Source organism: Apteryx mantelli, chromosome 2 (genome assembly GCF_036417845.1).
Source record: "Apteryx mantelli isolate bAptMan1 chromosome 2, bAptMan1.hap1, whole genome shotgun sequence".
NCBI classification, from domain to species: domain Eukaryota; kingdom Metazoa; phylum Chordata; class Aves; order Apterygiformes; family Apterygidae; genus Apteryx; species Apteryx mantelli.
In genome coordinates this window covers 147890617-148467332 of record NC_089979.1, presented here as the reverse complement: position 1 = coordinate 148467332, position 576716 = coordinate 147890617, and the positions used below count along the sequence as shown (strand labels likewise).

The 576716-nt window shown below is 37.8% G+C and overlaps 2 protein-coding genes across 2 annotated transcripts in view; both read right to left on the bottom strand.

The window, feature by feature from the left end:
* Window positions 1-170591, bottom strand: part of PLXDC2 (plexin domain containing 2) — a 279476-nt gene extending 108885 nt beyond the window's left edge. The window contains exons 1-4 of the mRNA XM_067291774.1: window positions 170032-170591; window positions 44075-44286; window positions 21476-21622; window positions 15139-15208 (exon numbers count right to left, since the gene is read on the bottom strand). Of these exons, the coding sequence (XP_067147875.1) occupies window positions 15139-15208; window positions 21476-21622; window positions 44075-44286; window positions 170032-170140 (538 nt within the window). The 5' untranslated portion in view covers window positions 170141-170591. The remainder of the gene's footprint in view (window positions 1-15138; window positions 15209-21475; window positions 21623-44074; window positions 44287-170031) is intronic.
* A 36496-nt stretch (window positions 170592-207087) lies between these two features.
* MALRD1 (MAM and LDL receptor class A domain containing 1) lies at window positions 207088-511056 on the bottom strand. Its single transcript, XM_013949322.2, has 41 exons — window positions 510894-511056; window positions 506729-506869; window positions 502418-502512; window positions 502178-502339; window positions 496275-496368; window positions 491980-492123; window positions 486541-486698; window positions 480475-480567; window positions 478047-478254; window positions 469066-469212; window positions 465843-465952; window positions 457611-457778; window positions 456241-456340; window positions 454095-454241; window positions 433683-433835; window positions 433429-433534; window positions 431721-432088; window positions 429650-430062; window positions 421679-421766; window positions 418486-418662; window positions 415737-415914; window positions 397409-397565; window positions 394064-394174; window positions 392866-393079; window positions 381405-381652; window positions 375610-375901; window positions 351742-351987; window positions 348388-348545; window positions 314216-314396; window positions 301199-301327; window positions 299587-299742; window positions 291679-291836; window positions 284165-284366; window positions 263752-264027; window positions 257950-258075; window positions 254856-254922; window positions 220940-221022; window positions 220760-220850; window positions 209923-209998; window positions 208266-208322; window positions 207088-207493 (listed from the first exon to the last, which is right to left on the bottom strand). Exons 1-41 carry the CDS (start codon window positions 511054-511056, stop codon window positions 207377-207379), a joined length of 6558 nt encoding a protein of 2185 aa, XP_013804776.1. The 3' UTR covers window positions 207088-207376.
* Between the last annotated feature and the right edge of the window lie 65660 nt (window positions 511057-576716).

Sequence of the window (576716 nt, the reverse complement as noted above, 5' to 3'; positions counted from 1 at the left end):
AATTTTTCAAAACGTTCTGATTATTAAATCAATTCTTCTTTAGCAAATTATCATTTCAAGATCTACCAAGGAAAAAAATTCTGATGAATTCTCCCCTAAAATTTTTTGAAAAGCAAACTGTTATTTAGTCATGAATGGTCCTTTTCCACTGCTCACATTTGGAAGTATCTTCTCAGGAGCAAGCATATGCATAATGGGAAAAAGCTTGAAGACTGGGGATGTCAGTTAAACCCGGCATCACTGCTAGAAGGAAGGAGGAAAGGAGGTGAATGGAGCCAAGGTCAAAATTGTAAGGAGGAGTGGGAAACCAGTGAAGAAACTTAGGTCCCAGTTCAAAACTGACAGAGATCCATGGGAACCTGTTTATTTCAATGGCCTTGGTTTCGAAAAACAGACTGCTGTCAATCTGAACTATTTGCAAGGGTAATGAATTTAGCAAGGACTGGCTTGAGACAAGGTTGTTGCCAAGGAAGGAACGGTATTATAATGAAGAAGCTGGCAACAGACAAGTTGTCATAATGTGACTCAGGCAACGGTTGTATGCATTCTGTTTTCGAACAGTTGAGAATGCAAAACATGTAGTAGCATTTGCTCCTCTTAAAATCCACCAAAAGTCAGAGGGGGACAGTCATTACATCCACACTGCTGCACAGCTGAGATATTAAGAAAATCTGTATTCCTAATACTGTCTTTTAGAGATGCTAACGAAATTATGGGTACAGACATTCTTCTGACATTGACAGATCCCAAATAGAGAAATTAGAATATTTTAGCTGCAGTAATGAACATAAATAGGCTTACATGGCTTGATTCATCTGCTTTTCATACTCTCTAGCAGTCTTTCTTCAGAAACACAGATAGGAAATGGAAATTACGGGTAATCAGTAGCTTTGGATACAACAAAAGAGGTACTCTTAATAACAAGAAGAAAGAGAAACTGTATTTATTTTCTAGTAATGCTGTTGGTAACATGTAAAATTATGTGATTAAATAGCTTCTTCTTAATATGGGGCTTTGCTATCAGTAGGATGGTTCCAGTCCTTTTTGTTGCTGCCTTCTTTCAGGTCCCACAAGATATTTCCTACTCCCTCATCAGTGATAACTGGCATCGTGTCCCTGCAGGCTGCTCTGGAACCATTTTAGGATGCAATTCATTTTGTTAATTACATTTCTCCTGCAGTAATTTCAGCATTTGCTTTTAAATCCTTCATTGATTTTAATTAAGCCTGCCTAAGCTTCCAAACTTTTCTTTTAGATAACAACAAGCTGCTTAATGCACAACCACCAAAACCCCTACACTCGCTAATGCAGTTGGAAGCCAAACCTACTGTCACCTGCTAAAATTACTTTGAACATATTGCCAGCGGCACAAGGAATTAGTAAGCTTGAAGTGAAAAAAGGGAGAAGAAATAAGTTTCTTTTCTGAGACATTCTAAGTTGGAAATTAGGACATTGTTTCAAGGCTTTAAATTTCTCATTTTCTTATAATTCTTTTCCTTTATTGATTAAATACAAGAATTCAAATTCTCTGAGGATTTTGTCATGTTGTCAAAAGTGCCTGTTCTTTGGATGGTGGTTCTTCAGCTGTTTTTTGTACATCAAACCTTTACAAGCAACCTATACCACGTAATGCTGCATCCTGTTAGAGATAATTTAGCTAATACAATGCAATGTAGGGGTATTAGATTAAGTTACAAAGATAACATAGCATAAATGTTTAGCTGCTTCCAAGCTCAAGCCCTCTCCTGTGCTTGATTATAATATTGTACTAACATTGAGCAAGCTTAAATACCTTTCATTACACCATCATATGAGCTGTAGAAATACCCCTTAAGGTATTAGATTGGACAGAAAAAAAGTGGAGAAAAACAGAATCAACAGAATTTTGTACCCCTGAATTCCCAGAAGAAAAATTTATTAACTGTATAGGACTGTCATCTAATCATAGCTTTAAAAACACCATATAGTTGAAGTGACATAACAGCTTATGAGTTCTTCTAGATATAACTTTTCTAGTAACCTCTCTTGACAGAATTGAAGGCATTTTATCTGTACCTATGCAAAAGCCTTACCCAAATTATTCTATTCTTCTTCCACCTAACACTACTCACTTAAATGTTTCAGGGAAAAAAATGGACCTTGACATGTCTAAATGCTAAGGTAAGCATTTCTGTTGCTCTGCTACAAATTCTAAACACACTCACCTATTTGAGAAGAGCAGCAATGCTACCTTAAATAACAGAACATGGTTTTGGCAATTGCTTATGAGTTGCCCTGATATGAAATATAGACAATTAGGGAAATATCCTGTGGCAACATGAGGAGCTTTACAATCCCCCTCGCTGGCAGTAGGATCAGGATATAGTTTCTGTGATCAGTTATTTTAACAGTCATTTCTTAGGGAAGCAAAATGATCAGTCAATGCAGAAGTCTGTAGATTTCACCAGAAACACAAGGAAGAACATGGATTTCTTGAAGTGTTTTAGGAATAAGAACATACATTTATGACACAGTTACATATACAGATTATGATATATTGGGAAGATGAGACCCACATTTTCCCTGGTTGTTAGGAACAATCAGCAATGGTACATGGCACCAATCAGCAGTACAACTGCCTCAGGTACACGATTTCACATCTGAAATTTTAATTCTGTGTTTACAGAAGCCTGATTTGAAGTCTACAAGTTCCCCTTAAAGACAAAAGGGAAGAGCCTTCACTATGAGGCACATGGGACCAGCTGACTAAAATCGTTTTACTAGCCCTTTGCATTTTTCCTTTAAATCAATTTCATTAAGAATTCAACACATTCAAAGAAATCTTACTCCAGAGGACAGGGAATAGTGCTGTTGTCAAAGCGAGACATAACTTTTGGAGAAGGACAATTGTTATTTATTTTGAATGCTGTCCAAATATAATAAGATCTCACCTCATAACAGAAATACTGCAATTTTTCAGTAGTTCTTATGTGTAATAATTAATACTAACTATGAGCTGAATTTTCAACACATTTCCCAGCCTTATTGGTCTCTAGATGGTCTATGCTTTAAAATGCTTTTTTTTTTTTAAATGTAACAAACTACCAGCATATATTTTTGACTTTATGAAACAAACATATGAAAATATTATTATAAACACGTTTTTATGAATCTTAGAAGGTTTATGGCTGAGCACGTTTCATTGGGTCCATAACTTCTACAGTGATACATCATTATTATGAAATATCATATTATAGCAACAAAAGGCCTATTTCCCACTCTTTATCAGGAATTTTATCTTTTAATTACACACTAAATATACCAGCCATTGTTCTCATCAGCTTCCAGTTGCCTGAGTTTAGGTTGGAAATGATTTTTTTTTCCTCAGTAAAAGACTTTTCAGTTTCAGTTTGCAGAGTTCAATTATTCTGTATTTACATTGAGAATAGCAGGTAAAAGTGTGATGTGATATGAAAGACAAAACAACACCACAGAAAATCTTATTTGAGACTGGACATACATAGTAGTTATCACAAAGTTAATTGGTACAAAGTCAGAAAACTTTTGAACTTATAAACATGCAGCAAAGCAAATAAGCTCTATATTTTGTAGGACATACAGAAACAAAGACTTCAGAAAATTCATCTGTTAAAGATATTTACTACAGAATAAAAGCATTATTATTGAAATCTTGCAACGCTACTAGAAAGACAGAACATAAGATATATGCCTACTATAAAATTCCACAGTAAAAAACTATGGATCACTCTTAGCCACAGCCTATACCTAATAACTTCCCAGCCTTCTGTGAAGTAGTTGCTGGCTCTCCCGAAGGCTGTTTGCCTTAACATTAAACCATTTAATTTATTATTAAATATTAGCTGCCCATAAACCTAAAACTCAAGGTTGGCAAGTGCTTTTCTGTATCAAGATCAGAGTGATGGAAAGGCATATGGATTTTTATCACAGCTGGTCATTATCTTTGCCCTAAGTGTTTCTGATCCAATTTGTAAGGATACAGCATAAGGGCAGGAGCAGAAAACGCTGTAGGAGTTTGCTGACTGAAGGCAAGACAAAATAGAGTTTCAGAGGAAAACTGATAGAAGGATTATTTTCTTTCAGGAAAAGGAAAGGTAGTTCCAGAAGGGACACTTGAAATGGGCAGGACAGACAAAGGAAGCTTAACAGAGAGAAGAGTTTTTCATCAGTTTTGTTGTAATAAGAGATGTAGGAAACAGACAGGATGGCAGGAGGGAAATAGAGGGCAATTGTATGACCTGAAATTTGCCAGTCAACAGCCAGAGCTGCCCACCGCTGATGATGAGTGTAATCCTCTGCAATAAACACAGCATAGGCTGAGTAAGTGATTTTGGCTAGAAACACAGCGATTCACTCAGTTTTATATTACCATTGCGATTTAACAGCTGTTGACCATACACTAATTTGTGTTATCAAATAGCGCTTCATTAAGTGATGAGCACACCTCCTGCTGGCTTCTGTGTTGAAGGGTCCAGAGCAGCAGGAATGATCAGAAAAGCCCTAGACCGAGATTTCTGGCAGTCTCCAATAAGATACTCCATTCACTACAGTGATATTCTAGATATTGTAGTACAGTGAGCCAGGCAAAATTCATTCCACCTATTCACTGGTTTTGAGAGAAAGTTTAAGAAAGTAAATTTATGAAAGATGCAGGGAAAATGCATGCACTCATCAGTCTCTCCTAAGGACTGGAAGTCTCCAGTTCCGATAGCATAGGCTTATTCTAGGCTCCAAATTCACAACCATCCTCACCCTTTCCAGTCTCAGGTCTTTGCCCTGTGGACCCTTCTCTTCACATGGCACCACTAGCCAGGTGGGCAGATTTCTCTCCTACTCAGAGGTATTGCTCTGTGTGCCAACACAAAATGATAGAGCTCAGAGGGTGCAACATTCAGGCCTTATTCCCTTCCAAGCAGCAGACTGTCCTCTTTTACTGAAAGTAAAGTACTGCAAAATGTGATGCAAAATTACATTAAAACTTTCTTCAGTTTGGAAATTATTTTCATAATATCCCTCATGTTGTTTTTAAAGCAGGAAAATTAAACATGAACACTATAACCCTGTTAACACACTCAGGGTCCATAAAGATCTTCGTAACATATTATCCCTGTATAGTACTTAACAGTCTTAAGCAGCTAACTCTTAACTTACTAGGGTTTTCTCTTTTTAGTTTGGAAGATATTTTTCCTCTTTGTTACTTGTTCCCCAAGTTATATGCACACTTGTATACAGTTTGATAGTGGAATAAGTATGATTCTTTTTTGTGAGAATAACAGACACCTTTGAGCCAGTTGTCCTGACTGGTCAGTGTTTAGAAACAGCGCTTTGCTACCTCACAGTTACTCCTCAGCCTGAATTCTGATAATGTCAGGTTTCTGCAAAAAATGTATTTCTGTGTCTTCAATACCTACGATTTTATCTTGGATCAACAGCGGATAGGAACGTTGCAGTTTTGATGAAAGGCTATGCAGTGTCATCTTACATGCACAAAAAGACCTATCTCTTCAATAAGTACAAATAATTTTTAAGCTCATGATCTGTCCTTAAGAAATAACATGATCATGCTGAGTTCTTGACTGCAGTTTTAAAGAATTACCAACTTTTATTTGGTATATCCAAAAATAAATCCAAAGTGGGATTTCATATTGGGATGCCTTTTTATTTCTTTTTCTGGTACTCTTTCCATTACTAATGGTGGTAGGAGTGCTCAAGCAGCGTGCACCACGATAAGAATAGTTTCAAGTAATTCTTGAGCAGGAATGTTCCTCTATTGAAGGAGGATTTATGAAAAACAATCTTTGTTATCAGCAGCTTTTCTTAGTATACTCTTTACAAATTTAACTGCTTGCTCCAACTTTAATATGGCAACATGTGACTGAATCCCCATTCTCAGGTACATGCCAGAACTTTGCTGCAATACAACTGGGAGTCACTGTCTCAAGTACCTCCTGCTCTGTCTGTGTTGGTTGCTGTGTCTGTGTCAGTTGCTGTGTCTGTGTCTGACAGGCTGTCTAGTTTCCAGATCTCTGAGCAGTCCGCTACAACAATGAGGTGATACATGGCTTGCTTTTTAAAGGCCCATCCTTGCTTTGCTTCAAAATCTTTTGCTCATTTTTATTGGCTCTTGTTGCTGTACTGCCCATATATACTCACCAGTCCTCTAATATTCTTGGTTGTATTTGGCCAGTACTTGTTGTCCTTGGCATTCTTGGTTCTGTTTCAAACAACCTAACCTCTGTTCTTAGTGCTATGATTCAATTGCCTATAAGATGCCATTTTAGATGCTATCTTTTGGCTGGTTTAACTGGTTGCGAGTTTTCTAACAGCAGTTCCTTCTTGCAATTCTTAAATAAGGCTATCAACGCAGAGCAATTTTAATTAGTTTTTTTCTTCACAACAACTTTGAGTCCTTCTTTGCGTTTCATTTCTTCATGTTTTGTATTTGTGCATTTGCTGTTGCATGCATGTGGACATTTCTGTAGCCTTCCACAAAGCTGGTAAATTCTCTTGATATTCAACTTACCCAGCTTTATAAATCTAAAAGTTTAAACATCTACATCAGAGCTGATCACCCCCAGGCTCTCTTCATAGTGATATACATTGACATAGAATTAGGCACTTAGGCTGCAATTCATCCAACCTATTTTAAATGTCTGCCTTAAACATCCACACATTCTACTGAATATACTGATTACATCTCTACTGACTATGTAAGAGCTCAGGCAGACAAACACAGATACAGGTTTCTGCACAGTTAGATGAATTGCACCCTTTGTATATAAGCTATTTGTTCTGCCTGTAAATTTGCCTACAGGCAATGCACATCTCTATAGCTCATGGCAGAGTTATTTCAGACTCTGTGCACTTTCATTCAAATGTCCCTTCTGGAACTACCTGTGATCAAGCCACCGTGAATCAGTTAAGCTTTCTTGAAGCAATAATCATGTCAACTCGGTCCTTTTGCTTTCCTTCACCAAACACTAATTTATTTGTTCTCTGTTATTTTTTACTTCTTGATGGTGTAAATTTTATAAGTTATAAAGATTCTAAGATGTGTCTTACCAACTGATTTTTACAGGGGGCGTCCTAGCTGTTACTGACTTGTTCAGAGATTGCTGGAGTAGACAGCGATCTTTGCTTATTACATATCATGTGGCTGCTCCTACCTTGTTCAGTTTATAATCTATTCCTCTACAATCCTGTTTTTTTCCTAGTGTAATTTACCTATTACTAAATATGCTCTTTTTCATGTTTATTTGCTTAGGGATAGAAGCCTGCCACAAGTGTTTGCTCTGCATTGTTTTCTCTTTACTTTGTTTCAAATTTCACATACCTGCAGAAACCCACTCATTTCCAACATAATAACCTGCATGACTGAGTACAGAGAGCACCAAAACATTGAAGTTTCATCTTTTCATTCATACTGATACTGTTGCCTCCTGCACCATTCACCTGTGCTCCTAGACACAATGGTATGATGGCTTCCCCACTGGGAGCTGCTACTGAATTACTGATCTATTAAGAGACAATTACTTATCCTAGTAGTAGTGACCTCCATTTTGACTTCTTCTTCCACCTGCTTCTTCTGCAGTTTTGTTCCCTCTAGCTTTACACCAAACTTTACCAGAATTCTCACATCTCCTCGCTACAGTCCAGTGCCCCCTATCAATTAAAATCACATCCAGCTTTCAGTGTATAAACTTCTTTCAGCTCATCCCCTCACTCGGCTCCTGGCTCCTTAATACCTCACTGAGTCTCCCTCTGCTCACTCAGCCTGTGCTCTAGTCTTCAGCATTTGCTATTCCTCTTCTCCCATAAGTACAGTCCATCTAGCTGGGGTCTGTACATTGAGCTCCCTGAGCACTCTAAGCTTCAGCCTCCCACTGCTCTACATCTATTTCTCTCCTAGATTCAGGCCTAAGTCTCTTCCTTTGAACTTGGAAATCAGCAGTTATTTGCTCAAGTTAAGACTGAATAAAAAATTAACCAGAGACTTCAAGATTTATCTCACAGACCTAATTTCTATTTTTAGTTTGCTGAAAGGAATTACTCCCACATTTTAGGGGCTGGTGTTTGAGTAACATTTTTCTTCCAGTTCAGAAGATTTCATTTCAATAATGATATCATAGTTAACTGAAATGAATTTGCTAGAGAAACATTTCAAGTGTAGTCATAACCAGGGTACTAATACTTGAATTGACTCTCTTTTGCAAACAATCACTGGCTTTAGGAATAAAACATGGTGGACAGTGCAAAACAAACAGCTTCCGTGTCAAAAAATGCTAGTCATGGCAGAATTGCCTGTATCAAATTATAAAAGTCACTTAGAGGTAAAGAAAATTTAATAGAAACAGGTTTTGAAAACCTTAACAAAAACAGCTATGGAACCCAGGCTGATAGTTACGTATCAGAAAAATGTATTTTTAGGGGATATAGACATGGATTTCTTTTTAACAAACAACTCCTGAAAGATTGGCTAAATCAAAGTTTATATTGATCTGGCAGGATGATCTAATCTGTTCTGGAGCTTCCAGACACTGTTCTGCCGGGGGGCAGTGGGAGTTGGGAAGAGCTAAGAGGAAGTAATGAAACTGTGAAATAAGGGGAAGTTATTTCCAGTATATACTTCACAGGTGCCTCTAGTAGGAAGCAGCCCCAAACTAACCCCAAGTTTTGTGCATCTATTTTGAGGAAGACTTTTGCTTCATTTTTTGCCTACTCAAATATTTTATTCATATTCTAAACACCTTTTGTATGCATTCACTACAATTTCTACTATTGCCATGCTTCCTGCTACACCACCATGAGAGGGCAAAGGATAGGAAGAATCTCCTCTTAGCCCCAGTGAATAGACTCAGTGGACAGGCAGGGTAAATGTCCTGGAGTCCGTGATCTGAATGGAGTTGGAAAGACCGGGGCCTGGAGAAACAGAATAATGGTGGCTGGGTGGGCAAAGGGCTCCGTTCTGGTCGTTATCTGAGTGCTAACCGTGCTTTATTGCTGGTTTCCCAAGAGTAGCTTCCTACTGCAGGTTCCTCCATAAAGTCTTTTGAAATCTTGCCAGGCCTCCATGCCATACGTTACCAGACCTATAGGGATGGCGTTTCTCATTCTGTTACCACTCCTGTGTCTACAAGATGGGCTGTAGCATGAGCCATGATACATTTAGAAGTTGTATGAACCTAACTCACGAACCTCCACCCTGAAGCCTAGAAAATGGGTGTGGGTCCAACAAGCAGCTTTCAGCTCCTGTCTTCAATTTGATTCCAGTTCCCTCCCTAATGCCTTATGAAGCTTTGCTTTGAACATACCCTCAAAATTTTCTGCGTTATTAGCCCTCTACAATAATCTGATAAGCAGATTTAGCTTTGGGGCATCAAGAAGTCCAGGTTTTTATATCACTTCTTCCCCTACCCCCACCCCATCACTTTAAAGGTATATCTGCTGAGTTAAAAAGGCTGAGGCCTAGATTCACAAAGTTTAGTATTAGATTTTATCCTTGGATTGTCCAACCTCTACAGCAATTATGTTTTTATACAATAGAAGTTTTTAGTTACATTTAGATGGTACTGCTACTGCTGAAAACTCTACTAGTGTGTTCAGTGATAACTATAGGAGCTGTCATTACAAATACCTAGTACAATATGAATAGTAAAAATTAAAAGATAAAACATCTCCCAAACATTCTTAGAGTAGACATTAGAGTATATGGCATATAACAACAATACACCAGTTGTATGAGTACTCTTTGTGGATAACCTACTTAACTTGAGGCTTTTACCCTTTTTAGGTGGATATATGCTTCTATAGTTACACAATTATATATTCTACCATTATTTACCATTTTTCTAAAAATGAATGCCAGAACTCTACCACATTTATAGATGCCACTTCCACATGAAATTAAGTACATTTTTGGTACAAAGACAAAATGCTGAAAAAGCTAAGTATTAATTTTCCCAAAAATCATATGAAAGAATATGCTGGAAGATGTTTTTCCTAAGATCCTAAAATAGTGTTTAGCATTGATATGATTCATAAAATAAGTTACTTTTAAATCCAGCTCTGACTAAAAAATATCTCAGTCTTGATTGCCCACAGATGAATTCAGGAAGACAACATAGGTCCATTAAAATCAGCCTAGATGGTAAACTTATAATCAAGCACATATCATCAGAAATATTGCTGAACTCATCACAGTTCAAAAGGCAACAGCACAAACCACTATATCAAATAGGCACATACTGAACTGAAGTAAGTTCACAATATGTTCAATATGTGTGTAAAGGTTGTGTTACATTACCTTTAAAAATATGACTGCTATTGAAATGGAAAATAATTTACATACTCAGTCTTCAGACAGATTATCAGTAGGTTTTGCTACTATTTTTGAAGAATACAGGCACTACTATATGGGGCTGAGCTATACAGTCCACTTCTCGTCAGAATCCTTTCGCTGACTCCACCCACTTGCATTTGCTTCTGAAGCATCCAGTCCTGGGTGGTTATGGGATCATTTGTCCACCAAGGAAGTTTTCTATCTCCTATCAGGATTTGGCCTAAATCCAGAAACTGGAATCTTCCAAAATTCCAGTCTCCTTTCACCCTACTATTAACTGGCATTTTCTTGTATTATTTTATATACTCTTGTTGGCCATTTGAAGGTTCTTCCATGAATTTCTCAGTTCCAATAACCTGCTAGCCTTGATTTCTAGATGTGCTGTATGTTGCAAAAAATAAACATTTAGGAAAATAAGAGTTAAAGATACCTTGAAGAATTCCCCAGTAAAATACCAGAAGTTTAGCCATGCTGTCTGATGCACTTTCCAGTAAAATCTGACAGAGCTAATGTATTCTTTTATAAAGAAGTGCTTAACTATATCCTTGATAGCGTAATTCTAGAAAAAGCTCTATGACCGAAATATTGTTTCCCCAGTATACGATAACACAGCACAACCTTCTTATTTGTTGTCTCTATTACTGCTACAAGTATCCATAGTTAAAGGTGAAAGTCAAGTATGTTTTATGCTCTTAAGCAGTCTGGTTCTATCAGATGTCCTTGACTTGCAGAATACATAAAATACTATTTTTGCACTCCAGAGAAAGAACAGAGATTGAAACTACTGTAAGACCCCTTGTGCTCTCCCATTATCCAAACCATCAGGAGAAATTCAGAAAAAGAAAATTAAAACCTTTATTAGTCCCTGGCAATAAATATAAGGCTTAGTGAAAATCCATAATATTCTGGGTTAGCTGCTACCCTTCTCTGCAATGTTGCTACAGGTACAGCAATACCATAGAGAAATGCTCAGCTGAAGAGAGATGTCACAAAAGGAAAAAGAAGTTTCCTAAATAATTCACAGTACCTGATACAAGGCTGGCACTAGAAAAGGTAGACTGATAAACAGCAAAATAAGCCATACAGAACAAATAAAAGGGAGTTACTACCATGGGTGTGGAAAGTTAACAGAAACAAGCATGAACAGCTGTGTGTTGCCCCATGTTGAGCAGGATGTGGAACGGATTCTTGTGAAAAGGATGGCATCACTGCCCGGAGCGCTGCAGGACAGAGCAGAGGCTTTTCCCAGCCCCGCAGCCACCCCGCTCTGTCGGTGGGTGTCAGTGACTGGGAACAAAAGAGGCTTCTTGAGCTCAGCTCCCCGACATTTGCCACGCTACAGAAATCTAACTGGCAGTTTGCATGGTTTATTATGGAAATATCTAAACTTGTGGCCTGTAAAGCACAAACTGTGGAAAGCTTCACAGGAAACAAAACTCAGCATTTTCCTGTGTTATCTGCTATTTTTAAAGCCTTGAGAACTCTCCAGAGGTTGTTTTAAAAATGCTCTCTGTAGGAATCCTGGGAGACAGATGCCCATTTTCCACAGAACCACAAATTACTAAATTTTGCTAATAAAAATATTATAAGCTCTCTTACCTCCATCTTATGGATTAAATAGCCTTGCCAAAATACAAGTTGAGGACAATTGCAAATGAAGCCCACAAACTAGTCATTTTCATTCCTTGTTCTTCCTTCTCTTAGTCAAGCACAATCATCTCTCAGCAAAACCATTTGGAAGTGGAAATAAATATTAAACAGAAAAAAGTTTAATTTTACACCCTGGCAGTTTCAAAGTCATCTTAAGTAACCCTGAAGCACTACTATGTCACAGTGCAGCCTACATGAAGAATAGTGGAAACCACTGGATAGGCAGGGCATAGACATTTTTACTGTGACAGGGATTTAATGTGCTATTGTTTTCAACTTTCCTTTTAACAAGGCTATTTAATTCATGACTGGGAGGTAAAAACAGTTTGCAATGTTGTCATTAACGTAATTAATCATGTCCTGTTCTCCAGGAAGTGGACATCTGTCACGTGGGATTCCTGTACACATTAACTTTGTCATTCTTTAGATCTCAGAATAACCTCTGGAGGTCTTCCAGATCTCTAATAATAGAAATACCATTTAAAAAAGTTGAATACGAATAAACTGTAGAACCATACCATAAAAAAAAAAAAAAAAAAAACACACCTGGAACCTGTCTTTATCATTTGTTGTCATGCTGCAAGTCACACTGCACCGTAAGTGATTTATGGTAACAAAATTTGCAAATATATCCAAAGCAGAAGAGCTGTCAGAGAGTTATGACACAAACAGATCTTTCTTTTCCTGGCACTTGTAAGCCTTAAAGTTTCAGAAAAATGGATCAACAGAATGACTTACAGTTACTGAGCTTAATCTAGATACTATTTTTAAAGCAATTATTGACTAGAACTTGGTTTCCCAAAATCTTGGTTAATTTTGAAGGACAAAACCATGGAAGCATCACATCAAAAACAGGAGTAACTCTGTGCTAATGTCAATGACCTTGGTAAAAGGACAGATGTTAAAGTCGTATTCAGCTTGACAGAATAAGCCATATATCTATTCACTGCAATATTGTTGTATGCAGTAAGTCATTAGAAATGGAGTAAAAGAAAAGCAAAATTATCATTCATGTTCCATTAACTCTAGTAGCAATAGAAGAGTGGTGCAGCTAACACATCCAGTTCTGTATGCCTACGTGCTTCTTCTTCTTTTTTTTTTTTTTTTTTTTTTTTTTTTTTTATTAAAACCCCCCCCAAAATTCCCCGAATGCTCTACACCAAAAGTAAAAAGCATGTTTCCCTCACAAATTAGCAGAGGAACATCAAAAAGTTTGTGTAGATATCTTAAAAATGATCTTTTAAAAAGCCTCATCTAACCTTCAGATCCCCTCCCTGATCTCCTCTAGTTCATCAATATCCGACACCTTACTCTAGGATGCAAAGTATCAGATTATTAACAATACTCCAAAATTTGTGAAAAATAGTCCCTCCCCCCCCAAGCATTCTTCCTGCCATTTTCACATTTTTCAGTGTAATCTTCCATCCTTCCCCCCTTAAACAAAAAAACCCACAACCCCCCAAAAGCCCTGGTTCTCCTTGGGAACCTAACTTTACTCCCAAGTTTTTGGGGCAGAAAGGGGAACATGATGACAGTAGCAATACAATTCAGGGCTTACATAAGAAGCCCAGCAGAGTAACCACAAAAGAAAAAATACCTGGAGAAAGAGAGAACTTGGTGAATTTCTAAGGAACCAGCTTCTGCAGCAAGGACAAGGAGGCATTTATAGGATGAACATGGTCCTCGTACTGCTACTTTGGCTGTGCAGCTGGCAGATAGGGTTCATTCCACCCTGTTCTTTCACAGCACACAGATCATCCACTTGATTTTGGCACCACATCAAATATAACTCCTCTGATAGGAGAATACAGAATTAGGCACTGGCGTTCAAGCACTGAAATGTAACTAAAAGCTAAACAGAATGGAAAACAGAAATCTCCAAATCCCAAACAGCAGTTCACAGCTCATCTGGTCCTACTCAGCATCAAAATATCATTATTGATGAAGACGGGAAAATCTTGATACTGGAGACACCCCATAGTTCAGCATGATTTTTATTATTCTGACTGCAAATCAACCATTTAATATCAGCCTTTATTCACAGCTGTCCATCTCCCCTGGCTTGTGCTGCTTTGGTAGCAAAATGGAGATCCTGACACAGCACATCAGACTGCAACTTCCCTTCCAGCTCCTACTTTTGTTGGGACTCTGGCTGTAAGTATTCCCCCAAACTTTTGTCATACTCCTCCCATTCATAGCTCTAGTGGGATATGAGATCTCTATGTCCTTGTCCCCCAGGCCCTAGCCAGGCTGGCCAGTCACAGCACAAGAAGGAAGAATCTTGACTGAGGAGGGGGTAGGTTTGGTCCTAGTGGTGCCTATTCCTGCCTCCTTGTCCTGCCATACCTCTAGGCAGAGCACTCAGAGTCCATGAACTTGTCGGCATCTTTAGGGAGCAAAGGATGCTGTTGGGTGTCCTCCCCGTGATGCTCCTCCTGCCTCTGTCTCTTCTGCTATCTCCATGCTCTTTCAAAGGATGGTGGGGCTGTTTGTAAGGCAGGAGCTCAGCAGGAACTGCAGCGGTGGAAGGGTTGGCCCTAGCCACGTGGGCACCCAAAGCAACAGGGCCAGGAGCTTGAACTGTTTTATACCTCCTGTCTTTCCCCCAGAAAAGGAGGAGAGGAACACTACCAGTACTGCTGCAGGCAAGCCATACTGCACCGACACAGCAGACTACCCCTCACTCGCCTTACAACTGACAAGCTGCACTGCTTCTACCAGCGCTTCTCATCTTTGGATCATAAATCGCCTGCCCTCAAGCAGCCATAACCTGTTGTCTAAGTTTCCCTTTCTGTTTTGGCTTCAACACCATCTCCACAACCAGTGCAACTTCTCCAACCACAAAAGGAAAAAAATAAAAGATAACTGGGGAAAAAAACCTAAACAGAAAATGATTAATGCTATAAGGCTTTCTGCTGAAAAGGTTTTATATCAGTTTAGCTTTTGCAGCTGGAGGCTTTTCATCATATTGATATTTTGTAATGTTCTTTTTGTGAAAAGCAAAATTTCCTAAATAAATGCTGCAGTTTATCTCTTGACATCTATGGGGAGGGGAGGGGGAAGGTATTTTTAAATAGCTGCAAGAAACTCTTCTCAAGTTACTCGAAGTGAATGGGTAGAAAGCCACTTACCTCCAGTTGCCACAGTGATTTCACGTAGGAAATGGCCATAAAATGGAAAATCGAAGGACAGATTCACTCTCTGCAAGGAACAACACCAGAAAAATCAAATCAATAATGTGAAGAAAAGTAAGATAAAATAAAATGAAGATCCCTCCACTTCAAAAAATCTGCTTCAACCATTTCTTTTTGTTTTTCACTGAAGTCTTGTTATTCTAAATTTGGAATTGACAATAGCTAACTGGAAACAATTCTGTGTAGCACTTAAAAGCCTGATAGCAATGGATCTAAACAGCTGGAGACTTTAGAAAATAAAATAAATCTCTCTCAAATAGACATTTTAACCATCTGATAAGAATAAATTAAAAAAAAAAAAAAGATTTGCTGAATTTTTCCTAAACAATGGCTTTAGACTCTTTCTTAAAAAGAGCCATCAATATTTAAGGCCGTTGCAATATATAAATTTGACAGCATTCCCACTCCCTTGCCTGTATGTGGTTTGCTCCTCAGAGGTCCTCAGCCACATAGTCCTTCAGATTCAGAGCTCTCCTGACACCCTGCTGCTACCTTGGTATGTATCTGACAAGTGGTCACTGGAAGACACTTCCTCCACCAAATCTGAGTGACACCAGTTCCCAAAGCTCTCTATACAGCTAACTAGAAGGAAATCCTATGTCCCTCTGAATACTCTGGAAAAAAGTATGAAGATGCAGGACCCCATAGTAATATCCCAGAGCATCACACCCACAGAAAGGAAGTATCTTGATATCCTAAAATTACCGTTTGTACCAGTCAGGTTAACGTAAAAGCAAATGCATGCATTTATTTATACAACAGGCAAAAGAGATACCAGATGCAATCATTTCTAAAGAAATAGGCAACAGAAGTACTAGAAAACTCCATGTAATCTACTTATCAAAAAATAAAATGGAAGTATCTCTTTTCCTGTCTTTTTTCCCCTCTGTCAACCTGCAGGTGATAATCCCTTACAAAAGGCTCAGCTGAATTCACAGCAGAAAACTCTAGTTCACAGAACATACTATGGTCCTTACCTAAGGTCCCTATAAGCTACAGTTCAAATTCAAGCTCATTTTTCCTCTCTATCTCTGGCTCCCTCCTTTCCTACTTGTTCCACTCCTTTCCTAAAGGCCACTGATTCTTTAATCCAGTCAGGAAGAAATTGCAACTTACTTTTCACCATGCCATTGGCTTCCCCATTCTGCTTTGGAAATGCTATGCTAATCTTCTTTGACAATGTCCACCTGTAATTATCACCTGGCCTGCCACCAGGCTAAACCCTAAACAAATCATTAGTCATGATGGAGATGGAATGATAGGAGAGGAAGAAATGATGAAATCCCAGTGAGGTCTTTTCACAGCATAAGTGTTGTATCCCATAAATACATAGCACTTGCTATTTGGGCTTCAAGCAGCTACGTAACTGGGATAGATGTATGCAACGCATTAGTATTTCTTATTTAAGAGGAGTTTCTACAATAAGTTTTTTTGTGAGGAAATGTTGGGGAGTTGCTGGTGAAAGTCCCCCAACCCTACCTTTGATGTGTCCACTTAAGGAAGGGCAACAGTCCATATATTTTAAAAACAAACAAACAAATAAATAATATGTTTCTTTTTGTCTTTCTTTTCCATAAAATTACTCATATCATGGCTTTGTTTATTGCTTCTGGATTATATCTGATTATTTCTTCCCTCAGAAAGGATTATACATTACATCCACCAGAAATGTTTAAAGAATTATTTGGCATGAAATTAATAACTGAAGATTTACAGTAACTTTAAATTAGATTTTCTTTCCACTTAAGTGGAAGTCAGAATTTTGACAGAATTTATTAGCACCTTTTTTTTGTTTTTAATTGGAATGCAAAATCCATTTGCATTGTGTTAATTGGACTGAGTTGGTTCTAACGACCTTTTCTGTATGTGTGTAAGTATGTATATACAAGTGAACGTTTTTAATCAAAATGCCATATGTAAAAGACACCTTATGAATTAACTTAAACAACTGGGTTTTTCCATGGTCTAAAGTTCTCACTGCTGAGAAGGAGTATGCTATATTTATGTGCTTATTCTATCACACATCATTTCAAAGAACACTGTAAAAAAGGCCAATTTTTCTGAGCAAAGCATCCCTCTTTCTTTCAGACACTATTATCCATTTCACCTATAAGCACTAACTTTCTTAATAACAGGATAACCATTAAACTGCTTTGAAAGACAACTGTGCCTGTTAACAGTCCTCTGGAACTGCTGTAGCATAGTTATATTAGTATAAAGACAATGTTTGCAATATATAAAGACCTGATCCTATGACCACGCAAGCCAGACATAGATCTCCCATTGACTTCAGTCAAAAAGTGATGCCCTATATACTGAAAATGTAATAGATGTTTAATATAGACAATTACTTAGCATAATACTGTGATAAAGAACTAACAAGATTTAAGGAATGATTTTAACTGTAATATTATAATGGCCACCAAAAATAAGATTGTTTCTATTTTTCCTGCTTACTTCATTTTTCAGAAAGATTACTGTAATTTTTAACCCACGCAGGAGAAATGCTTTTTCCATGCATAAATGATAGAATGAACTGACATGAAAGAGAATTGAGCTTCACAAGAATGAGGTGCTTCTGTAGCTACTTCTGTGTTTGATTACTCAACTACTAGTTGTCTAATTTAAACACAGCATCCAAGTCACACATAAAATTCTACTATAAAATTGAAATGATGGTGGCAACGTATCATGGGGAGAAAACAGTATTACTGAGATAAATCCTTTATTGCTAAATATTTTAATTTTTCCATTAGTATTAGCTTGTTAAATTCATCAGACATTGATTATGCTGTTTACAAGGCCAAACCACCTCATGGCTATCCTCCCTTCATTCCTTTTCCCCAAAGAGGCAAAAAAGATTGGAAGCTTGTGGAAACTCATAAGACTATAAATCTGAATTAAGATTATACTTTTGAATGAAGGAAAACACACATATTCAGTGTTAGGATGAGAGTTATTTTTGTCTTTCCATTTCTCTTATTTTTGAAATAATGACAGAAAAATAGAAGATATGAGAATTCTCAATTTTCCCCAAAAGAGTTACATGGAAGGTACAAAGGGGACCATTGTTATGTCAAAAAATACTAGTTTCTGACAGCATCATCAGCAGATACTGATACAGGCATTACTGATGTACACCTTAAAGATATACAGATGCTAAAAGAGCTGCATCTAACTTAAAAAAAAAAAAGTGTTTGTGAATGTAGCACTATATATTCTATACTTTCTTTTCTTTTCAAACACCCTTTCAATTCACAAGTTCTGATTTTTTTCATAATTACTTTTTACTTTTATGGAAATTAATGCAAATAAGCTCCCTATCATAAGGCAGTGAAAGGAAAAAGTATATAACAGAAAGCTTACATATAAGATTTTAAAATTCTAAATCATACTTTATTATATATTATTAAAAAATGAAAAAAGCTGATGTCCTCTTCAATCAAAATGACATATTTAACATTTTTTTTTCTTCTAAATTTAACTCACTGGAACTAAAGGTCATATCTGAATCTTTCTGAAAATCTGGGGAAAATTAAATGATCAGTGAACCTTTTCAGTTCACAGTTTTACAAAATTACCCTTAAAATCCATCATGAACTCAAATTTTCAGCAGTTTACAAGAATGCACATTAAAGTTTAAAATTTTTAGCATTCAAAGACTCCCCCCACATTATAAGTAATTGTATTAATAATCAGCCTTTAATAAATTTAATTCCTGGAGCTGGAGAGCAATATTTAGAAATTATAAGCATGTAAATCACCAAGTCACAGAAAGATGTGTGAAATGCCCTTTTAAACAAGTAATGACAGATTTAGTTCCCTTCTCTGTGGAAGAGAAGGGAAAGCATTGCTGCTTAGTTATGTATGGTTTCCTCTGAATATTTGACACTACAGTAGTTTTACGGTTTCCTATTTTTTCCACAGAAAAACATCATCTTGAAAGTCTGAAATGAAGCAAAATGCAGTGACAGGGTCAAGAAAGCTGTAGTCCACTCTTTTTCTTCCATATTCAAGATTAGAATCTCCAATTCATTAAAATCAGTATTTTGATTTTTTTTATACATTACTCTCTGAATTGAGGTTCTGGCCCCTAGGCTAATTGACTAGACAGTGATTTATGCAGATGATACTAAAAGCAGAGATAGTTAACAAAAACCTTTTAAATTTTCCTTAAAATATCTAAACAGTTGATAGAACATGTCTTTTTTAATGACTTAGTTATATAGTACATATGGATGTTGCTTGTTCATAAACATGCAAATCAATTACAGACCCAGAAATGGAAAAAAAAAAAAAAAAGGGATGACTCACTGGTACTTTTTCATCCTTCAGAAGAAACATAAAATGAATCTCTGAAAAGAGGTCTTTAAAACAGAACATAGTCATGGCTGCAGCCACTGCAGCAGTCCAAGCAAGGTATTTGCTTAACAGAGGTTGGATATCAGTGTGCTAAACTGGAAACTGTAATGCTTGCGCTCTGGGGCCACAGACTTCTCTGCGAGAACTGGCAGGAGTGGGAAGGTGGGAGTGGGAAGCTGAGATTAAGCAGAAACGTCTTAAACCTCTTGCTGAAGCGACAGCAAGTTGAAGCCCTCGTGCTCAGGAATCTGAGCTGCCCAGCTCCACTCTGCAACCCTGGACAGGCGTATACTGATCCCATGCTTACACCAAAAGGCATCATCTCATTTTAAACCTCCAGTTCAATAAATTTAACAATATGTCCCTTTTGGAATTGACATTTCCCAACGTATAATCTCAGAAGACCCAAATGGAAACAAGTTGGCTCAAAAAAGGGTGGTGGTGGTGGGGGGAGTTGCCTTCACTAATCATAAACTATAGGTTAAATTTCTCAAAGGGATTTCACTGATGTTTAGGTGTGAAAACTGATAAACTACTTTTATTAGGCAAATATTTTACTCTGGATAGGTATTTTTAATTCATTCATTACTTTTCACATGTTTCCAGTCTCTCCCTCAACACAGATCAGCAGCGTGCCCAGGTGAAGAAGATGAGGTAGCCAGTAAAGGTTCTCACCTTTTGGCATACTTTCTTTCTCATTAGAAACAAACTGTATTAAGAAAATAGCTGATAGAGAGTTTTATTAAAACTACCCCAGAGATACATAATTGCCTGAACCCTCTGTATTTCCATTGTCCCCAGCTCCTTACAGTCTTTTTTTGGCTGTGAGAAAGATATTTTACACATTGGACCCTCTGTTAGTCAAATCAAATGGATTTATCATCCCACTTTGTTCTTTGCATTCTGACCTAAATCTCAGGGTGTTTCTTCTCTCTTTCACACACATTCCTCTAAGACAGTCACCTGGCTGGTGAATTTACTTACTCTAGGAAATAATAGATAAACCCAGAGAAAAGATGAATTTAACTTTGCTTTCCTCTCTTCTTAAAAACTGTTAACCCTCCCCACTCCTCACATCTTTAAAAATTGTATAACTTTAAAAGAAAGCATCAACTTGATTTTTTTTTAATTGCCAGAACCCAATGGCATTTTGTTGAAGCTAAGTGGGCAAATAGATGAAACAAGAACTTCATGAACCACATTCTGAGTTCTAATTCTCTGTATTTAATTGATATTACTATTGGCCCTTCTACCTATGCAGTTTCTAGCCACAGGTCAGATCTGAGAATGCAACCTGGAAACCATGCAGCGTTCAATTACATCTGTAAGCGAGCACCTTATTTTCATACTCATTTTGCCAGGCAGCATGGTTACAATTAAACAAAATTGTTAACCTGGAAGTGTGATCACATCTATCTCTTTTGTTACTATTTGACAACAAATAAGCAGTGTAAATAACATTTTCTCATGAGTTTTATTAGTTCTCCATAAAGCAAAAAGTGTGACACCTTATACAGAATGGAAATGCAAACACGGATAAGCTCCATGGCAGACTTAAACTTAAGCAACTTAATCCTGAACCCAGTTCTGTTGCTTGAAGTCAATGGCAAAACTCCCTCTGACTTCAACAGCATGACTAGTTTATTGTTTGATAGCTTGTGATCTAACCCTAAAAGCAGAGGTGAAGTTAAAGTAAATCTGGAAAGACATCTCTGAAGGGCTGTTATAGCAGGTGTGTGAAGGCAACTTTTCATAGTAGCACTGTGCAGACTTGCACAGCTTAACTATAAATCCAAAGATGAAGCTCTGTGAACAGTAGTCATGATACTTGGGTAATGTCAGTTATGTCAGTCACTGGTGAAAAATATCCATGTCAGTCAAAGAAGAAAAATATAAAAGTACAGTAACTTACTGCTGCTTGCCGATGTGTATTTGAAAGAATCCCATGGATCTTTACTTTGTCTTTCTCCATTTGGTCTATGTTGACCCACAGATCCCGACTGGTAGAATCATATGGGCCGTATGTCCTTGAAGTATAATAATTATGATCTGTATCCTCCTGAGAGGGGAAAAACACACAGCAAATTGGATTAGAATGGAAGATGCATCTTAGTTTTATATATAACTCACCTTTGAAATATTGAGTTCAACTGCTCCTGAGAGCTGCAGAAAAGACCAAATTGTGAGTCAACAGACAAGAAAAAAGTACAAATTGCAAATCTATTACAGAAGACAGCTCTGTTTCTAGCCTAAACAGCAGGTAAGGCAAACAGTTACCTCATACAATAGTCTTATATTATAATAGTAGTTTTCACTATCCCCAAATCCTAATCATACAGTTCCGATAACCACATCAGTAAAATGTATGGCAAAATGAATGATGCCTTTCAAGGAGAGATGACCAGTAAGTTCATGTAAAAACTGCCACATTTTAACAACAGTAATGAACAGTTCTTACAGCTAACACTTTAAAAAGAGTTGTATTTTTTAACATTTGTAAATATAATTTATTAGAATATCCTTTATCAGAAATTCCTACTACTCCCCTTACTCAGCGCATAATAATGTAAACTTTTGAAATCTTATTATGTAAAATTTAGTGTGTGTTTAAAAATCCAAGTATAGGAAGTTCCAAAATTTCTTTCAAGATAAGGGTTTCTTTGTGCTGAGATTATATAGAGTATTTAACAGACAGTCTCAGTACTGAAAGGTTTAACATCTAATTTAAAATAAAAAAGACCACCAATGACTGGGTATAGAAATCTATATGAGAACGGACGTAGGAATGGCAATTCTTCTTTATCCTTACAGAGCTCTTTCTCTACAGAAAATACCTTTACAACAAAAGTCAGAGTAATAATCTCTCTCTCTCTTTCTTTTATTTTTTAATGGAAGGGGAAAGAAAAGGTCATAGAGCAAACAAATAATAGTACCCACAACAGAATCAAGATTTCCTGAAATCTATTCATGTGATCTAGCTTCTATACAGATGACAATAATTGCACTTCAAGATTATTTTGTAAATAGAAAATTATTTAGAGGTTGGTTATTGCCAGTATCACTGATGAAAGAAAATGAACGTTATGGGTGAGAAAGTAAGGTCTACTAGCAGCTATGATGGCCTACACCCTCCTGAAAGGTATCTTTGACTGTGAAAGGAAGTAAACGTGCTTGGTCTGAGGTAAGACATAAAACATATCTCAGGTTCCCAGCCTTCCTTAACTTTTCCCAGTTGTTGTAACAGTAAAATATTTTAAATTAAGTTCAACAGGATTGTCTACTTTCTGCTGTACAGCACAAGAAGTGCTGTAAAAAAAGTACATGCTGATATTTCACAATTTTTTTCCCCTCCAAGCAAAACAACCAAAGTCTCAATGACAAAGTGTTTTAAAATTAGAATTTAGAAAATAAAGTGGCATAGAAAATGGAGGAGGAGGGCTTAGAATTTAGATTTAGAATCCCCCCCATGATAAAAAATTGCAAATGTACAAGTCCCTTTCCTGTACCACTTCCTATACCCAACAAGCAGCATGAGACTCCCCTCATATAGTCCCTTGCTTCCATGCGGACCTAAGACCCCTTCAACATGACCTGCTCCTGAGAACATACACAACCCCTTTCTACTGCATTGTTCTGAATTGAAGACACACTTTTCAAGGGCTTACATTCTAGATGAAGGGGTTCATCATCTAGGTGAAATATATTGACCATAAATCCTGTTTCACCTGAAGGTCATCCTATATTAACATCATCACTGATGAATTTTACTTTAACTGTTTGTCAGTTTATTTTCTCCTTGAGGTTTTCTACATCTTCTGCTGTACTTTATATGGCAAGATGCACTTGCCCAGTAAATCTCAGTGATGACATTTTTGAAGCAGCTTCTAACAACCTCAACAGCTCTAGTTTAGTCATATGAGTAAACATAATTAAAACTATCCTGTCAGAAAGATGAGAGAAAAATCACCTTACCAAATTCTTTTCTTCTTTAATGGTCAACAGCAACAGTTATTACTGTCATGTATACAGAGGAGCTATAGTAGTTTAAAAGGTTTTGACAACAAAGATATATCTTCCTAGTCTAATTTATCATTCTGACAGAGTTTCCACAGAAGTTAAAAGTTACATTTAAAGCATCATAAAGTCTCAGGGAAAGAGTCCCAAGAGACAAAGAAGGAGAAATAATTACAAAAATAGCTTGTTTCAGATAAAAATGCAATACTTATACTGTAGTTAAAACTGAGTGCAGATTTTATGCATTTCCAGGTTTTCATGACTAACGAAAGCAAAGTACTGCAGTTATGGACTAGCAACTAAGCTGCTACCTCCACAACAAGAAGGAAGATACCGAGTCTAGTTGATTACTCCGTAAGACTATTTTAAATGGTTTCCTGATCCATGCTTAAAGGAGACTTTTTAAACTTCTCGCAAATCAAACATTTAAAGTATAGCCTCCAGCTCAATAATTTTGTCAGTGTGTACAGAATAATTCATTTTTAAATAGCTATTATATCTTGTGTAAAAATGTCTCATTTACTGTTGTAATTCAAGTGAAATAACCTTGGATACTTCCGAAGGGAAACATATTAATTTCTACTTGGATGATGGAAAGAAATAGTAATTCCTCTTGCTTCTTGAAAAAGGTTCACAAGCTTCACACGTGTATTTTATGAGTGTGCCATTAAATATTTCTCTCTTGCACCCTAATTTTTATTTCTACTCTCTGTAACTTTGCAATATGACTAGCAAAAGGAATATGCAGCTAATTACCTAAGTTAGGCTGAGAAGTTTAGCTCAGGAGCTCTTGGTAGATTTAGGAACCATGGTTATATTCCAAGTTGCTGACTTCATAGTTTAGAACATGCATTAGTATGGAAAAGAAACTGTTAGATTCTTCCTTAAGTCCCCAGGTATAGAGAGATGCTTTACTGGTGTCAGTATATAATGATGAGTTCTCATTCTGACCAGCTGGTTTATGGGCTTTGACTGATTACACCTGTTTTGTAATTCCATCACCTACAGATACTATAAGAACATGGAAAACTGCTTCAGAATTTATGCCACATTTGGGTGTTGGATACTGAATTATTAAGAAAATAATTTTTATAGCTATCTGACACACAGATGGAGTTCTGCAGATATGCAGAATTATATATAAATACAGGTATGAAGAAGAACAATCTCTACAATAACTTTTAATGCAGTAGAAGTATGTCACCAAATGAAAGAACATGCAGAGGAAGCAGAGAACTTGTCTGCTACTACTTCAAGAAGAAATAGAAATATATCTAAGGAGCTGACAGCTACATACAGGGAAATCTGTCCTTTTTTTCTTTGCTTTCTAGGTATATTTTGGAGAGAGGCATTATTGCCCATTGCTTCTCTAACAGAAGTCTTGTCCAAATACTGTATGTATATGAAGTAGGAAGCAGTTCTCTTCTGTTGATAAGTACAGCTTTTAAGCAAAAGATTTTTCCAGACACTTTGGACCAGCTATGAAGATTACTGCTGTTAACCTTTGTGAGTATAAAGTGAATATTTATTAAAACTTTTCTCATAACTCTTCCCTTTTGGAGAAATAAGTTATTTTTTTACCTGAGGCAACTCTCTATGCTGGGTTGCCATCTTATTGTAGATTGTAAAGAAAATTAATTTCTTAGAGATTTCACAAGGGATACTGTCTGATGATACCTTGAATACATCCTCATACTTCTTCAGCTACAGCTAACTTTTCTCATGAGTGCTGAATGCACACAGCATTCATGAAAGCTCAGCACAAGTGAATATTAAGCCTTCTTTAAATTCCAGGTGTTCACTGTCAAATTCAATGACTGAACATCCATTCCATATGCTACATATACGAATATTCCCAAATACACTCCAAAGATCCCATGCCTACTTCCTCAATAACTGGCTGTCCTTCACAGATTAAGACTTCAAATGTGTTAGGTGAGCTGTGACAGTCAAGGAAGTATGATGTAACTGTGTGTGATATTTCAAAGTAACAACTACATTATGGTTCTGAAATGCATTCAAATTGCTAACTAGAATACTGGCCAAAGATGTAATTGAAAATAGTTAATGCATAAACTACTGGAACATGAAACAATACAGTTATCTCTCACTGAAATAAGACACCATGACTCAATTATGATGTGATCAAATATGGGACTTTACAAGTTTAATTCTCTTTCTTTCACCTTCTTTTTAATCAGAAATTGAAAGATACTGTAAACCCCTAGGAGACAGAGGACATCATTATCAAACAAGATTTAGGTTAATAAGAGTTCCAGCTGAATCTGGCTGTATGAATATTCTGGTTTCAAATGCTGGGTCCAGCTGGATCCACACTACAGAAGTTATTGAATGAAAACTTTTGCCATATATATCTGTAAGGCTGTAACTAAACCAGCTAGTAACTTCAACCAGAGAAAAAGCAGCTGGTATGCAAGGATGAGCTCTACTATTTTTCAGTATAAAAGAATCCATTTTAGTTTCTCTTTAGCTGAAAGAAGAGAGAAAGATATTGGCAGAACAAACCACTATAGATCAGACAGCCAGATGGTAGTTACATTTTGGTAGTTTTAGCTTTGGTCATCCTCTCCCACTCCTTGAATCCATTGGATATTACATGGCTTCAGTTCACACAACTCTTAATTTGTCACTAAATTTACTTTAAAAGTTAAAGAACTGTTTGTGACCTCATGGATAAAAAAAAGCAAAACCAAAAACATCCAAGGCTGTTAATCTTCAAATAATAGGAAGGAAATTTTATGAATTATTGACAGCTGCAATAGAAGATAATTAAACTGCATTTAATGAGATAAGTCCTTTTCCCTAATATACTCTATTTGCTGAAATTATACTGTCAGGCTTTGACTGTGACAACAGCACAACGAAGAAAATCTGAACCCGTCAAGGAAATGGAGTTTGACTTTAATAGATGCCTAAATTCATCACTGTTAAAGGAACATGTGGTGTCTGATTTCTAAAAAAAAAATGCATTATTCCCTAAATACTGATAAAATCTCAGTCTAAGCATATTTGTAAATTAACTGAAGGTGCTGCTTGTATAGAGCCTTGTATATAGCCTCCCCCCCCAAAAAAAAAATAAAATTAACACTAAGAAATTCACCATCAAATACAGAAATTACCAAAACCATCTTTGACTCTGAAGATAATATGAACATTTTTAGTTGAGTAGCTTATGAAATTAATCAACTATGTTTTCCAAAAGCTGCATTTGTAGAATAAGACGGAAACAGTGGAAGGACAAAGCAGGCAATTATATATTAAAAATAGAGTATATTTCAGGAGCAGAACAAAGATAATGGAATATAGCTTGGGAAATTTAGAGGAAAGAAATGAGCTAGCAATTAAAAGTATTTCCCTGGTGAGGAAAAGCCATTCTGGCAATTCTTTTCACAGCCAAAAAACTATTAAAATAAGCCAGAAGCAAGGGAGCCTAGCACACATACAATGAAACTAGCAGCCTCAGAAACTCCTCACACTATTGCCAGATCTCATGCAACTTGTTACTCTCTCACTGTATCTCAGCCCACCCTATCAGTAAAGTACAGCTAAAATTGACTGAATTTTTTCAGATTTTTGTTAGAAAATTGCTCTTAGAATTCTGAAGATTATTAGTACCTTCCAGCTAAAACCAGCAACAAGAGTGGAGAACAGAAGTGACCAGTAATGCAGGACTCCACTTCCCACTGCATTGCAGCTGACTGTAAGCCTCTTCCAGCCTGCATACGTTTAGGCACCAGGAAGGGATGAAGGAGGTACATGGTCACACTGTGGATTACCAAGACAGAGGAAGCACGTGTCTTGTGTTGCAATTGTATTTTCTGAGTTATTCACCTTTTCTTTCAGTAGGCACTGAATGAGACAGAGGTGGCAGGGATACATGGAGAATATCAAAAACATGTCCTCAATCCAACAGCCATTAGCAGAGATGAGGGAGTATGGGGAAAGAATATCTATGCTGAGATGGTGTCCTAAAGGGAAGATTAAGACCAGAGAAATTGGGGAAAAGAGGCAGTTAACTGTGCTGCTTCCATATAATTGCATTTTAACACACAGAGTACTGTAATTATAATAAAAACATAATAGTATTGTGATTTTACAGTTTCATTGTATCTGAAAGCTGAAGAACTCTTAGGAATGCTTAATTTGAACTGGCCTCTCAAAAACTGAATGTGCTAATTTCAGTTGATAAGCTGCATGCAAACTACCGCATGAAAGTCTTGCAGAGGATATATGTAGTAGCTGCTTACTTAGAAAGCTTGACTGATACAAGTGGTTCTCATGCTCGGAAGCACTGATGTCATTTCAAAAAGTGCTTTATATCAAGGATAAACTCTTTGTTGCTGTTCACTTTCTTAACAAAAGCATTTGTTCTGCATGAATCTCTCTGTTGAGGAAATATACGATTTACAAAACTGCCGTATTGCTTTTACAATGACAAAACTACAATTGGGTTTATGCATGTCTTCATTTTTTAACATCTGATGTGGGAAGCACTTAAGGAATATATATGGGCATGGCATACATCTTCCTCATCAACAGTCAGCAGGAACCTGAAGATAGCCTCCAAACTTTACCACTGATTATATGAGCTTGAGCAAAATCCACTGAATAGCTAATATCATGTCTAGCGAATGAGGGAGACCCAGTCTAACAAAAGAGGAAATCCTTTGCCTACACACATTGGCATTAAGAACTTTATCTTGCACTATCTTCCCTGGGAAAACTACACAAGTGCTCTGCATAGTCCTGAAAGCCTGTCATTTGTGTATAGGAGGCCTCAAACTTTGGGGTTTTCACAGGACACCTAGGGCCGGTAGAGAATTCACTTTGCCTACAATCTCACAAATTTTTATCTGGAGGTTGTAATTGTAAAAAGGTAAATGATGCCTTCAGCTGGACTAAAGCAAAAGGGGCAAGAGTCATGAGCTATTTAAGGCCTTATAAGCTCTGTATCATCTTGAACTCCAAGGGTTTTAAACTGCATTTGTCTGTCCAAGCGACTGACAGCACCTCTAACGGAGTCACGCATGCTGACAGGCAGTTGGCAAAGAAGAATTCCATAAACCTGTTATTAATCCAAAAAAGCCATTCAGTCTTTCAGGCATTGTGAAAAGTCAACTTGGAGCTACTGTCTTTTTCATGATATTTAGCCACCTATGAAAGGAAATCTCCCCTTGGGAACTGCTATACAACTGCCAGCTTGCTTAGGAGTCATTACAGTGGTCCGATAAAACCCCTCGGACAGTTTTGTCCTAAGAGACAAGCTTCAAAAGAGCAAAAGTCTCTGTTATGCCTTACTTAAAAGGAGAAGAAAGAACAAAGTTGCTCAGAAAAGATTACGGTAAAGAAACATTTGTTACACAGTTTTGTTTCTGATTTGCTGGATCAGGATTTTAAGAATGACATTCTCAAAATAAATCTTTGTTAATTGCAATGTAGCATTTTTTCCACTAAAAAAAAAAAAAAGGAAATCACTGCAAAAAAATGAAAATACCTGGCAACAATTTGATTATGGTATAATTTTGAAACACATTATGTAGCTTTTATTTTCTCATTTTTAAACATGTATAAATGACTAAAGTGCTCAAAAAACTGAAACTCTAAAAAATGGTTGTTCATATTAAAGATAAAAACTAACTAATGGGCCCAGACTACCATGCCTCAGTGGCTACTGTTACAACTCCATACCTCCAAACTGCCCCATTCTCAGAGGCTCATGACTGCAGATTGCACCATAAATTGTTACATTTCTGTCTAGTTAAACAGCATTTAAAGACTAAATGTTTTATTCCTATAAAAAAATTCACTTCTGTGGAATATGACCAACAACATATTTCTGAGTGCATATACTTTTACAAACATACAAGCACATTTGTGCACAGTTTTTTCCTAAGATACAGCATAAGTTCTGAGTTTTACATTATCCCTTTTTTGGATCCAGATAGGCTAGGGAGAGCTTAATGTTGCTCTACTATTTCACCCTCTGTTACATATTCAGAAGCCGGGACTGCTAAGCTGTCCTTGTTTCCCATTCTTTAGCCCTTTTCTACTGGGGAAAAAAAAGCAGGAAAATAAAGCATCCAAGACCTAGCAACCCTGAAGCCTCACATGGCAAATCTAAATCAGGATGAAAAGTGATAAAGATCTGAAAGATTAAATTAATATTAGCAGTTGTAGTTTCTAGTTGATCGGGACTTTATGTAGGACAGCATAGGACACTGCCTCCACAATTTCTCATGTGTGCTGTACTTTCTGAACAGTTAATATAATGTCGCATGGATCTATCAGGGCTCACAGTTGAAATTGCGAAGCAATAAGTTGTAAGAACATGTACAACCGATATTAAGTTGATACAGGCAAGAACACGCATTTATTAATGTACTAGCTTTTTACCTGTGGGGATGAAGCCTAATTTGAAGCTTTTAAGGGTTTTGTATGTTCACCTCATTCAGCACCAATCTTTGTCAAAGTCGTGCTGTTCAGTTTAGCCTTACAGCAGTATGCTCTTCAAAGAGCAGAACTATGGTAAAAAAGGTAACAAAGGTTACAAAGGGAACCAGACTTTCAACATTTCAAACTGTTACTCAGACACATGAAAAATATTAGCTTTATAGGTGGTACAATTCTCATGCATACAATTCACATATGAATATTCTGGGAGCAGTCAAGCAATTACAGAAAATTTTAGCTAGTGCAGAAAGAGTCGAGAAGAAATTCTGAAATTCTAAATCTAGTTTTGTCCTTTGCATAACCCTGCAATTTAGCCTAGACATTAAAGGACATACTGCATCACTATGACTTCTCTGGAGAACACTGAGTTTAAATGGATTTGTAACCAAAACTGGTAGTCAGTTTAATCAGAGCAGTTTCTAGTTTAGCTCTCACATACATTACAACAAAATTAAATCTTGTAATTATTAAAACCACAGATAATATGCAAAATTTCAAAATTATCATTTAAGTCTTCTTAGAGAGAAAGGTAGTGATGATCAAGCTGTCAAGCTGTTTTCCTGACTTCTACTGGTCTTTGGAAAGTTAGTGCTTTGCTTTGTAAAAGGTATGCATTTTGCTTTGTTCATATTTATTTTTCCATATACATTTGTAACAGCAGTTCAATTCAGATATTCCATACAGGAATATCAGAGAGAACACTACGTACACTTTTATCAGACTGTTCTCACCAGCTGCAGTTCTTAAGTACACATTCATGGAGACATTTCTTTAGCTGATCTTGCAGTGATGCTCCAAAAAAAAAAAAAAGAAAGAAAGAAAACCCTTGTGCACACTCCCTATGCATAACAACAGGTTCTAAACAAGCTTTCCGTAGGAGCCCCGAGTACTCTGTAATTACTCAAGCAAGGTTAAGACACTAAATATCCCTTTTCTGCTGTCTCTGAAAAGCTCCACTGCCTTCAAGTTAATCCAATGTCCAGCTGATCTGATATTCTAAAAATTATACTAACACATGCAATTTTCTTTTTAAAAGATGTTATTATTTCTTGTGTAGAGTTTCCAGCTCTGTGCTGGTCTTCATGAAGTCTTTCCAGTTTGAATTACTCTACTTTTAAACTTTCCTTTTCTAGCTTTCAGCTAAACACAGGACACTAGGAGATAAAACACGGCACTACAGAATTGCTTTTTACTTGAAGAGTCTCTTCTCACAGTTTCAAGCAAAATAAGACATGGAAGAAGGGACTAGGGAGAAGATAAAATAAGCTGGAGAAGTACTTTTGCTCCAATAATTTTAAAATGAAGAATTTTCTCAATTAAAAGTTATATGATAATCTTATTGGGTGGTTTTAGCTCTATGGATCCAACAATTCTACATACAGTGAGCTCTGTCACGTCTACTCAAGCAGACACGCATACTTCCCTCCAAGCACTGAAAAACAGTAAAAGATGAAGACATGGGGGTTTATTTGTCAAATCAATCTATTTTAGGGGAAAAAACAACAACAGTCTCCAAAGCTCAGTCTTCTGTGACCTGAAACTGGCTACTTATTCTTTGCTTGATATTGTTTGTTGTCAATATATCTGTAAAAATGTCTTGGCCTCTTCACTCAAGATTTAGATAAACAAAAAGATAGCTGAGCAGGGTGGAATTCAGTTTACAGATTAGACATTTAAATGCATTTGTCTATATGAGAGTTAAGTGTCTGAGCTCTCGTTAGGGTCAGCACAGACCTAGTAAATGCTGTCAGTGGAAGTTAGTCTGTTAGCTCACCCAGTGTCCTTGTACCCTGGGGCCGAATTGAATACCTGCTTCAGCTGCACTGGCTCTACTGACCAGGGATGAGATGCAGTTGCTTAAACACAGGAGGACCTAGAGCCATTTGAGACTAGTAGATATGACCCAGGACCTACAGGAGACCAAATCCTACTGGAGAAGCAGGAGAGCATCCAGCACAACCACAGTGCCTAAAATGATACTGGGTATCTACGGCTAAGCAATTGAATGTGGCCCTAGATTTCCACTACCAGTCAGACTACCACAGCCTACCACACTTGCAAGCACCTCTATTTAAGTGTCTTAACTGAGGAGCTGAAAAAAGACTTCTGTATAGACTCTAACCTTTAATAACAATCACAATAACCCTGTATTTTATACAAGTTTATATGCATTATTAGAGCAGTATACAGATGTGTACTAACCTTAATTGAATGCTCACACAAGAAACAGACCTTTGCACTGTACTTTAAGAAATATCTTTTATTTCAAAGATGAGGGCATAATATGCCCTATATCTGCCACAAAGATAATACTAATAGGAAGAAATCAACATGCTATACAGTATTAATGACTAAGTGATAGCCTTGGCAAACTTGCAAGCTTCAAATATATGCCAAGTCGGAGATATGACAATTATTTCAATAATAACAGTTTCTATTTTCATTTGCTTTTAAAAATATAGCTAAAAAAATTAATCCATCTTCTCACTTCTTATCACTATATATTGGGTTTTTGTTTTATAAAGGAAAGGGATGTTTGTGGCACTTGCTTATAAATATAGGGAAGATGTTCCAAACACATTCTCACTAAGCATGCTAAAATACACTGTGCCAGTCCATCAGTTATATTCCCCAAATGAGTGTGGATGAGACTGCTGATCTGGGAAAGTCCCATCAGTGGCCTGCTCCTGAAATTATTAAACTCAGTAGTAGCATTTTGGAGCCAGATTATGCCTGTTCTTGCCCTGGAAGGCATATTTCTTCTCATACACCAGGAAAGAAGCATCCATACTCTGGCTGAGGTGGGAAAAACATGAGAAAGCTGCATGTTTTCTGTGTATACTGGAGCAAGAGGGGGATACCTGTGAGACATCATGGCATTTTATCCCTCCAGGCATTTTATACCTCCATCTGTACGAAATCAGACAGATATTACTTCCCTCTGCAGTTTCCCCTCCTTCCTATTTTTTGCATTGCCAAGACTACTGAAAGAATATGCTATAAGAGCAACACTTCCATTTATTTAAAAAATGTTAACAGCAACCTTTGAAATGTCATGCTGCTTGATACAAATACATGAAGCGAAACTCCAGTAACCCTGTCACATCTCTCTTCTGTACTTGCTTAAATGTCGTGCCACTAACAAGTGCAGTGAAGGCAAGTGAAAGTTTTCTGGGTTTTTTTGTTTGTTTGTTATTCAGACTGCTATTTGTTGCAAACTCTCTAAAACCTATGTTATGAATTTTGTGTTCTAGAAATGAAAACACTATTTTCTTAACAACAGCCTGTGAAAAGCTAGACATTCTGCACATGAAGACGCCCTAGTGTTACAGAGGAAAGCAGGCCAAAAATCTGGGATTTACATTACTTTTAAATTTTTCCTCTGTGTATGAGATACAATAGCTCTTAGGACTGTTTCTTCAGCAGTTGACAACATTTAGCTGGTATTTTTTGTAAGAACAAATGCACATTTTACAAATTGAGTTAATTGTCATCCCCTTCTTGTTATGGATTTTGAGCTTTGGCCATATATATTATACTCTTTGAAAAGTCTGTATAATTCATGGAAACAAAATGAAGAGAGGTCATTGCCTTCCTGATAGACGTTGAAAGCTCTCAAGCTACAACTGCTGTAACTTAACAGAGAGTCAAAGGATGCGTGTGACCAAATTTCAAGTGGTGTGTCTATCTGCTTACATGTGAGGTGGATACTTTTTTGGGATAAAAGATAATTGACTCTCCCACATTGTGGTAACATTAAAGATTTCCAGAGCGGTATGGAGTAATTCGTCAATGTCAGCAGGATTCCTAAAGTTTTGAAAATCTATCCTTAAAGACTGGTCTTATGAAAACTGAAATTATGTGGCTTAGTGTAACAACCTTCTCCTTACCTAGCTGAATTCCCCTACAGTTACAGCTCAGTATGGCATTCATCCTCGCTCCCTGCTCAGAACTGGCTGTGCACAGTCGCTGCATGCTGTTAAATTAGTTAGGACTGTTTGTTTTGCATGGGTCGAACTGAACACAGTCCTCCGCTTTTTGCATGACTGAATCAATACCAAGTTTCTCATTTTCCCATCTCCATCAGCAGTGCTCTTACCTTTCTGCATTAGCTGCCTCCCTAGTGAGGGCATCCCAAGATGAACTGGTGATGAGAGGGCCAGAAAGGAAGAGGCTGGAGAGGAGACATTTGCATTCTTCGCAGCCATACTAATGTTCAGCTTTCACTAGCTGAACCTATTTTCACAGCTTCTGCAGGCAAGGGCTGAGGCATGTATGACTGAAATAATTAATTCAGAAAAGTACAAGGTCTGCTGTTGATACTTTTCCTAGCTCTTTTCAGTCATGACTTCAGTGACTCTGGAGTGATTGTAATGTGCTTCAGAAACTTGGAGATGAAGAAGGATATGGAAAGGTAAAATATTATCATCAAGAAATTTCAAAGGCAGATTCTATTACATTCTGAATCCCCTGTCTCTTTCCTCGCTGTAAAAATTCATTATCATCAGCACGTTAAATCAAATGCCTTGTGTGCTGACATAGCTAAGCATGTGGAAATGAACTCAGGATTACCATGGAGAACTATGAATTCCCTTACTCGGGAGTGGGGAAATTTGTTTTTAATTTCTTTTCTTTTTTTTCCCCCCCATGGTAATTTAAAAAAAAAAGTAGGGAATGAATCTCACCTCCAGTCTTCAGCCTTTTTATTCTTCAGCTATATCTGAGTTATTAGTAGAGCCATCATTCCTTGAGTTTAGACTGAGAATAATGGAAATGTTGATAGGCTCTTTGCTATAACAGTTTTTACAGGCCTGGTAATTAATTCAGTCCAGCTAAATACTGTAGCAAGACCCAGCAAAAGTGTCAAGAGTATCTTGATTTAATTAAGCAATGAATAAATTCAATACAAAAAGATATATGATGCTTTTGTCTAGTTTACCATTTTGCAGCTGAAAGCCTGAAAGAAAACAAGACAGTGATATATTGGTCTGCTGGCTAGCTAGAAAGTATGACATCACTGGTGGAAAACTCAGCTGGACACAGAGTGGGAAAAAAGTGAGTAAATTAAACAGTTGCCCCAGATTCTAATTTTAGTTGCAGGTAACATACTGTTTGTTTTGATTTAACAAGGATAGAGGACTAGGATGTTTCATACGTAACATATCCTCCTTTTAGATCAATTAACTTTCTGGTTCTTTCTGTAGCCATTAAAAATTATCAGAGAACTACTGGATATAGCAATAATTTAGAGAAATTTACATTTGATTGAGCATCTGAAGCAGCTTCCTTTGAGAATGTTCAAATACTTTCCCTAACTCCATGTGAAGAGATCAGGAACATTTTTTTCCTAGACTGAGTCTGAAAAAAAGACGACTTGATTGTGCTGAAAATAAATGGCATTCTCCATCTAACAGCAAGGTAATTTTCTAGAACAAACTCTTGGAAAATGTGAATAAAAACATTTTAAAATAGCACCCAAGACTTCAGTAACAACAACCTATTCTGAGCAAAATATAATAAAATCTGTTTTGAAACTCTGCATGAAAAAAACATGTAAATCTTATTCTTCAGTTATTATATCATTTAACTATTTAATAGCAAATTTTATCTCTCTCAAAACAAAATATCATATTTGAAAACAATGCTTTTAATTTTCTAAATCATGTTACATAAAAAAGCAAAAGAGATATTCCTGAAGGTTTCAATGCAACTCCAGCATATTTTAAGCATGTTCCTTCAGTAAATTATAAATCTGTGTTGTAACCTTTAAGCTTCTGGCTATGAAAAAAACAATATGGCATTTAATTTCGCAAGTGGATGCCAACAAGAACCCCAAAGCAGCTGTACTCTCCTAGGCCAAGCACTCTTTTAGTCCAGTATCCTGTCCCCAGAACTGACTGGTAACAGATGTCTGGGAAAAATAAAGGAACTGGGGCAAGCAGTGATAATTCCCCATTTTTCCAAGATTCCAGTGATCTGCTACTCAGGAACTCCCCTTGTGTTTAATAATCTGTGACAAATTTGTGTTCCATGAATTTGTCTAATTTTTTAAAATTTGGCACCCACAACATTCTACGTCCATGAGTTCCGCAGTTTACACAGTTTAATGATGTGCTGTAGTGAGGAATCAGATGGAAAGCTTGTCAGAGGAATCAGAGGAAAGCCTCTGCAATATTATGGAAACATCAGAGCAATGAACAGCGTACATTCAGAGAGACTTTTAGTCTTAAATTACAGTCCCTTAAACCATTAAAAAAAGTGTGGTTTAAATATGATTCAACATGAAATGGTCTACGGCAACATAAGATAGGGTTTGAAATAATGTAGAACATGATGTAATGTTACCTTCAGTTGTAAGACAAGCTTTTTAGTACAGTAGTTTGAGCCCCGCTTAGGGAGGTATTTGCAACTGGAAACAACAGTAAGCTCTGTTTATACCAGATGACCAAGGGTTAATCAAAGAATGAGAAAACACTTGCTAACCTACAAGAGAAGTCAAAATATTCTCTCCCTCTCTTGAATAAATTCTCTGCATACGGTGAAATCACATAATATAGCAATTATTAACTATAGACAAGAAACAACTATACTTGCATAAAATCGAAAATAAAAATGAACACAACTTTTTGTATGAGAATAATTTTGAGAGTAGCCCAAGATATGCTGCAGCCATATAATTAAATCAGTAAAAGTGTGTTTCTTCACTTACGCTCTTAAAACAAAATTTGCAGTTTCCCCTATTTTGGGCCAGGGAAGCTCAATAATATAGTCTCTGATCTGCCACAAAATAAAGTAGCATAAGAGAGGAGATATCAGAGATAACACTGATTTACTCTTTGGTATTTTAGATTTCCTTCAAGTGGCTTTCTGCAAATACAGATTTCAGAACACAATTATTGCTCTTTAAAGAATCACCAAACACGAGTTATAAATCCATGTTGCTGCAAAGCTTCATTCCTCCCCAGATATATTTCAAATGCTCTAACTCAAATAAAATTAACCCCCCACCTAAAATCTTGTTAAACCTTTGTACTGAAGGTGTGTTATTTTGCTGCTTTGTGATCTACAATAAAACATGACCATGCATTAAAGGGGGGAAAAAAATACTTGCATTTAGTCATGATGCAGAGATTAATAACATCCCTAATTTTATCAACCCAAATGAGTATATCAAAACTTTGTCAAGGGAATTCACTCCCACACTGCTGAGGACTGCAGAAAAGGAAAGCAAGATACAAACACAATTTAAGCAAAATATTTGAACTATAAATTCAAAGATAAAAAAGCAGGCAATTTCACACAGATAATTAAAGGCTCTAAGAGATGTCAAGTCAGAAAACAATTTTTAGAAGTAAAGTGTGTCCCTCTATCCTAGCCTGGGATTAGTGAAGAGAGCAGAAACAGTCATTAAAGTTGTATGAACAAGTTTTTTTTTTTTTTTTTAACTACAGTACATTCTTCTCAGCAACTTGGAGGGACAGTGGTTTCAGAACACACAGTGTTAGTGACTGCTCCTTATTTCAAAATCCTTTGGACACACACAGCTGGCATTGAAGCTTTGGGATGGCAGGGAGAGAACAAGAAAGACAGGCTTGGCCAAACAATGATACTGTTCAGTTTTGAGGTTCATACAATTATGCGTGGACAAGTTTTTCTACTTTGAATGCACTGCACTAGAGCAGTAATTCCAGGAATGCTTATCATTTATCCAGCTGAGTGAAATTTAACCTTAACCATTATTTTTTCCCTTGCTCAGACTTGCTGTCAGAACACAGCGGTGGGCATGCTGACACCGCTGTCAGTAGCTAAGAGCAATTGCTCTCAAATCCTGAGGGCTGCAAACTCAGTCCCTTCTGTTGTCTTTGCCAGTCAGAATCAGACATCTTCACTTGTGTGAGTGACTGGAACTGATAAGGGAGAAGCCTTCTTCTGGGCAGAAGCTCTGAGAGGAAATACAAAATTCAGCAAAAGATTGTCGCCAGTAGGAAATCCACCAGTGTTATTTTAATAGGGTCAAGACACTTTCCAGGTTTAAACTACAGGAATTGCTAAAATTTACATTTCAAACAATGTTTTGAGAAAGTAAAGAAAGGAGGGGGAAAAAAAAAGTAAGTTGTGTGTCTTCAGCTAGCAACAACTCTATTTCAGTTAAAAGCAATGCACAGCAGGAGATATCAACTACACTCACAGGAATAAATGAATCATTTCACTAGTGAAAGATGTATTTGTTTTGCACTGAAATAGCCATAATTTTCCAGTGCTCACAACTACTGGCGTGAGGCGGGGAGAAGAAAGTACAGGGGAGTTTGATCTGACCTACCATGCTCAACATGCTGCTTCTTGCCTGGAACTGAATCTTTTTCTGTCATACAGTTGCAACGATTCATTCTGTTATAAAACTTTATATGAAAAATGATGTTTTTCTCACTCTTTTCATGGTGCAAAGCAATAAAACCCTACTGTTAGCATGGCTGCACTCAGCTCAAGCCTGACTATGCTTTGATCTATTATTTTATTGCTGGATTTCTTTTTGATATTTGAAGATTGTGAAAGACTCTAGTTTTGATGTAGTATCTCAAGAAAGTGGCCACAAATTCTAAAATAATTCACTTGTTCCAAACTCTTTTTGCAAGGTTTGTCATCTTCTGCTAAAGCCAATGCAAGCTATACATTCGTGACTGCTCCATTTCAATTATTCTGTATTTTACTTTTCAATGTTGTACTATTTACTGAGAGTTAAGCCGTCACAAAAATCAGGGACAGAGAATGGTGAAGCAAAGGAGACAATCAAATTATCCAGAAAAAGCCTGCAGCTGGAGCTGCTTTACAGGAGAACTGGGATAAGCAGGCAAAAATTATAAATACAGAAGGAGAATTACTGCAGTACAGAGCTTTACATAATAAGCCTTATTCAGTGCTCTATGGCCATGTCTATATTAGCAAGCACTGTGGCAAACCAGGAACGCCTATGTAGATCCATTGGTGCTGGGGACCTGACATCCATACTAGATGCATTTCAGGGATCAGTCACTTTCCTGGCCTGGGAAATGCAAAAGAGCAAAGGGCAATACACACCTCGGCTACCTGCCTGTTGTAGCTCTATAGCTACAGCGCTCCAGGGCACCAGCGCAGGCGCCAAACATAGCTGTGCATCTGAGTTTATGTTAACAACACTTTTACATATAAAACCAATTAGTTTATATCAGTAACTTATTATAGGGTATGCTTCTCTTTCTTTTATGAGAGCATGTGAAGAAAGCTTACACATTTGTCCTAATTTTGCCCTTGCTAGAGAGAAGAAATGTCAAACTAGACATATTCATTAATTGTGTAAGACCTATTTTCATGGTCATTACTTTTTCAAGGACATACAGTGATTGCAGCTACAAATTCTACCCTACCCGTTGTATTTCCTAGGTTCTATGTATTCTGAATAAAAAGCACTTATGAATTTCCTGAGAAGAGGTAGTGTGCTTAACCCCCCCCCCCAAAAAAAAACCCTGCACCCCCAAACTGGAACAAAAATGTCCCAAACCAAACTAAAATCAAAAGAAATGAAAAAGAGAAAGAAAGAAAAAAAAGAGAGTAGCAGCAGCAAATTATGAGAGGTAAAGGGGCTGTGAAGCTAGGCTTGAAAATACAAGATTACATAACCCCAGAAATTTAAGAAGCAAAGTCTCTAGAAAGAAGAACTGTTGGTGATATAAACAGTATGCCATTTTTGACTAGTCCACCCCATACCTCAAACTTTCACCAACAAAATCCCTGCCTTTGAGATCCCTGTAACTATAGTGCGGAGCACATTTCCCCACTCAGCCTGGCAGGCACAATACTTTCCGAGGCTCTTTCCACCACCAGTCCTGAACACTGATTATTTAGTGCATACCTGGAGGAGATTTTTTTCTCTGTATCCTGATGCTTCAGAGCTCTAGCTCTGGCCTAGTGGAAACACTTCAGCTCCTGAGATTCCCAAAGTCCCAATGTCTTCGCAGGTGGAAGACATCTACTACTGTTTGGCTTTGTTAAGCCGGGGGAAAAACTTCAGTTTTATCAAATTCACTTTAGTTCTGAAACACTCTGAACAAACTTTTTATAAACAAACTTTTAGAACAGGAAAGTCTAAGAAAGCAAAAGGTTAAATCCTTAATTGCAAAACTGGAAGCCCAACTAGAAAGAAAATCATAAAAAGAATGTGAAAAATTGCATTACATTAATCAGTTGTCTTCTGTTCTAGCTGTCACTAACTTTGCCTGAGAAATGCCTCATCTATTGATTCTCCTGTTTGCAAAGGGGGAATCTCTGAGGCTTTAGCTTGCCGGGGGCCAAGAAGACACTCAGTTGCACTGGGTCTCCAGGACACTATCTTTACAGACTTACATTTGCAGTTAACCTGGACTGCAGACAACTTATTTCTCACCTGTCCGAAGGCTACCTGCTTTAGGCATTTCTCTAAGACTGTAACATTTGAGTCTATTTGTACAAGATGGAATCTCACCTTTACATCGGTGTCTCTTTTCAGAATTCTCTCTCTGGTTATATTATGTAGTAGGAAAATAACCTTAGTAAAACATTCACTGTATATGGCCCCAGAGACTGACACATTCTCCTCTTATTGTCTGTATTTGGGCTCTAAAGTACAAAATGCAAATAAAACAAGTGAACCGTCCTCTGTCTCTGAGAACTTCTCTGGATTTACAACATTTTAATCCCCAAATGGCACATTGCCATAAGCCTATTCAGTTAAAAGGAACGAAGATTTTCAAGATTGTCATATTGTTTTATAACATGCTTATGATGAGTATTTGCTAAACTCTCATCTTACCCTACAATCTCCAGCTTGCTATCAGGTCTCCAAAAGGACCATGCATTTCACACTCACAGAAGATCCAGTTTGCAGCAGAGATTGTTGTTCTTCCTGCCCTTTCCCTTCCTCTTGGCACTGTCAGTTTTTGCAAATTGTGTTGCCACAACACTCTACCTGTGGCCCACAAAATTCTTATCCTCCAGCAACACGAAGGGTCTTGGAGAAGGTCTCGTCTCCTGCTTCCCAAAATCCTGCACATTTTCTAAGCTCCACCACATCACATGGCTACAGCTCCTGCTAGTCTGCTAGTCTCTGCAATACAGTTCAACTTCCAGAAGGTCCAGTTCAAGAGAACATCTTTATTCAAGAAAGCACCTTAATATGTGCATCATTTCACATGAGCTCCAACCTGACTCACATTTTCTAACAGATGCAAAAGGCAAAGCAAAGCAGCAAAGACAGCAAGCGAATGTTCCCAGGCTCCCTAGCGGCTGCACATGCTCTAGTCCCTGGACCAGAGAGACAACACCTGCATCATTAAAGAGCATCTGATCATTATCATCTTTGCCACATTTAGGAGCTGGTCCACTTTGACTACTGTAAAGATGTGATGAACTGACTTGCAGTACACTTTCTACAACCCTTGCCAAAGACTTGAATTTCACGAAGCAGTCAAGTTGATCTTAAAACAGCCTATGGATTAGGGCTGATGGGAGACCTGGGATTGTGCTGCAGTGAAGTTAGAAAACATTCCTGGTATATGAATGAAAAATCTCAGTATTTGAATATTATAAAATGTTAAGAATGTCAGTGGAACTGAGTTTTCCTCCACATTGGATGAATTTATCTTTAGAGCTTTTTCCATATTATAACTGTATACATTTGATAATAAAGAAAATATTTTAAAGCTATTTCAAAATAACATGCAGAAATTAACCATCCTCCTTTATGTCCCGGTTTATTTTTTAAATAGCTGGATAGAAAGTAACCTATCATTGTGAGGAAAAACAGGAAATAATGTCAAGTGAAAATTAAAGATGTGTTCATCATCCTTAGAATTCCAGTAAAAGAAAAGTCTTCCACATTTGCATGGCAAGCATACAGAATACTTTAGAGAGAAGTAGTATCTGTGATGAAGGAATCTTGTAATTCTGTACTGTCATTAAATATGAGTGACAGACAGCACTCCTTCTGTGGATTTTCTTCAGTAAAAACTGCAACACATACAGACGAAGGGTTATGAAAATCAATATACTCTCCAGCCCTACCGATAAGCTCCAAAGCTGCAGAAGACTATGCGACATACAGATTCTTCCACAGCAAACATCTGTTGTACACTTTACCTCCTCTAAGCTGGGCACCAAGGATTTTTGTAAAGTGGCAGTGTGTTGTAGTAGGGATTTATAATGGAATCTGGTAATGTTTAAAACCACAATTCAGTTATTTCACCTTGCTGGAAAGAGTTTAGAAAAAGAAAGGGCTACAAAGGAGCACAGAACCCGAATTTAATAAACTTAGTGCCGATGACATATTTGGGAAGTTAGGACACTATAATACTGTTAATCCAATAGGAAAGATGGCTCTGGAAAAATATCTTTCTAAGTATATCCATTTGCAAGTGTTCATTTTTTTCCTGAATGTTGCCACATGTGAGCGTTCCTTTGGGAGTTCGCACCCGTTTCACGTTCTAAGAGCTTGGAAGGCAGCAGATGGGAGAGGCAAGAGACACTGCCTCGGCATCCTCACGAAAGCCATGGCAAGTCCAGCTACATGAACATCTCTGTACCTGAGACATCTTCCACTTTATTGACTAAAATAATTAGAAGCAGGATCAGTGTTGTACCTGAGTGAGTTGGTACACATACAGCCAGATGGGGAATACAGGAGGCAACAAACAAGTCATAAATCAACATGCAAATCTAAAGTATCATTTACAAACTAGTGAGTTCCCCGTTTATGCAAGAGGAAAAAAATAGTACTGTGCAAACTGGGAAGCTTAAAAAAACTCTTGGAAAAGCACTGTTATTTTTGACTGATGCTGTAGAGACATCATCATCTCTACAGACGGGTTTTATATTGTTTTGTATTCATTACTGTGTACGATAACAACCCAAAATTTGAAAGCTGTTTTGTTTGCCCGAGAATGAACTACATAGAATTAAAAAATAAAAGGCACTGTTCCTTTGGAAGTAGAAAGTAAAGACTGAAAATGTATTGTACCTCAGCTTATTCCAAACTTATTTTTTTGAAAAATATAACATAGACTTTATTAATTTTAAAACCTCAAACCTGGTACTTAAAAAAAAAATCAATAATAATACAATAGTTATAATATTAACACCTGCTGTCTGTGTAAAGATAAAACCAAATCTGCCAGTGCCTTTTTCTAAGATTATTAAAATAAAGTAGCAGAATAGCAAATTCCTATGAATCATTATAGCTGGAGAAGTTTCACACCTGGAGAAGATCACAGTGCAGGGTCTGAAATTATTCATAGTCAACTTCTGTTCCTACACTGCTCTAAACTGAGAGCAACTCTAAAGACAGAACTGGATTTCATTTGGATTGAAATGATGTCCACATAAGGACAAACTGGCAGTTAAAGTTTTAAAGTAAACAATCAGAGGTTGAATTAAATCCTAAATCAGAGAGGAAAATTTCCCAAGATTTCATATGGAGGGATGTGATGCACTATTAGTCTTTTTTGGAAGATCAATAATCAAATGGTAGGGAAAATTGTTTCTATCTCCAGCCTGGAATTTTTTCAATTTCCCATTTCTCTAAGGATTTTTCCCCTCAATATCTGTGTCTCGCTCTCCACAAAGACCAGATGAAATCCTACAAATGAAGGGTTTTACCTGAACTTTTATGAAAGGTTTTTAAAATACTCCTTATAAATATATATACACATGTATATATAACTTTCTTTTCCAGTCCTCCAGCAAGAACTTCCCATGTTTTTTTTCTCCAGGAAGGAGATGGGTATCCTCAAAAGACTCTCTTCAAGAGTCGGAAATGACAGGCTCCAGTCCTAAGACAGGAGCAGAAGCTGGTTTCCATGTGCTGGCAGGGTCATAAATACAAAACCATAAGACTCCCTTCCTTTGTCAGTGTCTGAATACACTGAAGTGAACATGCTCATTTTTGAGAACACTGGAACTTTGACTTACATCCCATCGAAGCTAACAAATTGAATAAAAAGCAGATGGAATAAATTTCTACCTCAATCTGGGTGGCGTTGTCATGTCCCTCTTCAAGCAGCAGGTCCGTGAAGCCCCCCGGCTCTGAGGAATCCTGCCCCATGCTGGCTCTGTTAGTGTCAACTGATTTGAGGGACTCTGAGTGCCTTTTCCACCTGTGGCTGTTTATATGTGAATCCACCTGCACATTTTCCTCCATGCGAGGGAAGCTCTGAATAACTTCATAAAACACACCTGTTTGGAAAAAACAAAACAGGTTAAAGATTATTCAAGCAAAATACTTGCTTTACTAATCCTAAGTAAGACTGGTTATTGCTGTCTGTAAAATTTAACTTAATAGTTTAAAATAATAGGTAGCATATTATACTCCTTCAAAACTCAAGAATTTGGACTAAGTTTTGTAGAATCCTCTAAACATCCCAAAAGTTTTACTTTCCTGTTTATTTTATGTCTTGGAAAAGTTTTTCCAGTAAAATTTGTAACTTTGATACTTGCTTAGCCAAAGATGTCATTTCCCCAAATAAAATAGATCCAAACAAACAAAACAATTAACCATCCAACAAAAAAACAGACACTCAAAAGTAAAAGAGCCAGAGGCTCGCTGAAGTCCAGTAAATGCTTAGCTTTTGCTACTGATTTTATATGTCAGGAACTTGGAAGCCACTGTGATGGGCAGCCTTATAAACCTTATGAGAGGCATGAAATTCCCACAAACATCTGTTCCAGTGTAAAAATAAAGCTGCCCTTGTTCTATGACAAGTGATAAATGTGAATGATGTGTGAAGTCTGCAGACACCTACAATGTGCCCTGCAAAGGGTGAGCAGAGCCAGGTGGTGCATTTTTACACATTCCTTTTGAACTTTATTCATGCTTCTTCATAACTTCTTCATGCAAGTACAATTATCAGCAAGACAAAAAATGTAAATACTTCAGTAGTTTCCAGCTTGCCGAACCCAACAGCCAGTCAAAGTATTTTTTATTAATTTATTTCAATTAACATCATTAAGAAGGACTAGAGTAAGGCTTGATGGCCTCTTGTAACTTTGCATACTCTGTGCTAAAAATCAGATACACTTTTCATACTGTCTTGCACTCTTTGGGCCCAAAGGAGAAACAGAGGGGTACCCTGTGATTTCCATGTGCCAGGAAGAAAAAGAAGTTGTTTAAAACGCAGAAACATAAGGTTCCAAAAGAAATCTCAGAAGATGTGGCAAAATAAAAAAAAAAGTGAGACAAAGGGTAGACAAGGTTCTGAAAAATAAATTGTTTGTAGAAGTATTTCCATTTAACTTCCATTTGGCAGAAGCTTCTGAACAAAGGAAGGCACCACTTCTTATTAAGCATTAGATACATTGTCTAGGTGCATAAGAGGTGAAAAAATAGAAAATTATTCATCAAAGTTTTAAATAAGAAATAAGATTTTCCTGCATCAGAACAGGTAAAGGAGTCACAGGGACAAGGGAGGCTGCCAGACATCATGCTTGATAGACCAGAAAGAGTTAAAGCTTAAAAACAGTCTAAATAGGCTTTAGATTCTGTGTGATTCTGTTTTTCTGCAAAATTGCCCAAAAATCTACTAAACTTCTTTCCTAAGCTATTTGATCACCCTCAACCATACTGAAATTAGGGTGAGCTGAGGATACTTTGTCACTTAGAGAAGCCAGAACTTAACAATGATGCAAGATCAGCAATCTCAAGCCAAAACCATCCTCAAAACTCAAGTAATCAGACTTTTCTTTTAAATGGTGGCTTTTTGAAAACTATTTCCTCACATTTCTTAAAAGGCTTAGAATACTAGTCTGCTGTAAATTGCCCCAGAGTTCCCTGTTTTATGGAGTAATCAGCCACCAGATGCAGATAGCTCAACAGATGAACCAACTTACTCCTCTGCAGCCCTTATCAAAATCTCTTCAAAGCTGCCCTATGCGCTTCAGCTTAGAGCGGCTCACCGCAGCACTTTGGGGATCACAGAGAGCTGACAAACACGACACTTCTCAGATGCAATCACAGACATGCATTTACTGCCTGCGATACAAAACACCCGAGGATGGCTCCAGGAAAGAAAACGTTGCCCTTTCGCTGCAGTGGAGTCCATGACAATAAGGCACCTTGGCATCCTCTGCGAGATGTGGGAAGAGTGAGACATCTGCAAATGGGGTTCCCACGCTATGGTGAAAAGGCTATGTGTCTGGGGGACCCAATCCAGTCTTTTGAAGGACTGTCCCTGAATGCCCCTTGGTGGCTTACAGCCTGCATTCACAGAGAGAGGCAAAAAGGCATATTTACCCTCATTTTGCACTCCCACTACAGTCTACCCTTTTTACAGTCAACAAACAACATGTTGAGTGAATCATCTAAATTAGCTAATAAAAAATGTGAAAGTTAGGGGACAATCCTAAATCCTACTCACTTCAGTCTGACCAGCATCTGTAAAGGAAGGAATTAAACTTTGTTCTCTCACACGCTGCATAAAATAGTTTCTAAGTTTCAAGCTGTTAAAAAATAAACTGTTTTTAAAAATAATAATAATACACTGCTGGAGAGAAGAACTAGATTAGCACATGGGAATATTTCCACTGGCTTGGAAATTCTGCATATTTACTCCCTACAAATCCATAATTTTCCTACAGGATATGCATCATTATATCAGCAAAATTTGGCATGGGATATTTTCCATTAGAGAAATCTTAGGCCTCGTCAGTGCACAGTTTTTTATCCTGCTTCAACTTTTTAAATTAAGTATATGATTTTTTCTTGAAATACAAAAAATGGTATTAACTATATTGTTACCATGCTATTGCACTGATAAATATTATTTTACAGACACAAGCTATACTGACATAAGGAAGCTTTGTAACAGTCTAACTGTATTCCGAATGTGAGTGTTATATGCTTTTAAATCAAATAGAAAGCATTAAAAGTATGAACTGATAAGGTCTTCAGTATTAAACTAGTTTTTCTGGCTTTTTCACCATTATCTGTGAAAGCTCTCACCAGTGTTACCACTAGATTCAGTGTTAATTGTCCTGGAGAGTGAGGATACTGAAGGTACGATCTGAGATGAAATTTGGATGGGTTTTCAGGGAGCAAAGAGAGAAATTTTACTGTAGGCCTGCTCTCTCTCTCTCTCGAGAGAGAGAATAGTGGCCTGGCCATACCTTTGCTCTGGCCCAGCATGGCTGTTTGGTTTGATCTCTACACATCTGTAATCCCGAGGAAGTGGCAAACAACAATTGTCTTAAGTGAGTTGAAGAGGTTTTTTTCTGTCCATTTTACATAAATTTAATTGAAATAAGCCATTTATATAAGTTCTCACTTAGATAAATCAAGTTAAGTTTCAAGTTCTAAATGCAGGCAGCTCATAAAAAACATCCATAGACCTAAAATTGCAATACTTTGCAAGTTAGAACTATTCCATGTTTCTGGATGAAATCTCAATGTAGCTGATAGAGCATGTAAAAGGCATTTTATAGGGAATGTACCACAGCACTGTACCTATTTTTCAGAGCTCAGAGCTTGCACCTAATTAACACTGAAGAACATGTCATTCAAATCAAATGGAAGCAGCCAAATACTGTAAGATCGGATTAATAATAAAATCATAATATTGGCAAACATAGATGAGTAGTAACTTGTTCAACCTGTATGAGCAGAGACTCAGAGCTATGATAAGCCTGAAAATCTATTAAAATTGGACCTACAGTTTTCACCACGGCCTGATATTGTCAAGTGCAAATCACAAGGGTGCTATATATAGTTCTGTCACTGGCACGCAAATACCTCACTATGAAGTCTCTAAAGCTGATACTGTACTGTAATATTTTGGAGCACGTAAAAACAGAGTCCAGGATTTTATAATGAATGAATGAAGAAAGGCAGGGGGATGGTGGGGGCGGAGGGGGTAAAGGAAAGCAATCTATAAAAAGCTTTCGCTGCTCTGAGATTGTTTGGAGTTAACGAGCGGTTGTCGGTGAGTTCAGAAACTCTCGTTGTCGCAGCTGGTGAGTTTAGCCCTGGGTAGTCAATGTGATCGACCAGAATCACTACCAAAGGCTTGCCGGGAATCGGAGCATCATTCACACAGACTGGGAAGACCTAAGAAGAATATTTAGGAAGGAAATTGGGGGAGTAAGTGACAATTACAGACAGACTCATTTTTGCTCACCTCTAAGACAGGCACTTCACATTTCCTTATCTATGGGTTTACAGACGCACAGGAAAAACACTTTTAAAAGCTTTTAGAGTGGGTAGCCTAAACTACCCTGTAGTCAGCTAGTCATTCTTTGACTACCTCAGCTTGTGTTTTAACAGGTACCAAACAGGCTCTTCAACTGTATTAACTACCTGATAGAGCAAACATGACTGAAAGCTGCCTCTTCTTGTATGTTGAGACTTGACTTCTGAGGTGGCTCTGCTAGTCTGGGGTTTTTGGTGTCAAGATGCGTGTCACGTACTTCAAAAATACACAGAGATGCTCAACGGAGTAATACAAATCTGTGCTGCAAGTATACAGCAATGGAGTATGTCAGGAAGGTTTTTTGTTTCAATACTGTGAACTTTGTAAGCAGTTCTTATGGACACTATGTGCAAATTGAGATATACAAGAAAAATTAGCTGAAAGGGAAGAAGCCACCTGACTATGAGAACTGGCCTGCAGGTTCTCTGCTTTGCCAAGTGTGCCTTCAGACAAAAAAGGAAAAATTTTAAGTAGATAAAACCAAAATTAAACATCAGAAGTTGACAAGTGAGAGAGTTCTGATTTAGTAGGATGCCTTGTTTGCATGAAGATTTATTGAGAATGAAGGTCCAGTTTTCACCTTACAAGAAAAAGAAGCATTCAAGACGTTATGGACAGCAGCATAGCAAAAGGAAAAAAACCCCTGTTTTGAAACAAACAAGTCAGGTAGGTATATCATCTACCACTCATTTAACTGCTTTTTTTTTTTTTTTTTTTTTCTGTGAGGTCAAACAGATGTTTGTGTAACATTTCAGCATATCAGAACTTAAGAACTGCATTTCTGAAAAACATGCTTTAATTACATTTCATGATTGCACATATTTAGGCCAACTCTGCAATTTGACTAATTTCATAAATGCATCATAATCAACAAGACTGGTGTTTTTTGTTTTTTTTTTTAAGACCCCAGAAATACTCACAAACCACTATTCAACAGATTGCTTGTGGGATATAGTATCATCTTTCTAAATCTGCTGCAGCCCAAATGCCAGCAAAATCAAATACTGAATACACAAATTTATTCATCAAGAAACTGAAAATGCCACACTCCTTTAACTTAAGTAACTTCTATAGCCTGTCTCATGGATCTTTATTTCTACGGCAACCATTTTATACGTAAAAATGAGAAACCAAAAAATTATGGTGGAAGATACAAAAACTGGAACCATGAAGTGAAACACTCTTCTAAACATGAAAATTCCCTTTAAAAGATTCTCCAAGTAGAGTACCAATATACTGAATGCACAGTATTATGGCAAAATCAATCACACTTCTAAGAAGAATTCCCAGTTTAAACTGTTTCTGCCCATGAACAACTGTACTACGGAGACATTTTCCTCTGCAGCATCTGACTCACAGGGACAAGGACAAATTCCATCTGTCTGACCTTGACTTAGAAAACAACTAAAGCGTATGCTTAACTTTCAGTATGTCCATGCTAATGAGAGGATACATTTCTTAACAAACATCATAAATCAACATGATTTGTAAAAGCACCTAAGTTCTTACACAGGTATCCCACTGCGACAATTAGCACAGAATCACTCGTGTGGATTTGGATCCTGATTCTAAAAAATGCTGAAGAACACATCCTGCCATTTTCTTTTTAAAGCTTCGTAGAGACAGCTAAGAGAATTTTAATGCTGTATTTTACAACAAAGTATAGGATGATACTACCCTCCCCAAGCAGGGAGAGAGAATTTTTGTGGTCTGCAAAGGGAGGAGGCTGGGGTTTCTCCGTATTTAGTGCTTTGTTGGAGGTTAATGATAATAAAGTACTGAATGACCTAACCTAACCTTTGTAACGTTACTGCATATTTTAAAATCTACCCTAACTCTTTAAGCACTTTTCTCTGCAGTGGTAAAGTAAATAGCAACTAACAATCATGTTTAATACAGAGTTGTTATCAATATTAATAGATACTATGACAGGGAAATAACATAACTGGTAATTTTCTTGCACATATATTTTATCAGTGGTAGGAATTTAGCCTTCTCCTTTTGCAACCTGGTTTTGTTCAATAATTATTTTTAGTCACAACAAGGCATCCTAAAAAACATATTACAGCATTCCTAGAACTTTATTTTCATCAGAACTATAGCTGCTGCAGTTCTTTTTTCTTCTCCGATTTACTTTCCTGTTGCAACTGTTAGCATAAACATACTGGTAAATTAAAATGGTGCTGGTAAAGTCAAGAGTTTACTTGTAACAATATTGTAACTTTGAGTAACATACATCAACACTAGGGAATTACTGTCAACTTCCAGCTTCACTCATACTCTCCAGCTACATAGATAAAATAATTTAACATGCATATTTAATTTATAAATAACCCGATTGTAGCTTTATAATGTATTACATATTAATATTGCCACATTTCCTGTCTGTTCCAGTCAAGAACCAGGACCTAAGTTTATTGCTAACTGGATACACACAGAACAACAACAGAAAAAGACAATTCCTGCTTCAAACAGCCTTGCAGCCTACCTGAAGGCATTGGGCAATAAGGAAAAAGAAAGTTTTGGTTAGCCAACAGCGGTATCAGTCATCATCAAAAACGTAAGCACTACCAGGCTTTTTGTGGGCATTACAGTAAGAAGGAGACTAAAAAGAAAAAATGATGTTCTATCATTTGATGTGCTTAAATCATTTTGTACTGCACACAATCTAGACAGATCTTAAGTTGCTTTCACAACCGAGTTTTAAACAGTGACACGAGCATGGGGAATGCCAGTGCTAACAGAAGTGGAAGGCATTTAACATTTCACAGATACTAGGCTCTTACACGTCTCATAGTCATCTGCATCCCACAGGAACAGACCTTTAATATTAGTTTTGGAAAAGTAACCCCCAAATATATTTACACTAACAATGCAGAGTATAATTCTTTATTGCAACCCACCTCTTTTTGAGACAGGGAAACACAGTAACTTTGCAAAGAAACCACAAAAAATGATGATAGAATTGATTCTTGTTTAGCCTTTCCGTACAAAAGGAGATGCTCTAATATGCTTTGATATCCAGCCACGGCAAATTCAATTTGAATACTACTCAGCATCCCTATTAACAAACTAATGGAAAAGCCAGAATTGTGTAGTTCTGATTTAATTTAAAACTCCACAGACGTACTGTTACTTATGTGATATTTTCCAGAGCTTTCAGATGGATCAAGTCAGAGAGGTGGGCTTCATTGATTGCAACAAAAATTCAAAAACATGCCATTAGTGTCTATCCATTACTTTTACTGAAACAGGGACAGGGTATCTAATCTTAGTATACAATGCACCGCTGAAATAAATTCTCCAATTGCAAAATGGGAGAGTAAAGAGTTTTCTTTTACCTTTCTTTTGCTTGTCTCAGTACTGTTGTAAATGTAATGTAGCTTGTCTTCACATACTTTTGGTCTTTGCTGTACTTACAAACAATTTTTAACACTGGCCTTCATCCTTTTTCAGCTGGAGATCTCTAAAAATTTTCTAGTGGAGTTGTAGATTAAAGCCTACTTCCCCATTCTCACTTTCCTCTCCTCCTTCCAGCACACCATTTTGCATTATGGAAGGGGAGCCTGAAACTCCTAATCTCACCCGAATAGCAGAAAACAGTTCCTTCTTGATACCTTGAACAGTGCTGGGAGTCTTCCTTTTGGCATTTTATTTGCAGCTATCCATATTCAGCACGATGAACATAAATTAATGTTTGCATTCCACACAAATATGTTTCGTATCCACATTCCCATAGCATATCCAATTATTAGTAATTCAGATATCCAGGGGTACATAGATGAGTATTTACAACGAATGATGTTTGTACATAAAGGAAGAATATCTGTAATGTTCTTGCTTTCCTGGCACACAATAGAAAATATTTAAACTTGTATTTTCTTTTAGATGATCGAAGTACAGCATAAAAAAGCAGGAAGTTTTAAATCACCTGAGGGTTTATTATTAACAATAATAGCAATAATGTCAAAATGCTAATTCTCGTATAATTTATCTATCATCTGCCAAACCTTACTATATCACAAACAGTATTAAGACACAAAATTATTTGCCTAAAAACAGCAAAAAACAAAAGATTCAACAAAAAACGTCCTGTTAAGATAAACAGAGCTCTCTCTATAATATTCTATTTATATGTAAATTCTTGCCTTCCCAACCTAGATTCAAGGGTTTTCCAGAGAATACTAATACCAGCTCTGCCTTATTTAAGCTCATTGGACACAAATTTGGAAAGGCTTTTTTCCATTCAATAGGTGGATTACAGTACAACTGCCAACATCATACACTGACATTTCGGGCTCCCTCCAACATGTCCACCTCACGTTTCCAGTTTGGAAGCATCTTTCTTTTTCCTGAAGGATCCAGCAAACCAATGCATTGGAACAATCCAGGGATGCCAGCTCCACAGTGAGTCAGCTTTTCTTTTAGACTCAGGCTTAAACAGAAGGAGCAAATAATTCATTCTGCTGGAAGATATGCAATGATCTAAAACATCTAGCTCTATCAGGTTTTCATGTCATGTAGATGACAAAATGGAGGAAAAATTAGACTGAGGATTCTACAATCACATCATTAGGACTAGTTTCTGTGTCTGGGCAGTGGAGAAAAGCATTCAAAAATGAGAGTCATTCATAATTTTAACTAGAGCATATAATTGGAACTCCTTTTGCAGGAGTTGTCCAGGGAGAAGAGGGCAAAGATCTGGGATATGCCAAACTAATTTATGACCTTCCCACCAGGCAAGGGCAAGTGCAGCTTTGGTAGAAGGGCTGTCTTCAGTTTTAGCCTGAGGGAAAGCCAAAGGCTAAAAGAGACGCAAGCCCATTGCTTGGAAAATGGATCAGCAACGACAGTGCTCGTCTTTCTGTAGTGTGCAGTGGCAAAGAGCACTAACCGCAGAGATCCCACACTGGCCACGATAGCGTGGGCTGGTTCTCCACATGCTTGTCACCTTCATGGATGCTGGGGCAGTATCAGAGGGTGACTGGCTTCCTGGGCAGCCCCGTCAGGGACAGGGATCAGCATCAGCATTCACTCTAAGGGCAATCAGACCAGATTTGGTGGCACAAGCAAAGAGATACAGACAAGAAAACAAACTCAAATATCAGCACAATGGCACTGTACATGGATGCATTTATACATAAAAGTACCTCGCAGACATAGATTAAAGTCTGAGCAACCCTGTGCAGTGGAAATTAAAAGAAGGGTGACATAACACTTCAGCTGGTACCACAAAACCTGACGGGCACACAGACCAGGGCTTCCCTCTCCTCCCTTGACAGGAGAGCCCAGCAGGCTGTAATCACCTTGTTAACAAGTTTGTTTGCAAACGGGCACACTCCTAAGCTCCTTACTTGGGACTAACCCGTTTCTTACTGAGTCCATGGCAGTTTGCCAAAATACAGCCTGAATAAATAGTACTACAGCCTAGAATTCACATAAAGGCAAACACCTTCAAACAAAACAGATCATGCGGTGTAGCCCCGGAGTGACTGAAACATGAAACGTTTTGCCTGCTGTGTCCTCGGTTCCCTCCTGTTTCCCTCTCTGCAGTGGAAAGGAAGTGGTTCGTGGTGTTAGTCATTTCACAGGGCTCAGGATTTGGAAAGCTGGAAAACGAACAAACAATTGCAATTGCCCAGAAATGTGCAGTGGGGAATGCAACAGTATCTCATATTAAAAAAAAAAAAAAAAAAAAAAGCTGCCTGGCTTCGCTTCCACTGTGGTGGTAAAGGATGCTTGTCAAAGATGGAAAGGTTAAAATTTACAACTGTTTGTAGAGGCAGAGCTTGAGCTTTACTTCAACTCCGTGCTAAAGCGCACCCACTGATCTCAGATAGAATGTAAAATTAAAATCCCTCCATTTTCATTATGGATTAAATAAGGAGTTTTTATATCTTCTTTAATTTTCTTCACATGAAGGTTTCAACAGTGACTTAGGACTCAGAAAGATTATGCCAGCTGCAACTAAATAGCTTGATCATTTGGACAATTAATGAAATCATTTAATAAAAGGTGAAGCCTTCATGCCAGAACTCACTATACTGTGGTGTCAAGACAGGGTTTTCATGAAATGTCCTGCTAAAAGTAAAAGTAATAAATTGGCATTTTCAAACAAGAGAGTTGCTCCAAGGGTCAGTAAAAATAAAGATTGTCTCACTGGGCTTATGTGGTGGAGTTACATGCCTGGTTCAGGAATGACTGAGAAAAATATGAAATGTTAGTAGTCTAAAATTCTCAAGATGTCTTTGAACTGATTTTCTTAGCTTTTCAGACACACTGAATTATGCTTATTATGCTTTTTTTTTTTCTTGAGACCTTCTCTGAAGAGATGCAGTGGTCAAGAAATGATAGTGACAATTTTTTAAAAGAAGAGCTTGAAGTTTGCTTCAACATCTCTTTGTCCTCAACCCCCAATTACTGCCCAACATAATTTTCCCTATACATTTGCCCAGTTCACTCATTTCTGTATCTTTTTTTCCAGAAGAATAGTACAAAACTTATTAATCTCTTGCTTTACATTTTCATTCATATGCGTTAAGGAGGTATTTTCTGAACTCTTGAAAACATAGTAGTGATTTTAAACACTAAGGGGCTCCAAAGTGGTAATCTGACCTGATTCAATAACTCAGTACCAAAAAATATGGCCCTTTATAAGACCAGCCACTAGAGAAGTTGAAGGCTTTCAACTTTGCAGGAAGCGTAAGGGACATCTAAGAAAATATAGTAAATATAATGGGTGTAGAGAGTGATTCTACAAAGGGAAGAAACCAAAACGCATCATGTGTTACTTCATTTTTTACAGTATTTTTGCACAATAGGTCAACTTCACTTTTGCTATCTGTAAGATTCAGATAATGATACTAGCTTCCTCTATAAAACATAAAGCATATTCAGTGTTACTGATGACAAGTGCCAGATAATAGCTGTATACAATTTTATTACTGAAATGCCATTGTTTCTTTCTTCTAGACTCTTTGTTATTGTGAAGGAGCAAGCTATTTTCTATCTTATCAAATGAAGACAGTTTCGTCACTGAAACTAAAATGGGTCTAAATGTCTTCCACTTCTTCTTAGGCAAAATTCTCATTTTAGTTTCACTGTGGGATCTGCTGGAGAAAAACACCATGTTTCTAGCACGCTAATAGGAGTAAATTAGAGCTGAGGCTGTTCTTTGACTCTGGCACAAAATCTACATTGCTGGACTCAGTGTGAACTCAGTGGGAACAAAAAAATAAATAAATCATACATCAAGGGTGAATTGTTGCAGATATGTATTTAGAGTCAAAGAACAGCTGTATTAAACCTATCAAGAAACAGACACATAAAAATAAGAATTATGCCAGTTAGAGATATGAATGATAGAAACTCATTCTTTGTTTGGCAGAACAGAAATAATCCATTTGAAAACTGGCAGAGACACTGTAGAAACAGAAGAGAGAATATTGCATCAATCTTGAGACTTGTCAAAGCAATTAAATTATCTAGAAAATGCTTAATTGGACTGCCCGATAGATGGAGTATATTGCCTTTCTCTTCTTCTGCCAAAAGACAGAAAACTGGGACTAAGGATTGTGCTTATATCGGGAGTAAAGTGAAGCAAGTACACATTTTCACAACTGTGAATAGAGTTTTGCGATTGTTAACTAAACAACAGGCCTGGAAGGACTCATCTCCCAAAAAAGGGTTTTAGAACTTAGAATAAAGAAGTATAGTTAACATATTTTACATTTGACACTGCTCACATGAACTTCCATTATGCCTGAATAAAATGAGGAAATTGCATCGGTGACATCCATTTTTAACACAAGGAACTTACATGAAGTTTAGTTATTCAGACAGACAAGTTCTGGAAAAAGTTTGAATAAATGTGTTGTTTTTTCTTTTTATTGTATATATTCCAATTTTACCACAACATTCCCACTGGGGTGGCTTTGCTAAGATGCCTTGTAGGAACGTTTCAGCTGTGTGCTTTCTGAAGCAGGAGGCAGAGATGGATACTCCAGCACTGCAAAGCACATGGTGCTTTGGAAGCTGAGCAGGGATGAGCCAGCTCAAATGACATCATTCTACGCTTAGGAAAGGACCAATTTACAACTCTCTCTGTTGTGCCTATGTTTTTTCTAAGAGGAAGACAGGACATTATGTAATGTGTGAAGATCAAGCAAGGCACAGAACTAGATAGTGAGAGTACATTTCTTATAAAACACAAGCGTGCTTAAATATTTTGGGGAGCTTATTTTGTAACTGGAGCTGAACTCAGACCAGGTAGATTCAGCAGCTTAGGTGAATTTGTCCAATGCCCAGTGCATTGGTAGAGCTGAAGTGATGGCTCTACAAGGGATGACTTCCCAAGAAGGGTTGCTTTCTTCTTGGATAATCTCCATGATGCAGAGCAGTAACATTTCTACTTAGCACTTGCTCAAATTTTGTTCAGGTTTTTTATTGTCACTGGTTAGATGGCAAACTCAAAGAAGAAAAACAGGGAAAAATGTCTGGAAATAAGAGTGAGTACAGTGTTTTTTAAAAGTTATTGGACACATCGGCACTTGAATGTTTACCTTCTCCTGGCTTATTAATCAAAGTCAGGATTACTTGGTGTATAGAAAAGATTGGGATAACAGCAAGTCATTTGGGAAGTGGCCTATTTTGTGAGAAAGAGACTGATAATATATCCATAAAATACACTTGAAAAATCAGCCTCTTGTTTCTTCTCATTCTTCCCACTACAGATTTTATTCCTAACAAGCACATACTAATGTTGTCTCAACATGCTATTTTTTTTCCCTTTCCAAAAGAAGCACTGTGCCAACAGTCAGCTTTCATTCCCCATACTCTGTCCTTGAGACTCAATGACAGTAAAGCACCAGTCAGTTGTATGAAAAGACATCTTTTACAGCTTTATTATATTTCTGTGTTACTGCTGCTTTTTGCCAAGGTTTTAGCCCACAGACTGGCTGACAGCCCGCCCAGAGCCACAGCAGCCACAGTAAGGTTTGGAAACAAACCTTTTACATCTTGCATGCAGAACTGATTCAACAACAGCTTGACTTCATTCGCTGTTTTAAGAGTGTAGTGCAGACATTTTACCTGCTTGCTGAATGGAATATGACACTAGAAATCACATTTAAATTTCTGAAGGACATATTCATAATCCTTTCGGTTTTGTTCCTATTCAACTCAATGCAGAGAAGTAGCAAGTCTGCCTCAGGACCACTTATATCCACACTGCCAAATCACTTACATCTCATGCAAGTCCTCAATCTAGTGATCTTAAATGGGACTTAAACAGTCCCTAGAACTATTGCTCATCTTCTACAGAGCTGTCAGCTCCATTCTGCTTAGGAGTTCATCTTAAATGAAACTGTTTTCTTGCTGAATGCCTGCTGCCTGTGTCAATGTGTACACCTCATTTATCCATGCAGAGAAATAGTTGGTCACAATGGATCTATAATTCAACGCCTGACTGCTTAGCGGGATAAACTACCAAATCCTGGATATCTAGGTGTCCTTGACAAGCGACTATTAACCTTGCACAGGTAACTGTGTAGGTACAGGACATCCCACAGGCTCATCACTTCCAAACCCCTACAGTCAACAGGTCTGGTCTATGGTATTTTCTCTTCAGATAAATGTAAAGACTGGACTATCTTGTAGCAGATCCAGTAAAGGAAGCAGTCATGCTCAGTCCGTAAAGGACCTTGGCAGATCACTCCTCCATATCTGACTGAAGAGCTGGTTTGGCCACCTTTCTTCCCCAACTGAGCAGCTCACTTGCTCCCACTTTCCAACTTCAGAAAGAGCATGCTCACACTGACAGACCTGTCTCTCAGTGTTAACTCTTTTCTTCTTAAAACAGGGTTAGTGGCAGTTCTCATGGATTTAACGAACTAAATTCGGAGTGCTTGTTTAGGAAGTGGGCAATTCAGACTCAACAGTCTCTTTTCTCTCAAGAGGCTGAAACCCACAGCTCCCCATGACTCTGTTTATTTATTGAACTACAGAGGCAATGTCCTTCCTGCTTCCTCTCTTTTGTTCCAGTTAGTCTTAAATATTTTTTGGCACAACTTCAAAAGCAGGACATCTTCCTAGAAGATGGAGGACCTCCTTCAGGGTAAGGGGAGCCCTGAACTCCCTCACTTCCCAAGTGAGTGCCTTGACTACTGCAATACTATGTGAATGCAAGACATCCATCCCTGGACTTAGAAGACAAACAGAGTGTTTTTCTCATTTCTTGCAAAGAACAATTGCAGGCACTACCCTCAGAAGAGCATTGTATGCTCTGGACCCTATGGCAATTCAATTATCTTCTGCAGCCCTTAATCGAGCAGCTAAGCCCCAGAAAGAAGTGGGATTTCAGACACACACAGATTGTAAAGAAAGAAACAATACAATGAGCATTGTTTCTTTTTCTCATCCTCAGATAACTCCCAGACCCACCCATGGGTCTTTGGGATTGCCATTTCAATGTTAACAGTAAGCACATAACACAAGGTTTTAATTCCACCCGGAAATTAGAAATCTACAAGTTTGTCAGACAGCAATGAGTTTGCAAGTGCTCAAGTCCTTTATTACTTTTGTACCTTAAAAAAAATTTGGAGGAAAAGGAAGAGACTGTTAAACATTATATTTAATCAGCGTTGACAATAAATACTCACTGGTTTCAAAGATTAAACCTAATTATACAGCCCATGTATCACATCTGAATTTTCTGGTCTTATGTCATTCATGTTGCAGTTTTGCATAGTTTGGTGTATTTGGGCACACCAAATGAGCATGAAAACCACTGACACTTGCATGAATCAGAACCTTTCAAATGACTGTTCTTTAGCTACACATTATTGCATAGCTCCTAGTGGCCATTTTCCCTTTTTTCCATTAAAGGTAAAACAAAAAAATCACAGCTTCTTCCTGTGCCCAAAATTAATCTCTCATTCTGCCTGGTTATGCCAAAAGCTGTAGATTTTCCCCATAGTGTATGTTTACTTTTACATGATTTACTGAAGCAGTTTCTAAACATCTGTCTAGTATTTTCTGTTTATAAAAAGAGGTGAAAGCATGTATCACTCCTTACCTAGTCCTGGAGGAGAAAAGTAATAAAAGATAGCAAATGCAACCTCCTCTTCCTCCTCTCATATAAATGCAGCAAGAAAGGAAAAAGCAACAACTCACTTTATTATCCCCAGCAATTTTGCTGAAGTAAGGAGACTGAAAGATGCCTACAATAACAGAGATTTTTTCCTTCTGTGGAAGAAAACTTTCCGTGTCATTTATATGACTTCTCCCTAGGAAACCTGGGCATGCCAATAGATTATTTTGCAGCTTAAGGTTTAAATACCAGCGATTTCACAAACATCAGCTCAAACAATTTCTTTTAGATCTGTAAAGCACTGGTACTCAAATATTCACAAGTTGAACCCCCTCTTCTCCATTTCTTGTGTCTCTCTCCCTCCCGTTCCCCATGCATATGCCCCTGTTTCCCCAATGAGTTCCCTGCTGTAGACACCCCCTCCAGGGTATAACCACTCACATTGACTACTCCCTCTAAGTATCCTTGAACTCTATATTCTAAGTATCCTTGAACTTCCCATATCCTGAACCCTAGCTTTTATTTTACGGCGCTCATGGCTCCACCACGCCCTAGTCAGAGCCCTTACAGCTCCATCATTCCAGCTACAGCCATATACAGGGAAACCCTCCTTTTAGCTATTTCCTCCTGCCCCCAGTTCACTAAACCAGCACTTGGTAGCCCTACCCAGGCCCTCACCTCCCCTTTTCCCAGCTGCCTTGCCTCTCCAGATCGGCCTGCGCTCTCCCAGGAGGATGCACAGTGTCAGCCCCGGCCTTGGATCCCTTCTGTTCAGCCTGACTGACAGAGAGGAGGGGGAGGAGGGCAGAGACAAAGGAGCAATGCTGCCCTGGCAGCCAGCGGCTGCTGCATACACACAGATTGTTTCCTAGCCTCAGCCACAGGCTTGGCCCCACTTGCCTCCTGCCACTTGCCAACCTTATTGCCTGAAATTAGATGTTATACTCTCACAGGCCTGCCAGAGAAGATGGGGCTGTCAGAGGAAGATGAAACAGCAGAGGGGAGAGTAGGAGCGCACAGAGCTCTGCACAGAATCAGAAAATCACCACTCTGATAAGCAATATGACAAGCTTGAACTCTATTTTGCAATAGTAATTTTTTCAGTATCAGAAAAGGAATCTTATTTCTGTTTTTTAAACATCTGAAATGTGCCACATTATGAATGTCTAACAACAGCACTGGGCTTCTTTGGCACTCTTCAGAGATTTGGACAATGAACTTACATGGTATAATTCATAGAACAGTCTATATAACTACTATTATTTGTTAGTTATTGTTCCATGATTAAACATGTCATAAACCCCTAAGAAAAAAATCCAAGCACTAGTCAATCCAGTGGCAAAATAGTGAAGTGGTTTGCACACATGTAGGAAGAGGAGTGAAAAGCCTGTACACATTCAGTCCAGTGGAATGTCCAGATTCCAGGAAAAAGAAAATGGTAATTTATTGCTGATAACTAACATACAGCAGCAACACCACAAAATTGCTAATCATGGAGTAGGTTCACCTTTTGCCTCCCACGCAAAAGGCCTTAGAAAACTCAGAAGAAGATAGAGTTCTAGTAATCTGCTGCTGCAAGATGCACCATATATCCAAGAAATTGTTAAATCTCACAAAGTGATTTGGAAGCCATACATTGTGCATTACAGTAAATAAGAGAGTACTAGCTGGTGGTCTGCAGAGAGCTGGTTAGTCACAGGGTGCTACTTCCTCTGTTTCTGGCTACTAAACCACATTTTAAAAGTTAAACTCACATTAAATATTTATCTGATATTTACTGTTCCAGGTAAGCAATAGCTGCAATTGCCACTGGACTATTATTCTGTTCCCAGAAAGAGGATAATGATCTATGCAATGGCAAGCAGGCTGGGAAGTGGGCCCATGAGGCAACATCTCTCAAAGCATGAATTTGTGAATGTTTTGTACTACCAAACACTTTGGTTAACATTGTTAAACGTGACTGAGCATTTCACATTTTGCTGATGCCTGACTTAAGCATCTTAAAAAGGCCTAATTTTTTTCACGGTGACCTTTCAGCACTTTCTGAACTTCATGTCATCCAAAAAAACATCCCCACAGACATCAGCCATCGCTTGATCTTCTGGTTCATCTCATTAGTAAGCCCAGTTTCTTTCTTATGTTAGTACTATCCATGTACAGTTCAAGAGTTAGAATTATAATCACACCTTCTGGGACAGATAAATGCAAAGTTTGTCAGCTTGTGTGACATCCTGAAGTTTGAACGATTTCAGTGGACTTTTGGACACTCAGAACCCAGATTGTCACACTGCTCCCCTTACGGCATGGGGTCTCGCTGGAGGCTAGAGCCTGACTGAAATGTCCAGCCTTGGAAAACAGAGCTGAATTCAGCTGTAACAGACTCTGACATTTCTGCCTACAAGTGCTGCTGCCTTCTCACAAATATATATGCCTCATACAACACCAAGTGGAGGAGTCACCTTGCCTGTTCTTAAATCCCCATGAGTACTGCAGTTCCGAAGGTTGCTCTTGCTCTAACATTACTTGGTTGGTTTCCTTCCATGGACCAAGCCTCTTTTTTCCTGGCTACCTTGAAAACCTTTAAACCTTGAATATTCCAGGTGATCTCCACCAACGCTTCTTCTCTTTGTGTACTGGAGATGTTTCAGGTTGGCTGGTTTCCTATACAATAATAACTTCTGTTCAGACACTTTTGAAGTCTTCTGAACTTTAATTTGGCTCACAAGTAGCCCGGTCTTTCTCAAATTAGCACTCACAGACACATTTCCTGCTCTGAAATTCCCTATCATTACTAGGAAAGCCACCTTCTGCATTACTTTCAGGCATCTACATTTTCAGTTAGGTGCACATTATTTGTGGGGGAGGGAGGACTTACAAGAAAGGGCAAAGGTCAATAACACAACATCTCCCAATAACATAGCTCAGTTCTAGTCAAAATAGCTTTTGTATTTCCTTATTTGAAATTAAATCTCCCCTGAATCGAATGCAGATGTCCTGTATTTGCTTATTTATTTACATTTTTTAGAAGCAGAAAGTGGCATAGAAATGATGAGAAACAGTTTGAAAGCTCTGAGAAAGAGACTTGATCCCAGATGCACTGCTATCCATTTACTCTACTGTGACTGTTGTAAAACATGTTTCTCAACCAAAATACTAGGGGGAAAAAAAGCAAAAAGCTAAAGCGGTCTATACCCAAACCAAGTAAAAAGAAAATGAAGTGGTTTCAAAGCTTTCTATGTATTTCTACCATGTATTGTGATTCTAATTAAATACAGCTGCTGTCTCCTTTAGTTATTGAAAATGCAATCAGCAATGAAGTTAATTTGTGTCTGACCAAGTTTCTTACAGTAACTGATTACTTACAGATGCCAAGTCTCCAAGTGAAATATTTGCCACCTGTTTCCAATTTCAGGACTGGCAGTTTTGAATTTTGAATTTCCACAGCTTACTGACCTAGTGTGGGGCTATGCCATCTGTTGCTGTATTCTCCATGCTCAATCAACAGTTTCCACAGGACATCAGCAACACCAGAATAGCTTTATCAGGAGTTTTCCTCCTTTACATAAGGAGGCATACTAAATGCTACAGCCTGGATATGTCAAAACTGTCTTCCACAGCAAAAAAGAAGCTTCAGAGAAACACTGATTGCTTTTCATATGTAAGCGGGCTTCATCAGGGTGTGAATAGGGTTTGTTTATATGTCAGATTAACCATATCAAAGTGTTTACATGCATTGTGCAGGCCAACTTTCACTGCATTTGGATTTGGCTATCCATTATCTACTGTAAACACTGGGTACATACTAAAGTTCTTTAGGAGAGTCCATTCAGTTCATGGAAACAGCATTGTCAACGTGAAATCGATATGCTAGCAAATATAACAGTTTAATACATTTTAAAAGGTAATAAAATACACTTGGGAAATAAACAGAGTTTGGTGGTGATAAAGCAATGAACAGAAATACAGAATTGATCAATTTTTCCACAGATCTACAAAGGATATGTTGCTAAACAGTTTTTGCAATACGTTTTTCTATTTTCTATTTCAGAGTAAGGCTTGTTTTCTAAAATATGTCACTGATATTGTTTAAGCTATGTCTCATCTTACAAGCTAATTACAACATGTATTTTTATTGCATTGATTACTAGATGGTATCCATAAGAGCAGCCAGTTATGGGAAAGGATTATTCAATTATCTTGTTTGTAAGGTGCAATACAAGCCTCTAGGGGATGCTGTGCAAATAAAATCGATACCACATTTTCACTTTTCGACTCTTTCCACTCTAGAAGTCCCAGCTGATATCAATCCATGTGACCTATGTTAGCTGATGTAATTATTTGCATTTTGTAGATCATAATGGCAATGTTCCCTAGCTACTAATAAGACCCAGGGTGGTAGGTGCCCTGCAAATGCAAAAGAAAAAGACTGTTCCATTCTTTCTTTTGCTCTATAGATGGAGTTAAGCACGCAGTAAAGGCTGTGCTCTGGGATGAGCTACAGAGGATGATGTATTCTACATAACATTTCAATAATACTTAATCACAACCAGTACCAGGAAAACATGTTGACTGCAAAAGCAGTGTTCCTGAGCTGTTGAACATCTTTGCTCTCTTCATGTGGCCCAGGCTCAGAGGAGGCAATAGTGCTCTTGGGGAGAGGGGAGCTCCCATGGAGGGAAGGGGCTGTTCCCTCCATGGCTTTGGAGCATGATCGCTGTGGGTGGACTGGCAGGAACCGCAGGTGTGAACGGCTAAGCGGGCATGAACGACAGGCCACGGAAAATGTGCCTGGGATAGCGGAAAGGGAGAGTGGGCAGAGAGTATGATGACTTTTTCCTAAGACTCCAAAACCCTTCAACATGATTGTTTCTTCATTTCAATGACAAATGCAGAGATTTCAGTAAAGTCTTCTCCCCACAGCAGGAGTTGAGGAAGGATAACGAGTGTCTCCAAACTGTACTCAAGCTTATGAGGTAATTAAAGTTCTTTCCTCTCCTAAAGAAGCTTCTGAACCATTCCCCTAAGGTCCAGTGTTTTGTAGAGGCAAGAGACAATACAACACTAATAGGCATGCTCCAACCAGCTACTGCTCTTCCAAGGCCCTTCACACTGTAGTTATGGCTCTCATGCTGACACTGATAGGCACTGAACACTTTTTTCCTCATAATGGTTTGATAAACCTTCTGCCATATCATTTGCTATCATTCAATCTCTAGAAGAGCGAGAGCTACTTTGGCATCAGTCTGAAGCCACTAGAGTTTAAGTTTTTTGCTTAAAGAACTCCCCCAGGCAAAAATTAGAGAGGATTCTGGCCCACTCACCGAGACATATTCTGACCTCGGTTAACACTGACAAAAAGCTAGAAGAATTCTGTTGACTTGAGTGCAGCTATTCCCATTGTACACAAGTGCATCTGAGGTCAGAATCTGACTCAAAATGCTTGCCAAAGACTGAAAAATATTATGAAAGAGTGGCTAACAGAAGCTACCCACACCCACTGAGCTGTGGATGTTCAGCTGAGAAGCAGATGTTTTAAGGGTCAGTACTTCTGTAATAAGTAAACACATTTATTGTAACGTAAAACACTGAGCTAATAATATAAATACCAAGCAGGACACTTGAAATGCCATAAAAACAACAACATACATATGAAAAATAACTACAACAACTGCTTGTTTTTTCACCAGAAAGATCACTGGATCAGCAGTTGTTTACTGGTTCAGCACAACAATTACAATGTAAGCTTAGCCAATGTTTCCAGTAAAGCCTGCTTCCATCCATGCCATTTCTAATATTCTGCAACATTTTTTCCTGGGCCTGATATTCAGACACTTAGCTGTCCAAAACACTAGCTGAGTTGCTCTCAGAGAAAGACCAAAAGATCACGTGCTTTGCTTTTCAGATTCAGTTAGCTAAAACAAATTTACTCACTTCTTCATAAAGACCCCCCATTTCTTACTCAGCAGTATAGTTGTGGAACACAAACAAGGAAGCTTCTGAAGACTAAACATTTTAATTAGAAACAAAAAACCTGCCACAACATGAAATCTTTACATTTATTTTTGTTGCCTCTGTGATTTGGCTACTAAAATATACTGGCATGGCTTCAGTTAAGCTTCCCACCAAAAAAGACACCCACAAGGCCACAAGAGCAGAACAAATACTTAGACTTCCAGTAACATTGATGGGCTCTGGGCCAGCCCTTAATAAGGCAAACAAAGTCTCAGTTTTACAAGGGCTTCTGCTTATCTGGATCCCTAAGTTCTCCCTAAGCTCCTATCCTTTCAGAGGGGAACTATGGAGATACGCTTGTTGAATTAAAGGCATGCTGAGCCTGGAGTGCCACAGTGCATGGCAGGGAGAAGCCTCCGGTCACAGGGAGGCTGCTGGCCTGCACCAGCCCATAAAGGCAGGTGCACTGCAGCTGCGGAGGGCCATGGATGAGCACCAGTCCCTCGCTCTGCCTGGAACCCTCCACCGGCTTCAGACCTGTGCACCAGCTGCCTCTGGTATACTGGGGGTGCTGGAAGCAGCAGTGCCATCTCCAAAATGGATGAAGACCCCAGCCAGCACTGTGTTCAAGGAGGGTGATCCTTGCATGCACTGTACAACCCTTTCAGATTCCTTCAAAACCACAGAAATACATCAATGTGCCCAAATGTCACAGCAACCTTCTTGTTGGACTTCTAAGATTTTAAAAATACAGAAGCATCATCCACTATGTTTTTCTCAAGGGAGAAAAATCACAATCAAAGTGCAGATAAACAGGCAGATTTCCTAGCATAGGAAATATAGCTGAAATATAGCTTCATAGCTGAAGTTTTGCAAAAGGTATTCCTTTTCTAGAAGAATATTAAATATTTCCTTTTCTTCTTCATTCAAAATAACCCTTTCATACCTTTTCATATGTGCTTTAAAATGAAAGCCTTTCACCTATATTTTCACAGAAATCCCTTTCATAAGCTAGGACTTCCACCCCATGCAGTGAATCTGCTGCAAGTAAGCAAGCCAAGCAACTCACTCACAACCTAGCAAAGATCTCTTCATAACCTGAACTATGTTCAGAGGTGCTTAAAACCTTCTTTTGGATTACGTTTTTGTGTGTGCCAGGTTAGGGTGAAAGAAATTAGTTTGCAGGCCCCACTAGCCAGGCAAAACTTGGGAGGAAGTGAGGAAGAACTTACATGTAAAGTATCATCTAGAATTGTACTTACTGTTTTATTTTCTTCTTTGAACACTGTTTAAGGTTTGAAACACAGCTGGACATGTAGAGGTAGAAACATATTTTTAAAAGCACAAATCGTCCAATTGTGAACACTGATATTTTCTACCAGAATGTGGAATACAAAGGTAATCGTGTTGAAAACAGTACCTATGGTCTAACCTGAAAGAGTTAATTCAGGAATATAGTCACTAATTTCAGTAGTATTTCCATAACACAGACTGAGATTTATGAGATCTGCACCACAGAAGCCTGCAGGACAAGACCACGGACTGGCAGAGAGGGCTTTCACACAACAGCTTCGCTTGTGCTGTGCTTCAAAAGAAGCAAAGGTACAAACAGAGCTGGAGGGCTAATTTCTTTCATATACAAACTAACCCTAGCAAAAATTTTAATATTTCTTTAAACTTTAGATTTCAGTAAATAAAGCAGTTAAAATAATACATATAAACCAATCAGCTAACTTCAGCTTCTCGAAAAGAAACATGGATATATGGATACAGTGCTATACATATCACTGCTAAATGGAAAGAATGTGACTGGACAGAAGAAGAAATAAAGAACGTAAGTGTTTTAGATTTTGGTTAGACATGCAAATGTATTAGAGTTATATCAGAGGACAGCATGAAAATAGCTTTTTATAAACTTCTCTTCATTATTTTTAACTGCTTTTTATGTAAGGCAGAGGTTTGGCTATCTTTTTAAAATATACTGAGAATATGGAATCTAACATTCAAGTCTGTTAGTTGAATTTTTATCAAGTCATATTTTGCCTGTTTTAAAATATTTTCTCTCTACTTTGGTAGCGCAATTAATCTAGGTTAGTGTAAATTGACTGCCTGTTAAATTAGCTCAAGAATGTACTGAAAAATCTTTCAGGTTAACATCTAGTTGCTCAGCTGTGTTTCAGAAAATGTTTCAAATAATACCTTCCAGGATGCAAAACTTATTCATCAAGCAAAGAAAGCTTTACCAATAATTATGTTATGAATCTTCTGTGTGACTTTGTGAATTCTACAAGTGTCAAAAAAATTATATTTATACATTATTCTCTTTAATGCTGTAAAATACAGCAAAAAGAAAGATATGGCACAGCAGGGAGAAAGCTCAACATGTGCAGAGTATCAGCATAAGATTTACTCCCTAATTTTCCAGAGGTAGGAGAGGAGATTTAATATGACCACTGCTGTCACAGTCTTAAAGCTCAAATGTATTAAAAATGCAGCCAGGCCATTGGAAGTACCAAATGTACCAAAACTAGCAAGAAATTAATACAGAGATTTTGATACTTTAAAAGGAAAGAGAGACAAAAATCCAGGAACTCCACCAAGGGCTTTGTTACTGCTCCCAATTTTGAAAGGAAACTTTCTGTAGTAGACACTGTATATAATCCTAAAATTTCTCTAAACCCCTTTTCTCTCTGTTTTCAACTATTTACTGTGTGGAGACACCAAGTTACTATGTTTTTCCTGGTCTAATTTTGGTGTGGAAAGCAATTGATAGATATGTATGAGTGCCTTGTGGACTGGTGGAAATATTTAGCTGTTAGGAGGGATTTTATATACTAGAGAAAAAGAGCGAATGACACTGAGTGTATCAGAACTCAAGACATTTTCCTTTTCTTCCACACAACATAAACTTGAGCAGACAGTAGCACACACAGGAGCGTACTGTAATGAAGCTGAAGATTCTTAGACATGCATTGGGAGTAATGGCATATGCGACGAATATTAATTCATTCTCACATTAGTGAAGAAAAAGAGAAAGGAGCAAAGTGTAGATAGTATAAGGGAAACATTTTAACTATAGACTGTCATTTTATAGATCTCAGATAGGTTTGTGGTTCAGTGTATGAGAATGCAGATGTAAGGCACAGAGTGCATAACCTTCCCCCTCCCACAACACATCCACAGATCTGAATAATAAAAGCACATACTGAGTCTCTGGACATTTATCAACCCAGCATGTGCTACATGTGTGGTATTTTACACATCTACAAGAAGAATGCAAATGGCTCAAAAACAAGGCCAAACCTGCCCCAGGGCATAGTCTCAATCACTTGGTTAAATCCACTGAAAAATGTACCGTACTTATGCAAAAGGTACCACAATAGAACCTGAAGATGAGGTTCTCATAAGCATGTGGTGACTTCCTTAACACTCCAGTGGGTAAGTAGACAAGCTCTTCCCAATAAACTGTTTGTATAAACCATAGAGCTAGAAATAAGTCAACACCAAAAAAACTGGTGTTCATATAGAATATTTTCCAGGTTTTATTATTTTTACAGGACATTAGAGGGCTGCATTTTTCTTCCCAATTTTACCTGGAGATAGTATTTTGTATGACAATATCATCCAAGCCAGACTGTGAAGGTCAGTCCCACAGGTAAGCTGGCAGTGCTGCCAAGAGATATACAGATTTCTCTGCAAAACGCTGTAAATCTGAATTTCTAAATGCGATTGACTGAAGAGTGAATATACATTGTGAGATCCAATATAGTAAATCGTTGGTAAGAAACTACTTTCTGGTGATGGGTTAATAGCACCAGTGTTTTCTAAAGCATCCTGCTTTCTCTGATTGCTGAAATAATGGTGTCTTTATGGACTGGATTCTGAGAGTCAGGTAAATGCCTGGTGTGACTCAGACATGAGGCTATAAATTACATACGATTCACTGTCTCTTCAAAATATCTCTACAAGGGAAAAATTTAGTAAATTTTTCTCTTTCTCTCAAAAAAAAGTGATTTGAGAGAGAATACAGTCTTGAATGTGAGATCCCTGCATCTTTTACTCAACTTCAGACAAAGGACATGTTAGGAACACAGGAAGACCTCTTCGCTGAGTCTCACTACCAAAACTGATTGCCATTTCAAGAAAGAATATCAAAGAAGAAAGTAGGGACAAATGGAGAGAGTGACACACTGACAATTTCTTGCCAGGAAAACTCCTTCAAAGAAATCTGATGGAGTTGTATCAACTGAGATAGAAAGGGGAAAAAACATACATTACTTCAATTAATTTAGTGCATTTAACATGGACCCACTGACCACTGATATAAATCAATTCCAGTTTCAAGTATCTGGAGATCTTCACATTAATAATGCCCAGGTTTATGTGTAAGAAGTTTGGTCAACACAGTAGCCTTTCTGAAATGTAAAACGGAAATGATAAAAACAACCCTTAAATTTCTCAGGTCTGGAAAGTTTCATGCCACCCTGCTTGATTTACAATTAATTTTAGTGCATTTCTAAATAGAAGCAGTATTTTTCTAGGTTCACCAATAACATAAAATAATAGAATCTTACAACCCTCCTGTTAAATATTTTATTTTTATCCCACTTCTCTTACTTGCATTTCTGTATCTTAGGAAGCAATTTTTTCCAATAGTCTCCTACCTGCAAAAGATTCTAACTCAGCCATAATCATTTTCCCCTGGTAGAACAGACCATATCTGTGCTCAACCTGAAGGCATTTTTAAAATAAATAAACTTTCAAAGAATCTGTTTTAGCTTTTCACAGTAAAAAGCAGTGCATGGAGTATAATAATATCTTTCATTCAAGAATTTAAAGAAAATAATGACCCCCTCAAAAGGTAAAGGAGCCCTTTATAAAAAAAAATCCTGTAGTCTGTAAATAACTGTGAGAACCTATAATATTGATTCAATTAAATAGCTCATAGCAACTTCTGGATTAGACAGAAATAATAATCTACTATAGCCACAGAAATTGTACTCATCAGAGTCAGAACAACTAAGGCCACCTCTAGGGTTGTATGCGATACTGTAATCTGGAAATTTTGCAAGCTATGAGATGAAGTTTTTGATGTACAACTTTGGTTAAGATTAGAAGGGCTTCTGTTGTCTTTCTCCTGCTCCCCTTCTTGCATGTGTGTGTGATCTAAACTGGGGCAGAAGTACAAATGCCACCAGTGCTTTATTATGGCTCTCACTTTTGCATGCAGGCAGAGAAGGGATTAGTGCCATCCAGGACTGCTCAGACATACAGGGGGAGCAACACATTTTCCCTTCTCTCTGGTATTAGTCCTAGAGCACTTTCAGAGGCAGCACAGACAGTGCCTAGTACCATTGTGGCAGTCTCAAATCCAGAACACTCTTGGCCCAGAAGATTCTGTGTCCAGCTGCTGAACAGAAGAGTGGGGTGGGTTGCACAAACATCTGTGCTGGCTGCATGCTGCAGCATTTTAGCTTAACATCCTGTTTATCTTGGCCTTAATCTTAGCCTGTTGCTGAGTAATGATGCAAGAGATCATCTCATGAAGCAGGAACTCTGACTTAACTGGATTTCTAGGCAAAGCAGGTTTTCCATTTTCTCCTTGCAGATCAATAGTCCCCTTCTGCCTTAACCTGGTAATCACATACCACAAGATGAAGAACATGATGGCATAGGCAGGTGATCCTGTAGTACTGTTGTTCCTCCATGATCTCCTAGCAACTTCCTATTTTCTGTTGTCACCATGGCCACAAATAATAGAGGACATTGACTTCTTCAGACTAGATATCAAAGCACCCAATAGCCCATCTTTTTCTTTTATTTATTTTTCTTCAGTGTAAGCCACACAGTATGTTCCTACTGACTTAAGAAGTTCAGAACAAAGAAAAGCAGAGCTAGAGAAATTTATGGAATTCATGCCAACAAGGGTAAAACTTGCAGTTTCCTTTTAAGCAAGTCAAACAGAAGAAACTTCTCTCTTCCTTTCTCTCTTTTTCTCATACAGAAAAATAGTATTTTATTTACAGGTCATAAGTACTTTTCTAAAAGCATGAACATAAAGGTCTGAGGAACTGAAGGACCTTGCAAATGAAAAGAGCCAGAGGCTGCAAGGCAAACTATGCTTAACACAGGATAATAATAATAACAACAGACTACCTGAGCTTGACCTGTTGATGAAGCACGATAACTGCCATTAGCATTGTAAAGTCTGTGGACAGTTTGAACACAGCGGCCAGGAGGCAGTAGGACATGTCATTGCAGATGCTTGCCCCAGACCAGGCCCAGCCTGTCAGAAGGACTTCCCTTGATGCTAGCAAATCTTGCAGCCCTGGAAAACTTTGGTTCAGGCACATGCCAGTCAGGGCAATCCTACAGACCCCGTTCTGCTATAGACTGTACGTAACCACAATGCCAGTGTGCAGTTACATTACGAGGACATTGCTCTATGGGCTTTATGTTCTGTTTGCACTCTCTAAACTGCCTGTCATTTTGACTTTTAATATAAAAGTATTTCCCCGTTCAGTACCTCAGAGGAGAAGTTTTTGAGAGAGACTACAGAAACAGAAACTTAAAACCAAAGGATTTAATAAAGTCTCTAAATAAGAATATATAAAATTGATTGTCTCAAATGTAAATTCATACAGCACAGCAGGGCTATGCCACATCCATGGTCACAACAACTTTCTCAATATAGGTTTCTTCACACTGAAGATATGGGCACATGAGCAATTCTTGGACCTTCTGAATCATACCCAAGTACCCAAAAGTGCAATTTCTGGTTATTTAACTGTTTCATTATCTTGTTTTGCCCTTTATCACAGCATGCTGCAATCCCAGAAATGGCAATATATTTGCTGGTGTCTAACAGGCTTTTTTAGGTCCAGATACTAAGTTTATGATTCTGCCATTTTAGTGTAATTTCTACATGTGTGATTACAGCTTTTTCAGTGAGCAATCCATAATATTAATAAGAGGTGGATGATGACAGGCAGTATTCCCAAAATAGTGACAAACACTGATACTCTTTCTATTCGTGAGAAGACAGGCTACAGACAGAAATCTAGAGCATAACAAACTGAAAGGAAATTGCTCGACTGCACTGATGGACTAAGATCACATCTGCTAGTGTGTGGAAAGAGCAGAAAATCTCTTCCATTTTATATTAATCAAAGGTGTGCAGTTTAATGCAGCTCTGAGAACCACAGGATACATTCCCTTATATACCTCCCTATTCCACACAATGTCCATCTGAACAAAGTAACTCTAATACAGCTTTTTTTACAGGAATTTCTTATCTAGACTAGTCTAACCAATTTACTAACTTTCCAAATTAACTCTGCTTTGACCAATATTTGCTCCATGAACATATTCTACATGTAACAAACATACAGGCATATGCTTTCTCAAACCAAAGACAGGCAGTATAATTTCTTCTTTCATCTCAATACTCTAGTACTGTTCATATAACTTTCTCTCTGAGCACCGTTATTTCTGCCAAGTCTAATGGCACAGAAAACAAACACTGCAGCGTGTCCTTCCCAAAACTGCGCACTACAATGTACATGAAGGAAAAGAAACAAGCACATGTGTAAGTGCACCATGTAGTGACATCCGTCTTAACACTTATCTGTTGTCAATTATATAACATAAGAAAACAAAGATAAAATAACATGTTAGTGCTACAGCAGGAATCCAATATTTGAGAAGTCTTAAGGACTTTGACTTTCTGTGAGATCAGCAGTAATTTTGTTATTGACATTAGTAGATAAACAACTGAGGACAAAAGCTTATTTCAGGTCTCAAAATAGCTGCTGACTGAGGTGTAACAAAGATAATTAAGAGGCCTTTATTGTAATGGTGGGGCATTTTCTTGGGGTGACTAACTGGAGTATAATAGGCATAAAACAGAAAGAGTAAGGTAATACAGCTTATAAAATGGTTACATACACAAAATTATTTAGTTTAGCATGAAGAATTTCAGCTACACTATGTAGCTTTCCAAGATCAGAGCTCTTCTGTTTCTTCATTTAACAAGAACATTACCTGACTAGCAGAGTGGGCTGATGTCCTTCCAGAGTTTGAATGATATAGTAGGTATTTCCACTGGGATTTTACAGGGAGTTTCTAAATTAAAAAAAACAGATTCAAAAATGTGTGCTATCTACAGACACAAATTTGGATTCACAGCTGCTGCTCCACTGACAATTTTTTTTGAAGTGCCAAATACTGATTTTGATGAAGTTAATGAGAATTTTCAATTAATTTAATAAGACCTGAATTTGTCTTCCATGTGTTATTCTAATCTAATGAAGGGAATATATTAACTACCTGACTGTCCCAAGATATCACCTACTAAACCTATTTGGAAAGAGAAGGATGGACAGACATTTGGGGACTAACTCATGACTGCTTTGTACCAGTCAGGGGGAACAGTGTAGTTCCTCTTGTTTTGAAGACATTCTACTGAGCTGGATGGAAAATATTTTTTTTCTTTTTATTTGAAAAGCACATATAATACTTTCACTCATTTTTTGTTTTGAGTCAGGCTTCTCATACCAGTTAAACATGGGTTGCAGAACAACCAAAGTTTCGATTATCTCTTTTTTCACTGAGCTGACACTGGCATACAATTGCTAAGCTTAGCCCAAATACCACTTTATCCAGCATTAAAGGATATGAGATAACCTCTCTGGTTTCATTTTATTCTACATTTTTTTATTCTACATTTTATTCTACATTTTAAAATTCTTTCTTTTGACCACTTTTGACTTTTTTGAGCACTTTGAGTGGTAGTTTCCAAATTCCAGTGGAGGGGGCATTCCTAGTTAATGGCATTAGAAATGAATGTGCCCTTTATTTAAGAGAAGAGCAGCAGACAAGTTCCTTTACATCTACCCATCAAAATATCTTGATTTGACTGTGAGACCTCAGGTTTAGAGGTAGAAATTAATTCAGTTTATATCCATTTAATTTTTGGCACCTTAAATAGAGTGTGCTGAAAAAGGGTGAAAATTAGTATAATTTATAGTGAGAGTTTTGCCATGCCCACTGGAAACACTAGTAGTTATATCCACCATACACTGAATATAAAACCAATTAACAGTTATAACTAATGATCACCACAATTAAAGAATAGATTCAAATCTGATTGGAATCTACTATAAGCCAGGCTGCCTTATAAACTCAGTCATAGATGGTATATCTTAAAAAACATGATGTCCTCTATATAATTTAGTCACTCAAATGTGGTGTTTGCTGTGACTCCAGCATTTCATCTCCCAAATGCCCTAAATACACACTAAAAGCCACAAAGAGCACAACTGCAGGATCAAGCATCTTCCTTTCACTTGTGTTTCTGCCCACTGAGGAGGGGAGGCAGTGTGAGGACTGCAATGCGCTTGAGGACCAGCAGCTAAGAAAGGAGAGGACTGCATTTTTATTCACAGGAGCAGAAGGAAGAAAAAAGATGCTTACAGGACAAGAGTTGTGCTGGGAGGGTGAAACCAAAAAAGAATCTGAATACATTAGGAAAAAAAATGTGGTAAATGAGTAAACAACTGTAAAGCCAGCCCAACTTTTTGGCTGGCCTGCCAAAGAGACAAACTCCAGCGGCACTGCAAGACTGAAGGTCACAGAGAAGTTCTCTATAAGGGCCTGGAACTACAAGATTTTTAACTCATGAGAAAGACCTAATAGGTAGTTTTCAACTATCCAGATTTATTATCATTAGTAAGAAGAGTAGCACCAAGTACGCTGAATACATAAATGGATGCCTAGGGTCTGTCCTCTCTAGGAATTTAGTGACATTCAAAAAAACACCCACAGAGACACTCAGGAAAGGAAGAGAGCTAAGGAGCTGGGAAGCAGGGGAAATATTTTCCTAGGGTGTCTCACTTTTGTTTACATTTTTGTTAATATCAAATTCACTTAAAATAATTTCAAACATTTAACTCAAAGTAATTAATAGCCCTAGACTACAACCACAAACCAAGTGGTAGGGAACGCTTACTGATGTTCCTGAAGAGTGAAAATCAAGCAGCTGAAAACTGAAACAAACTAGACAAAAAAAAATACCCTCTCATGCCCTATTTCAAAACACAAAAAAGCCAGATAAACTAAAAAAAACCTTTAAACAGCTTCTTACATTTTCCTTATAGACCATAAAGCAGCAAAAATGGACTTCAACCCAATATTAGGAACACTGCACAAGCATTACCTGTGGTGAAACAAGATGACTTCAGCTTACATTGTCACTGGTCAGATTTACCTTGACAGAATGATTCATATCTTAGGAAGAAAGCTAGCATTTTTTCCACTCTGCCTCTCAGTTAATTTCATTCAATGAATATTATGCCTCCCTAGTGCTACCCAAATTACTGTTTTAAGTACTAGTACTTACTGTCTCTCTAAAGCTAGCCCTGTATACTCCCAGAAGATATGCAGATGCCATGCAGTTAGATATGCAGATGTCTTTGAGAAAGGCTAGGGGTGAAGCAGCTGCCAGCTGTACTTCTTAATTTTGAACATTACCTAGGAACTAACATCCTCCATGAAGCCTTGTGCATTATTAAATCTTTATCATAATGGCGGTTATTGCAGTTGACTAATACCTGGATTTTTCCTATCACCATTTCAGTTTGTTTCAACATACCTTTAGAAAAATAATTCTAAGGCAGCCGTCCTAAGCTATAGATGGCTGTAGAATATTATGCCAAAAATGTACAGAAAACAGGAATGACACTTTCAGTTGCGATAGTGTGAAACAGCATGCTCACAATCGGTTTGTTCTTCTGACCTTTCTTGTAAGTACTGTCACTAGCCTTTAAAAAACTTGCTAAGTTAGTGTGGAATTTAACCATACACCTGATCCTTAATGTGCCATGCTTTCATGCACTACCTTCTTCAGGCCACCTAGTCTACCACTTAATGCTGGCTAGGAGACTGCTCTCCATCTTGACAAATGATTTCTGGGTTTAGCAATATACACATTTAGTATTTTCTGCTTTACACAGCAGTGCAATCCAGAGAAACATAAGACTATTGTCTCTAAAGAGAGTCCAACTGTTATGAATATAAGCATTGTATTTTCTCCACAATATGGGTTGCTACAAATACATTTACGCTACAGTTGCACCAACAGGCAAAATCAAGCTGAGCTGTATACAAACACGAGTAAAAAATTCCCAACCATTTGGAAGGTTACAAGCATTGCTCCTTTCATGATGCTGATTCCTCATAAATTATCATGTAACACTGATTTTATTCCTTGTCTTCAAGGATCTCAGGGAGGCATTTGCAAGGTATCAAATATGTATCAAATGATGCAGATCACTGGATGGATTTTCATCAGGTTTTAAGTGCCCTGCTGCTATTGATTCAAATGAAAGGCATACAAAAATGCTTCTGAAAATCCCAGTGTGCCTACTTGCATCTGCCACTCTGCCTTTGAAAATATGACCTTAATGCTTGTTGGACTATATAGACCCTCTCCTTCGGCTCAGGTTTGAGGAACGCAGGCAAGCTGCTCCACTCCTTTCTCTTGTATCACCTGACCAGATCACAGAACTCAGTACAAGAATAGAGGATAAAAGTCTGAGTAATCTCAGAAACTCCCACACACATGCCAAAGGAAAGAGTATTTTTTCTAACATGCCGCCACGCTTTTTTTTTTTATGTCACAGATCCTTTTCCTGACAACCGTAAGAATAAGTGAGAAAGAATCATTTGTGTGACATATAGTAATCGTATTAGTTACTATGCTTCTGAAAGACACTCTGATACCATAATGAGAGATATGGAATAAGAACAGAATGGTGGCTTTAAAGTGTACAATAGCAAACAGCCTCATAGCATGAATAAAACAGAGTTTAGACCTTAGGTAAAGTAAAACTGTGGTAAGTTTGATAAAACAGCAAACTCTTATGGAAGATGTCTCTAACCTAATATAATATTCGGTTGAATGCATAATAAAAATAAAGATCAGTCCAAAGGTATAATTTGGTCTCCCTATCTTATTCACTAATATAGAAAATTCACTACCTCCATGATTCACAACCCCTTTCATAAACTGACCATATTGATATAAGATAGGTACCTTAGTCATACTAACCTAGTTGAAATTGTTCCCAAAACTTCAGAGAAAGTTCTCCTAAACTCTGGCCTAAATGTATTCATGACAAGTTTACATTTGCTTATACTTGTGCCAATACTATTCTTTAGCTTAAATCAGCTTCTCCTCTGTTATTTACTCTACTGATGACACATAAAGATCAGCTATAACCTCACTCAGCCTTCATTTTGGAAGGCTAAATAAGCCTAGGGCTTTTAGTCTCCTTTCTTTGGACAGTTCTCCACTTCATTTTGCATTTTCTTCAATGCCCATTTGTTAATCCTTCCTGAAGACAGAAGACCAAAGCTCTGTGGAGCACTGCAGAAAAAAGTCCTACCAGTTCCTTGCACAATGTAATTAGTTTCTCTTGTCAAGAAATGCCTCAAATATCACATTTTAGGATCACATCACAATTGAAGCATGTTTATTTCTGTGGCCCTTCTGAAATTTCCTTTACGAACCCTGGCAGATTAATGGAAACCAAAACCTATCATATCACCCTGGGTTTCTGTTCTGAGCTGACTGATTTACTCACAGACTCAATAGGGTTTTTGATCCCAGTGAGATGGCATTGTCATATTTCAGGTTAAAAAAAAAAAAAAAAAGGAAGCATGATAAAACACAAAATAGATTTTCCAAGGAACTCATATGCCATATAGGTACTGGGATGAGTAGGCAGATTTTTTTTAGGTACTTCTTAGAAATCTGAATTCAAGGGACTCACCAGCAGGCTAGTGCCAAAGCTCTGATAATCTAGTACTTGCTAACTTTTTGCTCAGAGTAGACGGGATAAAAAAATACATCTCTGTTTTGCCAGAACACTCTGTGGTGGACATCCATATTAAAATGGCTCTAAACACAAGCCACCACAATTTCTCAGAATGTTCATTGTATTAGATCAATACTTTCTTTCTTTTTTTGCTATTTAAATAATCAAGGCAATGATACACAACCTCAGCTTCAGATCACAAGAAATTAAAAGCTTGAACACTATCTAGAAGACCTATTCCTTTGAGTAATCCATCTGGCTAATTAGAAGTAAATTTGCTTTTAATTTACGTGTACTAGGATGAGACATGTCAGAAGGTATTATAGCCTTCAGTCCTATCAACCCACATTGTTCAGTCCCAAAACAACCGAAGGCTTTAAGATTGGAGGATTACTCAAAGAGATTATACACCATATTCATACATGTTGAATAATTCATCAGAATTAATTCTACATATATCAACAGCTTTTTTTCTCTTTCACACACAAGTCCCAAAGATCAGTTTATGAGAATATGAAGTGATTCAGATGTTCCTACCATATTTTAAGTTCTCTTTTGTTTTGTTTTAACAATGCCTTCAGAATGGCCATCAGAAGATGAACAATGTATGAAAAGCTTTAAAACAAACCAAAAAATGTCATAAGGGTTAATAGCAGTCTACTCCAACAAGTGAAATTATATGTCTCCCCTCATGCCTAGCAAATCATGATGTCTTGGATGTCAGAAGTTTATCTTTCAAGAAAAGGTCACAAATCACCTTTATTGCTGCCTTCTACTCCAAGTAAACAAGTTATCAACGTTATTCATTCTACAATAATATTTTAATTCATTTAAAAGAGCAAACCATTGCATTTCTCAGATGGCTGGAACTAGGCCAAAGCAGAAAAAACACAAACTGTGCTTCCAATCTTCAAAGGCACTACCAGTGCCAAAACAGGAAATTAGTTATGCCAACAGTATTGTCTTATCTAATATTCCCCAAACAAAGAACAGTAATCTTATTCTTTGATTATTCCTGAGCAGTATGCTTAAGCTATTAAACTAAGCTAAAACCCATTCAGGACAAAAAAAAAAAAAGACCTTTAATATTTACGAATAGGCTTGTTCAACGTGTTATAAGTGGAACAGCTGAAATTAAGAGAGCTCAAGTGATGGGTTCATCTATTAAGTGCCTTCTTATTTTGTCTTGTCTCTCTCAAGAGTTGACCACTATCAAGAAAGAGGATGTCCCCCTCTCTCTAGAGGTGATCAGCATACTCCTTCTGCAGCTTATTCACCGGTCAGCCATAATATACTTTGTTCACTATGTCACAATTATACTTTAGATCCTTACAATCTCTCCCTATTGCATATCTCAGGTGACAGGGTTGGATTCTTTTGCCTCTCTCCCAGGTTAGATCCCCTATGATCTAACTGCTATTGGCCTGGAGCAGGAAAACTTCCTGCCTAGCAACCCTGAAAATAAGGTAGGCCCCACACAGTTGGGACCAGAAGAGAAGCTTTTCTGTGGAATCCAAAGATCTTCAAAGAGTTTCACCAAAATAATGTATTAGAGGATTAAATGAGGATTAAAACAGTACATGGTCTATGCAGCTTGTCCCAGAACCTCAGAAATATTTAGATGATTTGGTGCTTAGCATCCCTAACTCCCACTGAAATGAGGAATGCATTTAAAGATTTGGGTTGTAGGTTCTTACTTAAATACTACGCTTTTATTGCAAGCGTAGCTGAGATATGTCAGTCTAAGCCTCTCAAGTCCTGCGAACAAAGAATCACGTACCCCACTGCAATACTCTTTTGGTGTTTTCATCAGAGACACATTTCCAGAAGTTTGAGCTGGCTCTCCTTTCTCCTGCATTGGGAGACACTTTTAAGATTTCTGTCCCTTTTAATCCTAAGCCTTACGATCCTGTTAGCCCACCTGGATCTAGGTTTGGCATTTCACTGTTATTAGTGTGCCCACTGCTCTCATGGAGCCTTTGGTTTCCTCTTGGTGACATCTCATCTACATAACTGCTCTGCAACTTTTCTGCTCTCTTCCCAACAGCTTTGTTTGCAACTCTAACTGATCATGCTGAATAATATCAAGCAGGTAAAATAACGCTAAATAGCAGAGATACAAAGCCACAAAAGATATTTCTTATTCAATATACATTGCTTAAAGCAAAGGTTAATACTGCCTCCTCTAAGTTCTGAGAGTGCAACTGGGAAAGATGACAGTGCATCAAATGTAAGAATAGAAGAATGTGTCAACACTGGAGTTCCCAATTTTGATATAAAATTAGGTTAGAAACACTTATTTCAAATTCTTGGCAGGGTTGATCTCATTGTCCTTCTGTCACTTCATTCACTGAAATTTAGCCCATATATCTACGCGATTATTCCACTGCTTACTGGCTACATACAAAGATAAATAATTTTGGAATTCTTATTTTTTGGAAATTGCATTTATTTTAACAAAAAAATAAAAAATAATGTTCATACTTTTTTGATAAAATCCAAATGTACTTACAGTACATACACACATATGAATGATTCATGAAAACCTGTATGTGTTTAAAAGCAGTCACCCTCTCTTCCTTCAAAGAGGGGTTCGGCTTAGCTGCAGTCTGAATACAGTAATCCTCATGTGTAAGCAGAGCAGCCATCCTCATTCTCTAGTGAAGCCTCTGACCATGACGGATTGACAGATGGCTGACCCCACTCTCCTTTTATATAGTATTCTAGCACAACTTTGGCCATGTTTCAATTTTGACCAGTTTCCTCCCTGTTTCTCTACTTTCTATTTCTTCTCTTTGCCCCCATCTCATCTCATTCCCTTTCTTACTATTTTTTTTAGAGTTTTTGTATACTTCTGCTTCATTTTCACCACTAAGGAACAAAAATACTTCTTGACATGGGGTCCTGCTGATGACTTAATCGACCTAGATTGGACACATTTTGTCAACTTAACTGAGTGTTCATGGTGGAAAAAGAAGCACAGAAAAGAAATAAGTCCTGATCGCACTTCTATTCTTCATTTTCAAAAAAGAAGCAGCTCTTTGTGTGTTCAGTTGGAGTAAAAAGCCACTGCTAAAGGGTGGTGCAGGTGTAAGGAGTGAAGGTGTAAGGAGTGAGGTATTGAGGTAACTAAGGCAATGGATTCATTGCTAGTTTGTGTTTGTGAAAAATCACTTCATTGGATTAAGTGACTTTGAATTCCCACTCTTCATCTTGAAGCTCCTATCCCCTCTGAAGAAGTTTATACCCAAACAGAGACAAGTAACTAGCTTAGAGGCCAGTTAAAAAGAAGCCTATTATAATTTCATGCACTGTTACTCATTTGAGGAAGGGTCGTGACTCTTCTTTCTCAGCTATTAGATACACTGCAAACACACACATGCGCGCGTGTGCGCACACACACACACACACACACACGGAGTATCTCAAGCTGTGGAGAGGTGATGAACACCTCAGTCTCAATAACGCTTTTTCTGTACCTGATAAAGTGCTCTGCACATAACTTATGTCAGACTTAACAAACTTAACTTGTCAAACACCACTTAACAAGCTTTCATTCGGTATGAAGTATGTAAAAATGTAGAAAATACTGAATAAATAAATAAGATTAATTATTGCAGTTGATTCTAGAAACATGCCTTCATCCTTTCTCCTCCACTCACAACAGTGAAAGAAGTGTGGGAAAAAATGAAATCATTACCTGCCAGCAAAGACCACTCCATGACCAAAGATTAAAGCTGTGCTCATCATTATGCCCTTACAAAGAATTCCTATTTCTCCTGATAAGACCTAAAAATGTAAGATAGTGCAAGACAGTGGAAAATCTTTAAATTTCAGGCAGTCTTTCTTTGTGCTGAAAAATGCAGACAAGTTGCATTGCTGCAAATACTTGGCAATGTATGGTTGATAAAACATTTATATGGTGCGTACTTAGAACCAGAAATATTAAGTGTCCTGATCTCATTTTACAAGTAGTATGAACCATGGCACAGATTTGATTAAATGTTATATAAATTATCTGACCAAATAGAGAGAACCATCACATTTTGATTTTGTAATATGTGTTGTTGATCCACATCAAATAAGAATTCTAAAAAACATTTGGTGAATATGTCTGAACAACATCTTTCCCTGGAGGAGTGAGCAATAAGTCAGCAAGCTTTTTTGAGCTGAGAGAGACTCATTTCATCAAAATTTGTTGCTGACAGCCACTCACAACTGTAAAATTACCTACCAAGGACTCCAAAGTGTGAAAGGTCATACTCCATTCACCTAAATGGCATCTGCCACCAAGAATTCAGGCTTCTTTTCAAGTGTAAATGCTGCCCTAGAATTTGCTGAACTTTTAAAATGATACATCCAGTGTAGCCTTGGCTGTGTAAACCTTTGGAATGTACTAATTACAGAGATAATATTAAGCTTGCCTTGTGACAGAGAAACATAGAAAAAACAATCAATCTCTCTGTCAACCACAGCTCCAGTGCTGCAATATAATACATAAACATCATAACATTCATGCTGCAGTCTGCAGGTCACTTAATTAGGGACAGGTAACAAGGTTTTTTTAGTGGAGTAGGCTGTTCTTTTCTGCCATCATGAATAAAAATAAATAAATATTAAAATAAACATTTGTAAAATAATCGAAGTCTAACAAGGAAACAGTTTTTCTTTAACAGAATTTTTCAGATTTCAGCATATACAAACATCAAAAAAAAAAAAAAAAGGAGAGAGGGAGAGGGGGAGAGAGAGAGAGAGAGAAATCATATTTGAGTCTAGATCAGCTCCAAAAGTCAAATGTTTTCATTAAGATGTCTGAAACAAAGGGAGTTTGGGCAGGAAATGGAAGTATCCTTTCCTTGAAATTTCCAAGATAAATTAATTAGATAGAAGTAGAAAATCAGAAAGCATCAGTATATCTCCCACTGGCACAAAGGCTTTTTGTCTACTACATTAGAGAATGTGAAAATAGGATCTCTGTAATACTACCATGTTTAACAAGACTCATGGATGATCTGTGATTAAATGCAGGTCACATAAAATAACACCTGTAATGCTGCCAACTTCAGTGAGACTCACGCATGATAGTGATTAAATGCTGATCACATAAAATAACCTCTGGATTCTAAAAAACACAGAATAAATTTGCAAACCAAGTGCATGCACACAAATACACAAACATATTCAGAGTATCACTGCTGGAGGTTAATTAGCAGGAAATTCTTATGTTCCTTAGTGAGGCTTAAAAACCTGTTTAGAAGTAGGGATAAATGTCAGCAGAAATGTCTCACTAAATCAAGGCCTTTATCAACAAGTAGGAGGGGTGACCTTGCTACTCATGAGCAGGAATGCTACAGGAGCAAGTGATGTAGATCATCCCAAGTCAAAGGCAATTAAAAATATTCCCACACTTCAACAGCACCTTCTTTAAATGTCACACTATCTTCATGAGCGTTTTGGGAAGTTATAAGTAAATAAATAAAGGGACTCTTTTCCCCCAATCCTCTTTCAATCATTTGAAGTGCTGTCAGTAAGTAAGAATAAGCAGGGCAGAGCAGCGCTGCATGACCTGAACTCAGTGGGAGACAGCAAAGCAGAGGAATAACCACTTCCCGAGTGCAAGCACCAAGCAGAGAGTTGGGTGCCAAAAATATAGCCCCTAACATCAGCTGCTGCTGCTTTTGGAACAAAGAGCTGAGAAAGCCCCATTCATCCACACAGGTGGGCTGAGAATGAAACATAATCCAATTTTGTTAGTGCAGTTTTCAGAATGGTAGCCCATGGCACATCATCAAAAAATGACGTGTTCAACAATAAAAAAGAATTTCCACTACATTCCTGGCATTTTTAACAAAATGCAGCTTCAAAGTCCTGACAATTCAAGCTCCTTTTCCTAACATTTAAAATAAAATACAAGGTGCCACACCTAGATATCAGCATGTTAGTAAAATCCTATGTGTCTATAATGAAAATATTCCTTTTGTATCAATTTAAGATCTAAAGGCACTTTGTCTTTTTACAGATAAACTCATGCTGATATACTGAATATACACATACTGCGCTCTTTCTCAGCCTAATAATGGTAGACAGTCTTGCTGAATCTTACCTGATGCTTTTCATATTTACTTTTTATATGTACACTCACCCACTGAAGTCTTTTCTTCTGAGTTCTTAATTCTCCTCCTTTTCTTCATCTACTTTTTAAACTTGAGGATTTGGGAATACCTTTACACTTACATTTGTCTACCAGATGTCTGGACTTCTGCTCAAGTCACCTGTCCATTCCTACTCTTGCATATGTGCATATTTCAGAGCAATAACAAGCTTAGATTAACAATTTCAGATTATTCACTGCCAGCATGAAAAGGCTACACTTCAATATTTTTAGGACAATGCCACAAGTTAATGCATTTGTTAAAGGTTTCTTAAAAGAGTTGACACTTTTAGAAGATGAATTTTGACTTAGAAGTTGAGCAAATTTGCTAGGAGCACAAGCAAGTATATTTGCAAAACAGTATACACTCCCATATCATATTTTAACCATAGACTGGAAATTAAAAAAAATTCAGAATTTTCTATTTTCAAATTGTTTCTTAACTTTTAATGAACAAATCACTGAATAGAACTCACTGAATAAACTGAAATAAAGTATATCTATGTAGATAGGATACTTCTGCCAGAAGCTGATTTTGTACTTCAGCAAACTTATGTTTCAGGTGATTGGCCAAAGATTTCCAGTGGTTCACTCATCTGTCTTTCTAAAAAGCTTCTACCTCAAATGCTTCATGCTTAAATATGTATTTTTGTTGTTGCTGTTATTTCTTTTTTGTGCTGGGAACTGGCTCTAGGCAAAATAAATGTGCAGAAAGTACTTGTGCATAGGAACATATCAGATCATTATACTTTTATGACTTTTCATTATAAGAATATAAGCCTGAGTTAATATATGCGTTTTGCAACCTTTCAATGTTTCATCTAAGAAACACATATTTCTTTAAATCTTTATACATTTCTTGGGGACAAAAACATTAGATGCAAACTATAAAAAAGAAGATTACCAGAAAAATCTCTCTCAGACAAAGGAAAATCTAAAGCATGTCTTTCATCTCCATTTCAGAGCCTTAAAACAAACAATTAAATCAGTGTTTGTTAGCAATTGCTTATTACATTTCCTATGCCTGGCGAAAACAGGATAGGAAAAAGAAAAGAGATCAAGAATTCTGCCTGCTGGTGGTTCTACTAAGTAGAAAATCACATTTCTTCTGCCCCTAAGGTGCTCTGCTAACAATGCATTACTATAGACAATAAAGTGTTGTTTGGATGCTTGTTCTTTTCACAGCAAATTTACAGCTAAAGGGAAACCAAACTTATTAAACGCCCATGTTCCTTTGAGACCTCTCTGTCTACAGCTGAATAGTGCAAACACAGATACTCAAAAGCTCAAAATCTCAGAGGACACACTTATAGTGAGCTCAATTAATAAAATGAAGGTTTATGGCTGAAATATGTGAAGTTCCTAGAGACTCTCCACTCAGGTAAAAATAAGGAAAGATGAATGTACCTTTCTTTATGAAAAAGATGAGAAGACACATCATACTTGAGAAGGGAGAGCTGCTGTAACCAGTTTAAGATAAAGCAAAATTGATGCATAATACCTGAAATTGAGAATAATTCAGCTGAGAAACTACTGCAGAAAGTTATTTATTGTCAGCTCTATCTAGACAAGACATGGAAAAGGATTTCCACCATAAAATTCATGTGTGACAACACCAGTTACAAAATAACCTCTTTCTTGGCTTTGAGGTAGTCCATTTTGATCCATTATCCTGTTGTAGACACTATCACATCATTAGCAAATGAAAATATAATAACCAGCATAACAACGTCAGATTATCTATGATGCCCTTCTCTGAATCTTTTCCAGGTATATTATACCCTTTTGAGACAGGGAGACCAGAACTGCACATAGTATTCAACACAGAGTTGTTCTGGGTAGTTTTACAATTGTACAGTGGTGCTAGCTGTTCAGTTTTCTGTTCCTTTCCTAATAAACCCTAAATTTCTGTTTATCTTTTGACCACTTATCTGATGCTTTCATAGAGCTATGAATCATCACCCTTAGTGCTTTCTCTTCAGTAGTAATGGTCAACTGAAAGTCCATCATTCTATTTGTGAAGTTAGGATTGCTTTTCTCCCCATAAGCATCACTTTGCATTTATCTCCACTGAGTTTAATTTACCTACTATTGGCTTGTCGCTCAGCCTTACAGAGTTCTTCTGCAATGTTTCACAGTTTGTCTTATGTTTATAATCCTGAAAACCTTACTATCATTAACTTCATCACCTAACCGTTCCCCCTTTTCCATCTTGTTAATAAATAGACAGAACAGGTCAGAGCCCTAAAAAGCTCTACTGGTGTCCTCCAGTTTTCGACTGTGAGAACTGATCCTTTACTTCTACCCCCTTTTTTCCTAAGAGTTTCTAAGATTTAAGCAGTTATTTATCCATGCAAGGACCTTTTGTCTTAGGCCATGACTGCTTGATTAGAAATCTTTGGTGAGAGAGCCTGTTCAAAGCTTTTTGAAAATCCAAACAGGCTACCAGCTGGAACTCCATTTTCAACATGCTTGTTTTTTTCCCATCAAAGCATTCCAAGAAGTCTGTGGGATAGAAATTCCCTTTACAGACAATATGTTGACTCTTTCCAAGTTCATCATATTTATTCACTAATTCTGCTCTCTACCATAATCACTACCAATTTTCCTGGTAGAGATATCAAGCCTGTAGTTCCTTACATGTCCCCAGGAGCCTTTTATAGAAAAAAACAGCACTACATTTGCTTCTCCCCAGTTTTCAGCATTCAAGGCAGTTTTAAGCAAGTGGTTGCATACTCTCATTGTAGCTCATCCATAACTTTTGTGAGAACTCTTTGCTGAAGACCCTCTCATCCTTGAGACTTGCTACTTTTTGTCAATCTGTTCCATAACATCTTCTGCAGTCCTACTTCAAGCAGATTCTATGCCATGTCCTCCACAAAGAAATGCACAAGATTTCTATCATGAAAATCTCCAGTTTCTTTTTTACAGGAAACATCTACACAATTACTTCATTTAGCCTTTCTGTTATGGTCTTATCTTCTTTTCCTTTTATATTCTAATTCTACTGGCTATACAGGCACTCTTGCAGACTTGTGGCTCTTAGTGTGCTTGAGGAAAGCTTCATTATAATTTTGATTTCCTTTACTTAATTTTGATTTCCTTTACTACCTTTACTAATTGTTCCTCAAAAATTAAGTGAAGGGAAACACTGTCTACCAGAAAGTAATGTACCAATGTTTTCAGCAAGTCCTATGGAAAAAGCTTGTGAATGAATCACGACAGCATGGATGAGACTTGAAACATCCCAGAATTAAAATTCTAAGCATAAATCAGTCATCTAGGCTTCCTCTAAAATCAGTGGTGAAAAAACCCTCCACAGATGGCTTATTCCAGCCATGTTAGGATGGAATTGCCTCTGGGGATACCTCACTTTCTCCATTCATTATATAAGGAAACCATACTTTACACACAAAGCTTGTATTTTTCTTGTTTTTATATCTGCAAATATATAGTCAGACCATCTAGAATATGAAAACTACTAATAAGCTCAAAAGCTCAAAGGAACATTTAATTGTTGTTACACAACATGATTTCACTACTTAGTTGAAGGTTACTGCCGCAGAGAGGGTCAGTAAATTAAAATTTTAGAGCAGAACACATTTGAACACAAAGGAAGCTCATGGTCTTGTAAGCCTTACAATTAATGCCCATATTTACTATGGTAGAAACCCCTGGATCCAAATTCTCAAATTATGAGGAACCTGATTTCCAAAATGAGGCTCAAATATCCCTCCAATACAATAGCTTATGAATCTTAATTTTCATTTTAGCAGTACTGTCAAGTTTACGTACATATTTGAACACTAGGAAATCCAACCACAGAAGATCTTCAGTCAGACCTATTACCTTTCAAATACCATAATCTTTTTAATGCTGAGGTATAAAAGAGACATAACACTACATGTGGTATAGAACTACACTTCAGAATAGTTACTACAGTTACTCAGAGCATTTTAAGTACATTATTCAAGGAGGATTTTCTGCCTAATGCCCACGAATCAGTGTATTAAAAACAACAGGAATTAACAGAACACCATTAATTTCATTGCACTTCAACTGTGAAATAGTTTAAGAATAAGAGTTGAATAGACAATGGGGAACTTCATAAAGGGAAATTAGTAGACATGGATGTGATGGCCATTGCGTCTCTTCTAATTATCTGCAGATGGCAATTTGAGGAATCTTTCCAAAGAAAGATAAAATAAAAACACTTGTGCAGAATGACGACTGGATTGTGACACTTGCAAAACATCTCATGTAGGAGACAGTACTGAGGCAGTGTTCCCTAGAAAATCACTAGATAATGAGGGACCTCTTCGCTACCTGCTGTTCCTTGAACAAGCTCTGCAAGCTCTGAATTGTCTTTCTGCATGGTGCAGACTGCTCTGCCAAAATGCAGCTCTCCCCCTCTAAATCAGTGAAGAGAAGCCGTGAGGCAGTGATATAGCAAAAGGAAACAGGGCAACTTCATGTCTAGGATCTCCTATCTCCTTTCCTGCCCTCCCTTATCTATCAAAGGGTAGAATGTGAATATGCAGCAGCACGCTTCAGTTCGTGGTTGCAAGGCACCTGCCTTCTGTTGAGCCAGCCGCAGTAAGCTAGATGTCTGCTAAAAAAGAGGTTGCCCATTTCATTTCCAGGCAGGAACTGCTCCAGCAGAAAGGGGAGCTGTTTTCCCTAGCAAACAAGTGACCCAAGACTGCCTAAGATAACCAGGAGTCTCTTTCCCATCCAACAATAAAGCCCTCTCAGCTGCTATTACAGAGCCATGCCTATTCCACGTCCTGCTTTTTTCCTAAATAATTTATTCTTTAGAGGGAGCAAAGAGCAAACAGTTTGCTCTTCACAGGGACTGTTACCTTCGACAGTTCACCCAAAATAGACGACGTGAACAACTAGTGCCAGGTATGTGCAAAGATTTGAATGTGGCTTCAGAGGCATGGTGCCTCCATTTAGAAAGCATGGAGACTGCCAACTGTCTTTGACAAGTATCCAGTATTCCTATCTGTTGCTAGTTGGTGATTCATCCCATCCTAATGTAAGTATCTAAAATAACAGACTGCTCTTTCTCTGCTCCAGAAGGAATCTCTTTCATTAGCATGAAATTAAGCTGTGATCATATAAACACAATAATCACTTTACATTTTACTGCTATTATTTCAAAAAAAAACCAACCCTAAAACCCCCAGCCTCCATAAACAGAGGCAACTCAGATTTTAAAATATTCACCCAAAATATGAACAAATATTTGAAATGTTGAACATTAAAGATAAAAAGAAAGTCCTAAATGTGACTTGAAAGAACAATTACTGGAAAGAGAAATAGATTTATACAGAAATTATAAACATGAAAACACCTGGACATATAAGGAATAAAACAAGCCAAAACCATCCTAAGGGGAACAATATATCTTTTAAGTTTTGTAATCAGCTCTAATCACCAGCAATAATTAATGCCTATTTAGTCAGAAAACAAAGACTGGCCTTGGTGACTGCAGCTGGAAATGCTGGTACCTGGTATCCACAGCGGTCTGATCCAGAATCGGGTGCGCTATCGCCAGGGAACAGACATGAAAGCCCATTTACTATTGAGTTCTCCAGCCTAAGTCTTCACTATGACTCTGTGCAAAGGATACAGCCAAACTGCCCAAGTGACATTCATTCTCTTTTCCGGAAAAAAACAATGTTTATAATATGCAACTTGGAGTTCCCTTGGCAACCGCTTTGAGACCTTCTCAACACTCCCTGGCACCTGGCCATTGCACGCTGCTTTTATGAACAGAAATGCTAATAGGTCACCTTGTCCTGTTTTATCTGTTGTATTTTCCACTGATAGTAAGAGAACTGAACACAAATATTCAATTTAGTACAATGTACATTCTTAAAAAATAAAAAGATGAATAGTTTATAAACATTTAATGACATTCAGATTACAGGGCATCATAGTGAAAAAAACATGCTGGGCACCAAAATACAAGGTCTGATTACCAAAGATGACGGACATTGCCAGGTCTCTGCATAGATCACTGTTTGCAGTCACCATGACCCAACATTATGTACAGCTAAAGGTCTGATCTTTATGGTATATGTAGGACCCAAGCATCAAAAATTAGGGATTCCACTTCTCTATCTTGTAGCCACACATATTACTCTTCAGTCTGAAAAACAGATGCAACAATAAGACCTCTGTGGTTGACATTGAAAAAGAAAAGCATTTGTGTAATGCAAGAGAAAGTTTCTGAACTGTTAATCTGTATGATATAACCACTTCTGAGTACTGCCAAGGTTAACATCTGAAAGGATTGTCTGCCGCATACATCTCAGCATGGATCTCAGCATGGATACAGTATTTTTGTAATACAAAGTTGCTATTCACATATATGTGCCAATCTCATTCCTTTCTCCCAGGCTCTATTTTTTCCAGTTTGGGTACTGCAATTCAAACCATAAAAAAATCTGCTTTTGGGAATATTACTCTGAGATATATCAAATAAAAGAGGCATGTTCCAGGGTGTTTTTAGAAACTGTACAAATAAAATTGGATATATTAAGAAGGTTCTAAATATGAACACTTATTTAAGATTTATTAAGCTTAAATTTAAAATTCAAAATCACCTTCTTGATGCTTTGGGGCAAGCTCTGATTTCACCTACACTGTTTAAAAGCTATTTAAATTTACTTTGTTCAAGAATTTAAGTTAACCTCATCATTTCCAGATCTGTCCTTAAAATGGCTAAACATTTTCTTTATTACAGTGATTTGAATACGTGCACACTACTGCATAAATTGTATTAAGGAAGAAAACCTGTTTAGTGTCCAAAAACGCTTCTGAGCTAAGTGTATTAAATTTGTAGTAAAGCTTGGTTTAAAAAATTTGATAATAATAAAAACCATAGGAAAACAGTATCTGAGCAATTTTTCCTAAATATGGGTTAATGGTATATGCAAACAGATCTGGGGAAGATGTCTATTCAGAAAACAAATACTGAGCTTGAGGATTTTTCTCTACAGTTGTGGAACATGACAGTTTTAATCTAGCCAACCTGCTACTGATGACAAGGTAGGTACAGAGGTGGGCTTGGTACAGAGGTGTGCTTGGGACAGGCATCTTCTTGGGCCAGAAAACATCTGCTGCACTTGCACTGCTGCTGACATGGGAGCTAGTCAGATTAAATGGAAATCACGTATGCTCATGCATAAGGCAGTCATCTCTGTCTCCTGTGTGGACATATCCAAAGCCTAATCCAGTGGATTTTGCTTCTGACTGTCCATGGATCACTGTCTGGTGTTATGGGATTCACTTTACCCACATGTAAACAACACTGCAGGAAGGATTCAAACACAAAAAGTAGTAGATACTTAACATAGTGCTAAAAAATGATGTGGAATTTTCTATTGCAAAGTAATGCAAAATACTGGGAGGAAATATTTCTAGATATGCAAAGTTGTTAATCATCCCATACTTAGCTTCCTCAGGGAGCAGGGTACATTATTAATAAAATTCTTTTATTATTAAATCAGAAGGCAGCACTTGTACAAGTTCTGAGCAGAACGTGCACATTGTGAGAGGCTAGATGTTGACAATGTGTTAAGAACAATGGCCACGAGCACCAGGCACTCAGCTGTTCTCCTCTGACTGTGCAAAGCATCATCTATCAAAATGTTTAACAAGGTTGCAGTTTTATGAAGAATATGTTCTTGTTTACAATGGAAAGTAAGTGGCAGCAAAAACTATAGCATATAGCAAACAACAATCACACCAGGTAAAAGACTTCAAAATACAGCTACCTCATGTTATCCACCACTGCACACAAAAAAATCAATTGCATAAAATCACATTTTTTTTAAAAAAAAAGGGAATAAAGAGAAAGAGAGCCAATCAGCAAATGTTTTTTGTAAATGCACCCTGACAACAGAATACAAAGCTTTCATTCATACTTCATAATTTCAAGTATGAAGCTTTCATCAGGAAAGTAAATGATGTTCATATGACACATCCACCTCAGGAAGGGACTGCAGACATCCAATGATGGCAATGTGACAAGAATCTTGTTTTCGTAAGATTGGACACTGTCAGCAAAGTTGTTCTGAACAGACTGTTTAATTCCACAACTCTGGCATTGTCCCTTTTGCAATAGGCGCCTAATGAGGCTGAGCAATTAGGACAGCTTGCATCAGGAGTACATATACCTTTCAACAAGCTGCTACATGCAAGATAATGTGGTTTTAATCACTTAAGCCAGTACACAAAGTGCAATGATGATGACTAACACTCACACAACGGTGTCTACCACTAGACACCCCCTACCCCACCAGCACTGAACTCAAGAAAAAGAAAAGCAACTGATAGGTTTGACAATGAATCACTCCAGAGAAGCCAAAGCACAATAGCTCCACCATCAAGAATTCCTTAAGCGAAGATGCTTTAAATAAGTGTGTTAAATCAAAAGGTAAAATTTTGGAAGTTTTATATTTTATTCTGTGCTGTGAAGGAAATGCAGAGAGGCTTCTCTATAAATCTAACATTCACATAAGGTGACCATACTGTTTTCCAAGATTAAACATTTTAGAAGTCTTTAAAGAGTACAAAAAAATAAGATATTTTTGTACTTATATTAATTTCCTCTTCCAAGCCCTTCTCTGATATTTTGCTTTCCTTCCCCAGATTATTTTTACCAAGTGTCTTTGTTGTCCTCATCACTTTTAAATGCTGCCTTAGTCTTCCCCATTATTCACCTATTTATGACATATAGCCGACCTGATACAGAAGTAGGACTATACCTTACTAATTTATTTTTAGTGGCTGGCAATTCTTCCTTCCCACAGAGGATTAAGTATAGTATAGTATTTTCTAAATCATGTATCTTGCCTTGGAAGTAAAGACTTTCCTGAGCTAAATAAATGTGTGTGAAATATTTAGTAAATCAATACAGTGTAATTTCAGTGTCCAAAAATGCTTCTCTAGGAAGGAATTTGCCAGTAAGAATATTTGCTTTTTAACTTTTCAATCCTGTTGCACTGCAATAGCAGCAAAACTCTTACATATTTCCAGAGTGCCAAACTTGGATCTAAAGACTGACTCCATCAAACACTTAAATACAGCGGTATTTTCATTGCCTGATTCAAAAAATATGTCTTATATTGACAGAAGTAATATTTTTCCTTAAAATTAAGAAACAAAAACAATGACAGGTTAAACCACATTTATGCTACATTGCCTTTAATAAAGCTGCTTGGGAATAATCATGACCAAATTTAATGTCACCATAACAAATTCATTTTCCCAAAGTGTATCAGTTACAACTAGTCCTTTAATCAGAGGATTTTGAGAGAGGATTCCCAGCATCAGGTGGGAGATCAAGAGAGCATGAAAGAAACCAGCATCCTCATCATCACCAAGAGCCCTAGGTGGGGGACCTTTTCCTTGTGTGGAGAAAGAATTTCCTGAACGTACATTTAAAACAGTTTTGATGAGCCTCACATTAAGCCACAGCTTAATTTCAGAGTGGGAGTGATAGGAACAGTGGCCACAGGCCAGTGACATGGAGCTGCAGGTAATCTGCAGGTGCAGAGCTATATTTAGCTCCAAGGTTACAGAGTCCCTCTCCTTGATTGGGACTGCCTAGGAGATGAACCAAGGATGTAAAAGACCTATGCTGCAGTCCCAGTAGCAGGTCATCCTGTGTTAAACCTCTTCTCTCTGATCTTTTCAAGCTAAAAAAATAAAGGTGTAAAACCAGGCCTCCTGACAATTCAAGAAAACACTAGGAAGCTTCCATTGTCATTCTACTTTAAAAAATAAAATAAATAAACAAAGCAAGTTGTGAAACAGCTACCTTTTCTGATGGATTCACTAGCTAGTTTGCAAGCCCTTCAGGGTAAATACCACATCTCATATGTTTGCTTAAGTAGCAAGATCCTCAGCTCATTCGAAGCCTCTGTATGTATTAATTTCTATAATAAATTAACAGAAATACATAAGATTTCCTGTGATTATAAGAGTTGGGAGAATAAGAATGTCAATGTTTTATAACTTTTCTCTGTTTCAAATATTTATCTTCTCTTTTAACATTTCCCATTTTGTTCTTCTAATTTCTTTCTTTTTCCATTTCTTATTTTGCTCTGGTATCATTCGTTATCTGTACTTGCAGTTGCTTATGGAAATGGAACCTAGAGAAAACTCCCGCTGAAAGATAACGGCTCTGTTTGCAGATTAAATAGTCCATGAGGAGATTTAGCACATGACGGGGAGCTGATTCTGTGCAGTACTGAGCACCGTCAGTCATGTTCTGAACATCAACAACCACAGCTAGTTTCAGTTGGCTTAAGAATAGCAACATTTTACTGGATTCAACTCTCTCAAAGAAGAGAGAAATAAAAGTAGAAAGAAAAATAAAATCAAGGCTTAAACATGACTGAAGGAAAGTGTTGCATTCTAAATATAATATAATTGTGATAGGATATATATATATATATTTATTTATTTATCCTAAAGCCAAAATTACCATCACCATTTTAAATCAACCATCATGCAGTAAATACTGTATGTACTGAAAACATCACTCTTGTACAGCTGACCTATTCTGCATCCTCTAAAATAGCACAAAAATTAGAAGACAGCTTATGAGAGTTCTTGAAACCTAAGATATGTCATAATATAGTGATAGCAATCATTAAGGAAAATTTTCCTAAGTCATTTGTATGTCGTAATATTCTTTCCAAAGCTGAAGAAATTCATCACAGAATATGTTTTTTTTAAAAAAAACTGCTGAAATTTTGAAAAATTAAAAAAAAGTATTGGATTTGCTGGGATTCAGTCCCCTTAAATGTTCCTCCTTTCTGAGAATGACATACAGCCTGAGGCACTCATCTATCACTTCTTTATGGCAAATCCTACTTAAAATTATCCAAGACAAAAAAATAATGAGAAAGGTTCTCTATCTGCAGAAAGTTTTGGAAAATCAGGCATACTAAAATATATGCATTGAGTTAGGTTAAAGCTGAACCAGCCTCAAAGAAATCATCTTTTCTCCACCTTTTTAACACCGTGCAAGTGTTTGTGTGCGTGTCTAGATCTAAGAAATAGAGGTGCTCAGACCTTAAAGTAATGGGAGCAACAGAAAACACTAATTAGACTCTCCACCACCAATTTAAGCACTTCACAGTCTTAGGGTTTTTATCTTCACAATATACAGCTATTGTCCTGACTGTAGAGAAGGAGAGCAAAAAGAGTTCAGGATTCATTTCACCTAACTTCAGCATCTAAAAGTTTGAATTAGCTGCCTCAGCTCCTACCATATTCAAAGAAAAGCCACAGGCCTGTCCAGAAGCTCACTCATCCCAGCACTTCATGGACTTACCTTAGAATGGGCCGAATCAGAATCTGGATGTACTTACCTCTTCCCCACTCATCAGAAAGCAATCCCAGATAATTAACTGATTTGACTCAGACTAACTCCACTCTACAGGCAGCTACAGTTACATAAGATGATTTACCGAAAGAAAGTCAGACTAATACCCAGCAAGAAATGCATGTGCCTAAGTCATACTGACTAGCTGATCTAGACCAAAGTGAGGGGGTAAACAACATACAGGAAATAGAACAACTCTGACAGGTATCCCAAGTCCTAGTTTAGTACTTTACTCAGTAGACCATCCTTCTTGGAATCACATGCTTTTTAAAGGCTTATGAAGATGCCTTATTTTGACAGGATTTTAGACATTTAGACAGTAGGAATGCAGTTTACATGGCTATCAAAGAGGAACTATTGGGTTTCACAGTAAAGAAATAAAAAACTGGCTCTGCTCAGAAAGATACCCCCACCACCTTTTTTCTAGTATTTTTTAAAACCACTCGATCTATAATTTAAACTCATTATCTAAAACTGCAATCAGGTTGTTTTGTTTATGTAGTAAAAATGGGACATATGTCTATAGCCCACATGCGAGTAAATACAGGATTCAAACAAACTTTGATGATATACAAAGACATGTTCAGAAAGTTAGGGTCAACTATTATTACAACCCCTTTTTAACCTACGTGTCATATAAATTAAGGTTCTGTAAACTCATCTAGCATAAGATCCAATGTTACTTATGCTGAACATATACAAGAAGCTACCATGTTAAGGATCCACCACAGCACCGAGCGGCATGTTACACGTGCTGCCTAGGCAGTGCTCCCCACCTCTTCCTTCCACCTCTTCTTCACATTCAGCAAAATGGTTCAGAGACAGTTCATCTTCATGAACTAGGCATGCTTAAACTCAGTTTTAAATGCACTGACCTACTGCTGTGCTGATTTAGAAGCATCCAGAAACGTTGGATTTGACAACATAGAAAAAAGAAGCAGGAAGGATTACTATGAATGCCTGTAAGTGTCCCAGGTTTGACTTTCTGGAGGCATACACCAGACATGTGAAAGAGCAAGTGCCTGCATGTTTGAGCCACTCGTGCACCTAAACCTATATCATCAAGTTATTAAATTTTTTAATGAATACATGTTTTTGTGTGCTGCAGCAAAGCTGGCAATTTCAGATACATTAATTAAGGGAGTACTGTACTGAATACAGCTTCTACTTAAAATGCTCTTATAAATGTCATATGTGCAAATTAATGCAGTCTATCTGTCAGCAGGGTTTTTTATTATGTTTCAGAGCAAAGCACAGGCAATCAAACAATACCAACGGGAGGAGTGCAAGTTGTGTTTTTCAGTCTGCAGTGCATTCCAAGAAGGACTGGGAGTCTAATCGTTCCTACTGAGCGCAGGTGGCAAGAAGACAACAGAGGTGACTCCAAAGAAGTAATTTTAGCGTGCACAGTGTGACTGATTATTGATGAATAAACCAAAGACAGTTTGATTCATTAAATGAAGATTATCAGTTTGTAAACATACACTGCAGGCTATTGACTTAACTGAAAAGTACATTTCATCTATGCAGGGGTGCACTAAAAGCTTTTTATATGGCTCCAAGCAATCTGGCATATTTCTGTGTTGTAGTATTAGCTCTCATTAATGAGTGTTTATTTAATTTAATAGCACTTGTAGTGGGAGTAGAAAATGTGTGCAAATTCTTGTAACCTCAATAGGCTTCCACCTCAGGGAGAGAAGACTCAGTTCAGATAAAGAAAAAAGATGGCCAGATCCCTTTCACAAGGAGCAACCCTGTCCGAATGCTGGTCTTCATGTTTTGCTGTGGTGAGACTATAACTGGAAACAGTTTCGTGAAGCTAGGCCAGACTCTGAATCTATCAAAACAGTCAATGGACTTGAGAATTGCAACATACTGGTTACCAGAGCCTAAAATTAAAATGTCATGGTGTCCCAGCTTGGACTTGCAGAAATCCAGTGCCTGAAACTGTATTTTAGGTAATCATTTCCCCACAGGAGAGAGAAAACCCCTGAGGAGAACAATGCCAACACCTTTTCAGTTCCATCTAAATTAAGTATGAAATTTGGAAGAACTGCTCTATTGCAATCTTACAAATAGAGAAAAAGGAGACAAGCCAGGAGGAAAAAGAGGTTTCATTTAACTCAGATATTACCATCTTGGAGACCAATTCATAAAACAGTTATGCTCCACTGATTGCCTCACTTTCTCTTTTTGGAAAAGCGTATATTACCACAGAGCTGCTTGCCTGCTTTCCTTCATATTCCCAGAGACAGCTGAGCATGTAAGTATGCCCTAGAACAGTACATCTTATTTTTTGTTTCACAGAAGTTCTCACTTCTCTAAAAAGAGAAGAATCTTCTCCTTTTAGTCTCAAGATAGAAGATTTAATCCGTTTACTTCAACTGTTGAAACAGAACAATCCAAAATAGGCCATTGCTTCTGCATGGATTAGTGGCATTGGGAATAAAGGAATTATTGTGGTCCCTGTCCTACAGAACAAGAGGTAAAATCTAGAACAAATGTAAAAATCAATGAAAAATTCAAATGTAGAAATGCTTTCAGATAAGTTCTCTTTTGCTTGCTAAATGTAAACTGACTTTTCTTGGTATTACAGAAGGTTTTTTTTTTTTTTTTTTTTTGAAAGGGCTTGAATACATTCATAATGAACCAGTGTGAAGAAGGAATCACTAATGGTTAAAAACAACACTTGTTACAGCACAGAAAAAAAATCTCAGTATCATGTACCAGGAGAAAGAGCAAAATGACAGGAATGTTGATGTTGTTGAATTGGAATTTTGCAGCCTCCCTAAAGATTTTGCTGAGGTCCCATGAAGAAAGCAGAAAATTACAAATCATACAAATGTGAAGTTAAACATTCCATATTTTAGGATAGTGGAAGTGATACTCATGCAAATAATAGGCTTTTAACTGCATATGACAATTCAAAAGCACTGGGCAAGACAATGGACAGAGGATTTGGGATAAATGAAAAAAAATCACATACATTTTTGCTTTGTTTTCTTCCCAAATGAAAACACAACTTTGTTTCTTGACAGGTGGTCTTCAACAATGCAATCTAAGTAACTAACTGCCAAGAAACTCTAGACTGAATATTATAACAGTCCTCTGCTTCTAACAGTGACAAATCTTAAAATGCCATCTCAACTTCCATGTGTTATTTCTTACGGACAAAGAATCTAATGATCTCCTCCCAAAACAAGATTGCTATAGTTACAGAAGGAGAAGTAGTTTATCACAATTAAATAAAGCTCATCTGTGCAGAAGACAATTTTCAGACCAGGATGGCAGAGAAAGCTTTGTGGGAGCCAAAAACCTCACCATCTTTTTTTTTTTCAAGTGCAATATGCACTTTGATTTTCATAACACAGTATTTGATAGCCTAGGTATGCTGTACACATAAAAAAAAACAAAAAAAACCCTCCTAAAACAATGTTGTATAAACAATCTTCCACCTGGAGAAAGAAGAAAAACAACGAACAGCATATGGTAAACATTAGTCAAGTTGCTTAACTCTTTTGTCCAAGGCAGTGAGACACTCAGTGATAATGGGAGTAGGAAGAATATGAATGGGACAGAATGGGGAGCAAGCAAAGGCAGAGGATAAATTGGCTGAGGGGAATATGTCAATGACTTAGTTTTATAATGCTCATTTTATAGGTACCTGTGAATAGCTTGTATAGAAAGTGGGGAAAAAATATCAAAAACTACAGAACTGATAAACGGAGTTCATAGTCATTTCTGAAGGGAGGCAAGACAACATGGGGTGTTAACATTTAAATGAAAGTTGATTTATAAAAAAAAAAATCAGCTTTTTGGTCAGGTAAATGAAATTAGCCCTATCAGTCACAGGAATGTCATTGTCCCCCCCTCCCCCCATAAACAGGATAAAAAATTGTGCTGCCATATTCAGATGAATTGGACTTATTTATTAAGAGGGCACCTGCCTGCCCATCGAAGTGTGGTCTTATTCCCGCTATGCTCCTTCTCACTTGGCATCTTTCCTCTTGTCTTTATTTAGGTACAAAAGTACTGCTGCTAAATCTATTGTCAGGTCACTTGCCATAAATATGTTTGGAAGCTTGATCTTTTGGTCAAGGTACTATGACAATGCATTTACATTACACCTACATATAAATTCCTTTTCCCTCTGAGTCTCCCCAAACATTTTATCCTTCTATGTCTCTCTATACTATGGCTCTCTGAAACCAGAACTGTCTTAGTATTTTTGTCTTACACAGTGTCAGAGTTTAACAAATCAGAATTAACAATAATATTGCAGAGGGTGTTCTGCAGCGCTGGGGGAGCGCTCTCCTGAGGTCACGTATCAGCGGTGTATGATCTCTGCCAGCGGGCTGTAAGGGCTTCCTGGGAGAATCCCTGCAGAATTCTGAGCAGGGGAGCCCCTGCGGAATCAGTCATCTAAATCCTGGATCCTGCTACCAAAACCAACACCATGGCGCATCAGTATGGGGAAAGCAAAAAACGCAGGAAAAAACAAAACAAGCAATAAACTAGACACATATGCACAGCTAAACTGTTTAGAAGTGAAAACTCAGGAGGGAGGTAAATGTTGCTACATAACTCTGAGACCACATACAACACAGACAGCCTTCAAGAACCTCCAATTTCCATGCAGCTTAATTGAGTTCCTTCCTCCTTATGGGATTAAATCAGCAAGAACCATAAAACTTAAAGTGGCTTTCTGCGGGCTCTATCTCCTGCAATCAGTGCCTAGTTTCATTTTTTCATGAATGCTGCCTCTGTTGTTACAAGCATCATTTCTCTGTTCCTGTGTAACTGGATTCTAGGAGAAGGTGTGGGGGAATTTTCAGATGGAAAACTGTCGAATTTGAATGAGACAGCTCCATTCTTTCATTTCAAATCATGCCAGAGGTAGAGGCTGTGAACGACATATAGCTAAGGGCTCAAAAAGGCATCCATAAAAAAAGACTGAAATGCAAACTGAGCAGTCCAAAGAAAAATGGCTGAACGTGCTTTTTTTTTCTTTTAATTAAAAATCCACTGCATGAATGCCATATAAGTTAAAAGGGATAAATGAATGCTCTTGACAATATTTGCAGAACAAAGCTGAAAATGACATTTTTCTGTGATTGAAAGGGACACAGTGAAAGTCACTCAGAACTGAGATACAACCTTGTTTCCTCTTACTATATTTTTATTAGTTCAATTACTGACTTCTTTGAGACTCTCCTCCCCTTGTTTCCCCCCAGCCCCAAAATATAAAGTTTCACCTTGTCACTACTCTTTAAACAAGAAACATTTCTGCATTCATGACTGGTGTGGAACTAACAGCCCCAGAGAATGGTGTTTACTCCCAGCTTATTGCATGGGAAGTGGATGGACAGCAGAAGATTGTTTTGCAAAAGTCCAGGCATGGAGATGATAATTTTAACACCAATTTGGGTGCATGTTGCTGAGACAGCCAGTGAGCATACCAGTTGTGATTTACACATTTGAACAACAGTCACTATGTTTTGTTTTACTATCCAGGACCGTAGCAGTTGCTACCAACATCAGTGAAGTATAAGATCAGAGTGTATTTGGTCAGCTTCATGTGCCATTCATACTCAGCATTTCCTGGTATTTCAGTGCTTAGCAATATCTAGATGCTGTTAGCCTACTACAGCATTTATAGTTACAGGAAAAATTAATACAACTCAAAATGACTTGCCATTATTTCAAGGTTTAAACCCAAATAATTTTTGACATTACTTGTGGTGATTCCAGAATGGTGGATGCTTCATTTACTAGGTGCTAGAAAGGTACAAGAAAATACTCTGTGCTCAAGGAAAAAATGCAGCTCGTTATTAAGAAAACCATTTACCTTAAGAGTTATAGACAGAGCCTGCTCTTGTATCCTGTGAAGTGGGACATGCACACCTTAGCAGTAACAGCAACGGAGAAGTTAAAGCCTCTTTAGATTCCCCTGCTGGTAAATTTATTCCTGTTGACTCTACATCAATTCCCACCATTTATTAGCTTTTCCATTAAAAAAATCCCCAAACCCAGAGGTACAGAGCAGGGAATTCCATGATCCCTACTACTTTCCCTTTATAGTTAACTGTTGAACATGTTAAACAGGAAAGGAGCCTGTGTATATACATACTTTCAGATGTGCTATGCTATGATTGCTGTACTCTAGCATGTCACTTAACCTGCTCAGGAAGAGCAAGATATGCAAGGGGCCAGGAAACCTGACTGAATCTTGTCGTATGATGGGATTTCATTGACCTGACAGGGGATATAGAGAGACGAGGGATATTTCACTAACAATTCAAAACAGTTTACGATGGAGCTTTTTTTTTTTTTTTTAAACCAGGCGTCCATTCAGTATTTGAGGAATACAGTCTCCTTTCCAACAAACCTCATCCCTCAAATGCCTAAGTGACGAGGACCTATCCTCTGTGGCTACAAATGTGAAACTAATCAGTAAAAAGGATATGCCAAAATAAAACACAATACAACTGAGGCCACCCCAAAACTCTAAAACATAAGGCTGAATATCCCTGAAACTAAAAGAAGAAGTTGGTATTCTCCAGAGCCCTATTTTTTCCCCCCCCTAAATTATATCTAGTTCAAACTAATAAAGTGTCCTGGTCTGACTGGTTAGTGAGATATATGTTTATGACTGATATGTATATACACTTGATCTCACTGAAAGTAGGAACTGTAGCCCTACCACACCGGAACTGATGAGATCATAGATGCCAGAGTATTCCTAAAAATCATAAGTATCTTCATTTAAAAAATGTGCTCTAGTTGAATATTGTCAGTACATGTGTTACATGGATAGTTGTGTGTGTGATATCATGGCAATTTGGACATTTTTTTAGCTGACAGACACAAGCCATGTCAGATAAAAAGCCTTTTGGACAAAAAGACACTACTATGATTTCCTCATGTGACGTTCTGCAAATACAGGCATGTCATGTTTACATGACATGTTTGGCCTAGTCATGGCCAAACTAGACCCAGAAAACTTCCTAAGCTGCTGTTACCATGTCCAAATTAGTATTCTTAGGCATTTATCTCAGCTAAGAGGCCCAAAGCTGTTAGGCTGATGAGGAGTGCTCCTTCTCCATCCCAGTGACAAGTTCAACAGGGTATCTCACCCCAGGCCTGGGGGAAGCTGACCTGTTCTTTGCCTACAATGGCAACTCCAGTCCAACGTCAGGGCAGGCAACTGCACAGTCCTGCTAGTGCATTGCATGAAGCAGGGATGTGCATCATGCCATCTGTTTTTAACAGAAAGCCATGTCCTCTTAGCTGTTCCCTCAGAAAGGCTGCATCTGGGAACACTTATTCTGGAAGGCCATAACTAACGTGTGAGAAACAGTAACTCCTTAAATCACCTCTCCGATATCATTCACCCTGTGGGTACTCTATATCCTTTTCTGTTGGCTGAAGATAGCCATTTGAGTTTGCACTTAGAAAATCAGAAGTGACAAGTCAAGTTAAAAAGCTGTTCTTTACCACTTCTCAGTGGGTAGTTTCTGCTTGTCACCAAGTTTCAGCATGGTTTGTCATCACTTGCTCCGAAGAGAACCTCACCTAGGAGACCTTGCCCTTCTTTGACCCTTAATCCTCCACAAGATTTCAAGTTACAGAAGGTGCCCAGATTCAGGGATGGATGCTCTGGATGCTGGGGGAGATTGGGCAGAGGTCCAGTTTTAGCTCACTGTGTAGACACATATCTGTAACTCTGGATCACTTCCAGTTAACTACAGCACAGCTTTCAGAAAGCTGTGCAAATTCTATTTAAAGATTTTGTGTGAAGAAGAATCTACCAAATACCTGTGCAAGCTGTTCTCAGGTTAATTATTCTAACCATTATAAAATCACATCTCATTACAAGGCTTAATATACTAGATTAAAGCCTTCAGTCATTAAAACATTTTATGCTTGTCTGCTAAATTAAGTAATCCTCTATTAGAATAAATGTTTTCACCAGGATTTTTCTAGAACATGAAACATCACCTTTTAACTCATTGAGAAGTCAAACAGATCGAGCTTCTCACTGTGCGAAACATTACCTTCTTTCAATCTTTTCAAATTTATCAATATTATTTCTGAAGGGACAGGGTGATGGTCTCACTAATGATGCATATTATTGCCTTATTTCTGCTCACTATGTCCTGGTTCATGCCTCTGAAGATTGCATTTGCACTCCAACTCAACCCACCACCCTGGAATTCATGTTCCACTGATTATCACCAAAGCTCTTAAATCTATCCAGAGACACTGCTTTTAAAAACATCCTGTCTTCTAGAGAGTTCTGGCTTTTTTTAAACCTTGTTTTCAGTGTTTTTTTTTTACCTTTTTAAGTTTTTTTTAAAAAGTTTATGTATTTCAGATTTAAATCCTTCATAACATCATGTTTTTCTTTTACATATTCAGTGCTGAAGTTGAGGGGCCTGAGGAGAAAGAAGTCTTTGTATGGAGAGGAAAAAAATGCTCTATTGGCAAACGGGAAAAAAATCTCTCTCTGAATTTCAAGGAAATTTCATCACAGTTTGTCAGTATGTACCAGTATGTATTAAAACATTACCCCTCAGTTGAAACAATATAATGCAGTCTATCACTCCAATCATGTAATCATTTTTTTCAGCACTGCATAAATATTCCCAATTGCCTTCAGCATAAACATAATGAGGAATATCACTTAACTAATTTTGTTAAAATCTTCAGGACAACCAAGATAAAGCTGAAGTTCACTTTCGTTATACATTGTCAGTGATCGCAGGGTATTGATCTTTTGAACAGACATTTCCTACTTCAGAGAGAAAAAAATGAATAAAAAGTTAAAAATAATCGGCAAAGGGCTGGATACGGATGTTACAATGCACAATCCTGTTGCAATATAAGAGTACAATTTAAAATGTAGTAACTTCCAGCACTACATTCATTTCTGCAATACAGCAACCAATTTACAAATAACAGGGCCACCATCTGTTCTCAAAAGAACCGTGGGAAAAAAAAGCCTGCTAGCAATTAAGATGTTGTACATGAGACATGATCTCTGCAGATTTCAGTTACTCTTTTTTGGGGGGTATTTTTGTTTGTTTGGTCTGGAAACTATGTCATCACAAAAACCAATGTATGCTCTTACCAGTATTTTTTCTGTTCTAGCCTACTTAGCTTACAGATGTACTTTTTTAATCAGTGTATTTGGTATTCATGACTCATGTGAATTTGTAGAGAGGAGATCTGAGAGAATTATGTGGATTTAGGTTGAGAGCTTTTTCCATCCTGGCAGACTGACATTAGTTGAATATTTATTCTGTTCTGGCTAATGTATTCTCTCTCTGGCCTCTCAATTATTCTTAGTTTTCCCTTTTAGTTTTTAACAGTTACGGTACATTAGTATAAGTATTGCTTCTTTTAGGTTATGTTACTGCTAAGACTTTGCTAATATGAGGACAGCAATGCTGCCACAACTGATTTCACTGTTACAGATTTCCATAGTCCTAGAAGGTTTAAAACTAAAAGAGAATATAGCTTTGTTAATGCATTTTGCAATATGATTTTGTTAATGTGTTTGGTAATGTGCTCAGATCTTTGGAACAAGTCTGTAGACTCTGAATTGTATTTGAAAGTGATTTCTACGCACACAGTAACATTCTTGTATGTGATGTGGTTGCTATCCAAATAAGTCAACAAAGACATAGCAAAATACAAAACAAAGTCATAAAGGAGAAAAAAATAACATAGGTTGCAATATTACTTGCTATCATATATGCTCTCTTTGCCCTTCCTCTGCCCCCAAAGTTTTCTCTAAAAAAGTGGTTCCAATTTACTGCTACCATAATGCCCTGAATAGTTAGCTGAGCTTTGGCAACAGAGCCGCAATGATTATTTTCATTTCCATTTACAAACTAGCTGCAGTAGGTCTGAACAACACCAAATACCTTCTTTTAATGTGTCCCCATCCTTGAAAGAGTGCATAATCCTTCTGTATATAGAACAGCATAAGGATTAGGAAGAGTAGGAATTTATCTGTAATTTAAACTATAGGAACATCTGGGCCCTTGCAGAAATCTATGCTTGTTGCAAAAAAAACTTCCACAGACACTGAGCTAAATCAATCCTCTATGCCCAAACCCCTGAGCCTATATGAGCATGACTAGTAAGATGTGATTGGATTTGTCAGTCACATCAGAAACAGGATTACGTCTTTCTACAGTGAAGAAGGTCAGGACTAGCCCCTGAGGACAGAAGATAAACCAGACCAGCTTCAGAACATCTACATAGAAGTGTCCTAACTTCCACAATACGGAGCTGGGGGACCTTGGCCACAGTGGCATCAAGAAATGGAAACTTGCAATGTCATTAGCTCAGTTTACCTGTTAAGAGATATGTTTCAAGATTATTTAATAAAAGCTGAGCACACGTCATTCAGAGCTACACAAAGAACAATAAAGAAGCTTCACATTTATTTACTGAAACAATTTTCAAGATTTTAAACACACATTCAAGAGTACAGCTCATTTGGTGCTTACAACAAACAGAAGGGAATTTAATGCCAGGATTTAAGAACATAGCATTTTACAGCTATGAATAAAATTGCCCCAATACAACTAAACAGATACTTGGATTTCTTAGAGCTGAACCTTTATTATGCTCTTACTGATGTCCAGCAACAAGCTGCATTATACTACAGTAGGCAGAATGTACTTTGATCTAGAAAAATCCAATGTTAAGCAGCAATTAAGTGGATCTGAGATTAACGGAATGGATGTATTTTTGGCATGGAGGAAACCAGACACATTGCACTGATGAGAGTTATGTTTTTAAATTTAATTTGTGCTGTATGCTGGAAATCCTATTCTGTTCTACTGAGCTGTTAGCCACATGATCACTATACATAAAAAAAAATTAAGAATGACTATCCTGTTTCTCTTCTTTGCTAATGCAGGTACATAACAGTTTAAATACAAATGGTAAGTTCTGATTTTTTACAAAAGGTCATAGTTAAGATGGAACCTCTACTTTCCAAAAAAATAGAGGGGAATAGGTTGCACCAGGCAAGCAACATGTGCAAAGGGGAGAAGGCCAAATCTGATTCTCTCTAATTAGACATTTTCTGCTATGGGTGCAGCTGCTTCCTCTTGGTTTCAGAATTGTGTTTTGAACTTCATGAGCTAACAGATCTTCAAGAGGCACCCATGGGCGAGAAATCATAGTGTTTTATATTTATGTTTGAGAAACAATTTCTAACCTGTTCATGAAAGTGTGTATATGGCCATAGGGCATAAAAGAACTCAAACATGTTTGCTTATTTAACTGCTTTGCCTGTTCAGTAAAGGCTCAATGAGTAAAACTGCTCCTGTGTATGGCTGTGGGACTGAGTCTTAGTGATTACATCAGAGTGGAAGTAATCTAGGGGAAAAAGCACAAATGTCCTTACTGATACTGTGCTTTAGTGTGCTTTATGGCAACAGGCTATTCACAGTGCTGTTGCTAGAGGGAGATTATATGGGCTAGGAGACCTAAGATTAGCCACACTAGCTGTATTTTGATTTGGATGGATGGTATGTATGTGTCTGCACACTGAGCAAATATTTCTCAGCTCCATCTGTCTGCTGTATTTCTGGCAACATGGTGTTGATATGCACAAGATTCTTATTCTTTGAAACAATATATATGACAGGACTACTGTGTATTTCAGCACCCTGTTTGCCCACAGGATGAGGGAAGCAGAATATCTCTTTTCACATAGCTGCAAAGATGACCCTCAAAACACCACTGTGCTGCTGTTTGTTCTTCCATTCTGAAGGAGGCCATTTAATGAAGTTCACTGACTTGTCTTTTCCTCCTTCCGTGCAGCCACCATAATTTCACTCTTAAGAAGGGAAAAGGGTGTATTTTTCATATGAAGGAGATTATATTTTGAAACTGTCATCTGTGAATGATCCCTGTTAGGTGGTATTGTTCTCACTTCCACTTAACTTTCCCTTTTCAGAAGTTTATATATTGTTCAAAGTGGAAAAAATCATTCATTTTGGCACTCGACAATTTGGCCCAGAAGAAAAATAGTGACAGCACTGAAAAAAATCATTTTTTCAGTGATCAAGTTGCAGAAATAAAGAAATGTCCTCTCACAAATTGGTCTTTCTAACTGCAAAGTCATTTCTACCATCAATTTCGGTTTGGTAATACAAAGATTCTCATTTGCACCTGTGGCCCTAAGTTAAAATTTTATTTTCTGTAAGTCCATTAAATGACCCATGCCCAGCTCCTAAGGGAATAAAATAAACATGCAAGCACCAGGCCCAGTATTACAGGTCTACAGGTCAACCAAAAAGGGACCCTCAACACAACATTTAGAGGGGGACAAAGACAGCAGCAGCACCAGTCTTTCCACAATGCATGCTAGGGATCCGAAGCTGCATATCTAAAAAAGACTGCCTGTTCCTCAAGGATGAAAAATCACAGTTGATACAAACATTTCGCTGTAGCAAAAAAGAAAGCTTCTCTACTGTAAGGGTAAGCGTGGTCTCCAGGGGGAAACTTTCTCAGAGTCTGGTCCAAGACAGAATGAAGCCTCACTGTTACCTACTCCATGTACAAGGCACATTTCTGTGGCTTTGTCCTTTTTCCCACATGTTGTTCTACAATGTACACTGAGAGGCAAGATGCTGTCAGTACAAAATCACCGTAACAAAAAAGCCCTATGAAAGCAAAATAAGTTGTTGCAGACACATGGGTGCTTTCCCCCTCAGAAAAAGATGAGGGGATAAACATGTGCAAAACTTTATTCCGTTTCCTATGGCCAGAGAGCAATATGATAAGAACCTACAGAGCATAGAAAAGCTGTAGCCCAAGTCCAAATACTGATACAAATACAAACTCTTCTAAGGCTTATCAGTCACCTGAAACATTGCAGTGGCACACTCCTCCCACAATTACACCCTCAGGTTCAGCCTCCTTTCCTGCCCTGCTCGTTGGTATGTTCTTCAAGCTCTCACTCTCTCCACTGGCCCCGGGATCTTTGGGGCTTTAGCAGAGCAGCAGTGCTCAGGCTGTTGCTTTGGATGAAGAGGCAGCGCACAACGCAGACCGAGGCTGAGGACAAGCATTAGGCAGCTCTCAGGGAATAGCAAGGAACAAGGTTCTGTCCTGGAGCTGGCTCAGTGGCGACAAACCACCCATCATCTCTGCATTTGCTCTGGCTTCCACCCTGGTCCCACTGGAGTCAGATTTTGTTTTACTACTGATTTTCCTGAAACATTTTATCTTCTGTGCCTGTTTTGAATGAGCTTGTTGTCCTTTATGTCCTCTTCTTCCCTTGATGAGGGCACTCTTGAAGGACTAATGAGGATGAAAGAAGCAGCTACTTATTCCACAGCTAACGAGCCTCGTTTCTTTCTGAAGTCATCACCCATATCAACCCAACCAGCTGGTGACATTTTTAATGAATATCTATCAAATATTTATCTCTCTGACTACATTCAAGCTTTAATTTGAACTCTACTGGTGATGTTCTCAAGCAAAGCACTTAAAAATCACTAGAACTGAAAAAAAGAGAAATCCCATCCTAACTCTCATTTGTAATATGCCATGCAGATATCGTGATTTATACCAGCATAACAAAACCTGGTGAGTTTATTAACATATTATAAAAGTATTTCTCCAATACTGGTCTAGCTTTTTGATTGTAGCAATAAATAATATATGTTTAAATCACAGACTCACTGGAAAATAAAATCATGAAAACTTCAAAACAAACCATGTAATTTTTGTGTTCTGTTTCAAAAAAAGTAAAAAAAGGCAAAAAGAGGAAAAAAGGGGAAAAAGGAAAAAGAAAAAGGGAAAAAGAAAAAAGAAAAAAACAAGGAAAGCAAGGAAAACAAGGAAAAAAGTTGGTAAGAACTGACTTATTATGAACAGTTTAATTAATGGACAAATAATTTGTTGAACATCAACAGGGTGTTAACACTGCCCTGAAGGACTAGCTGGAAGTTCAGTGCTGTGTTAAAACTATAGCATGCTTCAGTGACCAACAGAAATCAATAGTCGGCAAATCAGGGATCTGTGTTTGAAAAACGGAAATCTGCTGTTTTCTGCTAAATGCTGCATCAATCAGTATCAGTAGCCAATATTTCTGCCATTTTCAATACACCAAAAAGTAATCCCATTGCTCACTTGTTATTCACTTCCTTTTTTACTTGCAAAGCTGTTATCCCCAAAAGACGCTAGTCAGTTGAAAAAACTAGGAAGAAACAAGAGCAAATGGCACAAAAGATCACTTCATTTGCTTGACTAGGCACATTAATGAATTCCACTTAGGGTGGAAAAATGCAGTGCGCACCACAGCATCATGCATTGCTTTAGCCTGAATGATTCAGAATTTGTGCTATTAGCATGTACAGTAAACTGTAATTAAGCAATTAAACATGAAAGAGCATAGGCTGGGCTGATATAATGTTAGCCCCCAAATGCCTTGTTTGTCTTATGCCATCAGCTTTAACTCTATTTCAAAATGACACATGCCCTGGCTGGGCTAACTGTGATTATAAAGAGCTACCTCTTCTTCTTCCCTACCACAAAACAATTCTGCAATTACTTTTTTCGTACATTTTTGTGTCAGCCCTTTCAGTTCCTGTTAACCCTTTTGCTACTTATAGCAGCTCCTTTCCAGACAGTGTGATGACAGCTAAAATGCTGGAAATGAAGAACAAAGATTGGCAGACTTTCCTTATTACTATGAGAAATTGTGATTTAATCTATTGTTTTAGAATAACCTAAAAATGGTGAAAACATAAAGAATTATCGGAATTAGGTTTAAAGGGAATTGTAAAACTTTACTGGAAGAGGCAGATTCTCTGCACCTCCCTGATCAGAACATAAACACAGATAAAAGAAGGGGATCTACACTGTAAAGAACAATTGTGACTACATCTCATTTGTACAGTGTTTGCAATGGTTTTGATCTTACCAAAAAAAAAAAAAAATGCAGGTCTCACAAAAGCCCACTAAAGGATGAAGTCTAGCCCTACACAAAGCAGCAAAGTGAATAAAGGAATACATTTATTAAGAGAAAGTAGAGATCAGTACAGAAATATTGTAACATAAGACTTCAGAGATGGTAGCAGTGTTTGAAATGGCCTCGAACACAATGATATGCCATATCTGTCTTTCAAATACACCTATTGCTGCATTTCAGATGGAGCCTTAAGAATGAACTTGTTCCATGTCAGCCTGTCTATATTTTTGTATCAGAACTTGTAAATATTCATTTTGACCACTGGATGACCTCATTCTGATTCTCATAAAGCAGATGTGACAGTTGCTGAAAGTGTTAGAAAAAGATTAGGAAAAATAACTGTAATTATGTAGCAAGTGTTTTGATAAGGAGAAACCAAAAAAAACAAAACCCAAAAACCTAGAGAGCTTAGGAAAAAGTAATGCTATATTTGAGTTTTAATAGTGGGATCTTTAAGTGCCAGGTTTCACTTTTTCGCATGTGTATTAACTTATTTTTATGATGTTATGTTCTATCCCAGAGCATATTTCTTTTAGTACAAACAGGAAGGTAAAAACTGTAAGAAATATTCTTGTATAACAGCTACTGGCCAGCTATGCACGCTTCCTTTTTCCTCTTACAGAGAACAAGAGGCAAATATCAAAACTTTAGGGTTTCTTTTCTCTCTCTCTTTTTTTTAACAGACAATATATGCCTGTATGTGTTTGTGCTGCAAATACAGGACTCACTAAGATGAAATATTAGAAGTATAAAAGACATGAATAAGTAGCTTGTGAGATATGTTTTAGGAAAGGAACCTCAACACCTTCTAAGATTAAAAAAAGCATGTATGTAAGGTGCATTATAATGGTTTTCACATTGTAGTCTGCAGCAGCTGGGGTCTGAAGCAGTCTGAACATCAAAGGGATCCATCCTGGAAGATCGAACACTGGGCTGATTCAGTACTGCAGATTCTGTTTTATAAGTCCTTCTCCTTGCTTTCAGCACAGACTCTTGGTCTGTAGCAGCATAAGTCTTTCCTCCACCCTCAAACAACACAGGGAGCTCGTGTTCAGTAAAAGCAAACAGTGTTTGTAAGGTATCAAAAACCTCCCTCCTTTCTGCATAGCAGGAAAAACATCTGTGCAGGCTCCAAAGCAGACTGGCTCCCAACAAAGGAACTATGACGAAAAGCACATGAATCTGAACAAGACCTTTCTAGCCTTTTACACACACACACACACACACACACGCACATGCACACACACGTATTTCTTCAAATAACTTATTCATTAGTCTATGAGGAGTCTTCCCCACCACTCCTAACCTCTGTGCAGATTCATCTTCAAAAGAATGACAGTGAACACTTTAGACGCATTTGTGAGATCCTGCCATATTTTGGAGACAGTGAACTCTTTTTTTTCTTCTACCCCAATGACTGTCTAGTCATGTTCCTGCCAAAAATTTGTTTTTCTCTTTCCATGTTTTCTGTTCTTTCTTTTTAAATTAAGATCATATTTGAGTCAAAGATTTAAAACAGCTGAGCTTTCAGGTTTGAATTGAGAATAGTCATTTACCCATTTGAACCCTCAGTTTTACTTATTTCTTCCAAAACTTTTGTCACATTTTTTCTCAAATCATTTTGTGAACTAAGCTGTGCTGCAGCTATGTAATTAATCAGGCTGTGACTATGAAAAAATTTGGCAATATTGAAAGCTTTATATTCTGATTTTGGCATATAAGTCTGTCAGCAACACCACAAACTTCACTTTGTTGATGTCTTTCCAAAATAAATACACGGAAATAAATTAACTTAAAGGTTGCAAAAGGGCTTGGCTCGACAGACTTGCAGACTCATGTCCTCTATTTTTCAGAACAGGAGGAATGTGGATAATGGCCAGGACATCTGTCAGATAAACTCCATCAACAGCCATAACTCAGTGAGCCAGACATGTGCAATCTAATAATCCTGGTAAATCAATAATATGTAACACTGAAGTTGGTGGACTTGCAGTGGAGAAGAATTTTGCTGTGACTAATTATTGTGAACAATTCATAGTGTGAGAAGACACAATTACAGGGTACTGCAGGCCAATCCCCTTTTTGCTTTCTTTCTTTCTTTCTTTTTTTTTTTTTTTTAGGCAAATATCAATCACCAAAAGCAGCAGAAAGTATAAGAGACTAAAAGGAATTATGGCTCCAAAGCAAACCAAATGGAGCCAGCATGATTTATCAGAGAGATATAATGGGTCATCAGTACCTTACATAACAAACTCAGAAACCCTTAGAATCATTACTAAGAGAATAATTTGTGTTGGAAGGGACCTCTGGAAGTCATGTGGTCCAATCCCCTACTCATCTCATTCACATACATACATTCACACACTATCATCTCCTTCACAACAAAGACACATCTTCAGTGAGTGGATACAGTCTGGACATTGAATAAAATTGTTGCCTGCAAGATCCCTCCTCCATTGACTCTAGAAGCTGGAAGAAAGGTTGAGAATGAGGGAGTAGGTAGTTTTGTGAAAAGAGAGCCTGGACTGGACAAGATAGCTGAGCTGATCTAACACTTTACTATTGCCAAAAAGAGCGATCCTTCCCCCTCCTCCTCCTGGTCGCATGGTCCTGCCCCATTCTGGCGCTGACTCTAGTTTTAGTCTGACCCCTCAGTCAGTCAAGTCACCTTGCCAAGCTGGCAGGGCTGTTTGACTTTTTGGTGATTTAAAGAGCCAAATCAGCTGAGACAAGCCAATGGACAGGAGGCACCTGGACCAAGCAGCCAAACTCAGAGGGGAGAGAAGGAGGAAAAGGACTCAAAGTGGCCTTTTGGCAGGCTACCGCATTGGCTTGCCTGACTCACCTAACCACATGCTACAGCAGATGAAAACAGGTATTCAGGAAAACTGGACTTTGCCCTTGCCTCAGGCATGTATCAGTGATATTGTTTATGCAGAAATGTCCCTGAGTGGAGGGCTTCACTTTGAGTACCCAATCTCTGGCACTCATGTCTCAGTTCTCAAGCCCTGAATTGTCTTGCGCTCCCCTAGAACCTGTGCGGTGCTGAGCAAAACACATGCTGGAGCAAAACACATGGGACTTGCTCGGGGTTGGAGGTTTGTGGAGGGTTTTCTAGCTGCTGCTGCCAAACTCAGCTGAGCACAATGCTCACTGCCGATGGGAAATTTTAACAACATGCAACTTAGCTAAATCCACACGGGGCTGGCAAAGGGGGGAGAGAATTACTGTAATACAGAACCTACCACTGCAAAATTTGAAAATCATGCAGAAATCAAAAGACATCAGAATTTCTCAAAAACACAATCTGATGTACTATATACATATATGTAAAACAGAAAAATATATAATTACTTTAGTATTAGGCCATTACTGCTCCCTGCATAATAAATATGAAAAAAAAAACCTTCCAAAAAATAACCCCAAATCCTATGTTGACTGGAGAGCAAATCCTGCACAGAAAATTAACAGACTATATGCAAGTTTGTCTCTCTTCTATGGACCTCCACTAAGGGTGTGCATAATACAGTCCCACATCTCAGACCAAGTATAATCTGTGCTTTGGGTAGAGAAGGAAGGACAAAACAGTGTGAGCAGAACCTCACCACTAATAGCACTCCATAATTCTCAACTTTGGCTCATGGAGGGGACCCATGCCCCTTTTCCCGGGATCATGAGCTTTCTCTACAAGCAGTCACAAGCACTAAAAGGAGCTCAATCTTACAGTGCAGAGGGGAAGCAGTCAGTGTTGAGCTCTGTGTGTAAGGGAACAAGAAAAGAAAAACATGGAAGAAAATGTTCAGGTACAGCTATGATTAAACTGGTCTGTAATGGGATTCTGACTCCCAGGGTATGTTCAAATCCAACTATCCTTTCTCTCCTTATATGCCCACATGTATTTCCGAGAAACAAGAGAAACAGGAAAAAAAGATTAAGTTATAAATTTTGTAAGAGGTTTTTCACTGACCTAAGCTACATAATAATTGCAAATGTGTTGCCATTCACCATCACCTTCCCAGGACAGGGTCAGGAACAGCCCAAAGCTTGCTGGCAGTTAGCGCAAAGCTGAACATTGCCACATCGATACTGCGAGGTCTGGCGCTGGAATGGGGAAGGCTCAGCCGGGGTGTCAGGGGGAAGGGAAACAAGCCTTGGCGCTGGGCTTGCTGCTCCTGCTGCCCCGGGACCACCTGTCCTGTGGCTAGCGGAGCTCCACATCCCCCGGCTGCAGCGCGGGCAAAGCGGAAAGCACAGCTACGGATGCCAAGCAGAAAGCACAGCTATGGGTGCCCTGGCATTCGGCTGCCCTCTCTGTCCATGCCCAGAGCTAGCCCTGCTAGAACAAACTGTCCAGGCTTTTTCTCACTAGTGTGGACGAGTCAATGATAGTCACCATTTTATTCATCAAAACTAATACTTTCTCAATATTTAACAGTCATAAGTTACTTTATATATATTTTAATATATATTATAAATTGCAGTTAAAGTGAGAAGATCCATTTGTGCTGCCCTATAGCTGTCCCTAAACTGCATTGGCACTGTGAGATATCTACGAACACACAAAATAGAGAAGCAAGCTGCCCCAAACTCTAAATGCACTGCCATATCCTGCCTGGTCATCTTAGGCTGAAAGAGGAAAAAGCATATAATCCTCAGCAAGCAAGCACTGAAACCTGCTATAAATTAAGTTTCATTTATATATACAAAGAGACTACAGCAAGGAATTTCATAGTTTGCTCTATTATAGAAGTGCTCATCCTTGAATACATTTATTTCTTTAACAATTTTTTAGTAATTACTTCCTAATGACACTTACTAAACCACTTTTTATTTAAAAGAAAGGACTGGACAAACATTTAGGTGAGATTTTAATCTTTAAGGCACATACGCTTCTAGATAATTGCATAAATGTTTGTGGTACAGATTGTCACATGAACATAGAAGCATGTAACTGTTAAAAGCTCCATACAAGCTTTTGAGTTTAAAATTATATTTTTCCGTAATAAAGACATTAAGCTTTAAAGCTGTTTTGCATCCAGCAGTACCTACTTGACAATCCCTGATGAAAAGCACAGTTTAACTCCCTGTGCTTTATTGTATGTTGGAAGTAAAAGCAGCTTACTCTCTTACTGTGCGATAAAGACAGCTCAGACTGAAAATACAAACTTCCCTTAAAATAAAAAAAAGTGAGAATTATATATGTGTTAACAGCAAAACTCCAACCAATCCAACTGAAAACTTTATGCCAGATCTTAATGTCTTAGCAGGTCAATGAACACAGTCTCTTTAGCTCAAAACCAATGTAATAAAATATTTGAGATTTCTGTCACCCCACCTTGCAAACTAATAAGGAAGTCCTCTGTGAGAACATGGGAGAGCTTATTAGTCTCCAAAGATAACTAGACAAACAGAGGTAGGCTGGATAAGAAACCACAGCCTTAAACGATCTTAAATTATTCCACAGAAAACACGATAAGATTTATTATGATGTTATGAATATCATGCCATGTCCTCTTCTATCTCCCAAGAAAAATTACTAAGCTCTAAACTCCATGTAAATGACTCATGTTAGTTTTAGCTCAGCTAACTAACTTAATTCATAGTTTTTTTAACTTGTGGTCTGTGGGTACTGAAGCTCTATGAATTTCATCCAAGTGGTTCTCAAGAGATAATTAACAAAAGCACACCTTTTCTCAGAAAAAGTAAGGTTAGCTACGCAAGCAGTCAGCAGTCATTAGAAAAATGTAGCAGCCTCTAAATTGACAGTGTTAAAAATCACCACCTTATTGGTTTTTAATTGCCTTAAATTCAGTGCATCAGATAGAAAAGTATGATTATTAAAAAAAAAAAAAGGAAAAAAAGTACTGGATTTGACAGAGAAAACCGAGTTATCTGTCTTTGTCTTTATTAAATTGTTAGCTTTTGAACCCAAACTGATCTCCCCTTCAATGTCTCATGGAACAATATAACTAGTCATCACAGTTTTGATATTTGCTACGAGGCATAGTGATATCTCACACAAGGACTTCAAAATATCCAGATAGCAGAATTTTTAGTCTCCTTTTCTCTCAGCATTCTTCAGAGAATTTGACTTGTCTTTGAATAAAAAATGTAAAAATCAATGCTACTACAAATAAAGGGGAGGAAAAATCAAAGCAAGATCACTAGTAATTTCTTTTGTGAGTAAATCAGAGCTAAGTCAGACTAACTGAGAATATAAAAACACAACCCTGGAGGTAGAAAGGAAGAAACAAGAGAATTCTTTCTTCCAGCACAGACAAAAAAGCAATCTTCATACTTTAATGGGTCAGATTTCCCTACACTTGTCACAGCTTGAGCAGTAAGTGCTCCTCAGTCACACACACTGTACAGTCCATCCTTAATATATTCTGAAAGATCTGGATTCACTAGATTCTTTAATTAAAAGTTCACCTATTACCTTTAACATATTGCTGAACAGAACGGACTTAGCCCAAATACATCCATTTGAGAGATCTGGACTATCCTTACTCCTAAATGATTCATGATATAATTATAAAAGCCATGACTAGGACTATTGATCATCCCATTTATTTACTGACAAACTGTGAGTGACACAGTTCTGCCAAGGGCAATATTGAAAGCAGCCAGCATCTTGGACATGAGTGCAAACCAGAAACTTTAAATTTGGAGTTGGAGTTGCTATTGTCCACAGATCACATTGATTCAAAACTTCCATCCAGCCAAACTAATCAGGGAATCAACAGAAAATTGAAGAATGAAGTAACATGACTCCTAGAAAGTGAAGGAGAAAGCCAAAGGCCAGTTTGCTTTTCCTCACTGATCACCTTCTTGAAGTGATCCTTTCAATTTAGGGAAGGCTTCAGCTAATATTTGTTAAGATTAAGTATCACTTTAGAAAATTGTAAAAAGCTAAAAAGGGTAAATCAAGTCATAGAAAATAGCACATTGTCTTGCCTACTTGCAAAGGAGGAGTTTTATAGTATGGCTGAGGGCAAATGTCAGCATAACTTCATGTAGAACACACTGTGCATTATTAACACTTGGCAAGTGCAGTACCGATTAAGAGCTCAGCACTACAAATGCTTATTCACAGAAATAATTGCTATTCAGATAAGAAAGCCTGTTGAAAACAATCGGTCTACTAAGATACTCACAAGAACTGAAGTCAGGGTAAGACTGTTCTACAAAAGAGAATGTAAAAGCAAACTCAAGCGGCCTTGGCCTATTCTCTGACTTCAGCAGGACTCACACGCATTTTGAAGCAAGAAAGTAGGGCCTTATTTTTAGGTCAGGTGTCTGCTTGGTTAATCTTATTCTATGCTGTGCTGTGCAAGAAATACCCAAGATTTAGCTAAGTTTTGGGTGGACAATGATCCCTGAGAGATTTAACATTCTCTACAGAACACTCTGGTTAATTATGCAATAATAAAATATATTATCTCTATGTCCTTTTAATATTGAAATTACTCTAATTGCAAAATGTGGTGGTAACCTTTAAAAAAGTCTGTCCTATTTTATACTATACAATAACAAGAAAGGAGATATAAAAATAATAAAATATGGCATGGGATTATAATGTTACTCTCCTTTTGCATTTCAAAGAGCATATAATGTAACTGAAGCTTCATATTACAGTGCTTCAGTCCTATTACTCCCTGTTATTCCAACAAGTGCTTTCATAAAGCACATAGCAAGGATGGCCAGCTTGTGGCCTTCAGACCAGCTGCTCCTCTTGTGCTGACCAAGTGTAGTACCCTTTGTGGGGCATCATAAGACAGGCACTGGAACCCATCTGGCACAAAAGCTACTGCAAATATCAAGAGGAAGCTGCTGGGACCAAGCTTGCTGGGTTACGTGAAGCACAGCTCATGCCCAGACCAGCCTAGTCCCCAAGAAGCAGCGATGCAGAGTTAGCCTGGCCATGTAGCTGTGTCCTCCTCTTGCCTTTATGAGGTTTTGCTGTGAGACTTGTGACCCCATAGAGGTTGTCTGGTTGCATCAGAGGACCACAACTAACTCGAAGTGTACCTAACACTGGGATAGAGAAATGCTACTGTTGTAATGCTTTTTTATCATTAAAATTCCTTTCATGGACACATACATCTTGGTCTACAACTCAAGATGGGTGATGAGTGGCAACTTAAAACTAAAAAGTTTTCAAAAAGAGAACAGGTTGCATAATCTAGCTAGTAAGAGTTCTGGCGTATCCTTCTCTGGATCTGCATGTGTAATTTCTATTAACAACAGTGGGAATAAAATATACACAGAAAGGTAAATGAAACAGAGCACTCATTTATCATATTCTACTGACTATGATATTAATGTAGATTTTGCACAGCAGACATGGATTTTCATTTTCACAGTCTGTGCCATGTTAATATCCATATTTTTCTGCCTCTAGGTTTAGCACTTGGCAATAAGCCACTAGATAAGCCATGAAGTACAAAGGAAAAAGAAAAACAAAAGCATGCTGAAACAGTCTCTACAATCAGCACTGCAGGCTCTGCCAGATGGAGCAGATGATGTGGTCAATGAAGGTGCAGAAGGTGAAAGAATTAATCTGAGGGAATTAACAGGACGCCTGACACCCGACCGCTCCCAAGAATCTCTCCTGTCAGCTTCAGCCGTCTGTGCAGAGTCAAGTGCTGGACACGCACTAATTGTGCATGACTCTCCCCACTGTTACTGAATTTATTAATTATATTTATTGTGCTCATCTCACTTCGTCTCCACTATTTGGTTTGGCCAACAATTCTCCATTTCAAACATTTTGAATTGTAAGTTATAGCTGCAAAAAAACTAACTTCCAACACTGTCTTGCATTTTCCACATTGTTGCCAAAAGTATCCCCAAATCCCCCCTTTCCCCCCCTGTATGCATCATACATAATATGCTTGCTCCATGCGTCTAGAATTACTTCTGGGTTTTCCAAGCTTTTGGTGTTCTACTATTCCCCCCGTTCCCCTTACAAAAAATACTGTGTCAGCATTTTTTCACATTTTTTAGGATCTATATTTTTCAATTCAGCCTATTTAGTATAGTGAAGATTCAAAAAAAGAAATACTTAGTACAGGATGACAAGAGGTTTTTAAGCATAGACTTCAACAGCTCCTGAAAAATTTTATCCTCAAGACTTGGTATAGGAAGACCTAGATCTAAAGGTCAGCTGCCTACAACAAGAGCTGATTTTTGGATACTTAGTACTACAGTCTCAGATTTTTCTGCAAAAGTATAGAGCAAAGTGGGTATCTTCATGTAAAAATTTTGAGACAACAACTTTTAAAAGACTAAAATTAACTTTCATTCCCAGACGTATATATGTGTTTGTGAGCCTGTGTGTGCAGGGAAAATGAAAAGTGTCTATCATTTTGCTATGTAGAAGTGTTGTTTTGCTTTCCAAAACACTGCTAGTATACAAGTGAGAGCAGAACTTAAAAAAGGAAGGAGGAGAACAGAATAAAGGAATAACAGTGTCCAAAGTGGCAATCCTTCCATTATTATTCCGTATTTAACACTTGCCTATATACCAATACCAATACCAATGTATGTATACATCGTCCGACCACAACTTCAATGGCTGTAAAAATCTACCCACAGAATTAGAAGTCAGGTAAATAATTCATGAGAATAAAATGCCTACTAACATATTTTATATCATTTTAGACAACAATGCTCTTTCCTTCCTCCACTTCATTAATATACCATCTAGTTCATATCCTGAAAATTCAAAATATGAAGGAGGAGAATCACCACTGGTAGGCCACCTCTTCACAGCTCTACTACCTAGTTCCCATGGGTGTTTGGCAAAAAAGTACAATTTTAGGTAACAAAGAATTAATCTCAAGTTTTTCAGAGTGAACTAATTATACATTATTTAAACCTCTGTTAAAATAACACCAACTAGGTTTAGAAAAAAGGGGAGGAGAGCACAGATTTCAAGAAAACCCTCATCTCACCATGGGATTAACAAGAGCAAGAAGCCCTGTGGGATCATACCTGCACAGCGTCGGTGGCCTTTACGTTTGCACGGCTTCACCGTTAGCATCTGAGCTTCCAGGGGACAAGTTTAGGTGTGCTGCTTCCTCCGACACCCAGGAGGAAATCAAACTGTGAAGGCCTGCGAAGGCCCCCAGCACGAAAGCAGCAGTATACGCTGGACCCCCAAGCTCCATGCTAGCTCCTCGCCCTTTCCTTTCCGTATTTTGAACCTGAGTCCAGGTCTTTCCTCTTAAAACTAGTGTCAGCCCTCAGAGAGCCTGTGGGTGCTGCATGACTGGAGAGAGGCCGGAGGGACTGAGCCGCTTCTTGCGCCTGCAGGCGGCATTACTGCATCAGTGTGATGCCACAGGTGACCCAGTAAGCGCTGTCTGTGACCCACCTGCTCGTGCTGCCACTAGAGTTGAGGGGACCGCGCTGCAGGGAGAGGCTACGAAGGCTCAGCAGCCACTTCATCAGTGCACTGCCATTACACCCCAAACACCCGTGCATACCGCTGCAGTGCGGGGACTGACGCACCCACGGGGCCAGCCCGGTGTCGCCAGGCTAGGGGTGCACCCCTTGGCAGGCGCCCACATGCGGGACCTCCTTTCCCCCTTTCTCTCAGGAGCATGTTTGCAGCAACCCACCCCTCTTCCCCGCCTCTCCCCGAGCTGGGCAGACTGGACATGCTTTCCGAGCACGCCCTGCTCTCTTCTGCAGTGACCGGATGCATGCCACCACCTAAGCTGCTGGATGTCTAAAGAGGATGAAAAGCTAGGAAACAGATTCAAGTCAGAATTACCCTTCATGGCACTGGTACGACATAGTGCACCTCCTTTCTCAAACCCTCTGCAATGACCCATAGTAAAATGTTAATCTTTTCTTCTAAATATCCCAATAGTCACATAAATGCAGAAGAATGTATAGTTTGAAGACTTAAAACAGGAATTTGGGGGGTTTAGTCTTTTTCAATGATCAGTGAAGTGATTTCAGTGAAAACAAAGCTTTTTAAATGAAGATTCTGGGAATATATCTGATTAAACAGTTGACTGTTTTATGCCTTTCCACAGCTCTAGACATTATTTTTACCTTTAATCTTGTGCTAAGATCTCAGCCTCGCTGCAAGGAAGAAACCTACAAGCAAAATAAGTCATTTCAATTTTATTCTTTCCTTGTTGTCACATTTTGGCAACAGTTAATCAAGAAATCAGTGACAGCATCAAATTCTGCCTTTTGTTACATTTCCCAGATGGCATAGGGAAGTGGCAAATGTATATACAAGAGTTTAAAGAAATTATCTTTTGCCTCATATTCCCCTTTATAGACCTTTTGGTCTACTAAACTTTGCAGAAATGTTGTTTTATATACCTTATACTGATAATTACAGCTTTCTTAACTAGTTGTAAGTCCAAAAGTAGTAATAACAATTATTTGTTGCCTCAGAAACATATGAATGACACATCCATGCCTTCTTAATTTACATGCTTTTTTCTATAATACTGTAACAGAGATCTACTAAAGCCTGCAATTTATCAGCTAGAATAAACATCACTTTGTATAATGAAATTATTTATCAACTGCTGATGGCCAGATTTGACTTTAAACGAGGTGCAGATGACTTTTGCCTAGTCCTGCTCTGACCAGTGTCACTAAAATGTTTACAAAAATAACATTTTTTTTTCAGAAAAATTAAAAAAGATAAAAATGGCCTTTATGAGAAAAGGAAAAGTTTGCTAGCAGTTAGTTATCCTTTTCATATTCAGAGTCCCCTTGGCTTGGCAAGCTAAGCCAACTGGTGTCTTTTAAAGATAGGATGCTGGACAACGTTCCAAACCCACCTCCTTATACTTATTTCCATATTCATTAACAGCTATTGTGTGCCCTGCAATGTATTTGGAGGTCTATTAGTAAAACATCAGTTCTTTTATATTACTTCCACATTAATAGTAACACAGTAACTACATAAATATCTATTAAAACTAGTGGTGTCAGAACAGCCAAACCTTTCAAGGATCTTACCACAATACCACTATCGTCTAGTGCATTCCTACCCACAAAATTAGTGCCAGAATGTATTGCCTTATTAGCCAAATAACAATAAACATATGTCTGCTTTCTGAGTCAAAGGCAAATGATGATACGATTCAGCCAGCTCTCACTTCTATTCCACTAACTAAAAAAGCTTGCAATAAGCAAGGCCTCTAAGGAGTTTGCATTTGGTTTTGTTTTTTGCTTGCTCTACTGTAACAGCTAAAAACTGAAATGCAGCCACCTCCACACTGTATTTTCACAGGTATGCTTTCGAAAGGTCAGACCCCTGAACTGTGGATGCACAAACACTGTTCCCCAAGCAGCTCACAGACAGAGAGAGGCCAGCGAGAGGCAGGCAGCCTCTGGGTACGTGCGGGAATTGGCACCAGTGCAAAGAGAACCACACAAAAGTGCCCATAAAGTTTCGTACAAAGCACTTCATAGAAATCTGGCCGAGACTGGACCTCCCAGCAGGCATTATATTGCTTAAAAATATGATGAACCAAACTCCTAATCAGATTTGTAATGTTGGTTTTCCAGGAATAAGCAATTAGCAAGGAAATTTATAACTGAGTTTGAAAAGCAAATAAACTGCCATTTTACCACTGCTTCATGACTGATTTCTCAGCACACAGGATTTATACTAACAGCATCAATATGTGAAGTTTCAGACAATCTTTTCTTTCTAATCACAACTTTATTTGTTAATGATATTTATTAATGCAAATGAAATAATACATGATCAACCAAAGACCTTGAATAGTACGAACCCCATGACCGAGACGTACAAACAGATGTAGCAGTCAGGCCTCAAGTTCCCATGTTAAGGAAAAGACCCAATGCACGTATGATTTCATTAAGACAGAGAAAGTAAAAGAAAGCCTTCTAAAAATACTTATATATGCACAATGTAAAATCCTAGCTATTCTTCCCTGCCTATTATTCATCTAGTTTCCAAAGGTACTTTATGGGAAATTATTCTAAATGACAGGTGGTTCTGTATCCTTGATTGAGAAAGGAAGAAGAAAGCAATTTCCCAGCAGTCCCCTGCCATCAATCCTCTTGAAAAATAACCTTGACCGTAAGCTTGAGGCACAACCAGTCTGAACTTAAAAATCCCCAAAGGGCAGTCCAAGCTATGCTGGACCAGCTGACATTTCCTATGGGAAATGTGACTTCTAAAAACTTTCTAGGTAAGAAAGTTTTTCAACAAGGTAAGATTTATAGAATGCGTACAGAGTGACAGGAAAAAAAAGATCCTTGCCTTTTCATTAGCTAATTCTTCACAGACCTTAATTAGAATGAACTTACTCATTAGTTTCCTTATTTTCAGGAAAAATTCTCACTCTAACTGATATCCTTTTTTTCTTTTGCACTAGGAGTTTTTTGATGATCAGTTATGATGATCATTTTTGTTGATTTGTGAAGAACTTGACAACAACACTGCAAAAAAAAAAACCCTGACCTTTTCAGAAATTACTATTGTACTGTGCTGTATACTTTGTGATGCATATTGATGACCTTCTTGCCTACTTCAATAGGAAAAGATAATTAAATTCAAGTTGAGCTATGTACTAGTTGTTCTTCACAGGCTGGGATTCTCTGCAGCAAACATCACACACAGTTGCCATCAATACTATTAATATAAAAATAAATAATCAGCAACAGAGACCAAGCACAGAAGCCTTTCCTTCAGTTTTATTCTGTCCTTATTTCTAGACAAAACCTTCCGGAGAATTCAAGACAAATTTAATGTTTAAGAATGCACAACAGACTGGAGTTTTTGAGTGTCTAAACTTTTAACCAGATAAATTTGCACAGGAGCTAGATCTACAGAAGGACCATATTTCAGGCAAAACAATCTTATGGCTTTTGCATGGATGTGCAAATCATTATTTTGGACACCCCAGATAACTCAGAAACCTGTGCTTTTGTCCAAATCACATCACAGATCAGATAAACCTTACTAGGGTATTTTAGGAGAACACTAAAGACCTACCACTAAGAAATAAGGCAATAAAAAATTCTGCCTATCTCTTTGTGGTGGATTACTCAAACTGAGGAAGACAGATGCATTATTCATAAGGAAAAAGGATCCTGACTGTCATTCACTAAATGAAAGAAAAATGTCCAAGTCCTTAAGAGCAAAACTAACACCCATGTTTCGTCTTTTGGGGTCTGAATCTTTTTGCTTAACCACTTAGAGTTCCTGAATTTGTATTCCCTGAGCTTTGTCCAAACCAATATTCACTGAAGAAGCTATTCTAGTCAGTGGCATCTCTCCAGAAAATCCTTAATCCCTTGTAATTATCTAGCTCTCTTCCTCCTATCATGTTTACTACCCTCATTGCTAATTATTTTCTTCTAATGAAAATCAAGGGATGCTTCAAGAAGAATCATTTCCTTGTCCTGTCACTTCCTCTTCCCCTTCAGGTGCTAATGCCTGATGACCCAGCACTCCTTCCCGCACAAGCATCTCATGGCTTCTAGATGGCATCTGTGAAAAATGAAGCGTTTACCAACCTTACAACATTTTTTGACCAGTTTAACCCTTTCATATATTATTTGTTCTATTTATTTTACATAAAGATGTATGTTTATAGCATATATATATTTATATACATAACATATGGGTTGTTTATATTCAAAAGCACTCTTCTTTTTTCAATGAAACAAACAAGTGAATATATTAATAATCCAGATGCAACTTTTGGGCAGTTTTGACAGTATAGCATCAAAGTCTGAATCATGGCTTGTCTCCTAAAACCTGTTTGTCAATAACTTTGTAGGAGCATATTTGCATGCATGCAAATAAGTGAAAAGTCCCCTGTGATTAGATAGCATCTATATCAGCAGAATTTCCTAATACAAAGATCTGTTATTTCAAGAAAACAGATCAGTTATTTGTATGCTGACCAACTCATTGCACACCAAATCCTTAATATGTTATCCGAGACATTCCTGTAACATCTGACCCTTCCTGCTTGTCAGCGGACTGTAGTGCACCATCTTGTGGGAATCCAACACTTTTTTCACCTGTTCCTGGGGCAGAGGCTGAAAATGCTGCAGAAAACAGTAAACTGTGCTGCTGTTCCAAGCAACACAGAGTATCACTATCTACAAACCATCTTCTGGGTCTGGAGAGCCAAGGATATGGAGAGTGCACAGTGGAGACAGGTCTTCCTTGAAAAGTGTGTGTGTGCGGGAGAAGTGAGCATCCAGATAAGCTTCACCCAGAATCAAACTGTAATACACAGCAAAGTGCAACACAATGTCTTAAGTTTGCCTACTTGATTACAGGAGTGAATGCTACAATTTCCTAATCCTAGACCAGTATAAATAGAATATTGCATCTTAGGATACAGGTGTTCAATAATATTAGGCTAGCCTCCTCCCCAAGGAACTCAGGTTGTTTTAAATGGATCAGACTTTCCATTGGTCCACTTTTAAAGCATATATCATAAATAATGTGTCATATTTTGGTTTTTAATAGAGTGGGTTGTGGAGGAAGGAAGATAATCTTTGAAGTTATTTAATGCTTTTCCTTGTGCAGTGACAGGTGCCTCACAGGCGAGCGTGGGACTCCAGATGGTGCAGTGCCTAAAAGAGGGGTTTGCTCTGGGGTGCTCCCCAAGAGTTAATGAACCCTGGGTGCACCACAGCTGGAGCCACCACACTGTGGGGTTGCTGCAGCCTGGAGGCGCACCCTCCACCAACCCCATGATTGACCAGTCTCAACAAAGGCGAAGTGACAGGCAGACCCACACCATAGACATCTCGGTGCTGCGGAGCCATTCCTCGCAGAACAACCTGTAAATGGCACATTGTTACCCACCGAGCAGGGCTGTGGGCTGAGCACCAGGTCACCTGCTGATGTGCACCCTGCCACTGACTAGAGCCAAGCGGCTTTTGTGTGACTGTGGGCTGGCACTGTTCTGACTGCGTATAAAAGTGAGTAAGCCACATACCTGGGTGTGGACTTGGACCAACCATCAGCTGGCCTGCAGACCCAAGGACCCATCTGTCAGCAGGGATGCCCCTGATGTCAACAGCGTGGAAGCCAGGGAAAACTCTACAGGAGGGGAGGCCCTCAAGGAAAGGGCAAGAGTGGTCGCTGCACCGTGCACCCATTGTTTGAGAACTTGGGGAAAACTCTACCTGGAGGGGCAGCCCTCAAAGAAAGGGCAAGAGCAATTGCTATACTGTGCACCTGTGATTGAACTGTAGAGCTCTGATATGTATATATATTTTCAGTTCCATTACATTTCTAGCTTTGCTATACTTCTAGCTTTGTTATAACCTCTTAGCTCTAATAAATTGTCACACTTGACAAATGACGATCTCTCAAGTTCAGTGCAGCTAACTGGAATCCGAAAGCATCCTGGGCAACCCTCTAGTGGCGCGTCACATGCAGGCACCAGTTTCTAGGTCTTTTTTTTTTTTTTTAGTTTAACCTTTTTAGATAAGACTTACTTAAAGTAGTTGGATTAGATCTGAAGATTTGTGCTCATTAGCCAGTTAATGCATTAGCATGTAGCTGTGACAATATTCTCACCAGCTTCTGAATTCCTCCATATTAATTGCTCATTGCTAGCATGTGAACTTTCAGACTCAGAGCTCAAGGACGTGGTCCAAAACCCAATATTGCTTAGAGATGCAGAGTCAGAACTGCTTTAATGTGTTGCTGTCAGATAGCTCATGGCATTGTCAGGTAAAGGGTACAAAGTCATACCATTAAACAACCATTATTGCTACTTTTTGAACATTTCAGCTCTAAGTTACTTATTAGCTCAAAGTCCTTCCATAAAGATCAAAGATGACTGAGAACAAGGTTTTTAAAGTACATCATAAAGACCTTAAGGAAATTCTCCTGAAAGTGGGGGAGCAGAACACCCACAAAACATGCAGAGATATTTTTTTTGTTTTCTGGCAATTACATATCAGACCTAAGTGCAATGCATCATTCCATTCTACTCTGTCCACAAAGGTCTGGGATTTAATCCTATTGGCCTATGGCATATTATTTAGCCTCTGTACCTATTCTTCGGTCTCCTCATCTGCATTAGAATAATAGTTGTCTATCAGTATAGGTATAGACAGTATACAACTGCAATATATTATTACTTCACTAGCTCATTTTCTAAAGAAAATGACTGCATCATTTAATTTTGCTTCATTTATTAAGCTCCTCATAATTTAGACAAACAAAGAGTATACTTTGCTGACAGCTGGTCAGCAAATACTAGAGCATTGCCTGTTTTAGATGATTGGCATACAGCTTTCATTTGCTTTTCATTGCTTTTGTAAAAAAATATTCTCCAGTGCTTAAGGGTTGTTTCTTCTGTTATTTTCACGATTTTTTCTCTGACTACTTGTAAGTGGACAGTTAATTTCTCACATATCTTTTAGTAACATGATCACTAAACAAACCATTAAGCAGCTCGTCCACTGCTTAACTAGCAAAATATAATCTTTACCTCCTTAAGCCTGCTAATTTATCTCAGAAAAATTCTTCTGAATTTCTTTAGTCCTCCTTGACCTGAAAGTTCAGCGAAGTTATAAACAGGCAAAGGAGATTGCAAGGACTCTTCATTTTCAGATGTGTAGAAAAATTGTGAATAAATAAAAAAATATATAACAGAAAAAATTATAAACTGTAACTTCCAGGAAATGCTGTGTATGGTGTGTAGCAGTGCATATCAGGGTTGCTACAGTTATTGCAGTTAGATAGAAGGTGAGCAGCAAAGCATCGGTTCTTCTTCTCTGTTATTAAACCAAGGAACCTCAAGCTGAGCAAGTCTCTGTGGAGTTTGTGTTTGGAGAAAGATTACTTAGTTGACAGTAATTAATGCCACAATATTTTTTTTCCCTAAGTAATCAGTGTCAACCTCTTTCTCTTCCCTCTGAGACTCTGCTGTCACTTCACTGTTTGGGGTCCTTCCAACCTCTGTCACACCACACAGGTGGTAGTACAACTGTTAGAGCACTGACACGTCACAAAGAGAGAGGCCAGCTCTGAGAAGAAAGGTCTGGAGTGGCTAAAATATAATCTTGAATGGATTGTGAATGATTTTGTCAACAAATGCTTTACCTCTGTCAAGAGATACCAACACTCAGCATTTCTTTGGCTATTGCCTGGTTTTATAATAACCAACAAACAAGCTTGATTCTGTGAAGTAATATTACTGTGAATGTTTTGATTTAGAGATCTAAATAATATTCCATTATCAAACATTATCTGATATGGCCCTGCTTCGGTAAGTGCACATTTCTGAAAATTAATTTCCTAAATTCGTCCATCACCAGTAAAACACATGTAACCCACAGCTATCTCTAAGCTTACATTGTCAGATACAGGTACTCAACATGATTTACAAAAGCTGAAAACCAAGACCAAAACATGGCATGTGTTTAGATGCCTAAGTATGAATTTAAGAGGCAGACCTTTAACCCTACTTGAAAGAATGGACAAATAAAAATAATCTGGACAGAATGATATGAGTTTTATCTTTGTTTCATCAACACAGCATACAAAGAACAAATTTTTTGTACAATGTCATTCGTGACAGAGACATATATAACCCATGAATACTTTACTATCTAACAGCTGTATATCTCCTCTCATCATTTTGAGCTTTGAAAACTAAACACAAACATATTGCCCTGTTACCCTTTAAGAGACACTGATAGACACCATCTCTCCCTCTAGCTCTCTCTCTTTCATCTGTTAAGCATTAAGCACTACCCTAGCTGCAACTGAAACTTTTATGGGGCAATTATCATCTAGGTCTATATAAAATCCTTGCCCTTCACTCCATGCATTAGACAAAATTGCCATTGTCTGAGGCATACAACAGTAATACATTATAAAATATGAAATCTAATAACAGAGGTGTTGTATTTCTTGCACCATCAAATTCCTGGATTTAACAAGCGTTTAGAGCAAAAGTGCTTGATGCATCTTCCTGACAACTCCCACCATTACATCAGTGAAAACAGAATGTTCTCCTGGCATTGTAATACATGCACAAAACCCAGGGCTGCTGTTTCTTCATCTTCTTCAGCTGAGGGGAAAACAGCAATCTCCTCTTCCCCTTTCACTCCCCCCCCAAACCTATGGTATCCCCTTATATACTTTTGGCCATTGGGAGCGAGGGCTTATAAAGCAGTCAGGAAAAGAAAATGTCATTGCTTAAGAAAACTGTAATTTTACCCTTATAACTGATAGTGAAAAACAATCGATGCAGTTAGCATGCTTCTTCTGACTCTGCCTGGCGATAGACACTGACAAGACAGAAACTACACTAAACCCAACAATTATGTTAACAACTTCATTTCCCCCCCCATATTATTTGTTTGCTCGTGTGTACAGGGATGTTGTGGGTTCTTGTATGCCTTTTTTGAATTTGTATGTATTCCTGATTTTTGTGGATGAAGAATAGTCACAGTGAGTGAGCAAAGCCATGCTAAAGAATTAATAAGGAGTCAGTAACACTCAGATTGCCTAAAATATCTGGCCCAATCTTTCACTCCATGCTACGTGAAATGCAACTTCTGGCCAATTCAGCTGTCTGTGTGCAACTGGCAGAAAGGAAAAATGTTAGGTGTACGCCAGCCTCCCCAGCCCAGCAGAACAGGATGTCAGCTGGCAGCTGTTTCCCTAACAATTCCCTCAACTAAATATTCTTTTGAACTGAGATTTGTGCAGATGTTTATGTCAATACAACTTTAGCAAAAACATCTAACACCAGACAAAGCAGGAATCTTCAAAATAAATAATTTAAGGCAGCTCCAGGAAAGCAGTGGGGAAGAAAAATCAACCAACAAGTTCGTTTAACAATGAAGCCTCTGTTTTGTTTTTCCTATTACTTCTCAGAGGCCATTCAAAAATTAAATGTAGCAGGGATATGGAGCTATCCATCAGCTTAACCTATTTTAGCCACAGCTTTTCCTATTAGCCTTTACCAAAGGAAGAAAAAACTGTTCTCTCTATGCCTGAAGCGTGTAATAGATTTGAAGCTTTTCACATGTTCAAATAAAGAAGCAATACAGGTTAAGTAGGGAGCCTTAACAGTTGGTAAAGGCTTTAGTTATTCAACCTCGTTCTAAACTTCTTTAATATCCAAAGCCCAAATGTGAAAAATAACATTGATAAAAAATCCAAAATAAATGACAGAAAGATTTTCAATGAAAATAATACAAGATTCTTTGAACACATTCTTTTATTTTCTATAATCTCATTGCCATGAGTCCTAATTTTATTCTAATAAAGATTGCTTTCAAACAATGAAACTGATGCATTATCATGTTTGGCATATAATGAGGTTGGGATTAATTCTAGCAAAATCCTTCAAATGTCTAATGTCAAGATGCATATTTTCCTTTGTAGCGTAGTCATACAGAAAAAGGCTAAATTGGTTCTCTCTTTTTTGATCTTTTGTTTTCTTTTATGATGGGTTTGCCAATTGCAAATTAAAGTATTACAATAATGACTCAGACGAGTGGAGGCTTATGTAACTCTCCGCTCTCTTTTTGAAAAAACAATACCATTATAGTTACAATAAACTGATTGACCACTGGAGCTTTCCTAGAAGCAAACTTCCAGAGCAGAAGATACACAAAACTCATCTGTAAATAACTGCTTTGAACTGAGAAAGTAAAGGACACAGAGGTGTGGCAATATGTGAAAGTTAAATCTCATATGATCCTCACTCTTGCCTTGACTCAAACACACCTGAAAAACAGGAATTCTAAGCCAGACCAAACATAAAACAGATTACCAATTTAGCATAAGAAAAGTGTTTCCGAAGTAGTAAATCAATACCGAGGGAAGCCAAAATTACAGGTAAGAAAATGAATTTTGCCTTTTTCCTGTGTTATATCCACTGTTGTGGACAGAACTAATAATTCATGGGAAGCAGCAAAGAATGCCCATCATCCATCAACTGCACGGAAACGGTAATGAAAGAGTAAAGAACCCTCCCCCTCTAGAACTCCAAAACACTAAAAACTATGGGAATATAGAGAAAACTTGAACAAATCCTCCAATCAAGTCAGTAAATCTTTTAGAAAGTGAAATTAGCAGGAGTTTTGTTTTTTTGTTTTTTATAAAAGGTAAAAGACTATTCAATTAGGTTAGAACTCAAGACTTTTGCTTCTACCCTGAAGGAAATTGTTTGCTGCCATCGATAGAGGAAAGAGAGAAGACAGCCAGTGATTCCTTCTGGGAAGTAGCAATGGGCTACAAATTCAAAGCTTGAGCAATAGTCTGTTTTTTGCATGCTTTCAAGATCTCTCACTAATTCAAATTTGTGAAAGTCATGTTCTCTTCTGAATACATAAAAAGTAAATCTTCTCCAATTGCTAGCATTTACTTTACAAGTAAACATTAAGTATTCTAGGAAGAGGAAGATATACAGAGAGAGGGGAATTTTACACATCAGCTTTTGACACAGATTACTTCCCCTTTCATGCATGAAGTAGAGAAAATGTATATGTCTACAGTTTCTACTGGAAGTATGAATCTTCTTTCTAAAGGTGTTTCTGAGCAGAGTGATAAATTTGCTATCCAAACTCTGTATTTAAACGCAGCACTGGAAGAAAACCAATGTTTCAGCATCCAGAATCATCATACCGCTCTGGCAAAGCTGAAATCTGAGGTGAAATCTGAAAGGAAGTTCCCAGGTTGCTGACTTCCTACCTGACAAAAATGGAGTAATTTGACCTGGCAAACTAGGGCACACATTTATATAAATTTTCATGAATCTGCCATGTGCCATAGGCTTCTTCTGAGAGTCAGAATGGTTTAGACACACGCTATTGTCAAGACTATTCCAAAAGAAGTAGAACATATCTCTAAATTTTGATAAAACTGCATTCCACTGGAAAGATAGAAGAAAGGGTAAAAGAATTGGGTGCTTTAGGTTGAAATCACCCATCTGGTGGAAAGGTCTAAGCATCTACATGCAGGAAGTTTAATACATCAGACCAATAATAGTGGGGAGTATGTTAAGCAATGTCCTCTTTCAGTGAAATACACCTGACCGTAAATACATGCTGCCTTTCTGGATCCCAGAAAATAATTTTAAGCAACAGCTTAATGAAAAAGAGAAAATATTGCAGTATCAGTATGAGGCATAGCTAGACATTTTGGAGGTGGATTCATTAACTCGGGCTTTCAGAAGCCACATCCTAGTCAAGCATTCTTACTCTCTCCTTTGAAAAAGAGCTTACTGCAAGTTCTCTCTCACAAATTCGTGTCCTAATATCTTCATTATGTACCCCACTAAGTACTAGGCAAGGCTCTCCTTGGATGCTACAGATGCTGTGCATTAAGCCACCAGACGTATAACCACAGTGCAAAGACTCTGCTATATTCCTTATTCCTGCTGGTTTACACAGTGATAGACTAAAATGAAATATTCTGTCTGGACTTTAGCTCTGCTTGAAAAGCACTCAGATTCTGATTCATTTTCAAAAAACGCACATACTGACATAATTAGCCCCCAGTCTTTGAGGGAGGGAAAAGTGTTGTTTTGTATTTGGTTTGGTTTCTTTTGTCTTGAGAAGACCTCAGTAAACTATAGAAAACAAAAAGAGTTCAAAGGAGGATCAAAGATGAAAAATGCAACAAAACATTTAGAAATGCCTTGGAAAAACTTTAATCAAAGAAGGGTTGGTTCCATCAGAGTGCAAACAAGAAAACCTGCACTGTAACTATTTGTTTGTGGAAGGAATAAGAAAATACAGCAAAGAATAAGCTAAATGCAGCTGTGAAGAGAGATGTTTGCTTCATCTTCCTCACCCTGGGGACATACCTATCAAATGCAGAGTCAGTATGTCCCTCAAAATAAACATAAAAACTTAAATCTCCTAATACATGGGAAATGAGTTTTTTCTTAAATTTTCAAGTAATCAAATATTACTGAATCTGGAAGATTCACATGTAGTTATCTGCAGCTGTTCCATCCTGTTCCTTAATCCCTGCAAACATTGGCTTTCTGAAGGAAGATGTTTGCCAGGTAAAGGTTGGGAGCCAGGGCAGCTGGCTAGATTTAGAGCCAAAGGTGGTGCTGAATAATACAGCACAGGATGTGAATCCGACTGAAAACATTTTGGATTATACAAGGCACCACACTCACTAAATAAAATATGAATTCAATTATTTTATTTGTTATTTAAAGGACTTAATACTTCAGGACTGGCTGGGAAAAACAGCATTCTCTTTAAACAAGACAAAATCATCCCAGAGGAGTAACTGTAATACATACTTTAATTCTCAAGCTTGAAACATAGGGTGATTACACAACCTGGAATTTAGAGCATCTGAAGGACCCTTGCAACCATATCCATTATTTACTACTCTGAGAAAAGGGCATGAAAATATCTGGCAACTTCAAACATTTGAGTTCCAGTGTCTCATCATACCACAAACAAATAAGTGCAAACCAGTTGCCTTTAGTCTGACCAGCTGTCAGAAGCCCATTCATATAACACTGCTCCAGTTCTGATTTATTTAATTTTACTTTTAGGAAAATTCCCCTGGTTCTTGGGTTTCATAAAGTCCCTGGACTTCCATCTAACGTTCTGACAGGCAGGAGTGCAAATTAAGAGTTCTCCCTACAAAATGATCAGAAAAAGATAAAACTGGAGACAAAGTCTTGGACTCATGTAAGCCACTGGCAAAATTCACTGACTCAGGGGAACCAGAACTTTACTCCAAGCCTCTCCTGTCAATATATATTGACACACAGAGGATGGGTCAGTGTCCCACAAGACAGTCATAGCTGACATTTTAAAGTGGAATGAAAGGAAAACAGGCAGGCAAGCAAGACGGAAAAAGCACTGAATCTCCACAAGTGTTCCTAAACCGTTTCTGTGCTAATTTGTTCTGGAAGGAAGTACTGTTATGATTCCTTCCAGCAAGCTGTGGTAACTGTATTTCTGTCATTCAATATGGATATGACGACTGACATCTTGCCAACATTTTAGTATATTCCTCTTACAAAGCCAAAATAAAACCAGTAATAAAACTTCCCTAAGAGTTTGTCTGAAACAGAGTATGACTACCCCTTTCTTGCTTTCTTTTGTCACTGGCGATTATGCTTGTGAAAGTCCTTACATCGTGACTAGTTGTCAGGATATAAACTCAAATGCACCTGCAAGCACTCCTTGCTGAGGGTCTGCTGAGGGGACTTGCTGGGTGGATAACTGGAACTCACTACCTCAGTCACAGGGTGCATTTCAACATCTGTCAAGATTTGGCCAGCAGTCGTTATTCAGCACTGAAATCAACCAAAATGCTTCAAACTAAAAAGATCTAGGAAATATAAATAACTCTCTGGAGAAACACAATGTAAATATATATATATATATTTTTTTTTAATGTATTTCACACAAAGCATAGAGAATTGGGCAAGAAGAGGTCTATCACATCCGTCTGGATGAAAGCAGGCTCAGTTATACCTCAGATATTCCTGCCAGACATTTGTCAAACATTCTCAAGCATCTACTGGTGGAGATTTTCCATGTCATTAGGCAATTTATTATAGCGCTTAACTGCTCTTACAGTTAGAAGGGTTTTCCTAACCCCTACTCTACATTTCTCTTGCTGCAATCTAAGCACAGTGCTGGTTATCCGATCCACAATGGCTAAGGAGAGCAAACTCTTGCCTTTCTCTTTGCAACTACTTTTTAAGTAGTTAACCTGCAAAATATTTTTGTGTCCCACTTCAGCTGGCTCCCTTATGTGCTAACCAAATCCCTTTAACTTTCCCCTACACTTTCCAGCCATGTAGGCCACATTTCCTAGAACTATTTTTGTCCTCTCATTCTGACAAGTTAGTTGACTTGCATCTTTCTTGAACTGCAGCATGCAAACCTGCACACAGGATTTTAGCTGAGGCCTTATGAGTTGGGAAGAGGACAGCATCATGTTCCTCTTATGATCCATTATAGCTTTTAAAACTTTTAATGTGAATCCTCTGTCTGTTCAATTTTTTTTCTCATCCCGTAATCGTGTAGTAATATCCAGGGAAATAGACTCTTATACATTTCCATATAGAACTGGCTTCTATTTCTTTCAGACTGTTGCTCTGATTTGTAACGATCATCCCAAATCCAACCCTCTGACTTATTTTAAATCCTCTCACTTGTGCTTCATCTGCTAATTTAGTAAGTATTTCTCAGCTGACTTTTCAAAGCTGACAACATATAAATAAATGTGTATAGCATGTGCAATAGCTTCTGAGTTCTCAGACGAGAGCACAAAATTGATCTTTTATAGTTTCATTTTAGTGTTATAGAATCCATGGCTACAGAACAAAATCTAGCTAATTTTCCTCTATGACATCCTAGACATCACTAATTCTTTTTTCCTACGTATATCATCACTTGAGTAACTTTCTTGTTCTTTGCAATTGTGTTATACAATCTGTATTAAGCCTCTTGTTGTTGGGTGAATGTCAAGACACTCATTGCACATAGCATTTGTCCCTATGACTTTTTCCATTGTGCAACTTAAGATTATGTTTACTTCTAAAAGTGTAAGATATTTCTTAGGTTGTAGAAGCACAGCCCTTAGCTTTTACACCTTGCAGATAATCTGTTTGATATTAATATAGCTGTTGATATGAGTTACACAATGAATTCTGAAAAGCCTATTATTTGTATGATTTTGAAGTTAACACATGTATAGTACAAAACATGATTATCACTGACATACTTTTTGGGCAAAGCTATGCATATTACTTGAAAAAAGTCCTACCCGATTAGGCTGTGCTACCTAATATGGTGATATACATATACCTAACTCTCCATTATGTATGTGCCTGGTATGTGCCTGTGGAGAAATCATGTCTCATTGAAGCCAACCCCTCCCCCCACAGAATTTCAGTCTTAACTTTCACACAAAGAAAACTCACATTGCTTCAACTGATCTTTCTCATAACAAAGTCCTGGAGGACTGGTTCTGGTCAATAGTCACTAATTTAATAAACATACCATATTCTAGTTTGAGTACTCTTTTAATTGAAGTGTAGAAGGAGCCTGAAGACATTTAAAATGGTGAGGTTCTGTGAAATAAGGAATGTAATTAGGGAATGTTTCAGGATGATGGAAAGGGTGCCTTCCATCAACACCATCTCAGTCATTTGAGGCCATGCACTGATCTCTGTGGAAGGGAGTTTTTGAAAAACAGGAATGTGGAGCACAGCTATTGCTACTGTCACTGAAGTATGAAACATGGGTAAGAAACAAAAACTATCCATCTATCAGTTAGAAAATCACCACTCTAGCTAATAAAAAGCTCTACATTTCATCTCTTGTCTTTACTAAAGAATCCTTCAAACTATTAGCAGCATCTTTTGTTTCCTCAGAATGAAAATTAGCAACAGAGGAACAGCTCCTAAGCTAGACAGTTCACTTAGAGTAGTTATATAAATGGCCTTTCTGAAATGTGTCCAAGACTTTACTTATTCTGATTAGTTGACTTTTGTTGAACTGGCAAAAAGCCTTTTCACTGTTGCTCTCATAGCAATTATTATTCTTGTTTCACCGCATATTTTACTAGTATTTCTCAAGTGTCTTGCTATAAATCTGTTTAAGGAGGGTTGGATCAGTAGGGGTAAAAGAAGAACAGATGCAAATTGACATGATACTTGCCCTTTCCTGTACAACTATTTTTGAAGTTGAAAACTAATGTCTCCCTATATTCAACCTGGAATTGATCAGAATGGACTTCAAACAGGAAAGTACGTGCTCTTAAGCCTATCAGTTATATTTATATACCACAAAACGATATATAAAATACAAAACAACAAAGTTTTGACTCCTATCATGCATTTACTGCATATAGTTTGCTTCTTTTTGTTCAAGTAACTTCTTCTGAGGAAGGGAAGCTTAACTGTAAGACTAGGATTTCTAATATTCATCTCCACAATACATTTTTTCTTGCAGATATCAGCTCTCTTCAGATTCAAGAAAGCTCTAAAAGATCTCATTTATCTAATCTATCATAACCAATTAATTTTACCAGAAAAATATTCCTCTCGTATCCTCAAACATCAGACCTTTCATGTCCCCATAATTCATCTCCCCAAACTGCTATCAACTCTGTAATTGGAGTTTGTGTCTCTTTGTTCCCATAGTTCTTTCAAACACCACTTCAAGTCCCATCACTTCTCATTAACTAGTAACTTCTAGACTCTCTTTGATAGAAGAGTCAAATCCCACAAGTCAAAACTTTGCAAATTAACATTCGTTATTCCGCACCTCACCCTGCTCTGTATTATCTGCTGCTGAATCAGGAGCGGAAACTACTGTCTCAGCTCCCTAACATGCTAAACGACTTTAGAAAACTGCTCTTTCGTTGCCCTCTCTACAGATCATCCCTTTGACCCTTGTGCTACAGAGGGATAAAATCCAAAAGATACTCCTCTAACAATACAGTGTGACAGGCCATCTAATATCAGCTGTGAAGTATTCTGTGACATGTGCTATAAGAAATTTTCCCTGCTGTATGATGAAAGCACACGCAAGTGGCCTTTTTATTAATTGCAGCATGTTTCAGCTCTTTTCTTGCTTACCTTCTTCACCCTCCTCCCTCCCCAACCCCAAATGGATAAAGGGCTTAATCCTGGTATTTTTAAAGATCCAGCTCAAGTCATCTTAAATGAAATATATCTTTATACTGAAGTAAAAAAAGATTAAACATGCAGCAATTCAGAAGTCGAGTTTGCATTTCAGTAGGTTCCATATGGAAATACAGGGCTGGTAACTGCCAAAGATATAAAACATCATTTTTTGCAAAGAGGGCTCCAAAAAACATTCAATTAACACTGCTTTTCTGATCAACTGTATGGAACAAAATGGCCAAAATATAAATATTTTAAATATGAATAAATTCAACAAGGCAAGAAGTAAAAATAAGAAGAAAAATCTTCATTACCCATAAACTAGATTACTTAATGCAAAATTCTCTACATGAAATACAAGATAATAGGGGAGGAAAAAAACAGTGAGTGGGCTTAGGCACTCAGGAAGCAAAGCCAAGAGCTCTCAGTACAGACAGACATCCCCTGCACATGAGAAGATAAATGTGCAGAGGAACTGCTTGTAAACTGAAAATCTATTCAGCTGATTAGGCAGAAACAATTTTTCTTTAGGATCCTAGCATGGTTTTGTTTTGTTTTCTCATCTGACAGTACTTTCAATTATTGAGACAGAATGACAAAAGAGCATATGTGCTCAATGATCAGAGGACCTGCACCATCAAACTGGGCAACTGCTACTCATTTTTGAAGGAAGCTGCAAGTGACTCTCAAGTGAAAAACAGAATACTGAATAGTGCTGAGCAGGGCCAGCTGGAGCAGGACCAAGAAATCGGGCTATTTTCAGAGGAACTTAATACAAGCAGTCTGCAGAAAGTAATTTATACTGAGAATGCACCCTGTAATTGTTTCCCTGTATTTGATCAGCTACATTATGGAGAAAAGACGCATACATAACAGCCAACGATGGGCCAAAGAGGGGCGCAAAGGTGATTCCATTTCAATAAACTGTCCTTGGCTTTGCTCCCAAAGAAAGTCGAGGTGCTCTGCAATGACCTGCCCACTAATCCATGGAAATACAACTGGATCTGGAGGTACTACATCCTTGAATGGGATGCACCACAAAAATAATCACCAAATTTATGAAGCTGAAGCATCTTCTCTGAATTGATTGTATTCTCACCTGCCTTGCACCTGCCCCATGCTGTCCTGAATTGCTTATTCATTTCTGAAAATGTTATGGCTACCTAATGCACTTGCCAGCTTTAACAGCAGCTGCTATTTCTGTTGACCTTTCCTCCGCACACAACCCCCCCCCCTTTTTCCTTCTATTTTTCCCTGTAAACTAACAACCTGTTTAAATACATTTTGCAAATGAAATGCTGAAGCATTTCAAAAATGGGAAGTCCAAGCAATACACTAAATAATCGTTATTCAGTAACAGAACAGGTGGGGTTCAGTGTTACTTATAGCTCTTATATTTCTATATTTATATGTCTACTGACTGCACAGCATTTAGGGGAAATATGCTCTTACCTCAATTAATTTTCATTTCAATAAGTTTTAAAAATATTTTTATTCATTTATGCTTCAGATAAATCCCTGAATAACCTGCTTAATATTTCAGTAAGGGCACAGTTTCTCATATTTCAATGGAGCCAGGAACAGTTTATTAATGCACACTGTATAATACAGCTCCTACTAGAAACCTTCATAATCTCACCAAATTATGGGAAAGGGGAGAGGGAGAACTCTAATTGAAAGCAGAGTTAGCAGTGAGTTTCTTCAAAATGGTAAAAGGATTATAGAACCACACAATAATTTAGGTTGGAAGGGAACTCCAGAGGTCATCTAGTCCTACCCTCTGCTCCAAGCAAGTTTAATCAGACCAGGTTGCTCAGGGCCAGGTCTAGTCTAATCTTGAACACCTCCAAGGATGGAGACTCCATAACCTCTCTGGGCAACTTGTTCCAGTATTTGATCACCCTCATGGAAAAAGAAAATAATAATACCTGATCAGAATTTCTCATGTTAATACAATCTTTGTTAGCCAAACTTTTAAAATATATGACATTATTTAAAGTCACACTAATTACAGAAATCCCTCTGTATTCATAGCTTTCTCTCCCCCCGCCGCCCTGAAGACTGATGCAAATGGTCTGCATTTCTTTAGGTAGGCACCATGACTTCTATTTTTTATATTATAATGGAGACCCCTTTTCAAAATGGTAGCAAATGGAAAACAAATCACACTCTAACGTTTTAAGGGTTTTTAACAGCTAGTGCTTCCCTGCAGAATATCCAAAAAGAAGGGGTGATTTGTAGCCTGTGAAGAACACACATTCCTGTGAAATAACAGCATTTAAGAACTTTATAACTCACAACCCTAAGAATGGTGCATACTCTTGAAACACTTGTTTATCCTATATGTTTGAAGATGTTCACATTTTCCTTGTAAGTGACTTACTCTCTTTGAAATTCAGCAGAGCTCTCAGACTCCATGATAACTTTTGGCAATGAGTTCTTACAGGTTAAGTATGAGTCACATTAAAAAAACACTGCTGTTTTTTCAGATTTTTATTTGTTCCTTTTGGTTTTACTGGATATTATATAAGAAAATTAAACAAGAGTGTTTGGTTTGCATGCTCCATCACTGTTAGTTTCTCCTCCTTTTCTCCCTTGCGGCCTTTGAGACCTAAGGTGTCCTGGACAAAGAGAGAACACCTGCCTGGGGAGTTCTTTTATCCCCCAGTTATTTTCTAGCTCATCTCTGAACCCCTTAAATACATTTTGCAAATGAAATGCTGAAGCATTTCATGAGACTTTATGTCTGAACCCCTTGTCTTTTGATTTCACATAGAATGACCTTAACTGAATTCAGCATTCAAGGAAAGGACAGCCACTGATATATGTTTAGATAACAGCAAGAGAAAACACAGAGAATGCTATATATGGAACAGATACAATGAGCCAAGCCAGGTAGCTACCTGGATTAAACAAAGAACAGAATGAATTTTTCTAAAAGTGTTTCCCTTGGTAATATGTGACCTCCCAATTCACTGAAAATGCAACAACATTGAAAGGCACCTTTACTGAAAGCCCTAGAACAGTATACAATGAAGTCCCACGTTACCCAATCCTGATCTTCAGGATGAGCGAGGATAGTATAAAAGGAGGAAATAAAATATTAGATCTGCTTGCATCTCAAGGTAGTCATTTGTTTCCACCAAAACTATCTTCTACAACTACTGCAGATAAGGCTGTAGGAGGCCTGGTAAATATTTCCAGTCTTTTATATTGCTAATTCAGTAGTGTCCACAAAATTAGAATGGCTGAAATGAGTGTTCATAGCCAAAAAGAAAGATTACTGAAGACTTTACTGGATCTTTCCCTAAAAGAGCTCTCATATAGATGGGACAAAATGGAACTATGATGGTATAAGCAGATGGTAAAATTATCTCTTAAGACATATTAAAACACAGCTTTGCTGATTCTGTTTTCCTTACTTTAAACTAAATGACCAATATTGGTAAAAAATTCTTTTTGCAGCAATAGCAACAGATTTTTCTGGCTACTGCCAGGAGTGTTGAATTTTATTTGAGAAATTATAGAGGCAAAGGGCTATACTATCACCTTAATCATTTTACTTTATGTCTTAGTTCTTGTAAGATGTTTCAGTTTTAAAGTCTCAGACTAAGGTGATTTAGTAGTTTATACTTTGAGAGGATACAGCCATTCTGAATGGAGCTACTCTACTTACAAGGTATATGAGAACATATCCCTGCTGGGAGACTTCTACTAAAACATGGAAGAAACTGAAGGCAAGTTCTGTCCTCAACTAGAAGATGCTGAACATATGGGAGTTTGTAAAATGTTGTCTGGGTTATCCAGATCTGTTTCATCCCTGTGATCCACATGCACTTTCATGGATGTAAGCCTTGTGGCTGATTTGTGAGGGTATAAATTGTCCCTTAACAGAAAAAACTAAGAATTCCTTAACACCTCTCTTAGAAGCAGCTCAACAATTTCAGTTTCCAGTGCTGGTTTCACTATCTTGTATTAACTGCTACTTTAAAGCTAATTGTAGAGCAAGGGCTCTACAATCCAGGTCCCATTCAAGTCACTGGAAAACCTCCCAGTTACTTTTATGGTGCATGACCAAGCCTTACTGAAAATAAATAAATAAATAAAACCATTAATTAAACCTATTAAAAAGAAAAAACAAGCAAACATAACCCAGCTGCAGTTATTTAGAATCCTGTGTAATTTTTCTAACAAGCCCCTTTCCTAGGTGAACAAAGGGGCCACTGTTCTGTTAAGCTTCACAAAACCCAAACCACAGAGCACCCCCTGTTGCTACACTGCAGCACCTGACTTGGCCTTTGTAATCACAATATTGGGGCTGTAATTCTCAGCTGCTGGCACTTTCAGCTACCGCCTTCTCTCACTCGCCTTGGCTTTTCCCCTATCTGTGTGAAAGACATCTATGAACATCTGACTCAAGACCCGAACTGCAAGGAAGCTGTGCTTCCTCTGCATACCACGCCAACTGCGCTAGCATCAGAGGGTGAATGTGTTGCTATTCTGCCAAAAAAAGGTGAATCCAAAGCATTAAATAATTATTATATTCCATAGAATATGAGTGCATTTAAACCCAAAATAGAGGCTGCACTACTTAGTTTCTTCATTTCTACATCAGTGGTAATGTGGAGACTCAAAACATTTCCTCCTTATTTATATGCAACACATATCAAGACCGTTTTCTAGAACGCAGCAAGCATCCCAAAAGCAGAGCTCAGTCTCTGCTGCTATTCTGTGAATCAATATCCAGAAGAGAGAAATCCCAGCAGCATGGCACAAGATAATTAAACTCTAATAAACTATAGCTCAGTTTTACAAATAATCTGTTCAAGAGCAACAGGATGCCAAAGCTCTGTCACCTACAACGCATGAACAGACAACGTACCATTTCCAGACTGGGCAGAGCACAATATCTGCTGTTCACTAGGCTATGTGAAATGCTTACTGAGACCTCCGATTAAGTTTACCTAGTGCATTCCTTCTGTTCATCCACCATCGGCCTCAGTAAAGTGAGCAGGCTGTGAAATCAATAGTTTCTCATTTGTTGGTTTTCAGAAGAGGCACAATGCTGTTTCATACAAAAGAGCCTGAACTGCCAACATTTCAATGAAGCTGAAAGGGCTTACCAGCCATTGACCCAAAAGGACAATAAGCGCACACCAGCGAACACTCACTGCTTCCTCATGACAGAGACTGGGCGGCTTAGTAGTGGTGACATAGCTTTTAAGTTCTGGGTCATCAGATATAAAATATCATTTCTGTCCAGTAACTATGCAGTGACCCAAAGGATGCAAGAAGAGTTGGCAATCATTGTCCTTTTTTTTGGAGTCATGATGAGCAGTTTCTGGCTATACAAGCAGTTCTATACAGCACCAGGCTAAAGGATGCCAAGCCTTTTCTGATCCAGCCAAGGACTCGCACAGGTATTTCAATAGGATTACCCAAGAGCTTGACAACTGAGCACAGGTTTAAAAGGTTATGTTGGACTGGGACCAAAGTGCTCAGTATACAGGTCCCTCTTGATGAACTTCTCTGTATGCATATGTATTGCAAAAAGTGTGAAAGACCTAGTGTGAAAGGTACTTAGATGCCAAATCCCACTGCTGTTAGGTTCTTAAATATCTCCAAAGGTCTGAGCCAAAAAAGCCCTTTATGCTCCCAATTACTGTGTGTGTTGGGAGCCCTAGTCAAGAGGCCGGTGTCTGAACAGGCATGCAGCCAGGCGTATCCTGCGTGGCAACACAGCACGCTACAGAGAGCCATCACCATGCACTGTACGCTCTCTCAGACGCTTCTGTAAAAATCTAAGTTTCTGCTTCTCTCATTTCACTGTCATCCATCAGCACTAAAGACTCTTCAAAACAAAAAAACAAACGTTTCCAATTCTACAATAGTTCTATGGCAGTAGCTGTAGTTTAATCACAGTTACAAAATAATCCATTACAATACACACTCGTTCTGCTGATCCAAGAGTTGCCCATTAACTCAGATAATATTGGTCATTAAATCAAATGATCTGTTGTTTACTTTATTTATGTAGACTCATTTCATCAGGTTAACCAAATCTGTATTATAACTGGGTGCTAAAGAAAAATAGCTATACAGGTCAGATAGTAGATTCAGTTTTGGTGCTTGTTTTCTCTGTAATTTCCCTTCTCTAACTGTGCAATCTCTGAAACACAGAAGAATGGACAGCACTTGTCAAATTATGATTACTCCAGAAATTGAAATACATAAAATAATAATGAATACAATCAAATGCACATCCAGCTATCATTTGCTAGGAAGGTAGACAGGCAGATAGCAAACGATTCAATTTGAAATTAATTCCCAGAAATAATGAGTTAAAAAAAAAATATATATATAAATATATTCTTCAGGACTTGGCAGAAAATAAGGACTGAACAAGCAACTCAAAAGGAAAATTAATGAATGACAACAGGAACAGCAAATGTGTAATGTGGAGATAGACTGCAAGAAAATTAAACAGGGTGCTTATGGGAAAATAGCCATCTTTTCCATATTCTGTTCAGAAAAAAGTTCCTAATAGCCTGAATACAAGGCTATTCAAACAGGAGCTTCTCATAAAGTCAGAAACTGTGAAAGTATGCTTCCAAAAGTAGAGCCCCAGGAGATAATTGAACCCTTAGCATCACAGTGCTGATTTTCTCAAACACTCGTCCCCCTCGTTACCTAAAATAAAAATCATTGCACAAAGAGATATGATACAGCAATATAAAGGTTATAGAGAGTGAGGTCTAAGTAAAGAAAATGGAAGAAAACAAAATGCATAAACAATCTTTTGGGAAAACAACACTTAAGTGCTTGCATGTGCAAACATGCAAATTCAGCTTTACTATATCCAACCTATGCCTGAAAAATGCTTGTATTTTAAGAAATCCTAATTCTATTTTCAAGGGCTGTCCGGAAGCTTTGTATACCTTAACAGGTTTTTAAGAGCCTTGTAATAACTGCAGTTGTCAGAACTTTACCACAGTTCTCAAGGTCACATTCAAACAGGTTTTCTAAAGGAACAATGGAGAAAGAGGAAATAACATGTACATAAATGCACCAGATTCCACATGAATAACCACACACTCTGTCTTCAAAATAATGGAGACTTAAGTGGAAGCCAGACTTACTAAGCAGATCACAATATGACAATTCACATATTACAGCTGCCTCACTAATAGCAAGAAATATTTTTATGGAAGTTGTAGAGCAAAAAAAAAAAAAAGTATTATTGAATGAAACGCTCATTTATAAATCCTATGATACCGCTCTCTTAGAGAGAGAAGAAAACAGAACAATACTTTTTTTTTCAGGATCAGTAATAAAATCAAATCTGTGGCCTTCTCCCCAGCCAGCTCTCAAGGACATTCAGTGTTAAAATAACAATAATAAAAAAGCTTCATATTCCTCATAAGAGGAGTAGACCACACTCCGAGTCCCTCTTCCAAACGTTAGCAGATAACGGCTTGCTATGATTATTGCTTGCCTTCAAAGTTCCGTCACTAACAATTGAACTTCGCTTTGTCACTGCTTCCCGGAAGTCTGCTCTTGAGGACAGCAGGGACAGAAATCTGTTTACACCATTTGCCATTTACTGCTGCATAAAATCAGTGCAGTCATTACAGTTACTTGCCAACTGCCTGAAAAAGCCATAGACCAAGTCCTGCAGTCATGGAGGGAAGTGAGAATTTCACCTAAATCAGAGCTCAGAATTCAGCGACAGATCTGGAAGCAGCATTCTTCAATGCCAAGCTTGACACAAAGTATACAGTACATTATATGGGGATGAAAAATAGGCTCTCTATACAGCAACCTGTGGCACCAGTAAGGAAGACTTGGGGAACGGATAATCAACCTAAATTGTGGCAATGCAAGCTGGGCTACCAAGTGTGCGAAGATCCCCCCAAATGGGGAAGCACAACAAACTACTCAGAAAATCTAATACCCAGTGGGCAAAGGTGGCCTAATAACGGCAACAAATGAAGCAGAAGATTAAGCTTCATTAAAGCGCATGTGCCTACTGGGCTCTTATAGATCTCAGATTAAACAAAGTGCGATTAGCTCACACACACTTCATTTTCTTAAAGATGGGTTGCAAATGTCCTGCCACTGAATAAGGATTGTAGCTTTTACTCTTTGGCTTGTAGAAGAAAAGAATAATAATCTGAAAAACTCAAAAATTATACAAGAAAAACAAAAAGGCCAATAGATTATTTTTTTTAACAAATACCATGATTTCTTATGACTCATTACATTAAATTCTGAAGTCATTAAAACTGCAGACACCATAGCAATATACAGGTATATGGTAAAGCTTGACCCATGAACACAGGACTACAAGCTGGTATCACCAATATTGAAAAAGCCTGAAAACCATACCACTGTGAATCTGTTGCTTATTCACTCTATACACTGGAATGGAAAATACATATTCCACTGTCACCAAAGAAAATGTAAAATTTCACATTCTTATTTTCTCCAATTAGGCTTATAAAAATCACTTTGAAGACTATATTAAACTAGTATCAGGCAAAATACCAGAGCATTTGCTCCCCATAAGGATTTTATGCAGGTTTCCAGCCAAAGCAAAATTTGGCTACTACATTCATGTCTTTATTACTATAATGTTTTTCTGACATCTGCTGCCCTGTTATAATCAGTGCTTGGATGATAATAATGACATGGGATAGGATACTGCACATCTAATCAGTGCTACAGCAAATCAGAGAAAAAGGCAGGAAGAGGCAGAGGCAAAATAAAGCATTTACTATCAAACTAACATGGAATGGAAGCTTTGGTTCTCAGCTGTTCCAGTTACCAGATATGTTTTTGATATCCAGTAAAAAAGTGTTATATATCTTAAATAAATGAGATACTAACAAAAATCAATTCCTAAACCACAACTGTGTTGCAAGCAATTTCTGCAACACATGTTTTTTACCTGGGAGCTCTGAAGGCAGAGGCAGCTTAACCTACTAGATTTTCATATCACATGATGCAGAAATTTGTGAAATTGGTGTTGATGGGGTAGGGGTTAAAGCTCCCTTAGCCATCTCTCCGCCTCCCAGTAAAGTCTTTGGACACAGGTCTTTATCTGTGTGTGGAGAAGCACAGAGAACATAAGCGCTAGCTTGCTTGAATCCTGGAGTCCAAACACCACAGCTGTGATTGTACTCCCTCTGTGATTATTTGCATTAAAGTAGTACCTGGTGATTCAAACTGTAGTGGAGGCTTCCTTGCTGTAAAAATCATCCAAATGTATTAAGAATTTATCACCCTGAAAGAGTTCATTATAGATGGACAAAAGGCAGAAGGAAGGAAATACTGCTTTCAAAACTGAGCAAAGTCCTTTCACACAGACAATGCATGAAAGAACTGGACCTGGATCTCCTGAAAATTGGTTTGGTGACTTAACTGTAGGAGGAAACTATATTGAAGTCTTCATTACTTGAAGTCTAAGTTGGATGCCTTTTGAACACATGTATACTTAGGCCTTAATAATACAATATTGAAGTTGCAACCTTTCTGGGAACCCTAGGAACTGGCACTCTCTCTTTTGCTTAGTTGCAGGCAACAGAGCTTTCTAGGTTAGCTTGATAACAAGATGCTTCTCACACACAGATACTCCTAAGTCTTTCTTCCAGTTTTTGAACTAGTCTGTACAGCCCTGCTACCTCTTGGATACTTGAAGAAAAACATTGAGACTTGGCACAATGGAAAAGTGGTTTAGTGCCCTTTGTCCTCTAAACAACTGATTTGCAAGACTGAAACAAGATCCAAGAAGATAAACACAACAAAACACACTATTAGCTGCCCTAATAGTTCAGTTACTTTGTTAGACTGACCAGCTAACTCCTAAAGCTTACCAGAAGGCAGATGTGCACCAGCAAGGTTGTGGAGCTACGTTTGCTTCGTCTCACTGAGGGGGCTCTTCTGGACACCTGTTCTGTCACTTTTTCAAGATGCTCTCTGTGACTTAACCTCAGATTGAGCCTTTCTTGTTTTTTTTGTCTAAATGACATCCCGGGAAGGGAAGGAAGAACAGTTAGGATCCTCTCACTATGTTTCCCAAGGTAAAATGCTAGAGCCCTGCTAATTTGTCCCTTCAAAAGTTGTTTTCTCCTGTCAGTGGGTGCTGGGACACAGGCACGCATGCAGAATGATAATCACTTGCTCCTCTTTCTCTCTCTCTCTCTCTCTTTTATTTTTCAAACATCTCTAGTTTTCTTAATCAGATGAAATTCCTGGCTTGACTTTAAATTGCTTTTGCTAGCTAAAGGCCAATAACACACAATGATAAAATTTACTAATTGTTATCATACCATTAGTAACATAACCAGAATTATTTCACCCTCAGGAGCCAACGCAATCTAAACATGGTACTTGAGCATGACGTAAGCCCAGGATTAGGGAACAGCTGTGTGCCGTGCCTCCAGCATGGCGGTAACGATGCTGCATTCACATCCTCCCCTGCACGACCCTCCGCTACACAGGGGCAATCCACAGGGGGGATTTAAAAATATATGACCAGCCATCCTCTCAGGATTTAAAACCATGCTGCAAGGTTTGTACAGTCCACAAAGGAGTACAGCAGGGCCATGCAAGTACCAACCACAGTATCATTATAAAAAACTGGAGGGAAATCCATAGTTACATGGCTATGCTGTAAAGGCTGTGCAGAAGACAGCAGGGCAGACACACGTGAGACAAACGAGAGCCAGGAGCAGCCTGGGCAGCCCGAGCTGTCAGGAGTCATTACAAGAATAGAGCAGCACACGGGCAGCATGCAAGGAACAGCAGCGTATGGGAGCCAGCAATGTGCAGACATGTTACAATATCTTACAGCATGCAAATAAGCAAATCAAGAAGCTAAGAAATGGTTCTTTTTGGGACAACTGGAGCAGAAGCAACAAAGTTATGATATAACCCTGCTTGCAGTCAGTGCTCCTGGTAGCAAGCTGCAAGCTGAGGCTCCTTGACAAATTCCTCTTTGGCATGCTCCCCACACAGTGGAAGTTACGGCGTTCATTTCAGTCAAGCATGCATGATTTAAGTATCTTTTCAGATCATGGCAGAAAGTGAATTGCAAGGATAGAGAACGTGCCAAAAAATATGGACTGCATCCTATTTGTATCTCCAACCACAGACTTTGGGCTACACCCTTCCCTTGCATTGTTCCTGCAGGTTTTTACCTGTTGAAGATTCTTTGAGCAGCATGGAAGGGCTCATTCACCACATCCCTAGCTGGCTAAGACACCTTTCTCCACAATATTGCACAACATGACCTGAAAGCAGCAGTCTGTGTTCACTGACTCCAGCACCCTAGGACCACATGCATCCATTATATTATGCTTCATAAACTTCCCATACTCACTCTTAAATTAACTCTTCATTTTGAAAGGGAAGTGCATTCAGAACCTCACCACTTCCTTGGTTACTAATCTTTTTATTTACATCATAAAATTATCCATGGCCAATGTATATTCTTTACCTCAAATATCTCTTCTTCTCGGATTTTTCTCCCTGGCTATATTTATAGAAAGCTATTCCATCTTCTTCCAGACTTTATTTTGTAAGACTAAAGAAATTCATTCTACCTCACAGAGGATAAATTGTCCCTTTTCATCCCAAATAGCCTTTTTCTGCACCTGTTGCAGGTCAAATATTTTTTTTCTTCAAAATGAATGATCAGAAACTCATGCAATATTCGAGGTTCAGCTATACCAGTGTACAGTGCTCTCTGCTGAAAAAGCTATTTCTCCTGTCTTCTAGTGCCACATTTGCTTTTTCCACATCTGCAGCACGTTTTAAGGTCCAATATTTCTGCACTCGTGAGGTGGATGATAGTTTTTTTCTATCCTTTTCAAGAGATGAGCTTACAGCAGGAATTCTGGCTATCAGTGAATTTCAACTTTGTATTATTTCATGCCCTTTTCATACTCCAACATCTCCTAATTAGTTTTTCCATGATTTTCAAGTCCTCCTCTGGCACAAATTAAAAGGTGTCATCAGTACAACAGCAGAATTCACTGCCATATTCACACTTTTTATGCCAAATTTATTATGGAAATACTAAAAAAATTCCAGTCTCAATGCCAACTCCTGAGAATTTCTACTTGGTTGGAGGGAAGCTACTCATAATTTCCGTTTCAACACTACCCTGTGGAGTCTTTCCTAGCCCATTATAATTCATTATTAGTAAACATTTTCCTGAGCTGAACTAACAACTTGCATGGGGTACCCTATCAGATGCCTTTGGAAAGGCAAGTAAAATAAGACCTACCACAATCCCTTTTACTAAAGGGTAAAATAATCATCTGCCCTTAAAGATGCCATCAGATTAATCAGATAAGTCTAACTTTGGCTAGTTCAGTTTACATTCTCTCCCATTTCACACTAGTTCTTAAAAATCAATGGTGAATCATAATGTCCATAATACTTCAATCATAGTTTTATTATTTCAAAATTATTATGAAATTTTGAAATTATTGTTTCAAAATGTGTTCTAAAGCCTAAGAGTATAATTGCTGCATCACTGTTTTTCTTATTCTGTAAGACAGGAATGATATTTGCTGTTCTCTAACCATATCACAGAACTCCAAGCTTGACAGATTTATTTAGTATGTGTTGCCAAAATGAGTTCATTCATCTTGTAAATTATGCTTCAGCCTGGTGGTGGGATTGCCATTTTCCCATGCTCATTTGCATCTTCTTGTGTGTGCCAGCACAGTCCACACCATCACTAATACAGATGAAAAGCATGCATTTCATTTTATTTGGCAGTTATGGTAAAACATAAATCTCAGTCCCATCATGCATACCCTTCCCTTGTCCCCTTTTCACTTCTATCGATATGGTACCTGTTTTCATAATTGTTGACAAGTTCTTACTTTGGTGACTTTGGAAATTCTCACTTTTCCCTTCATTTCTGAATCTGTAAGGCATAAATTTCTTTGTTGACCCATCCTTCTTTTTCCCCCATTCCTTATTCCAAATACCTTCTTAACGGATTCTCCCCCCAGTTAAATAGAGTCTCTTCCTAAAAATTCCCTCCTCCTGTTAGAGATTTCTGAAAGCCTTAGCACCTCTGATACTAAATCACTCTCTCAGTCTCTCTCACGCTCTTTCCAGGCCTCCCACACATGCAAATATCTGAACTCATTTCTAGGTGACTTGATAATGAGTTTCCTTGATTTTTCAAAGTTTGTCCTTTGGAAACTGAGGAAATAAAATTAAATACTGTAAAATATGGAATTGAAAATTTTGAATCAAGAGTTAAAAAGAAAAAATCTTTGCACTTTGCTCTCCAAGAATCATTTTGTCACGTATTTCCAAAAAAAAAAAAAAAAATCAAATTCTTTTTTTCTAGAGAGACATTGAAAATTAGTGAAAGGTAAGAAAGAGAAAGCTTTGCTTTTTTCCCCAGTGACTACATTTTCCCAATATAGTCAAGTCTTAAAGAAATGATGAAGAAAAACTTTTTGATTATAAAGCCATCTGCAAAACAAAAGAAAACTGATAGTGGACTGATACTCAGGTGAGAACGTTTTTAAATTTGTTATTATTATAGGGTGAAGAGAGTAGAAAATTTGTTTGCTAAAACTGGTTGGATGACAAACTTATAAAAACATCCCCCTGAGGAAATTATTTTTAAAAGGCTCCTCTTTCAACAAAGCTCCTTGTATAATTTGCTTTAACATCTGTGGTCCTGCTTAGTTTGTTCTTTATTCATATTTCACTAGACCTATAATTAGACCTCCTTCAAAATACATCACTTCTGGTGTTCTAATGAAGAATAATCTTGAGGAAGCTGGTAATAGTTTGCTGAGGGAGAGCAACAAAGCTGCTTCACTACTTGCAACTATTTTTTGCAAGATTCATTCTCTTTAGCAGATGGAGCAGTGCAGTAAAAGACAGATAGTCAAGACTGAAGAGGTCATAAAGCTCTCAAGAGCAGGAAATTACATAGGCATATCTGCCAATACATTCTATTTATGAAAAGTCATTAGGCGTTCCCAGTTTCTTTAGTTCCTCCTTCTCCGAATAATAGAATACCATTTTAAGAGCAGGAAATTCAAATAATCTTGTTTTAATTTAAGTTTATTCTTACTATTTGCTTTTATATGCTGAGCATATAATTCATGCCAAACATAAAAAGTATCCACCTGCTAAAGAGAAATCAACTAGATGTATAAATAAGTAGGGGATTTTCTCCTTTGAAACTTGATCCTGCAGCCTATGTACTGTTTTTGAAGCAGTCATAGCTACTGTGGTATTGATACCACATGATTAACTTTTTGTTTCAGTCTGAGCTTTAGTCCCTGCTTCTAACAACCTTTGAACGCAAGGCAGCTTTGCCCTAATCTTCAAAGGGAGCTATAACTGTTGGTTATATAACCAAAAAAAAAACTTTTGCAAGGTCCAGGCCCAGTTCAATGGATTGCACTGTGCACCCTTCTTCCTCCCTGGCTAAACAGCTCTGGGAGCCTCATATGCCTTCTTCCCTCTTGTGCTTGAGTCAATGACTTAGAAGCTGGACCCTAGCTGCTCCTTAAGGGACATCTATAAACCTTAACAGGCAAATTGCTATTGGAGCCACTGGGATATTTGTCAGAGTAAGGAAAGCAAATTTAGATCAGTATCTTTAAGTATAGCAGTGTGCAATGATCATGAAAGTTGCCTGTATATGGACTGCAAAATAGAGTGGTCACAAGAACCCTGATATCCCCATCTAGCCATTTTCCTTGTATGCACTATGAGGTATTATTAGAAAGTATGAAGTACTAATAGAAATGAAAATTTAAATATAACTTAGAATACTAGCAAATTAAAATGGCAAAGAGATTGCAAGCCTTCTTATTAGAGCTGATCTAGAAGCAATGGGTTTCTCCCTCATTCCTAATGCATATGTGAATTTTAACATCTGTCCAAACTGAAAAAAATAAATTCCTTATCATTTGAATGTTTCAATAAGAAGTAAGCTTCAAGAAAAAATAATTGCCTGGTGCTGTTTGCCATCTTCTACTGATTTATTACTTTAATGCGTATAAGTAAAAAAAAAAAAATACTAAAAAGGCATAATTAAGCTAGGAAAAACAGGGTTGTCTTCTTGTGAATACACCACATCATATCAATAAACCAAAGTAAAACTTTAATAGATGGAGTACATTCTCAGAACAGTAAAAGAAATAGTTTCTCTGGGAAGTAAATACACCAAGAGTTCAAAATCATATCCTTATTATTGAGAGCATGCAAACCAATGTATAAATGAGCAAATAAAGAATGAGAAATGAAGACAAAGAAAACATTGTGTAATGAATATAGAGTGTTGTCTTTAAATATTTATATAAAATATATGCATATATATGTACATATTCATACCCTTTCTATCTGTACATCTATATAAAGAAGTCATACATTGATCAGAAAATGCAGCTGGGCACTAGTCAAAATGAGTTTACGAACATTATCATCATATAAATCCACAATGTCCTGCAACTCCTTCTGAATATGTCCTATTCATTTTGCATCCTTCAGAGAGAGGTGTGATATTTTACACCTCCTTTAAATAATATTTAGCAGTGGGATAAAAAGACAGCCAGGATTATATGACCTGGCAGTGCTCTGTGCATACCACACCGTGCTTTCCAGGGCAGTGGCCTTCCCCGGGCCAGTTACAGCAGCAGAGCCGGGCTCTTCGAGAATCAGCAGGAAGGGTTCTTTCAGAAACACATCTTCTAATGCACCAAAAGCACATGGGGCTACTGAGCAGAAGCCATCGTGTCTCAAGATTATTATCTCTTCCATATATTGAGACTTCAAGGGCTAAATGACCGGAGTCCGATTTGTTCCCAAGTGAAGGCCTTCCTAAGCTCACTGTACAGCCTGCACATTATCTGGTATTATTAAAAGTGAACAAAAAATAAACCCATCCAAACTAAGTGCAAAATATAACCATGTTTATTGTACCTACAGAAGTGCTTAAGCAGACTTTGGCCATTTAGCTCTCACTGACATCCATGCTAAATGCCCAGGATGAAGTACTTAGGAAACTGTACAATAACAGTCACAAAACTACATGGTATAACTGTAAGTTAATTTAATCTCATTAACTAAATTCACATGTTTTCAGTTTTGCTGAGAGGGCTCCAAATGTACTATGGTCTTTGTAAAGCCAGAAATTCCAAGCTAAGTGGAGCACGTTTCATGGATATTATCAAGCAAAGGATTAGAAAACTTTTAATATATTTTCCCCTATAAATCTAGTCTAAATATTCAGAAAAATGTACATCTTTTAGAACTGAGACAATAATTTTACTTGATGACTTGATTAAATTTCCAAAACAGATAATTGTTCTTTAGAGAAAAGAAAAACATCCAGCTGATGCATTTAATTTATAGCAGACCTTAAAATAAATGGTACAGGTCATTAATTTTATATTGAAAAAGGCCTATAAATTAGATTGAAATGCTCAGTTGCATATATTACACAAGAAAATTAACAGTTCACATTTGGCTGGGGTTTTTTGGACATCTTTTCTTTGGGAACAACTCTTCAGCAACTTGGTGTATCTCTATCAAGGTAAACTGAGCTCCTGGATAGTTTATATATTTATTTATAGGCTACACACTATGTGCTCTTTAGGGCAAGGACAGAATCCAAAAGGTCTGTCTCTGCACCCTACAGAATTACATGCTCCTCTAGCAGAGGGGCAATTAAATCTTGGAGTACCTCTGCTGCTGGTAGGTTGAAAGCCACGTTCAATCACAATATCAAGTCAGTTTTTTTTTGCTGCCTATGAATGTGCACTGTAATTCAGTGAAAGACCAGGGACATCCTATGTGTAGGCCAGAAATATTACAGGATTGCTTACTTTTTTTGTACTTGCCCACAGAGGCAGAGAAATTCATGGTTTCAGTGAAGAGCATCTGAAGGGAGCATTTGGAAAAACGTCTTAGTAATGCAACTCTCCTTGAGCTATGGCATTTATCCAGATTTGTCCTCTTCTGAGGAGATATCCAAGGCCTTCATTATCTCCTTCACAAAGGCACATTATCTCCTTCACAAAGGAGATGCTGAAAGTAAGCCCAGTCTCTTCTAGACCTTAACTTCTGTGACAACTCTCCTCCAGAACAGCGAGGATCTCTGCCTGTTCCTTTGACCTTACATAACCTCGACTTTTATTTCTTGTTCTTAGCATTGAAGGAAAAGTGAAAAGTAAGAAGATGAGAAAGATGAGGACATCTTTTTAAGAAGTTTTTCAAAAGTCTAGAATGGCTAAGAAATAAAATTCAGAAGTTTACATAGTTTTTCTTTTTTTAAAACTATATATTAGTATTCCCATGGAAGCAAAATAAATTTCTTAATTATTCCAAGAGGCCACAGCTCTACTCAACAGTAAGCTTGAATGGCATCTTGTAGCAACAGAGAGAGGAATGACCTAATCTTGGATTGCCAAATATTTAAATAGGAGCTAAACAGCTGTTGGCAGGATGGCAGAGTTCTGACAGAAATTGTAAAGAGGCTATCGGCTTGTGTTTTAGCTAGTAGCTGTATATTCAATTTTAAGTCTGTAGTTCCATCCCTATGAAGTATATACAATATCTGCTCTGAAGGTTAAACATGAAAATACAAATTAGGAGCATAAGATCTTTTTTTGTGCCTACTCCAAATCTCTTGTGTGAGATCTTGGCAAGTCATTCAATACTCTAGTGCCCCACTGGTAAAATGAGAATAAATAATAGCAGTTATTAGACATGGCAGTTTTGTGGCTAAATCCTTCGGTATTTACAGGGCACTTTAATACATGATGATCATGAAACCTACAGAAAACATTGCAAGTAAATAGTTATCACTTCAAAATTCATATCCATCCATTCTAAATTCACAAATTCTAAGTAAAATATATTACAGCATAAATATCCAGAGGGATGGGAGTGAGAAAAAGCACATGACATGCCTTTAAATCTGAAATGCACGCGGGATTTCTCAGTGTGTTTGGAGAGTGATGGCTATTATTCTTTAAATGTCATTTGGCTGGATAAATCTGAACAGCAGGAATAGCTACAGTTCAATGAACTTTCTACTAATACCTTGGCAGGTGGGCATCAAAATCCCTAGGCGAGTAAGAGCGGAGATGCCTCGTTACTGATGAAAAGAGCAAGTTGTGGGGGATGAGCACTTCTGAAGCCAGAAACATGGTTTAGGATTCCTGGGAAAGCACTAAGACTGGATCAATTTGCCTTGGCAAACGAAGATAAATGATCTACCATGTCAGTTAACAAGTTAAGGAAATACAGCCCGCAATTGGAGAGGGATGCTCAGTGAGGGCAGAATACATTTACATTCAGCATCCCATTTAAAACGAAGGCATTATTTTGGGTCATATCTTAGTGCTTTCTGCTGTGATTTGCAGTGCCACAGTGATGGTCAGAGGATACTCTGTCAAACTACAAATTAAACCACTATTGCCACAATACAGCTGTAAATATACAGAAAATTACCATTGGCTAAATCAAGTCAGGCTCTACCTATAATTATCATTATTCATTCTTTTTCTCTTTTCTTCTGCAGAAAAGCACGTATATATGAGTATATGAACAAATGAATCTTAAAAGAAGTGCTACACAGCAGCAGGGTCCCATTCTGCCCTCCTGGCCTGTCCTCCCCCATCCCATGCTCTCTAGCTAAAACAGGTGTTTAGGCATTCAAAAGGAAGCATTGCTCTGCAATGCCTGGAAGGGTGACCCAGCACAGATCCAGACAGTAAGTCTTTTCATTCCTTAGATATTTTTTACAAGGCAGCCATTGATAAGAGCAGTCACCTGACAGAGATACAGGTAGGGAACCTTCCTTTTCCAGCTTACATGTCCTATATAATTAAAGAAGTTTCTGACATTCCTTAAACTGTGCAGTGGACAGTTCTTCCTTTCTGTGACTTTCAGGAGTACAGAATCAGAGAAAGTCTTCTTTTGTTTGTTTGTTTTTAAAGATTGAACAAGAAACTGAATTAGAATATAAAACACAGTATTTTCCCCTAAAAGAACACTGCTTCCCTACAGAGCTTCTGAATATATCTCTTCCCATCTCCTCTCTCTCTGACTTCCAACAGATTTAAATTAAAGGAGCAGAATATTTGTCCTCAAAGTAACCTATTTTTTTGTTGAAACGTGATTATATCAATATGGATGTCTTCATCTCTTCCCTTTAGATGCTTAGGCATGTGAGTAGCCCCTCAGAATTAACAGGACTGCTCACATGTATGGAGGGAACTGAATCGGTCTTTTATTCCTTTCCAGCAATGTTCTGAGAGCTCTCACATTCAACCAAAGCACTCTGCTTTCCTTGTCCCTTTTTCCCCCTCACATTTCAAGAGGCTCAAGCTCTCTGAAAGGCAATGCACTTCCTTTGCCCTTCCAGTTAAGCAAATCGCATTATCATAAATTATAAGTAGATAGTACAAATATAATCATCAGCAATAAAAACAGGCAACCAGAACCTTCCAGTCTCCAAATCCCAAATACTTTCAAAGAATATAATGAACACCTTTGAGAGATGCAGTACAACATTTTCATACCAAGGTAAAACCACTCTCACTTATTCTTTTCCCACAAGCATACAGACCATGCTTACTACCCATGGGAAAGCAGTATCCAGCGCTGTGACCAGAGATCCCACATTGCAATATTTCACATACACTAAGGGTTGTTGAGCACAGTATAGAATTAGAGGGAAGGCTGTGAGGGCAAAAGCCTCTTTTCAAATTGGCCCAAACTGCTCTCATAGGAGCAAACTGTGGCTGAGCTGATGCATCCGAGAGGAGAATTTAACCCCCTTTTTTCCTAAATTAAATTATAGGTATGTAAGTCCCTTTAAGCATTTTAGTGACACCTACCAGTCAGAGTTGTAGCACAACTCAATTTGGCAAAGGATTTTCATGTGCACTTCTCTTTAAGCACACACTTCAATCACATTTTTTAGTGCTGTGACAACATGAGACTTACAAGAATAGTAACTACTGTTATTCTTGTAATAAATTTACAACTTTCCTCTCTTTGCCTTCTTCTTCTTTATGGAAAACCTCAAAATAGATTTGAATTCTACATAAAAGTCCAACAAGCTTTTCTCAGATCTCCAGAAAGATTCTTGAAAACAGAGGGCCAACTGGCTGGCCCCACAACTCTACTAGCAGTGGTCTCAAAGACTCTCAGATAATTACAGAGCTGAAGTTAAAACTGAAGTGGATTTATGATGATGAACAAAACAGGATTGTGTCAGTGCATGACATCACTAAGCACTGGACAACCTCCCTGGCTGGTTTTTAAATTTTAGTAAGCATACTGGCTTGGTATGCACCTCCACTAAGCCGTGCCATAAAACAGCAGAATAGGGATAAAATAATGAAATTCAAATATAAGCATGGGATGGACAACACTAAAGATAAAAGACCTGTTATTATGATACAGCCTACACTAACTACAGAAAACACTGCAGATAAAGCTGGACATAACTTCCTATCCTAAAGACCTCACTGTTAGCTATTATCTATGCCTGCCTGGGGGAAAAAAAAAGTGTGATTCATTAATATCTCTGGGCTACCTCTTGAAGCTAATGAAAATTTTGTGTAAAAAGTAGAATAATAGACCATAAATTTGCATCCAAGAAGCATCATGTAATAAGTGTTTACACTCAACGTTGATGTGATCTGTGTGTGCTTATTGCTTCTCAAGCTCAGTCCACATTTCAGTCATTTGCAGACAGATCATAAAATGTAAGAGCATATTAACTTCCTGCATCTCCTAAATATGTCTTGTACATGAAAAAAATCATAACGCCTAGCTCTTAAAGGCGAATACAACATGCACCTATCAGAGCATGGATTACTCTCAGTAATCCTCTGCTCCTGCCCACTACAGCCATGTGGGGAGTTGGCAGTCAGTCCATTCTGGAGGCTGAAAGATCCTTTTCTCCAGAAACCTTTTCAGAATGTGCAAAAAAACAGCAAAAATTATTGCTGCTATTGCAAACAGTTCCCAGCAATGGCCTTGGACCTCTGAGCCACCTGAATCCCAAGGTCCAAGATCGGAAAGAAATCATAAACCTCTACATATTTTTCAGTCCACCCATCTTCAGGACACCACTTGCATACATTGTTGTTGTTAAGCAAATGTTTAAATGCAGTCCTAAACAGGGGATATTTTCCAGAATTGGAACCTAGGGATGCAAGCCCAGATGTTCCAAAGCACAAGATCTATTTTTTTCACTGGTGGCTTTATTATTCCGGAAAAGATCATTTAAATTCCCTTTCAAATTTAAGGGGGAGGGGAGGCTCACGTGCTTTGCAAGCTAAGAATAATAGCTCTTTAAAACCAATTTTTATTTTTTACTTATCACTATTTCTGAAGAATACAAAAGATCACCAACAGTGACAAAACAGCAGACACCAAAGAGCACTGATTGTATTAGAAGATCTATCAGTTCTGTTTTTAGCCAGATACTCACTCTTCAGGAAACTTCAGCATGATATATAGCATCAGAGGCACAGCATTGTTTGTGGACTCTATATAAATACATACATGTTATACAGCAATGTTTCTGCTTAAAAGTTCATGAAGATACACTCCCAGTAAAAGTTTCTATCATATTTGTGCAGTATAATAATAGTATTCTATCTCTTACAATGCACTCTTTGTAAGGAGGATGAACTTTTTAAAAGGTCGAAGAATTAGATGTTACTCACAAATCAGCAGTGCTGCAAACTGACTGGTTTGGAAATCTTTCTTTCTGACCAGCGATTACTGAATCTTGTTTCTTAATCTCAAAATAATTTTACAGTTTGTGAAACACCATCGTTTTCTTCTCTCCAAGAATTCAGTGGCATAAACAAAAAGAAACGAAACAAGAACAGAGAACAAAAAGTTTCCAAACTGCCAAAGTGGCATGCAAATCAGCAGAAATCAGACCCAATTATTTGTCTATCCTTCAGATGCAAGTATATTTAGGACAGAAATTTAATGCATTGGACTATAAAATGTGGCAGTTTAGGATCTGCTGTGTGTACAGCTGAGATGGACATTCCCTCTCCTGTTACAAGCCTGAAAGAGGAGATGAACATCAGAAATGGCAACATCTGCAGCAGCCCCAGTCTAAGCCTTGTTGTCCCTGTGCCCTAATCAGAGCCCTTAGTCATCTCTAGTCTGATTTTTTTCCCCAAGATAGATGTAGATCATTTGAACAAAAATTTGAGTGGGTTTTAAAGCCTTAAATTAGGGAGTTCAAGGATTAAATTTAAGAGTGAGAAGTTACAGCCCTGACCTTGGTGAAGCAGGGGGAGATTGGAAAGATAATTGGGCTATTCCAGAAGAAAGCGACTCATTCACTCTGAGATGGGAAGGACACATTTTTTACTTCGGCAAGGCAGTCACTCTCTCAAAGCCACCTTCCTATTTGTAAAATTTGGATATTACCCTATCTCTACAAGGTCTTCCAAGAATAAGAACACTAATGAATATAAAGTACATAGCTAGGATGATTATGGGATTAACTGAGAAAGCTGTAAGATAAGTGTGGCCTGCAAACAGGAATGAAAAAGTAGGGAGTACAAATTGCATGCCGAGAGTGAAGGGAATCAAAAATCTGGTGCTGAACCTCAGAGAGTATCTAAACAAATTAGGAAAAGCAGATGAATTCAAGCTTGCAGTAAGACACAACATTAAAGGATTAAAACAACTCCAAGGCTCTGAGATAACACAAATTCACATCCACCAAAAATTAAAAAATAAGTAAGTTCAAAGTTTGAAATGCTAATCCTCAAGCATCTCAGCTGAGATATAAACCTGCCTCCTTTTAAACACTAGACCCTTTTTCGGGATAGGTGGCTAGCTAAAGAGACTGACAAAAGATAGTGGTAATTCCTTTTCCCCATTCAGAGTGAAAAATTGATTACAGGAAGAGCTATTTTTCTTGTCACTTACGCTATTTTGGTAAATGACTCTGAATTGAAACAAAAACAGTATTACTAACTCTGCAATAATTGTCCATGTGATCGTGCATGGAAGAAAACAGGGGCTGACACACACAGGTACATTAAGTAAAAAAAAATAAAAAATCTGGCAAGCAAAGACAGGTAAAGAGAGACAAAATTTCAAACAAGGCATACTCAGATCAGTAAATTCCTTGCTACTGTACAAACTTTGAGTGTTCTCAGTGCCCTGTGTGTCTTCTGTGGCACATTATGCATATACTTTAGTATGTGTTTGAAGATCATTACGGCACTCTGGGAAGAGCGTTGCTGATGGCCCGTGGTGCATGGGGGCCTGCGAAATAGAGAGACTGGTCCAGTTGTTCCTTATACAGCGGCCTCTGATCCCACAGAAGGGCCCAATGGCCTCGGCAGTCCCCTCTAGCTTTGTATTCTAGGTAAGTAATTTTTAGGACAACTTACTATTATCTTTTTTGTGCTCTAGAAGGAAGGGATTGCCTCCAATAGCTTGCAGTATTAGCAGTAAAAGAAGAAGTTTTGTGAGGACTAGATACACTACCATCAGCAAAACTGGAGGCAATTATCTTTTTGCTTAGCTTGATGTTTAATTGGGGAAAGACTGCCTGCGTTTTCTTGATTGAACGGAAAGGCAAAAAGCTCTGTACTTCCACAATTTACAACTGTACGTTGCAATTCATTAGGCAAGTTATGCAGGACTTAGCTAGAAAATATTGCATTACATATACTTTGTTCATTAAAAATGTTTTAAAAAAAATGAAAATAAATAACAGATGTATCAAATAAAGTAAATGAAAAACAAAACTGATGTTAATCTATAATGGTAAGTAATTTACCCTGCCTATTTTCTTTGTCTTGAGACTACAACTTAGATAGGTATATACGTATCTATAGTAGAACCAGTAATAAATTGTGTTGATATTGAGGTCAAGATTTTGCAATACACCAAACGCTAAGCTTCTAGTCTGTAAATGCCTTCACTGCAAATAAACCATAAATCTATTATCTTTACAGCAACTGCAATCTGGAAAATGTGCTCTCTTTTAATTTAGTTGCCTCATGAATATTATATTAACCAACAAGCAACCTGAATGAAAAATATGTTATAAAGTGAAAAACCTACCAACTGCATGATCAAGATGATGTTTTTTTTTTTTCTAGTCGTTTCCTCCTCTCCTGCCATCAAATAAAAACAAGATTTCTACAAGATAAAATGGTGAGTTCTTAAAGAGCTCACAGTGTGTGGCCAAATTCTCAGCAATGGGCAATCTCAATTAGAGAGGACTAGAAAGTTAAATTTCCCACCTAAGTCAAAATTTTTGTTTTGTTCTGATTAAAAATAAAAGGAAGATGTTATCTCTGAAGCAGGCAGGAATAAGAAACTGGAAGTTGAAGGATGGAAGAGAAGAGCCAAGAAACTCTGAAATCAGTTCTACTGCAAAAGCATTCCCAGCAAAGGACCACGGCTTTCTACTTCAGGGTGGCTGAGGCTTGATTTTCAAAAACATACGGGGTGGCTTGCAAATGCAAAAGGAGGGTTGCATAAGCCCACACAGGAAAGCTGAAACATACAGCTGGGGAATGTCATGGAGAAATTGCTTTAATAAAGATTCATGCTGGCCTCCAAAAACAACTTGAGTACCCACTCCAAATTTTCTGCAGAGGTCAAGATAGCATTTTTCAGTGGATTTCTAGTTATTCTGCTGACTCCCCAAGAACAGAACCTGCTTAGTGATGAATTCCCCTTCTCTAACACTCCCCTCTCAGAGAACACTAAAGTTATAAAGGATGATACCTGCCTTTTACTCTCGGCCTAGCAAAAACTCATGTGAAGAGGAAAGCCATAATTATTCACCCACATTCAATATTGCCTATTCAATATTTGCAGGATCCACAGTATGATCATAGAAAAGAAAGGAAAAAAAATGTTTGAATAGAAGAAAAAATTAAACACAACTAGAAACTGCTCATTACGAGACAACCACTGCATCATACTCTGTTCTAACGTCAGCTGGGCTGCGCAGACCTAAGTTTTGACAGAATCTGCCCTAATAACTACAGCAAAGGAAAGCTGCAGTAAAAACTGTAAGTGGTATTGCATCACAGCAATATAAGCAGCCTTTTGACACAGCTCAATTACATCTATAAAGAAAAGGACCAGAGCTCCTAGCATCAACTGTGAAACAACATATATGTGAAACATTATCAAAGATAGGTTAAATGGAAAGGCTTATATATTCCATTTGTGGGATTTTGCCTTTACAAGTCAAGGATTTTTTACTCAATAAGGAGGCATAGGGTACAGGATGTATGCCTACAGTCCACAAAATAGTCACTATAAGAATGTCTTAAAATGAACAAAAAAAATCTATTTATAATGGAACCTAGGTAGTGCCAATATTAAAAGGTAAAAGGCCTAAAACAATTAAGACTCAAAACTGTCTTTAAAAGCCTTATTTCACGACACAGAAACTCTAAATAAAGCAGCACTTTTAAATGTCTTTAGTTTGTCAGCAGCCACAGAAAGTATATATTAAAATCATATTAAAACCACATACATCATCGACAAATGAGGGAGAGAGCTCTCAAGCTAAGAGAGTATTTGCATTCTTGCTTGTATTTTGCTGGACACTGAGTTCAAGGTGAATTCTGGGATGCTTAAAGCTCCCCACACTGAATGATTCAAAGATAGCTGGGGGGACCTTGAAAGGTCATTTTGTCCAGCCGTTTGCTCCAAGACAGAAACAGCTGCCGTTCTGGACAGAATGACATTTCAGACACATGTTTATCCAGACCGTTTCAGTAGTGAAGACTCCTCAAAGATGATTACTCCCCTAGCCTTAACATTCAGAAGTTTGCCTAGTTGCAATTTAAATAATTTCTTCTTGTGGAGAACAAGTTATTCCCTTCTTCTTTGCAGAAGCCTTTTATGTACTTGAATGTTGCAGTTTCAACCTCTCTAACATATTCTTTCCATTTTTCTTCCTAGGACACTCTCTAATTGGGCCACAGATTTCTTAACACCTAAAACTGGAGAGAATATTCCAGTTGGGATCTTTCCACTGGTGAGCAGAGTAGATATATAAAGACATACGGAGTAATCTATCTTCCTAAAGACATTTATCTTTACATTTTCTGTTGATACATCCCACTGTGATGCTTTCTACTTTTGAAACTGCATGCTCAAATCAAGCATCAAGCCCGACCCCTGGATCTGTCCTAGCAGCCTGCTCAGTTTGCCCATTTCAAAACAGTAAAAGGTTGGGCCAAATGCAAGTGGAAAAACACTCATACACACTGACTTCTGGTCAAGGGACATGTAATGTCATGCTCCTTCCAAGCGCAGCATTTACAAGGACACTTAACACAACTGATTGCTCAGTGTTGACAGCAAAGGGTGCTAATTGAAGTTATGTTTATTAGTTGAATGAGTAAAAAAAAGGGGAGGAAGGGATGAAGTGTTTCAGGATGAAAGGCAGCACTTGGCATTCACAAATGTTACCTCCAGGCAAGTTATGCTAAGTTTTATGCTCATTTGTCAAAAGCCACAAACAAAAACAAACCCACGTGCACTTAGCATGGTTTCTCCACATACTTCTCCATGGAAAGCAATCTCCGGGGTTCTTTCAGTTCCTGCTGGGATTGTGCAATTCTCCAGCCTAGTAAATATGCCATTTGCCAACTGCACCACAATAGCACTCCCAGCCCACCCCTTAGCAAACCTGCTAACAGTTGGATATAGTTTCACGCTGCTGGCAAGCTTAGCACATTTCCTTTCACTAGATAAGAAATGCTCCTGTCAAATTATCTTTTGTTCACTTCCCTCTATACAGGTACCAGCACACACTTACCTTAACTACTGCCTTCTCAAATTGCTGCGGCATTCAGTCTCCTTGGGAAGCATGAACCACAGGGGTAATTCAAAATACACTCTCGCACCAGTTATACCAACTGCTCTCAGTCTAAGGGAGGCAGCATGGATCGGTTTGAAGCTGGGGCTGCTACAGTGCTTTCTGCTTGCCAGTGTTTTCAAAGTTACAAACAGCAGAGCTGTTCAGTGCTTCGGAGAGGCTGATAAACCCACAGAGCCTTTTATCAAGAGCACAGTCAAATGATGAACTTAATTTTTTTTAAAGAACTTCTTGATTTGCTTTGTGGGAGAGCCAGTAGGATTCAGACGGAACATGTTTCCTATGTGATAGCCATCTCCAGCACACCTCAAAGGAAAGACGGCTTTCGGGGCTCTGCTGCACGGCACCTGGGAGTCCTTCAGGAGACCTAACTCCAGTCCCAAGCCCGCCGCTCCTGCTGTCTGTGCAGGCGCAGGCAATGCCAGCGCTGCCCCACAAGAAATGTGGCAAAAAGCTCTTCATGAATGTGCCCTAGGTGTGCAACACCACAGGCCTGCAATTATGTTTCTCAGTGGATCTCTCTGACCATCTGAGGTGATGAATTCCCTCCCCTGCTTCCCCCATGGCCTTAGGAGTCCCTTCCCCTAAGGGAGACCCTGCTGCTGACCTGCAAGGATTGGTCAAGGTAACTGGCACTCAGCGAGGCAGGAGATGTTGTCCATTTTGTTTTAAATGGCCTGCATGTGTTGCTAATGAGTTGTGATGCATAATGAAAGAACTTTTCAAACTATGGAGATCTTTTTTCTCATTCTCTACATTTGTATACAGTGCAGAGAGCTGGTTTCCTTGTTATTTGTCATCAGGTCCACTTTAAGTGTCAGGCAAAAGCTAGCTCCGGAGTCAAGTGTTTGCTGAGTTTTAAGTGCTTGTGTGAGGATATAAACTCTGCAGAGAAATATTTACAACCAAACAAAAACATTGTTTTCCCAAGGGATTTTTAAACTTGCAGTGAACTATAGGTATTGATGTTATGCTTAATTTGTGGAAATGAGTTTCTACAAAAACAAATTTAATACCTAAATCAACCTTAGCATAGTTTTATTTTACCTTTCATTTACTAGCAATATTTCAAACCACTCTTTCAGAGGAAATGACAATGACAGAAGGGTGAAAAATAAAAAGAGGAGCCAGGATGAAAGTTAAAAGACCTGACTTTTTTAGTGAGAATTCTTATTAAAAAATACATACAATATGTAAAGAGAGTTTACTTTTGAACGTAACTGGAATTCTCCAATTTTATTTTATCCATTCACATAGCATGCACAGAAACAAAAAATGTAATTTTGAATGCAAAGACAAAAATACCTGGTATGCATATTTTCTAATATCATTTTTATTTTGATACTTATAAGATAAGCAGTGATTCAACTGAAGGTCCTAATGAGCAAAAGAACCCAGGCAATAAAAAAATTTATATATATGAATAGCTCAGCAGCAGATAAATGCTATAAAACACTCTTTAATAGTAGTTTATCCCATAAAAATAATTCTACCCATCTCTGAACAGTGATGCTTGGAGACAGCAGTAGTTCAGTGAATATAAATTATACCAGGATTCTGGAATATGCTTTGAAAGAAGAGAAATTATAGTAACAGCCTCCTAATTCTGACTGATGGTGTTTGCAAAGAAAAATAAAAAATAAAAATCAAACCTTCTTCTGGGAATACTTCAACAAGTAGTAAGCCCTCACTTAAACCACTGGAGGCCTTAATTGCTGCTTGGGCTTTCATAAGAACATTTGCTTCAGTTCACTGAATTCATGTCATATTCAGTTTGGTTATTGTAAACACACACAAATCTTAAATTTAAGAACCTTCATCCCTGATTTATAGCATTTTTGTCAACAAAATGAAGCCTCGACCAAACATGACATGCAGAAGAAGATGTAACACAGGTGGTGAGGAAGACTTTTCGAAAAAAGCTGCAAGTTCGGCATAGTTGCGCGCCAGCAGTTGGGCCCTCTAGCGGGGACAGCCCTGGTCCCCAGCAGCTCCCCAGCACAACTTTGCAGGTTCCCACTTTTGTTACAAAAACCTGGATTTTAAACATCAAGAGGCAGCCAGTCAAGTTATGACATGTCTAGGAATTGACTTGACTTGAATTGATCTGACCTGATTTTACCCAGCACGGTAATTCCGAAGAGCAGGCCAAAAAAACTATGAAACCTGCCCAGTTTCTTTTGAAATCATGACATACCCATTTGGTAAGATGCTCGGAAATCCTCTCCCGGCTTTGGCTATACCAATGCATTTAAACTTTTGCATTTCATAACATTGTTATTTTATTTCAGTTTCAGTAAGATATTTTGCTATTAAGTATTTAAAAAACATGTCATCCTGACAATTGAAAAAAAAAAAGTCCAAAAAAACCCATAAACCACCTCCCTTGAAGAATCTGCAGCTATTTCAAAGATTTCTTTTCTACTTTAATTCTTTAAATGTTTTGTCTGAGCCAGTCTGAAGGGATACAGCACAAGCTAAACACAGTGAAACTTTGAAATGGCTCTTCTTTATTTTGGCTCACAGAACCTGAAGTTGAATGCAGTTGCTCATGTGTAAATGGTTTGTTTTGGACATAAGGATATCAAAATTTATAGAAGAGTTTTCAGAATATATTTTTATTATGTAGAATTCCCTTGGTTTTGTTCAATGATTGTGCTCTTTTCGCTGATTAGAAGCAGTCCCTCACTGTATTTTTCCCAAATAAAGCATTATAAAATGATGAAAATATATGTTAAATATGGCTTTGATTATGTTAATGACATTTAATTATTGCTGTCATAATACAGACTGTTTATCCAAAGGGGAAAGGAGAAGACTTTAAGGAGATAAACATCTAGCTGTCAAAGCTGGCATCAGATTTTCCATCTTACCAGTGGCAGAAGACAATTTCTTAGTATATATTCTTCAGAATGTATTAAATATAAAATAATATTTGTCCTATTATAAACCCCTTGATATTTCATGTCATGTTCAGTAAGACACAAGACATTCATAAATGATTTGTGGATAAGCAAGCTGTTGGCAAACCTTCTATTTAGCTCGTCTTGGTGCAGACATTAATGACTATTACAACTCAATTGCCTAAACTGGTAATGTGCAGTGATTATTTGCCTACTGATGAATTATTTTTCATTTAGTCAATACTGACATTTTCTTTTCCAGGTACAACAGATGGCTGATAAATAAACTTCGCAATCTCAGTCCACTGCTACACAACTTGGTTATTTTCTTTTTGTAATCTCACCACCACGCTCTATTTTTTCCTGATGATTAACATTAACAAATATCAGCATTTGCCGCTTAAAGCCCCAAGAACAGCAGCATGAATTTTGCAGCAGTACATGAAAACTCTCCTGCTAGTTTTTCTCTTTGGTCTCAACTGACATGTGAACCCCCAGCAACCTGCTGAGCTACCTCGTCCTTTAGCAATTCCCTACCTCAGCGGTAGGCCCCTGCCTGGGAAAATCCCTGCTCTGTCTGGCACATTGTCTCAGTGCACATTTCAAAAAACTCCTCAGTCTCTCTCCTTCGGGTCAGTTACTCTGTGACCATACAACTCCTCACATTTGTATAAAACCTTTTAGGAAATGAGGAAAGGGCAGCTCTGTTGCACCAGTGAGGCTAGTAGACGCAGTGTTTCATCTGATAATAAGTGTACCAGTGTTTTGAATACAAAGGCATAGCTTTAAAATATATATAAGCTTGAAGCTGCTGCATCAAAATCTCCTGCTATGCAAAAACCTTGACTTTCCCCATTTGTTCATTAAATAGCTATCCCCAAACACGCCAGGCTTCCTTTGGCAGATTTCCCCTCCACAGCACAGGAATGCAGAGTACAGAAGGCTCTAGTGATCAAAAGGGAGCCCCACGCTGTGAGAATTAGTCACTGAAGAGAAAGCACTACAGGTGCTGTGTGTCAGGCATTAACAGGTGTCTCTAGGAAGGACTAATTAGAGGACCCTAATAATATCATAAGCAAACTTGGTCAACAGAATAAGCCTCTTGTTCTGAAAGAGCGGGTCCCCCTCCCCCGGCCCTGTGGGTCTTCCCTCATTATACTGCTCCTCGCAGCGCACTGCGCGCTCTCGACTGCGCGGGGGCGGAGAGTGCCCGCTCGCTCCGCGAGTCAGGAGCCGCAGGGAAAGTTTGCCTCCCCCTCCGCAGCTCGCCGGCGGCAGCGGAGCGGGGCCGCGCCGAGGCTCCCCGGCGCCTAGAGGGTGGGGGGCCCTTGGCGAGCGTCCCGTAGTACCCGGGAGCGGGCTCCGGAGACCCCATTAAGGGGCCGGGGAGGGGACAGCTCAGTCTCCCGCAGATCTCGAAGCGGATTTATACCGACAGCGCGAACTCGAACGGAGGAAAGTCCCAAACGATCGTTAAAATAAATAAATAAAGTTACGGAGCTCTCTTTCCGGGGGAGCCGGGGTCGGAGGGAGGGGGGATGGAAACCCCAGCAGGCAGCTCCAGCGCGGCCACCACGGGCCTCCCGGCCCGGCCGGGGTGAGCCTCCCGGGGCGGATAGGGCAGGGGGAGCCCCCACCCCCACGGCCGCCCCTCGGTGCGCGGCGCCGCGGAGCCCCCGGCGCCCCCGCCGCGTCCGCGCTCCGGAGAAGCGGCGCGGAGCACCCCGGCGCCCCCGGCGCCCCGCGCCCCGCCGAGCCCGGCAGGTACCGGCGTCGCTTACCGCGGCTCTGCCGCGCCTTCTCCCCGCCGGCGAGCTGGCAGCGCTCGCTCAGGCACTGGAAAAGTAATAGAAATCCAGCGGCTAGTTTGCTTCTCCGCAGCCTCGCCATAGCACGGAGCCTGCCGAGACAACTCTCCGGGGGTGCGCGCCGCTCCTCTTCGGGGGTGGGAGACGTCCGGAGGCTGCAGAGAGCAGCCCTAGCAGGCGGCAAGTCGCCTTGTGCGCCGACCCGCTTTCATTTAGCGAAGTGGCAGGGGAAGAGCTGCAGGGGTTGAAGGCGCTGGACCGGATCGGGGGTTGGGGAGGGGGTCCGTCTCCGTCCCCCCAACTTCCACGGCGAAGCGGCTCTCAGTCCAACGACATCACAGCCAGGGAAAGCAAGCGCAGCCTCGCCTGCGAAGTGCCAAACTCTCCCTCCTCGCAGCCTGCTGATAGATTTTAGGACAGCCACTGAGATCCTCCCTTCCTGGCTTGCCCCCACCCAAATCCCTTCCCCCGCAGGGTGAGGCAGGGTGCCTCGGGGACGGTGCCTCCCCTCTGAGCACTGCTGGCGACGAAACCCCTCCAAGGGAAACGAGCGGGGAAATCTCCCGGCCGGATCCCGCGGAGCCCCAGCCCCGCGCCGGGGGGAGCGCGACCCGGAGGGCGGGCGGATGCGCCGCGGCGGAGGATGTGCACGGAGGGAGGGAAGGAGGGAGGCAGCGGCACGCCAACTTCTCCCTCTCTTTCTGGGAGGTTTCCGCGGCCGGCGGTGTCAGCCCTAGGGGTGAAGCTGCTCCTCGGCACGGCCCCAGGGGCGAGGGCAGCCCGCGGGCGGCCCCCGGCCCCGCAGCGAGCCGTGCGCGGGCGCGCTGCCGCCGCCCGCCCGCTGCGCAGGGGGGGAAACGGGAGACTCGCCTCGGCCCCAAAAGGCGGCGCCTCCCCCGTCTCGCTGAGGCCCCCCCCGCTTCCGCGGGAGCGCGGTGGGGCGCGGGCGCTGGGGCTGCCCCGCGGAAGCGCTGTCCGGCCCCGGCCGCGGGACGCGGCCCCGCGGACGCGCCTCCGCTAGCGCGGAGCGGCACGCTGCTCCCGGCGCCGAGGACACCCACAGGGCGCGGGCGGCCGCGGGGCGACTGCCCGCCCCCCTGCGCGCCCGCGGAGCGGGAAGCAGGACGGGGACGGCGCAGAAAGTCGCTGCGGGGGCGGCCGGCTCCCGCCGCTGCCCGGGACGGCGAGAGCGCAGCCCGCGGCCACCGGGTGATGCAAAAGCTGCTTTGTAAAGATGCGCCCGGTCGGCAGCAGAACAAAGCAGCCCCCAAATCCCCCTCGGCGCTCATCCCCCTGTCCTTCCGGAGAGACCGGCCTCCCTTCGCCCCCTCCCATTTCTTTTCTTTTTGCGAGACGAAGAGTTGCTCCTGTACCCTTATCGCTCCCAAGGTGCAGGGACTGGGGGCCCCCTCCCGCAAGGACCGATCCGCATGCTTCATTTAACGCACCGTGCGTAATCCCATCCCGTGCCTTAATCTGCGAACAGGGCGCGGCGGCAGCGGCGAGCAGAGGCCACATCAGGCAAGCGCACGGGCAAGCGCACGGGGCACCGGGGGCCGGCGGTGGCTCGCACCGCTTCGGCGACCCGTCGCTCTCGTCACCAGCTGAGCTCCGCATAGAGAGCCGTGAATGCACCATCCTCTCAACCCCTGCTACAAAATAATTAAATTAATTAGGACGACAATTAAATTAATCAAATAAATAGGGCTACAGAATGTCAAACAGAGCAGATAACTAATACTTAATCACAAAAGGACAACCAGTAATGAGACCGTGTTTTTCCTTAATTTGCCACTGTTTCTCAGATTAAGAATTCATCAGCTACTTTGTAATTGTCTTGCTCTTTAATCTTTGACATACTTACATGTAAATCAAAGCAGAACACTTCTGGTTTTAAGACTTTTTTTAAAGTGTAAGCAGAACTTTGCAAAGTCTTTTCAACATATATTAAAATATAAATACTTAAGGATACTGGAGGGTAATATCAGTAAACTGTATCCTGTTAACAGTGGGCCCTTCATAGTCCAGTCTTTTTGTATATACCTTAAAAAAACAACATAAAGATCCTTATCAGCCAGTCCTAATATTGCTAAAAAATAGCTTTAGAATTTCTCTTCTAAGAAGAGAAGATACTAGAAAAGGAAAATGAGCTTAAGTAACAACAGGCATGAAATCCTGGCCTTGCTGAAATCTGTGGGAATTTGGAGAGTGCAGTCATCCTATGTACCAACCAGGTGATCTGGATTATGCCACAGACTTTTGTGCAAACTTAGTCAAGTTATTTTTTAAAGCTGTGGTTGTTTCTTACGCAAAATGGGAGAGAGGCATTTCTTCTTGCTATCCAAATAACAGTTTTTTTTCTTGACACTCTTGGTCATATTGCCAAGTGTTTCTCAAGTTCTGCTGGGGCTGCTGAAAGGGCTATTGAGCTTTAGGCCTTTAATGGAAGGAGCAGGGAGTTAAAGAATTAAGATTCAGCCTCATTATTAGATGAGAATAAAAACAGTAAGAACTGAAGTAAGAACTTTCAAAATCCCATGTCATCTGCTTGGGGAGTTCGGTTTTTGGGGATTGTAAATTAGCATATCATCAAGTTATAGTAAATCTTAAAATAAGGATTTGAATGATATAAAAAAATATGCACTTCTTTGTTAAAATAGATAATAATAAATCCTTTGAGCTTTCTATATATAGTATAGAAAAGCCTAAATGAGGGCAAGTTAAAGTTTCTTTCATTTTCAGTCTGCTTTTCAGTCTTACACACAAGGTTTATAGTTCCAGATTTATATTCTTCATGGATGGAGTACAAAAAATCTGTGTGCTCAAAAAAGGAAAGGATAAGTGATACTCAGCTGAAACACAGTTGCAGATGCAAGTGCCAGCAACACATTGGTCCCACAGTCCTAATTTGCAGTACTCTACCAGTTATGCGACAGCTTTGCAATATGCACTCTCTGAGGTTAGCATCCAGTCATTGTGTTCAGTACCTCTTGTGCTCCAAGGTAAAAATCAAACCTAGCTCTCCAAAGAAGACTGCATGCCTTGTCCCCTGTCTATTCCAAAAGATAATCAAGACCTGTATCTTGGCATAATTGCATGTAAAACCACAAGCAAAACACTAATGCACTGAAGAAAATCAGATGAAAGTTAATAATGAATCCTTCTATAATTGATGACAACATGTCATTGCTGGAAAGGCATTCATAGGAGAAAAGTATATTTGTTCATTGTTATTTATAAAGCACAAGTAAAACTGAAAGAATAACTTTTCTTGAAGGCTTCCTGAGTTGATGAGCTGTATTCATTTGGAACACAGTGCCAAAGTGATAAGTTTTCATTTCTCTCACATGCTTTTATCCTCACCCTCCTTGCACATTATCTCATCTCTCTTGGGGATATATCTTGCAGCAACATAAACGGCAGTGATTCCATAGAAATCAATGTGCATGCTTTGATTTTCAACAGTCAAGGAAATGGCCTTATATTTTTCTCTTCTTGCTTAGCTTCAGCATCCCTGATTATAACATCAGTCATTCAGGACAGAAGGGTGGGAAGATTCTCCCTGTTTATTGTATTGCTCTGTCATACTACTTGCAAGCACTTACTCTCCTTCACACATTCACAAAAGAATTTGCTTATTTTTTCTTCTTTTCATATCAACATATTCTTTTCAACACGTCTTCTGAGCTTATTGCATCTGATTAGGAAAAGCCAAGTTTTAGAATTTCTTTTTTCTGTCTTCTTTAACATGGTGTTATCTATTTTGCTCTGATAGGTACAGGTGAGACACCCATCAGCTAGCCTCCCATAGGTATTCACTGCTAGCCTGGAAGGATACCTGCTTTTGCTTTTGAGAAGTCAGGGGAGTATCTCTGCTTGTTTTGGGAAAGAGGAACTGATAGATAACTGCAGCATCCATAAGAGCAGGGAGAATACCTTTGTCTTCCTTTCCAGGAATAAACCAAAGTGAATTTTCCTGTTTAGTGAACTTGCCCTTGGTGTTGTTCTGCAGAGAACTGTGCCTGCATATTAATAAATGGACTACAACCAGCAATATCTACTTCCCCAACTGAGCAGTATCTCACAAATTACCTTCTTTCTCAGCTGCAAAAAGAAAGAGATATAGATAATTTTAGGGCTGTAAATAATACTTGATCTGCCAGGATTGTACCACAAAGGGACAAAAATGAGTATGTGACCCTTACAGTGCAAGTAGCCCATAGCTTGATGTTATGAGTACCACAGGTTGAAGCTGCATATAGACTTTAATGCCCTGAAATGAGTTTGCCACTGTGATTCACCTCCATCCTGTTGGAGCTGTGCTTATAGCTGATTAGGGCTGAAGAAGGTGAATAGTGTTGCTATTGGGAATTTGGCTGAGACACTTGCTTTAGTATTGACAAAGCAGGGTGTTTTAGAGCTGCAAATTTAGACTGCCATCCAGCCAGCAGCTGCCTCTGTCTCTACCACTTTGAGAGGACCACAGCAGTCCAGCTGATCCATTAAAGGGCCATGCAAAACTCAGGTGTGAAGTCTGAAGCAGAGGAGTAAATTCCTTGCTAACTAGGGAAATACACTAACTTTCCAGTGAAGCTGCACTGTGCTTTTAAATAAGCCTTTGTGCCTTCTCCCCATTGCCAGCTAGGAAAGCCTCAGCACTCAGCTTGATTTCCTGGGGCAAGCACCGAGATTCTTTCTCTGGCTGATTCACACCCCATGGGCATCACTGCCAAATTCCCCGTAACTCTGGGCATGGTGTTATACGCAAATACATGAGTTTGCATAATTGTGATTAATTGGAATATGCCTGTACTCTGGCTCTAAAAGCTGTGTGGTTGATGCTAGTGCAGCTTTGTTCAGTGAAGCTTTCTGCTTATCTCTAGGACAGCAGCATGACAAACCTCCCACATGTACTGCCTTATGCCTACGCCTCAATCTACGGTTAGGGAGAGCTTCCTGTGGGGGTGAAGAGATAGTTCAGATTCATGGTGTGGTAGACAGTTTGTGATGTGGAAGCTGGAACTGAGTCCCATTATCTCATGCAGTGATAAAGTGTCTGTGGTTCACTGTCATTTTGAGGGGGGAAAAAAATTAAAGAGAAACATTTCAGCATGCAAGACAGCATAAAAAAGTAATAATGTTTGAGGTTAAACAAAAGGCTTAATCCAAACCAGTTTTGATTCATATTAGAGCTTTGTAATGCTTTTAAAAGAACAGAGTCATTTTTGAAATGGAACATCTTCTCAAAATGAGGAACCCAAGTTTCAGCTAAAGTTAAAATATTTGAACTAGAGATGTTTCAAACATATTCTTTCAATGAATCTTCATTTACAAGAAAATTGACACAGGCACCAGCAATGCAGCACCAAACAATGCCTTTGCCTTTGTGATCAGAAACTCCAAGGAGATTTCTAAGCTCTGAAAACCACAAGGCAGTAGAGCCCAAAACACGGACTGGGAGTTCCAAGGCACCATCCCATTTGAAGAACACCACAGAAAGCTGTGGCTGTGACCCCTATTTGACTTATAGCCCAGTACAGTGATAACGATGGGACCCAGGAATAAAGAAAGAACCAGAAGGCTCCCTGAATACTTGTTATAGGGCCAATTTTAACAGAGAAGCTTATATATCAACAAAGTGCTGGTTACCAGGCTAAGTTAAAGCCATAGGAGACCTGAAAAGGGCTAAAGGATGATCCAGAAGAGAAAGCTACCAAGGAAATAAAAATGAGAGACCAGAAGAGCAATTTTGTCAGTGCCACTTCTCTAGATAAACATATGGAGGCAGATTTTTTTGTGTGATAAACCATCCATGCCCAGTACTCAGTCTCTTTATTGTGAATGGCCACAAGGGAGGTGGGATGAGCTATGGAAGGGTACAGGGGCCAGATCAACCCATTGGGTTTATTGTTCAGCTGGGACAGTGGGGCCCAGCCTAGGACTGTACATAGCACAGATGCCTTGCATGGTGGGAATGTTGATGCCAGTAGTCACTGAACTAGTCAATTTTGAGAAAACTGAGGGTTTTTTTAATAGAACATCTTTTCACATTGAAAAATCAAAGGTTTCAGCTAAAATGGAAACAAAATAAGTTTCAAACATGGTTTTTCAGTGACTGCTTTTTCCAAGAAAACAGCCCTTATTAAGATGTGCAGAACTATACCAAGCAAGTTTACATAAAGGCCTTTCTTAGTCATGCTCTGGAGCTGGAAAGGGGCCCTGAGTAATTGCTATGGCTATAGTTACAGTTGTGAGTAAAGTTATTTATTTATTTAATCAGTAGAGGCCAAAGAGCAAAATCAGCTCTTGGCGCAGCAGGGGAAGCCAGGCAAGGGTTCAGGCTGGTGTTAGCAAAGGTAGTTGGATTAGATTTTAGGCTAGCCAGCCTCGGTAAACTTTAATGCTAGAATGATCTTAATGAATGTTTAGGTGAGACAAACGACAGAGGAATAGATGTGACATTTCTGAATATGGTCCTGTTTCATGTTAATGATGGATGGGGGAAAGCTATAACTGGTGGCAAAAATTTGGGGGTTAAGTCTTGAAAACAACCGGCACGTTTTTGTGCAGTGGCCACAGCATCACAACATTCCTTGCACATCTGTCAGCTCATTGCCCACTTGCCTCCCCCTATTTTCTTGCAGGTGAAACCACACGGACTGCCTTCGTGGTTTATGACCAGGAAGATCTCTGTGGCTTGGATGGCCATGTCTCACTCCATTTTGGGCCTTTTGGACACCATTTGGGTGCAACGTATTTAGGGTCCTGCCTGTGGTCTGCATCAAATGAGCAAAGTATGTACACATTATATAGTGTTATTTCTTCAATTTATCTCCTGGAAGAAATAACACTGTTGACCGTGTGGGGACTGTGCAGGACAGAACTTTGGCTTTTTCCCTGGCGTATGGACTGAAGTCTCTAGGTGCAGCTGTCACATCCAGTGAGCCACTAACCAGTGACCATGCTGTGTTGGGTCATGCAACAGGGAAGAGAAATCCTTACCTCTCAACTTAGGCTGTTCCTTCCTCACATGTCTCCAACACTTTATCCCCTCATCTCAATTTCCCTCTTTCTCCCAATCCTCTCTGGAATTGAGCTACATATTTGACTTCCAAGATCCTTTGTATTTTCATCTCCCTGACAGCGCAATGCAAACTTTTTGTGTGTTGACCTTTCCTCTTTCTACAGCCTTTTTTTCCCCCTCTCTCATTAAATATGTAAGTCCTGTTTTTGTTCTGGCCTGATATATAAATGTGGTATTTGCATAGGTTAGAAAAACACACAAGTCCTATTGGACAACTTGTACTCTTTTCTGAAAAACAGTGCAGCATTTCACTGTATTAGGGGTCTGTGTTTTCACCTGTATTGCATTTGTCTACACACTCACAGTAGCTCTTCCGTAAAGCTGGTGACTGGAATTTTCCTGCTTTCAAGGAGCAGTATTGGAGGGTCTTTGTTCACCAACAAACGAATAAGCAAACTTCACTAGCTAACTCAGTCTAGCTAATGGCCTAAGGTCATGCTTAAGTCCATTTTATTTTCATCTGCACAATTTTAATGAACAGAAAAGTTTGAAGGCCTAAATGGATACAGAATGCTTTGGAAGAGGCTTTCACCATTCAAGGAGAAAGAGACAAATTTTCAGCTTCTGGATAGTCATCCTAGTCCTCTCTGATCCCCAGTTACCTCTGTTCATACGATCTCTGCATGTGCCTCCTGCATGTGACTGTCCTAAGGGGCCTGGGCCCCACAGGACATCATGTAGGAGTGGCATGTGCAGACCACAAAACCTGCTATGGAAACGTGCCAGCAGCCTGCGTCCAAAAAGCTGGCACCAGGGCCCTGCCTTGGCAGGCAAGTGGCAAAGGGGCTTGCCAAGCCAGCCACAGAGGCTGCAGCCTGCACCGGCAGAAAGCAGAGCTTGCTGGAGGTGTTTTTTAACCCTGATTTCATTGAACTAGGCTAAACCATCTTCACTACAGACCTAGTCTGGCTGCAAAGATGAGAAATACACAGCAACGTCAGGACTAGTTATTTAGAAGCTGCTTTGGCTTAGATTTCACCTATATGTTGCATGTTTCCCCTCTGTTGTGATGGACAGCCTTAAAATGCATGACACATACAAGGTGTGTAGGAATGCACAGCAGATTTGCAAAATGCCACTGTGACATGTGTTGACAGCAGGCTCAAGCTGGGGATATTTCTTCAAAGCGGATTACCTTGTTTTCTTCCTTCCACTTGCTGTTAAAATATTTCCTTTGCCAGGGAAGTCTTTAAGATGGGGAGAATGCTCCTGAAACTTTTGGAGGCTAGAGCAGAAAGAGGTCACATTTTTGTCTTGCGTTGAAGTGGTCCCTACCTGGATATTGCAGATTAGAAATGTTTTTATAGTGGTTCCGACCTCTCAGAAACACAAGAATTATTTCTCCAAAGGTAGGTGTACCCATCTGCCAGTCAAGGGGCTTGTCCCAGACAATAACTCCTGCTTTCTGACTGCTCCCACTCCTTTTTGCAGTCAGGTTTCCCTGTGGCTGGTCTCTACACGTTTGTCTGATCTTTTCCTGAACAGCTCAGCCACTGTAAAACCATCCAGATGTGATCCTTTACAACTTCTGCATGCACAATGGAGCCTGGCTGTGTGCCTAATGAGAAAAACTGTGCATAAGAGTCCAGTGAAGGGTAACCCTTACTTGATAATTTTTCATGTCAGAAATCCAGCCCAGCTAAGTGTTTATCTTGAGACTTTGATCTCAAAGATTTAGTTCTTCCTGTGGAGCAAAAGCAGATTCTTGGTAAGCTGTATTTGTAGTCTTGACAACCCTTTCAAATGTCTAGATGGTGCAAAGAGAGATGATTACATCCTCTTTTAAACTCAACTGCAACAGTTCAACTACTTAAGATGTTTACCTCAGGATGACCCTATTTATGCTGCTTTGTTTTGTGGTACTGCAGGCACCTAACACTATCAAAAGATGGAGGCCAGCAAAATGATTCTGGAAAAACAAAAACAAAAACACTTTTATAAAGAGTAGTACATTTGACAGGTGTGTTATGTCGCATGTTGCCCCTGGGGATATTTTGCTATAGACCTAGAGATTAAGGAGTTTAATAATACGCATTTACTGCTCTTATTTTTCATTTAACAGTCTTGAAAACATTAACGCTTGCAGAAAGGCTATTTAGCTAGTGCTAATTAAAGAGCACATTAAATCCCGGAGATGAGCCCAGGAAATGTCCAAAATTGCTGCATTTGCTTTATGCAACATAGAGAGCAGGGGGAGGAGAAAACCAAGTTATCACAGGCATAACTGATGAAGGGCTATCTCAGTGTAGTTGTACAGGGTAATAGAATTAGGAAGAGAGATCTGAAAGGAGAAGGGAAGGAGATTCCAGCAACAGCCTCAACATAGATACAAACTCAAAAGGTTCTCCAAGACAAGCCAGCCTCGGAGATGCTAACAAGCCAGGTCTGCCTTGTGCCAGCCAAGTTACTGGAGCAGCTAAGTAGGAAGCTTACAGGTAAGCATGATTTAGAACCACATTTTATTGATTTTTTCCCCCCTTTTTGTAGCTTAGTTTCCAATTTTGTGATTGACCTAAGCCTTTTACTTTTGCTAGAATAAATCTTCTAATTTTCCCATTAATCTGACATGGTATTTAAAATGAGCTCAGGCATTTCTGATAAATCAGAAGTCCTCCTTCTGTCAGCTATCTAAACAAAATGGTTTTTCTGACAAACCTGTTGGGTGCTTGAAATCTCAGACAATCGGATTTGGAAATCTCAGAAATTGGATTGAGTTTCACACCAAATTGTGTCTGGATATTGCCTCCAAGGGCCATTTGTTGCAACAAATCTGAGCGTAAATGACTCTAGTTCAAGTAAAAGTGAGGCAGCTAACATCTTCAGGAAACCTGGTATTATGCTAAGCTTCTTTATTCTTGTTACATAGTTAATTGTCCAACTCAATGTAGCAGCTCATGCAAAAATTTTCTGGTTACAGTTGTTAAAGTAGGGTCTTGAGATTCATTCAGAAATATTTGTGTACTTCTCTGGCAAATTCTTTCTCCTAACATGAATTTTGAACACTCTTATTTCATGTGATCAGAAAAAAAAAATAAAAATCACAGTAATGAAGTATGAAGCCATTAAGTGAAGTCTAATGAAATCAATAGGAGTTGTCTTTTTTCAGGGACTGGGTATGAACTTCTGGATGGATTGTAATGTTTGGTTGAAATCTCAATTTGTTGCATCTCTTTCATTAACACAGTGCTGAAGAAATAAGTCTCCAGAGATATTGCCAGTATGGTCATGTTATCAGTTAAAGTTGGATGTCCAAGATAAGTAAATAGTAAAAACATGCAGAAGATATATACTCAGTAAATAATAACAATTTTCTGAGATTATAACCGTCACAGTTTTACATTTCACAATGAAGTTTGACGTCAGTGGCCCAACTACAAGCATCAAGAATTGCCCAACTAACCTAAAAAAGAATTAGGCCCTTTTATTTGTAGTTCACAATGAGTGCTACATACAGAAAACAGGTTTTGCATGCATAGATTGTAAAACAGAGTTTTTTTCTTTTAATGAAAATACAAATAACATCTTAAACTAGCTGTGTTTGAATATTAGCAAACAAAAGAAAAAGGCTAATTTTTAAATCAAATTTGGAAGCACTTAATGATTTTTTAGAAACAAGATACATGGAAACATTAACTGAAGTTATTTAACTTATGAAGTCATGACTCAGTTATGGTTTCTCCTCAGCCAATGCTGCTGTGTTGGCAACAAGTAGCTATTTAATAATATCAGGCAAGCAAATGATGCAAAAGCAGTAATTTGCTTATTTATTCCTTTCACTAATCAAATAAGAAGCCTAAACAGCTAATACTAATGCCTTTGGACACAGTCTGAGGAATCTTTATCTTATCAGGTATTTCGGCAGCTGCAAATTTTGACATGGCATGGAATGGCCCCTTAAAGATGCTAGTTAATCAGTGGCACAAATCAAACTTTATTCTGAAAATGAAACTTCTCTCCTTTATAATCTGTCATCCATTTCTTTCCTGCTTTATTTTTTTCTCTTTGCATCCTCCTTATCTATTTTTCTTCTCATGAAGGATAGTGCTTTGAAGCAAGAAAGTTATGAACTGTAGACTGTACAAATACATCTGTCAAACATAGCTCAAAGATTTACAATCTCTTTATCATTAAAGTGAATTATGTATATATTTTTAGAGGTTTGACAGTAGAGTAGGTCTCCCAAAGTTTTTCTCAAAGCATACTAGCATTTTCTGTCCTTTAATTTTCAAGTTTTGGATACATCTGCAATTTTTCACCTAGGAAAGAGAACAGTTTTTTTTTTTTTAATTCAATATTTTGTTCAGCACTCCAACTATTACTCATACCAGTTCATATAAGTAATAATATTTTTTTCAGTCACTGAAACTGAGGTGGGTGAGGTCTTACATTCTCATCTACCTATGTTCCTTGCAAGGTTAATTACATTGGCCTGAATAAAATTAAGTGCACAGGACCTCAGGGAGAGTTGCTTGGCTAGCATCAGTCACATAGCACTGCAATTTCAGCAGCCCTGAGGCAATCTACCTAGGACAGGCCACTGATCTAGTGTGTAGAAAATAATAGCTGGTTGCAGTCTGGGAAGAAAAAATTGCATATGCAGTTGACTTGGACCTCCTGATTTTTTGTTTGTGTTACTTAACTACAGCAATTTTAGAATATTTTCACTTTCTTCTATTGCTGAATGCAAACTCTTCCTGGAAATCAACATTAGAACTCCAGCCCGATACCAGGCAAAAAGTCTTTTAGGGTTAAGATGTTAGAGAAAGGTTTTCACCTGGTGTGAGCTGAATTTAATTACTTGGATGTCACTGAGAATTATGTCAGTTGAGTCTGTTTGAGGATCTCAGATATTACAGAAGCACATGGCTGGATTTAACAGTCCTTCTTCAGAACAACCCTCTGAATGACTTGTCTGCAATTTTTCAGCAGGTGAAGGTTGACTATTCAGATAGTGATGAGAAGAGCACAGTTTCCTTCATGCTCTCGATCCTTTAAGAACACGTCATTTAAGTTTTCATGAACATAAATGAGCTGAAGTCTAACATGTTACTATGCACTACCTTTACTTTTGTTGAATAACAATGAGATGATATGTAACTGTCAGCTAGCATAACTAAAACTTGGAGGTTTTTACAAATTTAATTTGGAGGAGAAAAAGGTAGGGATGTGTGTGTGCGTGTGTGTGTGTGTACACTTCTGTCTGCTGTGAGAGGCAATGTGAGACCAGACTTCTTTATTAGCAAAAGAGTTGAGTTAATTCCTTCCGTCATGAATGATGCAAGTTTTATTTAGCATACTGAGTATCTGATCTTCTGAAGGGTCATTACACTATCACAGTTCATTTTAAAATGTTATTAGGTAGCCACTGTGAAATACCACCAGCTCTTGGCATGAGCTTAAAGACAGGTTCTCCTGTTCTCCTTAAAGACAGGTTCTCTAGTTGTGTTGAAATACAGCTCTGCATGCTTATAACTATCTCTGACTTCCTCTTCAATTTTTTTTCTGTGTTTTCTGTTGCAGTTTTTCTCCATTTCAGTAACTATAGTCTAAGTTTGCAGAAGCCAGGAATTCAGTGCTCAAGATATAGACAGAGTGCCTCTAGGAAGATAATTCCCATTTAGTTTGCTTCTCCAGTGATTGACTCCCTTCTGCAGAGCTCACTGTCTGTCTGGACAGACTCTAACTGCAGCTCTTACTTCAGCAATCAAATGATGGAAGGTAAGAAAATTAAAAGTAGGCTATACAAATGATGCATGGAGTCATGGATGTGATGTGTGCAAGTCCTTTTAAATCTTGGCATCTACGGTTTGTGGACAGATACTGATTTTCAGAGGAGAAGCTGTTTTAACGTGCTGACCTTCCTTCTTTTCCTATCTGCTTGAATCTTTCAAATAACAGCAAAATAAGAAAAATTGTCAACATTTTATTTTACTTTCTAAAATAACAGCTATTTTTGAAGCTTTAAAATTTTAAAAAGAGTTTATATATATATATATTTTTAAATATATATATATAGTCTTCTGTTCTGCCTATGAATCTAGAAAACATGTTTTCCTAATACAATCACTCATACAAACAGTTTTTTGTAATGCCTACTAAGCATGATGCAATTGCAGCTGAAGGACAGCATGGCTCATACATGGGAAGATGAGGGTAAATATGTTCTCTAAGATTAGTGGAGAGAGAGATAATTACAAGCAGTCTCATTAGTGTGATTTATCAAGATTCTCAAGCAGATGTAACTCTAAGTAGGAGAGGAAACGTATGGACCCAGAAGTTACAATGTTAGCTTGGGATTCAGGAGAATTGAGCTCACCTCTTGCTTTATCAGACTTTTTGCAAGCCACCAGAAATGCAGATTCCCTTCTCCTAAGCTAAAATAAAATACCATGTCCTTACCTTACAGAGCTAGGTTGAGGGTGACACTGAGAAGGCTGTGAGGTGCAACACTGCTTGGGAAAGGTGGCTGTGCAATAAATGGTGCTATCTCCATGCCTCAGCACCTGGGCGAATTGTGACCCCCCTCAAGCTGCAGGCCATACTCTGAGGTTGTCTGATTTTTTTTCTTATGATATGCAGACAAAGAACAGGGATATTAAAACATTTTCCCCACCTTCCTCAAATACCGTTCATCCTCCCTGCTTCCCCCCCCCCCCCATATTATCATCACTCCCTGCAACAGTTTTCCTTTACTAAATCAGGTCATTTTTCATCCCACTCTCCACACACTGTCCTCTTTCCCTAGAGCACGTAGAAGAGGCTCATTCATTCCATTCAAGCATGGAAAAAACATTTTCAAACTGCTAGTCCTAACTGCTACATCTTGAAATCAGTTTAGTAATTTGAATCAAATCCTTTGTTCAGAAGACAAAAGAACCAGCAAAGAGGATAATGGATTATTCACTGTCATGTCTCATCTGGAAGTTATCTAAAGGCTGCTTTGATAGGTAGAGTGAGAATTGGTGGTGTGACTAATGCAGCATCGTTATATTGCTATAATGTGTAAAATACATTGGTGCTAGAATAATAAGAAATAATATTACAGAGTATCCAGACTGGATAAACACTGAAGGAAACTCTGGCATCTCATCCATTTTATATAATGCATTAGCATAAAAAGAATTTTTTTCTACTAGTAATGAGGTATTGGAAGTCCCAACACAAAACAGCTTCATGTTGATGAGGAGAGTGATAGATATTTTAGCATGGCATAACAGATGAATTTGGTGAATGCAGATGTACAAATACTCAGGCAGGAGTCTTTTATAACTTAGTGGTCTTGTGATAACTGTAAGAATATGTACATCTGTCAAAACAAAACAGCAAAAGGTCTAGCTACAGCTCCTCTGCACCGGAAGCAAGCCGGCTGCTGCGCTGTGCTCAGCTCTGCGGGGCTGCCTGTAGGGAAAGCACTCCCCGGCTGACTGTTTCCATGCAGTCAGGATGGAAATCCTGGGTTGTTCTTAGTGCTACTCTCCAATTCCCTTGCCATGCCTTAAGTAGCTCTTAAAGACCTCCCTGTATCACAAGAAATTTAATATTATCAGTAATTTGTCAGACTTGGAGTGTTTTCCAGAAGCTTAACAGCCTGCAGGATTTTGGCACCTTTGTTTTCTTCTTCCTTCTGATTGAAGAAGCTGTGATGTGCAATAGCGGGTGTTTAGCTCAGAATTGTTCCAAAGGACACAACAGTGTTCATTCATGTGTCCTATTTTCCCTATGCACTGTGCTCTGCCTGTTTTTCTTTCCTCATTTTGCATTGCTTTGTCTAATAGCCACATCTCTCACTTTCCTCCTGAAAGCTCTACAGTACAAAGCAGTGTACGTGGGAATTCATGAAAAGTGTCTAACCGATATTGTGTTCCTGCATGTGGTAAATTGCTTTTGCCCTAAAAATTTATCATTGTTCTTAAAAACTGCGATAGTGGTTACTAAAGAACAAGAAATATATAAGTTTACTTACAAAAATCCATGATATAGATTGCAGTAATAAACTCCAGGGAATATTCATGGGCAAGAGGGTCAAAAGAAGTTAAGCAGTGACCCGAAGTAATAGTACATTATGGTTTTCAGCTCCAACATACTGCGTAGAAAGAAACAAATTGATTTTTTAAAATTAAATTAAAAATTAAAAAATTAAAATTAAATTAAAAATTAAACTAACCACAGTAAAAGTATTTTACTACACATCAGCAAAAAAAACAAAAAAAACAAAAAAAACTGCTCTACCATAAAAACTGTTCAAGTGAAAAAAAGAAGTCACTATAGGCACAGAAGGAAGGCAAAATTCTGTTCTTAGTAATTCACGTGATGTCTTGATAGGGCCAACACTCCCTCATGACTTCACTGGTGCAACTGATGGCAGAATTTGGCTAAACTCTGGGGACTGGGGCTGTCTGACAGTACAGAATTGGCCTTCTTTGGGAAAGAAGGAGTTGAATAGAGTTCTTGGATGTAATAGAGTGATGGAAAAGTAAACTGAGCATCTTTCCTTTGCTTTAGAGAAGCCCTAGTTCAACCTAATTTCAGCTTGTTATCTCAGGATAGGTGTCAAAAGCCAATATCAGTGATGTCCAAGGCATGTCCCAAAGTGTCCACGCAGCAGACCCTCACCACCCATGCTTTACGACATATATTACCTGCCCTGAGTAACATGAACTTCAACATCAAGATAAATTAGTCATGGATAATTATTAGCCCTTTAATTTCAGAGCCACCATCTCCTCATTTTCAGGGGAATCCAGGCTCAAGTTCAGCCTCTTCTGCAGGCCCTGGTGTGTGTTATCCTGCTAATTCAGTTCCCCCTGCTGCTTCCTACCCCCCACAAAAGGCAAGGCTTCTCCTCTGTATGTAGCTCACAAAAAAAACAAAAACAAAAACAAAACAAAACAAAACAAAACAAAACAAAACTTGTTTGAGTTTCATGGAGAGTGGTATGGTAAGGATATTCTTTGTTGAAGAAAATCTCAACTATCAATTTTTTTGACAATTGCCCAGAAATATCAATGATAAAAGATCTCAGTCTGTTTTCTGATTGATTGCTATGCTCATGAAAACAAAGCAATTTCGCCAAATCTTGGCTCTGAATTGATCAGGTATTAAAACAACTGTCAGGAAAGTAATTGCATTTTAAAATGTATAAAGCACGTGCAAATTTGTGCTTATCTTCGTGAGTGCTTATATGTGTGTATTCTAAGATTAGAAACAGAACAAGAAGAAAATAGCTGTCAATGAGACAAATCATCTTTATGCTGCGTACATGGAGACAAATTTTGGTTTAGATCACAGCCCCAAATGTACCATCTGGGGGGAACTATGTAATAGAAAAACCTGTGCCAAACATTGTTCCTTATGCAGTGCATGTAATTAGACCCTACTTACCCTCAGCCACTTTATTAAATAATGTACAGCACAAGAATAAAAAATACCAAGAAGTCTGGATACTCAGGACTGAAGGTGAATAAAGATATCTTTTAGATACTGTAATAAAGTGTTCTATTGGAAATATTGCTAGCACAGTATCTCAAACTGCATTTTTAAAATATATATCCAGATCCCAAATACAGTTTTGTCTGCTCTCAAAATAGACAGAACTTCAATATCTGCAGACACAAATAAGCACTTCAGAATTTTGTGAATTTTATACAATAAGTTGAATTAATCCTGCATAGTAAGACACTCTCCATATCCAGTATATACCAGCAGGAAAGATGTAGACAAGTATACATCATGTTGTCCAGATTCTCATTTCCAGATGGCAGCATCCTGGCAGAGGCTTCTGTCTTGTTGCTTATTCTAGCAACAAAAACATTAGCACCTTTAAGTTTCAAAGCTTTGGGAAAAAAAAAATCCTATGTCATTTGTTACTGCTCAGCTGTATCTTTGTTCCACTGTATCTGTTGACCACGTTAGCTGAGGACAGCAGTTTTATAAACTATGAGAACCAAGGGAAATGGTCTCTCACTGGCTTGTGGTCTTCAACAGGCTCTGTGCTCAAAGGAGCCACAGCAAAGTGCTGTGACCTCTCTTTGCCATATAACGCAGGCAGCCTCTAGTGCTTGCTCAGCTCCGTGGATACCCAAGACCTCTTGAAAAGACTGTTGTTTGCCATAAGAGAAAAAGTTTGTCAATTACTAGCCTACAATATAGGGCAACCAGATTCAACTCCTTGCTCCCAAAATATGTTTTTTGTGGGTTTGGGCAAATCCCTGTGGTGAAGACTCCAGTATCCCAATGGAGCAAGGTATGTGATGTCTAACTGTGCACTCAGCTCAGCTCTGGGGACAGTGCGGGTGAATTCACAAACCACATTTCCCAGTGAAGTAAACAGAGTAAGTTAAGTGCTGAGGAAGAAGCTTCATAACAGGCAGCACACTCAGGAAAAACAGTCATGCCAACTGCTGAGAAATCCTGAGGAGGAAGGGGCACCTCTTGTCCCAGATCCCTCCTGCATTTGGCTGCCTACTTACCTGCAAACCCAAACAGTAAAGTTGGGGTTCATGGCATGATAGCTCCTTCCTAGAGCTCATTCTGGATAACAAGCTCACTGTTTTCAGATCTGTGATAGGGACTGGGTCTGAGTCTGGTCCCTGCTCCTGAGAAGACACGCATTTTGATTCAAGGAATCAGTAATGAAAATATATGATCTAATTTCCATCTCTAAAACTAAAAGACAGCACAATTTTTTTTTCTTTTGAAATTGGAGAAGACTTAGCTTCTTTGATAGCTGGGTTACTCCCCAGATCATGGCACCATCTGCGGAAGCTGAGTTTAGAGGTTATTTCAGCTAGTTTTGTATTGTGAGGTGACTGGTCTCCCATTTCAGACTGACAGTCTTCAGACTGGGAAGTTCAGGGAGCACAGAGAGGTCAAGAGAAACTCCAGGAAATTTCACCCAGCCTTTGCCTATTTCCTTCCTCATTTCCTTCTCACACAGTTTCTCTCATTCCTGTTCCCTTTCCTTCTGACCTCCACTGTAACATCTCTTTTTTTTTTGGCAGTTAAATAGTGTTGTGTTTGCCTTTAGCCAGTGGGATCAAGGGATGGGAGATGAGCATGAATAAAGACTGTGTGTCTGGCAGTTGCAACTGTTCAGGCACCTGCTTTAATTTCCCCCACTTTGTCCTTGCTCCAAGCTGGTCTTGGGACAACCCCTGTGCTCCTGCCTGCTGAGGCAGCCTAAGAGTTCACCGAAGGCAGCTGGGGGGCTGCATTAATGGGAGACATCTCTGCAAGGGTGTGATAATGGGGAAGGAAAATATGAGGCGGTTGCCTTGAGGTGGAAGGGGGTTTCTGGTGTTGGCGAGAGGAGGCCTTCAGAGGAAGTGACATGAAGGTTTTGTAGGTGTTAGGCTGCATGAGGCATGCTAGGGCAAAACAGCTCAGATAATTGCTCCCACATACAACGTGCACACGGGGTGAATACAAAGTGATAGGGGAGCGTTGGCTGAAGTGAAGGGGTTTAGATGTGTGAGATGTAAGATGAAGGTGAAGCTAACTATTATGGAAAAGAAAAAAATTACTCAGTCTAAAACATTTAAGAACTGTGGCTTTAGCTGCTCAGCCCTTTACTGCATATGGCAGTTAAGAAGTGAATCACAGTGATGAAATTTAAGTATGTATTCCAGTAAAACTTAAGCAAATGCTTTGAGCAGATGCTTTAAAGTTAAATGCGTGTTTAAAATCTTTACTCAACTGCCCTCTTTGACAGAAATGGTCTAGGACATTATATCATTTATTGTAGTTACATCTCTCTCTTTATAACTAAAACTTAACTTGCGCTTGCCACCGTTTTATGGTTATTAAAGAGGAGCTGATAGGCACTCCAACTTCTAGGGACACATTCCATTTTCTCTTGTCTAGCTATGTAAAAGCTAAATGCAGCAATGTAATCTGCTAGTCATCTAGACCCTGTTATAAACAAGGGTAATGAATCTAAATGAGGAGCCCTCTTTTTGCTTCATATGATCTAAGCTTCTTGTCTAGACTGTCGCTAGATATCTCCCTTTTGGGGTGATTAATGTTAGAAGAGTTAAGTCCCATTCTGAGTCTTTAAATTTGGCCAACACAATTTCATTATATATCTCTATAAAAACCAATTAGATAAACTGACTGGGGTAACCCCATGAGTTACATCTCTCTCTTTATAACTAAAACTTAACTTGCCCTTGCCACTGTTTTATGGTTATTAAAGAGGAGTTAATAGGCACTCCAACTTCTAGGGGTTTTAAATTCCAGAACATCTTTTGATACAAAACTAGTCCCCCCCTAAAAATATTCATCCTTATCCATTTCACAACATCATCAAGTAACATATGATGTATTTTCTAAACAGCTTTTTTGAAAACTCATGAGGCCGCAATAACACCAAAAAACTGAGCCCATGCTTATCTCTAACCATTTGGATAACCTTGATTTTTAGGAGACTGTTCTGGAACTACTGATGTGTTTAAAATTAAGCCAGTGCTACATATTTCATTGAAAAGTGATTGATGAGAGATTTGATAAGAAGATTCATAGAATCCTTGTGTTAAATTCAGAACAAATATACCTATTCATTTTTGATCAATTGCAGATATGATGTGCAGGTGTACACCATAAACTGTGTTGCTGAATGTGTAATTACATCTTGCAGATAACTTCAGGATCTATTCGATTATTTTTTAAGGACTGCCATTACTGTTTAACAGCAACATTGTGCACATTGTGCACCATCTAAAAATGACATGGAAAATACAATTTAAACTCTGAGGACATTACTAAAGGTTATGTAAATGAACTTCTCAGAGAGGTGTTAATTACTTATAGATAGAATATGTCCTGTAAAACATCTCTGCCTAAATTTTGCCTGCTGGACAAGGAATATTTAGCAGTAGCAATATTTTTCCCCCCATTTTAAACACAGGGGATTTAATCATGATTGTTGAGGCTAAAAACTCACTATGTGCAATTCACTGTCCTTCAGCATAGTTCAAATCAAATATTTTGGGCATTTCCTTTGGGCAGTTTGCCATTGTTCTACTGGATTTGAAGTTACAGCAATTTGACTGGTATGTCTATTAATCTGTTTTTTTTTTCCCTTAGCTATTGAAAGCAAGTATTGTTGTGTCTGTACTGCAGCTGAAGTGGTTTTGGAATTGAAAACTTGCGTATTTTCTTTCTGCTTACACAATGATCTATCTTGATACAGAGTTCTGTTGACTGCTGCATGAAGTAGCAAGTGCTATCACAAAAAAAGTACAGCTTTAAGAGAATACTAATACTTCTCTGTTAAATAGAAAAGGGTGTCTATGTGATTTACAGTGCTAGCAGTGTATTAAATATGTCATCTGGGTGTCAGAGAAGGACAAAATATCTTCTTCCGATACACTGGCTGCTCTTGTAGCTCTGTTTGGGGGTTGTAAATTAGGTATTTAGTATTTTAATACAATGTGAATGGAAAAGTGGTGTGATGTAGCTTTGTGGTGCACTGTAGTTCTGTAGTTAATAATTTCAAAATGGAAAATACAGACCTGTCAAGATTTGCTCGTTATTCACATATGATGAAGCTCAGTATGCATCATGAAAGCTGAAGCAAATTAGAGAAAAATGTTAAGAGAATTTATCTTAGGTAAATGGACTACTTTTTCTCTTTTCTCAAATGTTTCTTGAGGAATTTGGATTTACTAGTTAAAACTGTAATGAGATTTTTTTTTTTTTAGCATAATATTGTAGATCTCATTAACCCTGATAGCCATTTGGACATATTTTCACATACATTAGGCCATTTTAAAAGCTTAAAACCAAAACCAACCAACCTTTCTCCATTCCTGTCCTTGTCAACCATGTCTCTCCCAATAACAAGCAACCAACCAATCGTTTAATGACTGTGCTTGTCCATGAAGTCACCTTAGGCTCTCTAGTGGACACCCCTTTTGGGTTTTGCAGACATCTCCCCCAAAAGAGTTAGGACATTTCTGATAAGGGTAAATTGATTCAGTGCAGAGATACTTGGTATTTTATCCATCCATTCATGAAACAGGAATCTGAGCAACATTTAACCAGTATATCATTTTGGATATGGTGCATCTTTTCTTCTTAAACCAAACTTTGTATAGGGTTCAAGTGTACTCAGTTAAACAAACTACACCTTTTGTGGTTCTAAAGAAGACACCACTTTCATCTGACTTATTGCTAGACTATTAACATCCCTAAACATTGTACTTGGATTTCAAACTCTTTGTTCCATTGTGTACTTAAAGCTGGACAAATGAAAGGCCTATAGTCATAATTAAGGTACCTGAACACTGACCATGCATTCAACTTTGTGGAATTATTATGTAAAAAAGTCACTAAGGACAGTGCTTCTTAGCCAGCCACTTTACCAGGATTTCCACCACTGCTTGTTTTTCATGATTCTCCAGTTTTTTTGCTTCCCCATGTTTTCCTAGATACCATACTGCTGGTGGTACTAAGAGTCTTTCAATGGGACTCAAAGGTTTTGAACACCACTCAGGTGACATTGAAGCCTGAGATTCTCTTTGAATAGAAGAGATAAAAATTATACCCAACCCCATTAAGTAGGCATGGCTGTTTTGTAGACAGTTGTACCCAGTGATCAGGGCAGAGCAAAGTGCTAAGGCAGCCAGTAGAAATCAAACCCAAATCCTGAAGTAGTTGAAGTGGTGGGCTATCTTTGAGCAGCACTTGCTTTGCAACAGAGTAGCAGAAGTTAGAGCTTTTGCAAGACTTTACCCTGTTTATTTCCTGAGATTCATAAATCTGACATCTTGAGTTTAGGCTTCATGATAATTTATTTTCAGAGATTAGAAAATACATTCTTGAAAGAACTAGTAGTGATTTAACATACAGACTGGAAGGCTGTAGGGGGAGGGAAGAGCTAACAGTAAAGAGAAACTAAAGAAGCGGTAAATGTGGTATGTTTCTTATAAGGTATAATCTGGATCAACTCAAGCGAATGGTATGAGAAGATCTAAGATGGAACATGCACCTTTTGCATTCTAATGTCAAATGAATTTCCTCCTATTAACTGTGCCTACCAGCAAAACTGCTAACTCCAATAAGCCACTGAATAAGCCTGTTTATGGTATTCTGATATAAACACTGTTTTGTTTTGAGTTACGGATCCATGACACTTGAAAGGGAAAATTACTGAATTATTCATATTGCAAATTCAAACTGATGAAAACAAAAACTCCATGACATGCTTGTCTTTCCTATTGTGTTATTTCCTTTGTGGTGTATCAGATAGAAGAGCACTATTTATCTGAAAAGAAGCGTCCCTCTCACCCACATCCATGCCTTGCATTCCCTACTGGAGGTGCACCGACTCAAACCGTCAGGCGGTGTGGAGCACTCATTGTGTCTGGTGTCACAGGAGGGCACAGCATAATGAAAAGGAGCAGGAATGCTTTGAACATCTATGATGGTATGTTTAAGGTACAATTCGTCTTGAACTGTCTGAAAATGATTTCATCTAATGACGTAAGTCTCTTCTATTAGACATGGCAATGGAGTGGGGATAAGGCAAAATATTAGTCATTATGTGAAGCATTAAAACCAAGGTGCCTAAAGTTAGAACCTTGAATCCAGATTTTGGCACTTAAACAAAATCTGCCTAGTTTTTCTGGACTTTCTTGAGGTGTCAAGACTACAATTCCCATTGTCTTCAGTACGATTTGCAGGTAATTAAAACTCTTGAAAATCAGGTGACATTATTCATGATAATTAAGGTAGTAGTGCTTGAGGGCCAAGAAAGCCTTCAGCAGACATGGATAATAAACACTTCTGCCTTGAGGAATTTACAATCCAATATATGAGATAGAAACAATATAGAAATGGGTATAACTTAACCAGCATGACTGAAGCAAATGGCTATTTGTTCAAAAATCCATTTTCCTTTCATAGAGGAGGGAGAAGAAAGATCACAGAATCACAGAATCGCTGAGGTTGGAAGGGACCTCTGGAGATCATCTAGTCCAACCCCCCTGCTCAAGCAAGGTCACCTAGAGCACGTTGCACAGGATTGCATCCAGGCGAGTTTTGAATATCTCCAGAGAAGGAGACTCCACAACCTCTCTGGGCAACCTGTTCCAGTGCTCTGTCACCCTCACAGTGAAGAAGTTTTTCCTCATGTTCAGATGGAAGCGTCTGTGTTTCAGTTTGGGCCCGTTGCCTCGCGTCCTGTCGCTCGGCACCACTGAAAAGAGTCTGGCCCCATCCTCTCTACACCCTCCCTTCAGATACTTGTACACGTTGATAAGATCTCCTCTCAGCCTTCTCTTCTGCAAGCTAAACAGGCCCAGCTCTCTCAGCCTTTCCTCATAAGAGAGACGCTCCAGTCCCCTAATCATCTTTGTGGCCCTTTGCTGGACTTGCTCCAGCAGTGCCACATCCCTCTTGTACTGGGGAGCCCAGAACTGGACGCAGTACTCCAGATGTGGCCTCACCAGGGCTGAGTAGAGGGGCAGGATCACCTCCCTCGACCTGCTGGCAACACTCTTCCTGATGCAGCCCAGGATACCATTGGCCTTCTTGGCCACAAGGGCACATGGCTGCCTCATGCTTAACTTGGTGTCCACCAGCACTCCCAGGTCCTTCTCAGCAGAGCTGCTTTCCAGCAGGTCAACCCCCAACCTGTACTGGTGCATGGGGTTATTCCTCCCCAGCTGCAGGACCCTGCACTTGCCTTTGTTGAACTTCATGAGGTTCCTCTCTGCCCACCTCTCCAGCCTGTCCAGGTCTCTCTGAATGGCAGCACAGCCCTCTGGTGTATCGGCCACTCCTCCCAGTTTGGTATCGTCAGCAAACTTGCTGAGGGTGCACTCTGTCCCTTCATCCAGGTCATTGATGAAGAAGTTGAACAAGACTGGACCCACTACTGACCCCTGGGGGACACCACTAGCTACAGGCCTCCAACTAGACTCTGCGCCACTGATCACAACTCTCTGAGCTCTGCCATTCAGCCAGTTCTCAATCCACCTCACTGTCCACTCATCTAGCCCACACTTCCTGAGCTTGTCAATGAGGATGCTATGGGAGACAGTGTCGAAAGCCTTGCTGAAGTCTAGGTAGACAACATCCACTGCTCTCCCCTCATCTGTCCAGCCAGTCATTCCGTCATAGAAGGCTATCAGGTTGGTTAAGCATGATTTCCCCTTGGTGAAGCCATGCTGACTACTCCTGATCACCTTCTTTTCCTCCACATGCTTGGAGATGGCTTCCAGGATGAGCTGCTCCATCACCTTTCCAGGGATGGAGGTGAGGCTGACTGGCCTGTAGTTCCCTGGGTCCTCCTTCTTGCCCTTTTTGAAGACTGGGGTGACATTGGCTTTCTTCCAGTCTTCAGGCACCTCTCCTGTTCTCCAAGACCTTTCAAAGATGATGGAGAGCGGCTTAGCAATAACGTCCGCCAGCTCCCTCAGCACTCGTGGGTGCATCCCATCAGGGCCCATGGATTTGTGGGTGTCAAGTTTGCTTAAATGATCTCTAACCCACTCCTCCTCCACCAAGGGAAAGTCTTCCTCTCTCCAGACTTTCTCTCTTGCCTCCAGGATCTGGGGTTCCTGAGGGCTGGCCTGAGCAGTAAAGACTGAAGCAAAGGCGGCATTCAGTAACTCTGCCTTCTCTGCATCCTTCGTCACCAGGGCACCCACCCCATTCAGCAAAGGGCCCACATTTTCCCTAGTCTTCCTCTTGCTGCTGATGTATTTGAAGAAGCCCTTCTTGCTGTCCTTGACATGCCTTGCCAGAATGATAGGAGAGTAGAGGATGATAGGAGATGATAGGAGATGATAGGAGAGTAGAGGATAAAGACACAGAGATGAGGTAAAGAGACAAATGAAAGATTGACAGTTGGAATAAATAGCCCATTGGCACAGAAAAGGAAAAGTCCAGCCAAAAACATACACAATTCTCTGAATGTGCAGAGGTCCAAAGATGTATGTCTGTTGTTTGCCTTCCTTCTTACCATCTAGCATATGTATATGTATATATATTTATATATATATAGGCATATCTGTTTATGAATACATATATTTTAAGAGCTTGATTTAGTTACCCAGATTTGTTGGTCACAGTTCAGATGGAGCTTATGGCAGGTCAATAATAATAATACAAGTTTAATTTAATTTAAAATGACACATATGTGCAACTTAATTTATCAATACCATGGTAAAAGAAATCAAAGCTACCTGTGTCACTTCTTTAATGAGAGATTTTATATTTTTCTCTGGTAAAACTATGTAAATGATGATGATATTTGAAAATGATCTTTTCAGTTTAGGATAAAAAGTTGTACATCAGCTCTGAGATCTGCATATGGTATGCTCTGGGTACCACTTATGTTTTAGTTTCATTTTCATAGAGCTTTGAAGGAATGAATGAGGTGATATGTGAGTTTAACTGCTGTTTATGGGAGGATGACAAACTAACTATATGGAGTGGACCCACCTGTCCCTATTTCAATGAAACATTTCATGCGGTAACTTTTCATTGGAGATTTTTGCAAGAAAAATTCCCACCACTAATCTTAAACATGATTTTTTGGCAGAATTTTTTTTTTTTTTCTTTTCCTGTTAAATGTTGTAAGAATTTTCTTACAATAATTTGCATTGAGCTTAAAGAAGGAGAATGTTAGTTCATTCTTTGATTTTTCTCTGTAAATAGGAAATGGGTCACAAACAGGATACAAATATAAAAATAAAAAAACCTTGATCTCTATAGGTCTTAACACGTTGAATATTTACTGAGATTAATTCTCTCCCTTGCCTCCCATCATTCTACCCCATACATATTTCAAAGACAGATTTTTCTAAGTTAATGGGGTTTTCCATGTATAATTATTTTTGGTAGATAAGCGGTAATGAAATACAAAGCCATATAAACAGGAAAATAAAATAAGTGTAAATCTAAATGTATCAATGCTGCCTTTTCCAAATGCCACATCTGAGAAACAGATTTGCAAGCCCAGGTTCACAAAGCTAATAAAATAGGCAGATTTTAGTGCGTCTTAAAGCAGAAGCTGAAGAGCTACTAAAATGCAGCAACAACACTTTTTAGTCACCTTGATTGGTTAACGTATGTAAAAAAAGTTATTATGATTTACCTGAACTTTTGAACTGGAGCATCCTTTGGCCACTGAATTTTCTCAAAAAGGTCCAGAGGATCTACCTTCAAAATAAGACAGCTAAGCAGAAAGTGCAGAAAAATTTAATCCTTTTTATCTTCCAGATTTTCTGGCTTCAGTATTAAAAATGCCTAGGAGTATATTCCTTTATCCTTTTGATTTGCTTAGCATCAGTAGCAATTTCACATGTAAGCTCAGGGCAGCATATAACCCTGAGAGGCCTACTTACCTCCTTGAGTTAATTTATTACACGATTAGTCATGTTGTTACAATGAATATAGCTCCTTTTTACAAAAAGTAGCAAATCATTATTAATTCCCTGACAACACTTTAAATGAATCATGTTGAATACTTTACTAATGTAAGTGTAATACACACTTTCATTGGAGACCGATTGAAATGTAGTGCTTATTAATGTCCACTTCTTGATGACATGTTGATGTGACTACCAAATAGATTACTAATGATAAGACTCTTGATATAACATGTATCTAAGTAATTATACCTTAAGAGAGTAACTATACCTCTGCTCAGTCAGTTGTATTCTAAGCCTTAGGTATCAAAACCATAACAATGTTGATTAAAACTTGACAAATTTGCATGGCATATATATCATAAAATATTTGTGACAATTATGCTGTTTTATGAACTGCATTAAGTGGTCTAAAAAAGAAAAGTGAGTGATTTGAAGAAATTTAAAGACTAAATTGAAGTACAAAATGAAAAGAACTTGTTTTGGAGAAAAAAAAAACATTACATTATTTATACGAAGCATCCAAAACTTTCATAATATGTAGAAAATTTTAAAACACTAGACTCCCACTATTTTTTTGTTGTTGTTACTCTCCACAGCTGTATGCTAATCACGGTGCTGAGTGTGAACTGACATTTTCCTGCCATTATGATCAGAGTCTTTGTTCTGGGAATGATCATATAATTAAAGAGAAGATTAAAGAATTCCCATGAATAATTTCCTCTCATTTCTCCCTGTTAAACTCATTTAACCCAATTGAGTATGCCTGTTGACTTGCCTCAGAGAATCACACTTTCATTGGAAAGGTAGAATACCTGCCCTCCCCTACAGTTGATAATTTTTTGGCTTCATCCTACTGCATAAACATGTCTCTGAACTTGACCAGCACTTCCCCAAAGCATAATAAATTGACCTTGTTCATAAATAAAAGGACAAACGAACTGCTCTTATGAAAAAATTGCCATAAGAAGAGGCATTACATTTAAAAAATCCATTGAACTGTGGGAATGGAAAATATTAGCATTCTTTCCATAGTTAGAATAGTTGGAACCAGTGCTTACCAGTGGAACCAGACACACATAGATTGGCTTGTGAACCATGGAGGGCCCAAGGACCACAAGAAATCCATCCACCCTGTCTTGGCCACTACCTCCCATTCTCACCACTTGAACACTTGGTTTAAGTGCCATGTTCTTGGATCCTCATCCAGACTGAACACTGTGTTGCTTTGTGGCCACACTAAGATAAGGGCAAAAAAGTATGGTTTTGCAATAGAGAAATAAATATACTGTAAATTCCTGGTGGAATCTGAGGACATTGAAGTTATATTTTGATGTATTCCCTTCCCACCACCTCTAAGATTCACATTGAGTATCCCCATCAAAGTAAAGTCTAAACTACTTTGTAGTTTTATGATATCTTAATTATCACATATTGACTATTCTGTAGAAAAGCACACCTATTTTTTCCAGCGTGGAATATGTCCTTTAAGGATGATTATAGCTACGGATGGTGAATTAAATTCCAAATATGAACATTAACTTGCCTGGCATTTTTGCAGATCTGTGGTTAGCTGCTGCAGGAACATGGCAGCAAGGAGACTACTCTACATTACAGCCACCCTTCTAGTCAGCTGCATGCCTGCTTTCAACTTAAAAGGGGCCACTACATAAGAGATACAGGTGATGAAGTGGTAACAGTGTAGGAAGTGTGACAGGATGTTATTATACATCTTGGGTACTGTCTGTCCTCCCTTTGCTGCATTTTGTCCTTCTTCACCCTCACAGAGTGGAAAAGAGTTTCTTATTCACAGGTCTTAGTATCTGACTGCTACCCTGGAAAATAAATGGCTGCTTTTAAGGACTTAGTAGAGAAGGATCCTTTTGCATATTTTTAGTTATCCCAAATGCCTGACTCCTCACATACTGTAATCTACATGGAGCAATACACCCCTCAATGAATTTTTTACATATGTGTTTATGAACTGGCATTTTTATAAACTTATATATGAATTCTTCCCTCCCTATTTCTCCCTCTCCTCCCCCACATAAACTGAAAATAAAAGACCAAATACGCCAGGTTTTGACAGATGCATTACTACATGTTATACATACATGCTACACTTTGTCTGATTTGTACAAATAGTGAACAGTCTGGGCAATGTCTGTGTATAGGAGAGCATTTATGTGTGCACTTGTAAGGAGGATTATCCAATAAGAATCCCCATAACATATACATACATTAATGAAACTTGGAGTTAGTGAAATAAGACAATCTAGACATCTCCATTGCAGATATGATGTTTAGACAGCCTTTACAATCTATGGAGGGAATTACAGAATCACAGAATGGTTGAGGTTGGAAGGGACCTCTGGAGATCATCTAGTCCAACCCCCCCTGTTCAAGCAGCAGCAACTAGAGCACATTTCCAAGGATTGTGTTTGGCTCCATCCTCTCTACACTCTCCCTTCAGATACTTATACGCATTCATAAGATCCCACCTCAGTCTTCTCTTCTCCAAGCTAAACAGGCCAAGCTCTCTCAGCCTTTCCTCATAAGAGAGATGCTCCAGTCCCCTAAACCTCTTTGTAGCCCTTCGCTGGACTTACTCCAGTAGTGCCACATCCCTCTTGTACTGGGGAGCCCAGAACTGGATGCAGTACTCCAGATGTGGCCTCACCAGGGCTGAGTAGAGGGGGACAATCACCTCCCTCGACCTGCTGGCAACACTCTTCCTGATGCAGCCCAGGATACCATTGGCCTTCTTGGCCACAAGGGCACATGGCTGCCTCATGCTTAACTTGGTGTCCACCAGCACTCCCAGGTCCTTCTCAGCAGAGCTGCTTTCCAGCAGGTCAACCCCCAACCTCTACTGGTGCTGGGGGTTATTCCTCCCTAGGTGCAGGACCCTGCACTTGCCTTTGTTGAACTTCATGAGGTTCCTCTCCGCCCACCTCTCCAGCCTGTCCAGGTCTCTCTGAATGGCAGCACAGCCCTCTGGTGTATCGGCCACTCCTCCCAGTTTGGTATCGTCAGCAAACTTGCTGAGGGTGCACTCTGTCCCTTCATCCAGGTCATTGATGAAGAAGTTGAACAAGACTGGACCCACTACTGACCCCCGGGGGACACCACTAGCTACAGGCCTCCAACTAGACTCTGTGCCACTGATCACAACTCTCTGAGCTCTGCCATTCAGCCAGTTCTCAATCCACCTCACTGTCCACTCATCTAGCCCACACTTCCTGAGCTTGTCAATGAGGATGCTATGGGAGACAGTGTCGAAAGCCTTGCTGAAGTCTAGGTAGACAACATCCACTGCTCTCCCCTCATCTGTCCAGCCAGTCATTCCGTCATAGAAGGCTATCAGGTTGGTTAAGCATGATTTCCCCTTGGTGAAGCCATGCTGACTACTCCTGATCACCTTCTTTTCCTCCACATGCTTGGAGATGGCTTCCAGGATGAGCTGCTCCATCACCTTTCCAGGGATGGAGGTGAGGCTGACTGGCCTGTAGTTCCCTGGGTCCTCCTTCTTGCCCTTTTTGAAGACTGGGGTGACATTGGCTTTCTTCCAGTCTTCAGGCACCTCTCCTGTTCTCCAAGACCTTTCAAAGATGATGGAGAGCGGCTTAGCAATAACGTCCGCCAGCTCCCTCAGCACTCGTGGGTGCATCCCATCAGGGCCCATGGATTTGTGGGTGTCAGCTTTGCTTAAATGATCTCTAACCCACTCCTCCTCCACCAAGGGAAAGTCTTCCTCTCTCCAGACTTTCTCTCTTGCCTCCAGGATCTGGGGTTCCTGAGGGCTGGCCTGAGCAGTAAAGACTGAAGCAAAGGCGGCATTCAGTAACTCTGCCTTCTCTGCATCCTTCGTCACCAGGGCACCCACCCCATTCAGCAAAGGGCCCACATTTTCCCTAGTCTTCCTCTTGCTACTGATGTATTTGAAGAAGCCCTTCTTGCTGTCCTTGGCATCTCTCACCAGATTTAATTCCAAACGGGCCTTAGCCTTCCTCATCACATCCCTGCATACTCTGACAATGTTTCTATATTCCTCCCAAGTGGCCTGTCCCTTTTTCCGCATTCTGTGTACTTCCTTCTTCTGGTTGAGTTTTGCCAGGAGCTCCTTGCTCATCCATACAGGTCTCCTACCTCCTTTGCTTGACTTCCTACTCACAGGGATGCACTGCTCTTGAGCCTGGAGGAAGCGATGTTTAAATATTAACCAGCTCTCTTGGACCTCCCCCCCCCTTCCTTCTAGGGCCCTGACCCATGGGATTCCTCCAAGCAGGTCCCTGAAGAGGCCAAAGTTTGCTCTCCTGAAGTCCAGGGTTGCGATCCTACTTAGTGCCCTGCTGCCTCCTCGCAGGATACTGAACTCCACCATCTCATGGTCACTGCAGCCAAGGCTGCCCCCGACCTTCACATCTTCAACCAGTCCTTCTTTGTTTGTTAGTACGAGGTCCAGCAGCACACCTCTCCTCATTGGCTCCTCCACCACCTGTGTCAAGAAGTTGTCACCAATGCTCTGCAGGAACCTCCAGGACTCTCTGTGCCTAGCTGTGTTGTCTTTCCAGCAGATATCAGGGTGGTTGAAGTCCCCCATGAGAACCAGGGCCTGCGATCGTGAGGCTACTTCCAGCTGTCTGTAGAAGGCCTCATCAACTTCCTCTTCCTGATCAGGTGGCCTGTAGTAAACACCCACCACAGTGTCACCCATGCTAGCCTGCCCTTTAATCCTTCCCCATAAGCTCTCAACTCGCTCTTCATCCACCCCTAGGCACAGCTCAATACATTCCAGTTGCTCTCTCACATAAAGAGCAACTCCACCACCTCGCTTTCCTGGCCTGTCTTTCCTTAAAAGCATGTAGCCATCCGTGACAGCACTCCATCATGTGAGCTATCCCACCATGTCTCTGTAATGGCAATGAGATCATGGCCCTGCGACCGCACACAGATCTCTAGTTCTTCCTGTTTGTTCCCCATGCTGCGTGCATTGGTGTACAGGCATTTCAGAGAGGTGATCGAGCATGCAGGTTTCCCAGGAGGGGTAAAAGAGGATCCTCCATAGCCACATCCCATGCGCACTTCCCTGGCTGCATTCACCTGCTGGAGGCATCCCGACTTGAGCAGTCTTTTGCCAACTACCCTGTCACTATAACTCTCCCCTTCCCCCATCTTTCCTAGTTTAAAGCCCTCCTTACCAGGTTGGCCAACCTGTTGGCAAAGACCCACGTGCCCTGCTTAGTGAGGTGGATCCCATCTCTCCCCAGCAGTTGTTGATCTTCAAACAGGGTCCCGTGGTCACAGAAACCAAAACCCTGTTGCCAACATCAGCAGCACAGCCAGTCCTTAACTTGGAAAGTCCGTCTCCTTCTCCTCTCATCCATCCCCCTCACTGGCAGGATTGAGGAGAAGATGACCTGGGCTCCCAGACCCTTGACCACCATCCCCAGAGCTCTGAAGTCCTGCTTGATGGTCTCCAGTTTGCCCTTGGTGTCATTGGCGCCCACATGGAAGAGCAGCAGTGGGTAATAGTCCGAAGCATGGACAAGCCTTGGCAGTCTTTCCATGACATCTCTCACACGAGCCCCCGGCAGGCCACAAACCTCTCTAGACATGAGGTCAGGTCGGCAGATAGGTGCCTCTGTCCCCTGCAGCAGGGAGTCCCCCACAACAATCACCTGCCGCTTCTTCCGGGCGTTCCGGCAGGGCACAGGGTCTGTTGTCCCAGGTACTTCCCTTGCTGCCATGCCCATCCCCTCCTCATCCTGGAGGGCACTAAACCTGTTCTTCAGCTTCAAGCCTTCAGGAGGAGCAGGAGCCTTTCTCCTCCCACGAGCAGTGACCAGTTTCCAGCCTTCTTCTACAGTGTTATGATGTACCGTTTCACACGGCACAGAGCCCTCTGGCAACTCCACTGCTGTGGGGGGTTGGGACTCCCAAAGCTGCACAGTCTCCAAGAATACCCTGTCTATCTCTTGCTCAGCTTCTCAGATGCTGCACAGCCTACTGACCTCCTCCCATAACTCCCTTACCTGACGACACAACTCGCCAACAGCAGCACACCTCCTGCAGGAGAGCTGACTGCCAGCCCAGGCCTCCTGGAGAGGCCCCAAGCACTCCCTGGACCCTGAGACCTGGAGGGCTGCATCTGCTGTCAGAGGGTCTGTTTGGGTCCCAGCCTCTGACGTAGCCATCACAGCAACTCCAGCACCACTGGCAAATGTGCTCTGCAGCATGTCATGACCATACTTGAAGCACACACCAGAAGGATCGGAAAGGAAGGTGCCTTCATGCACCCTTCTGCACAAACTGCTGCATCTGTCTGGTGCATCTGCCTGGTGCCTCTGTTAGCTGCACTCTGGGCCTCACTCTTAAATAGGCCTCTCCCTAGCACTGACTCACAGGGTGCTTGACCCACTCTAATCAAGGGCCACCTGGATCAAAGGCCCCAACTCCCTCTGACCAGGGGCAACCAAGAGAGCTTGTTAGTGGCAGCTACACCTAGCTAGAGCTTCTCCCAGGAGAAGCTAAGGCCTCCTGCAGTTGTCCTTGCCTAGCTTCCCCTTTCCTGTTCGCAGCAATCACCTTCTAGTTCCTCGGAGGTCCTCAGAAAGCCCACAACTTCCAACAAAATCCTCAAGTTCTAGTCAGAGCCCAAAGACTGCTGCGCAAACTGCTGTCTCTGTTTGCTGCCTCTGTTAGCTGTGCTCATTATTAGGAGCTGCTAGAGTTCTATTTATTGCTTTCTAAAATAGATATCTACCTTTGAATGAGATTAATTGAACCCTTGTTGTCTTTGAACTTGGTGGCTGCTAATACTGGGCATGTCTTAGCTGGCTCTGGTATTGCATATGTAGCAACAAGTCCTATTAAGCTGTAGCAGATCAGATAAAAGCTCTAGCTAGCCCAATAGCTTGTCTCTGGCTGTGTCAAATACTGAGATGGGTCATGACAAAACCAAAAGCTGTGCCTGAGACCTCTGCCACAGATGAGCAAGATGGCATAAGGAGAAGGCTGGGATACCCTTGGCTTCAGAAAAATCTCAGGAAATACACGCCCACATAGCAGAAGCTGGAAACAAAACTGAATGAGGACAACATTGTCAGGGAGGAACCGGGTAGCACCAACACTATGGAATCATAGAATTACGGAAAAATATAGGTTGGAAAAGACCTCTGGATGTCATCTAATCCACCCTTCAGCTCAAAGCAAGGATAACTTCAAAATTAGACCAGACAGCTAGCTGATCACTTAGATCATCTTCATGCTGATCAGGCTGTTGCTGATGAAATATGCATAGGTGTGGAAATGGCCACTACTAGCAAGCACCTGGACCACATCAATAGGAAGCTCAATTGTAATGACCAGCAGGTGCAGGAATATATGGAGAAATGGGGCAGCATTAAAAAGCACTGGCACAGATGCAGCAGTGCCACCAGTGAGCTCAAGGGGAAGGTCTGAGTCCCTTGGTTTTGGGGAGGAAGAAGGTACATAGCTACATGTTTAGACTTGTACTTTTTTACTGCCTAAGGTAAAGAGGAGATAAGATCCTTCTCCACCTCCCCCAAAATCCCAGAACAGTGGTCAAGGGCAGATGTTTAGGCAAGTGCTAGAGAAGACTGAGAATACCATGGCCCTTTCTGAGTGTACTTCCCTGGGTTCCAGCAGTCTGTGACAGCTGTGACAAAAGTGTTATTTTTGTGCTTAAAAGAAGTTACTTTGCTAGGACTCTCAAGATCAGGATCTGGCTATCTGTGTATGAAACATGGTTGTTGGTATGTATCGTAACTACGTTTTGATTTGAAAGGCAAATTAGCCAAAAGCACAGGATGGTATTCTTTATGACTGAGATTTTAGGAGCTGAAACAACTGTGAGAAAAGCATATTGACCACACTGCAGGCAGTTTTAGGCTTTGTTAAAAGTTTTGTGTTGCAATTTATTTCTGCTGTTACCTTGGATCATTAATGTACAAGCATGTTTAAACTAGACTAAGTACAGTATTCATCATCTGGATAGAGCAGCCATCTTTTAATTTGTTCCCAGAAAACAGACCTCTGTTGGAAACAATCATTTTTATTACTTAGAATTTATGACAATAGCAGAGGGTATTTACTCAAGGGCTATTTTTAAATGGAGAAGAAAAAAACCCTTACATATAAAGATTTAACAATTTATTTTTTCCTTGCATTTTCTTTAGATTTTGAAAGTGAAGTTGCGGCAATCATGAAAGAAAATATGAATTTTCCTGCTTTGGTTCATCCCCCCCACAAATTATATAAAAAGTATAATTTCTATCTATAACTTAATCATGCTGGTCTGGGGCTGTAGCTTGTCAATTGCCAAGCTTGAGAAAGTTATCATATAGAGGATATAAATGTATCTTTTGTTCTTGGGGAAACAAGAATAGTGAAAAATGATTGAAGTTCAGGAAGATGAAAAGAAAAGTCTGAATTTTAACACTTTCTTTTAAAATGTTCTATAAATGCAAAACCTGAAAATGATTTAGGTAAAAGTCCTACCTTGCCTTAGAGATAATCCAAAAGAGTGACAGTTCTCTCAGGAAATTGCTATTGATGAGAAATACGATATTCTTTGACTTCTTTTACAGTAGTTCTTTATAATGATATGCCTCTACTTAGGACATTAAAATACGAGTACCATTAATAGTAAAATAAATATATTTTGTTTCAAAAGGGAGAACCTGATAAAATCCTACCACTGCTAATTTTATCCTTGACATCGTTATATATATATTTTTTTTACAGAAACGCGTAGTGTGACACCATATTTGGAGAATTAAGGACTACAGCATAACCAGTCTTTTAGTGTTTAATAAAATTCTGAAAGCAATGTCAGTCTCTAGCAGAATAAATGAGAATTTGACTACATGGTCTTGATCTCGTAGGAATGTTGAATGCCTGTTTATAATGCTGAGAGCAATCATCTTACACAGATTTAATCAAAATACCAGGGAGTTCAGGAGCTGGAGGCACTTGGCGCTTTGCTGGATCAAGCTTATTCTCTGTATATCACCTTAACAAGTTCAACACAGTAAACAAATTCTATACTTCTTAGTAATCTTGTTTTATAAGTAAAAAGACATGTGTGATCATGCTATCTTAGTTGTGGTTTTAAATAAGAAACTAATATTTGATCACTTTCAACTAAAATTGGCATTAAGGCAGGTGTATCAAAGACATGAAGCTCTGACTAGCTTCATTAAAACCAGCTGCCAAGTAGGTGACAGCAGCACAAATTCAGGCCACAAAGGAAGAGAAGTCACAGTGTGAGTTTGTTAACTGATCTACCAATTGGCCAGTCAGCGAATGGACAGCACTCATGTCGCTCTGAGCCAGACGCAATAATTAATGCTTCTTGTTTGATTTGTAGAGAGGGAAACAAGCTCAAGAGACAAAGTTTTTGGATGGGCTATGGAGCTTGGTGAAGAGCTGAGCAATACAGGGGATTACAGAAGAGAGGAGAACAAGAAACGTCAGGTATTACAGTGCAGGGGGGAGAGAGACACGTGTGCCATGGAGATGTCTAGAGGATGTTGGACAAACATCTGTGGTAATCATGCCTTGTTACTTCTGCTACCCATGAAACAACATGCCAGTCAGATAAGGAAACCTAAGTCAAAAAGTGGTTCTGCAGACCCAAGTACAGAGCTATGGACTACCATTATACTATTAAGAAAAAATGAAACCAAGAGAACCCAAGCAGTCCCCTACATGATGGAATTAAGCCAGGTTTCACTGGTTTTTTTCTGTATGGAGTCTCCAAAGTCTAATAAATGTCAAGCATTTCAGCTTTCCCTGAGTGAAGGCATTAACAGAGATACTGTCTGCTATCCAGATGTCTATTTTTATGAAATTTGAAGGAGTTTAGTATCTTTGAAACTTGCCAATGGGCTTAAAACTAAGTAGGCTGGGAAAATACAATCAGGGAAGAAAACACAAGTACAGCATGACTACAGAAGCCTTCATGTTAACAATGACCACCATATAATTCAAGCAGGAATTATGGAAGATGACAGACTGTCAGGTTATTTAAACTATAAACATTATTACAAGCTATGCCTTGTATCACAGATGACGATATTCAAAATCAGGAGGCAATCCAGAATTCCCCCCCAATATCTTTCTCGTGTAGGCTTGGGAGGACATAAGTTGTGGCTGTGTGGGAGGTCAACTTATTCAGCAGAAATACAATTTCCAAGCTAAATGCATCAGTAGCTCTGTGGTAAGCACTGCAGAGCTGACCAGCAGGGAATTTGGTTAGATATGTTTTTTAAGGTTAATAATGATTATATTTTTAAAAACAAGAGTACATACTGATATGTCACGAATCACGTCCTGAGCTGATATTCAAATCCATGATTCATGACCATCTTTGATTTAATTTGGTATGTTTCTAGTAATAAAATGACTTTGCTTTTGCTTCTGCCCCTTGGAATGCTAAAATAATCATTTAAAATCCCTTTCTAAGGCAAAATTAAGAAAAAATTGAGTCGTCATTTCTTAAATAATAGACATAAAATTATGATTCCCAAACCTCTGGAATCTGGATTTGATTAAACATTTTTATTAGCGTATTGAAATTTGAACTGTATAAATGTACAGTGAATTCATAGTTATAGCTACCAATTTATTTCTGTGCCAACAAAAATAAGACAGACTATATATTTTTTTAACTTATGTATGGATTCCATTTTTAATGTAATGTTACATTCTGAACACAATTATTATACTAAAAGAGTTATTTCATGTTCATTCATATTGCAAATGCTACAATATCATGGCATACTTTCAGATTTTAGAAAAATCTTCAGGCAAAGAGTCACAAGCAATATTAATTCCCTTTTACATCTATTTCCCTGAAACTGCATAATTTCTCCAGGTCTTCTGCTGCCTCACCGTAGAGAGGATTTGGAAAAGAAGTAGCATTCACATCTTTATTAGAAGGATTCTAAAAGAAAAACAATAGAATGAAATTTAAAAAAGAGTCATTCTAGTCATTTGCTTGAATGTCTGTAGTTTTTCTAACACATGATGTTAAGCTGAAAAAACCTGAAAATCTCTAAACACCTTAGACAAGATTTTCAGCTGATAAAAATTAGCATAGCTCCATTAAATCCATTATCTGCTACCTAGACCTCAGCAAGTCACTTAACGTTCTTCTGCTTCTATTCCCACTTTCATTTTACTTGTCTCCAGAGCAACATACATGTAGTATTATTTTGGGAGAATACAATAGTGTACAGTAGTGTACAATAGCATACTGTTGCAGTGGGTCACTAATTTTGGTACATCATATTGTAATTTAAAAGAAAAATATTGTCAAAACAGTGACACATCTCCTGAAAGGTTCATAAGTCTGTGACTGATTCTAATTTTCTTGAATGAAGAATACTTGAGAAAAGATATAATATGAACTCTCCAGGTAGGGACTTCTGTCATTCTAGACATTTTCTAGAGCATCTGTCTTACTGGAAAAGTTTGAACTATTGTATGATGTAACAAGTAGCTACACGAGGCAACATTAATGAAATTGCTATTATGAGGTTCTTGGCAGCCAATCCAACCCTGGTTATGTTTCTCAGATTTACAGAGGTATTAATTTTATGAATAGCAATATACCATTGACTTTAAGTGACTTCTCTCCCTAGCTTCTGCCACTACATTTTATTTAATAGCCCAAACCATATCTTACTTCAGAAGAGAAATGTGTTACTACATACCTCGTGCCATGGAGAAACACTGATTTGAACAACAGGCGAACCAGCATACCCACGAGGCTATAAAAAGACACGCAACTGCTTCAGAATATTTTTATTCAGCAGCGAATGATATTCAGAAAATATCCTCCCACATGGCTGTCAGAGTAATGCTGTATGGATCCAGAACTGTGAGACAACAGTAGAGGCAAGTGTGTGGCAATGCTAGGTCTGCACAGTTTAGAGCTCTCAGAAAGGTCCAGCAAGAATCGTTTTTAGTTATGAAACTTAGATGCTTGCAAATGCCTAACTTCAGGGTATTCAGCTGGAGATTAGAGATATTCCTCATGTTTTACTGTATCTTTTGATTGCTGACACACCATTCAGATGTAAGGCTCATCAAACTTGGGGAAAACTCACAACTCCTGTTTTCCCTTTTATAGGAAGAGTTAGTGAAAACACGTATCTTCCCAATCTTAAAGAAAATAGAAGAAAATCTGGTATAGCACTGGACTTCAATCGCAGTGCCTGGGGCTCTCTTCTATGAAAATATCTCCTCTGACACTATGCTTCTGTTTTTCCACCTGCTATTAAAAAATGAAGCCTGTCAGGAATCTATTTTAACTAAAATACAAATGTTGTGGTAAATTGGACTTGATTGTGATGGGAACATTTCCAACTTGGAGCTCTCTCTCAAACCCAAACCTGTAAGTGAATTAATTTGACCTAATGTTTCTAAAATCAAGTGTAAGGAACCTTTTACAGAAAGTAAATGGCATGTCATAGTTAATCCTGTTCAATACCGCAGTGGAATCTTATATTGCTTACTAGGGAAAAGATAAGGAAATTTTATTTTCCATTTCAAACCTAGTCTAATTCTTTCAATACTAATAACAGTAGTATCAAAATGAGGGCAGGAAGGATTCTTTAAACTTTAATTTTCTCTTTTTCCCTCCAAGGTGCTTCATCTGTATTATTTTCAGTGATAAATAAAATAGCAGATATAGCTACATTTTAAGTCAATCACATTTCTCTTCTTAAATGCAAAACATAAATTTTAGTTACCATTGTAATTTGATAATTAAATCTTGCCTTGAATCTTCTACTGCAATATGTTCACTTTTAGATATATACTTTATCCTCAAACTTCTTTATTATTCTAGCAGTCTCTTAATTATGGTCAACAAATGGTATTTGGGAAAAGTGTGACCATGGAGTAGCTACTATGCAGACTTGTTTGTTTAGTGTCAACATGAATTTTACAGTGATGAAAATTGCAATGCATATTTAAGATATCAGGAGATATCACAAACTATTTCATTAAAGTTAAGTGAGTGCGCACGGGCAACCTGGGTGCTGAATCATGCATTTTGTGGGACTTCTATTTTTTCAGAACCAAAATAATTCCCAGTGGGCTTTTTCTTCTAAATGTCTGACTAAACACTTCACCTAAAATTGTTTTTTCTCAGACTCAGCCCCCAGTCAGTATTAGCTATAGCCATCAAGAGATCAACTGATCTCTTACATGGAGTGTTAGAGGGAATGCAGTACTTTTTAAGTCTTATTGCCTTTATTAAATAACGTTCACTGGTGGATTACACTATTTGTTTCAACGGAAGACCTATTTGAAGACTGCAGCCTCACATTTTTGGAATGCACAGAAGCAGCTATTGCTACTTACCTTTACATTCCCAGATGGACTAAGGTCTTTGTACAATGGGTTGGCAAATGAAGTATTAGGGTTTTCCTCCAGGTTCCTTACAAAATCAAACAATAACAAAACCCCCACAGTATTACATAGATTGTCAAAGAGCCAAATAGTTTAAAGTTAAGGAGACTGAGTCAAAAAAGATGGATGCATAAATATATTCCTGATTTAGCTCCACTGAAATGACCAAAGTTAAATCATTGTTCTATGTATGTATGTCATGTGATAAATTAGAATAATCTTTTTTATTTGTTTCTGCTAAAAAGATAATATACTTTTGGATATGCATAGAGCTATTCATTATTCATAAAGTGCAGGTGGTGTACTATACATTAAATAAAACATTCATTATATGAACTAAAAAGTTATACTGTTGTACCGTGCATGAATGTGATGAGATCACATTCTTCCTACGATTTGCTACTATCACACTAGTGATTCAATAATTAACATGGTTTTAGGTCTGAGTTCAAGAATATTTTAGTTATTTAATTGTTATAAGAACCTTTTTTGATGAATTAGGAAAGAACTTGTATTTTTAGGTCAAAATCATCGGAAATTGTTTTAAAGTTAGTTAGTTAGGAGTTCCCCATATTTTTGCTATAACAACAGGAATATTTTAAGAAGCATTGAAGTTACTGGAATGCAAAGGATTCATGAGTGGACACAATGTCTTAGTCCTAGTCATCTGTTATAAGTAGTTAGTTGTACTAATGGTGGTTCTCATATTCATTACTAGAAAGTTAAAGATATGCTAGAAAGTTAAAGAAATGCTTTCCTGACAGAGACCTTCACTTATTACTTCTTTGAAAGCATATATGACCTGTGCAATTAATCCCATTAATTCTGCAAAAGCAAAAGATATTTGGTGATGGAACTTTCTACCTAAATCTAAAGTTTTTCAATATAAATGACTGGTTGCTAATAATCGACAGTGCTTGAAATTATCAAAACTGTTCCCATCCCACACAAGTGGAAATTGGTCCCTAAGAAAGCAAAAACAAGTTATTTTTTACCATCAAAATACAGAACTTCTAGAAGAAAAAGAGATGACATTGAGTTGGTAGAAAGGCCAACTCTCTTAGTATGTAACACAATCAATCAGTTGAGTTATAAACTATGACTAATCTGACCCCCTGATTTCATACAAGAAAGCAACAACTACATTAGTTAAAAATATTGAAGAATGAAGCAGAAACATATTTCCATTTTTTCATTCTTTGCTTTTAAAGAGATGAATTTGGTTATTTTTCACTAATGCTTTTATGAATAAGAGTGCATATACCTGTGTGCACACAGAATGCTGTGTTAGTACAGTATACTAAAAGAAAAAGTTCCCTAAAGCTAATACTCCATGACTGAGGGACAGATTTTTTTGTATTAAAAAGTGGTGCTATTCCAAAGCTACCCTTACAGCTGCTTTAACCAGCGGCTCCCTAGTAAGTGCTAGACAGACTGTTACTGAGAAAGACAGTGCAGGTGGAACAAGGGCAGCCACCGAGACGTGGCTGATGGAATTGCTAGGATAGGAAGCTGCGCTTCCTCAGTGAGAGCAAGGGAGGAGGCAGCACCTGATGATTTCCCTTGCAAAGATCTAAAACCAGAATGTATGCTTAGGAAGAAGGCACATGTAGGCCATGGAAACATACTCCCTTGTGAGTCAGATCAGTGCAAGAACCTAAGTCTGGGTCTTAAACCAAAAGGGACCGGTCTCCTTAGATTCTTTCACAACAAGACTGACAAAAAATAATTCCTTCTAATGTCAGTCTTGTAACTCAGTTTGATTACCTGCTGCATCAATGTCAAGAGCTGAATACTTGAACCTGCTGATTTGTTCATTTGATCTTAATTGTTAACTTAATTAATTATGGTATTCTGATGCTTTATTTAGTTTACTGAAACTATAATATATTAGTTTAGTTATATGCCACCTGTATTGTATATGCATTTGTATATTAATCATCCTGAATAAAATCCACAAAAAAGTATACAGAATTGATTTCTGCCCTAAAATTTCACTGCGGATCACAAAACCTGAGGCCAGAAGAAAACTCAGATAAGAAGTTTGTAAGGAACTTGTCTCTGCTTACAAGCTAGTGCCCAAAGGGACAGATTTACATACCTTAATTTGGGTGTCTCATTTAGACATTACAAACCAGCTATGTAGCCTAAGAGCATGATCCAAAATTAAGCACGTAGGTTCTGCTTACAGTCAGTGGAGACGCTTCCAAAAGGCAATGCAAGTCACACAAATCACAGTGGGACCCACCTTTAACATGCCCATAGGAAACGATAAGGAAAGGGATTGGTCTGATTTTCTTTCCTGCTCCACACCCCTACTGAACTTAGGCAATTTGTGCAAGGCTGCATATTTGGGCATCAACGCGTTAAGTACTTAGCTCTGTCCTGAGGCCAGGAACGACACTGAACACAGGTGTCCAACTTCCTGTGCAAGTCCACTCACAGTAGGATATTATGCAAAACCGTAGGCACGAAAAAAGTGCTAGCTGTATTCTTCAACAGTGTTCATGGTTGCTGTATCTAGTGCTGAAATTGGTTCTGCCTATCACAGAATCACAGAATGGTTGAGGTTGGAAGGGACCTCTGGAGATCATCTAGTCCAACCCCCCTGCTCAAGCACGGTCACCTAGAGCACATTGCACAGGATCATGCCCAGGTGGGTTTTGAATATCTCCAGAGAAGGAGACTCCACAACCTCTCTGGGCAACCTGTTCCAGTGCTCTGTCACCCTCACAGTGAAGAAGTTTTTCCTCATGTTCAGATGGAAGCATCTGTGTTTCAGTTTGTTGCCTCGCGTCCTGTTGCTGGGCACCACTGAAAAGAGTCTGGCTCCATCCTCTCAACACCCTCCCTTCAGATACTTGTACACATTGATAAAATCTCCTCTCAGCCTTCTCTCCTCCAGGCTAAACAGGCCAAGCTCTCTCAGCCTTTCCTCATAAGAGAGATGCTCCAGTCCCCTAATCCTCTTTGTAGCCCTTCGCTGGACTTGCTCCAGTAGTGCCGCATCCCTCTTGTACTGGGGAGCCCAGAACTGGACGCAGTACTCCAGATGTGGCCTCACCAGGGCTGAGTAGAGGGGGACAATCACCTCCCTCGACCTGCTGGCAACACTCTTCCTGATGCACCCCAGGAGACCATTGGCCTTCTTGGCCACAAGGGCATATTGCTGCCTCATGCTTAACTTGGTGTCCACCAGCACTCCCAGGTCCTTCTCTGCAGAGCTGCTTTCCAGCAGGTCAACCCCCAACCTGTACTGGTGCATGGGGTTATTCCTCCCCAGCTGCAGGACCCTCCACTTGCCTTTGTTGAACTTCATGAGGTTCCTCTCCGCCCACCTCTCCAGCCTGTCCAGGTCTCTCTGAATGGCAGCACAGCCCTCTGGTGTATCGGCCACTCCTCCCAGTTTGGTATTGTCGGCAAACTTGCTGAGGGTGCACTCTGTCCCTTCATCCAGGTCATTGATGAAGAAGCTGAACAAGACTGGACCCAGTACTGTCCCCTGGGGGACACCGCTAGCTATAGGCCTCCAACTAGACTGCACCGCTGATCACAACTATGCATGTGATGTTTGTTTCAAGCCTGACAATTCATACTTGCTTGTCATCAAGCACATTTCAGATATTCCTCCACTTTAGGTCTGAGTCATGAAAGAGCTTAAGAGGAAGCAGACACCCAGTTACTCAGATTAGGGCATTTTACATGTAGCTGCGCACCTTATCTTAGGCACCATGGGAATTTGATGGTCCAAAATATGGGCACTGATTGAATTTATGTGCCCCAGATCTAGGTGAAATGGAGAAAAGGCTTTTTAATTGCTCTCCTGTTCTTAGGAGCCTTCCCGTCAAGCAGTGCTTTGGATGTCACCTTGAGTGTATTACCTTGCATATAATTCCTGTGTGTGTGTGTGTGTGTGTGTGTATGTTAACACACACACACACACACATATATACAGGAATTATGTGTGTTAACACACACACACACACACACACACACACACATATATACACATACATACATGCACATGCATGCCTATATATCCTGTATATGTATGTAGTTATACAAACATACGTATTGGTACACCCTATACGTGAATATAATATATAACTCCGAGGAATACCAATCATTATCCTTAAAATTTTCTGAAATATTTTTGGACTACCTAAAAGACTTCAAAAATATTCAAGTGATAATTTAATCACAGGTTTACATAGGTGCTATTATCTGTCAGTTGGAGGTAGTTGTCTGAAGAATGTGTGTTTGGGAACTAAGATGCCACATCCCCATTACTTTACATCTTGGGCATACATCTCTGGAAGTGAACACAGTACATTTCATCTTTAATTAATTAGAAATATGAAGGTTTTCTTATTAGAGCAAAGTACTGGCATATCCACTCTAGTACTCTGTCACCAACACAGATAGTGCTGAGGACAGCATAAAATGGCACTATTACTCAGTAGGTTGTGTGTTGCCATCTGGTCATCAGTTTACATCCCAATTTTAAACTGCTTGATTGGGCAGTTTAACTAAATATATTGCAGTGGCTTGAGTTAAGCTCATTCTTGCAGTGCTTGCTGTTACTTGACATAACTGAAACATTGCCCTCATTGGAAATGATAGCTCACTGCTACAGTAAAGAGCAATATGCCCATCACAAGGCCTCATAATGGGAAGACAGTTATGCATGTGTTACCACTGTACAATATGGAAGAAGTTAACACATCACTCACAAAAATTATGGTCCAAAATAATTAATCAATTGGACATGTTTATGAAGCTCATTTATGTAGAAAACCTCTAAATGCCAAGTTCAGAAAATTGTACCAAGCAGGGAATAATTAGGGTTAAAAATGCCAAGCATATGGTTATTTAGGAAAAAAAAAGAACCAAACGTGGGTAAGGCAGCTCAGAGAGAACTGGGTTTTCTGACATAACCAGAAATACCACAACAGGAAAGGAGAGGATTAATCATATTGGGATGTAGACCAGATCACGTGGCTGATAACATTGCTAAGCTCATTTGCATTCTGTAGTGGCAAAAACTGCTGCCTTGTTGTCGGTTTCTTCGCTACCACTTCTGAGAGATGCCTGCCAGTGGTTAAGGGGACTGTTGAGTAACAACATGCTTTTTAATAGAAAATTAATGTATCTGGATTTAGTCAGTTTGGATGAAACAGCTCAGAATTCTTTAATTCACCTTTCAATAAAAAGTAAAATATATCTTTTAGACAGTACACAATTTCATAGGAAATACAATACTGGAAGAGCGTTTGTCATCAGGTTCAGGTTCTTTAAAAAAATGTCAGTGGGCCAAAGAGTCAATTCCAATTAAGCTCCTAATTAATATAATCTCTTAAAATAAATCTTTAGAGATGTTTTAAAGGTTCATCTTCAAACAATAACTGTAACTCAAGATCTCCATCTCTAAACTATTTACAAAACCTCTTAAATCCAATTTAGGTTTGCAGAAGTATGCTCTATTTTGTACATCCCACAGAAGAAATGGGGGCAATTCACTTGGTTGCTTTATTAGACTGTTAATATGCTGCCTGGGCTTCCTAGGTCTGTGCTTTGTACCTTCTGAGTCACTTTAGGAAACCTAATTGATTTTATTTTAATCAGTTCTTTGCATCTTTCATCTTGGTGATCTTCAAGTCTATAGACCAAGCAATTTCCTCTATTCTTTCAGCATGTCACCTCCAGTTTCTTTGCTTCCTTTCCTATATATGATGGCGATGAGATACACATTTCAGAAAAACTCTGAATAATAGCAGAGATAACTAAAGACTTCTACTGTAGCACTGGGTTTCATCCAGTTAAAAAAATATTCTACAGAAGCAACAGTTTTGGATAGCAGCATTAGATTAAGAAAACAACCCACAAACAACAGGTAAGCCTGCTGCTTCCTAGTTCTTTTTTTTTTCTCCTCATAAAACTGCACATTTTTCTCTTTCTGTAGTATCTTTCCAATTCACAAGCCAAACATAACTCCATAAATGTCTTTCTCTTGTCATTCTGTTTACTACTTGGGATAGAGAAACAGAGGCATAGCCAACAACCACCTATGGCAATCCTTCAGATCTTCTTGGAAAGCGTCCCCTGGAATACTCTATCCTGTCCTGAACACCACATTTCCAGGAGGATGTGGTCTAATTGGAGAGAGTCCTGGGGACAGCAGTGAGAATGATCTTAGTTTTAAGAAAACCTTAACCATGAAGAAAGACTGAAGGCACTGAACTTGTTTAGCCTAAAGAAAGCAGACTAAGGAGGCATGACAACAGCTTTGATGTATTTAAAAAGCTTTTTGCAAGGTGGAGGGGAAAAATCTGTTCGTGTCCGTGCTGAATATGCCAAGAAGTAATTGACTTAAATTGCAGAAAGACATACTAACTGTTAGAAAAACTTTCTAACAGTAAATTTTCTAACTTAAGTGAAGCACCAAGACTGCCTGAGAAGGCCATCAAGTCCATGTTGCTGGAGATCTTTAAGTGCAAACCTAGAAGTGACCTGAGACTTTCCTGTGGCAGGGGGAAGGATGGACTCTGAAGATTCTATTTTTCCATGATTTTCTATCATTTTAAACTATTTTCTCAGAGCTCTTCAGTTGTTCACTTTCTGCTGCCTGTGTGCTAAAATACATTATTGATATATAGCCCTTGGAAAATTTTGTGTTCTGTGCTCATTATGACTGACAGGACTGATAACTGCTGTGATACATTAGCATTGCAGCTGATGGCACAGATCAAGAACAGGAAAGAAACAAGCTTAGAGGGTCCAGGGACATTGACAGTGTTGGAGGCAATAGCAAAGAAACATAGCTTAGCCGGGCAAAAAATATCTAATTCTCACTTTTAAAAATTTTATTCTTGAAAGCAAAATGAAGCATGAGGGCAACTGCAATAAAAAGGAAGCCAAAATGAATCCTGCTTCTGTTTGGTCAAAAAGGACAGGTGCCACTGAAGGAGTGAGGTAGCTGGCAGCCTTCCCTTTGAAGAAGAACACGTCATCTCTGGAGCATGAACAGGAATGTGAGAAACTTATAAGCGTCCCCTGATTTGGGGTTTCTTTACAAAAGTTTCACATATCCCCAGCTGGGAGCTGGGAAGTTGCTTCTCATATCTGAATGCCATTGTGGTAATGAAATACACTGCTGCCAAGACATGTGGCAGGCTGCTTTTGTCCATTAGTAAATAAACTTATGTGATGACTTCCAGTAATCCCCATTCAGCCAGAAAATTTTAAAGCTTGCAGCTGACAGATGAAATTCTTGCTAAAGAAGGAGGAGAGAATGAAGGGAAAGCAGAGCATTTTTTCTGAGTTGGAAGGAGGGGTTAAGGCACTCTCAGTCTTTCCTGTGAAGAAAAAGAAGGATGAAATGCAACTCACTGGTTCTCATCACAGCTAGTTACAACTTCTAAGCCAGCAGGTGTCTAGAGGGGGTCACCAGCCTACCCCCCTACTGCCTGCTACCTGGTTTTCTAATGAAGAAAATCAGTTATATTGAACTCTGAAACTTTTCTTCTAGCTCCTGTGCACATTCTTATGCTATTTCCTTTCAGGTATGATGGACCAGGCACTCCATTCTAAAATCTCCCGGGAACTGGAACTCACAAGTATTAGCATGCTTGTAGAGGACCAGCTGCAAATGTCTGCATGTGTTGTTCTATAGCAGCAAGGAAAAAACAAAATCTGATATAAACTATTAAAAAATAGCTAGGAATAGCAATTATCAAAAGGCAGTAAGCAAAAGGCAGTGCTCAAAAGCATCTGTGTGAAAGAAGGCTAAGCAGACACTCAGAGGATGGAGTTCCTCTAGTGCCTAATGCCTTCAAGAAAACAACATGACTCAGGAAAGCTAAAGGGGACACTAGCCTTTGAAGTGAAAATGAGTTGCAGGGAAGTTATATGTGCACAATTAAATGCCTCCAGCTCATCAAATCCCCTTTAAAAAAAGCAAGAGTAAAATCTCATGCCTCTGTGTGGTGCTGTCACATTGTACATTTTACAGACTTATGCAAACACAAGTCATTTCTTATCTTAAAGATCCAAATTGCAGTATTATAACACTGACTGCATTTTGGCTAGTCACTTCTGATTAACTGATTAAGCAGTTAAGGAATAACTTGCATTAATTTACTATTATGTTTCCAGTTATGATTTTTGTTTAGCAAGTCGTGCTAGGCACTGTGTAGATGGAGGAGAGATAAACTACCCAGATGAGTTTATGTTCTCAAAATTAGTCTGAGATTTCATTAGAAACTGTGATTTAGTAGATAGATGCTTTCTTGATAAGATGCCTATAAAGTGCACTTGAACAAACATGTTAAGTCAACAGTGACTAAAAACAATGGAAATCTAAATTTTTTTTCTGTACCACGGTAAAATGACTTGAAAATCTTAGTCCAGCTCCTAATAGATAAAACTCGGAATCACAAAAATCTCCATCATCATAATTTACATTTTTTGGCAGTTACATGGAAAAATGAAGACCAGAATGAGCTCTGCTGTGTAAACTATATAACCCTTTTCTTCACAGCTGAGGTTCTCTTCATGTCAGGGCTGATGTATTTTCCTGGCTGATGTATTTTCCTAGTACCATAGCAAGAAGACCCTCATTTATCCTTTTTTTTCATTCATATTGAACAGGACACACTTAAGTGTTTGGCATATCGCGGAGTAGTACTTTTCCCATGTAGAAACAAAGACTCCTTTGTTTTTTTTTTAGCATGTATAATTACATGAAAGGAAAAAAATATTCCTTGAATGCTGATGAAGGTGGAAGAGAAGTAGATGTCAGTGTAGTAACCATTAGGCAAACACTTAGGAAAGAAAAAGGTAAAAGGAGGTGTTTGGGGCACAAGAGAAGTAGCATAAGAAAAATAATTATTTGTTGATTAGAACACAAATGAAATTGTTTTGAGAAAAAAAATAGACTTTTTTTGCAAAAATAGTAATTGAAATTACAAAAAATTTCAAGCAGCTCTTACAATACAACTTATCTTGCACTTCTGAGGTGCCTTCCCATATGTTAACCTCAGAAAGTTCTATAAATGGGAATGAATTAAGTCTCAGAGCCCCTGTGAAGTACGATAAGGAAATACTATTATTCCCACTTAACAGAAGGGGAAACAGACATAAAGAAAGTATGTGAAGCTATGCATTCAGTTAACAGTATCACAACCACTAAGTGTTCCTGCTTCAACAGTTCGCTTCTGTGTCCACTAGACAACTCTATCTGTCAGGGGTAGTGTGCTGTGTTAGGAGAGGCGTCAGCAGCAATATTGGGACAGGGGTCTGCAAAGTTTAGTAGATAGATTGGGAGATAACAACATCCCTGAAGAGAGAAAGGTCTATAGCAATGCACAGGCTTAAAGGAAAAGAGACAGCTTTGAAGATGAATTCTGGAAAAAAAAAAAAGGTGAGGGAAATCTGATGACATGAAAATGGACAAGGCAATGCACTGTAGGAATTATTGAAGGGGAGGAAGAGACACACTGGTAGGTAGCTGCTGATGAAGAGGGAACTAGCAGAATAAGGCAGAAGACAGAGAAAGAAGTACAAGTGTCAGAAGAAAATAAGAAACAGCAAAATACCACCAGAAAAATCTTCATGTTAGAGAGAAGAAAGAAAGCAGAAATTTTTTGAGGGATGACAAGAAGGGCTAAGTAATATGAAATCTGTGAAACAATGAACTGTGAGTCTGAGGTATATCTTTAAAAAAAACTGAAATCAAGTAATTGGATAAAGAGATATGTCTACCACTACTACTAATATTGTCTAAAGCACTTGAAATAAGTATTGAAATAAATCAGCACCAATTTGTTATTTGTTGTTATAACAGCACCAATTGTTATTTGCATGGTACTAATAGCAAGCATAGTACAGGGTTGAAAAAATGTGGATTTTGAAAAAAATTCACCATCTTGAGCATTCATTCACCACCAGTAAAGCACTTCCTTTGACCACAGGCCAAGAGGTCTGCACTGGAGTGATTCTACTGCAAGAAGTATTGGATAATGGATGTGAGATGAGTAAGTAGGGGAAATAGGTGGAAGGAAGAAATAAGATGACATCGGTGAGGCACATCTCAAGAACCACTGATTAAGATGACTAATACAAAAATAAAACATAAAGACAAACTGTGAGTGTGTCTGTAGTGACTGAAGGAGAGGGGGCAAACACTGTGATTTGTGAAAAATGTCACATAATTTAACAGTCTCGCAGTTTGTAGTTTTTTCTTATTTACTGAAGCTTTCTATAAACAAACTAATCTTTTAAAGTAGAACACTTTTATTCCGTAAAGTTATCACAGGGAAAGGGAAAGTTCTCAAATGTGTGTAAATATTGAAATATTTAAGGCAAAAATGTTCTCCCAGGTGCATGTGGTACTCAGTAGCTTCAGGAGGAGCTGTGAATGTGTATGTAAGAAACTAATTTGGCCTCAGAGGTTTCAAGAAACCACAAATACCTCCTATTTTTTCACATTTAACCATCATGCTCAAAAATGAGGGCTATTGCTGTTAAGATGGATGAACTTTATAATTTAAGAATAATCACCCATGTTGCAATCAAAACATTCTAAGAAATCAAGACATAACTCATCATTTCCATACTGGGGTCCACAAAGGTCAACTTTTGTTGCAAACTAGGTGTCATGTTAGTGTTGCACATGAAGGCAAACAGATTGTGGGGAGATTTAAAAGTTGAAACCGAAGGGACTGGGCAGTTAGCCATTGCTCTGTGCCACATCTGTGTCTGCTTTTGTGCACAATTAAAAGTCACTTACGTTTCTGGCGCTTTCTTCTTCGAAAGGAAACAGAAGGCAGTGACTGCAATGTCAATCAGCAAGAAACCAACACCCAACCCAATCCAAATATCTGAAAAATCAGACCAATCAGAAAAATAAGCGAAAGGAAACACTCAGAGAATGAATTGAATGCCATTTCTTTCTTTTTAGCGGACCTACCATTTGAAAGGAGACCGGGAGCTGGCTGTTGAAGAGGTTTAGCACTTAGGTGGCAACGATTTCCTTCCCATTCTTTTCCACATCTGTAAGTAAAACATACATTTATGAAAAAGGGAGAAGCAAGGTTCCTAAATAGTGACAAGCACACAGGAAGGGCAAATTTTCTGAGCCCTTTGTTGAGACCAGAAATTCGTCTAGGAATCACAAAGAACAGGATAAAAATTTATAGAATGAAATGCAAGTTGAAAATACACAAAACAAGCCTAAGTGCTAAAAATGAAACAAAATTAACTACAATAACTAGAGCTGGCTGCCTTGTCCATCTTCCCATAATACTATGGGAAGCAAAAGAAATGTGACTCATTGCCCTGCTATCCCTTTTGTGAGAGTAAAATGAGTTTCTGAACTGAAAATCTGGGACCCCAAAGTAGGGAAATATGTGATTAAGGAAGAGAAAGGAGTCTTTTTTCCCCCCATCTGTCTCTCTTTAGTTTTTCTGTTTTCTTGTAAAAATTATACCCCTTTTTCTTGAAAAATTATGTTAAAAAACAAAGCACTACTTTTGAATTACCAGCTGCAACCATGTCAAATTATTCTAATTTTTCTGTTTGCTTCACTTCAAGTGCTTCGTACTTTTATATTCGATAATGGAAACAATAGAGAATGCTGTCAGTTTTTCATCATAGACAAATACACATACAATAGAATAGAGTATGTCAGTATAGTATAGACACTTCATTGACCTAGGAACACATATATATGTACCAAAGTGGCTGTGTAATCTAAGTTTTCAGGATAAGCTAGTATTCAAGTAAGTATGATGGCTGGTTTCTTTTACAAACTGTTGACTCCTTCCCTTTCCTACCATTTTGTTTTAATTTTTTATTTTAGTGTTAACAAAAGTATACAGCGAAATAAGTATTAACAGACTCTGGAGTTTTGTTTGGTGTAACCGAGCACCCTAAATCTGCAGGATTGTGTAGATATTTGAACTAAATTAATACCAGATGTTATGCCAATTATACTTGCTAGTGAGATAAGTTATCGTGCAAGTCTGCACAATTTAGTAGTCCATTACAGAACAGTACACGCTGCTTTTTCAATATTGCCAGCCCACAGTCACACCATGTGTTTGTGGCCTCTACTGGATTCAATCTCAAGATGAGGGGCCAAGAACTAGCTGGAGGAAATACCCCTCTCTAGTCAGCTACTTTCCCTTCCTGACTTATGGGACACAGCTTCACCTGGAGCAGCACAAGAATAGGAAGATGAAAATAGGATTAATCACCTAAAGGCTGGGGGAATATTGGAAGCACTATACCATTAGGCACTATTTTATACAAATCCACTCTAACTGATTTAATTTCAGCTGACCAGTAGGCATTCTTAGTCAGCAAGAGCCTTTTTTTTTTCCTCAGTACATTTGGAAGAGTTAACAGTACTGCAACACACATACAAGAAAATATTTAAATACTGCTCATTCATGGAGCACTGACTATTTCTGTACTAAATTTAGCAACAATCCCATGAAATAGTAATAGGTGAACCTGTATTTGTGAATTAGCATCATAACACATATGAATAAGATGGATAAATAAGTCTGAGAGATTTCTTTATTTGACAGAATGCTTCACTTCGGAAGTTTGACACTCTCTAACCTTATTTCTGGGGTAACATAACTCTATGTATATCTGAGTTTTGTGCATGGGTGGATGTCTTTTGTGGAGGAAGAAGGAAGGACAGAATTATTACACTGAGAAATGTTAAAAGAACATTAGCATTACAAAGCTGCATTCTCAGTAATTAAAGGATTTCTCTTCTATAAAAAGGCACAGAGATTTCATAGCTTTCAGTGGGAGGCTCCAATCAATGACACATTGATATACCTGCATTACAGGAAACCATGGAAAACGCGTGGTACTTGTAACTGTTTGGAAACCAGACAGCCAATCCATCTTCTACAGACAGCTACATGAAAGAGCCAAGCTGAATCTTTTCTGAAATAATTAGCTAGCTCACCCTCACCTTTTGCATATTGGTGTTGTAGCTAGAACGTTTACCCAAGAAGCGGAAATCTAGAGTTCTATGTTTCCCTCAGCTTCCAGCTTGTGACAGAAAGCTCTGGGGTGCTCTCTAAAGGCTCGTTCTCCTCTTTTACTAAACTGAGTCACTTCATTTAACTCTTTCTGAGGTTTGGTCCTTCATTACTTACAAAATGCCCTCTCCTCGAGTAAGAAACAAGAGAATAGAAAAGCTGCAGCTTGCCTAGACGCCTGGAACTTTCAGTAACACTGCAAGAAAAAATGGGAAAATTGTTCATTAACAACTTTGGCTCTCAGCTCCTATAAGCACTGCCCATAGCTTTTACTGAGGCCACGTGTTTCTGGTCACACAATAGAGGGGGCACTGTGTTAAATATATAAAAAAAAGATTGCTTTATAGATGTTTTACAAGATTTTGATCCCTTTATAGTATCCTATTCTGCAGATAATCTAAATGCCTATAGAGAGAGCCCTTGTGGAGAATCACTCTCTAACTTGAGGGAAGAGAGTAGAATGAGATTTTTAATAGTTAGTACTAGAGTCTGCCAATAACTCAGATTAGGGAATATAACCGTTCTAGACCATTAAGTTAAAATAAAATATAAATAACTCTAAACAAGCTACTCCAGTTATTTCACTGCAATGTCATACATTAAGAACATCTGGAAGGCTGAGGGATATTTTTTTAAATTAATAAATATTATAGGCATGGCCTTGTATAGGATAATTGCAGGTTCTGAATCAAAATCCAGAAGCATGAGACTATTTTACAGGTCTGCAAATGATATATTGCTCTATATTATTTTATATTAAACAATCTCCTCTCTGCTACACAATAGCTGGGTAACATTAGCAGCCGCTAGATGAACATCTGGCTGAGGTGAACCTGGGAGAGGGGGATGAGGGACAGTGAGACAGAAGAAAACTTCTTGATGAACTTGTCCTATCTATGATGTTGCCCTCTGTCTGTTAAAAGATAGTGCAGTGCTCATGTTCAGGTGAATTTCACACTGCTTCTGAGTTCTCAAACAGCTACAGCCACATGAAAAATAATAGCATTCTTTCTAATAACAGCTGAAGAATGAGGCTTTTCCTGTCAAGCCAACCATAAGCACAGTGATCTGGACATACATGTGCACCACACTTGGTTACTAAGTCTACAGCCTTAGTTAAGAAACTAAGAATGCAACAGCTTAATTTAGTAACACAGACTGGGAAAACATCATCCCAAAGCTCTTCATGTTTCTCTGCTGAATTTCAGTTCAAAATATTGATGCAATTTTTCCAAGTCCTCCACAGACTAAGCTATTTTGCTATAGTAATAAAAGAAGTGAAGCATCAGTGAATCATCAAAATTGTAGATAAAGATGAAGGAATTTCTTAGCAGTTTAGCCCTCATACTCTGAGGCCTCAGAAGAAAAAGGTAAGTTTCAAATCAAACACTGTGTAAATCCATAGTGTCTTTGAGGACTTGGAAGAGGTTTCCCTAGCTGTTTGTAATGAGGGCTCAGAATGCATTTTACTGTGCTATTGCAGCCACGGTAACACAGTCTCAACACCCAGACTTGGGCCTGTGGATGCTACTGCAAAACTGTATTAATGAATAGCAGTAATAATATCAGGCAGTTATATAGGAAATGAAGTCAGACTTCAACTTTCTATGTGCAGTCCTTGACATATGCAATCCTGAAATGAACTTTAATTACTTTAACAGCTCCAGGTAGGTCAGAGCAGCCTGTGGTACACACCCAAGAGATGGATCAGTTGAAGTCTAATTAATGAAGGAGAACTCTTAATCAACCACCTACTGCTGTGCATGGACTGTACTTACAGTGCTTTATTTTCAGTGGGCAGACAGATAAGTTGCATCTTCAAAGTCACTATTAGCTTCATCTCTGATGAGAACAACTGGGGATACACAAATGCTGATGTGATGAAAAGACCTTTTGCAGCAGAAATCAGCCATGTCTTCTGGGCAATGTGTTAAATCTTCATTAGTAGGGTAATGAGAATTTGAAGAGATTCCTTAATAATCCTTTTCTGCCATTTTATTTTTAAGACAGACAATGCTGAAAAGGCTCTGAATTTATCTCTCGAGCCATGAAGCTGAAATTCCATATTATTTATGTACAATTAATTTCTTTGGACTAATTATATCTTGACTAATTAGCAACAGCACATTTTAAATGTGTCTTAAGCTTATCTGAAATACAGATATAGCCGTTCCAATCCATTCAGACAAGAAGCTCCTCATGGTTGAAACAGGAGGAGCAAGAGAGAAAGACAGATGAAATAGCACTTGAATCCTTCCATCCCAGTGCACATCCTAGTCTATCCTGCTTGACAAAATGTCTTTTGCTATTAGCAAGTTCTTATGGGAAAGTCACCCTGGAGGGGAGAACGTTATCCCTCCATTTTGCTTCTAGGATTTCCAACTCATTATTTCCTAATGTCTATATGGGTAATACAGGGAATGAACTTTAGCATTGCCTGTGTTGCTGCAGCCTGAGCCTGGGGTAATGGCTCATTTCACTCAGAGTGAGAAATAAAAAACAGATAAGATTTTTGTTGGTTTTGATGGTCATTCAGGGCAGGTCTAATTTATAAGGAGCAAGTCTGGCTGATACACTGCTGCATTTCAGACTATCAAAATTTATGTTATATTAAAGATAGCATACACAAAACTCAAAAAAAAATACAGATGTGTGGTTGATTGATCATTTTCCTCCTGTAATTTGAATCTTTACTTGTGCAATTATTTCCTTCCATCTGAGATGACAGATATAAAATTCTGTCTCTTTAGTACATTACATATAGTGCATTTAGTACATATGGCTCCTGGATGGGGTAAATGACAAGCAAGAGCCTGACAGTGGAGAATCAAGTCCACGACCTCCAAGGACAAACATGAACAGAGCTCATTAATTAGGAACGAAAAAGTTCCAACAAGCTGTATTTTCAAAGAAGGCTTTGATGCATTTGAGAAGTTGAATGCTGAAATCTGTTTTTTTCCCAATAGCAGTACTTACTAAGGTTACATAATGACTAAGGTATTTCAGTATAAAGCTGTGATCTGCAGTTTCATTTTTTAAAGATGTTAACTTTTGTCAATATACTGCATTGGCTTCACTTTATTCAAGAGCCCTCATGTTTTATGTTGAACCTGATAAAATGAAATTTTTTTTAAAATCACATATGTCATTAAGCCAGTAGCATTTAAAGTATTAAGTACTAAATATCTATGCAGCATCTCTTCCACACTTTCTCAGATTTAATAATTTAAGTGCCAGTCTTGTTTATGTTAAAAAGATTTGTATTAAAAGGCAAACTGAAGATTAAGAAAATGTCCTAAAATCTTATCAACTTTTGTGATCACGTAAATGCATACAGAATTTTTATTATGACATATTTATTTAAATCTGTACAAATGTATGAAAGGAATTGCTTAACAAGTGATGGAGGCAAAATAGAAAAATTAGCAGCTAGACAAATAAGAGTGATGAATACTGCTTCCGCCCACAGTAGTTTCATAAGTAGATGGGAGTGAGGTACACTCAATATGTGATGAATGTAAAAACAACACTACCTTCTATTTCTATCTGCAAGTGTCCATAAAATAGCTCATTCAGTTACTGACAGAGAACAAATGCAAAGTACAGAATTAACCATCTCTACTTGTAAGCACCCTCTCTTTTACTCTCACCCACAACTCTTGGCTAAACTACACCTTTTCTTTGTTGCAAGACATATCTGCTTTTCTTATTTTTATGTGAAACATTTGTCATACAGAAAATCTAATCTGCTATGTCATACGTACATTCAGAATGACCATGAGGCAATCAGCTTTAGTGAAGCATCAACTTAGTGTGCATCTTATTAGCAGTATTTAAATTAAAAGAAAGACAATAATACATGGATGAATACAGTTATATTTTTCTCTGTATTAAAATATGGAATATGACTGCATTCTTTGTAGTATTCTCCAGAGGTTGCACCTACACACAAATCTGCCACAATGTAGTGTCTTCTGTGTGAACCCAGCTTTGCTATGGGTATGTTTATAATACGTTACATGAGGATCATTACACACATGAGTGCTGACATTATTCAGGAGCTGTGCCATGCCTATTGGAGCGCAGCCTGCTCCAGGAGTGGTGACAGAGGATACAGGGAAAAAAAGCAATCTTAGTTCTTTGCAGAAAACAGAGACTTCACATCCCTCTGCTATATCAGTGTAGAAAAGGTTTCTCTGCTCCCTAACCCCTCTTGAGCCTGTGAACATGCATTCCTTGCAGATGCATGCTTTCCCTCAGAAGAGTTACAGTTGCTGACATTTAAACTGTCTTTGCAGTCAATATTATGCAAAATAAGCTTCACTAGAAGCTTATGAGTATGATAAAAACAGCAACTCTTCATTCCATTACAGGACAAAAGCAACATCTACCACAGCAATGTAGTGATCCATTCACACTCTGGCTGTTATTAGTAATGTACTCAAGGAAAAAAAATCATGTTCTCTTATTTGTTCTTATTGTTAAACCAAAATATAAAATATTCCAAAAGTGCACATTGCATGAATGGCTCAGAAAATTTCATACCTACCATGAACATAACCTTTTTGTCTGCTGACTGCAGCTGGAAATAGTACCCACATTATTCCCTCCATGGTTATGCTCTCAGGACATGTGGGACAAGGAGAAACCTCTCTTGGAAAAGGCAGGTGAAGAGGATGGTAACCTTGAATGGTTAAGAGCTTCAGATCAATCATTCAAATACCACTGCTAGCAAGGGATCCACAGAATAACAAACTCGGGAATGAAAAGACACTATGTTTCTGTACAAACTTTGGTATGTTGCTTCTTAAAATCATGGATTTCAGTTCTGGTGAAGCTCAAATTGCTGATTTGATTGCATCTACCTCAAAAATCATCTCACAAGGGGGATTTTCTTTTATGGCTTTAGTAGCTATTGACATGATGCAATGTAGTAGTAAAATGTAACATACTCAGGAATTAGTAACATGAATGTCTAGTAAGAGTTTTTAGTACTTCAAATACTTTGTGTAATACTTTGGATGGAGATGGCAGAGAAAGTAAAATATCTGTTTATAATAGCTTATTATAAGATGACTATTAGTTATTAATATTATGCAACCTTAGGAAAAAAAAAGAAACCTGAGAAATACGAGGAGCTGTAGCTCCTGTAGTAGATAAGGGCACACTAATCTGCTGTAAGAAAATCAGACATTCACTGAAACAATGTGCACAGTTCTGGTCACTCCTGTTCCAAAAAGAGGAATTCAGAGCAGAAAGGGGCAGAGGAGGACTAAAATGAGCACAAAAATAGAAAGCTGTCTTATAAGAGGATTTTAAAAGAGCTCAACTTGTTTAGTCTACTGAAAGGAGAGCTGAAAGGCATATGGCTTTTCTCTATAAACACTTTGGAGAATAAACAACCAAGGCATTGAGGGCCTGCTTAGGATAATGGAGAATATTGGCACAAGAACAAATGGGTATAAACTGGCTATGAATAAATTTATGAGGAAGTTATTAGAAAGACCTTTAGAAAGATCAACCAGAAGAGCAAGGCTCTTGTCCTTGCTGCATTTCCTATAGCATATTGCTCCAGAAGAGTCACCCATCTAGCTGGTATCCTCTGTATCTGATACTATGTACTTCAAAGCACTCCAGGTGCTGGAAACTCACAGTAACAGAGCAAGGCAGAGAGGAGTATGCAAATCAAAAATTCTCCATAATTGGTCATAAAATGAAGCTTACTAAACTTATGAATGGAATTAATGATGAAGCGTAAATAGAAGAGAAATTGTGTGCTCCTGTCTATCTGTAGAACATTGAATCAAACTTAAAGGAAATACATCTTTAACTAATAAAAAGGAAGCTATTTGTCATATAGTGCTTAACTGACCTGGGGGACTCCCTACCATAGTACATCTTACATCCTTAAAAAAGATGTACTATGCAAACTCTTTAGAGATTGCAGAGCTCAAACAAATTGCAAACTAATGACAGCTTAGAAGAAACTTCTTATGTTGTCATCATCGTTGTCTACTTGTATCTTCTTGTTTCTTCCCTGCCAGGGTATGCTACCAGCTACTTCCAGGACTTTGAGCAGCTGGAGTCCCCAGCTCGAGATGATGTGATTATTCGTTATTCTTACAATCACAATGAGAGAGTCTAATTATAGCCAGTGCTGAATAGGAACAGTGTTAGACGGAAGGACCCCAGTCAGTTTATCTAATTGGTTTTTATACAGATATATAATGAAATTGTGTTGGCCAAATTTAAAGACTCAGAATGGGACTTAACTCTTCTAACATTAATCACCCCAAAAGGGAGATATCTAGCGACAGTCTAGACAAGAAGCTTAGATCATATGAAGCAAAAAGAGGGCTCCTCATTTAGATTCATTACCCTTGTTTATAACAGGGTCTGGATGACTAGCAGATTACATTGCTGCATTTAGCTTTTACATAGCTAGGCAAGAGAAAATACACCTTAAAACTAGCTGTTAAATATTTAAACAAAAAACAAGCAAGCTCTGATATCAGAGTAGGAGCATGAGGGTAAGCTTTGTAATGCAGAGAGATTGTGGGTGACCACCTGTTACGTCTAGGCAAACTGCTTATCGTAGAGGAAAAGGTAAATAATACCTTTAGCTTCAGTCATTTTAAATAGAGATGACTGAAAACATTCAGAGCAAATATTTCTGCACTGAAATTAGCTGACACATGAAAAATCTCATATTTCACAGAAACTTTGAATTTAAATTTTAAACAAATTCAGTTAGTGCTTGAAACCTGCCTGATTTCCTATTCGCTTTCTTGTCTGGCTCCTCCCCTAAAAACCTCAGGACAAACCTGGATTTTGAAATAATTCTGCTGACAATTGCATTGATTTGAAGCACAAATAACCCTATGACTTCACTTCTTCCTGATTCAAACCAATGTGATAGTCTAGTACATGACAGATTTTTTTTCCAGTGTATTTCATCCTATCCTAAGGAAATGCATATCTACATGCAAATTATTTGCTGTGTCATTTGCTTTTGTGGCTTAACTCTTCAATGAAATAATCAACAGCAGAATTCATGGAGCATGCACTCTATTTTATGGCACAGTTTCATTCAGTTACAGCAATGCAACAGAAGTATGTGTTCATGGCAGACAGTCAGACCGGAAATTCACCATCTCAAAAAATTACACTCATTTTAATGCTACCTCTTCTCACCTTCTTAAATAATAGTTCTCTGGTTAGAGAATTTCCTGTATCCTAAAATGACACTGATGGTTAAAAGCTCTAATGAGACAAATCATGAAGCTACCGGCACTGAAGAAAAGAATTGGTGCTAGATTCAACAGAGAAATGCCTATCCACTTAGCTAAATCATTAAACAAAATAAAACTCATGAAATTTCTTCCAGAAGAAACATTTGTTCTATTTTTATGTGATATTTTTTCAATGGAATTTTTCTGAAGGCAAAAGCAGTATTTCAACCCAACTTTATTTAAAGGTCAAACCTCCAGAAAGCATATTGTTTAATTCTAGCTGATGCTGACATGAGATATCCATACAACAGAAAAGAAACAGCTTGGGACATCATAATAGGTACATTGACCACCAACCACTAGAGATCAGAGTTCAAATGATGACTAAGTTCAAAGCGAATATCAGCCAAATGCTTTTATCTGAGTCTGGATTTGTGTTTTTAACAAAATGACCGTCACAGTAAATAACCCTGCCTATAAAAGCCTCTTGAAATTTTTAACAGGTGTAATGCAGTGAAAAATGGAGTCATTCTGTGAACTAGATCTAAATGACAAGGTACTGAGAGCACAGGGCTAGCACCTTGTCGACTGAGGAAATTTTGGTGTAGCTACTCCAAGTGATATGCCTAGTACAGAGACATTTCACTAATGAGAAAAGGGGCTTATCTCCATTTCTCTTATTCTGATCTGAAACCTAGGAGACTAAACTAATGCAAATTACCATTTACAATAGGAAGTGAATGTACTCAAAAAGTCTATGTCAGTACAGCTGTAGCTGAGCTGCTGTAGCAAAGGAAAAAAATTCATTGAATAGATATGCTTTAGCTTAAATCAGCTTACAGCAAAGAACTAAGCTGTGTTACTTTTTATTACCAGCCCTTTAGGGCAGTCTGACTGCCCCTGATTTTCAACTCCTGTTTCCCATTTCTTTTTTTTTGGGTCCAATCTTACATGCCTGCCTTTCTTTGCTCTTCTTGTGTTTTTCTTTTATTCTTTCCCTCCCTCCCTTTTGCTACTTGTGGAACATGGAATTAAAGCAGATGCTTGATTTGCTTTTGAAGTATATGTCAGTAGGGGAGGAGCAGAAGAGAAACAGACAGACACAGAGAGAGAGAAAGAGAGAAAGAAATCTCTAAAAAATCTTTTTATATATTTGTGTCTCAGATATAGGCCCTGGCTGCAATTTTTATAGGACTGAATATTTGTGTCTCAGATATAGGCCCAAGCTGCAATTTCTATAGGACTGAATTAAGATTAGAGAATGACCTAATGGAAAGCCTGACCATGCAGCTGCACTGACAGCTGGTGACAAAATTCTTTTGCTTTCAGAAATGGCACCAATTTCATATTTAGCTAAAATTAGAAAAACTTTAACAGAAATAATGCAATAAAGTATAGAAGATGCATCTAGTTTTAAGATAGACCTGTTAATTTCACAGAGAAAAGTTTTTTGCTTAAATGACAGCTCTGTTGATAGAACAGATGGGATTACATATCAGTAGAAAACCTAATAAAAGATCTGAATATATTTACAGTGGCCAGATTTTTCCACAGAGACTTTTCTTTTCCCTTTTTTTTGGGGAGGGGGGAGGGAATGTTTGCTCCTCTTGCCTTTTATCAACCCCTAATGTTTCATAAACATACTTTCAGAATTAATAAACAAGCAATCTTATTATCTTTTTTTTTTCTATTCTGTAATTTGGCTCTATTTGTTTTTCATATCTAGTTCACCATTTCCACTTTTGGTCTGCTGTTATCTTTTTGGTGCTTTGTCTTCCACATTCTCTCTCTTATTTTAGGATATTATATGAATAAATATAAGCTTCTCTTTTACAACCTTTTTTCAGCTGAAGTTCATAAACTTGGTTCCTCTATAAGTAATGGCCTATTTCTGTGAATAATCAGAGAAACTGTGACTGTATTACATAGGCACTACTTTATTATCTGCACTATAGCAGATTAGGAAGGGAAAATGGATACTTATTGCAAAGTCAGTATGCATATCTGCTTTTCACTACTGTTTGCCCTCTGAATATCTTTCATATGGATGAATCTGCAAGGTTCTGGTGAAATTAAATAGTTATTTTAAAAGCTTGAGCAATGGCTGAGTTTCATTGTCTGTATTACACTGCACATTTGGCACAAATAAAAAAAATATGTGATAAAACAATCACTAATAATCAATAAATAATTCTTTCCTCCCCCCCACCCTCCACCCCTTTCCAGCATTGGTCTAGTGTTTTTATCAGCTGAAATGGTCTGCTTTAACCAGACCCTGCCAACACAGAGCATTGCTCCTGGCAGGTGTATTGTAGTACATATTGCAGATTATAAATCATTTTTTCATTTCCAGACAATCATAAATTTATCTGCTTACAAGGGAGACAACACTACACAATAACATCTAATGCTGCTGCTTCTCAACATTGTACAAGTCAGGCACACAAGTACAGGCTAAGATTGCATCAACACTTACAAATATATTCTTTAAAACTTTTCTGTTGTATTTTAAATGTACACCTATAACAAAGCAAAAAAAAGCCATAAAAAATGTCTGCTTTTCTTACCCTCCATGTAATAGAGAGACAGTGGTTTAAATTCCATTTGAATCACTCATCTCCCAGAAAAGGCTTCTGCAGTAAGTTCTACACATGCCAATATGGTCCATGAAAAAGAAAAATGCTGGGACAAAGTCTCTGCATAAATTGTACAGTCCTCTTCTGATGTTACAGATGAATTCCACAGAAGCTTGGGGAATTAACTCTCTAGCTTCTTGCTAACAAGTTAAAATTAGGAAATCTGCAGGGAAATGACCTTTAAACAATTTATGAGAATCCAAGACACTTTAGATGCAATAAAAATAATTTCATCACAACCTTTCCCACAGCTCCACTTGACTCTAAAGAGTCAAGACTTCAGAATTTAGGAGAGGCTGAAATTAAGCATTTTGATGTAATTTCAAATCAAACCCTCATACAGGTATTCAGACACAGCATTTAATTGGAAGATCACAAACTCCCCCTGCTCCCTGACTCAAATCAAAAACTTTAATTCTGACATTCAGTGCTTGTCTTTGCAACAAGATTATTATTATGGGATACAGCAGATGTAATTTACTATACCTAATATAAAACAGAAAAAAATACTATGACAAGTAGATAAACCATCTCTTATGTTACCAGTGTTCAAACCTTCAAACTTCATCATTGAATACTACTCTATTAATCGACATTTAGAGAAATCTGAACTCCAACTACATTCTTGAAACTTTTATTGAGGAAAAGAGATGGCTCAAAATCTGGCTCATTTGCCTGAATTTGATAAAAGATTGAGCAGCTTAGTTAGCTTATACATTTGGCACTTTGCTATAGCAAAATCCTGCCCATGGTCTTTACCACACAACACATTGTTAAGAAAATACAGTGAGAGATGGCTAATGATAGAAGAATTTCTAACAGCATTCCAGTATTCATTCAGTAAACTTTTTTCTTGGTTGCAGTCAAAGAATATGCAGCAAAGAGGAAGAACTGAGAATTATTCCCCTGATGTTGATGCTACTCTGCAATAAATCACTATACTTCCACAATTCAGAGCAGCCTTTAGGTTCCCCTAAAATGTATGACTAGGCACAACAAAAACCTAGGTAACCTACATTGCTGGTCAATAGCCCTCATAGACTGAGATAGTATTTGTAGGGTCAAGAGAATCTTGGCTATATTCCCTTTTCATACTGTTTTTCTACTGTTGGTCTTATGTCAACAGTTGGAATAAGATGGCAGGAAGCCATGGCAAAGATGCTGTATTTATAAAGGACAGATTTACATTTACATTACACAGTGTCAATAAGGATTGGGACCAAGACTTCTGTATAAACCTAACTGAATAAGTGACTCCATTTGCCTATTTTTCCTCTGAATGCAAGGACATTGCAATTTTTCATGCAATTTTTCTCCATGGCTCTAGTGGATCTTCTTTTTTTTTAACCACTCTTGAAACAGACAATTACAATGCTTTACTCCTCCACATCAAATAAGTGAAAATCAATAAACAATATCTTAGTTTCACAGATCTTTTCAAAAAATTAGAGTAAAAAATGTATCATAATACTGCATATCAATTATTTTTTCCATGCATAGTAAATAAATTCATAATATTAGTATATTAAGACGTGAAATATTCTAAATTTCACAAAAATGACTTGAGTTAGTCAACTCTGTAATGTGTAAAAGGTGACTGAACTTATTTGAACACGACAGTTTACCATCATTTGAAAGAGATTAACACTAATGTTTTCTAACTTCTTCTTCTAGTTTTTCTTACTAGAAAGATTTTCTCATATCAGTTCTTTTGAATCTGTTCATATAGAAACAAGAATGACCATAAGTTTTTTTTCCCTTTCATGATGTACTTGATGCCTGCATTATAGGGTTGCCAATTTTTCTGTCTATAAATTTTCTGTCCAATTCTTCTGTCCTTTTTCTTGTCTTAGGAAGAATCATTTTCCTCATAATTTTAGAGATCAGGAGTCCACAGTATCTTTTCCTCTCTCCAAAACTTCAACTTTTATAGTTACATTGCGATATCAACCAAAACTCACAATCAGAACTGATGTTACAGCTGGACTACTAAACCCCAAAAGACATGGTGTGGGAACCAAGTATGTCAGCAAAACTGTGAAAACAGTGATAAACTAATTAATGCAAGGTTAGCACATTGGTCGTTCTTGTGATTTTGTCAGGGGATTTGTGATGCTAGATTTTCATATTAAGTATTTGAGAATCTCAAGCTATTTCTATCCTAATGTAAATATATAGTTAGATTGTATGTTTGTTTTCAGCTTTATGTTAAGTTCCTTTTTAATAAGCAAGATTAGCTTTAGCTGAACCCTCTGAAAGGGGAAGTAGGTTGCTCTTTCTCTGGGAAACTACTGAGCAGGCAGAGGAGAGCAGGAAAGGAGAGTGATGACTGCAGAGATAACCAGGCTTGGCTGGCAACAGCAGCCAGCATGGAGGCACAGCATGGAGCTGCAAGCCTGTGGCTTACGCAGAGAGACTGAAAAACTCCTGAAAGGAAAGAGAGATGAGGTCTCAGAGCAGAGGGAAGATTCCTGCAGACCAGAGGAGCAGGAGCAGAGCTTGCTGCCACTCAGAAAGTATCTGAGTTAACTGCAACTAGGCCAGGAAGTAAGGACATATCTGTGAGGACAAGTAAGCAAGGGGACAGCTGCACATAAACCCTTTCATTTCTACTCTGTCATCCCTATCTGAGTTTTCTCTACTTAAATAGTATTCTAATTCAGATTCTAATAAAAGCTGGCTTTTAGTTTAAAAGCCTTTTTGTGTTCAGTGTGGGCACATCCACTTCAAAGACACAGCCAGCAAGAGCCTGACAGCATGTTGCAAGTGCATCTTAATGGCTCAAAAAAGAATGCAACAATATTATCTAAAAAAAAAAAGCCAGATGCTTTTTTCATGGCCTTATATAGGTCCTGTGATATTGCAATCTTGGCAGCCACAGAGACAGAGCTTTCTTTTGGGGTCCCTCATCTTGTGGGTGCGACGATACTGTGAAACCTCCAGTAAAAAGCACTGGCTCAGGTGGCAGCTGCGTCTCTAGGCTTTTTGCCATGCACAAGGGAAAGGTGAGACATGCAGTTGCTGGGAAGAGACAGGAGTCTGAACAGCTATCCTGCCTCTGCTCTGCTGAAAAGGGGGCAGACCAGATGAAAGCATCCTGCGTAATGGACTTAGTCATTGTGCCTGTCTAGACTACGGGATGGCTTCCCAGTTATTTATTATCAGTCCCAGAGAGTGGCCCTGTGCCAGAGCTGTATGTTTTCTCAGGCATAAGGGGAAATCCTGATGTATAGACACGCTTCTAGTGCAATAGTAGAGAAAGCAGACAGCTGCCAGTCCACATGGTGGCATGGACAACCAGTGCCCAGAAATATTGCTTATTATGCCTTCCTGCCTGCCTGCCTGCCTGCCTTCCCTTCAAATTAACAAAGTGAAAAATCTTGTAGTCAGGCTCATCCCAGAGGAAATGGAAAGGAAAAATGATGTATGTTTTCTTCTCTCAGCATAGTAAGGAACAATGCCAACCAAGCTGGGAGAAACAGTATTAATACCTGTCTGCTCCTTGTCCTTAACTTGCTACTTGCAGCTTAGTTTTTAGCTCAGCAGACCATCTACCACCTATCACCACTACCATCTACATCAACCTATATCAGTTATTGACCTAACTCATCCCTCTTTTAGGTAAAGATCTTACAAACTTCCTGATCACTCAGAGCTCCACCAGTTTAGAAACACAACTCCACATCCCTACAAGAGAGATTCCACTCCTGTGTTGCCTGATGCTGCGTATCCTTCCAGATTGCTTCTCCTAGAGGAGCTTAACAGTGCAAGATGGATATGGAGAACTCAGCTCACTGAAAGGTTAAATTAACTGACTCATAGGACAGTGAATTACTTCCATTTGAGAGTAAAAGTTATTTGGAATGGATCAGAGAAAGAATTTTGACTCAGGCATTACATACATGAGCGAGGGGCCCCCTCTATTTTTTAACTTTAACAGAATAGAAAGCCAAAACCAGAACTCTTATCCTACATACATTAAAATAAAAAAAATGCAGAATTATTTGTTTCTTGATATTTATAATAATTAAGAATTTTAAGTGACTGTTCTTAAGGAACAATGTTTTGGGAGGTGGTAAAGCAATCCAAAGTTTGATTAATAAATATATTTGTAATACTTCACGGACATATAGATTTTCTCATTTATGTAGTTAAGCAGACTTCTGTTACAAGGAATTCAATTCAGGATCTTTTGCTCCAATATCCAGGAGAGAAAGGAATGTTTATAATCCTCTTTTATGTTCAAAGACTCACTCTGAAGGTCAGCAGTTAGATGGGGATATAATCACAAATATTGGAGCAGATAGGATTTCTGAAGATGGAAGAGTTACAGTGCTGTCCACCCATAACAGACTGCAGATTATAATCTTTTCTGAGCCTCTTTGCTTGATTTGGTTTGGAATTCCAATGAAAAAAATGTCTTTCCTGGTATTTTCTATTTTGGACAGATGGTAAATACCACAAGACTAATTTTTAGGATATTTCTACAGATGGTCCTACTAAGAAAAGGAAATGAGGAAGCAAAGCAAAGTTACAAAACAAAAACAAATAACAAACTGTTCTAAATAGAAATGAAAAATAATACTTTTGTCACCAATTTCATGTAGCAGACACTTGGTTGATATTATTCTAGAAAACAGACATTTCATGCTGGATCTGAAGAAACTTTGATATCAAGAAATTAAGATTATAACTACATTTATTTTAATCATAATAAAAACAAATCAGCTATGTGAAGAGCTCTGAAAAAATGGGATTTTTAAACTGGGAGATCCTTTCAAAAGGATTGTAAAGATTATTCTTTGAATATTCAAAAATGATGACTTCGAAACAAACAGAACGTTTGATTAAGGACTGGAAATGCTCCATTAAGGACTGGAAATTATCACAAACTGCAAAACAGATGAGGAAAAGATGAATGGTCAAGGCCTGTCATTAATCAGCTTGTGCAGTTCAATATCACGACACAATAGTTTCATTGTTCAGCAGACCAGCACCATATTTCTGATCACTTAAAAGCTTAATTCTGTGAAGTATTGTTTAGCAATAACTGCAAGATTAAAAGGAAAAATGAAGGCCCTGTTTTCATTAAAATAGTATCTTTGAGTATTCTAAAACTAAGCCAGTTAAAACAAGGTTCTGTTTCAAAGTAAATCCTTTAGGGAAGACATGAACAAAGTCCTGCCTGACTGATATAGTGAACTTTGGTGTAAGCTTAGATGGCTTTTTCACTCTCTACATTCAGAAGATAAGCACGTTCACATCAGATGAAGAACTGGTCCAATTATTACTGTGAGATTATTTTCCATTATGAGCTAGAAACCCAAACAGTATGGGGCCAAGGCCCTGCCAAGAGTGGAAACAGAATTTGTTGCAGCATGTACAACAGTAAAACTCATCAATGTCCTATGAACATCAGACAAATTGAAGGACCTACTCAGTTTTGTAAACTGAGGCTCTGCTGTATTTTGTTTTTGTTTGCACCATTGAAACATTGCTAGTATCTCAGGTTCCCCTCAGTCTTTTCTTGCTGGGTTAAGGGTTAGTATAAGATTAAGAGTGTTCATGTACACGGTGTTCTTGTGAACAACCCATTATATGAGTTTATTTACCTTTGAGGCTAATTATTTCTTTCCTGAGCATTTAAGGCTGATTTGGTGCTTGTCTCCCTACAGCTTTTTTTATTTCTTCCTCAAAAAATAAACTTTGAGAATTTTTTTTTTCCATGAGTATTCAATAAAAACAGCCTTCCTGTTGCTCTGGTCACCCACACAGCAAAAAGGAAGTTAAACTGTTTGCTGACATATCTCTTATGGTTTGGGTCTGAGCCTCTGTTCTTGAGCCTGCTGCTAGAAGTTTGACTTGCACAGACAATATTTTGTGGGTGGTGACTTCACCGGAAATTGAGAGCCAAGAATTGGAGAAATGTGCTGTGTGCTATATCTGTGGTGATTAGGAAAGCATTACTGGATCCACACTTTTAAAGTTACAGCAGATGTGCTTATTTTGTGGTAACCATGCAATGGAAGAAAGCAGTCCTCCAGCCCCTAAACCCCAGCTTAGCTAATCATAAGGAAGGTAAGCAAATGCAGTATTTTTCTCATGGCATTTCATAAACACAGGGTTGCAAAATGAATGTGAATGGAAAGGCCAATAATCTCTCCATCCCTTGTGATGTGCATATAATTGTGGTTTGCCTGAACTGGATGAAAGCTCAGGATAATTATTTGGAAAGAACTGCATTGCTTAGAGAACTAACATATCTGTGTCAGTTCCTATCTCACCTTTGAATTGTTTGAGAAAACAGAGGTGATTTGTCCATCTGAATGTTGATACATTCATTGCTAGTAGATATGTAAGGTCCACATGCTATCCTAGATCCAGATGTGGAATTTCTACTAATATTCATATTTCCCTACAAGGCATTTAGCTCACAGTCAGTCCAAAGAAAGCAGAAAAGAACACTTTTCCAACATACATATAGAATAAATGAACAGCAACTATAGATGTAGAAATATCAATAACTATTTACCCCAAGGATATCTGATTTACTCTTGCATATGTTATGTTACATTATAAACACAAAGGTAAAAGCTCCAATGACAGTTAAGCACTGATTCTCAAGATTATTAAAAACAGGTAGTATAAGCCATTTCTGCTTAAATGTATTACTGAAAGTAATCTTTGATGGATATTCTTAACAGGAGTCTGGTACTTCATTGCTAAAGTCCGGCAGAGCTTAGTCATCAAACTACTACATACATCTATCATTACCGCACTCTGACACTAGTTTTCCAGAAACCTCAATAACATAAAAAATAAATAGCAAAAGCATGCTCTTTATTCATTTGGTTTTTAACATTTTGAAATAAGCACACAAGAAAATCACAATGTTTTGGAAGAACTGATATTATTCTTCCACACTTTTACAACTTTATTGTTTCTTCAGAAATTGTTTAACTGACTTCTCAGGATACTCAGAAGTGTCCATGATCATGTAGGAAATTAACATTTGCTTATGTACTTAAAATTTACTACTGAAGTTCTGGCGTTTGTTATTATATCTGGGTCCCATTTGATCAAGGCAAACAAAACTTGAAAGAGCCCCTCTTTCGAAGAGTTTGAAACAAACAGGACAAGAAGGGCTGGAGGAGAGGGAACACTGTTATTACTTCATTACTGATGAGGAAGTGAGTCTCAGAAAATATACGGATGAACTTTAATAATACCTAAGTAATATTGGGTCAAAACTCTTCTTGAAAGTCAGCATGATACAGGCTTTTAAATTACTTGCGTCCTGTGGAAGAGCATGCAAGCACATACTGGGGGAGCTGCACATACTGAACTCAGAAATTCTCAAATCCAGACCTATGCTTTGATCTCAGGACTAGTTTTATATCCTCAGAGAAGCAGAGTAAATGGATGTGCACAGTAAGTGCTCAATTACTCAAGCACTTTTATCTGTGGTCGTAGAATTTATACTTCAAAAATTTGATTTTTAAAGGTCCAGCCATCTTTCCTGCCAGGCTTCATAAATCTGTGCCTGAAACTGCTTCTTGAACTGACCTAAAAAAAACAACAATAAAAAAACATTCCATGTGGGTTCTTTGCTTGCAGAAGACTGAAATTAGTCATGAGGAATGTACACACTGGAACTATTTGGAATACTTAGCTTCAATAAATTGTTAAACCACTAGAAAAAATGCTCTTTACAATTTCTCTGTGCTTCCTGTTTCACTGACGATAAACCAGAATAGGAGCCACAGATATATGAATCTCTTACAACTGTTGTATTCAGGTAATATTAGAAGGAAGTCCATTTTGGCATACTGGGTAGAAATACTTTGTAAAAAAGACACGCTTAATTCACATGAAGGAAAATTATTTTTTAGATGTTAAAGACGAAGCACATCTCCTGAAAACCTCTTCCCTTTATCAGGTAGCATACAGATTTATCTGATGTGCTTGTACAGTGATAGCCCAAACTTGCACCGAGGACAGTGAATTGTGACTGGGTACTTCCTTAAAGTCTATAATCATAAAACAAAACTAAGCTGCAATCTAAGAACAAGGACACGTATTCTTTCTCTCTAAATATTTCAGAGGTTTTGACTAGGGCAGATGGACTATTTTCTGTCAAAAATAACTTTGTAGACCTTTTTTGACCAGACTTTTTTTGCAGAACATGTCATTTTGTTAAAATTTCTGTTTTTCACAAGAAAACTGTAATATGTTTTTTATTCTGGTGAAAAGATGATCCTTCATCTTGAGAATCTGAGCAAGAATATCACTATTCTCATTTGTATTAGCATGTCTGAGGGGTGGAAGGGGAAAAAGGGAGCAATTTTCCAATTAACTTTAATTCCATCAGCTAACACTTAGCAAGTTCAAAGCAAATTACTGTTTACAGAATTAGGGTAAAATCCTTCTGTCTGTTTAAGAAATAATATTATATCTCTATTATTCTTGAAATGCATAAGGATTATTCTTCTCCCATCTCCACATTGAAAGAAAAAGATGCAAACAAGTCAGTCTGGTCCATGGCTTAACAAGGACTTTTTCAAAGGCCTCCTGATAGATGACTATCTTAAGCCAACCAGAAAAAGGGGAGAGTGGGCAGACAGAATTCTCAACAGTGAAACCTCTCTCATTTTGATTACTGTAGAAGCCTAAAATGTCCTCAGCAGAGATTTGCATGTTGCAGTCTAGCCTGCCTCTACAAAAAAAGTTTTACAATTCTCTCCTGCACATTTTTTGGAATACTTGTTGTACATTTTTCACAGTTATAAGAAATGAGTAAAGATTGAAAAATTAACCAAAGCATTTGCTTTAGCTTTTGCAAGCCAATACCAGTTGTGAGGATTTTATATTACAGGAACGAAATAAGTTATTTATGAAAGAACATCAGGCTTGAGACTGAAGATGAGAAAATTGTAAAACAAGCTCAAATGTCAAAGGCAAGATTATCGTACTATGCTTTGATTCTCTGAATTTCATGGGAAAATCATAGGCCTAATTTCTTCAAGTGATAAGTCCTGGTTTCAAGCACATTTAGAATGAAGATTTTTTGAAAGAAATGCCTGCTTTCTGCTCAGTAAGTATAAAGTTTTCAGTCCAACTTGGCTTCAAACTTTGACAAGGGTGCAGAGACCTATTAGAATATAGACAATTTATTGCTATTGTTGTGCCCTTGGTGGGTTCATCCTGTACAAATTACACCCCAGATTACCAACCAGTATTTAAAACAAGTGTTCAAATTATATTTGCTAAATGAGAAACGATAGATGGAGTGGTAATATATTCTGAAGGCTCCAAAAGTATGGTCATTCATTAACATTTGATGTAATAAAGGAGGGAGCAATGAGATTAAAAAAAAGAAGGACATGGTCGAAACAACAGTCAGAAGAATCCTGTCTGCAACTACTTTCTGAGCTTCAGATATAATATTAGTATCTACATTTACAATGACTTTTATCTTACTGTCTCACATAACAGCAAGCTGAAACATATTCTAATGGCACAAGATACTAAAAAGATAGCCATAGAAGCATTAGAAATATATGTATATATATATTTAAAAAGATAATTGTAGCGTATTTAGTATGCTGGTGTGATCCAGTTTATCTAGGTTACAAAGGGATATGCACATTTCTAGCTTTCCTCTACTATCCTATGATCCATCAGAAAAAAATTCTCAACTAATTACATTAAGTAAAACATTCTCAGTCTGTGGCCTTTTGCTGATTTTATGTACAGAAAACATACTGAGAGGTTTTATCAACAGCATAAGGGAGGACCTGAAAATGAAGAAAAACATTATAAGATAATTATTAAAGCTCTAGAACTATAACAACAAATAGCTGCTGTGTAGTTTCAAAATTGTATTTTGCCAAATCACCTCACTTTCACCTCTGGAAGTAAAAGTCATGGGAAGATTATCTCAGTGGGTTTCTATGACTATGTAAGTACAATATTTTTCAAGCACTAAAATATTCAAGAAGTTTTAGGAGATCTCTCTTCCATTTTCTTAAATCCCAATCAAATTTCACATTAACAAAGTATTACTTCACAGAAGGGATAAAGAAAAAAAAGCAAATAAAAGCTTTTTTCCACTTTTTGAAGGCTGTTAGAGATAATGGCTGTTTAATAAACTCCTGCTGGCCATTATTTTTCTTACAGACTACAATACAGATCAAACCATCCACTTTAACTCACCTTGCAATAAATCAGTGGTTTCCAAATGAGTAGCTAAAATCTGCAAATGCAATTACCAGAGGAGAAATAACTATCTATAAATTAGAATTCTGCTCTGTGCAAAATAAGCAGTAGGATTTTCAAGGCTATGTAGAACTGCTTTAAAAAAAAGGTGTAATCCAGCTCCTAGTCAAGAAAAGTGCTATCAGTAGCTTGTGAGCTTGTATAGGAAACTCAAACATGCAAGGACTGCACAATACAGGCTCCATTTAGCTGTTGGTAGTCATCTTTTTGTTAGCTTCATTTTACAGCCCTAAGATAATTTTTGTAATTTGCTCAAGCTTTGCCACCAATTTCAGCAGAACAGGCATTTTGTCTGTGGAAAATACAATAGCTAGCAAAGAACAGTGGCAAGAGGATAAAGATACAAAACTGAAATGTTCCAACTGGAAACAAGAGAAATCACAGAGCAATAAAAATAATTCTTTAATATATTAAGTTAAAGGAACAGAGCTTAAAAACATTTAATGTTAGAATTTAGACAATCATTACTGTACAATCTCATCTAAAACTTATTTTATAGAATTCATCATCACCTATGGTTGTCTCCAGCACTGTTTTCTTTTCCAATAAAGACACTTGTCAAGGATTAGCTTAGGTGCAATGCATGTGTTAATACATGGTTGATACCTGAAATCCATCCAAAGAATTTGTACAGCTTCCAAGGCACTCTACATATGTAAAGAACTAGAGAGAAAAATCAAGAAGCCAATTTGGGCTCTTTGACAGTTGTTTCTCAGTGACTACAGAAAGAAGCACCACAGTATTTGTTTCCATGCGGCTGCACGGAAGGTGAATTATGGCACAGTATCGTTCAGCGTGGCTAGCAAGCCATATGGAAACTTTCCAGAATTCTGGCTCACAATTTATCTGTGTTCTGCTTTGTTATCTAACCTGTCGATGAAAAAACACACATACAGCAAACGAACAAAGAACATGATAAAATATCATACATCTTGGCCAACTCATTTCTCATCCACAATAATTCACTTAAATCCAAACCTTTCCAGCCTCCACCCTTTAAAAGCAAACAAACAAAACCCCAGCCTCCTGCAGTTTACTGAATGCTCCATGCTTCAAGCCTAGCTTGATAACTTATGTTTATTCCTGCAGTAACTCTACTGAGATCAATGCTGTAACTCTTGTATGAGACATATTTACTTTGCAGATTTTAAAGGCTGTTTCAAAGTTCACATATATCTTACAATCTGATCTACATTTTTAAAAGCAAAATATTTCTGCACATTAGCAATATGACTTGCAGACCAGAAGCAGACAGAATTGTTTAAGCTTTAATGTATATGTACCTTTTCCCTGGGGTGTATACAAAAGTCTGTGTGGGAATAGCACATAGTTACTGCTTCCCTCCTAGAGATGCAGCCTAGTAGCTGATTAGAGCAATGGAAAACATGAAGAGACCCTTCCAAGCGTTGAGAAAAATCCTCTATGTTTGTACGTGTGTTTAAAATTAAAATGCATGGAGCTTTCCAGATCAGTCAACACTGCAAAAGCTGGCAAGAGAAGTTCAAAAGTTCTGCTTAATTTAGTAGAATTTGCTGCTTTTAGGCAATTCCTTAGCCACCTAGCAACAGCACAAAGGGTATAACTCTTGGAGACTTAAATTCACACTGGCTGAGCAAGAAGGAAAATTGCAAACGTGCAAGATAGCTTGAGGAACTTGTGACACCAGGGAGTTTTGTGGGTCAGATTGGGTGGGCCACAAGTCAGGATGCAGTTAGTACAGAATGGAAGACATCTTTCCTACACAACTTATGTACTAAATACTGATGCTCAAATACTGATCTCCCCCATCCCCACCTTTTCTGACATCCTCAAGAGAGGCCTATATGAATCACAATCTTTCTCACTGTAGTGCAAGTCCAAAACTCTAATCAATATATTTGATGCTATATATTTTCTCCAAAAGCCCCTAACTCCCTTAAAAAGTTTATCATGTATTGTGTATTAGAGATGTGCAACATCCAGGTACCTCCTACAGTGAGAGCTCTAACAGCAAGCTGATCCTAGGCAATGAAGACAGGTAGCTGCAATCTTAGGACATGTGAATACTGGTGTCCAGACCACACACTGTCTCTTATTGTTCATTTAAATCCAGTAAGATTGAGTTTGGAGGAGGATCCTTACTCAAGCTGAGTAATAATAACTAAACCTGGCCTTTATTAATTATTGTTTGATTTTATGTAATCCAAAATATGCAGAATACTTTATGGGCCTATAAAAGGATATTCCCAAAGATGTTATTAAGTTTCTGTAGACAAAAGACATTCCCATGGATGTGAAGGAGAAGAGGCTGTAGCACAAGAATCTTTGTATCCTTTGTCTTTACACCTCCATTACTATGTAATTTTTCAGCTGGTCCCTAATTTTCTTTCTTTTGAAAAGTGTTTCTGTGCTTTTGCAGCTATTTCTTCCTGTTTTGAATAAAACAGAACCCCAAATATCATTATTTAAAGTTCTTCGTCTGTATTTCTTACTCTTCAGCATCTGGAGTTCGCAAGAATAAGCCTTCAGGAAACCCTCATGCTTTGGCAAACATCCAGTATACAATATTAATTCATTTCCTCCCCTAGTCAACATCTCTCTCATTATCACTCAACAAGTGTCCTCTCCTACGGATACATTTGCCAGATCTGAAGCTTGTCCCTATTGTAGACAAACCTATCTCCAGAATTTTAAGTGTAATGATGCTTACAGTTCTGGAATATAAATCATTCTGAAGTAAGGGTGTACCAAGAGATTTCTCTCCACCTAGTAATAATAAAAAACTCGCTCTGGTTTCCTACACATTGCAGTTGCCTGATTTCTCTTTGATTCTGTTTGTAAAGAATGAATTGAAAACTATAGCAATCAAAATAGAAACATAGGATATTTATCAGACAGGCTGAATACTTTTAGCATTTTAAGCACTACCGATATTTCACTGTTAAGATTTGTGGGGAGAGCTAATCCAACTGAAGAAAACATTTTTCTCTCATAAGCATTCTTATATGCCCAAGTCATTTTCACTTTATCTGCTAAATTATGCTCCTGTGCCTATATCTCTCTGAATAAGATTACAGTATCTTCATACGAAAACATCAACTATTCTGATCAGATTCTAAATATAATTCTCACTTCGATGCTGAGTGCTGCAGTAGGGCTTATAATATACTACATCACCATTTAAAAGGAAACATTTACCACATACTGTTACTTTTATTCCTAAAGCTAGGAGTTAGTTCCTCTCAACTTCAAAATCCTGTAAGAAAAAGTTGTATATAACTTTGATCAGTCTCTTTGATTTAGAAATTGTGCCAGAAATTCCTTCCTACTTTTCTATACAAGAAAAAAACTCTCCTCTTAGCATCATAAGGACGAGAATATGAAAATATGTAAGTCTCAATTAGCTATGCAGAATGGATGCACTACAGCTGAACTATGTCTTTCCCTTATAACTGCTATTCCGACTCCGGCAATGGGTCATTCAGGAGACACTTTTTCAGTTTTTCAGAATAATAGTATTTCATCTCAGATAGTGTATTATAGATAGAGTAAGATTACAAACTACTTTGTTTATTTACTTTTTTTACAGAGAATCTGAGCTTCAATTTTCCATACAAAGAGACAAAAACCAAAGAGTTAAGTGAGAAAGTTAGCTTTGATTTACACTGAATCAGGTGCTACAGATTTCTCAAAAACATGACCAGAAACAAACTTTTGGTCTGTGCAATTGTGTTTGTTTAAGGACATAAAACACCTGCCTTCACTTAAGTGCAGTCAAAATTTAACAGGGATATTAAGAGAACTTAAATTTAGGTTTGGAATAGAGAATACTGCAAAACTGCAAAAAATACAGATTCTTTCTGAAATCATTTGATCCAGCAATCAGCTGATTCAGACCATTCACAGGTGAACTTCAAAGGATGCCACTGCATCACTGGTTTATTTCTCTCCAGACTTCCCTATATGTTTTGTTAGGTTTGGCAGAAAGAAACATTTTTCCTCCCCTTTTTCACCTCTCGGGGTTACAGGGTGTATGAAGCAGCTGGGTCCAGTGTGTTAAGGTCTTAGATGACCTCAGGATTATACTATTATCTGCAAACAGAAAAAAGAAGGTAAAGATCAAAGTAACTGCTTCTAAATAGAAGAGGTAACTAGTGTACACATTTTTAAAGAAAAACTTGATGATTTGCTCGATGTGTTCTCACCTTTCATGGAAAGGTTTCCACTCAGTAAAACTCTTTTTGGCAACTGTATTTTCTTTTAAGTCACTCAGTACAAGTAAAAGTGGGGAAAATATTAAGAGTAAAAAATTTGTCAGACAAACTTGGAATGTTTTTTGCCAAAGGATCAATATTTCCTTGAATTCTAATAGGAAAATTCAGTGGATTTTACAATATTTTTTCAGTTTATGTTACAAAAAGATTGCTGAAAGTCCTGTGAGTAGGTGATCAGTATCAAAACAAAAAGCTGTTTCTGTCCAACTATTACAAAACAGAGCTACTATTGGAACAAGAGGAAACGCATGAGATTTAGCAATCTATGTTTTTGTCACATTGTGCCAGTTCTGGGAACAAAGGAGCTGTCTGAAGACGGACAGTCCCTTTCCCAGGTAGAGCTCTGTGTGGCTACTTAACTCCCTCCTTCCTCAGGGTTCTGGCAAAGTGGTTTATTTTTTGGCTGGCCGTGTCCTACCTTCTATAATCAGTACCTGACAAGTTTTGGTATGTAATACTTTGTCTTCAGACACAGACACTACACCTGGATTATAATTCTGGGAGAGATGAAGATGCTCCACAGGGAGACTTTTCATACTCAGTACATGTAAGGGAGGAAGTGCTGATGTACAGAGAAAAGGCATATACAGCTTGATAGGGAGAATTTCAAATCGCTGTTATACTTTCTAATCTCCAGTGTTTAGGGAAAACAAAAAACCAAAAATGCATGCAGGTGACAGTGAAGCATAAGACAATCTGCAGGGAAATCAGTATTCCGGTTCTCTACAATGGCAGTCTGCAAGAGTTATCATTTTGGATAACCTGAAGATAGACAGGGAGTCAACATCTGAGCGCGCCTAAATGCCACAACCAGATTCAATGGAAAAACAAAATACCCCAATACAATGATCCAGCCTGTTGAACCAAATATGCAGTTTGAACAGGGTGTTAATAATATAACTCCAGGGTTGGTCCAGGGAACACTGAAAGACAACTTACAAATTTTAGAAATATTTTAGACCCTAAAGCAAGGGCATTATATCTGGATTATATATATGTTCTTGTATGCTAGTTGTCATCCTAATGCAAGGAAAAAGAACAAAAAACCTTTAACTATTAATATTTGAATACAAAAGATTAAAATTCCACAAGCGTCCAGTTGAGTTCAGCTGATCATTTCATATGACTGCCAAAAGCAAACACAAAAGGTGTGAACATGACAGATGTATTTTTAAATTAAAACTCTAGAGAAAAAGATTTTTCATTATTCAAACATTTTATAAACAAGGACTCCAATTTCACAAAGCATATATGAAATTTCATTGGGAGCCAGGTTGCATATGCTTGTGCTGTTCTTATGTAGCTCTGATTACTGCTTTTTTATGAAATGGAATCAAAATGTTGGTCTTGAAGAGTTCAATTTCCTCTGATGCTTAATGTTCTCATCTCATATTTTTTGTCTGTGACATCACAGCTGCCTGTTTTGGAAAAGACTATGATGCTATAAACATGAGGAGACAAAAAGCAATAGGATTATTCCATGAGGAACAAGAATCCTGATTTCATGAATTTTTTTCTTAATAAGAAAGGATAAAGAGAAAACAGAAAATAATATATGAAGTAGACTTATTTCTGAACAGAAACTTTAGGAAAGAGTTTTCCATGACCAAATCTTTAGAGGCGCATTTCCATCAATACCGGCTATTTTCTTTCACAGCTGGCTGTGTCTCATTTATTCTGGAGAATTGAAATATTTAGCCTGTCTTCCCACTGTCAAATTTACCCAACTCAAGCAAACTCAACTTGTTACTGTACTTGCCTCAGCATCACTTTTCAGACAGGTACTGAGGTAATAGAAAGATATGAAACAACTTCCTTTATGCTCCCTATGCATGTTCGCATATATGTCTCCATATAAGTACAAGCTTTTGTCTTCATTCCCCAGAAACCAAAGCTAACATACCTTTTCAATGTCAATATCTTATCTTTTTGACTACTCATCAGGGCTTTCTTTTCCATTCATGGGTATATCCTTGTTCCATTCTTCCTCTTTATCTAGAACTGCTTTTGCATGGCTACCACTTTCTTGGGTTCAGATATAGCCTCTATATAGCATTCTCAACTTACCAATATCACACTTGCTAATCAAATCTAAAAGAAAATTCTTAGGAAAAAGTGAAAGCAGTATCAGTTTGCCTTGCTCCACCAGGTTATAATGCGCAGCTATTCAGCAGCTGCTGCTGCACCAGCAGTCTGTTGTGCAGCTGAGGTGGGAATCTTTAAGAGCAGCTGGACAAACAGCTGAAATGGGAACTGTCACACTGCCCCCTTGCAAATTGTTTTTCCTCATGAATTAGATGTGTCTGTCTTGTCACCCTCTAGGCTTTGTTTTTCAACCAAATCATGGGCTAGATGTTCCAAGCATTTTTTTTTTTTTAAGATGGGAATACCTTTATCACTCCTTTTTCACAGCATGCTGTGTTATATTTAAACAATCCCTCCACTTTTACCTTTTAGAGCTAACTCCCACCATCATTTCCTCTAAACTACAGTAAGACAGTAGATGTAAGAGCACATCTAAATACAAACACATTCAGAAAAAAGCCACACATTCCTCACTGGAAGACATTGCCCAGAGAGCACATGGAATTTCCATCCTTGTGCGTATATAAAAGTTGACTGCAAAAGGCATCAAGCAAGTCTACTATGACATTATTAAAAGTTGTATGCAAGATTTCAGGGTTTCTCATCAAAAATATGTTGCAAGTAGCAGAAGTTAACTTTCTGAAGACAAAAATCAGATTCTGAGAAAATGTCTCCATTCTTAAAAAGTAACTTTTTTTGTTTTCGTGAAATACTGTTTGTTGTTGTGCTGCTGGGGATGAAACATTTCATTTGCACATTAAAACAGACCATTTTTGATTATAATAAAGAGCTCCTTTTAAAAATGAGAAGAAGAAGAGAAAAAATAGGGAACTGAATAGCCTGTAGCTTTTCTAAGGAGAATAAGCAAAAACCCCCTCTTCTGAATCAGTTATAACCCTGTAAAATCAATTCTTCCCTAAAACATAAAAGGGAAGGTCATCTTTTTTACTTTCATCAAGGAAAACAAACAAAATAATTCAATTTCTATACTTTGGGCCAAATCAGCATTTAGATACACAGCTACAAAGATTACCTTAATTAATTATCCATGTATAAAGATTCCTTGAAATTCTAATCTCCACAGCTCACTTGGTTAGATGGTACATATTTAATGTAATTGAAAAACTATATTTAATGAAGATTTATTTCTAATTTATAATGTGATTGTTTAACTACAGGGTAGTGAATGTAATTACATTTTCTGCTTAACGATAGACACTTCTTCAGGGTTCAGGCATTAATAAAAGTCCATCTTTTACACTCTTTTGTATTAGTCAGTGTAATTCCTCTTAATTTTGGTATATTGCATAGAAAACATCTGTAGAAAATAAAACGAAAGACAAGTACTATGATGAGTTTATTATATGTGAGCCATGGTACAACTTAAATGTGGATGTAATGTAATAACCTTGTCTGACCGGTATTAGAGTTAAAATTATGTATTACTGAGCGGGTAAGAAACACCATTGTGTTTTCAGGTTTTATTTCAGCACTAGTACAATCTTTGAAATCTCACCCTTCTATTTCAGAGATCGACAAACACACATTTCCCGACATGCTTGCTGTCATCAATACCCCTTTCCTAAGTTTCCAAAGATCTGTGGTCTCATTTTTTAAATCAAATCAGACAAACAATTGGGGAAAGTACACATGCAATAACAGAAATAATTTGGAAATCAGACCACTGAGTATGAGAAAATTTTGGCTAATACTGCTCAAATTATCATGATTTTTATGTACAGTCATGGTAACTGATTGCCACCACAGAAGGGATCTCAGTCAGGTCAAATAGGAGCCACATTTTGTGAAATAAGACTGGCTGTGGCATTTGAGACCAAAGTGTAGCCAAAGTGCACACCCAGGAAATATTAAGAACAGGACAAACATATTTGGTATGTTCCCCAAGTACTCTCCCAGCCAAATAAGAGAAGCAAATGCAAATGGCTCTCAGGCCTAACTCAGAATTCAAATACTAGTGAGGATCAGGAGAGCCAGCAAGCTGGGTTTCATTCAAATAGTAAGCCAAACATCATCCCTGAAGCACCATTGCTCTGCATTTCATTACAAACTCTTGCTGGGGACAAAAACAATCAACAGGACAACCAACAGGACATCCATCATCATATCAATAGTCACATTTTCAAATGTGTCCTCTCATTAACATTAATACATTCATTATGTATCAGCTAAGAAAAGCTGTTTTCACTAATGTGAATAGAAATGACCCTCCTCCCCCAATACACCAACTCTGCTATCTGGTCCAACACATGTTCCAACCTGATCTAGGCTTGTATCCACTATTATCTTTTCCACCTCATCTACTGATATCTCCACTGAGGAGCTCACCTTCCCAGAGCCCCTGAACCCTCTTAGTCACATACTACTGAAAGAAAGTCAGGTTGACTTCCTAACCACTCACATATAATTGCATAACTAAGCAACAATAGTGCATACATACAAAAATATAAAGCATCACTGAATTTTGAGAAGTACTAAATGTATAAAATCCACAATCAGCTTTCAACCTCTTTAAATAGTTGGGTTTTTTTTGCCTAAGCAACTACAAATTCAATATGTTTTAATGCTAACATATTAAACAAGCTGGAGGAGTATATACAGTTAAATATTTCAACCACATTGCATTAAAAGCACAGAAAAAAAATCTCTCATCACCAGTAAAAATGTTTTTGAGACACTGGATTCTCTTCTATCAATATATCTCAATCTCAAGGTAAGACAAGAAGTGATTTCTGATTTTATAGGAATGTGATGAAACCTTGAGTCAGCCTATTGAGATCTGCCCAGACCTTATTTTCCCTTAAACTGAGTTTTTCATAGAGGGCCAAAAAGGCTTTAAACTTCAGAGTCATATTTTATTTAACAGAAACTAGAACACTAACATCTCAAGTAAAGATTGGAATAGGTTGTGTAAGACAAAGAGAAATAAAAGGATATATTAACAAAACTACCCCTTCCCCACTGTGTCACTGAAGAGTAGATACTATTCACTTCAGTCCAGCTCATTGACTTTTAGGCTCACTGTAATCTCCACACAGTTACCTCTGGGTATCGAGGAAGACTCTCCTTTTCTGGCATTTCAGAGACAGGGCAGTATCCACACTCTGCTCTTTTCAGGGTTTCCTTGCTGTGTCACAGGCATCCTTACTTGTGCTTCTTTTTCTCCTGACCTAACCTGCAATCTAGAAGAGCAGTTGCTCCCAAGAGAAGGAGATATCTCTACCTAAATATCATCCCTTTTTAAGAGAATATAAGCTCAGAACTGAAAATGAAGAGCTTAAAAGCTAGTGTTTCTTCCACAACAATTTCTAGGTTTTTCATTTTTTTTCCTCGCAAATGAAGACTGAGACACTTTTACATTTTTTGTGTTTAAGAAATATTTTTGATCTTTTCCTTCTTTTCATGATACTGACACGTGGGATTTTCAAATATCATGCAGAAGCTTATCTTAGAAATGGCAGACTCCGCTGTTATTATATGTATGCCTAATTCCTTCAAAATGTTATAAAGCCTCAAACGTTACTGATATCAGACTGCTGATCTGCCAGCTCCTTTTCTTCTCCATTTGCTATTCCCCAGTCATATCCCTGGAGAAAGCAGTAGAGCTTTCATAAAGCCTTCCACCATTGCAACATGCACTATTTTTCTAGTATTCTTGAACAGAGATCACCTATTCCCTTGACACAAGCATGTACAGCTCTTGGAGTTATGTTTGCCCATTAGTAAGGTCATTTTCATTTCTGTGCCTTCACTCCAGTCACCTGTGCCTTGCACCAGAATTCAGCATCATATTCCTTATTGAATGCTAAAGGAATTATTTATTGTATTATTCTTAATCCTTATTATTAAATGATTATTAAAAATATTTTAAATGATTTACTATAATATCTTTAATACCTTATTTATTGTCCTTAATCTGTACACTGTCTTCTCAGTACTGCAATTTCCTTTGTTTCCATCTTATTTATGTGAATGAAGAACCACTTCCTAATTGGTTTCCTTCCATTTGCAAGATCTGACACATCTTCAGTTTTGATAATTCTCTTGTATCCCCAAAATCTCAATCACTCCCTCAGTTTCTTGCCTCTGAAAGAATTTTTGTGTTGATGAATGATTTAATCTGTAACAATGATTTAATCTATCAACTGTCAGCTCTCTAGCTATTCCTAATTCCTTTACATTCTGCTGACTATCCATTCCATTTCACCTGAAATACTTCTCTAAGCTTTTAGTCTCCTTTTGCTCTTTCTATGTTCCAGAAGTTTTTAAATGGCCATCTTAATGAAATTCCAAGCTTCTTGCAGAGGCCATTCTCTATCTACAACAGAGGAGATTCTTTGGGAAATCTGCAATTAATTAATAGTGCTTTCTGAGAGCTAAATCAAACTACTCAAATACAAAAGTGCCTGCATTTGCTGATATATTATTTATCACATTTCTTCAGCCAGTAAATGATAAGCCCCTTGAAATTCTGTTTGCAGGCTTACTAATTTGAGTTTCTTAGAGACTAGGACACAAACCTTAATGTCTGGTCACGACTAAAGAAGATACTCTGATAAAACTCTCTCTTCTTTAGTAAGTTGGGGAACTCTGTGGCAAGATCCATAGAAGCACATGAATGGCAAAAACATGATAGAATACAACATTGTTTTCTCTGAACTTCAAAAAAGTCTCCTGTCATTTCCCAGGGGGAAACAGAGTGATATCTTTTATAAATCAATCCCTTCAAATATCTTGAGACACCTTTTAATGACACTTACATTCCACATCAGAAGTATATTCATTATTTGTGTTTTAGCATAGAGCACTGCCAGAAAAAAAGTGACAGCAAATGTTTAAACTTTTGTTTGCCATAATTGGAAAATCAGTCTCCCTTTCCCCAAATATTCGGAAAAATAACATTATAACAGAGATATATCTTAAGTTCAGGCAAAGATGGGAACATGGCCTGTTTTAAATCTTTTCTGAGGTACACAATGCCTGCTGCATATAAAGCATAATTTTTCATAATATAGTGTGTTTTTAAATGTCAACATGAAACATGAAACATGTTCATGTGAAACAAAACTTAAGATGTCAGGCAAACAGGCTGTCCCATGTAATGATGGATGAACATCACAGAAAGTTCTATTTGATAAATAATATTCTTCTCAAAGCACTGTTTACTCAGCAGCTGTAAATTGAAACAGGGTAAACACACAGAAACTTTTCAAAGTGCGTTTCAACTGAATGCCATTTTAGTTGTGGGTAACAAAACAGTTCTTCCAGCAGTTCCTTTCCCCAACTTCAAACCACAAATCAACCCCCAATGAACCTTACTGGCATAAAGGAACAGCATCTTTGATGACACAGCTTCCACCATTTTTGCAGTAATCCTCAGGACAATCTACAAACATAAAGGTAAAAATATGATTAAGCTTTTTCCCACCATTATTAGATTTGTCATTGCCTGACTTTCAAAAATGCTGAATATTCACACCTGTCATTTTGGGTGCTTAGCACTTGAAAACTCTAACTTTAGGCCTTGACTTGGTGATGCAAGTGTCAAGTTATAAATACATTAAAGTCAGTGGACTACTCTTAAACATAAAGGAGTCCCGGTGCTTCACTTAAACACAATTCCATTTTTCTGAAGTCAGAATTTCATTTGATTCCAGAAATGGAGCTTTTGTCACTTACTAGATTTTCAAACAATGAACATATGAACATATAAAATAAGAAAGGAGTTGAAAAGATTGATCTAGCACATATATTACTGCCTATATCTAATATTTTTATTAATAGTTTAAATATAGAGGGGACAGAAGAACAATTGTTTACTCCTGTGTGATTAATCTTCTAAATAATGATGCCCAGAATCGTAATGCTCAGAATCATAGGCTCATAAACACAAGAAAAATCTGTCTTGAAAAGAGTGAGGTGTTTAAGAAGAGGGAGATGTCAGCCATATAGATTATGAACCTTTGACCCCTTTACATGCATTTCCACATTATCAGATTTAGCTCTGCTGAAGCAGTGACACGGCAAGAAATACTCAAAATCAAAAATGAATCTCCCCAGTCTTTTGTAGGAAGAAAATAACTGTTAAAATACTGTATTGTCATAACTGGCAGGGTTTGGGTAGCAGGGCTGCAGGGGCAAGCTGTGTGGGAGGAGGCCATGAACCCTCTTGTGCTGGTCACAGCCATTCCAGCTGGCTCTGAAAGGGAGGGAAACATCCCCCATGTCAAAACTTTTCAGCCAGGAGCACACGTTGCTCTGCTCAAACCTATTTAAAAAGTGGTAGTAGGTGTCAGGGGCAGAAGACACAGGAGGAGACATGAAAGGATGCATGTGAGAGGAGACATGAGGAGACATAAAAGTGGATACATCAAGAGACGTATATGGAGACGCGAAATGGAAAAAGCAAGTAAAAGGGGACACTACTGGGGACACGGCTGGAGGTGCACTCTTGGAAGGAGGTGCTCCGTGATGGAGGGGGTATGCCTCTGGGGACACTGCAGCCCATGGGGGACCAACAGTGGAGCAGGGACACCCCTCAGGGGACTGCAGCCCGTGGAGGACCCACGGAAGAGCAGGGACATCCCCCAGGAGACTGCGGCCCATCAAGGACCAATGCTGGGGCAGAGGAAAATGAGTAAGAAGCAAGGAGCAGTGGAAGAAAAGAGTAAGAAGCAAGGAGTGACAAAAATAAACCAGGAGGCATTGACCCCAGCACCCTGTTCTGTCTGTACCCTCACCAAAGGGGTTAGGAGGGCCTGGCTGCAACATGCAGCAAAAGCAAGGGACCTGGAGACAAGGAAGAGGGAGGATAGGCGTTGGACTGGAGATGATCCTGGGGAAAGCAGGGAAAAGGTGTTCCCCTGTTTGTTTAATTCTTTGTGGCTTCTTATTTCTCAATACCTGAATCAGTAACTAAATTTTATTTTAACTGGCATAAATTAAAATAAGCAAAATTCCCTGAGTCAAGACTGTTTTGCCCACAGCAAATACCTTTTCCTACTAGACTGAATGACCATAAGGTTTTACTTTCATTTTTTGCCCCCAAATATTACAGCCATGTGTAGTCACAGAGGAGCAGTGAATATTCTTCTAAATTTTCGTGTGATATTTATGCATAACAGGATTAAAAGTAATAAAATAAATTAGGTTCCATTTTGTAACTTTGGTGTATATACCATATAAAATTGTTTGCTGAGGCACATAAACATTGTGCTATTCAGTGTGAACTCCTGCAGTTCTAAGAAGAAAGAATGAAAAGCAAATTACTTAAAAGCCCTGCTATCTGAAAAAAATAGTGGAAGGTCTGTAATTTACTGTCAAACAAGTCTACTGGTTTACATTCTACATATTTCTACCTTGAACTACTTTCTGAATCTATTCCTTTTAATTTAAAATATTTCTTATAAATAAAATTTACCAAGCATGTATTCACTCTGAATTGTAAAATCATTAATTTTTGGTGTTAAAGTATCATTGTTTCTCTCAGATAAAAAACCACATGTATAACAAGCATACATAATGAACACAACACTTTTGGTCAAGTTTTGCTCCCAGAAAGACCAGTGGGTACCTCATACTAAGAAGTGAACGTAAACCCTAGCCTTCTAGATTTTTTGTGAATAAACTTAACATATTTTAATATATTATAGTACATAATAAATTTTATGAAATATATTTTACAATTATATTCTGTAAGTAACAGCATATTCTAAAAATGGAAGGTTCAATCCTCAACTAATGTAACTTCACCAAAGTCAGGGAAGTACTGTTAACACAGAACTGGCTCAAAGTTCATAACTGTCATGGGGAACCATGGGATGCTTTGTATCTAAATGTTATTCATTTATAAAATCATAATCTATGTTTTTGTTAGATTTTGTTATTAAAAATCAGATTTCATATTGGATATATATTATTGTCTTGTTTTTATATATCTCCATTATTTCTATTGTAAAACAAACCTGAATTTTGCAGGAATTGAACTGTGCTAAAACAAATTCTATGTATTTTGTCTTATTTTCCAACCTGGATTTGCATTATACTTAAAAAAAAAATCCCAGTAATCTCAGAAATGCTGAACTCACTGAAGTGGGTTACTCTTGGCTAAAATCAAGACAGTGTGTGAGTATTCCATCACAGAGGCTTTTTTTCTTTTAAACAATGTGTCTTATCTTAAGAAATCTTAAGAAACATTCCTTATGCACATACCATGCTAACTAAGTATATTATTTTCCATTTTTATTTCACTACTTTTCTGTGTGATACTTTCATGATGCAAATTCATGCTTGATGTAATCTGATTAAACTTTAGCAGAGGGTCTTCAGTCTAGTTTGAGGACTGCCTAAAGATTTATTAATAAACCACTACATTTTTCTGTTTCAAATGATATTTTTATGTAAAACTAAGTACCTGAACAGCTGGATTCATCAGGACCGAAATCAGCACAGTCTACAACACCATCACAACGCTGGGAGACTGGAATACATTGATTAGTTGACAGACATAACAAGGAACCATTGGAACAGTCTTTCAGGGCTGGAAATAAAAGGAACATGACAGTTATTGTCAGCTATATTTACTTTACTCATAGTTAAAAAACTATCAGATAACTTGATTTGTGGTATAGTATATAAACTTAGGTCTGTGTGGCCACTACACACTTTCATCCTCACAGGCATACAACTTTACCATTGAGTAGATAAATAGGTAAATAAACACAGATCACAGATGTTACAGAAGCTGGATTTTCCCATGTTAAATTTCTGAAGTAGAGGAGAGCATATTTATTTATAAAAGTGACATAGTAACCTGCAAAACCCTAGTGAAAGCCCACAGAGAGTCAGGCATAATCAACAATCAGGCATAACCTAGTGTTAAAATGATGGAATTAATTTTTAAACACAGAACAAAAAATTGTCATAATGTAGTTTCCCTCTGCTACAAGAAACCAAATACTATCTAGGTAGTTACGTATAAACAGCAGAGAAATATTATACTGAAAGATCTAAACTTGCACACATTTTTCATGCTTAGGCATTCAATTGTATTTTCTGTGCTTGTCCAGAGGAATTATGAGGGGAAAATCCTGATAGAATCACATATGCCTCCAGGTAATTCATTACTGAATCACTGATCTACATAATGTACCCAATGGCTTTTCATCCTTCTCTAGAATACAACATCATTTTGTCATTTTATCTAACACAATATTCTCTTATGCTACCTTAAGCTATTATTTTTTTAAGGCTTTTGTTTAAGGTAGTATGAGCTGAACTCTCTCACAGTGACACAGGCAAAGCAGAGAGCTCTCTTTTGACTCCACTGGAGTTAGATACAATTCTAGAGAGAGAGAAAGAATTAAAGACTATTAAAAATACCCCAATGCCACATCTAAATTTCATTTTTCCTGGGCACAGGAGCCAGTGTACACTGCAATGGGCCTCCCAGGCTTTATAGCTATAGGATGCTCCACGCTTAAATAGAACCTAAATCACTAGCCTATACTTGGTACAACAATATGCTAAATATAAAATACTGAATTTCAATTTTAGATTGCAACCATAGAGTTAGATCCTTCCAAGTCTTGCCACTTTGGGTATTGTTACAGAACTATGAAATAATTCATGAGACTAAGGATTTGTGGGATCAAACCTTTTAATTACATGCACTGACGATATACTAAGGACTACAGAAACATCTGTAGAAGAATACCAGCAATCATAAAGAGAAGCCCACTTGCATTTCCAATTTTAACTCATCTTTATGAGAAATTAAAAGTTTTGGCTGATTTTAAACCATCACTATAGTGTTCTGGACATGTGTTTACATCAGAACTGTATATTCAGAATCTCTTTAATTGACTGGGAAAGTCTTGATATTGAAGAGGGAATTTGCTGATAGTTGACAGCAGCCTAAAGGCAACACCATGACCACCAACAATCTCCTTTTCTGGCACAGGCCTCAAGGAAAGATCTCCCTTTTACAGTGGTAAATATTTTTTAAAAATGCAGGTGTTTCTGAATATCTCAACTCTGGGGTCGTCAAATCAAGACATTTAAAATTCTCTTCTTCAGAAAACTCAGAATATCAGTCTGCTAGGACATCCCTAGCTGGTCACTCAAAATCAATTGTTTTTTTTAGAAAATGTTGGTGACTTCTCTCTTCCCAAATTGAGTCCACACTTTGTCATTCACACATGTGGATATATATTTTTCCTGTTCTTCCTTTTATACACATCATATAGGTTCTGTCATGTAGCAATTGCCTAGCTCTCCATTTCCTTGAATTCTCTTAGTCTGGCTGAATAGCTCTTGGCAGACTGGAAAAGAAAAAAGGGGGAAAAAAAAGAAACAGATTACAGTATCATTCCAGTCATGTGGTGCTTTCTATGATCCAGATTTGTAGCACATCCTGCAATGTCTCTCTTGTGATCTTGTCAGATTTCCAGAAAGTAACTGACAATCCCATGCCCTCTGCTGCACTTTCCTAACCAAATAATAACCTTGTACTTATTTTATGTGCAATCAGATCCAAATCCTGAACACCCTTTGCAATTTGGGGGATGATGTCCCAATGATATTTGAACCAGTTTTGTAAGTGGTCATTTACACACAAATACTCAGTCTGTGAGCATAATTACATGGTCAGTCTAGACTTTCAATGGAAACAAAATTGGAAATTTGACATAAAACATGTTTTTGAACTCAGTTTCCCTTATGTGCTTTAGGCCTTTTATGCCTGCACACATACTCTGAGGACACTGCAAACTATGTGTATATAACATACTTATGGTTTGTCTGATATATGTTATGACTATTACAGAGATCCAGCTCCTGAGCTATAACTTGCAGTGAGGGTTGTGGTAAGAAAGGAAAGTGTTATTTAGCCATTTTTCCTCGGCCAGTCCTGGGCTGACTGCTGGACTCATACCTGAGAGTAAGACAGAAGAACTGCTAGTTACTCTTGGTCCATTAATATCTATTGATCACCAGAATGGTTTAGGTATGTTCCTTTTAGCCTGATAAGGCTGATTGTACTGGGATTTCTATACCACTTACAGTGTGAACCTTCATAGCAATGGATCTGACTACTGAATACTTTGCACTGATCCAGCATTTAAGAAGCTAAGTTACTGGTGCAGAGGCAACTAACTTTAAGAGTGAATTTTGAATAGAGTTATTTCTCTTATTGCATTGAAACTAAAATTCATACTGCATCCTGTTGACACAGTTATAGGTGGCTCCAACTAGTTACTCTTCACTTTTGTGAGAGGCCTTCAAGTATTTTGGGGATGAAGATATTAAATGGAGGCACTAATAAGAGTGAAGACATTAAAGTGAAAGTATCAGCATTTCACCTATATTTCATTTTGCACATCCAAAATAAAACTATAGGAAAGATAAAAAATTACAGTCTCTTTGAAAATATATATTTTTTATTTTTTATTTTTTTTAGGTATTTAGAATTTACCAGGACTATAACAGATACATATTGTTGGACTACAGAGAATGGGGATATCCTTTTTTATTCATTGCTATTAGCACTTAAATCAAATGCTTTTGGGGAGTGGGGGAAAGTAATGCATACATCCCATTGGTGTTAATACATTTACTTTAAACCCTTACCTTTGTAATCAGGCAAATAAGAAAAAGGTTAGATAAAATAGATGAGATAAAGTACCCTTAACTAAAATTGGCAATGAGAGCCAGCCCTCGCTGGTTAAGTAGAACACCTATAACTGGAAAATAATTCCAAGATCTTGTTGAAACAGCAAGTAATAAAATCCACCCCATTCGTAGCTATAATACAATATTATCACAATACTATACTATCTAAATATTGAGTGAACTCTACAGAATACTCTGTCTGCATAAATCTCTAACTCATGCAGAAGAGCATTTCTGTGGTAGAAATAGTGGTTGTACTATATATCTGACTAATGCATTTTCTGTTTGTTTTTCTTTGCCCTGGCCTTCTTTTGGGATTTATACTTAATCTCCGCAGAATGCATTTTGCCAACTGGTCTTCATCCCAGAAGATAATTTTCTTTAATACATTCTGGAGTTCAGAAGCCAGCTGAGCATTTTGCGACTTTCTATTGTTACATTTAAATGAATGATATTGCAAAGGGACATGGCACAGACAAAATGGAAGAAGCTGGTAATTCCTAAATTTAAACCTTCTAAAATCAGCAGGAGGAATAATCAAGAGAGTTTTGCCATCAGTGAGCTTTGGATCGAGCACTTAAATTAAGAGTTGCATAGAAAATATTAAGTGATACAGAATTGCTTAAACTCTGATAAAAGAGATTTAAAAGGGAAGGTGTGGAACAAAATTTTACTGTTTGCTTAAATTTGATCAGCACCAGAAAATGACTTTGCTACTTAAATCTTTACTGTCCCTACTCTGTGTTTGTAACTGCTTAGAAAGAAAAACTCAGTTTCAGGTCTCCCAAAAATCTGCAAAAAACCCAATCTGTATTTTAATTACAGTACACACACAGCCTGGCAGTACTTGCACAGCACTCAATTATTTTATAGAATATGCAAATATTTCAATAAAGTAAACTAAATTTGTAAATGAGGTATTTCCTTCTTCCCTCTCTGACTTTCCTCTACCGACAAACTTACATGACATTTCACATGTTAAAAGTAGACAAGCTAGAGAAAATGAAATGCTGTACTCCCATAGCACATACATTTCAATGAGAGAACCCATTGCGCAATAGCAACCAACTTTGCTCTGATTCCATTCCAAACCACTACTAACCACTTATTTTTTTCTTTGCCCCTCAGTCAATATCTTCTTCAGAGAAGAAATATGGGTAGCTGCTTATGTATTCCTATCTTATATTGTCAAAACTTATATATTTATACAGTCAAAACTGTAACAATATGATTACAGGTTTGAATAAGCTTCCATGCTGCTCAGAATTCCTAGGTTTGGAACAACTATGGAGAATTTTTGTTCTTTGAATAGGCCAGGACTTAATTTCCCCTTGTTCCCTAGGCATTGCTTTAGAAATCAAAGGCAATGAAACAATATTTCAATTGTCTGGGGAGTACTGATACTCGTGGAAGTCTTGTGGCTGTAGGATCTTGGAGTTTTTGGAGCACACATTAGCTGTTGTGGTCTGGGGTTGGGATCTACGCCTACTACACATACAGCAGAGAGGCCTCTCCCAGAGCACGGGTTGAGGAGGAGGTATGGATGAATGAAGATTAATGAAGAGATTTTGGTGCCTTTGGGATACACAGAATTTAAGGTGAGAGATATCCTAAAAACCATGCCTTTTGCCACCAAAACCACAGAACTCAGTTCTAAACGAACATTCCTAGAAAGGCATGCACAGAGTTTGCAAAGTCAATGCTAGTTATATATAGTAATCTTTAAAAGAAATGGCATGTATGCTGGCCTGCATGTATAGTCAGATGATACAGATGATTGAAAACTTGAATATATAGCCCACAGGAAACTGATATTTTGATATTTGTTTGGTTCTGATGAGGATGAAAATATTAAAATTTTTACAGAAAGAAAAGTTTGTGAAAAAATGTTTGTATATGTAAAAAACTATTTTTCCATATAGCTAATTATTTAAATCTTCCTATAACGAAACATTTGGCTTCAGCTCATTTACCATTAATGAAATATTTTGAAACGGGCAGACACACAGTTTTTTGACCATTTGAAACTCCATGGTACCTTATGACAGACAAGTCTGTTGCCCTTTTGTCTTTCTTGTGAGCCTTTCTTCCTGGTTGAGGCAGAGATTGCTGCTCCTACATGAATAAACTTACTTTCAAAATCCTTAAAAGGTCAGGATTGCCTTGAATGTCATTGAATAACAGAACTGCAAAACTCTCTATCTGTCATACTGTAAACAGACATGAGGCAATGCAAATGCAACTGATTGGTCTATGAGCAAAAGTGGAAATGCTTCCAATTATTAACAGAAATACAGTGCAAACCTTTTTAAGCATTTGTCACAGCTGGTAGTCAGGAAAAAAGAATGTGTAAACAAATTTATTTGCAGATGTAGAGCTTCTCTCCAGATAACACATTATATACAACACAAATGATAATATTCTTAACTAGGGAATACTGAATTCTACTCTTCACTTCCTTATATTGCTCTTTTTTTGCATTTTTCACACTGTTTTAGGGAAGTAAGTTAGCACTGATTTAACTATAGCAATAAAAGTAACTTACGGCAGCCAATTTCATCTTCATGCAGCTGGCAGTCAGGCACACCATCACATTTCAGGAAGGATGGGATACACCCTTTCGAAGGACACAGAAACTCAGTTTGCTTGCAGGACCCTGGAGACTCCGAGGCAGGGGTCTTCGTGGGACAGTTCATTTCATCACTTCCATCCACACAGTCTTCAGCCTCATTACATTTTGCAGTGAGGGGCAAACACTGCTGCACATATACACATTTGAACTGGTCACTACTGCAAGTTGGAGGGCGTGGATCAGCTGGTCCTAAACAGAGAAAATGAAGCCCAGAAAGGAATTTTGTTGATTCACTTCTTTTGGTGATCATCTATATGCCTTTGAGACGTACATATGGACTGCTAGGAAGGCAGCTCATCCTGAAGAGTGAATGCTTTAAAAAAAAATAAAATAACTTGCACAAAAGCACATGTCCTAAGTACAGAACACACTATTAAAAACATTTTGAATCATCATACTAACCCCACCGATGCTGTTGCAGTATGTTCCTTCTACAGACCAAAGGCAGCATTTATTTTGATTGTATTATTGCTTGTGCCACATAGGTACAGGAGGGTTAATACCAAAGTATTAGTAAAACTTATCTTTCAGCCTGTTTCAGGAAAAATAATATTTGTGACAGCCCTCAAGTTACAATCTTCCTCTGTTTGTGTATTGAATGGATAAAAACAAAGAAAGGCTATGTAAGTCTAGATAAACAGAAAGCTATTACCCACAATAAGGTCTGAACCCTCAACACAGTAAGAAAAAAGATTTTCATAAAGTAACAACAAAGGTTTTACACTGATATAGTTTATTATTGCTCTGATTCTGTAGCTTAATTTCACTTGATAGAGAATTAAATCAAAGAAAAGACTAGATAACAGTTTCCAGGGTACAATGGAAAGAAAAAACATGTATTTTTTAAAATTTAAATCTTCAATTAATTCAAACACCTGACAAAAGAAGAAATATTCCATGTTTACTTGCATAGCTGGAAAAAATTTTGGAAACAACTTTCTGTGATCACTTACACACATAAATTTGCTTTACAGACACTTGAGTCCCTCTTTCCTCATAGCAAAATCATTGCTATTGAATTTTACTGGCAGAACCATCAGAACTATTTATGGAAACTGAATTATAAGAAGCTGTCGATGCTAACTATATTCTTTACACCATCTATGTCTCCTATGGGAGCAATGTGATGGATTCTTGCAATTTTTGTTTGATATACAGGGAGAAGAGAAAATATCTAGAATTTACCTCCATGTATTTAAGTTTTACTAGGCCAATTTGTGGTATATGAGTAAACAAAACAATATTATGATTGTTAGAGACAAGAAAAGACAAATTAATGTCACCACTGCTGTAAAAGCCAGCAGGACTTTTGCTATTGCATTGGGCTGCAGCAGAGCAAACCAAGTAAGTGCAAAAGTTCACGGCCTGGTTTTAGCTTGCCTTTTGAAATGATGCAAGCATTACTCTCTGATCTCAGAAGTCAAACATTACTGCTGCACTAAGCCATGACACACTGTAAGGGAATACATGGATATATTATTTTTACTATTTTTAACCCAGTGAGTAGAATCCATTTGCATATTCTGTGTTACCACACTGGGATTTTACAGTAGGAAAACTTTATTGAAACATGCTCAGTTTCTAAAATACCTGCACTATGAATAGCAATAACATTTTGTCCAAAAATGAACTATTAATGCATTCAGATAAACTGAATACATAACATTATTTTACCACCTGGTAGCTTGCAAAACAGTTACAAGGAAAAAGAGCTCAAACTGCTGTCTAACAATGACCCTTGCTAGTTTAGAAATCTTTGATTTTCATGTTGACTTCATGTCAGAAAATCATAATTAAATAGCTTCATACAATAGAATAATCCTGACACCACTTTATACTGCTAATGTTAAGTTCTACCATGCTGCTGGAAAAGATGTACTTCATACAGTGGTCAACATCTGCACATAAAATTAGATTTTGCATTTTTTTTCTAGCTCATTCCTGTATTTTGTCAGATAACTAGTAATAGTCATATATAAACATGTTAGGTTTGGGTCCATCAACAAAGAATTTGTATATAGGGCCATGATTCTGACAAGATAGCAATGAAATGTATGGGAAGTCACTGGGAGAACATATTTCTCTCTCTTTATTGATATAAAATTGGTACTATCAGAGATACCGCAAATCTTACACAACAGATGTTTAAAAAGACAGAATTCTTTTAAAACACTTGTAGCTAGCATTTGCTTTGGAAGAAGGAATTATTATATTAACTACAATTTTTTTCCTTCTGTTACTTCCAATGACCCTTTTTCTCACAGTGCCTAGGAGGCACTTAGCCAGCTCAAAGGTCTCAAGCTTGAGTCAGTTCTACCTACATGTGCACTTTCGTAGTTGCTTTAATTTGTCTGTGTTTGTTCTGATACAGTGGAAACTGGTCCCACAGAATTTCTTAGCAAATTACAACTACTACTGAACTGCTATACTATTACAACTATATTGCTAATACATTTGCCTTCTCTATGAGCACTTGTTTATGCTGCAGGAAAGACTACACTTGCAGCACATTTATGAGTGTTTTTTAACCCAATTTCACTCTGTATACCTGTCATATTCATGATATGTTTGCTAATAGGTTTCTATCAGACTTTATTCTGCATAATTTAGTTATGAATTTTGGATTCTACTTCTAAATTCAATAGAGAATGTGTTGTTTATTATGAACCCAGTCTTCAGTGTTACAGTGCCTTCAGTCTTTTGTAGCATTGATCAGTTCAGCCTTATGGTCCCAGCCACAGCAAGTGTTTGTGCATGAAAATGATCCCATATTAAATTCAGTGGTTAAGCGAATGCTTGAGTACTTTATTGAATGGGGGAGTAGATGTTTTTTTGTATCATAATTCCCTGTCATTGTTAGAAAATAATGTATAGCAACAAGTTCTGACTTGCATACTAAATTATTTTGGGATGTGCAATATTCATTGAGAACAGTGAAGATGTCTCCAATTTATGCTAGAGGTTAAACTAGGGGTAAGGTTATCCAGTGGTCTTATTGCGGTCTGTTCTATATTTTCAGTATATTAATAAAAATTCAGAGCAATAGCAGGAAATCAGCAAAATCATTTTAGATCAGAACAATAAATAAGATAAGAACATACCTCAAAGGCCTTAAGAATACCACTTTGCTTATTAATTCACACTATATATTAGTTAGTCCATATCTGTTTGACTTCAGATCCAATAGAAAAATTGTGCTCTGTATGACATTCTAGAAAATATTATGATTGCCAGGACCTACAAGAACTGTACTCCCAAATGTAATTTAGTTTCTCTACATAAAGTAGGTTATAAATGCTTTTATTAAGAACAAATTAAATGTGCCTGTTAAAGATTTTGAAAATTTATAAAACATTAATTTGCATAAAGCCAACAATTAAAACCGACTAATTAAAAGCACGCAAATCCACAGAATCATTAACTAATTCTAAATTGAAAAGAAATCTCAAGCAACATTATCATTAATGCCAAACTAATTACTCGCATTCAAAGATGCTATGTAATTATTTATATTAAGCTGATCATTGCAGTATTTAGTATTGACATGTTGCATTCTTAACAGTGGAAATACTCATTCTGTTTTCCTGCCACTGTAATTTGGTTTGCAGTGAAAAATTAGCTAGTACTAATGACAGACTCAAAATAAATATCCTCCAGTCTCCCGAGTTGCACAGTGGGATACACACCTGATTCGGCTTTAGAAACTAACATTAAATGTGTGCATAAATATCACAGAATGGTTGAGGTTGGAAGGGACCTCTGGAGATCATCTAGTCCAACCCCCCTGCTCAAGCACGGTCACCTAGAGCACGTTGCACAGGATCACATCCAGGAGGCTTTTGAATATCTCCAGAGAAGGAGACTCCACAAGACCTCTGGGCAACCTGTTCCAGTGCTCTGTCACCCTCACAGTGAAGAAGTATTTCCTCATGCTCAGATGGAACTGTCTGTGTTTCAGTTTGTGCCTGTTGCCTCGCGTCCTGTCACTGGGCACCACTGAAAAGAGTCTGGCTCCATCCCCTTGACACCCTCCCTTCAGATACTTGTACACATTAATAAGATCTCCTCTGAGCCTTCTTTTCTCCAAGCTAAACAGGCCCAGCTCTCTCAGCCTTTCCTCATAAGAGAGATGCTCCAGTCCCCTAATCATCTTTGTAGCCCTTCGCTGGACTTGCTCCAGTAGTGCCACATCCCTCTTGTACTGGGGAGCCCAGAACTGGACGCAGTACTCCAGATGTGGCCTCACCAGGGCTGAGCAGAAGGGGACAATCACCTCCCTCGACCTGCTGGCAACACTCTTCCTGATGCACCCCAGGAGACCATTGGCCTTCTTGGCCACAAGGGCACATGGCTGCCTCATGCTTAACTTGGTGTCCACCAGCACTCCCAGGTCCTTCTCTGCAGAGCTGCTTTCCAGCAGGTCAACCCCCAACCTCTACTGGTGCCGGGGGTTATTCCTCCCCAGCTGCAGGACCCTCCACTTGCCTTTGTTGAACTTCATGAGGTTCCTCTCCGCCCACCTCTCCAGCCTGTCCAGGTCTCTCTGAATGGCAGCACAGCCCCCTGGTGTATCGGCCACTCCTCCCAGTTTTGTATCGTCGACAGACTTGCTGGGGGTGCACTCTGTCCCTTCATCCAGGTCATTGATGAAGAAGTTGAACAAGACTGGACCCACTACTGACCCCTGGGGGACACTGCTAGCTACAGGCCTCCAACTAGACTCTGCGCTGCTGATCACAACCCTCTGAGCTCTGCCATTCAGCCAGTTCTCAATCCACCTCACTGTCCACTCATCTAAACCACACTTCCTGAGCTTACCTATGAGGATGTTATGGGAGACAGTGTCAAAAGCCTTGCTGAAGTCTAGGTAGACAACATCCACTGCTCTCCCCTCATCTACCCAGCCAGTCATTCCATCAGAGAAGGCTATCAGGTTGGTTAGGCATGATTTCCCCTTGGTGAAGCCATGCTGACTACTCCTGATCACCTTCTTTTCCTCCACATGCTTGGAGATGGCCTCCAGGATGAGCTGCTCCATCACCTTTCCAGGGATGCAGGTGAGGCTGACTGGCCTGTAGTTCCCTGGGTCCTCCTTCTTGCCCTTTTTGAAGACTGGGGTGACATTGGCTTTCTTCCAGTCTTCAGGCACCTCTCCTGTTCTCCATGACCTTTCAAAGATGATGGAGAGTGGCTTAGCAATAACATCCGCCAGCTCCCTCAGCACTCGTGAGTGCATCCCATCAGGGCCCATGGATTTGTGGGTGTCAAGTTTGCTTAAATGATCTCTAACCCGATCCTCCTCCACCAAGGGAAAGTCTTCCTCTCTCCAGACTTTCTCTCTTGCCTCCAGGATCTGGGGTTCCTGAGGGCTGGCCTGAGCAGTAAAGACTGAAGCAAAGAAGGCATTCAGTAACTCTGCCTTCTCTGCATCCTTCGTCACCAGGGCACCCACCCCATTCAGCAAAGGGCCCACATTTTCCCTAGTCTTCCTCTTGCTACTGATGTATTTGAAGAAGCCCTTCTTGCTGTCCTTGACACCTCTAGCCAGATTTAATTCCAAACGGGCCTTAGCCTTCCTCGTCGCATCACTGCATACTCTGACAATGTTCCTATATTCCTCCCAAGTGGTCTGTCCCCCTTTCCACTTTCTGTATACTTCCTTCTTCTGGTTGAGTTTTGCCAGGAGCTCCTTGCTCATCCATGCAGGTCTCCTACCTCCTTTGCTTGACTTCCTACTCATAGGGATGCACCGCTCTTGAGCCTGGAGGAAGCGATGTTTAAATATTAACCAGCTCTCTTGGACCCCCCCCTTTCTTCTAGGGCCCTAACCCATGGGATTCCTCCAAGCAGGTCCCTGAAGAGGCCAAAGTTTGCTCTCCTGAAGTCCAGGGTTGCGATCCTACTTGGTGCCCTGCTGCCTCCTCGCAGGATCCTGAACTCCACCATCTCATGGTCACTGCAGCCAAGGCTGCCCCCGACCTTCACATCTTCAACCAGTCCTTCTTTGTTTGTTAGTACGAGGTCCAGCAGCACACCTCTCCTTGTTGGCTCCTCCACCACCTGTGTCAAGAAGTTGTCACCAATGCTCTGCAGGAACCTCCAGGACTCTCTGTGCCTAGCTGTGTTGTCTTTCCAGCAGATATCAGGGTGGTTGAAGTCCCCCATGAGAACCAGGGCCTGCGATCGTGAGGCTACTTCCAGCTGTCTGTAGAAGGCCTCATCAACTTCCTCTTCCTGATCAGGTGGCCTGTAGTAAACACCCACCACAGTGTCACCCATGCTAGCCTGCCCTTTAATCCTTCCCCATAAGCTCTCGACTCGCTCTTCATCCACCCCTAGGCACAGCTCAATACATTCCAGTTGCTCTCTCACATAAAGAGCAACTCCACCACCTCGCTTTCCTGGCCTGTCTTTCCTTAAAAGCATGTAGCCATCCGTGACAGCACTCCATCATGCGAGCTATCCCACCATGTCTCTGTAATGGCAATGAGATCATGGCCCTGCGACCGCACACAGATCTCTAGTTCTTCCTGTTTGTTCCCCATGCTGCGTGCATTGGTGTACAGGCATTCAGAGAGGTGATCGAGCATGCAGGTTTCCCAGGAGGGGTAAAAGAGGATCCTCCATAGCCACATCCCATTAGTGCTTCCCTGGCTGCATTCACCTGCTGGAGGCATCCCGACTTGAGCAGTCTTTTGCCAGCTACCCTGGCACTATAACTCTCCCCTTCCCCCATCTTTCCTAGTTTAAAGCCCTCCTTACCAGGTTGGCCAACCTGTTGGCAAAGACCCGCGTGCCCCGCCTCGTGAGGTGGATCCCATCTCTCCCCAGCAGTTGTTGATCTTCAAACAGGGTCCCGTGGTCACAGAAACCAAAACCCTGTTGCCAACACCAGCGGCTCAGCCAGTCGTTAACCTGGAAAGTCCGTCTCCTCCTCCTCTCATCCATCCCCCTCACTGGCAGGATTGAGGAGAAGATGACCTGGGCTCCCAGACCCTTGACCACCATCCCCAGAGCTCTGAAGTCCTGCTTGATGGTCTCCAGTTTGCCCTTGGTGTCATTGGCGCCCACATGGAAGAGCAGCAGTGGGTAATAGTCCGAAGCATGAACGAGCCTTGGCAGTCTTTCCATGACATCTCTCACACAAGCCCCTGACAGGCCACAAACCTCTCTAGACATGAGGTCAGGTCGGCAGATAGGTGCCTCTGTCCCCTGCAGCAGGGAGTCCCCCACAACAATCACCTGCCGCTTCTTCCGGGCGTTCCGGCAGGGCACAGGGTCTGTTGTCCCAGGTACTTCCCTTGCAGCCATGCCCATCCGCTCCTCATCCTGGAGGGCACTAAACCTGTTCTTCAGCTGCAAGCCTTCAGGAGGAGCAGGAACCTTTCTCCTCCCACATGCAGTGACCAGTTTCCAGCATTCTTCTACAGTGTCATGATGTACCGTTTCACACGGCACAGAGCCCTCTGGCAACTCCACTGCCGTGGGGGGTTGGGACTCCCGAAGCTGCACAGTCTCCAAAAATACCCTGTCCATCACTTGCTCCGCTTCCCAGATGCTGCACAGCCTACTGACCTCCTCCCATAACTCCCTTACCTGACGACACAACTCACCAACAGCAGCACACCTCCTGCAGGAGAGCTGACTGCCAGCCCAGGCCTCCCAGAGAGGCCCCAAGCACTCCCTGCAGCCTGAGACCTGGAGGGCTGCATCTGCTGTCAGAGGGTCGGTCTGGGTCCAAGCCTCTGACACAGCAACTACAACAGCCACTGGGGAATGTGCTCTGAGGCATGTCATGACCGTACTTGAGGAAGCATGCACTACAGGGAACAGAAACAAAGGTACCTTCATGCACCCTTCTGCACAAACTGCTGCCTCTGCTCACTGCACTCTAGGCCTGGCTCTTATATAGGCCTCTCCCTAGCACTGCCTAAGAGGGTGCTTGACCCGCCCTAATCAAGGGCCACTGGGATCAAAGGCCCCAACTCCCTCTGGCCAGGGGCAACCAAGAGAGCTCGTTAGCAGTAGCCACTCCTAGCCGGAGCTTTTCCCAGGAGCTTTTCCCAGGAGAAGTCAAGGCCTCCTGCAGTTGTCCTTGCCTAGCTTCCCCTTTCCTGTTCACAGCAATCTCCTTCTAGTTCCTTGGGGGTCCTCAGAAAGCCCACAACTTCCAACAAGGTCCTCAAATTCCAGTCAGAGCCCAAAGACTGCTGCGCAAACTGCTGCCTCTGTTTGCTGCCTCTGTTAGCTGCACTCAGTATTAGGAGCTGCTAGAGTTGGATACTATAGCCACTCTGTAGATATATATGAAGCTATGTAAAGAGCAGAATCTAAGTGTGTTATTTCAATGCAACTCTGACTATCCTTCTGTGGCCCATGGGCAATTTCAGTCACTTAAAATTGTTGGATTCAACAATTGCCTAACACTGGCATGCCAGAAAAATGTTTCCTTCAGCTTTCTCCAAATGCAGGAAAGATGTTCCTAACCCAGTGGTCATCTCCTGAGTATTGCAGGTCTAATTTTCAGACCACGTTCAGGAGTGGAAGAGATATTGTACAGGCTACTTTTTTTAAAAAACAACAGTATCTATTCAAGCTATTTAAGGATTTGGAGATAAATCTAATGAAATGCATGATCTCTGAAAACCAGGACTGGAGATCCTCAGAAAATGTTCAGTATCGGCACACAGATGGAAAGCAGACTAATCAAAAACAATTTCAGAGAAAATAACCTCTGCTTTGCTGAACACTGAGTCTGGATTTAGAGCTGCATGATGCTCTATAAAAGTTAAAGGAACTATGCTTTTTTAAACTAGCCAGCACAGAACATGTCCTTATTTATCTTATTTTACACTCAGTGTTCAATTTTACATTGTGTGTGGCAAACACCCCAAACTAAAGAAGTTTAAAACGGCCCATAGAACATTACTTGTATATCATACAACAACACTATAATTAGGTCCTAAAATTCTTTGTGAAACCTGTTCATGTAGCTGTGTCATGTGAGTTATAATCTAGGGACCCAGATGAGCTGCCTTAAAAGCATCCTCGCTTTCAGAAGTGAAATTGAGTTATTGAGGGGGCTACAAAAACCAAAGATCAGACCACTGTAAAACCAAAGTTTTGTCCGTCCCGCCCCATGTACTGCAATAACTACAGCAAATATACCTGTATTTCATTGTTGTCAGATAAAATGGGTGCTTCTGGATAAGTTTTATTTCAATGTGCTAATCATCAAAACATCTGTTACACTAAATAGAGCTCATGAGCTGTTTTGGGAATAAGGAGCCTTTACAGTATGGAAAGTGTTAACTCAATGAAGTGCTCATAGTCAGGAATATAATTACATATTTGTGGGATGGGGTTTTATAAAATGCTTACTGTTGTTTGATGAATGTGTTCTCTGCATATAAGCATTTTTGTACTGTTGTCTTTTGTCATCTGTGGAGTGCAATTGGCCACAGGGTGCTGATTCTGATTCCTGACTATAGCCAAACTTCACAAGTAGACACTGTAAACATTTTGCACATGAATCACAGGAATTCAGAAGCTATTACGCAAATGCTAATATAAAATAAATGTTTGTATTATGCAGTCTTTAGTACAACTGGAAACATACAAATACGCTTAACTTATATGAAACGCCACCTCCATGCTATCCATTTCTTTTCCGTCTTGCTTATTTAGATAGCAAGATCTTCAGTGCAGAGAGTAGGTCTCCATTTATATTTATGTATCCCCTATAACAGTGAATTCTAATTAAGACTAGGAGCCATTGGCATTAAAATCAACACCAAGAAGCATGAAATAATATTACCACATGCTATTATGCAGCATTAGCTCAGCTGTATCAGAGCTTGCTCTAAAGCCCATTTAGGTAAAAGGAAAAGCTCACGCTGATTTTAATGGGCCTTGCATCACACCCTTGAAAACTAATCACCTGTCTGTTATATTTGCATGAGTTTACCTCCAATTTGCTTACTAAATAAAAAAAAGAGGTCCTATTAACTGTGGCTAACAGAGGCAAAAATAAACCCCTCCAACAGTTTTCATTAGACCAGAGTATAAATTAATTATGGCCCAAGCCAATGCATTAATTAACTTGAATTAAGTGGCAGTCTTCACTTTCACTTCAGTACACATTGGATCAGGGCATGAACTCAGTCCATTCAAGGTGGCTGCAAGGAAATAATATTGTTCAAAAAATTAAACCAGACTGAAGTTGTTCAAAATAAAATGTTAATTTCAAAGCTTGCAAAAGAAGAAAACAAAAAGAAAATTGAGCATGGCCGGATGCATGGGCTAGCTGAGTCTTTAATTCTCTTCCCCTTGTGAGAACACAGAAGTGTCACTATGGGGCAGGGTGCTGAAAAGGACCTCAGAGACTGCTACAAAGTCAGAATTAACAAAAACTGAACTTGTCCAAATGACTTCATAGTTTCATTAGTATGTGTTATACATGTATGTAGAATTGTGCTGCACTGCTTACTTTTATTATTTTAAATGCTCATAGTTTGCTGACATGCAAACATAATGCAAAACAGACAAATAACACACTGCCAGTAAAATCAGCTTCTAGTCTGCGAACTAATACTACTGGATGCAACACACTGATTACCTGTAAACAGCAAGGCCAATAATTGTCCTTCTGCTAAGAACAGTCTAGGAATTGCCAGCTGTGCCAGCTAGAATCATGTATCTTTTATTATTTTTTTTTTAGGAGAAATGAAGAATTGGAGAAGCTGTGAAGCTTTAGCTTCCAACAAAATGAGGTGGGCTAGAATACAGGGCAGGGTGGAGTGGAGAAAGAGCAACTAGAATCAGCACATTTTCACGGATGGGGTGGGAACACAACATTAAATGTTTTATTTCTCAACTTATCTTAGAAAGAAGGATAGCTTTTACAGGTGCAAATTTATCATCATCTGAGAGGAGTTCTGAAGCAAAAATTCTAAGCTTTGTATAATTTCTCAACTGAATCTTATGATTTACTCTTATGGAGGTGAAAGGTAATTTTTACTTAATGAAGAATCTAAGAATTTTCTACTCTCCAAGACAGTATCATGAAAATATTGCACTCTAAAATTATTACTCTCCATTCCTCCAAGGAAGTATGTTGATTTTCATGAACAGACTTAGCAAGACAAAATATCACCTATGTGATTTGGAGCCTGCTTGTTTTTTGGTGTGAACAGATGGGTTTTGTGGGCACAATGTCCACAGAAATTGTAGGTTCACTGCCAGCTAAGTTTGTTCACTGGAAGACACTGAAATAGTCTGAAGAGTATCTCTAAGGCACTATACCCTGGATCATAATTTTTAGTGTTGCTTTAAAAATGCAGAAATTCCCTAATTCTGCCAGTCAAAGAGGGTAAAACATATTCGGGTAAGTTTCAGGGGAGAAACTAATTAACTAGAGAAACTATTCACAAAATATCTCCAGTATCATGATCTTCCATGACTACTAACTTCTTCCTCATGTTCCTGTTCCTCTCCTTTGTTGTGAAAGGCAGACACCCCCAGCAGCTCCCCCTGCAACCATCTCTTGTTCTGTAGGAAAGTAAGTCCCTGAGCTCTCAACCTGAGAGATATTTCTGTTTCACTGCAAGCATGAGCAGACAAGCTACCAGTGATTCCCCTGTCTCTGCAACTTAAAGAAATCAGAAGTTAAAGTCTCCTCTACAGAGTTTTTCCCATGTTCTAACACTTTAGTATTGGCAAGTCAGGAAATTAACCCTTCCCTATCTCCTGCCTTCAGGCTCTAGGAATTTTAGAGATGGATTATTGCTTTCTTCTAAGCATTTGGTAGATGACTTCTGTTCAGCCGCAGAATTTTCTCACTATTGCCTTATATACACACAGGTGTGCACATGTGCCCACACACGCGCACACCCTTTAGCAAGACTCTCTCTGCACCACCAAGCTATTTTTTGCACAAACAACACACAAACATCTACTGTCTTTTGGGGTTCTTCTCTATTAGATTCAGGTGTCTGTTATGCTTTTCTGATCAGATCTAGCAAAATGGGATCTACTTGAAGTGTCAGAGTTATAAAATTATCCGTAAATGGAAAACCTTTTAGCCTTCTGGAAGACTGCCTGACTATTTGGCTATTTTGTCCCATAAAGCTTTTGCTGGGCTGGCAGTTTAGAATCTGTATAGGAAAAATCTTTTGGCAATCTAGTATTTTGCTTTTTGTTTCAATACAGTATTTTTTTTCTGAGTGGTCCAAAAAACACGGTCTTGGACATTTCAAATCTGATAGCCCAAATTATTGGAGCTATTTTATTTCACTCTCTTTTTAATTGACAAGTAGATAGCATTATGCAATAAAAGGTATTTATGGTAGCAATTACCAAATATTTGTGAAATATTTAGGCACCGTAGCTATAAGCAGTGTAGAAAACCCCATAATAGAAATTAATAATTCTGCTTTCAGAAATGTACTTGAATAATGTGCACGGAGAAAACAAATATTCAGTTTTTGCTCATACAGGAAGTTCTCTATATTGAATACAGGAGAGGGTCCTGTGAGTAAAGTGGTATTGAATAATGTGATTAAAGATTATGTCATTGTACCTAAAGATCTTGTTAGGAAGCAAATGTAATTCTTTGGTGGCAGGAAGAGCAGAGGAGCGCTGACAGAAAATCAGGGTTCAAAGAGTGTATTCCATGAAGTAGAGAGAGGATGGGAAAAAACCTTAATACACGTTGTGGGAGAAACAAACAAATAATTATTAGCCAACATTTTACAAAATTAACATATCCAGGTTTATGTGTTTTTGCTCTGTGGTTTCTATCAGAAACCACAAGGGACTTGACTTTTGAAGGATAGCTACTCACCTTAAAGATACCACAGTGCACCTAAAGTTATGGTAGCTCAGCCTAATGGTTTGCCTTTGAAAATCTTGGCCAGTGACTTTAGTTCACTACACTCATATCTTTGCACTTTTTTACTCTTTCTTTATGGTGTTTTTGCTATATGGAGATACCTGTTATAGTCCACTACTCTGTTACTATGTTACTTCAATAAAGAAGTCTTAGGAAAAATCTTAATTATGCTATATTTTAGCTCTAAATACGCATCTAAAACTGGCTCTATTAAAAGACATCAGTGATAAAGTCCTTTACTTTCTCAGTTTGAACAAATATTTTCTTTAAAATGCTCTTAAGCTCCTATGCTTTGTGACTCTTTCCTTCTCAGCTGTCGTATCTTTTGGGTAAACACTGATGCTGGTTAAAGTCCAAGTCTGCTGTTCTTGCTAGTAGGTCAATGGAAATTGTTTTATTCTTGAGGAACTTTAGGATTGGGTCTGCCAGCCATACTTCTGTTGTGAGATCTCAAACTACATTATGGAAAAACCTGCAACAAATCCTGCCCACCAGACAGAAGGGCAAAGCACAAGATTTAAACAAAAGTTGTATACATTTCAAGACCTAAATGAGCACTGAACAGTTTGTGAAAATAAGCCTAGATTCATACAAGTATCACCATATACTTTAAATTTTGAATACTAAAAATTTTCCTGGAGTTAAAATGGGAACTGACAAGCTTAAGGGGAAAAAATTCACTGAGAATCAGTACGTAGAGAATACATATGGCTCAGAAAGGCTCTGAGTCACAAATGGCTGGTAATGGAAAAAGTATCAGGGGAAACAGCACATGTACTTCTGCTTTTCTTATAATCTTTCCCAGACATCCACAATTGGCCACTGTTGGAGATTGGTAATAGTACTAAGTGGACCTTTTTATTGTGTAGCATGCTTAGGATTTTAAGCTTTTAATATATTTGTCCTAAATTTTGTGACTGAAATATTTCCTTTGTCCCAGCATTTGTTTGAAATATTAGCTCTGCTAGAAAGTTAGGAAAGATTATCTGTAGGAATAAGTCTGCCTATCTGTCAGTGGTTGTCTTATGATGGCCCAAAGGAACTGAAGACTCATTTTCTGGGGGATGTTAGGATTGGGGGGAAGGGGAAGTGTTTGTGTTTTTTTAAAGCTTTCTTTTAAGCTGCTAGGTGGCATGAGCTTGAATGTGGAGAGGAATCCAGTCTCATAATTCACAGATTCTGATATGCTTCTTCTATCTGTTTCTTCAAGACAAGTGAAAGCTTGCTCAGTGCAAGGATTATTTAAAACTTTTATAGCAGTTCATTTTTTTGTTTCGTTACAGAGCAATGGTAAAACTTGGATGAGTTATGGCATGTCGAAGCAAACTTTTCACCTAAGTGAAAGCAGTCAGCAACCACTGTAACCTTTATTGTACTTCAGTTCCTAAATAGCAAATATCTGACCCTTTTGCTGTTAGCCTGTTTGGTGAAGTTAGGAACTATGACAACATTAGACAAAAGTATATCCCACTGTACTCTGGGAAATAATACTGGATTTTAGGTATTCCCACTATGACCAGATGACAGAGTCTTAGATATGATGTGTCCTGTCTGTGCTGAGTGTTTCACATTATTTGTGTTGCCCTTATATCTCCAATGTATCCTTAAATAATGGTATTTCCTACAGCAGACAAGTCTTCCAGGGGAAATCAAAGGTAGTTGGAAGAAATTTGCAACGTTATCAGTCTGTTCTCATGTATTAAGCTGATAGACTAAAAAAACAATTTTTAATGTTTTGTAAAGAAAGGAATGGATGAAAAAAAAGAGAAGCACAGAAGTAGAAAAGCCTCTAAAATAAAATTAAAAAATGAAAGATGATAAACAGTAGTTCATGAAAAGAAAAAAAAAGAGCAAAATACTTCAGACAGCACTAAGCAGCTGCAGAAAGGAAACTATGAAAGAAAACAGACAAAAAAAACAAATAAAACCAGAAAGATAAGGAAAAGTAGAGGAAAGGAGGATATGCAGACGCTCATTTGGATTTGTTCTCTGCAGACTTAATTGTTTCATTAACCAACGTTAACACTGAACAGGTGAGAAACACTAAAAGCGTGACTGGTGGTGGCAAAGCTTATATGAGATTCTCAAACATATGAGAGCACACCCTGCATAATGTACTCCTGTTTATACACAAGATGCACCTCAGTCATCTTAAAATATGAACTGAGAGGTTTAATTTTCTTTTCTAAATAAACCAAAACAGAAAGTAATTATCCATAACAGTATTATTTTCAAACAGCACTGAAAACATTGCTTTGTTTTGCTTGGAAGTAAAAGTTCACAAAGAATTGTTGCTACAGAAATGCTAGCTGAGAACTTCACTGTGTGAAAAGGCTGGAGCAGCAGTCAGTGATGGCTTTGTACTAACATTCACCTCTTTCCAGCAGATCTGTGCAAGCATAAATATTTTGCTTGGGTAGTCTCTGGAAGAGATCACAATAGCAAACTTTTGACATTCTTTATGACATTATGACAAAACTACAAATTGCCATGAATATTCATAAAGAAAGAAAGTAACTTTAGATGCTGTGCTCCAGTATTACATCAGTCTGTTTAAATAAAGTTAATTTACTGTAGTAGCTATGGCAAGCCTAATGTGGCTATGGCAAGTTTAATATATTGTCATAATATTAAGAACACTAGGTTATATGTCCAGGGATAAAAATCTGAATCAATGTTGACAGCATAAAATGTAAGTCAATTTATTAATTAGACTGTATGAGTCTTGATTATTAGCCATATAATTTATCATCAATGATTTTTTTATATAATTACTATTTATTCTTTTCTTGAGAAAACTCTCCCAACACATTAAAGTGCTTTAACTAATATCTCACTATTTAAACTAAGCAGATTTTCTCTCTCCGATTTACTTCTTCAGTAATGACTGAGTGATGAAACACCGCATTCTTATTTACTTTAGCAGACTAAAGCTTGGATGTTTGGCATCTTTGGTTTGATGTTGGGATTAAAATTTGGAAAACTTCTGTGATGCTTCCTATTTGCAGCTGAACTGGAACTACTATGAGAAAGGCATCAATGAATACAAAATCTGACTCAATACTTCAGTATTCTTGGTCCCTCTGAAACTAGAATGGAAGCAGCTTTTTTGACTTTTAAATAAAGTTCTTGTTCATTTAAAAACATTTCAAAGTTGCAGCTGCAAGTTTAAAACAAGAAGACGGTTATAACTGGATAACATCTAAGTTCTTCAGTCCCTAACATGCATAATTCCTGGATTATTTATTATTATATAAATATTATTATATTTTCTGAGTAGTGAAGAGGAGTGTAAAATATTCCAACACCTTTATCAGTAGAAAATAACAGACCCTGAAAAGTGGTAAGACTACATCTCATTTACCAGTTAATTCTGAAGTGAGTCAGAGTCTGTGCTATGCATGGACATCAACTGGAAGTTACTTCTGCATTAAGCCAGGGACTTGCTTGAACACATTTTGTTCAAATGTTCAGAAATATTTTTGGTTCTGGAGAAACTCTCATGGCTAATGGAGGCTGACTACTTAAAAACAAATAAAAACCTCAGCTGAATTAGAGCTGCTGGTAATGCTTTATTGCTTAGAGCTCCCAACCAGCTAAACTGTGATTGCTTCTATTTAGAACATGTTGCCTCTGGAAACCCAAAGTAATTAAAGTGACTGAAAAAATAATAATACAGAGAGAGAAAAAAATCTGCAGCAGCAAAGCTGTCTTCTGAAAGGGAGAACATTAAAATAAACCTGTACTTTGGTTATTACACTTTTCTTTAAGCTGAGAAGTCTTTGAATAAACATGATGAGCAAAATCAGTACTCCTGGCAGTGGAGTAAGTAAACTTTCTCACCCTTTCTGTTAAAGCAAAATGTTGTTGCTTGAATATCTATGTGAATGGCATGCTGAACTTTCTGTTTATACAGGGCAGTGATTTAGTACTATTCACAGGTAATATCTTCAAATTTTGCTGTCTGAAGTTCTAAGTGGTTACTCAGAAACAGTTATTATTAAAAATATAGTAATATAGTACCTCCTCCTAAGCAGCTGCCCTTCATCAGGCACATTTTTAAAAAGCCAGAGATAGGTTCTTCCTCCTAAACCACTGTGGTTTAGCATACAGATTTCGTGTGTTTTTTTTGCCTCTCTACAAGTACTCCCACTATCTGGCCAGCAAGGATTATTAGGATAGGACTCCTCACAGGACAGTACAAGACCATGAGAAGAACAGAAAGTCAGTACACATTAAGTAACAGCATCTAGATATCATTTGTCTAGAGAGGAGATCACATACCAACTCACAGACTATTAGGAGACTACCTTCCATCATATAGTATTTTACAGACTGGAGGTGAAATGCACGCTTGGGACAAGAGCAAGAGTGACTATAAAATTGAGGGAGGGGGTAGATGATAGAAGAAATCAGCAGAACTGTCAGAGTGCACACAGAACTGTGGGGTGGTTGGTGGAGGCAGAAGTCTGTGAAAATAGGATGAAAATAAGATGCCCGAAATAGGATGCCTGACTAAGTGAGGAGCAGGAGATGAATTAGTGGAAATTGGAACCATGGAAGCAGCAGGATTGAGGAGGAGGATGAATCTAGGATTGTGTATTTAGCGCAGGCTGAAGGTTACCAATGGAAGTATAAGTTAAAGAAAAAGCAGTAAGGTTAGGAGAAGATTCTATCCTCTGATGCAAGGAATGGTCTTAAATGAGTGGAAGATGACATGCAAGCAGTGTTAGGAAAAGGGATGCAATGTAGGAATTAGGATAGGAATTAAAAGCATTAAAAAGACCTTCTGCAATCAAGGTTCAGTTACGTCCATGATTTTCCAATAATAACTAAAAGTTTGTGCACATTCAGAGAGAACTGGCTCATTCATAGAAGAAAAATTGACCGAGAGCTATCAGAAGCCATCACGTTCAGAACTTCAGAAAGTCTCTGAACCAAATTAATGGAGACTGGGAATGATTTTTTGGGAGTTATTTGTTATACTCTTTCTCCATTCTAATACTTTTCCCTGGGCATCCATTATTGGCCACACCAGGAGAAAAGACTTGCCTAGGTGGATCACTGATCTGACCTGTTCTTAGAATTAGAGTAGCTTTGAGGGTAATATAATTTATATCATTCATGTAAAAGCATAAATATTGGACATACAAAGAGCATTATTTCAATAGAGAATTCAAGTACAGGTCTTTCTTATTCCTCTAGAAATCACCTTAAAAAGTGTAGAAAAGGTCTGGAGCACACTAGTGAATACAAAAACAAATATCCTACATTTAAGTTAAACAGGTCAACTGTCTTACGAAAAGTGCATTTCAGACCAGACAAAAATGGTGTAATGCTGGATAGAGCAAGATAAACTATTATTTCTCTCTTAAAAATATAAATACCGCAGCTTGTGAGAACTAATTCCATACTGATTGCCAGATTACCTTAGAATGGATAAGTTGTCTCCTGAAGATGTCTATCTCTTCTGCAGCTGGAAAATGACCCTATGTGACAAGTTTAGACTAAGTGATTTATTTTTAGATGACTGAACTTAGATAAGGTGAGTCTTGTCTGCCTTCCTGACTTACCTGACAAACCACAAGAAACCATTATAACTTTAATAATTTTTCATAATACTTTTGTTATGATATGCCATACTTGCAATAAGGACAGAGTGTGATTCAAGTTATATACCTGGGTGTATTCTGCAACTGGAAAATCTCTGGGGAAAACTAAGGCAATTAGAAAATGCTGCTTCATAAAAACTCCCTTATTTCTATAGTGATGATTATTTCAGGACACCTTAACTCACATGTTCTGTGGAATATTTTTTTCCTTTCTCTGAATTCATGCTTGGTTCATAATAAATTATCAAAGTATAAGTTTCATTAAAAAATATAAATTTGAATTATGTACATTACTGGAATATAGACATAGGAATTCCAGTTAATCACAGGTAATAAAAGTATATCACTTGAAAATTTCTCTTCTATAATGCTATATTTGTCATTAAACTGCTTAAGTAATTCCCAAGATAAGATTAACAAAGGTTATTAACATAATAAGGACAGAACAAGCACTTGTTTATGCATGTTTGCAGCTTGTTGAATAACATTCCAAAATAGCATTTTGCTTGAACCTATTGGTGGTATTATTCAGAAAACATAAACAATCAAAATTTTCGTTAACTCGAGATTGAGCAAATGCCACCTACCTGAGCATATATTTCACCTTAAGCCTTAATCAGTGTGTGGTAAATTCTCCATAAAACCTGCTTAATCATTGCAGTAATAAAAAAACATGTTTTAAACACCATGACAACTAATTCATACACAAGCTATCCTATCTGAACATTAAGAGGTGTACAAATAGAAAGAAACATTGTTCAAGAACATTTTTGTAACATTTGTATTACCTTCTATTTAGCCATAGTCATTCCTAATTGTTCCTTATGAACAAATACCTGCAAAAAAGCTGTTTCTTTGTTTTTCCCTCATGATTCTTTAAATGAAAGCATGGCTCATATTCATATATATTTGCACGCATACTCACATTTTTTTCTTCTGATACTGTGTCATATGCTATATTTCACTTGCAGAGTAAAAACAGCCTTTCTTGCAGAGTAAACATGGCATTATAATGCATTAGAATTTAAGTCATTTTTTTACACAGTTCAAGTCACTTAGTTTTTGTAGCAGAAGTTAGATTGTAAATTCTCAAAGCACCTGGCAGCATGGTAAATCTGTTACACTGCTGAAATATTTTATGAAGAGAGCAAAGATAAAAGAACATACCATTTTCTTTTTTAAATAATTGTGAGTCACTGTGATACTCATAAAATGCTTCCTTCCCAAGCGAAGACTTTCTTTGACTATTTTCATACAGGAGAAAACTATTACAGTTGAGCGATGATAAATCCCTCTCAAACATGCTTTATAAAAATACTAACAGGCCATCAGTGACAGTAATACTGTGAGTTGCTATAATTACTGATATGTTCAAATGTTAGGTTTAACACAAAACTGTCTTCTGCCAGCCACAGGCAAATATCTTTATTCAGATACTGCACTCAGCCAAGAAATAGATAGGGCATTCCTACCTCTGCTAGATATAGCATATCCATTCCTTTAGGGAAAAATGTGCTAGTTAAAAATTTGTCACATGCATCAGACAAGACAAATTTGATCTTTTGCTCCTTTATACACTTTTCTTTCCACTGGAAAGCAATTACCTCTTTGCATGATTGTGCTGTGCTCATTTATTTTCTACATTCTTAGGAATGCAGTGAAAGCATAACCGTACTGCAGTTATTTCAAGGGAAAAAAATCAAGATTTTTTAACTGTGGTATGCATCGAAATGTGAAATGCCATAATTTTTGTCTGTGCTCTGAAAAGAAAACATGTAAGCCTCATTTTCAGTGTAGTGCAAATAGCTGTGTAATAACATACCTCCATCAATACATTCTGGGGTGAAAGAAATATCATCAAGAGCAAGTTCCGTAGATTCGCTCCACCCCACTTCAGCTTCAAATGCAACTCTGAAAGGGCTATTACTGGATAGGACCACATTTGCATACATCCACTTGTTTTCTTCATTTCTACTAGAAGACCACATAAGAATATCCGTTCCATGTTCTTCAGCTGTGTATACCTATTGACAGTGAAACCCAGGAAATGCAACTGAAACAACATTATGTGACAGTGGAGTAATACTAGATAGAGTAACACAGTCTAAGTCCAGTAGTGCAGCTTCCTGCCTGTGTAGTATGGACCCTCTTAACCATGGTTCAAACTCAGACCTTAATGGTAATAATCAAATGTTACTGAATACTTTTGGTAATGCTAGTTCAGCTGAAAGTAAAAAGCTACCCAAAAAACAAAATAAAATAAAAAGCACTGCTAATATAATCACTAATTGGAAAGCTTACTGGCAGTCTTGGCCTGATGCATAGAAGCCAATGACTAAAGATATAATCCAAAATTCATCTAAACATTGAGGAAAAGACTGAGAAGGATCTTGAGCTATTGTTTCTTCTCTAAGAGATGACCCTCTTATTGTTGTTAGACTGGGTGAAGATTTTAAAGATATAAACAAAAGGCTGAGCATCTAGAGATTTCAGTCTGTAATCTGGAACAAGCAATTTATAATAATATATTTCAGGCAGTGATAGTTAATTAGTCCAGACATATAAAGCAACAACATAAAAATAAATATAAATGATAAATAAATAAAATCACCAAATAGTGAAAGCAATTGAGATGACAACAAAAGAATTCGCAGTAAAACAACTGATGAATCAATGCCACCCACAGGCAACACGGGAGACTAAATAGATAGTTCATCTTCCCACTTGGGTGTCCAAAATCCTCATGCAATCTAAATCAAGTCAGAAATAGTTAAAAAGAACTGAAGTAAGGAAAGTCAGCATATTCTACCCATTCCAGATGATGATTATTTCTTTAAAGGACTGGCAATTTGATTCATTATCCTCTTCTCCTTACTTTCAACATCATCATTCTCTTAAGCTTTGAGCCTAACAGTCCACTGACTCAAGTTCCCACTTGAGCGCCCCAGTGTAATGATGGAATACAAAGAAATACAAAATAGGAGACTCCAGAAAATTCTAAATGGCCTGTATAATGACAAAGCTTTGCATCTCCTAACCAATCTGGGGGGGACAAATAAGCTAAAAACCCAAATGGCACCTTAAATCAGATACTTTATAGAAGTCAGTTTATAGACTAAAATAGCTCTAATGCCTGGACAGTTTTGCACATTATTTTATTTTTGGAGAAGAGCAGCAAGCAGACTGATGTACAATAATCTAAATTAGGCACAGCAGCATCTGGATCTAATTTAGTCAAGCCTGACATTCTGTTACTGGGTTGTGTAACAGCTACTATCCAGCACCTCATCTTTTAAAAAGCATGTGTCTTGCAGGTCTACAGTGTCAGAAGCTGTTAAGAAGAAGAAATAGCTGATTCAAGTCATAAAAAAAAAGAAAAAGCATGCGCTCAAATTATCAGGCTTGAAGTCCTTAGTAAGTTGAATCCCTTAATTAGAATAACTCTACACATATGGTCAGGACTATGTTACAACACTTGTATGTGTCAATGCAACCATTGCCTATTTTACCAATCATGAAATATTACAACCTCAGTGATCTAAAACCTTACAGCATGTAATAGTGTCAGTTCCTGTGGCTTTAGCTATTACTGTATCACATAGTGGTATTTCCTATTTTTGGAAGGGTAATACTGAGGTACCAATATCACTTTTAATATATCTCCTTGAAAAGTCTCACAGATGCACAAAATAAACTCTGTTGGGGAGAGCGGAAAGAACTGAAAACATTTGAAGACAATTACTAGAGTGTCCTTCAGTTGGGCGTTTAAAGACTGGCCCATGCATTGAGGTCACATGGCTTTTTCATTCCTTATCATCAGTCTGGTGAAGCTTTTCGTAGCACAGATTTCAAGGCCCGTGGCTTGCTTGAGCAGTTCTGTCTATGTGGAGAGAAACTGCATCATGTGCGAATTGAATTTGTTCTCACATGGAACATGGAGTTGATCTCTATATGTACAGGTCAACCATGCAGCTCATGCTCAGTAAAACCAATATACCTATCATGAAACCTACTGTATACTGGCCAATAGGTCTGGAATGATATTGGATTCTGTCCTCATAAATGCAAGGTAATTTTATATGTTTTCCCTTCTTCTTCCCTTCCCCTTCCCTTTTAACTCATATTTACCATAGAGTAAGAGCATACAGATATGTAATTACTACAGATTAGTTAACATGTGTTAATTTATGTGTTTTTGTCTTCAGTTAAGTTTGACTCAAGTTTAAACCTGGTATATGGTTTCTCAAAACAAGGATATAGGTAACCTGTGGAAACTGATAGAATATTGCATAAATCTCTCAAGTGGTGCATAAGAAATCTCAGGCCAGTTCTTAGCTCTGTTCCATTTTTCCCTGTACACCTCCAGGGAAATCTTTCCATCCCATTTTTTGCCAAAGTACACCTGTAAAATCCAAATACTCTTACTTCACTTCTCCAAGCCTTTATCTAGCCACAACTACCTCAGGGAAGAAGCTGTGGCCTTCTTATGCAGATTGAAAAATTTTCAGTTGAAGTTTCTAAAGAAAATTAAATAAATTGAAACAAACTAAATCAAATGAGATTACAATGGAGTTCAGAAAAATGGGAAGCCCAGGGAGTCTGTTTCTTTAGCAGAGGATACCGATCCTATTCTCTCACAAATTATGCCCACAGAAATTGAATAAGTTGCAAGATATAACACCATATTCTTCACCAAGGTTACCCATGTCAAGTGCTTTCTGGTTGGGAAGTAAATGTTCAGTGTATACAGGATTTTTGCTGGCCTTTTCAGAGGAGCCTCCAGAGACTGCAACAGCTACCAACACAGCATCCTATGAACTGCGTACAAGTTAACCTGGTAGTGCAACCAATGTAACATGTGAAGGAGGAAAAAGCTAGTTAGATGAACCCCACTATAAATAAAACATATAATGAATGAAATCTGCAGTGAAAGTCCAATTGATGAGGAGAAAACTGTACTACAGGTAATACTGATCTACTTGCTGGCTAAATCCCATCATTTTAATTTAAAAGTAACAATCACATGCTGTAGTAACTAGTTACTGTGCCTATCTATTCCTCATTCTGTGCTGACACCATTTCTAGATTGCACACCCAATCTAGATCACAAAGAATAGAAAGCAACAGAAATAGAGCTACGACTCCATTTATGTCAAAGTGAAATGTTCAAGAGTGAATATATCCCAGTACACACTTCATGGTGATTTTAAGAAGAATTTATCATGATAATCTCCATGAGGTGAATGTGTGAGTGAAGCTTTAATACGTGCTTCTTGGTCTTTCTCCAAGGTGCCTTTGCAAGCTGGTTCATTTGTAGTCCGTATGTGAACAGCATTCTTCAGCAAATCCCATTTCCCTGTCTTAAAATCATGACTCAGTTCTAATTCTCCACAGCATGTCCTGTGTGTTAAAGATTCCTGAATTCTTTTTTCAGCTTCTATTTCATTTTGGGGATGAGGGGAATGTATTTACTTTCGAATGTCAGGGAATGTAAAATGCTATTTTCTGTTTAGTCATCTGCAGTTACAACTCATGTGGCTATTCTATGCCCTCGTGCTGACTCTTCAAGATAACATATTATTTTCCTGATCTTCCCCGAGTCTAGCTGCTGGCATGCTGGAAAGTACTATATTCCATCTAGAAGGTTAATTAACTGATTTATAACCAAGAAGCCAATGCAGATCTGAAGGCTGCATAATAAAAGGTATATTCTCCCATCCTTCCCACCGCATACTCTTTAATGACCAGCCAAGGAAGCAGGAGAATCTTGTCCCATACTTTGACTTTACTAGGCACCATGCACTAGTATCAGCTGAGAAAAGCTCCCACTGGCTCCATTATTACACATCTTCCTTGGGCTGAAGAACACCAAAGGCAGACCGAAATTTATTTCTCTAAAGTCCACAAATAAATTAGAAAAGATGTGTCACAATTCACTGTCACATTAGGAAAGCACTTTAAAGAGTTGCTATTTACCTCTTTTCTCTTTATTTCTTTAAAAATGAATTTGAAGTAATAAAAAAATTATTTATCATATTTAGTATTACTGCACCTCAGTTCATAGCAATTTCTGTTAGTATTAAAAAACATCAAGGCAGAAAAACAATGTATTAGAATTACACTATCACATCAGGAATTAATTTTAGTTTTAATTCTCCATTTTATGACAAACTGCTGAAGTAAACCTACAGAGAAGGAATGCTGAAGCTGTATGAAGCTGAATGTTTTCCATCTCTGTACAGATGACCAAGAGGATCTACACTGGAATTAGACACATGTTAAAATAAACTCCATTTCTTGCTGAAACTTCTCTCCTGCTGTCTTTAAATACAACTAGTTATCAAAAGGTAAAGATAAATACATTTTTAAAATTTACATTTGTACCATAACATAATAAAAATATTTATATTTAGAGCTACTCTTGTTCAGAGCATATTAATACCTCAGACCAGTCCTGTAATTAGTGCTGTAACTAGATAACTCTCCTCTCAAAGGCTGTTACCAAATGCTCCTAAGTTACATTTTTTTGTACTAAATCGATTAGTTTGCTGGCTAATACTTTGCTGATGTCCTGAAGTATCAGTATTCAAATCTCTTTTAAATACTACCCTTCTATTTTAATGTCAGAGTTGTAAACATTGTATACTTTTAAAAAATAATATGCTTTAGTTTCCCTATTAACAAATTATAAAGCTTATGGTAATAAAATTCTGCAAGTGAAGTATGTAATGTGAATACGGAAGCACTTTAATTCTTCCTTTTCTACTCTCAGTGAATATTCCTTCTTTGGAGGAAAGAATAGGCCTATCCCCTTACCTTTTTTATTTCATTTTTTTTAAACATTATTTTGTGTCGTTCTACTGTATCTACTTCCTATACCAAGACACCCTTCTTTTTTAATCTTTCTCTTTACAGATTCTCCATGCCTTTGGTCATTCTAATTACCCATCTCTGAGTATATTCTGTCTCTGCAGTCTCTTTTTTTGAATTCAGACCTGACAAGAATATTTCAGATAGCTATATTTCAGAAAATAGCTATAACATCAGCTTTTGTATTGACATTATCATATTCTAGCACATTATTCACACTTCCTAACACAGTTTGCCTTTTTTCACCTGTACTGCAACCTGAGCAAAAATCTTCACTGAGCTGTTGCTTTTTAAGTTTGGAGCTGTTTTTTGTTCTTTTTATTTTCCTCAAATGATTACCTTTCATTTATATTCTTGATTAAATAACAACAACAGTTGCTGCTGAAATAGATTATTAGTTTGAGAACAAAAACTGAAACACCCATAAGGATCAATTGAGTCTGTGATAGGTCTGTAATTCCCTGTAGACTGCTTCAGTTTGTTATGAATATTACTAAATGTGTCTCCATAAACAGCACATTTTGCAAAGAGATAAACATGGAACCTTATTTTTATGCTGAATTAAAAGGTTTCCTTATGAATCTCCTTGTAAAACTGAAGGTAATGAGAGTTAACTAATCTAGTCTGTTTAAAAGAAGAAAAAGAGAAAAAGCAGGCTCTCTTTGGCTGTCTACCTACTAACCCCACACATAGGCTACATATTTTTACTTATTAACTAATTGTAAGTGTTCTGTAATGATTGAAAACTTCACTCATTGAAAAGATCCTCCAGAAAAATAAAAATATTCAGTCTGCATACTGTAATGTCCAGGGTACTTGAATTGAAATAAATCTTCCACAGATAGTCTCAGAGTACTTCAGTTACTAAACGATCCAAAAAGTAAACACTATTTGCTTTTTACTTCAATTTAATCTGGAATTGCTCTTGACCTTTACCTACTGTTTTGTCTTCTTAATCTTAACATGCAAAGTTTGTGTATATGGAGGGGTAAATAATGTAAATTGGGAAGAATGGGCTTGAAGATATGGTGTAGTATTTTAAAAGATATATTCAAACAAGATTGTTGTATAAACACTGCTTAAAAATTCATATTGAATAACTGAAATATCTTTGGGAAGCATACATTTTTGAGCATTTTTATTCTCTGAATATAAAGAAAATATATGTCTGCTTTTACCAATTTCATGTAATATCAAGTATTTGTTATTATTAATTTGTTTTACGACAGTGCTCACAGTCTCAATGACTCAGGTGCTAGAGATAAAACTGAGATGCAAACTTCATGCTGAAAAACTATACTGGACAAAAGGTGGAATGAGAGGTAATATAATTCTCCAACTGGATATAAGGAGAAACTTTTTCAGCCTGAGGACAGTCAAGCAGTGGCACAGATTTCCCAGAGAGGTTGTGCAGTCTCCATCCTTGGAAGTTCTAAAGAATCCACTGGATAAAGCCCTGAGCAACCTAGTCTGATCTCATAGGTGACCCTGTTTTCAGCAGGAGGTTGGACTAGAGGCATCCTGAAGGCCTGTCCAGCCTGAACTGTACTATAATCCTACAAAACTGTGGTACAGTCCTCTTCAATAGGGTGGATAGGAGGTGGAGAAACAGACAAAAGGTAAAAAGAAGCAGTACAGAACCGGTGGTCCAAACTTCCTGACTTCCATTCCAGGTTCAAAACAAGAAAAATATTCTTGCTCACTTTCAATATAGGCTAATTTGATTCAGGAGGCTGATAGCACATGTAAAGTCTTATATTCTGCCATATGTAGTAAAACTGACATCATCTGTATTTTCACATAGATATGTTGAATTTAACAAACTGCCACAGACAGGAGGCATAGCTCAGGCCTCTAAGTGACTGACTATCTAACATGACATTTATTCAGCGAGCCATATGAAATGAGTTGTTTGCCAAAGGTTCACATCACTGCTTGGGCTTTTACTAGGGACTTAAGAATTTAAAAGTGGTCCTATTAAGGAGGCTTGGAAAGCATCAGGAAGACAATTTCATGGAAGCTTGACCTGTAATTGTTCATATGGGTAAATGTTTTATTTCCGGTTATTTTAATTAAACACCTTCTATACATAGTGACATTAATATGTTTAAAATCTTTCTTTTCTTTTAAAATATGTCTTCTTTTCATACTTTATATTGGAAGCTGCCTCTATTTTATGTTAAATGCTGACAGAATGACTACACTGATATTCAGTAGATTTAAGTATGATAGTCAAATATGCTATGCTGACTCTTACATATGTACTAAAATGATTTCCAGTGAATCTAGACTAGAACAGAATTGTCACCATTGATCTGGTCAGGAAAAAAAATTGTACACAGGTGTAACCAGCAGTGAAGTCATGATGAAGTACAGCTAATATTACCTTTGAGAGTTAGCTCATTCTAGAAAAAGAAATGCAAATGTTACTATGGGATGATTTAATGGCAGTGCTTTTTCTCTTACCTTTAAGACTCCTGTTTGCCTAGAAGCAAACAGCCAGAACCAGAACCGAACTCTACAGACCCCAAGGCTGGCAGGGAAGAATTTGGTAGTAATTATCCTTGCTCTGTTTCCTTCCTTCTGGGCAGACGAGTTTATGTACAAAAAATGCTGTCCTTTACCTTAATAAAAAGATTAAAAAACATATAGTTTTTAAATGCTACTGCACGCTTTAGAGCATAAGATGAACTTTTACACATGCAGATACTGATATCTATAACCACATACAAATCCCCAACCCTGGTTGTACAGAGATCTTCCATGTTAATACTTTGCATGTTTCTATGTTTTTTGCATACAATATTCATATAACCCTCCTCACAGCTTAAACTTCATTTTTATCCTTGTGTAACTACTTGATTCATATCAGAAGAAAAACTTGTAAACATTGTGAACACAAACACACACACTCACAAATTCTAATGATCAGTTTGAAGGCTGGCACTGCAGGAGCCAGGAGCACCTCTGCTGGTTTGCTGTTGCCCAGGAAAATTCCCAGTCATGCAGCTTGGCGGTGGGGAACACACCTGAGCCCTGAGGGCCTGTAAGTAGTCCAGGACATCCATGTTCCCTACTGTTCTTTGGGGAACTCAAGTCATCCCCAGACAATAATCAGGCTCACAAATGAAGCTTTAGGTGAACTTCTCAGTCCTTTACAAGGAGCAGGCTTCACAGTGGCTGAGACTTTGCTTGACCTAGCTGGAGAGATTGCAACTGGGAGAGGCCAGGAAGGTGTGTATTTTATCCAAGTTAATTGCACTCCTGTCAGGCCTCCCTCTGCTTTTTTTATTCACTATAGGCTGAGAGCAGCATTGAGACCTGCTCAAGAGTGCTGCAGCTGGCTGGACACAAGTCTAACTATTGGTGAGGATCAAGTGCAAAGCAGCTGTGGCAGTAATATGGTAAGCTTCAGTGGATGAAATAGTACAAGTCAGCTGCACCTGCACCTGCTGCCAAGGGGTACTGCAGGCAGCTACTGAAGCTCTGAGCTCACACCTTGCAGGCTTGGGTAGCCTGGTAAGGCTTCTTGATATGGCTTGACTGGCCATGTCATAAGAGGAAGGTAGAACACAATTTTTTATCTAAGCCAATGGGCAGGGGGGCAGAGAGAGCGCTTCATTCATGCTAGCCCACTCAGGTGGTTCTGCTGTGGTGGGGTAGGGTCCAGTCATGGCCACACAGGCAGTCTTTACTCTGAAATGCAGAACGATGGCCTTCCTGGTAGACACACCAGCTCATGAGAGGGATGAGTGTCCTCCCTGTGTTGCAGAGTTCATGCAGAGCCATGCTTAATGTGCTTGTGTGAGGAGGGCTTGAAGGTATGTGGTATATTCCAATACCGAAATACTGTACCTACATTTTAGTGACCACATTTTTTAAAAGATACTCAAAAAATTGAAGGTTGGGAAAATCCAAGGTCTTTATACCTCATAGGATGAGATAAACTATTAACTGGTTTAGCATATCAGAAGGAAAACTGAGAATTAATATGATTATATGTTTTATGTATCTTTCAGTAAGGAATAATCTGTCAACGTAAAGGATAACAAAAAGCAACGACTAAAAGGAAAAGGCAGACTATTTCGAATGAGGATTTAACACTTTTTTTTCTTTTTCATTAAAAATGCTCACAATTAACATGATTAAACACACTAACCACCAACAAGGAAAGTGATTTACTTTTTGTCTCTTGAAAATACCAAATCTAGACTATCTTACTGGAGAGCATTTTAGATGAACATAGCAAAATACATTTTAGATGAACATAAGCAAAATACAGGATAAACTGGTGAAATTTAATAGTACTCAGAAAGTCAACCAATCAGTCCTCTCTGAGGAAATGGTACATATTGGTAATCGTACATATAACAGAATTAGTAAGCCTGCTTACTAAGCTTTATTTCAGAAAGAACTTTTGATTAAGAAAGATCTTTCAAAACCTTATTTTCAAACTTTTAAAATAGCACAATTGTTCAGGTAAGAAATTTTTTTTTCCTGGTGACAGTGTTGAAGAAGGTCAGACTTAGTCTCCTCAGGAGGAAAAAGCTCAGAATTTTTTAATCTAAGGAATGTATCCTAACTCTTCTTTTCAGAGACACAAGACATAAAACATGTTCAGAATCATAAAAGTAGTCTGGCCAGCCCCAGGTTAACTCTTCTAAACTTTTCTGTAAATAGCTGATAAAGAAGCGGTATGTCCAAAAAGATTGGTTCCTTGCAGATTAGACTAATTTCAGGCAATTTTTTGTTTTGTCTTATTAATAGATGTTAATGAATGTTTTGTAAAGAAGATGGCAATTCCCTTGGAAGGAGATTTTGAATTAAGTTATGGATGGACTTGTGTGACTTATGCATCTGCACTATATCACCTTCTCTTTCTTATGGCAGTAAGTTCTCCAACCCTTCAAAATAAAGCTGGAGCCTGCCCACACACTCTGTACTTGATTATGCTTCATGTTTGAACTCATTCATTCTGTAACTGAATTTGGGAGTCCAGTTTCATATGCTCTGCAATGTAAAGTTTACCAAATGTCATTTTGCACTGAAGAACAATAATTGTAGCACATAGGTTTGTGAAGAATAAGGTATATGATTTAGAGGTCATTTTTAAGAAAGTGTGACTGTAAAGAAAACAGCAACCACAACAGTCTCGGTAAAGACACACAAGAGACATTTGATGAGCTAACCGCTATTCTGGAAATGGAAGAAATATTGATGGAGCAAACCAGACAGTGATGGACCCAGCTTGATTTCTAAAACTTAACTTTTCCCTATATTGACAAATTATTATAACTATGTAAGCATCATATGCAAAGGCATGACTGCTAAATTTTCTGCCAGACTAATGACAGCTTCCTAGCTGGCAGCCTTATTATTGGAGCTAGAAGGCAAAAATGATTTCCTTGCCCTGTAACTTTTCCATCATCACAAAACTTTTGTGTTAGAACAAAAATAAGAATCCAGAAGTTTTCTCAGTTTGCAAAACCAGTATGAGAAACATGCAAAAATAACATGAAAATATGAGATGTTCAGATGCTTGTTTTGACTGTTCCGTGACCACTTTTGCACTGACAAGTTATTGAATTAGGACCTGCTACATATTGAATGAGCCAACAGATTACAGGCTAGTCTGCTGTAGGTGAGCCTAACTCTCTCCAGCAGAACCTTTTTTTTTTTTTTTAAGAATTATTCATGATAGCACCAGAAGAACCTAACTGTAACTGACACCCCTGTGTACAAGGCACTAAAAGAGAATCCCTGCTGAAAAAGTAATGATGAGCACTGTTTTTCACTTTTCAGTGGATAAAGGAGGTGGAAATCAGAGAGCTGTTACAAGTATATCAAGTAATTAAAATACACCGAAGATGAATTTGCTATTTAGACATTCAATAAAACTTTTGTCAGAAATTTAGCTAACGGCTCACCTAATTATGTATTTGGTTTTTTATTATTTATTTTGACACATACCTTGAGCCCTGGCAATTCTTAGTAATAAGGTTACAAATAAGACTTTGAAGAAAGCAAAAACAGAAAGCTGCACACTGTTTTGTTACTTCAGGATTCAGTTTCACTTTGTCTGAGGTCAAAATATCAAAAGTTATTTCCTATCTGAAGTGAGCTACCTCAGGTAGGTATTTATACCTAAAACTGATTGCAATTTTAGGTTTTTCACTCATAAAGTGAAGCTATGTAATGGGTTTTCAAACTGCTATCCAACATGCCATTCTTACAGACCTGCAAATGATCACCTGTTCAGAGTGAGACTTATGCAGTTTGGATCTCAATTTGAGGAAATGTATGACTGTCACTCACTCTGAATTTGGACAATTTGCAAATTGTAATGACTATCATGGAAATGCTCTTAGTTTCTCTTGCTGTCTTTGCAGCAACATTATTCAAGATGATGTTTTAAGGTTATATTATCTGGGTATCATGTTATGCCTCAAGCTTTTTCAAGAAATATTAGACGTAAACTTTCTCTGGTGAGAAAAAGCTATTTGAAAGATTATAATGACAAGGATATACCATTTTCCTTATTAATAGAATGCATACTGCCCAGAAAAATGGAAAACTGAGGTGCCTGGCTCCACAACATGGTAGGTGTTAAATAAGTTTGCTTTGGCATTTGGCTAAAGTTTTTGAGGTTGAAATGTTTTGAAATTGATCAGCTATGTCCTCTAAATATTTAAAGAGCTCATGGATATTGTGGCAAAAGTATTTTGTTTTTCAGCAGGGAAGAATGATCTGAGAAGGATATTTATGGAAAGGAAAATTTTAAAGGTGAGACCTGGATAAGCTACATTCTAGCCAGACTGCAGAAGGTTAAGTGGGTGAAACAGTTGTTGTCCATTGCCCAAAGCCTTTGTATTCAAATCGTAGGGCTTACTGTCTCCTAGAGAGTGTACCAATGCAATGTGTTAGTTTCATTAACCTGATGCAAACTTTTTGCAAATGACATTTCTATCCATCTGAAATCCATCACATTAATTTAGGTTGTGCAAAATGAGGCAACATGAGAATCCTCCACACAAAGTTGGGTTAATATACTTAGTATACAAAGTTGGGATAATATCACTGACTTCATTATATTGCTATAATTGCACCCATGGACTGTGCCATGAACGTATACACTTAGTAACTAAAGAAATGAATTTGGAATATGAAGGGATTGGCTTTGGGTCAGGAAGGGGCTGACAGATATTTCTGGACATTACAGGGAGTCAGTATCTAGACTGTTGGCAATTCTGATGAGTGATTCCTTTTCTCTGAAGCTAATGTGAATATTTCTTGCCCAGTTGATTTACAAGTAATTTACAAATCTAGGTAATTTTGCAGACACTTTTGCTCTAATTTTGTTTTCCTTTTTCTTCTTTTTATTAACTTTATTTTTATTATGATTGCTGGATGATTTCACAGAAGTGGAGAAGAACCAATTAAATGAGAGGAACTGAAACAGAAAAGCACACAAAATATCCCTGAAGAGCCAAGTGCTAGAACTCATTGTTTTGTCAACACAGTGCATCAAAGTAACAGCAGGGAAGCATGTCAAACTACTGATTCACAAGGGATAGCTTGCGTGTGAGGACTGTGATGGTTTCTACCTGTTTGTCTGTCCCTTTCCAGGAGGAAAGGTACTGAACTGCTGCATTTACAGTCTGGAATAGCAACACGAGCTAATACGGGTATCTTTTTCCTTGAAAATGACAAACTGTGGTTTGTGGCAGATAAGCAGTTCTCTCATGATCAGGTGAGCAGTTCCTGCACCAAGTGCAGGATCCTCTAGAGGAAAAGGAGAGAGAAATGCATAGGACAGAAACTGTTACAGCCACCCGATGCTGAGATGTCCGTTTTTGCTCATTTCAGAAACTTAAAATACCAAAAAGGAGTCAAAACGTGGAGATCATGATGGTCACAGATTTAAGAGAAAGAGAGTAGATATTGATACCTATAATAGATATTGATACCTTCTACATTGAACAGTAACTATTTTTTTTGTTATTTTTCAAGTTAATATTTGAAATTAATTAGATGGAAATTAGAAGAGGGTTCCTAACCATTAAAGCAGCAAGAATCTGGGACAAGCCTTTGGAAAAGAAAGTTAATCACTTTTTGAAAAAAAAGATTGGTACATTTGTGAAGGAAATTAAATTCCCAGGTAGCATTACAGCCTGCTGTCTGCATAACACAGATAAGTGTAATTGCCTATCAATACATTTTGTTCTCATAACAGTCAATAGGCATTCTGGTAACAGTATGGCTGTAACATCTTGTAGAGACATGCTAATACAGGAAACATTTCTTCTGCATTAAGATTTTTGGCCAGCCAATGACAGGGAGAGAAGTTAAATCAACATCTTAATAATGAACCTTAAGGTACCACACATGTTCACAGATGCTGTTACTTGGTCATCCTTTAACGATCAGTGTATGATTGCATGTTTTTCTAGAACTCATCAGGATGATATCAAACTTCAGGAAAAGTAGATTATTCAAACTGCTGACAAGGAGCAGAGCACCATCATGATCAGTTACATTTTCAGAGAATTCAGTTCTTTCAGTCAGACTTTCTGTACAGAAGAAATTTATCATCCATACTGCAGTAACATTTACAGACACCAACAGTATTGGGACCTGACACACAAGCTTTCATATACATATTCCACTTGAATCCAGTGAATTCTATAAGAAGCAAGCAAAATACTACTGATAGGTGAGAAAAATGCAGCGGTCGGAATTGGGAGAAGGAAAGATAACAAAAAATTAAGCAGGGTTCTCAGAAGAGTTCATTCTAAAACATCAGTTAGCGTTAAATGACATAAAAATGTAAACAAACAGCCCATTCTAAGCTTTAAAAGCCACTTGGTTTGCATTAGCTCTAGAACTTCTTTAAAGATAGAACATAGAAAATATTCCATTTCAATCTGAATTTGGGAAAAATAATTAAAGAAGAAAATTGGCAATTACGTATTATCCTGGTAAGTCAATACTGCTCCACCCCAGGGATTTTATCAAGGCAACTTGCACTGGAAAGCATCTTCTCACAGATCCAGACATGAAATAGAATGAGAACCAGGAAATCTGTTCCTCTAACTCCCTTTCTTTTGTATAAACCATTAAAAGCCAAAGTGCTGATGCCTGAACTGCTCTATTGCCCTTACTCATGGCACTCCACCTACACATGCACAGAATATGTAGTGCCTTTCTATTACTACAGGGAACCTTCATGTATTTTTATTGTCAAATTCTTGTGGGAAAGACGCAATTATAGACAATATAGACTGTTGCTAAATACAGCTAGCAGTCAGCATGATGTCTTAACGGCAGCAAGTCACAAATGTGTTGCTTCATGTGGGTTCACGCTGATATCAGAAACAGAAACCTGGTACCTTTGTGGAGGTGCCTATAAGCACACCTGCAATGCAACAAGGCTTTCCAGAGATTGACTACAGTGCAGTCAGGGTTATCAGACAGTCTCATTCAAGTTGCTGCTGATCATAAACTCTACATTGTGTGCTCAGGTAAACGATGAGAAGTGGGTAGCTGAAATACTGTCATTTGTTCATCCAGATGTGTGCTGCCATTCAGCAGTGCATAGATTCACTGTTACAGCATGTCTGAGCAAGACCTAATAGAAAATCTTAGTGATCCGTGATTATCACCAATTATATCCTCTTTACTGTATTAAAATTTTCATTTCTGTAGTTCTAAAAAAGTTTTTAAATAGACCTCTAATTAATAGCAGTTATGTGGACTTGCAAACAGTTAGGCATTTGTATAGTATTCTGTGCTGTTTTAAAAAGTGGTCTGTTGCTTCCCAGATGTGATGATTAATTAGTATCTCTACTTTATATTTAGCAGCTTATTGTCTAGGAAATGACTAAATAAATGCACAAGCTAAAGTGGAGTATAAAGAATGATATAATCAGGACCACTTTGAAAAGAGCAATCTATAAAATTACACTACTGCTGAAGCAATGATTAAAAAGGTTGACAACAGGCTACTCTGCCAGGCTGTTTGTTGTCATATTCAGACAAAACTAGTGGTTACCAGATAGCATAAATGACAAGACTCAATACATAAAAACATGCAATACAGTTCTGCATGGCTTTTTTGTGATATCTATCCTCTATTGTAATTTTAATACAAAAGGGTACATTTTAAATGCTTGTTGGAACGTTAAATGTTGCAATTAGCTTCATGAACTGTGCTAATTGCTCATTATCATTTGCCTTCATACATAGTAAGCTCAACTGATCACATTGAGATCTGCCATTTATCTTTGCACTAATCTACAGAATATTCTCATGGTTTTTTTAGAAGTCAGTGAATATTTCATTTTCCCAAAGCTGATGTAGCACATATTCTAATACCTGGTGTATGGTCAGCATGAGGACCTGTTTGTCCAGTGACAGCACTGTTGCTAATATTCCAGTCAAAATCATCACTAGAGTCTTGTGTTAATCCACATACAGTGGTCCATTCTTGTGATTCAAAGTTGCAGCTTCCAGGAATACTTGTATAGTAACCTGAAAATATAGCAAGAGGTAAATTAACATCTCAGCTCTCAAATCTAAAAGACTATAATGAACGTATCTTGCATAGTAATGGAAAGGATCCTCTTTGGCTACGTTGTTGCAAATATATGTCTATGTAAGTCTTCAGGACACAGATGACTTTAATTTTGGTTATTATTCAAGGTGAATGGCCAGAAAGTTCCCAACAAACTGGCTAGTAAAACATTTTTCATGAACATATATTGGATCACTCTTGTGATGGTTATGTATGAATCCGGTTTTTATGAAAAGAGAGAAGATCCAGTGATTAAGACACTGGATTGAGTTCAGAAGATCGGTGATAAACTTCATATTTCTAGATATCTCCCTGATTTTTCAAGTGACTTTGGAAAAGTAATTATACACTGTCACATCCAAGTGCTGAATTTTCCAAGAGCAAGTTTTCTAGTTTTGCAGGTCAGAATTTGAACAGCTACAGCTGTTCAGAGGCAGCTACAAGACTGCAGAGTTAGAGCACCAGACTTCCCAGTGAAAGGAAAATAAATTTAAATATAAATATAAAATAAATTTTGATTATATGTGCAATATAGCAGAATGTGGCCCCATGGCTTCAAGATTAAGAATTAGACAGAGACATATATGGACTATTCTGGTCTGGAAAGTGACTGTAAATAAACAAAGAACTGGAGTAGGAACAAGGACACAATGCTTTACTGCTTTTGAATTTCAAATGTGAATTGTAAATCTTATTAACTTGATCCAGATTTTAAAAACTGAGTTGTGTCCTTCCATCTCAAACAGCATTAGTAAAGAATTTCTGCAGGCAAATTTTGTCCCAGTCCTCACTGGGATTGCAAAAATATAAACAGACTGGATTTTTTCCAACTGTTCTGTAATAGTAAGAAAATAATTCAGCTCACACCTTTTGATATTTTGATAGTTTTGTAGTATCAGCAAGAGCAAAGAACAATGAATATGTAGTAGTGACACAACTAAGATCACAGAGACTGGACTAATCTGAAGGGAAAGACAGGCTTGTTTTTACACAATCACTTTTTATAGCAGAAATGCATCTAAACGCTATGGTGCATTAATTTGCTTATTTGGCTTTTTTTCTTTCAATGTTGACAGCTCAAAATGCTTTCAACTTAGTAAATGATTTTACATTTCTTCTAAGAATTAATTTGTATTGTAACCCATGGATTTTCTTTCTTAAAAAAACCTTTTCTTTTTCTAACCCTTGTTTTGTGTATGCTACACTTTTGTGACTAAATCATTCTTAAATATTTTTGTGCAGTATATGTTTCTAAGAATCTGAAAATGTCAGACTTTCTGTGTTGGGGGTTCAAGCAACCTGTTTGAAATTATCTTCTCATGAGCAGCTGTGTGAATGCACCTAAGCCATGCTGCAGAATTTAAAATTATCATTTTAATTGGAGATTATATTAATACACAAAGAGATACTTACTGCAGTCAGCTTCATCTGACATGTCTTCACAGTCTGGTTTATAGTCACAGACAAACTGAGACTCTATGCAATTCTTGTTCCAACACACAAAATCAGTGAGTGCAGGGCATTCCCTTGGATCCTCTCCAACTGAAACCAACAGGACATTTAAATCAACATTGGAATTAAATCAGAGGATGCTCTTTTTTATCCTTTATACATCATCACTTCAGTGACTTACTGCTTCCAACAGATGTTATTTGGTCCCACTCTTTTAACAGTGTAATATGTGTAATATGTGTGCCTAGACTACCGTACTGGCCTTGTTCAAGGCTTTGAGGGTGGGTTGCATCAGCACAACTCTTTCCCTAATTGTTGTGCATGTCCCATAAAATAGGATTTGTGAGCTCTTAAAAGCAGACAGGCTAAAGGATATATTCTAGTTATAAATATAGAGGATGTAACTTGGAAAATAAGAATATTTTGAACTGTAAGAAATTATTGTAATACTTTTGTATTATAAACTTCTAAAGCCTTTATAAGACACAGAACAGTTTTTCAAAAAGTTCAGAGAAATTTCTGCAGAGAATGTTTGAGCTACCCAGAAATTCCTCTTATGCTATTTGAGATGACAATCTGTTTACAACAACAATTTTTGATCACCTCTGAAAGTGACTGAAAACAGTGACCAAAAATGAAAGTTACTTTGTAACCTGCATATGAAGCAGGGAGATCCAGCCACCTCTGAACTTTCAGACTCTAAAGAAACACAGATAAATCATTTTGAGCTGTTCCGTGCACTAGGTGTGTAACTCCAGTTAGCACTAGTTGGACTGGTTCTGATAGTCCCAAAGGAAACATTTAAAATGTACCCCCAATAACCTAAGATTGTTTTTCAGTCTAGAGCTCCAAGCAGTGCACTGAGACAGTTAGGGGAATGCATTTTGACTCTGCTCATTCTAATACGTTTCATGCTTCCTTCAAACATGACTAAAATGGGACATATCACTAAACACAGTCTGGGCAGAACAGTAACAGTACACCTTGATATTTACCTTTGCAGAGGCCAATATTTCCAGTGGGAGGTGTTACTGATGTGAGGGTATTAATTTATTCAAATAGAGGTAATGAACTTTACAGACTGAAGACCTACATTCCCATTGAAGTAAAAACAGGAAAGGAAAACTAAATTTCTATTTTAGTTTAAAGGTATACTCAAGGTAATACTAACAGTGTTAAGATGCAATTCAAATACTTAAAATGGATAATTCAAAGAAAATTCAGTGATAAAACTGGTTACCTGCAACACCTCACTCAGACTTTCAGTTCATAAATATGTACTTTTCTGAGCACTGAAATAAATAAAATCAGGCTTCAAATGGATATCTGTCTTGTCATTTTTTAACCGAATTTTACACTGTCAATCTGATCTCATGTTCTAGTAGATGGCAGGGAATCCACACACAACACCACTGCCATGAATGCCTTAATCACAGGAAAAGCTTTAGCTGCTGCTCACAGAGATTCCTCATGGCAGAGAGCCCTTAACAGAGGACTAGATTCTTGCTGCAAAATTTGACTGAAGCACTTGTGATAGTCAAGGCAGTTCTCACACCTCCCTCCAAAATGATGTAGTAAGAGCTGGTTGAAAATACTACTAAAAATTCACTAAAATGGCTCATCTTAAATTCTGGAAAATGATGTACTGGAAAATTAAGGGACTGCTTTAAGTCACTCAGTAACTTAAAAAATGACAGAAATGATTTAACAGCTGCATTATTTAATATAAGCTTGTGAAGTCAGAAGACTATACATATATATTATAAATCAAAAGACCATCAGGCTCTAATTTATATTTTTATGTTTCAGACATGCAAATAATTAATAATATTAATGAAATATTCCCAGGAAAGGAACTGATGCCAGAAAAGAAGGATAAGGAAGCAATAGCTATAAAATGTTCATATGGGTACTGTGAAAAGCCTTCTAGAAATTGTTGTTGGCTTGGTCAAAAATAACTTCCCTTAGGTAGAACAGACATTCTTCCTTTCCTTTCCCATGAAAAGTGATGCTGGAGCAGCTACTTAGACTACATAATTACATGGATCTTAAGGAAGCAATGGGTGAAGGGGAGATAGCTTAACAGTCTGGCCTTTGTATGAATGCTTAACCTTTCCCCCATGTATTTTCCCAAATCAATGAATATCATTAGTTTCCCAGTTGTATGGTTTCCACCAGCAATTCTGCTGGAACCTGTGTGTATGAAGTCTGGAACTTGCTATGTGTTCTGCCCCGACATGACAAATCTCAGAAATCCACCTTCTGGTTACTCCATCCTCAGAGACATTCAAAACTCAGCTGTACCCAAGCAACCTGATCTAGCTTTGAAGCCAGCTCTTCCTTCAGTAAGGTTTGGATCAAGTGACCTCCAGAGGTCTTGTCCAGCCTGGATTGTTCCATTATTTAACAAAAGAATATAGGTTTTAAAACAGAAAAACACCACGAGGAGTTTTGTAGCTTACAATAAAGACTAAGTATTAGGCCAGCATGTAAATAAATTAATTAACAAGAATCATTTGAGCAGTTAAATTGTTGATTTTCTGCTAGGTCAAAATTGACAGGCCACAGCACATATCCTTTTAAACCACCTTTTTTTACCCTACAGTGAATCCTGAGGGATTCTCATACATTAAACAATTAAAACAATTATTATGGCAGTGCAAAATGGTCATGGTTTATCGTACCTATTTATTTGGCTTCCCTTTGGAACTGCAGCATTTCCTGAAAACCAGGACACCACAAGAAACTAACATAGGGCATATTTTAGATGAAGTAGAGGCTATTGACTGTATGTTATGCAAATCCTGAAGCCAAATGGAATGGCAGTACTTGAAAAGGAAAAAAAAACATACACAGGATATCACTTTTCAATTAAATGCAATTTAGATTGATACAACAAAGAGCCGTATAATCTCCTAAGTAGTTTTTAAGAGACCAGTAGAGCTAGCTTGGCTTGTGGGTCACTAAACCCTACAGAAGAAGCATGTTAATGATGGTTGCCTTAAGTACTTGCATTTACATACACTTTCATTTCTAAATGGTTTGTTCTGTACAATCTAACTCTCAGAGTACCAGCAGATATCCACTGGTAAGAATACTTGTGTGTGTGTCTTTGTATATGTGTAGAAAACAAGCATGACAGACAGATGGGAAAAAAATGCATACCACAAATAAATTGTAGCTCTACTCCAGATCTGTCAAGTTATATATTTACCTTTTCCCATCCCTAATCTAAAAGGCATCTACGGAAGACTAGCCTGTATAGTCCTCCCAGAATTTATAGACAGGATAAGATTTGTTTCAAGAAGCTGATAAATACAACAGTAGTAATCCAGATACTTAGTCTCAGTTACCAGGAGAAGATTAGATATGAAAGAATTCATGAAAATGGTCATCTTTACTTTAAGTTTGCTACTAGAGGATAGAGCAGGACCAGTGACTCTTGCTCTGACTCCATAAAGACAAGAGCTTTCTTTTACCAACTTTTTGTAAGATGAAAAGATTCCTGTGATATCCATTATATCTAAAATCACAGAAAGAACCAGTCAGGCCACATATGAGTGCTGTAAGCAGCAGATCTTGGTTGTCTGAAACAAAATGGATAACTGCAAAAAACACTGAGCAATTAGGTGGTGAACAAGGGGTTGTTTTAAACTGAAGGATACCAGTAAGTTTCATAGTGTGACTGCTAGATTGACACAGTGAATGTTCTCCTATTTAAAATGTTTATCACAAAAGAATTGAGTGGTAACACAATTCAGACAAAAAGAAGGGATGCTCTTGCTCTTTTGTATTATAACACTTAGACTTGTATATGCTGTCAGAAGTTGTTTTTGGCCAGTGCTGTATGAGTGTGAAAGGCACAGAGTGAATCCCAAGTTAATATGATTGCCTAAGACTGCAGAGAACTAGACTTGATGACTCAGTCTCTTTCAGTTCTCTACTACTGTATGTCCTTAAGCTGTTTTAAGAGTAACACATAACTCAAGTATGACTAGGTACTTTGAGCTACTGTCCACTACATGTCTCATTTTCTCTGCTCATTCCAAGAGGAATGAATACACTAAATCAATAGTACAACCAGTACAACTACACCATGTCAACAGTATGAAATGAAGCTTGTAATATACATTCTCTTTTTAGAAAGTAAGGCCTTTTCTGGGTACAAGTGTTTTTAAAAGGCAATTGAAATTTCATTTCTTTCCAGTATTTGTTGTTTAAATTGTATTGTACAGTGAGAGTATGAACTTATATCACTTATTTCCCCTCTTTTATAATACCTGAAACATATGAATAATCAAACTTAAAAATAAAATTAAAGAAGCTTCATTCAAGTATTACTTTAGTGAAAGTAACTTTACCCTCCAAATTTCATCCTTTGCTGAAATTAAATTGTATGAATTACAATTTCCTAGAAAAGTTTCATCAGAACTGGAACTCAACTATACTCGGTACCCTGAAATTCAGAATTTATGAAGCACAGTTTGCACCAAACTGTGCTTCATAAAAGCATAAAATGAAAAGTTTGCACTTTTCATTTGCTCACCCCAGTTGTTCACTATCTTTTTCTACATGACTTTTTATAGAACATTAAAAATCTCTTAGCATATTCATCAGTAATATTTCTGTTAATGGCAATCTTTTGCAGGCAAAACTAGATGAAAGCTGATGCAAGCTAGAAATCATTGCAAATAAGGTCCTTTCATTATTCAAAACTGTAGGGAATTCTACTCACTGTATGTGTTATGCAGAAGGCCAGATTTTACCTGAATGTATGCATTGGCTCTGACATAAACAGCAGATTTTACACATTATGTTGACTCTTAGCACAGAATTTCATCTGTAGATACAGAAGTCTGCTAATGGGCTTCCTAAAGATGCTCAAAGCAAGTAAGAATTTGGTGGCTAAGGACACCAAATAAACTGGAAGAATCAAAAATGCAACCATGGTCCTGGAAATGCACAGCTGGTTCTGGTTCAAGCAATACAAGAGTTTAGAACAAATTCTCCTCAACACTTAGCTGTTATATCGCGAAATATAAAACCACATGCAGATAAAAAGGGAGTCTTTTATATTTGATAAGGAGTGAAAGACTGGCCTCAGGGTACATCAGGAGGATAAGGAGCTCATGCTCACAATATACCGATGTAGGAAGCTGCCTTATGTTGCCTGTTAACTCTGAAGAGACACTAGGGAGAAGCACTGAGAACTGAGCAATGAGTGAGGGTCCAGTATTTCTGGTTTTACCCCTTTGGAACCTGCAAGTAGTAAAAGACAAGAAGAAGAGACAAGGCAAAAAATGGTGGTTCTGCAGAAAATTCTATACCTCCTGACACTGTTTTACGTGTGGTCTTTACCTCTTGGTTCTTTTCCCCTCCTTTCTTCCCTCCCATCCTGACTCCAGTGCAGAGGGCTAGATTACAGCTCAGAAAATTCAGCTGAATAGATGAATTTGAGAGCCTTATCTAATGCAATATCTAATGCAATATAAAAACCAATATTCATCCTACAAAATTACTGTCAAGACATTGTTTCACTGTGATGCAAAAAAAAGGTTACCACTCAATCACAGCACTATTTCCTCTTACCACAGGAGATTTCTTATAAGCATCTCATATGAATATTTTTTTCTTTATACACACAGACTTGTCCCAATGTGGTCCACAGGGGTTGTGATGGACCCAGTGGTGTATAGCACACAGATGGAAGTCAAGAATAGCTGCAACAGGGAGGTGCTTCCTCAGCTGAGTGCTCTCCCTGGTTCAACAGAGCCATGATTAGATGACAGTACTGAACTGAGGAGCATGATGGGTTACAGAAGATTGTTTTCTACAGTATATTTGTATTGCAAGGGTGCTTAAATTCTACAGTAATGTGAGGTTAAAAAAACCCAGCCCGCCCAGATCCAGCCCTGTATATTTTGCTAGCCATGAACAATCTTCTCTTTTGGCCCATTCAAAATACATGGGGTTAAGGAATCTACTGTCAGATATGTAGCACTAGCAATAAGTGAATTGAACTTCAGAATGATGAGATTTTTATTTTACACTGAAAAGCTGCTTTTGAAGCCACATACTACTAAACCAAAGTGTCTCTGAAGGTCAGCAACTTGGCTTCAGAAGATTCACATGAGATAAACAGAAACTGAAAAAATCCACCAGGTTCTCTCCATGCCAAAAGGGAGGTAAAAACTAAAACTCATTTCTCAGACTCAAAATCTATGTCAAATGACCTCAAGTGCTTTCCTAATAAGAATCTGAGAGCCAAAAAATGAAGGAAAGATGGCCACAAAATACTGACTGATCTTCAAGCTGGTGCCATAGTTCTCTTCTTTCCTTTCTTTTTCCCCTCTTAAAGAAGGTTAACAAATTCATTCCCTGAAGCCAAGTTATATTTTCTTCTTCAGTAAAAATCAATTTATGTTTTTTAATACATTTCTAGAAAATCTTCATATGCAATGCTATTTAAGCAATTGCCTTTTATGTAACGTGATTTGTGCAATAATTGCTGTAGAATATGCATGATTTTTTTACAATTGCTATTTTACTGGATACTATACACGGTAGTTATAATCTATTGCTCAAAGGAAAAAAAACAAGCCTAAAGGAAAGCAGGGTCTCCCAAGAAACTCCTTCAGCTATTTTATTTTTTGCCTTCATTGTACCTAGGGGATGGGATCTTAACGGGTGCAACATTGAATTCACAGGCTGGAGAGACAGATGCCAAGAAGGCCTCTTCATACTTCACATTCTGGGCTGCTGCTGGAATTTAGATCTTCCCCCAGCATAACTGTGACATCCTGAGCAAGCTAAATTTGCCCGTACTTCCTCCACATCCCGCCTGAGCCCAACACCTTCCCTACTGAGTCACTTGTACATTTGCGATGGCCACTGGAAGGCCAGTGTGCCTGTCTTCCACACTTCCAGGATGAAGGAGATTATTTCTTTCCTATAAGCAAATTTCTATGTCATCTTTACCCACTGCCAAGCATAATGAGATCAGAGTTCTGTAATATTTTCACTCAAAAAGGATAAACACATTCATGTTAACACATATTAAGGAAACACACATTAAGTTGAAGCTACCAAAAATTACTAGGCTCCTCAAAATGAACTTTTTTCTGCTACAATGAAAATTCAGTGGATCCCAGCAACTAGCTGGATTTTTATAAATTGACATCCCACCATGAAATCAAAGATCAATTGCCTTCTAAAGGCAAAATCCAAACATTAGGGTAGCAAATAAGAATTTACCATTAATTTCAGCAAGTTTACACTGACGTTTTAGCCAGATAATGCAGCTCCAGTGACCCACATCAGAATATCTTGACATTGACATATTTATAAAAACAGATGAAAAACATCAAAAAACATTAAAATATTCTGAAGGGAGAAAAAAAAGAGAATGATCACAAACCAGATAGCTGGACATACATTATGACTGAATACAAATATAGATTTTGTGTGACTAAATTAGCTCCAGAAGCTTTCTCTTCCTGAATTTCCTCACCTCTCAATTTGGGACCACATTTGTACTGAATATTTCTGTTATAAAAGTTTGAACTTTTATGAAGTTTCTGAGCAGAAGGAAATAAATTCTCCACTAGACGTAAAGCTTTGCATGATACGTAGCTGAGAATTCAAAGCAAGTGGTAGCTTATTTTAAAAATAAAAAAGTTGGACTAAGCACCCAAACACCAGGATGTTTTAGTTGTTTTCTCTCTGATCTGCGAAGCTTGGATAGAATTCTAATGAGAGGAGATTTCTCCTCTGAGACTTTCAAAGCTTCTTGTTTATGGGAGCATGGAAGCAAAGTTGTTCAAAGGATTGCAGTACCTTCACCTATAGCCTACGCCATAAGCAGTAGGTGAGGAGGAATACAAATATATTAGAGTAGAGGGAAAGAAAAAGATTACCACCAGGCAAAGCAAGCTTTATTATATTTTTAAGAAAATTTCTGTTCAGTTCAACTGCTAAAATGATTTCCTGTGTTACTAGGAATACTGTGGCATTTTTTTGCTTTCTTTTAAAAAACTGAATATATTTTTAATACCACTTCAGGTATGACTAAATGTGTGTCCCATTTCCCTTAAACAACAGAAATAAAGCTTGTGAAGTCTGATCCCAAACAGACAACTCACAAAGACTGCTAGAGCTGTAATGGTTCTTTCTTCTTCAACTTTTATAACACTGAACTGCCAGACCATGAAAAAAAATATATAAATCAACTCATTAATCAACTATTCTAGAAATTTCTAGTTGATTTGAATTTAGAACTATTTTCTTTTATTTTCATTTATTTTTCATTGCCTGTTTTTTTCAGGTGGTGCTCTGTGATGCCAAAATCACCATGTATGATACGGCTCAGTAAAGTGTACGTCCATGCTTATAGTCTATGTTTTGTATCTGGAGTACGACATTCCTTTTCTTTAAAATTACAAATGTACAAAGTCCAGACTACTGGCAATAATATGCCTGAGGAGCTGCATACGTGATTCATTATTATATGACAGAGAAACATCCACTGGAAGAGCAAATCAATAACAATTAAACTGCTCTTTAAGCTGACTAGGAATGGTATGAGACCACAACTTATTTCTGACAGGATTTTTTAAGATGTTATCACGGCAAAGATGTTGAAAGTTTCAGAAATAAAATTATCAGGAGAGATTATTCTGCACAATACTCACATATATTTTGGCTTTTTATTAAGGTAAAATTGGGAACTTTTTTTTAAGCCTGAAAATAATCCAGTGCATGGTCAAAGTTAAATATTTAAAAACATAAGAGATGACCACTCTAAACTCCATTCAGATCACAAACTGATCTGGCCCTAAAGTTGTAAAAAGAATAACTGTACATGAAGGTTCAAATTAAAAATATAAGATTTTTTTAAACTCAATTAGTAAAAAATGGGGGGGGGGAAGGAGTTTTGGAATATATCAAACTTTTCTTTTAATATTAAGAACAGCCTTTCTCTGGCTGTGACATGACTTCACTATTATTTTTCACAGTTTTCTACAAAAACTGCAATATAAAAAGATATCAGTTTTGGAACTTAAATTCTTTTTGCTATCAAAACACAACTTTACCTTTTAGAACAAACTGATAAGACTCTCTGTTATACCTTCTTTTTTTCTATCTATCTCTGACAATATTTTCAAGGTCTCTCACACTTCCAATAAATCCACAGGTGTTTCTTGGCTTTCACTTCCATAGAAATCAGTGAGAGTTGAGGGAAATAAACCTTGCAGGATAGGGCCCCAGAAGCTCAGATCATAAGAACTAAAGTTATCTGTAATGTTATACTGACATAAAAGCCTTTAACTGATTAACTTTTAAAGGGAAATTGAAAAGATTCTCCTTTGTCTGTTCAACATACTTATATAACATGACCAATATAAATCACAGTAACGTAAGTCACATGCAAAGAAACCTGCAGCATTAATCTATTTCCATGCAGATTAGCTTGTGGCATACACAGCTGATTTCTATAATATACTGTATGATTGCAAGCTGAAGAGAAACACATGTACAATAAGACTTCAGATTTATTAACCTCTGCTATAACCATCGGATATTACCATACTGCAAAAGGCAGTTCCCATAGCAAAAATCCTTACACAGACTGCCTCTCTCTTCTGTCTTCCCTCTCTCCCTCAAGGTACATTATTTTTGCAAACGTACAATTATTTTGTCATGTAGACTATAAACCAGGGTCCAGGAATACCACTGAGCAGCTTCTGAAAGTAGCATCTATGTGGAAGAGGCTCTCCACAGCATCTCAAACCTCCAGAACTGTTCTAAAAACCTTCCCCATCTACTGTACTCTGTCCATTGTGAAGTGGTAAGCACCCATTTTTTCCCATGTACTTCAAAGCTTTCTCATTTCCATTCTTTCTGTTCACCGCACACTTGTTATTCAAGTCTGAATTATTTTCAATTATATTTTAGCATTTTCTGTGCATGTCTGTTCCTCTGTGTACGTAATTACTGTGGCTAGAATAACTATATTGTTATATGATATTTTAGTTTAACCTAGCCAATCTCAGTGAAAAATACAGATGTGGCCTCCTGGTCCCCAATGGGACCCTACCCATATGTCTAGCTCAACAGTTCTGCAACAACAAACATGGTACTTGAATAAGCATTGTAAATCAAGTCATTTTGTTAAGAAAAAAACCCTGACCCCTTCTGGTTTGTATGCTACTCTTCTCCTTGGGACTGGCAACCCTAAGATTGTGTTTGCTGTCTTTTAGCTTTGTTACAACAGTCACAATAAAAGCATGCACCCTGTGCTGCAAAAAAACAATTTATACATGACATGTTTTCTCTATCCTGAAAGCTGCAGGCCTGAGTCAGACGGGAAATGTTATTTTTGCGAATATGGCAAAATGTATTTTATTCGTCTGTTCTACAAAGGTAAAGAATCAATAACAACAAGAATAAAAAGGTCAAATCAGGCTCCCCCATGTCAGCATGCCAACAGGAAGGTCAGCTTACCAAAAGGCTCAGGAAAACTAAACAAGTTGGTCTCAAATTGTGGAGTAGAAGGGAAAAAAAATCATACTCAGGGCTGATGTGAAAGATACTAAAGATAATGTAATGATTTCTCCTTGACTTTGATTTGTGCCCTAATTACATTGTAGATACGGAAAAATGGTGCATTTTTATTTACAGACGTGCATTTATATACATGCGCATATGTATGGTTAAAAAAAAATATGATGGGGATCTAATCCTACTGAAGAAGAAAGACGTATGCTTTAGGAACAAACCAGTGAATCCATCAATTCCTGTCAAAAAGAAAAACCCAATCCAATAGGAAGCATGCACCTAAACTTCTATGAAAACATCTCTGTGCCTAACACACATTGCTGGAGATGCTTTAAGTGATCACTTCCTCATCATATAAGGATTTCACCACATTACATTTCAAAAACATCTACCACACAAATGATAGATCTATGAAGGATTAGCATCCTGGGTTTCCAATTTTTCTAATCCAATCCTTAAAAAATTGTATTTATAAAGCAGCATCTGTCTTCCTCATTTCAAACTTCAACTGTGAAGTTTAAACTTCTATGAGAAAAGGCTCCTCTGAATCATCCACCTTCATAAATTACTAATTTTCTGCAAGGTACACAGGAATGCTGTGATGCAGAAGCTGTAATATATGTGAAAATCATCATAACATATGGTGTAACTGCTTTCCCAACAGAGCTTCTTACTGACACAGCGTCATAAAACAAATAGTTGCTGTAACATAATAAGCCAGAGTTACTTTTTGAACTGCCTCACTTGTAAAGGTATTTTAATGCAAGATTGGTTATAAAACAATATTAACAGTCAGGTTTGTAGAGTCATACACTAAAACCAAAATTAATTTCAGCAATCTTAACGCTGAGAGCTTTAAGATCCTTCATATGACACCTTTCCAACTCCCTGTTGAAACATTTTCCTTCCTCAAAATGACAACTTTGTGGAGTATTTCCACTAATATTTCAGATTATTATAAAATACATCAAATCAACACTAATCAGATCAATATTTTGACATTATATGAAAATATGTTGATACCATCTTTACAAACTTACAGGGAGTTTTCTTTTCCTTTAAAAAGAATACTGCTATTTTTGCTAGCTGAATTTCTTCATGAATCTGACCATGAAATGAAAAGCCTAAATTGTTTTAGCCCCCAAATGGGACAGAATCCCAGGAATGTGGTTTAACTAGACCCAACTTTATGAATGAATACATCCAATCCACAATTTGGCAATAAGCTGCAAGAAAGGTCAGCATCCTCTTTGCTGTCCAAGAGGCATAGGGGAACATTGTCCTCACCTCCTGCCTCCCACCATTAGCTCCTAATCCATCTATTTTTCTGCTCTGGAGAATGATCACATGCCTAGCAATGGGGACATTCCAGTGTTTAGAAAAAAACACAAGGGAATCAGAAGCATTCAGGTGCCAAAAAGAACTTTCAAGTGTGCATCTACTTTGGACTTTTAGTTCAGAACAAAAGTGCATTTTTGAAGCAGCTCTTCCAGTTATACCCATTCTCCATGCCTTGGTTTACACCACTGAGTAATGTATATGAATGGACAAACTCCATTTTTTCAGATGACACTATATCAAAAGATGCTCTCCAGAAGTGCATTTTCCATGTTCCAACTGCTAATGGGCATCCAAACCTCAGCAGAAAATTAAAGCTAGCTTAAATAACCCTCCAGAACTCCTAACTGTGTGGATACAGAGCCTCAGCACTGATTGTTTCAATCAACAAATTTATTTGTTTCATGACTCGTGCTGTTTCCTACTGGGGATGGAGACTACATGCTTCTTTAATGGAAGCCACAATCCAAACAACTTTTCCTTTTATTTCTAGGAAAACTCTGTTCCTACCTTAGTCTATGTCCAGAAATACATAAATTAAATAGGGAGAATACCATGCGAGAGAGACACAAGTTTTCTTTACTTTGCTGGCCCTAACTCTTGAAACTGAATTGGGAAAGAGAATCATGATAGTGGCTCATTTGTGATCTCAATTCATTTTTATATCAATAAAATGCAAATTTTATGACTACAAAATAGGGAGCCATAGGCCTCTCTTACTATAATATGACATAATTTATAAGAACTGTTATATACAACAACATGGACTCAATAACTTAGCAATGAATTAAACAGAAAAAGTTCTGAAAAGAAAGTCTTACTCAAAACCAAAAAAAATTAAGGAAAAAAAATTCTTGGATTTATCTTCAATGCTTTATCATGAGAATGTTGCACTTGTGCAAGACTTTCTGAATAAACAGAAATTTGTATTAAAGTTATAAGAACAAAAACCAATACATTCATAATTTTTTTGGATAGTGACATTATGGTAAATTCTATAAAGCCATGATATATTTAAAAGCAATGAAGAACATCCTATATCTCCTTTTAGCATCCCTCTAGAAACTTCCCTCTTGAACTTACTTGTGGTGCAGTTCTTGAACTCTATGTCATCTATTGCTGCTCCTCCTCCTAGGTCTCTGGTACGAATGCCTTCAAAAACAACTTCAAAATTCCTCAGCTTCCCCAGATGTAACTCAACTTTCTTCCATTCATCACCATGATTTCCTGGGTCACTCCATATTTTCACAATCCCATCATCAGTCTGAAGCATAAATAAAATATGTACTGTAAGATACATATAAAGTAGGGATTACCAAATACCAGCTTTTGTACAAGAGAGAGAAAATTCTGGAAGATACCCCTTCAGTTTTGTTAAGAAATAGTGAACAGATGATTTGTTAGGAGAGCAGGGAAAAATAGCGAGACGAGATGATTATTATACAAATCACATAAACGTCAATGACAGATGGAGTCTCAGAAAGAAATTACCATGTATATGATTGAACTCCAAAACAGTCTGATCTGGTAGAGCTATATTTAACTTCATATAATCCCGAGATTCATTCTTTGTGTTTAGAACTTATTACTGGATGCAAAGTTAGTCTTCAATTTTAAAATTAGGGTATCAGAGAGGCAGAATCTTTAAAAAGTTGTGACAATGGTAGTACAAGAGGAAAAAAAAATCTAATGAATATATAATATTCATATGTTTGGTACAATTTATTTGAGCAGAAATAGTTTTCTGACTTTCAAACATGCTAATATATTTAAAAGCTTTTCCTTAAAAGTTCAGTCATACCACCTAAGTGGCAAACCTGCAGTAAACAACACGCTTCATTTTTTAATGGTAGCATTAGAATGCAAATGCACTAATTTCAATTGCTGAGAATAGCTGATCCATATATATGATGACACTGTCAATAAATAACTTTTTGCAAAAGTTGTGTATATGTCCCAATTTAAATTTCTTTATGACTGTGTGACTAATCATCCAAAGGGTAAATGAAAAAAATTTTTTGGCTAGCCTTTTCTTATCAAAACCCATCAGTACTCCAAACAGGCTTAATAAAAGCACCAGGTGATGCAGCAAACAACTAAGTACAATGCATAATGAATGTTCTCAGTAAGCAGTGCATGAACGCACAAAATCTAAGAAAAATAGAGACAAAAGTAAAAATAGCCAGGGAAACAAAAGAATTACATTTATTTATACACAGTGAACCTGTTAAACAGATTTATGTTAATAAGATTGTCTTATGCATATTTATGATGAGAGAAATAGAAAATGAAGCTAGGTGTTTTTGATATTGTACGCCAAATAGGAAAGTGCAGACAAGTATACACAGACACAGAAATGTTGTATTAGCTGTTTCTGAATTGTGGAATTTGCAGAATTGTTGATATCTTTTAGAAGGAGGTCCTCAGACTTACCACAACATGAAAATACTGAGGTGTGACTTGATGACAGAAAATCATTGTTAACTGCAGAGGTTTTAGTTGAAAAGAATGGGAGCTTAAATTGCTCAACAGGAAAGAAAACACAGGGAAGGGCCTCCACAAGCATATTGTACCGGCAGAGGCAGCAGTTCTATGTAAGTCATGATGACTGAGCACACAAGCATCTACAGAGGCAAGCTTAGGCATTGCTTCTTTAGTTATGTCTCATTGGTTTAAAGCCAATGACACACTGTGTTAAAGGGAAAATAACAATATAACAGGACTTTGTTGGTGCTTTGATTTTCGTTGACAAACAGTTATGATTTGCTTAATGTATTTCTCACAATAAGACTTCTAAACCTCTTTATTTAGGTGCTATCAAATGTCACAGATCCATTCATTCAATAGGGTATGTCAAGCTCCTTTCAGACCTATAATCAATACAATTATGGGGGACTGGAATTAGAATGAATGTGAGACCCTCTCTAAAAATTCCAGTGAAGTTTCTCCCTGAAAACAGTTATAAATGAAAATTTCTCCCCATTTGTAGAGAAATCTAGGATACACAGAGCTCAAAAAGGGTAGATATAGTAATGAAAGCTGATTTTAACAATGGTAAAACTTTCTGTCAAATCTAACTTAACTTTATTCACATATTCTTCTTCTTCATGAAATATGTAGTCAACAGTTTAATTTAATTATTTCAGTAACTCCAAAATATCCATTCCATTGATTCTAATCTTTTTGAATAACCTTCAAAACAGGATTATATATTATTAGGGTAATTTGTTTAGTCTGGAAAAATCTTTCATCTATCCATGACATGAATAAAATAGATGAAGATGAAGAGTTACATTTGGCTTTATGGTCTCCACCATGGAATACAAAACAAAACTTACAAGAGTAACACTTTTTAGCATTTAATCCATTTGTTGTCTCTGGAACCTATGCTGTCTGCCCTTGAGAACTCTTTGGAATGGGAAAATTTCCCAAACATTATTTATAAGAAATTACGGATTAATTTTACAAAAGCAGCTTCAGTGCTTCATATTGATTGGAGAATTTAAGAGACTTCAGATGAAGTAGATATTAATAATACTAAATGATAAGGAATTCCTTTTGGTTGATGCATTCAAGTGAAAAAGAAACATTCAAAACTTGTAGGCATTGCAACATTAAGTCCCAATTCTATAAAAATGTATGTGTGTTTAAGTTTGGATGATGGAAGTCAATAGAGCTTCTTGCAAAGCTTCTTGCAATATATAGAGATGAATATTTATATAAATTCCAGGGGGTGTTAAATGTAGCGCAGTTAACCATAAAATGGGCCTCAGTTCTGCTCTTAGGTAGATTTTGATTGATTTCATACTATATTTTATTACATTATATTCTGTTCTGACATGTTACATTTATCATGCTGATTTCTGAGTAAAGGGTGCTGCTAATAACAGGTGATACTGATCACACTTCTTCGTAAAAATCCATGTAAGATGTGTTAGCAATCAATTTGTACTTGGTATCATAACCATAAAGTAACAAGTCTTTATGCAAATACAAGAACTCTAGTGCATTTTTTAACAATGAAACACTGAAATATGAAGAAAACTTTTTGCTAAAAAGAAAATGGTCAAAGAGAACCTTTACAAAAGTAAGAAGAGATAGTGTCCTTGCACTTGACAAAATCTTAAATATGAGTATACAAATAAAACATAGAAGAGAAAGCTGCTTCTTCCCTTGTCTGGGTTCAACAGTAGCAATTCCTATATGACAGCAGACCTTCACAAAGCATGGAAGGCTGATTTTTACTTGTTCAACTATAGCTGTACATAAAGAAATGAAAAGAAACCTCATCTCCTGCATAGCAGCATGAAGGCTTTTCTAAACTGAAGTACAAAATACAAGCCCTGCACATCGTGTGCTTGAAACAACCAAGAAGGAGGTAAGAAAGGCAAAGACAGATGGGAGGTTTGACCCCACTAGTCTCCCCAGGCCCAGACACTGGAGCTGGCTTGGCTATATCCTTTTCTGGATGCATGCTTGCATAAGAAGATCACAGTTTGAACTTTGTCAGATTTGCATATTCCATTTCATGAATTATTGTTTTGTTTTCTGCATTCTCCATTTAATCTGTCTGGTGCTTTGGCATTTCTTTGATATCTTTGGAATGTGTTTGCTTCAAAAACAAACACAAATATGACCTGAGGGAGAAAACCAGTCTGTGCATCCAGACATCCTGTGACCTTTTTCAATCCCGTATACATGTATCAATATAACAGAGATGTATGACAATTAAAAGAAATGTGTCTCAGTGTAGAGAAGGCTGGAGGCCACAGAGTCGCCTTTTTGTTTTTATGAAGCTGTTCTTCTACCAACACATATACATACTGAGTGTCTGCATTGCTATTCAACCTGGGCTGATGGCAAAAGGCCCAGTCTACCTCTATGTTCCATTAGACTGATAAAAGGTGGTTAAGATCTGTTGCTTTGGCCAGTAGTATCAATGTTGCTTGTGTGTGCAAGCTGATTGCTGTGGCAGTTGGTCAGGGTGGAAACCTCTAGTTACCCTGCAGCAGTCTAGCTGCATGTGGTCCTTCACCAGAAAAACAAACAAAAAACAAACAAAAAACAAACAAAAAAAAAGGAGAGAAAATTTCAGAAATGCTGTGATTAGTCTGGCTGCCACTCATCCACATCTCTGGTCTCACACCTCTTCTGCATTGTTAGCATCATACTGTAGGCTCCACATTCCCTTCTTTGCTATGCTTGTTTGTCCTTAATCTCAGTCTCTCTTTTCCTCACGCCAGCACTTGTATATCAAAGACACATTTGTATCTTTCTTACCCTCATAACATTAGCTTTGCCCTTCGTTCCAGTTCATTTTTGTTCGCTTCATACTCAGCCTGACATCATCTTTTCCCTCTCACTTCTAAAACCATGTTATCATCCAGTTTCCCATCTGCATCCTTGTGTTGGCTCTGCTTCCACTCCCGCCAAGCAGAGTACCAGGCAAGATTCCTTATATCTTATGCTGTCTCTTTGAAAACTTTTTGTGGATTTCTCCCTCAACTGAGGGGAAATGTGGCAAAAAGAATTTAATCGTTCTTTCTTATATTTCCTTTTACAATCACTGTGAACAGCTCCACAATGCTGCATGCCACTCAAGCTTGTAATTTTTTCATTGCTGATATCCTTCTAAATCCTTATACAGTCTATATTTACACTTTGTAAGCTCTTTATGTATAACAACTCAAAGAACATCAAAAATTAAAATTCTGGAGAAGTTCTCATCATCTCTTGGGTTGAGGACTGCTAAAATTTTCATCTAACTCTTGCCTTACAGTCTACACAGCCTATTCTTTAGACTATTTTGCCTCTTTGTGAACTGATTTCATCTTTCCTGGCTGAATTCTCTCTATAGTACCAAAATAAAATATATCAACGTCCTTTATACTGTAACATTCACTTTATCTTTTATTCATTATCAAGAAGCTCATTCCTATACTGGTCTGACTCAGGATGCAGTAATCCATTGTGCATTTCCTGGTTTCCTTCTGTGCCCCACCTTTCTTTTGCGAAAAGAACCATTTTTTCTTCCTTTGCCATGAGGTCTAGAAGAAAATCTTACCAACAGTTAAGATGTGGATGCACTTAAATGACTCTCAGTCATGATGACCAACACTGTTCCATAGTTTCTTTGGAAACCCAGTGAATCAGTTGTCAGTCCGGTAGTCTCTCTTCCTATGTGTATACATCTATCAGTGCTTCAACTATAATACCTAATATTTAATTAACACTTTCATAATGAATATTTTGGGAGGCAATAATCATCATTTTGTTCTTGTTTAGCACAGCATTTATATCACTGAGCTAACAATAGGACTTCCAAGTATTATAATAATAAAACAATAATTGTTTTCTTGTTCTTGGAATTTCAGGTATTTTGCTTATGCAAGTAAATATGGAATCACTAGAACTTTCATGAAAGAAAAGAGGTGCACAATGTTGTTACAAGAGCAGGAAGAAGTTTCACTATCCAAACATAATTGCAGCAGTCAGTATAGCCCAAATGTTTCAGGGCATCAAAAATGAAGCAGCAGTGTTTCCCCATTAAACCTTTTGACAGATATCAAGGTATTTTGGGGTCCAACAAGTTAACCTGGTAACATGTATCTCTATCTATAGCACAAAAGAGAGAAATTTAATCACATTTATCAGTAATGTCTTCATGATAGGTCCAGACTGGGATAAAATTACTTAAGCATATTTATTCCCGAACTTCCAGAACAGTAGAAAGGGAGAGAAACAGCAGTCCAATATCCTTAATGATCACCTAATCTTGTTGCAAACAAAAACAGTTTAAAAGAGTCTTTGTTGGTCATATACATAACCTTTACAGAGCAAGTGGGCCCTAGACCATGATAGAAGAACACCTGCTAGTTTACCACGTGTATTTCTACTTTGGACTTATTTGTACGTTGTATGTGGTCTACTATTTATTGGTTCAGAGTTGTTGCTGGGCAACACCTCTGAAAAGTTGCTCAGAACGTTTTATTTACAACCTGTTTTGTAATTGGTAGTTTAACATCACTTGAACTCAAGCTGAGAAATCCTGTAAGTCCAATCTTATTGGCAGACCAACTCACAAAATTTCTTTTCATCACAAAACCACACACCAAGATCACTAAAAACAGATGTGAAAGAGGTGGTTTTGGTTGCAGGCTCTGAAAAGTTACTGAGTTATTAATTGCATGTCACTGCCCTCTATGGGTCAAATGCAGTGGAAGGTCAAGCTGAGGTGACAAGCCATCATTAGGATAAACTTAAGAGTAACGGATGCATTTTTCCATTATCTTGTAGCAGTGGGTCCTATTCTGTCACTGTCCCATCATGCTGAGTGATATCTGCTCTGAGTATAGGAGAATTACATCTATGAAGACTGTAAAATGTTTAAATCTGTATATTTATATGCCTAGGCATATTGGTAAATTCCTATTCATATAAAAAGGGTTTTTTACCTACCTTCTGATAGTCTGAGGGGAATTATTTCTTAATGATTTCATTACATTGCAATTAAGAATCTTCTTCATGCTTGTCTTCAACTGAAGAACTATCTAAAGTGTTTATAACTTCTCTTCTGATAACTTCAGGGGGAAAGTATATCTTATTGGGCTCAATATTCTCATGAACTCACCTGGGGAAATTAAGAATGAAGGAAAGGGAAGGCTTTCTTTCTGTCTTTTACTATTACTATTACTTTAATTTTGCAGCCAGGTTTAATATTTTTCCTATGCAGCACAGAACCATCATTACTCTTAAAGTTACATTTCTAACACAGTCAGAATACTATTAGGAACTGAATCCAAAGCACACAAGAGGAGTATGTAATTGTTTCAGTGGAGCACCATCCCACACTTATGTACACCAAGGCAAAAGAAGTTTGAAGGAAGAAAAACCACAGCTTTTGCTTTTTTTGCCCATATTTTAAGCATTCTTTTCTATTTAGCTGTAGCTCTGCAAATAACAGATCAGTGAACATCTTTGCTCAGATTTTTAATAGTATCTATCTACTTATTTGGATTTTGTTGCTTGAGAGTGCCCTATTTTCAGAAAGTGCTGACAGCCTTCCTAATAGATTTGGGCCTTTGTTACCTCAACGCTGCAACACACAGCATCTTTAATGATCTTGGTTCCTAGGAGTAAGTCCTTTATACATTGCTTGAAAAAAATGCACACTAAAATGCAATAAAACTGAAGACTGATGCTTTATAATGAAATCTCTTAAAAGAAAAAATCTGAATTATTGTGTCATCTTCACCTAAAGTTATTTTCAAAAGCACTTGACAGTTTCGATCTCTTTTCATTTCTCACAGATTTTCTCTTAAAACTTAACTTCCTAAAAGAATATTGTTTAGATTATTTGAAAATGTTCAGTCACTGAGCCCTACAGAGTTGGGCCTTATATTGCGTTCAAGCCAAAAAAGCTCTACATCAAACACCTAGAACAAACCACATAAAACCTCAAATTAATAAATTGATTTGTATGAGACAAAATATGTATTAATTTATATGTACTGAATTCACCCAAGACTTGAACTTTAAATTAACTATTTTCCCCCCTTTTTTCTCCAGTAGAATGACATTATTTATTTATTACTTGACAATCACAGAATCGCTGAGGTTGGAAGGGACCTCTGGAGATCATCTAGTCCAACCCCCCTGCTCAAGCACGGTCACCTAGAGCAGATTGCACAGGATTGCATTCAGGCAGGTTTTGAATATCTCCAGAGAAGGAGACTCCACAACCTCTCTGGGCAACCTGTTCCAGTGCTCTGTCACCCTCACAGTGAAAAAGTTTTTCCTCATGTTCAGATGGAAGCGTCTGTGTTTCAGTTTGTGCCCGTTGCCTCGTGTCCTGTCGCTGGGCACCACTGAAAAGAGTCTGGTCCCATCCTCTCGACACCCTCCCTTCAGATACTTGCACACGTTGATAAGATCTCCTCTCAGCCTTCTCTTCTCCAGGCTAAACAGGCCCAGCTCTCTCAGCCTTTCCTCATAAGAGAGATGCTCCAGTCCCCTAATCATCTTTGTAGCCCTTCGCTGGACTTGCTCCAGTAGTGCCACATCCCTCTTGTACTGGGGAGCCCAGAACTGGACGCAGTACTCTAGATGTGGCCTCACCAGGGCTGAGTAGAGGGGGACAATCACCTCCCTCGACCTGCTGGCAACACTCTTCCTGATGCACCCCAGGAGACCATTGGCCTTCTTGGCCACAAGGGCACATGGCTGCCTCATGCTTAACTTGGTGTCCACCAGCACTCCCAGGTCCTTCTCTGCAGAGCTGCTTTCCAGCAGGTCAACCCCCAACCTGTACCGGTGCATGGGGTTATTCCTCCCCAGCTGCAGGACCCTGCATTTGCCTTTGTTGAACTTCATGAGGTTCCTCTCCGCCCACCTCTCCAGCCTGTCCAGGTCTCTCTGAATGGCAGCACAGCCCTCTGGTGTATCGGCCACTCCTCCCAGTTTGGTATCGTCAGCAAACTTGCTGAGGGTGCACTCTGTCCCTTCATCCAGGTCATTGATGAAGAAGTTGAACAAGACTGGACCCAGTTCTGTCCCCTGGGGGACACCGCTAGCTACAGGCCTCCAACTAGACTCTGCGCCACTGATCACAACCCTCTGAGCTCTGCCATTCAGCCAGTTCTCAATCCACCTCACTGTCCACTCATCTAAACCACACTTCCTGAGTTTGTCTATGAGGATGTTATGGGAGACAGTGTCAAAAGCCTTGCTGAAGTCTAGGTAGACAACATCCACTGCTCTCCCCTCATCTGTCCAGCCAGTCATTCCATCATAGAAGGCTATCAGATTGGTTAGGCATGATTTCCCCTTGGTGAAGCCATGCTGACTACTCCTGATCACCTTCTTTTCCTCCACATGCTTGGAGATGGCCTCCAGGATGAGCTGCTCCATCACCTTTCCAGGGATGCAGGTGAGGCTGACTGGCCTGTAGTTCCCTGGGTCCTCCTTCTTGCCCTTTTTGAAGACTGGGGTGACATTGGCTTTCTTCCAGTCTTCAGGCACCTCTCCTGTTCTCCATGACCTTTCAAAGATGATGGAGAGTGGCTTAGCAATAACGTCCGCCAGCTCCCTCAGCACTCGTGAGTGCATCCCATCAGGGCCCATGGATTTGTGGGTGTCAAGTTTGCTTAAATGATCTCTAACCCGATCCTCCTCCACCAAGGGAAAGTCTTCCTCTCTCCAGACTTTCTCTCTTGCCTCCAGGATCTGGGGTTCCTGAGGGCTGGCCTGAGCAGTAAAGACTGAAGCAAAGAAGGCATTCAGTAACTCTGCCTTCTCTGCATCCTTCGTCACCAGGGCACCCACCCCATTCAGCAAAGGGCCCACATTTTCCCTAGTCTTCCTCTTGCTACTGATGTATTTGAAGAAGCCCTTCTTGCTGTCCTTGACACCTCTAGCCAGATTTAATTCCAAACGGGCCTTAGCCTTCCTCATCGCATCACTGCATACTCTGACAATGTTCCTATATTCCTCCCAAGTGGTCTGTCCCCCTTTCCACTTTCTGTATACTTCCTTCTTCTGGTTGAGTTTTGCCAGGAGCTCCTTGCTCATCCATGCAGGTCTCCTACCTCCTTTGCTTGACTTCCTACTCATAGGGATGCACCGCTCTTGAGCCTGGAGGAAGTGATGTTTGAATATTAACCAGCTCTCTTGGACCCCCCCCTTTCTTCTAGGGCCCTAACCCATGGGATTCCTCCAAGCAGGTCCCTGAAGAGGCCAAAGTTTGCTCTCCTGAAGTCCAGGGTTGCGATCCTACTTGGTGCCCTGCTGCCTCCTCGCAGGATCCTGAACTCCACCATCTCATGGTCACTGCAGCCAAGGCTGCCCCCGACCTTCACATCTTCAACCAGTCCTTCTTTGTTTGTTAGTACGAGGTCCAGCAGCACACCTCTCCTTGTTGGCTCCTCCACCACCTGTGTCAAGAAGTTGTCACCAATGCTCTGCAGGAACCTCCAGGACTCTCTGTGCCTAGCTGTGTTGTCTTTCCAGCAGATATCAGGGTGGTTGAAGTCCCCCATGAGAACCAGGGCCTGCGATCGTGAGGCTACTTCCAGCTGTCTGTAGAAGGCCTCATCAACTTCCTCTTCCTGATCAGGTGGCCTGTAGTAAACACCCACCACAGTGTCACCCATGCTAGCCTGCCCTTTAATCCTTCCCCATAAGCTCTCGACTCGCTCTTCATCCACCCCTAGGCACAGCTCAATACATTCCAGTTGCTCTCTCACATAAAGAGCAACTCCACCACCTCGCTTTCCTGGCCTGTCTTTCCTTAAAAGCATGTAGCCATCCATGACAGCACTCCATCATGCGAGCTATCCCACCATGTCTCTGTAATGGCAATGAGATCATGGCCCTGCGACCTCACACAGATCTCTAGTTCTTCCTGTTTGTTCCCCATGCTGCGTGCATTGGTGTACAGGCATTTCAGAGAGGTGATCGAGCATGCAGGTTTCCCAGGAGGGGTAAAAGAGGATCCTCCATAGCCACATCCCATGCGCACTTCCTTGGCTGCATTCACCTGCTGGAGGCATCCCGACTTGAGCAGTCTTTTGCCAGCTACCCTGGCACTATAACTCTCCCCTTCCCCCATCTTTCCTAGTTTAAAGCCCTCCTTACCAGGTTGGCCAACCTGTTGGCAAAGACCCGCGTGCCCCGCCTCGTGAGGTGGATCCCATCTCTCGCCATCAGTTGTCGATCTTCAAACAGGGTCCCATGGTCATAGAAACCAAAACCCTGTTGCAAACACCAGCAGCGCAGCCAGTCGTTAACCTGGAAAGTCCGTCTCCTCCTCCTCTCATCCATCCCCCTCACTGGCAGGATTGAGGAGAAGATGACCTGGGCTCCCAGACCCTTGACCACCATCCCCAGAGCTCTGAAGTCCTGCTTGATGGTCTCCAGTTTGCCCTTGGTGTCATTGGCGCCCACATGGAAGAGCAGCAGTGGGTAATAGTCCGAAGCATGGACAAGCCTTGGCAGTCTTTCCATGACATCTCTCATGCGAGCCCCTGGCAGGCCACAAACCTCTCTAGACATGAGGTCAGGTCGGTAGATAGATGCCTCCATCCCCTGCAGCAGGGAGTCCCCCACAACAATCACCTGCCGCTTTTTCCCGGGTGTTCCGGCAGGGCACAGGGTCTGTTGTCCCAGGTACTTCCCTTGCAGCCATGCCCATCCGCTCCTCATCCTGGAGGGCACTAAACCTGTTCTTCAGCTGCAAGCCTTCAGGAGGAGCAGGAGCCTTTCTCCTCCCACATGCAGTGACCAGTTTCCAGCATTCTTCTACAGTGTCATGATGTACCGTTTCACACGGCACAGAGCCCTCTGGCAACTCCACTGCCGTGGGGGGTTGGGACTCCCGAAGCTGCACAGTCTCCAAAAATACCCTGTCTATCACTTGCTCCGCTTCCCGGATGCTGCGCAGCCTACTGACCTCCTCCCGTAACTCCCTTACCTGACGACACAACTCATCAACAGCAGCACATCTCCTGCAGGAGAGCTGACTGCCAGCCCAGGCCTCCCGGAGAGGCCCCAAGCACTCCCTACAGCCTGAGACCTGGAGAGCTGCATCTACTGTCAGAGGGTCAGTCTGGGTCCCAGCCTCTGACACAGCAACTCCAACAGCTACTGGGGAACGTGCTGTGCGGCGTGTCACGACCATACTTGAGGAAACATACACCACAGGGAACAGAAACAAAGGTGCCTTCGCGCAAACTGCTGCACAAACTGCTGCATCTGTTCACTGCCTCTGTTAGCTGCGCTCTGGGCCTGGCTCTTATACAGGCCTCTCCCTAGTACTGCCTAAGAGGGTGCTTGACCGCCCTAATCAAGGGCCACTGGGATCAAAGGCCCCAACTCCCTCTGGCCAGGGGCAACCCAGAGAGCTCGTTAGCAGCAGCCACTCCTAGCTAGAGCTTTTCCCACGAGCTTTTCCCAGGAGAAGTCAAGGCCTCCTGCAGTTGTCCTTGCCTAGCTTCCCCTTTCCTGTTCACAGCAATCACCTGCTAGTTCCTTGGGGGTCCTCAGGACTTGCGTATACTTCCTGGGTTTTTGTTTTGGATCTTAGTCACAGATAAATCAGGAAAAAGGCTGTTTTCTGTCTGATTCAGTGGCAGCAGAAATCTGACAGAACTATCTATTGTCTTGAAATTCTCAATGTTTGATATGATGGACAATACAGGAGATCAACTGGTTGCACCAAAACAGAATTCTAAATGGTTAGATCATTTCCACTTGAAGGTGGAATTAGATGGCTGGAGGTGGAAGGATCTGTTGTTTTTTTACACTGTATTACAGTTTGAGAAACCAAAGTAGAAAAAAATAACCAAATGGCTTAATACAGGAAAAATAATCAAAAAGAGGAAATAAAATGAGACTTTTCAGGAAGCCGGTGACAGGAAGAAAAATGAGAGCAGACAGTAAGGTCATGAAGATGTGAGTTATGAATGAGCATGCCTGTCCTCTGGCACACTGTCAATCACCAGGCTGATAATAACTCAATACAAACAATTCAGTTGAACTTCATAACAGCACTAGTTACAATAACTCATCTTAGCTTTGACAGGTTACTTTATTTTAGAGAAAGACATGTACTGTGTAAAGTTTGGTATGTGTATGCAAATGCAAGCAAAACAAATAAAGCCTTTGCTCATGTGGTTAATCATGTAGGAAAATCCAGGTATAGCAATAGTTACTTACTACTACACACTTAGCTGCTGCTTTGAGAATTTGTCTCTCCAATTTAATAAGTCCACAGAGACTTGTGGTTAAGATTACCATCACGTTTAGAAAATCACTGCTAATTACCTAAAGGTTGAAGCTTTGCATCAAGCATACAATTTCAAAATTAGTAAATCCACCTAGAAGAGCTCTGAGAGAGACAAATAGAAACAATCTCAGTATAGGGAGAGCTTTTAGAGTTGCAGCTTATACTTTCCTTCACTAAGCACACTGAGGGATTCTGAAATATTCAGCAAATAGAAGTGGCAAAAAAAAAAGAAAAAAAAAAACCCAAAACCCAGCAGATAACAAAACTGCAATAATCTATGCAGTAATGGTCCCAAAAGACTGGAAAATCTAACACAACACTAACACAGCAGAGTAGATTTTACTTTATGGATAGGCTGCTGAAAGTGATGAGCTTACTAAAATTTCACTAACTTCAGTGGAGATTCATGACACTCAGCACTGAAAAGAATGTATTAAAAATAAGTTCCTCCCTAATTTTTCAGAGATATATTTTGGTACCGCAAATGCTGTTTAGTGTGTTTCTTCCTTCTATAAAAACACTCAAAAAAGAAAATCCAGATGATCAAATGGTATCTCTAAGAAATTATGTGATCCAGGCAAAACGTATACTGCTTAAGTGTCTTAGTAGGCATGAAAAATTGGCTTTACTTTTAAGGATAACTTACAAAATCATATAACTGCATTTTCACAGTGCATTATAAAAAGAAGGAAAACAGCAAGATGAAATACTGATTTTTCAACCTTCTGGCCTTTTATTAGAGAGTCTGTATGTATTAGTCTCAGCAGGTTTTTATAATCAACGTTAATGACAAAGCCCATCCATCCATACCCTTCATTTCCTCCTTTATGCAAAACAGTAAGATGATTTTCACTCTCTGAAAAACCATTTTCCCCAATTTTAATTTCCAAAATTAATATCACTGTACTAAAGAAATTGTACTTCAGTGAGCAATATGCATTCTAATGAATAATTTTGTTAAATAAACTTCTACCACTGTTGAAATTCCTTATTTTAAACACACCAATTCTGGAATTCTGGAATCTCATAGTGAATACCTTTCAGAGTATCCAAAGGCAGTAACAATTCATTCTATCATGTGCGCCAGCACTCGCAATATTTCTAAGAGCTAAATGGTAAGATTCTTGGCTCTTAATTGCTGTGAATTCTTAGTTGAGAAAAGCCACCTTCAAAAACACCTCAGTAAGAAGTGACTAGTAATTCAGCTGGAGATAGGATTTTGTTTCAAGCAGGTACATGGTTCCAGGAATGAAAGTTAAGTTGCTCATTAGCAAAGATGAAATTATAGTTAAAAATCTCTTATTTTGAGAAAGAATTCTATACTAGGAATGAAAGAGTAACATGATGGTTCTCTTTGAATTATTCTGTAAACATCATCTTCTTATATTTTTGGTTTGTCCTGTCAAAACTATTAAATTTGCTAGATTTCATTAAACCCAGCTTTCATTTATAACCAACCAAACTCTTCTGTTTCTTGTTTGAATCTTTTTACATAATACTTTCCATCAAATATGCCTTTTTGTGCTTTGGTTCTCAAAATACATCTTCATTCTGTACATTATCCTTACCAATTATGACAGAGTAACAGAAGAGCTCTTTGTAAAAGCTGATTCATTATGCATCTTGTACTACTCTGTCCTGTCTTTCAACTACCTTTCTTTTCATACGGAAAAACCTTTTTCCTTACTCCCTAGCATAATCCACCTCCTTATGATTTTCTTTTTTTAGGTAGTATAAGGGATACAATTGTGATTGATTGTTTGGATTTGATTTTTCAGTTCAGTTCTACTAAGACTGAGTAATAGTAAGCAGCAAAGTCATTTTAATAATCCCATCAGTATTTCAAGCAACTTAGTTTCATTTTGTTTCAAACCCTGTCACATGTTTGTTTCAATCATTTCGTTCGGGTTTCTTCAGTTTCTTCAGTTTCTCTCAGTTTGGAGAGCAGCTCTGCTGAGAAGGACCTGGGAGTGCTGGTGGACACCAAGTTAAGCATGAGGCAGCCATGTGCCCTTGTGGCCAAGAAGGCCAATGGTCTCCTGGGGTGCATCAGGAAGAGTGTTGCCAGCAGGTCGAGGGAGGTGATTCTCCCCCTCTGCTCAGCCCTGGTGAGGCCACATCTGGAGTACTGCGTCCAGTTCTGGGCTCCCCAGTACAAGAGGGATGTGGCACTACTGGAGCAAGTCCAGCGAAGGGCTACAAAGAGGATTAGGGGACTGGAGCATCTCTCTTATGAGGAAAGGCTGAGAGAGCTGGGCCTGTTCAGCTTGGAGAAGAGAAGGCTGAGAGGAGATCTTATCAACGTGTACAAGTATCTGAAGGGAGAGTGTCGAGAGGATGGGACCAGACTCTTTTCAGTGGTGCCCAGCGACAGGACACGAGGCAACGGGCACAAACTGAAACACAGACGCTTCCATCTGAACATGAGGAAAAACTCTTTCACTGTGAGGGTGACAGAGCACTGGAACAGGTTGCCCAGAGAGGTTGTGGAGTCCCCTTCTCTGGAGATATTTAAAACACGCCTGGACGCGATCCTGTGCAACGTGCTCTAGGTGACCGTGCTTGAGCAGGGGGGTTGGACTAGATGATCTCCAGAGGTCCCTTCCAACCTCAACCATTCTGTGATTCTGTGATTCTGTTCCCACTGCAGAGCTAAGGCAACTGTAATTCTGTGAAAAACCAAAGCTAGTACCTGGAATAATCAATGTTACAAAACCTCTAGGAAGACTTTGAACATCTATTACCACCAAACATAGCAACAGTATGCCAGACATTGTACAATGCTGGATTCCTTGGATTATAAAAGTCAAACCTCTATTTACATTGACTCCCTAAACATATGCAGAAAGTATACAGTAAAAGAAATCAAAAAAGTTTATAAACTAAAATCATAAAAAGATGCTTACAGAAATGAGATAATCTCAAACCTGTCATGCTTCTCCTCCTATAGGGCATATTCTGAAGACCCTGTATCTGAAGATATGAAAAGCAATATCATATATCAAATTGCAGCTTTTTATTATGCAGCCTTAACTCACGCTCTTCCACATATCTTGAGTGTAAATGCAAAGATCTTCAAAATAGTGTTGATGCGTCTTATCACTTCTTATCACTTCTTATCATTTAAGAACTATCACTTCTTATCATTTAAGAACTGTATTTTAGATCACCTTACTTTCTTGTTTTTGCATTAGTGTCCTCTTTTATCAGTTGGGTTATGGAAAGAGAGAAAGAATATAAATTAGTCTTCCAAATAGGATGCAAATGCCACTATTAGCTTTAGACTTGATGGTGACATGCACATTGCAGCCTGACTTCAGAGTACCCATCAGAAAGCGAGCTGGGTAGGCACAGCCCCCGAGTGTCTTGGAAAGTCTGGGCATGCGACCAGCCATGGTGAAACTGGGACATGGGCAAAAGTCGCACCTCAGAATCACAGAGTGCATGAGATATTGCCAATGTGTTCTGTGTCCAGGATCTCCTCTAGTAGAATTGTGAACCACCCTTTTTTCATGCATGTCTGTGCTCATGTATTTACGTGTATCGTCTGAATTCAGTCAGATGGTGCAGAGTTGTTTGCCTTTGGCAAATGGCACCTGCTGTTGCCTTTACTTAATACTGACACCGAACCTTCTGGCTGATCTGCATGAAAAAATTGACTCTGTCAGCTTTCTCTGCAGTCATTGAAACCAGAAAAAAAAAAAAATCTTCTAAAAATGAGGGAGATGAATCTGGTCTAGATGTTCTGACACTGAAACAGTGCCTCTTAGAAACTAGATGGAAAGCTTGATAAATTTTTTGACTCGGGTAAGTATCTACAAGTTAGGATACTTAGCCAATATTTAATTGAACTACTATTTCAAACTTTTCAGGCAATGGGATCAATCTTTGCTTATTCATCAACACAATTCATCTTGGAACAACTTAATGCTACCTGTAGTGCACTTCTGGGCAAAAATCTACTTGAAAGCGAAGCATGTTAGTCTAATCAAACATATGGATTGAAGCACTCTTTGAGTGACAGGCATCTTGCTTCCATGGGCAGACAGACGTCTTGCTGGTGGGACTATTTTTTCTTCTGTGAAGCTTTGACAGTGAGTGGGTAATGGACCTCATTTTCCCTTGAAGGGCCAGACAGCTGTGACACTGACACTATAGTTTCTCATATAAGAACCATCTAATTGTATTTTTACAATAAGAAATTAAGCTAGTAGGTCTCTAAAGCTTAAACACATACTGGAACAAAATCTTTTGCCAGATGAAGAAAATCTTTGAATGTTCCCCCTGTGTGATAAGCATACACAAGAAGAAAAGAGAGTATATGAAATTATTCCCTGCTGTAACAGGGAATAGGATTTGATGTCTCAGAAGCTGTTCTACAGCCCAGTGTTCCTATGACACGTCTAATACTTATCTCCCTTCAGGCAGCTCTCAGAGTTACGTTTCCTGACTGTCATCACAGTCTGTAATGATAGTGATTGTACAGATTAACTATGTTGCATCTGACTGACTGCCTTCACGAACGGAAGATCTCTGGAACACCTAAATCTCTGTCTCATACTGAAGTACATTCCTGTGCCGTGTTCTAAAGGACACTAATATGACAAGACAGTCAGAAGTATTTTTCTAATCACAATGTTGCACTGTTTTTAAAATTAATTCCACTAGGTCAGAGTCATGGACTCAATCTGTATGATAACCCACTCAGCTCTTCAAAAGATGAAGATTTGCTCACTGAAGAATTATAGTATTATCATTACTGCTAGCTTGTAAAATAAAAGTCCTAAGGCACAGCCAATTCATTTGAATACAAACATCTGGGGTCCTTCACAGAACTTATAAAACTATTTTTTGTTTTGTTTTGTTTTAGTAATTCAGTTTAGTGATTCACCTCTAATACTACTTTGTTTCTGTATATGTAAACTGAATGTAAGGACTGGTAAACCATATCTTTATGGGCACTCTGCTGAGAAACAATTTACAACTTTGGAAAAAGAGGGAAAGTAAGTACATATATTTGCTGTTAATACACTTTAAAAACAATGGCAGTACAATAAAATCATAAGACTAGCAATAGTAATTCTTAACTCTCGTACAATGACATTAAAACTTTTATGATTTTACTAAATATTTCAACACTTCTTCAAAGCAACAAGTCTGCAGGGCAAGGATTGACATGAATATTCCCTACTTATCACCAAAGAGGAACTTCTTATGCTTTTGTGTGTGAGAAGTGTGACAGTGTGATTATTGTCAGTCAGATGTCATCCCCACTTTGACACAGTGGGATGTTCACTGGGACATTTACCTTTACAACCTACTCATATTCCTATTAGAACATTCTTTTCTATTTGATTGTACTGCTTTTGGGCTTGTAGAAATATAGAACAGATCCTCTGGGATATTGGATGAACCAGACAGGCTCAAGGGAGTCAAAACAGGAAGGCTGAAAAAATAACAAGCTCTTCATACAGTCAAGACTTGATTACATGTTTTTTAAGTTGCACTGTGAATTGCTCCTGAGCGATGAACATCTTTAAGAGGAATATTTAAGTCTTGTCTCTGTAATATCTGATGGATACAATTATTTATTTCTTAAAGATTGCCATGGAAGCAGAGATGTGATTTAAATTTTAATTTACAGTTACAGAATATATTCTCTACAAATTGAGGACTCATAACTGAACAAACCTTATCATGTCAAAGCACTTCACTTTCTCTACTTCTCTCCCCAGTGGCCACCACTGCTCTTCAAGAACATATAAAGTTCTTGATATATAAATACATGAAGTGTGTTAGGGATGTAGAAGTTTAAAGTTTCCAAATAGATTCATGAGATCTGGGTGTTTGTATTGCCAGCATAGATCTGAAATATTTATGCAATTATCCAAAAATATTTATTCAATTATCCAAAATCCAAATATTTATCCAGTGACATTTTAGAATGTACCCAATGTCTTTTATCAAATGTTATACAGTACTATTTGGTAAGATATTACATACAGTTAGATGTCTACAGGAAACTATAGGCCCTTTTCATTTGACCTCTTGTAGGTGTTTATTTCAGGGTAAGATAAATCATACTCAACACTCTCTTGAACATACTGTAAAATCCAACATTGACAAAGAGAGCCTGTGGTGACTGTCTCAATTGCTACACTGTAGGTATTTACTTTTAGTCACTGGAATCCCACCCACATTGTGACAAAATACAATTTAACAGCAAGTCCTGCAATTTTAAAATATTTCTGAGAAAAGAAATCTACTTGGCTGAAGAAAATGCAGAGATATCTTTCTAAGATGTCAGAATGTAGAAATATTTGGTTGCACCACATAGAAGCAAAATGATAGCTTTGAAAACAAGCATCAGTCAGGCTTCAAATATATAAAAGAGAATTTGTAATAACTTTCAAACTGTCAAACATAAATATAAATAAAACTAAGAAAGAACAGGAAATTCAGTGGCATTTTTCCCTCCATACAGGACCAAAAAAGGCATGGACAGAGCTTATTTCCTTATCATTTTGGTCTTCAATGAAAAGCCAAGGGATCCTTCCCTGGGGTTCCTCAAACTCCTTCCATTTCTACCCAGTGCAGCAACTGTTACATAACCCATTTCTGTTTTACAATTTCAGTAGCTGTGATAAGCCTGATTTGCTATTTCCATTTTTCTATTTTTTTGTCTAGATGTTGCAGACAGTGAAGAAGTTCAGCTTGAGATCTCTAAATGGATTTATTCCCTAAAGCCAATAAACACAGAACTAATTATCAGAATATAAAGCTCCTTGTGTGAACTGACGAAATACTGCAACATTAAAGAATGCAAATCAAAGGAAAAATATAACCACTGAATCACCAAACAGCTCTAGTGGAGAGAGAGAACTCCAGTGGACTCATGATAGACTGTACCTTCCTCACCCCTCCTACAAAAAAAAATCATGGTCCAATAATGTCTGTATAGAGGGGATATTTTAACCTGAAGAAGTCTAAGAAGTTCCTACAGTAATGGCATCCTACAGATGCTACTGCAAGATTTTTAGCTGACTGGCATACTTAGAAAACATGAACTAGGTGATATACTTTAAGGTACTTAGTATCATTTAGTACCGTGTGCCTTCTTGTCTCACTACATGCTCTCCAGTACATTTCTTCCTCATGTAACCACACCTTCCCCAGATATCATTTGTAGGACCATTCAGGTTTTTTTAGTTAAGCACAGTAAAATTTTCCATTCAAGCTGAAACTTTAAGATTGGTCTGCTGAAGATAGCCAGTCTCTTTGGAACTCTGCATCTTACCTGAAAAAATACTTCATTTCCCTCTACAGCAAATCTTGGTACAATTTGGAAGAAGCCACCAATACTGACTTAAACAGAGTATATCACTGACGAAGGCAAAGTCTAGGTTAAAACACATACAGCTAATGAGTTAGGAGAGGATTTTCATTAGTTGTTAGACCTGTTAATTCCTCAACATAGCCTACATAATCCTAAAGCAGCTAGGCTGAAAAAAGCAGAATTCATGCTCTCTTAGAAATGCTTGATGCACATAGCTGGAACATAAAATGTTAAAGGGACGACAACCTACCTGAAACATTTTGTGACTCCTAATAAGCATTTTGATAACATACTTACACTATTGAACACAATTCTGAACTGAATCATGTCAAAAATTTCAGAATGATGATATGGACAGGAGAATCCTTCAAATCTAACAAGTATTTTCATGTCATAAATAACAAGATTCTTCTTCTGTTCACTGATCAATGAAATAAATTATATGGTTCATGTATCTAAATTTAAATACTACCTCTTCTGGATTACACCAGAAGTTATTTGAGGAACCTTCTCTCCCATATAGATCCAACCAGATTAACCTAGACAAAAGTAAAACACAAAGCTGTGCTATTCAGGTGAAGGTAACAAGTGAGAAACCCAGGTGAAGACCAAATAACATCTAAATATACACCACAGATTTTCACTGGATAAATGACAGAGCTGCTTTATCATACCTGGGCTCAATAGAACAGGCAATATTTTTAGCTTCCCAAGTGAGACAGTATCAGTGTAGAGAATAGAAGTACAAATAAATTATTTAAAAGCTGCAAGATGCTTCACCTTTGTGCCTAGATGTATGAATTCAACCAAAAGTAACTCTGTAGGTCTATTTCACTGTAATTTCAAACAATAAAAGACAGTTTTCAACAAATAAATTTTTCTTATATGATATATGATATCATAATTCAAGAATAAAGTTCTATTCTGATGGTTAGGCCTCAGAGCAGGCAGTAATGAAGAATAAAAGAATTGCAGTTCTGAAACTGAGCTCAGAGAGCTCAGTAAATGTCAGTCACTAAGGACAGTCAGTAACTTCAGGTATCTTGGTATTTAACAAGGCTGATATCAGGAAAAGATATAGATATAAAAATACAAAGATTATTTAAAACCAACATATCATCAGATAAACACAGACTCAAAAATTGTTATTTATTAGCACTGAAATTATCAAGACAGATCATCATGCAAACTGATTGAGAAGTTAGTTATATAAAATGAATGGTATTGTACAATTGCGTAAGTCTAAGTTTCCACTGCTTATTTGGTTTCATAAGACCTTTCCACAAGGGTAGTCTCCCCTTTACATTTCAATAAGAAGAACAACTGCCATAGAAAAAATGTTTTTGGAATTAATCATAAAATGACACCTGTGATATCAAAATTTCACCTATCATTATAATGACAAATGCATGATGACATCTAATGGTGTATAGAAAAGATGTAATTTTGCAAGGAAAGAAAGGTTATTGCACTCTTGTTTTTCACACTTCTCACTGTTTTCCTGTTATTATGTATGTCAGAATTAAAACTAACTTAAATATTTCACTGTATTTTTTTTTCAATGAATGCTAGCCAACAAACAGGAGATTTTCACCAGAATGTTTCCCATTACAGGAATTTAATTTTTTTATTTGTATGATTCTGAAAATTACCAAAAAAAAAAATCTGGGTTTACAGTTTTCACTTTTTATGAGAATATGAAAAGCACCAAATGATTTTTTGTTGAAAAATACAGTTCATCTTTAGGATAGTCTCAGGATTTTTTTTTTTTTTTTTGGTGTTCTCATTCTCTTAAGAAAATATGACTACTATTCTCTTACGAAAACCCTTCTATTTTGACTTCATCCAGCTATTCCTCATCTATGTTAGAGCCCAGCATTAAAACTAAAGGTTAAAGAATTCTCCTTATTTGTTAATTCCATAGAATCCAGCACATAATAAAGGTCATTCTTTTTCTCATATCCATTAGCCTTTGAAAACTTTCCACATCATTTAAAAATCCTGGAGCTAAACTAAAATTAGTTTCACAAATAGAATAAGAGCCTCAAGTATTTTGATATGTGGGAAGTAAGAAGTGCAATTTTTAGCCTACATTTCTTTCTTTTAGTGTTTCTGCTGAAGTAAAAACAGAACATAATGTGCAGTCCACACAGTTACACCCACATATTCCAGAGAGTTATGCCAACAGTGTTTTTTTACTTCCTGACTTTATCATCTCTTGTTATTCATTAATTCAAACAGAAAATCACATTAGCATGGTTTCTTCTGTTCAAAAGCCTTCAGTCTTAGGAGCAGTACTAAAATTCCTTGTATGAGCTCCTCAGTTTTTGAATTTTGCAGATATGGCTTGACAAAACTTGAAGGAAAAAGTTGCAAAAGAATGAGGCAAGGCTTGGCTTGAAGTGATTAGGACAGCTGGACAATCTGAGGGTTTGAACACGCATCAGCAGCATGCCGTGGCAGTAAAGGAGGTTGAACTAGGCCTTCTGCAGTCCCTTCCACCCTGAATTATCTTCTGATCCTATGTCCTACAAGCTTCATATCTCCTGGGATTTATTCTACTCTTACAGTTCATGTGTCTGATACAGTGTGAACTGTTGCAGAAGAGGTCAAGGAAGAATATTTCTGTCCAGGTATGAATTACTGGTGCATTGAGCCTGTCAAGGAATGGGAATTTTTTCCTAGAGCAGACTACACACATACTTTAGCATCTGGATAGCAATGCACTTTGAAAGTTTGAGAGAGAAATATGTTGCAGGAGAATTTACTAGGCTGAACTAATCTCCAGAACCAGTTCAGTGGACTATGGCTGTATTCTAGGAGTGAAAATGCCAACTTAGCTAACAATTATGAACAGAAAGGAGTATATTATAATCTCTTATACACAGGAGATTAAATCAGGAACAGAGTTTTGACATTTTGTTTACGGAGTCACAAGTGATGCTAAATACTTAAAAGAGAAACACTATTTATGGTGCTAAGAAATTATTGTTACGATAATAGTTTAACAGTCTAATAGTCCAAACTAGTTACAATAATATACACTCATAGACCAAATTAAAGCAGAAAAGCCAAAATAAAACAATTAAAATTGTTATACAGGAAAAAATATTCCTAGTATTTACCCCTTTTCTTTGGTGTTATGCTCATCCCTCTCACACTTCTCTGGGATTGAAGATTGACCCTAAGATCTTTCTCAAAAAAGAACTGAAGGCAGATGTTTTGATGATTTAGCAGTAGCCTGAAATCTTTGCTAGGAGCCGTATGATGTTCATGGAGTTGGAGAATCTCCTCCTCCTCAGTCTTTGATACCATGTGTGTTTATTTCTGCATTTTTTCTTAACGCTGTCTGCTTCCATCTCACTGATTCCCACCTAAGTTTAAAAGTTACATGGCAGCATCAAAGGCTACTCCCCAGACTGAGCTGACATAAAGGGCTATTTTTTCTTACACAATGACTAGCTAGGTTTGTCAGACCTTTTACCATATACGGCATTCACAGAGCTTAATCTCTGATTAACCTGTTAAAACAAGCTAAAACTATCTCAGACGACAGTAAGCTCAGGCCAAGTTCTGAGACCATGCCTTGTCAGGTCAACACAAAGACTACTCTGCGCCAGGAACAGCAAAAATCATATTTACTGGACTACAATCTGAACAAATTAGCCTATTCAGCAGTATATGCCCCAAGAGTTAATGTGGCCAACTGGTTGTCCAACTGGTCTGCTTGGACCAATGTCAAAAAACACCTTTTAAGTCTTGACAATCCAGATTTAAAATGTGAACTCTACAACTGGGACCAACTGAGAATAAAGTAGTAAAGTCAATGTACTGAATTGATGAATATGCTCACACTAAGCATATTAGGAAAAAGAATACATCTTATTCCACCACGTTTTCTTGAAGCATGAAAAACATTTTTGAAGAACACATCACTTGCCAGGAAAAGGGAACAAACATTATATACTGGCCTCCAGTACTCAGTAAGTAACTTAGCAAAATCTGTTTCTAAACAGTGGCAAGACAATATATAAAAGAGCATGAACAAAGTTCTTAAAATCATGAAAAAAACTATAAAAAGCCTACATTGTTGCATGCTTTTCAATCAAAGGATAGAAACACACAATGAAATAACTTGTGATAGCACCAGTTCATATTATCATTTTCCTATTATTGATGAATGCTTTTCACAGCCCTGAAAAACTACAATTATAAATTCTTGTATTTTTCTGCTCACATCTCTATCTTGTCCCCAAAGCCCTATTTAAAAAAAAAAGGTTTAAAAACTGCTCTGTTGTAAAGATTATGAACATTAAAAATTTCTCAATAACACAACTGCAAAAAACTAATATAGGCAACTAATTCAGTGCACCTAATATAGGTACTAATCCTAAATGTCTTTTCTGAAATGGCTTGAGCCATACCAGGTTGAGATTTTCTCCAAAATTAGCCTTATAAATTTAGTGGGCACAGAAAAATTCAACTAAAATATTGAAGTTTGACAAACTTATAAGCCACTGAGTAAAGGGTCTTACCACTGGAAACATCAGACATCCTTAAATAGAGGCAGTGCCACCAAATCACAGAATCACAGAATCACAGAATCGCTGAGGTTGGAAGGGACCTCTGGAGATCATCTAGTCCAACCCCCCTGCTCAAGCACGGTCACCTAGAACACATTGCACAGGATTGCATCCAGGCAGGTTTTGAATATCTCCAGAGAAGGAGACTCCACAACCTCTCTGGGCAACCTGTTCCAGTGCTCTGTCACCCTCACAGTGAAGAAGTATTTCCTCATGTTCAGATGGAACTGTCTGTGTTTCAGTTTGTGCCCGTTACCTCACGTCCTGTCGCTGGGCACCACTGAAAAGAGTCTGGCTCCATCCTCTCGACACCCTCCCTTCAGATACTTGTACACATTGATAAGATCTCCTCTCAGCCTTCTCTTCTCCAAGCTAAACAGGCCCAGCTCTCTCAGCCTTTCCTCATAAGAGAGATGCTCCAGTCCCCTAATCCTCTTTGTAGCCCTTCGCTGGACTTGCTCCAGTAGTGCCACATCCCTCTTGTACTGGGGAGCCCAGAACTGGACGCAGTACTCCAGATGTGGCCTCACCAGGGCTGAGCAGAGGGGGAAGATCGCCTCCCTCGACCTGCTGGCAACACTTTTCCTGATGCACCCCAGGAGACCATTGGCCTTCTTGGCCACAAGGGCACATTGCTGCCTCATGGTTAACTTGGTGTCCAACCGCACTCCCAGGTCCTTCTTGGCAGAGCTGCTTTCCAGCAGGCCCTGTGGCCTCACCAGGGCTGAGTAGAGGGGGAGAATCACCTCCCTCGACCTCGCTCGCCTATAAGAACTCAAGAGAAATATATGAGGGATAGATTGTTATAGGATTACAGTCTGCTGTGACTGCAGTAGATATGCTGTGCAAAATATAAATCTTGAGCCTTGAGGTACAAAATATTCATCCTGTCTTATTAAAGTGGCTTTATTTGTTATATCAATTTAGGAAGCTATTAAAATTTTCAATTCAAATACAATTAAGAATATTATTTAGAATTTACACTTTCGGTGATGTTAATCTTTGACTGTTTGAAGCTCACAAGCCCTTTACCTAAATCAACATATAGCTGTTATACACTTCCATGCTTACACATATTGAGATATAAGGATTACAGCTACCACAATTACCCAAGAAATTGTCTTTCTAATGGGATATCTTCACAAAAGGTATTGTCTACATTTCATCTGTGCAAATAAAAACTGAGATCTGCTTCTTAGCTTCCGTACTAGTGAAAATCATCAATAACATCACACAAGAAAACAAAATTACATTATTCAAATTTCTGGTGTATACAACATCACAAGAAGATCCTTTAGCTCTACCTGGAAGGTTATTTTCCATTTTAAGAATCAGACATATTTTCTATCTTTCTCCTTCTTTACTGTAAATGTAAGCTTGAATCCGAATAGCATCTAATGTGGAACCTCACTTTATCAAAGCAATTTCTGCTCAGGCACTTATAAAAGTTTCTGTTAAAGCTGAGCCAAGGTTTCACAGACTGAGTCTAAATTTTGGTGCAGGGATGCTGTATGGTGCATGCTGCAGTTCTGTTTCAAGAGCGCATACGCTGGTAGCTTCCTCCTGCAGGAAGGTGCAGTAGAGAGGCCACGCCACAGTCCTAATCTTTCAACCAGCTCTACTGGCAGCTGTTCTGGAGCACATGACAACTCTCTCCCTCCTCATACACCCATTTCCTTTCAAAGGAGATCCAGATGCACCAGAGAACGAAGCACAGGCTTACATGGAGCTGGGACGGGGCAGGAGGTGCTCAGGATTTGGCACTGGGACCACATCATGAAGAATTCCCACATTACAGCACAGACATACCCACTCAACACATGACTGTGTGCTTATAGCCATGCATGTGAAAAATAAGTACAGAAACAGAGGCAATTTACTGTACCAGGGCCCAGCTGAATCTAATAGAGTCAGAGCAAGGGACAGGAGTGTATGTAAGGTTGTGGAGTCTTTTGCAGATCTATTCTCAAATCAGTCTTCTCTTATACTGATTTTTCTTGTATGCATTTTATGCAAAATGTGCAAGTTTGTATAATTAACAGCGTACCGTATGTTTTGTAAAATTACATCGGTGTTTCAAGAAAGGAAAGCAGATAAATTTTAAAACTGGGACTGCAATGTAATCAATAAAATAAGCCATAGGATTGATAATTAAGCAAACAGACAGAAGGGTAAAGAAAAAGCCCTATTTTCTTGAATAACTTTCTGAATTTTTCAGTGTTAAAAAAGGGGAGGAGAAAGCAAAGTAGTACCATTTCAACTGAGAGGGGTCAGGCAAAGCAGCTGGCACCAACTGGCTTTGCTTGCCTCTGTTAACAGGAGCAAAAAATAAAGGCATATCAGGTTAGGTTGTAGAGACTAAACTCTTTAGCTAGGGAGTTAGCAGCTAAGAAGGATTCTTAGCTGTTGAAATTTTAATAATGTGTCATACTGCTTTAGTTTTTGTAATTTTGTTCCTATACTCTGAAGAAAACATATTCTTTCACTCTTAAATCACGTCTGTTGACGAAAAATCTCTCACCTTTGGCATCTTACTCCTTTGGGTATGGTGAATCCATCATCTGGGATGGCCTAACTCCTGTGAACAGACTGGTGAGCTTCCACAAGTCTGCAGGCAATTCATCACTGAGCTGCAATGGCCTTGTCATAGTCAGGCAACACACTTATCAGGTTATGGACAGGCATCTTGTCATGGTAGGTAAGACAGGGAGAAGAAACTGAGGTCATGCAAAGCTCCCATTACACTGACACTATTAGCTACTACTGCAAATGATAACTGTGCTCTACCACCCTGGCAGGGTGTCGGTGTGTGCAATGATTTGACAATTCTATTTAAAGCAGCCTTTCATCTTTCATTTAATTCACCATTACATAATGTAATGGGGCCAACCTACAAGCAAGTACACATGCAGGCTATTGAAGACATAAATACAAGTACTAAAGAATATCTAAGTCTGACCCTTTTATACAATGAATTGGAAACAGATACTTCCATTTTTGTGAAAAAAAAAAAATCAAAAACAGAAACAAGACTGTTTCTTCCAAAGCTACTGTGTATTCTGAGCTGAAGGCCGGAAATGGAAATGGTTTCTGGAAGCATGAAAATTAGACTTTTCATGATAAGACCATTTACTGATTCATTAAAGGAATTTTAAGCACCCTACAACTTGATGCTGCGAGTCTGGTACAGAGCAAAGATCACCATGAAATAGAACATGCCCAAGACACTAAAAGCAAATGAACTGTGAATTAAAAAATAAAAATTGTGTTAAAGGAGGATAAAACTAGAAACAAATTAATGTTCTACAGTGAATGATAGTACTACTTTGGTGTTTGCCGAGGTTTTGCTGATGTAACATCTGTTCAGTTCAGTCTATGTTTGACAGCAGGAAGACACTTTTCTGGGTAGAAGACCAGGTATGAAAAGGAAAGAGATGAGAAAGGAAAAAGGAAAAAAAAGTATGTTCTTCCACCCTTGTTGAGATTAAAGAGAACTCTTGGAAATGTTCAGGATCTTTTTCCAGATGAGTTCTTAATCAGGAAAATGAGATATTGTCTTGGGATTTCAGGTCAGATAAACACTATACGCTTTCTGAAAGGTATCAACACGTGTCAGATTACACTGTGCATACTCTTTTTTTTTTTTAAGAAAAGATTTATTCAATTCAATTTCTAAATTTTCCTATTTAGAAGTAGAGATATAAAAATCTAATAAAAATGCTCAAAACTCAAGCTTATACCTATATTATTTATAAAAAGGACATTTTCACAAAAAAAAAGTTCTCTGTTTCAGAGTTGGTAAATAAAAGAGACCTGATTTTGATGTCTGTTGCTTCAGTAAAACTCATTCAATAGAAGCTCTATGATCCTTAAAAGATTTTAAATGTGCTCTGAGTGATAATAGCATACAAAAGAAAAAAGGAGAAAAGTAGTCTACTGAACATCAAAAATGCAGGAAGACTGCACTTTTGCACGAGACTATAAAGATTTCTCTGGAAAGTATATTATGTCTAAGAGGACAACTGAAAAATCTACACATTTTCTACATCGTTCAGAGTGTGTTTTGGTGTTTAGCAGCCCCTTAGGTAATACCTTCAAGCAGATCTTTAAAAATTTAACAGTTCTTCCTCTAGCTATATGGAGGTCAGATAATCTGCTTTGAAGGCTACATGAACTCAATGAAATCTATAACTTCTACGTTAATGTGAGGAGTTGATTGTTTTTCATGCAGTCAGAGAGAAGAATCAATGAAGAAATACACAGTTTATTTTAAGCTGTGAAACAGGAAAAGTTGTTTCCTTGGACTTTATTCTTGAGTGACTTCCCATAAAGGTAAGTAGGGTCAATGCTATTGATCTGTGAAAATTTCATTTTAAATTACTTGATCCTAGAAATACAGAAGTCCAGAAGAAATCAACTGTCATTGCAGCATCTGTGCTGCAGGTTTTCCTGTTAACAGTTAGAAGGGTAGGCTGCTCTACTAAAAATAACCAAGGAATTACAAAAAACTCTACAAGTCATCTGTACCTGAGCTGTGGCACCTCTATAGCATTAGTTCTCTCCTCGCCTCCCTACCTTAGGCTAGCTAAAAACAGTAATAATATAAAGGCAACAGCTGTGACAGCGTATGACATTTGCTGAGAAGCTGCAACAGCCAGGTGACAAGGTCTGTGCTATATCAGCCTGTGAGCAGCTGGAGGAGCTGGCCGTGGCTCCAGCCAGCTGTTGCACTGGCCAGGTGGGTCTGTCGCTCTGGAGGTGTTGACAGAGCTCTGCTTCAGTTGCCATGAGCTGGCCAGGATTTCTTGTCCTCCTAAATATCACCATGTCTTTACTCATTTATAACTGGATGGAATTAAATCACTGTGACAAATGCCTGAGTAAGGTCCACTGGAACTTCTAATAAGATCCTGTGTATATCGGCCTTGTCACAGTCAGTGGAGATAGTTATTAATGGCTAGTTTCACCGTTCTTATACATCTGTATATTTCTTTTTAGAGGCTTGTTTCAAATCCTTCAAAAGGCCCTTCTAACTGTATTCAAATCCTAAATTTTTTTTTAATGACAATAGCTATGCTCAGGACAATTAACATTCATCCCACAAAAATTAAGTTCAACAAATGGCTTTATCCTTTGATTGTTCCTTTCCCAAAGTGATATCTAAGATTTGCTTCTTCTTATGACAAAAACAACCTAAGCAGCACCAGGAAACATATCCTTAAATCAGCAGAACATTACAATGTCTGTCCTTCCTTTCACTTAAAAATTCTTTCTTGCCTCTTTAGAAACACATTTTAAAACAACGTTTTCTGTGTCTTTTAAAAGAAACCAATATTTGAGTGCTGAGTAGGAACCCCACTACCACTGCCAAAGCAGGTATGGTGTATTCAGATTACTCCTGCTGCACTCTAGCTTCAAAATGTCTCTTACAATAGAGTGTATTCTTTTGCAGCTGCCACAGAGTAGATTAGAAATACCTCAAAATCTTACTGCAGTAGCAATGTTTTGATTATTAATATCTAGATATTTTCGGGTAATATTCTGTCTGCCTTGTGCGCTTCTGCACTGCAGTTAAACACTTTGCAATTTCAATTTAGATGGACAGCAAGTTAGATATTGCAGTCTCTTAAATACTGCAGTCTCCACACAGCTATAATGTCAATATCTTTCATTTGCATATATGGTGAGGGTTTTGATTTGAAGCATACAGTATTTTTGCAACTAGTTCAACTGCCTATCAGTGTCATTCCGATTAGATTGTTTATATTACACACACACAGAGGTTTAAAATAACAATATGTAGTACAGCTTGAGAAAGGAAAACATTGATGGTAGAGAAATTCCCTTAGAAATGTAATTTGCTTTCTCTAACTACAAGTTTCAAAACAAAAGCTCATGCTTTGTAGAATCCTCTTTATAAACCAGCAGCTTTCTTGGCTATACCATAATCTGAGATACTATTTCAGCAGTATAATGAATAATATGCTTAAGCTTCCTGAAAGTGGACAAGCCCTAATATTAAGAGAAGACATAGAATGAACTATAAATTCAAAAAAATTGATTGCTATTTCTCTTCCACTGTAATACCCAGGGGGAGAGCAAATGTCTTCCTCACTCTCTCTCCATATGATATTACTTTATCTTATATTTTGATATTGTGCCATTGGTGTGTATGATGTTCGCTCTCAGTTCAACTTCGAACTGAAGTGATGACTTTAGCTAGAGAGTTTGTTAAGCTGTGAAACCTGTGTTCCCTCCTGGGTCCCTGGGTCATGGCTTCTCCCTTGCCTTTTCAATTAATCACAGTCTACAAATCTATTTTCACTGACATGAACTTTGGTCTAAATCAAGAGATACTCAAAGTGGATGGAGATATATTGGTATTGTAGTTGGAACTAGCAGGAGAACCTTCAGTATGATTTCACGTGACTAGGTACTGACTAATTAGATTTTATTCATAAAGCCACTGCTACATAAAAACTCAGATTACAGAATTAATATAAGAATCTATATAAACAACAGAATGGGAAAACTAAGTTGATCTCCTGCAAAACAATCCAGGATACAATACTAACGTCCTTACTCAAGTGTCTTCTATTTACACTGCCTTTAAACTCATTTAAGTCATTAATTGTGGGCCGAAGACCATTGGAGACAGGGATAATTTAAAATAGGCTAAAAGTAACGACTGTAATGGTTATTAAGGTGGTAAATTAAGTGAAAATAAGAAGGGGGCAATGTCATGGTAGAATAAGGATAAAACAAACAGGAAACAGAAATTACTCCAACAACTTAGAGAAAGAAGATACTATAGATTTTGATCTAGAGTATTTCATAGAAGGCATATATTTGGGTATTACCTTTCAAACAAACATTAACAAGTATTGAAAAAAAAGAATCTCTACAAGCTATTTCCATCAGAGATAGCTATCTGGTAAAATTCTGCTAAGGGTCCAACTGGGTTAAAAAAAAAATTAAATCCCTTTGTCTTGAAGAGGAAAAGAAATTAAGAATTTTGATTACTAGACTTAAAGACTTCATAGAAAATATCCCCCAAAAGAATAAAACATTTCTTTTTTAACTCCATTTTGATGATTGTTTGGTTGGTTTTCTTTTCACATTTTTTTGCCTCCTATTTGAAAGAGAGTTGAGGTTTCAGAAGCAATTATGTGCTTAAATATTATCAAGTATTTTGTAGCAGTGACCTTCCCAACTTAACTGTGATAAAAAAAAAAAAGAACCATTTAAAAGCTACTGTATGCCTGATACTAACAGAAGAAAGTTAAAGGTAATTTAGCATCCCAAAGGCAGGGTTTTTATTGCTAGCTCCATAAAAATGGCTTTTTCTCTGATGATGACCTCAAATGTAAAATAATTGCCAATTTCAGAGTCTAAAAATATTGAGTCCAACACTTACAAAACCATTCTCCATCTATTGTTTTAAGCACTGATTAAATTTGCATCTTTACTCTTCAGCAGGAATAGGCTGCATGGTCATGAGATGACAGATTGATCAAAAATGAAGAGTTTCATATTTAAAAATGACTTTGAGATTTACAGTATTTCAAAAGCAGAGGTAACTGAGTCTTCTCTGGTTGTCAAAGTCTATGTCCACAAGTCTCAGCAGTTTGGGGTCTACTAGAAGGTTACCAGAAGTAGTTGCTTGTGTAGTATTAACTGCACTGCATACAATAAAACCAGAATATAATTATTTATTTGTGTTTTTAAAAAAATTGTTTATATTGCAATATATTTAGTGTGATAATGGCTGTACACAAGCAACAGTACAGCTGAGTGCAAAATTCACACACATACATAATACAATTCCTATTTATTTCGAACCAAAGATAGTTGGCAAATTAGTTTGCAATTAAAACTGAGCAAGTCTAAGGTGCTCATAACTACAATATTTCAGCTCTACAAGATATATCTTTGAGCAAAATGATAGGAACATAATATGAACTCTGAGTTAAAATAAATGTTTTTTTTTTTATCTAATTCATTCTAAGTAACAGGATCTATTTTTGCTTTTTATCTTTGAATAGATTACCAAAGAAAAATCATTTTCAAAAACCAACTATTTTTCCTACTTGCCTGCTTCATGGATTTGAGCTTTTTGGGGAAAAACAGTTATATAAATTTACCTCATGATCCACACAGCTACTTGATGATTGGTCTGCTGTCATTTATAGGTATTTGGATTAATTCATGAAATCTAATGACTGCCAAAGGGCTCCTTGTTTTTATATTTCAGATGGACTTAATCTAGGTTGTGTTTTTAGATGTTGAAGACCACTGAAGTGTTCCAGGCATTTGAGTCATTCTTTTAATTCACAGATTATTTGAGAAATAATTTTAGCAATTTCTTTTCAAGGACAAAGTGTAATTTAAAACTGAAAGCTAGGCAGTCAACACGTGCACTGGAAATAAAACAGAAAAATGTAATGAAGTTTGCCAAAATAATTTCTATCTTGGGATTTTATTAGAGATACTGAAGAAAGAGGAGGTAACAGACACATAGCAAATAAATTGCACCCTCGATTTCTACTTGAATAACCAGTACTCTTTGAACACACAAACTTAATTACAAATACACAAACTCTCTCTTGCAAAGGCTTCTACTACATGTAGAAGTGGTAGATTTGGTCATTATATTGAAGCACCATTACAATGCCCTATGGTGATTTAGAACACACAGAGAGGTGAAATATTTGCTTTTGCTGTATTGGTTACTAATTTAAACCTTTTATTTGAAATCATACTATGGCTTAAAACTTGCTTTTAGATTGCATTACTTTTTTTTTAGCAAACAACAAAGGGCCACTTTTCAAGGATGGTATTAGTTTTCTATTGTAACCAAGTAACCTTAGCTTTTGCTTTTGTCATGATTTATGTGCTACGTCATCCCACGTTTAGTGAAGAAAATGCCATTCCTAAAGATAACTGATTATATATTGTGTACCTGTCTACGTAAGAAGACTAATAATTTAACACAGACAGGTTTTTGAAAATTTTTCCAGTTTGTGCTGGTTGCTAAATGTTTTTTGGTGTATGTCATCCTATCAGAACCATAGGGTTACACACTGATAGATATGAATAAGGATGACAGCAATAAGGCAGAAAACAGATCTGGCATAGAAAGGATCAAAAAAATTACTATAAGTGAAAAGGCAAAGTGACTTTAGGAGCCTCTGAAGTTAGATATAAAGAGATCGTCTGCATAACGCCATCTTTAGCTCTTTTGGAGTATGCGGCAATTTTTGTTTCTTTGGCACTTAAAGTAGTGGAAAGAGGTTTTAAAAGGTTTTCTGTAACTTTTCAGAAGAATTTTTGTGGGGAGACAAGGGGTCTTGTAAAAGCTTTTTTGAAAGACTAGAATAAAAAATGACACTTTACAAAATGGCACTGAACTAAGAGGTGCCTGGCAGACACGAGCAGTGGGATGTCTTTAAGTCTACAAGCAGTTCTAACATCAGAGGGCTGAAGCTCTCCGCTGGAGCACATACACTCTGACAGGTATCAGCTATTCAAAAGAAAAAAATCTTTTGATTACCTTAATGAGAACTTGAATACATCCTGTGGCTTTTGATGACATGAAGTACCAGAAGCTCATCACACAAGTCCTGCTTGACTCCCTCCACCTGGAACTCTTCACATGGGCTTTTTCATTTTCTAGGCCTATCGGAGTAGCCTCAAGATACAGGAATTGTCCTGAAATTAAGTTATGAAATTGTGAAAATTGTTTGGACTTCCAGATTAGATTCCATGACCAAAACTCAGCAAAACAAATGCAAAAAGATATAATGCTTCCCATATACCTCGTATACTAGCTGAATCTCTGCTTAGGGTAAAAGTCACCAGATCACTTTCCTTGTATGCTTGTTACATCAGGAATAAGCTGAGAACAGCTTAAGAATCGGATGGGCCTATGTAGAGGAGAGACGGTGAATGTCCACGTTTTCCAGATACTCTGATCATATCTCCTTGTCCAACAGCATTAGCTACTTTTTTGACAGTACCTCATATAATGGCCACACTGTGACAAATCTCAGGATGAAGTTTTCTGAAAGATTGCCTTCAACATAGCAAGTCACACTGTACAGAAACTTGTGAAACAGGCATAATACCTTCATACACTTATAAATCATTAGGTACCCCTAACGATTCAAATTATTTTAGTTCATCTGTACTCCTTAGAGTATTAATACTAACTTTCACTCAAATTATTTAGTCAGAAAAAGTTGCAAAAATAAATAAAAATAGGTAATATTTTCAGAAACTGATACGCTTCAAGAGTTTTGCATTTCTATTTCAATCAGAAAGTATAATAAATATTGCAAGTTTTCAGATTCCCTTTTTTGTCCCTTTTATAAACAATGAATGTGTAGTTCATGTAAATATAACCATACTATAAAATAGTATAAAATCAAATTATAACTGCAGATCTATTGAATATTTATATGAATTAGAGATAAAAGCTTATCGGAGTAAAATTGGTTCATTCTAAATTTTACACTTCTCTGGCTCAACTACAACTACAGAGTCTGCCGTAATATTATTGGATGGGAAAATTGCTTCCTCCCTGAGGTCAAGCATATATTTAACATGTGTTGTGACAGCCTCATGATAAATATTTTATTTTTTAATATGCTTAGATAATGAAAATGAAAACTTATTTTTCCCACATTGGCTATGTTCTGTGTTAAAAATGCCACGTACATGAACTTGTATGAGATACCAAAAGCATGCCTTATCATGGCACACTAGAAAAATGTGGGTAGGCTAGGATGAATACTGAATATGTTGATGTTACATCAACGCATATCTAGCATGAGGAAAACAACTTCTTCCGTTTGAAACAAAACCACTTCCACAGTTGTTTTGGGAAGGAAACCTGAGTGTGATTGGGGGGTGAGACAGGGGGGTGACACACGGACACAGGATGTGGTACACTCCAAAAGGCCTCTTGATCTGGGCCCAGCACTGTGGGACACTTGCCCTGTGGACTGTCCACAGCCAGTCAAGCTTGGTTAGGAGATAATGAGATAAGTCACTTAATTCTGGCCAGAGTACTGTAATTCTGGTCATAAGCAAATTTTAGACATTTTAATATCGAAAACAGACATGCTAATAGTGGAGTCAAAATTAAGTAACTGCTGGATTCAAGCTCAAGAGTTGTGGTTTTAGAAATAGTGGCTAAACTCCTCTTTGCTTCACTTTGCATGAGGATGGGAAGGTTATTGAATACTGGAGTTTCTACAACAGATGACAAAATTGATAATTGGGGTAAAAAGTGAGCTGAATTTTGTTTTGATTCTCTCATTATGAACACAATTATTAAGCGTTATCAATATCAACAGTACAGACAGATTCTACCTTCACCATTAAGCATTTGACCACATTAAAGTTGTGAAAGGTGAAAGTAATTCGGAATATATTTATTTGAGAGCATGATTTCAGTCTATAGCACAGTTCCTGAGTGAAAAATAAAGAGAGTTTGGCCTGTTTTATCACTCATGACAACAAATGCATGAACTTGCAGATCACAGGGTAAATTTCCAGGCCTAGCAATTAAAATAATAATCATTTTATTCATATGTGGAGCTGATTCAACATACATACCATGGAGATACAATAAACTAAGAAATTTGTGTTGTAACAGAACTGGATGTTTTAACAGCCAAATGAAAGACAGGGACACATCTTGGAGGGGGGTGGGAGGTAGAAGAGTTTTCCTTTCATCCTGCATCTTGCTTTGAGAACAATAAAATGTAGCCAGGTTAGATTGTCTCTAAATTTGAAAACATGAAAATACAATCTTTGATTATTTGTACCTGTTTCACCCTCATTTGTCTCTTGCCAAGCTTTCACTAGCCTCCGAGTTTCTATGTATATCTATGTATCTTCAAGTAAACTTTGGTTTTATTGGGCTTTGTCCTTCCACAGCTCATGTAAGCATTTAACGAATACTAAAGACAAGCCCCACACCTTTGTGCAACTCTGTTGTGGAGTATTTCAACTTAAAGTCTGTTCAGAGCTCAGCTTTGGTAACATCTTTGGCTGGGCTATGGGAACTTCAAAGGCAGAGGATGAAGGCATGGAAGCCTGCGGGAAGGACAAGAACAGATAGCTGGGTGATTTGGCCAGGGCCAAGCCGGAGCGGGAGCTGTACTGTCACTAAGGAAGAAGATTTATTTATTTAAAACTATCTAAAATTGAACTATGAACAGATGCTATGGTTGACTATAAAGTTTTGGATCAGTTTCTTAACTCTTAAATATATTTTTTTTCCATTTCTCATTAGGACACACTTTAGGTATGATTTAGCAGCTTAAAGAAGGATTTTTCTAAGGTAAAAAGGCACTTATTCATCCTCTTTAACTGATTTTCAGGGAGAGATCAAAATATCTTATTACCCTTCAGAAAAAAACTTTATTATATTTTAGATAACTCTGTTCCTACTCAAAATTAATAAAAACACACAAAATACTGTGTGCCAATATAGATTTTTTTTTCTTATGTTCAGACTGTTGCAGCATGTTCTGACATGAGCTGGGGCTTCCTGGAAACGAGATAAGACTCTGGTGGAGCGGAACCTAGTGGATCTCAGAGCTTAGCTCTCTCATCCCTGCAGTCTGCTGCCAGATTAAATGCCTCTCTCCTGACAAGTAACAAATTATCTTGCTTGACACATACAGCACTACTTAAAGAAGAAACAACTGAGAATCAATTTTTCCTAACCTAAAGTTATTTTAGAACACTAATTAATATTTTGATACTGAGTTACACATTTAATTTATTAAAAATGACACCCTAATTAGATGTGTAGACCCCTCCTGTTGCCTCCCAAGGGAAGTATGAGAAGCTCCATAACATAATTATATCTTGCATGTAACTGACAACATACCAGTTCTATTTCCAAGTGTGTGATCCCTGGGAGGTCTCAGACTTTGAGGAGAGCCAGCCCCCAGCACCCAGTCGAAATTGTCTGCCAGGGAATTTTGCCAGCCACATCTGCCTTTCTCAAAGGTGCAGGAAGTTCCACATTCACTCTCATCTGTATTATCCCCACAGTTGTCTACAAAATCGCAGCTTTGTTCTGGTCTGTAACACTTGCCATTCTGACATTCCCAATAGCCATGTGAGCAGGGGCCTGAAAAGAGAAGAATAGGGGTATCCTGGTGAATCACACTGCCAGGCATTCCAGCAAGGTTACTGGAAGGTTACATCTGAGACAGTTTGATATTTAGAAGGAGAGGGTGGTCCAGAGCAGTTTTATTAAAAGCCTTTGGTCCCCCTGAAGTGCCAATCCATTATCAGTTTATTTCTTTTGTATTTTGTCAAGAGATTGCCTAAATAAATGACTGTTTTCCTTGTAAAGCCTTTGAGGGCAAGTTCCAGCCAGGCATTCCTTCACTAACAAAGCTTTCTAGTCTGACTTAATTGCTGACATTCTCCTTTCATGTGGTGTAGGATTAAACCATTTCATTTCAGCTGCAAAGTTGAGCTTAGTTTAGCAGCCCCAATTTGGAAGAAAAAGCTTCTATTTTATCTACAGAGGTTTGCCTTTTAACGGATTTTTTTGCAAATGAGATCAGTGGGGTGATGCTGTCCTTTTTGTGTAGTATTCCTGGCGTTATTGAGGGATAATTCTGCTATTGTGCAGCCTAAACATTGTAGGACACATTTCACAGGATCTATTTCCAAGCTTCACGTTTTCATTTCAGATCACTTTCTGCAGTGCTCTGGGTATAAAGCAACCCCTTCAGTACACCCTCTAATCAGGAAGGGAGAAAAACAAGAACTTCTGAGACAAATACCCTCCCCCTCCCCATTTCCCCATTTTCCATTCTACTCTGCCAGAAATAAATGCACACACATTAATTTTATCTAGAAATAGGACTATCACAATTTTAGCTTATCAGACATAAAATTATCATATGCACATGTATATGTTGTATAAGTACTGGCAGGATTTGAGTTAATTAGTAGTAAAAAGCACATGGGGATAAAAATGTTGGTTTTCCAATAGAGCTATCCTAATTAATAAGAGAACCTGACACAGATAAATGAGGCTGGTTTTCTTTAAGGGCACAGAACAACAGGTTTATTAAAAAATAAAATAAGAGATGTTGCACTCAGTTGGAGTGTTGGCAACCTCCTGGAACTCTGTATATGCTAGATTGTAAATTACAAATGGCCCAAACTAAGTGAAAGATTATTGTCACACCCCTTTGCTGTAGACTTTGGATGAAGTAAAAAACAAGCCTTGAATCACTAGATCTTAGGAAAAGAAAACAAGGATTAGTCCTTTAATTCTCTCTTTTTTTTAAATCTTCCTAATACAGAGTCATTTTCCCCCAAAACATGAAGTATTAGAAAGCGATAGAAATATCAAGCATCTTTTTTTTCCTGACCTCTTTAGTAACACGAAAGCATGTATCATGTTCGCTCTGGAAGACTGTATATGATTTGGCTTTGAACAATTACTTAGAGAGAGGAGTAAAATTCCTTAACAGAGAGGAGTCAGCCAGAATAAAACTCTGAAAATGACTTAGAAGAGTGTAGAGCCTCAAGCAACAGTCTCCACAGCTGGATACAAAATGGGTAGGCTCTGACTAGAAGAAGGGAAACTATATGAAGTTCACAGTTACAAGTGTACGAAAACAGTGTGATTTTCCAAAGAAAATCTGAAAATGGTCTTGGCCAAAAGAATGGATTAATCATGCAGATATACCAGTCAGTGTCTAATTATTGCAACCTTAAAAACAATTGGAGCCTGTCAGAAAATACTCCTCTCTATCAATCTTAGTACTAAACGCAAATTACATAGAAAGGCTATTACTGAAGATATCTGACAATCATCTCTATTCAGTTGTTATTCTACTGGCAAGCAGGCCCTACGTATATCACAAACATTTTGAGAGAACCACTCTTCAGAATTTCAATCATATGTGTTGTTCCCCAGAGGAAGATAGATATTTGTTATAAAATCTCTGCCTAATATAGGTGGCATCTATTTTTAGAAGCTAGTTATAATAATCCTTGCATTCCTTTTATATGTGATTGTCCTAAGAATTTAAACATAAATTTTATTTTCTTAGCAAGCTAGGAATTTAAACTCTAGGATGCAGCCTGTGCTTGGATATACTTTTCATGCTGTTTATCATGATCAATAATTCCAATAATCTCTCTACAGCATTTTAAAGTCCCTTAGTAGCTTTGCTTCCAATTTCGGGTTGAAAAACATGGAGCTGAAAAGTGGAACTCTTTGTTATCTGAGGAAAAAGAAAAATCCATCTTGAATCCTGGCATGAATGAATCTTTTCAAGCATGTGTAATGAATGACATTACACTGTCTAACTGAGTTGGTCAACGTGACTTGCTTCTGGATGTATTTTCATAGTATGCTTTCTGTTTACATGCCATACTTCTAAGGCTTTATAACTCATCTGTAAAAAAACTATAAGTCTTTTGAGCTCTCTTACTTTCCTCCCTTTTTCTCAGTCCTAACAATGCAAACATGGATGCTTTGCGATAGCACTGTATAATACAAAACAAACCTTGTGAGCATTGTAGGGATATTTAATTGAGAGGAATGTCTGCTCAGCAAGGTTGAGTAACTTTCCTCCAAGCTGTGTTTCTTAAATTATTAGCAGGTAAAAATTTTGCCCTGTGTGGTAACTGCATCAACACCCTAGGGTGTAAAGGACCCAAAGGAGCTATTAGTGTCTTTCAGATCAATAATCTCTGAATTGCAGAGGATTTACACAATAGTGGAAAACAGCTACACCAGTCAATTATTTTAAATACCCTGAACAAAATCAACAGAGGGAACATTTATATTTTTAAATATGTAGTTAGGACAAGGATTAATCACCCTTATTTTAAAGATGCTTCTCTTAAACATATTGCTTTGAAAAATTAGCACCTACAAACGTTAAGAGAGAGAACAATCTTACCAGCAGAATTAGAGCATGGTTTATCTTCTGCATTGATGATATTTAAAACATTTTAAATAGTAATAAAGATAACATGGAATACAGGTTGCAGCATTGAGGCAGAACAGTAATAAATTAGAGAAAAGATGTTCACATTAAGAAATAGCATCTGTGTGTGTTATCCATGTCTAACTATGTGTAAATGCCTAACTTTGGCAAGAATGGTTGTGTTCTCAAATAAGTAATTCCAGAGGAGAATTTTCCAGGGGTTAAAAATGATTCTTTAATCTTTAGAACCACAGGCTGTATCTCAACAGGATTTTTCTGGGAGTTGGCTAATTTTTAGATCACTCTATGTCATAGTACTAACTTCTTTGCTCATTTAGCTCCTTTCTGAGCAGTGTTCTGCATTGTCCTCTGGACGCAGGACACCCTTTTTGAGCTAGTCCATAAAAAACATTTCACTGCATACAAAACCTTCTTAAAGATATATAATTGTTAAAGGGACTAGCTGGAAAATTCATATAGACCCTTAGAAATAGTCTATTTTGTTCATTAAAATCATCTTTGCACTCCCCTCATATTTTATTACTGCTGCCACCCGCCAGATCTATTGGCAGGATGCCCTTGCCAAATAAGAACAGTTCACAGGCCAAAACGCAGCCAAAAGATTAGCTGTGTCTTTCCTCTCTGTAAACTAGCAGCAAGAAGAAGCAGCAAAATAAATTCTCCACTGGAGTGTTTGCCTCCCAGGCAAAGTAAATTATCACTAGAACTACATTTCATTGGCAGCAGAGTTCAAAGTACTCACAAAATACTAGAAAATCTAGTCCAATTCTATGTACCCATAGAATACATTCTGGCACATTCACATTGTGACTTAAGCTCAGGATCTATCTTCGCTTTAAGTTTAGATTTGTCAGCTGTAACCTCAAGCCCACATGAAGAGATCTTCAAAGTCTGGGATTCAAACCTTCTGGATTGGAGACTCCAAGAACATCTTTCATCACACTTGTACAGCCAGCCAACAAATACCCAGAGCTCAGGTTTTCCTAAGTGCAGTACCCATATTTGGGACATGGAGTACAGTCAGCAGTGTGAAAGTTATTTATCTCACGTTACCGACTTATCACAGATAGCCATCAGCACTACCAATGATCATTTATACAGCATTTCTGCAATTTTCTTCCCATTTGTCTTTTACATTGTGAGTTTCTTAAACTTCTTGTATGTCTAGAAACAGCTTGTATATCATACAAATTAGTTATTCATAAAAATAGACTAGTTAGACATCAGTAATCTACTTCACTTCTTTCCTACACTTTTTCTTCTAATAAACATTTTCATTTTAACAATTTCCAAGACTGTAGTTAATATACACTCAACAGACATAAAGCAGATGACAAGTTGTTCATAGCAAAAGTCTTACTTCCGCAGCAACAGTCACCATAATCATGTCCAAGAAGTCCCTGAGAAACTAGCATTAGTAAAGGCTTGTAAAGTTTTGCTCATAAGAGGCTAACAGAGCACATCAATAGTTTCCCTTTGGGGTGTATTTCCAAAGGTAAGTGGGGCAGGGAGAGTTGAGCAAAAAAAGCCATAGATAGCCAAGCTGTCCCAATTAATCAATGCATATAGAGATTTATTGTCTAGGAATTCTTCTCAGAAATCCATTTATTGTCTTTCTATTCACTATCAGTGGGTTGAAACGAAAGATGATTACTGATCAGAGTACACACCATTTAGCCAGATAGAGGAAAGCCATTAAAAAAACTGTTTTTGTTAGCCAGACTTTCCATTCTTTGCAACAAACCAAACGTAAACATCATAGAAACCTCAAAAAAATATATTTTGATGTATTTCAAAGATAAAGTATCACTTTTAAATGTTTATTTGGGGAAGAACTCATCACATGGCAACTGTGCAACCAGCTGTACATAGATAACATGGAAATATAAGCATTAGATGATTTAAAGAAATCATATAATGAACTAATAAAAATCCACAGAGGTGAGGGACAGCTGACAGTGCTTAGCATGCTGCTGAATAGAATCCAAAATAAATCAACTTCATTGATGAATTGCAAGCTGGTGTATAAGCATTTTTGTTCTCATCTCTATTTATTCTTCTCATCTCCGTTAGAATATCGGCATATTTGTGAAGGTCTTGATTTTTTCCACCATTTCTTACAAGGTCATAAGATCTTTAGATGTTCTTCCTACCTCCCTGTTCAAAAAAACTTCATATGCAAAGCTACTGTTTTTCTATCAGCCAAATTCTTTGCAAGTTATTTGTTTCCTCTACAAAATTTAGTTCGTCTTTTATCTCCCTCATCCTTTCCTTTAAACAGGCAATAGCTATTCTTATTTTCATTGAAAATATAATTTTTTTTTTATAATTAAAATCCATTACAAGTTTTCACAAAGATGCATGATCAGGCATTTAAATTTCTCATTGAAAAAAATATAAAATATCTGAGTATGCAATAAATTCATTTTCACTCAGTATTGATGGAAATAAACTATGTCATATCTGCTTGGAATGGTCATGAAGGATTTGTAAAGGAATTTTCTGATTACACTTACAACAAGTGACCAAATGGACCTCAGTCAATGCAGTTTATCACAGACAAGCTTAAGAAATGTCCAGTAATTACCTGTAAGAAGGAAAAAAATCTGATAGCAGAAAGCTGTAATCTAGTAGACAAAATGGTACAAGATTCAGGGTTGGAAAAGTGAAGTTAGTGAAGTTCAAACTAGAATAAAATGATAGAGTAATTAACTATTGAATAGCTAATGTGATAAATTCTCCATCAGTCAGGGCCATTAAATCAAGACTGAACCTTTTCTGAAGACGCACTCTAGTTCAACTAGAAATTATTGGGTCAGTCGAGGAAATACTAGATGAAAATCTCATCAGTATTACACAAGAGGTTAAATTAGATATTAATAGTGATTCTTTTTAGCTTCAAAAATCAAAGTGAAGCTGCATATACTGATTTGCTTATATAATTATGAGAATTTGTAATAGATTAACTAAATACCTATATCTACAAAATGGAACTGAAAAACTACCATTTTCACATGAGATTCCAATTTTCTTAGTGCTGGTCCTCTAAATAATTTTGCTTACTGGAGAAAAAATTTAGTAGTACAGTAACTGAACTGCTAAAGATTAAAAAAGATCAGAATGCCTAGAAAATTGCAAAAATATTATTCTATATGGGATTATGTTAATCATGATTCTAGTCTTAAGCATTTAATGCTTGATTCCTTCATAATATAAATTTGTTTCTTTTCCAGTTCTTACTGTATTTCATCATTGCCTTAAAATGATCAGCAATATAAATCATGATTTAGAACAACAGAAAATAGAATAGTGGATGAGAATATTCCAAACATTTTTAAACTTGTGCTTCCTAAACACGGTATTAGCTATGTTTTCCAAACTAAAAGCTAATTCAAATGTATGGGATAATTTACAATTCTTAGAAATATCAGAGTAACATATCAGTAGGCTTGAAAAGCCAGATCCACTTCAAAATATTTCCAAAAGATTTTATATGGATTCACATGGCTAAAGGTATACCACTTCCTAAAATGAAAGCTAGAGTTCTTGTAGATCCATAATCTACTATGGAGGCCAGAGTAATTAATCAGCAAGCTAAGAGTTTGACATCCCAGGGATAGGGACTCTCTAGATGATCCAAATCTCTGATTTTTTCCCTGCAACAATTACTCCATTATCATTCTTGCTCTAAGTTGACATTACTGTATGACTGAATTGCACGTGTCCTTTAAAAGAAAATTAGTTAACAAGAACATCTTTCCTCAAATATCTCACCGATATAACCCAAGGACACAGAGTAAAGTGCTTTCATTACAATGGATGATGCATAGCAGTAACGACATGTCAGCACAGGGATGTGAAAAATGCACCTCGTTTCAAAAGCAAAGCTTTGGAAATTACAAGAACTCTTAAAGACTTTCAGAAGTTGTAGTGCTTGAAATAAACAAGATTGTTAAAAATTACTACACATTATCAGCTTTTTCTTTGTAAATAGTCTGCTTTTGCTATGACTGAGTGCAAATTGTTGAGTTTTTGGCTTTGCAAGTCTCTCAAATATTTTGATATATTGATTTGCATTCTGATCAACGCAACCCAAAGTTTAAAAAACAGCAACAGTTTGAGTGTGTTTGAAAAAGGGTCTTTGAGAAGAAACTGTAAACCTTCTAAGTTCCTCCTGTGAGAAAGGGCTGATGAAGGCTCCTCCAACAACCAAAACTTCCTCAACTGATTTACCTTGTCCTCTTTCACATGTAGACAGGACAGGATTCCTTTCCAATAATCACATCCATTAATATTCATCCTCAGAACCATTAGAGTCAAACACATAAAAAGCAAGGTAGCCTGTCACTGTTCCCCATTATCACCTCCATCCAAGAAAGAGCACTGAAGTATCTTCAGTCTTTGCTTTCTTTCTCTTTGCTGGCACTTCTTATTTCTTATTAGAAAAGGATGTTTATTTATCAGTCACTCAATATGCTTTAAGACATTTCCATTCTGTGACATTTAGTGTGCCCTACCATTGTGCTTTGCTGCATCTAGGGTGGACAGAAATTCTCCAGGATAAGAGAAACTGAAGACAAGACGGGCACACAGTGCCCGTTCATACTGCATGGATTGCATGTAGTATAGGCAGTACAAGGGAACTGTAGAAGCAATATTATAAAGAATAAAAGCATCTGTTTCAAGCGCTTCAGTGTATGTGAAAGTGCATTCACTTGAGAAATTTTAAAAAAGCAGTTTTTGACTAGAGACAGTCTTGCTAGATCATTTTATCTCCATTATTACAGCATTGGTATATTAATACAGTCAGTGGTATAAAGAGTGCATACTTTATGACACCGCTCGAGTATTCTACACTGACTTCATCTATAAAACATACTAGTAGGTCAGCTTAAAGGGGGATTTTCAGGAATCTCTTCAGATGGGAATTCCTTATGATGAATATATTACTAACGCACTAAACAAAATATCAGACATTTTTCTTCAGAAGAGACACAGGTCTGGATACACTGACAGATATTCTTTCTATTGCAATAGTGTTAAGACTCTTCTGCTCCTTGCCAGAAATTCATGAAGAGTCCAAGGTTCTCCAAAAACCAAAACAAGATATAGGACATGCAATAATGGTAATTCCTGTGTTAACCAGATGGTTCAGGTCTCCAAACTAAAGACATGGACAGACTGGGAAGTCTGCTCCAGCTGGGCATATGGGTAGTGGGAACAGAGCTATATCAATTCTTGTATAAAATCTTCCCTTTCCAAAGCCATGTTGAAATTTAGAACTTACCTTCTTGATGGCAGACAAAGAAGCACCAAGAAAAAGAGGAGGCTACCCTAGTTTTTAAGGAAAGCTTTTCTAGAAATAAGAGTACTCATCCTGTGCATCTTACTATGTTGAGATTGATAGGTACTAACTAACCTGAAAAGCTTAACTCACTCACCTGAGTTTCCTCTTAGTAAATAAAGTAAAATTAAATAAAAATTTAGCTTGCCTTGTTCCAGCCTAAATAAACTAAACGTAAATATTCACTGCCTGAGCTCCTAACGAGGATACAAACAGAAAAAATACTATTTAGATATGAAAACAACAATCTTAAAAGGTTCCAAATGTTTAAAAATCTTTTTTCATTTGTGACCTTTAAGACATATGCTTAAACTCTATAAATATTTTGGTTTTGTATATACATTTTTAGGTCAAAAGTTTAACCTCAGTCCCGCAAGTCCAGCTCTCTCCACCACAGAAGGCAGTCCTACAAACCCTATGCCAAGGCATGTGAAGATATCTTGGTGTAGGAGCTCTGGAAGCAAGCTAGTGAAGCTACCTTCTGAAGATCTCCAGGCTTAACTCTAAGTGGTAGTATGTCCCTTAGAAGCACAGCTCAACAGCTCACCTAAACTACATTGTATTACTGTACACTGGACGTGAAACCTTGCTTGATCAGCTAAATGTTAGCACTTGGCTCAAAGCCAGGATTGATGCATAGCTGATGCCACCACTACCTGAAGGCATGAAAAAAGACATAGCTTAAGTAGTAAAAATACAAAATGGCCACTGACTGTATTAAATGCCTGCAAGACCTCAGAAATATCTTCCAGGAATTGCCATTTTCTTTGACAAGTTAGATCCTATAAGGCAATCCAAGAATGGATTTAAATTAACATAAGATTGCCCACTGTTCAAAGGGGAAAATAAAAAATGATGTATATGTATTATCTGTTGGGGATAACTACTAATTCTGAATGTCAACCTATTCACTTTAAATCAGCATGTAATGTTCAATGATACAAATATGTAGATTAGAAAGGAAACGGCTCTGGAATATTTTCAGTCATGTTAAGATAGGATGCAAGGGTGAAAGAATTGCTATAAATACCATTCAGGGAGAATTTCTATAAAAAATACCAGTATTTAAACACAGCTTTATTTAAATTCTTCAGCAATACTTGACTAAGAATCAGGTGTAGGAAAAACTGAAGTCCAAAACCGATCAAAGTAAATCTCATGACCTCTATGAACCTTTCATCTCTCATTGCTCAGAAGGAATAAATTTCAGGATTACTGCATTCACCATATAATATTACAGAACTTTTTATCTGTCTTAGACAGAATGCTATAGTGAACTGAGGAGAACATGATAATTAAAAGATTTTATGGTCTTGATCAGCTTTCCACACACCTTTGTGCCTCCAGTGGAAAGGTCAATAGGAAAATAAAAAATATCTTCACTTGGTGCAAGGGAAAGATATTAACAAACTCTTAATCACTCAGTATCTCAAAAAAACATACAGCTTTTAATATGGTAATCTTTTACCTTCCCTCTGTATTACAAGCATGTTTATTCTTAAACAATGAAAGAGAAGAAGATGAAAAACACACTTATAAAGTCATCATATGTGTGTTAGGTGAAACACTGCCAGTAACAAAGATTGCATTTGGACCCTATATGCTCCAAATGTCCCTAATACTGTTAGTATCTCCTAAAATGATTAAGTCATTCTGTTCCTTATATCTCTCCAAACAGCAGGAATATATTTTGTCAACAATTAAAACTGTTAAGAATAATTTTTTATTGATTATCTTCACTTAATATCTGCCCAGTGTAGTGCAATTATTTATTCGCAAAAGTAATGATAGCCTTATTAACTGTACCTCAATTCAGCATCAGAAAGTAAGAAGAATTCACGTTTAGCAGTGCTCTTTGAGGTAAGCAAATATTAGCGCATAAGCTTAACAAATGACTGAACAAGGAAGCAGCAGAAAGGCTTACAGTTGGAGAGAGAGCCCTCATTTAGGTAGCTGAAATTTTTTTATCCTACTTCATAGGAACCTGGGTTTTAAAAGACATTGCTCAAATCTAGTCTAGTTCATTGTTATGAAAGGTAACCAGCTCAAGCAAATCCTCTGCCTTTAAGATAATTAGATTGCTTTCTCCATTGTTGCTACTGGAAGGCTATTTTTCAGTCTTCTGATAAGCATCTAGCTTCCAGTATATTCACTATCAGTTCAGATACACTGATTCCTATGCCACCTCTGCCCTTTAGCTCTCCTCCACTGGGAAAGGAAAGAAAGGGAAATGCAGAAGAAGGTGCAAACAGATCTGAAACCCAAACCGGTGCTCTTCATAAAACTCATATTTATCTGGCCCAAACCTTCATCTGAAAGTCCAACATAGAAACTGAAGACCTTCTTACACTATTTTTCTTTTGAAGCCTAACTATACAACACTATCTATCTTTAAAATACAGAGACATCACTTTATAGCTATGGCTGTGAAAAAAACACGAAAAAGACTGCTCCTGCGGTACTCTTGCTTTTGCAACAAAATAAGTCTCATCAGTTTGAAGTCAGGCATCCAAATCCAACGCTTTTTAAAATCCAAAATACATCTCTAAATCCTTCCAAGTTCATAAATCAGTAGATCATGTTTTATATGCATAAGATGGAACTAGAGCACTGAATACTGACCTGGCTAACCAATCTCCCAGATTAGCAATTTCAGCTCTTAGAACCCTTTTTTTCCAGTAAGAGGCAAATCTCACAAAACTCAGAAATTTCCTTCAGGGACAGAAAGGAGGAATTATACTCTTCCTGGGTTACAGCAGCTTTATTACTTTAGCTTCACAGCTGGAGTGAAGCTTCAGCTCCAGCTTCACAGTTTTTTGACCAACGTATAGCATCTACCTGGAATTCATTCTCTTGGGAATTTGCATCTGCATGCATCTGTACATATCCTAACAGTCACTACGCAGAACCATACAAGAATCCTTCACATAAAATTGGTTCTAAAGGGACTAAGTTGTAGGATGTGTATAAATCCATCTCTGTCCTGCCTGGCACAATAAAACTGCAATAGCTCTGCTATAGGAAGGATTTTTGCTCATTGTATGAGGAGAGAGACAAGATTTTCAGTTAAGATAGCATTTGTTTGAGGATTTGTTATATTGTTGCAAAAGAAGTAAGAATAACAATATCTCTTGGATAGTGAATCTTTATTTGCTGTGTCAAGCACTGTTTATTCCTGATTGCTAGACAAGGTGACTTCTTATCTATCATGCTAATTGAGTTTTATACATCTCAGTAAAGCATTTGTGTTAAACATTATCAATAAGAGTTATGTAGCCTTAGAAGCTTATGAACAAAATCACATCTAAGCTTGTAATCACCCTGATCATTCCGGCTACAAAGCAGACATACACCATGGAATAATTATAACTTACTATTGATATTGTCACTTGAAAAGGGGTCCCATATAACTTTTTTGTTTTCTCGGTCAGGAAATATTTTCTTTAGAAAAGATGTTCTGCTGGCACAGAGCCTTTGGATGTGTACTGCCTTTTTGCAAAGGCATCAAAATGTCAGAATATCACAAGAAGAGATATTTCAGCTATGTTTCCCAAGTTTACAGTCTCAGATGGTTTTATAGTTGGAAGAACAGCATCTGTTCAAGGACTGTGCAACTGATTGTATGTATATACAGACATGCAGGGGAGAAGCAAATGTGTGTGTTCTGTTGGGAGGGACAGGGAAGACGTAACTCCTGGCCTGGGGGACAGGCTATGTTCCTTTTAATTGCAGGTAATGGATAGTTATTTTTTACTTGATAATGGGCTATCAGATAACCAGTTTGTTTCTGTTCATGAATGTAATATATCTATTATCAAAAATTTAAAATAAAAGTGTTAAATGAAAAACTATTCAGTAAAAGGTTAGACAAAATGAATTTTCCTAGTTAAGCATTCATTTTGTATGATCTTCTTTCATCTAAAACTGAAGAATATAATGTTTTAAAGATCTTTTTTTTTTACCCTGGCTCTCTGTTGCCCTTCCCCTAGGGTAAAATACCTTGTTACTTCCATTACAATCTTCACTGCACATGAAAAGAAAAATAACCAATGCTTACAATTAAACCGCTATTAATCTAAGTAGTTAGTTATATGAAGTATGTATAATAATATTAACTGTGAGTCTCAAAATGTTTTAGCTAAGCAATCATGATTAACTAATACTAGGATTCAGAAAACAGCTTTTTTTTTTTTTTTTTTTTTTTGCCCCTTATTCTATGATTGTTTATCACACAATAGAACTAGTGTTTCAGCTTCCAGTGTCATTCAGTTCCACTATCTAGTTAGGTATTACATATTTGTCATGGAAGACTGTTATTAGAGCTCTCCAGAGAACTAGGTTTACTCTTAAAACAAAAACAAAAACAAAAACAACAACATTACATAGGCATTCCAGGTCTTATTCACTGAAATCTGCATCAACTTTTTCTGAGGTAAGACATCATCCCCAAATTCATCACATACAACAGGTTCTTTATTTTTTGTAAAAAATAATTTCTCAAGTCAGTTTTCAACATGCTAACAAAAGAGCTTGTGATCTCACATCTTTTAATGCTTGTGCACTCTTTATCTGGTTAAACAAAGTTCTCCAGATGACTCTCAACAAAATACGTGCTCATTAACTGTACTGTTGTTCTACAAGCATGCATTCTACCAGGGAAAAGATCTGGAATGAAAAACAGTAGAATTCGAGCAGTAGAACTGTGGAAACTGCTTCATCCAATTGGAAAACAACTCATCTTTTTCTTATATCCCACATAATTGCAAATAACTCCCTAGAAACTAGATGATAAACAGAAAACAGGAAAATATCATATGCAGCTGTAAAGACAGCTATTAGAAGACACACGTTTGGCTAGTGTTGTACTAGCAGCTGCCTTTGCAACTTAATTCAGCCTATGGAATGACATTTACTACAAATATTTGCACAAAAACCTTCCTAGCAAACATGGCACATTCTATTTTTGGACAAAACATGTAAATTATCCTTTACATATCCTCAAGCTTAGTTGTAATAATATCAAGGTAAGGGTGTCATATATAATGCTTATAGTCAGTTCATAAACACTTTATCAAGATAAAAAAGTACTACTGCACTACATGTCTGTATAAAAAATGGCAGTGTGGAATAAATCACATAGAATACTAAAGTTTATCATTAGTTCAGTTAAGCTAAAGACATTATTAAAAAATTAAAAATATCTTTAAAGCAAACACAGCTTAAACAAGAAAGCAAGTATGAAAGAACTCCTCCCTTACCAGCTATGGATTATTTTTAATCTCTTAGTTTCCAGAATTTTGGAACCAGTGTTTTGAGTTTTCAAATTTTTCTCAGAAGTTAATCTTGTATCAGCCACCTTCTTTTGCCTTTGCTGTTATCCTGCTGCATGGTGACACTATATTTAGAGAGCTGTTATCTGAATAATACTGGGATGATGTAACTGCAGAAAATTTTCCAAGAGCTCTCTTTCCCTGAATTTGCCTTAGACGTCCACTGGTAATATGCACAGTTATACTAGCAGTGTTAGTTTCCATAGTATTACCTGTCAGAGGCCATTCAGTCTGAATCTAATGCCTTGAATCTAAATTAGTATCTCCTTAGTATCTCAGCCTTGAGCACCTGCAGTATCCAGACTTGCTGCAGTTTTACTGTAGTTCCATGTGCAAGAACGGCACTAACCTGTCCTGAGCACAGACAAGAAAGGAAGAGACCAAGGGCCTGATGTGACAGCTTGTGATGGTAGAGGCAAGAGGGCTTCAAAGGGAGGAGGTTTAGAATAGAGCAGAAGGATATAATGAAGGCAGAACCTCAGAGCAAAATCTTGTCTCTCTGTAATGGGTGTGCAAAAGGGAAGTGGTAACACTGAACAAGACCAGACATCACAGGGAGTGTACATCATGTACAGCCACCCCGCAAGAACTGGTCAGCCTACAGTTAAAGGAGTGCATGTCACATCCCACAGATGAGATACTGAATCAGTATTATGGGAAGTGGTCTATATATTCCAGCACCCCAAGGCTGACTGTCAACTAACTGATCATGGATGCATCACTTGGCAGCCTTTCCTGCTTAAGCTAGCAGGAAGACAACTCAAAAAAATTTTTGAAAATGGATAGTCCAAACCAGTCTAGGGTAAGAAAGAGACTGATAAGAGGCGATGAAAAAAAAAATTAAACATTTCAGAAGCAGTTCTAATATAAAAACTTAGATAGCATTCAGCTTACAGACTAAGACATACACAGTTATGTTTACGTGTAGGTGTCTGGCAAGCTAGCTGTCTAAGTTCTCATTAAAACTGATGGAGATCTACTCAGCACAATCAGTGGAACCCAAAGAGTGATCATGTCATGCTAAAATACGAATCTAGAGCTTGATTTGGTTACCCACGCACAGCGCATCTTAAAACGTGTAAGACATCCTTCTTTGTCACCAGCTGCTGTTTCTGAAGGGCATATGTTTTCCACACATCCTGTATCCTGCAACTGTCAGCACTACGGGGATGTCTCAGACACCCTACTGCATCATGGGTGACAACAGATGCCTTTATGTGTGCAATTTGTGTCCCAAGTGGCTGGTCAGCCAAAGAGCAATAGGGTACCTTGGCTATAATGGGAATTTAGATACCTGGCACATTTAATACACCTAAATGTAAATGTCTGATTTGACTCTTAATTTGCAGCTGAACCCCACCCTAAATATTTCAAGTCTCTTAATAAAATCTGGATTAACTTTACTTAAAGATTCACTATGCACACTAAGCTTTTTTTATTTCTCTTTCCTCTACACCTTCCTACTTCATTTTTCACTCGGATACCTAAAAATGCAACACAAAAGTATAAGGGCTTTCTTCAAACAAGTAAGTGTTTACTAAAATAGAAAGATGGAGAAAAGAACCTTTGCCCTGTCCAGTTCACTGGCTTATTTCCTCCCTGGTCAGGTAAATGAGAAAAATCTATTTTTAACTAGGCTTCTTGGACACCACGTGGCATTCAATAACCTCCCATCATTTCTTCTGGAGGACAATTTCTGATTATCAGTGACATGGTGGGATATACCCTTTACCTGTGTTCTGGGTAGTTAGGACTTTCCATAATCAGAAAAACACTATTTAAATTTCTGCTTCTTCAATCTCTTCTCCCTGTGTGAGGTATGTTAGATGATCAGACTTTTGATCATAAACCTAGTGTGGTCTTTCCATACTAGAGAATACATTGTACATTTTGACATCTAACAGCCCTTCTACTCCTTATTTGTGCATTAACTTTGTTTATCACTATGTTTATCCTAGCACTAAACAGCAATTTGGCCACATCTTTTGATAGTTAGTTAGGTCAGATATCTTCCGAGAGAAATGCAATATCATTCTACTTGGGAGGCATATTCTATTGAAAAGTTTGAGAACAAAATAAATCACACAATGAAAACAAAGCTGTGCACTGAAATGCCTCAAACCCTACTTGGTATAAAGCATAAAACATAAACTGAACTTTCAAATAAAATTTATAAATATCTTGTGCAAAATAATGTTTTCCTCCAATATATATCATATTGAAAATGTAAACACTGTAACTAGAAAAGCAAAACATAGTCAAAAAAAACGTTGATAAGTATGTGCTGAACAGCCTCTTCAAATCCAGCTTGTCTGCTTGAGTTGGAGAGGGAGGGAGAATGAACACTGTGGTGGAACACAGCTACCCCCCCCCCACACACATCTCGGGCCCAAAGTGTGGTGGAGCACAACCATCCGCCCCACCACATACCTTATCTCAGGCCCCAGCTGACCACAAATAACTGAGAGCACCCAGGGCTGACCAGGAGGAACTAGGCAATACTGGTTGCAACTGGTGAGGCCAGAAATGGGCATGAGATCAGCAAAAAGGCATATTTTCCCCAACACAGCATAAGATCAGCAAAAAAGGTATACCTCCACCCCAAATATTGTATGACCATGAGTCAAAGTCCACGTCCATAAATAGCGCTGCAGCCTAGAGCCCACTGAGCTCTCCTGCACAGCAGCGGGCTGCACGGCGGTGAACCTCCCCTTGAGTTGGGACGCCTCTCAAGGTTACTCTCCTGGAGTTAAGAGAACCTCTGACAAGAAACCGTTGGAGTGGTAAGAAACCGAGACTCGGGCACTAACAAATGTGCAGTAAGATTTGCTTGCTATGACTACACTGTATGGCCATCTTCAATAAATCTGTTTGCAATAAACCCAGAGATAATAATAATAATAACTGACTAACCAATAACTTCCCCCTCCCCACCCCCGCAACAAACAAACATGTGCCTGTGAGTTTATCCACATTTGGGAATCTAATTCTAACACATCTAGATTCAGAGGCCCAGCAAAAATGTACTACACCAAACATAAAACAGGATTAGATCCTGCGAAATAAAACTTGGTTTCATATTCCCTTTGTTGATGCAAGAATACTTAATAGTTAAATAAAAGCATTTGGTCTAGATATTTCTAAGAGATGCAGGTAAGGTATGCCCTACTTTGCATCATTATTTGTCTACCTGTATGTGTTTACGAGAAAAACAATATTTCCACTCTAATAAGGGTAATATATTAGCTAGTCCTTGAGATGTAAAGTAGAGTTAGAGCTTTCATGTTCTCAGTTCATCCACACAGAGGAGGGCTTGCATATAGAATATGTAATACATAGGGAAAGGCCTGAGCTAATAATGCCAATGTCACTGATAGTCCTGGAAAAGCTTAGATTTGGTAAACATCTTTTTATTTAGTTCTCCCAATATTAGCAGGGCTCTTGAACTGAGTTATCCTTTGCAAGTATAGTGTCAATTATTTCTCTTGCACTTTCAGGAAGAGTATGGCTTTGGTCATAAAAGCTATTCCCATATCCCAGCTATCCATTGCCCCAAAGGAACCAGCAGTTTGTGCCAGGAATGTAGAGAGTAAGACCTGCCCTTTCAACATGCTTTCTCACTTGCTGCTCAGAGATGCATTTCAAACTTGCAGCCTAGAAAAGTCATTTCTCCTGACCTGATACTTATTTGGATGTCAGTTCTGTGACATATTTCTCAGAAACGTGTCTGTGGAGGCCCAAGAGCTAAGGAAGGTTCTGGAAGTGTTAAACTGTTTTGAGAGAAAGAAAAACAAGTACTGACAGTGCCCTATTGCAAAGGACCCTAGACAACATTAATCATGTTCTGTTGTCCAGCATTCAAAGTCATAATTAGTTACGGGTCAAAAACATGCTGAGTTTTGACTGCTGATCCAAATAGTCTTTGAGCTTTACTTTGCATTATGACTTTGAAGATATGAGGTCTGGGAATGCCTAGGGTAAGCAGTTTCTTTCTTTGAGATAAAATTATAATAAAGTATTAGAAACCTCTGCAAATTAACTACCCTTTATTGTACGTACAAATATTGCAACCAGTTATGGCCAGACATATATCCTAAATCCCCACAGAATGCTTAAAAATGTGTATTGCTAACTTCAATGGGGGTTAGAAAAATTACTACCTTAAAATTACGAACTGATTTGTAACTTTACAGACAACTCCTTATAATTACAACTGATTGTAAATTGTTGCAATTATTTGCAAATTAGACAAATATAATTAAATAGGAAATTTCTTTAGTTTAGCAAATGGGCATACTGCTTTCATCTTTTAAAAATATCACAAAATCTGGTAAGGTAAGAGCTCAAAAATGAAGGAGGTAAGTTAAGAGTCCTAGATGTGGAATTTAACCTGTCTTTGAATTTGTTAATAACAAACCAACAAACAAAAAGAAGCAACTATGTGGAAGATATTTTCAGGGGCAGATATTTTCAATTAAATTGATAGAGAAAGTACACTGATCGTAATTACACTAACTTGGAGCTTAGCTGGAGAAGGCATAAGATCAGAAGGTATAACAGAAAGAGGCAATATATTTTACCTTCTTCACTGTCAATAAAAAGATAATCGTCTTCACAACAGCTGAATATATGTAGAGGCTGAACTTAGATGGACTGTATAAATGACTACTGTTTGCTTTGTGTGCAGCTATTAAGCCAATCTACTTATTCTACAATATTTCCTCTATTTTTTCTCTGAAGTACAGAATAGTTGTATCTTGTTCCAGAAAGGTAAGAGAAAAGCTTAAACATGTCACTGTATTATTTAAAAAAAAAATCTGGACTAAAAAGCCTAGACTCATGAACTTTTGATTTTGTATTATTATATAAGTATAATTGAAAATTACTGCTTGAATGGAATTTTATTCTAGATACATCTGAGAGTCTGTTCCTGCCTAGGTGCTAAGTAAAAAAAGATTCACAACCAGGTATATGCAAAAAACCTTATGAATATAAACCAGATGAGAACAAAAAGAACATAGCACTCCTCAGGCAAACTGTATGAATGCATTATGATCCTAACTTTGCTCATGCATCATAAAAATACAAATTACTTGATATCAATTTGTTATCTGGATTCTATATTTTGCAAAAACACTTTAAATTTCAGCCAAAGTGAAAAGGCATTCAGAAAAGAATTTACAAAGTCTGTAGCTACCATTTATGCTTGAAGCTCCAGTTCAGTGAAGCTGGGGTAGATTGAACTTAGGGCAATATTTTTCATTACCTGACTGCCATTCAGGACTGTAGAAGCATCTTAGCCTTTTTAGACTAAGCAGATAGTGTGACAGGAGCACTCTTATAATAGGACACAGCCATGAGTGCACAACCCTGCATTTAGTTCATGGCTGTATCTACCTCATGCAGGGAAAGTCTCTGTCCACTGTGATGTTTGCTACAGAGAACAGAATTTGCTAAGTTCTATTAACTAATTATACATGGCAGCATTGTAACTGAGAGTTTTAGTGTAGCTTTTCATTTTTATTGAGATATCAACAAATGTGCAACATAAAAATCTGTTTAACTGTACTGCTAGGCTGGCTAGTTTGAGTCTACATAGTCCAAAATAAATCTGTTCCCTATTTGTTTAGGAAATGTTGCTTCCTAGGTCTGTAACAGTTATACTTCCTACCAGAGACAACTCTGATGGATTCCTGGTATCTTAATTCTGGATCTGTCACTGACTCGTTACGGAGTTTTAGGCAAGTAACTCAAGCTCTGCCTCAAGTTTACCCAGAGTAAAAGAACAGTAGTATTTACCTAGCTTTTAACAACAAGAAAAGTGTATAAACAGAAATGAATCCTAACCTGAACTCTTTATAGCACACTTGCAATATTATGAATGCAAAATAATTGCTGTTGACGATAAAATAATCTAAAGTCTATCTAACTGTGAGAACATCGAAGCAATTAGCTAGGTATATTCTATCTTCCAAAAGGTAAGGGGAACATCAAAAAGTGTTTTAAACAATTAACTTCATTTATTTCACATCCTTTTCTCTCAGACAATGCTCAATGCTGGATGCTTCAGAGAACGATATAAAGGCTTTGTTATTCAATTAGTTGTGCATAAGGAGAAATGTTTTCCTGTCTTCAGTAGAAGACCACATTATGCACCGAAGCATGAAAAGTGACTGCTCTTATAATTATATATTAGCTAGAATAACTGCCAAGGTTATTCCTATTGATGTGTCTGTAAAATCTTACACTATCTGTGATAAGAATCTGTAAAGAGTGATGATATAAGCAATATCTTTGGGTCTTTAGAATACACTTCCTGACTATTCTCTCCCTTTTTCTTCATTTATTTTAATTTTAGCTACATTGCTGAATTCTACAAAATGTTTTGTGAATCAGACAGTTATGCTAGAAAGATTAAAAAGCTTGTCTGGAAAAAAAAAAACTTATCAAGGCTGTATCCTTTACTGCTTACTCATAAATGGAATGTGTGTAAGCAATGGGATGAAACACTTTGATATTGATATGAAGTTATTCAGGGTGTTAAGGACTAGGAATAACTACAAAGAATAGCAGAAGTCTATTCTGAGATTGAAGTTTCTTGAAGAGGAAGTGTCTAGTGCACTGTAGGACACCCTTCCTGACTCCCAGCCATCATTCCAGAGGGGCGAACTTTCCCACAAGAATTGCAACATATCTGCCAGCCCCAAGCAGATGTTTCAGGAACCTTATGTGACTAAAATAGAACTAAACATCTGTGGTTAAGCAAATAAATCATATCCTGAGTGACTGACAATCGAATATAACGTTAAATGAGTTACATGGAATAACATGATACAATTTCACATATAAGTGATGAGCTTCAAGCTGACTACCATTACTCAGGAGTAAGTAAAAGATATAGGGAACATCAAACAGGAGGCAGGGAGAAAACTGAATTGATTCCTGCTAGCTTGTTAGGCCCACAGGAAGGTATAAGGTATTCCAGAGGAAACAAGGCCAGAATTGCAACTCTTCCAGGTTCAGAGCTGTTCCTCGGCTCCTGCAGATATAAAGTGCACTTTTGTGGAGCAGAGTCTAACCCAAGAATCTGGGTTAGAACCCACACTGCAGAGAGCAACAGAAGAAGCATAAATAGTGTTGTTAGAACAAAACCTTCTTTTGTATCTTCCTACACACACTATCATTGTAGGACAGGATCAAAATCCTAAATTCTCCTATACATCAATATTCATATGGTGAAGAGTCGGTAAGCTCCAGCTTAAAATAACTTGTATTGTTTCTCAGGCTCAGCATTTTCAGAGGCTCTCAGTGGCTTGCCACTCCAGCATTGTTGCTAAGTAGCATCAGGTGGACAGTCAGCCAGCAAATGACAATGCTAACTTTCAAAAAGTTTTTTTGTAGTTGTCAAGCACTTTCTTTCAGCCTTTAAATACTACTTCATATTTGTCCAGAGGAAAAAGAAAGAAAAAAAAAGGGGGAATTTTTAAGTATTTAGAACTTCAAAGCATGGATATAGAATCATGGAACTGTTCTTTTCTAGAGTCAGAATCTCTGCTGTAGGTGCACAGATGTGAACAGCTAATAATTCTATTCTATTTAGTACTTATACAACATCCATTGTCACGGCAGTTTACTATCTGCAGAAATAAGAAGTACACACCACCTCAGGATACTTGTGTGTTACACAGTCAGTGTTATTGTTCATAAGAATAAGAAGCATCTCCCTTGGTGCGTGGAATACAATAAGCTCTGGTTTAAAAAAAAAAAAAAAAAAAAAAGGAAGACCTTAAAAAGGAATTGCTTTTTTTTTTTTTAATGTGGTTTGTTGAATTTGCAGAAAGTCCATTGCAGATTGGTATGCCATAGAAATTACAAAGGAAGCTCTTAAAACTGTGAGAAAGAAGGCTAAATATCCAAACTTTGTTTGGGTGAGGAGAAGGGGAGGAAAACGTCATGACAGTTACTATTCACCATGCTATTTTGAGTAGCTAACACCAACCAAACACTCATTGCAAGTCCTGAGAAAAGGAAACACATGCCTAAATACAACAGAGAGCACATATTAACCAGATGGAAAAATATGCATCAGCATCAATTCTGCATTGTCACATTATAGGGACAAGAATCCTTAAAAGCGAAAAATCACGTTCCTAAAGAGATAACAGATCATGTTAACTTTCCCAACCAATACTCTCTCCAAATGGAGACAAGAAAGCAGCAAATCTCTGCTGACTGATGCTCTGTATCCTCAGAGACTTTTAGCAAATTTGAGCAATGGATAGAAGTGTTTCATTCTTGATTGTGACTCTGTATATAAACAGAGAGGTCTAAGAATCAAAATTTTTGCAGTGGATCTTCACAGTCATTCTAACTGGCTATGGTATACAAAGTTATACCACAGACCACTTTTCACAGCCTCAGGCATGCGTTCTGCTACTGTTCAGAACATTTCCTCTCATGGGAGTAGATTTCATACTTAGATTTCTAAACCTCCATTTCAAGTAACGATCCAAACAAATACTGCTGTTAAAAAGCAGCTGTAAGTTGGAACCCTCAGCGAGGATGAGTGGAAATTGTTGATGCAGGAAAGACTTTATGCTATGAGGATGAATTCAGACCATTATTTCAAAGTGTTGTGGATCTACAAAGTTCACAAAGTATGTCTTAGATGAGCTACAGTAAGAAATCAGTCTCTGGCGGCTTTTCCTGAGATTTTAGTAGCTTTTTTATTATGTACATCATAAAAGTATTTTGGAACATTCTTTACTATCAAAACCAAAGCTTTTTAAAGTTTCCAATGTTGCCACAGGGACTTGTCTCTACCATTAAGTGGATAGAATCTGAAAACATCAAAAAATAAGGAATCAGAAATCTCAGCAACTGCTCTTCTTGGGGCAGCATTCATATAAAACTAAAGTTTAAAATATCAGTCTCATTTGTAATAAATTCCTGTGACTGTTTTTTGACAAAAGTGGGAAGGCAATAGTACATACTGTAAGGATTTGGCAGCTTATCAGGGATATATCTGGAAGCCATTGCCCATATCCTTCCTGATTGTCTTATGTGCAAAGTAGAGTGTAATTTCTTAGGTTTGATGTAGTTTCATCAGCGTTATTTCCCAGTGTCTGAGCAATGCTTAATGATATCCTAAAGGGGAAAGCTACTCATCAGCAGCAGTAACAAAGCAAAGCAGCTCACATAAATTAATGATCCATTCTCCCTGTACTTCTTGACATTGGGAAATATTAACTTTGTTTTATTGATCAGAAAGACGAAGAAGTGAGATAAAATGACTTGCCACAACCATGGAGATTTGTAGTAGGCCTAGGAACAAAATACGTTTCCTAAATTCTACTTTTGGGGTTTAAATTTCAGTAGGTCTACTGATAAATGTGGAAGGAGGGAAGAGATTTGTCCTCTTCTGTCAGAAAGAGCCTCCCCTTCACCATTTGTATCCAAGCAAATATTAGTAAGGAAAGGTCCCTGTGCCTTCAGGAGCAGTTCTTACCTTGGATCCAGGGGAATCCATCCCCATCAGAACTATAATCCTTGGTAAAATCTTTCTGAGTCTTATTTCTCTTGTGCACTAAGTGAGGATGGTGCATACAATAGCACCAAAGCCAGCGCCTCAGCACAAGGGAACAGGATGTATATGCTACCTGAACAGTAGCTCTCAGTAGGTGTTCCCACTAACTAAAAACCAATAGAGCCACCACTGTGTACTTCCCACTGGCTTATGACAGTCTGTGCACATTGGCTCCGTCCTGCTTCTTAGTTCTTGATTTTACAATAACTATATTTTACAAATAACTATTGACAAATAAAACTGAATTAAGCAGGACACTGCTTAGGTAAACATGCCTGGACATAGGTCCTGCAGATTCACAAGTGTTGACTCAATACCCAAACAGTAGTTTTGTAGGACAATTTGATTAACATTCCAAAAGCATATTAATTTCAACGTCTCTTTAGCAAGAGATATGTTCCTTTTTTGAAGGAGGGACAGAGAAACCAAAAAAATCAAAGCAATGCTGCTGTTTATTCTTTCCAGACTTAGAGATGTATATTGTTCACCTGTAATGAAAACGTACCTGCAGGAGGCAAGGCTGTGGGCTCTGCTGGTAAAAACTCTTGGGATGGTAAGCACTCCCTGGATAATGTGAGGTCATCAAGTGCTATGTCACCTGCGGGACCTTTTCCAACTGTCCCTTCAAAGATGACTTGGAAATCTTCATCTCCATCCAGGGTCAATGCCTTGCTCTGCCAGAAATTTCCCTGGTTTCCTGTGAGACTAAGGAGGATTTTTTCTTGTTCTGCTGTAGTCCTCTGGTAGACAAGCAATGATCCAATGTGAGCTCCATACATATAATAATAGAAAAGTATCTGTAAGCAAGAGTAAGCAAGAACAGTAGCATCAAGTATAAAATAGGTGATTTCAAACACATTCTATTATCCTAATTTTTAAATGGAGCATCATTAGTAGCATTCAAAAAAGCTCTAACTTTACTGATTCAAACACAATTTAATTAAAAACACACACAAAAAAGACTTACTAGTGCAAATTTTTGAACTATTGCATGAACCAAAAGATACTTGGAAGCCAACATTGCAATACTGGGACAGCTGATTTTGCACCTCTTTTGAATAACTCTTGTACGCAAATGTGAAAGAAAGAAAACACTTGATAAGAAAACAGGGGAAAGGAGCAGTGTCATTCACAATATGGGAAGTAACTTCAGTTTACCAACTGTTACACTTTTCTGGCTATAAAAGTGCTTGTGATACATTATGGAGTGCCTAATTACAAAATCTTCTCTAATCTAACATAAGAACATCTAAATAGGCCACAGGAATACAAAGCAGAAGATAAAATGTGTGAGGTCCCAGGATTAGAAAATCATGAATTTTTGAGAGAAAAAGGGGAAAGCAGAGATTATAAAGTACTAAGTAGGATCAAATACATACAGAACATTAAAAAATCATGGTAAAGAGTAGTTACCTTTAATTACTTCTGTAAATTATTTGTAATTCAAGAGGATAGGAAGAACAAAGGGATCACTGTATTTGATCAATGTAATACTTAATCTAGTTCAATATCTTATTTCTGACAAAGATCAGCATATTTCCAAGAATGATGTAAGACCATGAAAGAAAGCAATTCATGCTATAATATGCAGGAACATGTCTACAGCTCAAATTTCTCCCTAGTCTCACGCATGGCACAAGCCCTGAAGAAAGAAGATTCTGTCTTATTTATTATGGCTATAAAAACATAATAGTGAATATTGTGATACTCATATAAATGTAAAATCATGTTCCTTTGTGTTACCTTGTGCTATGGGATTCCATAAGCTTCTGCAGTCTTTTGAATTGTATAAATACACTATTTTATATTAAAAAAGCCCACATTCATATTTAATCGATTTTCTCTGATTATTGAACAGTAAAGACAACAGGGGCTTTGTGTTACAATTCTTTTGAAAGTTTTATTACATCCACTTTCAGAACATCTCCTGTGCAATGAAGTAGTAAAATTTAATTTTTATCAGTCAGTGTTTGTATGGAAATACCTCTATTCATCTGCTCATTTCTTGTCCTGTGATTATTCTGTTTTCCTTAAAATCCTTCTTTAAAAAGATTCTCTATTCAATATATGTGTATCATTAAATTATATAATGCTTTTCACATTTTTAGGATTTTTCTCTATTTCTTTTTACTACTGCCAAACTGTTTCATTTTTTGATCAACAGTACATTTAGAGCAGATATTTCATAGAGCTATCCACCACAATGCTCCTGATTGGCTACAGCTCTTTTCAAAACCACTAAACTGTTTTGTATGTTTGTCTTTCTTTTATGACCATTGAATTCATCTGTGGGTTTTTTTTCCATATTATTTTTAAGGCTTCACATTTATTTGCAGTACCCTAGTCTCAATTACACTGAATAATTTTGTATATAGGAGTCAACATACTGATCTTCTATTCCACCACACCCTTTCTAGGTATATTATATAATGGTAACGTCAGTCCTAAAAAACAATTATGCACAAATTTAGTTTTTAGTATGTACCCAAGTCCTTTCAGGACTGTAGCCCCATGCATACAATCTATGCTTGAACCAGGTTTCTGTTATCACACTTGTGAACTACTCAAGCCCACATTCAATTCGCTTTCATCTGAATGCAGGCAAGCTCTCTAATCTTAGGTCTCCAAGGTTCCCAGCATGTTGCCATTCATCACTTGGCTGCTTAATCTTTTCAGGTTTCTCTTGAAGAATATATCACTGATTTTTGAAAGTTAAAAAAAATTATAACCATTGGTTCTTTATTTTGTAACTAATTTTATGATACTGAAATAAACCCAACAAGGTTACAATGCAAGAAAATACATGAAATAAATACATGAAATATAATACTTGTAGAAAAAAAAAAAAAAAAACACTCTACCATACATCCTCTAAGGGAATGCTGATTTTAATGACATCTTTCATATTTTTGATTACAACTCTTTGGCTTCATTCTTAAATTCTTTCAGAATCCTCAATGTATACCATATGCTCTTGGTTACTTATTGCAATTTAAATTTAGACTTTGTTCCAACACTACCTCTTTTGGCACCACATTCCCTAAAAATGCTTCTTCTTCATTGGTTCTAAGGAGCAGCTGTCAAGGTGGTATCTCTTCATAATGTCCTGCAGCAAATACTAATCCAAAGCAGGTATTTAAGTTTCTCTGCAAGGTTTACTTTCTCTGACATTTTTAGGTAGTATAATTATATATCACTGACACTTTGACTGGAAATTCTCCCTTTTGTTTTACATATTTATTTTGGCATAGTCTCACTTTCTTTCTACTTGTAGTATTCACCTTGGCCTTCTATTCTTTTTGAAGATGCAGTTTGGTTTGCAAAAGCCTTGTATACAAATGATCCTGTTTATGTACCTCCCTTTATACTTGCTGATGTATATGTTTTCTCTCTGCATAAGACTTTCTTCCCACTGAAGTCAATAAACATTTTTCATTGACCTAAATGGGTCTAAGATTCCAATCTTTAAGTCTGCTGTAATATATGATATAACATCTGCTTCTCTAATAAATACTAGAAAGGAATAAAATTAGGATGAAGTTCTGGGTCTTGAAATGTAATCTTTTCATTCATATAATTTTCTTTACTGGGAAGTCCTGTTCCCTTGGTCAGTTGTCTAAAGGAAGTTTCAGAACTGGCCAGAACTTTTAAAAACTACTATAAAATGTCATAAATATGACTGTTTCAGGCTATATCATGGATGTAGGAGCTTTGACAATAGAAGATACAAACACCCCCCAATATAGGAAATTCCCTGTTTTTCATAAATGTATTTAAATATGAAAAAGTAAGCATTTCCCATAGTTATGCTTCAAGCATTTCATTGTATATAATGTATGATATATAATAAATTTTCAGTCATGAACCTTTCATTCTGTTATTCCATATTTTTTGACATCTGTCTTTTATTGTTCACAGATAGAAGTTAAATAGTGGAACTGTTATTTTTAAAGCATAAAAACAGACAAAGTTGAGAAAGAGATGTTTTCAAATATGGGTCTAAAGAAAGAAGCAAAAGTCTCCAAGCCAAAGCAAGCAGAATTTTCCTTGGATTTTTCTTTTAAATACATTAGGTAATTTAGAAAATTAACTTAGAAAACATGAACTCATGGCTCAAATTGTGAGATTATTTCACAATGGCTAGATTAATTTTCACTATTGGCAAATTGAAATTATTTGTTATTTGTATCATAAAAACAGACCATTTCTGTTTAACATTTCCTGAATTTCTCATCTATAAAGGAGTTGGGAACCATCAAAAAGCCGGAAGAATTTCAATCAAATGACCTGAACAGCAATCTCAAACCAACCAGAACTCTTTCTGAGTTTCAGACAAACATTTAACAGTATTTGATTTTCTTCATAAGTATGAATATGAAATAAATGGACCTAGAGGTAAATGACTGGATATTTTCCATGTAGATGTCACCTGCAAATGCAATAAATCTGTTTAGGACTATTTCAGGCTAAGACAGCCTTCATTCCCATGAGCATTGTGCTATGATCATGTAATCAGTTCAATTCAAAGGCCTTTTTAAAAATGACTCCTATTCATCAAGATTAGTCTCTTGAGAGATCCAGTTACTATAGTAAGATAAAGTAGCTGAATAACTGTAAACTTGCAAAATAAGACTACTGTGCACAAAAATCTAATATAAAATGATTAAATATCCTGTTTTACAGGCATAAACTCAATAAAATTTTAAACCTTCTATAAACATAAAGACATTGATATTGTCTCTCAGGAAAGTTACTTGGCCAGTATCTCCCACAAATGGATAGACTAAGAATTCCAACCAGGCTTAGTAGTAGAGGTGCTCCAAATGTTGGAGTGCAAAGTGGCTATCGTATGGTCAGAACATCAAAGAGCCCTTGAGCTAATTTAAAGGTAACTGCATAAAATTAGATAGCCAATAAACATTCCTGTTACCCAATTAGACAAGTCTTCATGCATTAATGGCAAAAGATTGATTTTCTCTGTTTAAATTTATGGATATAAATAATGCTGCCTGAATGCTATTTTTACTCACAGAAGTCGTGATATTCTTTACCCAAGGTTCCAGGGCGACATACAGCTTAGACCACTCTTCATTTGTTCACATTCCTTTCAACTGTCCTAGCAATTCCTTATTTCAATTCCAGTGTTGAAAAAACTTTAGGTTTTAATCCCTTACCTCCTCTTTAGGATTTTTTTCCCCTAAGTTCTTCAGTTTTGGAGATCCCTTCCCAAATTCACCCTGAAATTGCTAAGCCCTTCCTGCTTTGCTAATTTTCTAAGGCCGTTCAAAAATTTCTTTTGCTAATTTTCTAAAACCTAAAAATTCCATTTCCCTGCACCACAGTTGGTCCATTTACACACAGTAGCCCTTTCCATTTAAATAATATATATAGATGTTTTTAGCTACGACTAATTTTAATTATAATTTTAAAAATAATTACTAATTTTATTAGCAATTAAATTATTGGCAAGTATTAATTTTTAAACTCTCTGTTTTTACTTGACTCCGATGTTGAAAGACTGAGATATCATTCATTTTTTCCTGGACACTTAAAGCCTATGAAACTTTGAAAACAATAAATGCATACATGCTGGAAAAATAACATTTCTAAATATCACATACATCCAACAGTTCAACTGTTTGGAAAATTCACTTTTTCAGCATGTTGTGCCTACAGAAGCTTCCATTAGATGTGTTTTGAATAATTGTCCCAGGAAACTACAAACTATCATTTTAGTGAAGAATCTAAAAGATGTATCAAAATTAGAAAAACTTTTAATCCAGGTTGGCAAAGAAATGATCAGGCTCAAATCATAACAATATACTGTAATGCTTTGGAAAATAAAAGCTTACTTTTCTCCATTTTTTGCAGAAGTCAGTGACACAACTTTTTCTCATGAATCCTTCCATCTACAGTTGCACTCTTTTATAGTGAATTGTTACTGTATTTATATACAGTTTCTCCATTAAAGCACAAACCATTATACAGATTTAGGCTACTCAGGGCTAGTTTTGTGTAAGACACATTCTAAATCACATGCCATTTTCACTGTTGACTACATCTGAGTCTACCAAAGTACTTATTACCACACAAATAATTCTTCTTCCCAGTAGCTGGCAGAAAGATGCATGTTTTCTTATGATTTCAAGATGGAAATAAAATCAGGCCCTGACACTTCTGCAACATGCTTGTTTTTCTCAAGAAATCTCAGTGATTATCTCTATCCGTCTTAGGAGCATTACCTTGGTGCAATCTAGACACCAAAGTCTGCATTCCTGCTAGTACCATATACCCACATACCTTGCAGTTTTTACTTCTTCTGCTTAGCACAGGACTAGAAATCCTGGCTTTTTGTCCTGGCAACTGAGGAAATGAACTCTTCATAAAAATGTAGTGTCCAGATGGCTCTTGCAAGGTATGATCAGCAGCTGGTCCAGTGCCCATTTTTGGAGTACTGCTAGTTCTGAGGTTCCAGTCAAAATCATCATTTTCATCTTGCTTCCAGTCACAAAGATCAAACTCAAAATCACAACGCCCAATAGATGTGCCTGAAAGACATTTTCACACATATGAAGAGAGAATTATTTTCAAAAATTGTTGTGCGGAATAAACTATAACCTAGAACACAAACTATCCACAAAAAAATGCTTCCATAGAAAAAAACACCGATGCAATTTATTAAACACAGCATTTTTAATGTTCTAGGGTATAATAATGGGATAGAACAGAACTGCTTATCTATGAAGTAGGTGTCTACACTCCCATTACAATCAATAGAGTTCTAGGTATAAAAGTAACCAATTTTCGAATTTATTTTAGAGCATGCTGACTAGCTCTTTAGACTCTTACAGGTAGAGGCCAGTTGGTGACTATAATGCTACCTAGGGCATCTAAGATATTTGCAGAAAACCAGCCTCTTTTTGGAGAAACAGTTTAAGGCCAGGTGATATCCCCACAGTGCTCAGGGAACAGAATCCCACCCAACTGACTGTATTGAGCACTGCAGAGACAGAGCTTCCATATAGACACACACAGGTAACACCCAAATGTAGGTATGCTAACTTTGAGCTGGACCTACTTGTGGTTAGTTTACTTTTGTTAAAAAATACTCTTAATAATTAGTTTTTTCCAATAGGACCATTGACTCCTCAGTAAACTCTTGTTTAAACTAACTTTTTTCTAAGTGTTTGCTTCCTAAAGAATTCACATACTCATTTTATTAGCCAATATGCAAACAAAGATGATTATCTGCACTTCTCCTTGAATTTTATTTAATGCCTAAAAAACTCAGCAAGCTGACATTAATTGGTTGATTTTTATATGACATAAAATGCATGCTCTATAGCTATTTTCCAACGTAGAAAGTCAAAACAGCCAGCATGGTACATCAACTCCACACATAAAAGGTTAAGTCAATTACACTATTACAAAAGTTTAAGCTACGTGTATTTTTTTTCTGTATGCATCTATAACCTCATTATAATGATTACCAAGGAAACCTAAACTTGCTGAAATAAGCTGGAGTCCTGCCAGAGACTTCAAGAGACATTCGACTGTGCCCTGAATATTTTTACTATTATTGGTGGAAAGGAAAGTGCTCTGAAGATAAATTTGGAAACTGAATGGGGGTATTTGGTCTGACAATGTAAAAAAAGACAAAAGCTTTCTCCTAAAACATAAACAAAACCTGAGCCTCTTCTGGCATCTGATAAAGTTCAGCAAGTTAGAAGGAGCTTTATTTAATTGGCAACTGGTCAGAAGCCTCAAGATTGAAGCCAAGGAGTTAACATCCATGGTGTTCACACATGGACCAAAACAATACAGACAGCTACCTCTAAAATTTGAGGCTGGAATCAGATGAAAGTTTTCTTGCTTGTATTTTTCCTTGTGGAGATCACATGGCTGAAAAAGAAGGTAGAAACCTTGTCTTTAAAATATGGACTATTAAGCAAAAATTGCTTCACTAAAAAAAACTTAGTCTACAAATATAATACTGTCTTAAATAAAAATAATAAGTCCCTGATGCCCTACAGTTACAACTGCCATTTATTCAAAACATAGATCATAGTTTACCTCAGTTGAATGTAACTGCTGATAAAATTCGTAAGTCCTCATCTTTTGCCATGTGATCATTTAGTCCCTCAATATTTCAGGATCACAGTTAAAGAAATTCCTTCAATTACTTACAAATTTCATCTCTAGTCAATAAAAAAAACTCATGCATACAATTAACTTTTATTTTAAAGGCATGTTTTCAAGAATCAAGTCCTTAAGGTGCATAAGCATTTAATATCCCTGCTAATGCTTTACATATTGTGTGAATTATTTAATCTAAATTTAGATGTCCCTGTATGATCTTTCTATAGAGAAAAAAGGCATATCTACAAGACAATTTATCTAATTAACCTAAACAATTAACTTTAAATGATGTGAACCTCAGCTTGAAAGTGAGCCTTTACACTGAAGAAAAAAGGCAACTTAGGTAGCTTTCTTAGAAGCCTAAGTTACAGCAGGGGACTGTGCACTTGTACCTTAAATCTTAGGTAGCAGACATGTCTATGAGAAACTGTGAACTCTGAGTAATGAAGTAGAAAAGCAAAGTTAATCATTTTGTCTGTAAAGCAGTGACCCATGACTGATAAATTAGTCTATTAGATGAGAGTTTAATAATTTAAGAAAATCTTAATAGTAAATATATGATTTGGATTACACTGATCACAAATGATCTAATGAATTTTTGTAACAAGACAAGTAATCAAATGGAGCAAAATTTAAACTATTTTAAGTTACATCCTTTGTATTTGCAGAATTTGAAAATTATAATTTCAGTCTACAACCGGGGAAATGAACTCTGAACTCTGGAGTTTCCTGTTAGTCGGCCAAATTAATGAGGAAGATGCTTTTGAGAATTGCAGTTGGCACACTGATGCTCTATGCTATATATATATATATATTTTTTTTTTTTTGCCAAATTCATAATGTAAAATAATGCTTTGGGAACTCTACCTTATTAAGTAATGTTATTTTAAATAGGTCATTTTTTCATAACACAGAAAAGAAGAAACTGAAAATCACATGACAAAGTTTAACTACTTGGTAGCATGCTGTGTTCCTTTATACAAATTCCCTTTAAACAACTTGAAAATGAAGAAACTCCTTGCAGAGACAAGGCAGCAGGTTGTCTTCTCTCACCATTGCATCTTACCCCCAAATCTATACCTAGAGTTTTATATGCATTTCCTCCACTCCCCATCTAGCTGTTTCACATAGGAATAGAAATTTCATGCTCTTGATGCTTCTCTTCTCCCTGGTGTATGACCTAGAAGCTTGAGATGCTACCTGTGCATGAACTGGAAGAACTTTTCTTCTCTGGTGGACACATAACACAAGGTGACTACGTCCCTTTGTAATTAGTTGAACAAATTAATGTAAGCATTTTTTACCTAATGTGAAATTTATTCTTATATATATGGAAATAAAAATTGTTCTGAATGAAACTATCCAAAAGCAGCAAGCTGGAACTCACACATCTCAGGGTGACAAAAGCTACGTCTAGGTGTACGGAGCTATAGGAGCATATCTGTAGAGCAAAAGGCCTGGTGCTGATGGAGGAGAGGGTAATTAGAGGGGTGTCTCAGGCAACCTGTAGACTGATTCTGTGGGATGAACAACCATTAGTTAAACTGCATTAGATGCCCTCCTGGAACTCATCTTTCAATTTATTTTCTAGTGAAAGGAGACTAGTTCACTGCATGATAAATAGAAACGACTGAGAGATTCACTTCAGAAGCACACTGGTGAGCTAAATCAAACATTAACCAAGTGCAGACAAAACCAAACACCTGGCAAGTGCAGCCACCTGCATTGGCACTTGTTTCAGACTGGAAAAACACTACTGCCCACAGCCTTTTTCACAAACTTTAATTTACTAGATCTCATAAAACACCATTTCTACCTCAGGGAGGCATGCACATCTCAATCTAACCAGAGCTGCCTCCTGCTCTGATGCACTAGTATCCTTAAACAGCATAAGGTGGACTCTGGAAGTTTCCGAACAATGTTGAAGCAGTGCTAGGACCCATTACTTTTCCAGCACTGTTATGGATGTTTTTGTTCTCATGTACTTATAGTAAGAAAACAGTACTAGTGACATTACAACATTTAAAGAAAACTCCAAGCCAGGATCACTCATTCAGTAGCAATCTGATGGAATAATTCCTAAACACTGGGCTCCTTCTCAGAGTGTCTGTTAAAATGTATACTTGACTTACTTTACAGCACTGAAGTCCAAAGTCATATATCTAACTAAAAACAAGGAAAGGAAACAAAAAAACAAGGCACAGATCTCTCAATAGTAATTTAACAGCTTTATGAGGTGCAGTTTATATCACAGCAGCACTGGCTTTGTCTAGATATTGTGAATTACACTTAGTGAGTATCATCTTGTGATATGGTCCTATTAACATGCTGAGGTTTTAGGTATATTACAAAGATTAGGGACTAGATTCTTTTAACATTGTGCAGAAGGATTTCAATAACAAAGTTATGATGACTCTGTGCATGGGAGGAAACAACAGTATCTACAGCTAGAGCTAGTGATCCATGAAGGTCTACTGCTAAAAGCCACTTTGGAGATATCTTGAAACCGTGGAGTCTTCATGCCTTTTAAACACAATTGCCATGCTTGGCCAAAACTGCCTGTTTCTTGTTTCCAATGCTTTGATCTATCATGCTTTGGTCTACTAAAGCCTTCCCCAGATTTCTAAGGTTGAGAATTTCAAGCTATTGTTCTGTGGTTCAGCAGTGGTAAAACAACTCCGCTCTGATGGCTGTATGGAAAGAAAAAATATCACAAAGAGTGGTAAGTTGTGCATCCCACAGTTATCTTGTCTTTGAAAGCAGTCTGTCTTATGAAGAACTGTGAAAACAGCATTAACTTTTTTCTATGTTACTTAGGACACAAGGCTTATGTTCAGAAAGCTAGGAAAACGCCCCCTAGCTGAGAAATTGGCCTTGGGAACAGTCCTGGATTATGACCCGAATATAAAATCTTTTTGACTGTCTATGAAAAGGGTTGAATAGAACAAATGCAGCACAAAACTAAACACTGTGATGACAACGGAACCCATCTTCTTTGTAATCATAAATATTTATAGGAATAGCAACATCAAAGTTAAAATTCTGTGTTGATTTCCTTTTAAGTTTGTATTTCAAAATGATAGAAATTTTCTTTCTTCCGAACCAGATCATCAGTCAATCCAAACCCATCAACACCAGACTTGAAGCTTAGCTGAAGTCTTATTATTCAACTGTGGAATTAGAAATCTTGGGTTAACATAGCAAAACTCATACAAGCATTTGCCTGTCGTAAGCTCCTGGAGAACTGAAATAGAGATTGAAAAGGAAAAAGCTTTATGACCATTAATTTTTTTCACAAGTATTTTTCCTTACCACTAAGTCACAGATCCTGACTATTTTATAGTCTTTATTCCAAACTGAGACTGCAAGAGTATTCATTCTGTTTTAATATTTACATAGAGATATTCGTGGAGAAGATGGAGTAGTAAAACAGGACAATCGTGCTCAAATCTAATCTTATGAGGCCCCTCCCTCACTGCTAACAAATTAACAACTTTCCCCGCTCCTAGAGGAAAACCTGTCATACTGTAAATGTGTTTAGTCACTAACAATAAAAGATTATTTATTTTTATGACTTAAAAATGGAAACAAAGTCAGCCAGACTCATAATTTATTCTGCACTGGTAAAATGCATGCACAGGATTGGAAATGTAAACACGTATTTTTTCTATTTTATTATTTTTTGGACCTTCTTGTCTTAAAAAAGCAATCTGAAGTGTATTCATAGATAATAGCGTTCACTCAAAGCAACAGACGGAGTCAACAATATCTTGGCAATATATGCCAATAACACATACATATTGGCATTTCTACAGCTCTTCCACCAAATTTACAAAGGGGAATATTTCCTGAAGAAATATTTTTCAGGTATTTTCTCATCTTGTTCATCTTGACCTGATAATCAAATTTTAAAATACAAGAAAAGATAAAATGTTTTATATTAACAGAAATTTCCTAAGAGCAGAAGTGAGCTGATGAACTATTTATTATGCACCACAGATTAGATCTGACTACAGGGTCCTCCAGTTTTCTTCAAAGGAAAATTAAATTGTGGATTCATACATAAAGATTTAAATGAGCAATGTGGCCACAATTTATGCATTTTTAAATCACCTTCTTAAAGACAAGTCTCTCGAAAACAAGAGATGATTTCTCCAGCACTCACCTACAACCTAAAAAAAGTAATCGGTTAATGTTTCTTAATAGGGAGTGAAAACAGGTCAGAGACCACTGACAGCAGTAAAGTCACAGTAAGATCTGTTGCAGAGGTAATGTATTTGACCAGAAAAGAAAAAGTAGTAAATAATAGGAAAAGTGGGAAACACACTTATTCATAAAGTTATAAATAAGTTTTCCTATTTAGAAACTGGGAAAAAATTAGAGAATGAAAAGGAACAGATGAAAATATTTTTATATTTTATATAAAGTACTTTATATACAAAATGGCAGAAAAACATGAATTATCATTTTTGCAAAAAGGAATGTTTTCAGCAAGTGCTATAATATTTATTTCTACCTTATTAAATAGATAATGCAGAGGTATTACCAATAAAAGAAACCCAAAGTTCTCCAGTACATTGTGGACACTTAAAGTAGCATACCTATTTCAAGAGGGTTGTGATCAGTGGCACAGAGTCTAGTTGGAGGACAGTAACTAGTGGTGTCCCCCAGGGGTCACTACTAAGTCCAATACTGTTGAACATCATCATTAATGACTTGGATGAAGGGACAGAGTGCACCCTCAGCAAGTTTGCTGATCATACCAAACTGGGAGAAGTACCTGATACACCAGAAGGCTGTGCTGCCATTCAGAGAGACCTGGACAGGCTGGAGAGGTGGGCGGAGAGGAACCTCATGAAGTTCAACAAAGGCAAGTGCAGGGTCCTGCACCTGGGGAGGAATAACCCCATGCACCAGTACAGGTTGGGGGTTGACCTGCTGGAAAGCAGCTCTGCAGAGAAGGACCTGGGAGTGCTGGTGGACACCAAGTTGACCATGAGGCAGCCATGTGCCCTTGTGGCCAAGAAGGCCAATGGTCTCCTGGGGTGCATCAGGAAGAGTGTTGCCAGCAGGTCGAGGGAGGTGATTCTCCCCCTCTACTCAGCCCTGGTGAGGCCACATCTGGAGTACTGCGTCCAGTTCTGGGCTCCCCAGTACAAGAGGGATGTGGCACTACTGGAACAAGTCCAGCGAAGGGCTACAAAGAGGATTAGGGGACTGGAGCGTCTCTCTTATGAGGAAAGGCTGAGAGAGCTGGGCCTGTTTAGCTTGGAGAAGAGAAGGCTGAGAGGAGATCTTATCAATGTGTACAAGTATCTGAAGGGAGGGCGTCGAGAGGATGGAGCCAGACTCTTTTCAGTGGTGCCCAGCGACAGGACGTGAGGTAACGGGCACAAACTGAAACACAGACAGTTCCATCTGAACATGAGAAAAAACTTCTTCACTGTGAGGGTGACAGAGCACTGGAACAAGTTGCCCAGAGAGTTTGTGGAGTCTCCATCTTTGGAGATATTCAAAAGTCATCTGGACAGGGTCCTGGGCAGCCTGCTCTAGGTGACCGTGCTTGAGCAGGGGAGTTGGACTAGATGATCTTTAAAGGTCCCTTCCAACCTCAGCCATTTGTGCATCTGTGCTGTAGAAGTTTTACCCTGGAAGTGACCCCCATGCTTTTAAAGAAGCTTCTGGGATGGTGGGATAGCTCACATGATGGAGTGCTGTCACGGATGGCTACGTGCTTTTTAGGAAAGACAGGCCAGGAAAGCGAGGTGGTGGAGTTGCTCTTTATGTGAGAGAGCAACTGGAATGTATTGAGCTGTGCCTAGGGGTGGATGAAGAGCGAGTCGAGAGCTTATGGGGAAGGATTAAAGGGCAGGCTAGCATGGGTGACACTGTGGTGGGTGTTTACTACAGGCCACCTGATCAGGAAGAGGAAGTCGATGAGGCCTTCTACAGACAGCTGGAAGTAGCCTCACGATCGCAGGCCCTGGTTCTCATGGGGGACTTCAACCACCCTGATATCTGCTGGAAAGACAACACAACTAGGCACAGAGAGTCCTGGAGGTTCCTGCAGAGCATTGGTGACAACTTCTTGACACAGGTGGTGGAGGAGCCAACAAGGAGAGGTGTGCTGCTGGACCTCGTACTAACAAACAAAGAAGGACTGGTTGAAGATGTGAAGGTCGGGGGCAGCCTTGGCTGCAGTGACCATGAGATGGTGGAGTTCAGGATCCTGCGAGGAGGCAGCAGGGCACCAAGTAGGATCGCAACCCTGGACTTCAGGAGAGCAAACTTTGGCCTCTTCAGGGACCTGCTTGGAGGAATCCCATGGGTTAGGGCCCTAGAAGAAAGGGGGGGGTCCAAGAGAGCTGGTTAATATTCAAACATCACTTCCTCCAAGCTCAAGAGCGGTGCATCCCTATGAGTAGGAAGTCAAGCAAAGGAGGTAGGAGACCTGCATGGATGAGCAAGGAGCTCCTGGCAAAACTCAACCAGAAGAAGGAAGTATACAGAAAGTGGAAAGGGGGACAGACCACTTGGGAGGAATATAGGAACATTGTCAGAGTATGCAGTGATGCGACGAGGAAGGCTAAGGCCCATTTGGAATTAAATCTGGCTAGAGGTGTCAAGGACAGCAAGAAGGGCTTCTTCAAATACATCAGTAGCAAGAGGAAGACTAGGGAAAATGTGGGCCCTTTGCTGAATGGGGTGGGTGCCCTGGTGACGAAGGATGCAGAGAAGGCAGAGTTACTGAATGCCTTCTTTGCTTCAGTCTTTACTGCTCAGGCCAGCCCTCAGGAACCCCAGACCCTGAAGGCAAGAGAGAAAGTCTGGAGAAAGGAAGACTTTCCCTTGGTGGAGGAGGATCGGGTTAGAGATCATTTAAGCAAAGTTGACACCCACAAATCCATGGGCCCTGATGGGATGCACTCACGAGTGCTGAGGGAGCTGGCGGACGTTATTGCTAAGCCACTCTCCATCATCTTTGAAAGGTCATGGAGAACAGGAGAGGTGCCTGAAGACTGGAAGAAAGCCAATGTCACCCCAGTCTTCAAAAAGGGCAAGAAGGAGGACCCAGGGAACTACAGGCCAGTCAGCCTCACCTCCATCCCTGGAAAGGTGATGGAGCAGCTCATCCTGGAGGCCATCTCCAAGCATGTGGAGGAAAAGAAGGTGATCAGGAGTAGTCAGCATGGCTTCACCAAGGGGAAATCATGCTTAACCAACCTGATAGCCTTCTATGATGGAATGACTGGCTGGGTAGATGAGGGGAGAGCAGTGGATGTTGTCTACCTAGACTTCAGCAAGGCTTTTGACACTGTCTCCCATAACATCCTCATAGACAAGCTCAGGAAGTGTGGGCTAGATGAGTGGACAGTGAGGTGGATTGAGAACTGGCTGAATGGCAGAGCTCAGAGGGTTGTGATCAGTGGCGCAGAGTCTAGTTGGAGGCCTGTAGCTAGCGGTGTCCCCCAGGGGTCAGTAGTGGGTCCAGTCTTGTTCAACTTCTTCATCAATGACCTGGATGAAGGGACAGAGTGCACCCTCAGCAAGTTTGCTGACGATACCAAACTGGGAGGAGTGGCCGATACACCAGAGGGCTGTGCTGCCATTCAGAGAGACCTGGACAGGCTGGAGAGGTGGGCGGAGAGGAACCTCATGAAGTTCAACAAAGGCAAATGCAGGGTCCTGCAGCTGGGGAGGAATAACCCCATGCACCGGTACAGGTTGTGGGTTGACCTGCTGAAAAGCAGCTCTGCAGAGAAGGACCTGGGAGTGCTGGTGGACACCAAGTTGACCATGAGGCAGCCATGTGCCCTTGTGGCCAAGAAGGCCAATGGTCTCCTGGGGTGCATCAGGAAGAGTGTTGCCAGCAGGTCGAGGGAGGTGATTCTCCCCCTCTACTCAGCCCTGGTGAGGCCACATCTGGAGTACTGCGTCCAGTTCTGGGCTCCCCAGTACAAGAGGGATGTGGCACTACTGGAGCAAGTCCAGCGAAGGGCTACAAAGAGGATTAGGGGACTGGAGCGTCTCTCTTATGAGGAAAGGCTGAGAGAGCTGGGCCTGTTTAGCTTGGAGAAGAGAAGGCTGAGAGGAGATCTTATCAATGTGTACAAGTATCTGAAGGGAGGGCGTCGAGAGGATGGGACCAGACTCTTTTCAGTGGTGCCCAGCGACAGGACACGAGGCAACGGGCACAAATTGAAACACAGACGCTTCCATCTGAACATGAGGAAAAACTTTTTCACTGTGAGGGTGACAGAGCACTGGAACAGGTTGCCCAGAGAGGTTGTGGAGTCTCCTTCTCTGGAGATATTCAAAACCCGCCTGGATGCAGTCCTGTGCAACATGCTCTAGGTGACCGTGCTTGAGCAGGGGGGTTTGGACTAGACGATCTCCAGAGGTCCCTTCTAACCTCAGTGATTCTGTGATTCTGTGATTCTGTGTTGTAAAGCTCTCTGTTAAAATCCAGTCAGTAAAATTCCATCCATTTTTTTCCTTAAAAGCAATGAGTAAAAGAACACCTTGCACTGAAACACTTTCCTTGTGGGACTGTTTCAATTCTTCTCTCTTCCAATGGGGGATCAGAATGAAATACTTAATTTAGGGGTTACAAAACTAAATCCGGACATCCTATTTGGACCATTTTATTCATAATGCTTCAGTTGCTCTCTGACTGATGGTGTCTCATGGGAAACAGACAAACCAGGGAACTCAAATTCAGAAGGAAAGGTTGTAATATTTCAGAAAATAAATGCCAAAATATGAGAATCTTTTTCAACAGAGTAATTCCAACTTGATAGACTCCTCATTTTTAGCAGCAGAAGATCAGAACTGGTCCCCAAATAGCTAAATGATATACTTATTCCTGGTGCGGAAATCACTAAGACTTTTATAGCATGAGTATCAGTGAAAAAGAACAGTCTCTTTGCTGTGTTATATCAGCATACCTTTGCTTCATAGATTTGTATTCACTGAGAATTTGAGGCACTGTGTTCAAAAGCTCAATAAAAATGAGGCAGCTATTAATATTGTACCAAACAATTCAGATTTGGTTGTGTGAGCATTTCCAAAGATTTTACTATAAAAAATAAAGTGTTAGCCATACCTAAACAATATTCTGTGATCTATTTTTTTCAGAGAAGCACCCATTTGATATAAAATATCATTCTTTGAATCCAGTGGGACAGATGCTGGTTCTTGATATCTCTTATAAAAGCCCAAGTTGTGCAGTATTCAAATTAAAATGTTTGCTAAGAGACCTGACAATCCTTGAAATATCAAAGGAGGTAGATTCCTCATATCCCAAAGGTATTAACCTCAAAATATTTTTTCACTCTTAATACACTCTTTTCATATGGAAAACAGGAGATATTTATTCTGCTTTTAAAGACAGCCGTTTTCTGAATTATTTTAAGAAATTCACTAACAGCACATTTTACTTTCTATCATATGTTTTCAAATTAAATAATAATAATTTAAAATCCCTAAAAGCCAAGGAATATAATTAAATTATTACCTTCATGTTTGCTTTCTTAGCTGATGAGCTGCCAACAGTATTCAGGCCTTAACAATTGAGGCACTGTTATTTATGATAATTAGAATTTAAAAATAACATACTTACGGCAAATGTTGGGGTTCTCATCTGAGTTATCTGCACAGTCATTTACAAAATCACACAGATTATCCTTTGGGATGCAGTACTTGTTGGCACATGTGAATTCCTCTAATGTGCAAGGTCTGTCTGGGATGAGCAAAGGGGAACAATCTTCAAAGGTAATATCATCCACTGCCACATCTCCCATGTAACTGACACCACGTTTTGCCCTGAAAACAACCTAATAAAAATCACAGATATTTCAGTAAAGCACTGATAGATATATAAAAGCTTGTATACGCAACATGATAGAACAGAGACTATGATGATCCTTGCAAGTCTTGCAATATGGAGCCATCAGTTCTTACTCCCAGAGCATGGTCCTGTGTAGGCACGTACCACTGCCTGTACAGATCTGTCACTATATTGAAGGACCACCATCTAACATCAACCAAGTACAGAAAAGAGAAAGAAAGTGACTAACACAAAAGATACTAGTCCCTGCTCTTCTTGAATTAATAGCAAGAGTTCCACTTACATGTGCAAAGTAAGCATGAAGAATATTAGTCTGACTCATTCATCAGTTATTTCCCTGGATGTAACAAGAATGTTAAAGCCTCATTAAAAGCCATCCCAGACAGATGATTGCATTCTCTTTAGCTTATCTCACAATTTTCTCCAATAATGTTATATTACAAGCTACTGCAATTTCTGGCAAACCTGAATCAGTCACCTTTACGTACCAGACAATGTAACTCATTTTAAAATATGTTCCAGGATGTCTCTCTTTTTTTAGAAGGATACAACTAAGCATGGTATACTCATGACTAAGTATCTCTAAGAGGCTTACAGGTCAGCTCATATTTTGAAGACAGCATGGTGCTCAAGAATCCTTTTTCATAAAACAAATGTAATTCTACTACACACTCAGGAGAAGGAAGTGGAATAGTTCTAACCTGAGTTGGATTCAAGGATAGAAGGGATTCTCTGTCTTAGAAAGGGACGTCATAATCTGATCGGAAATTTCTCATTCCCTTCAAAGATTTGTCTCCAACTCAGATAACTGTTTAGAAGGCCAAGAAGATGAGTTTATTGAATATGCAGAAGAGGAAGCACAGGATGTGTATGGGGCAAAAGAGAAATGATAAGGGGAAAAATGCGCAAGATAACAGTACCTAAATCCAGCTGACTGACTAGAAAGCACATAAAGTAAGAATACACACACCTGAAAACTGGAACGAATTCCTAAGAACACTTCTGCTCTGTTCCACTGTGGACCTTGGCTGCCACTTTGAGCCCACAGTCTAGAAGTCATGTTACCAATTTTACTGAGTACCTGAAAAGGAAATAATTTCAGATCACAAAAAAGTATTTCCAATGCTAATTCACTTCAGATTCATTAACATTAAACAATTTTGCTCCAAGTATCTAATATAAGTTATCCCTATATTGCCACATAATATCAAGTGCAAAAGGATTGCCAGTGTAAACCAACATTCTAAGAAAATTCTTCTTCAGGTTTTTCTGATCTCCTCAGGAACGTACACTCAGCTCAGGGCCTTATCCCATTAAATTATAATTTATCTCATTTATCCCATAATTTATCCCATTAAATTATCTGGGGTAAAAAATGGCTAGCCACAAAAAAAAATTGCTCAGCAAAAGGTCAGGGTCCATTTGTAAAACATGGAAAACAGCACTAACAACCAGAGTAATGAAGATTATAATAGTACATGCATCTATTAGACTGGATCAGATTGTGCCACTACAGTTCCAGGCTAGATTTAATATTCTGGTTCTATATGAAACAATCCTTTTTTTCTTCCTACAAATAAAAACCTGTTCTTTCCATCCATAGACCAAACTTCATCTGTTTGGACAATGGAAGACTCATTAATTTCTTAACCCCAGTGAACAGTCACTGAGCTGGGTAAAGCTGACACTTTTCCACATGAACACAAAGCCCTAAATATGTTTTGCTCTAACCTCTGGGGCATCCGAATTCAACTGAGCTAACAATAACGACAAGATGGAAGTTTGATGGTGTGTGTCAAGCTGTGTCCCCAGCCAGTACTCATACGGCTAAAAATCACTTCACCAGTTGCCTGAACCGCCTCTGCTTTCAAGGATTTATTGCTACTCTGTGTAATCTTCTTAGGGCAGCCCAGGCATTTTTCATCTTAATGAAAAAATGGCATTTTTGGAAAATTTATGCAGTCCCATGGGTGTCTATGGTACTGTAAAGCAGGTAAGTTCTGCCAAGCAAATAGCAGATCCCCACACTGAAGAGCTTTCAATCCAGAGGAACAAAAGAAGCAGGTGCAATATATTAAATAGAACAGAAAAACAAAGTGACACCTGGCTTTAAAGACAAGAAAGAAGCTGTTCATAGAAAACATGAATTTTAAGGAAAAAAATAGAAAAAAATAGGGATTATGGACATTATTTGAGAGAATAAGGGGTGCTGAAAAAGAAAAAAAAAACTCTTACACTCATATATACACTGTATATGAATACGAATATAGCTATAAATGTGTTTGACTACATAGGGATATAGACACGTACACACACAGTTTTATATATGCTGTAGATTACTTACCAAGGTTTACACCTTAAATCCAAGTCCTTCACCAGAAAGGCTTCCCTGTACCCTAATGCCCTTGGAAGCCGTATGTATTTTGATTACATTGTAAGTTGCTGAAAAAATAGCTACTTTGGTAGAGCAAGTCTACTTTGGTGGCAACAACTAATCATTGTTTAAGAAAGTTATAGAAACACAGCAAGGCAATCATTCAGGCAAATAGCAGATAGGAGAGTCTTGGGCATGTCCTACATGACTTTTATGGATTGATACAGACTAACATTCAAAAAAACAAAACTTGTACATTAAAAATGTGGTGGTCATGGGGGATGAGATTGACAGAAGAACTCCAGTAATTTTCAACCACAAAAAAGATACATTCATATAATACTGACAATCTTTAGAAGAAAATAATGACAGATTAACTAAATAACTTTATATTCTGGGTTATTCCTACATTCATTATTAACTGAAAAATTAAACAACCAAAAATAAACAATTATTTATAATGATTAAAATGCAAAGATTTTGTGATGCAAAGATTTTTTGGTAAGTCTTAAAATCCATTAAGTTAAAACTGATAGAGTGAAACAGTTGTCTCTCATGTTGGAATTGAGAAAAAAATGTATATACATTTGCCTTTTGTAGTGGTACCTTCACAGTGTGATACTGGAAATGACTACATAGGATTTGCTGTTACTTTCTGCAAAACACTGAATGGGCTTGCTTCCAAGTAATGTGGGTTCCTAGGTTTTACAGAAGCTTTGGGACACTGGAGCAAATGCAAGAAGCCAAAGGGAATCAACCTGTTCCAAGTGTTTAAACTGAGGACAAACCATCTTTACTCTATGATCATCTACTAATTCTGATTAATTAGAATTTGTCTACTTGCCAAGTACCCTAGCACCTGCATTACTTACTTGGGACAATTCAGTGATATTGCTGAAAATTGGTTCAGAAAAATTCATGAAAACCCAGAACATGGTTCCTCTGAACATTTAGCAAGTCACACATGTGGGGTGAAGGAAACCATGTCCTAATTTTCAGTTTTAATATCAATAACACATTTTAATTTCATCTTCAAAACAGCTGAACTCAGCCACCTTTTTACTGTAATTGCACTTTGTTATTCAGAGTAACTTGGATGTAACTAAGCTACTAAGAATTTATTTGTACAATTAAATTCACACACACTGGTCAGATCCTTGGCTTATGGATGCATTTGAAGTTCACTGAACTACCAATTTGATTCTGGGTGTGCATGTGATTGAGTATTTTATTCTGAATATTTTTACAATCAATTTCTGATGTTGTAGTTATTGTGTAAAATTCAGTGGAAGTCCTGTTATAGTTACTCATATTTATGGCATAAAAATTGTTGAGAACAATGTTGCTGTTTATTCAGTCCCTTTGCAGGAATTTGGTCTGAACCAATTAGATTTGCATTACATAAATGCTTTTATTCCAAAAGAAAAGAGTATGGGTAAGAAATCTTGCTATGTTTAAGTCCTAGAAATATCTCAGTTTTGCTTGTTTTAATATAATTAACCTTTGAAGAATATACATTAAATTTTCAAAGGAATAACATAACAACAAGCCAATTCTACAAAATTTCATCAGAATTAATCTGAATGCAATTATTTCTTTTTTAGTGCTCCCATCCCATACAGCCAAAAACCTTGATGTTCAGATATCTGCTGATGCTTTTTAGTGTCAAAGGTTATTGTGCAGTACAAGGCTTTTTCTTGTACAGAAGCCCCATCCATGGTATATTTACAAAGGTCATTTTAGCTTATAAAAAGTCACATTTTCCACAGCTCACTCAAGCTAATGCTTCCTTCAGATCATAACATATTGAGAGCAGTGGAGTGTTAGTAATTGCTCATTTTCATTTATTAGCAGTCTAGGCTTTAATGAAACTAAATGACTAGGCAAGAGTTTTCTCACAGGAATTTCAGGCAGCAAAAAACCTCCAAACCTTCTCCTTACCTGCAGAGAACCTACTGTTGCACCAATCATATGGTTCCAGAATACCATTTTGCATTTTGGCCCAGTAAGGGAGATGACTGGGGTAGCAATGTCAGCATTCTGACCAAATTTTCCAACTGAGCTGTCTGCAAACAGATACCAGCCTTCTTCAGTAAACCTGCTCAGAGAAAAAGGTTTTTCTTTATTTAAATAAAACATTTAATCATAATTACATTCTTGTATTAAAATGGCGATAGTTATATGGTTATATTAAAACCATATATAGTTTTATGCTTATATTAAAATGGTAATACTTCTTTATACAGATACAACACCTTCTAGCTGAGTATCTGAATGCTCTTTAAACAGCGTATTGCTAGAGTCTCAAAAAACCCTTGAAAAAAGCAGCTAGTATTTCCATACCACAGATAGGCAAAGCAAAATACAGAGCTGATGCTTGCCTTTACCCACTGTGTCATACTCCTGAGGGCTGGGGTTTTGTTGTTGTTGTATTGCTTTTGTTTGTTTGCTTGTTTTCCTCAGGGAAATCAGAGGCCTAGGCACAACTGGGGCATACATGGATGTCCTCCTGGTTTGGAGTCAGGAAACAAACAGACTTTAGGTGAAATTCTTTGTCCTGAGCTACTGGGGAAGATCAGGCTATTTTTGCAGTCTATCAGTAGCCAGGTACAGTATACCTCAGACTCTGAATGTCTGCAGAAGGGCTGGGACTACAGTTTTAGTATTTTGGGTAGCTAAGATTTGGCTGCTAAAAAACTTCATTTTCAAAATAAAAAGCAGCTGTTGACCAAACAGAAGATTTTGCTCTCTTCAGTGGAGTTGCTAGATACTCAGTACTTCTCAAAACAAAGAACATTACCAACAAGGACTTACAAACCTGACTATGGGACCTATATATTTAAAAAGGTCCTTACCTGAGAAATTTATACCAGGATTTCCCGGCTTTTCAATTCGCCTGTTTGACTAAATTATGAGCAACAAATGTGTAAAGTTGCACCATTACAGTAATAAGAAAGCAGAGTACATGCAGCAAGTATTGTCTGGAAAAATGTGGAGTGCCTACAAGGTGTTCAGAGACTGGAAGTCTTTCCGAACGGACAGTCAGGACTGTGATGGCACAGATTAAAAAACATATTTTTTCTTCACAATCCTGCTCCAAGTGTTTATCACCTGTCCCTAAAGGACTTTGGTGCCTGTGCTTTAAAAACTTAGTTAGATGCAATCTTTGCTGCAGCAACCCTGGAGTATTAAACAAATATTATAAAAGCTATTTTTTCAATAATCCAGTGCAGTCTCTTTGAAATCTCATAAGAAAATTGTTTCTTTAAAAAAATTACAAAATTAGAAAAAAAGTCACTAGTTTTCTAGACTCAATTCCTCTCAGATTGCAATGACTATATTGAATTCAACATGTACTAACCTGAATGATAAAATAACTATGAAATTAGCACATACAGGTTTATCATTGTAAACTTATAACAGAACTAATATATTACATCTACTGTATATAATAACTTACATTCAATAATCATAAAGCATACTAACATATATTAATTTAGGCCTATTATGCACCTTGGCGGTCAAGAAGAGACTGAATTCCATCCTGAATTAAGGCACTTTAGGAACAGCACATTCTAACTACTATAGTATATAAGGTAAAACAGGTTAAAACAGGGAATTTTGTCTCTGTGCTCACAAAGCAGTTTCTTCTGAGGATCTGATGCCCTTAATTAATGCACTCATCCTTAGAGTCATGTATGCAGTTACTTGTTTCTAATATGACCAGTGACAGATTGATAGTCTGCAAACAGCCTGATCTGCCCTGGTAGCCCACAGCACAATTTTTCACTCAGTATCTTCCTTATCATGTATAACCTACAGCTGGACTTCAGTGTACTTTTAAATGAAAATCATCTTTTCTTTCTCCTTCTTCATGGTTAAGAACTGCTAAAATTTCATTTTGTAGAAACATTAAAAACTAGTAATAGCCATTAAAACAGTAAATGGTCCTTAAAAAATCCTTGCAAATCAGTAGTTCATTCAATTTCTTGTTACACAAGGCATTACTTCCCCCCTCAGAAGCAGGTCTCCCTCAGACCCCCCCATCAGAAAAAAGGATTAAAAAGACAAATCTTATGGCCATATCAAACTACAGAAAATGCTTTGGTAGTTGAAAATAGTAGTCAATTTTGGTGGTAGAAAACACATGCATTTTGGTACAGAAATCCCAGGATGTCTCCTTCAGCAGGGCAACATGTAGTACCAACAGTTCCATGCCAGAACGGGGGCAGCACACTTGTTAGTTAATGAGCAGCAGTACATTTCTGTAGTCATTACACATTTGTAGGAGGTTTCCCAAAACCTTATCTAGCATGCAAGAATGAGAGAATTATTGTATTTGCAGGTATTGGTAAAGATGTGTGTGCAAAATCTCCACAAGTGTAAAAAGACAAAGGGGTGAATTACCCCCATAATTTCTCTTTAGCTAGTAAATATGATTCTCAGTTCTAAAATATTAATACATTTGTACTTTAAATTTAAAGCAAAGCACTAAAAGGTCCCATAAAATGAAGGAATTTATACAAGAAATGGTATGTCATTTTGCAGGTAGTTTCTTACATGTTAATTGGAAGACATGAGGTATATTTGATCGAAAAATGAAGACTTTTACATAAAAATTCAGTAGTGTGTGGGATGGGTTGCCCATGCACATAGTCTTAGATGGAAATCAAACACTTGCAAGAGAGTAGTAGTCATGATCAGAGTTAACATTTCTACTGCCACCCATAAAGTATAAAGTGTAACAAGGTATTCTACAGAAATATTATCTTCTTTTCTTATAACAGAAATTCCCAACACTTTATAACAACATTTTGTGTTAATAAACTACATACAAATAGATATTTTGAAGGAGGAAAAATATGTTCGAGAAATACATCTTAAAATGTGGGGCCAGACCTTCACCTGGTGCAGGTCAGAGAGTTACAAGCAAAATTACTGGGGATTGTTTACAAAGCCAAAAGGTGTCAGTCTGGTGGTATTCTAGGGGCAAGAGGAATGATCTGGAGAAAAGTGAATCTTCTTCACAACCTTATCTTTTTTTTCATTCAGAAGTAGGAGAAGTGACCCTGAAGTTTTTCTTTTATCACTGTATCCTGATGATTCACACATCTTTATAATTACGCTATATACTCACATCACCCCTGGGAGAGTAGCCTAAATATTTGGAAGTGAACTATTACAGAAAATAAGTGCAAAATAGAGTAAAATGTATGCAAACATTAGGACACTTAGGTAAAAATAATCCCGAACTAAAAAAGAAATAAGCTTTTCCTAATTGGCTGCATGTAGTAAAAGTGATGATCCTTTGAAAGTCACAGACATTGTGACACAGCAACAGTCACGCAGTCACAGGTATTTCAAGTAACTCTCCATTTGGTATATTCCCTTAGTTTATTGCTCTCCTTTCTGCTGAAAAAGGCTGCTATTTCAATATAGCAATTTTCAGTTTGTTTTTGTCCTTGGCTCTGCGTTTTCTGTCTGAGTCTTACTTGGACATAAAAGAATACTGCTTCTCTCTAGGTCTGCAAAAACATTTCAAACTTCAGAATTTACTCTGCTACTGGGAACTCATGCATTCAGTGGCCTGAGACTGTCAGCAGCATATGCAAAACAAAATTCAAGGGGGCTAAGTAAAAACTAGGAAGCAGAATGATAATGGGGTCTGAAACGCAATAGCACCACACCCCTCATACTTCCCATAATATTACATATTTAGTTCAGGCTTCTAGTGAGATTAGTCTGAATGAGCAGGGGAGTACAACTGGCACTATGAGGAAATGCAGGCAACCATCTCTTATTGGGTGTTCTGTCAGATCTGTATTTGCCCTGAAGGCAGACCAAAATCACATCACCCCATCTAGGTACTTCTGGTCCCATATTGCATTCTAAGATAGAAGATGCTGTTGGGATTTGTTTTGCCCTTATTTCATTGTTGCTGTAAGGTTATATTTAAAAATAGTAAACCTTATTAAAGTCCTGTGGGTGATACACTTGACTGAGTGCTATCCCATTAAGCAATGGGGGAGTATGTGGTTACAAAAACATTAAGGGAATGTGGAGAAGTAAGGGAAATGGAGAGACCAGAAGGGGCTGGATAAATGTGTACAGCATCCCTGTTTACATAACCTTCACACCTGTCATGGAAGTCTTTGCACTTACAATTGCAAGACTGAATACTTTTGGCCTATCCACGTTGTTCAGAGGAAAGCTTTTTCTAGTGCATGGAGCTGACATTAACTTGCTCACAGGGCAAAGCAATCTGACTGTCTTGAATTCTTTCCATTTGCCGGCAAAGCAACCTGCAGGGGATTTACAGGGAAATGCACACTGCTTCAGGGGGAAGAGCTTGGAGGAAGCAATAAGAAATCATTTTGTTTACACATGGTTGACATGCTAGAGTGTCTGTCCCCTCTACGGATGTGTCTTTTGTAGCAGAGCCAGTTAACATACATGCAATCCTCTGTTCAGTCTGTCAAGCTGCAACTGTTAAAGTATAAGATTTCTTTAGAATTGGCCAATACGTATTTTAAACCAGCCAGTAGTATGCTTCCAAAAAAGCACTCCCCACCTCATTTTGTACTTTTTTTTTTCAGATGAGTCCATAAGTCAAGGGGAACAACTGCTAAACAAGATATTTTTCAACATGTATAAGAGGGAGCAAACTTGGCCTTGCATATAGTGCTTATGTAAGGGCTGAAATTCAAAATCAAATGCAGGCTGCCCTGTCAGGGAGGAAGGCTGGAAGATCCCAGGATTGTTTGGAAAATTAGCCCACGGAAAGACTCTTAAAATGTTGGCAGCCACAGTAGATGTCATTAAAATGTTGATATTTACCCTTTGAAAGTAATTAATTTTACTTCTGTACTGCAAGCATTCCCTATATACAGAAATTCCTATAACACTGCAAAAATCCTAATTAATTTCAAAGGGTAAACGCCAATATTTTAACGGATGCACAGATTTCAACATAAGCAACTGGGCTACATTTTCATACTATGATTTTGTTAACAATTTAATATTGCAAGTGTCTTTTAATACGCAGTTAGCTAAGAACAGGCTTACATAGAAGTATCCTAGCTGTATTTCCCCCTTCAAGCATTCAGGAGAGCATAAGGGAACTGAATATGGTAACTGGGAATTAGCATTGAGGGAAAGATCTGATTTAATTTAGTGATGGACACCTAACTTCAAAATTCAAATAAAATAGGAATCTCTCAGGTTTTGAATGTGTCAATTCATCTATGCGACTTCCACAAAATGTTTGAGAATCTCTGATTTAAGTGCCTAGATGGACTTATCAAATGCACTTCATTCTTTGGTGTTCACTTAGAATGAAAACTAGATCTGGTTGGAAAACAACATCTCCATTTTGTAAATGAGTTCTGATTTCTTTCCAATTCTCGGCGATAATGAGAAAACAAAAGAGGCAAATAAGAGAATAAAAATTCCAATTTCCTTAGAGGAATAAGCACCCCAATGGTCTGCACACTGTACTAGAAAGGTTGAAATCCAAAAAACAGCAGCTCCCATATTCATTTTATTTTTCCTGGATATATATGTCTATAAAGGTTGTACAGCACTTATATAGCAAGTCAGAGACCCACAGACATGTTGGAGCTATTATGTATCTAAACCATGATTCTTTAGCTCTCCAACACAATCTGTCCAGGGTCTGCCTAGTCAGAGTGACCTGGCTATTATGGGTTTCTGCGCACACAGAAATCCCAAACTAATGGTCAAAAACAGTAGGGCTCTAGATGGCATGAAAAACAGCACTGTCCTGACAAAAGTGGCAGGATCAAGAGGTACTGGGCATACCAGCAGAGTGTAGGCCGTCAAAGCTTAAGTTCATGGTTTGAATCGGTCAAGGCAGTGGTTTCAATCTGCGTTTACCACATCCCAAAAACCCTTTATTGGGGTAGTGGGGCTGAGGGAGGTCAGTATCTTCTCTCCTCCATCTATTCCCTCTCCTCCAAGAACTTCGGTAACCACCTGACAGAAGTTTTGCCAAAGTTAAGGTGCTTTCAAGAGAATTTCAGTTTCAGCTTAGCTGTGATTTTCTAGTTAGAAAATATTGCATCAAAAGACTTCTGAGCAACATTCTGACATTATTGTCTCATAAGCTAAGAGGGAGTTAAAACTCTCCCCCTTCTCTTCCTAACAGCCATATTTTTGAAAAATGATTCATATTGGTGTAATATTTCTGTCTTTTAGTATGTCATCAGATTACAGTACTGGCATTTTAATGCCTGTTATATTCAACACAAAATGGTAGTAAACTGTTTACTTTGACCTTTCCATCACTCTAGCTTCATTTTATGTTGATTCCTATTATTTCTTGCTTATAGTGTCAGGGACCATATGATAAGAAAATTCTGGTAAAAATTTAAGTAGATATAAAAATAAAAGTCTATATTTCAAGTCTTTATAAAGGACCTTTTACACTTTCTGGCATTTGTGACGAAGGTTGCAACAGAAATATAAAGCCTCCAAAAGTCATTATTATGGCAGTATTCACAAGGAAATGGAGAAAGATATAAGCTAGGCTTAATCTTTAGTATGTAAATATAAGGTCTGATGTAACTTCTTGGATCAACCATAAAATGGGAAAGTAGTGTACACATTGTGCCTATAGCCCCATTTACTTGAAATATGGCTTTAAGGTGGGGAAAAACTACTGAAAAAGAGAGTAGAAACAATATAGAAATGCACTCATAAAAGCGTAAACCTTCTGTAAAAAACAAAAACCTTAGTAGTTCCCTCAGCATTGCATCTGCCTAGAGAAATCACAAAAAGATGATGAAAAAATTTCTGATCAGGAAGGGAAAACAGCTTAATGTTTTAGCACTCTTCGCCTTCCTCATACTCTGGGCAGCAGCTACTCAGTGCACTGACCATTACATGCATTATTTCAGCCAAAAGGTTGCATATGATGTAAGAAGTAGAGGGTAGTCTGTGGACAGTGGCCAAGGTTTTAGTGAAGATGCATAATGTCCATGAACCTGAAGGAAGTGTGCCAGAGCATGACAAGCTTTATGAAAAGAATGAGATAAAAATTAACTTGTTTCTTAACTTGTATCTGTGTTTGGTAGATATTCAATGTCTGCACCAGAAATAGTTTGATTCCTTATACTTTTCATATGATATAGGACGGCCTGTTACAGATCATAATATGTGAACAGATCTTTTACAGCCCCGGTCTTGCAATGAATGACTTGCACATAACATATTCATTGGCTTCAGTAGGGCTTTATCCTGAATAAAAAATTGCAGCTGTGAAGATATTATTGCAGAAAAAGAATCTGTATGCAAAATTAAAATGTTATGAAATGTGTAATTTTAAGTAATCTTAAATGACAATATGAACTCCAATAATCTAATTAATTCTATTGCCTGTATCACAGGAAGTTTTTCTCCATGAAACCCTTCTAACTGCTTAACTATTAATAAGTTTTCAATAGGCAATAATTCAAACCTGTATTTAACATCTAGAAAGAAAAAAATAAAATACTACAGGCTTTTCTTCAATGAAATTTAAGCATTCTGTAAAATTTTCAAGTAATTAAAAAGGAACTGAAAGTAAACGCGGGTCAGGAACGTAGCTCTTCACTTTAAGCAATATGTGATAAATTTAAGTTCAAACAGTGGTAATTTCCAAAAAGGTAAGTTCTTCTACCATGATTTGAAAAGTGCTGTTATATAGTCACCTCCCACAAACATTTAACATTCATGCATAAAGAACTCAGAATCAAAAAATATAATTGTCATACCATAACCAAGTAGAAGGAAGTTTTCTAGAAGGCAAAAGGATCCTTTCCAAAGGATATAATAGAGCTATTTCCTGTTACAGGAGCTATCCTTTGGCTGTGTTTATAGACAGTTAACTGTTGGATGCCAATAGACTTGGGGGGGTTTCAGTGTTTTAGGGTCAGGATTATGCTTCTAGAGCCTAGTTAAAACTTTAATATTCTGTTTATTTCACATGTCTTGTAGACCAATCACTAAATCCAAATTCCTTTAGTAGGCCTGAATATAGTATTTAGCATCAGCTATTACAAGAAATATGTGATAAGCAGTTATAGATAGAATAACACAAGAATATAAGTAATAATTTAGTACATATAATATATGAGTAACTACTTCAGGCAGTTTAGGACAATTCAGCACTAGTTAGGTTAAGTGGAAGTTACAGGATCAGAAAATACCAGAACTGGGGAACAGATGAGCCAGGGCTATCCAGAGGCAAGATTCAGAAAAAAAAAAAAAAAAATCTTGAGTGCTAAATAGCTAATAAACCTAATTTTTAACTTATTTAACTTTATATAAAAAGTGGGCTTATATGCAATTACTTTACACTAGTTAAGCTATTTTACTTTATTAATATAATAAAAAAATCTCCAGTGCCTCAACTGCGTTCTTCTGTCCTTGGACCAATGTTCATTCAGAGGTTTGCATCTGCAGATGCTCAAGCCTTGCTAAAGCTTAGTTACAGAACTAAGTAAGGTTTCTGTGCTAATAGGGACAGAAAAATCACTGTTCTTTAAGGCTCTCTTTTCTCTTTATTGTAAGCATCACTCTTTCTTCTTTTTACACTTTTTATTTTCCTCTATATTTACATAATCATTATTTGCATACATATCACCAAGGCATACAAATTTGCTGCTTTATATCTCTATTGCATTATTCATTATTTACTCATTGTATTGCATGCCAAAGTTGTTTTGCAAAATTATCTTCACCTGTTACTGTGAAAGCCTAGTCTCTTTGAGGAAGGTTCTTTGATCTCCCATGATTTCCCAGCTAACATCTCAGGGTCAGCACCTTCTCCTAAACACATTTAAAATGGGATTAGGTCCAAGGATGTTAATACACAGTCCTAAAGACAAAATTTTCTAACCTATCTAAACTTTGGCACAAAAATATAATACTGAGTTTCAATGGTTAACTGAAACTGAACAGAAACAAAGGTGCTTAACATATCAAACCACACGCCACATACTGAGACCTGTAATTTGACACTGAGATTAGAAAGGTGTTTCAAAGAAAATCACCATATATGTGAGGAGGAATTCTTGCACTAAATCAGAGTGCGTTATATTTATTATTAAATTCTTGGACTCAAAATTCTAAAACAAACATGCTCCAAAGAAGTGCTAAGTTCTTTCACCATGACACAAATTATACTACAAAATTTTTTTAGTATGTTCAATTTATGTCATTGTTTTAGAGAAAAGAATATGAATTCCAGAAAGAAAATGTGCTAGTAACAGCTTTCTCATGAACAAGGAATAACCTCTTCACAGAGTAATCTATTTTCATTATAAGATGAATCCCATTGTCTGGCATCATAATACACAGAGTTTAAAAATACTTTGAATAAGTTCTCTTTTTCTGGGCAAAACCAGTTTTGATTAAATTATAATTACTTGAAATGGACTAGTTATCTGATATCACCCTGCAGGTAACTTTTGACCATTAGCTTATACTTGCAAGTAATTAGTATTTCACAGCTACATATTTAAGTTGGACACACGAGCAATATGAATACATTTGTTTCCCAAATGAATTGTGCAGAACTTGGACATTTTCATCACACTTTTCACCCCATTTTTTTCCCCCAAAAGTATTACAATATTTGCTTCAGTTTCATTAAACTCACGGTGCAAAGACTGCTTTACCAAAAAAAAAAAAAAAAAAGTACAGTTTCCAGCATCTTCAGTGTGCTTTCTTTATCAACACATTGTTTCAGGAGATATTAATGTGTATTAACTAAATTACTCTGACAGCTATGTATGCTTGTAGATTATTTTTCCGTAGACTTTCATCTGAACTTTGACACTAAAGACAGAAGCAGACACTGACAAATGGATTATGACAAGCCAAAAGATAATATGAACCTGAAGTCTGATAATACTCCAGACTTATTCATTGAAGATGGCTCATTTTTTCTAAATGCTTATGGAATCACCCAATATTCATAGCTGAATTTATGGCTCCAATTCTAAAGGGACAGGAGAAGAGTACAGAAACCTTATGCACTGTGTCATGATGGAATTCTTTTGAGAGTGTACTGTGACCATCCTCACTTTATTTACTGGAGGTAGCCAGAGTAAATACTAGGTATTCTCAGAAAGTGATTTTAAAGCAGGAAGAAAAAAGATGAAAATGTGTATTAATATAAACATATAAAAATTAACTCAGTTTTTGTTGTATATGATTAGTTAGGACTTATATATGATACATCATTATAACTTCATATCAAATGACTGTCTTCAGTAGCCACAAATGAAACTAGTTTAGGGGACAGTCAGAAATAAATGACAGATTGTAAGAAAAGCTATACTTATAGGAACCACTGCTGTGTAAATGTAGAAAATATAGATGTATCTGCACTCATCTAATAAGATTAAAGAAACACAGTGCCTGACTGATAGTTCTACCTGTTTCTAGGTCAGCAACTATAACTGTCAATGTATTTTTTGTTTTCAATGTGGCAGTCACTTAGGAATTTTGCTCAAACGGCTGACTTAATCGAAGGTTTCCAATACAAAACAAAATGAGAACAGTCACAAGTCTCTTTGTAGTCTGCAGGGGATGAACGGACCCGAAATATGGAGTCACCCAGGACTATTGATTTTAGATCAACTTGCCCAATAGCTGATACTATCTATAACATAAATTTAATTTGACAGTCCAGCTTTGGAGAGTAATGATATTAAAGAATAAAATTTCTTACCCTTATAATCATCTTTATGCTACTTGATACTCTCAAGGTAGGAGCATATTCAATGTGGTCTGCTCAGTGCAATTGAAGATTTTTATTACCTTATTTCTCTAGATGCACTCAAGTCTTTATTCTGACCTAGCATACACCAGTTCAATTCAAGAAGAATCACAAGAACTGCATGCATATAAACACAATACAGGACAGAGCCTGTGATACATATATATACTAGAATATGCTGAATAAACTCTTCTTTACAAAGATAAAGCATCCCCTTCCTTTCATTTTCCATTTTTCTTGGAGAGTACTATAAACACTTTCTTAGAGAAAGCTGTGGAGCCTATGAGACTTAATTTTATCTTTCACTTCACTGTGAATAAGGTTCCCAAGTGAGATAGATATATACACACACACACACACACACACACACACACACATTTGTCTAAAGAAATAATACTTTTGAGAACAGATCTATGGAGTGTAAAAGCACTACATAAAGCTCATGCTTTTCCTCCACTTAGGTTTAAATGTAGCTATCCATAGCACTCACAGGTATCATTTACACTCTCCATCACTAAAAGACTCATTTTAAATGCATTGCCATTAATTTCACAGTGTCTCCAAGCAATTCTTACTTGAAAAAAAAAAGCACAGCCTAAACAGAATGAGATGACAAGTCCAAAATAAATATACTATGGTGGAATATGTCTAACTCCTCAGACACCCATCCATCTAAAATGACAAACACAGAATTGATATAGTGAGCACTTGCTGTGGCATATTGCATTGAGGTTTGGTTTGTGCCTTCAAGATGATATTTCTTCTCAGGAACTGCTATTTTTTTCTTTTTGTTGGAATGCAGACAGCTTTCTATTAATGCCCATCAGTTCTTTAAAAATAATCCCATATTTTTTAAACACATTCAAGCTGCTTTGGGGCTTGCCTCTACAAAGTAGAGGCTCTGATTACACAGCAGCACTTGTTCAGAGAATTTTTCAAAAGAAATTCAAGAGAAAAAAAAAAGGTGTATAAGAATTTCATTGCTCTGTTAATGTATCCCTTGCTAAAAGGTCAAAAGCAGCAGAAATCTCTTGATAGAACAAAAATTTAAAACAAAAGGCACATCTACACTGTCCAAGGGAAATTTTGAACAACGCTTTGCAGGAGAAACTGGAATTTTATAAATGAGGCTTAATTACTTTTTGTAGATTCATCTGGCAGTATTATTTAACTATGGGGAAAAGAATACAAAGGGCTATACAAACTTGGAGAACAGACTGGAAGATGGCTGCCTATCAATGTAAATTAGGACCTTTAGGTCAGTTAGAGATACAGTATAATCACAGCAGAATAGGTGAGTGAGGTGCAACCACTCAAGTCTTTGCTTAGCATCCTGGGGCAATTCTGCATACTGTGCTGAGTGCCACACTGCCATACTACAGCAATCAGACACATAGGTTACTAAAATAAAGCTGGAGTAGGTGTATCCACACCAGCTCTAATCACACCTGAACTGCAGCACTGACACACAGTTTACAGTCAGAGAGGAAAGTGCACAATGCTGTATGAACCACAAATCTGATTAAGTATTTTGAATCCTATGTTCATTCTCACACTAGCTCAACAGAACAACATTTTGGAAGTAGTAACAACTGCTTCAGAAAACATAGATTTCTTGCTCAGACAAAACATGTCATTGCCCACTCCTGTAAATACAGTTATGTCTTTCTGTATGAATTATGCATTTGCAGATTTTGTAAATCTCCAGACTCTCTGAGCCATACGTGTGTGTCTTTAAAATTGCATACAGCACAGGTTCCTTTAACAATAGAAACTGTCTTGTTGGTTTGAGTCTACCTAAAAAGAGAAGAACCACAGAACAGCTGATACCCAAAACTAAAGCCCAATAAACTTAGCTGCAAGCAAATAAGAGCCATTAGGGTTGAACAGTACAGCAAAGATTAGCAGTTTATTAACCAGCCTAATCCCTTTTTCCTTCTTTGCTTTATTCTGTCAGTGTCATTGTTCTTGGAGATTTCTCTCAAGATTTAACAATAAGACTTAAAAGCGTTGCAGCATACCAAACAGCACTCAAAACAAATGGCATGAGAGATAAAAGATTCCATGTTTTGATCGTAACACAACAATTAGTGGCTCTTAGTTGGATTTTCTCTATTGGATATTGTAGGCTGATGGCTTCTGACTGACACAGAGCTGAGATTAATTCATGGCTTTTCTGTGACTCCTCTGAACCTGCCAAACCTCATTAGCATTCTGTCATATCTCTGCTAATCCTGTGAGGCTGAAGGCAAAAGGAAACAATAGGAGTGAATCTCCTTCTCAAGTGACCAAGTCTGAGGTGAAAACACCACTGTAACTTCTAATCACAATGGACGTTAGTTTTAATTAGCCATTTCCTGCATTACAGTACAATATAAAATTGCACTTGACTGTAGAAAACTCCTCAGTACCTACATTTTTGCTTAGTATCAAATGTCTAACAGCTATGGTCTTACTACTTACCTTATTGTCACCACAGATATTTACCAGGGTGCACAGTAAAGTGTTTTATCATCTGTGGATCTTTGTTAATACCTCAATGAAGTACTTGCACAAATTAGTCCGTATTTAACTGCCACTTAGAGAACAAGCTTATACTAAGTTGCACTTTGTTCATAAAAGACTGCAGAGGAAAATCTCAGTTTTCTGAACATTGATTATTTGAATTATTATTCTCTGAAAAATTCCTAATTAAATAAAAAATTATTACAGAATGAATTGCCAAGGACATATTTCAAGAAATCCAGTGCACCTCTTTGTGGCTGGCACTAGGGATAGTTTTTCTTCTTTTTCTATCTCCCTTTTTACACAAAGAAGATTTTACCATTAGAGTAGATACATATCATCAGCTGTGGATGCTGCAAATGAAACTTTGTGCATGTAAGCCTGTCTCAACAGCATGTGTGCAACACTTCGCAGCTCATAGTTGATCAGGTCTCTATCCCCTTCACACAAGGTATTCCTTAACTGAACTTTGCCATTTTGGAGACTGTGTAGCATGTCATGTACCCAAAAATGCATTTCATTATTATCTCACCTCTGTCAGGGCCAACAGCACAGAACAAGGGGATTTTGCACATGTAATGTAATATCAGGATGCTACTGGTTGTATCAGCTAAATGAAATACACTATGAAAAATAGAAGTGACAGGAAAAGAGAGAGAGATGAGACTACAATGGGTACTACTACTATTAGGGTGTAAATGTATCCTCTTTGCATTTTCATTTTATTGTTGAACCCCTCCAAAAAGTTAAATTTATCTTTCTCCTTTCCAAAATTTTTTACGCGAGTGATTTCCTGTGAGATTATAATTTTTTTCACCTATTTTGAAGCTCTTAGACTCTCAACTTTAAAACAATTCTTGACTGGTGAAAAAAATGCTGTGCTTAAGTACATTATTTTGGCCTCTAATTTTTCCAGAAATTTTCCTATGCTAAATTCTGATAGTGATTGTCTGAAAAGCAGTCACCAAAGTGAGACATGTGCTAAACATACAGTTATCAAGGGAGCTCCAATTACACAGCAATAATTACCATGTGAGCTTAGAATTTTGGTTTCATATCCCTTTTGCCTTTGCTTCATTCATTTTGATGACATATTTGGGTGTGAACTATCATATTAAGTGCCTACAATGTTTTCAAATAACAATTGTATCCAGATATCACTACCAATTTCAAAGAATTTGCTGCAGCACAATCAGTTTCTCTCAAATAAAATTAATATATGCAGTTACCCATTTGATTATATTTATTTTATGCATTTAAGGGATACTAATTAGTACTTTCACCACTAGAACATTTAGAAGCCTACTTGAAATAGGAAAGTCCCATCTGCTAAGCAGTATTAAAAGAATGCTACAAGAGCTCTAGATTCTTATATGGGTGATGGTCATTTCACTGCACAATGCCAATGGTACCTAGTTCTTTGCAAAATCTATGTCAGGCAGTTTGCAACCAAGCCAAGGACAGTTGGGCTGCCAGGAAGACTTCAATAATGGCTTCTATTCACCTAGCCTTCGAGTTAGATATGCAGGCAGAAGTTGTTCTCCCCTCCATTTCTGAAGTCATTAGTTTCACTCAATTAATGTAATTACAGGTTCAAAGGCTCCCACCTCCACTTCACAATTTGTCAGCCTACGTGAGGTTGGCCCAAATGTGTACTCCATAGGAAGCAGAGGGTTTGGATCTCCAGCTATTCATAGGTATTCTGCTCAAAGAAGTCATTATAAACTGCACTGCAGTATGTTCTTTCATTAGGATGAATCTGATCATTTCTACACATACTTCAGCATACTTTACTATAAAATGAAAATACACAGGATCCAGTATTACAGCTTTTCTCATCTATCTCCATGGAAATTTTGGGAAAAATATATACAACATTTCTGGGTTTCAATTCAACAAAAGCACTGCTATGTGTCTCCTGCTATAGTATGGAAGCCTCATGCTCCCATTCTCTTCTGTAGTCCAATAAACAAGGGGGAATGCAGAAACACTAAAAGCAAATTACATCTAATGTGCAACATCACAACAACAGCAATACGTTTTGGAGTTGTCTAAAAACTGCAGCTTTATAGATCATTCCCTTTCTCTTTGCATCAGTCCTTTTTAATATACAGTTAGTTGCATCAAATGCCCCCAAATCTGTTGAAAAACAGTAAAACAATTTCATGTATCATTGTACCAATGCGTATCTGTAGTGGAAATGCTGTGAAAGGACTTACTAAGTATAAGTATATAAGTATATAAGTATACAATGCTTGTATCAGCTAATATATAACAATTAAATAGCAGTCAGTGAAAGATTTGACAGCTGATCTAAGTTTTTTGCTTTAATGGAATACAGCTTCTTTTATGTACAAAATCTAGAGATCCAAACAACTGAGTAGTACTGAAATTCTATTTTGCTGTTGTTGAATGAGGATTTTTGTGGTTGGGTTTTTCAGTGGAAATATGAGGTAATTTTAATTAAGTATTCAATCCAACTGTAACATATTAAGCTGATTCTTTTAAAGTGATAGCAATATTATCAAGGCTGAATTAATATAAATCTCATTTTACACTAGTAGCAATATAGCAACTCCTCTGCTAAACTGATTTTTAAATTGAGGTCCATTTATGCACTCTGTGCCTATTGTCACAGAAAGTAAACATACCTAACACTTGAAATAGGCACATATTTTTCCATTCAAGTTTTTGAGCATCTCTTATGCTTTATAGAAAGCTCCTTATTTGATGGAATTGAAGTTGTATGAATCTGAAAGAAGTCTGTACTTAAAAATACATCTGCTAGTCACACTTATGGATTTTGATTCAATATATCTTAACTGTTATCTTTAACTGGAATATAAATTGCATTAATTCCTTTTTTAAAAACTATATTTCTTATATTTTTTAAACCAGGTAAAGCCAAATCTCAGTGAAGAAAAACTATTTCTTTCTCTTTGAGTCAAATCAAATGAAAATTTTTGAGGAGCTAGTAATTATCATAAAGAAACTATATAGAATCCAAAACTGATTTAGAAATCTTCACTGAGAGACCAGAAATCTCTCAATACCAAAGCATTAGATGTTCCTCCTTCAACAATAAAAGTCAAGGTAAATGAAAATGCTTTGACGAGGCCATTAGTATCAGGGAAAATTCTAACTCAAAACCATTATCGCAATTGCTGAAAATACTAGAATGAGCAGAATGGGTAAAAACTAAGCATTCTATTTTCTACACAGTGAGTTAATTGACTCAAATAGCCAGGCTTCCAAGCTGCCTTCTGCACAGTCTGTTTTTCAGATGGACTGTAGATTTTTAGACTTATTCTATTCCTTTTGTTTGTTTGTTTCCTTTAAAGAGAAAAAAAATTACCATACTTTCTCTTCAGTATAAGCAAAGGGAATTAGAATCAAATTTTGAAGTCAGCCTTTAAAAGTACATATGCAAATATTTCCCTGTATCTAGTCATAATTAGATACACAAAGTTTGCACATTGACTGAGTTTTCGAAACACTCACTCGCTTTGTTAACTGAAGTGTTAGACATGAAGAGTCTGCTAAAAAGCTTACAACTTTCAGATATTGTTAGTTACCAAAAAGTACGGTATGCTGGTAGCTTTGCCATATTGACAGAAAAGGCAGTACATATGGTCTTAGTTTTCAGTATGATCAATTTGTGCATTTCAAAATGAGTCATTTGAATATTTAAGAAACTTTAAAAAAAATCGGCCAAGACTCAGTTTTTGAAATATATCAACTCAAATTAAAATAGTCCAGCATTACCTTACCTATATTTCTCTTTGAAAATGCTCCACAGAATAATGTGACCCAGCTCTATTCTCCATGCACTCTAGGAGATGACTCTTGATGCAAGAAGTCATAGCTTCCATCAATGATCTTAGAAGTAATATTTTCGCAAGGAATAACAATTAGTTACATCTTGTTGGAAATAGTAATACTAGAGACAGAAAAGCAATACTGTGAAAGTCTTGGTAGGGCAGTAATACGAAGTGACATAATTTATCAGAAAAAAGTCAAATATCCACTAAACTGTATTTAACTCTTATTACAGTTGTTTCAGAACTGCACTAAGTTAATTATTAAATAATAGCAGAATTCACAAGACCTATTGTACTGTCCATCCTTGGCAAAATGTCCTGGATAACAACAGCTAGTAAGAAAGGGAGTGTACACTGTGTGTGTGAATGGAAGTGTCTGAAAGGGCATTTGCCCAAAACTGATTATGTTAATGGTGATGATGACCATCAGCCAAACTAAACAGAAACAGAAAATTACAAAGAAAGCTTCAAAACAAAGAAAGAATCAGCTTGAACAGAAGTATAAAATAAGCATGAAAATTTGTAATAGTGGGGAGAGACCTTGGCTTGGAAACGGCAGCAGTCAAAACCTAGTTTTGACAGTCCAGAAGTCACTTTGCTGGCATTGCAACCACTGCATAGACCAGACAGAGCATCCTCCCCACTGGATGCATGAGTAGCCCGTATCCAGCTAGCAGGCTGAGAGTATGGGTGCAAGGAGGACTGTCTTCTCATGGCATGGGCATTAGCAGAGTGTAGGCATATATACACATCAAGAGCAGCTACATCTCCAAACAGGAGGAATGTGCAAAACTCGCACTCACAAAAAGGATCAGGGGTGTACTTGTATCCCACCCGTCCTCTGGGAGAGAGGCTGCACACATATTACTCTGGGGCAGAGGGTATTAGAACTTTGGGGGATTATTTATAGAAGGGTGTTTTGAAATTTGTAGTTGGTTATTAAAATTCTGTAAGTATCTAGTATTTTTATTTATCTGTTGTATTGCTGATATCGATCCTGCATATTTAGGTCACTGATTGTCAGTTAATTACATGTCATTAATAAATCAGTAAACTGCTTCAATACTGTGAACTGAGCTGAGATTTTCCGAGTGACAATTCATATGTGGCCAAACACATACAGTCCAAGAAAGATAACTGAAAAATTTTTACTTACGTAGTATGATCAGTTGATGGGCTGTGTTTTTCTTGCCCAGGGAAGACATTTGCTCCTCTTCCAAGTCCCCACTGGAATATATTTGTGGAATGGATGGAATCAGATTCTGACATCTCTTCTAAGGCTGGCTGATACCATCCGCACAGGGTTTTATCTTCAAAATTGCACACTTCCATAGCTTTAGAGATGAACAGTGAATACTTCATGTTTATATAAAAAAACTGGAATCATCAATTGATGTTATGATAAAATAAACAACATGGCAATAAAAATTAATTCAAACTAATATGCATAGTATTTCCTTTAGAGATAAATTATCAATGTTGCTCTCTATATTCTTATTTAGGAGGCAGATTCTATCTTTGGAAATATAGCAAGTCTTTTAAACCTTGGTATCTACCATCATAGGCGGCTACCAGCTTTCAGGCCATTCTAACTATCTGTCATGTGAAATACGCTGAAATGTCATATAAAATCCACCAGTTCTGAATCTGATAGCTGCTGTATGATTCTTTCTTCAGTCCTACAGTCTGATGATGTTAGCAACTCATTGTACATTATACACAAACTCCTTGACAAGAACACTAAAAACAACAAATCAATATTTCAAGCAGTCCCCAAAATAGCTGAAAACCACATAACAATGCGGCTATTTAACATTGGTGTCAAGTACTGAATTATTAATAAACAAACAGTTGTCTGTGCCTCAGTTTTTGGTTCCTGAGTGACTGGACAAGAAAAGTAAGCTTACTAATATCCCTCCTTCACAATGCATCCTCCCTGCAAGGATATGTGGGGAAAAAAAAAAATCCATTTCTGCTACTTAAAGAATATTTATTCTCTAGAATGCCTTCCTGAACATTTTACAGAAACTCTAACTTGGCCTCTGTGATCCAAAATGCCTCCTGTCACTTTCCAAAACATTAGAACAGATTTTTATACATAAGTCTAAGCGGCTGCTGTGAGAATTATGCAGAGAAACAAAACTGTATTTCCAACACATGAAGCTCAAAAGCTGGTGTAGCTGAGGTAATTTCTGTATGAGCAAATTATACTGTGTTAGCAGAATGTGTCCTGTGCTTCCTCTCCTGGAGGCCACAGATGGGAGATTAAGGAGGGAGGGGATGTCAAAACAGTTTTGATTTATAGCTTTTAAATTTTCAGTAAAGAAACAAACTGCAACCAGTGTGATCTGACTAGTTATCCATACAAAGATTTGTGATGCTTCCTGACATGGATGAGTGACATGGTATTAAGTATTTTTAACTTTTTTTACATGTTTTATAAAATTACATTTTAAATACCATTGAGAAAGCATAACCACTTCCTGAGAACATATTTTTGCCCGCAGTAAGGACATACTAAACCCTTATCCGAGTACTGTCACTCGAGTGATAAATTGCCATCATTGCTGTAGTGATTGCAGACTTCAGACAGAGCAAGTACCTAAAGGTGTATTCTCCATAGTAGTTATCTCTTTCAAAAGGAAAGGATGTTTTGTAAGACAATGTAAATTTCTGGAAAAAAAAAAGTTCTCTCCAAAGGACTCTCTGTTTATTTTTCAATGCAGGTTTTCAATGGCTGGTATTTATTCACACTACAGGGAATTACCCATCAATATTTATAAATCAGCCTCATTTCTTCCAGAGTTATTCCCACAAAAGAAATAAGAACAGTAACATTAGACTCCCTGCTGCCTGGTTGAGTCCTCAGTCCTGAGAGAGAAGATTGGAGTTCCCTACACAATTTATAATGAATGTAGAGTTTTGATCATAGTGAGAATGGTTTAGCTCGCAATGGCAGATGAAGTCACTGTCTCTAGATGTCTGTCCCCCTCATTAATCAGCTTCTGAAGAGCAGTATTTTCAAGTATTGTGTTTTCAGACAAAAAAAAAAGTCAGTAACCATTTCTGCTTAAAAGCTATAGTGTGAACTGTGGCAATTTAGAAGCAATTAAGAAATCTCTTAGACATCTACAAAGTGTGGTGACCTCCTGCACTGTCCTAATTCCAATGTTCTTATTTGACTATCAGAGCTCTTAGCAATTTACAGGCTGGAACTCACTGACTTCTTTGTAGAGTATGCCATGCTGCATACTCTAGCCATAGGGAAGCAGCTGGGATTTTCTCTCAGGAAACTAGACACCTAATGCTAGGTTCCTCCCTCAATTCAGGATTTGCAGCTCAGTTAGACATAGACCTCAAAGAAAAATCAGTCTTGTCAAAGGAACAAAGAGATGATGACAAAAGCATCCTTATGTTTGCAGCTGATTTTCACAATTTCTTTGTGTAAAAGTACTTTCAATATTCATTGAAGGAGGAAGTGGACCCAAGTCTCCCAGATGAGTATCCCAGCCATGAGACTACAGTTATTCTCACTTCCATTTTGGACTAGTGAGCATTTGAAAAATTTAAATGTGTCATTTAACTTGAGAAACTATGTTCACTTTTAGAAATTGTTATGCATAGCTACCAACCACTGGGGGATTGAAGAATTTTTTTTCCTATTGCAGTAGTAAGTTGAAATGGAATATAAAATGTCAAGTCTGTCATTAGAAGGCAGAAAATGAATAACATCTCAGATTCCCATAATAAAAGCAGAATGCTAGTTTTGGGGAAGCAAAATCACATTAAAAACAACACCTAGGTTCTAATACCAAATGGCAAGTGTAAATATAGAGTAGTTAGAGCAGTATGTTTAATATCCACAAATGAATAAGATAGCAAAGTACAAGATTTAGTTCACTCACCACAAGGTGCTTCATCAGACTTATCAGAGCAGTCAGTCCTAAAATCACATTTCTGGATCATCTGGATGCAATTGCCAGAGGCTCTACAGACAAACTCCTCCTCTGTGCAGTTGTTCATGGGGAGCGTGGCAGGAACTGAAGTTCCTGACGGAGTTGTAGAGATTGCTGGCAAGTTTCCTTTAAAAAAAAAAAAAAAAATAGTGACCTACAGAATTAAGGGAGCCTAGTTTTCTAACAATTTGTCCCCAAGTCACTCGCCAGCCCCAAGGGTACAGCTTTACTGGAAATATGGCTGGGTGGCCAAGTAGAATGTCTCAGATGCCACCCAGAAGGAACTGAATTGAACGTATCATAGCTGAGCTTCTCCAGTGGAAAGTACTAGTTTGGTCATGCTGGTCAACCGTCATTTCTTCAACGCTTGAAAGAATTTATTTGAGCCTCTCACCTGTCTTCCAAATTTGGCTGAAATTGGCCAGTCATTTCAAAAAGCTAACACAAAAGAAACTGGTAAAACAATCACAAAAAAATTAATTCCCCTGTGAAGCAAGGCTAACATTATTTAGATGATAATGGATTTTTTCCAACACTTTGATTACTGCAACTGACTGTGAAAATTACTATGTAACCTTCTTAGATTCTCATTTCATCACTGAAAAAATATTTTTTTCCATTAGAAAAAAATGTTTTGAGGTCATTGTTCTACCACTTACTTTCTGTTTCATTCAACATCATTACAGCTTTTTTCTAATCCATTGCCTTTTCCTCTTATTGTTTCCTGTGCACCTTCCTGCAGGCTAGCCCTGATTCCTTGAAAACCCTTGCTATCACTATCCATATAAGGTCTTTGTATTATATAAGTCCCTTTTTAAATTTAATCTCTAATGAAATGATTAGCTGTAGTGCACAATGCACCTAAGTAATGCACCTGAGTTAATTAAAAAGTGTATGTGCAGACTTTTGATATAAAATGTATCTGGGCCAGTGAGGAATCATTTTTTCTCTTAAGACCTGGAGCACTAAGACTGATTATAAATTCCCCAGGAGCAGGAGCCATATTTCTATTTTGTAAGGTAGAAACCACATCTTTGACATCAAATAAATGATACACTAATAATATCCTAAGGCTCAAACAAAAGATTTAGGAGGAGGAACCATTTGAAGGAATAATTAGATGATCTAATAAATGTATCCACAACTCACAGTTACAGCAATGACCTTATTGGTCAGAAGTTTTTAAATATAGTATTTATCATTAAAATTTTTTATATGTATTGAATCCACCTCTGATCAGTTTTAGTGAAATGTTCCTAAGTCCAGGATGAAAATTTGGGCATAAACTGGCGAGGGAAGCAGTGGGAGGAAAGAAATTTCCAGAGTGGTTTCACAGCATGGGCTGTACACTCTCCAGGAGTAGAAAGGATGCCATGTTCAAGTTTCTGCTCCTAATTCACTGGAACAGAAGAAATTTTGAAATGCCATAAGTACTACGGACAGAATCATCTCCTTTTTCCCTCTGGAAATAATTCATTTTGTACAACTTATGAAATGTAATTTTGGCCAGAGCAAGCGTCATTGTATAGCCTGTAGTTAGGGCATTCAAGCAATGCATTGAAAACAAATGTGCAAGTTTCTACATCTTTAATATCACAGGTGAATGACTTTACCACCATGTGACCCAGCCAATTTCTCCCTGGTCAGTATCTGTTATTCAAAGTGGAATGATTCCAGCTGGGCAGCCAGCGCTTAATTCCAGGTTGCAGAGATGAGACGTGGAAGCCCAGCTTCATGTCCCTGATCCAACTTGTATTAAATCCAGTAGAATACACTACTTCTATTGCCTGTTTTGCAGGCTATTTCCACAGTCTCTTTAACTCTTTCATCATTGGTTGGGATTTTTATTTTGTGGAGGAAGCAACGTGGTAAAATAGAGGCAGTAGGAGCTTGAAATGTCTCATAAATTACTCTCAATACTAAAAGTCTTTAAAAAAATTTATGGAACACAAAAACTATTTCCTATTCAGTTCGTCTACCATTATACTTGAGGACTTTCATCTTCCTAAACAAAATAACCTTTTTTTTCTTACATATGAACCTTGAAACACTGACCCTCTGTACTTTGCAACTTTCTTCTTTTTTTTTTTTTTTAAATCTATTTTCATGTCTCATTTGTAAATAAGTAGGGCTTTTTTTAACCTGTTATTCTAAGATTTTCTTCCTCCACTACCAGACTTTTTCCACTAACAGTGTATTCACCAAATTTGTTTTGAATAAGAGTTTATATTCAAAGAGTTGCAATAAATGTTGTTATATACTATATAAACTTGCCAAAATGGGAGACAATTATCTACAGGAGAAACATGCCACATGTACTTGATATTCCTAATAGAACTATTTATACCTATAGGAAGTTTTTGGAATAGCAGAAACAAAACATACATGCACTAGGATGTTTTAGATCTAATGCTAAGATACTAATTTTCAGAAAGAAAAACTTTGTTTTGAATTGTATTTGCTGTTCTGCAGCCCTCTTATGACTGTACATCAACTGTCAGACCATATATAACATTGTAATGTCTGCTGCGGCTAACGCTAGTCTTCTTAAAATCCCTTCCATGATGAAACATAACAGGTTTGAAATCATTTGGTGTCTTGGAATACAGTATTTCTGTGTATAATATTTTACAATTCTGTAGACATTTTACCATATTAGGTAGTAATGACTTCGGAGGACAGGCTACCCTATCATCTGAACTGTTTGTGTGCTGCAATGTGAGAGCAATTGTCACTGCAAAAACATTAAGTAGTTTTGGGGGGAGAGGAGGAAGGCTGTATCAAACTGATTTTCCTAAATGAAAAGTCAGTTTGCTTACATGTAGTTAAGTTTGTTTTTCCTTCTAGAAATCAAGTTATACTGAGATCCCAAAGAGCGCTTCCACGCTTGCTACTGACGGCTTCTTTCAGACCTTACATGCACAGCAGAAACTGCTTCATGCTGTTGGCTTTCCAGAGTATGCAGGGAAGATCACGAATAAGGGGGTCTGGGAAGTTGGAAAACAAGTCTGGATTTCGTTGTTGGACATAAGTCACAGTTCAGTCTGGTTTGTTTTTCCAGTACCAATACTCACAAATGACAGCAAAGAATCAGCTCACTGCTAAGAGATGTACACTCAACTTTAATTTTGTTCTTACTCACCATTGTAAAGAGTACATGATAGAAAGGACAAGTCATCAATTGCAATGTCTCCAGTGAAACCGTCTCCTACAGTACCTTCCACCAAGACCTAGGGAAACAATAATTACAAAAGCATCTTTCAGCATATAGCAGACTTCCACTTCTCATTAAATATTTTATATCGATTGATAGAAGAGTCATTTACTATGTTTCAAACTTAAAATGAACTTAAAATTGAACTTAAATATTGTATTTAGTGACACTTTACAAAAGACTAATTACTATCAGCTTTCTCTGGTGTTCACATTAATCACAGGGAACTATAATATTAGTATGGCTGGCTTTACAGTCGTGTAAATCCACTGAAACATCATTGTGATATAAAATGATGGCAAGACATTATCCTAAGTGGCATATTATGATTAGGTCCTTTGGTACTTATTGTAATAACATTAATCATGATTAATTATAATAATGTCTATCTGAATGAATTATATAACCATGTAGGAATCCCACTGCTATGAAAATAACCAAGCAGGTTACAGATATGCTATGGACCTCTTTAAAGAAAAATATTCTTTATAGAATATTTTAATACATATTTACAGACTAAATAGTCATTAAAGTTACTAATACTATATACACATACTTTCTCTTTTTTGTCTATTGCCAAGAAATGGGAAAGGTTAGTATTTGTGAAATACTCTCTGGATGACAGAATAAACCTCTTTTCTTCCTACTGATGCTGAATTGTCACAATCCTAGCAGGTGATTAGGGATAGATTACTCGAAATTTTCTTAATTTTACTACTTTATAAAACCCTGTTCCTGAAGAAAGCCTCCTCAAAACATACATTTTTAAAAAAGACATAAATATTTTTGCTGACCCACTGTGGTTAAAATATTAAAGTTATGTCTTTGCCAATTTTTAAAGAACTGATGAGTGGACAGTGAGGTGGATTGAGAACTGGCTGAATGGCAGAGCTCAGAGGGTTGTGATCAGCGGCGCAGAGTCTAGTTGGAGGCCTGTAGCTAGCGGTGTCCCCCAGGGGACAGTACTGGGTCCAGTCTTGTTCAACTTCTTCATCAATGACCTGGATGAAGGGACAGAGTGCACCCTCAGCAAGTTTGCTGACGATACAAAGCTGGGAGGAGTGGCCGATACACCAGAGGGCTGTGCTGCCATTCAGAGAGACCTGGACAGGCTGGAGAGGTGGGCAGAGAGGAACCTCATGAAGTTCAACAAAGGCAAGTGCAGGGTCCTGCAGCTGGGGAGGAATAACCCCATGCACCAGTACAGGTTGGGGGTTGACCTGCTGGAAAGCAGCTCTGCTGAGAAGGACCTGGGAGTGCTGGTGGACACCAAGTTAAGCATGAGGCAGCAATGTGCCCTTGTGGCCAAGAAGGCCAATGGTCTCCTGGGGTGCATCAGGAAGAGTGTTGCCAGCAGGTCGAGGGAGGTGATTGTCCCCCTCTACTCAGCCCTGGTGAGGCCACATCTGGAGTACTGCGTCCAGTTCTGGGCTCCCCAGTACAAGAGGGATGTGGCACTACTGGAGCAAGTCCAGCGAAGGGCCACAAAGATGATTAGGGGACTGGAGCATCTCTCTTATGAGGAAAGACTGAGAGAGCTGGGCCTGTTTAGCCTGGAGAGGAGAAGGCTGAGAGGAGATCTTATCAACGTGTACAAGTATCTGAAGGGAGGGTGTCAAGAGGATGGGACCAGACTCTTTTCAGTGGTGCCGAGCGACAGGACGCGAGGCAACGGGCACAAACTGAAACACAGACGCTTCCATCTGAACATGAGGAAAAACTTTTTCACTGTGAGGGTGACAGAGCACTGGAACAGGTTGCCCAGAGAGGTTGTGGCGTCTCCTTCTCCGGAGATATTCAAAACTGGAGAGGTGCCAAACTGTCACCAAAAGCTGTCTGCAGCACACTGCTGCATGGCATGAGAACAGCAGTACCAGAGATTAGGTCACCTGTCCAGCCAACTGCAGTGTCTCTCTCATGGTGGCTTGCTGCTACATCCACAATGAGAACAAAAGACACATGCAGTGGCAGCTCCCAAGCTTTTGGCAGTCTATCATAAGTTGGATGTTAGAGCCTCATTATTGTGTCTGGTAGCCCTTGACAGATCTCTTTCAATAATTTGCTGAGTTGCTTATTGATCCCATTCATACTTCCTGGTATCCAAAATATCCCCTGGCAACAAGTAGCACAACAGACTGTCCTAAAATAGTATTTCCTTTTGTCCATTTAATTCTGCTGCCTGATAATTTCACAGAGTACCTCTCATTCTTTGTATCATGAGAAATTATGAATAATCATGCCCTGTGTAGTTTCTCCATGACACTAGTGATTCACTGTTTCTCTATCATATCCCTAGCCACCTCTTTTTCCAGGAGGAATAGTCTTTACCCTAGTATACTAGAAAAGGTCAAACTTTTCTACTTCATTTTTTTAATCTTGATGAATTTTCCTGAAATAAGGGCAAGCATCCAACTACTTTGTTCTGTTTTCTTAGGAAAAACAGAAGAAAGAGCACAACCCCTTCAGAACTAGGTTTCTTCCAAACAGTAGTGTTTAGTGGTAAGGATGAGACCTAGCTGCATGTGCTGATACACAACCGACAGCTTGGAACATGGTCTCCTTCACATTGCTGTTCACACTAGGAAGGAATACCTCTCTTTGGGACAATAAAATGTATACTCTTCCAGCTAAGCTGCCTGCAAGAAATAGAATATGGCTAAGTTTGGTCAGTTCCCTTTCACCATTTTCTGCAGTACACCAATGCAAGTTCAGAATTTTGACGTGACGCATATCAATTAATGATCAGACAAGAAAGACTGCCCCCCCCCCCCACTTTTCTGGAAATACAAAAATACTGAAATTACAAACCACTGAAAATTTCTGCACAGCCATACAAAACCATCCTGAAGGCTGTTTTTCAGTGCTTTGTATCTGAAAGGTAAAGGAGCCCTAGTAATTCTCGAAGATATTTCCTGCTAGCTGATCTAGAAATGATGCTCAGGGATTCCACCAGGGAACACCTCCCAGTTCAGAACTTGGTGGCTGCAACATCAGATCCTATGAACTGAGGAATCTACAAAAGAGAAGACGTGGGAATCCTGCAGGGTTCTAGGGCTTAAAACCAGAGATGAAAGCTGCAAATACAGTCGTACTGAATTCCTGTGTCTTGCAGATGCTGAGACAACTCACATCTTACTGTGTAGTGTCAAATGAGACAAAATGATTTTACAGAAAACTAAATTAATTAGTTTTGACAGACTCACAGTAAACACCAACATCAAAGTCATTTATGTGAGAATGTATGAAATAGGACTGGTCAGAGCTTATAGTTGGATAGTGCAGCCTGAATAATAGAAAGGGGATGTTTAGAAGATCAGAAGAACCCCAAAGACATGGGAACAAGTCACATTTTGTTTTAACAGAAGGGAATTCCATTTCTGGACAGAAAATATTTTTTCCCAAACTAGCAAAAATTTCAAAAGTACAAAATTGTCATTGTAAATAATGAGTAAGACATGGCGCTGTGACCGATCAATAACCCCTACAATGGAAGAAGGCTCAGAGGAGATGGGCAAGGAGGAGGTGCCCATGAAGCTCAGGAATGATGTGACTCCTTAATCCTTGCTGTTGCACAGAGAACTGACTTTGTCTCAACACAAAGGGGGCCAGAGGGTGACCTTTGTTTTAAGTAGCCATAGACCAGATATAAATGAGTTGAAGGACTCCCTGAGATAGCCAGACCAGTACAGGGGAAGTGTATACGTGGCTCAGCCCAACACAGAGTATAAAACCTCAACAACTAACAAAGGAATTTCAAAGAGAGTGAGGGGCTTAAGCTGGCTTCAACCCACGTATTCCTTCCCGTGTCGTGATGGTGAGCATATTATAGAGACCAGTAATGGCAATCATATTGGTACTGTGATAAAAATGTGTAAGTGTACGCTTGCATTGTGATTTCAGTATATTGCTGGATCACTCTGCTAAAACAAAAATCCTGTATAACATCAAATATCTTCAAAGTAAACTTTTATATTAAACATTCCACTCTCCATGTGTGTGGAATATCTAAAAGAACCTGGTCAGAGAGTACTGGACTCTGACAGGCACATCCACCTGTAAACAGCATGTTAGAATATCAAAAATGCAAACAGCAATGTGCTAAACTGAGGGGAAGGGGATACACTGTCCTTCAGTGATCTGTCTTCCCTTGCTTGGTCATATTCCAAACCTTTACATCTGGTTTAGAATTGCAAGCAAGCTGCTCAGGAGTTTAAGAAATCTGTTTTATGCGATTAACAGTAGACTAAGGCATAAATATCTCAGAATCAGGCCCTTAAAATGCAAACAGCATGGATTTTACACTGAGAAGAATATAAAAATAGCACAAGTACTAAAAAAAAAAAAAGGTCAGTGAAAGAAACTTGGCTTCTATTTCTGTTTGTAGAACATACTACTATTGTATATTCAGAGCAAACGTATCATTCTAATTTTCAATCAATATTCCTTTATTTCCTGAACTAATACCTATTTGATAATAAGAGTAAAATTATTACAGATAATTTGGTTGTATACCTTTATTAACCACTTGTAAAATAGGAAAATACCAAATGCATCTTGAACCTGTTTAATTGAAATTTTATTTTACATATAAGCTTCCATAAGCTAGTATTTTTCACTGAATTTTCATTATCTATTTCCTCCTCATTTTGGTCTTTGTTTTTCACACTTAAAGGCAGAGAGTTTTGTATTTGAAGGGAAATAAAGTTTTTGTATTCGATTTTCAAAATATTATTTTTAAATTATATTCAGTTTAACATTAATGGTGTATTTGAATAGTATATTTGAATTTTTTAAAGTTTCATAATAAAATTGAGAAAATGTTTTTATATTATTATATATTATTATTAAATTATAATATTCTATGATTATAAAAATATGCATAGACTATTAGACTCCTTTATGTATTATTTATGCTTTGAAGTATCAAAGGTTTGTAATCATCTTTGTTTAGAGATGCGCATATATATTACATAAGAGCAAAACTGAATTACATCTGTGCAAGATAATTCTGATTTTTTAAAATAATACGGTTTGCATTACAGTAAAGTGGCCCTAGATATCCTATGAAGAATACTGTAGGTATCTGATTTACATATAACTAAAAGAAGGAGACTGCACTGCCCAAAAGGATTGATATATTTTGTCATTGCTCACATAATTCATCATTTACTTTTGCTGTATCCAGAAAAGCTTGGATGAAGAGGGCAGACTAAACCAGCTACGTTTATCTAAGATGTTAAAATAGAATCTTCACACTTTATTCCAAGATGAAACTGTGTCAGGTATTGTGATTATTCAAGGAAGATAAAAGCAAACACTCTTCATCATCAATATAAGGAGGCTACCATGGACAGATTGGTATTTTACTACCTTTTCAAATGCACTTATAAGGAAAAAAACATTTAACTGGTCTTCTCAGGGAGATTAAAATAAATTTAGATCAAGGAAAGAGGTAAGTACACTCAACAGCCTGTTTTTTCTTATTGAAACTAGTGTCCCATATGTTAAAAGGGGTATCTTTGACAAGGAACATATTTTTAACTTGCTATTTTCACAGAAACATGTTGGAATATCCTCTTGCTCTATTTGCAAAATTACATGGGTTGATTATCTATGTGATGTGTGTAGAGAGCTTGTGAAAATAACAGCTGCTGAAACATTACAGACAAATATTCCACTCCTTCCTTCCACCCACACATACCAGGGGAATCACAAGCTCTGGTAGCACAGTCAAACACAGCTAAACCCCTACTAAGGAAGCAAGAATTGCAGCTCTCCATTCAAATTCAAACACTCCCTAAAAGGTCCAGAATACACAACTGCTCAGTTATTGCTTACATTAGAAGACCAGATTATTAAAAGAGATTAGATATGCAATTTTCCTAAAACACAGGCAAAGCCTTTGCAGACTTCTGTGTGATACCAATCTGAATTCAAAGGAAAACTCTGGATCACACTATCCTACAGTTACCAAACAGTTTTATAAGCTTGTGTATTTTGGAACAGTTTTGTCACTTTGTCAGTATTAGTATTTGAGAGATACAGTTAATTTTGGCTCGGAGAACTGCATTCCTTTCACTTAAATATGTTATCTCTAAAGTTCCTTTTTTACTCATCCAACCTCTCCTGTTTTGCTCACTGATATCACATTTAATACTTCGATGCAAAATATCTGAGGGAGACACACTAAATTTCAGCCATGTTTTGATGGTAGCTAGAACAAAGATTTCCTGAAAAATATATAATTTTGAGAACAAGGTTTAGAGCGAGCTGATGAGAGCAAAGGAAGTCTTCATGGGCTGTTTCCTTTGGGTTTACGCCAGAGCATTCAATTAAAGGCCCTACAGTTTCATATCTATAGACTTTGAAACATCCAAAAGGGGATCTGGCTTTCCAGATGGCCTCCAGGATCTTTGCAGCTTCAGATTTTTAGCTGAGAACTCCTCCTTTTGCTAACAGTCAGTATATAGGTAAGATTGTTTATATGCTCACAGAATTGGCTTCCCATGCTTGTAAGTAAACCAAAAATGTGAGTTTTGGGGGTTTACTATTCATAAATAATAATTCTTTCTTGCAACATGGTAAACAAATGACAGAATTATATTGGGATGGAAGAGGAAGAGGTGGTAACATCTATTTTATTTCAGCTGTATGTTTGACTCTCACACGTAGAAGAGAAAAATTTAAATGAAGGTCTGTATTACAAAGAATTGGGCCATCTTCAGTCCTGAGCCTAAAGTTTTCTATTGCCTAGGAACCTCTGAAAATCCTAAAACAGCTGACAGTGATACTCTTTCCAGGGACAGATAAGAAATTTTGGACATCAAGACCTGTGTTTTGATCAGAAAATTATCAAAAAGCTGTATCTTATTTGTAGAATTTCAAGAAAAAAATCCTATTTAATATTCTCAAGTGAATCTAAACTTTCCTTTCAAGCATGAAGCTGATCTACAACACTAAGCATTTGGAAACAATGAAACACTGACATTAGAGTATGCAGAGACCACAACACAGTAAATGTAGAGGCCACAGCTTTAATGTTGTTGCACAGAATCACAGAATAATTGGGGTTGGAAGGGACCTCTGGAGATCACCTGGTCCAACCCCCCTGATCATGCAGGGTCACCTAGAGCAGGCTGCCCAGGACCTTGTCCAGTCAGGTTTTCAATATCTCCAACAATGGAGACTCCACGATCTCTCTGGGCAACCTCTAAAGAAGTGTTTCCTTATGTTCAAGTGGAATTTCCTGGGTTTCAGTCTGTGCCCATTGCCTCTCATTCTGTCACTGGGCACCAATGAGAAGAGTCTGGACCCATCCTCTTTGCACTACCCTTCCCCACCCCCCGTCTTTTCAATGCATATAAATACACATACATCATGTGTATTTAAACACATTGATCCCCCCTCAGCCTTCTCTTCTCCTGACTGAACAGGCCCAGCTCTCTCAGCCTCTCCTCATATGAGAGATGCTCCAGCCCCTTAATTATCTTAGTGGCCCTTTACTGGACCGACTTCAGTATGACCACGTCTCTCTCGCACTGGGGAGCCCAGGACACAATAATTCAGATGCAGCCTCACCACGGCTTCTTTTGAATAAACCAAAATTTTTGCCAAGCTGTTCTGTAGCAGGTTCACAGAAAAATTTGTTGTGCTCAATGCTAGAAAAACAAAAATAACACCTACTTTATATATCATAGGTTCATATTCAAAAGATTATAATCACCTTTTTTTAGAGGGAAAAGCAACTTCCACAAAAACTAAATATTTGGAACATACTTAGTCAAAACACTACACATCTATTTCAAAGTCAATTTAATCAGACAATTACTAACAGCTTTCAGATTATGCAGTGTTTGATGATGCAGTAAGTGAGTATATCACAGACTAGAAGGGTCATACCTGAAATGGCTTAGAGCTATTGATATGGAGTGTCTGTCTTATCCATCTGTTGCCTTGATTTCCAAACTTGTACCACAGCAGCTGTCCCTTGGTATTACTCTCAGTTCTCTGGAAGACTGACAGCTTATAAACTTGCTTTCCAAACATATGATAGTGAAAGCGGAAAATGCAAGTTTCGTTGCCATAGGGCTTGAAGACAGGACTAAGCAAAACTGCTTTATTTTGGAATACATAAGGCTCTGAGGATTCCATGTAGAGGTAGTGTCCCCTGACCGTGCCTGTTGTGTGATCCTTTAACGGGCCTGTATTAAGCGTGGGGGTTGGACCCTGTTTTCTGATCCAGTCAAAGTCATCCTCTATGTCCTGCTCCCAATTGCACAGCCCATTTTCAAAGTTACACTGTAGGTCAGGATCTGAAACATGTAAACAGAACAGACTGTAAAGTACTGAAAGTAGTATCAAACATTGATACTACTTTGATGTATTTTTCATTCATCTTCCTTCTAATATAGAGAAAAAAAACCCAAACATTTTCTTTTTCCCCTTGCAAAAATTTCCCTTTGAAGAATAGTTTTACACTGCCTTGACAAAAAAAAACAACAAAAAAACCACTTTAGTTAATTAGTGTCTCTTCTAATATACATCTGGCAAACTGCACATAATTAACTTACTGAATAAATAGAACTATAAAGAACATTATACTAATTACATTATTAAATAAATGTGTATATTTTTATAATTAAAGTATGCAAAGTCCCTTAACTGAAATTTAAACGAATGAAGGAGTTAAAACTGCAGTAGCCTGTATGATGTTGTGGTAGATATAAGAAGTGACCTAAGATGTTTTTGCATGATAAATAAAATCAAATTTTAACTCCGTTTCTACATCCTTATTGTCCCTAGTAATACTAATGCAACCACTTTCTCAGAGCTAAATTCAAGAGAGACATTTATATAATGCAATTTCACTTTACTTGATATCAAGCCAAAATATATTGATTAGACCAATTACTTCTAATGCAAAAAATAAAATGAGTATCAGAGATGGAAAATCTGGTTTCCATCTTTGCATCTCTCTTCCATAGAGAGTGACTAACTGACATAATGGCCAATTCTAGTTCTTTTCTTAATGAAACTGTTATTTGTTATGATGTCCTGAACTGCAAAACCATGGATAATTTATGGACCTCAAAATGGATTATAAACAAGATAAGCATTACTTCCTATTACAAGTGGCAAATTTGAGATAGGCTAGAAAGTTTGTGCTTTACTTTTAATTCATATTAGGTTTAAGTTGTTATTCAGCAGATACTAGTACAATTCCCTTCAAGCATGTACAGTGTACCCTATTTCTGAACCTCATTGTGATCTGCATAATTTAGTTACCTCAGGATGTGATAAAGCTTCTGCTAGCTATTAATTTTGTTTTATATTAATGTTCCTGAATTCTTAAAATTGATGAAGGGAAAAAAATCATCATGAGGGAAAAAAATCATCAACAACACCCTTCAGCACTGCAAGGTAAATGTAGAGAATGTGAATGACCCATAGCTTTGTTCAGTTCCTATGAGTTCTTTCTTGGAAAGGTGCAATTATCTCCAGCATGACTAGTATCTTCTAGTAATACAGGCATATTAATATTTTCTAGGTAGACAGAGAATTATATATAGATAGGACATACACTCCTCTCAGTTCATATACACCTTTTGTTCTACTTCCATCAGTGCAATCAAAGTCAGCACTTGAACCAAAATCAATTGGCAGACTATGAATTATCCCTTTGAGAATAAACTTGTAATACATGGGTTTATTTTACAAAAGTTAAAGAAATATGACTAGTTTTAATAAAGGAAATGAATTACATTCACCCTCAAATTCATCTGTAACTCATCATATGCATTTAGGTTAAGAATAATTTTTAGAATCTATTTCAGCAGTAACTATATTCAGTTGTGTCATTAGTGGCTGTCACATTGATAGGCTGTAATAGTACTGTGCTTGTCTATGCCAGGGATGAACTTGGCAAGTAACTTTTGTTTTGATATAAAGTAAGAAATAACAAAGTACTCACTACAGTTGTCTTCATCTGATCCATCCCCGCAGTTATCCACAAGATCACACACCATTAAACTGTCAATACATGCTTTTGTGACTCTGCACCAGAAATGATTAGGACCCTCACAACTTATTGCTGGAGGTGGAAGAGCACAATTTTCAAACATAATATCATCAATTGCTGAGACGCCATCATAAAAACCCAAACTGATTTTATCAAGTGATAATTGGAAAGGATGTGGAAGGCGTCCAAGCTGAATGAATGCCTTCAACCACTGATCTCCCTGGTTGTAATATATCCTCCAAAGGACAGTAGGCTCTTTCAGCCCATCCACCAGCAATTGCATCTCTGCGGCTCCAACTGACTGTCCATAATTGTAATACCTAAAATGATAGCAACAAAGTTAAGGATGCAAACAAGGAGAACAGACCACATCAAGTATACTGGACCAATATCTTTTCTGTTATAGCTCTGAGAAATATAGGAAGACTTCATTGCCTATCCACATTCTGTATACTGATATTGATAGCAGGGCAGGCTAAAATATGAATCTAAAGCTCATTTCAAGAATTTAAGATTATGAGAGAAGTATACTTCATTAAGTTATAATCCATAACTGGAAAGAGACTTTTGTTTTCATAATAAGCTCACTCAGAGTGAGTTCACTGCTCACTCAGATGCTTAATGTGTCTTTCATAAATTTAATTCAATACACAATTGTGAAGTTTCAAGAAAGAAAAAAGAACACTTACTGAATGTAAAAGCACACCTTCAATCTATGGTAGTTATTGTTAACATGTCACATTTTTACAGCATTTTTGGAGGATCTCAAAGCATTTTAAAACCATAAATACATAAGTGAGTTTAATAATACCATATCTAATTTAAAATTTTGGAAATAAACAAGTAGAGAGTCAAAAGGTTGAACAGCAATGATACATCTTAACTGGGAACAGAACAGCAATAGAACCAACAATTCGTAATTTCCAGAGGTGTACTCCACCAAATAGCAAGATTACCTTCCCTCCACTTTCAAGTAATGAATCTGACAAAAAGACTTTTTTTTTATCTACAGAAAATGCAATACTCAGAAACACTACACTGAGCACTGCACTAAAGCCAGTCCAAACAGATTTATTTAAGCAGTAGTATCATCTCTGACCTCAGTACAAAACTTATGATTTATTTTTTCTGTCCCTCTTCGTGAACAGCACAATCTCTGTGCAGTCCTGGGGCAGTAACTGAAAGGACTTTTTTTTATGTATATAAGGAAAGGATGGGAAGTGAGGCTCCAGTTCTTGCAACAGAGCTGTCATTTAAAGAAGGCACAAACTAATTTTGGGATACCAAAAACAACTCAATGAATGTAGTACTAGATTTCTGGATGGCTTTCTATTCTAGAGCAAAACTCCCTAAAATTTTGGGACTGACTTATCCAAAGCAGAAATGTTATCAGAATGACTGTGGTATTTCTCTATGTAAATGTAGACACAATCCTTTAATATATTTTTGCCCAAAGCATGGCAACAAAGCAGTCCCATATTTCAGTTCTGTTTTCCAAATGCTTCAGCTTATTGGTCATAATGAACACTGTATGATTAAAGAATAAAAAGCAGCAATACTGTGGAGGATGGCATATACTGCTGTAAACTATAACCTCCATTTCAGTCCAAGAGAAGCTATGTGAGATGATCCATAAATTTAAATCTAACTTCTTTCATACCAGAAAGACACTGTGCAACTTGATCCAGTTTGGCTGAACTTTGGGCTTCGTAGCTGAGCAACTTGTGAAATGTTGCTGCTGTTTTTCAGAATGAACATAAAATGACCTATTGAAATAAAACAGAAAACAACCTTTCAGGCTGAAGAAAGAAAGCATTTCTAAAAGTTTTGAAAGGGTTCACAGCCTCCACTTTAAATCTGATTGAAGGGCAGCTGTATCTATGCCACTTTGTCTCTAGGCCTGATTTGTCTTACCTTCAGACTTGTTGTAGGTGTGATCCTGCAGAGGAGCTTGTGTCTGAAAAGCAGGTGGAAGAGCACTACTGGAACTCCTTACCCAGTCAAATTCATCTTCATTTACAGTTTCAAGCCAACCACAGTTGTTTGTTTCAAAGTCACACACAGCAGCTGAAATGAGCAAAGAGACATTTGGCTTTGTCTCTGAACATAACAGTACCAAATGAGCTTTACAGTATGAAAAGGAAATAAAACATTTCTAACACATCACCAATATCCTAGACAAAAGTCAAGGAAAGGGGTATGGGGAGACAGAGGACAAGATGAGTTATTTGTTTTATAATAGTTAAGACAACTGTCCCACAAGAACAACCAAGCCATCATTATATGCCATGTATTCAGTAAAATAAGGTCTCCACTTTAAAGGCACCACAGCCAAAGTACACAGAGCAGGCAGAGAGGAACTGAAAAGGCACTTCATGAACCTCATGTTGCAGAGTGTGCACAAAGCAATAACAAGACTTGTGCACAATCTTTTAAGGAATCTATATGGGAGCCAGGAATCGAATCCCTTATTTCCTGAATCTTGCAAGTATATTAATGATAATAAAACTCTTCCTCTAGTTCTAATACAACTCAAGCTAAATATTAAACATTATTGAGATATTATCATATTGGTAAAAGTAGGACATATCTGAAACAAAGTACTTCAGTAACTAAGGTTGAAAAAATATATTTAGCTGCATTCCCATGACCAAAGTTTTCATCAAAAGAGCAGCAATAATTTGGAAGATGTGTATAATGCAAAATAAATGCATCTGGAAAGAAAGGAGTGGAAGGATGTAATGTATGAATATAAATTGACAAATATTTATGACTTTAACATGAAGAAACCTCAGATACTGCTCTTTTGCATTTAAAAAGATCCTTTTAAATCACAAAATGGTATTTTTGATTCCTGTAATTAGAACATCCTTTTAATGCAAAAGATTTTTAAAAAATCAATAATTTTAAAATAATAATTTATTATTTGCATACATAGAATAAATCCAAAAACGTTAAGACACAGTCCTCAATATTCTACCATTATTCCATAACGTATAGGATCACAACTTTTAGTGGCCATATGATTATGATACAAAAGATACACATTTCAGAATTAAATGTAGTCTCTTTGAAAACAGAATATTAGATAAATGTTTATTGCTGGAAGATATGGGAGGCTTTTTGTTTTTTATTCCTTTTTAAAGAACTGTTTTTTATTTTAAAATTATACATCACTTGTTAGAAAGAATGAAAAATTACTGACCATACAAATTAATATTATTTTTAGTTAAAGCTGCTAAAAAGACAAGAACTATTTTATGGATTATTAACCAAAGCATATAAAAATGCACAGCTACTAATGCTGATTCAAAAAAACCACTCCACAAATACAGAAAACCAAATAATATTTAATAGATCAAAGAAAATATAATATGTCTGTGTGTATGGCGGACGTGGCCCAGTATTACTGATGATAAAACGACACAGAGCAAGTGTGACAAAGAACAGAAGGATTAAAATTTTTGATGGAATATTTTGATAGAAGAAAATGAAGACAAAAAATTATTCGCAAACATGCAAGGACCTAGGTATGATGGAAAGGACTGAGAATCCACTGACAGAACACAATCATGACGAGACATGGAGAGCTATTTATGGTTACCTTTTTGCTCATCAGAGACTTCAAGAAATAAAAGAAACCGTTTTACATTCCTAGGGGAGCAGAAGCAAGTAAAATGACAAACTTCGGGCACAGATGGATACACCAAAAGAGGCAAATAAACAAGATAAAACAGTTATCTGAGCCCAGACTTAGCGCATTTGTAACTTTGTAACAGAGACAAAACACTAAAGAAAGGAAGCAGCAGACCATGCATCTAAGCCTGGATGAATATACTGAGATAAAATAAGCGTCAAAACTTCAACTAAAACTCAAACCAACTGTTTAACACCCAGGAAAGATATAAGCATAGGGCAGGCTGGTAGAGCCTGGGCCAAATGCATGCGGTTGTGGATGCTGACTAACACTTCCGTTATCTAACTGTCCAATGACCTCTTTCCCTGGCGCTTCTGTTGTAGGCAGATTACCCAGAGAGAAGGGATGTAGCTTGGGTACCTCTGCAGTTTCTTACACAGGTGTGAACACACACAAAGAATTAATTTACTTTCTCTCCTAGCACTTTATTCTCTTTCTGCTATTTCTTATTTTCTTACTCTCTCTTCTTATACTGTGACCATCAACTGGCCTTACAGACTCTGTCAGGCTTTCTGCGCCTCATGTATTTGAAGAGTTTACTGTGAGCTTTTCTTAAAACTTTTTCTGGTCATTCTTACTGTGTTTTGACATTCAAACCACCAAACTTTATGATCCTTTCTTTTTTTCATTTGGACATTGCTTCAGGTCTTTGATAGATGCCTTTTTACTTCTAATAGTCTCCATGCCTGTACTGTTGTATTTCTCTTTGCTGCCCATTCTGCCTTCTTTTTTTTAACAAGCTTCCTCAATAACCATGAAGGAACCAGAGTGGCACCATGAGTGGAGCACTTCATGATAGTTGGGTTTTGTTGACGTTTTGAGGAAGCTGCCTTTACAGTGTCAGCAGATTTAGTTATCTCTAAACCGAGTTGTGATCACAAAAGTCTAGATCACAAAAGTCTAGTCCTGCTGACTCCGGATTCTTATGCAAAGTGATTTTTCCATATTCTGTTTTGAGGAACTTCACTCAAAGGCCTTCGCAGATCAGATGTGCAGCCTCTCTTTTACCTGAGCAAATGCCTAATAAAAATTTAAGAAAGAGTCTGCTGAAAACTGTATTTAAAAACAAATGTTTAAGATTTTGGCTTTTCTCAAAGACTTCAAGTTCATAAATCTCTACATCTCAAAAAACCTCTCCTTCTCTCTCAGCACGTGTGTATTTATGTCGAAAGCACCATGTTGAGGAAAACTTCATATGAACTAATCCAGGTGAGGAAATATCATCATCATCACTGGCTTACAACTTTTTTCTTTCACTTATAAAGCTGTTTTAAAAGGCCCTAACATGCCACTAGACATTCAACTTTTCTTAATCAGCAATATTAAAATAAATTTAAAGACTTATAACTAGATGCCATAAAGAAGACAATTTATTGATGTCTTCATATTTAGGAACCAAAGACAGTTTATCTTTGGACATATGCATCTTAACAGAGAAAAGTTATTTTAAAGCCCTTTACAATACCTATTTTGTAGGAGTACCAGTCTAATTTCTACACTGAAAAACAGTGTATAAAAAACAGTCTATAAAAAATATTGTGGAAGTTTGTCAGTAATAAACAATGCTAAAAGGAAAAAAAAGACAAAAAGACATGTTCCTGTTTGAAGGTCAGGCAAGTTTGATTTATACAAGATCCCAGTGAGAGTCCCCCTAATTCCAACTTTCCATCCCCAAATACTATTTTAAAGATTGGTGTCACCCCAAAAGGGTCTAAAGTGATACTTTAAATGCTTTCTTGAACCAGGTTTGGTCAAAAAATTAGAAGATGTTCTAGTCATTTATTAAAGAATTAGCATAAATCAAAAAATAGCTCATCCTACACCTACAGTTTTGAAAAAAAAAAAGAAATAACTTCTACATAAATGTTCAAAATTCAAAAATTGAATGTCATCCTGATTTGCATCACAATATTCTCCTATATATATATATTTATTTATTTATAAAATCACAGTTTAAATGTAAAAATCCTGTAGAGAAGACATATACCAGTCTCCTCAAAGAATGGCTACAGGAAACAAAACGCTTCAGAATACTTTTTTTCACTGCTAATTTCTATGGGAAAATCGATTTCAATAGCTGTGAAACTGAACAGACCTATCTGTGATTTCAGCCATCTAGGCTTTTAAAGTAATAGGCAAATGTTATTTGTAGACAATATGTAGATGCCTTCCTCTTGTGTAATGAGTTTCACAGATAAGACAGACAAAATATACAGAGGGAAAAGATTTTGTAATAAACACTAGTGATTTCACTGTGTGCTTACATTTTTAACAAGGTAACTGCATTACATGTCTCCAAACACTAAGTAATTTAGCTGGATTACTTACAAAGATTCAGATTTTTACAAGGGGAAAACAAAACATGCAATACTAATCTACTCTAAATCTAAGCTAAATATTCCCCCCCCCCCGCAAAAAAAAAAGAAACCTGAACTGTCACATGCATTTGCTACAATTTCATTTTCTAAGCAATTGTATGAAAATAACCATTACTTTGCAACTCATCTTCAGGGCAGGTCCATCCTGTGCAGAGAGACAGATATGCAATCTTATAACTAAAGGCAGTTTCATAATAAGAGTATTTTAAAGTGAGACAATGTCCAAACATACTGGTTTATTAATTTTGACATTTTCTGGAAATCCATTGGTTCATATGATGCTGTCATTAGTGAGTGCCTCTCAGGTTCTGGAATGAGTGATTACAGTATGGGAAATAATCCCAAAATAATAAAAGCCTCCCAAATAATCAGCTGACGTTTTCTTTTGAAATTTAGCAAATTGGGTCCAAATCTCTCTTCTATTCTATAGTGTTAGTCAGCTAGTCCAAAGAAAACTCTATTTCTTAAACAATGCCAAACAATTTCAACAAGAGAAATTGAGAAAGTTCTGTCCTAGAGCAGCCAAAAACCTGGTGATTTGGGATGCAGGTCCAAGTCAAATAAAACAAGTGAGATTTAGCTATTCTCTAATAATCACATGCTTGGCTTTCTGTCTTCATTGTATAACTGAAGGGGAACATTCCCGCTTTTAATAAAGCAAACAGAAAAATAAGATCCCATGACCGTTATACAGGCCATCTTGATATTAACCCCTTGAGTCTCTGCCACTGGAGCTCATGCAGTATTTGTTGTCATAGTCCATAAGTAGCAAAGAACTAGACAGGAATAACTAGAAGACATTGAGATATACTTTTTTTGCTCAAATTTTACATAAAAAATTTGCTGACAAAAGTAGAAAAGTTAGATTCACGACAGCTAGGTTCTACAGCATTTCTGAAAGTGTATGTCATCTCAGGCAGAAGAACGCTCTTGCCCATTCTGCCATGCCCTTCCTTTCCACAGCCTATTTCCCCTTTCACCTGTCCCACAACTCATTTTCTCTGACCCCTTATCTCAGTCCTAGTCTCACTGGAAAGGTAAGCTAGTCTTTCCTCCTCCAGTTCTCATCTTTTTGCATGACTGTATCCCCAGACAGCTCCTTGCTCCTGTTCCTTCTGTGTGGTTTCAGTTCTCTGCTTCATACTGCCACGTTTTATCCTACTCCCTCCCAAAGCATCCACTGCTCCACATTCATATTCCTTTTTTTCATTTCCTTGTTTTATTCTCTCTTCTCTAGCTTTTTATCTTTCATTACTGTATCTCTCCTGGTGCTGTATCGCTGACTCTTTGACCAACTGGTCTCTGACCAACTTTGCTTCCCGCAGGCAGCCTGGCTCCTTCCCTCCCTGTTTTCCTCTAGCCCCTGGTTCCTTCTCTCCCACACCAGCAAGCACCAGCACTGCAGCCTCTGCTGCCATTCTCCTTCTCTATAGCCAAAGGTGGTTTCCACTCACTATAGACTGCATTTTACTGCCATCTCCTCCCCATTTACTTCCCCAGATCCTAATCTTAATGTATCCTATCCATAGAGATCCAGTCTCGGGTCCCTTCTCCAGTTCACAAGATGACAGTCTTAATTTTCCTCCTTGAACCTAACTAAACCCATCTCTCAGCACTGTCTGCTATTTCTGGCCTCATCTTTTAAAAAATGCTGATCTGTTTTGGCTGATATGAAGGAGTAGTAAGCATCCGAGTCCGACATTTGTCATGGTAGATTTTGACTCCTAAGATCAAATTTTGGAAGAGTTACTTTATAACCAAAAATAGCATTACATAAGAAATTGTATACTTCAGCAAGATTAGTAATGGACAATATTGTGAACATGTCTGATAATACTAAGGAAATTATTACACTTTTATAAAGGCAGCCATTAAAAGCCCAACAGTGCTGACAGTTAAATAATTAGGCCTCAAAATCACATTTTTTTAAAAAAACAATACATGCACTGTTCTCTTCTAATCCTTCTAAGTCATATCAGCCTACATAAAACTCTGTGCTAATATATAGATTACTTCCAGTGTATGAACTACTTCATTTAAGGCTTGCTTGAGTGTGTACAGGGCACTAGATTGTACACGGTAGAGATAATAACTATGAAATGTATATTTCTTTTATAATTATATTCCTTCTCTCTATATATATTCTATTTATCTCCTAATGTATTTTACTTCACATATATATCTAATACCACAATTATTGCTATACATATTAAATTATAACTTCATACATACACTTGTGTGTATATATATTTATCTACAATATTTTGATGTTAAGAGACAGTGCCAGACCTGATAATCCACACTGTAAGCAAACAGAAAAGAAACAAAAGACAGAGCATGGAGAAGTGGAAAGTACTGCCAAGCATCAGACAATTAGAATACCAGATTTCCTTCCAGTCGGATCTTATTCACTATACCATCATCGTCTTTCTTTGATTGGAAAAGTGAGCTTTTAGACTGTGCCAAAAGCATAGGCTGCAGACTTTAGAAATGATACTGTACATTCATATTCCAGAGCACGAACACACAATGTGATAGATATGTTAGGTCACTGCTTGTAAATCTGCAGCTTGAAAGAGGCAGTCACTTCTCTCTTCTGCCTTAATGCATGGAAGTCATGTATAATAGTTTTATAGCCATTGTAAATTCTTCAGCTGTAGAAGGAAAGAGGTAAACTAATAGGAGTAGTGGTACTCGAGAAAGAGAACATTTAATAGCTTATATTTGATATTCTTTTCATTTTTCTCAACCAGTCAGAAAAATCCTAATGATTTTTTTTGTTTGGGATGTATACTTTTGTACAATGAAACTAGGATTCGGGAAACAAAGTCTAGATGTATAGATAATGTCTAAGACAAAGTTTAGATAATGTCTAGATAATAAAAATAATTATTTTCAGAATCACAAACAGAACTAGATCATTTAAGCATAGCTTCTTGAACCCTATAATGAACACACAAGCCATATAGTACCAGAATACTTTCAATATACCATCAAGTTTTGACTGATGGTACTTTACATAAATGCGGCATAAAATTATTCCCCTCAAAATTTGGTGGAAAAGACAGAATGCAGCAAAGCCGAAAGATTCCCAGGGATTAGATCAAAGTGGGAAGCTACAAAAAAATATCTGGCATTAACTAAAGTTAAAATAGACTATACAATAAAGATATTATCTTATGTTAATTATCAAAATGTTATTCTCATGCTGATTAAAAGAAAAATAGATTCTGAACATATGGCTGAGATTTTTATGAAGCACAGCTAAGAATAAATTTACAAATCAAAATATATAGCCAAAGTACATGCAAATACTATGTCACAGAATAAGAAGCCAAATAACTGAAGAACACCAATGTTGTAAAATAGAAGCCTGAAATGTTCTAGGAAACATTTCTTTTCACAAAGAGAAATTAAGCTCTGGAGCAGGTGGCTGCCCAACTTTATGCAATTAAATGGAACTTGGGTGGGCTGGAAAACCATCAGCCTTTTCCTCAGTGTTGAAGAAGACAACTAAGGACAACTGTTATCTCAGGTGGGCCAGCTATAGCCATAACTGTTTCACTCCTTTGAGGGCAATAGCAGGTTGCTCAACTGAACTAGCCCACTTGAACATATTGTCCTGGACAACCTAAACATTGCATTTATGACACTAAAAGCCTAAGTATGAGGGTGTGGGAGGTTAAACATATGTAGAGCTGTAAATCTGCCATTAGTCATCAATATCTAATGACAAATCTATAACTAGCCTCTTATCACAGCAGGATTAAACATAATGACTAGGTACTTTAAAATGATTAGCCTTTTAATCCAAGGTCCTTGAAAGATCAAGGGTATAAGCAAAATGATTTTGAGGCAACCATATAGAAATACTATACAGGCATACCTTGTTTTATTGTGCTTCGCTTTATTGCACTTCGCAGATACTGTGTTTTTTACAAATTGAAGGTTTGTGGCAATCCTGTGTTGAGCAAGTCTATTGGTGCAATTTTTCCAAAAGCAGGTGCTCGCTCACTTCGTGTCTCTGTGTCACATTTTGGTAATTCTCACAATATTTCAAACTTTTTCATTATTATTATATCTGTTATGATGATCTGTGACCAGTGATCTTTGATGTTACTATTGTAATTGCTTTTGGGTGCCACGAACCGTGCCCTGTAAGATGGCAAACTTAATCAATAAATGTTGTGTGTGTTCTGACTGCTCCACTGACTGGCTGTTCCCCCTTCTCTCTCCCTCTCCTCAGGCCTCCCTATTCCCTGAGACACAACAATATTGAAATTAGGGCAATTAATCATCCTACAATGACCTCTAAGTGTTCAAGTGAAAGGAAGAGTCGCACATCTCTCACTTTAAATCAAAAGTTAGAAATGATGAAGCTTAGTGAGGAAGGCATGTCGAAAGCCAAGACAGGCCAAAAGCTTGACCTCTTGTGCCAAGCAGCTAGCCAAGTCATGAATGCAAAGGAAAAGTTCTTGAAGGAAATTCAAAGTGCTACTCCAGTAAATACACAAATGATAAGAAAGTGAAACAGCCTTATTGCGGATATGGAGAAAGTTTTAGTGGCCTGGATAGAAGATCAAACCAGCCACAACATTCCCTTAAGCCAAAGCCTCATCCAGATCAAGGCCCTAACTTTCCTCAATTCTATGAAGGCTGAGAGAGGTGAGAAAGCTGCAGGAAGAAAGGTTTGAAGCTAGCAGAGGTTGGTTCATGAGGTTTAAGGAAAGACGCCATTTCCATAACATAAAAGTGCAAGGTGAAGCAGCAAGTGCTGATGTAGAAGCTGCAGCAAGTTATCCAGAATATCTAGCTAAGATAATTGATGTAGGTGGCTACACTAAACAACAGATTTTTAGTGTAGACGAAGCAGTCTTCTATTGGAAGAAGATGCCACCTAGGACTTTCATAGCTAGAGAGGAGAAGTCAATGTCTGGCTTCAAAGCTTCAAAGGACAGGCTGACTCTCTTGTTAGGGGCTAATGCAGCTGGTGATTTTAAGCTGAGCCAATGTTCATTTACCATTCCGAAAATCCTAGGGCCCTTAAGAATTATGCTACATCTACTCTGCCTGTGCTCTATAAATGGAACAACAAAGCCTGGATGACAGCACATCTGTTTGCAACATGGTTTACTGAATATTTTAAGTCCACTGTTGAGACCTACTGCTCAGAAAAAAAGATTCCTTTCAAAATATTACTGCTTGTTGACAATGTGCCTGGTCACCCAAGAGCTCTGATGGAGAGATGTACAATGAGATTAATGTTGTTTTCATGCCTGCTAACACAACATCCATTTTGCAGCCCATGGATCAAGGAGTAATTTCAACTTTCAAGTCTTATTATTTAAGAAATACATTTCACAAGGCTATAGCTGCCATAGATAGTGATTCCTCTGATGGATCTGGGCAAGGTAAATTAAAAACCTTCTGGAAAGGATTCACCATTCTAGATGCCATTAAGAACATCTGTGATTCATGGGAGGAGGTTAAAATATCAACATTAGCAGGAGTTTGGAAGAAGTTAATTCCAGTCCTCACGGATGACTTTGAGGGGTTCAAGACTTCAGTGGAGGAAGTAACTGCAGAAATGGAAAAATAGGAAACAGCAAGAGAACTAGAATTAGAAGGGGAACAGAAGATGTGACTGAATTGCTGCAATCTTGTAACAAAACTTTAATGGATGAGGAGTTGCTTCTTATGGATGAGCAAAGAAAGTGGTTTCTTGAAATGGAATCTACTCCTGGTGAAGATGCTGTGAACATTGTTGAAACAACAACAAAGGATTTAGAATATGACATAAACTTAGTTGATAAAGCAGCAGCAGGGTTTGAGAGAATTGATTCCAATTTTGAAAGAAGTCCTATTGTGGGTAAAATGCTATCAAACAGCATTGCATGCTACAGAGAAATTCTTTGTGAAAGGAAGAGTCAATCGATGCAGCAAACTTCATTGCTGTCTTATTTTAAGAAATTGCCATAGCCACCCCAGTCTTCAGCAACCACCACCCTGATCAGTCAGCAGCCATCAACATCGAGGCAAAACCCTCCATCAGTAAAAAGATTACAACCTGCTGAAGGCTCAGATGATGGTTAGCATTTTTTAGCAATAAAGTATTTTTTAATTAAGGTATGTACACTGTTTTTTCAGACATAATGCTATTGCACACTTAATAGACTAGAGTATAGTGTTAACATAACTTTTATATGCATTGGGAAACCAAAAAATTCACATGACTCACTTTATTGTGATATTCACTTTATTGTGGTGGTCTGGAACCAAACCTGCAATATCTCTGAGATAATGCCTGTACTTTGTTTTCATGCTTGAAGGTTCTTCAACCCTATTCAGCACTGAGAAGTGTTTTGGGACTGTCAGTGCTTTGAGTGTCTTCTAATAATATATCATGGAAAATATTGGGAAATTCTGCCCTCTTGGGTATTTCTGCTCTCTGTACTAAGTAGCATAGTTCTATGTCATGGCATATTTGCTGACTGTGGAACCACAGAAGTATTGTATCATTTTGTTTGTAATTGCATAACTTTCATATGAAGGTCAAAGGTTTACCTTTTTCTTTAATATGTGTTTTTAAAAAGCAACTGGTCTTATAAACACTCTTATCAAGACTCTGATTGAATAACCTGGGAACAATGGTAAGCAGCATAAAAAGTTTAGTATTTCATTTTAGCAGGAGCGGCTTTGGACCAGAAATAAGGCATGCGACCAAGATCTTGTATTTTCTTTCAAATGTAGTGTTTCAAGCTCAAACAAAATTTTTTATAAGGGGTGGGGGAATGGAGGAGATGGTAAGAGATCAGAGTACTGAATTGCAGCTCCCTAGTACACAGGAAAGTTCCTAACCCAAGTTCAGGCTAGAGTCCCTCCTGTACTTCGTCAAGATTCCTGACTCAGTACATTAGCATTACTAAATTTCAATACTTACTAAAGTTGACACTGTCATTCGTAGCGAAAACTGAATTGTTCAGTGCAATGGTGTTATTTAGGACAACTACCTGAAAGCATGCATTAACTGGGTTAAATTAAAAGAATTTTATAAATACAATGTTCACCTATCAGACCTTGTTTGGCCAAACTGCAAGAAGGAAGAGGACGTATGTAGCAACCAGGAGAAATTTTAGATGACCACAAAAACTGTCTGTCAGGAAAGCTCACTAATGTTTGCAAACAACCATCCATAAAGACAAAGGAAGTTATTCCTAGAAATAGTTGAATGCAATTCAGTTTTGAAGAAATTTTAAGATTTTGAAACGTTTTTCCTCTAAAGCTGAACAAAAGTAAAGCTTTCTAGAACTCCCCATGAAATGCATTCCTCAAAATGTTGTCATCAGACTAAGATGTCACTCATCAGGTTAAAATATGTAAATGAAAATATATACATGAAAAATAAAGTATTTTATTTGATGACATGTAAATAGTTACAATAATTCACTACAGCTATTGGTGTCAAAATAAAATAATTGAAATATGCTTTTATTTTTAGATAAATTAAGGACAGCTTTTACTTAGTCTAAGAAATCACAAAGGCCCCCATACACGTAAATCTATAAAAATCTTCCTCTACCCAGACTACTTCCACATTAACCATTTCCTTACTTTCCATTTCCTTACAAGCAGCGAAATGACAGATATCTTAGTTAACCTTGGACAACAAATCTTTTCCATCGCAACAGAAAGAGTAGTGAGGGTGGAGCTAGATATCACCAGCCAAATGTTGTCATAGCAACTGCTTCCTTCCATTCTCTTTCATTCTCCTCCACCCATTACCTTCAGTAATTTGCAAAGGATATTGCCTACATACCTACACAAAATAATTTCACAATTATATACCATCCCCTGTGGCTTCCAATGGAAATAAAGCTGCCTGGTTTTCACTTAGGGATGTAAGAAAAGCCTTTACTAGACTTTGAAAAAGGCCTCAATCTCAAAAGTTCAGTGATAAATACAACATAGAAAGAGGCAGAACAGCCAAAGGAAAGAGTGACTGGGAAAGACTGGTGCCTATCCTTAGAGGGTTGAAGATAAGTCACCTCAAACCTCACAGACTATTCGGGCAAATGTACAAACAATGAGAAATTTTTGTCCTTGCTGATCCAGCCTAATCCACCAGAATAAGTAAGCAAATACAGCACTAACCAAAAATGTTTCATAAGCACCAACAAGAAGTTTCTTTCAGGGCTCAGAACATGCCAAGAACTTAACAGAAAAAAAAATCTTACATTAACAAAACCAGTCTCAACATAAAAATAATACTGGCCTTCAATAACAGGACAATTACACAATATGCTAAGGACTTTCAGTCAGGAAAATGAGTAACTACAACTGTTCCTTCATAAGTCTGATCCAGCTGATATTACTGAAAACTGGAGGGAAAAGTCACGGGACTGGCGTATTAGATATAAGTTGTTACTATCTGTTCAGGAGTGAGGCAACCTGAAAACAAGAGGACGACTGCATGTAAAAACTGCAAGCTGCATATTACCTTTGAATGGCTGTTTGATGTAACCATTTTTTGTCTGTGCTCTTTTTGTTCTTTCTGCTAGGTCACAGATGAGAAGGGCTAAGGACACATCTGAACTCAATAGCAAACTTTAGAAAGGAGTTTTAAAATATAAGAAAGAAAATGATAATCCCTAAACAATTTAATATGCCAGGCACTGGCTGAACAAACTGAACAGACCCTTAAAAAAGGATTAGCAAGGAACCATATAAACATGAAGGCAAGGCAGAGAAAGAGACCCCCTTGCAGTAAAGTATTATAGTGGAAATACAATTAAGAAACATATAGTGGGAAGAAAGAAGAATATGGGAGAGCAGAGGGGTTGGAAAAGGCAGCAGAGAAGATGCAATGGAATTCAAGGAGGAATTATGATAACACATCAATGTCTGCAAACATCAGCAACAGACAGAATGATCCAAAGATGCAAAAGATTAGAAGAGACAGAACTAGAGATTCTGTACTTAGTCAAGCTAAGGAATGAGGAAAAATGACTGAGAAAAATGAGACATTTGCATCCAATTGCATGAATCTATATACCAAAATGTAGAAATTAATGCTAGAAGACAGCTTCCTACAAGAACCAGGAACTAAAACAGCTACACTATGTAGCAACATAGGGAAGACACTCAGAGAACTGGAGACCTTCAACAGAGTTCTTCCAGTTCTGACAGACAGAAGAGCTCATTTATGGGGTAACAAAAATCAAGGACTGATGCTGTGAGAAGAGAAAACTACAAAAAGATTCTTCTTGATCAGTGGACTTGGATAGACACAAGTATCTAAGGGAATAATCTTGCTGGAATAAACGATAAAAAAGCTTTAAATTAAAAACATTTGGAAAACCCATTTTAAGTCCTTTTAATCTCCTTGTTTGATTCTCATACCAGGAGGAAAAAAGTTACATCAACAAGGTTAAGGAGTATACAATCACCAGGAGATAGACTAGCATAGAAATAAACGTTAATATTGATGAAAGGAACAAAGCAATTATAGATGATGAGGTCAACAAAACATCTGTACTTACTCAAGCTAAGAAATGAGGAAAAATGACTGAGAAAAAAAAGAGATGTTTGCATCCAACTGCATGAATCTATATACCAAAATGTAAAAACAAATTCTGCAAGGCATAGAACTGGATTTAACAGGATGTCAGAAATATGGTGGAACTGCCATCATGACTGAAATGCTGTATTTAGTGGATAATAAGAGACCGAGTAAACATGAAGATGGTGAAACATTGTTGTACAATATAAATACATATAAATTACATTGGAAATACGCAGGTGCACAGACAAAACAAAATTGATCTGGATCAGAATCAATTTGTGGAAGAATTATAAGAGAAGTCCTATTACTAAAGACCACCAGACTAAACACTGAAAGTTAAGTTTACTGCTTGGGAACAATCAACATGCTAAACTACTTGCAGAGACATTTTTGTACCTACATTATGCTTCCCATGCTCAAATTGCAGTGCTAGCACACACTGAGCAAGCTCAGGTGCTTCGGTATTCAGGATGTAGAATGCTGCTTCGTATCAGCAGCATGACAACAATTTGTAATAGGCAACAATATATTGACAGCAAAGCCAATTGTAAATATACTTATAATGGCTCCATAGTTCTACTGAGCATGGCATCATTAATGCAAGTCCGGGCAACTGAGACTTGGGTATAATAAAAGGATCTACAGTTACATAGTTAGAAAGAGAATAAAGAAAGAGAAAATGAGTTGCCATATAGGAAGCCTATGATTAAGGATAATATAGGTATGGTTAAGCAGCTAACTGAACATTTGCCTTCATTTTGAGGAAGGGTATAATGTCGAAATGGAAACATAGCCTGAATAGCTAAAAGGAGAGGGAGTGCTGAAATCTAAATGACCATATCTGAAGTGGAAACTTCCAAGATTTTAGTTGTGTTGATTAAAGGTTAAACTGCCATCCCAGAACAGTGAAAGAGATTTTGCACAAAACCATAAATCTATTAGCAATGTTTTTAATTAAACTATTAACTTGAAAGTGTTATTATTTGATCAGAGAACAGAAATCACAGTACTTGAATTTAAGAATAGTAATGGGAGAGTAATCCAGACAAATTTTGGCAATTATAACCCAGTAACGAATGCTTCAGCACTTTTTGAAAAAAAGCATTAAAATACAAAGTAAATGGAACAGGGCTAGACTGTAATATGGATTTACCAATAACAAATTGTGCTGGATTACCTGAAGACTGATTTCCTAGATATAGGAAAAGTAATAGATCTGCCTGCTCTTTACCAATATGTTATTGTGCTATACAGATTTTATGCATGCATGCACATGTTTAAAAGATAGTGTTACTACCAGAGCTGCAAAGAATATAAAGTTGCATTGGAAAAGAAGCTATTTGGCTGAAAGGAGATCACCATGGAGTTCATTACAGAATGTCGAATTGATAAGCAAATGATGAAGAAGAGCTGGCATATTTCCAGAAGAGACTAAAGAAAGAAAATAATAGGTTAAGTATATTCCTGTACATTGGAGGAGAAAAGGAGAAAAGAACTGTGCTTCTCATGGGATACTTCAAACTGACTGGTACACACAAATTTTTACACTAAATATCTTTAGAATTCCTTAAAAAACATTGGTAAGAGTGCACTGTCAGAAGCTGTTAAATATACTGCAGAAAAAGTCCTAGTCTAGTTTATCCAATATATTCTATTCTACATTCAACTTCTTAATGAATAGAGAAGCTTGTTTACATAACTAAAAGCTATGCCTGTTTGGGGCAAGTGATCATGATTTGAATATATTTATTAAAAGTAAACAGAACACATTGGCTGAGAGTAAAAACAGTGGAAGTAACTGTGGAAACAATTCACAAGATGGCCTGTGAGTTTTGCTCGAAAAGTTTTAAGGTCCGCAAATTTCAAAACATTGAGAAATACTAGCCTAAAAGTGTGCACAGGCAAAGTTTGTTGAAAACCTTTAAACTGGGCATTAACAGTGCAGAAGAAGCAAAAGTATGTAATACAATTTTCTTGTGTGTTTTGGGGAAAAGCTAGATCATTTATTCATATATAACAATGGGGACTGTTTTCCAAGCATCTCAAAGAAGAGTATGTTCAATAAGTCACTGAACTAAAATATTTATAAAAATGTGATGATCAGAAAAAAGGGAATTTTAAAGGCCTGGCCTCAACGAAAATTTACAGCAACATTCATGAGTCACAAAACATCAGGAAAATTCCAGAGGACAGAAGAGAGATAATATTAAACTTATGGTATGCATTATGCAGGATGCCAGAATGGGTTATTAAAATTTTATCCTGCTATTCTTAATTCAGAATCTTTTGACTTTTTTTTTTTTTTTAAATACTTGGAATCCAGAGGTTCCAAATCTCATAAAGGTTCATCTATAAAAATAAATGTAATTATCTCATTCTGCTCATATTGAGTATTACTAATTCTCTGCAACCAATCCAGGATGTGGATCTGAGCATCATAACTATGCTTTTTAGAAATCATTCAAAATACCCCAGATGAAATTGAGGACTATTTAGGGTATGTTTGTGATCTATTACTTTTGAACTTTTAAGGATACCATATCTTGTTTTCTTTATTTCAAAACATGCTAAATAAGCAAAAGAAAAACAATATACTCACCACTGGTCTCATTCATCTAGTCTTTTCCATAATACTTCCCTTCCTAACATCTTGCATTAAGATAAGAGTACCTACATGGTCTTATATTCTGAGATACAGATTGCCTGATCAGGAAGAAGTAGATGAGGCCTTCTTTAGAAAGCTGGAAGAAGCCTCACTTCGCAGGCTCTGTTCCTCATGGGGGACTTCAACCATGCCAATATCTGCTGGAAGGGCAACAAGCTATCCAGGAGGTCTCTGGAGTTCATTGATGACAACATAGATGATCAAGGTGCCAATGAGAGAAGACATTCTGCTGGACCTGATGCTTACAAACAAGAAAGAACCAGTTGGAGATATGAAGGTTGGGGGCAGTCCTGACTGTGAGATGGCAGAGCTCAGGATCATGAGAGGAAGGAACAAGGGAAAAACAGGATCACAACCCTAGAGTTAAGGAGAGCAGACTTAGGCCTGCTCAGGGACCTGCTCAGAAGAATCCCATGGGATACAGGCCTGGAGAGAAGAGGAATCCAGGACAGTTTGTTGATTTTCAAGAATCACCTCCTCCAAGCTCAAGAATGGTCCAACCTGATGAGCAGGAAATCAAGGAAAGGCAGCAGGAAGTCTACATGTATGAACAAGGAGCTCCTGACAAAACATAAAAAGGAAGCATACAAGAGGTGAAAGAAGTGACAAGTGACCCAGAAGAAATATAGAGATGCTGTTTGAACATGCAGGGATGGTGTTACGAAAGCCAAAGCCCACCTGGAATTGAAGCTGGTAAGGGATATGAAGGGCAATAAGAAAGGCTTCTGTAAGTACATCAGTAGCAAAAAGAAGACTAGGGAAAAAGTGGGCCCTCCGCTAAGAGGGCAGAGGACCTGGTGACAAAGTTACATGGAAAGGGCCAAGATACTCAATACCTCCTTCACCTCGGTCTTTACTGGTAAGACCAGCCTTCAGGAAACTCAGATGTCTGAGACCTAGTGGGAAAGTCCAGAGCAAGGAAGAATTTCCCTCAGTGGAGAAGGATCAGGTTAAAGAACATTTAAACAAACTGCACATACACGAGTCCCTGGGACCTGATGGGATTCACCCACAAGTGCCGTGGGAGCTGGCCAATGTCACTGAAAGGCCACTCTTAATTATCTTTGAAAGGTCATGGTGACTGAGAGAAGTTCTTGAGGACTGGAAGAAAGCAGATGTCACTCCCATCTTCAAGAAGGGCAAGATCCAGGGTACTACAGGTTGGTCAGCCTCATCCCGATCCCTGGGAAGGTGATCAGGTAAATAATCTTGGAAACTGTTTCCAAAAACGTGAAGGACAAGAAGGTGACTGAGGGTAATGGATTTATGAAGGTGAAAACCACACTTAACCAACCTGATAGCCTTCTACGATGGGATGACTGGCTTTGTGGATGAGAAGAGAACAGCAGTTGTTATTTATCTCAACTTTAGCAAGGCTTTTAACACTCTTATAACATCTTATAACAGAAAGTACGAGCTAGATAAGTGGACAGTGAGGTGCACTGAAATCTGGCTGAACAGCCAGGCTCAAAGTTGTGATCAGCAGCATGAAGTCCAGCTGGAGGCCAGTCATGAGTGGGGTACCCCAGGGACCCTCCATCATAAGATGTTTAACATCCTCATTAATGAGCTGGATGATGAGATAGAGTGCACTCTCAGCAAGTTTGCAGACAATAAAAAATTGGGAGGAGTGATTGATACACTAGATGGTTGTGCCATCATTCAGAGGGACATCAGCAGGCTGGAGAAATGGGCAGAGAGGAACTTCAGGAAGTTCAACAAAGGGAAGGGCAAAGTCCTGCACCTGGAGAGGAATAAACCCCTATGTGCCAGTTCAGGCTGGGGACTGACTAGCTGGAAAGCAGCTTTGCAGAGAAAGACCAGGGAGTCCTGGTGGACAAGCTGACCATGAGCTAGCAATGTGCCCTTGCAACAAAGGCAGCCAACAGCATCCTCGGCTATATTAGGAAGTGTGTCACCAGCAGGTCGAGGGAGGTGATCCTGCCCCTCTACTCAGCACGGGTGAGGCCACATCTGGAGTGCTGCGTCCAGACCTGGGCAGGTTTCCCAGTATGAGAGAGGTGTGGACATATTGGATTGAGTATAGCAAAGGGCCATGAACATGAGGGCTTTGAAGCATGTGTCTCACGAGGAGAGGTGGAGAGAGCTGGGACTGTTCATGCCTTGAGAAGAGAAGGCTTGGGGGGATCAGGTGTATAAATACCTGATGGGAGGGAGTAAAGACCACAGAGCCAGACTCTTCTGAGTGGTACCCAGTGAAAGGACAAGAAGCAACAGGCACAAACTGAAATAAAAGAAAAACAATTTGAACGCAAGAAAAATCGTTTTTTATAGTAAGAGGGATCAAATGCTGCAAGAGACTGCCTGGAGAGGTTGTGGAGTTTACATCCTTGGAGATATTCAAAATCCAACTAGGCACAGTCCTGGGCAACCTGCTCTAATTGACACTGCTTTGAGCGAGGGAGTCAACCAGATGATCTCCAGAGGTCCCTTCTAACCTCAACTGTTCTATAATTACATCAGACTTTTTTCCCCCCATTCTCACTGTGGTCGACAAGAGGAAGGACATTCTGCCTTGTGAATGTCTATTAGTTATTTCTGGGTTTAGCTAATGAAAAAGTTACTGGATTGAGAAAGTGGTTTCCTAACTTCAAGCTCTGAATATTTTTGATATAAATCTTTACAAGCCACTAAAACTTTGAACACCATTGCTTTAACCAAGAAAGATCTGACACTAAAACTGAAAAGAAATTGTAGGACTACGGATAAAAGCTGCAACTATTTCAGCTATGTGCTAAAAGTCAAATAGTTCTTTATTTATCTGAGCAACACCTCTCAAATTCCCTAAAAAAAATTAATTAGGGATTTTAATTGTATTAGCACCTGTGAAGAAGTTTATACTTTGTGATGTATAACACAATATAGTTAGAAAATACTGTATCTTCTCTACATTACATTTCTGATGATTTTTTGCTGAAATGCTAGAAACAATCATGCTGCATTTTTCAAAAATCCTGTACTAAGTATTGATCACGAAAACTCACCTTTGCAAATGCATCAAGACTTTTATAGCACGGTCAACAGTTCAACGCAATACCAAGGGATTCATTTTCACAGATGAAAAGCGTAACTGATTTCTTATGCAGAGCAGGTAATTGAATGAATCTAAAAGGTTTCTGAAGCTACGCATTACAAGCAAAAAGCAATCCGGGCTCCTTCCTGATTCTACGCTGGAGGAGGACTCAGCGATACACTATCTCTCTCTACTTTCCCATGTGTTAGATTCCACACAGAGAAAGCACAGGCACATAGCCCAGACAGGTGCCACAGCACATCAGAGCAGGAACACAGGACACAGCCTAAATTATGTCTGCGACAATGTTTCTGCACAACTGCTTTATTTACCAATCCAGCTCTGGTATCATCGCATTAAAATTAGGCACACAAAATGCACAAAGTTTGAGCATGAGTCTGTGACCACGGCATCATTAATGTTTTCAGTCTCACTGTTTCTCAGATGCAATTGAAGGACCATCTAACTTTTAAAAAGAGGTATCTTGCACAGTGCTGCCACACAATTTCCATATTTGTACATGTGAAATGTATTTTCCTCTCATTTTATTAGCTTTTTTTGTAAGAATGGGAGTATGTGCAAGACCTTGTGTGCAAGAGTGTGTATGGCACATGTTCTTTTTGATTTGCTTTACAATGGCTGCCTGAATCAGATTCCAGGATGTTACAGATTAGGCCTTTATTCACTACACCTAATATTTAACACCTTAGCAGTTATAAAATAAAATACTGTATTTTAAGCAATTCTTACCACTAAATACTAAATCAAAGTCCTTTTTTCCTGTTTTTAATCCTAAGAGGGAAGTAGTTGCTACAGCTAAAAAAAGAGAAAAATCAGAATAAAATCAAACTGAAATAACTATTTCTTGAGAGCTATTCCTTTTAATTAAATGACAACGTTTATGAAGTAATGGAAACCTTGCAAATAGGACAAATAAACATGCTCACAGGCAGCCTAACAATGTAGATTATTTTTAGATTTTTCACTTACGGCAGTTGGCTTCATCACAGCTATTTGAACAGTGAGGTGTAAAATCACAAAATTTGTCAGATGAAATACATTCTCCATTCCCACATGAAAAAAGTCCCGGTGCACAGTAAAAAGATGAAGAATTAGTGCCTGTAAACTCTGTTTCCCCTTAAAAAATAGAAAGGAAAATACATGTAAAAACATATGTATAAAATTGTAAAATGCACTTTTTATCATCTTTGAATATAACAATGTACAAAGCATGTGGAATCGCCTATAAAGTGAGCTAGATTACATCACAATTGATAGAAAATACAATTGATATTAAGTTCTGGGGCCTTTACCAGTGTATTATTCTTGACAGTATTCAAACACTTGAATGAAAATATATCAAAAACACCTTAGAGGTCAATGGCCAAGCTCCAGTTTAGAGGAGAGGCTCTGTGCACAGTCTCTCTCTCACAGCTAGTTCAACAGCCTGCCTTTTTTCCTCACAATCAAAAGCAAGTCTTCCACAAAAATTTTGTGCTGTAACTGGTTTCAGAAACAATTTCTCTGACGAAATAGTGGGTTCAGTTCACAATGAGAATTCCAAAAAGCTGAAGTTGTTTTTATACCACTACTAGCTTGCAACCTCAAACTACACATGAGAAAACACCCCCAATTTAAATGAAGAAAAAAAAAGCAAAGATTACCAATTTTATTTCGGTAGAGTTCTAAAGAGAGAGCCAGTGAGAGAGGAATGACATGCAACTTTTCATCTTTTTTGTTTAAATTAGCTTATTTAGATACTTATAACCATTTTTCAGACAGGTTTTTTTTTTTTTTTTTTTTTGAAAAAGCACACCTTGCTAAAAATTGTACCTTTGTGACTGATAAGAAAATATGGGAGTTGTAGGGAAAATAAGTAAAGCAAATTATTTTTTCTTCAAATACCTAGCTATTGCCAATTGGATCATATATGGGGATCAGGGAAACATTAAAAACACAAGACTGCAATTTTCTACTATGCCTTTAAATTTTCTAATCAAGAAGAAATATACCCAGATTTCTGCTGGGTATAACCCATCAGTATTACCACTAACTGCATGTATGTCCACACCATTTTAGAGAAGTAGTCACTACTAATAAAGAGCACCAAGATGCAGCACAAGTCTGACAGAAGGTTATAGTTATTATATGTTTCTATCCATTTCCACTTTGAGATTACAGAGGATGGGCACACAGACAAGTTTAGCAGGACTGTAACTGCTTAACTGTATGTTAGGTATTTGATAGCAATGATGGGTGTATCCCCTTGCCCCAAGGAAAATTCAGCGGAATTTGCCCTTCAGTGGAAGATGTAGGATACTTTGTTTTTATCTCAGCATCCAAATGTGAATAATGGCAGATACCACATAGTAAATGACATCTGGAAATTCCCACGACAGCTTACTTCACAGAAGCTCGACTGTAAACTAGTTTTAGCAGCTAATGTGTAACACAGGATGAAAGTCTTCATTATAGGGAACCCGTTACTACAAATGGACTTTTTTCTGAGGTTGCTCTACTTTCTTACAGGTATTTTGAAGTTGTCAGTTGAGTCTCAGTTTAATCTAACAGATAGTGTGGAAAATGTATTTCAAAATATCAGAATAGAAGGAATTTAAATAATGTTTAAATAGGATCATATTCTTGGTAGATGTGAACTGGGACAGCTACTAAAATAAATAAATAAATAAATCAGCCACTGAAACTCCGAAAATTTACATGGGTTGAAAATCTGGCCCATGAAGTATTTTAATTTCCTGGCTTACAGAAAGTACATGATATCATACAGCTGAAAGCTACCTCTCTCTTGCTTTTTAAAAATGTACCGTAATGAACTTTAATGAGGCAATATAAAGCCCTGTAACTTTTTGATTGGGATTTTACAATCTGCATAGTTGTAGCGTCTAAATAAGATTATGCAGAAACCAAGCTGCCCATGAAAGGTTAAAATATTTGTGAACAGAGCTACTCTTTCATTGAATTACTTTGTTTGAAGAAGTCACAAATTATCCACATAACTAGAACAATTTTCCTGAAAATACTTTTCAACAAAACAAAAAAAAAATTGCAGCACAACGTTTTGTCCTGCAGGTCTATTGAAAGCTACAGAGCTTGCCTTTGCTTTCTTGGCTGATACCTGAAAGTGGTTTATTCATAACTCCACATTCCTCTGTTACACTGATATCATCAACAGCAACGGTAGCATTTTTTGATGGAATTGTAGCTTGTAAAATTATCTGTAAATACAAAGAAATAAATAAGCTCATTAAAGATGACATTACAAAAAGATACATATATATTCCCTTATAATTTACTACATCTGTACAGGAAGTAAATACTGCCTACAACCAACTCTGATTATCATTAGCCAGCAAAAACTGTGATTGAAATTTGAATGCTAAGACAGAAGTCAAAAATGTACTGCTTAACTCTCAAAAGTCATAACTACCTTTACAGAAAGCTATGTAACCCAAATCATCCAGTTTCAACCACAAGTGGTAACAACCATCACTACCTGAATGAACTGTTTTCCTGGTGGAACCATTAGAAATCATACACCTTTTAAAATAAGCTATTCAGGGTACCCAAATGTGGGGGTTTACAGCTCCATTTAATTGAGACAAGAATTCATCTATACTATGTCTGCTGAAGTCAACAAGGCATTTCCATACAACAAATCCATGCTGTGTGTTGCGTGTGTTAAGATATATTTTAAAACACAATGTGTAAGATTTTCTGCCAGCTAGCAAATTCATTATTGATTCTCCTCATTTCCAGTTTTCTACCTATAAATAAAGCTAAGATACAAAGATATGAAGATTTTTTTATTTTAAAAAAATCACTTTTTTTACATGTGGTGCAGTAAGTGTAAGGTTGTAAGGATGCATTTGTAAGCAGAAGGAAATATTCAGCAGATCACAAATGGAAGTAAAGTTCAGTCATAACTTACCAATGACTGAGTTGCTTTCTTAGACCTCATTTTACAAAAATGAGACACAAAATGAAAGGCAAAAACTGGAATTTTGATTTGTTAAATATTAATATTTGAATTGCTGATCCCCCCAACAGTTGCATTCTAAATTTTAGTAAAGTGTAGTTTCCTGAGATTATGTAGAAATAAAATTAAACTCAACAGCTGCTAATTGTTTCTGTGATCAATGCTGCAAGTTGAAGTCCACGGATCTGCACTTATCCTGCCTTTAGCCAACATAATTAGGTCCTCATCTTGAACAGCAGCTTCTATAGCAAGTCCATTTCTTTTAATCTACTGCACAACTCCTGCTTGATTTTTATTATGAAAAGGTGATTCTAATGCACACAATGCTGAAACAATGTTTTTCCTCTTTAATAGGTACATCTATATAAAGAGCTGAATGGAATTCCATTTTATACAAACATTAAAGAATACAAAATTCTCATTTTATATTTCATTTTTAAAGCAAGTTAATTCTAAAGACCAAATTAGAATAACTGTTTGAAAGCAACAAAAATGTAATTTCTAAATACCTGAAAAGGTAAGTCCTCAGCTACAGTTTCTACAGGTATACTGGCTTTTGTCCACTGCAGATCAGGCAATCCTGAAATGTCACACAGTTTTTCCAAACTGCCATCCAGGACAGTTCTTTTAAAGACATAAAGCTGGGAATCCTGAGATAACTGATACCAAAATCTTACCTGTTGAAAGAATTTTTAATTAATAATTAATAATTTAATTCGCCACTGTAAAAACTTCATCATCAATCTGCAATATATTAAATATTAACTCACATACTTTGTAACACAGAATGACATACACACCCATAGGCCTAAACACAGCTTTGGTATAGAAGAAACAAATCTATAAAGCCATGGCATGCTGAGGAGCAGTATTATGTCCAAAAGTAAAACCATAATAAAAACAAAAAACATTTTTAAAATTTACTTTTAATTTGTATCTATCAGCTGATACAGATTGACTGATATGACCTCTCAACTCATTTTTAATTCATTTTTAGCTTCACCTTAGAAGCTTCTCAGAAAAAATTTTTTTTTTGCAAATACTGAGTACCAGGACAGTTTCAAAAGCATGTTAACCTCAGAGGTGTGACAGTTGAGGTATTTACATGAAAGAAGCCTTATGATCTTCTGTTTCCACGATCAACCTAAATGACAGATGTTTAAAATAACCTACTGATCTCCTAGAACAAACAGATTGATCAATGTATGGGAAGAAAACACAAAGTGTAGGTAGGTGAGACTATAAAAACTAGTTTGCCAAGCAGAAAAGATGAAAAAACAAAGGACTAACTCCACTATCCCTCCCCTGCCGGGAAGGGATCCCCCCTGCCTACAAGGGGAACAATACAGAGTATACCTGATGCCTTTAAATTTGTAAAATATTACCCAGAAAAAAATTCAGCTAATAGAACTGCAGGGAAGAAATGTGATTTTCAAAAACTGATTTTTTTTTCCTTCTTCTGAGTCCTTTCCTGCTTTTTTACATAGTAAGAGACTAAAATTCCTTCATCTGCAAACTCTTCACTTCCCTGCAGAGCCTTGATAATACCTGAATTAAAAAGTAAAAAGAGGCCTTTAAACAGGTCTTCCCACCCTGATTTTCCGTCCATCTTTATATGATCTTACACTGTGTATCTTGGATCCTCACACCACAGACAGGATGTTTCCTATACTTTTTCAGATTACACTAACTTTTAAACAACAGGGCTGATGAATGCAGACCATTTTAGGATAACAGCCAAATGAAACTACTGCATTATTTTGCAGGATGATAACAAATACCAGAAAATCTATCTTTGACCTTAGGACAACCACAGACTTCAGTGAAGCAGATACAGGTGTTATCCAACTTTAAGTTAGACAGAAGATGTAATCAAGCTTTTATTAGAGTAAGATAGCTAACACAGTAGACTCTACAGGTCCTGGAAAAGAATTATGTTAAAGACTGTAACAGGCAAAACAGTCTTCACTCACATAATTTTTGCTTTATTTAATCTATTGCCACACAATAACACAAACTTCCAATCACTAATTCGGGTATAAACAAACACTTAAGAAAACACCCTTCCTCCCCTTCCATCAGGATTAACTTAAGTCAAACATCTATTATGCCCCTTTCCAAGTCTTAACTTCCCGTGTATTCGCTGTGGATTGCACTCAGTCTGGCCCAATTCCTTTGGTGAGGCAACGGGTGGTGCAGGAGGTGGGGGTCAGTGCAAATCGGTTTCTTCCTGCAGCTCCTTCCTCCTTACTCGTTCCCCTCCTCTGCTTCTTGCTTCTTATTCATTTTCCCCTGCTCCAGCATGGGTCCCTCACAGGCCCCAGTGCCCTCAGGCGTGCCCATGCTCCAGCATGGATCATGCTTCATAGGCCTTTGGGGGCATCCCTGCCCGGGGGGGGGCCCCCGGCCATGGTCCCTCGGGGGTGACCCTGCCCCGGCGTGGAGTGCCTACTTCCAACAGCACATCCCCAGCCGTGTCCTCAGCAGTGTCTCTTCCCGTATGTCTCCTCCCTGCATCTTGCCAAGAGCATCTCCTCACATTTCTCCAAACATGTCTGTTTACATATCTCCTCCCCTTGAAGCCGCTGCTCTTTCTTAAGCACATTTGGGCAGGGGCACAGTGCTCCCCCGACCAGCTGGGTGGGTTGTTTAGGCTGATTTTGGAGCCGTCTGGAACCAGCTGTGAGCAGCACAGGAGGGTTCATGGCCTCTTCCCACACAGGTCACCCCTGCAGCCCTGCTACCCAAACCCTGCCCTTTACGCCCAACAGAGGAACAAAAAGATTTTCCTGAAAAGTACCACAGAGGAAGCTGGGTTTTTTATTTTGGATGCCAAATGTGTTTGTATTTACATACCTAACAGACAAGACCAAATTGCACACATCTTCCAAAAGCTGGTTGAAGATACTCCTCGCTTTCCATAATCTGCTTTATTTTTAACTATCACAGATTAAATGGAAAGTCAACCCACTCGACACACGTGCTGGCATAGAGTACTTTGAACCTAGCTGCAGTCTTCCAGGACCCTCCTTCTGAGTGCTACAGTACTAGGTAAAATAAATAACTGCACTGGAAAGCAACACTGAGTAACTTAGCCAGAATGGCTTTTTTTCGCACTTTGAGTTAACAAAATAGTTTAACAAAAGGCAAACCTGTCATCCAAAGCAGAACTTGAATATAAAAGTGCTCATTTCCAGAAGAATAAATCCACGTAAAAGCATAAGCATTAACTCAAGTATATATGATGGTCAAATTAACTTTTTTTTTTCTTTTCTAACACAACAGGGAAGCAGTAGTTATGAGTGCCCAGATTCTGATAGAAGTCTTTTCTTCAGCAAATTTTCACATTAACATATGCATTAAAGCTATAGATCTTTTTCCTCCTAGCAAGTTGAACAGCAGGACTGATGAATTTGAAAATTGCTTACGTTCAGAACATTAACTACTAACCTGAAAATCATTATGCATACAGATTCACTACTTTTCACATCAGGTCCTGAATTTAATTTGGCCATAAAATTGCCAAATACACCAAAGATATTACACTTTTGCTATGTGTGAACCAAGAATTTCCTTTTACTTATGTTCTGTAGTACAAGGTAGATCAGCAATTAATGACAGAAGCACTCTTTGTTGCAACACACGTCATTATTTTTTAAGCTCTGCTGCTTTCATGGTTGGTGGACTTGGCCTTTCAGTTTCCCGTAGCGCTTCTTTTTCTCCCACTCTTGAAAATTATGTATTGTACAAGATAATCTCAAAACCTATTAATAAATTGAAATACTTTCATGTGTTTTTTTTTTTCATCAGGCAGCCTAAGGGACACAAAGGAGCAGGTATACAAACATTTCTCAAAATTAGCTGTTTGAAGAACTATACTGTAAACAAACTAGAACCGAGTAAGGTTTGCGTTTATTAAATAGCTTTTCAAATGTAAATTGTTTGTTCTGTGTTTTCATTTCATAAGGAATCAAATAAAATTATCTTTACTCTCTATGGCTACATCTTCCACTTTAGGGAGATTACCATGTCCATTAATCTGCCATAGACAGAGAGCTGAGATCAGAAATTTGCTTCTACAATTCTAAAACCTGAGCTAAATGTAGATGTTTGTTAGCTGACAGCTGTAGAAAGACTCAGCTACAAAAAAAAAAAACACAGAAAGAAATTACTTCTGAGCTTCAATCACCAGTAAGGCACAATATAAAATTGTTATCCTTCAACTCCGATTTTTTTCTTTTAAACAACTGGAGCCAAAGAACTTGTAAAGCCATTAATAAGCATAGATCTCTTTATGTAGATCCCTTTATCCTCTCAGTGGGACATCCAACAGAGGGCAACATCACACATTTTTACACAGCATAATGCACCAATACATGTCCTAATGAGCAACCCCTACTCTTTGCTCCCTCCCAGAACTAAAAGTCTGCAGTGAAAATGTGGCAGAAAGCCAACCTTCCAGTCTCCAGAAACACTCTTTGCAGACTTGTATGGCTGGATAAGGACTCACACTCATTTTTACTGAGTCTGGGAACTCAAAATAACACAATACGTGCATACTCAAAATTTAAAAAAAGATTATAGTTAACTTTGAACTGCCGAAATGTATGCATATGATCATGGCATTTATGCTTATTTTGCATACAGACCAACCTCTACAATAGATCTAACCAGAAGGATTCATTGATTCACATACCAGTTGTGCCCAGCTCACCTTAAGATTCTAAGATCAAGTTCATCTGTACTCAAAAGCTGCTTATCTACTCAGTATCCAAGTCTATAAAAGAGAAATGAAACTGCCTGAGCCTTCAGGCAACCTTTGTTCTCGAATTTTTAAATCAGTATTCTCTGCTAACTATTCCAAATTAATTCCCTACTGTAAATTAAACAATGTCCCAAGTTTCTTCTTGTGAAGCCCTCAGAGTTTCAATAACATGGCAGCTGTGGAAACTGCCTAAAAATCTCTTCTGTCAAAGTGTCACTCACTCATTACTGGAGAAAAGTCACTTTAAAGTTAGACTATTTGTTGACGATAGTGAGAACAGATCTGAAAGGATTAGAATTTCCATTTTTATGGTTAGTTCAGAATGTTAGCAGACTGCTATTCAGCTTACTTTGAACTGGCTGAAAACAGTAAATTCTTTGCTGTAAAAATTTTATGTTCTTGATTTTTTTTATCCCAAATTGTGAAGACTGTTCAAAAAGCTGTTTTATGCCTAAAATATATATGTATACATTTCCAGGAAGGGAGGAAAGGTGTTAGGAGACCTGAAAGAAAAAAAAAGAAGAAGAAGAAGAAGAAAAAAAAAAAGGCCTATTTCTGTTTGGCTGAAAAGTTTTTGCCCAATTTCCCCTTCTATCTGTGTGTGTGGGGGGGGGGGGGAACGGCCTCCAGCTCTGGAGAGCTTCCATCCCATGTATGCTGGCCACACACAGAGCCACAGCCCTCAGTCTCCCTGCCTGCCCACCTAAGTTAAAACTGAGTGAGAAAAGGAGCCCAAATGCTCTAGAGAGCCACTGAACCCTCGGCAGTGCAGCTGGCTGCTGCCAGGCTGGGCGTCAGGTGGAGCAGCGCTAGCAGGTATGTCCAATAGAATCACAGAATGGTTGAGGTTGGAAAGGACCTCTGGAGATCATCTAGTCCAACCCCCCTGCTCAAGCAGGGTCACCTAGAGCACATTGCACAGGATTGCGTCCAGGCAGGTTTTGAATATCTCCAGAGAAGGAGACTCCACAACCTCTCTGGGCAACCTGTTCCAGTGCTCTGTCACCCTCACAGTGAAAAAGTATTTCCTCATGTTCAGATGGAACTGTCTGTGTTTCAGTTTTTGCCCGTTGCCTCGCGTCCTGTCGCTGGGCACCACTGAAAAGAGTCTGGTCCCATCCTCTCGACACCCTCCCTTCAGATACTTGTACACGTTGATAAGATCTCCTCTCAGCCTTCTCCTCTCCAGGCTAAACAGGCCCAGCTCTCTCAGTCTTTCCTCATAAGAGAGATGCTCCAGTCCCCTAATCATCTTTGTAGCCCTTTGCTGGACTTGCTCCAGTAGTGCCACATATGCCGTGCCAGCAGGTACGCTGCACAACACGTGTGCCACAGATGCAAGAGCCGGAAAGAATCACATAAGCCTCAAGGTTCAGAGCTCATCAGGGTCTTCCTGATATTCAAAGCCCAAATTATTGCCCCAGCAAGCAAGAAGTGATGAGGAGGGCATGCTGGAGCCTTCCTGAACATTAGCGAATGCTGGTCCGGCACAGCTCTGAATGGTACCATTCAATGCCTTCTGTGTTTCCTGCAGTAGCAATCTTTCCTGAAATTTGCAGAGCTTCTTATTTTACCCTCAATGGGGAAAATGGCCATGGCATGGGTATCTATTTTGTTTCTGATTCTTTACAATGCTATGATGAAATGCAAAGATTAAGCACTAAGAATGACAGCAAGCAGTTGCCTTTCAGTTGCTTAAAAGGCTTCTGCTCCTCAGCTGGAAGTTACAGCCATTCAGCTGAGAGAGCTAGTAATTGATTGACATGTGCAGTCCCAGTCAGGTACAATTTCAAATAAAACAGATTCATTGAAGCCAACACTTACTTCAGGTCTAACACTACTACACTAATAAGGGCCTAAGAAGCCCTTGTCCTGCTAGAAAAAAATTCTGCTATTGGTTGTGTCTCTTACATGCTGACATTGTTTTCTGATATTTTTATTTCTAAACAAGATTTTTCCTAAGTGAGTGTGATGGTGTGCTCCTTTCCCCCGCAATGTACTCTCTCCCCCTCAACTTGACCTCCCTGTAAACAGCATGTATGTAGGGGCTAGTTGAGCATGCACCAACTAAAGCCTGTCTAGTATGCAAATATGAGTCAATCATCTCCCCCTCATAAATGGGGGCAGCCCAGAGCCCATTGAGCTCTCCTGCACAGCAGCGGGCTGCACTGCAGAACCTCCTCTTGAGCAGGGACGCCTCTCAAGGTTACTCCTCGAGGCTGAGAGATTCCTTACCTGCGACAGATCCTCGATAAGTGATTAATAGCATGCTGAACTTCTGCGAACTTCTCGAAACTTTGCTGAGTTATATCTCTGATTAATTGTGCACATAATCCCTTAGACATAAACAGTTGACCAAATCTGGGACTAGGACTGAATCCAGCTGCACCTAGGCTTCTCTCCGAAGGAGTTTAGAAAGCAAGGGGGTCCTTTCCGAACCTCGTGACTCAATGGGAGGGTCTCCTTCACACACTCCTTTAGACATAAACTGTTGACCAAGTCTGGGACTAGGACTGGATTCAGCTGCACCTAGGCTCCTCCAAGGGGGAGTTTAGAAAGCAAGGGAGTCCTTTCTGAACCTCGTGACTCAATTCTCTGTTGCACATGCATCTGACCCTGTCCTTCATGCAGTAAATAACTGAGTGAACCTTGCCAGTCAAACCTCATTAAATCGTTCTTATTTACGATTGAACTTTAAGTCACTGTCTTACCGCAATAAACATAGTGCTGCTTCCCTCTTATGAGTGAAGTGCATCACTCCTTTCGTGACAGTGAGATCACAGTCTCTAGTCTATACTGATTTTCAAAAATTAGGCAACCAGTCTAAATTTTGGTATTTGTTTTCTTCAAAGCCTCTCTTTACCACTGAACACAAGAAAATGATTTTGCAATGCTTTCTCCATTTTTTCTTTTCTTCTCCATGACTTCTTAAATCAGAAAGCAGCATACAGTGGCAAAATAAAAATAAAGAGTAAGTACATATCTTAGGTTCTGCCCAGTATGGAGTAAGTTTTGAAAAGTTACAAAGTAGAAAACTAAAAAAGACTCAGGAAAAGGGAAAAAATATACTAAAATTGTACAATATCCATTCACTTTATTCAGTTGGCAAAAAAGATAAACAAAAATTCAGTTAAAAATGTTCTGTTGTAGTGTGTGTGTGTGAGTGTGTGTCTGCGCATTATATATATATATATATATATATATCACACCAGGGGAGATTTATTTAAGTTCTATTTTAAATCTGTGAATTTTGTTGAAAGTGCCAACATTAGTCAAAAAACGGTATTGATGTTTTTCATTTAAGGCTTTTCCATTGCTTAGTGCTTCTTGACCCGTTTCTTTCTGGTAGCTTTCTAGTTTGTCAGATCAACCACCATGCTGCTACTCTTGCATTCCTCTACAGAGCCACAAGACATTTGACAGAAAAACACTTTGAGGTAAACTCTCAAGCACTGCATTGATCAGCTTTTAAAAAACAACCTCCTCAAACCGTCAATTAAAATTTACTATGTGTTTGGAGCATGGTAGGTAATTCTCTCCAGTCACTTCAGCATAGCTAATCTGTATAATAACTTCAAACAACAGATCTACTGTTATGGATGTTTGAGGTAAAAGTATTTCCTGCTTACAGATGACAGAGTGATTCTTTCCCAGCTCTTGCTCGTAAGTCAGGCTGATTTGACTGTGAGTGTATATGGCCCTAACATTGTTGTTCAGCGATGTTTTTCCCAGCATACAAAAAACTGAAGTATAGCCTGCTGAGTCACCTTGTGGATGATTTAAACTGAATAATAATCAGATACAAACAAGGCAGCAAAAAGCCTGCTGCATCTCCCTCCAGCCAAAGAGTCAGTCTGTAACTCCTTCCGCCATTAATGAAATGGATTCAGTTTCTCTGTAAACAACTCTTATAGCAAGAAGAACACCATATATGGACATCAGGTGACTGATAACTTACAAAAGTGAGGACAGTTACCTGACAACAGGAAAGTCCAGGGGACAGCTTGATGAGGAAAGGGCTCCCCAAGTAAGCCATGGCCATTTCGGTGTTCCTCTGTTGTGATCCATCAAAGTAAATGTATGCTCCTGTAAACAAATTCAGAGAAATATGTCCAGTGGCAAGTAGTCACCTGAGAAAATTAACTCTCTCTTAAAGGCCTCCTCAGGCACATGGACCTCATTCATACACCTAAACACATGGAATGGCATTCCTTTCAATTCAGCCTCAGTAGGTTCGGTTCATCCTCTCTAGGAGGATGTTGTAATAGACTGTGACAACTAGTATCTATATAGGTAAAAGACAAAACAGAGCTGCTAAATGCTCCTGCTGTTCCTCCCCAGTAAAATTAACATGCTATCAGTCCACAGATGAGGAAAGAAGGGGAAGGAAAAAACAGTAGTTCAGCAACTTGGGTAACAATTGCTAAGGCTATCCTGTCATGGTGCCTGCAAGCACTTAAAGCTGAGGAAATATATACAGAGCACTGCAAAACAAGTTCAAATGCTGCTTCTACAAGGGCTTTACTGTGCAGAACATATTCCACTGGATTCATTCTTTCATCTGCCTTCTTCAGGCAAAAGTCTTAAGACCTCAGTCCCCCAAACACAAATGTGACCTCCCATCCCCTCTGCATTCCCTGCCTCTCCACTCCCAGCGCAGTCATGGTCTGAGCTGGAACACAGAGCGCCCAGGAGATCAAACAACACACAGCTCAGCTGGGATCCCTAAAAGACACATACCCATTGGCTTAAATAGCATCACAAGTAGAATTTAGAATTAAAATTAATTTCCTTTAAGATACAGTATTCACTCTCAGCACAGCACAACTGATTTTAAGCATGCTAACAATGTTGCAAATCATGGGAGCCAATGGAAAAAGCTGTGTTTTCTCATGGGGTCCACAGACTGACATTGTTGTCTGTGCTAGTGGGGATGAAAGCTTAATTAAAGATCTAATCTGAACTCTGTCAAATGAACTGCCTTTGGATTTGAACTACAGCAGATGTGCTTCAGACAAAGGTAGGAAAGGATAAACATCTTCAAGGGGCCCTAAAACAGCATATTTTGAATGCCGTCAGTGCTGCCTTCACTGAATACTGAGACTTTTTCATGAAACTCTATGCAAAATAACACTAAAGGCTCAGTCTTGTTTGCACATTGATATTATACTTATTGCCTTACATCTTGGAAAATCAGCTATTGTGCTGCCACAGCCATACTCCTTAGCCATTTATTTCCCATGGATACGTAATGAAGCAGAGGGTTAGGTCCAGCCCCGAGTGAATAATTACATAGATTTACCAAGACTGGCACAAAGAGATGACCGTTACAGCTTCTTGTACAAACAGGCATGCTGCACTCTGCAATGCAAGGGCAGCTCCCCTCGTTGGAATGCAAGGGTACTTCAAAGGAGATACTCTTTTAATTTGCAGCTGAAGCTCTGCAATAGCCTTGTTAAGATCTTCATTATTCAGATTTTGCTGCTGTCCTCCCCAGGAGAGAAGAGATATGAACACTCTGCAGTATTACAAGTAACTACTGGAACCTAAAGGACTGTATCCCTGATTTAATGTTGGCAAAAACTTGCTAAAAGAACCTCATTCTCATTCCGTAAAGAGAGTAACTAGCATATAGGGGATTTAAAAGCCTTGATGTGGTTGACACAGGGCACAGGGACAGATGGGTATAAAACTACCTCTGAAAGACCTTTGCACCAACTTATGTGGGGGTCCATCATTACTAGGGTTGGGAGGGTTGAGCTGTACAGTAACTTACAGATCTGCTTAGTAGACACTTCAACCTGCAGCCTACAACTCTGTATGTACAGAGATATGAATCTAATTTGAAGTTAGTTGGTTCAGGTACCAAAGCAGGTTAAGTGCAGAAGCACATAGATCAGTCTGGGCTAATTTAACGTGCTTTTTAGTATAGCAGACTTTTTAGTACAGCATAGTATAATATAGCATAGCAGATGGTTCTTCAGGCAGCCTTCAAGGACTACTACACTTTGGTTGTACTACACCTCAGGCCTCTTCAGGACCTAGAATAATCAATGTGAGAAAGACATATCCTAGGGCCCTTCTCCAGAGCTGTATTTGGAAGCTGTGACTCTTAGTTCTCTACTAATGGAATGCAGTTTGAAGGGAATGCAGTAAGGCAGACCCAGTGCCATTCACTCTAGAGTGACAATAAAATTAAATATCAAATAGCTACTCAGAAAGTGAGCAGCAACTCTTTGGTGCACTTCCCTGCTTGGAGACCAATGGAAAAGATGGTATATGATCATGCAGTTATAGTTAAGACATAGCATGCATACACATGCTCAAACTCCTCTACATTTGCTCAGGCAAATTTTAATCCTGGATTTCCTTTACCTTTGAATGCTTGTGGTGCAATGGTTATATTTCACATTCCTTTAATGTGAGCATATGAGGTCTGGTTGTGACATAATATATACCATTTTTAAAATTCTTGTTCTGATCCTTGTCCTACTCAAAGGGATATTAGACTGTAACCCAGATTTTAAAGCAATCTAATCTGCTCTGGAAGCAGCATAATACATACATTTTAATAAATTAAACCCATAGAATATTTGCCAATATTATTTGACAATGACAAACATGCTAGGCAGTTTCAGTGTTATGTAGCACACCATAATATCTTTTTCATTCTGGAAAAAACTTTAAAACAGTCCTCTGTTGGAATCAGCTTTTTTCAGTTGAATGCATTTTATAGCAATTATGGGCTCGTGGTGGAATAACTGTTCAAAGGATATTACACTTGCTCTATTTGTCCTGGACAAAACTGATAAATTTATCTGCACTCTACAAAAAGCTGCAGTGAAAATTTCATCCAATTATATTTTCAGGAATGACTTCTGAGTAATACAAAGGTGTTTATTGTATACGCGAACAAAGTTGTCTATGTCAGTTCAATCAGCAGTATCTGAAAAAACTGAAAGCAGCATCAAATCTCACACCTCATTGATGTCCCAGCAAAAAGTGATGGTTGCAAAGGCACAGTAAGCAAATTACAAAGATGAAATCTAAGAAAGAGCAGGGCTGAAAGACTAGCTCTCTGTATGTTACCTATGTTAGGTAGTATACATTTTTTAATCTAAATTCATCAGTCTGATATCCTTTTACAAGTATGAACACTCATCACAGAAGGAGAAAAATAATTAAAAAAAAAATCTCACCATGTCCCGTATTAGTTGTATGATCTCTGTCAGGGAGTCTTGTGTCGAGGGGAGCCTGTCCTTTCATTATATTCCACTGAGCATCAGCTGTACTTAGTGGCTTCCATCCACAGAAGTCAGTCTCGAAACTACACATAGTATAATTAGCTATTGTGAGAAGAACAACAATAAGAGATCATTAAGTTGAGTCTGATGCAACAATTTAATGTCAAAACTATTGACATTTTATGTTTGGATGTAAAACGAGTTTTATCAAAGAATCACTGGTATGTTTCACTGAAATTTGTGTCACTCAGCTAGGAAAAAAGTTTTAAGATACAGGTAACAGATCAAGCAGGCCCTTCCATTCTTAATCATCAAACTCAGAACTGTAAAAGAAACCACCTGGAAAAGAACCAGCTATATCCTGATAAAGATGAGGCCTGTAGACAGGCTCCCAATAGATTGTGAATTTGAAGTTATATATTTTTAAAAAATGAATTTTACTGGAAAGTTTGCCATGAATGTGGGGTAAAAATTCAAATGTATCTAGTGCTTTAAACCCATTGAAAGTAAAGATGAATTAAGCTTATGTTTAAGTTATTTTTGAAATTAGATTTAAATTTATTATTTACTTAGGTCTTCTGTAAATTTTTATTGCCATGTAAAACGCCGCTCAATTGCAATCAGATTTTCTCAGTTGATATAGATTAGATCAACATAAATTGTATAACACTTTCACATTCTGTTTCATTTCTTGAGCTAAATTAATGCTTTTGATAATAAAATATTATAATCTGTGTGAGTTTTATTTCCCAGTCCAGAACAGCTTCACAAAGTTCTGCACTTAATTCTTTGGGTCACTTACTACAATTGTAAAAATTACTTTGGAACTGTACATGGCAGTCTCCAGACTTCATGGCACATTTATCCCATTATATCAGCCTCAGACATGTTTATATGTATTACTGCAATTTTCAGATTTTACAAATACAAAATGAAACACAGCTTGCTGAAGCACCACAGTAGTTATATTCTGTAATAATGTTCTTCCTGTTATAAAGAGGTTATTCGAGCCATTAAATCCCAAGGTATGAAATAAATTACAATATCAGTATCTCTTAACTAGATTCACTATATAACATTAAAATTCAACGGAGTATGCTTTTTCCTATTTAGTGCAGTATATTAGTTAAACATTAAACTTATTTAACTTATTTAACTACAGAATGCTGTTGCTTTTGACAAGATATCTTGTTAATTAGACTTCAATTCATAAAACATTAAGGTAGAATATGCAAATTGATATCCAAGTCTAAGCTGTTGCGCTGTATGCTAATTAAATACAATGTCTAGGCATTGTACTAAGCAGTCTTTATATAACCAGTGTGACACAAAAAAAGCAAACACTCTTTGCTTAAACAGCTCTTTTCTCTGGCCTCCTCAAACCCTGCTAAAGGCCTTCTGCATAAGCAGCTGACTGAAGAGACTGCATAGTAATATCCAAAAAGACATCAATAAGTGACCACATATAAGGAACTTACTCTGGTACACACTAACACATCAAAAGCCTGTTCTTAGAAGGAAAACCCCAGGCCAAAGTTAAAATAACTCTTTAAATTTGAAAGCGAAATCAAGATGGCACTAATGATTAATTCATATAGATAATGTATCTTACTGTGGATCTCCCTCTCTCTCTCTCTCTCCTTTTTTTTTTTTAATGTGTATACTTAGAACCACCAGAAAAGTCACTATGGCCATATTAATAACAGCACCTTTCACATGCTGATGACATCAGATCTGTTGTCATTTAATCTGGCTCAATGCCAAGTTAACAGTTTTTCACTGGATCATAGTGAAAAGCTGACCAATTAAACTATATTTAAAATTGTATACTAATAAAGTAGGCAAAGCAGCAAGGATGTGCTAAAGACCAAAGCAAATCACTGTCCTTGCCAGTCAACAGGAAAGGGGAAGCATGGTGAAATAATTATCTTTTACATTGACAGCCAATAGTACAATTTTTCAGCATCGTTATTTTGCCAGGAGATGGCTCCAAATTCTTTTACCTAAGAACACTTGGTTAACATCATCCCTACCTTTGTTACCTAACAATGAAGACTAGATGATTTGAATGATACCATGTGTAGATATGAGCACTTTATGATCGTATAGAGGCACTGACATCCCTGTGTTCACATAATGGAGTCCAAAACACATGTAGAGGGAAAACTTTGCCCACACCACATTGAGATAGACTCCCACAACACTGGCCTACTGCAAAAAGTCTTGCACAAGGCTCCCTTAGTATCTGTGGAGATGGCGACAACTGAAAATGTGGTTCCAACTTGATATATAGAATTTCTTGCTCTGAAGACTAGTTAGTTTTTGAGAATATGCCTAAGCTGTGAGTTGGTTCTCAAGTGAACTGTGAAGTATTTGGTTCATGCTGCTGAAGCCCAAAATTATAATGAAAATATCCCGCTATAGTTGAGACCATCAAAATTTATATTATTGAAACCACCAAAAAGCTTTTCAGGAAAACTGCTCTAGATTAACAGTAAGGGTGAGGTCCAAAGGGCATGTACCATGAATGGACCTCATTCATGATCTTAACTATTTGCGCCCCTTGTTGATCTAAAATATTCTTTAAACCTCTGGTCTTTAATAATACTCATTGCAGCTACCTTGTCAGATTAGTGAAAGGTGCAAGATGAAGACTGAAGATTCGTTTTATTTTTATCCAGTTGGAGGCTGGGGGAGAGAAAGGCTTGAAATACATCTGCACTAACATTCATAATTATATTATGTTAGGGAAAGCAAATACATTCAGCAATAGTCAGCAAGTAAGATAATACCTCCACCCATACTGCCATTCCATTTTTACAATTCAAGTAAGAATTTCAACTTTTTGATAAACACCCTCAACATTAGGCAATTCCTGAATAAAATGTATGGATATATTTAGAATTTGCTATAGTGGGACCTTATTAATGACATTGCTCTTTGTTTCTTTCCAAAACATCAGAAGATCTCAATGCTGTCAAGTATCTTTGATTTTAGCCTTGCACATTATTTTCTCTCCAATAAAAGGTACTCTCTGGTTGTCAAATGGCAAGCAATCAAAAATCGCCCCACAACACCCAAAAGAGACAGATTAGAACAGAATGAGAATAGAATGACAAAAAAAGATACATTATGCTGAGAGAGTGCATAGCCATTATTATGAAATGTAGACAGAGCTGGCAATTTCTTATGAATTCCCATGTTTTCAGTTGAGTTTAATATCACCTGAAATTAAATATTCAGTTGTAAATTCATTTTATGGGTAACTTTCTCAGGTTTTATATATAGAGATCTGTACATATATATAAAGCTCTTTCCATCCACTGTTTCAGATTAAAAGTTGGAGGGAAAATCCACATAAAGATTTTACTGAAGTCAGACTGTAAAAAGGTATTTCAGATTTTAAAAACAAAATTGACAACTTTAATGGCCAAATTCTAAAACGTTCACGCTTTAGAATGCAAAGAATTTCAAATTTCCCCTTAGCTGGCTTTTGTGTCAGTCTTAAGTGATGAAGTGATAAGTTGAAGTCATAAGCATCAGGGAAGTTATAGTGGCTTGCTTTTGTAAAGGTAATGGTTTTCAAAACTACAAAAATGCTTTTAAATTCTTTGTTCTTCCCCTTTTCACCGAGGAGACATCCAAACTTTGAGACCTGCTGTTTGTTAAAACAAGGTAGCATTGGTATATTCTTGGGAGAATTCTGCATTTAAAACAAAAATGTTAATATGCATTCCTTTTGTTTTGTTCCTCAACACAGTAGGAGAGACTACAGTAGGTAAGTTTCCTTGTTACATCATCAAATCCAGAGTTCTGCATCCAAGAAACCCTGCTCCTTTTCTTTTTCCAGGGATAATACCGAGCCAGCTTTTTCTAATACTTAAGATTTAGAAGAAAATGTATAAAGTGGTCTATTTTTTGAAGACACTTGCAGTGGAGAGAGACATGCACACACAAAAAGACACAACCCAAAATCAAATCATTTAACCCAATCACTTTTTCTATTCCTAATTGAGTCTGAACTCAACTATAAAGGCACAAAGAACACTCATAGTGTTGTTTTCTGAAGAAAACAAATTCCAGCTCTAGTTAAGTATATGCAATAATGCTGGCAATAAATTTTAGATGCTAATTTTTTTTTTTCTACTGCACCTGAATATTTAAAATGACGAACTCTATAGAAACATCCAATCATCATGCAGAGAAACTGAGCAAAAGGCACTTACCAATTCCAACTGTTCTACCATAAGTAGTTTACGGAAATTAATATGAAAATGAAATGCTTCATGTTAATAAACAAAAATGTAATAAAGTATTAATATGTTAGGAAACAGCTAGGCTGTAAATGCAAGTGAAATCCAATTGCCTGAGTTAACAGCTTGACTTTAATTTTATCCCTCCTTGATTCTAAAAGCTAAGGGGTGCTTGCAAATGTTTAATCAAGTTTGAAAAAAAATTCCACACTTAATTTGACACTCAAATCCAAGTGAGACAATTTCTCAGCATATTTTTTCACTGCTTAAACATTAATAAACTCCTTTCCTGTCAAAACAGTGCATAATTTTCATTATAAATAGCCCTTTTCAATATTTGTATTTGGACCTTCTAAGTGACAACACAATCTGTATTTTCTGAGGAGCTGTACTTCAGTTATGTAAGTTACACAGATGGGAGAGCATATTCCAGATATATTATGTTCCTTCCTATTACATCTCTTACCACCATGGCTTATGTTATTTACTTCCTGTGAAGATTTCACTGGATTCAAACTGCAGAAAGATATTCCACATTCTGAAAGCAAAACTAGTGAATCCTCATTTATGGACATGCATCTATTTGTAGTTCAACAGAAGAGGAAGGAAATTAAAAGAAAGACAACCACTTGTTTTCCTCTTAATAGCAAGCCAAATTTGAAATATAATCTATTTTTTCTTGTGGGTGTATCAACATTTCTCAATTGGTCAAGGATTATTATACCAGTTCTGCAAACAATGACAGTGGGATGTAACCAGAAGAAAAACGTTCCCCAAACTCATCTACTTCAATTTAAAGAAATAAGTGTTCACTAAAACTATAAATCATCAATGTGAACCAATTTGCCACATTTTCTTAAATAACTAGCAAACAAAGCATATACTCCAAGAGCACTAGGAGGTTAGCAGGAAATGTTTTCTATGTCTAGCTCATTCTACCTATACAGCTCCTCTTGATCCTTATGGGGAAAAACAGAGCAGTACTCTCAGCTCAGCTGAGTTACCAGCCAATTAACATTGCTTCAACAATTGCTATACAGCAGTAAAAGAAACATATTTTTAAAATTATTCAAATTTCCTTTGTTCCACATACTTTCTATTTAAAATGATACAAACCTTAGGTAGGCCTAAAAATATCTGATCTATTATTGGAGATGCAGAAGGAAATCAGAAGAGTTAAACTGAAGACAGATGTTTTAAGGAAGCTTCTAATTAGACTTAATAAGAGGAAGGTGATGCTCTTTCAGAAACAGCTGTAGGATGTCACACCCCAAAATCATTTTGCATCTCCATGAATGCTGATGAGCAGGTAATTTCCAGAAAGAATACTACAAGCGTGATATCACTTGAAAACAGCAAGTGCTTCCTAGATTTCTTGCCAAGTAGCTAGGAATCCTAGCTAGTGATTTATTTGAAATTCTTATTATATGTATTATGCATGTTATGTATAAATAATAAATAATAGTAAGCATAAAGCTTGATGTTTTCATCATTTGGCATGCCATTTAGTGAAAAAGTTCCTTTATGTTAGATGAGGAAAAAAAGAAACATCAGCTTGAAAGGGTTTCTTTATCCTTCAAATGATCTAAGAACTGTATTTCATTTTCTCCATTTTGAATAAATTTACTAGGATTTGATTATTTATTAGCCTTCATTGTGAACTAAGAAATTTAGAATTGATCTCAAATAAGTGATGTCAAATAAGATGTAATGAAAATGTAGAATTTAATATTAAAAACATTAATTTAACAATCTGCTCACTTCATTAGATCCATTGATTTCGATGAAACTACTCAAGTAAGCAGTTAGGCATGTGCGTGTTTCCAAGAAAAGTTCCTTACTTTTCAAAGACTTTAAATTCTTATATGCTTATTTTGTTATATATATACATACATAAATGTGCAGAGACTAAACAGAAAGTTAGAGAAGCATTCTAAAACATACTTATTTGTTCTTGTAATAAATTGCATTTTATAGGACCATTAGTGTCAAGTTAACGTGAATGAAGAGAAACATTATTTTTCCTCCTGTTTTAATGAGGCAAAGAAAATCCTCAAAGAACAGGAAGATCCTTCATATCGCTAGGTAACAGCTGCCTGCCTGTGTTTTCATTCAGTATGGAGATATGCCAGCTCTGTATCATGAGAGTACTTCATCAAAGGAAACTATTGAGGATGTGTCCAAAGATAGATGCCAAGATACATTCAAGAATATAGGCCAAAATATGCACTACTGTACCAGATAGGAATTTTAACTTGAAATTAATGTGAAAAAAAGCAGTGCACTCAAAATATCATGGGGGACAATTTCAAGATCATGTGGCAAATGTATGTAGTGGGAGGAAAGGTTAAACAAATGACACAAGTAAAGGACAGTTTGTACTTTAGGTCTCTTCTGTTCTGTTTGCAGAAACTGTCAGAAAGATGAATTTTCTAAGCAGACCAAACTGTTGAAGAGCCAATCTCCACCCTTAGGGTTATCTTTTCAGGAAGAGTCCATGAGGTATCCAAGACAACATCAGCCATTAAAATGGACCAATTTTAAAAACAATCACTATTATTTTAAATATAGTTATTTTTCCCTTTTTCCTCTCAGCCAGCAGTCATCAGAGTAGCGTATAAACTGCTATGAGCCACTTATATTTTAGAAAAGCAAGTTTTTGCCCTTTTTTGAGAGGACTGACATACTTTTGTTCTCTGACCTAACAAGATCGTGCATCTTTAATCTGAGAGTCCTTCAACACAGTGAAGCACATAATCTTTATGTGTCAGGTTAAACTGAGTGTGGTATTTTCTTTACATTAAAATATACCAGGAATCAGTTGAAAATCAGTGCCACACGGTAAACCGAAGTCAACCACAGAGGCAGCAGTAGAGAGTGGAAGGCTAAGCAGTGAAATCAAAGAGAGTTTTGCACACACTGGGACTCCCGTTAGTCCCTGCCACAACACCTTAATTTCGGTGGTGCCATAAAACACAGTTCTGGGAACTCCAGGCTATTCTAACTCTTCCTTTGCAACCTTTCTTCTGCCTACTTTCCAGTTTTTCTGACTCTTCCACATGAGCATGAAGGAAGCAATATTCCCAAGAATGAGTTCCACCAAGTTCTTGCTTTTACACTGTAATTCTGAGTACATATCTAGGCTACTCGCTTCTCTTTCAGTTGCAGAATGATGATGTCCAGTGTCTGAGGCACAGAAGTGAAAATAAAATGAAAAAGTGTAATAGATTGTGTACAAAATATATTAGCAAAAAAATTACCTGTAAGTGCTTAGGATTACTTTTATTTTCACTTTGTGCAGTAACAGCTACTCCTCAACTAGGACAACTAATTTTCATCCCTTTTTTAAATCTCAAAATTATTCTTCTAGATTCCTGGTCAATATTCACCACTATTTTTTCAGTTGGAACCCTAAATCACTGAAAAATAAAGTTCAGTGAATAAAGTACTATTCACTTTCTCTCCATTCCTCTTCCTAAAGCATATGAGAGAATTCTCCATACTCCTGCCAGCAAACACACAGAGTTAGCAACATAGAATCAAGTCCTGCAAAAATGAAAAACACATCTCAAACAGGAAAATCCTATAGATGTTAACATTGATTTAGATTCCACCCAGAAGTAAAGCAGTATAAACCTTCCTATTTAAAATACTATTTCAATGTTTGCTCATATTACCTGTTTCAGAGATGGCTCCTGCATGACTGTTTAAGTGATTGAAAAGATTAAAGGTTCAGACTGCAAGGTAAAAAAAGCTCATAGTCAAAAAGAGTTCCTAAAGTTTTCTCAAGGAATTTTTTTAAAAAAACTATCAGTGTCCTCCATCCTGCTACTTTGAGTGCACACAAAATTTTAATTTGCACCTCCCAGCAGCAATGTATATCATTACCAGTATCCAAAGTACGTGCACAGTTTTTATCTGCAACGTACATTTAAGGCTCAGAGTGCTGCTGCCACTGGCAAATACACATACAGATGTATGCCATATAATATTCATTTTAGAAGCCACAGCAGCTCTAAAATTACTTTCACGTGGAGCTATAAAAGACTTTGGAAGTATTACAGATATCTTCCAGTAATTTAAAATTTTTTTTCTCTTTATTACATAGTTGAAGACATGGCTTATGAGCAACTTTCAAATAAAAATAATGTGGCTAAGTTACAGCTCCTGAACTATAGCTGTCACTACATTAATATTACTTTAAAACCAATTTATGGGGGAAATATATCATCATGCAAATATTATATCACCAAATGCATTTTCTCACATTAACTCATAGACAGTCCAAATCAGAGAAATATTCAAACAACAAATCCCAAGGCAAATTTCAGTCTCTCTCAAAATTAGGGAAGTACAGGTTATAAACATTATATGTAAGGAATATATTTAGCCAAAAATATTCAAAATTTTGTGTTTCTGCAGCTACTTAAAAAATCAGCATCTGGATCCAAAACATATTGCTAAGGCCAGAAAGATAGAAATAGAAAGAAGCGGAAAGAAGAAAAATGCACGATAGCAGAATGTGCTGTGAACATCGTCATGAATCTGTACATCATTAAAGTCCAGGAACAAAGCTGTCTAAATAATAATTGTAAATTTTTGAGCCATTTCTTGGATACATCTGGTCAGATGTCACAATACCCTTCAGCATCATGTCTTCCTAAAGCAATGCGATTTACTTACAGCAAGCTGCTGGAGCCTCATCACTTCCATCGGAACAGTCTGGGTGGGAGTCGCAAGCTGCCCCTCGTTCGATAGCCTGGCCATCAGTGCAGCTGAATTTGTCTGAGGAGCAGAAACCTGGTGACTCTGGTAGCGTAGTGTCCATGAGCTGGATGTTATTCAGACAGATAAAACCTGCTCTGCTCTGAACTGCGCCTTTAAAAGTAAGCTGTGGATTGTTACAGTTAAAACACTTGCATTAACAAACAACAGAAAGAAGCTGATCTTTTGTTCCACAGAAGAGTAAAGCCCTGGGAATGCACTGGGAGCTTTCTATGATGAAGCTTTTATAATAATGCCAAATTTAAAATTGGAAGCTAAAATTTTGTATGCCTACCTCAGGTTGAATTTTTTGAAAATTTTTTGCTAAAATGGTTCAACAAGTTGTAAGAGTGAAGTTAAGCAAAAGCCTACCATAAAGAAAAACACTAAATCTCATAACCATATGGCTAAAAAGCTATAATGGCTCTACACTTTGGAGGAAGGACCTAAAATTTAGTGTCATAAAGAACCTGTGAAGATTTTCTTGAATCTACTTCAAAGTCCCTTCAAAATCTCATTTTGCAGATACTGAAAGAAAAATTTTAGGTTACACTCATATAGGTGAATAAAATGGACTGGGGACTCTCCTCAGGTGCCAGCTGGCATGGCATAGCTCAACAACTAATCACTCTTTCATCTCTTAAAATAAGGTGGCTGCATCCAGACTACCAACTGGGGATGGTCCCTGCCTGCTGTTAACCCTTGAACTATTCCAGGCACTGTCTGGGAGACAGCCAGTTTCCTTGAGACAAAACCTCACTAGGGATCATGCTAATGCTTTAATTATATGGGTTATTGCATGCCAGTCCTTGGACCTGTGCCCTGGCCCTGTTTATTTTACCGCTATCGACAGATGCATAGAGATTCAAGGAGCATTTCCCTTTTCCACACAGTTCCCTTACACTGACTGGATTTTCCACAAGAAGTTTTAAAGCAGTGGCATTTTGGTGGAACATGTCTTGCTCCCGCCATTGTGGATTCCAGCATTTCTGGGTCTGAAAGCAAGGAGATTATCCCACTTGTGCACCCCAGGTTTCTTTTGCCTGAGCTAACGTAGCAAAGAGGAGGAAGCAGGCTTAGATTCATGAAGAAGGTGAAGATGGGAATGGTAGTGAGGACTGAGAGACAAGAGCAGGATTTAGAGGCACAAATCAAAAACAGAGCTGTAGTATTTGACAGGAGGAATATGATCAGAGCAGGAGATGGGAATCTCAGAAAGTAATTGTGCAGGAGAAGAAAGACATAGCTAAAGGAAAGGGAAGCTGGACAAGAGTTTCGGAGAAAATGGAAGGAAACTAGAACAGACAAGGTTCGAGGCAAAAGCAGAAGGCACTAACCCACTCCCCAAAGCCTGGAAATTAGGTTGGAGTGAAATCTTGAGAGATGTTTGCTCTCTAAGAAATAAGAACGATATATGTCACTATCTTCCACTAGTGACAATTTCTTCAAAATGACAAATGCTATCAGTTCTCTACTAGCTCAAATGACAGACTATGGTGAAAATATTACATAGTCAAGTAATTAAAGACAGCATCCTTCCTTCCTTAAGCCCAAGTGATGCATACCGTCTTTGTACAAGAAAGCTCAATTTTGTTATTTTTTAATGGAACCTCAGCACCCTTTTGTTTATTTACTTTTAGTTATTATAGATAATATCACACTTATCTGGTTCTTTATCTACCCTTTTTCTTATGGGAAATCACAAGAGATGGGCCATAATAGGTACTTATAATCTACTGCCTTGCTGAAATGCATTCATTCCAATATATATCAGAAATGTTAATACCTGTACTGAGCTTAATTTTTGTCCTTTCACAGAGGTTACTTTTTCAACTGACTATTGAGACAGTCAAATATCTAGCTTATTTACGGAATTATGAAAAAAAATCAATGTAAAATTACTTAAAATAGAAATTTATAAATTAAAGGACTAAGTAGTTGCAAATTTGCATTCTTCTCTCCACCTGAAAATTCAAGGGGAGGATTCTATCCCACAATTACTGGTTTATGTCTTTCCACTGAAATCACACATACATCATTCACACCATCCCACTTAATGGCATTTATATTACAATGTGCTGAGATGGACTCAGACTGTAACCAAAGTATGCGGAGACACATATACATTTTCCTGTTTGTTATTAAAGCTAGTAGCTTCAGGATGCGAACAGGTAGACTGTTGTTGCTGAGCTATAACCAAGAGTTTTGCTCACATTGAAGTAATTAAAACCAGCAAGCCTTTCTGAATATGTATCATTTTAATAAGTTTCTAAGTTCCCTAGAAGCTTTATAAACAATAAAGTGAATTGTGTTCAAAAAATCAAGCACTTGCCTTTTTCATTCATACCTTTAATTTTTCTAGCCCTTCTGGTATTTGTATGTCAACTTTGACCGATTCCTTGTTAGTTATTCTGTTGGTTTCCCACAAGATATGTTCTTCCTGTAGAATACAGAATATGATGTTATGAAGCTAATTTTCATCTCCCTATAAATTATCAACACCACTTTTTATCCTTGGTCTTTTCATTCCTAGCCAGATCACTACCATATACCTAGTCACTCTGTAAGAGGAAATACAACTTCACATATTCATTTGCAAACTTTGCATTGGACTCTACAGGAAAGAGGAGAAAACAAGACATATTTACTGTGATTAACCAGGTTAATCATATAATTAGCAGGAGGCACCTTGGTAGAACTAAAGGTTCTGTGTATAAATGTGTAAATTAAGCCTTATTTCTGCCAAACTTAGCAACACATTTCCAAAAATATATGGACCTTCACTGAAACTGAGGGCAAAAATTCCAGAAGCATTAATGAAAACAGCCCTGGCTCTTTCAATTTTAGTTTCTTTTTTTATAGCTACTGATAACACAATATACTTTATTAGATTTAGTTTCCTTACTTCAAATTGAATTTGGAGTCTGTCAAAATTACCCAATAAACTGTGTTGAAAATTTGTCTGTTAATCTAAAAACAAGCAGACAGAGTATTACCCAACAAACCCTAGTCATGTTCTGAGCTACTTCAATCCCCATATTCATTCCAGCTCCTGAGTATAACAGCAAGAGTGCTGAATACACTGGAGCACACTTTATGCAGGCACTCCATGCCCTTTTGATTCAATAATCTGATGAAAACAAGCTCATGCTTATTCTGCTTCTGGTCACAATCATAAGTGGACAGTGCAGAGGTCAGTTTAAAGAAAAGAAATGTAGCCATGTGGACTTCCTTTCCCTAAATAAAACCCTTTCCAAAATCAGCTCCAATATTGAGTAAAACCAACAAGACAGGAAAAAAAAAAGAAAGAAGAAGGAAGAAACTTTAATATAAGAAACATCTACAAACAGATTTACCATTACAGGAATTAGAGAGACCTCTTTTATGACACTATGCAAAGAATTGGTCAAATCTTTTCACACAGGATATTACAGAATTAGAGGCAGTTCAGAAAAAGATATGAAGCAGGATAACAGAAATGGAAAGTTTCTTGTTTGGAGAGAAATTGAAAGGATTGAGATGTTTACCTTACAGGAGATGAATAAAAGGAGGATGTGATAAGTAAATAAAAAGTTATCACTGAGACAGACAAGGACAGTTATTTTTTTTCCTCTCTTGCAATACAAAAAAGAGGAAGAAGATACCATCCGCTATTTTATGGATTAAGAGGTCTGAATGAATAGATCAATACTAATATGCTTAGTGACTAATAGCTGATTGCTTACCCTCATTTTCTATCAAGGCTTCAACTATTATAACATATTAGCAAAGCTAAAAGACTGTCTCTATTGAGCAAGCGTTCTAGGATCAGTTTTGGAAAACCACAAGACGGGGCCAAGCCAGTGCCCCAATTCCAAGCACTAAATGATGTAAATGATCAGAGTTGGATAAGCCACATGGCATACATGATTGCAGAAATAAGTCAGCTGTGAACTTCCTCATCCATATAAGATGCATTTCTCTACTTGTTCATGTGATAGTTCAGCAAAAGTTTTTCAATGTCAAGAATGCTTCATTTTGCATAAAACTTGCTTCATTTTGCAGAATAGTTCAGCTTCCAAAGCAAACCTATTAGTGATATTAGCCAACAATAGCCAGGTATAAGACACAGAAAAGGATTATATACTAGGAACCAGACTAAAATCATAGCCTGTGGTTAGTACTAAAATAATGCTTTTAGATATGCTTTGGTTAATATGACTGGGCGCACACACATTCCCTCACACACAAATACACACACCCTCCAAACACACTTGCATATCTTGTAGGGATAGTGTACATTTACTGTTTGATTGGATGTATTTGGATACTATATAATTCTGTTGGCATGCAATTAACTTCTTTAGGCATCCATCCCCTACGGCAATCTTTCTTCCCAATTTGTTTTAATAAAAACAGCTGGCAGGGGTAAACTGAGTTTTCTGTACACTTGCCAGTATCCACACTTTCTAGGGCTCTTTCTTACATTGAAAGCAGTAAATGTCTCAGCTGCAGCAACTTTTTAAATTGGCTATTGTACCCTCTGGTTTTATACAGCTCCAGTGAGCCAACAATACCATTTTCCCCTTCCCAGCAACGTTTTCTCTGGTGAATTCATACTGCTTGTTGGTTTCTTTCATTGCTCTGGTACAAATGGGTTAATCCCTCTTTTTCCTTTAACACATTCCTTACTTCTCTAATCTTCTTTTAGAAGGCTCAGTGTATTGTCTTTTCAGTACTTTCCCCTGAGATTTATTTGGGTGATACAGGATAGCACAATGTTATTAAAATATCATGACTCTATTCCATTTATTGCAATATATACCAACTAAGAACAATTTTTTGGGAGGCTAAAGTAGGCAAGAACTGAGAGATGCATTTTTTCTTCTTGCAATGTTTATTACGATAATGCTTCTCAAATCTGAAGGGTGGAAGAGACAACCACAAACTTTTTCTCAACTCCATTTATAAAATACAGAATTTATTATTCGATATATCTTTGCAGGTACATTTGCATACTGTTGTGCAACTGCACTCATCATTTTGTCCCTGCTTCTTTCATTTCAGCAAGTAATTTGGAACAAATGTTTATTTCTTCCCCCATAATGATTAATGGATCACCTTTCACTTTTTCTGCAGAGGAGTGTACTTGCATAGCTTTGGAAGTGTTGCTGAACACTTACAGAAATTTCTGTACGTTAGGGTACAAATATGCTTGCACATATAAACATAGGTTGAAGTTACCTTTTATTCTGTATTTTAGTCTTTTACAATCCATACAAGATAAAGATTAAGAAGATGGAAGGAAGAAGTATAAGACCATTACTAATGGGAGGAATGAGCAAATAGTAAATGGCACATGATAGACTGAGGTCAACAAAACCTTCTTTGGTTTCAGTTTTCACAGAAAAGTTTAACATTAATCAGATGTTCAAGACAGTTAATATGGCCAACTGTGAATGCAAACACAGGCCAGAATAGAAGAACAATTTAACAAATGCATAGGCCAGAAGTACTGAAACTGGAAGTGAATCAGAAAATTTTAAGTTAAGGGTACATAATTGAAAGAATATCTTATTATTAATAATTATCTTTGAGAACCTGAGGAGAACGTGTGGGAAACTGCAGAACTGAGAGAACAAAGAAGGATATACATTATGGTTAAGGGAAAAATACAGACTATGCAATTATAGCCCAATCAGCTGAAAGCTGGCAGCTCGTAAGACACTGGAACAAATTGTTAACAATAATCTTGTAAGCAACTAGAGAATTAGAAAGTGAGAAACTAATTTTAACTGCTTCTGATCAGGAGCAAGTCACATTCAGCCAGTGTAATCTGTTTCTTTCTGACACAGTAAACAGCTTTGAAAAATTAGAAGTGACTTGACTGTGGTAAGGCTTTTAATATAATTTCATAGGACATTCTTTGAGCAAGTTTGGGAAATTTGGCACTGAAATTACTGTAAAAGGGGCATACAAATGGGTACAGAGATAGGTATACAAATATTTAAAGAGTGACTGTCAGTCTTTTCGTATGAAACTGAAAGAATACATTAAATAAGGCTCTGCATAGGTCTGTCCCAGGATCTGATGTAATTTATTGTGTTCATTAACTGTTTGGATGGTGAAATGGAGAAAAAAAAATGTGGATAACACTAAGTTGGGAGGAACCACAACCACTTTGAATTAGAATTTAAAATTATCTTGATGTATATAAGACAGTTTGAAACCAATAACAAAGTTCAAAGACTTATAGAGTATCATAGTTAGGAAAGAAAAATTCAGTGCAGAAGTATGAAATGAAGAGCAGCTTGGCTAGATGAGCAGTAACACGGAAAAAGATATGCAGACTAACACGGACCGCAAGTTAAATGCAAGTCAACAACAGAATACCATCAACAAAAACCGTACATTTTTTCTACCCTGTTCCATACACAAGAGCAATTTAAATTCTCTGCATCATCCTCCAACTGATGTCATAACGTGTAGATTAGAAAACACATTCACTCATCTCTGGCTTCTGTGCTAAAAGGGTGAGGCGGGCTAAGGACATATTTGGAATGTCTCTAGTGCTCGCCCTCTGAGAACTGTACTGAGCAAGACCGTTAAATGCAGCCCAGTTTCTGCCTGAGCCAGGATTTTCAGTACTGGGCCATAGCACAAATTATCTAGAGATGAGAGGTTCTATTAACCATTATAAAAAGCAAAAGGCTGGGGGGAGGGATGTATAGTAACAGATGATGCAATTGACAGGTTATTTTGACTGACAGCCTCCGGGATGGCAGCTCCCTTGTCCTCCAAAGTCAGAACCATTAACATTTTCTCTTGCTTCTGTTGCTCAATATGTGGCCAGTTTTGAAGAGTCATTTGATTTTCATAAACAAGCATTTTGTTCAGTAACAAAATGTGTGCAAGCTAGGTTCTCCTTCATTTAGGTTGAAGAAACTCAAAAATATGAGTCTGGGAGCTTTTGGTTTGTGAAGCTTCCAGTAGAGGCTTATGTTTCTGAAGGGATTTCTGCCATATTTTGCAGTATGATGCAGGCTCATAGCAGATCCAAAAAAGACTACATGTAATAAATACTCCTTTGACTGAAGGAGAAATTCAATAACTAAAACAAAGGGATAAGAGAACCTGTGGAAACTGCGCAGGCTGAACCGATACTGCCAAAAAAGCACTTCTAATGCATATCTGTAGAGTTATTTATCAATTAATTCAATTTATCCCCCCAATATTGTAATAATTCAAATGTCAGTCTTCTCACTTTTGGGGCTTGTATCTTCTGTTCTATTTTCAGTGAAAGATGACCATTAAATAGGATCCACTGATCCTATTTAGGTAAGCCATTGAAATTGTATTCCTACTCTGTCACAAGATTGCCATAGGTGTCATGCTGGGGAATTTATTGGCAAGCATTATGGCACAGATCTCCCTGCATCTGACCAGAATGCTGATCAGGTTACAGTTCCCTGACACAGTAATGCAGCACAGAAGAATAGAGCTACTCCCTTTTTATAAATGAAAAATGAGCACGAGCCTTTTTCATGAATTCTTGAAGATGTAGTGGAAGAGAAATAAGATGTTCCTATACTTAGATCTCTTTATAGTGTTATTTCTCAGTCTTGTTTGTATCCCAGTTTTGAGAATAAAGTATGAAATGGATCTGTCTTTTTAAATACTTGTACTGTTGGGTGACAAGAATTTAATTCCAATATCAAAATAGAAGAGCCATTAACTTAATGAAACCAGCTATACTGCTCTTGCTTTCATTAGGTAACAGTACAATAGCATCAATATTAAGTTATTATACAGGACTTTGAAAGCGGACATTTTAACAGCAGAAAGTCTCCACAACACAAGTCAGGTAAGTGAAATGGAAATGGTTATCATTGCTGAACCAGCATTTGTGTTACAGTTTGACATGTTCATTTTAACTGCTAATAGGTAGAAGAACAAGAAAATTATTGTTCTAAAGCTGTGGGCAGAGCAAGTCAGGTGACCAAGCAAGAGCTTTCCAGACATACCGAGCCAGCCACTTTTATTGCGTGTCTCCATAAAGCACAAGCATAGTTTAAGGCTTCCTGCCACTGGTTTTCCTGTTCCTGGTACAGAAGGAGGCTGGAAGAACTACTGCTATAGATTCTTCCCCTAAAACCACCAAACCATTTAATTCTGTAGTAGTCACAGTTTCTCTTTGGACTTTTATTGCAGAACATTCACCCATTGAATCAGTTTATGGCTGACATGGCACATACCCAGGTTTCACAATTGCATACATTAGTGGAACTACACAAAATTACAGGATGTGATACTCGCAATCTCCTAATATGGGGGCCATGCATGTACTAACAGGTATATTTCCTTGTAGTCCGGCTGGTAAGAGCTGGGCTGCCGTATCTTCACAGTTTAGATATGAAAACACATTTCGCCTTACCTGATTAGTATACAGCACTGCCTTGAGAATGCTGCCTTCTGCCATGGAGTAATGAAATTGAAAATGGCAATTCTTGCTGAAGCAATGACACATAGTGCTGTTAAGATAAGCACTTTTGTATAATGTGTTGTCGTTAGCGTCTACCCACACAAAATGGCCTGAAAAAGAGAAAAGTACACTTTTTCAGAAAAATATATCTTTTGTGTCTCAGTCCTTAAAAATAAGGACTACTGCTTTCCTGTAATAAAACCATTGCCCTGTTCCCCCAAACAGGGGAGTTCGATTGTCATGCTCAAGACATGACTTAGGCATCCTCTATGCATTTCCTATTTAAAAAGAAAAGAGATATCTGTCTTTATTTTCCTCACAGAGTAACCCCAGCAACCAAGAATTACAGCATTTGATAGCATCCTGAAGTTGTTACTTTGTGTGTCAAAAGCTGTGAACGGTCCCGCATTCAGTTCAGCCACCTTACATTTTCAACCATTCAATACCTAAACTTACATTTATTTGGAAACTGGGCTTTCTTCTTTCCTGTTATGGTTTCTAAGAAATATCTTTTTACAGTAACACTTCTGTAGACTCTTCAGAATGAAAAAAAAGGGGGGGGGGGAAGTGTTCTGACTTACTGCTACAGGAAACAGTAGCATCTCTACCATGTAATGAAGTTCCTTAGTGCTGAGCCAGAATTTCTGTAACAAAGTGTTGGGAGCATATTGTCTTTCCATCTAAAGCAAGAAACCAATTTGGGCTATTCTTGACCTTCTGCCCCTTATAAAAGTATTCTTACAGAGATCTAAAAGAATACTCCATCCACTCAGCAGCATTTCATGTCTGTCACAAATAAGAAGGCTAGATACCTTTTATCAAACACAGCATGTCTTTCTTCCCCCCTTCCTGAGTCACAAAATATTTTGCTATCTCCTGAAGCACCTAATTAAAATAATAAACAAGCCTCTAAGAAAGGTCTTAAGTTTCTGTGCTCACATCCGTAAAGACAACTTACCTCAGATGCAGACTTACTCATGCATTATTTCAAGCTGAAGGAAAAAAAGAGTCATTTTCACATGGAAAATGTTTGATTTTGTAAGGTACCACATGCTTTTCCTTTTGTTGCTACTTTACTGTTCATCTGTGCAACCTTTTACACCGAAACATATGCTTGCAATTTCATTTAAATCAGGTTTGTAATTTCATGCCACAGAAGCTAGCCTTGATATAAAGGAAACATTACACAAGTAACCCAGCATTCTATTTTAAAGAGATTAACAAAGCGTCTATGCTTCTATGGCTTCTGTGCTCTGCAGGACATAAGTATACATTAACATTAGAATTTACAGTACCTGTTCTTTATCTAAATACAGAATTCTCTAACTGATGCCCTTATAAAAATCAACTCCAAGTTTTTGTTTCTTCTTGAAACCATGCATATGCATGTGATAAATTTCAGACCTATTAATGATCTTGGTTTGCTTTTTTAGACTGAAATTGGGAAACATTCTAATACTTCGCAATACGTTTTCTAAAGATAAATATAAATATTTAAGAGAAATATTTTAAACATTGTTTCTAATACCTTCCATAAATTCTGAAAAATATTTCCATGGTTACTTTTTATATACTGACAGCTGTCTCAAATGAAACCAAGGTGGCACTCACACTGTGTAAATTAAACGTTTGTCTAAGTGATACCAGAACTTAAATCTCTATCCAATGTTAAATGCAACTACTGGTTGTGTTACTAGATTTTCCTTTCAGAGCCCAATGCTAATATGCTTTTTCATCTTTCATTCTAAGTTCCTGAATCTTTAAAAATAATGTAATTGGCATACATTTTAGATAAGAAAGCAAGTGAATAGCAATAGACAAATTAAGGTTCTATGAAACATTCAGAATGATTACGTATCCATCAGGGATGCTTTATTGTTCCTCAGGGAATAAGCTTTGTGCAAGTATTAGGAAAATTTTTGAAGATAAATGGAAGCTTATCTTTAGAAATAAAGACTCTAGAAACTCTTGTCTTGCAAATACAGGCCTTTTTTCTTTCCTGGATATAGCCTGTATAAATAGAAACATGTCAGTGTAACTGGACAAGCAATCAGCTATGCTAACATGCTTATTTATTTCCCTCTTTCAGGAGAAGAAATTTGTTACCTTCAGCCAACATCTATTGAGTAGCTTTCTAAAGATTAATGGTTTGGGGAATGTTTTTCTTTCCTTTGTTACAAATTTTGCAGCTAGCTCTTCTCTAAGGTCTAAATTTCCCTCAGTTCCAGACACTGTATAGTGTATTACTGTATTTATGATCTGAACTTCTTTACGCATTGTCTCATGAATTTTCAAGGCTTTCTGAAGTGTAAAACTTCACCGTTCTTTCATAAGTAGAACAAGAGTCCCAGGAAGGTCATTTCATTCCTGCCAATGTGGTAGTAGGGCTATCGAGTGGCAGAGTTGTATACGCTTCTGGCAAGATTCATTCTTCATTTGTTCATTTCTATTTACAGAAATCAACTAGCAGAGGCTGGGATTGCTGCCAAAACAGAGAGCGTAGACTTTAATATCATTCCATAAAGCCTTTTCTTTTTCCCCGTGTGGCTGCTTAATCAGGCTTTTAGATGGAAAGTCTTATTTCTTTCAGCTTTGAAGAAAATTTTTCTGTTGTAAGCAAAATCTTTGAGTCTTCCAGAAAGATCAGACCTGACCATATTGGAGTGCAACTGAAATGTTAGAATTTCTTTCTGAGGTGGTCCTGTGTCTTCCGAGACCTGGGATGGTCTGGCAGATCTGCCTGCAGCCTGCTACTCTGTAGGTTCAAAACTCAAATATTTAACTGCTGGCACAGTTTCAGCCGTTTTCCAATTCAAATCCTTGGTTGCTCCTTCTTGTTTAATCCATGTTCTTTTAGTTCACAAGCTGTGCAACGTGCAGTCTAAGTTACTAGTTTCAGAGTAACAACTAAGCCTTAATTTAAAGCTGAACCACAAAATGAGACTTTTTCTTTTTTGGCAAGTTCTCTTCCCCCGCAGGCCAATTGTCTCTGAACCAGTCTCCCACAACCTTCCCACTCAGACATTTTGGGGGAAGAGGAGGTCAGATATGAACTGTCATTGTTTCAACTCTTTGGAGATGAATTTTCGTGAATTCACAAGTCATGGATGAAATCTTAAAAAGTGTAATTTAATAGGAGGATTAAATATTCTAATGATCTGGCTATTTTCTTTATGTTTAGAATTGAGGGGCTTTCATCATTAGGTATCTGTAAAATGTTGGGTTTAAAAGGCAAGAAAGGCAAGAAGTTTTTTTTTTTTTAGTATCTTCTAAGAATTATTTTTATTATGTAAATAATTGGTTTCATTAGTTTCCTATACCTGGGGTAACATTTATGTAAACTAGATTAATCCAATATAAGAAGAATGAACTATGGAAACTACATAAATAAAATAATTATGTATATTCTGAACAGCATTAAGGGACAATATAAAACCTCTGTAAGAAATAGAGAAATTAAAAGGAAAAGTTACAGAGAAAGTGCCTACAAGACAACACTGGAGAAAAGAAGCAATAAAAGAACAAAAAAGCCATCCAAGGACAGAAAGTATTTTATTAAATTTAAGAACTCATGAAAGGAGTATTATTCAAAGTGTATAAGCAATCCTTTCTTTATAAATATAATTGTCTAGACCTCTGCTTCATAATTTAGTTTCTTACCCCTTTCCTATTTATTATATTGAAAGCTTTGATCAAAATCAGAAGCTAAAGCTTAGTCAAGTTCTATTTGCATTGCAAGTTGAGCCTTCAAGCATGGCATTTTTGAGGTTTGCATACCATTTCCTTACTCTTTAGAATTTGTCAATATCAGACTTCTTCATTTATATTTTTAAAAATTCGCATAAAAAAGCTGAATGTAGTGAGGAGAAGTGAGCTATCATAGTTCGGATTTCTTTTTTTCCCCAACATTAATGATGAACTAATTTGTATGTGTTGTTTTGACATTTCTCATCTCTTCTCACATGCTGTTTTTTCCTTGATGATATGGATTTCAGGCAGTATCCTCAAGCAGTTGTTTTGCATGGTGTCCAGCCTGCTCAATTACCCATGCATCTTTGCACAATGATGCCCAAACACCTATATTGATAGACATTTCAAAATATGTTCTGTTTCAGAGATTGCTTGTGACCTGGTCCTGTAGAAGCTAGTTACAGAATTTCAGTATCATTTACATTAGCACAATATTGCCATAAAAGGGAAGCCCATTACCGTTGCTAGCCCTTCAGATATCATGTTAAGATGTAGCAGCGAGGCAACATGTTCCAGGGAGGTGTTGAAAATAAGTATATAATAATAATAAAAAAATTCTTTCTTCATCAGGTATCCAGGTAGAAATGAAAGGATGCTGTGACTTTTTTTTTTTTTTTTTTTTTAAGATGAGGTGGAAAAATATCTGCTTTACCAGTCTATATGCCCTCTCTTGTATATAAGAAATGTTAACTTGCAAAAATTCATTTTAATAGCGTGTATACACTTAATCATTTTTGCTTAGTATTCCACTGTAATTTGACTTACGGTTATCAGACATTTTGAAATACATGCTAAAAATCTAATAGAAGCATCTCTGAAAACAAAACAATACCTAATGGCTCATTCACTTAGGCTGCCATCAGTGAGATGTACTCCATTTCTCTGGGCTCAGAGTTCAAGCAGTAATCATCATGCTATCAGTTCTTCAAAGCTACATCACAAGTTATACCATTACAACTAGTGCTACTTAACCTCTCTGAAGGCACTCTCAATAGACACGCCAAACACTTCACTGGCGTGGGGATTCCATTTCATGTTAGAATACTTGCACATTTATATCCATTAAGCTTTCAAAAACCTTTCCCATAAACCTGTAGACAAGCACTACATAGTGGCTTTAAAAAACAAGTGCTGCATTTTACTTCTGAAAATTGCAGGTGCATTATGTTATTTTGTTCTTAAGAGTAATAATCTAATTTGTATAATAAATATTTATCTCCAGCTTACCTAATTAAAGATTTAAAGTGAAATTACTGAGCATATGCTCAAACACAGTAGCACTGCACAAGTAACACTGCCAAACATTCAAAACAAAACAAAAAAACACACCAGGGCTGTTGACTTAGATGGATTTAATTTAATTTCACCAAGGAATCACAGCATAGACCTTATAGAAAGGATTTGCTGTAGAGTAACCCAATGACTAGCTTATATGGAAACTTGTGCATCAAAATTTTTTTATGTTTTTTCAGCATGTGTGTTCACCCTTACTAAATATTCAAAATAAAAGCAAGTTTAAGTACAAAATGAATACAATTACTTTTTATATTTTTGTTCTGTTTCCACATCGGGTCACCACCTTTACCTAAAAAGCACCATATTCTTAAAGATAACTAATATGCATTAACTCACGGTTCTTACCTTCACTGTTGTTCCTTCGAGCTTTCACAGAGGAGAGGGAGGCAAGCTTGTGCCCTGCTTGCAGATGTGCCCACGTAGTGGGCACAGCTGCTGGATCTGAATTCCACTCACACATGCCAAGCTCAAAACTGGACGCCTGCTGTGCTAAAAGGCAAAGCAAAGTAATCATTCAACTTCTTAAAATGACATTATTTGTGAGACTATTTCCCATTAGAAACATATGCTCATTCAACCACTTGACAATCCTTCTGACACTGGTTACCTCAAAAATGTGCAGTCTACCAGCAAGTGTATCTGATATTCAAGGCTGCCATCTTCAGTGATACCATTTTAGAAAATCACTCCCTAAAGATGGATGTTTTTTTCAGAGCAACTTATCAGTATTTGTGTTGGCCAATCATTATAACCTTTGTGAATTCCCTTCCATAGAGTGTGTTCTCAGGGGATATCAGAAACACGTCATAAAAAGAAATATCTATTTATCTTTCTATATGATAGCTACAGTAAAATCCGTTCTGACTGAAAGGTTAAACTAAACATCTTCATAATATTTACAACAATTCTCCATTTTAGAACCAAAAGGATCTGAATATATCACCACACATTCAAGAATTTTCTAAAATTCTTGAAGCTTGAGATGCCACAGTGTTGCTGCAAAGTTTCATGCAATTAATAAGTACTATAGGAAGAAAGTCACTACTTTTAAACAGGATTGCAATTTGATAATGAAGGTTCCATTTCTTTATGTTATTACAGAGGAAAAGCAATCTTCTGGTTAATATCAATTTTTAAATAGCAGCCAGAGTATCTTGGAAAACACATGAAGATTCTTAACTGTGTAGAGAAAATAATTTTATGTCAGTATACATACACGTTACTGTCTACTTTGCAAAGTTATTTGTGTCACACTACTGCCATCTCAGAGAAACATGACTTCCAGCTGATGTTACAAACCTCCTTTCTCCTTTTATCAGCTTTGCATATTCACATACACTTTTTTTTTTTAAGCGTGTCAGCTGAAAAGAGCTTGTTGGCAATTTATTTCCAATGGGAAATACAAAATTCTAGAATAATCTCTCTAGAAAAGGATGGATTTTGACAAATTCACCATTTGAAAAAAGCTGTAAATACACTCAAAAGAGCCAAGCTCTTCATTAAGTGCTTTTTCAATTATTGAAACAAATATTTTGATTAACTCTGAATTTTTAATTGTAAATATTTCTCAGGTTTTTATTTTATTTTTGATAGTGATCCCAGTCTTTTTGGATAAAATACTCATTCCAACTCTAATTTCTGCAGCCTCTCAGACAACAGTAAGATTAGTATGCTGGACTGTCTGACTGCCATCCCTGTATTCCACTTTCATGCCTAGGAGCTCTTTGCCCTTACCCCTGTGGCAAGATCAGAATGAAAATCTTTATGAAAGAGTTCTTTGTATATATAATTCCTCAGGAGTCAGGAGGGAGTTCTGCAGGGCAATCACAGAGACTTGGTAAGAATATAAAACCTTTGAATGGAAGGTCTGCTAAAGGTATAATTATAAGATTTTTTTTTGCAAATGTGTTCTAGAACATAACTACATTTCTCTATTTGACAGCTAAAATAGTTTTTTTGCGGTACATGTGGGTTCATACAATAAAAATATGTAGTTCTAAGTCATTAACAAAATCTGTAAGCTGTTAGGAAAACTACAAACTGTAGAATGTCTTAAATTGTTACACTATTGCAATAAAGTAATTAAAGATAGTTTTGTTAAATATGCATAAGCTTTACTGTTTAGCAGACCTGGACAAGTGGCTAAAGGGGTGCTTTTTCTTAGGGGCGGGGGGGAGAAGGAGAAGGGAAGGAAGAACTTCATGACATCAATGGAAAGTTTTTCTACAAAAACACTTTGGATTACTATAGGCAGGTAAGGATCTAAACAGCTTCAAAGTCTGGAAATATTAGATTTGAATAATCCAAAGTAAACAAGGGGCACTAAGTAGAATTTATCATTTTTACAGTTAAGCATATCAAGATAGTGTTCTGCCTTCAGTACACAAGAAGGTCATCTCAATGCAACAACTGTATTTGTAGAAATAAAACATTATTTTCATATTTGTTTCAAATAAAAAAGTCAAAAAAAAACTTTAGAAGATATTTATGTGCTACATTCAAAGGAAATTACACTTATTTCTAGCGATCACAGTTTGGATCAAACAGCTCCTGAAAGCACAAATACTTAAACTGTTTTACTCATGGCCCTAAATGCACATTCATACTAACGAATACAAATACACAGGTCATTTCATGCCTGCATTTATCCTGGGAGTAGAAATCATGAAGCATTCATGAAAAAAATGCAAATTTTAACAACAAATTTCATGCAATTAGAGCTGTCTTCATTTAAATCCCTCTTATCCCAACATTTCATAAAAATTAGAGGAAAAAATGCTTTCAAAAATCAAGCAGCCATTAATCTGACCTTTCGTTTTAATCACTGAAAAATGTTCAGCAGTAAAATTCCTCTTTTGGGAGAAAATTAAGATCTTTTGACCCTGTTCTTTGGCTGCTGGGAGCAACTCAGATGTCACCTCATAAAGTTGACTTCACCTAATGTAGAAGCACAGGCTAGAGATGATAAGAACTGGTTCTTATTAGAGCACATTTGAGGTACTTAATGCTGCAATGGGGCAACCTGGATGTCACACTTTTTCCTCCAAAAGCTTCCATTTAAGGTATATTTAACACCTAGATTTCTCCATTCTGCTGAGTATATCACTGTTTTTTTCCCCTCAATTTTTAACTTCTTCCTCTCTTTGAGATATTATTTCATCTCTGTACTTGATGCTCTTTTCATTTTTGTTTTAGAAGCACTTTATTTATGAAAAAGCATACATTTTTGAACAGAGAGATATATATCCACCTGCAGGAACTGGTTAAGCAAGCTCATCAGTTGATAGGATCTAGCAATGCATTTTTTCCACTTTCTTTTTAACTGCAAGAATCCTCTGAGGAACAAAGAGAAGTTGGGGGAAAATCACACACCAACACTGATGTTTTCACTGTCAGTTTCAAATTCATTTTTCAGAAAAGGTACACTCTAAACTAACCTAAGCTTATAGGCAAGTATGCCAAAGTTTAAAATCAGCTTTCTTGTGCTTTTTAGTAGTACTGCCAGAAAGCCACTACAAAACAGAAAAGCAAGATTAGTCATGGAATTTATATAAGCATATGACTTTTGCTTCCATAATTCCCCATTGCAAGAAGGCTGAAACGTGGAGAGGTTTATATTAGCAAATTTAGTTACCTGAAATTCAATTTCCCCAGTATACATCTCCTTTGAAGTAGTTATGTATGTGTCCCTGAATTATTAGGCTAAGCTTTGTATCTTGCTCTTACTGCGATCTGCCTACAATTGCTCAGCACTCTAAAATGCTAATAATCACGTGCATCTATTTTTAAAAGTACTTCCTAATGAGACCTCTCAGGACCTTTATTTTAGACTACAGTATACAATATTGTTTGTGGAACAAATTGTGGAACGGTCTGCGTCAATGAATTCCATATCTTGTATCACTATAGCAAGTTAACTTTAAGAATCTCAACTATTGTGCTACAACTCAGGAAAGCAAAGAGGGTGTTTTGCATCGTACTCACCTTATGTTGCAGCATGAGTGCCACAGTGCAGTCTTCTTGTGTACTTGACAGCAATGAAAAATCTAATTAATGCTAGGAAGGTCTTTATGCTTTTCCCAAAAAAATATATTGGGTTGAAAAAAGGAAAATGTGAAATATTTTGCTAAAGAAACTTGACATGCACAGGAGGTCTGGCTGCATAGCTGACTAACCTGACACTGCAGCTGTTTGGATGTAGTGGAGCAGAACAAAGTAACTCCACTACAGCTGAGGATCAGGATCTTCAAGCATTTAAAAATATACACAAGTGCCTTGGGGATTTTCCTAAAGCCATCTCCAAAGCTTTTCCAGAGCCAGCTGAAGACATTGACTCTTTGGTAAAGAACAGTAGATCTTTTCTGCCCACTGAGGACTTAGGGCTCTCCCAGCTTTAGGAAGCTCCTACTGCATTTATACTGTACCAGTTTTCTTAAAGTATTTATTGGTGTTCTTTGTAATTGTATTTATATGTAATATGACAGCTGATTGTTTAGAGAAATGAAAATAAGACACATGAAGACAATTACAGAGTTAAGAAAACTTTTTAGTACCAAATGTTTTCCCTCTGCGTTCTCTCTACTAATCAAGGGGAAAGACAGAGTAAAATGTTTGTCTACTGAGGAAAAAGGAATTCTTACCAAATTCTGGAAAACATCCTTCACCAAAAGAAATATCATCAATGGCAATGGTTTCATCTTGTCTCTGCGTCTCTACCATCCCCCAAAAAATAACCTGCAGAGTTTAACAGCAAATCAAGAAATGCTATTCACCAGTGTCACAGACAGAGAGAAAAAACATTCCAAGATGCTCTAGGCACACAAAATCTATTACATTATATATACACACACACACATAGAGAGAGAGAGGGAGCGCACACACACATGCTCTAACTTACACAGTTTCCATTAGAAATATGAGAACAAATCATGCACAACAATTTTGGAGGATTAGCATCTGGGCTTTCTGCACACATCTGTGGCTTGCAGGCATAGATATTTAGTCTAATCTTCTATCTAAATCAAAAATGAATTTGCATTTAACTGAAAGCGCCTCTTGGAAGCCACAATAAAATACATTAAAATCTAAGGAGGGATTATGATAATTAGGAAACAGAAAGAGTTTGTGTATTATCAAGCCATTCTTCCACCAGAGACTGGAAATGTGAACCTTTTGTTGTTGTTTTCAGAATTTAACAGACAGATATAAAGCAAAGTCAGGGCAACACACACCATTTCAGTCAGAAGCCTTTCATCAACATGTTTTTAGTTAAAATGGACTTTGAGAAGAACTCAATTTGAAAAACAAAACTCAACAGCTATTCTGGTCTAACACTACAACGAGAATCTTTTCCCGTCAGAATCTTCTACATAATTAGTTACAAGTATTTTACATTTTGTCTTTAGGGGCAAATTATGATCTAGATATTTTGCAAATGTGGAGACTGCCCCAGTTTCTCTGCAATGAAGTAGAAGGGGACTCGACAACCACAACCCTGGGAAGAAGGGGCTATTCATACTACCTAATGTTAGATGCAAGTGTGGGTATGGTATGAAGACAGGCTGTGCTATAGTGTAATTCAAAGCATATAAATTAGCCTCCTGCTCTGAATTCCCTTCTTTCTCCATTGACTATTGAAAAGAGTTTCTGAAGTCCAGCCTTCTCATCGAGTGAAATGCCTAGAAATCAAACATACAAATAACATTTTCTAAATTATTTCATAGCCCTGTCTTAGGATGTTGCAACTCCACTCTCTTCTGTATCTTGGAGATACAATATTAAGAGTCAGATTATACCTCTAAGTATATTTAGTGTACAGGGTAATGCTAGATAACAAACTTTCAAATATTAAGCTTATAGGTCAGTGGCAATTTTGCAAACAGTTTAAGCATGCAAGATTTTACCAGAAAAACCTGCATTTATCCTATAAGTTATTATCAACTAGAGTATGGTATTCCACAGTACAGGATTACACTACTCGGCCAAGGAGATGACCGTTATGGTTCTGTCTTGCTGCAGGAAAAGAAGTGTTAACTGACTCCTGAAACCATGAACAAGGGTTTCTTCTTGGTTCTGGTGGTCTCCTTTTTCTGGCATGTTTATTTTGTTAGTTTTTTAAACTATACTTGACCTGTATGAGAAGCATTACAGCTTGTAAAGTCAAATAATCCTGGCATTACATGACCAGTAGAAAGTGGGATGCATTTTGCCACATCATCAGTGAGAAATCAGTGTCACATTTGAATTTTTGTTTTTTTTTTTTCCCCTCAGTACAGCAAAGAGAAGAATGGGCAAGAACCACTTTCTCTAACAAATATTCCAAGAAGAGCAGTATTAGCAAGTACATGGAACAACTGCATTTTCTAATATAGTATTGTTAACAAACAATGCCATCTTATGAGTTTATGCAACAGCTGATCAGAGAAACTCAGTGGAAAAATGCAGTTCTTTGAAATTCAGTAATTATGAGGGAACAGGGGCAATCCTGATACCAATTTTTGTTTGAAAAGGTTGAAAATCTTTTGCTATGTTTGTCATTTCATGTTGCTGTCTAATTGGAAAGAATAACTATGTTGTACAAAATATTGATGTCATCATATCACAGTCAGTTGTATGTTTATAGAATGAAATGCAGTAGCTTGGAAATTTGCACATTTGATTAGCTTCATAATAGTAACATTTTGAAATGTTGAAAGTTGCTGCAACATGTGTAGATAACGTATACTTCAGTGACAGCACCAGTAGAATGGCAATTAATATATTTATTTCCCATTTTTATGATTATATGATTTCAAATAAGCTTCTAGACAGTATTGTGCACTGCTTTAAAGCATAAAATAGAAAACAAATATTTGGCAAGCCTTTGATATTAAATGTTACATTTTTGACCTTTTCACAGTGAGTCTTCATTGTGAAGTTGAAATCCAGTTACATTTTTAAATGAGCTTATGTAGTTTGCAGTTACAGCTTCACAGTCAGAACTTATTTTTTAAGATAGGCGAGATATGCAATACTAAAAAGAGGTGCTCTTTCACTTTGGTAGTGCAAAATCAGAGATGTCTTCAAGTTCATACTCTATAGGAGCATGCAAAATATTTAATAACATAATATGTTACGTACCTGTAAAATATGTTTGCCTAGTGAAGATAATAAAAAGCACAGATTTAAAAGACATGATTTAAATGTACATACTATGTATGTCTCTACCAAGAGCTCCCTGCTGACCAATGGCAAGCACTCAAAGCTCAGAACCTTGGGTCATATCCAGCACTATATTTTGACTGGTTTGATTAGCAAAATGGGGAACGTATAAACCAAAGTTACCAGGTCAGTGAATCTGGATTCAGAGCTGCTTCATTTTGCTGGAGTTTCACAGAATAACTGAATTATGATGGCCAATCCCTCTCTTGATTTTAATCTTAATTTAACCACAACTGTGCAGTGAAGACAGAAAATTTCCATAGAACAGAGAGACATTCTAGAAGTAAAATGAGACTAGTACAAATGAAAGTTAAAGAAAAAAAATAATCATTCTCAAAAAAGGAAATTATTGGTCAGAGTGTATATGAAATATACAGATGTACCTCAAAGTTCATTTATAATCTAGCTCAGATTTTTTTTTTCAGATTACTCTAAGAACAGCACTGCAAGTGTAGCTCTTTCTGCAACCTAATCAGCCAATAGCAATTAATGGAAGATCACTAATTCTCACTACAAATTGTTATAGGTAACTTCAGCTCTTATGACTTGCATGATTAAGGAGGAGGGAGAAGAAAAGAAGAGGTACTAGTAAAAGTAATTATTTTTGAATGTTTATATTACTCATATTTTGAACAAATTGCTGCATAGAAGAACTCACAGATGGCAAAAGCAGATAAAGAACAACTGAAAACTAATCCAGGAATTTTTAATGAACTGCTAAAATTTGTAGACTTTCATTACTAAGGATTATACAAATTCAGCTTTGGCATGTTTTCACTCTTTTTCTTTCTCAATTGTTCTGAAATGGGAGTTGTACACATCCAACATACCCTAGTGTTCTGAACACCTGGGGAAATTTCTTGATGATAAAATAAAAGAAGTACTTTAATAAAAATGTTGAAGTACAGGATTGAGTCAGGTGCCCTGAAGTCAGAGAGGTTTACCACTGACTAAACTGGGCATAGAGGCAATGCTGTAGCTCTGAACCCAACTCTCTAGAAAAGTCAGTTCTAATTTCTCTTCCTCTTAACTCCTCTCCCCCACACACACACACACACCATGATGACAGAAATTCATACTAGATGCCTCCAGCTGCTCGAGTCTAAAGCAAAAAAAAAAAAAAAAAAAAAAAAAGATTATCCAGGCTTTACCCAGCACAGATATCCACTCCTCTGAGGAGTTCAGCCCAGTACTAACCAAACTGATTCCCATCTGCATTTGATCAAGAGATTGCTCAATTTTCTTCTCTTTCATAAAGTCTAGAGCTCTTCAGTCCAAGAATCTGCAATGGAAATGTCTACTTTATGACAGCCTTTGCTTGCAATGATAATCAACAAATATTACCTAAATACACATTATCTATAGCCAGCACTACAAATTAATGCTGCGGCTCCATTTGTGGCAAATACACAGCTTCAGTATAGCTATAGTGGTAGGTCTGACATAGCATTGGGCTTCCTCTGCAAGCAGACCCACATGTACAGAATCCAGTTGCAGTGGCAAAAAGGTCAAAACGGGCAAAGAGTAAGCAGCTATGGTTGGTTTCAATTAAAATATAATTTCAAAAATGTTTGAAAAGTTGGGGGAGAAATTTCTCAAACACCCTTTTTCAAGGATTTTTATGTGAAAAATTGTATTTTTCCCCCACCCAAAGATTTTTGCTAGAAACTTTAATCACTAAAAAGTTATATCTAAATATAAGAAAATATTATCAAAATTCAATGAACATGACAATTTCTTGAGGAGAATCGTCATGAATGTCCACAATAAGATTATTATTTTGCCAAAGTTTGGAGCAGAAAAAAAGTTACATTTTTAACAATTTTATTGCAATGGGAATTTTCCTCTCTGCTGCAATGAACTAGTATGATTACTAAGTATTTCACTGTATTTTTCCTACTCTATTTTTGCACAACTTTACCACCCTTGAAAAATGCTGCAGACATCCCTATAGGCTGAAGACCTTGTAGTTTCAGAAGAACCAGTTCAGGTGGTCAACTGAATTGTATTCACTTGCATGACCAACATCTTGCAAGATGTCACTGGAGGGAAAACTTACAACGGAAGAGAATGGGTTGCTCAGCCTCAGCGTTTGGTAAGGTGCCTGGCTACATTCCTTCAGTCAATTTTAAGGATTACTGCAGCAAGTTTGACACCTGCCTCTTTAAAGCTGGACTGTGCCCGTCAGTTCTCTTTACAGAAGCCAAAGGATAATGATGTTTGCTAGCCCTAGCCATAATCTAATTAAGATTTGATCCAGCAATTTAGAGGCAGAAGACTTCATATCATAACTGTCCCCAGACCCAGTCAATTTTCTAAACAATATAAAAGATGGAAAAGTATATATAGAAGTAAATCTTGGCAATACAATCTCATTGCTGTATGTCCACTTGGATAGAGGCAAGTTATCAACAGGTAAACACATAAGTACTTGTGTCAAATTAGATACATTTATTTCATTATATATATTCTCAGTCAGTGTTGATCAGGCAAATACTATTTTGAAAATCCCAATTTTGTGTCCTTAAGCACAATGTTACCTATCCAAGTCAGGTAATTATGTTACTCTTACAGTTTATTGAAATGAGGTTGTGCTTACCCTGAGAAATGCCTTTGGGTTGGCTTGCTAACCAACTCCTCACAGTAACTATTGTAGGAGGAAATATCTGCAATTTGCTTCTGTACTCCCCCATTCTCTTCCAGTATTCTGCATAATAGGGAGCATACATTATCCACGATAATATCGCCCTGAGTTACATTTATTGTGCTAATGTTTTGTGTAAATGAATATATATTGAATGAATATATATAAAAAATATTGAAATAATCTATGAGACTTGCATTATTTTTCAGCAATTCTGAGCAATATAAAACCATATGCAGGTGTTCTGTGATAAATGCTCAAAGCCACAATGAATAGTAAATCTATAATGAATAGTTACATTCAAAGTTTGTCACCAGGAATGCATCTGTAGAAGTTCACAGAAAGCAGTTATAAATTAAGCTTCCAGTTTAACAGTACAGGTAGCTAGGTCCTAAGAGAAAACAGTAATCAAAGTTAAGCTCCTAGGTGTGTCTTCTCTATGGTCAGGCACAAATTTATGATGCAATGAGGATGATTGCTTTATTTTAAATATATACACAGTTTAAATGAGATTTGGTGTTAGTTTTAACATCGTTGAGATAAGAACGAGCAATATTTGTTAGGGTCATTCATGAGCTACCAAGTGGCTTCTGATTTATCTTATGATAATGCTTTCCATACACAAGATATTTATCTTCATTGAGTTTTGCCTTGTTAGAAAGTGATTTATAAGCCATTTACCAACTGCAATTTACCAACCTCAAACTTTTCAGTGCTATCAATTGTGATCATATTTGCTTTCCACTGGTTTTGCTGTTCTGCTGAATCTTGCCAGATGTTTTTAATGGTATCCTCAGAATGCTTTTGAAGCCCCACGATCAATGTTGCATTCATTTGACCGATCCAATAATAAAACTTAATCTAGGACAAAAAAGATCTGATTATTCCAGGAAATCACTATGACAAAAGACAAAATACAAAGACTATGCATCAAAATACCTGGCAAAAGTGTTCTTTGTCAGTCGGAAGGAAAACATTGCTCCTTAAAGTTGCAGAAGACGACCCCATTTCAGAGGGCAATGAGAGGAAATAGGCTATTAAAAAAAAGCAACAACAACAACAACACTTTAGCAGCTTGGAAAAAAAAATATTTGAAAGATACTGGTAAAACAAGAACACACACACAGGTACAAATTCATAATGAAAAAGTCATCCAGAAGTTTTTCCCCAGAAAAGATTCACACCACAATTGTAGCCATTGCGTGCTGAACTTTTGTTCATATTAAGTATTGATGCAGTACTTCTCTATGTTTCAGCTGAAGTATCAAGTAGGCTTCCAAAATATTTCATGTATAGATAGCCTGAATACTCAATTAATAAATGCCAGTTTTCTGAACAAAGCTAGGACTAGCTCAGTAAGCTGGTCAAAGAATTTGAATGACAATTATTGAAAAGATTGCATATTTCATGCATAAAAAAGGAACCATTATGACCAGCAAAACAGGTTTAGTACAACAGTTCAAGTCTTTAAGGAAGCATTGCTCGGGAAGATGGAGGAGGAGACTATCGTGTCCTTATGTTCCAGAACAACGTTTCTTCTGGATAGAAGTTAAAAATGGACCTGGGTTTTGGCTGCACAGGAAATTGCCTTGTTACAGAGTGGAGGTTGTGGCCTTCCCATACAAAGAGGTTGGCCTCAGACTCCCCACACTACCAATAAAGATAATATTATCTTTATAGTCACAGATCAAGTCCAAATTAAACCTTTATGTAAAGCAAAGCTTTAACAGCTCAACAAGAATAAGTGAAACATGACTGCCATCATACTTTGACAGACTAGACAAGATTGTTTTAGGTCTCCTAGTAGATGGAGGGTTACCACTAGGTTTTAGGATATCAAATATTGCTAGTTGAGATTTTGTTCTTCCTGAACATGAAGATTTCAAAGATGGTAGATGTTATACTTAAAGGATGCAAAAAGAAACAACAGAAGGGCTCAAGCTGTTTCTTTTTTCTTTTTTTTCCTTCCTCTCCCTTCTATCCTGCTTCCCAAACTCCATGCAACATCAGGTAAAGTGTTGCCTTCAGACATTAACATGTCAATGAAAGGAAGAAGATGAAAAGAAGTAGGACTAAAAGGAAAAAAAAAAAGAACAAGAAACCCACCCACCCTAAAAATAAAGATGTCCCTAGAGAAACCAAGTATCGGAGATTATACAGGAACATCTAAATAATTATATCAAACTATCCACACCGACCTCTCATCCTTGGGTGCAACAGGAAAGGCACTGACCAAGGACACCATGACTAGCTCAGTGCTTGAGCCAACTGTGCAATCTGTCACAGAGGAGCATTCTGCAATCTGCTAACAGAGCAGTGGCCATGCTCCCCCTACATTTTAGGCATTTCATGACTGCTCAGACAGCACTTTCGGAGCCTGCCAGCCGCAAGGATACTCTTTCCATGCAAAACAGATGGTGACTTGGTGGCACAATAGAGCCCTATCCCTGATCCTAATCTATTTCATCAGTTTTTCCACTTTCATGAAACTTTAAACATTGAACTTTTTTCTTTTAGTTCTCTAAAGACGAATGTATCTAAGACTTGTATGCAAAAATCAGGTTTCATCTGCCACAGGATTGCCTTACACAGATGGGGCAGAAATGGTAATTTCCTTAAAACTTTTTAAAAGCTAATTCTATATTTAAACTCTGCATAGATTACAGATTTCAATGAGTAAAAACAGCTCTTTAAAATAGTTTTCACCAGTCCGTCCAGCTACATTATCAAGGAAAATAAGAACCACGAGGAGAAAGCTAAACAGTTGGGTTCTAGTAAATGATTATGTAAATCTTCAAAGGAGTTGCATCTATCTCATGAACTTCGCTCTTTTTGTTGATGTGTGTGCAATTACTTACAATGGCAGGAACTGCTCCCTTTAATACTATGCTGTGGGACTCAGTTGTCACCATACAATGTCTTTTCTGGTTTTTAAGCAGGAACTAAAGTAAAAAAAAGCCTGCCAAGTCTCCAGCAGTGGAAAAACTTTGAGTTACCATAAGGAGATAAGCGTTTCCTAGACAACTAGAAACAGCACTCAGAAAATGAAAGATTACAGTTTAGAGATTCTCATTAGGTAGAAAACTGAAATAACTGAATATGCTCAGCTCTCCATAGCCATTCAGTTCACTAGTCTGAGTGCACAACCTCTCATCAAGCTGAACAGGTGCAAATATTCAAGCTTTCTATTATTCAGTCAAAATAGCTTACACGAACGTGGCTGCAGTTCAATTTAGACATGGCAGACAATGCTGACTAAGCCCACAGGACAAGCGGATAGGAATATACAGGTGATCTTTTTTCTTCCAACTGAGCAGCTTTGTCTGCTCTGTAACAAACATTTGAAGTTGTTGGTTCTCAGTCTTGCTCTGGTTTTGGATGCCTGCATAAGTTAGCTTCCCCCTTCATCCCACTCTCACAAGTTCTTAGCAAGATGAGGGTGACCTTCTTTGGATTTAGGCAAGATGACTTTCAGGTCTTCAGTACCTCCTGAAAAAATGCTATATGCTACTGAACAAACATAATACCCTAGAAACTTCAGGTAGAGCAAGACACTGTTGCCTGGTAACTTAGTTTTGATTCTATCCTAGAGTTTATTATATTTTTATTCCATAGTATTTGTCTTTTATCTACTTCTTGATGTTATTGTTTTAAAGAGAGAATGTTTCACAACTTTCATACTTGAGATTAAAACCTGCCTCTGTCAAAATGGCCTGGAGAGTAGCTCAGATTTTTGCACTAACATTAGCTTAACCCAGCACTCCACTAAACAGATCCTTATTTTCAGAAGCATAGCACACACAGCAGGATTTGCTTGTATGCTACATAAGCAGAAAATGAAGTTGTTAGAAGCATGTTGCATGGGTAAAGCTTCCCAATTATGGAACACCATGAAGAGTTTAAGCTGTGGAACGAGGACTTGTGGGAAAAGATTTTTGGGTGGGTTTTTCTTGGTAAATGAAAAACTTGAAAATTGCATAGAAATTTTTAATTTTGTTGATTTCTAAAGAATAACTTCACATATTCACCTCTAAAACACCAATTCACATTAGGTTAATGTAACTCATTTCTGTTTGGTAGTTTATGCAATGTGTAGGAGGTTTAACTTGCTTCAGAACCATACAGATTTCTGTACTCCCAAATAATCACAGTTTAGGAGTCATGTGAAAAAAACATAGGCTAGAGCCAATCTCACAATGATGCTTTAATCCCTTATAAAACTATATATTTTAATATTCTTGCACACTCTGACCTTGCATGACTGCTTCTGAGGCCTGCTTTTGGGACTCCTGTACATCTATTTGTGCATGAGAGGTGAGCAGAGGGTGGACTGGGAGCAAGAACAAGGAAAGTGTGGATAAGAGCATTAATCAGTGTGCGGTGACTATTTCATCCAGCCCACATTTTTACTGTAATAGAGTGCACCCATCTAATTCTTTCCCTCCTTCCCTCTTTCTTACAACACCAACTTTGGAAAGTAGAAAAGGATGCACTGCAGCTTTAAAAACAAAACAAACAGCTCAAGTCAGCTAAAAAGTTGGAAGAAATTCATGTACTAGAGAAGGAAGAAACCAAGTTTTAGAAAGGAGGGTTAACTTGGAGATTGCACAAGCACAAGGAGGGATGGTAGGGAACGTATTCTCTCTGGGGACAGGGACAATGAATTGTTTAGCGGAGGGACAGTCTTCGATGGAAAGTGGAAATTTAATAAGATTGAGAGAGCAGCTGGCTCACACAGGCTAGTAGAGCTCTTCCAGTTCCCGGATCCAAAGTCACCTTCTCTCAAAATATTTGGAACAGTAATATTATTCACAGATAACAGATATGCATACTCTGGGCATTCAGAAGCCAATCCAAGAAAAGATCTAAATACATCTCATAAAATGAGGGATCCAGTTCTCATTTCTAAACTTTGCAACTATGAAGACTGAAATTATAACCAGATATCTCCAAAACAGGCAGAGCTGATTCAGGGAGAGTCACTGCATATCAACATAAGTCTTGATGACTCATTCTTTATTTCTCAAAGATAACCAGAGCTGCTCTCCAGAATAATTTCTTTTCCTGGAATTCTGGGCCATTGTAATTACAATCATCTAGCAGCCCTAACATCTCTCTATTTTATCTCAAAAAACACATGGCTGAATCCAGCTGAACTATCAGGAAAACAGCAGTTTTAAGTAAACAAAATAGAGACATACATAATGTGTAAAAGCCTGTGGTTTCTTCAGAGGGCATGAAGATTCTTACCGGTGTCATTCCCAGTATGGTCAGAGTAAGGCGATCCCATACCAGATTGGCCATTTCTTCTAATCCATGCAGGTTGTAAATTCAATTCAGGAAAGGCTTTGCACAGATCAGTTTCAAAGTCACACTTTTCACAGGATGAACCTAAATTAAAAAAAAAAAAATCCAGAAATTCTACGCAAGAATGCTTTGACTTACTGAACATATGCACAACTCATAAGTAAATCCAGAAACAGAAGGAACACATTCTTAACCACTGTTTGTAATTAAATTAGCACAAAAAAATAATTCTAAAAGGTATTCTATAAAAAATAGGAAACACTACAATTTTTAGGTCAAGAACAAAAACAAAAAACAGTGCAGTGGAAAAAGAACAAGAATGAATGAATGTTGCAAAAGGAACAGTCCATTTACTTTATATCACTATAGCTATACCACGTCTTTTTCTCCACAAATGTGTGTGTAGCTATATACTTGTAGGAAGCTGTACAAGCTCGTATATACACATAGAGCTTATACACAGAGGCTGTTCTTTAAATATACTGCAGTTATTAGCTGAAAAGTTTCAGTACAACCACTTTATTTCTACCCAGGGTTCTTGCATAAAGAAACAAAGACTCAACACCACAAAATAACCAGATAGCAAAAATATTTTTATTCTACTATTGTTTATTTAATCATATCACAACCTGCATTTTTCAGGGACTTCAGAGAACAAGCCCAGTCCCAGAAATCCCACAGGACCTAATGGCAGATGACGAGAGCCTCACCTTTCTGCTATGTTCCAAAGTTCACCAGTGCTCATTTTGCTTACTAAGCTGCTACATTAATGCACAAAACACTCTTCAGAGAAGACCTCTGGTCCTCAGAGTGAGTCTTCAGAACAACACATATTTTCCTCCCTCTTTGCCTTCCCACTGACCTTTTCCTCCTCCAAAGCATTTTCTAGAGTGGTGGGGAAGGACTGCTTCTCCCATCCTTTCACATTCCCCCGTTGGGCAACAGAGGTTAGAAAAAAGGGTGCAAAGTGTGTCCTAGCACTGGATCCAGTCTGGTGGACCCGTTATTCCAGGAAATTTGAGGTGAGGATGCTACCATATAAATAATTCCTTACAGGGAGGGAGGGACGAACAAAGAAGGGATGGAGAGAGGGAGGGACAGCAGGTTTATTGCAACTTCATCCTAAGCAGCAGGGCACTATCCAGGATTGTCTTCAAATTTCATGCACTGTGTGGCACCTTTCAGTTCATCTGTTTCTCCCCTGATGCAGAGGAGAAGAGCAGGTTGAGACTCTGCTTTCTAATCAGGATTTCTGTTTAAATGCGAGAACTACAGAGCCTTTGTGCTGCCTCTCAAATTAGTGCTCACCTCAGGCCCACTGACAACACTTTTGGACTATTCTATGTTCTAGGTTGGATCACAGTTCACTAATCATTTTAAATAAAGTTGCAGCTGCTGCATTTATAGTCACGCTATGATGTCCAATTTCAAGGCTTTCATATTCACAACAACTTACCGCAACAGTTAATTATAAGGCAAGAAAGAGGAAAAACATTGATATAAGCATTTAAGACTCAAGTTAATGTGCAGATTGGCTGATGAATCAGCCAACTTTTATTGCTTCAGCTCTTTAAGTGACTGAAAAGCACATCAATGGTTCATCAAAAACAAATACTGCTGGAGTATATCCACTTCATGTTACATAAAATGCCCAAGACATGCTCAATAATTTCACAGGAATTTTCTCATGGTTGAAAAAAACAATTTAAAAATCAACAAGTATGAAGTAATAAGCACAGTCTCCTTTTAAATTAAAAAACCTTGATCGCTCATGATTAAGTTTTAAAAGATATGTTCATTCTCACAGAACATCTAACCTGAAAGCAATCCAATGTAATTTTTCTGAAATAGATTCACAAAAATAAAAAGTTATTGCTTTGAAAGGAAGAGACCAGAAGGAAATGTGGGGGATGTTCTAGACATTTTTGCAGAATTTCTTGTTAAGAAAGCAAATATTTAAAGTAAACACTAAGTAAAACTTGAAGTCTACATCTCAGAGAAACACACTATAGTGCAAGGTTCTACTCCAGGTGTGAAATGGTCCTCATCATCGGAAATATGATCATTTCAGGCACAGAAAAGTATCCTCTAACCATTGGATACCATCAGGGAGCAAAATATTTTTAAGAGTAGTTATTTGTCATTTGTCCTCTAGTGAGCATTTTGCAAGAGTAGTTCAGAGGTAAAGTGACTGCAGGGTTTAATCACACTGCTTTCCTGATACTGTGGGCAAAGCACAAACTGGCCACATCTGAAGTCCAAAAATGATGATAAAATGAGTCATCTGAAATTCCAACCCTGAAAAATTTTCAGTGCAGAAAGAACTTTAAACTTGAGTGGAACCCAATGAAAACAGCAGGGATCTGTCATGAACATCAGATTGCAGAGCTGAAGTCCAAGTGGAAAACAAAAACTTGGCAAAAATGTTCAAGTCAGCATCTGATTCTTTGTGACTGAGAACTAAATTCCTTACTGGTATGATCCAGACCACAATCCAAGCAGCCCTAGAATCCACAAACTGCAATTCAGAGCCCAGTTCTACACCTATTACTCACCCCAATTTAAACACAACATTATTTGGTATTCAGATTTGTTACACTGCCCATAGGCTACAGTTTCTGTAAACTATTCTTTTTCATAGAGAGCATTAGCCTATAGCAGTATGTTGCTAAACAGCTGTAAAAAGCCTATGCAAAAATTAACAGAACGCATACAGCATATCTTGCTACTTATTCTGCAACCATAGTAGAAACTGCATTAGAGAAACCTGCCTGGAGGAAATGTAGTGAAACCAGGACCAAGCACAATGAGACTTTCAAGCCTATGCAGCAAAGTGTAACATAAAACAGTGTCTTGTGCAAGTGACAGAAAATACACTAAACTTGGATGCATTAGTCACACATGAGGGGATTGAACAGGCATAATTTTCAGCCAGGGGCATCATCATCCATTTCTACCTTGATATATTTTAGTTCATACAATAAAGTTATGAGGTGTAGTATTATCCTATACAGTCTTAACAATTGTCTTATGTGTAGAAAAACAAAAATCAAGTATCCTAGAGTTGATTTTAGACTCCTGTATCAGACACATATAGGAATCATATTTGGATGAAACCAAGAGTCATATTGGCATAAGCAAAACCCCAGGCATTTTGGCACACAATTGTAATATGAGGAACCCAGATTTAAGTTGCTTCTCTTTCTCCAAGATTTCGGCTGAATGCACTGACCACTAACACACTGATGAACTGAATATAATCATCACATCATTGCACTAATTAGTATTTTTCAGGGGACAAAAACCATACAGATTCATCTAAAGATTACTTGCACTTAAATTTAAGCTAAAACCAAAAAATAACAAATACAGTAGCTACCTTTGTTGCATGGTAAGTGAAGTTATCCAATTTTTTAACTAAAATTATGAGTTTCAATAAATGCAAGCTTATCTTTCTACTCCAAAAAAGGATACTCAAAGAGCAGAACTACCTTATGGATCATATGAAACCATTTGGAAAATGTTTTTATGTTATGGTGTTATGGAAATAGATTTCTGATGAGAATTTACTCAGATTACATCAGTTCTAATGCACTCTCAGTTCCTCTAAGGGAAGTGGAAACTACCATATTCATATCCTCTCAATGTTGCAAAGATTAAGCTAGGGCTATCAGTTCATAAATTCAAGAAAGCTTTCCCCCTTCTCTCTGGGGGGGGAAATTATTGTATTGACTTGCTGTTTGCAAGTATGCCATTGCTGGTTATACCTTGAACCAGGTATTTCAGATGAAATCTGAATTTCAGCAAGCAATTTTAACATGAATTAAAATAAAGTAATATTTGTTAAATTTCCTTGGAATTGAAAGTGGATGAGGAGCTCCTTTGCTACATAACATCAGTAAGAAAATTAATGAAGGGAGTGCAGTGTATAGAGGTTGAAAAAAATCAAACAGATCAAATCTGAGTTTTAGAAAATCAGATGAAGGAGAGGGGAAAATAAAAGTTTCCTAATATTTTTCTAACATGAAAGATCCCCTCCAGTGCTCACCGCTGCCAGGTTCAGTTATCAAACTCTATCACACTTACGATGAAGCCAACCGAGACTCACATTGTTTTTCATCACTGCTGCCTCCACACTGGTTGGTGAAAATGCACAATTCCCCAGACGTAGCAGAGGAGCCATCACCACACTGGAATTCAGGTCCTGTAGATGACCAAATATCCGCAGGAGCAAAACAACATAACACACAGAAGAATATGAGTTTGTTCATTGGCTATGCTACTATCCAAGTTCTCACTTGGAAAAGATTTACTTTAACTATCTACTCTTTGACATGAAGAATCCTTGAAAAAAGCAGCATTCAGGCATATCACTTTGAAACACGTTTTTTTAGAATCACACTTTCAGAATTTGCAGCTTAAATGAAACATGGCTTCTGTGAAATGGTACCTGGTACCTGGTGTGCCTTTAGATAATAATTAACTGAATTTTAACATGGTTTTATGACTAAAATGGTGGTGCATGCTATGCAAGTCAAGTGTATATCATTAACTTACTGACTGGATTTATTGCCCGATAGCTTGCAAACATATTTGATAAGAAGATTACAGGATAACACAGTATAATTACTCAATGACCAACATTCATAAAGATCTCTCTTCTCAGAGGGAATTGGCAAAATGCTTAAAAAAAAAATGCGAAGAGTTTGTACATCAGATGTAGAAGCAGATTTAAATTCTACACTGATTTTACATCAAAGAGATTGCAATTGAGTGATCAAGGGAAAGAATGAGAATTTTCAAAGCCTCTACATATATGATACTGATAGTTGAACCTGGTATCTATTTATTACTAATGTGGGCTACAATTGTAGATAAAGATTGAAGTAATTCAGACTACCTGATTTTTAACTATAAGATTCATATCTCCAAAAACCATTCACATCAATGTATGAATGATCTGGCTCTTTGAAAGTACTTCCCAAATACTTGCTTTTTCAGAAATGGCTAAATTCCAGTATTTTCTGGAAAAATCATTTTTTGCCTTACTACTAAAGATACCCAAGGTCAGGAAAATTTAAGAGATATCTGAGATACTGTATTTGAATCCTTATGAACAGTGACCAACATGATCACACAAACAAGAACAGTCAGAATTTGTCAAAAGTGTCATTCATTCCAGGAATCCATATTTAGGGAACACTACCATCACTACTAACCCTAAGTGGATTTGCATCATATAAATAGATTCACAGTTCATTATATGGTACACCTATCAAGTGTTCATTACAAAAGCGTCTTCATACAATGTGATTGAAATCATGCAAGTGGATTCCATCAGTATAAGAGACTTAATTCAATGCCCCCACTGAAGCAATCACTTGACTGAAAGTTATGGGAAACCTCTAAAGGTTAGTTTACAATCAGCAAACACTGTATTGAGAAAGGCAGATTTCAGAGAAATCACCCCTCATGTCCTTTTGGAGGAAGATAAACCCAGAGTTTAGATTTTCTAAAGACTTCAATCCAGGCTCTGGAGAACCGCATTGTCAGTGTTCACTTGGTAACTGCTAGAAACCTAGCTCTCTCCTGAATCCAGGCTAGGCACCTATTGTAAGGCAGGTTTTAGTGCTCGACTTCACTCCATCTGTCTTTGAATAAAGTGATTTCTGAAGCTTTGCACTTAAGTAGAATAAACTGATTTAAACAGGCTTTAAGGTCACACAAATGCCAAGAGTGGTTCTGGGAAATCCCCAGATATTTCATTTCACACTAATCTTAAATCATGGGAATGCATTCACATACACTGGGTCATACTCACAATAAACATGTTGTTAAATCTCTGCTCCACAAAGCTACATTTACATTTCAAGAAGCTGGTAATTCAAGAAGCTGGTATGGTAGAGAATTCTCTTATTTACAATTATCAGAACTTCTTCACCTTGTTCCAAGGACCACCAGCAATGGTCTGCTCAGCACAGCACGGTTTGGTAACCTTTCTGCTATTGGTCCTAGCTTAAAAACTAAGCCTCAGTTCAACAGTGATGTTATTGATCACTTTTCAAAAAAAAAAAAAAAAAAATCAGGTCCTGAAATCCCAACAGGTCTATGCTATTATATAGGAACCATAGAACCATTATCATTTTATCTGCCTTTTGTCTAATCCCAGTTGTCAAGCTGTCAGGTGGGCTGCACTTATAGACAACTTCTGAAAATAACTACTATAAAGTGAATTGTCTTAAGTACTCATCATTTAGATGAGTCATAGCTGTATAGAAGTTTTCAGCACAACTCAGCGCAATAACCTGAAATCCTAAGTGTCAAAATTGGGAGAAAGGGGACATGCAGACTGGGGGATTTCTTATGAAACACAGAAGATTTTCAGGAAAAATTCATTGTCACACTTTACTGTACATTTAATGAAATCCCCAAATAAACAATTTGGCTGACTTAAAATATCTACATTTTGATTCCAAAAGCCATTAACTAGAATAAAGAGCAAAGAATTCATTAAGTCATGAAAACTGCAAAGAAAAGTAAGTGTCCATAGGAAAGTATCTTCGAAGTCTGAGCCATAGTGTAGTACACCAACAAGAAGTTTCATTTCAACAGACAAATTCAACTATCCAGTTAATAGCAAAAGCCAATGAAGTTGAGATCCCTACATAGCCACCAGTCTCCAGGAACCAGTATTAAAGAAAAAAAAAGAAAAGAAAAGAAAAATCAAAACATGATTAATAAAGTACAAGTAGCAGCTGTTTTTATTCTGGTGCAACCAAGAACTAGGTAAATGACATGTCAGCTCACAGGTAGGAGATTTTTGTAAAATGAAGCCTTTGAAAAGATTCATATTTCCTTACTACAATAATTAGCTCATGCAATAGAAATCTTGCTTCATGTAAGCACTACTTTCTATTAAGCTTGATTTGATTAATATTTTAAGCAAATTAAATTTGTTTATATGTTGGTTATACGTTAAACAAAATATTTACCTGTGGACACTTTCATTTTGATTTCAAAAATACTTAAAACATTGATTGCTGAAACCATAATTTTTTACTGAAATCAACCAGTTGTGACAGAGCTTTTATGAGGGTGAGCCCAAGATCTTAGAACTCAGGTCAGAAGGAGGAGATCCAGCCATTCCAAAAGTCTCCAAAGAACTCCTAGCCCAAGGAAGTAGAAAGCCGGCCTTGTGAGAGAAGATTGAAATAACTTGGTTTGTTTAGTTTAGCAAAAGAAGAGAGCAGGGATATTTAAAAAAAAAAAAAAAAAACTTAGATGTCAAAACACAGAGGAAAAAGAGAGAGAGAGTCAAAAGAGGAGAAAATTATTGCAAAAGGTAAATGGCAGTCTTAGCCCAAAGCAAATGGCTGTGAAAATAGTCACAATTAGGCTGACAATCATGTAAGCCTTCTGGCACTCCTCTGATAGAAGTAGTGGGATGAAAGAGAGCTAACTAGTTTCATTTAACTACAATTTTACTTAACTAAAAGTATCAAACAATTGTCAAAGTGGCAGCACATAACTGATGACAGCAACTCCAGAGATCTTTTCCACCCCTATATTCCCAAGGGCAAAAAACCAGAACACGGGTACCACTGAATACCTTCAATTTGCCTGTTAGCCCCAGCGAGCAGAATTAAGACTAGGTATACCACTTTAACTACAATATGTTGGTTAGAAAGCACAAGTGCTACAGTATCCTTAAAGAAAGATTGGCAACCTACTCTGGAGACAAGTAAATCATTGCAAAGTACAGTGGCAGAACCATATTTCCTTAATGTGAGAAATCTCATGTTGAGGTACAAAGAGTATTCTTCAGTGTCTCCTGTAGGCTAACATTCTGAAGTTTGTAGCAAATTCCTATTATTTCCAAGACTAGAAGCAGATATGCTTATTTAATAAAGCTTTCAGTTTCTGCCTAGAGAGCATTTTCCAGCTCATCCGGTTCAAGTCTATACAATTCATCACTGTGCTTCTGTGATGACAGCATTTTGTGTGCTTCATTTTAAGACTTTGTCCTTAGGCCAGTAAGCTGATTAGGACACTTCCTGAAGAAAAGTAAAACTACTAATAAATACAGTTAAGAGTTCATTAAAATATATATTAAAGAGTTTATCAAGAATGCACATCGTTGAAATGTTTGCTTCATTTGCATAAGTACAGCTTAGATTAGAAGTTTATAGAAAAAAGTGTGTATAAAGTCTCATATAAAACATTTAAGCCTTTACAACCTTCTGGATACTGTTCAGCTGCTTTGTTTTCCAAAGCATTTTCTCCAACATACAGTATTTAATCTCATCCCTTCTTTTCCCCTGCATTGTTCTCTTTAACCTATCACTCCTTTCAAAAGTCAGGAGAGATCTGTGTCCAAAACCAAACAACTCCCCTTCACACAGTTGTGCTTTGTGATGGCAGGACTTCCCAGTCTTTCAACCTTCTTACAACATTTTATTAAATTTTTGCTGCAATATTCCAAGCTGTTCTCTTCCTGTAAAGTCTGTATACAAACTCTGTAAGTGGGAAAAATTTTTAAACAGAAAGTGGTGTTCATTTCCAGTCTTATTATACTCTAATTCAGTAATAAGAATGAAAATGGTATAATCCAATGAGTCAGAATCATCATTAATTCTCAATCAGCAGTAGAAAGAGATGAAAAAAGTGTCAAATTCTGAGAAAGCATGTAATGTGTTATCCAAGGGCTTTCAATGAAGAAAAAAAAGAAGAAACGCATCGCAGGTAAGATCTAACAAAGAGTTCAAAAAACAAAGGGAAGTTGTCTTTTGTGTGATTACGTGGCTATGTACGAGGAGGGAGGGTTTCTTGACTATGTATCAGCCATCTCATTGATTAAGAGCAAGAAGAACATGTTTTCCCATAGCTCTGAGAAACACAAAAAGTGACAAAAAGGTAACCAAGAAGCAAAGACTTGCAGAGAAAGTCAAAAGGACAAACACGTCAATAACTAAATTGCAAGCAGAACCCTGAAAGCAGAAAGAAGAATGAAGAACTAGAAAGAGGAGGAGCAGAGACAGACTGAAGACCTCTAAACCAGCAGAAATAAGAAAGGTGTCAGATGAAGCAGAGAACTGGCAATAAGCAAAGATTTTCTGATACAACAGAAGTTTTGCAGAGAAACTAGAAGAAGAACAAGCAGAGTCAGGCAGCATGTCTATTTTCAAAGTTAATTTAGTAAACAATTAGTTCTCAAAAAGGGGAAAAAAAAGTCAAACTAGAAAAAACCGCATGACTTGCCTCAAAGCCAGCTTAACCTGGTTTAAACTAACTCATTTCATTTAAGCCAAGTCAGAATACATTAGCTGTAAGTGAAAAAGATTACCCTCTCAGCCTTTTCACTTGTTTAACTAAATCAGTTGGGGGGGGGGGGGAAGTTGTAGATATTTAACTTGGGATCTGAGTTTTAAGAAACATCTAAATAAATGCAAATAGATTTTGAAATAGTGACAGAAGTGTTTTGCATTTTTATGCCTATTTTTCATGTCAACAGAAAGTTACCTATTTTGGTAGAAAAGGATTGGCAGTTAGCAATTCTTCATTAAGTTTCTGTACTATTAGTTACTATCAGCAAATGAAACAGAGGAGAGAACTCAGAAATGGAATATTAGTTTCATCATCTGGAAACAGCATTAAAGACTTGTTGCCAGCACTATTTTCTTTTTTTTTTTGGGGGGGGGGGAGGAGGAGGGAGGAAATACTTAATGGAAAATATGGTGACATCTTCAGAGAAGTTGAAATTTCATCAAGTTTAATATAACCTTTTAAGGGCAAGACTGTAAGAGTATTCCATGCCATCAGAGTAGGAAGTATTACAGCAGCAATGTATATACCTTTAATATATTTTTTCTCCTAGTGTACAGTTTTAGTAAACATCATTTCAATATAAACAAACTTAGAAGATTTCTACAGGACCAATTTTGTCTTATAGTTAAGAAAAGCACCAAAATAAAATTATGTCTTTGAAACAATTCACAACTATTCTGCCAAGACTTCATACTGAGAAACAGTCTCCCAGAATATGCTATCTGTAACATCATACGACAGCTCTAGATTTTAATTGTCAAATCGGAACTGAACAACCTCTGCTAATGAAAGACAAGCAATTGCAGTAACCTCTGACCAGATCAGTATTTAAGTATCAAGTATTTATGATGAGTATTTAAGAGTGAAAGATGAAAGCAATAATGTGAAAGGCAATAATTGCATACTACCTGCTTCAAATTAAAATGCACTAATTAAATAGTTAATTTGAAAGAGGACTAAGATATAAATATATTTAATTGAAAAGAATTCTGAGCAAGTTTTCTTATCACTCATCCCCATTTGTTAGAAGAAATTAGCAGAATCAATTGAAAGATTAAAACCAAAATCAATATCAGTGTACAACATGATGTGGCATGAACACCACAGTTAAAACTAGTGTAGGAAAAAGTCCATAATGTTAATGCAGGGTGGTACAAAGTATAGTACACTAGGTAAAAATCAGTTGAATCAAGATTTAAATAAGGTAACACTTCAGGAACGTTTTTGGTAGCATAAATTCTACCTTTGTAATGGCAGACCACATCACATTCAGGAAGATATGACAGATGTAGATAAAAGGGAGAGAAAAAAATATCAAGGAGAGACAGAAAAAGACTAATCTGACTCAGTGCACACCACGTGCTAAAATTTGTTTTCACATCTGGAATTTGAAGGGGAAAATAAAAGATTTCAATTCTCAACTGACAAGAGTTCCATAGAATTGCTCCTCCTCTTTCCCCCTACAGGTTAAGAGGGGAAAAGCAAATGAAGACAAGCTATGAACTGGAATAGGGTAACTCTGAAATGACAAGAAAACCTTGCTACCTCCTATCCCCTTCTACAGAGGATTTAGAGGTTGGGAGGAGAGGGGGAAGATGCTTTTCTCTAAACATGTTTTCCAGTTCAACAACTTTCAGCACATGCCACCCTCATGCAGTTGTCTCCAAGTCAATAGGAAAGTCTTTCTTTCAGCATATCCTACTATCCAGCCTTTTGGTTCTGTTCTCTGCTACAACAGAGCTCCCTGTTCCTCTAAGGCCTCTTCAGCTAGAACTACTTTCACGAGTAGCGCTCTCCAGCAGGAGCAGAGCTGTAGAGTGAAACCCATGGGGCTGAGGACCTCTGTTCAGATTATATGAATTTCACACGGGGGTTAATTCAAACAAGCTCCAGCCTGGTCCTGTGGACTGGACACTTATTGGTGGCTGAGGTGCATTAGGTGAGCTCCAGGAGCTCAAATCCATTTCACACACTCCTGGGCTGCTCTGCTTTGGCTCACCCAGCGAGCAGGAATAGTTGAGGGATTTGCTTCGATGAGGCACACTTCACTGGACCTGAAAAGCAAACATGCTTAACAGCTCTCAGAACAAGAGCCAGCCTTCCCTCCACCCCAAGAAATATAAATAGGCCTTTTTTTTCCCCCTCCCACACTTTGGAAAGAAAATATAATTATTAAGATCAAATTGGAACCAATTTCAACAGATTTGTTGTCCTTCACAGCCGTATACATTGGAGGATTCATCTAATCTACCTTTGGTTGTTCAAGTCTGAACTAGTGACCACAGGCTTTACAGGTAACAGGGGCAGACAAACACCTTCCCAGGGCAAGTCATCTGCGTTTGTCTCTCTCTGGGTGAGATGACTCCCTCAGAGAGGCTGGGCGTTTTCCGCTGACAATAGAACAAACTTAAGATGACTAGCTCACATTTTGCTATAACTTCTAGGCATTCAAGTGAGGGCAGACAAATCCTTCACGCGGTTTGTCTGCCTGTTTTTGTCCATTACATTTGTCACATAACATTAGCTGAAAACAGCAACAGGATCAGAGAGACAACTGGAAGAAAGCCATCTCCCTAGGCTCACCTCCCATGCCCACAGAGGCAGGATCTGCACAGCCCAGAGCTGCAATTGCAGGAGCATTTCTATTTAGTCCTGAAACATGCCCATGCCCAGGAGCTGCTGAAATCTAAGGAGTCTTAACAGAGCATATGCCTTAGTAACCAGAAAATTGCTCTTTTAATTTATCCATAAGGTTTTTCGATATTGATTTTGGCTTCAGCTTGTCTCTTGCATGACACTGTTAATGGAAGTTTCAGCACGGTTATACTTCCTAAGCACATTTCTGGAAGTCGATCCAAACAAAAGATACAGGAAGTATGTTCCTACAAAACTTTAACAAAATTTCCATTTATCTCAATTTCTTCATCAATTAGAGAAACAGTCTGAAAAATTCTAAGTTGTTCTGACACAAGCTGACAAAGCAGGTTAAATAGAACATAATATTAACAGCTAACTTTTCTCCACCGTTGCAAGTGAAAATTCAATATAAGTGGAGTATTTTGACATCCAAAGAAATAATATTTCACAAAGCAGAACAACATAGGGATACTTCCCAGCTCTGAAATTGGGGGAGGTAAACTGAAAAGGTGACATTCTTATCAGAAAACAGCTTCTCCAAAACATACAATTGCTTTCAGTGCAATTAATGCAAAGCTGAACTTTATGCAATAAAATGATACAGCAACAAGCATGCACATGATTTGAGAAAAGTCCTAGGATTTACAGCACTTGGAAGATTAATGGTAGAAGCTCAACACTTGCACAAATTGTGTAAAATTCAGAGTATGTGGTTCATCTGGAAAAAAAACTTAATTAAAATAAACAAAGGAGTCACCATGTGCTATCTTAATAGAGCAGCTTTACCCCAAGTCTAAAATGCTTAGTTATGCTTTTAACATAACCTGGACAACACCAGTTATTTACAGAAAGCACTTTTCAACTTGAGCTGTGTAATACTTACAGCAATTTCATACCTTGAGGAAATGTAGGAAATGTCACTGTTCTTATTAGTTTTTGATTATTTTTGTATTCTATCACCATAAAAAAAAAAATCACATAAAATAAGTAAGATTTAGCTTTCAGCCATTATTATGTAAGTCTAGGGATTTAACTGCTTCTGTAAACCCCTTTAATCCTAAAACCTAAGCTAAATGAATATGCATCTCAGTCTAGATGCATTAGTGAGTTAATGTGAAATATAATAAATTCTCACAGATCAGAATTTATTAGCAAATATCACATACCTTCTCCCTCTGGTCCCAAACTCTTGTTAATATTACATTGTACCTAGAATGGAAGATCATCAGTGGGATAAGCAAAGAATATTAAAAAAAAAAAAAAAAAAAAAAAAAAAAAAGAACTCCCATACCCTTCCTAAGTAATGGTTTCACCACTAAGATGCAGTGATATTTTCCACTACTCAAAGAGTTCTCATAGAGTATCGGTCATAGGTATAACTTAGAGGAACATTGAAGTTGCTCTGAGTGATGTTGACAGAGCCAGCACAGACAGGGAATCAGAAACACCCTTGCACTCCCTGCTCCAGCCCCCCAGGCAGGCAAAACACCCTCCAAGCTCCCAGCAACATCTCAGAGACTGTCTGGCCTTGGCAGGCTGGACCAGCCCCATCAGCAATAGGAGACAACAGAAACACATTGATCTCTCCATTCACAGGGAAAAGAATTAAATCCAACAATTCACAGTATAAACACTCAAAATACTTTAGCCTAACCTGCACCCTCCAGATTTCCCTGAATAGCCACCCTTCCTCTCATAGCCCTTGCCAAACCTGCTGCTTCTCCACAGGTGATAGTCATGGGTACTACTGTGGGTACTAACCCTCTGCACCTGGGTTTAAGCACAGAGTCTGCAGCTGCTTCATTAGAAAAGAGATTATGGGAGCAGGAGCTGCCTAGAAAAGTGCTAGATTTTCTTGTAAGAGCTGTAAATCTCAGAGCATAGATGACAGAGAAGCTGCTATGGCAAGGGCCCACAACCACAGGAATAGTCCTTCTGCAGCAAGGGAAACTACTTTAAGGGTTGCTGTGTTTTGGAAGTGCATGTAGTTACAAGTACTTCAAAAAAAGAAAAAACAAAAAGGATAAAGAGAAATGATTTCTCATCCCATCCACTCCTCTGTGAGATGCATCACGCATTGTCAGGCAGCTGACAAAGGCACAACTGAGGTTTCATATCACTGATTGTTCATTTCCAAAGATAGAGTGGTTGTTATTTTTCACAGTTATATATTGCCTACCATCAGCAGCAATAGTTTTCAGTTATTGTCAGACTTATTGGATGCTTCTGTTAAATTAAAAAGTTTAAAATGAATGTAATGGTTATATATAACAACAGGTTATTTCAAGTATGACAACACATTTTTATTGCTTTTTCTGACTGATCTGAAATGCTCAACAGCTGTTATCAATTGGATACTTAGTACATCAGAAAGGATTACCCAATTGAGTGAACAAATTCCTGTATGTATTTTTTAACTGTATAAGCAGCAGCTCCATTAAACAACTCTAATGAAGATTTTAGCTGAATATTATCAGAACATTTAGAAAAAAATTCAGTCTTGAAAAGTTCTAAATTATGCCAAATTCATAAATATTTGGGGGTCTGCCATTCTAATGAGAGGCAAGAGAATTGTTCCTCCTCCTCAGTGCCTGTATTTCAGTGTCAGATAACCTAAATCTGATAAATACGAAGCTGTTACACTCAAAGTCTTGTAAAGAATAAAGGAGAAACACTATAAATTGGTAAAACAAGCTCAGGACAATACAAACCCACACAGGTCCTGAGACCCTGCACTGTCAGTTAATACAAAGGCTGTAACCTGCTACAGGTAATGGCAAAAATCTTATTTACTGGGCTAGAACAGGGTGAAGAACAATACAACAGTTTGATGCTTGTATCCTTGACCACTTCCATACAATCATCCAGAGCTATTTTGTGGGCTCTTTTAATAAAGAGTGAGTGACGCTTTCCATCAGTGGCACATCATTTCATAATCTTCAACTTTATCCAAGAACATAGACATAAACTATCAAAAAAATGTGACAAATGACAAAAGCAGCTGGTGCAGATGCAATACTTAACATTGACACTCAACATGTTCCTATTCCCAGTAAAACCTTGCTGATTAATGAGCCTTCCACTTGCCTTCATAAGGCCAAAAGCCTCATTGACTGCAATCAAGGAAATCTGAGGACTCCAGATATTACCGTAGTAATTTCAGCACAGCCTTCATAGGAGAAAAAATCAGAAACCAGATAATTATTGATATCAAAAGATTGTTTCTTAATAGTAGTCAGAGTTCTGCCCTTAGCAGTTAATCTTCAAAGACTGGTAAATGAATATTAATTGATGTAATGCCTATTAAAATTCTATTTTGGAAAGTAAAACCCCAAGACACAATAAATAAATAACTGGTCATCCATCACTGCTAGAAAATTATATTTTTAGCATGAATTATGTAGAAATGATGTAGCCCATCAAAGAATACTTGACTATGTTAATATCAGGTAAAGTTACATGTATGGAGGAGATAGGAGCCAAGTGCAACATTTCACAAGCAGATAGAAATTACTTTGCAATGAGCAGTTTATTTTCTATTTGGGTGGTAAATATAGACCAGATTTTACAGCCTACCTTGAATATTCTACTAAGGTTAGAAGAAACAATTACTAATGACATTTTCAATTAAAAAATCTAATGGCAAGATCATAGAGAAAGCAAACTTTGTGACTTGGCATGAAACACCCAATAAATTCAGACTGGTTTGTAAAGATGTAGCTAAATAATCTTTCTTTAAAATTAAGTTATAATAACAAAAGTTGTCAATTAGCAAAAGAAATTTCTTTTGAAAAAGTATCACTTTCCCCCCCAAAAAACAGAACACACCCAAGTACCATTCTGAACGTTGACCCTCCTGATTGCCGCTTCACATGTGGGAATGAGAAGTTAGCAATGTCCTTGGAGGAGATTCTCAAGATATTTAACATGTCAGAGCTCCTTAAGATTTTTGTCAGTTTACGTCCAGCTTTACAGCTCTTCAGTTGCTTGGTTCTTCTGCTGAGACTGTTGCCAGCAAAGGTGCCAGTTTTGGCTATAGTCTTTTCTGAGACATGGGCTATGAACAGGATTGACATAGCTGGCTCATTTCATGTAAAACAAGCAAACAGCAACCGACAGATAGTAATGAATTTCAGTCCCTGGTGGCATGAATTAAATATGCACAGCAATGAGTGAAGACACATACTGCAAAAGCAGGTGGCATGAAAGCTCATAGCACAAACCTATCAGCACAGACCTGCAGCAAAGCTGATGGAAAGATCTGTAATAATACTAGCCAAGGGCTAAAATAAAATTAGGGATTCATTTCTACTTGGAACCCAAAGAAGTTTTGAATAAATAACTCCAGATCAAAGAAGTCAACTCATAGTCTGAAGTAGAATGGTTGATAGGAAATGAGAAAGAATACCGGAATAAAACTAAGTCCTGCAGCTAGCTGGAGGCAGATGCAGGAAATATCAACGACACAGATTAGACAACTCCTTTGGCTTATCTCTTGCACGCAACCCTCTAGCAAGTAGATCACTGACAGGATAACTACACTGTCAGTTTGTCTCATCCCGTGTCACTGCGGGGTCCTGGTGCCCTGATCTTGCTCTGACCTTCTACATTTCACAAACCCTGGCCAGATTCTTTTCTACAAAACTCAGCTAACCCTCTCTAGCAGGCATGGCTGAAGGAATAGTACCTCGCAAGGTCTAGAAAGACAGTTTGGATGCAGACAGCAAACACAGAGTTACCCAACTGTCCTCTAACACTGCATCTGAAGGTCCTGTGCCCTTAATTGTCCTCTCCTACAACCCAATGTGTGCAGTGCACACCCACAACTTTATACCAGAGAAGCCTGTGCTTTTCTAGGATAAAGTTGTGGGCATGCATTGAATTCTGACAAGTGGTAAAGAAACTCTTTTTCATAGATTTCTTTTTTGTTGTTATGATATTGTAATGGCAAAGGCTTTCAAAAGAAAACTCAGAGAGACCATGGCATTGATTTCTATTTGCCTGGAGGTGCTTAGGTCCTTGGATACAGATGCAGGTGCATCTGGACAAATAAACGTAAAAGAAATTTCATAGCAGCTTGGCATTGCACTTATGCCTGTAGGGCTGACAATGCCATTTTAATTGAAAACAGAATTGCTGGCAGATACATGAAGCCCCAGGACTCCAGCTGCAGCTTGCTTACAGCTGACTACACAGGCCCGCTCCATGCAAGCCGCTCCAGAGGTCGGGAAGAGAGTCCTCTGTGGAGTCACTTGTGCTCTCAGACCCGCTGGGTCTGCAACCAGGGCTCCTCCCCATCAGCCCTCTGAAATCCCAGGCTTTTTCTGACTGCCTCAGGCCTTGAGTGCCTGGAAGGAAGGGGAGACCAATCCACCAAACCACTGGCTCATCCTTTCTGCCCTGCCAACATCTTGGAAAGGATGCAGGGGAAGTGCCGAGCTCCCAGAGGAGCCGTGCTCCACACCAGCTGGCCCAGAGGCGAGGGCTCCCCCACTGCCATCCACTGGGCTTCAGAACTGCAGTTCCCCTTAATAATCTCCAAAACATCCACAGACAGATGCACTGGGACAGGTCAGCTGAGGTTTCATTTTGTCATACATTTGCCTTTTCAGAAGATAGGAACTTTTCCACAGTAGAAACATTACCAAAAATTTAATGAATAATGATAGATGAATACTTTATTGGGTGCCTATAAAATGGCATTTCCCCAGATACTGAAAAAATATAGTTAAGATGGATTTTTTTCTTGGCTTTTTAATGCTGAGTCATTCACTCTGTTCAATTTTGTTGAATGCACCTGGCATTTTTTTCACCTAATAAAAAATTGATATTTCTTTTTTCCTATAATTATATTAGAACACATCTCCCTCCTAAATCATTTTAGGACTTGCACAAAATACCGATGAGCATTAGTGAAGCCTTTGAAATTTTTAAAGTAGTAATTGCATAATAAAGGTTATTTTAGTTCTCAGACACCTACGCTGCTGACCCAGTGAGACTGTGTATGAAATACACATAAAGAATAAAGATACTCTGAGGTTACTGTTACTGAAAACTCACAGAGATTACTTACTTGTGAGAAAAGGTGTTTTTGTATATGTCTATTCATTTCTCTTTATTTCATGACAAAACAAATAGCAGCTAGTTTTTCTGCTCTTCCCATTATTAGTTGCGTTGGCCTTTTTGGACTTTGGTTCACAGATGCTACACCAAACCATCTGATTTTGTACATTTTTGTCTTTATTTAGGATTTTTCCGCAACACTGCTGGAAACATCTGACCAGAAAACAGGGGTAAAAGGAGTAAGCAGTGTAAAACATGGAGAAGAGCAATGAGTGTTCAAAGGAGAAACTCAGGGAAAAGAGATAGGGACAGAGCATGACTGCGGAACGCAAGCCCAAGTGAGATAGCATCAGATTTTCTGTGAATAGCTGAAACAGACCTTTTCTTGTGACAATTTAAGTTCCTAGCAAGATAAACAACAGCAAGAGGAGATCTATTCTTAACCACTGTAACTAGTGGTTAGGAGAAGGAGACTGGAATCTGAGTAGTCTGCTTGTTTCTCATGCCTAATTTGTGATTTTTAAGAAACTGAAATCCTCATATGCAAGAGGAGCATAATGCTATTCGCCACTGATGCACAAGAGCTGGATGAAATTATTTGCTTTTGGGATGTGGACAGTCAGACCAGATGATCAGAACAATATGCTTTTATTTTAAATTATATCTGCCTCCCTTAAATTACTGGTATCATATGAAACTTGATTTAATAATGTTTTGATGTATCTTTAAGACTCTTGGAAAGGCATTATTTATACCTATTTGAGTAAAGTCCTTTTATTTTTTATTTTTAATCAAGTGTAAATGACATAGAGTACCCAGTCATTTAAGTGGAAAGGAGCTGAGAAAAAAAGAGAGAAAGCAGTTTAAAAATCAGGAGAAATGGCAGAAAATAAAGCCAAGAAAGACTGGAATGACAGCATTAGAACACACACTCATGAAACAAACAAAATGGACCAGAAATGTGCCAGGCTGGACACAGCAGATTGAGTGAGAGTTACTACATTTGAGTTCCATCCAAATATCCCAACAAGTAAAATAAAACATGTTGTTTAGGTCACAGAAGAAAACACAGTCTTTATAGAATCTGCTACGAGACCCCCAATAAAGGGTACAATGACAGAATTCTCAAAGCTGCAATGTGCAGTTAATTCAATTTGTTAGCAAAATTGCTTTCTGAAATTTTAAATAATACTGTTAGATGCCTCCCACAGGCACTCACTGCTAAAAGCACTTGCAAAATAAAAGCACTATACAGCAAAATGAAAATAAATTTGTCACCCACACATAAGTATACACATCTCCAAAGCAATAGAAATGGGCCTCTCACCAGTTTGCTAGCACTGCAGTACTATGTTCATTTGGGGTTCATTTTTGAAAAATATAATTTCACAGAAAATAAAAAATAGATGGTGGAACTAGGAAAATATTTTGAATGGCAAGAAAATTAACCACATTCCTCCTGTTTACTGCTTTGTAAATATGCCACCTTTTTTTCTTGTTAATATTTCTTTCTTCCCCTCAGAATTCCTGCCCAAGTCTGTGAAACTCATGTTTAGTGAAACTAAAAAATGCATCACATTAGTGAAGGAAAACTCAGGTTTATCTCATTCTGTAATTATCTTTCATCTCCTTATGAACCTTATCCTGAAAATCATCAGTACTCACTACCACAAAATGGAAGCAGTCAGAGGTTATATCACTTTTGGTTGATTTTAGCAAAACAAATTGAGTCAAAAGTTCTCTTAGAAACAGGCTTTTGGATTGCTGTTAAGCTGGACTTTCCTAAATGTAAATTCTGTTGGGTTTTGGGGGGAGAAAAGTGGGGGAAGCAGGCTGTTATATAGCCGCCTCCGCCAGGGAATAGCCATTCTTTCTCCCTCCTTGTTTCCCTATATCTGTATGAAAGAAGGTGGCTGAGAATGTGGAATATTAATTTTTCATGTATACAGACAGTCTCCAGAATTCTCACCTTTCTCGACAGCTGATCTAAGGACTGTGCTTTGCCCAAGCATTTGTCCAAGTCTGGTGTCAGAGCACCCAAAAAGGGAATGAAAGGGATAATATGAAAACATAACTACATCAGTCATAATTACAGCTCCTGTGCCACCTCGAGCACAAAAAGAGTTGCAAACAGGAATAAACAGTGTATGTAACTAGTTAAAAATTTACCCACAGAAGAGAAGATTTGGAAAACATCAGGCTTGTGGAGGATGGAGTGGGTGGTAACTAGCAGCAATGTGACTGTGTGTATGTGCACGTGAATATGTTCACACGGTGTAACACTGGGAACACTGAGGTTCCCAGATTTGCTCCTGAACACAAGAACTATTTGAGGTTAAAGCTGCTAGTGGAACAAGTCCTACCACATGGGCAGGCTTTCAGATGAAAACAGAAGATTTGGATGAAATGCAAGTAGTTAAGAGAATGTCTCTCGTGGGTTGTGCAGAAAACTAAGATCTTTCATTTTTGTATGAATATAATGCTGGGAAAACTGAATGAACTCCTCTCCCACCCCCAGAAGTAAAATTGCGATAAAATTAAGTGGAATTAAGATATACTTAGTTATGACAATAAAAAATAAGCTTTAAAGTCAAAAGAAGTGTTCTTTTTATTAATGACAGTAAGTAAAATATGAATGAATGTAGCATAAATTGGAAAACCATTCACTGTGTAATAGAAGCTCAAAATAGGCTTATAGATGGAAAGTAAATGAGCTGGAAAAGAAAGAACAAATGCATTGGGAATGCTGTTTTTCATATTATGCATTGTCTGAATCTGAAGAGCTCCCACTGTACTGGCTTTTTCACTTCAGTTTAGATGGAAATGTATTGACTTAATAGAGAAACAAATTTGCATTTCATTTCTTAACATTTCTAAGCATTTAAAAATATTAAATCCATTCCCTTGCCAGAAGTACTGAAGAATTACATATTTCATTTTCAGAATCATATATCTAGCATTATAATCATAATTTTTTCCACACTTATTAATCTCCAGGTATAGAAGATATATTTGTTTTAAATATTAAATAACTTGCTTTATTTTACCAAGATCTGAAGTGAAAGCATAAATATGAAAAAGAAATTAAATCCTGGTTGGATTTGACTTTAAGAATATATTAAATCTTAACTTTCTATAAAATTAAGGCATTTTGAAGAGTAGTGAGAAACCCAAAATCAGTGAATGTAGCAGCATACAGTCAGCATCCTCCACCTCCTCGGCTAATGCTTAGGACAGTCTCTAAAGCCCATTTTGAAAACTTTGGATCAAGCCCTTCAGAAGTCAGCAGGACTATTCATGTGTAAAATATTAAAGCATAATCACATGTTTAACTGCCTTGCTAAGCCAGTGTACCATTCTGCTACTGATTGTAAGCCCAAAGCCTGCTTTTGTAATGCTGTGAAAAATGTTGATGTTCAGCTTATGCCTCCTCAGTACAATATTTGACTGGGACAACAAATGCTTTATTTTTCCTGTTTTTCTGACTCTGTCCATCCCTCTCTCTCAGGAATCCAATTCCAATATTTTCTTCTAAATCTATATACTTGATACTGCTTCTTTTTCTTTGAGTATCTGTCACTGCTATTTTCTTCCTGTACCTCTATAATGCAAATAAAACTGTGCAACTAGTGCAGAAATGTGTCTGAACATGCTCCCTCCAATCCCTCCCTCTAATGCTTTTCATTACATGAAGTTTATAACGATTTCATGTTGACATAGTCAAAATGAGATAATAAATGACATGATAAATAATGGCATGATGAGAATTTTATTATCAATGAAGATAGTTAGACTCTTCCTTCTTCCAGCCCCTCGATAAGTAAATTAATATTGTGCAAAGCCTATTTTTTTATCATGCTCATAACTGCTATTCCTTTAGCTCTGTCCTCAGATTTTCTACCAAAGTGAACATTGGATGAGCCTAGAATGTAGATAAAAGGCAAAAATACAGAAGTTACCAAAGAACAGTGTTTCCTCAAGCTGTACAAAATAATTACAAATTAAAGAGCCTAATTTCAGGTGTCCATTTTTTTAATTTAACTTGATTCTGCTTCTTAGTATCAGGACTATTAAATATAATTCACATAAGTGAATCAAATTAGGTTTTCTGGGTTGCTGTATGGTGCTCAAGTGATGCCAATCAAGTGAAATTGATAACCAGGATTTTTTTATTTAATTCAACTTATATTATTGTGTCCATTTCTGACGTATACAGGTAATATAGGTGATTGGCCAATACAGATTGCTTTAGATTTTTGAGGTTTTCATGAGCACATTTATTATTATGATTTTGGCAGCTATATAATGATTTGTAAAATAAAATAAATTCTTGACTGATCTAAGCTTTTTACTAATGTAGTGCTAAATTCTTAATTGCAGAAATTACTTTTCTGTCTTTTAATTATTCAGACTAATACCTTATCTAGTTTGCTGCTTTTGTCAAAGAAATATCCTTTATTACATCTCAATTTTTTGATAACACCACTTATGTCAAGTACCTTGAATGTATCTCATTTTCTTGAGATTTTAAGAGTGCCTGCCTTTTCCTTCGTGTATTTTCTTTATTTAAATATAAAGATGAGAGAAACAAGTATTGTTTCTTTTTATGACATGAAATAGAGAGTCTGCCATTTGTATATATATTTTTATAGCACTATCATATTATTTTTTGACCTAGAATCTCCATGTGCTTAAAATAGAATAGACATAGCAACAAACTATGGCTCCATTAGTTTATTGGTTGTTTGTTTCAATGCATGAATTTGTCTTTTGCAAGCAGATGACTGACAAAAAGCTAAGATACAGGAGTAGATTTGGAGTTTGGTTCTGAAAACAGCTAAATCCCAGGTCATCTTTCCTCTCACATTTCCTCTGGAAGGCACTAAACAATTTTCTAAGAACTGAAAAATTCACATGCTATTCAAAACTTTCACGCTTTTTGCTTAGTGATTTTATTAGTGTCTAGTCTATGAAAAGTCAGCTCTTGTTCACTTGATGTGATCATTGTTAGGGTACAGGAGCACTTTGGCCCAAGGGGGATTTTATTCTGATGCCCTGTTGCAGTCTTATGCTTTATATTAACCGAGAGTAAGTTAAGGACAAAGAAGCTGACTTTCAAAAAAGAAGCAGCAGCCATGGGGCAAGTTAATTTTTTGAATCACTGGACATCAAATTATGCTGATAAAGGTTCTCTAGAAACCATAAACATTAAACCTGCAGAATCAAAATGATACTGTGTCCTTAAATACATCAATACATCATCTTCTGAAGAGACGCTTCATTAGAAGGTGTACATAATTCAGCTATGAATCCTTCTCTAAGAACGACAACATGCCTAAAAGGGAGGAGACCAAATCCTGGCCTGTATACAACAAATTTAACCCTCTAGCTGAATAAGTTACGGGGAGTTTAACCAAAGGCAGGCAATATAGCATTTCAGATCCAACAAAGCCATTTTGCAGTGTCTAAGCCCCGTAGTGTGTGTGGTACAATTACAGATGGACACACTCGACAGAAGAGCGAGCTTCATATTACTACGCTTGCAACTTCCAGTTATTTATGAATTCATATAGTAGTATTTTATAACTAAACTCAGTGACCAAATATTTGATACATTCTTAAGTGCATTTTTTCTCTCTGCATCTTTCTGACGTGCCATAAAAGTCCTTTCACAAGTGTCATCAAACAAGAGCGGATGGTCCATGAAGAGGAAATATAAAGAAAGCAGGGAAAAATACATTATTCCACTTCACTTCTCTATAGGAACAAAACTTCTGTAATACTTCCTTCCCACTAAGTAAACATATTTGCAGAATTTGCAGTACTGAAGGAATTAGCCCATAACAGCAGGTTCTCCACTAGTTGAACTATTAATATGATTACAGTCATGAGATCAACACTGCGGATGGTCTTACAAATGCTGTTTAACTCTACAAGCAGCTAGAAATTGTTATGAGTTTTGCTGGAATACTTTTTAGAACCAATGCATTTTACCAGTAAAAACTGAATTTCCTGCCTTCGTTTCTCTAACAATCAATTATGGGAGCACTTGCTATTAGTCCACAGCAAGCATAAACATTATACTGCATTAAATCCATTACAGTTTTTCTGGGGAACTGATTGCCACTCTATGCTGTACTTTGGGTAGATAAACAATATTACAGGAACTGCATATCTATTAGACACTGCACTTTTCTTGGGTGCTTACTGATGATTTCCTTATGTGACACAGGACCATCAACAAAAACTGTGAAAGAAAAAGCTTGCTTTCATGGATGTGTCCATACAAAACAACTTATTTCTTAGACTGTAACTTAGTGTGCACCCTTGCTGAAAAGTTCATAAGCTGAAATATGTACTTAGGGCACAGAACCAATTTCAAATCATAATACATTACTTATAAGGAATTTTCATGCATTGGAAGGCTATTAAATGAAATCATGAGTAAATAAAAATTTGTGTTATTGGCAAAGAAAGTATTATTGGCAGTATGTTCACTGTTCAACCCTACACAGCAGGTTTGCAGTTAAATGTGTGATGAAAGAACATTTTCTCCCTGCATCTATGAGGAAAACTAATTAATTAAAAAACCACCAAACAAAGAATTGGGAATAACTTAGCTAACATACAACAAATAATAGAGCAGATATGGCTCTCTGTATTTTGATTGTTGTTACCTATTTTTCCTACATACAATAATGCTCTTTTTCTATTGTGTTAAGTTACCATGCTTAAAATGACAGGGTCTTTGGAGATGATGTCATCTTCAACAGCTTGTATTCAATACACCAAGTTCATCGACAGGAAGAATACTGCAAATGCCATAGTGAAAACAACAAATATGTATGATCAGCAAGTCAAACGTGGGTATGGAAGTAATTAACACAGTTAATGTTTTAACACAGTAGGATGAGCATTCTGTCTTCAAGAAAATAACATAAATTACATATAATTTGCATACACTAGATGAAATATGTTAATTTCACTGTAAACAGACCTGTTTTCAGCCTTGATTTACTGTCATCACTAAATGATGAGAACGAGCATGAATACTAATATGATGGTAGAAATTGTTCATTGGCTAGGGAAAGGTTGAAGAGAGGCAGAGAAAGGAACTGGTCTTCCATTCATTGAAAGAACTGTCTGTCCTATTTGATGGGGAGGGGTAAGCGGGGAAAGAAACACAGCTTAATCAGCCTGACACTGAAAATTAATGTAGGAGATTCATATAGAAAAATTTTAAAAGAATGTGGACGTGAGGACTGGAAACAAAAAAGGGGTGAAGGAGGTTATCTGGTACTGAGGGGAAGGCTGCAGCTGTTTTCAGAAGGGATATACAGAGAAGTCAGCTTCTTTTTGTATCCTTATTTAATACTTTTTTTAATACTAAAAATTTTAAAATACTTCTACATCTAAGAAATGTTGTTACATGAACAAGTAAAATATTCTACACTCCTTACATCTTATGCTTAAAGAGGTTTAAGGAAGAATTTTAAATTTTAGCAAACCTTTGTACCTAAATTCGTGGACAGACACATAAATCAAAGCAGACTGATTTTCATGAATGCTGATCTTCCACATACTCATTCCCATTAGCCAGAATTGGAAGTGCTTACGACTCCACATTTCAAGTTATTTATATTCATATACCTAAATGCATGCCTTATGTCTGAAATAGCAAAGTGAACAAATTCCACTTGACACAAAACAGAGATGAAGAATGAATTTGAAGAGCTCAAGTTGAGTGCATTTGTCTGGAGGACCATCTTAAAAATGCTTATTCTCTTATATTATGTTACTTCATGAGATTTAAGGACAGTGTTTACACATGACAGGGGCTCTCCATTTTAATGTCTTTCCTGACATATTTTTAAAATTATGTTCTGCTACAGTTGTTTGCACTAGGTACTGCTGACTCCACTGAAGTTGAAGACAAATTTCCTGTAGAGTTCACTGGAGTACAGTGTTTCATCCTTTTTATGAAGAAAAGTCTTTCTGGGAAGGAAGAGAACCAAGTGAGGTTTTAAAATTATTCAGTTATAACAGTGAACAAGTTTGAGTTTTTAATATGGATTTTCTTCCTTTTCTCATAACTCTTAAAAGTTACATTTTAGTCATAGAAACATGCCCATGTAGTTAGTTCTGGTCATGGAAAACTTATCAATCTAAAAAAAAACAAACCTTGAATTTTTAAAGCTATAAAAAATACAATTAATTTAAGGGGAGTTAAGAAAAAACTTTAGAGAAAGAAAAATACTATGCTTTATGTCTGACATGTTTGTATACAGTCAAAACTGAAATAGGATGTTTTAGCAGGGTTTTTGTTTTATATCAACGTAAATTTTGTTTTTGGATTAGTAATCACGTCATTTTAATTTCAATATTGAAGGTTTTATGTATCATTGTTACAAAGTAACGTCTGTGGCATATGGCTGAAATTTGAAGAATGCAAAATTTACATCAATGCATTCAAAAGACTGATTTGTTCTCATTCTGCCTAAGTTAAAAAACAAGACATAAAGCTAGAAAGAAGATAGAAGTTTTTATATGTGCTGGTTTAATCTTCTCAAGAAATGGCAATGGAAAAGGGTCTGAACAAATCGGAGTTCATTTTATCCACGACCAGCTTGAACTTTAGGAGAGAGTTAAAGGCCTACTTTTCTCTATAGCCTATGAAAATAGATGTCAAGATGCTTAACTAAGGGCTGTGAAATTCTAAGTAATGTTAATAATGTCAACTAGGCCAACCATGAAAAGGAATTAGAAAGGAAAATATAAATGGAGTTAAAACAAGTGTGAAACCTTGTAACAAAAGAATTTTAAGGGAACGAAGGTATCTAGAGGGTCTTAAAAAACATTTTTACACTAGATGAGTTAAACAGGTATGCTAAGAGGTTATGGCTATTTATGCTGCACATTTTAACTCAGTTTTCTATTTTGCCAGTGTTTGATAATGGCCAAGGCCATTTCTGCTCAGTTGTTCTCACAGCACTCCTACTCCTCCTATGTACTCCTTCAATGAATGTACGAGTGCATGCTAGACAAGGCATTTTAGTGTTGTTACCCAAAAATGCAATATCACAACAGGATCAAGGAGGAAAATCTGGATAGTATCAAGACATACGGACACAGTTCTGTATCTTGGGAACCTAAACACTACTGGAAGCTGATCTTGTGCATATGCTGGTTAAATACAGAGCAGACCTATCTAGCTCACCAAAGAAATAAAGCATTCTCCTCATACTAACCAGCTCTTGTCTCAGCCCCCTGAACAAGTCTTATTTATCTGAGTTTTATGTAGATAACCAGAATATATTTCTCTGAGAATGCCCAAACTCTTCCCACACAAAGAGCTTTGCATGTGACAAGAATCTGTCTCGGAGTCTTTTGCATAAGAAGTAGTTTGTTTTTCATTTCTCAAGTACAATAAAGTAAAATTGTGATTTTCAAATCAGATATATGGATTTTTATATGTTTCTGTGCCACTAAATTCAGCATTTTTCCTGTCCTTTTCCTGAAATATTTCTTTCTATTACAAACACTCAGTTCCTACCTGCATTAATTTATGTGATGTGATTATTCAAAAAGACATAGGAGATCTACTTAAATATAAACAACATTAAAAAATTAGTATAGCATAACCAAATCATATACACTCCCACACATAGCAGTATTTTTGGAAGATTTATACTAACTGATTATAAAACAAGCTTTGGAACAGGCTAAATAGGTACTTGAGGACATATTAAATACAAATAGATGAAAAATTAAGTATTTTAATTTTTTTTGAAAACTTCTAGTGGTTGTACAGTAATGAAATAACAGATTTTTTAGATCATTATGGGTCTGTGGGTTCAAAGATAGTTTTTTATTAAGGTATAGACAAGTATTAATTAACAGTATTAATGACAGTTAAACTCTTAGATGAGAATCGAAGACCTACTCTCTAATTGCTGATATACATTATAGTATATTTTGGCATTTCCATTCTACAAGGATCATTTTATTTATGCATGCTTACCAAAAGGTTGGGCTAATAGCTCAGGACTCAGCTTTGTTCTATTTCAGGATTCTACAAAAAGGCACTTAACTTCTCTGTTCCACAGAGACCTGAGGGAAGACTGTATTAGGTAATTTTGGAGCGTGCATCAAAATAGTTTTGTAAGATTCATGTTTGAATCCCTGACTCACTACAAAAAGAATCTCTTCCTCAGAATAACTGTTCATAAAATAATCAATCTTTAGTTATCATTTGAATTATGCTTGTTGAAGTTTCTTTTCTTGCCATTAAAATGCAATATTTGAAAACAATGCAACAAGAGCAACAAAGGTCCATATTCAACGACAATTGCTGTATGCATCACCAAGCCAAATTTTCCTTGAGTGATTTCATCAGTTCATTTTGAAGTTTCTATCTGACATTTAAGTTAGCTATTAAGTATAGCTATGGGAACCATCTGGTGAACTATCTTAGACAGAATAGCCTAATAAATGTGATCTGCCTTAATGGAATGCCTTTAGATTGTTTATCTTTTGTTTGACTGCAGTCTAAACTATCATGTCCTTTTACTAATTTAGAAAAATTCAATTTTAAAAGCCTTGCCCTATTGCTTACATATTATATTACATACATTTGACTACAATTTTCTCTGGAGACCTGAATCTGGAACCTGAACTCATTTCTTGAATGGGAGACTAGGAATTCAAGTTTGTTTTTGCAAAGTAAGAAAGGCTTTTGTGAAGACAAGTTGCTGTAGCTTGCAATTTTCACTTTATAAAATATAAAAATGGCAGTTCAGAAGCCAAAATGCTGAGCTGAGATAGAAAGTGTGGGAACTATTCTTACAGATTTGAAATGAAACAGTCTCTTTTGAATCAACAAAATAAATTAAGCCAGGAATTCAGGGCCTAATCATATATGGTCTACCACCTCAAAATGCACAACACCCTGCTGTACACTAACAACAGCAGAGTGAAAAAAATAAAGGCCAATTCCTTTGATTTCTTGGGCCAAACCCAGCAAAGATTTTACAAATGCACTGAGTTTGTTACATGAAATACTCTGAGAGAAGGGTGAAAGTTCTATTATCTTTCCACATCTGCCAATTTCTCTCTTAAGCAATATATTATACTCTCTTGCTGTACCCATGTTAATCCTGTGGCCTCAACCTCCCAGCAGTTCTGACCTCATGTTAACTCCAGTCATGCTTCTCCAACACCATTGCAGTTCTGCATACCACCTCCTTCCCGCAGGCCCCCACATCTTCAGTGTGGAAGACCTAACAGGCTTCTCTTCCCCAAAACATGAGGGAAGGGATAAAGCACAGAGCCTGACTTTCCAGTCAGTACTAAACATGTGCTGTTAGACTGAGCTTGCATTTTAGAAATGATGTTTCTAGATCTATGACCCATTGTGACTAGGCACAGTTTACACTCCAACTAAAACTCCATGAATTGTGGCTCAATAGTCTTTAAATATCTTGGCTTCACATTCCTAGGGCTATTTAAAATTCTTAAACATGTCACCAGAAGTTATTGCAAACAGTGCTATTTTCACTTAGCTGTGCATGTGAGGTTTGATCTTGCATTGTGCAGAGGATGATGGCCCTCACCCAACAAGAAAACCAAGGAAATCAGAGCTTTTGTCTTAACATATTACAGATTTCAGCTGATGGCTAACAGTTCATTAGACTTAGATTATTTCATAATATCTCATTAGACTTAGAACCTCAAAAGAATTTAGCCACCATTGGTTTATGAATCATCAGACATGTTCTTGGCATTTCAAAGGAAACCATACATACTTACTAACACGAATAGCTGGGAACTCTTAAGAAGAAGTCTGGAGAACCCAAGGATGACAATGGGTGATGGAAGATGATCACCAGAGATAGCTGGTATGCAGTCAATTTTAACTCAGGTAATACAAAAAAAAAAAAAAAAGGTTTGGTTGCTTACTTTGTTTTACCTCTGAAATCTATTCTAATTTGTGGTTAGCTTTTCAGAAAGCATTTGAAATGCTCATCTTGTACATAAAAGAATATTACTGATGCATCATTGCTAGATATTCTTTGACCACACTTGCTTTCTTTCTTCCAAAAGCCCTGAAGGAACAAAATCATGCATATTAAAAGGAAGAAGAAACTGTAACCCAGAAAGTCATAATATACTGTAGTCTTTTCAATTAATAATGTCACAGGCAGTTGAGCATCATGGAATTAGAAACTTCACAATGCGCTTCTCCACATTTCACAAGCAAAAAAAGTATGACATATAGAGTTTTATTACTTAGAAGTACGGTGAAGCTTGAAGCACATGCATTAAGTTTGAGCAGTCTTCTGAAGTGAGATCTGGTTCCCTCATTATGCAATCCGACATCCTTCATCTAAAACCAAATGAGATAATAAAGTAAGAGAAACGAGATGCATTTTCTGCATAAAGAACCATATAATCCTTTGTCTCATTTAAATAATAGATTCATAAAATCTTTTTTTAAACATCCAACTAAATGTTGCAGTGAAATATTAATAAATCCGCATATTTAATAAAACTAATACCAAATGCTAAATGATATCCAGATTAATTGATATCCCTAGGGATATACTGAATAACACCAACATGCTTATTATGTGGTTTTCTGTTGGATCTGACTGCAGTTTGCAAAGGGACATATAAAGCAAAAGGTCTCAAAACTGTGCAAATTCTGCCAGGTACTGTGCATCAGTACAGCATTAAAATACAGGCTTTATTTTATGCTTGTATATATTTTCATTGCATTGTATATATTTTCTAGCATTGATGCGAGAAGCTGTGCACCCGCTTACATGCCTTGCTGGAAGAGGCAAAATACATAGTGCTTTACAGGACAATTTTATAACTTCTTATGAAAAGGCAATCAGTGGTTGTTGAGGATCAGTGGAATAGGGTGTTGTCAGGTATATTGGAGTAATTTGCCTCACACTTTTACAGAGAGAGGGGCCTAATTATGCCCTCTTCTCTTCTCTGACTTCTTTTTGGCTATGTCAGGGATAAATGAGAGCACAGCTAACAGAGGCAGCCAACAGATGCAGCAGTTTGCGCATCAGTTCTTGCAGAATGGCACAAAGAAAGGGTCCTTGCCTCCATCCAGAGCAGCATACACATTCTCAGTTATGGCTGTGACACGCCACAGGGCGCATTCCCCAGTAGTGGCTGGAGTTGCTGTCCCTGCCATGTCAAAGGCTTCGATCCAGACCTTCCTATGGAGGATGCAGCTCCACCAGTCTTGGGCTGCAGGGAGTGCCTGGGCCTCACCTCGAGGCTGGGGCTGACAGCCCTCTTTCCTGCAGAAGGCGTGCTGTTGTTAAGAGCTGTGTTGCCAGGCAAAGGAGTTACGGGAGGAAGTTGGTAGGCTGCAAGGACGAGTGAGAGATAGACAGGATCTTCTCAGAGATCTCACAGATTCAAAAGCCCCAGCTCTCAACTGCAGTGGAGACAGATGGGTCTGTGCCTTGCAGGACAGTAAGTGGTAACTCCAAGGAAGGCAAATACTGGAAGCCAGTGACTTCTCATACCAGGAGAAAGGTTTCTGCTTCTCCTGAAGACTTGCAGTGACTGAACAGGTTCACTGCCCTCAAAGTTGAGGAGGGGAAGAGTGTGCTTACACATACAAGCATCCAGAGGAAGTGGCAAGTGATAGTACCGGGTGACTCCCTGTTGCAGGGGACAGAGGCACCCAACTGCCAACCTGACCTGCTGTCTAGAGAGGTTTGCTGCTTGCCAGAGGCTCAGATCTGGGATGTTGTGGAGACACTGCCAAAGCTTGTCTGTCCCTCTGACTATTGCCCCCTGCTGCTCTTCCACATGGGCACCAAGGACTGCCAAGGGCAACTTGGAAAGTATCAGATGTGACAACAGAGCTCTGGGGGTGGTAGTCAGGGGTACGGGGCCCAGGTTGTGGAGTCTCCAGTATCCTTGGAGATATTTAAAAGTCTTCTGGACAGGGTCCTGGGAAGCCTGCTCTAGGTGACTCTGCTTGAGCAGGAGGGTTGGACTGGATGATCTTTAAAGGTCCCTTCCAACCTCAACCATTCTGTGATTCTGTGAAACTTTTGGGAAGAAATAAAATGTCAGATAAGAATCTTGATTAGAAAGCAATTAGCCATTAAAGGCAAATCAAAATTATTGTGACTTTCAACCCACTGCTTGGCAAATGCCTGAAAGAGTGTTCAGAAGCAACAGGGTCGTTAGGAAGAAAGCATTTCCTGTTTGCTTCTGTCTATACAGTGTGCTGCACATCTCTCTATCACTTTCAAGTACCACACAGGCAGGAAATAATTCCTCTTCATAACAACTCTGCTGTGTAAGGGAGGCTCTTGAGGTTTTTAGGATTGGAGAATTGAGGCATAGAGATAAGGCTTAGATCCGAAATAGTATATATCAAAACATCTATAATGAATTTTAGGCAGACTGTAAGCACATAATTTCAAGTCTGAAATCCTTAAAACCCTGTTTATCCACTACATATTTCTGGAGACCCCTGAAGCTTTAACTGTCTTGTTCATCAACATTAGTGGCCCCTATAAGGCTGGGTCTACAGGTCTTATTTTGCACTCTCTCAGAAATCCCTTAGAGCTGACAGGACAAAGCGGTCTGATTAGTTTGTCCCTAATCCCAGTCATGGTCCTTAAAATAGGATTTCCTCCTATTTCCTGGGAGTGGCAAGGAGAGTGTCATCTAATAAGACAGTTCTAACACATTGGACTGTCTGCAAAATCTAACAGCAGATACCTTTGAAAAAGGCAGTGAGGAAGAGAAGAAGATATGGATAAAATATATAAACAGTCTTCGGAAGGATTCAACCTAGCAATTTGGGTTAACTCCTAGGGTAATGCCCTGGCAAAATGTATTTTACCTTCCCATTCCAGAAAAAAAATGCTAGAGACCATGAAAAGTGGTGTAATAGAATAATATAATAAAAATATAAATGTATAAAATATAAAAGTGCAAAGCAGAGGGTCATATGACTATCAGTGATGTCTGTTATACGAGCCTAATGGAGATGACAGTGCAGGAGAAAGACTCATCAGCTATGAGCTAACAACGTTATGTAGCCATGAAAGAGGTAAACATGGTCCTAGGATATATCAGGCTAGGTATGGTGAACAGAATTTAGGAAATATAACTCAGTTGTCTAAAGCACTGGTGAAACTGCATTATGAATAATATGCACAGCATTAGTCATTGATATATAAATAGTTTAATTACTGAGATAAGCATAAAGTAACTAGACCGAGCAGGGGCATGAAGAGATAACCTTACAAAAAGAGGCTAAAATAAACTCTGAGGCTGCAAGTCTAGCAAACCAAGGCAAGATGAGATATCCTCACTCTCCATAAGTACATCAGCAGAAAGGAGGCAAACCCCTCATCAAAAGGAGAAACTTCAGATAAGAGAGTATTGGGAGAAAAATAAACAAGCATGAACTATCCACTTTTAATAAAGGAGAACTTTAATCTTCAGAGAAGTGAAGTTCTTGAATGCAAGTGGGGACAAAATTTGGAGTTTGATCAATTAAGAAAACACATTATTGTGAATGGTTGTCTGAAAGAGCAGTGGACTGGACCTCAGCAACCCAGGAGGTCACTTTTCATCCTGTTTTCCAAGACATTAAGTCAAGAACAGGAGAAAGCTGCTGGACTAATGTTAATGAAAGACATACCTGAAGAGAATGATTTGCATGTTGTGATGCTTACCATTAATAGTATAAGGAATAAAAATCAAAATACTGACTATACAGAATGTTCTCCAAATGAATTATTTTACATTCCTGACGTCTATAAATATGCTAAAACTAGTAAATGCATATTATTTTGACACTGCTGATATTTATATGCTGTATACTTCATGATCTATTTCCAATTTCAAAAATTAATGTATATTTGAATGATTAATTTAAAAAAATCTAAGGTTAGAAATTAATCTGATTATTCAAGGGGAGAAGGCAAATGATGATGTAACATCCACTCACTACTCATGTTGTCTGATTCATACCAGCCACTGCTGGAGATCTTTGTCTCATAAATTTACACACTCTCTAGACTATGCTGCCAAACAGTGAACAGTTCTCTCTGCAAGTCAGGGCTATCATTTTTATTCTCAGTTTTGCAACTGATTCAAAGTGGAAGCTGGTCCAGTCATCTGATTAATAAAAAGTACCAAAGTAGCCTAAGAGACTAATGTTGGGTTAGCAAGCTTTATAACATCTTGATAAAAGATATTGCATAATCCTATTGGAGCTATTATCTTCAATATTATTATTACTGTTCTAGAAAAAAATTACAGCTGTCTCATAGGACACCTGTAATCTTAGAAAATCTCCTAAGATTTCTCAGTATGTGACTTATAATAGGTTTATTTATCTGCCCAAGAATATAAAAAGAGAAAAAGCAATCACTTTAAATAAGAGCAGGTCATAATGGCAATAAGAGGAATGAAATAAATGTGCAGTTAAAATATACCATGGAATTTCACTGTACGTGTACTTACAGTGGTTGTCTTCAAATCTTTCCTTTTTGCTTCCTCATAGCTTAAAAAAAATTACGTGTTTGTAGTTATCTGAGTTAAAACTGGGGCATTTTTAATGAGACATCACAGTCTGATGCATCTTAATTGGATTTGTTATCTGTGCAGGAAGATAAATGATTTGATTTTAGTGCCTACAGTGAGTTTACAGGTGTGGCAGTTCTAAAGACTTCCTTTTAATGGGGAAATGAGGTGATTTATTATGGTATCAGGAAAAAAACAGGAGCTTCCAAGTGTCAGCATTACAATCTCTTTTTCAAAATCTAACCAGGCTTTAATCTCAACCCCTATTCTTTACGTTCTCATAAAATGCAGAGATGCTTTACTAATGTGTATTTTAATTATTTAATGGTGGATCTCCTTCTCTCTAGTAGTATATTTTTTCAAAGGTGGGTTCCAAATTGCAAATGGCATGCCAAGGATAGCCAAACCAGCTTTTTAATCAGAAGCAATTATTTCTCCTTTGATTAAAGATGGTACATGTCCATGTATGCAGCCTCTGATTGCATTCTGTGGTACAACTGTTCATTTATATAGCAATGATAGTCACACTTGAGACAATTAACTAAAACAGCATCATTGAACATAGGGTGAACAATGACTAAAACACTAATCATTCTTGATTTGCCTGCTTATCCTTTGCTAGCATTCATTGTGTCATACAGTGAAAATGCTAAGATTTTTTTCTGTACTCGTAATGAAATTCTGTGCCATTACAGTCATGTCCTACAAGCCAAATACAGGTGTTTGTGCATGTACACATATATATATGATCTACATATATGTATGTGTTTGTGTATATATATATATATTCTTCTTAGAGAATATACATAAAATAATTATATTCTTGCATAATATACATATAATTAATATATGCAATAGCATATACAGGAAGCATGCAAAAAATGTCTATCCAGTTATATAAAGAAAGCAGCCTGAACTTTTAACTTATTAGATATTAAGAACAAAACTGTAGAACAAAACTTTCTGGGGATCAGAAATTGATACAATTCAAGTAGCTAGACTTTTTGTAATTGTTTATCATGAACTGTTAAGGAATCCATTACATTTTTTCTTATGAACGATTCATTTTTTAAACAAAGCTAAAAAAAATAAAACATTAGTTAACTGATTCACAGAAGTAATTATCAGACAACGTTAAAAACCAAGACTTGTCTTTATATAAAAATGGTACACTAGAAACAGTAAATGTCTACCTACCAAGAACTGTTCCTACAGTCATTTGTAGCAACGAGTGAAAGCATTTTTATCCAGGCTAGACACAATGAAGTACGAATACAATAGTACATTTTTATTGGAGTGAATGTGGAATACACTGGTACGTGGAATGATTCTAAATGATATATCCACAGTTTACTGGCAAACTCATAGCTATCAAGGTATGTAATTTTTCTACAGAATATTTCTCATGAACAAAAATCATCTTGTTTCTAAAAGAGGTTGTGATTAGCTTATTTTCATTCCTTCACATGCTCCAACTAAAACAAATGTCATTTACTTTCATCACATAATATCATTATGAAGATTTATCTTCATATTTTCAAATCAGATAGTCACCTTAATAACAACTTGATTGCATGAAGGATAGTGCCTATCAGGATACATTATCATTCTACAATGTGCACCTAAAATGAGGTGAATTTAAAGCAATGTTCTACAATTTCATTATCATGACAAATGAAGACTAAGACATTTTACACTGACATTCTCTCATCTAACTTCTAAAATGTCTCAAAGCGTACAGCAATTATTATCACTTTAGAAAGATTCTTTCCTTAGTAGTGCATTATGTTTGGAATCAGCTTGAGGAAAGTGTTACCTGTCTGAATTTCAGTGTTCTTGATTACATTTTATGAGCAGTATATCTTCATTTTTAGTAGATCGAATTACATGACATGGAGAGCAATAATACACATGCTGGCTGTATTAACATTGCTTGGCTTTTATTTTTAATACAGAGGTGCACTAATAGGGTGACATTATTTTTGTCGTCATGATTAGTAAATCATGCTTTTCAACATAATTAAGGAAGGATGCAATTTTAAATATACTGCACTCTAAAACCAGAAATTGATCTGAGGTATGACAAAATGTTGTTATCATAAAGAATAAGAAATAATAAATTGAATTACAGAGCTGTATTCCATTGACATGTTCTGATGTAAAATGCTTGGCAAATACTTGAATATTTCAGCCTTATTAAGAAATAAATATCCAGACCTGAGCAGATGGCTGAGATGATATTAGCCCCATTAGTCATTTTTACATCACTGGCTGCAGGAATTGTCAACCATCCTGTTCCACACTCATGGGATCTTGGCTCTTTCTTTCCAGAACATTTTTGGTGCAAGAAAGCCACAGTGTTCATCGACCTCTTCCCTAGACCTCTGACATGCGATAAGACATAAGGCAGAAGAGAATCGGACTGCATCCTTCCTGGCCCTACATGGACTGGTAAATGCACAGTTTTGATCATGAACTTATAGTTTCAGAAAATTCATCATAATCTGTAATACAGCCAGAAATGTAATCATGGCTATTTTTTGAAAGAAAAACAATAAAATTTCTGTGGTAGGACATCTGTAAGATGCATCGTTTCCCAAATTCTCTTCCCATAACTGTTCACCAGCTCTGCTTCAGATGCTGTTTCTTCCTGACATAGTGAAAGTCTCAGAAACAAATCCTAGATCGCTTCTTCAGTCAACAAGTTAAGTAATAAAAATATCAAATGTCTATGCACCCAGTTTCAGTTTCAAAACCAAGTGGAGAATGGACCTGGGCAGCTTCCTCTCAGTCAAACACTGAAAGAAAGCCAATAGCAGTTGTTTATTTGAATCCACAGATCCATATTTCTACCCCTCCTCCTTCTGCCTTCTTTTTCATTTATGATCTCAGTGGCAAGCACAGCTTCAGCAATCATTTTTGCTAGGAAGAATAGATCCATTTCTTCCAACAGGTTTGTCTCATAAAACCTCTGCCAGACTTTCTGACTCTTTTTGTCTCCCCATCGGTGTAAGTTAAACATGACTAAACATGACTCTGTTTTCTGCAGAAATCATCTCTGGCAAGCTTACTTTCTACCTCTGCTAGGTACTCAGGCCAAATAACCTGGATGTTCACCTAGACTCTAACATCTATTCTCAAATCCAGATAATCTACAACACTTTCCAATTATTCCTGCAGTAGTATCTTTTAGGTATAGACTTTCCTCGTCATTCATACATGCAAATCTCTTTCAGGCTTTCCTATTTTTCCAATCTTGACAAAAAACAGCTTCACCCCACTTCAAGCTTTTCAAAGAGCTTTTGTATAGATGACACTCCTGACTTTAACTTAATCATCCCAGGTTTCCTTTGAGTTTAGAAACTGCCATATTTTTTTTCACTGCACGTAAAAATGGTACATCTTCAGACATCTTGGGCTAAAAGCTCGTTCTTCTTTCAACAGAAAAGGCAGCAATTGAAAATAAGATAATGGGGGAGAAGAGAAAATAGAAATGAAACTAAATTGGAAGTTATGAGGCATATAGTGAAGTGACAAGGAATAATGAATACATCAGGGAAAGCCAACTGTTAGAAGAGCAAAAGAGAAAAAAAGATAAATTTTAAAGCATATTGGAAAGAAAAAATTACCAGGTGGAGATGGTAATGATAATAACAACAGCAACAATAGCAAATCAAGAACAGACTGAAGTGTTCAGTAAATATTTCTATTTTCTACTTGGAAAGAAGCAAGATGTGCATTTATAAGAAATGTGGATGACTTCATAACGATCAATAACAGACTGTTAATCAACAAGTGTTGATCCGTAGTGACGGATACTTTCAAACCACTGGGAAATCTCTGCTCTGTGTATATTCCTTTAAATAATCTTTGATTTCAAGAAAGAACAAAATACTGCTAGAGAATTAATATTAGACTAAAGTCAAAAAAAGCAAGGAGGATGGCAGGAATAAATACTGACATCAAATTAGGTAAAATATTGGAAAACCTGTTGCAGGAATCAAATAAGTGCATATTAAATTGTTTTACAGAAAATTGATCATGTCAAGCAAAACTGGCTTAATTTTTGATGAGATGGCAAGTTTATTTAAGTATGCTTACTGTAGAAGTATAAGACTCTGGAAGTAATACAGGCACCTGAATTAGCACTGCAAGTACATAATGAAAAGATTACAAATTGATCAATTAGCCAAGCTTAAAAGGAGTGTCTGTGAGACTCGTAACCAAATGGGGATTTTCTCGTAGTATCTATTTAATAGTATTCAATTATCAGTGATCAGACAGGAATATAAAGTTATTGCTAATAAAAAAGCATATAAAATACTATAGAAATCTTAGTTTAAGAGGTTTTTACAAAAGCTGTGTTATACAGCTAAATGTAAACATTTACAGCAAGAAAGAAGGAATGTGACCGTTATTTGGAAACAAAAACTATAGAAATTGTGTGTAGAAGTTATAATAAATAGGCAACACCCAAGTAATGAATGCTGTTGCAAGGCAAAATAGGTTTAATACAGTTGTTACATCCAAAAACAAGGAGCAGTAAAAAGGGAACAGAGATGATTTCACTTCTGTTTAATGGGTACAAACCTAGAATAATCTGAAAGGAGCTTATCTGGGAAGTAGAAATCCTTCCTGGTTAAAATGTCAGTATTCTCAAAATTGAATTAAGATTTTTTTTATTTTTTTTTAAGGCAAGAGGCTTCGCAAAAAGGAGTTTCTGGATGAATCTGTCTCACAAAGCAGAAAGCAAAGCAAAATAAAAACATAGCAAAAGTCCTTCTCACCTTGAGGACTCATGACAGTCACAAAAACCTGACGCTCCACGTCAGCAGTCTGTCAGCTATCATTCTGTGAGTAACTGGGACAGTTTTCACGCTGTCCGCAGTTTCCTAGGGTTTCCCCAGACTGTCCGCCATATCTATTCACTGTGTTCGGTTCCTACCAGCTGGGACAGATCAACTACAGAGAACTCAGGTCCTAGTGGAGAAAGTGTCTAACTGGAATCAAGTGTCAGCAGCTCTGCTCTGCTCTCATGCTCAGCATCTTGAGAGAATGGTGAGGGAGGGGAAGTTTAATGTTCTCTCTGTGATTTTGAGGAGCAGTACCTATACAACCTATTGTTGTCCCCAGGGGAATGGCTCTTTACTCAGATGCCTTTACTGCAGACCAGGACAAATGCAAGACCTGCACACCAAAAAAAAATGATTTGTATGTTGACATGGTAGGTGGTCATGCTACAATAGCAGTATAGTGGGTTATAAGGTTAAAACAGGATAGTTTACGAAAAAGGCCTAGAGTATGCAAACCAGGGAGGAATATCATATGCCAATAGCAGGTGTTTTCTTCTTGGTGCAGTTACATTGCGGAGAGCAGGCAAGAAAGAGAAAGCTATATTGGCCAGCCAGCAATGGGAAGTAAATATCACTTGCACAGTGGCTCCCAGGAAATTACTGGCTTAACCAGCGTAATTCTATCTTAGGTTTGTGAACACCTGATTTTTGGGGCTCCTCAACACTTTGCTCAATGTAAATAAAGACTTGAATGCTAATACTGCATTCTCCTTGGAGGTACTTCAGCTCATAGCACTCAAATAAAAGTAGAAGGGTTTGCAATAGGGTTTCTCCTTGCTGTCATTGGTGGTGTTTTACAGTTGAATTAACAGTACAAAAAGTGTTTATTAACCTCTCCACCCTCATGCAACTGCCAAGATTATTTCAATAGCTGCAGGAGGTAGCACAATATGAATAGAAAGGGCTATTTACTGACGCTCTAATTCAATAGATTTTTCTCTTTATCATCAAAGATGATAGTTACAGCACAGATCATTCTCCATAGGACTGTAACAAAGAATTACCTATGCTAGTTTATCGTAAGGAGCCAAATTCCCTTCCTTGTTTATATCTAAAAAATATTGTTAATGGAGTTACTCTGGATAAGAAGTTATGTTACTTCATATAGGACATGTCCAAGGACTTAATACTTTTTGCTGGAGCACTGGAATGTTCATAACTCAGCAAGAAATAAATTGTTCTCTTGTTATTATATTTGATTAATATTCCAGTAAAGTATATTCTGTATTGCATCCAAAGAAAACATCTTTATTTTGTTTGAACAAGTTGATCAATTTGATCAAGAGGGCATAGTATCAGCAAAATAGATATTCTGTTGTGCACTTAACTGAATGTTTCACTCTATGTCTCAGAAAAGGAAAGGAAATTGCAGTTAGTTTAGTTATTTTGCTTTATGTATGACCTTCATTTCTTATTTCTTTGTCCTATCATGCACATTCACTTGATCTTCTCTTATTTCTGCTTCATGGAGAATGGTGTTCTACCACCAGGAAACAAAAGAAATATAACTGATTTACATCTGTGACATTCACCACTTGTTTTTAGTGGGTTACAATTTTTGTCAAATTACCATACTTAAAAGACTTTTTTATATTTAAAAATGTATACTATTTTATATACCTTTCATCATGGTATCAAAACTTGATCAGAGGTATCAAGGTATACCTTTTATCAAGGTATTTTGCAATAGCAAATAAAACAATGCTTTGTCCAATGCTTACTACAATTATTCCTATAATACTTTAAAAACATTAAATTAAGAGTCACCATTCCCTTGAAAAATAAATGAAGGAGAGATTATGGATGAGAGGAGGAGGAGACAGACTTTCCAAGTTAACGACTGGCTGTGCCGCTGGTGTTGGCATCAGGGTTTTGGTTTCTATGACCAAGGGACCCTGTTTGAAGATTGACAACTGATGGCGAGAGATGGGATCCACCTCATGAGGCGGGGCACGCGGGTCTTTGCCAACAGGTTGGCCAACCTGGTAAGGAGGGCTTTAAACTAGGAAGGACGGGGGAAGGGAGAGTTATAGTGCCAGGGTAGCTGGCAAAAGACTGCTCAAGTCGGGATGCCTCCACCAGGTGAATGCAGCCAGGGAAGCGCGCATGGGATGTGGCTATGGAGGATCCTCTTTTACCCCTCCTGGGAAACCTGCATGCTCGATCACCTCTCTGAAATGCCTGTACACCAATGCACGCAGCATGGGGAACAAACAGGAAGAACTAGAGATCTGTGTGCGGTCGCAGGGCCATGATCTCATTGCCATTACAGAGACATGGTGGGATAGCTCACATGATGGAGTGCTGTCACGGATGGCTACGTGCTTTTTAGGAAAGACAGGCCAGGAAAGCGAGGTGGTGGAGTTGCTCTTTATGTGAGAGAGCAACTGGAATGTATTGAGCTGTGCCTAGGCGTGGATGAAGAGCGAGTCGAGAGCTTATGGGTAAGGATTAAAGGGCAGGCTAGCATGGGTGACACTGTTGTGGGTGTTTACTACAGGCCACCTGATCAGGAAGAGGAAGTCGATGAGGCCTTCTACAGACAGCTGGAAGTAGCCTCACGATCGCAGGCCCTGATTCTTATGGGGGACTTCAACCACCCTGATATCTGCTGGAAAGACAACACAGCTAGGCACAAACAGTCCCGGAGGTTCCTGCAGAGCATTGGTGACAACTTCTTGACACAGGTGGTGGAGGAGCCAATGAGGAGAGGTGTGCTGCTGGACCTCATACTAACAAACAAAGAAGGACTGGTTGAAGATGTGAAGGTCGGGGGCAGCCTTGGCTGCAGTGACCATGAGATGGTGGAGTTCAGGGTCCTGCGAGGAGGAGGCAGGGCACTAAGTAGGATCGCAACCCTGGACTTCAGGAGAGCAAACTTTGGCCTCTTCAGGGACCTACTTGGAGGAATCCCCTGGGTTAGGGCCCTAGAAGGAAGGGGGGGTCCAAGAGAGCTGGTTAATATTCAAACATCACTTCCTCCAAGCTCAAGAGCGGTGCATCCCTATGAGTAGGAAGTCAAGCAAAGGAGGTAGGAGACCTGCATGGATGAGCAAGGAGCTCCTGGCAAAACTCAGCCAGAAGGAGGAAGTATACAGAAAGCGGAAAGGGGGACAGGCCACTTGGGAGGAATATAGGAACATTGTCAGAGTATGCAGGGATGTGACGAGGAAGGCTAAGGCCCGTTTGGAATTAAATCTGGCGAGAGATGCCAAGGACAGCAAGAAGGGCTTCTTCAAATACATCAGTAGCAAGAGGAAGACTAGGGAAAATGTGGGCCCTTTGCTGAATGGGGTGGGTGTCCTGGTGACGAAGGATACAGAGAAGGCAGAGTTACTGAATGCCTTCTTTGCTTCAGTCTTTACTGCTCAGGCCAGCCCTCAGGAACCCCAGACCCTGGAGGCAAGAGAGAAAGTCTGGAGAAAGGAAGACTTTCCCTTGGTGGAGGAGGAGTGGGTTAGAGATCATTTAAGCAAAGTTGACACCCACAAATCCATGGGCCCCAATGGGATGCACCCACGAGTGCTGAGGGAGCTGGCGGATGTCATTGCTAAGCCACTCTCCATCATCCTTGAAAGGTCATGGAGAACAGGAGAGGTGCCTGAAGACTGGAAGAAAGCCCATGTCACCCCAGTCTTCAAAAAGGGCAAGAAGGAGGACCCAGGGAACTACAGGCCAGTCAGCCTCACCTCCATCCCTGGAAAGGTGATGGAGCAGCTCATCCTGGAGGCCATCTCCAAGCATGTGGAGGAAAAGAAGGTGATCAGGAGTAGTCAGCATGGCTTCACCAAGGGGAAATCATGCCTAACCAATCTGATAGCCTTCTATGATGGAATGACTGGCTGGGTGGATGAGGGGAGAGCAGTGGATGTTGTCTACCTAGACTTCAGCAAGGCTTTCGACACTGTCTCCCATAACATCCTCATAGACAAGCTCAGGAAGTGTGGGCTAGATGAGTGGACAGTGAGGTGGATTGAGAACTGGCTGAATGGCAGAGCTCAGAGGGTTGTGATCAGCAGCGCAGAGTCTAGTTGGAGGCCTGTAGCTAGCGGTGTCCCCCAGGGGTCAGTAGTGGGTCCAGTCTTGTTCAACTTCTTCATCAATGACCTGGATGAAGGGACAGAGTGCACCCTCAGCAAGTCTGTCGATACACCAGGGGGCTGTGCTGCCATTCAGAGAGACCTGGACAGGCTGGAGAGGTGGGCGGAGAGGAACCTCATGAAGTTCAACAAAGGCAAGTGCAGGGTCCTGCAGCTGGGGAGGAATAACCCCCGGCACCAGTAGAGGTTGGGGGTTGACCTGCTGGAAAGCAGCTCTGCAGAGAAGGACCTGGGAGTGCTGGTGGACACCAAGTTAAGCATGAGGCAGCAATGTGCCCTTGTGGCCAAGAAGGCCAATGGTCTCCTGGGGTGCATCAGGAAGAGTGTTGCCAGCAGGTCGAGGGAAGTGATTCTCCCCCTCTACTCAGCCCTGGTGAGGCCACATCTGCAGTACTGCGTCCAGTTCTGGGCTCCCCAGTACAAGAGGGATGTGGCACTACTGGAGCAAGTCCAGCGAAGGGCTACAAAGATGATTAGGGGACTGGAGCATCTCTCTTATGAGGAAAGGCTGAGAGAGCTGGGCCTGTTTAGCTTGGAGAAGAGAAGGCTGAGAGGAGATCTTATCAATGTGTACAAGTATCTGAAGGGAGGGTGTCAAGAGGATGGAGCCAGACTCTTTTCAGTGGTGCCCAGCGACAGGACGCGAGGCAACGGACACAAACTGAAACACAGGCAGTTCCATCTGAACATGAGGAAATACTTTTTCACTGTGAGGGTGACAGAGCACTGGAACAGGTTGCCCAGAGAGGTTGTGGAGTCTCCTTCTCTGGAGATATTCAAAACCCGCCTGGATGCAATCCTGTGCAATGTGCTCTAGGTGACCGTGCTTGAGCAGGGGGGGGTTGGACTAGATGATCTCCAGAGGTCCCTTCCAACCTCAGCGATTCTGTGATTCTGTGATTCTGTGATTATGCAAGTAGATTGCTCACCCACTGCAGCATCACCTCTAGGCAGCGATTGCTCACAACAACTTAGAACAGATAGTGAGAAAAGAATCTCATATCCAGCTGAAACGGCACAGGAAATTTTGGAAGGCAGAATGCAATTATTTGTTACAGAATTGTGTCAGGATGCTAAGGTTGTACCAAGGGAACATTAATGATCATTTAGTTCCTCCTTTGAAGTAGATAAGACAGGACTCAAGTATAATAAATATACTCAACGAATTCAGGATGGAGGACACAGAGAGGTTTCAGTTTCCCTGCATCCCCCAGACTGCACACTGGAATACAGCTTGTCTCTTGCTTTTGAGGTGTGTTTTCTTCTTCGAGTGATCATCACTATGATATTGAAGGGCCTGATCTAAAAGAGGATGTAAGCACCAGAAGAGGGATGTTTAGGGAGATTCGTGCTGTTGGGTATAGATTGCTCTCCTGCATGGTACTGACCTTGCAATAGATGATATTATGCAATCGTTCCAGGACTCTGCACTTCTTCAACCCTCTGCAATACTGAACAGCCATGAAAGAGCCAGGTGCCACACAGCCCCAAGAACTTGAGAGTGTCCTAAATTGTAACATAGTTTTGAAAACCTGTGATAAAGGTAATATGACTATGTTTGCAATTACTGATTATTCATATCACAAAAGTTTAATCTAATGTCTTGTCAGATGTAATAAAAAGAAAGCTACAGCAGAGCTACATCACAACCTCTGTAAGGTGTTTAGAAGCGTATAAACTATTTAGATAAATTATTTCCTTGACATCTTAGATTACAATATTATTTTTTCTTGCCGTTTTTAGGAACTGGAACATAATGAAGTTTTGATGAACTGGGGTATGGGCTGTTGCTTCTAACGAACCTCCATGACCAAACCTGCCTTCATTAGAAGACTATTTTTTATACAAAGGACAAACAGAGCCCAAATTCAGTCTGGATTTTTTTCATTCAAAATGAATTTGATCACCAGGTTACTACATAAAAAGAAACATAGTCTTGGCTTTCAGGGGGAATAGTGTAATAGCTTGTTCTTTACAGATTAAATTCCACTCTGAAAATAGCTTGCCATACAATACACTGTCTACATCCTCCAAAAATATGCAACTATCAATTTTTCTTAGTCAATAATAAAGCACCAAATTATCTCTGCTGATTTTGGTTCTTACTATAATCCCAGAAGTCCATATGTTTCAGGAATTTTGTATATCCCTTTCATCATCTGCTCGGTGGGATCATTTTTTATTGGATTTGTCACTAATTCTAATACTATGTTTGGGTTCATAGACAAGATTAATTTCCATATACCCAGTCAAATTAATCCTGGTTTGCATACATGTTGCATATGCATATTGAATCAGAGCAGTGCTAATCTTAAATGGGTTTAAGAGGCATCAGTGATGGGTACATAGATTTACTCTCTCAAAGTAATGCAGAAGAAAGCCTTCAGAAAACAGTGTGCTTAGGGTGATATGTTTGTTCTTAAGAGCATATTTCATTTATTCTTCATCTATGCAGTTGCTTATGATCTATTTCTTTTAGGATTCAGTGTACTGGTTCTAATCTATAAAGGTCTATACATTTAGGACCCATGTTTAATGGAACTCTTTCCAGTATGTTAATGCAGTCGGGAAATCTAGACATCTGCTCTGCACAGTTTCCTATTTCAAGACTAATTCACATTCCTAGAACTAAAATTATTGGATTTTTTATTTTAATATAAAACATTGTTTTGGTCAAAAATCTGGATCAAAAATGTAGCATGTGAAACTGGCCTACTTCTCTGAAGATAAAATGGCTGCTATTACACAACTCAAAGTTTTTGCCGAGCAAAGATAAGGAAAAGCTACATCTGGATATTGATCCATAAACTCTTCTGTGGCAAAGATTGGCAGTAGCTTGTCAGTAACTCTCTACATTTATGACAGGATAGAAACACAGAAGGACTAAAGCAGATGTGGTTTTGTTTGGTGGATTATATGATTCCTCATCATTTTCCAAACAGTCCTTTCCCCACAACGACTGATTTTGGATAGTATATGGCACGTATTACCCTTTCTATCTTGGAGAAAAGAAACAGTTATCCCATTCCTCAGTGGCAGATTTATCTTACTGGCAGTAATACAAGAAGTCAGTCTGCATTCACATAATATGATAGCTATATTCCACGTGAAACTAAATAAATTAAATAAAATGTGCTCCTTTAAATTCAGGCAACATCCCACAGAAATTAACTTCCCCATCTTTGAACCACTGAAAAAAGTACACCAGTGTTTATGAACAGATGAACTTCTGGCAAGCACTGTCCACTTTATGAACTGCGGTTTTTGGAGCACTGATGGTGTTAATATATCTGTTCTGTAAATATTCTTCCGGTAGACTATTTATTCAGCACCCACAGAAATGAATTTATAAATGCCCAAAAGTTCTCCAGCCAGGTCATTTTACACTCTACCTGTAGACATGGTTCTTTTTTCCAGTCCAGTTTCCACTGACTGAAAGTGGTCTGTCTTTCATTATTTTATGTTTTCTTATTCCTTTCTTGGTTACTGTATTAAGGAGGGGAAAATACATTTTTTTTTTATATCACAGAATTTGGTTTCTTAATGCAACATTGATTGGGATTGCTCAATTTTGATATAGCCGTGTTGTAATGGTTGCAATAAGTAAGGTCTACACATACATAAATATAAATGCATCCAGTAATGCAGCTAAACATATGCACAAACAAATATGCATGCATATAGAAAGCAAATGCATTTTTCAAAGAAAGAATGTAATAACATGGAATGGCTAATAAAAATAACAGTTTGCACAAAGAAGTCATAATGATCTAAAGAAGATAAAGCAAACATTACTTGAACCATAATTCATAGCCATAAGCTAGGACAGGGACCATCCAACAGATAAAGCCTTATTCATTAAAATTCAATGTCACTGAGCTGCTGTCTAGCTATCTCCTTAAAAATCCTTAGCTTTATCCCCTAAAGACCTTTTGGAAATTGAACTTCTTGACCCCACACAGTCTTCTCCAGGCATCTGCATCGTTCCGGTTATCTGTTACTTGAAAAGGTCCTAATGGGGTCAAAGTCATTATCTATAAATTCTGAACACTATAAAAGGAGATGGAAGAAATGATACAACTTTTTCATATCCCCAAAACATTATTTTGGATAAAGAGTATTTTTTTTCCAAGTATGAGTAAATATGATGCATGGTTCATGTATGCTTTTAAACACAAAGCAGCATATATGAGCTTTAGTACCTAATGAAATTTATAAGAGCTAATGACCTCATAGTTAAGACTAAATGCTTTTCTAAGTATTTCAAAACAGGGATGATACGAAAGAGTCTGTGGGGCCAACAGAAAATTAAAATATAAAAGAAGTACTTAAAGAAGATGCTGTAGTCACTGTAGAGATATTAGGAAAGTTCTCATGGTGGAAGCTTTCTTTACTTGGATAGACAGAAAGATCTCTCTAAAGTAAAAGTGCTGGTATAAGAGGCTTTATAGCAAATCCAGAAAATGAGAAGACATATTTCTATTATCAAAAAAATATTTCTAGCTGGTTGGCCTCCAGCATGTTCTGGTGCATGGGGTTATTCCTCCCCAGGTGCAGGTCTTGATAATTGTTGAACTTCTTGAGATTTTCTGCTGAGCCATTTCTCCAGCCTGTTGATGTCCCTCTGAATGGTGGGATAACCATCTGGTGTATCAAATGCTCCTCCAATTTTTTTGTTGTCTGTGAACTTGCTGAAGGTGCACTCTGTCCTATCATCCAGGTCATTACCGAGGATGTTATAAAGTATTTGTCCCAGTATTGACCCCTTGTGTACACCACTAGTGACTGGCCTCCAGCTGGACTTTGTGCCACTGATCACCATCCTTTGACCTTGGAAGCTCATCCGGTTTTCAGTCTAGCTCACTGTCCACTTCTCTAGTCTGAATTTCATCAGTTCATCTATGAGGATGTTATGGGAGACAGTGTCAAAAGCCTTGCTTAAGTCGAGATAAACAGTCATCCCATCACAGAAGGCTATCAGGTTGGTTAAGTGTGATTTCTCCTTCATAAATCCATGCTGACTACTCCCAAACACTTCCCTGTCCCTCATGTGTTTGGAAATAGTTTCCAGGACTAATTGCCCCATCACCTTTCCAGGGATCAAGGTGAGGCTGACTCAACTTGTAGTTCCCTGGATCTTGCCCTTCTTGAAAATGGAAGTGACATTTGCTTTCTTCCGGTCCTCAAGAACTTCCCTCAATCACCATGACCTTTCAAAGATAATCAAGAGTGGCCTTGCAATGGCAAGGGCCAGCTCCCTCAGCACTCATGGGCATATCCCATCAGGTCTCATGGACTTGTATATGTCCAATTTGCTTAAATGTTCACTAACCTGATCCTCCTTGCTGTGGACTTTCCCACTGGTCTCAGAGATCTGGGATTCCTGAAGGTCGGTCCTGCCTTTAAAGACTGAGGCAAAGAAGGCATTGAGTACCTCAGCCTTTTCCATGCCCTTTGTCACCAGGTCCTCTGCCCCATTCAGGAGAGGACCCACTTTTCTTTAGTCTTCCTTTTGCTGCTGGTATACCTGAAGAACACCTCTCTCACCAAATTCAACTTCAGGTGGGCTTTGGCTTTTCTAACCCCATCCCTAGATGCTCAGACAGTGTCTCTCTGTTCCTCCCAGGTCATCTGTCCATTCTTTCATCTCTTGCATGCTTCCTTTTTATGTCTTGTCATCCATACAGTCTTCCTGCCACTTTTATTTGACTTTCTTCACATTGGGATGGACCATTCTTGAGCTTGGAGGAGTGATTTTTGAAAATCAACCAGCTCTCCCAAACCCCTCTTTTCTCCAGGGTTATATTTCATGGGATTATTCCAAGCAGGTCCCTGAGCAGGCCGAAATCTGCTCTCCTTAAGTCTAGGGTTGTGATCCTGTTTTTTCCCTTGTTCCTTCCTCTCATGATCCCAAGCTCTACCATCTCAGTCACTGCAGACAAGACTGTTCCCAGCCTTCACATCCCCAACCAGTTCTTTCGTGTTTGTAAGTATGAGGTCCAGCAAAGCATCTCCCTTCATCTACTCCTCAATCACTTGTATGACTAAGTTGTGATCAGCATGCTCTAAAAACCTCCCTGCTGTGTTGTCCCTCCAGCAGATATCAGGGTTGGTAAAGTCCCCCATGAGCCTGCAAAGCCTCCCCTCCACCGTGTGTGAATGTGAGGTTTCTTCCAGAAGGTCTCATCTACTTCTTCCTGATCAGGCAGTCTGCAGCAGGCACCCACCCCAACATTGCCCATGTTGGTCTGCCCACTAATCCTGACTCAGTAAGAAACTGAATCAAAAAACACATAAACGAATAAGGTATCTTGAAGAAGAATGAATGCAGATTCTGTACAGGGGGTCATGGCCTCATGATTGGCTGGAGTTCTTAGAAGCAATCAGAATGAGTCTGTAGGCCAGAGTGGTTCAGTTAATACACCATTTCCTTGGATCTCTGGAGTTTTTCACAAAGTCCATACGAAGTGCTAGAATATAAGAGTCATGCGATAAAAAAGAAAGTCCTCCCATGGACTGTTAGGTGCAAAATAGGAAGCAGAAAAGGAATAAACAGCGATAGTTCAAAAGGTGCGAGATCACCCACTTGAATTCTAGAGGAATCTTATCTGGGTCAGATACTGTTCAATATTCCCATAAATGGTAACCTATGGCAAGTTTGCATAATTTCATAAAGGTAGTAAAGCAAACAATGACATCTTGTCATGATTGTAAGTTTAGAACAGCAAATGAAAAAGCCAGCAGCAAAGGATCACAGAAGAACCTCCCGTCAGTAAGTCACTGAGTAAGAAACTGCAGATAAAAGTAATATTGATAAACATTAGGTAATGCACATAGGAAAAAGAATCCTGACTCTGTTTATACACACTGAACATTCTGAATACACATAAACTGAAGTTAGCACTCAGAATTAGCCATTATCCCTCATGGAAAACATAATAGAGTTAAATAATAGGTTAAATATGACATTTTCAAAAAAGCGAATAGAATATTAGGAATTATTAGGAAAGGAATACCAAACATAGCAAAAAATGGCACTATGCCACTACATAAATCCATAGCAAATCTTGAATGTGATTTGCTGTTCTGCTTCTGTCTCCAAAAGGCCAGCGCAGAACTAGAATAACTACAAAGAAGGGCAACAGGAAACCTCAGAAGTATGGAATAGCTCATATAGAAAGGGTAACTCAATAGCTTTGGACTCTGCAGCCTAGAAGAGAAATGTCTGCTGGGAAATATGATAAAACTATATAAAATCATGACTGAAAGCAAATAGAGAGCTGTAATTCATCATTTCTCATTATGCAAAGAACAGAAGACATCAAATGAAAGTAGCAGATGGCAATTCAGATAAAAAATAGGATACCTTTTCCACATTAAATCAGAGTTAAACTGAGCAACTCATTGTCCCAAGATGCTGTGAATGATAAAAGTTTTGTCTGACTTCAAAAGTGATTTGACCCATTCATGGAACAAAAAACCCATCAAGGACTACTAAACGCAAAGCAGTAACATCCGGATTAGAGTCTGAGCTGCAGGTTGCTAGAAGTGGGCACACGGTATCAAGGAACTACCTCCACACCCTTCCCTGTTCCTAACCATGTTCTTACTTTGCTCCTTAGTCGTGTGCTATTGGCCATTGTCTGCCTCACTGAAAAGAATCCTCCACTGAAAGAGATAACAACTGAAAAGTAAGGTGTGGGAAATTATAGTCATAAATGAAAGAAAAATCTCAAATTCATCTGGCCTGAGAATTAAAGCAAATAATATATACTAAGGATGTCAAAAGATTAAACCAAAAAGTATGCCAAATATTTTTTGAAGCCCTATCACTTTCTTTTTCCATAATCTAAATTTTCAGAAAGCTGTTAGACAAGTATATGTCTGTCCTGTCCATTCAGGAAGCATTATTGTCTACCAATTTTCAACAGTTTCAGTACCTTCAAAAAGGAGAGAACTGCATATAAATATTCAACATGTTTGGATCATTTCCTCAGTTGAGGAAAACTGTCGGTTCATCTGAAACATTCTTCTGTAAGCTTTGTTAAGGTGAAGAATTTATATTTTGTACTGAAGAAAATAGCACAATGTTAGCCAATTTCCTTACATATTTTTAGGCTGGCCAAGTGAAATACGCAATGTTTCCTAACTTTGAACAGTTCCATGGTAAACAACCTGGCATCTTGTGAACATCCTGTTTAGCAGCATTAACCCCCTAATTCACACCACATCTGGCTTAAATCACATCAAGGACATTCACATTGCCTAACTTTAGATACCTGATTTAGACATTTTGGTGAGGAAGCTAGTCACTGAAGTCACAGGATAGGTGGGCTCCTTCAGAGCCAGTTAAAACACCCTTGTATTATCCCCAGTGGTTTTAGAGGAGCCATAGAAAAATAGTTTTCCTTAAATTAGGTGCCTCAGGCTAGCTGGGATGAACAGCCTTGCAATGACAGGTATCAGTTCAGCTGGTTGAATATGCATCTTGCCCTCGGCTTCTAAAAGGAAAACAATGTCTCAGTATGATGCCTTTATTATTTCTGCCTGTCGTACTGTGAAAACAAAGAGCAAGTAATCCTGTCTAAGCAGCATAGGCAGGGATCAGCCACTGACAGTCACCATACCCCAGCTTCCAAACCTAAAGGTGCCATCATCATCCTAATGCTCTGCCTACACAGAAAATAATTCAAATGGGGACAATGAGATTATGCTCATCTAGCTTTCTAAGCTTTGAAACAATTCCCTTTTATGTTGTTTTTTCACTTATTTTTCAGTGAAAAAAAAAGAGCAGAACATTTCTTTCCCCAAAATGACAGACTTGGGGTAATGAGTTTCAGACTGGCAAGCCACTTTTCAGAGATAAATTTTGAAACAAAACTGCTTCAGCCGGCTGCACCAAACATGCCCAGATTGAACTCAGAAAGGCTGTGTGGAAAGGAGCAGTAGCACTGCTGAAAGAACGCAATGTCCAACGCACTGTATTCTGCGCATTACTGGATATCTCGTATGTCTGGGGGAGCTGAAGAGATACAGGGAGAAGTAAGGAGGTAGGGCTAAAGGACAGGCATAAAGAATGGCATTGTGTTAGAGGCTAGCGCATGCCCTGTTGTTTGATCTGGAAGGCAGGTGTTGAGCTGTAAGGCCGTGATGGGAGGAACAGATAAAAGACGGAGAAAGGCCACTTTCTATAGGGGTAATATATCTTGAAAAATGAGTACTGAAGACACAGATATTGAAGTAAAGCTAGTGGCAAATACTACTATAGACATTTTAAAAGTTTTTTTTTTCCTTCAAAAGAATGCTGATGCCGTTTTTGTTCTTTTTCCACTGTCTGATTTACTTTTAATGTTCCATGAGTTCATCTTGCCTCTGATCTCTCTCTTCCCTCTAAGTCTGAAGGAATCTTTTGAGAAAGTCTGTGGTGCCCTCAAACACACTGCACAACAGCACTATGCATCTTTGCTTTTACTCTTTCTCTTATCTTCTTCAACTTTGAAGATCAGACTACCTGTTCATCTCCATCAGTAAGTAAATGAAACTCACATACTTCTTTGTTTTATAGAAGATGGCATAATCCTTGCCTTTTGTACTCTTCTGCCAGCATGAACTGTTCCATAGTCCAGGAAGACACTTTCTTCCTCACATCAGTAGCTCAGAAAGGCAGGAAAAGCTGAACAGCTTAACAAAGCTGTTTAAAACATGTATTTCATGAGCAATGCACGCTCCATTGCGGAATGCAGGAGAGTGCGGATACTGTGGACCCCCAAGAACAAGATATTTTGGCAGATCTAGCTGAGCCCAAAAAACATGGCCGTTATATTTCTTGACATTGTTTCAAGATCTCACACAATACTTAAGTTTCAGTTAATTGGTATCTTAACCTCCTTAGGCAGTTCATCCTGGGGATGGTGTGCTCTGAGCACAAGTAAACAAACCAAGATGTCCTTAAGTGTTTCAGGCATGAGCTTACGAGCAGAGCTAAAGACACTGAACTTCATCTTCTCAATAGTGTGGGCCATCGCAGATACAATTGTACTACTGTCCCTTTCAGCTGCGTCTGCTGCAGGCACAGCGGTTCTGTATCAGGCATGATTTATACTCTGACAGATTCAGTTCTGCAATTATTTAAGTGCGGAATGGTCATACAGATAGCACAGAAGTGTTTTAGTCAAAGCCACAGACACCATCACTAAATAACAAATCCAAGTGCAAGAGAGAAACTATAAAGCAAATGACACACAAATATTCTCTTTGTTACTTGCATCTTCTTCATTTACAAAGTCTAAATGCAGATAGAAGAAGCTTTTCTAATTCCTCTCTATCATTTCTTTTCCTCCTTCAAACTGGAGGAAGCTGTTTTGTTGTTTTCCGTGGTTTAGAGCTCTCTCAGCTGTACCACATACTCATAAACAGGAACTAGAAAATGAAGCAATGAAAAAGCATTATTTTCCTTGCTCAGTCACCAGACAGTTATTTCACTCTATTTTTTGTTGAGCAGAAATGGCTAATTTTGCTTTGCCACCTCCTTTTTCACACACCTACTTCAGTGCTGTGGATGTAGCTGCTGCCATCAGTTATGACAGAGCTGCTGCAAGAGCTGGGCTTGGTAGCTGCCGCTTGCTCGTCTCCTGCCCGACAGCCTGTTCCAGTCTCAGCAGCACTAAATCATACACAGTATGAAAAACATGTTTTGGCTCTATAAAGCTGAGACATGCCTGGCTTTGAAATCAACAGCTCTTGCTATTGCTTGGGCTTTTTCTTTCTTGATTAGAGTTGTAGAGATTTTTTTTTTTTTTTTAAGAAAGACAGATTTTCAGTCAGGATGACACTGTCTCATCCTGTCATGCTGAAAATTTCCAGTCTTGGTGTAGCAAGCACATGCTTAACTCAAAGCACATGAGTAATGCTACTGACTTCTAAAACGCTATACTGAGACCATTACCGTCCACTTTTCCCCTGCTATATAACTCTCTATAAGCAGCGAATGCAAGATACAGCAGTAGTGCAGTCAGAGCATAACTTCAAAGAACCAAATCCTGCTTATCTTATACTTGGAAGCATGTCACTGAAGTCAGTGAAAATGCTCAAGTGAGATAGGTGAACAGTCCTATCATGGCTTATCTTTCCAGACTAACATACATATTTTCACTGGAATAAATAATAAGACTTCCTATATCCACATAGCATTATGTTTTTAAAATGACAAGCTTTACACAAGACCTGCATAAGTAAAATTGTCAATTATATTTTTCTCTTTTAATATAAAAATCACACACAAAAAAATCGCCCTTTGCTTTTGTTAGGTTTATTATCTCTTTATTATGAGAAAAACTGTGTAAAAGCATTTAAAAGACCGCAGCTCCCTGCATTTGAATGTATGCTTTGTTTTCCTTTTGCTACATTTTAAAACTTCGGGAAGATTCTGCGTCTCATCCATTACTGTGATTATACTGTCATACGTAAGGACCTATACATGGAAATAAGAAATCATTAGGATTTCTAGCTGTTTGTTTTAAACAAGTGCAACTTTTTTTTCTCCTGAAGTAAAAAGTTAGTAGTAGTGAAATGGAATTTTCTTGTTCTTCATTATTTAAGCAGTTCTGAAAAATGCAGTCCTAATTATTGTTCCCTTTAGCGCCATATTAGGTTATAATAAATTAGCTGCTACACTTAAATGGCACTGATCTATGGTCACCCTACACATATTTAAAATTAGGTGTTGTGTAGATGCTCACAATACCTGACCAGGAACAAGCATTAAAGAACAATACATGTTAGATGTTTCAATTGTGTGAGTTAAATATGATAACTTATTGACTATCCATTAGTTCAAGCTGCTGCAAAGTTCTAACATAGCCATATGCTTTGGATAAGTACAGGATTTCAGGGCTTTTTTACATTCATTTATTTGTTGCCCAAGGCCAGGACAGCTATCCTCTCCAAATCTAGATGCGTAATGAAAACGTTACTGCTCAGCTGCTTGTCACTGATAGCTGGCTGGGTGCCACTGGGTGCATCTCTCTGTCAGTGGAGGGGACAATAAGAGCAGTCTCTCCCAGTAGCTTCAGTCTACTTAAACCTGTCTTTGCCTGAACTATAGGGGGAACTGCCCACATGGTCCCTTCTACCAGGTGAGTTGCAAAATGGTCACCTGTAGGAAAGGGCAAGGAATAAAGAGGACACCAATCTCTTCCACCAGCACAGCTCTTGGTAAAGTGTCTGCCTGCTGCCCCAGTTGTGCCTGTACAATTAAAAATCTTATTTGATACTAAAGTAGTTCAACCAGCCAAAAAACTTCTGTGGGCATCTTTTTTACTTTTAATTCTAATAAATAAGCTCTTTGAAAGAGAAGTCAGAGTGTCCTCAAAGGGGAACTGATTGCTCCAGTTTAATCAAACCAATTTATTTAAACTGGTACTACTTTGCCTTACATGAGCTCCATCCTTAGCTATCAAGCTCACATTTTTCACAAATTCTACATTTTTTAAATCATTCTGTCCTCTTCTAGAGAAGCAGGTCTGAAAGAATATCAGTTCTGAATACATTTGTGGGCTTTTTTTTGTTTTAGAGTGAATACTCCCCAAAAACCTTAAAATTCTGCCTATACATGTTAAAATGAACCACATCTGCAGAGTAACACTACAGCACCTGCTCTTCCCCATCTTCCCCAGCTCATGCCCATTTTTTTCTGATTTACCCAGGCTATCTGACTTTGTTGTGATACCTTTGATTATATCACATATGTGCTGCAGCATTATCCAGAACACATCCCTCTTTACTGCACATGAACCAAAAAAACATCAATTCTCTATTCTCCTCCCACCCTGTCTTTTTTCATGCTTTTGCTCATGATTCTCATCTTACCTGCTATTGCTCATAGGCTTGTCCTTCCCTCCATTTCATCAAAATGCCTCCTGATTTTGCTTTGACAGATTTCCTACATCAAAATCACAGGGTTCAAGAGGTGATCTGATCCAAATGAAACTGTATTGAAACTCCAGAGTAGTTCAAATGAGAAAAACCTACCAACAGGAGTCTTCTCAGATTGTTGGAGAGAAAGAGACTTTTCCAGATGTGTAAAAAGTACTGATCCCAGTAGGAATCTTTAGGACGTGCAGCAAACTATAAATCAATAATTCCTCAATTTTCAATAATAACGCAGTGACTACTTTTCTTAGCTTCCCAACGTACACAAGAGCATCTCTGAAGTTTCACTAACCTGAACTGCCTACTCTAATCTCCACTGAAAGTGATACCAGGGATATCTTGCACATATAGCACTCCTGCCCATGTTTCTAGTTTGTCCTCTGTATTTATTTTGTTCTAGCCAGACAGGAAAACGACCAGAACTGGCTTTCCTGACTTTCTGGCACCCCAAGGAAAGTCAGGCATAGCATTCCTCAGCCTCGGGAAGACCCAGCAAAAGTATTAGGGCCAAGACTGTGGCCTGTTGCTTTTTGGAGGAGAGATTAACGCTGATGGTGCCTGTGCAGAGGGGTAGGTGTGCAGTGTGAGGTACTGCACGCTTCTGCTTCCCAACTCTGTCCAGAGTGGAGGGTCTATCAGAGCAAACTATGTCTCCTTTTGGCTTGTGTGCCCAAAATACCTTACCTTTGGTTTAAGGACATGGGGAAGAGAGCTGAGGGATGCCAAGAGATAGACTCAGCTCACCATGAAGGCCCACTTACAGGCCCAGGAGACAGCAGTGCTACTAAAGGGCTAGTACAGACATAACCAATGTGTTGTTTTTCCTCCCTTAGGAAACATTTGATAGAAGATTGTGATGGGAAGGAAAGGAAATGCAAACCCTATTATCATGCGAAAGCCAGCTGCATACCGCATTACAGTGACCTTCTCGGGTTTTCTGTGTTTTGATTGCCTACTGTCCCATCCACCTCACTCCTCAAAGGTTAATGAGGCTAAACAAGAGCAAAGCAGAAAGGTCAGCTAACGAAATGCTGATCTATTGACAAAGCCTAAGGAATGCAAAAGGAATGCAGAACCCTAGGAATATGTGAAATACAGCTATTCCTGTATTACTGATAGCACACTAGAGTAAACCCTTACAGTGATCTCCTTCAGAATATTTTGCCATGCAGGAGATAAGAACTGACCCTCACACTCAAGTTCAGAAAGCTGAAGCTTTATCTAGCCAATGCTATTACATCCCCAAGGCTAATTCATTTTATTTTAATTTTAATTTCAATTTAATATTATTTTATACTTTATATTATAGTATTTTATATTATTTAATATTATTTTTTCTCCATTTTGTTATAACTGTGGCACAGTGAAGCATGACAAAGAGGGAATCAGAGAAGAAATCAGGGAGCTTACTGACTAACTAGATCAGGGAGCATCCCTGACCAACTGCTCACTCATTGGAGCACATAAACGTGGCAGAAACCAAGGTTTGCCTGCCAGATGGCTCATGTCACTTCGATTTTCTGATTTTCCTCACCTCCAGCTCAAATCTTTCACCAAGACCATATAAACTCTGGTCATCACAGAAACTCGTTATTCTCAGGAGTGGTACAAGTAAGTGTATTACAGCTAGAGAGTTTTTCTGTCACCAAGGCTGGGAATAGAAAAGGGCAAAGGATCTGCCCCTCAATCTAAATGACAGCCAATAACAATATCTAAAGAGCAAATCACGATGAGAACATTTTGGGCAGTTTTTCTACTGGAAAATTCTGATTGCTCCAAACCAAAACTTTTCATTGGAAATGACACATCAGTCAATAGGAAAAAATGTCCGATCAAAATGAGCAAGAAAAAAAAAGAATTCTTTCCTTCCCATTTCCTGCCTGTCTGAGCAAGGACTTCAAGCTATTATTTTTAATAGGAGCAGAGAGGCTCAGTTTCAGATTCAGAACTCAAGATTTCTGGAGTTCTGTTTTGTTCTGGCAAAATGCAAATTTTGAACTTTTACAAGATCTTTCAAAATCTTATCCCTAGTGTTCAAAGCAGAGCAAGAATTGCTTTAAAATAATTTATTTTGTTGACATAACACGGACCTCCAGCTATTTAAAAAAAATCCTTTTCTTTTGGTTACATTTCTTTGAAAAGCAATGTTTTAAGAGAAAGCAACAGTTTGTGGGAGTCCCCCCTAGACTCCTTCTTCTTTAATTAAGAATGGTACTGAAGAAGCTATAATTACTGAAAAGTGCCAGCAAGTTGGAGTACTGTAGGATTAAATCAAAATGACTAGAGGATCAGATTTTGAAAGAACTGGGTGTAAACAATAACACCTATCTGCAATAATATTTGGAGACCTGATGTGGAAAAATACTATTTCTTTACCATAGCAATTCTGCCCTTTATAGTTACACTAAAGAACTTAAAATGTTGCCTCAGCAGACATCTTCAACAATAAGGCTGATCAGTGAAGGAAGAAGGAAGCAAAAAGGGAGGACTGGAAATGTGTTTTCTTAGCAAATGCAAACCTCCTTCATTCTTTAATGGAATTAAAAGATGAATTTCATTATTCAGACCAGTAAATGTGTTCTGGGCTTAAAGAAAAAGAATAACTATGAATGAGTAATCCATTATAGCTGCTACCAGTAATTACAAAGTATAAATATCATACTAAAGATTTCAAATTACTGTCTCATGCTTTATAGCTATCCACAGTCCCTTTCTGTTTTGTTGCATTTTGTAGGGATGGTATGTGAGGCAGCAGCACCTGTCACCAGACATCTAAACAAATAATGTGTCTTCACTTTGCATGGACCACTGGAAGGAAATTGCTGCCTGGGACTTCCATTACTTCTCTTTTGACATAAATTATGAGCCACTTACAATGATGTAAAAGGATAGATTTTTTTTCTTTGACCGGAAACTTACATGCTGAGTACTCTGGAGCCTTGATTAATGTCTCTGCCCCATTTTGTATGAGAGCTAGGAAACTAAGTATAATTGCTGCATCAGTACAGTGAGCAATAATGAGCTGTGGCTGGGAACAAGTATGGGATAACTGAAGGTTTCCAATTGCCAGCGGTATAAATGAAACCTGTTACAGACCTGGAGGCTGAATCAAAACTGAAACTCCTCCATCCTCAGTTGTGATGATGATGAGACAAGCTACCATATATTCAGAAATTTTGAATATGGCATATTAAGCTATGGCACTGCATCTGTTATAGTGGAGTCTGTCTCCTACCACTGAGTAGGAGACTACCTTATCAAGGTATTTTTTCTTCTGTACTAAATTACTAATGGTTGTTGCATTGCCTTGGAAAAAAGCAGATACATGAGACATTCAGTGCCTCAGAGGCATTAACCAAAGGCAATGCTTGTGTTTGGGGGACCACAGGTAGTGCAAATGGGGTCAGCTTCCACAAGGAAGTTTAAGATTAAAGAATTTCCTGTACTTGTTTGCACAACTATGCAGGGACTTCAGTTTTTGTACAGAACCTGGACATGAGAGCAGAAGAGAAACAACATAGGAAAGGGAGGGTAATCTATTATTCTGACTACCTGTAGGCCCACAGGCTGAGTTCAGTCACGTAATGCAATTGCAAAATCCTCTTTTTGAAGAAAAATCTGGGGCAGAGGGAGGCGTTTTTACTCGGTGTCAGTTGTTACAATAGATTTTAAGTGTAACATAGTCAGAGACCATCAGATTCCCCAGAAAATCTGCCATTGCAGGAAAGAAAGCTCTCAGTCCAGCAACATACCGACAGCAGCTGCAGTATATTGCATGCTTCCTAACTCAGGTTAGTTTGCATACAAACCAGCTAAAGTTAGTTTGTAAATGGGGGTTAAAATAGAGTATCTAATTGTCAGTCCTTCTGTCCTGTTTTCCATGACTCTTGTGGTATCCGCATCACAACCAAACCTCAAGGGCAGGATACAAGACCAAACACAACCACAGAACACCAGACCAAATAAAGGCACTAGAAGTACACTTGCTTTTGATAATAATAGAGCAATATATAGATATGTAGAGATACAGAAAAACAGAGTGACCAGTTCTGAAATAAAGGTGTCTCTGAAACTACTCTGTTCCCTTGCAATCTTTTATAAATATCTTCTAATGGATCATTATTTTTGTGGAGTGAACTATTCATTGACCCTAGAACAAGGATGCATGCATGACATTTGTCATTCTGACAAAACACTAGCTATCAGGAAACTACTGAAGGCTGTTCAAGAAAAACAGGACTGCAGCAGTGAAGAGGAGTAGCACAAGAAGATAACAGAGGCCATGAGAGTACAGGCACAGGATAGCATCAGAAGCCCTGAGAGTATAAGCAGAAACCACAAATGACCAATCACTGGTCACTACATAAATGCAACCTTGAGAATGAGGCAGAACCAGTTTTAGGGCATAACTTATACGTATATAGAATCACATAACAAATGTCTATGTAATGACAAGCGTATATGCAATAATAATTGTAATGACTCACAGCTAGAGTTCTAAGGTAAACTTCAAAATACCTACTTACTTACTCACTCTTCTGAAGCTTGATGTATATGTAGCATTTCGCCTTCAAATGAGCCGCTAGAACTGGGAGTATGTGGTACCAGAGCACTGCACATAGCCTTGGCTGTTCTGGATGGACAAACTAGCTCTGTTACAATGCTTTAATTTTAACCTGATTTAAGCTCCCATTTGGTTAAAAAAGATGCAATTACTTTAGTAATTACTAGCATCAGTGCAAATGCTATTAAGGGACCTATTTTAGTTTTGAGGATCCATAAAGAGCATTTAAGTTTAGTTTGAATTAAGTCACAGACTACCCAGGACTCAGATCAAGCTAATGTGTTTTAACAAGTTACTAGACAAAAACTAAGCTGTAGTAATCTTTCCATTCCAAACCCACAGCAAAAGGAAGCTGTGCTACTTACCTTAATCTTAAGCTGTGAGTTAAGTTTACTTATATCCTCTTCATTTGTCATGTCCAAAGAGTGCATAAATGAGCAGTTACCATGGTTGAGCTGACACACAGCAACTTGTCAGGCTAACTTTTGTGTCTGTACCTTAAATTAATATGAAATCACCCTTTTGGCTTGCTTTGACTAAACTGATTTAAAAATTATTCCATTAGTAAAGACAGACACACCCTTCTTTGTGTTTCCATAAGAATGAGCTAGCTGGCTCTCTTTGTTGGCAACCCTAAATTGTACACTGATTTAGAAAGGAGAGACAAGGAAAGACAGAAAAGAATAAACAAACAGCTGAAGTAAGAAAAGTAATTGTGGCCTAGGTATCGGAAGTAATAGAAAAATAGTGCTTTTCTTTGAAAGATAACAGTTTTAAATTAAAATACCTTCTTTTTGGAATAAAATCAGTCCTTGAGGCAAGATCCTAGCACATAATTTACATTTTCATTTAAAACCTATTTAATTTTGGCCTGCTGATCTGGCCAAATGTGTGCTTGTACAGTTGGCATAACTTTGTGGACTCTGAGAAACATACCAGTTCATAGCTGCTGAGCAGCCAAGGGATTTCTTTGCATCAGTTTCACAGTTTTTTTATTTTCTTGCCACTTTTTATCTTCTAGTTTCTTTTTTCTTTCTTGTTCTCAGAAATCATTCTTTTTCCTACTGAAAAAGAATTCATTTCAGAGATAAGAAGCTTTCTGGTGCATTTGATTAATATCAAACAAGGTAACACTTTGAAAACAGAGAACCACTCACACACACAAAAAAGGAGGGACTGTTGTAGGTCAATAAAGCAAGGAAAGCCAATATAAAACTTTGCAAACAAACAGTAACAGAAAATGCCTACTGAATTAAAATCTGTGATTACATTAATTGAAATTCCACAAGACAGTGTTGTCTATATTTTCTTCTTTTCATTTCAGCACTTATTCCCAAATTCTGTCTCAAGCAACTCAACTGCAAAGCTTCTGCATTAATCCAGAAAGCACAATAGTTTATACCACTGCAACATATTAAAAATGATATATACAGTAGGATTATTGGAATAACTTCAAGCCACTGCTGTATAGTTGGAGCATCAAAAATTGTGAAAGCCAAAATGCAAAGTGTCATTTGAATTGTCTCTAGGAAAATAGTCTGAATCATGCTGAGTACTTTTTGGTGCTGGGAGGAGTTAAGGGTTCTTAGTACCTGGAAAGAACAACTGAGCCAAAATACTGCTTCGTATCATTCATATTCATAAGGTGAATTCTCTTCACTTCTCCATTAATGTATAAAGGAGCTTTTGTGTGTATGTAGCTTTAAAATGTATATAGGGGAGCTTTGGGGTTAAATGTTTGCATCTACCTTACCATGTTTTTTAGATATCAGAGAATAAAGCAGGATAAAAGAAAGATGTCCTTAGTAAAATTCCTAACAAAACTTTGTTTTGCTAAGCCAGCATCAAAGAGAGATTTGGATGAGTCTCCCTTTATTCAATGCCTTGATACTGACAGAGATTTTAATATAGTAGAACCTCATTTTGTGTCCATGCTACCAGCTAATTAACAGAAGCATGTTATCTGCAGGTCTTTTATTAAAGTTTTTCACTGAAATGAATATACAAGACAAACCAAAAGAAAAATCAATAACTGTAAAGCATATTTACCAGAAATTATTGAAATGATAGCTGGAGGAACAACTGGGTGCTGGTAGGCTCCCATCTTGTTTGAGTTGTTCAGATTGATAAGTTTCAGGTCATCTGGTGGTGTTTCACTTATGTGTACACTGACTTTTGCTTTTTGAGGTCATGAAGATGGTGAGGGCATCACAGGCTTATTTGTGAATAATAACTTAAATATGATTGATAAGGAGACTTCATAGATGATTTTGGGTTTTCAGTAAAGACATTCTGAATAGCTCCAGCTAAGCACTTCTGGATTCAAGGAGACTCTATGTCATTATTGGCATTTATGAGTAGTTTGAACAAAGCTCTTATAAATTCCAACATACTGATATTAGTGGAGTGACTTATTTCTGCTGCCACCAGTCTTAAAATTTCAGAATATCAATGAGAAAAAATGCAGTTAGGCAAAGCATGACCTGAATTAGAAAGAGGCCAGGGTAGAAGTAATACAGAGTATAGGCTACCACTGGTTATAGTAGGCTGCAAAAATCTTTCTTTGAGAAAGGCAATTGTAAATGCAGAGTTACAAATAATAATAGAAATTCTAAATATTACTATAGTGCCTTGCTATGTTTTTTAAACTTGAAGATCATTCCTTTTGTACAGATGGGAAGCCTGACCGAAAAATAAATGCCAAAAAAGTCAGAAATTGAAGGAACTTTATGTCCCTTAGGATTGGGCTAAAATTGTAGAACCCCATATAAACAGATCTATAACCACACAGACACAAACATTTATTCAGGCTGATTTTATTTACATACGCACAAATACACACAAAGTAACATTAACAAGAGCAATCCAACATCATATGATACAATGGCATGCAGAACTACATATTAACAAGAAGTACTAGGTTATTTTTCTTGCAAAGCATAATCACTCAGCATTTCCTCATCCCTCCTGCATGTAGTGCTGTTTGTTTGATCGGTAGCAACCCATACAAAATGAAATTTACTGCTTTCTAGTTTGCACTCAGTTGTTGTGCTGTCCTCATCTCCACAGACATTTCTGCAATCCTATGGGACCTTTTGTTTCCTTGGATGAGACCCAACAATGCCAATGTGGGAGTGCTGCTGAGACCAGCTCCCTATTTTGGGGTCAGCAGGTGCACCAGATAGATACATCTCCATATTTTTTCCTCTTCTACAGCACTAGTCTTATACACAGGTCAGGGAATAACACAGCTAAAGAGCTGCCAAAGAGCAGCAAAATGCAGATATCTAGTCCAGTGACTGCAGTTAGTATAGTACCTTCCCTGTCAAAAAAAGCATTCAAGACTAGATAGAGGAGCCTACCTGCCAAAATAGTTACTCAGACCGAAGTGAGAAAATAAAATAGTTAGCAATGCTGAACAAAACCATACAGTAAAATAGAAACTGCAAGATTGGTAATATTACTTAACAGACTAGAAAGGGAAGTCTGCGTGTCTTTTAAACATCAGTGACTGAAGCACAATTCATGATGAGAGTCATCATCCTCAGTTTACAGATGGATGTATGTGATTTGCATCGTGAAGTAATAGAGTGCCAGGTCCACAAGTAGGCCCAGGTGTGATTCACAATTGGGCCTTAGCTATCAGTCTGTTTCTACTTAACCTAAGAAAGTCAGTGGACCTAAGGAAGGCTGTAAAAGAAGGAAAAGGAAATAACAGATTTATCTGGCAAAGAACAGCCAGGACAAAGATAACAGAAGAGAAAAAAAGGCAAAAAATAATGGAACGGAATGGAACAGAATGGAATGGAATGGGGAAAGGAAAGGAAAGAGAAAAGGGAAAGGGAAAAGAAGACAAAGCAAAATAGACTAAGATTAAAAAAAAAAGGTATAGGAAAGCCACCTAAGGTGAAAAAATGAATGGAAAAGATAAGAAGAAAGGCAAGAAATATTAGGTCATCTACTCAAGTGTGTGATGTCATATTGGTAGGCTATGTTTCTCCCTAAAGGGAAAACATCTAGGAGGAAAAATTAGGGAGAGGGATTAATTCATGCTTTGCCTGGGAGTAAGGTAGTTTCTTCGAACTGAAAGCCAAACAAATTGTTCCAGACTGAAAAAAGTCATCTTGCCCTGCATTTGAGAATGAAAAACAATAAAATCCAAGGAAGTTGTTCAGGCTACATTTGACCCCTTCTCTACATTATTTACTATGCAGGTCTCAGAACATCTTACATTAAGACTATGGAAAACATAAAATAAAGCTTCTTCCATAGGAAGAGTTCAGACTCTCAGTAGTAATCTTGCTAAGTGCATGATTGTCACATGATATTAAGATCACATCAAATCTTGCTTCATGAGTGCTTTAAAAGATGTCTCTAGTTCCCCTATAAGCACAGGCTCATTGACAGAGATGATTCTTGTACTAGGCATCTATATTTTGATCAGTGTGTCATATCAAAAAAGAAATACACTGGGATTTGTATAGTACAAATTTATGGACTTTCTGAATGAAGTCTACTATGGTTCTTATTCAAGTACTAGTGGGTTCAATTATCTATCATATCTAGCTGCACACCTAGACAGTTTTAATGTCCTTTGCTAGATTATCTTTTTGTTCAGTGAAACTTTCATTTTCCAGCAGTTACTGAAACATCCAATTTTAGAAATACCTTAATAACTATCTTTGGCAGACATCGGGCTAATTTTCCATTCTGCAGCTGTCAGGCGAACTTTTTTTCCCCCAGATGTAACTTCATTAATTTCCACTAAGCTTTGCTGAGCCCAGCCCAGAGCAAATCTTGATTGGTCTGTGTCTTCATATCGAAGATCAGATAAAATTGAATATTTGGACTGAATTTCTCTTAGAGTAACAGAGGTTGAAACTCAGCTAAATTGATATTGGAGGAAAAATTCTTCATATGATTCTCAAGAGCCAAAATGGTCAAACTGTATACAGTTCTACTGGAACATCAGAATCCATTGTTTTACATCTCCTTAAGACACGTTTGCTTGACACAGCAAGACAGGTCTCAGAAAAGCAATTTGTATACTATATATCTTCCTAATAAAGAAAGGAGAAGAAATAATAAAAAAAAAATCAAAACCATTTCAACTATTTGTCAAATGATGAAATCTAAAGTTGTTAGACAGCATCCAAGTAACAAAAATTAAAAACAAAACCAATTCTCAGCCTGTTCTCAAAAGAGGAGTATAAATGGCATGATAACAAATAAAGGCTAAAATGTAGCAAATGCAATGATGGGAAAAAGAAGACTTACCAGAGAGAGAGGCAGAAAAGAAAATTATAAACAGTTCTGCTCTGAAAACCCTGTTCCATCCAGTTACCAGCGGGATAATGGACAGAAACTGCATGTGATTTTGGCTGTAATGTAAGAAAAGACTCAAAGAGTAGGCTGAAGGATGATTCTGCTCTGAGAAGCAATACTGAAAGTGTCTTTGGGGGAGCCCACATTGCTTGTATTTTGACTACTCTGTTTCGTGTTTGAGGAACTTTCAAACAAAAGGAAAAATGTTCTAATTGCCAATAGTAGAAATTCCTCCGTGCTATTTTTTTCCACATATCCGTCCTACTAGTGAAGGCTGTACAAATCAAACTATATCTGCCCACCTCTACAGAGGCAGCCGCACTTCCACGAATGGTTTTCTGTTCTCATGACAAACTAGTAAAAACGAGAGTAAGGTTGTTGTAGGAGATGATGACACTTCTACGTTTTATAGCATGTGCATATGTTAAGCTAAACAAGTTTGAAAGTCTGTTCACCTCTGGGTGGCTGTTTCTCCAGTATACTACCTCCAGCAGTACCTCAGGTTCTATGACCACACCAATCTACTTTACAGAATAAATACAATTTACAACTGCTTTTGATGGTATTTGTTTGAAGCCCTTTCAGGCTTTTCTTTTTTTAACAAGCCACATTTTGAAAGTGTTTATAGCCAGCAATATTAAGTATATTAAAGTGTACTTATCAGAGTATCAGAGTAAATACCACACACATATATGGAGCTATAGTTTTTCTCCTAAGTTCAATGCTTTTCCTTGAAGGCTGGAATATTCCAAAGTTTGCAATAACTGTCAGGACTGTCAGAGATAGAGTGTAAGAAAAAGGGATGTCATTGTGGCTCTAAAGACAGCAAAAGAAAAACAAAGTAAGCCACAGAATCTTTCCAACAAATTTATCAGCAGAGCAGTATAGTTCGTGGAGTGCAGAATTTTATTTTGGTCATCTGTATGCCTGGAAGAACTGACTGAATAAAAAGGAAAACATTCTTGATCTCTTTTTGACAGTTGTATGTTGCTCATCTAAATAAAATGTTTCTTTGAGACAGGCTAATAAGGAAAAAAGCAGTGTACAAAGTGGACAGACACTAAAACGAGAATGAGCCTTTTCCTAGGTTGCTTTTTTTAGGCTCCAAAATAGCTGTCTTCTGTTTTTAACAAACTTTTATTTACAGTTCCCAAGATTAGCCTCTAAGCAGCCAATCAGGTAGCCCACTATCACCCTGACATAAAAAGGGCTGGAAATAGTAATCCTTTAAATAAGAAGATATCAGCATTCGGAAGCATGCTGAATATAATAAAAATTTCCACTTGACTTAGTGCATTGTTTCTCATTCTTTGCTTGAAAATCCCTTCCACTGCAGAAATGATGATAGTGTCTAACTTAGCGAGTCCCATCTACACGTTGTGCTAAATGGAATTTCCCCCTAAATTTCAACTGAAGCAAACCAATTTATTATAGCTGAATTTTCTGCCCAATTTTTGTAGCTGTATTCACATGCAGAAGCAACCGTGCATACTTCTAACTAAATATCCCTTACAGCTCATGTAACCAGTCTCATTGCTTTGTTTTATAACCTGGTATTTACTATCTGGATTTTTCAAGAGAAATTATAAAACAAGATTACTGGCATATCATGTGTACAGTGTTTCAGTGTGCAGTGCAGCCCTACATGTGCATTATATAATAATTCTTTGCTCTGTGCCAGTCAGCAAAACCTTCTGCTAAAGCACAGTGGCAACAAGTGTGCTGGCAACCCCAGCCAGCAACAGCAAGAGCCCCAGGCCAGACTCTGTGGGCTGAGAGCAGAGCAGGCATTACACAAAGCATCATTCTCACTAGTTCTCTAAGCATTCACTGCTGGTATAATCCAAGTCTTGGCACTGGAGATACTCTCTTCCTGAATGTCAGGCTAGCATAAAAATTAACAGGAAGCCTCTCATTAGATTCAAGAGCTGAATTTCATTTAAGTTTAGACAACTTAGCCAGCTGCCCTAGGCACTCTGAAGGAACAGAAGCCATAGACTCTTCCACAGTGTATTGCACATGACTTCGGTTAACTGCTTATTTTAGAATGAGGTGAATTGCATCCCAAATTCCCCTAGCTGCTTAGACTCATCTCCAAAGTCTGAGCTCATTCAAGCTAAACCAACGGTTTAAAATATACAAACAAGTTCACATAAAAACATTCTTTTCATCTACACCGTCACATGCACAGGCCTTCCTCATTTCTGATTAAGACTAGCACATATATCCAAATATTTCTGTTCTTCTTGTAAGTCAAATAGCAACAGTATAAGCTACAAAAGGAAGTTTCTGTTCATGAGATTTGCTTTTCCTAGTTGAAGATGAGTAGGAATCTTGCAGAAGTTTCAGAGCAGAATCAAACTCTCTAGATCTCCACCAAAAACTTTTGGAGTTCACCAATCTGCACCACATATCAAAGAATACTAATTTTCAAATGTAAAAGAACCCTTTCAAATACATACTAAAAATCAATATGATAGTTAAAAGATCATACTGCCATTACTGCACACTAATGGATCCATTACTTTTAAAGAGAGTCGATTTCTATTTTTATACACTGTTAATGGATCCATTTTGATCAATTTCCGTTTAATAAAATACACTGAAGCCCTTGAAGTTTTCAGTTCTCAAAACACACTATCTTGAAGAAAAACAGAACTTCCACATTCAGTTCTCACCTAAAACTATACCTTTTAGTCCTTTTGACAGAAGTAAATGTTTCATGAAGGAAGAAAATAAATTCCTCTCTTAAAGAAGCATAAAATTTAAAGTACACCTTTCTCTGTGTACAGAGAAAGCACACGTCTGTGCTCCTTGCAGAAATCATGCTTTCTTCCAGATCAGGGTTTTAAAATCTTAGGACAGTTCCAGAATTGGCAGCCAAATGACTGCTTATCATATACCTGCAGTTGTCATAGTTCAAATTACAGATATTCAAAATATTTTTTCTTCTAATATCTTAAATGTTTTATTTGCTAGACAAGTGCTGTGGTTCTCTTGGTCTACATGAGAAGATGGGAACTGTCTTTGTAGAGAGAACACCTGCGGCAGATGTAGCGAGGAGTCAGGACTGGCAGAGTATGTGGTAGCAGCCCCAGCATGTGAAACTACACCCTGACCGAATCCCACCAGGTCCAGGCAGGCATACTCCATTCTGTCAACAACCTCTAGCTGCTTCCTGGGCAGTAGCTACTCCAGGTTAGCACAGCTGAGATAAGGAAACAGTTCTAGGAGATGTAAGGGTCCCTTAGGACCAATGAGTTGAGTCCTGCCTGGGTGTCCGACCTGGGCATCCAACCTGTACCTCCAGCAGCTTCCCATCGGCGACCCCCTCCTCGTGGTTCCCAGGGCTCCCCGTGTGGTTTGGAGTGTAAGCCCTTCATTAAGCCTGTCCTGTTTAACCCCTTATGAACCTTGAGTGTCTCTCTTTGCCGGTATCTGACCCTCTCTTGCCGACTTTGCAGTCACATCTGGAGTAGTTGGCAGGGTCTCCGGTGTGGAGATGCCTCTTTGGGGGTGAAAGGACAAGGGGGAGGCAGGGAGCCGTG

What these genes read in the sequence shown, in the direction of transcription:
- MALRD1 (XM_013949322.2), bottom strand. Translation starts at nt 511,056, where the DNA reads ATGAACAAACTCATATTCTTCTGTGTGTTATGTTGTTTTGCTCCTGCG. An exon ending in TACAACTAATACGGGACATG is followed by an intron (nt 465,953 to 469,065) that starts GTGAGATTTTTT and finishes ATTTGTTTACAG; the next exon opens with GAGCATACATTTACTTTGAT. An exon ending in GTTCAAGAACTGCACCACAA is followed by an intron (nt 301,328 to 314,215) that starts GTAAGTTCAAGA and finishes TGTTGGTTTCAG; the next exon opens with TTGGAGAGGATCCAAGGGAA.